The sequence below is a fragment of the Cygnus atratus genome, chromosome 2, assembly GCF_013377495.2.
Source record: "Cygnus atratus isolate AKBS03 ecotype Queensland, Australia chromosome 2, CAtr_DNAZoo_HiC_assembly, whole genome shotgun sequence".
Taxonomy (NCBI): Eukaryota; Metazoa; Chordata; class Aves; order Anseriformes; family Anatidae; genus Cygnus; species Cygnus atratus.
In genome coordinates, this window is record NC_066363.1 from 41,631,022 (window position 1) to 42,136,529 (window position 505,508).

The 505,508-nt window shown below is 39.4% G+C and overlaps 3 protein-coding genes across 10 annotated transcripts; all 3 read right to left on the minus strand.

Moving 5' to 3' along the window:
* Window positions 1–134,370: 134,370 nt before the first annotated feature.
* Window positions 134,371–232,208, minus strand: NEK10 (NIMA related kinase 10). The gene is made up of 35 exons (XM_035556485.2): window positions 232,099–232,208; window positions 231,718–231,778; window positions 230,684–230,814; window positions 230,100–230,198; window positions 227,254–227,338; window positions 226,422–226,463; window positions 224,877–224,955; window positions 224,451–224,518; window positions 223,370–223,449; window positions 222,078–222,164; window positions 220,518–220,742; window positions 219,885–220,024; window positions 218,082–218,143; window positions 215,875–215,952; window positions 213,423–213,487; window positions 211,917–212,019; window positions 211,677–211,805; window positions 210,949–211,086; window positions 210,231–210,276; window positions 209,466–209,587; window positions 209,165–209,267; window positions 200,323–200,398; window positions 185,181–185,310; window positions 184,481–184,551; window positions 178,099–178,312; window positions 169,778–169,961; window positions 169,603–169,689; window positions 160,953–161,001; window positions 158,639–158,676; window positions 153,053–153,153; window positions 150,257–150,367; window positions 148,386–148,494; window positions 146,899–146,951; window positions 146,754–146,809; window positions 134,371–135,068 (listed from the first exon to the last, which is right to left on the minus strand). Exons 1-35 carry the CDS (start codon window positions 232,191–232,193, stop codon window positions 135,017–135,019), a joined length of 3,369 nt encoding a protein of 1,122 aa, XP_035412378.1. The 5' UTR covers window positions 232,194–232,208; the 3' UTR covers window positions 134,371–135,016.
* Window positions 232,209–235,875: 3,667 nt separating this feature from the next.
* SLC4A7 (solute carrier family 4 member 7) lies at window positions 235,876–373,724 on the minus strand. Of its 8 annotated transcripts, none has more exons than XM_050708548.1 (28): window positions 373,709–373,724; window positions 372,469–372,561; window positions 370,193–370,291; window positions 293,525–293,606; window positions 281,529–281,672; window positions 278,763–278,898; window positions 277,625–277,785; window positions 275,194–275,382; window positions 272,175–272,543; window positions 266,573–266,688; window positions 264,880–265,037; window positions 263,404–263,491; window positions 261,641–261,787; window positions 259,747–259,850; window positions 258,021–258,195; window positions 255,497–255,630; window positions 254,707–254,952; window positions 250,864–250,969; window positions 248,920–249,081; window positions 247,895–248,008; window positions 247,310–247,471; window positions 246,787–247,038; window positions 244,648–244,716; window positions 244,058–244,231; window positions 243,560–243,691; window positions 242,752–242,852; window positions 240,918–241,025; window positions 235,876–240,301 (listed from the first exon to the last, which is right to left on the minus strand). In XM_050708548.1, the coding sequence occupies exons 4-28, from the start codon at window positions 293,577–293,579 to the stop codon at window positions 240,220–240,222; spliced, it is 3,684 nt and encodes a 1,227-aa protein (XP_050564505.1). In that variant the 5' UTR covers window positions 293,580–293,606; window positions 370,193–370,291; window positions 372,469–372,561; window positions 373,709–373,724; the 3' UTR covers window positions 235,876–240,219. The 8 variants fall into 8 exon arrangements, with proteins under 8 accessions (XP_050564505.1, XP_050564503.1, XP_035412259.1 ...); XM_050708546.1 differs by lacking the exon at window positions 373,709–373,724 and adding an exon at window positions 373,674–373,698; XM_035556366.2 differs by lacking the exons at window positions 370,193–370,291; window positions 372,469–372,561; window positions 373,709–373,724 and adding exons at window positions 324,811–324,903; window positions 325,049–325,173; window positions 325,946–326,160.
* Window positions 373,725–398,809: 25,085 nt separating this feature from the next.
* EOMES (eomesodermin) lies at window positions 398,810–402,203 on the minus strand. Its single transcript, XM_035556489.1, has 6 exons — window positions 401,434–402,203; window positions 401,146–401,300; window positions 400,914–401,035; window positions 400,346–400,504; window positions 400,194–400,255; window positions 398,810–399,545 (listed from the first exon to the last, which is right to left on the minus strand). Exons 1-6 carry the CDS (start codon window positions 402,201–402,203, stop codon window positions 398,810–398,812), a joined length of 2,004 nt encoding a protein of 667 aa, XP_035412382.1.
* Between the last annotated feature and the right edge of the window lie 103,305 nt (window positions 402,204–505,508).

A 505,508-nucleotide genomic window follows, 5' to 3' on the forward strand; every position in this document is an offset into this window, starting at 1 on the left:
TTTAGCCATGAAATAGTTTGCTTCAAAGATGTGATTCATGCTGCTTCTGAGCCAAGTACACCTCCATCCTCAGCCTTGCATGGTGCCCTCAGTAGTCCCAGCACCAGCTGCACACAACAGGAAAGAACATGGGATGACTGGCATGGCTTATCCTCTTCCCTTTCTGAAAGCATTAGTCAAACCTATCAGTTGCCACGTAAAGCTGTTGTAGACCTTTGTGAGCCATCTTTTATTTTTCTTCTGGCTCACAAAAAGCAATACAATTTTCTAGAAGGAAAAATAGTTGAGTGAATGATGTAATGCCTTTTAGCTCATAAGAAGCAGTCCTGTTTGTAAAAGCTGGAGAGTGGAAACGTGACTAGCGTCCCTGGATCTGTTCTCCCTTCTGCACTTGTTAATGAGTAGGTTTTTGGCACTACAGAGTGTTTGGCTATGTTTTTCTCCTAGGAGATAGCTATGCCCCTTATAGGAGTTTTCTTGAGATGGTTCTGAATCTGAATACAACTGCTAAGGCCAGCAAAAGCTCCAGAATTAAAAATGCATGTTTTTAAGCTTTCCTTATTGCTGGGAAATTTGAGAAGCAGTTAAGTATTTGGGAATTCAAACATGCATTATTCTTAATGCTGCTTTGAGGTTTCAAATGCACATTGTGAGCATCCTGCTTGTTCAGTGGGGCAGTTTGCATGTAGTATTCATAATAGACCCAACAATCTCCAAAGCCTGTAACTGGCAGATTAAACTGGGCATTGAAGGGGAAAAAAAGTCCCATGTTGAACAGTCTGTTTAGATATCTTTATCCCTTGTAATTATTAGTCTCTGTCTCATCATCAAAGTTTGTGATTGCTAGATTTTTATAGCTCCATCTTTATTTGCAAAAATAGGTCTTCCAAAGCAAATCTGACCAAACAATATTAAGAAGCTGATTGAATTTTAACATATGTTAAATGCTGGGTTTCTTTGTATGTCTATCTGCATTCTTTTAAAAAAATCATTTAAAGTTATCATTTTCCTTAAATAAGAGTGGCTATGAGACCATATTCTGATATTCTTTCAGATGTGCTCTGAAAGTTATAAATATAAAGAAGCAAGGAAAAAACTGGGAAGCAAACACAAACTCCAGAATTTTCAGGTCTTCTTCTTAAATTGAAGCTGGACAAAAAAAAAAAAAAAGTTTTTAAAAAAAAAAAGTCCTAGCACAGCCTATTCTTGTTTCTTCCTTTGAGGATTAGCTTTGTGCTCAATACTGCATTTCATGGTTTACCAATTTTTCATTTCTCTACCTAAGCCAGATTAACATTTGCTTTCTGCAAAGACTCTTATTAATGGAGCTATTGGCATCAGAGAACACAGAGACATTTCACGTGGGCTGAAAGAAGAACTGTGAGTGCAACAAATAAGCTCTCTGGACAATATTTTTGTACGCTGTTAATTAAATTTAGTGGCAAAGGAAAAGAGTTGTTGTTGAATTAATGTCCTGCTGGAGAGATTTCAGATTCTCAGGTAGATAATGCCTTTTGTATTCTTTACATAGCCGTATAAGGTGCAAACCACACATCTTTTTGTTCCTGTATTTTGGGAGCTATGGTTCTGGTTGCTATTACAGAAGACAAAACCTCTTACCCCTTTCTTGTTGCAGTCAAACTCTCCAACACTGCACTACACCAACATAGCCAGTTTGATTCGTCAAGAAGGGGATGTCTGACCACTTCACAGTTATAGTCAAAATGTTAGAACTTTTCCCCCTCTCTCTATTCTTTTCTTGTTTAATATTACCGTTGTTGTTGAATAACATTCCCATGAGTGATTTTTACATTAGATTTTTACATTTCATTTTCAACAAGCTTGTTTTCTCTTAACAAAAAATGTTTCCTATTGCTATGAATGGTGGGCTTCACTGTGAAATACATGCATAGATGAGCATAGATTTACTCTCTTCTCAAGTTTTTTACAAGATTCTTGAACTGATGAATGTAGTAGGATTTCTTACAAAGAAAATGAGATATGTCTATGCAAGATATTTTTTTTTTTAATGGCTGATCAATAAATGAACAAAGTATTATTTCTGAAGTTCTGAGGGAGAAAAAGATCTGTTTAGAAGAGCTAGGTAAAATATAAAGGTATTCTTTCAATAGACAAGGTGTGCAATACTTTAAAACATTTATTTCTCTTCAAAAACTGTAGCAACTCTGAAAATATAGTTGAAAACATCATGCTAGAAGCAAGCTGTAACAATGAAAATTATTTTTATATAAAAAAAGAAATCTCTATCTTGGGTTCTAACATTGTGATGTACCAAAATTCCTGGCATAACTTGATATTATGCTTTATTTGTTAGCAGACTTCCTTCCCAAATCCAGGAATGCACTCAGAACTCAATGTGAGACGGCAGAAGTTTTGCCATTGCCTTCAGTGGGTTCAGGTTATTGGAGAATAAATGAGTTATTGATAGAGAGTGAACTGAGTGACTATTATGGTGGTCGTTTTTGTGCTTTGGTGGTTAATGTGGGTTTCACATCTAGATAATGGTATCACACAGATTTGTAGTGGTGCATCCTCACACTTCATAGCAGTAAAGAGGGACTAGCCGTTCCTTATACTGGTGGCCAACAACTGTGACGATTGTCTTAATTTTTTACTGTTTGTATGACAAAAGACAGATGGTGCCTTTTTGTGTCTGGCTGTACATAGACCTCTCTGCAATCTGAAAGTGAATGTGTACAATTTTAGGCTTTTTCAGTGAAAAAGAAAAAAGGTATTTAAGCAGGTTGACTGCATGTTGTTAGCTTTCAGTAAGGGGTTCATCCAGCATCACCCACAAAGTTACTTTATAGCAAAATTGCTGGAGTCAGCCGGCATCTGGAAAATAACCACCATTATTGTTTAAATGCTTGTATTCCAGTATTTGCCCTCAATTACTGCTGTTCTGCACCACTGTGTACTCCATGAACAGCACTGTGGAGGTGAGCAAAAAGTTGCCTTGGAAGAAAGAAGCTTTGAATTTTCAGGCTCTCATGAGGGGGTGGAGGAATGGTCTTTCGTGGAAACTACCTCAATTAAAAACACAATGGTACATAATCGTGGACCTGAGGAGACCCGACACATATTTCATGCCTGGCCCCTGACTGCCTCAGTAAATAGATGCCATACACAGAGAACAAATGGTTTGGGCTGAGGAGAATGAGTCATACACAGATGAGCTGCTTTTTCTGAAAACCCACTGAAATGCAATGATTAAATACACTTTACATTTGGAAAATCCTGCAGGCAAGTCTTTAATCAGTGTTGAAATGCTTTCTCTTCTGATGCAGGTAGATTTGTTCTGACGCAACATGGCGATGACTAGAGGTGTGGCAGTCAGCTTTAGCTGGTAGAGACGTATGGGTGATGGCTGCTCATGGTACGTGAGTGCAGCATTAGGTGTCTGACAGTGTGCTCTTTCTGCTGCACATGTTGGATGGAGCTCAATGGAGAACCAACTTCTCAGTACAAACTGAAAAGATGCCCGTGAAAGGTCATCATCTGGCTGAAAATTTGGAGAGTGGGCTGATGGCACCCCTCTTGGCAAGCCTGCTGAAGCTGTTCCTGATGAACTTGCTTTGAAATACTATTCTCTTACCCCTTGTGGAAAACTGCATTGGTTCATGACTCATGGACTTCAGCTCTTTCAGCCTCCTGTCTGCACACATGTGCATGTACTCACATGGGTGCAGTCTCGTTTGACTCAGCTCAGTCTTCTACTTAGGAAAGCAAGAATTAAAATGCCCCGCATTGTGCATTAGTGTGTACAGAGATGGTGGACTTTCGTGGCAGCAATACCCTGAGAATCTATCCACAGGCTTGTAGGAGTGGGTGGGGAGAGCGTCAGAGGGTGCTCACCATGATCATGTGCTACTTCAGTATTGATACAAAAAGTTCTTGATTGTTTCAAGTCTTCTATTTTCTTAGTTGCCCAACACTGGAGCCTTTTCTGTAAAAATGAAGGCACAATAATTAAATCATTACTTATCACTGCCATAATTTAGACACACTTAATTACTGCATGTTTTAAGTCATATCTGAGCCTGCCACGATGCTTCCACCTGGGGCCACTTCCCCAAGGCCAAGAGTCGGCCAAGTTCTCTATGCATCCAAGTTCTCTATGCCCCAACCATGGGGCACCTGCCTCTGAGCAAAACAGGCCTTGTTCACCTGACAGCTACGCTCAGGGGGTTCTCCGTGTCCTTTAGTGGCAATGTGGACAGGCATCAGCCTGTCTGTCAGATGTTGCATATTTCTGTGTGTAGACTTCATTTCCTATGAGGAAGAAGTGGTCAGGTAGCTGGGCAGGGTAAGGGTAGTGGGAATCTGGTCCTTGTGCTCCCAAGGCTAAATGATTAGCTGGGGTAGATAATGGAGGAGCTGTTTTGATGCAAGAGGTTATAGGAATGCCTGGAAAGCTAGAAAAAAAAACTTAACCTGGTGGTCTGTATTTGGGAGAAGCCTTGAGCTCTCCGCAGAGAGGGAAGGGTGGGAAAGGCTGAGGTAAGACGAATACCTTGTGAGGGTGCTCTGTGTGGGGATATTCAATTATTCAGAGAGCTGCTGAGAAGGGAGAGGGGGATGCAGAAGTTCCCCTGTTCAGTCACCGCGAGCCTTGCTGATGCAGTAAGTTGTTTTCCACCTCTCATAACGTCATTGCCACTGCTCCTGTTTGGGATCAAGGCCGTGCTGGGAGAGAGGGATGTTAGGATGCTCGTGCTCCTGGTTAAGGAGATCAGTTGCGCAGTCATACCTGTCCCAGCCAGGGGATTTCTTCGTCACCAGCCCTGAGGCCTCCTTGGCATGGGGACCTGGGTCGGTAGGGGACATCCCACTGCTGGCCCTGCTCCTGGACACTGCAAGATTGGTTCCCAATGAGCAGGGTGGAAGAGACACACATCAACTTCAGAGGAGAGCTATTTCTCTTTTCAGACAATGAGTAGTAAATAATATCCATGCTCTGCTCTCCCACAGAAGGACATTTAAACCAGCTGTACATGTCTTTGGAGACACGGAGAAGATGTAGTGAAGGAGGGAGCAGGCTATATAAATCAAGTCATCCCTTTCATGCTTCCCTCTGCTTTGTCTGTTCTTTTAAAAAATTCATCTGCTGTGGGACCACCTACCCTTGCTTCACTGCTTTATAAGCAGATGTAAGAGAAAATAGTAGAGGGTCAGATCCTTACGTGCAGAAGTTTAATGTAGTTCCACTAAAATGAAAGGAGCTGTTCCCATTTATCATGAGGAAGATCCTCTTATAGAACACACTTCTAACTGCCAGCATCTTCACTGAGCATGAGGGAAAGAAATCTGGGGTATTTGGGGAGGAATATTTGGTCCAGCTGGTTTAAAGCTCTTTGTTTTTCCGACTTCAGTTGTGCCTGGGATTTACTGTCAGAGCGAAAGATACTGATACAAGGACTTGGGTTGGCACAAGTTTCTTTCATCATAAACTTAAGCTGTCAGGGCTAAGTAGAAGTGCCTCCACTCAAATGATGAGAGCTTCAAGGCTTGCTAGATAAAAAAGAGAATCTCATTTTGATTATGATCACCAGTGAATATTGAAAAGGTCATACAATTTCATCAGTGCATAGAAGGACAAGAAGCATCTACATGAACTCCTCTCCCACCTTAAAGGCAGCAGTGTTTCCTGGCTTGTAGCCCAAAGGCTGTGAAGGCCAATAGGACTTTTGTGTTTTTTTCCCTAGAGTAATGTGGTACAATATTAAAAATATCTTTTGCTGCACTGCAAGGGCAGTAAAGCAAGGCTAGTAAAGAGCAGTTATAAACTAACTAGAAAGTGCCAGGGGCAGATGAAAACCTTCTTCTTGTAAAAGCATTCTAGTATACTACAAAGATGTGGCAGTAGAAAAGGTGAGAAGTCTGTGTGCATTCAGATGACTTATTAAGAACTTGTTAGTATCGCTATTGATTTATTCTCTGGAAAACTGACAGTAGACCAATTAGTCCACCAGAATACACATACATATATATTTGCCTGTGTGTGTGTAAATAGGTGTGTACCTGGCAGGGTGAGTAGTATCTTGTGAGAGCAAAATGACATACTGAACCTTATTTTCTGATATTTTTCTCCCAGTTTCTTACTCTTTCCCCACTTCCTAGCATGTTGTTATAGTTAAATCTTCCTTGAACTTTTTTTTTTTTTAACATTGTTTGCCAGTGAACAGGGTCTGATTAGCAAGTTGCTAAAACTGAGGTGCTGTACATTTCACACTAAAATGCAAATATGTTCTTCAGCTGAGTCAAGACATACCACTTTGGAGGTACCTCCCTCACCCAATAAGATTTTAAACAATTACACATCTTTTAAAATATCAGTCTCAGGCCTTGGCTTAACTTAAAAACCATAATTTTGAACCAGAGGTGAATAATCTGTACTGGTTACGACTCCAGAATTATGTCTTTTGCTCCTATGAGGAACTTACAGAGGAATAGTTTGCAAGCAGTCATTCTGCATTTAAAAACAACCTTGTTTTGCAGGCATATATAACTTGTTTTAGATACAGTTGCCAACTCTACCTATGATCCTTATCATTGTCAAGGAAATGAGAATTTCTCTGGGGCTGTTATCAATATAATTCCATGAAATATAATCGAGTACTGTAAATGTAAACCCCTGTTGCCTGCTGCCTGCCTCTTCTCAGACCTCATCATTCTTAAACGTGAATGTTATGGATGGGAGAGCTGTCTGCTGTGGTGTGTGATATCAACAAAGACTGCGAAACTCCAGATGAAATACAGGAGTGTTGCTCAACTTTTTGACAAATGTACCTTGGTAAAGGTCACCTGTAAAGGAAAAGATGTATGGAAGATGCCTGGAGAGGTGTTCAGAAAACAGATGGTTCCGTTTTATTCCACCACCCCCCTACCCCGGCCTGTTTTTCACTTTTGAAATTGAAGTCTTACAGGGACTGCAAAATTTTACAGTGACTGGAGAAATAGTGAAGTGAGTTGCCACAGCCAACTGAGATGATGCTTAATAAGAGACAGGAAAAGTTTTTTAATTCAGACTTGCTCAGTTTCTGCAAGCATGTAATTCTCTTCGGTGACTAATTAACATCAGATAAAAGAGATCTTAAATTCTTTAATAACAATCTTGCTTCTTCAAGGAGATGCAAGAACTCAGAATAAACATCCTTGATGTACCCTTTATCAAGGTTTGGAAAGAGTGAAAGACTAAACTCAAGATATTTCAGATAGGTCTATGGTAAAAATAAAATAAAATCAGGAAGATTTTAGCTTTACGCTCTTCATCTGTTCTCTATCCAGCAGCTGTAATTTATACACCAAATAGACAGGGGAGACAAACTCCATACAAAATATGTATGTTCTCTCATATCAGCTACGATGGAAGGAATATTTGGTGTACAGGTTTTATCTTCTGGTTTAATTAATTTTAATTTCACAAAGTTCCAAGCTGATTTGCGTTCCAGATGTAAGTATCTGAATTAAGACCAGATTTACAAAACCTCAAGCAAAAATTTGATTAAGACTTTATAATTCTGGCCTTAATGAGGAAACTCAGAACTGCGTTATTCAGATTATTTTGGAAGTCAGGGGGATTAAAAACTTGTCTTAAAGAACAATGTTCCTTTAGGATCTTCTTAATAAGGATCCTAAGTTTATAAATGCATGTTTAGGAAGAAGGTAAGGACAGAAATCAAACCGTTTTTCTTTTAAATAATAAAAGCAAGTCTTCATTTCAAAAGTGCAGGGCAGTCTGGGAGGGTGAAGCCAAACCCAGACTCCCTTCTTTGTGCGTTGCACCCAGGAACTATGGTGGTCACAGTTGCTGAGTGTCTGTGGGGATACTCCTGCCCATGGGAGTCAAAACAAGCAGACAGGAACCACTCTTTCTAGCCCTAGCTGGGACAAGGGCAATGTGCAGGCTGGGCTCTGCCAGGCAGTGCTGATGACCATCAACCTGGTTATCAGCAAGAGCTGGTGCTGTTCCCATCTCATTGCCTTGATCCTTCCCTGCCATGCATGGGGCTGGTATGGTGCTCATCTAGTTCATCTCTTGGATCACCCCCAGGTGTGATTATATTTGTGTTGAATGTTCCTTCACTTTTCACTTCTGTTTGTTTATTTTTCCTGTGTTGCTGAAAGCAAGAGTGGATGAGTACAGAGCAATGATAAGCTCCCAGCAGGGACTAAGGTCTGGGGAGTGCTCTGAGGATACATGCAAATCCAAGCTCTGCAAAATGGTCTTCTTTATTCATGTCAAATATGTAATGAGAAAAAGTGTGTTTGGAAAAGGAGTTGCATGCTTTGAGGATGCTGTTTTCTAAATGAGAGGTGGTAACTATACCTTTGGTGCATGTGATAAGAGAAGCTCCGGTGTTGTGAGTAAAAGACCTAAAGAACCCCTCTAAAAGGCAGGTAGCTTGATAATATCCACCTTTAAAGAGAGGACACTGCTTTTGGATTGTGTTTTGCAGGACTGTCTCCCGGGGAAATCTACATTTACTTAAATGACTCAAATGAGGATTAAGGGTTCAGAGTATCTGAATGCTTGGCTGCTCATTACAACTAAAGGTCTTGGTGTCAGATCATATCCTAAAGGAGTCTGCATTAACCAGCTGGCCAGCAATGTCTAGCTGTAGAAATACGTAACATACTGAACTGCTTACATCTGGCCCACTGAATTCAGCATCAAGATCAATTTGTGCATCTGCAAGCTCTTCAAAAGTAGCTGATAGCAGAATGGCTTGTTTGCTCAGAGAAAAACTTCTGAGGCTTGTTACATACTGTATGAGTCTCCTGTTTCACCTTCCTCTCTTGCTTTTGTACTTATCCTGGCAAAAAGTTTAGGGCAACAAAAGAAAGCTTATACTCCACAGCAGAATCTTAGGTTTAAGATAAACTGTATATTACAGTCTTCTAATGTACCCAGCTATCCAAACTGTTCTCTCTCAGCTGAGACCTGCCAATGTTAGGACCATCTGTTAAGCTGCTCCTCTGCTGCTTACAGGTGTGCAGCTGAACAAAGCAAGTGCAGAACTTGACATAAAGGGGAATGCAATATGTCCTTCTTGATTATCTCTATCTACCATCAAAACAAAACAAAACAAAACAAAAAAATAAGTTCACACAGGGATTCCTGTTTGGTTGGTTGGTTTTGAATTAAATTTTCAAAGATTTTACATCTTTCTAAGTCTTCAAGCAAATTTGCACTTTCTCTCCCTTGTTAATGTTCCTGTTATAAAGGTGGAAAGGTACTGTCATTTCTTAAACTTGTGGATAGAGCTGAGAAAAAAAAAAAAAAAAAAAAGGGGGGGGGGGGCACCCAACAGACAAGCTTTTGCAAACAACAGAAACCGCAGAAGTAGCTGTTTGTTTTTCTCCCAGTTATGTCAGTTGGCCTACAAAAACATGTCAGGTCCTCCCACGTACCTTGCCAGGGGCCTTATATCATCACAGCTAAAACAATGCTGTTGTTGTTTAAAAGAACGCAGTGTTTTCAGCTTTTGAGAGAAAATAGTATTCATCATGATCTTAGCATTGATGACAATGCAGGAGAACAGTGGTTAATGATAAGCTTCTTGTTTTGAGAGCCTGTCTCAAAACATCCTAAATTCAGCCGGCCGCTTCACTGGGTAACCTTGTTCTAGTCCAATGTCAGTACTGAAGACAGGGTTTTCTGTCAAAATGGAGAACACGCAGACTGATAAATATGTAATGAGTGGGATTTAAACAATCCAACTGTGGTGTTTTTCACAAAACAGTCAGAAAGAGTTTTCCCATTATTAACCAAACATGTTTGCAGAGATTTGCTAATTGGGTGGTGCATTGCCACAGACTTACTCTGCAATCTTTTATCACTGCAGAGTCTCAGACACCCCTACCTCTACCAGGAAACAAATAAACACTCTGTGAGGCTTCCTTAGCATTTCTATGTCACTATGAGAACCTCAGCCCATTTCTCATGACTGCTTGCAAGGTTAAAAACAGAGCTTCCAGTGAGGAGCAAGAAGATTCTTGGGACCACAAGGCAAAGTATACTCATGTACAGGCTCCCTCCAGACCAGACTTGGACGAAGTGCTATGTTGATAGGATGTAGTAAAGGAAAGGTGGAGACAGAGTATGTGGCTAGTTGCATGTTTTCAGGTATTTCTAAAATGTTTAAATATAAATAATCAAATCATCAATATATTTTTGCTGCATATCAGACTGCTTATTAGCACTTGGTACTATTCTGTGATCTCTGCAGTGTCAGCTAATCACAGGAAGACACATCTAACTTACATTTGGATGGGAACATTTGATGGATGACACAGTAGTGGGACCACAGTTAGGCTTAGCAGAGTATTTCAGGTAAAAAGGAAAACATGAAAAAATCCCTAGGGTATTTCCGGGCAAAACAAACCAAAGGAAAATATTACAAGCAAGGTTATTATTATGTTATCCTATTGCGTGGTGTTTTGTGATGTTGCAGCAGAGAATTCAACTTGATGCCAAGTCTCTACTTGGCTCTTAAAAGAGATTTCCAAGCATTTGAGGAGAGCCTGCTCAAAATGATGTGAAAAAAAGTTTGTTTTTTTTTTTTTTTGGAGAAGTTGTTAATGTTTTCTAAACAGCTCTGAGTAGTGCTGAAATTTTCCTGCTTTTTTTTTTTTTTTTCTCTCTGTTGCTTGAAGAAAACTTTGTGTATGTTACTCTACTGCTCTTTTGAAAAATTATCTTGTAACCTAAAGGTATATATGTTAGTTGTATTTCATTTTAGCCTATTCAACTGCAGATCAAGTATAATGAATCAAAGCTGTTGGTTTAGCTGGTTTAAAAATTTGTTGGCTTCCATTTAAAACCAATAACCATAATGCTTCCATAACACTTTCTGGCTGTGCTAACCCTCTAGAAATAATACACCCATACAGATTTAATTTGTATTCAGGAAGGCTGGAACTATATTTTGTGAACAAACATATTTCAAAGCTATTAAAAGTTTGAATTAAACAGTGTGATTTTGTGCTATTGAAATACTTCTTAGTCTGGGCAGAATTATTAAAACAGAAAATAGAGCGCTTTCTACCATTTATCATTACTCTATTGTATTAAAGTACACCATTCTGAAATGGTTCATACAAGGCTGCTCACCTATGAATGTGCAAAATGGATGCAATGACCCAGAAAAGTACCCAAGGAGCTGAGCTACAGCATTTTGCGTTTAGCCACAGTGGGAGAAAACCAGTTCTGGATGCAATTACCCTCGTGCGGCATGAAGTCTCAGCAGTCAAATGGTCCTGCTTAAACGGGAGTCACAGTCTCAGTGGGCTTAAATCTGTGCAGCACTGATTTGCAACAACAAGGGCATTGCTCTCTCTCTTTATGATGGTGGCAAGGATAATGCTGAGCTTGGCTTCCTGAAGCACAACAGCACTGTAAGGAAATAGTCCAGTCTCAGATCTCCAGGAATGAAGCTACTCCTTCAGTCAGTCAGAACAGCTAAGCTGAATTGCACAAAACATATGTTGCTTGCATAAGATGCATTTTGTGTGAAAACTCTGCTTTTAATTATAGACCATTGCATAAAATGTCAGTGATTAAACCGCAGAGTTAACAGTATTCTTGGCTGGCATGACACCAGCCAGAAAGCATGCTTCTCCTTCCGTTTACTCCTCTTGGAGCTGAATTTATCCTACTTTATGAAACATTTGTATTCAAGTGGAAAAAAAATCTACCAAAGAGAAAACTAGGATTTCTTCATCTATTCTGTCTCTCGAGGTTTCACAACAGTGAAATTGCCCAGGATAGGATCCAAAAGAAGTTAAGAAGGGCTCTTTTGAAACAGGGAAAAATTGAGGTCTAATATCTCACTTCAAAGCGAGAGATGAAATTCAGGTTTAGATTGTCTGAGATGGCCTTTTGGTGTCCTTTTGTCCATGGACTGGTGTGGAATGCCCATCCTTTAAAATCAGCAGTTGCCTCTGATAAGTAACATTCCTTCAGTAATTCTGCAGAGCCTGAGATAATTATATCCAAGGCAAAACTGTCAAAGTTTGAAATCTGATCAGATATATATCCAGCTCAGCATGAGCCACTTAAGTATTTGTTCTGATTTAGCCATTGTCATTCCAAAAATACTGTCATGGAGGAAAATATAAACATGATCCTTTCTTTTTTAGGATTGTTACCATCTGTATCATAGTTACCAAATGTTTCTTGCTTAACTTGTATTTAAAATTAACCTAGTCTCTGCATCGACTGCCTTTACTGTACGCATAATATAGTAATCACAGCTCTGTTCACAGAATGTGGTCTACATCAATAAGCATTTTTCTGTAGCTTTGAGTAATGTTTTCTGACAAGTGCTATTTTTGCCACTTCTTCTATAAATATGTAAGTCCTTATTATTCTGCTGTAGTGATTCACTTCTGTAATGATTTCTGTGGAAGTACGTTAAATTACACCGTCTGAGGTTATGGCCTCTACTGTGCTTTTCAGAGTGTTTTCTTTTAGTCACCTCTATTTTTAGGTCAATTACTGAGTCCCCATCACATTACATGACTGAAGATAGCACCTGTCCTTTTATTTATATCCTTATATTTTCTGAGTTCCTGTTGCTGCTTTTTTTGACTTCCCTTGCCTGTGTAACTGCTTCTTATTATACTATTTCCTGATTTAACCTAGATTACACAATATCTGTGCAGGTTCAGCAATCCCTTGAAAGAACTAATTGAGCAGAAAATGCTAACAGGAGACTTATGGGCTGACCCTGGCCAAAGCAAAAATCCTCTTGCGCTTAAGGAGGATAGGAGGATACTTTCCATTTTAAATGAGGCAATTGATGGTAAGATCCTATCTTCCTCTGAATGCCATGCACTCACGTATTACTTTGGCAACCTTTCTGGGAGCAAAACGATGATGTTTAAGAGAGTGTTTATTGGAAAGCCAAGTTCTGCCCAACTCCAAGAGGGATCCTTAGCACCAGGAGTGGACACGAAAATCTGCTTTCCCTTCCTAACCTACAGCTCCTGGATTTCTTGAAAGGGTTGACAGAAGCCACTTGATTTGCAAGGTGGCTGCCAGCTAAGCATGACCAGATTCCAGAGGAGCAGAGAAGAACCCTGTATGTGGCTCTGGTCTCTGTCTTCAGTAGGACTGGCTGCTTGTTGCAGGAATGTGAAGGGAACCAAGCAATGAACATCTCAGAAATACTCTGAGTTACCAAGTTTATACTGCCAAGTGTAACAGCCAAGAGCCAAGGGACTCCTGTAAGGAGTACGTGATTAATGTCTGAATAGGTATTTGGAGATTTTGGCAGATATTCAGAATCTATCATCATCTGACCTTTTCTAATATAGCTTATTATCTGTCATGTATGGCTTTGTTTGTGTAGCGTATTCTTTTTCTTTCTTTAATTACTATAGTTTATCCTTAAAATAAGCATCCACTGATGCATCTGTACCAGCATAAAGCCAGCATCCTTCACAAGTGTATTGTTTTAAATTTATTTCCAGTCACCTGATTTGGGTTTTAATATATTTCCAATCATCTGATTTACCAGGGGTAATTCCATTTGCACAGAGACATTTACAGTTCAAGAAACAGAAACACTTCCCAAAAATCTATTGAACTAGCATATATAATTTGGGTAATAGCACGCTATTCAGATTCAGAGTTCTCCACATGAGAACTGTATTTTACACAAGAGAGTCTGTATTTTACCATGCTCAAAATAGGGATATCAGTTTCTTATGTCTTTGATTCTGTCTTACTTTAATTATAAAATGTCCTTCCTGTGGATTTTGAGCTGTTCCAACCTTAGCATGAATTCTTGGATCCCACAATGAAATGAACGTCTAATACCATGATAAGGGACAAGGAAAATAAAAATAAAAGAATAGTGATGGGTATTAAATTTTACCAGTGATAGCTGAAGACATTTTCCCAGATACGGCATTGATTTTGGTATGCTGGGAATGTTGGATTAAATTACCAATTTCTCAGCAGCAATGTCATACAATTATAGTTTTGATTGTGAACTTAATATTTTTATAGTTTTGGTTTTGTATCCTTTCTGTATCCAACTTCCAGCATAACAGATACCTACTTAAATGCTGCCCCGTTAAAAACAGAGGTCCTCTCCATATTTATGGAGAAACACACTAGAAAAAAGTAGTCTTGAAGAAAGATATGTAGTTCACGTAGCCACCCCCCGCTAGCACTAGAAGAATTTAGGTCTGAAAAAAAGCCAGGTATCTGAACAGGCAAGAGTAGTTTTCTCCTCAAAATCTGTTCCTCAGGACAGAGAGTCGGATGCAGCATTCACTGATGCAAATGTAAAGACCTTATTCATTTTAATGTGCCTAAGACTAGGACTTGAGAGTAAGGTTGGCGAGAGTTATGTAGCAAGGATATATGGTTCACTTTGAGTTCCTGGAGAAAAAGTGCACTGCTCTCATTTTCCAGCTAATGTGAACAACAAAATCACCCGAAGAACATTTATGCTTCTGGCATTTTGAGCTCCCCTTGCTGGTGTTGCTGTTATTCCTTTTAATTACTCACTTGGGTTTCTTTTCACTTAGTGCTAATTCTTGGCCCTGATAGATTGACTCACTGTGAATTGACTAAGAAAGAAATCTTTCTTTGTCCTCAGCAAATATGAATAATTATTTTTTTTATCATTATGCTTCTTAGCTGCCATTCTCTTCCTGAAAGAAAGAATGGTGCATGGTTTAAATTAAAACAAGAGAGCATTGAAGTTAAACATTTCAGTCATACGGATAGTTGAATAACATGCTATTTTTTCAGTGTAATACGCTTGCCTTTTCAGCGCTATTTACTCTACTGCTAATGTTTCCAAAGCCTGTTTTGTAGCAACAATCTGCCAAAAGCTAAATATTCTGCAATTAGCAGAGAGGAAACACTATGTTTGCACCTCAAAATGTATCTATACAGGCTAATAACTCACAGAGGACTCCTGCCTGGGAAGTCCACAGAGGTGCAGCGGCAGCATCACTGGAGGACCAGAGGCCAAGGGGATGCCCAGAAGCAGGTGGTGGAGCTGTGCCCTGGGCAGCCACCTTCCCGTGCAGGTTGCCTCGGTGCTGGAGGACCTGAAATCTTGCATTCAATGAAGTGGTGCTTGCTGAGCATACATTATCAGCACCTCATTAGCTACTGTACGGCAGGGGACCTGTGGTAATTGTGTGGGTGTTATGGACAGTGGCAAATGCGGTAGCTTGTAGTTGTTTCAGGCTGTGTGGAAAAGAGGGGGAGAATTTGTTGTATTGTTATGAGTGTGTATCTTTTTTCTTCCTACTTGAAATTTCTTCAGTTTCTAACAATTTGGCCTTCTTGGCTTAGATGCTCCAGAAAACTATTGCCTTTATTGAAGTTATAACAAGTATCTATTTAGACTGGACTGGCTCTCATGCTTATTCTCAGATATCTTTGTACGTTCTCTATATCTAAATGTCTTCAAAAAATGCAAGGACATTTTCTGTCTCCTGGGATGTCTTCTTCAAGAGCAATAACTGAATTAAATAAAGAAAACATTAGTAAGTGCTTTAGAAGTTTCAATGTTCATTCGGGTATTTCTGCACTTAAAGAAAAGATGAAAAAACACCACCCAACTTGTGTATAAAAATGATATTTAAAATGTCTACCCTCAAATAGTATCTTCATAGGCCTGACTTTTCTTTATATATGTCAAGATCACTGGATGTGTTGGAAATCATCTAACCACTCCTGTTCAGGGTCTAGTATAAGTGTGTTTATGTTTTAAGCATGGATGACTGCTATAAAGCTCATTGTCGTCACCACAAAAATTACCAAACTGAAAGCTGATCACTTTGGGCAGGTCCCCCTGCTTATGCAGAGTGATTTACGTAGCAGCATATTGTTTTTAGGATGGCATCCTTCCAATCAATAATGATAGTTTAATGGGTGCTTTCTCCAGCTCCTGGGGAGAAAAAATGGTATGTCCAAAATTCACATTGGTGCCAATGTTAAAGCCTTGTTGACTGGGTAGTTAAAATAGCTGCAGAGTTCATGTGTGCTGGGGTAACCAGCTTAGGAGAGAGAGGGAGCCTAGGGATGTGCCTGGGGCAAAAATACATAATGATCCGTGCTGGTGGCCAGATAAAAGCAGACTTGGATGAGGACATGAGCTTGACTGATGGTTTGAAAGAACTTTGAAAACCTCCAGAAGTCCAAATCAGGAAACACAATTGCAGGATGATGTGGTTGAATTAATGGTAAAATAATGATGGCAGTGAAACTGTAACTATTCTTCATAATGCACCATCTGAATTGCAAAAACAGATCTTAAAAGGGTGTAGCAAAGGATCAATCTAATAAACTCTTGCACATTTCATTATGCTTGAGCCAGAAGAAACAGCTGGACATATTGTAATAGTGATTCCACTTTAGAATGGCAGCAAGGATGCCAACAGCTGTATTTTCATCTCTTAACACTCGTCTTCTCCCCCTAGGTAAGACAATAAAAAAGAAAGCCATTAGCCTCCTGTCCAGATGTCTCCTCTGACCCCAACCAGGTTTCTGAAAAAAAAATCAAAGAAAATGCTGTCTCTATATGACCAGCTCAGATTTTAGATCAAATTCACATAAATGCAGAGGAGGAAAGCTCTGAAGGCATCTTTTGACCAAATGTAGTTGCTGTTGTCTTCAGTTGAAAAAAAAAAAAAAAAAAAAAACACAAGGAGACCCATTAGCCCTGAGCTAACAAGAACAAAAGAGATAAGGGATGAAAATAAGAATGAAGAATTCTCTCCCAAACAGGAGAGAAAGAGATGCTTTAGGGAATGATTCCTCCTCTTCTGGAAGTGATGCCTAAGTGACAGGCCATGCCTGTCTCACTGTGTTGACTGGAGGGAGAATACACTGAGTTGTTTATTATAGATGCCTATGTCATAAACATTTAAAACTGGGTGAGAAGACCCTTGCAGATACTTGTCTTGGGATAGACATGATCAGAAGCCTTCTCTGTATTACCAGGATGAAGAACCCACTACATATATCTCTGTATGTTTATGCATGGATGCGTTGTTTGGATGGATCCTTCTGTGCACTAAAGTCGATGGAAAGATTCCTAACGAGTTCCTAAGAACTAAACCTGATGCTTAGTAAAGTTACATCCTGTTCTTTTCCCTCTTCAGCTTCAATACCTTAATTTTACAGTCATTTGAAATAAACAGCAATTAACACTTACAAATAGTCATTAAAAACAAACAAAAAACAACAACAACAACCAAAACAACAACAACAACAAAAGGATGCAATCAAAGTTTCCTACCCATAGCCAAAGGAAATTGAAGTAAATGGATAATGGATTTGTGTCTGTTTGAATTTCTACCACTCTCTTATGAAGATGAAAGCCCCAATAAATCTTCTGATATCCTATATATCTACATCTTTTTTAAATTTCCTTTTCAGTCAAAATGGGTTTTATCAGTCCCACACCTGCCTCTGACTTAATTTGTAATCATGTTTTCCTAGGTTCCATAATGTGAATAAATGGATATAATTTCTCTACCTACTTCGAAAGCAAATAATTTTATCTTTTCATTGCAAATTAAGTGCTCTGGAGCATTCCATGCACACAAAATTAAGGTCCTGGTTTGTAAATCTGACTTTACCATCTGGTTTGTGCATGGACTTCAAACAAAACCCTTCAGGAGTGAAAATGCATCCATCAAAGGGTAGACTGGCTGCTAATACGGAAACTTGGCCTGCACGCTGGCACATCAGATGAAAGTACAGGATTCAAAGCTAATTTGGGACCCAGACATATTAAATGAGAGTAATAGATTGAAGCATAAAAGAGTACATTTCTCTAAGGCTAATGTGTGCTCTAATTTGTATCTTGCACTTATCATTGACCTTAGTGAGGCTGCACAAGTAAGGCATGGACAAGCACAGGATTAGTTTCTTTGTATTCAGAGCTGTACTTTCAATCCAGTTGGTGAGAAAGTGAGATCACAGTTAAGGAAAAAGTTGTTTGGGCTAGTGAAATGAATGACGAAATGATGGCGACAAACTAAATGCTCATATATGAGCGAGGACAGATAGTCTCACCTGAATGTTCTTAAAGAGCAGGCAGAGATCATTACAGAGGCATTATCAATCATTTTTGACACCTCATTAAGGGCAGAAGAATTTCCAGTGGACTGAAGGACAGGAGAGCCAAGGTGCAACCAATAGTTAAGTAGGTAATAAGTAGGAGAGAAAGATGAAATTGTGGATCCTTGAGGCAAGCTTCAATACCCAATGAAATAGTAAAAGAGTTTATTCCCAGACATTATTGCTATGGCTTCCAAACAGGCAGGTTTCAGGGCATGTGGGAGGACATGCTCTCAGGTCCGAGACGCAATGAGATGGACAAGAACATATCAAGTTAATGGTTTCTGGTTAAGAAGTATAGCAACACCTACACTCCACCCCTGATTCCTCACCTGTCCCCACTAAACATAGCATTTTATGTTTAGATTATGTTTGGAAATAGTATCAAAAATAAAAGAAAATAGTTATGATCAATAGAAGAAATCAAGTAAAGGATTAGACACAAGTTTGCTCTGTGATAGCTAATCTAATTTAGGCACTCCTGATGTCCTCTCATATTTGGAAGTGATTTTGATTCTTGTTACTGAATTTTGTTTAGTATACAGAGGCATGCATGCATAGAGGTTGGGGTGCAAAAGCAGGCAGGCATGTCCTTGCTGAGATTAAAAAAAAAAACATATTTAAATCTTCATTTTTCTTTAAAAACAAAAATCAAAACAAACCAAACTGAAACAAAACAAAACAGGCTGGGTTACCTGAGTTGCTTCTGGAGCCCTTTAACATCATTCTGATATTTTTTTCCACTATAGGGCAGGTGGCTTTAGTCCATTGGTTTAAGACAGCTCTTTTGGAGATTTCTTTGCTATAATACTTTTGAATGGATATTAAAAAGGAATAAAAACAGAACCATTAATATATTGGGCCAGATGCCCAGTTAGTATAAAGGCAATGATGCTATGCTGGTGTACGCAGTCTAAAGATCTGGCCTATTGAATATTTAGAAAATAAACTTGCCGACAATATTATCTATGCTTGATTGCCGTGTTTTCTGTATGCTCAAGGAAAATGAAAGAAAATTAGTTCTTTCTCATACCATTCCTTACAACTAGGAAAGAATCTATGATTATCAGTCATAAGACCACTTGAAATATGGATACAGTGTCTTCATTGGCAATGACTTCCATGTTTAGTTTGTTACTTGGTTTTAGAGGACAAACTGTAGTTTTTTCCGGTGCATAGATTTTTCATCTTTATGTCCATAGCTGGCCAGGGGCAGTGGAGAGGTGTGTGTGATGTACCGCAATATTTTTTTTTGAAGAGTTTATTTAATTTCACTTTATTTTAAAGGTGTTTAATTTATCCAAATGTATGTCTCAGTATTATGCATAGCTCATTAATCTATTCTCCTGAGATCCCTAACTTGTAACATTTATTTGTCCATAACATTTTTGGACAGCTTTGTGTAGCTTTTGCAGTGTTAAGCTTTTTAGTACTGTATTTTTCTTAGAAATGTTGGACTATGATATCATTTGGAATTTGTTGGGTGGCTCTGGTACCTTCCTTCAGAAGCCACTGTCAAAACTAATCTATAATGGTATCTAACTTCTCACTTCTAGTTAGGACTTTTTAAAGGCTTTATTATATTACAAAAATACAGTTTTCATTTTGTGTCTGGGGTGGGCATTAAATTAAAAAGTGCAGCTGCTTTCAATTATACTCTAATGTTCTGTATCAAGATAGTTTTCATTTTTCATGGCATTGCTCAGCTTCCCTGCCCCCTTCCCTGCTGGCTTCTGCACTCAGAGCTTCTAAGCATTAGGGAATTATGCAGGGATGGAAACTAACAGATGTTATTCATTTGCCACCTCTTCTGCTTTGGTAGTAAAACCAATTCACATAATGAAAAAAACGATGTTCTTACAACCCAGCTAAAAACTTCTCTCCATGGGGAAATGTGGCAAGAAGTTGCCCAAAGGATTAGGTTGCTGTTAGAGAAATGCCACAGATAAACCTTTTGTAGGCATAGGCCTCCTTTTTCCTTCTGTATCCCTCAGCCTGGGACTGGGGTTTGCTGGGTGAGGGGGAGCATTCTCTGGTGAGTTGGAGGAAAGGCAGCAGGTGTCAACTGCACCTGCAGGGGTAGCACCCCTGAAAGAAGAAGAAGGGAGCCCCAACCCCATGAAGTCCATTCTAGCAGAAGTCAGGAAAACCTCTGTTAGGACAGATAGTTTGGGACCTCAGCAGCTCTGAAGGTAACCTGGCAGGTGCAGAGGGATGCCCACCATGCCATTGCTAATGGGTGGGCTGTGGTGGCCACCAGCGTGGGCAGGCTGAGCATTCTGAATGGAGACACCACTACAGAGGAAGTGGGGGAGCAGCACAGCCTCAGGATGACTGCAGGAGCTACAGGTTAGCATCTCTTCATGGAAAGCAGGAAATGGACTTTCCCATTTTCCCTCCAGTGAAGATGAATTCTGGCTGTGTTCATTTGATACTGGGGGTTTGTTAACCTCTAACCAGTTAAGCAGAGTGAAATAAAAATATGTGAAAAGTGCATTAGTTCATTGGGTGGTCATCCAGGCTGTAGAGGTGAAGAACCGCTGGCAAGGACAATGAGGGTGGGCATGTTGCTTCTCAGCCTGATGCTGCTCATTCTTGATTGTTTCTTCAAATTAGTTAGATATTTCTTATGGTTTTAATAAAGTCTACTCAATAGACACTCAGTGCTTGTAAGTGGAGAAGAATATGATGTGGGGAAAAAAAAAAAATAGTGCTTGAATTCTCCTGGCTTTCTGTGTATGGGTTCAGATTGCTTTATTTTGGAGATGCCCAGATACTGAACTAAGTCTTCACTGTCTAGAAAAAGACCGAGGAGAAAAAGTAAAGCAAATCTGAGGGCTAGCTGGTGGCTTGGAGTAAACCACAAACCATCCCTCTTTCATGCAGGTCAAATGTACTAGAAAATATAATTCCTTCTGAATTAACCCTGAGACCCTGAGTTACGTCCTCCATGCTGTGGCAGATGTGGCATGCTTTCAGACACCAGAAATTCAAAGCTAATTTTCTAGGCTGGGATAAAAGGACCTGACTCCCACTAAGGAAAAGGCGGTGTAATTTCTCCCATGCACACACAAAAGGGAATGAGATACTTGAGATTTTAAGGTATAACTCTCTCTTGTCCATGGAAAGGAGGAAAAAAATACTGGAAAATCTTTCATTTTTGTTAAGAGGATTTTTAAAGAGCCTGATCCCATGCTAAGTAACCACAAGAGCAAACAGGCGTGCTTCTGTCAGATGGGGAGGTTTTCCCTCTTCCTTGGCAGCTGAAAAAATGGACTCTGATGTATAAAATATCTCTTGCAGTTAATCACCTGGCTTGGTCATGCCTCCTAATTTCAAATTTGAGAGCTGTCTGGAAACTTGAAAGTACTTTGGGGATAAAATAACGGGCATTGAGCTTATTTTCTAGCAAGCCAAGCTTTGGCAGTCTGCCAGCATTAGTTAGGATTGTTGGACCATACCTAATCGAAGCGAGGAAAGACATGAGCTGAAGTCTCAACTATCCGAAAGTTCAGAGAGTGATGAGCAAGAGTGACCTCTTCCAAGGTGTGAGATAAATGGTCAAAAAAGAGGTGGAGAGCTAAAAATAAAGTCCAACTACCCTGTGAACCTGTGAAGAACAATGAGGATCATTTCGCTTTTCAGCATCTTCTCTACTTCCTTGCAGGGAAAAATTTGTTCCCAGAGCACCCCACCAAGAAGGTTTTATGCCCCTTGTTACTCAGCTCCCAGCTCCCTGAAACTGTGAGGTATGATTCAGCATGCAAATGGAGCTGGAAAGGAAATTTGCCTTGGCAGGCAAATTTTGACCCCAAAAAGCATGGTCATCCTCTCACATCCACAATGGGAAATACCAATGGCTCTGAGGAAGTGGTTGACAGCAATGGCTGTAGTGTTAGGAAGTGAAAGGATATCAGTGGAGGCTCCTTTTTAGAAGGAAAAAAATAAGAAATAATCTGAAGAAGTTGCTGAACTTTGCCTTGTGATAACAGATCCTTGGATGAAACAGGCAGCTTTTAAAGGGGGAAGCTGGAGACTCAGCACAGCTGACCTGAGAGGAACTACAGTGTAGAGGTGAATCTGCAGTCAAGCGTGGGACTTTCTGATGTCTCATGGTGGACACAGAGAGAGATAGGGCCAGGGAGCTGAATCCTCTGCCCCCTACCTCCAAGCTCTTATCTCACTGGAAATGGACATGTGCTTAGAGTCAGGCTAAAGGCATTTACTGGATTTGACCAAGATACTGAACATAATTTTTCCTGGTCAAGGCACAGATGATTTTGTTCCTGGGGGGCGATAGGTGACATCAATGTCACCTTCCAAAATCTCGGCTGACAGATGAGGACCACCCAAATTGCAAAGGAAACAGTGAGTTAAAAGGGAAGAAAATATTATACACAGAGTTATTGCTTTTAAAAGAGGGTAATAAGATGAAACTGCCACCCTTGTTACATGTTGAGCAGCGGTTCTGAAAGTACCTTCAGTCAAGGAGCAGGGGGAAGATGCAGATTAGACTCAGTAGACAACCGAAATTGAGCAACAAGGATCTGTGACAGGAACTGAAGATAAAATAAAATAAACAAGTCAGAGGCAGCATGCAGAGATGACTTTTTTTTTCACAAATCCTCCTTCATGTGAGAATTTCCTGAGACTAACAGTCATAAAGATAAAAAATGGAGCAGGACAATGCTGGGTATGATCATGCTGGGGATCTCACAGCAATGATATTGCAAATGTTGAGGGAGAGAGAAGAATCCACTGAGGGCAAATGGAGAAGGTGGAAATCACACAGAGCAAGGCTTTGGGAACATGACCTAAAAGCAAAACACTTCCCAGGGAAAAAAGGTTTTACCTTTGCATTGTGGATGTGCAACAGCATCCTGACTATAGCAAATGTGTTTGGGAATCAACTCAAATGGTAAAGGCCACAGATATGTACTGCATTAGCAGCTTCCGCAGTTCACAAAGATTGAATTTTGATGAATCACTCACTTGGGCTTGAACGTCAGAAGGTCCTGTCCAATATCCACACTTACAGGAACAGATCCCGCACATCACTGCTGATTTGCTTGTGTGTAGCCTCCATCACCTGCTGGTTGGGTCTCATTTTACAGAGTGTGGGATCAAAAGGACCTTTTTCATATTTCTGTTAGACACACTGTATTTGCCAGATATAGATGTCCCCTTTTATTTGGTACGATCAACAGGATGCTTTCTTCTAGTGTGATGATTGCAGGTAAATTCCCTATTTCAGGAATAACATGTTCACTTGGATTGTTTCTGTCAGTCATCTTCTGTGTCTAGTCTCAGAAAATGAAAAAAAATATTAAGCATGGAGCTCAGTCAGCGTCTCTTTGCCTGTGTGACACGTGACAACAGAAAAAGGGCATTTATAACTAGCTCTTCATTTGGGCTTAGCCAACGAAGCCAATTCTTGGTGAAAGCAACAATCTAAGTGGAAGACAGAAGATGAACCTTGGGAATAGAGAGAAGCATTTATTTTAGGTCCTAAGTTACAAGTCAAGGCCCTCTTTCATGTAAAAATTTGTTGGTGTTCTCTTTTTATCTGAAGCTTCTCAAAAGCCTGCTTCTGATTTCACCTGTGGTACCATTATTTATGTGGCAATGTGTTTGTTTGCCCGCTTCAAGCTCTGAACAGCAAAACTGACCACCAATGTTTTCAGAACAACATGATAAAAAATACATTTATAAGGCATTTGTGTCAATATTTTATGGCTATTGTCATTCTAAAAGGCTTACTGGGTAGTTCATCATTTATTTGAAGTGTATAAATCTGGAATTTCCAGGCTTTGGTTTGATATCAGATTATGCTCTGTTACTCAAGTGCAAATTCCCTTCCTCTTTTCTATCACATTATAACTACAGTCTTCAATTTGAAAGGGAATAGTCTCCTACAAATAAAATTTTATCTGACTACTACAAATGCCAGGAAACTTGAACTAATCTTGGCTTCTGTCATACTGCTTCACAGTCCATCTCTGATGGAGGGTATATTTTTCCCAATAAAAGAAATAAAGAGATACTTTCAAGACACTTGACTAGTTTTATGGCTTCCAGAAATAGTGCTACATCTCACAGAGCACAGATACTCAAGAGCTCTGTGCAGACTTTCCAGTGATGCTGTTATCACCTCCTGGCACTGAACTGCAACAGAAATCAACCCATTGCTCCTTCTTCAGACATCTGATAATGCCACTGGTGACATTTTTGTTCTGGAAATATGGCAGCTCTACTTTCATTTTATGATGCAGTTTATAATCAGAAAGCATAGCAAAACTGTACCACCGCATTACCTATGTGTCTCTGGTGCAAAGTTCAAACTGCCTTCCTTGGTTTTTCTCCAATTATTAAGTGAAACGAGGCTGTTGTCTTTTGATATCAATACTGGATCAATCATCATTCATAGCAAGCAGGAAGAAAATCAGAAATTACTTTCACTCACTTACAAGTGGTGTCCAAAAATGGCTAACAAAAGCTGGATGACCAGAGCCTGGACTGCCTCTGTGTGCATCTTGCAGTAAGTACTCATCAGCCAGTGTGAACGTGCGTTTTCTGTATGTGGAAGACAATGAAATCACATCTGCTCCTTTTCATTGTATACAACATGTGATTGTGGCACATCATGGCCTTTTCCCAGCACTGACAGATGGCAGAAATTTAGTTGGCCATAACAGCACAAGACCCCAAATGCTGCTTTAGCTGACTACAGGCAGTTATCTGCAGCACAGTTATCTGTAACTGAGCTATGAGCAAGCTCCCTACATAGCCAACAGAAGAGGGCATTTCTGGGGAGCATGTTTCTGCCTTATTTTAGATGGGTATTTAAGGCTGAGCTGAATCATGCCTAAGGCTCTATTGACAATTGACCAAGGATCTCTCCTGGTCACTAGGCAGCCCAGGTGACCTCCATTTAGGCAGGTGACTCCTACCCCCATTTCACTCAGGCAGCTGCAGTTAAGAAGTGCCACTCCAAAAGTGAGTAGCATTGATAGTGGTACTGACTCTGCCTGCCCTCTTGTAACTGGGGCCCCTTGAAAGGTTATTTTGAGGCACCCAGGAACAGCTTAAATTTGCTCCTCCTAGTCTATAGCAGCTTCCCCTGGCTGGCACTGAGGCCTGTCTGCTGCTGCTATTGGAAATGCAGTTTGCATCTCACCACATCAATAAAGGTGAGTCAAGTGCTGTAAGGGTAGCTCTAAAGGCTCATTTCATTGATGTTTGCTCTTATTGAGTACATATATAACTTTCCTGCCAGCTGGAGATGGCTGTAATAAGGCCAGTCTCAGTTTTATGGGGAGGGATACTTCCAGGGAGAAAACACAATAGCTCATACTTCTTTCCCAAAAGGTTTCTTACTTCCGTCTTTCAGAAGACAGATTTTTGTTTGCAGGATATTTTCCCAATGGCTCTTTCTTGCACAGAGAAGTCCTTAAGAACAGACATACATGGCTCTCTTCCTTCTGGAAATAGAAGAACTATGTCTGACAACCATACAGCATGCAACAGAAAGTGTGGCCAGTCTTATTAGAACACAGCCAGCCCCGCAGCTGTAGGTTAACAATATAGGCATATAAGCAAAAAAGACATAATTGCAAGCATAAGATTGCCCTCACAAGCCCATCCATTGGACATCTCCAAGAGACTTAAGGGGTTAGAGGAGGTCAGGGGTTATGGTGGCTATCTGTTCAAACAGCTTTTGTCTGATATCAGCATTGTCTTTGGGACAGCTAAATCTACGTAACAAAAGTTGCCATTTTAGCCCAATCCAATCAGTTTAAGAAGCTTTTTTTTTTTTTTTTTTTTTTATCCTCTACTGAGTCAAGTGACTTCTGGCTGACTAAAACCTATTTTTCAAAACATTTTCTTCTTGCTAAAGATGAAGATCCAGAGACAGATTTACCATTCCCCTTTTGTAATTTTCTTCAAAGCTTCAAACACCATGGTTAAAAAAATACATCCTGTTTTGTTACAACCTTGTCTGACTTCCAACATTTGAGCGTGTTAACCCCTGTTCCTTTTTCTTGTTGCATTCTTCTCACTAGATAAGTACTTACTGTGCCCTATCTTCCCTTTTCCCAACTTCTGCTGTTATTGAGCCACTTACAACAAATAGATCAAGCCCACTCAGAATAAAGCATTTTTGCCAGCTTTTCAGGCCTCAAATCATCTATGCACCTTTTTCATTTTCTAACATCTTTTTCAAGGTGCCAGCATCAGAACTTCATGCAGTATTTCTGTTCCAGTGAAATTACTTCCCTACTCCTATTTGTTTATGTCATGGTTATGAAGCTACGCATTACATTTGTCAGGACATCACACAGTGGGAGCCTGTACTGCACTGTGGCAACCCTGAGACTCTTGGTGTTGCTGCTTTCCCAACTCTGCAGATACAGCCTGCAGTCTATGCACATGTAACCTGGACATATTATAAAGCTTTATTTGATTAATCTCTGTACACCCAATCACCACTTCATATAGTTGCCATATCCTCATCTTTATTTCTATTTCACCAGCATGAGTGATGTTCACAGACTTGTTTTAAATCAACAAGACTTACATTTTTTTCCAGATCACTGATGAAATTGGTTGGTCAGCATTGTTTCTAGTACATACCACCATGGGATGCCACTAGAAACAGACACATTCAGAGAAAATTTCATGTTAGCAACAGCTTTGCAATCTGCCATTTAGCAAGTTCTAAATTCATCTTATCCAAGCTTTATTGACACTAATTGCTCATTTTGCAGCCTTGCCATGCAGTTGCTCTTTTTTTTTCTTTTTCTTAAAAAAAAAAAAAAAAAAAAAAAACTCAGATTATCCTATGGCAACAAACAGAACACATGGACATCTTTTATGTCTACACAACAGTCTTTATCAAACAAATGTGATTCCCAATAAAGTCAGGCTTTCCTGACAAGATATATTTATAACATTATATTAACTGTCATGAAATTATATTCACACCTTTTACCTCTATTGATGTCTTTACTAATAAAATCTTTGCTCCCTTTTTAATTTAATTTTATTTTTTCATTATTTTGCAAAAGAGCATGGCAGGCTAGAAAGGTGATTGCCTATATTAAGCCATTTTAATCTTTTAATGTACCACCACCAGGTGACTGGAATAATTGGCTCTATCTCTTGATGTAAGTTATCCAGATTTGCTGTTTGTAAACTGACGAGTACCTGACACCAGCCTACCCCTAAGAGGACAGAGGCCCTCAGAGCAGGAAGTGTCAGGTGGGTTGGAATCTCTCTCTCTCTTTTTTTTTTTTTTTTTTTTTTTTTCTAGGTTCTCTGCAGCCCCACACTGCTGCCATTGTACTGAGAACACTGAGGTCATCTGTCGGCAGCCACTTCTTAAGGTTTCCTTCTTAAAAAAAGAATATATATATATATATATATATAATATAAAGGATCTTGATATATATATATATATATATATATGTACATATATATATCAAGGATCTTAAAGCCTGGAGGCATGAGCATTTGCCTGTTGAGGTTTGCAGTTTGTCTGGTGGCTATGTGTTTTGTGTGATGACTGAGGTGTTGGTCATCGGATGCACAGAGCTGCTGTGACACCTAACATGGTCGGAACAGGTGGTATTCAGCATCACACAGTTACTCAGGCAGGAAGGAACATCAGGAAGTCTCTAGTTCAAAGCAAGGTCAGCTCTGAGCTCAGACCAGGTTGCTCAGGCTTTTATCCAACTGGGCCTTGACCAGACCAGTGAAACCTCCCCGGACAGAGACTGGCTGCACACCCTCTCTGGATGGCCTGCTCCGCTGCCTGGCTGTCCTCACAGTGAAAAAACTTTTCCTTATATCTAGTTGGAAATCTGCTGTCTCTCATTTGCCTGACATGCCCCACTACCAACAGTTTGGCTCTATCTTTTCAGTTATCTCCTTGTAGGCATCTGACCTGCTGTTAGCAGTCCCCAAAAAGCCATCACATCTCCTGTCTTAAGAAGCCCCACTCCCTCAGCCACTCCTCAGGGGGCAAGTGCTCCTGGCCCCATCCTGGGGCCCTCTGTTGAATTCACTCTGGGTTATCGGTGCATTTCTTGCTGGACACAGTACTCCAGATGGAATCTAGCAAGTGCTGAGTAAATGATCTCTTCAGCTAAATGCTCTCTTTCAGCCGTGACCCTTTTTCCCCACAGCTTCATCAGGTCCCATTGCTTGTATCCTGCCTCTATTTTCCGTGTCATTGCCACTTCAGCACAACGATTTGTTGCCCAGCTTTTGTAACTCACATAGCTCTGCCTTGTAGCCTGCCTGAGTAATCAGCATTCAGAAATAACAGTGATATTTTGAACAGATGAGAATGGGGCTGGTTTTACTAATGCCGACTGCTGTGACAGACTATACAGCAGAACCGAAGGAATATGAAAAAGCTCTTCTGTCCCTTCCCAGAACAGGGACTGACAACAATGGATCAGTTTCCTACAGCATCAGCCATGGGGGCCTTTTCTGTGCTAAGAAAATATGGCTTCTCTTCCCAACCTACAGCAATTTGTATCAAAGAAAGCCTCTCAGCACTGTCTCGTTATTTATTCTGCCTGCATGGTCCCTTGGTGCAGTGGCTGCTGCCAAAGGCACAGACTCAGCACGAGGCATTGCCGGGGAATGTAAAAGCAGAAAAAGTCCCAGGAGCCAAACATACGGATGCAAAAATGTACATTCTCTTCCCACTCCAAGAAAAAGCAGTAACTGTTAGTTGCTCACAGACTTCACAGAGCATTTAGGATAAAGAGCCCTGAAAAGTCAGGGGAATAATTCTAGATGTTGAGAAAATGGGTATGATTCCATGCACAGATTATTGAACATTTCATTTTACAGGGTTCGCCTGCATCATTTGCTATGACAGCCAAACAGTCCTTTTCAAGACCAGACTTGCTTATTCAGGAAGGAGGAAAACGTCCATTGTGGTTTCCAGTTTGGTGACCTCTGAAGTACATGTGCATAATCAAGCATGCCCAGAATGCCAGAAAAATAGTAACTGAGACAAACACTGGCTGCCCCAGCGAGCCTGTGGACAGAGCAGTATGTATAAGGTTCAGTTACTAGAACCAGGCCAACCTGTAACAGCATTTCAAACAGCTGGTTGTTCTCCTTACCATTTCAAATTTCTCTAACTTCCTTCTTTCACGTGCTCTATCACACTTCTCTCTCAGACCTGCACAAGCCCTCTCTGTCCTTCCCAGAGGGTGATGCCCTTGCTTCTCCAGGGTTTTGTCTTGCTGGCAAGGTACATGCTTAGCCTCCCCAGACACGTGCTCTGAATCAAGAGCCACAGAGCTGAAGAGGTTGAAATTCAGCAAGCCTGTTATAAACTGGGAAAATGGAGGGGGGATTTGTTCTTTGGCAACGTGATTTTGAACATGGAAAAGGAAAGTTGAGATTTGCTTAAAGGTTTCAAGGAGGGAATTGTTGATGAATTATGATAATAATGGGAAACAAATCTTGGCCATTTGGGGTACATATGGGATAGGTGCAATAAATAAAGGAAAATGAATGCTTGTGATCAGAATCTGCAAAATCATCTGATGTGCAACTAGAAGGGCAAGCAAATGCCTAGGTATCTTTTTTCTCATTACCATGTTTTACCCATTCTGCAGGTGAACTTGTTGCAGCTAGCTCTCCCAGACTTTTCATAAATTAGCAAAACCTGAAAGCAACCAGACCCAAATATTTAAAATATTTTAAAATAATAATTAATAATAATAATAATAAAAGACTCATGCAATTATTTTGCAAAACAAACATCATGCTCAATGAAAAGAAAAAAAAAAACAGGAAGAAAAAAGCTGGCTTGGGTACTTGACTGACTTGGGTACTCCATTTTGAAAGAAGGCTATTGTGCACTTTTGATGCCATGATGAGTAGGACAAAATCCCTTTCTTTAGAATACTGGTTTCTTGAGATAAATCTGAACTTTCCTCTTCTGAAGAAAGAAAAACTGTGAAGAATCAGTCTCTGAAAAGCATATTCAAAGCCGGTCAGCATACTTCCAGCCTAAGAACATATTTCATTTTAATCACTGAAACACAGATATTCACAGTTGTAGGAATAGACTGAAAATTCAAGTCTTTTTTCTAAATGAGGCACATGAAGAGGAATTTAGACCTCTTTCTTACTTACTTATATTTCTAATGAGTTATTTCAAGCAAATACATTGCCGGTGAGAAAGTCTGCTCAAGTGAAACAGTCAATTTTTTTGTTATAAGAGCACATAGGTCCATCCCATACAATTCTGTGTACATGAAAAGTAATTTTTGCTCAGGGAGATACTGCTCCCATCACACTATTGCTCTACAGACATTACTGATTTCTGTATTACAGAAGTGTGCTATGGTTGTGCCAGCTGCTGGAAATAAATGTCTGCCCCAAACATGCATGGCTTGAATATGTGGGACAGATGATAAACAACAGTAGGCTATGACCCTGATGTTACAGCTTGTGGCCCAGAGAGACTAAGTGAACACACTTGCCAAAGGTGAGAACCGGGATCAACAGCAGGAGCAGGAGCTGACTTATGGAGCTGTTTTAATCTCTTTGAAACAGTCACTGAAAGGCGATCCTTCTGTCTGGTTGATTTTTCTGAACAAGCTTTAGTTTTCAAAAGATGGTGAGACATAATCAAAGAACATATTCATTACTGATCTTTGTCCAGGAAGTTCCTACCAACAGCATCCTCTTTTCATCTGCACAATTCCAGTTCCAACGATCCATTTGCATCACATTGGGGAAGTCTTATTCATGCATCATTTGCAATATGAACCATCTATTTTACTTCAGAACAGAGATAACAGACAATGCAGTCTCAACACAAGGGATTCATTTCGGAATCTTTGTGCACATTTGTTAAAATAATTTACTTCTGAATTTTAAGCTTTAAAATACTGTCAGACCAAACAGTGGGCTGCAAAGATCACAATGATTTGATTAATCCAGTATAAAATATCAAAGTAGGCTTAACACTTTTGAGAAATCATTTGTTTATATGAATTGCACTGAGAGGAAAAGAATCTCTACAATCGGAAGGAATTATGAATTAAAATGTAGTAAGTTAGATTTACCTTTGATGGCAACATTAGCACATACAAAAAGATATACAGTCACTAGTGTGATACTTACTGAAACTTTTATGGCCCATTCTCAAGATTTCGTGTTAGAAGCACCAACAGCTTTCCTTCCAACTTCAGGAGTGTATTTATATATTCACTTTTACTATGGTTAAAACATCTCTGCAGAGAAGTTTCAATTTCACCCTCATTAAAGCCTCATTACGCCATCTTAATAGTAACACATAGCTCTCCTCCACCTCAAAACACTTACTAAATTTTCACAGCTCCCAAGGCCCCCAATAAGCTGGTAGTAGAAGTACAATTAGAACTGGGGATTTCTTGGCACTTAGGTCTACAGTCAACTGTTAAGCCAACTCTCACTCTCTCTCTCTCCTCTGCCCACTCTTTTTGGTCTATATCAAGCTTTGTAGGTCAGAAATACACATAATGTCAAATCAGTTACCTCTTATCACAGCCTGCCTACTCACTCAACAAGAAAAACATACAAGAAAAAAATGAATGAATGTTCCTTGTCAAAGAATAAACCATTGCCGACTCATAAAGTGGGGTAATATGATTCACTTACCCCTTCAGGGTTCACAAGCCATTTTCTTACCCTTTCTGTCAATATATTCCCTATGTTAGTCAGTCAATATAAAATAACCTAAAACTAAGATCTAGTTATTTTCCTTATAAAGCTGCCATATTGCAATTTAGTATCTGGGCAGCAGCTTCTTAAGGCTGAAAAGTGAAGTGATCTGTGACTCTTCCTAACTCCAGTGAAAAGACCCCCACTGATGTTAACATGTGAGATCTTCATGAATGTAAGTTAATCCCGGTTAACCTGACACCCAGTATAGCAGCAAGTGGCTACTTCCCTCTTACCTGTGTTTGCTGGTACCAGACTGCAGGCTGAGGGATGGGAAGAACCACCTGGTGTTTTCTGTCTCCATACCAGGACAGACACAAGCAGGCAGATATATTCAGTGGTATTACCTCTCATGGTGTTCTATCCTTTGAATTATTTGTAACGTTTCCACATTTTGCAAGGAACTGTTTGGCAAGTTGGTGTCATACACCAGGCTTGGTACTCCTCTTGATGTCTAACCTAAACCTTTCTCTTTTCTATTTCCAGCCACGAGTGTGGTTTTCCTGAGGTTAAACTCCACATCAAAATAAATCTGTCTTAGATAAAGAAATGGTCTCCTTGACATTAACTACCCTTACAGAGTAATAAGTATCTTTATTCTAAATTGTCTCTTTTTAAAAAGACTTGACAGAATATTTGAACTAGTCTAATATCAATAAATAGTGTTTTCTAAGCACTAATTTACCTCACAGAATTCTTCCTTAGAAAACCATTTTCCTTACTTCACACTGCTCTTCTGTTTCCATCTGTACAGAATACCTTCTGTATTTAGCATACTTATATTTTAGGATATATCACTCAGAGAGTGACCTGCCCTCAGTCACAGCAAAAGGCACATGCATTTCCCTCGATTTATAATTGTTGTTGTTTGTTTACATTGCCTAATATTTTGCTATCTTTTCTCTCTACAACTACCCTCTGTGCATTATGTCTTCTAGAAATCTAGATTGTGTTTCCCAATTCTCTTTGTCAGGATACTCTGTTCCCTCTGGCTAAAGTCTCCTAAAATACCTAACATAAAGTCTTACACAGGCTTGAGTCTCTACTACTGCATCAGTCAACATTTCCTAGCATTTCATTCCAGTTTCAGCTACCTGACCTGACTCTGGCAGTGCGCAAATCTCCTAGTCCCATCTTCAGCTAATTTGAGGTGCTCTTCCTCAGCCTCATTTTCAAACTTCACTCTAGGCAAATGCTTGTTTTAAATCTGTTTCATACTAAATGAAACCATGTCAGCATCTTACTTCTTCTGCCATCTCAGCCTAAGCCATGGTTTGTTGACTGCTACGTGTTTTATATAGTTCAATAGTTTCCTCTGATATTTTTTTCCTTTTTTTTTTTTTCCTTTTTGAAAGCCTTGGTTAATTCCAGAGGAGGAAATGCTTCTGTACTCTGTGTTGGATTCTGTATGGCAGCAAAACAAACTGCTGTTCTTTCATGCGTGGTGACACATTATTACCAACTTTCTCTGCTTCATCTCCACAGACCTCCTTGGTTCTCAGATGACCTGTAATCTGTGAAGCAAGAAGAAACAGGCTGCAAGTCCTCTACAGTGAGCCTTTTCTGAATCCTTTGCAGTTTTTTGCTTGATTAAGCTGTCACTGGTGTACAGATAAAAAGAAGTTCGGTTTAGAAGTTAGAGCACAGAAATGTTCAGTTTATCAGATTTAGCGGGTCTTCACCTGTCTTCTAGATGCAGTTCAAAGTATTGGTTTGAATCAAAGTGCGTTGATAACTGATCCAACATCCACATTTTTTACTGAACCAAATATTATGTTTTAGTCAAAATTTTATTTATTTATTTATTTATTTATTTATTTATTTCCCCCTAGAGATGCAGAAAGGAGACAGAAACTCACATTTTGGCTGTTTTCCTTTTTTTTTTTTTTAAATTTTTTAATTATTTCTTATTCTTCTATCTTTTAGGTGACTCTAAGAAACACTGAGTTTCACAAAGGAAAATCTATTTTTTGTCATCTAGTTTACAGCAGAAGAGGTGCTCTACCTATTATGTTGCTTTCTTTCAGGTCAACAAAGAACGACTCACTAAAATATAACATAAAATGCTTTTGATTATCTCATATGTAAAGTAGCTTTTCTGACTGAGCTAAGTGACTGGGAAGGGGAAGAAAGAAACAGAGAGAGTGAGCAATTCTAGACCAAAGACCTGGAAAAAGTTTACTCTTTTGACTGAAGTTAAATCTGCTTTTTCTAAAGGGCTGCCTTAAGCATATCCATCACAAAGAGCTTAAATCATGTTGTAGCTGATGGGTATTTCTGTACTGTAGTCAGAATAAAGGTAACCCTGATGTCATGAAATGCCAGTAACATTACACCCAACAAAATGTAGATAAGCTAAAAGCAATGTAACCTTTTTTTTTAAATAAGATTGCTCTTTAGCTACTGCACGTAGTAGCTACCCAGCACCCCAGGCTAGAAAAGTAGTTGATGCAAGTGTCTAACCTTTACTACAAATGTATTTGTACATGAAGTATCCAAGCTTCAGGACCCGTGGCTTCCTAACCAAGCTCACTTTCTAGGGCAGAATATTATGGGCTGAGTAATTTTTTTAATCACAGGGAGCAAAAATGGGTGTTTTGACTGGGGAATGGGACAGTCCACCTAGTAGCAGACGGTGAAGAGTGATTCAGACACTTCCAGTTGAGAATGGGAGCTGATACAAAGCACAACAGTAAGAAGTGTAAGAGAAAATACATTACAACATTTCAGATCTACTTAGGCACCATGGACCCAACGTTTTTAAACAGCCTGTGATTCCACTTCCTCCTTTCTGATGCCCAGTCGGCTGTAAGCACAAGATTGTAGGTTAAATAAATACAATTGCAAACGACAGCATTTAGCTCTCTGATTACCTGCTGGTCCCTGTAATTTATTGGCCCTGCAAATCTATTTCCAGGAAGGTGGGAGCAATTCAATTACTCTTCAAACAAAGGCAAACTTGGCAGGCACAGATCTGCAGCTACAGGTGCTGAAAGTTTTCTCAAGCATATTGTATGAGGTGTTTCATTCAGGTAATGCCTTGACTGGGGCTTCTTAGTTGGATTCTCACCTAGAATTACATTGTATTGCTCTGCTCCTTATTCACACTCAGAATGTATGCTTCCTTCAGTTTTTAAAAAAACAGCCTTTTAACCACAGAAGCATACAAGATGCTGCATGGATGTTTCACTTGAATATTTATGCACATTACTTTTTCTGAGTCTGAGCAGAAGGCAGCAGCCTATAGTTAGTATGACCTGACAAGACATACATAAATTATGCTTTTTTGTTTGTTTTGTTTTCCATATGATTGTTTGTTTGTTTGTTCGTTTCTATAGTAGGAGACCAGTACATGATTTTAGTAAGCAAAATTAGTGACAGACTCACCCTGCTCTTCACTAGCAAGAGATATACCCCCTAAGACAGGGTAGAATAAATAGGAACACAGCTATGTCCAGGTGATGCAGTGATTGTCTATGGCAAGTCAATCTTCTCTGGGCTGAAATGTGTTTCTTTACAGGAGTGAAAAGCTGAAAATAGAAAGTCTCTGCAGCCCAGCAGGATGGAGGTGATGGCTGTTGTGCAACTCATTTAGTGCCTGGAGCTGCCTTCCAGATCCTCTCTCTCCAGCACAGTGAGGAGTTTACAGGGGAAAAGAAGCTAATTCCCACAGCGGCATGTAGAAGTGTGGTGCAGTGTGTTACACACATTTAACTGCTTTATATAATACGTTCCCAGGGTGATAATCCTCACACTATGTACGTACATAAATAGGTTTTTGTTTTTAGCACAGACTCCTTCTCAGAAACCCATTTGGAGCCTTCTTTCAAATCATTTTCTTGCCAGCAATTTCTTTTCTTTTGCTATAACGATGAATATCAGTACAAATGCAACACAATCCAAACAGAAAAATCTCTCCAGCATTAAAGTTCTGAGTGCCCAGCCTAAGAGACCAGCTACATTAATACCATCACATCCCTGAAAAGGACAGCAGCCAGCAACACACATAATGTGATAACCACGAACTGCAGACTACCACTCTTCACACCCTCTTTACCGACTATTTATACATCAGTGCCATCTCTCCCAAAGGTGCCTGAAGCAATCTGGCATAGAGGTTAGGAATCCACTGTCTTCATTACAAACCTCCATGTCAGATGTACTCAGCCTGCAAGGCTTGGTTTTCTGTTTGCCTGTAGTAAAATGCTTAATCAATTTGAAAAACAGGAGGGTTTCTAAGACCTTCTGTCTGAAGTGTTTACATTACTTGGGACAATACTTTGGAAAAACTTCATGGCCACCTTTCCTAAAACAATCAGCCCCATTTTTCACAAGTTTTAAGTAGTCCTTTCTTCTGTGCCTTTACTACTACTACTTCTGCACCATGCACCGTACACACAGCTACATTTGGCAGGTGACCAGCTGATAATGGTAAAGACTTTTTCCATTATTCATGGAGGCAAATAAAGGTTTAATTATGCACACGCTATGGACTCCTATGGAAGTGCTCAGGCAAGCACCAGCAATGGGTAATGTGTCTGTGTCTATGATGCTGTGAGAGCCAGACACCCTGATGTTAGGATGCTTGCAGACACCCCCTCCTTGGCTACATTTGCTTTCAAAGACTTTCCAGGACAGGCAGCAGGATGGGTCAGTGTGGATGGGACAGTGTCACCGGAGCAGCTGTGATGGCGGGCCCATTTCCAGCTTGCTCATGGTGTGGTGGGGTGATGCTGCCCATGTCCAAACACAGCCCTCTCCTTCCACCCTCCCAGTACCTGGCTCTAACTTGTTGGAGCATATTTCCCAGCATGAGATGTTACACTCTGCCCACGTGCATTCTCGTAACAGATAAACTCCAAGTGGTTTTGTTTGTTTGTTCCTCTTCTAAAATGCTCTCTGATGTTACTGTGAGTCTTAAATTCTGCTGTCGTTCCTGAATTGCACCCTAAATCCAGTGCTTACTGCCATCCTGCCCAAGAGTGAGTCATCCTGCCCATCCTCGCTTGTGCAGAAAAGGGGAGGAACTGGGTCTGAACAGCCAAGGGAGCAGGGCAGAAACATTCCTCTTGCTGTTGGATAGGCTTAGCCAAAAGCCTGAGACTTTGCTCTAAAAGCGGCACAGCAAGCTTTAGTTACATGCAGATCAGCCACAAGTCACATTAAATTGAGTATGAAATAAAAACTGACCCCAAGGTGCAGGTGACAGGGTTGGGTGGCTGACCCAGCCTTACTGGGGATCTTTAGCTGTATCCTAATGCCACTGTGATTTCCACAGCCTCTGGCTCCTCAATCCCTCCTTTGATGTGGCTCAGTGATCTTTTCAGGTGGTTTATTCCACAGCCTGATCAGCTTTAATGCTGAGAAAAGTTTATACCTGACCTGAATCTCTGCTTCTTTACATAGAGCTGATCAGCCTTCATTTTATCCCTCACAGTTTTGGGTAAGAGAAACTATTTTTCTCTTTTCACATTTCAAATGTTTGTACAGCATTACTATCTTCCTCTGGATTTGGGGTTTTTATTGAAACAATAGGAGAGTGGGGGATAGAGAAGGCATACCAAGACAGGAGCAGATAGAGATCTACAGAGTAAGCTATGGGAGAATCTGAGCATGTTGCACTATATTTAGTATGTGTATATCTATGTTGAGCTAAATATGTGTAGGAGGATGCTTATGTTCATACCCACTAAAATGTACAAACATACACACACACATTAATTCCCATCATAAATATTCTTCATTAATTAGTTACTCTTTTAACGCTACAAGAAATTCCACACACACACAAAAAAAAAACATTTCTGAATAGTCTATAAAAGCAGCTAAGCTTCAATCTCTATGAGAGAGAAGCTAGGAAGGATTTTTTCCCTTACATGCCTCTTACTGGCTTTTGTGTGCCTTATTTTCCAAAGCAGCTGGATACTGGTGCAAGTGTCTCAGCAGCCTGATCCCATATGGCAGGTTTTATTTTTATCTTACTACTTTTAATCAAATTTATACATCCTCAAGAACACAACAAATATCTGAATGCACAGTAAAGGAGTCACAGAGCACAGCAGTATGGGCTAGTGCATGAGCAGAAATCCCTACTCCCCATTTCCCGTTTGTCACAATTTCTTTACCTCATCTATGTTCTTTTGCAGCCTGTAATGCTGGGTGTCTCCAGGCAGCCCATCAGCCTCTCTATGAGGCACCAGCTACCCAGTGCATCCCACAACATGGGATATGTGATGTCAGCTTTGGCTGCTGCTGCCCATGTCCTGACCACACAGAGGAAGATGATGGCAGAGTCCTGGGCTGTGCTCACCCTGCCCCTTTGGGTGGCAGGTCAGAAGTCCTGCACCTCCACTGTGGGCCATCCACTGACATGTGAGACCTCAGAGCACCTTCCCTCCCTCTTGCAGAGCTTGCCACCCAAACCCCCCTCTCACACAGTGCCTATCCCTATTCTTAGCTGAGCTCCTCAGGTTTTGCCCTGAAAAAGGGGACACTGTGACACCATTCATTCCCTATGTATGAACAAAAGCACTGTGGCTTTGTTTCTATGAAGCCTGAAGCACATTTCAAATCTTGAAAACTGTTGCAAAACCAGCAGCCTTCCCTGTGACTTAATTTTCAAAGGCGCTGTGTTAATTCCCAGAAGGCGGTGGAAATGCTGTCTGTGATCAAGAGGGGACAACTCTGTGAAGAACAGGTTGAAATGCCCCTGGTAGGCTGGGTATGCCCTGGTGGGACAGATCCACCATGCTGCTTGCACCAGCTTTGCTCCAGTGCAAATGTACTGGGGAGAGGAGCTGGTATTTTCAGCCTCAATAAGCTTAATTTATCTGTGTCTCCATCAGCTAGTTACTGTTTTACTGCTACGATACTAAGAAGTTTTCTTTAACCCTAAAAGGCCAAATGATCAGAGGAGGAATATGGGGGGAAAGTAATGATTTCCAGCAATTCAGAACTGCAGGCTTTGAATCATTTGCCACGTTTGGAGCTGTGGCAGGGTGAGAGATGGCATTTCCAAATCATCAGCTTCTGAAAGGCAAACAGTGCAGCCTGCCTGCTAAAATCTGGTGAGGACTGAATTATGCAGGGAAGAAAGGAGGACCATATCATTTGCACAGCATGCCATATATTTTCTCTCTCTCTCCTTTTTCTGTCTCAGCTGCCTTCTCTAGCAAAATACTGAAATATAATCCTTCCTTCTGAGAACACAGTGAATAATTCTTTTCTAGACAAATTCAACCCAGGGAAATACACTGGTTTTAATAGCATTGTAGCTGGTTGAACAAAGTCCAATTAACTTTATGGTCCAATAATCTGAAGTGCACTATTAAATTTTTCATCAAAAGATGCTGGCAGCGAAAGACAGACTTTTTATAGCATTTGCTACATGAGACCATTCCCTTGAAAACATGCTTTTCAGTAACCAGGACACTCCTCCGGCTGGTAGGAGCTTGCACACTGCTAAAACTGCCCTTCATGTTTGCATTTTGGCAAGAAAAAGCTGCTGCCAGAGTGTGGGCCAGCCAGCAATGCAATGTGCAGGGCAGGCAGCCAGTGCTGCCAGCCACCTCTGTCCCCTCTCCCATGGTAAATGTCAAATAGTGGAGAATCAGGAAAGAGAATTGACTGACATGCCTATTCCCATTTGTCTTCTGTGAAGCCTGGTGCCTTGCTTCCTCTCTATTAGTGGTTCATCTGCATGTATTTGCTTTTTCTGCCTCCTGTTCCCTCTCCACATCAAGAAGAAACGTGAGTTTTCTGTCCGGAACTGACTGCACCTAATTTATTACCTGTTTTCTTCTTTGGCAATGTATCTGTGTTAGTGCTTTTTAAACACTGGTTCTCCATCCTGTATCTACAGTAATTACTACTTTCCTTTAAATTTTAAATGTATCTATATTAACTCTTTCTTTAAAGAAAAAAATAACTGCTTTTCCTAAGGTTGATAGATTCCTCTACAATTTCATCCTCTCACCTGCATTTTGTTGTTGTTGTTGTTTGTTCTTGGCAGGACTGAAGGAAGAGTTTGGCCACATAAGGAATAGTTTCAGTATTACTGACAGCTGCTGAGAAACAAACAAGTTTATATTTGATATGATTCCATATTAACAGAGGCTGACCTTATCTGAGGGCAGCCTTAAAAGGGAAGTCTGTTCAGTCCAAGGCTTGAGAGTAAACAGACAAGTGGTCCTTATGTAAGTAGTAATAAGTGTTTACGACATTGTTCAGATATCTTCATTGTTCTTAGCTGTACTTTTGCAATACTTTTGTTTGTTTAATTTCCTTTCTCTACTGTAATCCTAATGCAGTCATAATGGATTTTATTAAATGTTGTTGCTCTTTCTTGGCTTATTACAAACTGCTGGCAAACAATCCCAAGCTCAAACATGCTCCTGCAAAATTGGCTGCTTAATAGCACCAAATAACAAACATGTTCTTGGTGAAGAATTTGTGAACTGAACAAAGGGATGCATCTCCTCAGTGTGCTAAATTAACATACTGCCTGCAGTTAGCAGCACAACAGATAGATTAAGAAAAAGAGAAGTAATAGAAAGGATCAATTCTTAAAGTTTACATAAAATACTTTTTCTGTAAAGCTTGCATCACAAAAGTAGCAGAAATGCTGTGGAGCAGTATATTGGATACATGAAAATTTGCTTGGGATGACCTGCAGCTTGTACGCTCTTCAGGCCACAGACAGTTTCTCTCTGCAGTGTTCCTGATTGCCACAGCAATAAGATAAGAAAATAGCAATTACTGTCTGCTGGGGTTTGTTCATAATAATAAATAGATGTTGAATGTTTCCTCAAGTGAACAAAACCACCATGTCTCACTTTCAAAATTCTTTGATTTGAATTAATCACTCATGGAGTCATTTTATGTGCATGTGTGATTTCAGCTTGCATCCCCATAGAGGATGTCTTGCAAGTGCAGGCTGAGGTTTATTTAGTGAAAGATCAGCGTGTACTCCTAGTGCTGAACTGGGCCTTCAGAGAGCAAGCTATGGCTGCCCAGTCACAGTAGGGTGACTCTGTGTTGATTAAATTGAGGAGTATTACTGCTAAAACCACTTCCCAAGTCTGCTCTCATTCATACTGAGTCTGAGCAATGATCTGAACTAAGTGTCTGTGCTCCCTTGGAACAGAGAGAGTGCTGCTGAAGGGACTAGGATTGTATACCTATAAGTACAAAGAGGGATTTCTTCACCTCTACCTGCCTGAACCAATCAATGCAAAGTCACTCCTGAGAAGACCTCAGCACATCAATTTTGCTGGCATTAACGTGTTTTCCAAGCAAAACCCTGCATCCGTTTCAATTTTCCCCAAATACTAGCCTTGACATGAGTTGTTTTGTGGTGGGTGTAAGTAGCACAACTTGTGCATATTAAAAAGTCATCTCACAACAGGCAGAACTGTGTGAGGCATCACTGGTCATCAGCATGACAAACATGTAGAAGGTCAAAAGATCCAGAAGGTCACTTACTATTTAAATTACTTTTGGAATAGAGGTCAGGCATACAGTTATTCTGAAAAGAAAATTGTCCAGACCCCAGGGTCTGAGCACACTAGTCATTCCTGTGTAATGCCAGCACAAATATCAATTTGTCTCTATAAACCTAGAAAATCTTCAACATGTAGAAATGGCAAATGTACAATGAGCCACTTTATTCTGCAGCATTTGCAATACCTGATGCCTTTGTCACTACCACCTGGTATTTTCTTTACAAGGCTATTTTAAATAGAAATTTACACAAGCCGTGTTTACCTGCTCAGGTAGGAGATCTGGCCAAATGGTACCAGGCAATGCCTGCTCTGCAAAATGCTGCAATAAGCTCCAGTTTTCTCCCAAGCGAAGTTCAGCCTTGGTTTTGACCAAGCTATGCCATTTGGGATACAAGTTCTTCTTTGTGGACAGAGGAGCTGAAAACATTAGACAACTTTGCTTAACTAGGCTCCTGGTAGAGCAAGCATTGGAAAGGAAACCAAAGAACCTTTTTTGCTTACAAAGATGCTGAAGGCCTTCTCAATAGATGTCTTACCTTTGGAGGTGTGCTATCCAGTCCTCTGCATGCATGCACAGTCTTGTTCTTTACATGATCAAAGGTAGACATGGATTGGCTGGATTACCCACTTGGCTGACCTGTGCCTAGGTGAGACCAGAGGAGATTATGGTCCTTCAGTCTACAGAAGGTACAATTCTACTTGACGACAGTCAATGGAAAAATTGAAATTTGTTTCTGTGAGATTAATACTGCTTCATTGTGTTTTCCTACAATTACAATCAAGAAGTTGTATATGGAGTTCTATGAATTTACAGCAATACCTATAAAAATGCAGCACTGCAAAACCCAAGAGCTTCCATTTCAGAAAATTTTGCGTAAATCTTGCCTATTCTATTATTTTCTGTTGCTCTCCTCTGATTAAAAGTACAGCTTTACAGACTAAAACATATAGAATTGAAGGAAGCCAGCATATGCTATTTTAGTGAGTATATTATCTAAAGTGGGCCTTCCATCTGTTTCAGAACTAATTATTACATCATCTTTATGTAGCTCGATTTACAATGAGTGAATTAAATGCTTATGTGAGTGCTTCATACAACGTGAAACACAGCTGTGACATTTTTAGAGGCAGAACAGGGCAAAATGTTCTAGACATACTGAATTTCATTTTTCTTCTGTTTACAAAAATATTCCTTTGTAGCAAATATTTTTCACACTCCCTTAGTAATACACAATTGTATTTTGAAGAACCACAGAGCATCCATTTGGACTGCAATAAAATACTGAGTATTTTTATCTGTCAAAGAAAAGATTTTGAGTTTAGTGATCAAAACAGCTATCTCTATTAAAAAAACATTCAGATAGTACTTCCTAACCTAGCTGTTGCCAAACAAAGATAGATTAAGATTAATTGCAGTAATTAAACAGAGGGACAGGGTACAGCATTAGTAGGAGCAATGTATCACATTCTTTGTATCCAGATACTTTATTCAACAGGAAAACAGAAAATCACATGAGCTCTAGTCTAGGCTATGTACATTTTCTATTAGCTGATACTCAGTTACAATGAATGTGCATATATAACTTATGTGCATATCTTTCTTTAAAAAACACTTTAGCTGGTGAAAGCAAGCCAGATTTAGAACATATTTCTTGATTAGATTATAGCCCTTTAATATAGTTTCATGTGAGCATTTTTTTAACTTGCATTTTTTGTTCTGGTGTTCAAAATTTGATTGATAAGTTTTAGTGAAAAGAGGTAGAATGTAGATTAGGGTCCAGCCAAGTCTCTTGTTGAAAAAAAAAAAAAAAAAAGAAAAGAAAAGAAATATCCATCAATTTCTTCGCACTTTTTCTCTATGCAGTCTTTTTGGTGGTGGTGTTTTTTTGGTTGGTTGGTTGATTGGTTTGCTTTAAAAGGCACTCTGCCTGAAGCCAGTTTTGGCCATATTAATGGGCTCAGGTTACAATGTCACTGGGTTCGCAGCAGGACACTGCAAATTAACTGTATCGCATTTACAAAACTTGACTGTGTACCCATCCAAACCCCCAAGATATTGGTTGTTTCCACAGAATAGGAAATAAAGGACTGCCTCATCTCCCCCAAACCACATCCTGACAGGATGGAGGGATAGAATTAAAAATCCTGCTTGTATTTAGGATAGTGGAAGGCACATCAGCCGATAGAGTATGGGCTTAGCATGGCTCCTTTGCACCTCCAAAACTCCTGCTCTGTCAGCACACTTCTTCCTGTCTCTCTGGTCCCCACACAGCTGATTACAAGAGCAGTCACTTCTTAGCAAGACAAATTATTTCAATAAATAATAATACTTTAAAAGTATAATTGCTCTTATGTCCACTTCAGTGCAGCATAAACACACCCTGTTTTGGCAGCATTGGCACAGCTAAAGGCTTAGTCATTAGTCAATAGAAGAGAAATACACAGGTTAAGAAATCAATAGGCAGTTTTGTGGGCAGAAAAGGAGCAGAAAATAAACAGGGCTATGTTCAAGAAAGCAAGTATGTATTTTCCTCATTTAAGTTTTGAACTGGAGAGTCAACCTGATGATAGGAGGAAAAACACTAAGCAAAACTGGGGAGGGGGAATGTGTCCCTTGCAAGTAATTTCCCATGAACAGTTGCCTGCTCTGACATCTTTTGATTGAGCTATTTCTAGACCTAGCCCTTTGCTTGTAAATACTGATGCTAATCTTGTTTCAGAAATGTTTCAGCTTGGCAAGACATTAATAAACACTGTCCCAGAAAATGCCTGGAGTCCAGCCATGCACAAAGCCTTGTTTTAATAGATGGATCAACGGTGTAGGTAGGTGAAGACCAGGAGAGGGATTCTCAGATTCCTTGGTGGTTCTTCAGACACATTTTTATCCAGTGAAGACCTGTTTTGGCCTTTTATAAATATCTGTGCAAGACAAATTAGCTCGTGTTAATGCTCCTAGAAATCAAAATTCAGTTCACAGACTGAAGTTTGCTTGATGGGAAAAGAAAATTTGACCTAGTGAAAAAAGCAGGCACCCTGTAATGGTGAAGTCATCCAGAAGGACACAGCACAGTAAAGCAAGGGGATACCTCTTCACATTTGGGCTACAAATTCTCTAGCAGTTATAGGATCATCCATTACAAACTATTCACTGAATGCTTACAGAAAGGGAATCAGTTGTATAGGCCAAAAGTGATTTGTGATTACAGACTCTAAGCCTCCTTATAGGGGTCTGATCATCAGGAACCAATGTATTCAAGAGGCACTCTTCAGATGCTTTTGAAAACCATAACATATATGTCACTGTCTGTTAAATAAGGAGCAAATTACAGGAAGTCATCTCTTATTGCAATGGATTGTTATTATTAGTTGTTAAAATAGATTGGCAGCATGTGCTAAACAACCACAGATAGGTCCCCAGTATTGCAGAAAGTTTAATACAAACGCAAAATATGCTGAACAAAAGAGACAAATTCAAGTCTAAGTAGCTTCCGATCTGAATAATGCATTAACAGGACATAAAGAAATGTTATTTTCCTTATTCAGTGCATAGCCATCAATGAACTTGCACCACATATCTGCGGCTAAAGGCCTTCTCACCCTTTATGCCAGGTGAAGAGTATTAATAGCAACAAGTGTCACTGGAGGGAAGTGGTGAGCGGGTCTTTGGTACAACCTGTTGTTGATAAGAGTGATCCCTGTCCAGCTGAAGAGTGAGCCTCAACCGCCAAACAAATTGCTTTTGTTTGATCTTGCTACTGCAGCCATGTAGGGAAAGGTGCCAAGTACAATTCTGAAGTAGCCTTTTAATAGTGGATAGCTAACATGAGAGGTTGCTCTGAGTGGAAACACAACACACACTGGGTTTTTTTCCTGATGTGGGAAGGCTTACTGTTTTCTAACACAAAATGATGAATATAGCATTCATAATTGAAGAAAAGCTGAGGTTCTCTTTTGGCTCAGGCAGTATCTGAACTGTGACCTAATCATTTGTGTGTGACATACTGCAGCCTTTATTAACAAAAAATATATATCTTTTGAATTGCACAGAGATGGTAAAAGCCCCAAACAGAATCTGGCAGGGACCATGTTCCATAGCTTTTCCTTAGATTCTTACAACCAGCAGAACATTTATAGAAACATATTTAAAAATACATTATTAGCAATACATACTTTAATATGATTCTGCTTCATTCTGTTAAAAAGGGAAATATACTTTAGCATCAAAGTCAATAACTCATTACAGAAGTCACCATCTAGTGGTATGTAAGAACACGTACTGCTGCTATTCAAGTTTAGAGGTGGTTTTAGGGACTCAAAATAATGTCTTCAGTTCTGCTCAGGATGAACTTGCGTACTTCAAGCTAGTCTCTCAGTGAATATATATATAGTATATAATATCAGAATATTTAATAATGCATTTTATGTATTTTATATGCATGTATTAATATATTAGTATCTATATTTTAAGCAAATCTGGTGTTACTCAGAGCAAAACTTCGTTCAAATAAAGCTTTAATTCATGTATTTAAAATGATGGTGCACATCAGTGAAACAAACCATTTGTTTTTAGCCCTCTTCTCTTCTCTTTATTCATTTATATGCATTGCATCTCTTTATGTGCATCTATAGCTATACACACATCTTTAACCGAGGCTCCACAGCATACCCTTGAAGGTGTCTGTATTTCTAACTAGCCAGCTGATTTGCAGAGAGACACTCGTGGTTAACTAGTACTACTCTATAACTGCTGGAACAAGTGACATCTCCCCCACTGCAGCTATATGTTCAGAGGGAAAGCTATTAGGACTGACAAAGAGAAGCTCATTCTTGATCATTATATTCAGAGTCCTTACAGATGAGGCAATTTTTCACTCTTCTCAGTTGTGATAAAAACTGAGGACAAATACAGCATTATACTCTATTCTGCTATATCTAAAAATATTCTGAATTTATTTATCCTTCAAGTAAAGCTGTATGCAAGCCAGCAGTCTTCCCCCCCCCCCGTCTACCTTTCTTATCTGCATTTATATTTAGCATTATCACTGAGCCAAATCTTTGAGACCTCATTTGACTTTTTACTCAATCTTTCTTCTTGCATTATTCACCATATGAGATTTGTCTGACTAAGAACTAAATTAATACTTCACACAGAGGATGTGCACTAGAACTTCTTGATGAAAAAAAAATCACATGGCAAACAAGATAAGACAGATTACAAAGGTGCATGATAGCAAGCTATGGCATTGCTGCTCTTGGGCTTCCAAAGCACCAAGGGATACATGCTATGGAGCTGGAGGTGAAGAAATGAGGTAGGCATGGTGAGAGGAAGGCTGGTCTATAAATAAACAAGTATGATTAGCACTTGGCCACGTGTTAAACATTTGTTGCTGGGACTCCCATGGAAAGAGCAGTGTCATCTGTCACAGAGGCTAATACAAGGTGCTAATAAAGGCTGACTTACCCTCTTCACTGCAAGGTTGCAAACTTGACCCCTTCACACTGCTCTAACTACCATCTACTTTTGTAAGGCATTTATTATGGTGACTTCTAATGTCAAGGCATTGTGGTGAAAGATCTTCCCAAGGGTGAGTGCTACAGTGATAGAGCCAGACTTCATTAAAGGCAAGAGCACAAAGGAATGAAACCATCTAATAAAACATTTTGCATGCTTTGGGGATGAATTTGCAAAATTTAATTTGAGATGCAGAGATTTTAAACACTGTCACCAGCTTTCAGTTCCTGCCTCCTTGTACTGAAGTCTGGAAGAAAGGGACAAGAGAGAACTCTCCAGACTCATTACGTTTTGCTCCCGCAGTAGCAAGATACCACGCAACAGCTTAGGCACAGTATCTGTCCATATTGTTTATACTGTTGTAAATGCAAATAAAATATTTTACCTTAAATTCCTCCATTTAACTACTGTATTTTAGTTCACATTTATCTTTGGTTAAAAGCAGGGTTCCTGCAGTTCAGCTCAAGTGGGCTGACTTCTTAGACCTTACTTGGCTGCTTCAGTCTGTAAAGTCTGCCTTTGCGGTCCTCTGTGGTGTCTAGGGAGGGGAAGAAAGCTGAAAGAATAATATCGAGTCAGATATCCTGAGAGCACTAGTGTCAATGGGAGGAATGCAGAGTCATACTACCAATACATAAGGCTATGTATTACCCTTAAAATACAATTCAGTCCTCTCCTGGATGAATTTTCTATGTTACTGTATTCTTTTCTTTTCTAAAGGCATGCTACCTTATAAGTAGCCAAAGGGATCCCTTGCCTGACCTCTCCTTCTCACCAGTACTCTTTAAAAATTGCTTTTTGCAGATGGGGTCTAAAAGACAAGATAGAGCACTTAAAGCTGTGGATCTGTAGCACAAGCATAGAAGAAATAAAACTAGAAACACTTTAGAAGAGAACAAAAAGCAGCAATAAAGACCCTAAAAGAACGAAGTGGATTTAGGGAACACTGAGGCTCCACTGCTGTTACTGGAAGAACATGGGAAAGATGGATAGCCAGAATAGGCAGCCAGGTCTGCAGGTGGTACGAATTAGCATTGCTGTGGTAAAGTCAGAAGCACTGAGCTGATTTACACCAATAGGGACTGAGGACTGCTGCTAGGAAAGAGTTTGTAGCAGCCCTGCAATACACAGATTTACTTTCTCCGGAGAATATTGTTTCATTCCCTCCCGTAGTTTGTCAGTGACTGCTCCCTGGTGAGAACATGAAGAAGCTGTCAGGTCTATTAACCTTAACAAATGTAAATACGAACCCAAAATGTGGAAAAATGCTCTCATCTGAAATGAATTTCATTCTAACAGACTGCTGAGTTAAACAGTCCCTTTTGCAGCAGACACAGAAACACAGCCACTGAGAAATAAAATTGTTTACCTCATTCTTTTCAGGTTGTCCTTCCTGCCTTTCTGTTGGTTTGGTTGGCACCTCACGTAAGCAGCTGCATTGAAGAAGGTTTCTTTCCTAGTGGAGTCACTTGTGCAATTTATCACAAATAATTTACTTTCTTCTCCATTCAAGACTGTTGTTTGCAATTTAACACACCTGTAAACAAATCTTACCCACCAACTTGCTCACAAAGGTGCTGGTAGGAGCAATACTTATGCTCAGTTCTTGTAGCAACTGACTGGAACCAGGAGCCACATCCCCTAATTTCTCTTCCCTGAAGGAATAGCATGACCCCCATCCCCTGCTCCACAGTGAAAGAAGCCCTGTTGCCTTTTACAGGTTATCTTCGAACATGGACAACTGTACGGTACTAGACTAAGATCAATGCTGAGAGTTTGGAGTGTGACTTGGTTTGGGATGGAGCCCATAAAATTTACATTTTCTATGAACACTTTGGCAATAAAGACAAGTAATTAGAATGAGACTCACCCCACATTTCTTTTAGGGCCATGGCTGGACCCATACAGGAGGTCCTGGGAGATCCTATTTCACTACAGTTGGGACACTGGGAGCTGTGGGAAGTGGTCTATTTCTCTTTGTGAAAATTTGATTCCTAAGGAGCTCCCAGCATGGACCATTACCCTGGAAGGGATGGAATGGGGCTAGAGGGAGGATTGGACTCAGGAATTCACTTGGCAGATCTTCTGCATTTCCTGCCAACATACACACACGCTTGCAAGAAATCCTGGATAAGATCCCGCTAAAATTCAGTCTGTGCTTTGGGCTGGGTGGGACTTGCAAAGCAGCTCTGCAGCCCATCTGCAGCTTAAGAAAGGAAGGATCCAATATTCAGCTAATGCTCTCAGATTCAGTTCACTGAGAACCAGGTTCATTCACATATTGAAAGCTGAACACTGCAATGTTTAAGAAGTTAGAGGCCAGACTCTGCTTTGTGTTTGCAAGGGAGGATTATGTGCTGAATGGGGATGGTCAGGCTCAGGCGGGTGGGCTGCAGACGTTGGACATGTCACAGGACTGAGCATTGTGCTGCTGTGGCATGCCCATCTATCAGCTCTCTTAGAGTGGCAGTGCCCTCCAGCCAGGGGTATGTAGGGAGGAAGCAGCCCACCAAAGTTTGTCCAACCCTGTAAGTGCAGGGGCTGCGACTGAGGACTGCCATGTTCTGATGAGTGTTGGTGTCCAAACCTGGAGACAGGATGCTAAAAGCAGAACTGGAGAGAGAGACTCAAATTTCACCCTGCCTTATCTGCAGTTAGCTGTGAAGGTGGGTTTCAGCCTCCAACATCTCCCTGGGGGCTCAGGCATCGGTACTGTGCTTTAAAGTGTTGGAAAGCACTCTGCTTCCTCATAATACAGGGCAGCAAGAGAAGGGGGAGGATTCTCTTTGCTTAACAGCCTTGAGAATGAGGGTTCTTGCTCAGTCACCAGGCTTTGGACTTCTGAGTAAGCCAACATAATGAGAATTCAGAAGCAATAGGAGAGTTGTCTTTATATGCAAGAATATTCACAAATCATTTCCCTGCTATATAGGCACAACTTTGCTCAAGGAGACAAAGGAAAAAAACAGGACTCATATTTGACAGAATAACTTAAAATGTTTAAAGGATACATGTACGTTAGGTCCCTCTAGCTCCATTTGCATTTGGACGCAAAAAGCTATTTGTTTTTACTGTTCTTCTCTTCCATTAAAAAGCCATTTAAACTTCTGTGGAGATTTGCTTTCATTTTTGAACTTTCTTCTGTTCATTGGTTTCCAAGTCAGAGGTAAAATGGATAGCCCTTCATTTTATTTAGCATGAAATGAATTACAAGAAAGTGGGACCTCTAGGAATAAAAAGCCTTCAGACTCTATGTTCATGTAAGTGTAAAATGTACTGCAAGGCAGAGTGCTTCTCCAATTTTGCTACACATTTGTAATAATAAAAGAATGGACTCCGAGGAGAAGTGAGCCATGAGCTGTGTGATTCGAACAGTTACATTAACACACAATAAAAAGGTGCAAAGGTTCAAGGCAGTTTTCTCTTAAAAGGAAAAAAAAATGCAGAACACAGAAATGCAAAAAAAAAAAAAGGCAGTAAATTAAAGACTGGATGGCATACTTGATAAATGTAAATCTAGACTAATTTCCATCTGAAAATGAATAAAAACTCACAGTTGCAGCTATAAAAGGGGAAGGAAGTCAGGAACAAATGAGAAGACAAAGGAACGAAGGAAGGATCGTATACATTGTAACACACTATTATCGGTGCTTGGATAAAACACAGTGTGGGAATGAATGAGAACTGGTACCAAGATGATAATTTACAACACAGAGATACACAGAACATTCTGTCGGTATTTGGTAGGAGGGAAAACTAATGCCTGAGTCATTCAGAAAGAGCTGACAGTCTGTTTATAATACCCACATCTGTCACACTGCACTCTGTTGTAATCACACTCCCCTTGAAGGGAAAGGAGAAGATTATGTACATCCCTGGGGAAGGATGTACTCATACAAATCTGCAGACAACATTCAAAGAACAATCTAGTAAGAACTTGCCTAATTCAAGAAGCAATAGAGCGTACAGTGCCAGTGAACCACATCCCATATATAACAATGCTGAAAGAGAAGGAAAGGCAGACTTGTCACCAAACAGACCTTCCACAGCAGAGTTAAAGCCAGAGAAATGTAAACTGAGGAAAAATAACCTAATACTAACTAACTCCTCCTGAGCTGCACACAGCTAACTAAGGCTGGGTCTTACAGAGACTGACTTTTGGCTTTGGGTGCAATTTTGAATGAATGTTAATCAAAGAAGAGTGATACCCTTGATACCTCAAGGGTTTGTTTGGGAAGTGGAATTGTGAGAAACTTGGTGTTTCATTTGCTTTGTGCTTGAATGCATAATTTAGTGTAGGTTTGCTGAAAATTTGACCATAATTTGAACTCAGCCCAAACTGGCAATATAGGGTTTTGAAACCTATTCCTGCCTAGGCTTACCAGAAAGCTAACAAGCTTCAGAAAATCTGGCTGGTCAATTCAACAGCTGCAAACAGTTACCAACTCCAATCTTATGGAATGAGAGATTTTTGCTTTTAAAATGAACATTTCACATAGCCATCATCTTATTTTCCTTTTGTACAACAGTCTGGTTGCACAGATATCTCAGAAGGCACCCTTAGGGAAAGAATAGAATAAAATGCCTTAGAAGGAAGTCCTGCTTGTTGGATATATAGAAGAAAAAAAACACTGTCCCTGACTTTCATTTGAAAAACTGGCACAAAATGCCTATCTACTATGGAAAAAGTAATTTTTAAGACTGAAACACACTGAATTTTGAACAGAAATTCAGAATTCTGGGATAATTTGCAAATATTTTCTTCTATTGACTGTTTAAGACAAACTGTATTGAAAATAAGCTATAGTACTTTCAATTTAAATTCAATGCTAAACAATTATATTCCAGGCTGCCTATATAACTCAGCTTTTAGGGAGATGTCCTGGTTTCTGTTAGGACGGAGTTAATTTTCCTCCTAGTAGCTGGTAGGGTGCTATGTTTTGGATTAGGATGAGAAGAGCGCTGATAACATGCTGATGTTTTAATTGTTGCAGAGCAGTGCTTACACCAAGCCAAGGACTTTTCAGCTTCTCACTCTGTCCTGCCAGCGAGCAGGCTAGGGGTGCAGCAGAAGCTGGGAGGGGACAGACCCAGGACAGCTGACCCAAACTGGCCAAAGGGGTATTCCATACCATCTGGCATCATGCTAAACAATATATAGGGGTGGCTAGCTGTGGTGGGGGGGGCGGCTGCTCGGGGATAGGCTGGGCATCGGTCGGCGGGTGGTGAGCAATTACATTGTACATCACTTGTTTTGTACACATTATTATTAGTAATATTATTATTATTATTATTGTTGTTGTTATTATTATTATTGTTATTATTATTTTCCTGTCTTAATAAACTGTCTTTATCTCAACTCACAGGCTTCACTTTCCCGTTTCTCTCCCCCATCCCAGAGAGGGAGGGGGGAGGGTGAGCGAACGACTGTGTGGTGTTTAGCTGCCGGCCGGGTTAAACCACAACAGGAGAAAAAAGAAAAAAAAAGATAAGGAGAATCAATAGGATTTTATACTAATTACAAATCTGTAACAGCTCAGAGCAGTCTGCTCACCTCCACTGATAGCTTCAGTGTAATGGTAGTGCCAATGAAATGACACAGATTTGAACCCTTGCAAGATAATGATAACACTGACTTCTGTTCAGCAAAACAAGGATTAAGGCCACGTGATTTTAACAGTACAGATTAAGGCCACATGATTTTAGCAGTACAAGCAAAATGACACATAAGAAAGGTTCTATAAAAAAAAAATAAAAATAAAATTGGAAATAAATATTATTGCTGGATTAAAATCTTTGCACAGAGCTTTGTGAATCAGTCACTTGAGCCTTGCCCCTTCTCTCCTGCTTATCCTGCAGTGACATTTCCATGGCAAAAAGCAGCCAAGAGCTGCAGCTACATGGTGTTTACAGTTTCCTGTTTCAAGGAGACAACCAGCCACTGCCACTCCTGCTGTTACACCTGTGAGTGCCAAAAAAACACCCCGTGCCAGAAACTCAGCCAACATCACTTCCCAAAACAGACAAGGGAGCTGTGGATTCAAGGGCAGACCTGGACATCAGTATTTTTCCTCTAATGAAGGTGTTGTTACCAGCTCTGCAGGATGTGGTTATTTCATGAGTTGAGCCCCTAAACTGAGGCATGTGCCTTACCTGTGGTGAAGCAGCAACCTGTTTTCTACATATCAGGTGAAGATGTAACATGCTTGTCAGAGCCTTATGCCTTGACAAATCTGGGAACTGGCTGGGAAAATGGATATATGCAGATAGGCACCTGTCACATATGCCTTCTGTATTCTAGTTGTATAAATGACATTGCCACATTTTACAACATTGTTTTTAATTTTCATCTCACATCCTCATCATCCCATATGGAATGGGATCCTTGTAGTTAGATAGTACTCCAGCTGTTTTCATCTTGCAGCTTTGCGGATTTGCTCTGGTTTATGCATATTGTGTCTGAATAAATATACACATAAGCTAATAGGAGATCTTGTGTAAAGCATCATAGAGAAGTTCATACACCCTCCCAGCACCCTTAGACTATGGTCTATGGTATTTATTTACCTCCCACAGCCCATTGACTTCAGGCATACCTGCACAGGAACTTCTCTCAGGCTTGAGTTTATACTGTTGTCCTTATTGTTCCTCCTCCTTCCTTTAGCTTGCAAAATAAAGCTGTTGCATATCTATATTTCGTGTCATGTCTGTAAGATCTGTGACAGTGCACCACTTTTAGAGATCCTGATCCCAGAAGGGGCCTTCAGCTTATCAGCTACTGTCCTTCAAACTGTCCTTTGAGTACTTGCAGCTGGAAAAATAAATAAATAAATAAATTCAACAAACAAACAAACAACAAACAAATGAACAAAAACATGTCTTCAGGGAACATGCCCACTCTGGAAAGACATTGAAAGATGGAGAATCCATCACTTCTCCTGAAAGTTTGTTTTAATCTCTCCTGCCAGAATAACCTCTGTCTTTAGCTACGTGGCTCTTTCTGTGCCTTTGCTTGCTAGATTAGATAGATGATTCGTTCCCAGTATTTTCTCCCTGGACTGTTGGTATACTGCATCTAAGGAGTTTCTTTATCATGGGTTCCTTCTCTAGTGTCCAGCACCAAACGCATGCTTTACCCCTCATACAATCCTATATGGGATGTTGCTCCTTATAGAGAAACAAATTAGATCATCCCCAGCTTCTTTTACATGTACAATTGAGCATGTTTGTCATGTTAACACATGTCACTGTGTGCTGCTACCTGGAACAATATCAGTCCTGAATTTCTCTATTAGGTTTAATTAAAAGGTAGTAATGCCTAATAATGTAAAGGTATTCTTAATTCCAGCCTCTATCAAAAATATCTGGACTGCTGTTAGCCATGCTGGCTCACAGACCCTTTTTCCAAAAAGCTTAAATAGATGGTTACATCCTGCAGAGTGTTTAGTACTTACACTGAGTGACATGCTCACTGTGGTGGTTTACACCAGAAATCATGTTCTCTAAGTCACAATTTTTCTTGTTGGAAGTATAAGTATTCCAGAGGTAGCTAATGAGGGGAAACAGGCTTTCTCTGGAACCACATATGTGACACTCAGATTTCCTTGTAAAGACCATCAGACAGATACAGCGTCTGACCAATTCTAATTTACCTGTCAAAGCCCAACAGTGTAGCAGTCTGCATGACCAGGACGATGCTGGGAATGCTCTCTGTTTTCTCCATCACCGGAGCTCCAGGAACTCTGGTCTATATCTGCTGAAATTTCTCTCTAAAATCAACACAGCCTTAGCTACAAGCAGGTCTAGCTCTGGAGGGTGAGGTTGTCCTTCACCCAGGGAACTATTATGGAGATTTTTTAGCTGTCTTCACTTCACTGATCCTTTTTGTGGAGGAGGTCACTACCCACAAATTGCATCTGGAAGATGGAGAGGGCAGAGAGCTAAAAGCAAGAATGTGGTGGTCAGTCAGAGTGTCTTTAAAGAAAACCATAAAAAGTTATGTTCAACAACATGCAGTTGTCTACAAAAAGTGTTTGGGTTTATCAGCTCTACCATGCTTCCTTTTTAACATCAGAAAAGATTAAATACAGAAACACTACAACTTTTTTGTAGCCAGAGAAAAGGTTTCATCTCTGATTACAATGTTGAAAGCAAGAGTGTATAAACAAAGACAACACAAAGTCATCCTGAATAGCACTTAGCATCTGATTTCCTTCTTAACTGCTACTTGGGCTCTTAGAATGATATTAGATTGGCCTCATGAATTGCTAGTCCCTAGATTTGAATGCTAATTTAGCATTTCATGTTAGCATATTTAGCATATACAAAGTTAGCCATAGTCTTAGAGAAAACTACCTGAAAAATAAAATACAGTAAAGGACTTTTACAAAAAACACTGTTTTTCATAGCACGTCATGTAGTTTTCTTCACTTGCACACTTCTATCAGCGCTAGCTTAAACAATTCCATTGTCATAAAATTCAATTTTTAATTTAAAATGGTACTTATTTTAATCCTTTTCTTTTTAAATCAGCTCATTAAACTCTTTACATATGCAACTGATGCTAACTTTTATTTGAAACATCACCTTAAGAGAATCAACATTCAGCATTTCTCTTTAAAGTGTTCAAGTTCTTTCACAAAAGGAAAATATTTTTTTCTAGGGCTGCATTTGAAGTTGGATCACAAAAATAAATAAATAAATAGATAAATTAAACAGATATAAAAGAACTATGACTAGAAGACAGAATGTTAATCTATTCCAGAATACAAGTTTTCATACAGATCACTTAGTCTCTCACACACTCTATATGCAAACAATCTGCATTCAGATTTTTATTAAGCTCCAGTCCTTCAGGAATGCTTAGTATTTCTTGAACACTATTTTCAGGAAAGAGTTGCTGAATTTCATTAACTTAAGCATTACAAGCTTTCGTTATTCTAATTTTAAGACATCATAGAAGTTATTATTGTGAAAGAATAAGAGAATTAAATATTCAGTTACTCAAAATGTCTTTTCTTTATCCCTATCTTAACCAAATAAGTAATAGCAGCTTAAAATACACAAACAGCTTCTAATATAAGATCAGCATTTTCGGACTCATTCACTTGAGGGTAAAATAAGAGAGATAACCACCTTACTGAGATGTTCCTCAACATTTTCATTCATTCAATGTTGACAACTGCCTTGTAATTCAAAAAAACATTTGGTGAAAGTAGGGAAATAATTTAATTTTTCATTGCACTTATTCAAGGCCATATCACGAGTCAAATACACCTTCCCTTTTTGTATCATGCAGCATATAGACTAGAAGATTAATTGGAATAATACTATATTAATATATAGAAACTATAATACTATATTAATCTATAGATAGTTTTTTCTTTAATACTTATATGGTCTACTGCATGTTATATTTTTTATAAAAATTTGCACTACTTTATTGTTAAATATTTTCTTCCCATATTCCTGATGTAATTTAATGTTGATGTCAAAGTAAGGAAGAAGGCAATGGACAAAAGGACTGCTCACCTGCCCATAGAGTTAGGAATGCCAACTGGAACATTTTACTGTCTCTGTGTGTTGGGATATCAGTGGCCTTTTTAAGAGAGAGAGAGAGAGAGAAGAAAAGCTTTTCTGCTTCCCAATAACAACCTAGTTCTGAGTGAATCTTGGAAAGCATTATTCACATCGTTGTCTCGATGAAGTGACCTGGCATTGTGCACTTCATTGCTTCTGAAGCAGTCACTTCATCTCCTTCTGTACTGTTGTATTTCTTAGCAACAACAAAAAAGTTCTTTCAAACTGTGCTACACTTATGTTTATTATGCCCTCCACTTTCATGGTGTCTTACTTTTGACAGTCTATCATGAGCGACTGAGGTTCTTCACATAAACTGTAATAAGTCCTATAACAATTATTGCTATCTTTACTGATCCAGCAAAATTATTTTTCCATTCACTCAGGAAATTGCAAAGCTTTTTCTGTTTAGGGAGCATATTGTGATTTACTAAAGAAATTACTATTGCCATCACTTCCAAAATTATGATCCTTATAAGGAAGTAGCTCAGCCTATGAAAAATGCTATGGTACTTAGGCTCAGACCTAATATATGTGATAAAATGTTCTTTATTTACTGAAAGCTTGAATACATAGACTAATCCTAACAGTAATTGCTCAAGGTAGACTTCAACTGTACCAAAAATACATCTTAAGTTTTTTGTTTGTTTTTGTGTTTTCTTTTCTTTTCTTTTTTTTTTTTTTTTTTTTGCACTTCAGTGAGGATTGAAATTCTCTTCATATAAAATGTATAGAGAAATAAAGGATTCTGCTATTTAAAAAGTTCTACAGAGATGTAAAATGCTATTTTGCTGGAGATCACACATCAAAGCTATCTGAGGAGAAATGAAGTTTCATCAAAGACAGGTTTGATTCAGTAATTCAGAAGCCTCCCCACCATGCCTGGAACAGAACTTACAGTAAGCCCTGCTACGATACCCACCTAGAAACCTCCAAGGTCTGTCTGAGGAACTGGTGTTTCACAACCCTCCTATGCATACAGTAGGTACTAAAATTTAACAGTAAAATACATTTGATGCCTCTTTGTTTCAAGTATTTCATTTTTACTTAGCTATTAATGGACCTTCCCAAAAGATGACTTTTTTTTTTCTTTTTTTTCTTATGAACTGATTCTCACCTGATTTATAAGCAGAAGAAACAGCAAAAAGCTCTCACAATGTGCCACAGCCATGATTTTATTTCAAGACAGTCTTGCAAGGACCAAAAAAGGGAATATGTCTGTTTTATAAGCTTTGCAGATAATTTTTATTTAAAGACCAGATTTCTGCAGGCTGAATTCTACAATGCAAACAAGGCTTTATTGACAAACTAATTCCTGAGTGTAGTTCTGCAAAGGTTTGATAGACTGACTTCAAGGCTTCACCTTACTTCTGTAACAGAAGAATGAAAGAGAAGATGGTCTTTTAAGCTAAGGCAAGATCCTTGGCAACACCTTTTGGCTCTGACTTTCCCTCTTTTGTTCAAGATTTCCCTTTCCTCATTTTTCTTGGCTCCTTATCCCAGTAACAAAGATGCTTTGAGAATAGAGAATAGTCCACAGCCGTTATCAAATACAGCTCTAGTACATAACATCCTGTCCCTACTCAGTCCCTCTCTGGAATTACACTCTGAAGTATCAAATGTAAAATACCTCCTTGTCCTCCTAGAGAATGTCCTGAGTTTATAGTCTAGGCATGTTCTTGAATTAGCACATTCATTCTGCTTAAAAAGGCCTTCCTGTAGGTCAGAACCATTCTAGGATAATTTCAAGACACAACATTTTCACAATGTTTCATAAAGTATGTATCATAAATTGCATTCACTGTATGCATTCCTTACCAAATGCATAATACTTTGTTCCCTCTGAGTACTCTCAAGAGACATGGTGCATTAGTAATGCAGATGAAAAAGTGCTTTTTCAAAACCACTTTCCCTCTCTCTTTAATCTGTTTAAGAAGTTTGCAGCATCGTGATGACCAGAACTGACACTGTAAGATTCAGGAAAACAAAATTTCACCTAGTAAACATGAATTTATGTGGGTCTTGACTAAATAAATCTCTCTGCTACTCTGTTTTCATTGCTCTGTTTCTGTTGAGAGAGGACATTTCTTTCTACTGCATGTAAGGAATTTATATTGGATATGTTTTCTTCCCAAAGCTGAGATCTGCTTCCCTCCACCAGAGGATTTCCTCTGAGTAATTACCTAACTAGTGGTCACTGAGCTCTAATTACTCCAGATGAAACCAACTGTCATCATTCCTTACAGTGCAAACAGACACTCCAAAAAGCATTCCCATTAGTCATATCTCCAGCATAACCTGCACAATTTTTTCTGCTGAAAACAGGTATAGATTTGACACAGTGCTGAGATGATATGATGTATCACTGATTGTACAATTCGCTACAGTATTGGATTAGACTAATGCAGCCAGGTTTTCAATCTAATTACCTCTGTTCAGCTGATGGAGAGAGTTGTACCCTGTGCAATTGCCTTGGCAATTGCCAATATCGTTTTATGATAATCTATTTATACTGAAAGAATCCTAGTGAAATGGGAACATGCTGAGTTTCTTCCAGAACTTTCTAATGTTGCTTGTACTTTTAAATGAACGTAAAGTTTTTCTGAATTGGTGAAAACAGTCAGTGTTTCCATAATCTTTAAAACACTGTTTGTACCCCATTGGCTGTCTAAATTGTCCCATGGATGCACTCTGGCATGACTTGGGTCTTGGTAATATATGATGTAAAACACTTAAATTGTACAGTTGGTCCTAGATCTACACACAAGACTTCCTCCTGTGTAAGAACAGAAAACATCTCTTCATACTCTACAAGTAGTGCCTGTTTGATAAGGAATATAGTCACAGACACTCATACAAAGTTCAGCAGGAAAAAAACTAAGCAGAAAACATTTCATTGTTCATGTTCCAGCTGAACAACAACAACAACAACAACAAAAAAGTAACTAAAGCTCACAAAATGAGCAGAAAACAGAAAGTACAGGTAGTCTTTTGTCATGAGTAGCTCCAGGTTTAAAGAAGTAAAGAATTGGCAAAACCCCACAGAATAACTTTTTCTGTTTTCTATTATCCACTACTTCTCATGAACATCTAAGTTCCATCACCACTCTTGTAGTTCTTGGCAAAAAGACAATAGTACATCCTGAAGCATATCAAGAAAATCAGGCTCACCTGAGAGTCTTTTGGGTCAGTGAATGATCAGGATATAAAAAGAGTGCTCAGAGACAATGAGCTGATTGTGAAGAAACTGTGATGCCTTTGTATCAATACACTGAACAGGAAGTAGGCACAATGCCCCTGCTCAGACTTTTCTTTGTGGGAGGACTCATCACAGGATCTCTTTGAAACTGAAGTGAAAGCAAAACAGACAGCAAGATTTTTGTCCTTTACAAAATGGACAAAAGTAGCAAGCTGTCAGGACTAAGATGGTATTTAACCAACAGGTCTGGAAGAGCTCAGCAATTAAGCTGTTTGATTATTAACAGTGATGCATAAGGTGCTTAAAACTACCTTGCATACCTGGGGAGCAAAAGGTGCCAGATGTGATGTTAACTAAATAAAAACAGTTTCAGGGAGAACCATGGAAGTTCAGATATATAATACTGATGCCTATCCTTGGCATCAGTACGATATCAATATTGGCAAAGAACAGGCACCTGGGTAAGTATGGTTTATTGGAGAAGAGTCCACTTGGTTGTTTTTTTGTTTGTTTGTTTTTTGTTTTTTTTTGGGGGGGGGGGAGGAGGGGGCAGGGGGAAGATGCACTACCATGCAGGTGCAGTGAAAGTATTTGGAGAGGTCAACAAGGAGTTGAATAAGGGTAATCTGGCTGACGTAATGAATCTGTACTTCTAAACAGCTTTCAGCAAATTTTCTCACCTTTAATTTCCTTAGCACTTCTAAAAAAAAGTGTAGAAAATAGAGAGTAGGAGTGAACAGCCATTTCATACTGTGGAGGTCAGGAACCAGAGGAGACCCACAGCCATGTGTGTAGGAACCTGTTCTGGTTAGCATATTTGTAAATGAGCTCACTGTGAAGAGCTCCACAGCTTACTAGACTGAGTGCCTGGATATATCACGGTGGCACACAGCTTTCAGTACAGATAAATGTAAAGTGAAGAGCACTGGGCAAAAGTAGTTCTAATGTCACATCTTAAATGATGGGCTCTGAGCTCTGCTTTAATGCTCAGAAATGAAATTGTTCCTCGAACATATCAGCTTATTGCTCAGTAACAGCCAAAACCAAATGACCCCCTCAAAAAAACAAACAAACAAACAAAACATTTTATGTTAGCCATTACTAGGAAAATAGAGAGCAAAACAGACAACATTATTATACCACTGTATGAACCTGTTGTTTGCCCGCACCTTGAATACTATGCAGTTTTAATCCCCCATCTCAGATAAGTGATATTAGAATCAGGAAAGCTCCCAAGAAAAGGAAAAAAGATAATCTGAAATAGGAAACATCATCTACAAGAAGGTGCAAGAAGCAATTGAGTAGGCTATATTTTCTCAGTTTGAAAACACGGTAATTTTGATGTGATAATGATCCTTAAAAATTGTGATTGGCATAGAGGTGGTGAAGAGGAAGCAACTGGGAGCTGTGCTTTCTACTATAAGAACTGTGGGGCTTCAAATGGAGCTGGTGGGAGCCAGAATCTGCAAAAAACATCAAAGGAAGTGGTTCCTCCTGCATCAGGCAGCTGACTGGTCAAACTCTTTGTGAAAAGATGCTATGAGATTACAGAGCATTTATATGACCTCCTTTCGTTCAGCAAGCACCTAAGTGATATTGTGATTTTTGGTCAGGACAATCATATGAATCCTTTTGTCCAGTCCTGCTTTTCAGTGATTCAGGATTTGGTGGGTTAGTTAGGACCTGGAAAAGGGAAATTCAAAGCTGCAACAAAATGTCTTGTAAGAAAGAAATAATGCTGCAGATAAATCCTGTACAGTCATTATTTTTCTTTTTCTTTAATGCCATGTTTTCTGAAGATGGAGGAGTGAGAAGTTAACTGATATAGTAAGAAGTTCAGGGCCCTGGGGAACTGGTACAACAGATGGCCCTGCTGTGCACTGTAAATCAGGGAAAATAACTTGCAATTAACCAGAACTGTTGCAGGGCTTGTCAATATACTCTGTTTTACTTCTTATCAGAAATGTCCAAAACCTCTGGGTCAGATTCTTAGTGGATATAAATCCAAAGCAATTTAAGATAGTGAAAGTTTCAAAAATCAGGTTAAAAAAAAAAAAAAAAAAGTCCTATTAGAAAAGGGAAAACTGTAACAAAACCTGACCAAAAGGGAGAATTCTCCTCTTACCTCTCCTGACTACTACGTATGACTGCTCCAGCTTCATCCAGAACACTCCCGTCCAATGATGCAGTTGTCAGCCAGATAGTAACCCCCACATTATCGTCTTTCATCCTTCATTTTCATGGGGGAGGTGGGGAAGAAAAAAAAAAACCTCTAACAACAACAAAACAAAACAAAAAACACTTCTACCTTTATTTCATATCCAAGAACAGGGACCTCATCTAAAATCTTCTGAAGCCAGTGCAGACTTTCATTGACTACAGCTGACACTAGAGCAGGCTCTGAGAATTCAAATCTGCAGTCTGCTAACAAGTAAAGTTCTGTGTTGAATTCCAGTTGGACATAGACTTTTTGGACATAAGTCTAATAGTACTGCCATCAGTGAAGCTATATACAGGTCTGCAAGCAGACTGGCCTTCATTCTGTTTGTTGCTGTTCAGTTGACTGCAGTAATTCACTGCATGAGGTAACACATCAAAATGACACTTGATAATGATTTTCAGTATCAGTGGAGGCATGAAGCAGAAGATTAAATACAAATAAAAGTTTCCAAGTTTCCAATAATAATACTTTACAAATGGGAGAGACTGCTTTGCACTATTTATGCCATGTGCAGGGTTTCAAAAATCGAAGTCAATCACTCTTTCAAGACAGCATGAAATCAGACTATATCTAAAAAATGGTGCATTTATTAGGATTTCAAGAGAAGGTGTTCTTGCTGTTATCTCTGGAATGAGATAGACTGTGCAAGAAAGACATAAAAATACTCTTGCTTCCAGAGATTCATTGGCATAATCTGTCTGTAACACCTACAGAATATGATACTGAATTGCAGGAATGTGGAATCAGTCTTTTAGCGGGAAATATTTGGAACATCTCGAAATATGTCATTGTCATATATGTGTCTGTGTGTATGATAGAAATTAAATTCTCCTGCTGGTATCTTGTGATATTTCTTCTTGCACATAGAACTACCAACTGCAATCTTCATCACAATGTAGAGACATACCCTACTATGGTATCTGGACTATGAAGAAGACAAGGAAAATTAAAACAGAAAGCAAATAAATAAATAAATAAATTTTGTAAGTATTTCTGGCATCTGAATAATTACTGGGAATAGAAAAAAACAGGACCTGCTGACAAGTTTCTGTTCAAATCTTTTTCACTGTGATAGAACAAATCCCATAAGCTCACACAATTTAACAATAGATTGTGCCAAGAGAACAAATCCCATAAGCTCACACAATTTAACAATAGATTGTGCCAAGTCACTCCTCCCTTCTGGCAAAATATTCTTCTTGGCCAGATCCAACCACAAGAGGTGATGACATTGGTGACATAAATGCTATCAGGTAAAGCAGCCTCACTTAGAAGGGGCATGGAGGTGAGCCTGGCTAGACAAAGGGAGAGGCGAGAGGAAATTGACAGTAGAGTTGTGAGAATAGAAGAACTGGGATGTGGAGCCAGGTGAGATAGGCCCAAAGGCAGGTTAGGGTGAGGGTGCATACAATGGGACAGGGTGGTGGAACTGGAGAGGCACCGGGGGTCATCACAGAAGCACTGACAGCCACCCTGTCAGAGGGAAATCAACACCACAGCCAAACAGGCCCTGCATCACTCTGCAACATCCACTCACAGCCTTGCACATGTGCTGCCACACACCTCTACCCACACATGGATGAACCCACCACCATCACTTCACAGGTCTGCTATGAGCTTTGGTTCTCACAAACTGTGACCAAAAAAATACAAGAAAGGTTTTAGTTATATCACAGGTCTTCAAATGTTAGAAATCAAACTGACTTTTTTTTTTGATTGACAGCATTTTTTTCCTGTATCTCTTCTTCTTAAAGAAAATCCACCAATATTCTTCTTTGTAAAGATTACAGTAAAAAAAAAAAGCCATTTTAGTGGGGAAAGAAGACAACCCACAAAAAAACCACTTGGAACAGAACAGTTTTTGTCCAGCCACTTCACTCCTAATCACACAGTGAGAAACTTGAATGGGTCCTGCTTATTAACAGTAGAACATACAGGACTCACAAGATCCCTCCCACTCCCATGTTCCTATGCAAAGCAGGACCAGAAGCATAATGTAGGAGGCAGAGAAAAGCCCACCTCAACTCCAGTGGTCCACAAAATTTCCAATACCCCAGCTTAGACTAGAATTAGAGAACAATTTAGATTGGAAGGGACCTCTGAAGATCCTCTAATACAACCTCCTGCCAACTAGTTCAAGTTGCTTAGGTACTTGCCTAGTTGAATCTTGAACACCTACAAAGACATTTTTTGCATCTGCAGAAACAATTTCTTCTGACTATTTAGAATTATCCATTTACAGGTTGGTCATTTCCCTTACCTACTGCAGGAACTGCTGAGGGTATCACTGTGACTGCCCAGGATTTCTCCACTGAGGGAGTTCAGCAAGGCATTGAACAATATGAATAGAGCCTACCAGCTGGTCTAGCCACAGCAAACAACTGTCTGGAATTCCCACCTGAATAGCTGTAGCAATCAGTCAGTTGCTTTGCTGTGAAGCAGGTGGGAAACCAGTTTACTGACCTGTCTCAAATCAGTCCTTCACCTCATCTGTGCAGAGACCAGCTTGGTTGTTCCTGGATTGCTCAGGAAGCTGAAGATGAAATGACTTTTGTATGTGCACAGATACAGCCCTGTAGATCACAAACTTTAAATTCATCATTATATCGGTGTTTTAGCTCAAATTAAAGCTTGCCACTATTGTTTCATTCTTGGGTTTAACCAGGCCTATCACTTCTGGAGGACATCACTGCACTGAATATAATATTAGCACACTGATAATTATGGGGTAAGAAGAATTTTTCCCACTTCAGCACTTCCATGCATTCAACCATGTGATACTGTCACATTTATGGAGTATGATTCTATTTATATGTTCAAGTACCTGTCATAGCAGCTTCAGCATCAAATAGCTGCTCTGCTGGTGTGAGCAGATTGCTGCTAATGGAAAATATTACAGGGCTCTTGTGAATGAAAATGGACAAATCTCATGCTAAGCACTATTCCTACTTACTGTAGGAGTAAATTGAGAACAATTTCTCATCTCTAAAAAGTTGTCCCTACAGAAATGGGTGTTTTTAGCATGGGGTGGTGCCACCAGGGAATTACCTTGCTACATGTGCTTCAGCAAACTATTTTAGATAAATCATTAGGAATTGTTGTCCGTCTCAGTCATATGGCTACCTCGCAGTTTTAACCCTGGGGATCTGAACTGCCAGAACAGTTCTGACAGGGCACCAGCATCATCTTTGTGTTTACCCCAAGACATATTGGTACCTACTTCATTAGCAAAGAGAATGAAATGCAAGTCTGCTAAATTATGTAAACTAATCTAGACTATGTGTGCATCCCAAATAGCTGAGCAGAATACAATGATAAGAAATTGTGGTAAGGCATTCCTCAGACGAGGGACCATTTTATGGATTTCACATTGTTTTCCTTTCTTGCTTGCTTGCTTGCTTAAGCATGATGACTTTTCAAAAGAATATAGTTTCATTCCTGCCAGTGAAATTTTAGTGAAACATACTGCCTGTTGCAATCTTATAATTGGCCTTGTTTTGGGACAGAACAGTGTTCACAACACTTGTTCTTTTTAGTGGGAAAGGTTTGCCATTTTAATTTGTGAGAAGCAGTCAGGCATGACCTTGGCTTAGAAAGTCTGGCCTGCCCTGTCCCATGGATAGCCCAGAACTGCAAAAAAACTCTCTCTTTATAGCCAAAGGTGCCAACAAAATTAAGATCAAACCTATGAAGTTACAGTTACATCTGCAGTAGAAATTCCATCATTTCCTTTGACTGAGGGAAGGGTTTCCCCAGCTGCCCAGGCAGGACATCCCAATGAGAAGGCAGCAAAGCATGGCAGCCTTCTCACACAGGTTCCAACACCTTTTTTGCAGACGCTCCTCTGTTGCTGTGCAGGCAAAATAGCAGAAAAGCAGACGAGAGTTCAACCCTACCAAATTCTCATTAGTATTTTATTGTTGCAGACATGTTCCCAGGGAGCATTTCAATTTGGGTTACTAAACAGATAAACATTCAACCAAGAGGCTTTTTACCAGCTTTAAGTCCTGATGTCTATTCCAACCAAATCCTTGCCAAAGCAATACCGGTGAAATAGCACCACTAATAATTTAGACTAGTGTGCCATTTTCCTGGGGAGTCAGGGTACACAGAAAACTGAAGGACTTTCCACACACACATACCTGCCTCAGATCTGCGCTCTGCTCCTTACGGATCTTGTCATCCAGGCTCCATCTGTGACCACAGCAATAGCTATATGTTGTCCAGAATTGACCACGTCATTTGCAGCACTGCCAAGCCTAACCTGCTTGTGGAGGTGCATGGAAATATATTTGTTATACGCACAAAATTATCTGTTATTACCTGTGGAGCCTGGATATACTGCACATGTCTTCAACACCTCTATTTCAGCTGAAAAAAAGTAAAATCAGCAGCTAGACGTCTAGTAAAAGAAATATATCTGGTTAGTCAAATTTACCAGAAGCCAGGTTAAACAGATTTGCGTTATAGATAGCCGTGAACCCATAACCCAAATTTTGTTTGGAGTTCTCTGGTGTGAATGGAGCACTAGCTGAATGTGCTGTGGGAGCCTGGGCACCAAGGATATGCCAAGCAGTGGTCTATATTATTAGGATTTACTTGCCAAAGGGTCAGTGCTCCAGGATTTCACTTTGCCATTGGAGAAGTAATTAACTACAGATAGGTCATCATTCATCAGGATAGGATGGAGACTTTGGGGCAAATGAAGATTTTAGAAAACATTATTCATGAATGAGGCCACAAGTGATCTTACCACCAACAAAGAACACAAGTATACTTGAACTGATTGCCATGATGGACAGTTTAATACAGATGCCTCCCACCAAACACTGTTCTGTTATTGTACTCTTTGAAAAGTTTTCTTCTGCTCACCAGCATTATACTTGTCTTTTCTAGGGTCCTTTCAGTTCTTTGCTTCTTTTCACAGGTGTGAAAGGTTTTGTGTCCCAAAACCTAGGTTTTACCTAGGTTTTGGGACACAATCATGAGCCTGTCCTTCAGGCACAGCTGAATGTCCTCTGCATATTGATGGCTCCTGGCTTATATAGTGTCACCAGTCAAAAACATGACCCATTGATAACTTTGAAAAGAATGAAAAAAAATAACTGGATCTTCTAAACAAGTGTAAGTGTGGAGATGTGGTTTCCTGTTGCAAATCATCAGGTAGCTCCCACCCATAACAGCTGTCATGACTTTAGAACATCCTAGCACCCTTCAGTGAGACTCATGGTGACAAAGATATAACATAAACAGGGACTGAAGGGAAAGAGATTGTTCTGTACTCATTAATGCCAGATCATCTACCAATGCTGCAACACAGCTTTATCCTGGCTGGAGTCCAGGCTTTGCTACAGTTAGCATATTAGCGTCAATTATGTGAGGCTGCAGCTAACCTTTAGCTAGTTTCTTTATAATTTATCTCAGAATAAAGAAGTTTGATCTTGGCTGTCCTGTGTCTGATGTAGCTTGATACAGAGTGAGTTTCACGCAGAATATTTCTTCTCTGGGTGACGCATTGCCTACTTCTAGCAGGCCTCTCTCACAACTCAGGAAATTCATGACGGGTTTCCCTGTGTGCACAGCTTGAGTGCTGCTTGCTTGCAGGTGTCCAAAATATCCTGACAAAGCCTTAAATTTATATTGCGCTCACAATTTTATAAGAGACCCAGCATAAAAGGGTCCCAGCCAAACTTAGCCTTTCAGTGTGCATTCCCTCCTTAGGAAAAAAGCAGGACGTCCACCAGGTAAACACTACGAAGCCAGGAGAAAGGTCTGAAGCCAGAGTCACAAGCCAACACTGTGTTCTGGCCTGTGACTCAGACCTGAGTCAACTTCTCATAGTCATGGCACCAAGCCTGTTGGCGTTTAAGAAGCATTTGGACTGTGCTCTTAGTCATATGGTCTGAATTTTTGGGTAGACCTGTGTGGTGCCAGGAGTTGGACTCGATGATCCTTATGGGTCCCTTCCAACTCAGGATATTCTATGATTCTATGATTCTCTGTTTTACTGTAAACTTTGTGGGCATGATTTGCACAAACTTAATTAATCTTTGTGTTTCCAAGTGGAGGGTGGCACAATAAGAATAAATTCACAGATATTTGTGAGGCACTGCAGTGAAAGATTGCATACACGTAACTAGCCAGAACTGTCAGTTCTTCGCTTTATGCTAATAAATTAACCTTCCCTCAGCAGGTTAGAGACCTAGGGCATGCTTTCTTCTCAGACAATTTCTTTCTCTCCCCTCAAAATACTCAAGATGTTGCTGAAGCAACCAGGGACCAAAAGACTAAAGACTGCAGGAAAGATGAGCACTGCTTAAGCTAAAAGGAAATGGTTATGGAGGATTACCGGAAAACCTTGTAGTCCTCCTTTACCTTCAGTCTAGCAGAGCAAAAGATCATGACTAGCCCCTGCCTTGACCCTGAAATAGAGAGTGTAGGAGGACAGCAACAGTTTTAGGATTTTCATTCTTACTCCAGAAAGATAAAGACTATTGCATTAATTCATGACAATGTGGGAAAAATGGAGGAACAAATATTGAATGTTTTTTTAAGTGAGATGTGAAATGAAACACTTATCACCAGAACAATCTCTCATAGATGAGATCAGAGGGAAGAAGAACTGCCCCAGCTATACAGTATTCATGGGAGTTAACTATCTGTGGATAATCCACATAACTCTTTTTCACAGAGCTATGATCTGATATTTAATTTTTCCAACACATTGTGTTTTGGGCATGATTTTTTTGTTATCTCTCATAAGAACCAAATTGTTTTGTAGCTTTAGGATGACAAACTCAAACTCTGCTTCAGGGTGATACTAAAAAATGGAGAGAGAGAAAGAGACTTCAGTGATGCGCAGACCTTATGTGTTGTTTTGTTACAAGACATGTATCATCATCTTCCCACACATTTTTATGCAAGAGATCTATGGGATGCTCAGCTTGGTGCTCCACAGCATGCCACCACCATCAAGCAAATGACAGGAAATTGGCAGCATGCTGTGGATTTGCTTTCTGAAACTGAATGGAAAGCACTGTTCAGTACGAACCTCCTGTCCTTCCCTCTCCACCCACTCCTGCTGTGCCTACAGGTTTCCAAAGCAGCTCTTAAACTGAAGAAAGCCCCAGTCCTTCATAGGCTCAGTATAAGGTTTGCCAATGTACTACAAAAACTAGCTACATCTAATGTATCATCTGGAAGCATTACAGCCCTCAGTCCTCTCCCCAACAGCACTCCACAACATATATATATACACATACAAAAAATTTATATATATAAAGGGGAAAGATGGAAGAGAAAGTAATTCGTTAGGGTTTTCGAGAAGAATTAGGGTGGGTAGAATGTGATCACCGTATCTCTGGTTTTGTTACAATTTGATCTAAAAACTAAGCAGTCCATTGCACAGGCAACTATAAATGAGCCATTGCTCCAAGCAGTTCTCCCCATATAAAATAAAGAATTACAGTTAACAGTGCTCACAAGTTGCCAATTCTGTGTCACACCTAATGCTTCTAGTGCTACTCCAGTCATACACCTTATACTCTGAAACCTTCCACAGACAATTAACAATAAATTTTCAAAACTACTTGTGAAAGGCCTTGAACTGTGCACCTTTCTTGCTTTAAATTGAGACTACTACAAGTTGAGTAGTGTGCTTCCAATGCTGTATCCCCCTATTCCTTCATCTCCAGGGTTAAACTTGCTGGCACGGAAGCTGGAAGCACCTGGCTGACCCGCTGCCCCAGGGCATAGCCTGGACCCCATTAATGTCAAAGGCATTGGGCACACAGTCTCTTTGCACTTAGGAGCTGCAAGGAACCCCACAGAGTCAGAAAACTTACTGTTGGGTTGGGCCTGGCATGAACTCTGCAGTACTGTGGATATCTACACTTTCAAGGCAGAAGTGATAATGCCATTTCATTTCCATGGGACCTTTTTCCGCTGCAAAGGCAGGTGTGATTATTAGGTTACCAAACACAACTAACCCAGACTAAAGTCCAGCTGCCTATAATAAATCACAGAATCACAGAATGGTTCAGGTTGGAAGGGATCTCTGGAAGTCATCTGGCTCAACCTCCCTGTTCAATCAGGGGACCCTGAGTAGGTTGCCTAGGACCACGTCCAGATGGCTTTGGAAGATCTCCAAGGAGGGAGACTTCACAACATCTCTGGACAATCTGTGCCAGTGCTTGGCCACTATCAGAATAAAAAAAAAATATAAAAAAAAAAAGTTACCTGATACTCAGACAGAAGATCCTGTTTTGGTTGGTACCCATTGCCTCTTGTCTTGTCACTGGGCACCACAGGAAGGAAAGAGCCTGACTCCACTTTCTTACACACCACACCTGCACCTGATATTTATACACATGGACAAGACCCCTTAAGTCTTCTCTTCTGCTTTTCTGTGTCCCGAGTCACAAAGTTCCATGACCCATTCAGCAGCAGACCCACATTTTCCCTAGTGTTCTTTTTGCCACTTACATATTTATAGATGATATAGATGCTCCATTCTCCTTGGAGCACGTTACAGATGCATAAATAAGTATATACTTCATAAGCATTAGACTTCAACTTGGACAAAAGCTCTCTAAATAAAATAAAGTGGTTTTCAAATAATGTCTTATAGGAGAAATGCCATGTCAAACCTAAGCCAAATTCAGCAACGTCTTCCTAGGGTTTATCCAATTTCAGGGACCAGATTTAGACCAAACCATTTGCGTCTGTGTACTGTTTTCTCTCACAAGAAGTTCTTGGCAGGAGGGTATGTAAGTTCCAGCAGAGCTAACTGGAAAGAAAGTACCACAAAGCCTGCAAACTCCAGGCAAAATCTAACTCTTAAAGCAAAGAACTGCTCAAAAAAATCACAGATATCACAGCAGATAAAACTCTCCAACACATGTGAGGAGACGCTTGAGGAAGGACAGATGTGAGAACAGTATCTTAAGGCAAATGCAGAGGTGCCAGCTTTATCCTTACTGTGTACCCTATGATTACAGAACAACATTTCATCACAGTGCTTGAGTTTAAGATTTTCTGTCTATGGTCTTGCAAGAAGTAGCTTCAGATGAGTTTCAACAGAATTAATATGCACCATTGACTTTTATTCAGTTTTACTTAATAGACTTTTGCAATACACTTTTAAAAATGTACTTCTGTTTTATGACTGTTACTTTCTCATACTCTCCTCCTTAATCTCTTTCCTCCTAGATCTTTAATTGTGTAGAAGAACCACTGTGATGTATTTAACTTTCATGTAATTTCCCTGTTTGGCAATAATACCCCCAATTAACTACTATTCTCATTAACCAATTTACTCATTTATAATCAAGGGCAATGGCTTTAACAGTTCTAATAATATGTCTTGTTAATAATGTTTTTATGAGGATTATCCTCATACTGCTCTCACAAGGTTCTCTTTTTCCCTAAAATGAGAAAAGCTTATTAATGCAAAATAACTTTCTACCTCCTGGCTGAGTGTTTTGTTGGAATGAAAATATTGAAATGTACTGTAGATTTTTAGCTTCCGTTTAGAAAATCATTGACTTACAGTAGGTGGAGTACATGATGCACTAGTCCATAAATCAGTTCTGGCTTCAGTCCTCTTTCTTACTTGCTATAATTAGATACAAAGAGGCTTCTTCTTTATATCTTCAGTTGTGTTGGAGTGTAGGCATGCTTATCAGTTTCACTGGATGTAGCAAACAGAATGTTGTTAATTAACTTAGGAAAAGAAGTAAAATAGAAATGAAAAGATATAGTCAAGTCTTTATCAAATTAAACTGGTAGATCAAATCTAAGAGAATCTTCTCCTGTAGAGTTATCCAAAGAAACAAAATAAAACTACAAAGATTGAAGATATGTTCTGCTAGCAGTAACATTGAAAATTTAACAACTAGATTGGGCAGCTAATGAGACAAGTTTACTAATGATCAACAAAAAGAATCTGGGACGGTCATGTTAAAAATAGAAGCTTACACATATCCAGGTGAAATAGAGAAACTGTAAAAGAATGCTTGCATTTAAAATAAACTGGAACAGGAGCATACATCAACGCATGGTCAGGCAGCCTCTGGGAATTCAGGGGTTGGAGGAGGAAGCACTTGGTGAGAGATGGCTCTATAATGCATCTGAAATGACATAGAACTGAACGTGTCTTTTATTTTGCAGCTTTGCCAAAACAGAGAGCACTCACAGAGTGTTTTGACAGACTCTGGAGAGAAGAAATATATTCACTATCACTTGTGCAAAACACATTTTGTAATTCTGAATTCTGTACACATGGAGACTCATTTACTTTTGATGATCACTATATTTTAAATAAAAATTATGAATCTTTTTAAGCCCTCCATCTTCTAGCATGTTATTCAGATATTGCTGCATTTCCAAACACATTTCGGAACTGTTAAGGACTGAATCTTGCCTTCAGTGATAAATTAGGATTTGAAAGCATACTCAGGTGAGGAAAATAATTGAACCTCATTCATTTTAAGCATTGGAGACATGGAACATGATATGATAAGCACCTGTGATGAGATGGGGATAAATTTATATTCGGAAGTCTAATATTATTAACCAGCATCTGCAGATGTTAATTTGCCATAATCGGTGTTTTTCTTTCCTGTATTTTGTTTTTAATGAGTAGAAATTAGGAAGGTAAAAAAGCCATGTCCCAGCAACGTTTCTCTTTCAGGTGAACCATTGCAGCAACACCTAGGAAGTGTCCAAATGCATCCCCTTAGGGATTTACCATACTGAAAAAATAGTAAACATCACACTGTTTTTCAATATTTTGCAGAGATGCCAGATCAGGGTATGTTCATCCTACACATCTGACCACACCCTAATCTATGGTTTTGATCAAGCACAAAAGTCAGAAGTAGCCTTAGGTTTAATTTGCATAAGAAGACAATTCTCTAGCACAAAAACAAATTACGTAGTTTTTCCATTATTCCCCAGAGGATTCCCTTGACATCAGCTAATACATATGGACGAATACTTAGCTCCACTGAACTGACCAGACATTTTCCTATTGACTTTGCTGGAGGCACTATTGAACTTGAAGTGTTATGAGGAGTCAATTTTACACTCCCTTTAGGAGTCCACTGTCTTTATTGAGGGGCAAAAGGAATACTTTATGTAGCAATTCTGAGGCAGTTTATGCAAGTAACAGGACCTCACTGGACAAATTTTGATGGTCTTAAGGCCATATGAGAAGGTAATTATACACATTTGAAGAACTGAGAGTGGGATGCCTTTACCCTCTTCCTTAGGCTTTGAAGCAATTTAAAACATCTGATTTGGCACTGAATTTAACAATGAGGGCCATGCCCTTGACTGCATACAAGATAATTCTAATGTCATACCTGCTCCATTTCTTCACTTTTTTTTTTTTTTTCTGAAAGAATTTAAAGACAAACTTAAGCTACTGACATTCTGAGAAAGCATACAGAAAACCATTTAAAATAGGTGCCGTGTGCATCTTGGCTCTTGATAGCAATCCACTTTTGAACTCCTAAGTTATCACAGTTTAAAATCCTGTCTTAGAGGCTTTAGTTTTTCCTGTGGCTGGTGGTTTTTATATTTTGCATACATCTGCAACTTTCTTTACCCTGAAAGACATGCATTTTCACATAGAATATGCGTTAAATGCACTCAGTTGGCTCTTGATCACAATTTGTTTCTCCCCATTTGAAAGTTCTTGGGGTGCACATCCTTCAGAGACAGACAACTTCATTTTTTGTTTTTGTTATGAAATGGAAGCTAGAGCTAGAGGGGAAGAATTGAGGATGAAAACAAGCAGCACCTGGCCCAATATTTCTAGTGCTTACCTCACTGCTAATGGACACTGATAGTTCATTTCTCATGTTTTAAAGACTGGCTTGACTATGACATAAGCAGAGATAACAGAGGCCACAGAGAAATGCAAATGTATTGCTGGGGATTAATATATTAGGCACACAAAATGTTAGTGAAAGCATGCACTAAACATGATAGTCAGAACACTGGCCCAGTAGAAACCGCAACCTTGTCAATCCCAAATCTTCCTATAAACCAATACATAGCTTTGTGTCACTAGTAAACTTGGCCAGTCTTGAGAAATGGAACCAATAGTACATTTTTTCACACCTTCTCGCCAAAATCTTGGCTCTGTTAGACTTGAGTGGTTTACAAATCACTGGGCTTTCAGTGCTAATGAATTCTCCCATTGCAGTTATTTCACTTCTTTGAAAGCCTAGGGCTCAGTCAAAACTGGAATTGTTTTTCTCATTGATATAGCTCTGTCTGTTCATTCACTTAGAGGTACAGAGTAGGTTTGCCATTTGATTATACCCTGGACACTAAAACACACTGAACTAATTAATAACAATCAATACAGCTGGCAGAGGAGGCCAGAAGTTTCAAAAGAGGTCATACTGCCATGTTAACTCCTTTGCTGGAAAATTTAAAATAACCATATTCTGTTCAAAGCATATGAACAGCATGTGTTCAAAGGAAAATGTTCATTTACACAATCCAAACTGGCTTGCTTCAAGAAATAGCCAGCCCACTGGCCAACTTGCAAGATGGACTACTTTATCACACACCATAATCAAAGACTATACAGATGCCCACCATTTCATGGTAAATAATTATTTCAGACTTCAGTTTATTTTCATTATCTTTTTTAGATTGTTGTAGTACCTTAATACTTTCATCTACCTCTTCTTCTGCAGGGCGCTGACGGAGATGGGAACTTACTCCATCTTTCCTTGTTGTTATTAAAGAAAACACTCCTTAACACAAGTCTGTGCTAAACATTGACACTCTTGGCCTTGAGATCCATCTTCATCTGCTGAGGAAGTATATCTGTTCTGGTTTCCTGGGCCAGTTATTACTTCTTCCAGCTTGTGGTGGAAAACTGGTAAACCGTAGCAGAAGCTAGAAGGCCACAATTCAGAACCCTCTAGAAAAAAAAAAAAAAAAAAAAAAAAAAAAGCAGAGACCTGAGGAAGAGATACAAGAAATACTACACAAAATAAAGATTAAAAGGAGCTTGCCTGGTGACATGCCATGGACGCTCAGTATCTGTCAGGATCTGTTTCTGTGCTTCTGCTTATGAAAGTGTTTGACAGATAAGCCCAGGAACCTCTTCCCTTGAATCAGCAATAATGTAAAAGTAATTGAACATCCTGCAAGCAGAGGTCTGGCATGTTCTTGTATTTCACTGGTTCAATAACCTGATGTTATTAAAATTTCTTCCAACCTTCTTGCTATAGGCAGTGCCTTATTTGATCAGTTATGAAAGATGGATTAGACTGTTAGCTTACAGAGTCTCCTTCTGATACAGAATTACATAGTAGGCTGATTCAGCCTATATGTGAAAGCATAAGTAAAACTTTCTTTGGCTCCCTTCTCATTTTTCTATTTGACTTCCCCATATTCTTTACCCAGGAATATCATAGACTAGTAACATCCTGTGATTCCATTTCACACTTACTTAGCAATAGTATTTATTGGTAGCTCTGGTAGCATTCTGCCTATGTGAAGGTATGCACTACATCTTGGGCTCAGATTAAACCTCCTTTTCCTCCTTTTGCAGGATATCCTTGTATAGTTTTGGCTAACTACATTACAGATTTTTTCCACTACTCTTCTTGTGTAGCTTTTTTCCATCTTCACTTCTAGAGATAGCTTAAATATCAAGAAGAATGTCTGCTTTTACAATTCATTCCCTGGAAAAAAAAAAAAGAAAAAAAAGAAAAAAAACATAAAAATTTGGTTTGACATGCACATGCTTGTAACTGTCTTGAATATTCTCAAGACACATCAGTGTATTTTTTTCTCCTGTTTCATTTTTATCATCCATATCATTAACTTCCCCCTTTACACAGATCTCTGAAGAGATGATGTTGAATGTCTCCCTGCTATGACTGGATGTCAGGATGTTCACTGAACATTACCCAGAAGAAACAAAATCATGTCTAGGCCCAGCTAACATTTTAAGACCGATAGACATTTAAGCAAATGGACTTAAATGATAGGAACTTCATCTGCTTTTAATGATGGACATAATGTATACCCTGACTGAAGTATGGAGGTTGGTTGGCCACTACAAGAAGGAAGAGGAAAGCTCACCACCCTGTTACAATCTAGATTTACATCATATCAGATATTTTCATTACATTTTATTATATGCTATAAACATAGACCCATTTGTTTCTTTCTGTTCCCCATAAAATCATGTGAGAACACAGTAAGGGGCAGAGAATGGTCTCAATAAACAAGCTTCCGTGGCAAAGAATAATGAACTCATTTGCGAAAGAAGAAAGAAAAAAGAAAAAAGAAAAAAGAAAAAAGAAAAAAAAGGCTTCAGGAGGCATAGCTACATGACAGAGAAGACATACATTTCTGTTCTTGACTGTATTATCCCTAGCATTCCTAAGTGATGTTCCTTTTTACCTGTCTTTCCCCATATTGATGCAGAATTTGCTTGCTATAGCCAGCTAATCAATTCTGAAAGCAACCAGAATCAAGCACCAATTTAAAGGCTTATTTACCAGGAAGATTTCTCTCAGTAAAAACAATTAGAGCTGTTGCCATTTATCTATTGCGGGCATGGATTAAATCTACTGCTTTGATGATATTCATTAAGCACTGCAATCCCATTCATTCCTTGCTGGACAAGGTCCTTAGCAGACCCTCTGTCACAGATAAACAAACTCTCTTTCTGCTATGCCAAAAAGCAGAGTTGGTTGGCAATGTGAGTGCTTGGAGGCAAAAACTAAGCCTGACTGTGGGTCTGTGTCCTCCTTCCTGGTGCTTCCTGAGTACTTCCTGCCCTGTTTCACATCTTTGGTGGGTAGCATTCTTCTTATCTAATGTAACTGTAGCTGCCTAATAATTAGGTGTAAGCTAAACTAATCAACTATGTTGAATTTGTAGGCCATGAAGAAAAATAGGTCTCTAGCAAACTGATGCTCTCCACCTGTTTCAGGATGGAAAGACTGCTTTCTTCAAGGGCTTCACACTCACCTCAGTCAAACAGAGATGTTAACTGTCACAGACTAGGAAATAGGCAATGTTATGCCACCATATTTATGGTTTCCTAATTTTCCAATAGGAATTAAATTGAAAATACCATATGTATAACTGTGATGTCTAGTTTGTATAATATAGTGACAGGGATGTATCATTATGTGACCTGGTGACAGCATGTCATAGCTATTTTACAGAAAGTTGATATATATGGCTGAGGTAGAACAAATGCCTAAATGTCTATCCGTGGCTGATTTTGCTTATGTTGTGACCTAGATGATAACACAGAGATAACTCTGTGTGCCTTCATGGGACACATCCTTCCTCTTTTCCAAATTTTGTCTGCTTAATCTGTGAATAGAAAACTGTCAAAGGTTCCTTGTACCAGAGAATACCCTGAAATTATGAGCCTAAGAATTACTTTTTCCTCTTCTTTATATTATTCCATTAATTCATCCTTTCACCAGTTCTCCTCTTCTTCCCTGGTTTTCTAAGTCTTTATGTTCTTTCCTCCCTCTATTCCCTTTAGATTACCTGTCAATGTAAAATTGTAACAGCACTGTAACCATTTCTCATGCTTTTAATGACAGCTCGTAATTGCTGACATAAAGGGGAAGCAAGCCATGTGAAAATGTGCATGCATAAAATTGTCATTATGTCATATACAATGCTGAGATCACTAATGAGGAGGATGGGCCTTAGTTAAGATACCTAGATAGCAAATACATACAGCAGAAAGAGGCAGAATAGAAAAATTAAATAAAATAGTGGCTATGGAAACCTAAGTGAATGATAACAACAAAGCTATGTTAGAATCAGATGGAAAAACTGATCTGTTTTCCTTCAGGTGGCAGAGATAACGTAGTAAATAACTTTGGGAATAACTGCCAATATATGACATTTGTGGCACCTAACTGGTGCTGTACCACTAGTATTCTGCAGAAGTAGAGACTCCCCAGACAGATACTGCCTTCTTCACTGTAATCACTGCCTCTTGAAAAGAGCAGATGTTGGGCTGCTTCTATGAATACAACCACTGCACCCCTTCCCAAACAGGTTTCTGGGACCGAGCTTTGGATGTCATGGGTCTGACAAGCTCATGGACTTGTTGGTTCACCAATGATAAACTAATTTATTTTTGCACTTCTGCTTCTCAGCCCATGCTATTTAACTTGGGCAAAAGACCAAACATTCCAGAGGCCTCTGCTTACAGAGGAAAAGGTGCCTAATTTTGCCAAGCGTCCTAGGGAATGCAGCAAGAGAGGGATTTTATGAGAGAGAGTTGGAGATGTTTCATGGTTTGTTTACTTCTGGAGCAATGTCTACAGCTCTTGCTTCCATCAGTATCTTTCAGCAACATAAAACTCATGAATGTTTCATCAGAAACATCAGGAAATCACAGGTGTAATTTTGTTCATTACTGGGTTTATGATTGAATGGGTAGAATTGCAGTCAATGTAGCTTGAAAAAGGCCACATTTGCTAAGGACTTAGCAGTTCTATAAGACAGTACCCTTCCCTATCTAATACCCACAAAAAGGGGCTTTTAAACTGAAGAAGGCAAAAGCTGAAGCAATCACGGTGAGAAGAATGCATGTTTTTATACTCCTGTGAGGAAAAAACTCGGTGGGGCAAATAGTATATTTAGGTTTAAGCCATGATATGCCGAATTCAAAAAAGGCCAAGTACCCAATCCTTTCTTATCCCAAATCATTTGTTGTTGAGGAACAGGTCATGTCTCCTGAGGTTCTCAGACAAGCGGTTCTAACAGCTGGAGTTGCACTTGATCAGCTACCATTTAAATCTGAGTCCCCCAGTTACAGAGATGTACCTGTTCCCCCAAGGCAATTTCCTCATTAGGACTCCCATATTTATTTCTGCAAACCCCGTCAGATTCTTCTCCTAGCACACACACTCCTCAGAAAGACCAAGCTATTTCTATGTTAAACTAAATATTGTTTAGAATGTATTAACCCTGATTAGGATAACAGGGTGGGTGGCAACAAGAAATCAACAAACTACTTTTGATCTATTTTACAAACATCAGAGTGTGAGGTTTTAGGGCCTTTTGTGTTAGCTCTATTTTTTTTTTTCACTTCTAAGGAAGGGTGAGCATGGTGAGAAGGGAGAGAGGTGAACTGCTCTAAGTGTATTTCAGAGTTCAGAGGAGACAAGGAAGAGACGGATCTGAAATCCAACGTGCCTTTTTCTTGGTATAGGAGCTGTCAAGCAAACCTACTTCAGCGGTCTGTTTGTGTGCATGTGTGGGACTGATCTTAGGTTTCCACAGTCCCTTTCAGACTACCCTTTAAAACAGCTTGCAGACAGCAGTGAGGCTTCATAGACAAATGACATTCTTTCACAGGCAGATGTGGGTCCTGGCTGATTTGGTTTTATAGTGATTCTCTAATGCAAAAACATATAAAATGCCAGTTTAATCTTAAACACAGCTTGCATTTCCCTTCTTTCTGCTCTGACTCTGGTCTCAGTAAATTAACTTAGTGGTTGATTAGTCCTGGGCCTCACTTATGAAACACAAACCAGTTCTCATCCTGCAGTATTTCCTTTATTATATTATCCTTTGAGGCACTAGGGCAGAAGAAAGCCATTTTCTTCCTGTGATCTGAGTGAGATGGCCACAGCCATAAGGTTGCATTAGTGTATGAATGGGTTTATGGAACAGCTGGGTCAAAAACATCTTTGTCAATTAAACTAAGGAATAAATGTTCCTTGCACTGGGAGTGGAAGCTAATACTAAGTTTTGGGGGATGAGGAAATGATTGAGTTTCATAACTCCTTCTGCAATGTTTATCTTACCAGCCTTCCCTGTTATGGAATGCTCTGGTTAGTGCCCAAGGTACTTAGATGACTTTCAAACATATATTTCTTTGCTCCAGTGTTTTCCATACTTAGTGCCTATTCTCAGAAATATCCCATTAACATTCTCTTTGCTGTAAGTGCCCCTAGTGACTTGACTTTTGGGAATAAGCACCTTATATAGCATAAGATGTCAGTTAATTTTAGCAATGGCAAGACTACTGATGGCAGTCCTCTCCGCCCAAAAATATGGGTGGCATGCTCATAAATCCAAATGTTAGGGGTTTGAAAAGGATGAAAGTTTCTACTCCTGTTTCATGGAAAGAAAAAAATAGGTAATTTCAGTATGAAAAAAGGCACCTGCATGTATTTGCTACGTGAGTTCACTGGCACATATCTCTGCCAGCTTTGTTAGTATCTTGGTCAAATACCCTAATCTAGCGTATTTTTCTGCTCATGTCCTTTGTCTTCAAAAACCATTACTAAGTCCAGAGTGCACCACCAAGACAAAAATAACCTATTGCACATTTCAGAGCACAGCTTTCACTGTAGCCTGGATTATGTCAAGCAGAATTTCACCTGGGGCAGACAAGGAGGAAATAAGTAACCCCTTGTATTCCTGATCCCATTTGAGCTTCAAACTCACCAGTGTTATTTTGTGATTGAACTTGTGAGGAACTGCTCATGGGCATCATTCCTACGCAAAATGGGGGGTCTGGAGGAAGTATCTACAGTGAGGATCTGGCCCTGGAGAGAGATATACTCACATTCAACTTTCACCCCAAAAACCTGAGCTGCAGAGCATAAACCATAAACAGTCATCATGATGGTCATGGAGACCTGCAGTGTGCACTGCCTCCCTCCCACCCCCATGACAGGATGGAGGGTGCTACTGCGAGAAAGGTAAAAAAGAAAAAAGAAAATCTTTACCTTTTTTCAGTTACTCCATGCTTGAAGGTCTGCAGAAAGATGAAGATCACTGAGACCTGGGACTGAAGGAGCTTGGTTTTCTACAGGTTGATGTCTTGAGGCTTGTTGATTTTGCTTTATAGGAAGATGAAAGTTTTAGATAAAATTCTTCCTGGAGCTGGGACAGGTGCAAGCCCATGGGCCTCTGCCCTGTGGGGTTCCCATTGAACTCAGCATTCTGGTGTTGGCGATAAGATTCACAGTTTTCCACCCTTACTGTCTTCCAGACCCCTGTCTATCTGACAAGTTTGGGTGATATCACACACCTGGCTCAAACATTACCCTGGAGAGAGACAAACGAGTGTATGGGCTCCTAAGCACAATTTCTGTAGGACACAGTCCCTGCATCAGCTGAATAATTATTCTAGTAGAAAATCTTCAGATGGCAAAGTCTGAACAACATAAAATACCTCCTGCCTGGAAGTTACCTTTCTGTTATTCTGTCTGGAAAACCTGGCAGGAGGTCACACTTGTATCATTGCTTGGCGCCTCCCTGTCTGCCTTGTTCCTGTCCCAGACAAGTATTCCCAGAGCTATCTCAGCCATTCAGTCCTTCTTGGCAGACTTCAAATTGGGAGTAGCACCCTTTTCCACTCTTATTAGCATAAGCCTTGCTCTCCAAGAGCCTCAAAGGCCTGGAAAGGTCAGGAAAGAAAAATCATCTAGACACTCCTTGTTGGTGTTGTTATTTATGACACTAAGTTCAAAGGCCATTTGAGGGGATAGTGAATGCACATTAGAGACTTTTACCTTATCCCATAACATGTAGAAATGTGTAAAGCTGGGCATGTGGGGAGAAGGCAGGATAAACCTCTCCTTGCACAGTCTGTCACAGCTAACTTGGTAGCCCATTACTGCATTTTCAGACTTGGCTGCTCCTGCTGACTTCACTGGTGCATTGGCTGAAAAGGGGTAGCTCTTTTCAAAGGTTTAAGGTTCAGTGGAAACCAATGATTCTCAGTTAGCCTAGGTATTTCAGAGTTCAAAAAGGAAAAGCTGACAGTACATTTTATGCTGTTGGAGGCAAAGAGGAGAGAGACACTAGTTTTGTAAAGAGTTCAGAAAATAGTAAGTAGCTAGTATTAAAATAATTCTTTTTAGGTCTCCTTTAAGATCACCCACTGTTGGGCAGAACTTTCATTAAAGCAAGACACAAAAGTGCAAACTCTGGACAGAGTGATAACTTTAAAAGTAGATTTTTGCAGCTTTTGTTAAATTTCACTGCTTTCTTAAGCTGTCTATATTGCTGATAACTAGGGACTTCTTTGTGCTGGGGTCAGGGGCCCTAAGGTGCATTTTTTGTATGCTTCTCTATATTTCAAACATTGATCATTAAAATGACAAAGGCTTATTTTCCTGAAGAATTTAAATCTCAAAGGAAATATAGGAGGACTTTCTCCCCCATCCTAATGCTCTCTTTTATTTTTAGATACCAGAGGTTATTTCTGGTGACTGGAAGAGCCTAGGACCCTGCCAATTCTGAGACAAATCAAGCTTTGATGCATTATAGCCATGTCCTCAAAGTACTGGGGCAACTGAAAGGAGGAAATCCAGCCCTATAATACTTGGGTACTGGGTGCCCAAGTTTGGCTCTGATTTACTGTTCTGTTGTAAAATTGTAAACCTCAAAGCATTTGGGAGATATAACAACAGATGTCTTAGAGCACTAAGGATCGGTGCTGCCGAATACCTTGATAAACTCACATGACTGTCCTCTTATTTGCCATTGTGCCTCCCAGGGCTCCGTCCAGCTGAAGTGCAGGCCCTGCCAAAAAACATATGACATGTAATGAAATGAAGACCAAAAAGGTGAGGCATCAGCCTTAGTCTTCACTGCAGGAGATGTCCAATGGGAAGTTCACAGAATCATTCCTTTGTGGCTTGCTATGTCTTAGGAAGGTTTTGCTGTGTGTGCCTTACATCCTGCTGTAAAATCTGACTCCCTTATCTTTCTTCTAGCTACATCCTTTTTTCTTTCCTATGGCTTTACTACCTCTCCCCTGGGTGACAGCTCTCGCTAGTGAGGACTGGTTTGTCCTGAGAGAATTCTCTGCTGTTTCTAGCCCTCAGAAAAACATGGGGACTTCTTTAAAATCAACCTTCCCAGTTACTATTGACCTACTAATCTATCTGATTGTTTTGACTCTTAGAGTAATTTCTTCTGATCCTAGACTGTATCACCATCATAGCTGAAAACATGTCAGCCTTGACCTAAAGAGAAATTTTTGGGTGTGCTAAGCTAACTGAACCCAGCTACTACAACTCACTTTCCTCCTTTTAATTTTTATAGTCAAACAGAGCCCTAGTGGTTACCCTAAAACTCCCAAATATTACCCCAGATTTAAAAGAGTTGAACAAAAAACATGGTGATAAGATCTCCTTGTGATTTATGGGCTGAGCCTAACCTCAAAGTCATAGAATAGAGTTACAGGTGACACAGTTTCCCTTTAGTACAGGTACAGCTATGCTGGGTCTGACTGGGATGGAGTTAACTTTCCCTGCAGCAGCCCATACAGTGCTGTGCTTTGCACTTGCAGCTAGAACAGCATTGGTATCACACCAGTGTTTTGTATATTGCTGAGCAGTGCTGGCACACTGGTCAAGACCCTCTCCAAACCCCCCTCCTTAAACAAACCAAAGGGATATTCCATAGCGCGTATGGTGTCACACTCAGCAATTAAAGCTGGGAAAAGGGAAGGAGGGAGGGGGCTCTTGTTATGAAGACGTCTGTCCTCCCAAACACAAGCAACGCATATCAAAGCCCTGCTTCCTGGGACATGGCCAAACATTGCTCATTGATGTACTGATGGGAAGTAGGGAACTTTTTTTCCCTCTTTCTGTGCTTCTGCATGGCCTTTGCTTTTTTCTTTTTTTTCCCTTCCTTTCCCTGTAATTGAACTATCCTTATCTCAGCCTGTGAGCCTTTTTTTTTTTTCTTTCCAGCATGCTTTTTTGTCCTCCTCTTCTTCTGAGGAGGGGGAATGAGACAGTAGTCATGGTGGAGTTCAGATGCCCAGCAAGGTAAAACCACCACAACAGCCCAGACTGTGGGAAAGATTTCCTTGTGTGCATCTAACAGAGGGCAAGCCGCATGACTATCTGACCACTGAGACTTGGCATAAAGTTACCACAGCAAATACCACATTCCTCAGGGATTGCCATTATGGAGCACTATTGCAAACTTCAGTAGAATGGATTGATATGAACAGACTTGAAAGCCTTGCAGGCTTCACTAGTGGATTTTACAGAATCACAGAATCGTCTAGGTTGGAAGAGGCCTCCAAGATCACCTAGTCCAACCTCTGACCTAACACTAACAAGTCCTCCACTAAACCATATCACTAAGTTCAACATCTAAACTTCTCTTAAAGACCTCCAGGGATGGCGACTCAACCACTTCCCTGGGCAGCCCATTCCAATGCCTAACAACCCTTTCAGTAAAGAAGTTCTTCCTAATATCCAACCTAAACCTCCCCTGGAGCAACTTTAGCCCATTCCCCCTCGTCCTGTCACCAGGCACGTGGGAGAATAGACCAACCCCTACCTCGCTACAGCCTCCTTTAATGTACCTATAGAGAGCAATAAGGTCGTCCCTGAGCCTCCTCTTCTCCAGGCTGAACAATCCCAGCTCCCTCAGCTGCTCCTCATAAGACTTGTTCTCCAGACCCCACACCAGCTTCGTTGCCCTTCTCTGGACTCTCTCAAGCACCTCCATGTCCTTCTTGTAGCGAGGGGCCCAAAACTGAACACAGTACTCGAGGTGCGGCCTCACCAGAGCCGAGTACATGGGGACACTCACTTCCCTAGACCTGCTGGCCACACTGCTTCTTATACAAGCCAGGATGCTGTTGGCCTTCTTGGCCACCTGAGCACACTGCTGGCTCACATTCAGCCAGCTATCAACCAATACCCCCAGGTCTCTTTCTGTCAGACAGCTTTCCAGGTACTCTTCCCCCAGCCTGTAGTGTTGTTTGGGGTTGTTTTGCCCCAAGTGCAGGACCTGGCACTTGGCCTTGTTGAACTTCATACAGCTGACCTCAGCCCATCGGTCCAGCCTATCCAGATCCTCCTGCAGAGCCTTCCTACCCTCGAGCAGATCGACACACGCACCTAACTTGGTGTCATCTGCAAATTTACTGAGGGTGCACTCGATCCCCTCATCCAGATCATCGATAAAGATATTAAAGAGGGCTGGCCCCAGTACTGAGCCCTGGGGGACTCCACTAGTGACCGGCCTCCAACCGGATTTGACTCCATTCACCACAACTCTTTGGGCCCGGCTATCCAGCCAGTTTTTAACCCAATGAAGCGTACGCCAGTCCAAGCCAAGAGCAGCCAGTTTCTCAAGGAGAATGTTGTGGGAAACGGTATCAAAAGCCTTACTGAAGTCAAGGTAGACCACATCCACAGCCTTTCCCTCATCCACTAAGCATGTCACTTTGTCGTAGAAGGAGATCAGGTTCGTCAAGCAGGACCTGCCTTTCATAAACCCATGCTGACTGGGCCTGATCGCCTGGTTGCCCTTCAAGTGCCGCGTGATGACACTCAAGATAATCTGCTCCATGAGCTTCCCTGGCACTGAGGTCAGACTAACAGGCCTATAGTTCCCCGGGTCTACCCTCCGGCCCTTCTTGTAGATGGGCGTCACGTTTGCTAGCCGCCAGTCGACTGGGCCCTCCCCTGATAGCCAGGACTGCCTGTAAATGATGGAAAGCGGCTTGGCCAGCTCCTCCACCAGTTCTCTCAGTACCCTTGGGTGGATCCCATCCGGCCCCATCGACTTGCATACATCCAAGTGCTGTAGCAGGTCGCCAACCATTTCCTCGTGGATAGTGAGGGCCACAATTTTTCTTTTTTAAAATTTCTCAGAACCTTGCCTTACACAAAAACATATACTGTATGATTTGAAATACAATGTCTTAGTAAAAAACTCAACCCAATAACATCCTGAGTACTCTTCTCTCACCCGTTCACCCTACTAGATCAGTAGCTTCTTGCGGTAGTAGGAATCACTTCACTAGCACTACTGTTATTCCTGGGCATAACCAATATAGTGACATCTGTGACTTTGCAAAACCAAGAGATGGAACAGTCAACAAATTTCATCATTCAGCAAGATGAATAGCTGAACATAAGTTACTTCTTCTCATATGCTACCTTCAAACATTCAATTCCTGCTACATTGTGAAAAGAATAATGAAAAAAATCCTCATTTCATAAAAGATTTGCTTACTCAGTCCCACTGATTTACTTACACCTTTAACTGTGCATATGAAAATTCATTGGTATATTGCTTTCTTTTTCTAAGATTTATATAGGCAAGACGATTCATATTAGAAAGCAACATCCATCACAATGAACTTTAAATTCTTGTTGTTCAGTGCTGAATTTGGATTCCTTCTCATTATAAGCTATTGCAATGAAAAGAGAAGCAAGAGAATAAATACCAAGGGCCAATTTTTCCTATGGAACTCCAAACATCACAACTAGTATGTGTTAGTGTATATTTACATAAGAGTAAACATGTATTTACATGAACAAAATAGGTTGTTAGCTACACACTCCTCTGCAAACAAATGGAATGTGCTATTTCCTGCGCAACACAAACATGCTCAAATACCCTGAATATATTATTGCAGAATGACTCAATATTCCCTTGAAAAGGTAAACAGAATTGAAAACATTGTTCTGATATTCCTATCCAATTACACTTTTCCAAACACCTGCCCTTCGTAGGTATGAAAGCCAGCAAGTCTGAAGTTGTAACTGTTAGTCATTTCTTAATGGTCAAAGAATCACACTTTGTAAAAAAAAATCATTTCACTCCCCACCACTTTTTTTTTTCTTTAAATGTGCTTATCTCACCACCACCAAAGAGTATTGTACTACCTTCCAAAAAAAAAAAAAAAAAGTATACATATATATTTCTGGGAGGAGAACAAGCATAAGTAATTTGAGCCCAAATGGCAATTTTGTCAAAAAAGTTTTATGCAGCTGAATGGAAGGTGTTATCATGAGAGTGTTTTTTCAGCCATAACTATAATGCAATGTTATAATGAATGTTAAAAGTCAATCCTTCATTATCTAGCAGACATCACAAGCAAAATAGAAACCCAGTAGGTGATTTGGATTTAAGACACTGTGACAAAATATTTCCATCAGTCCAATTTAGTTTTCTTTTACTATCACATCATTACCTTCTGAATGCAAAACTTGAGTGTGTCTCAACACCCACTCTTTGGGAATATTTGGAAGTCCATTAGCAGACATAAACCATTTCTATCTGTTACAGTAAGGAGCATTAATCAGTAATCCTTATATGAAAGTATCTGATGATGGTGTACTTAGAGTCTTCCTCCTAAGAGACAAAAGGAGGAAAATGACTGTTATGTTCTTAGGAATGTGCAGAGAGCCACAAAGGTCTTTTTATAATTCATAACTACATAATGGAAGGCAGCAAATGAAGAAAACAAAGTATTTTATTTATCAAATAGAAAGAGCATTACTTTCCAGAAAGCAATTTTAATTTCTGTCATTACCAGAGAGAAGCTTCTGCTCCTCTGCTTCTCATTTCCTATAGGCTAGTCTGTACTGTTTAGTCCATTTTTGTGGACCACTTTATATACACTAAGGACACAGACAAATATTGTTTTTTAGACTTGATCCAGGGAGGAGAAACACTCTCCTTTAGAATTGATATGGGAGAGGGAATAAGGCAGCAATTATGTCCTCATTAACAACGTCTCATGTGGCGCATACCACCAGGACAATGGCCAGGGTAATGAGAAGCCCCATTGCCATCAGACTTACACTCAGGTCTGAGCTCCCACTGGCCTCCTGGAAATTGAAAATGTTCAGAAACTGCAGGAGAACTGCTCTAACAGCCAAAGACCTGTACTCACAAAAGACTGCCTGTCTATGCTTGCTTATTGCTACTCCCCTATCAATCTGAAGTTTTATCCTTGGAAAAATTCACTAAATTTTAACACATTTGCCACGGACTTGGTTGCAACACAGAGAATAAAAATAGAGATAAACCTGTAAAATACCAGGGGAAAAAATCTTTCAAAACTGCCCAACTATTTTTCTAATATAGACGTGTTTAAACCATGGCCTGCTTAATGAGAGATGACTAGATATACTTTTAAACTCTGCTGGTCATGACTAAGACCATTGGGGTAAACATCAGGGAATCTAATAGACTACAACACTGAAACCTCAAAGTTACCTTCCTGTTTTTCAAGCAGAAGTGAAGGATTCTTTTGCTAAAATGTACAAACAACCATATGTCTGTATGGAGTGACTTAGTAGAAGAGATGAGTGAATCTAGAAGACAAATATGTTTGATATTAGCTATGCAATCATATGTGGCTGTATGCATATATGTCTTTAGCCTGAATAGTTAAAACTATTTTCTGATATCCTGAGTGAGCCTTTTCAGTTACTAAATAGCACTTTTTTACAAAGCCATTTTCCATCTGACTCACTTTAGAAATTCAGATTGATATTCTCTAGTAAAGAGTGGACACTAGGCTGAAATAAGGCATCCCTTAAGAGTTAGAGTTAGCAATCCAAAACATGATCCAACACAAAAACTAGGCAGGACACCGTTTAATGATCAGCGTTTGCAATACGGCAAGGACACTTAAAGCAGATTTGGATGAAACATAAACAGATCATCTTCTAAACTGTGTATGATCTGGCTATTTGGCAAGTTGCCTCAAAATTAGCTATTTGAGAAGGTGGAATGGGAAACACAAAGTCTGAAAATCATTGAATTTTGAGCTAAAAAAGTATTATTTGTGTGTGAATTCCACCACAATTCCTCTGTACTGAAATAACTGCTGGGAGATCACCATGTTAATGAAGTTAAAATCAAAGGTCTAGCAAAAAATCAAGGTCTAGCAAAAATCTTCCTGCAATTTCTTGCTGTTTTTCACATCTCCTTCCACTATTCAATACTAACTATTTATCTCTTTGTTTTGTGTGTGTTTGTGTCCAGAACAGATCTTGGTTTTTAATTATATGCAGTTCTCATAGCCTAAACACACAATACATTCCAGAGCACAGCCCAGATTTAGGCAACTCTTGTTATAACGTGAAACTATCTGCGGGCTGACAGGATTCAGAGACCAGTAAAATGAGGTCAGTTAAGTGTAGTGTCCTATTAAGGAAAAAAACACCTGTTGTAAAGACCTGTCCTAGGTATTATTTATTTTATTTATTTATTTATTATTTATTTATTTTTAGCTTAGGGACTAAAACTCAAGCAAATTCTCTACCTGTAGCTACTATTATCACAAGACCAAAAAAGTCTTAGCGGATACTACTCTTGGTTGGAGAGACAAGAAGCTCTTTCAAGGCTCAGTTTCATAAATTATAGAATTAGTGTCATGCAAATGCCTGAGAAATGTCTGCATGTATATTCCAGGGATTTGTTTTGATGCTTTTAGTGCTTTCTACCTACGTAACTTACAGAGCCGGAAGCCAACGCCGACAGGAAAACATCTATAATATTTTCACTGTAGAGACAGTGAAATACAGAAGTCTGAAGGAATGGTATGAACTGAACCAAGTGGTTTCATTGACTAGAAAGCAAAAAGGAAGAGAATTCTTCATAAGGCCTGGAGGTCATGAAGATTGGTTCTGCTGATCCAGGGAGAAATCAGGTGACAAGTGGAAACTCTTTACAGACATTGCCTCAGGATGTGCCAGCCTCCAGAAATGTGCCAGGATTTGGGGGTGGGGGTGGGTGTTGTTGAAAACTTTGCAGATTTAGGGTCTGCCACACCAAGGACACTGCCAGGGCCCTGAGTGCACCAATGGGCTCTGCAACCTCTTTTTTGCCCCCAGGTGTTTGGCTGATGGTGCGGCCAGCTCTGATACAGGACATCTGCATAAACCTGGTACAAAGTTGCATCAGGATGGCTAAGTTATGAGAAGAAGCTGTAAGAAGCCTCATGTGGGGCCTCAGCCCATGTACCCGCTGTGATCACAGTGATCCTGGTCATCATCACTAGACCTGCTCTGTCCTTATGGCTTGGAGACTGGGCCACGTTGGTGAGGCCATCCAGGCCTTAAAAAATACCTGGTAATTAGGCACTGCTAAGTCTAAGAAAAGCCTTATCATTTATGTTATGAAAACAAGAAACAGAATGTCCTGCAGCTCCAGACAGCCCTATTTCTGTGCCTTCTGCTTTTAGCTTTGAGCTCCTTGGAGGCTGTAGTTAGGCTGTAACAAAGAAAGGTTTTGCCCAAGCTGTGCTCCTCTGGCTCTGCCACCACACAGCAGGTAGCTTCATAACCCTGCTCCTGCAATGCTCTGTTATCCCTGCTTGGTTCTCAGCAAAACAGCTCTGCTTCCAGAGAACTGGTTTTGTGGCAAGACATCAAATGCTGGTGGGGGTAACTGGGTCGACTTCCTGGATGCTGGTATCCCTGACATAGAGCACTTTGCTCCCGCAACAACACAGTGTTCAAAGCACAGCCAACCCTGACAACTCATGACGACAAATGACCATCTCTGTGCTACTCCATTACTTTCCTCGATATAGTAACTTTATTTATTCAATTACTAGCTAACTCAGGCAATATAACAAAACCATAGCCCAGCTCAAATCAACTGTCAACAGCAAGATCTGTGCTTTCACAAAAGCATCAGTAACTCAACTGTTTTACTGCCTGTTCTACTCAGGAGTACAGAGAGACCCTTGGGTTAGTTCAGGTCATAAGAAATACTCAAGTGACTACAGCAGGGTTTTGGGAACAAATAATATAAAGAACAGCAACACATTGCCGAGACCAGATGGTAATCATTCAAGAGTTTTGAATCAATTCAAGGATGAAATAGGTGAATTTCTGGTAGACTTATGCAACCTTTCATTTAATACGGTCTGGGTGCTTAGAACTGGAGGGCAACATATATGTTGTGGAGGTCCCGGTGGAGACTTAAAGAAACATCAGACTGGTGTCTGTATTGGACAAACTTCATGGATTCATGGAGTTAGCAGATGGATTCTAAGCTTTAAGTGAAGCCCCTTTGAAATGCAGAGTCCCAAACAGGCACTTGCTGTTCAGTCTGGATCCCCAGTGAAAAACCCATTCATCACACCAATCGCTTTACTGTACTCCAAGTACAATTGAGAGAGATTCTGAACTTCTTTCAACACAAACTTTCAGTGCTAGAGAATGAGGTTCTCTTGTGGAAATTGATTGTATTTCTCTGAATGTCAGGTTAAAGGTGTTTATTCACTTCTTCCTCGACAAAATATATTTGTGGTAGCCACAGTAGAGAACTGGGCATCTCAAACACGAAATTATAGGAAATAACATGATAGTAAATGGTAGAGGTGAATTTATTTATTTATTTATTGAGATTTTCCAGAGTGATTCAGCTCTCCGAATGTCCTGAGACTAGATAAAGGGTCTCTTCAGCACCTCAGCATTACCTTGGAAAGGAAAAAGAGTCGGGGCAAGGAGGCAAAGACAGAGAATGCTAAATTTGCAGAATAGTGCAGCAGGAGAAACACAGAGAACAACAGCAATATGCAGCAGGGTGGCTAGCAGAAACAAGCAGTGATAACACAGGAAAGGACTGTGAAAGCTTAATCCATTTTCAAGGGCTTTCAATCAAGATTCTCACCTTGATACAGAACCAGATTCCAATACCCTTACTCATGTTTAATAGCATCTGTTCTGTCAGATGCTATTTGGAAGATACCTTCCAGAAATCACCGAGGCACCTGAGATGATATGCTATTAGCATAAGTTAGAGATATGGCTCTCAACAAACTAACACAGGCCATAAATAATCTCTGTGCTGAAGCCAGTCTCTAACAGAATTGAAAACTATCCCTAGACATTCATTCTTCTGAAATAAAATTGATGTTAAGGTATTTTTTTGTTTGTTTAAATACCAATTTTTATTTCTTAAAAGAACTTACAGTCTTCGAAATTCAGAATAAGGAAGATCATTTTTTCAAAGGTAACTTGAGTTAAAGTCGATGGGGGGGATCAGATGAAGTGAATCTAATGAAAACTACAAGACTTCTGTGGCTTTAATAACAAGCAAAATTTTGCTGAGGGAATCCTGCTCCCAATCTACAGTCAGCCCTGCCTTGTATGCAGTGTTTCTAGCATACCAGCAGTGGTGTCCTGAGGCTTCTGAGCACAAAACTCTCAGCTCAAACTTTGATCCTTTTCTTCTATAGACATCTGGAATGTCTTCCTTAGGAAAATGGCCTAATAACATTACGGCAAATGCAGTGGTGATGGGACTGCGATTCCCGGAAAATGCAATACATTTCCAAGACCTCTGATAAATATTCAGTAGTAAATTAAAATTCAGTATCTAAAATAGTTCCTTTTTTTCAGTTTTCTGTCCTGCCTCCCACAGAATTTGCCAGCTTAATAGTAGCAGCCTTGTTCATGAAACAACTCCTGAACCACTACAATTTTCAGCCCAGCTAACGTAAAACTAAACTAATTTTACCTACTATCTCCCCTCCTTTCTCAGTCTTCCATTTTTTCCTAATATTATACCATCTTGAATTCTGGCAAAGGAATCCTTACAGATGGAAATGTTGCCTTACGATTGAGTGTTGGCTGTAGCTTTTGAAGGTGATGTTAGGAGTATGAGTGAGGTACGAGTGCAGAAAATGCCAAAGGAAACATGAATGCCAAAGGATACTTTTCACTGATCTCTGGGTTTATCCTTGCCTCATTGTGAGAGGCTTTGATACTGATACCTCTCTTTGCCTTTGGCTTTAATGTTTGCTTTTCTAAGTCCTCAGAAATGGTTCTAAAATTCATGATACATAAAATGTGAGACAAAGCACAGGCTGCTGCCGAAACAGGCTACCATGTGGAGGAGCAGCTAATACACCAGAGGGTTTTGCTGCCATCCAGAGGGACCTAGACACGTTGGAGATGTTGGCTGTCAGGAACCTCATGAAGATCAGCACAGGAAAATGTGAAGTCCTGCCCCTGGGGATGAACAACACCAGGTACCAGGGCATACTTGGAGCCACCAGTTGGAAAGCAACCTGGCAGAAAAGGTCTTAGGGGCCCTGGTGAACACCAGGTTGAACATGATTCAGCAATGTGCCCTTGCTTATAAGAAGGCTGACAGAAGGTTCTCTGAATCTGGGACAGTCAAGTGTCCAGGAAAGGAAGAAAAGAGCTTAATAACAACGTCATAAACTACATTATCACTGTGAATCTTAAGTGAATCTGATGCAGATCTTGCTATTAACCTCTAAACTTCAAGGTCTATTATCCTTTACACAACAGTCTCTTCAGTATATTAATCACTAGCATTTCTATTTTATATTAACAGGTCAGTGAAAGAGCACATGAAGTGCTCAGCATATCCTGTTTGCAGACTTTTAGCACTGACATCATTGAGGATGCAGTGGATAACTGAGGCATCCAGACTATGCTCAGGCTTAAGCCATCTGTGCAAGAACAATACTAATTTTTACTCACAATGGCAACCATGAAAAGAAAAACCTGCCCATATGCTGTTTAATATGGATGGCAATCTCTGCCCCAGGTATATCTGAGCTGTTAGAGCAAACTGTTTGTTTCTGATTAACAGCTCATTTTTCTCTCTTAATTACAACCATGTACTTTCTGGAAAATCACTTCAGAGACCATCTGAGGAAAGAGGGAGGAAAGACAAAGTCACCACTGGTTACCCATTCCCACAGTGTTTCTTCTGTGTTTCTGCTATTGGAGTTGTGGATATTTGAAGTATTGCTTGCAAAAATAATGCTATAGCAATACAGCTGACTAATGGCTAAAGCTCTAAAAGCACTTACATTTGTGGTAGCTAGGGAAGGTGGTACTAAGAAAGTAAATATGCTGCACCAGTTTCTGAATGGGAAGAAAGGGCAGAGCCTCTTAGATAATCTATCACGATTTTCTTCTTAGTCAAAAGACAGACAAAAGAAGCAGCCAGTATGGATGAAAAGATAGTCAGAGATCTGCCAGTTGATCCATGAGATTGTCCTTAAAACCTGCCCAGAGGTCACTGGACTCTTCTGTTACAATCCCATTTCTTAAACAGCCTCTTTGTCCTCAGGTTGTGCTAGGATGAGAGAGCATGGGTTCTGCCCTCTTTTCGTACTCTCAGTAAGATCTTCTCAAAAAGGCATGCAGAAGCCCTGCTTGGGGATGTGGGAGGAGTGCCATACACCAGAATGCAGCTACAACAAAGGGACCGATCCTGTCGCTTCTCCACATCAAAGTCCCTCTCTAGCTTCAGGTGGTGGAGTACTGCAGGAAAGCTAGAAGGGGAGGGAAGTTTCCCTTGAGAAAAAGGCTTGATGTTCAAACAGAATTAATGCTAACACCTTCCTCATCACAAACAGTTCTCAGAAAATGTGATGTAGTATTTTAGAGAAAGGGAGGAAAGATCGCACAGATTTCATTCAGAGGAATATTTCAACATGTATCTATGCATCTGACTGTGCATTATACAGTCAGTCACTGATGCTAGTCTCTTTACAGTCTCTACACACAAAGTCTGTATTATCACTATCTCCATATCATTGTTTGAACTAACCATTTCACACATGTTGTTACAAGTGAAAGTGAGGTGACCAAAGAAGAACTACACAGTTAAACATAACAGAGCTTATAACATAACAATCCAAATACATACAGGATGTCCTTTTTCTCAAGTTTTGGGTTGCATAGTCTGGTGAATAATCAGAGAGGAAAAGAAGGACAAGGGGAAGAGGGAAAAAGATAGGAAGCTAGCTCCTACCTGACTGCTTGGTTTTCTTTATAGTCATACTTAAATTTGAAATCTCTCCTAGATGGACTGGGGCCTGAGTAATGTTTAAAGAGAGAGCTGCATAGATTGTACATAGGCCCTATAGAGAGGTTCTTTGCACAGGACCTAGGAAGGCTGACATTATCAACGACGTGGTGAAGCTTTGTCAGGACAGCCCTTTCAGTGGAAGGCAGACAGGCATCACTGCAACCCTCTTAAATACCTAGAAACTGGGTTAGGATGAGGAGTTGGGTGAGCAGGCCATGCCAAACAGCAGAATTAGAAACAGCACAGAGATGAGGGCAGACCAGGAGCTACACACTGACAGTGCAAGAGCATCAGCAGGTAATCATCCTCATAGAAGGTGCAAGAGAATCCACCCAAGTGACTCCTCTCATCTCCATGAGGACTGTGACAAAGAGAAGAACATTAAGAGTTCTTATAACCCTGAAAAGAGATAAACTGAGCTGAAGTGTGTAGGAAAGGATAACTTCTGGGTTGTCATTTAGCTTCTTGGTCATTTACTCCCATGGTTCTCCTCCTCTCCTGACTTTCTCTTATATTCTGTCCCTCTGCTGCTACCATCCCTTAACTTCTTTGCTACTGAGTAGTCAATAAGCACTGTATTCAGTAACCTAAACTCACTGATTAAATCATACAGAGTAGAATTCAAACAATGCCTCACAGGAGTCTCATGCAGCATCTCTCTAAATGACCCTTATGTCAATTATTCCCTCAGTTCCAGTCCTTGGTGGGCCTGAACACCAAAGAGGACAGTGTCATGGGCACTCTGGCACCCTTTAGGATAGGAATTGAGAATCTTATAATGTTCCCACCAGGGAGGGAAATACATTCATTTCTGTTTTACAGACGGACCCATGAGATCACAGAAGTAAGATGAAAATCAATAATTTGATTTGACTCTTCCAAATTCCAGGTCAGTACACTTCTTTGGTCTTGCTTGCTTTGATTTCAGATGCTTTAGATTAAACCCGTTACCTACCTTCTCTCTTACCCTGAGCCTCAGTTCCTTCAGAAGCCAAACAACAGTACCTAACACACAGGAGCTATGCCTTGAAGTTGCACATAGTTGTTGCTTTGTGACAGGACCCAAGCTGGCTGGGATTTTGAGATGGATCTGTCAGTACTTTCCTCAGAATAAAGTTACCTTAAGCACCAAAATGGGTTCGTTTTCCACTCTATGTACTAACGGAACAAAGTTACTTTTCAAACAGAAAACACTCAGACAGGTCTACTGGATGAGATAGATTAAAATAAAACACACTGAAAACAAACATCCCCCATTCCCTGCCACTTACTGCATTCTTGCAGAGCAAATCTTTTCTTCCAGTCCAGCAACTGTCAGCAACTTCCCAGGTTGCCACAGGTTTATCAGTCCTCTCTGGACCGGTGCCTGGAAGCTGAGACAAGTGCTTTTTCATCACATGACATATGTGCTCTTTGCTCTTTACAACATTTCTCCCTCTCCTTCACAGGACAGCTTTCCTTGGCCTTCCCCATCCAACAGTTTTCCTCAGGCAGTGCCCATGAGAAGCACTCAGGAGAAGCATAATCCCCTCCTCTTTCCCTCCTTTTTTTCCTCCCAGATGCAGCAGTCAGGCAAGTAGCCCTACAGCCTACCACCTAGTTGCAGCTTTTTAACAGGCTGTGGTGGGCTGTACTAATATGTTGTAATAACCAGTACCTTCACAGATGTTGGTGGTCAAATGCACGAGCAGGCCCTGTTCCCTTTCACAGCTTCAGGAAGCCTGCTTTTCACTCCAGACATCACTATTTCTGTGCATGCCAGTTCAAGGCCCCATTCAACTCATCTTTTGACACAGCAGTCCTGAGGCTCCATACATTAGACAAGTACCTGAGCCCTTCGCTAAACTACTGTTGGGCCCCTTTGACAGGCCTCAGAAATTACACCCCAAAAGCTGTTTTTTCTGGCAAGAGACAGCAAGATTGGGTAGGGTCCAGACCAAGCAACACTTTCTGTTTAAAGGCTGAGCAGGCTAAATACACATACTTCATGGCAGTAGAGGGACTTGTGAGGGTACAACAGGAGTAGGCCACATTGAAGAAATGGCTCACACAACATTTCTCCATGTGCGCTCCTAAGACCTTGTGTAGATCTTCTAACATCCTGTCCAAATATCTGTAACTGACCATCCCTTAGCTTATCTCCATGGTTTTATCTGAGGTGTTGTCTCCCAAACCAACCTTTCCCACTTCCTGTCTGTTATCACCTCTGAGGCTGCCAAAGGGGCAGCTATGATAGTGTAGCTGGGTAGCATTTTTTTTCTTTCTATATAGATACTGATCCTCATCTCTACAACTGAGGGAACTGTGACAGAGTTTCAATCTAATCCCATCTCTCTTTGCCATTTCTAAATGAATGGCTGAACCTAAAGCCAAGGCTGGCAGCCTACCACCCCATCAGCTGCTTTTGGCTAAAGTGGAAGGCTGGGACGGTGTTTAAACCTGAAGGGATCTGCTACCCATCCTGCCTGAGCTATAGTTGTACTATCTTGTGAGAACATGTTTTTTGGTGGACAGCATGCCCAATGCATCCATTTCTTGTGCTGATGCTGAATAACTTACTTTTAGAGATTCTTTGTGCTGATCACAGAAGCGCATTAGACTGTAAGTCAGAAGTCAGGTCATACACAAAGTTGTGTATATGGAGCATAACTGTGTTTATGAGTATTTTGGGTGCTGTTTGATTTCTTCAAAATGGTTTTCACAATCTTCCTTTTTAATACCTCAATGGATAAAAGCCAATGCAATAAAAGGCATATATTTTCACCTTTTTTTCTGAATCCGTTCCTCCTCCCTTGCAAGACAAAAAAAAAAAAAAAAAAAAAAAAAAAAAAAAAGAGGCACATGGCAGTTTTTATGGTAATTATATCTTGTTGTATGCTTGCAGGTAACCCATTGTGCTTAAAAAGCTCTCCACAAATATCTCCCCATTCCTCCCTTATGTACAAAGAACGCTGGTACCAGCACTAATACACTGGTCTGCAGTCAAAGGGAATGCATGTTCAGACCAGTCCAAGAGTGTAAAATTACATTAGGTTTTAGGTCCAGCTCCATGAGGTAGCTCCAAAAGATCTGGAAAATATCCACATTTTCACTGGAAGATTTGGCATTCCCTTACAGTGTTTCTTTAAGCCTGACCTGATGTTTCTCAGAAGCAGGAGCATGTATGAGAGCACAGATGTGCTCTAGCTTTAGACCTTCCCAAGAATTTCTCTTTTTTAGACAGGTGATCACTCTCTAAGACTAAAAAAAAAAAAAAAACAAAAAAAAAAAAAAAAAACTTCTGAAGTCATAGAAAAAGGGATAATCCTTGAGAACATTCACCTAATTCTGCTTTCCGGGCTCTGATCTCTCCAGAATTGAAGAACTAATTCTTTGCTTTGAGTTGAAGATTTCTGAAATCAAGACAAAGATTTCTATCAGTTTATCTCAACTTTAAAATCTCCTTCCCCTCATTTCCCCAATATTTTGGCTGAATGGAATTGGGGTGGCAAGCCCTTTGTTTAAGTCCCAGAATCCCCAGTGGTTTTAGATGACACATATTTTGGATGCATGGTCTGGTATAAAAGAACTAAAGGTGGGAATTACAGTGTTCCATGGCTTAACATTGTTCTGGGATCATGAAAGGGTGTGTGTGGTATGCCCTAGTAACATCTTTGTCCCCAAGTAATTTTGTGTTTTTCATTGTACATTCTCCCCAGAGATGTAGATGTTCAATGCTGCTATCTACTCCAGAAACCACAGTGTTACTTCGTGCTACCTCCTTACCTGTTAGTAGCATCCTTCAGCAATGTCTGGGCCTACACGAAAACCACAAGCTCTTTTTCAGGCAGGAGCTGTCTCTCTTCTAAAGCACTTCTCTTCTGAAGCAAACACAACAAAAAAGTTTGCTTTTGGTCTAGATCCAGGTTGCCTCTATGCAAAAGGCTAAAGTCTGAACAGCAGTAAGATAAAAATGAAGTCTTGCTCTATTATAGGAAAGAATTCAAAGTTGCCATTTCAGCAAAATGAGATCTGAGAGGGTGTCCTACAAATAGAGAAATAAATGCAATTTCTGTACTGCTTGCCCCAGAATAATACTCTGAATGCCAGCTGAGCTGTGTACATACATGCATACTTGTTCTACTTCTATGTTAACATTTAAAGAGGCATTTGGACATGCAGTGGGGCCTTGGAACTATAACAGATTCACTAGTCATAGTATATTCAATTTTCATAGTTTATCAGATCACTTTGTCTCACAAATTTCACTCTAAATGATTGCGGTCATGGTTAAGGGAAAAAAAAAAATCTTAGTCATACAAAATGAGAAGTTAACCCTGCAAAATTATATTTAAAGCAGCTGACTCATCTTTAGCTATTACAGCAATACAAACAAAATATCATTCTGTCATTTACTGAGTGCTAAATCATCAAATGCACATAAACCAGTAAAGTGGGAACAAATGTGAATCGATGTAATTGTTCCTGGATTTAAAAAGGTAGTAAAACACAGAGACCTGAACAAGTCTGACTTATACAGAAGCCAATGCTTGGGCACAAGCTGGATCAGCAGATCCTAATGTGTGTTAGTTTATTCAGAGGTCTCTGCTGTGTACATTTGGCTACGCTGATTTTTTGCCATTTCTTTTCTCATGAGGATTTTCAGAGCCTTCAGATTTCTACTTTCTGCATATCACTTATCTTTTTGAAATAATTCTTGCTCTTTTTCATGTTCCATTTTAAATCAAGTCCCACCTACAGCACATTTTGATATTTCTGAGCTGTCACTTCTACCTATGATTCATTTTTGCATGTTTTGTCATTCCTAATTTTGCAGTTTCTAGAAGTGGCTGAGGAAGATGGCAGGTGATAGAAAGATCTACAGGAGAGAAGGAAGAAAACATCTTGCATTTCTCAGTGAGCTAAATTGCAGGCTGTGACATTTTCAACAGTCCATATGGAGGTGATCAAACTGCCTCCAAAGGACAGCAAATGCTTCCCCACAGAGATTGGAATATGCATATATAAGACACTTCAATCACTTTTCTTCTATTGCCTGGCATTTCTGCTTAGTTTGTGTTTTCTTTGACTTGAGGATTTTTTAGTCCTTCAAGGCATAGCAGGAAAGTTGAGTCACTGGGCTGATGGAAGTGGTGTATTTCCCATGCTGAAATGGCCTAAATTACAGTAGAACTCTGCAGAAGTTTTTATTTTTATTTTTTTAATAAAGCTTTAAATAAAGATCAGTTCATAGAAACAGATCGATCTCATGGATTAATTTCTCCTTAGCTAGAACAACTAACCAAGTAATTTTCAAAAATAATTTCTGAGTTGAAATCAGATAAGAAAACTCAAATCTCCAAGATCCAAAGAACTAGAACATTAAAACAGTATACTTCAAGACATTGTGACTCATCTTGAAATCTTGCAATAGCTCTACTGTACTGGGACAACATTAAGATGTTGTATATGCATTAATGCATAATGACTCATTACGCATTGGGTCCATCATCTTTCCCCTTTTTTGTTTGTTTCTTTAAACTGAGGGGTTTCAAACCAATATGTTATCTGTATGCCTTGTCATACTGAAATGTACACTATTTCCCTTCTTTTGTCTCCAGACTGATAGGACACTATGAGGAGCCAGTCAAGCTAGATACTTGTTCAAATTCATGAGTCTCAACTCATTAGCTAGTCTCACAGTAATCTCATTTTGATTTTTAGATGCAAGTTCTAATGTTAATCGCTTAAAGTTCACATTGCTTTCTTCACTGTCAGTTATTATATACCTCTTTTTTTGGCACATCTTGGAATTGTTTCAATATATAGTGTAGGCAGGAGTGTCATTAGCAATTTGACATATGTACACACGCTACTTTTTCTGCATCCTGGTCTGTACTATCCTAGCATAATTAATCAGACTTGGTTTCTTTCCACTGTAAGAAACATATAGGGACTGCGAGCATCTAGAATGCGCTAGTCAACACCAGTTTCTTTTCAGTTTCTTTCAATTGAAGTAAATGGGAATAATTTCTTCTCAGAATTTCTGGAAGTCATTCTGCTCATTTCTTTTTCTTAGCATAAAACCTTAGAAGCAGAAGCAGTTACGAGATAAGAACACCATGACAGAAGGTCTTATATCTGCATGTACTTTCCTACTTGGTCCAAATCTCTGCAGAAACAGCACTACCTCCAATGTTGTGACACATGAGGCAGTTCCACTGTGAAAAAAATACTGCCTCAAGGTCCTTGAGACAGATCCACCTCCAGGACTAGAAAAGGAAGAGAAAGCTTGTAGCTGTGCTGCTTCTATACTACAGAGACCTGTTCAGAGATGTGGTTTATTAGCCCAAGTGCCATGCAGTACTGAAATGACTGTATTAAGTTTCCAACACCTGATTTTTCTGCACAGTGCTCGTCTGTGTGGATGTGGTATTTCTAGGGTCTACTGTGTGTTTGTTCTGTCAGACACTTCCCCTGGAAAGTAGTTCTTCGGACATGTAGAAACAAGAGACAGCAGCTAACTGGCAATGTTGGCAAGCTACTCATGCATTAGAAACCAGACCCCCACCCGTGGTCAAATGCTAGTGCTTCATCCAGACCAGGTTGCCACTCAGATCTCAAGTGAATAAAGCAGAAATAAATACATCTTAGTCATTAAACATCTGAAAATTGAGCTTTTGAAAGCCAATGTGAGTGCTGCTTTTGAGATGAATTGTTCAGCCTGAGACCTACTACAAAACTGAAGTAGGTGAACTATTTTTTCTTCGCATTAACACACTGTAATAGAATGAACTTTTTATTTCTTAAGAATTGCACAAAAGAATTCCAAACCCATTAAGGTAAAGGCCTACCTGCTACAGTGGCAGATGGTTGTCAAAGACATTTGGGTCCCAAGGATTGAAATGGAATGAGTTAAATATGCTTCTCAAATGGAGATAATGTGCCTAGGAAAAACATGCAGGAGAAGAACTTTATAAAAAGCTCAGCATATCACTTCTAGAGAAGTAACAGAGTCATTAAAGGATCACAGATTTCTCTATAGAAATAAGGACCTTGAAACTTCCAGAAAGTTGGGTCAAAGCTCTTTTCTGCTAGCGTACAAAAGATGTATCCATAAAGTAATCAAAGGATGGTGATTTTAGGTGTAAGATTAAAGGCAGAAGACTTCATATTACTGAATGCTGCAGTGCCTAAGATCACATTAAAGGTTGCTTCATTTTCAAACTACAGGAAGTTCATAATAGTACCTTTTAACAATAATGTTCTTTCTTTTCCTGTAAATACCACTCATTGAGTAAAACTAGATCAAGCATATTCACTTCTGTCATTGTGGCTGTTTTTCATGGCTGGGCTTTCATTTCATGCTTAATGCCTTGGCCAGGAATCATCAAACCTGACTAAACCACCAGAAATACCTCTCATGCCAAAAAAGACCAGCGATGTAAAATACAGATAATGAACATGGACTGTGGGTTCAGGACCAAATTTGTATTGGCTTGGTTCAGAAAACTGTCCTTTATCATCAGGACTCTTGTGAGATTAATGACTAATGGAGAGCTAGTGCAACCGTGGGACAACTTAGCACAGAATATGCACACCTTTTCCTCTGTTCATATACCTCATTTAAGTTGTTCATTTTGTCACCGAACATCAATTACTATGGATTATTCTCCATTATATTGAGGTTACTTTCCAGGAAAACCTCATTCTATTCTATTGAAGAAATACAGAAATTGTTTCTGGGAAAAAAAAAAAAAAAAGTCTAGCTTGTCTTGTCTTCCCGAGACTGTATCAACAGACATGTACATGATTCAGAAACATTGTGTGAAAAGAAACAAAGCAAAATCCAAACCCAAGGTTTTGATGTGGAGGATCTTGACAACAGAATAACAGTACAGATTAAAAAGCTTTTTGGCTTTTCCTTGTCAGTGAAATGCTAACTTAGGGCATGAAGCACCTGCCAGAAATCTCTGGAGAGCTACCTATGTAAAGATGATACTTGAAACACAATTTCTCTAGCAGTCTATCTTTGTCAGTAACATAGCCTTTTCTCTTTATTTCCACTTTTCTTTTCCATCTGCCTGTCTCACAGGTTCCTTTGCTCTTCCACTCCTTTCTTCCCATCTGCCCTGCACCAGCAACTCTTTAAATAACCACGGCTGTTATTGCTGTTATTTGGTGACTTTTAGCAGAGAGAGATGAGCATAATTGGCAATATATTTCCCAGTAAATTCATTAGGCAAGGGGAATACATTTTTTCTATTACATCAGCCCTTACACACAGGACCATCATTTCATTTTCCATTTTAAATTTAAATCTACTTCAAAACTTTCCATATCATATTACATTAGACCCTGTCGTTCTCTGCTACTTATAAATGGCAGGAGGAAATTGTGAGTAGCAGGCTAATGGCCTAATTTATAGATGTGCCAGGGCAGCTGAAAATCAGGTTTCTTCCATGACCATTATATGGGAGTACTTTCTATTTTTATACCAAATCCTGAGGCAACTTTCTGGAACTTCAGCTACAGAAGGACTCCTCCAGCTGCTACAGTGGCAAAGACTGCCAGCTCCTCCAAAAGCCACTGCCTAGGACATTGTTAACCACTTTGCAAAGTTCTCGTCTAGCACTTGGAGATTTTTATTTTTTTTTCTTCTCAGTTTCCTCTCAGCAAGTGCTTATTCTTCTTACTTGCTTAGTAGGGATGTTCTGGGGAGGTGAAGAACACATCTGTTCCCTCCTTCAAGACACTGGGTACAGCAAAACTGCAAACTGCTATTATCTGCCAGCAATAATGGCTTCCTCCTAAAATGGCCCAGTGCACAAGAGTAAGGAATAATCTAATTCTCTTCGTACTTTATCAGCCACTGAAGACATTAAGTCAGTAAGGGAAGGCATTAGAGAAGGCATGTCCTAGGAGGATAAAATTGACATTGCTCTGACTCATCTCTGCTGCTAGCTCTGCTCTGTTATACGGCATTACCTCCACTTTCACCCACATTAAGTAGAGAAAAGAGGTCTCCTGGTGTTGCCCTGCACTGGCACACCACTGCTAGAGCAGCAGGGTGCTTGTTATGTGGTGATACAACACAGAGCTTCACATTTCTCAGAGAAATGATCTAGATCTCAGGGACAGAGGTATGTACTCCGTTGAATGCTGGGGAGCTTTCCTGGCTATGTGCCCTCCCTGGACAGTACTTCTCCCAGCCATGTTGTTTCCCATGCTAACACTGGATTTGTCCTCACATCACCCAGCAAGCACTAAGCTATGTCAGAGAGGGCCTCCACCACAAAGCCCAGGCAAGCCAAGTACATAACCACCTAAATCTGTCCACTGGTGGGAACCTAGAGGGGACTGCGCAAGGGAAGCTTTGCGTTCCCGCCATGCCAAAGGAAAGACACAAAGGACAGCAACTTTGGAGCAAGATGTATCCAAAGATTTCAAGAAGAAATGAGGGCTTTGGAAGTACAGAATACTTTGTTTTCAGTCATTAAGAAAGGCGCTTTTTTTTTTTTTTTTTTTTTTTTTGTAATTTTCGAAAGCAAGGTGAGCGAAAGTCTCTCAGCTGCTGGGAGGTGGAGATGGTCTTCATGTCTATTTCAGAGTTGTTTCTGCTCTGACTAATGGGTGTCTCTAGTCCTGCACAAACTCACCATTGAGACTGGCTGACAGAGCAACAAAGGAAACTTTCCCTGAGACTGATAACAGGCCAGTAGTCAAAAAGCACAGCACATTTTGGGAGTATAACATTTAAAATGTAGCCATTATTCAAATAGAAGGACTAGAAATACCATTTTGCATAATTTCTAAGTAGCAAAATACCTGTAAAGACTTGCTGAAGAATAGCAGAGACCAAGGCTGAGTTATTTAGAGATAAACCTTAGTCCATGTGATCTTTGAAAACTCACCTTACTCATAGAAATTCCTTTTCACCTCTGCCTGCCGTAGACAGAGGTCTCCTTCCCAGTTCCACTGCAAGCCTTCTGTCCTTTCTGATCATGCAATAACCCTCCAGCTCTCTGCTAATTTACAGCTGTTCAAACAAGCTCTACAGTACAACAAAGTTTGTGTGCATCTTCCTATTGAGTCTGTTTCTTCTTCCTTCCTGATCTATAGTCTCTGTCTGCCTTGGGAAATGAAACCCAGCAGTACAGGCAATTTTTCATCCTGCTTCCATCTGCTTCTGAATACATGTGCTGCAAGTTAAGGAGCTGTGAATGATGGAGTGTATGTAATTTTAGCTTAATGACAGTTGGTTAAAGAGTGATGGGTTAGAAAGGAGAGAACAAAAGCCTCTGGGTGGGGTATGTAGAAGGAGTCAGAGTTTGCACCTGAAGGACTATGCATTAGGAGAGAAAGAACTTGAGGACTAGTGGAGGTTTTAAAGGCTGCAAGAAGGATCAAGAGACCTTTGGAGGTCTCTAAGAAGGCAACATAATTTCTCTGGTGAATGAAAGCAGAGAGGGACTCTTAACCATGTTGATCTCTTTACATTAAAGTTTAGGCGAGACCGTTAATGGGCAGAATAGCACTGATCAGGTTCATGCTTCTCTAATTGGGACACTGTCTCAGATCATGGCTATACCATATTCTGACCCGAAACAGTGCCTCAGAAAACACTACAAGTATGTTTTTTCTGGTAGGATACCTGCCACTTATTTGGATTCAGAATATTTTATGAGAATTCATTAAGTTGTCCGTTCAAGTGGAAAAGATCACTAAAATGCTATTACTAGTCATGACCCCATAAGCACCTTTGTTCACAGACTAGACAAATTATCTTTAGACACATTGGTATCCCTCCAGTTATGATCTTTCTTGATTGATTCCTGGCTTTCAACTTTGAAACATTAATTGGGAACCAATCAAACAGAGTCTAAAAGAGGCAGAAAACAACAACAAAAACATATTATGACTTTCTGGTTACTCATTTTTATAGTGAAATTGAGACTGGTATTTATGTAGGAGTTTTTCCACATTATTTCCCATAATCAATGGGTTTTGATACCTAACCATTCAATGACAACATCAGCACAAGCAAAAATGAGAGACTCTATTCAAGACAAACAGTACTAGGCAAAAATACAGAAAGCATGCCTAATAGTATTTATTATAATGAAGACTCCAAACTTTACATTCACAATAATTATAATTAATATTTGGCATGTGACACTAAATAATAGAGATGCTAGTACTTAGGGACACAAAGAATGACAGCGGGAAGAAAGGACGATACATGTCACTACTATCACACCCCGTTCCTGCTGCTGGCACTTTCTCCAGCTCCTGTGCCCTTGCAATAGTTTACAGCCTTAATACAACTCTAATTGCATTATGAGATTTTAAAATACACTCCTCCCCTGCCCCACCCCAAAAAAAAAAAGAAAATGCTGGTCTGTGTTGAATTCAGCTGAAACTGTGCTCATACTGCCAAAATTTATAATTAAAAACAAGATTTAGCTATATTCTGGGAAATGAAGTTCATAAGAGGACAGGTCCTGTGGTCTGCTACACCTTCTTGCCTAAGGATATATGGACGGTCTAACTAGGTTAAACTGAAGCATTGTTCAGCCCAGTCTCCTCCCTCAAAAACAGACTGGACTGGGTGGTTAGAGGAGAACTTTCCATGGAGCATCTCTTTAACACCAGTGCTAGTCACCACAGGCAGCAAACAGACCACCAAGACAGAGAGCAAGCTATTCCTTCTGCCCTATACCTCAGCTCTTCTAAAGCCTGCTTTACTTCTCACCACTGTTACATTCCTGGGGCAATAACAGCCACGGCTTCAGTGAAGGAGTAAACACTTCCCCCTTTCTTCTTTCTTTCTTTCTTTGTTTCTTTCTTTTTTTTTCTTTCATTGGGATGGGGAACATGGAGAGGAACATGGAGAAGAGGGAATTTATCACAGCGATTCCCTTTATGAGCGGCCATAAGTAATTGCTTTTAATCCATCATCTCCATATCAGAAATTATTTAATCTATCTTTTCATTCCCCTTCCCATCACCACTTTTACCGACTAGCAAGTCCATTCAGTCTCACTGTTCAGAAAAGCTATTCAACAGTCAGACAATAGCTCTCAACTGGTTGTTGTTGTTTGTTTTGTGTGATTTTATATACATATATATATATGTATATTTTACCTTTTTTGTCCAACAGGGCCTGGAACACATGGGACCAGTATAGATATTGATATATGTCTCTCTAGGCTACTGGAGGAAAGCTGTTGCTGTCTTTAGCAGCACCATGATTTTGTTTGGCTTTTTGAGAGTGCTCCACAGCTAGAAATACAGGAGCTGAAAAGAGAGAGACAAAAGGGAGAAGCTAGTGTCACTTCTAATTCTCCAGACTCCAGTTCTATCTGCTACACGCTTTCTGAAGCAGACTGATCAGAAATGTATTTAGCACATCTGATATGGCCATCTGGGGCAATTTCTATAATATTCTTTATTCTCTTCATAAAAAAAAAACAGGAATATGGATTGAAATTTTCTGAGAATTGTCAACAACTGATAACAAGATCCATTTCCAACAGGGTAATAGCCCATTTATAGCCCCATCTTGAATGGGTAAAGTGATGGGTATTTTTTTATGTATATTTTTTTTCAGGTACATTCACCAGGGTCTAAAGACTATCTAGTACACCTTTCATCAGTTTTCCTGTAAGGATGTTATGAGAGACAGTGTCAAAATTCTAGCTAAAATCAAGTTAAACAACATCCACTGCTTTCCCATCATCCACCAAGCCAGTCATCTCATCATAAAAAAATATCAGATTGGTTTGGTAAGATTTCCCTTATATAAACACACACTGGCTTCTCCCAGCCACCTTCTTGCCCTTGGATTATCTGGAAATGGTATCCAGGATTTTTTGTTCCATCACCTTTCCAGGGATCAAGGTGATGCTGACCAGCCTGTAGTCCTCTAGATTCTCTTTCTTGAAGGAAGGAGTGATATTTGCTTTTTTCCAGCCCTCTTTGGAGAGCATTATTCCCTTTCCAAAAATAAAAAATAAAAAAAGAGGCAAAAAGAGTATGCACACCACTCTTATTTCCCAGTTTCATACCTTCAGTTCCAGCTTCATGTTCCTCAGTCTGTGCCTGGTAGAGCTGTGGTCTCCCCCCTTTCAAAACTTGGTATCCTAAGGGGCAGAACAGCCATCCCATTGCAGGGCCACATGAGACAGGAGAGGCATAAGAGAGTTGAAATGATAGGATTTTTCTGCAACTTCTTACCTGTTCTTCTAGGGAAAGAAGGAAGGATTTTGCCCACTTTTCCTGTCTGCTCTTCTCCAGGAGGTGGACAAGTGGAACAGAAAGTTCAACCAGAACTCAATAAGTGGGCTGTTAGTTAACAACAGACTGAAGTTTCTCAACTCACTGGAAATTCTCTCTTATCATTACTGAATCATCAGTACCTTAGGCCTCTTCCAAAATAAAACATAAAGCTTGCAAACTATTGTCAGAAGCAGTTTCCACCTTACCCTGAGGATTGGATATATACAGAGACAGAAACATTAGCAAAATATAAATTAAAACAGTAAGAATATGCATTATTAAAATAGGAAAATAAGCAACAAGGGAAAAATAAACTGTCTGATGAGATGATTCCCTGTGTTCTTTCAAAGGGATTACCAATTTTCCTCCCCTTTCAGGCCATGTGTCAAACCCTCCACATGTTTAAAAATAAACAGACAAACAAAAAATTACAAGACATGAGTAGCTTTCCCAGACAACTTGGAAATACTTCACAGTCTCCATGCTCTCCCAGCCCTTTTCTTTTTGCATGATGTAGGCCTGGCACCAGAGGCCACATGCAGTTGAAGAACCAGCTTGGCCATCACTGTACTTCAGCTAAATTTTTTACAAATACAGTTTTCATCTCATACATATGAACCTATACTCAGTTTCGCATGCAAAACCAATGAATCAGGCCCACCAGATTTTTATTTATTTCTTTATTTTGCTTAGCAGTATTTTTAATTAAAAATAAATATTAGATATTCTAAGCTATCTCTCTGCTTCTTGGCATGTTTACTTCACATTCTCAGGCTTTGTTCCACAACAAGGTCTAGATGAACTAACAAGCAGAGACCTGCAGTAAACTCTAAAATTGGGCAATTCTACACATCCTCCATCAGTGGGTGACTTATTTATGATGGTCACTAAGCTCTGACCTTGGTAGCTGAGCCTATCGGACTGCTGGGGATCAGATCATATGAAAATCCATCCTCTCAAACTTTCTAAGGAGCCCAAGAGAGAGAGAAGATAAATACCCATTTCACAGATTTAAACTTTAAATGTAGAAGAGGAGAAACATTCGGAAACTACCCATCTCTTCAAATGTGATAATTCATCCAGACATCTGTACCTGCAGTATGTTTTTGCTGGCAGAGGAATGCGTTAGCAAAGGTGAGAAATGTTTCATGCCTGAAATAAAATTCTAATTTCTTTAAAGGAAGATTTTAGGAAAGAGGAAATAAAATCAGAGTTCTGTTTGTGCCATTCTAGCCCATGTCTGGCAGTCTTCTACAGCTCGAGTTTGCAGCAGGAGAATTGGAGATGGCTGGGTTTGAATTCATGTTACACCGGGCAGATTTTCAGCTTCAGTTTTGCTGTATGAAATCTGAGTCAAGAGAAACTCAAAGACTAGTAAGTCTTCTACGGAACTGCAGGATTTCAGAGATTCCCACCACCATGAGGCAAGCAGTTGGAATGTTCCCCCGGCCAGCCTGGCCATTTTCCAACACTTGCAGATTTTTTTCTTCTAGTTTTGCCTCTGTTGTGCACAGAGGAACAAACACACATTGAAAACCCACAGAATTAGTCATTCTTTGTTTTTGTATTCATGTCTTAAACAGACATCCATGAAGGAAATTATGTATCTATGTACATAACATTTTTCCACATCCTTATGAAGAAAATAAATTAGCATCAACAACAAAAAATCATTTGATAAGAACGCTTAGCTTTAAGAAGTTTCAGAGTATGGGTACTGGCTACTGTTCTCTCTTGGAAGCTGTGCTAAGGGGTTAACAAGCTGCCCTGATTAACAAGCTGCACTGCCACACATAACAAACACCTCCTCTTCACTGCCTTAAGTACAAGATTAATGCAAACCTGTTATTCCTTCCATGCTCTTCAAAGTCTTAAATCATTCACATCTCAGGTGCGGAGCCTATTTTTTTTCTGTTTTCCTTCAACAAATATCTAGCCTGTAACCTCAGCCTGGATACTGGTCATGCAGATGACTAGACATTTGCTTCTGAGCTGACTTTGTTCTATATAATAAATTTTCCATTGCATTTGATTACTACCTTAAACCACATCTCCTTCCCAAAGTCTGAGGCATCTTTTCATCATTGTCTCAAAAAAAAGGCAATGAAGAAATTTTATAAATATATGTAAATAGGTAGATTTTAATATATAGTCTAGCTTTCTATATGGCTGCAATATTTATATGAATATATATGTATAATGATATAAAAGCAAAATATACAAATTTGTCTCATTTTCTTACACAAACTGCATTTTCATTTGGTCATTCCAGAAATATATATTCAGTTGTCAGGATGAAAAGAAGGAAAGAACCTCTCATGACTGAGATTATTCACTCATGTTAACATGTTAGCATATTGCTGGAAGTTATTTAGATACCCTTGTGACAGCTGAAGTAACAATACCTGTAGAATTCAAAATAGCAAAATAAATATATTTGCCAAAAGAACCTGATTTTTCACTCTGTTGCAGTCTTTGTACATACTATTCTTGGTTATTTCTCAAACTGATGGAAAGCCTACAGAAGTTGTTAAGTGAATACCCAAGGGAACCTCCTTTCACCCACAGAACAACTACGAAAATTACTGAGAATTTCCCATCTCCCCAGGGCTCTAAAAACTCTGGTCTGGGTGGATCTCATTTAAGAGTGAAGGTGATATGTCTTTCCAATTACTGAAGTCCTCTTGAGCCTACCTTCAGGGCAGCTAATTTGGAGATTGCATGTCTACAAATCCAAGTTAACCTATGGATCCTGCAAGCGCTTCCATGCTCTGAGGTGCAGCATCTCAGTTGTTCCACTACATGGCTGGGTGCCTCATCCCACTTATATCCTGATTTCCATGCAAGGTTTTCATGCCTTGCACGAATAATGCCTTGCTAGTGAATGCCTTGCTAGTGAATAATGAAGATTTATGACATGAACTGTGAGGACTGGATATCCACTCCAAGCATTGCCGGATTCAATTCACAGAAACTACCTAACCTGCAAGCAACACTGACTTTCAGATGGGGGCTTGAGGATTCTGTATCCTGTTAACAATATCTCAATCCATCCTTTTGTTTATTAAATCTAATAACTATTGAATTATATCAAATTTAAAAGGCTATGCCATGATTAATTTCAGCAGTAGTTCTTCAGATTTCACAAATGAAAAACAATTAGTAGTTGCTATAAATGCTTGCTTGTGTGTCTTGGCAAGTTGACGCCATGTGCACACATAAAATGTTAACCTTATTAACAATATTGCTTTACGTTAATTGCAGTAATAAAAGAGCAGAGAAAGAAGAGGAACTCAAGTCTCTTGGGTGTCACTGAAGTACAAAGAGTGCTTCTCACTTTCAGGGTTTTGCTTGTGCAGGAGGAAAAAGCCCTTAAACACTGCAGAGCTCCCCAATTCTGCCAGCCGCAGCCATTACTGCATGGTTGCCACAGCTCATTTAAGCACGCTGATCACTCATGGCCTGCTAGGCTCGTCATTTCGCCAGTGCACCGGTGACAGGCATCTGTCTATGTTACCAGTTTCAAGAGCACAAATCTCTTGGCAGCAGCAGAAGTCCAATAACCGGTCCATGACAAAACATTGGGAAATGAAGCATCAGAGGCATTGACAAATGGCAGTGATGCTCTGACAGCAGTCGACATGGTCACACACGGAAGCAAAGCTTTGTTGTGAACAAACTGCAAAAGTCTGCTACATTCAGGTGCTCTCCAAAGAAAAGCAAGGCAAAGGAACCATCAACCCTTATTTGTCCTGAAGAAACATTAATCTTTTCTGCTACTGTGGGGGTCAGTGCATGTGAAATATAGATAGGCTCAAGCTTCCAGTTAGAGATGCAGATCTGGATTAAAATTCAGCATCATTTATTTTTTCTTGCTGAAAAAAAATGTCTTTTCAGGGTTGTTCAGGAGTTTGAGGCTGGCCTTATCTCTATTGCACAGGTCTCACAATGCAAGAAAGTGCTTGTTGGAAGCACACTGGAAAAAACACAAACCCCGTGTCAGACAAATTGCAGCAGACCATGCATTGATTGCTTTCTGGCAAACAAAACTTGCAGGTTCAGAGGTAATGTTTTCAGGAAAGCAATCCTAAACTGATTAGGAGTGGTTTTACTGAACAGAGACCTTCCAAGGCAGCACTACAAGTAAAACTGAACACAGGCAATGAGGCATGGTTATGCTGATTGTTTTTGCTGGGTGTGCAAAAGACTTCCCCTTCTTTCTTGTACACACAGGTAATAAACATGTACTCCTCACTCATGCACAGAATCAGTTGTTGCATAAAGATTATTAGCCATTTGGACCTAAATGTTGTCAACACAGACTTACTTTGGATCACTGACAAGATTTAGTGGAAGCCTAACTAAAGCAGCCACCAAAAAAAAAAAAAGATTAAAAAAAAAAATCATTTGATTTGCACTAGGATGCGCTCTGAACCCAAGCTTACCTCCCTGGCTTGACTCTCTGTACAGCCAACTGGCTCTTGGGTGTCAGACCTCAGTTGTTACAGTCTTCCGGTGCTTCCCCACACTGCCCCAGATTTTTTTCTGATCTTTTTGTCTATTCACTTCTTATATTTTTCTAGCCTCCTGGAGGTCTCTAGTCACAGAGTTGGCTACTGACCTAGAGGAGAACAAACAGGTAATTCAGGAATTATTTATAGGAACAATAAATACAATCAGGTCAGTGGATGATATCTCAGTTGTTGACTCCTCCCATCTGCAGAGGGGCAGCCAACCAAGCATCCCAGCTACATGAAACTCATAGGTGGAAAATACCCTGCTACATATTATGAATTTATGTATATATGTATTATTAAGAGTATAGGGGCCTAGGCTTAAAGTAAGCAAACCAGTGTGGGAAACTTGGCTGCCACGAGACTTCAGGTCAGTGAAGAGGACAATATAATTCTATCTCCTTGGGTGGTGGGAAGGATTTGTACTGCAGTGAGAAGGAAGGGGATGAAAAAGAATTGCTCAAGGTGAAAGAAGAGCCTATAAGCAGACCAAGACATAGATCTCTGTGATACCATATTTCTGAAGCATTTCTTATAGCTTGACAAGGAGTAGACAAAGTGGAGAGGTCCTGCTGATTTAGCTCAAGGCATGGTTCAGAAAACAGTAAGCTAAGACAAAAGGGATGAAGGAGAACAACCTGATGCAACAGATATTCAAGGGATTAAATTGAGGATTATATTTTCAAACAAAGTTTAACATATAATCTGATAAAATTCTAACAGGAATTAATGAATTACAGTCTCAACGAATAAAACTGCTATCACAGTAGGTCTATGAAAATAGGTGACCAGCTTGAGGTCACTTTCAAATACTTTACAAGAAGCTAAAAATCTAGGGGTGAACTGGAATATTTGGCTCTGTGATAATAACGATATGTCAAAAAAATGTGGTGGAAAGTAAAATCTGTGGTGCACAGTAATACTGAAGGTGATCTGATTATATAAGAATGGCATAGCAATCACATCTGTGAAGGAGCATTTAAATGTTAAAGAAAGCTGAGAGTCAAACAGGACAAAAATATTAACAACATCAATAACAAGAACCGAATCCCTACAGACTGAAATTTCCATGCCTAAATTGAAAAGGGATATTATTATTATTATTACATTCATAAGCATCTAGAGAAGTGGCTGTTATTGTGATGTGCTAAAGAAAATGAGACACTGAAAGTGCAGAAGATTAATAATAGAGATTTATCTCCACACATACTGGGTAAATGTCACAATGGTGCATAACAAACAATTTTACACATATTTAAACTACATTTACTTGCAACAACTAGCACCCAGAAGAGGAGAAACAAGGCTTGATCGTTTCCTGAGTATGCTATTGTGTTTGGATCAAAATGATACTGACATAGTGACCTTTATTATTTAAATTCAATATATTTTTAGGAGACGAGTCAGAAACAGTCACTGGAAGAGCACATAACCTAAAAAGCGACAACTATATAACGATAAGGAAGCTTATTAGAAAATTTAAAAAAATAGTCAAAAGACGAAGACATTTTCAAAGTAGAAACAGAGCAGAAGTACAAGCTCAGAGGAAACATAAGCCATCAAGTGCTTTTTTTTTAGAACAACAAAGAAAAACTGACACCATTAAACAGTAATTTACAAAGGTCAGAAGCAAGAAAAACAATCTCAAAAAGAGCAAGTCACATCCTTTCCAAAAGAAAACAGGATTAAACCTTAACATGTTAGAAATACACAACATGACAGAACAGAAGCAACCTGCTAATGGCTAATAACATCCTTCTCAACTATGTGAGACAGGAGTCCATGGTTCATGGACTCTGTGAGGCTGCTGGATGATGGGGTTGTAAAAGAGAATACTTTTAGGGGTAAAACTGAATGAACTCTTCGTACTGGTGTTAGCAATGGACGAGCTTACTTAGGTTTCTTCACCCAGACAGTGTTTTGTACAGATAATTAAAAGTTGTCTCAAACTGATGAGCCAGTAACAGAGGCCTTGGAAAAAATCGGTAGAAGAAATAGTAAAAAATGCTCAGAAAGAAGATATCCCTGAAGAGTACTAAAGGAATTCCAATACAAAGTTGCTGAGTAACTGGGAGATGTAACCCTGCACTTAAGTCAGTCATCATATTTGAGGAAGGGAGGACAGGAATTCTGATAACTATTTGAAACATTTTGAGGAGTAAAGACCAATAAACGTTTCTTTCTTACAGTGAATCAGCAAAAACTATGATAGAAAATAGAAATCCCTTCAAACCACTTGTAATCCAGTCCTCTAAATCTTGGGTACATGATAATTTATGTACTTAGGTTACTCAATGCCAACAACATATACTCAGGAGCTGATAACAGGCATGTGTATTACATTTATGCTACTGAGGAACAAAACCAAGAGAACAAAAAAGGAGAGCCACCAACACACCTGCAAGACTCTCTTCTGATCCTCTTGATTGAGGAGTTGTGACCACTTCTGTGAAAAGGATGATTTTAAGGAGGAATTGAAGACTGGTGAAGAAGTAAATGGAAATTGGCCATGGCGGGAATGATAGAAACAGATTGCCTCTAAAGGAGGAGGAGGAAGACTAAGAGGTTGTTGAACTAGACAGTAAGAAGGGACAGAGTTGCATAATTTCAAAAGAAATTATTGGGGTGCTCCTTCCCTATTGGTAGAAAACAGTGATTAAAGAAATTGTGAAGGCTTTACAATGTGATGAAAATTTGTATAATAATATGTTTAAATATTTTTGAATTGCTGTACTTTTGCTGAACTCATCTAGAAGGCATGGGCATACAACTTAATCCAGGAAATGTTGTTTCAAATAAATAAAGTGTGATAGGTGCAATAATTTCCATTAGTGAAAATATTGCCTGGAGGACTTCTCTCTGATGTTTTTTTGATGCTTAAAGCTCTTCAGTAAGATATATATAGTTTCTCTGCCCTTATGTTACCATGCGATGCTATTTTAATTTCCGTGCAGTTTTTCTTTACATCTGTTGTCAATTTGTTTGGTTTGATGGTTTTTAACATTTTTCTTCTCCTTGCTTTCTATTTCTGGTCATGATATCAAACAAATTTGACTCTGAAAAAATCTGCTCATACCAATTTTAGCCTTTTCCAACCAGGAAATACTGTTTTCTTGTTTAAGAAAACATGTACAAAATTAAGAAGTATAAAAACAACATTTGACGTATTGTGCCCCACTGGACATGGCTCGCTAATTTTCTTAAGGCTTCTGTTTACACATCTTAAAAACTGAAGAATTCAGAGTACAGAAAAAATGTTTCAATCTATTTTTTTTCTGTTATAAGTCCATAATATCAGATGCGGTGATTAGACTGGTTGCTTGGTTGGGTAGTGTCTCTGTTTCGGGGTTTGGTGATGATCAGTTTCCACAGCTCATAATTCCATGCCATGTTTCATGTTGTCACTTTTTGCTACATTCCCATTTACTTTGCCTTAGCTTGTTCTTTTCCTTCCTCTGATTGATTTTTCCATTTCTCACCTATCATTTATCTCAAGTTCCTGTGCTGACAACCTGTTCTCTGGTCTGTGCCATTCCCTTTAATATCTAATGATTTTCCCTTCTTACTGCCCAGCTAGTTTTCAGCATGCTTTCTCAACTAAATACAAAGATCTTAATATACCTTTTTGTACACTTTTCATATACCTTTGCACAACTTTTTCTGTCATTGGTGTTTAAACCTGTAGAGTACTCCCCATAATGACCATTGTTCTAGTTTAACCTTGTCACAGCAGAATATTTCTCCATGACTACTCAAAACTGATTTTGTCTGATGAATTCTAGCTCTAATCTTAGTATTTCATCAATAATCATTTGGCATGTTTCAATGAATTCTCAAACATTTAATATGACATGTTGCATTTCATCTTGCTTTTCATATGTCTTTAGTCTCCTGAGCTTCAATTTCCATTTAAATTCCTGGTTTGCGAAGAGCACTGTTCATAAGTTAAAGGTCTTTTCTCTGAAATGACCATGATCTAATCAATTTAAAGGTGATTTTTATTTAACACTCCACCAGTAAAATAGGTTCTATACTTGCATGAGCTTCCTGAGAACTATGTGCCAGCTTCCTACAAAACAAACAGAAAAAAGCATTGAATATATATTTTTATATTAAGCAATACCTAGAATTTATGTACAAAATTGTTAAGCAATTTTTACTTTAATGAAAGATTGTAAGTTTTCTACAAGTTTCCAGAGTCATTCATAGTTTATGGGCAATCCAACTATGCCAAAACAAGTGCAAGCCAACTAACATAGCTGTTGCTACTGTAATTAGAAGACAGCAGCATTATCTAAAGTTATGGGCCCACACTCATCCACAAATGTGTTAAAATGATACTTGTGAAAGTACACAATAACTATACAACCATCTATGTAGAATGAGACAATCTGCAAAGGAAAAGAGACAAGTGTACCAATTAGGTTCAACATACTATGTAAGGTTGACTCATTATATCGTTGCAGTAGATGACAAATCTGGAAGCAAGATTTAGCCTGTAAGGTGGACAAAACAGGCTAAGGTCAATTCAGAAGTTGAAGATTATGCCCATTAATTTTCTTTTTTCTCTTGATTTTTAATTAGAGATACTTAGATATTTAGCTTATACATAATAGTATTCACATATTCATGAAATAGTAGAAGATTGTTGTTGTTGTTATTAAAAAAAAAAAAGGAATAATGTTAAAATCAATTTCAAGTGTTCTTTAATATCCAGACTATAACAATTCAGCATTGACTTCAGTTTTTTTTGTGTTTCTTTTGTTGTTGTTGTTGTTTTTTTTTCCAGAGAAACCAAAGGAAAAACTCTCATTGAAAGTAAGGCCTTAAAGGCATATTCTAGGTGGGATCTAATCAAAATCTGAGTCAGCCTAAAAAAGACTAAGAACATACAAACAGATTTCAAGAACATAAAAAGTTTTTGAAAAGAGAAAAACAATATTCACAGAGAAAATGATAATAAATAACAAATTTAAACTGGATTTTAAAGAGAGAAAGTTCAGCTTAGATAACAGAAAAATCTTCTTAATGTTAACAGTTGTGAAATAGTAGTAGGCTAGGGAACCTGGAGAGATTTTTCAGGTTTTAAAATATTTGTTTATCAGTCAGATGACCTCAGGGTTTCTGACAGAGTCCAAAATAAATGCCAAGTATCATACGGCAAGTCAGTAGCAGCTCAGTAACCCCAGAATGCAGAAGCTGGAGCCTTCCTAACTTCTCAGTGAGAACAGTGTAACTGCTGGTTGTCAAGCTTTGGCACTAGTTGGAGAATGGCTAACTATCTGTAATTACCCACATCAGTTCATCCAGAGCAAGATACCAAATCTAAATTCTTCCAGGTAGCAGGTATATATGGTTATTTTTTGTCTGTCCTAAATAAACTGAGCTTTTGATCATTTACAGGCTTATAAAAGGCTCATCTATGATATTTGAAAAAAATAAACATAAATTATTGGTTAAACACAATCATCCATGATGAGGTAAAAAGAATCAATCCTGAGATCCTTTCCAGACTTATTTACTATTACTCTAATGATCTAATGACCTAGAAGAAGAGAAAAGGGAAAATATGTTTTGCACCAGTTGCTCTAGCAAATGTACTACAGGATATAATTGCATTTTATTGTTTTTATGTACATAAATATTTTTAAAGCTATTCCTTTCTAAATAATTTAACCTACCAAAGATCAGGGGCTCTTATTCCACATTAAGGAGCATCTACACATGCAAGTATTCCAAAAGCGTTCTTCCAAAATAACTATATGCTACAGAGAAGCCCTTAGGATAACATCTGAACTGCCTAACCTTTCATACAATTTTGTATTAGCCAAGAACATAACTCTCCTAAAATTCTGGGAGAGAATGGATCCTTCAGAATTCTATGTTGATACTCCTTTATTTTGTTCCAAGTTTTCTTTTTTGTTACAACATTTGCAAATTTATCTGGATTGCAGCTGTGGCCAATTGCCAACTCTGCTCTCAGAAAATCCTCCTAATTTTAGGCACCTCTTAACTGGACTCCAAAACTCTCAGTTTGATTCCTTTGACAATATTCAGTTCTCCTGCATTCCCTTATCTGGTGACTTAGCATGAAACAAATATTACTGAAATCCCCTCCTGTACTTTATGACCTATGTCCTTAAGTAAAGATTGTCATGCAATTCCTTTATTAGGATTTTCCCTTGACTTTGTATGACCACATACTTTAAAACTCCACCGTCATTGTAAAATTGCTAGCGGAGATTACAGGGAGACAGCAAATACCTATTCTGGCTGTTCCCTATGGGCTTTAAGGATGCATTTAATTCCATTCTTAAAATAAGGTTTAAGTCCCTTAAAACATTAATGTCAGAGCATGACTGCCAAACCCATGTCATTTTGAGAAGAGAAACAAACTCCAAGTTAGTTTTCAAGCTATGCTCAGCAGCAATTTGAGGATTTTGAGTCCTTTAAAGTACTTCATTTAAGAATGTTTCCTTAGTGTCTTTTTTTTTTTTTCCCTCAGATCACTCTAATTTAATCAACTCTTGCCTAATTTACTGCATGAGTTAACTTCATGTACAGACATTGACATAAGGGAATCTGAAAGGGTTACAAAGCCTTAAACTGATTTAAGACATTTTTCTCTCTTGGGATGCTGGTCCTTCCAGCATACAGGAAAGGACTAGTGGGTGAAAACTGAAGCCCAGGACTGGAGTTTGACTGTAGAAGGAGGCAGAAGAGGTCTCAGAAAAAGACCTCTGATTCTCCTGGGTAAACTCCTGCTGTTGTAGGTAAAAGCAGAGATGGTGGTCTTTGTCTACCACCCTCTCTCATAGGAATATTCTTGGAGTATGTAGAGGTAGGTACACCTTGGGCCAAAAGGCTCTGGCTAGTTCTTTACTGTAATATCAATACATACCACAGGTTTTAAAAGTGTCATTGTCAAACAAGAGGAAAGTTCCTTGGAAATGCTGAAGTCCATCAATTTCACACAACCTGAGATGGCCTTGCCCCCTATTCCTCAAGGTGGGAAGGAGCTGGTTTGTGAGAAGGCTCTACAGAGCATGTGGTTCTCACTGTTGTGGAGACCTTGTAAGAGATCTAAGCAGACAGGCCACTTTTGGTGTAAATGATTACAGGGTCACTACAGCAGGTAGTGTTAGAGAGCAACAGAAATATGAAATAGAAGGGAGGAAACAGAGTATGATAAGAACCAATGCAGAAAAGTTGAAAAGATATTACAGGATCACAAACAGGATTCAAACACACAAAGAGTAAACTATTAGTGTCTGAATTACCTAGAGAGTAAACACAAGAATTTTAGCTGTATACCAAGAAAACCAGAGCCTAAAGTGATAGGACATGCATAGCTAGACACAAAACAACTATTGAGCTTGTGATGATCACCTAGCTAGAGACTAGTCCATAGTTTTTTAATTGTCCTTTCAATTCTCACTCACTTCTTTGAGTGAACAGATTTTGTAAGTGGTTGCTGTCATCTATCATCTATGTTCTGTTAATGACTGGGTATGTACTGCTTCCATGAAGCTATTTCTTTTTAGTTTAAAAAAAATTCCCCACTGATAGATAGGTTTATCAAAATCTACCATGAGAACTGATGCAAAGCCCTCTTCTTGGCAGAAACTGAGGACTGAATGCATATAAAACACTACTTGTTCAAAAGATTAGATGTCCATTGTATCTATCTGTTCTTGATCACTTTTTAGACATATTGTCCATAGCTTTGCATTTCAAGTTTCAACCCCTCTCACCAGAATCATTTTTCAAAATTCTTCATCTGCATGGAATTAAGTCCCGTGTTTGGGAATTTTCTTAAGTGCTTGGGGATGTTAGCAAGGTTGGGAACATGACATTTCACGTGACTAGGGAAAAAAGACTTGGGAAAATTAGTTTTCTTAACAGAAATCTCAGAGCAGACAAAATATAAGAAAACCATGGAAATTACAAAGATTTAAAAAAAAAATACTAGAAAAGATCAGCCCTTCTGATTTTCAGCCACACTCAAGCTCCAGCTAGGAAGATCACTTTTTTCTTCAAGCAACACTGAGTTCAAAGATGTTCTTATCTAGGTGGTGTGCCAATGTACTTTCAGGTCAGAGATTGAAAACAGAGTAGAATAGCAACTAGTCAACTCTCTTGATTCTCTGTGATGCTCTACATAAGACAGGAATCCATCCCTGTGCTCATGTAGACAGAGAGTTGTCTCCAACTCTCCAATCCAAGGCTGTCGGCAGACCACATTTTGCAAACATTACCTCCACTTAAGTTGTATTTGTATCTGGTACTCCTGTAGTAATTATCCTTCTGGCTGCACTTTAAAATACTTAATTAAATTAGACAGATGAAGACATCAGGATCTGTATAAATGCATGCTGCAAAAGAAGTGTGTTAGAAGACCTTTACATCTTTGGATATGGTTTTGGCAAATGTCCCGATTACAAACACAATTTCTTTAATGTTCAAATGATGTTCTCTTAATGCTGTTTGCCCCTAGTACATTGGCTTTAATTTACAAGCTGTAAAGCTACAGATCCAGTTTTTGCCTGTTACTGGCATTATTGTTCTATTAATACCTATTAAGTCTCTGAAATATATTAAAATTCACTTTCAACACATTTTTCATGGAATGTTTCAGGCTAATGCATATTAAATAAAAGGTCTAATAGGCAGGAAGCAAATGATACTGTCTGGAATCAAAAAAGGGAAAACAAAAATCTAAATGTGTTTAAAAGACATAATCACATTTGCACCTGAGAGACAGGCTAACAAGCTAAAAGAAAATTGTAGAAAGTCAACACTTGCAAGGACATTGCTGTTTTTATTAGCAGGTAAAAGAAAATCCAAAATGATTGGAAATATAGCGTTTTTATCCCTAACTTATATTCCTAGGATGCATAAATAAAATGTCGTGTCTCATTGAGTGCTAACAAATCTTAGCTATGTCCCGAAACTCTGTGAATAGAAAACCTTATATTTTAATGTCTGTAACTGCCAGCAGGGTTCTGAGTCCCTCTGATAACATTTCGGAAAACTTATAGCTTTACAACTAACAGAGAACAGAATAAGCATCTTTGAATCTGTAATATATCTACCTTAGGTAAGAAGTGACCAAATAAACAACATCCCAAACATTTAGTAAGAAGAATTACACAAAGATTTTTACTACACAGCTGAGAAATAACCAATCTGAAGTTAATGGTATGAGTAGCTTAAGGGGGCAAAGTACATCCAAATGAGGAAGGACAAGTGCCTGTGCAAGGAACACAGTAAAGTGCAGTAGTTGTGAACTGCCAAGAGGAGAGATTGAAACTATGCAGAGATCAGTTTTCACTTGCCAGCTTCATGCATCATGTAAAATAAATGGTTTCACTGAACAATAAGAATGAAGAAATATTTGGCATATTTTTTTCTAACTTCTGATTCCTTCATAGAGACTGATCAAATAACACATAATTCATCAACGAAAAGAACCAGGGAGTGCTGTGTATCAATGGATGACACTTTCCAAGTAGCAGAGCCAGAAGACAGCAAGCCTGCACCCTATGTACATTCACCACCAGAGCACATTTCTACAGCATCACTAGAGCTGAATGCCTCCAAACGAATGTCCCTAATGCCATGAGTTTCTAACAATTACACACACTCATACACACACACATACACCCACCCACACAAAAAGTCAGGAAAATTATACAAAAGGTCTCATTACTCATTAATTTTTTTTCAATATGGAGATGCGAGTTCCCTTGCCATACTACTACTGTCTAATAAAATTGACTAGGAAAATAAAAAAAACTTGCTGTAATCATTGTTTTAGCAGGCTATGGGAAATCTTTCTTCCTCAGCCCCCTGAAATGGCAACAGTTCCATATCCCTTTGTTTGTTGATTATTTTCAGTTTCAGGAAAACAACTTTGCCCAAATTCTCAACTTTTACTTTTTGTAGGTCTTTTTTTCCTCAGAATCCTAAGCTCCCTTTCAAAAAGTTTCTTAGGATGTAACAAGCTAAAAAAAAAAGGGGGGGGGATTTAATTACTATTGCAAGCAAGTCCTATTTAAATAGCACATTTCATGACACAACTAAATTTTGTCTATTTTTTTCAACGGAGCATTATACCATTTTGCCTTTGCCACTCAGTAACTAATAAAGAAAGTCATTCAGTATCTACATAATATCATCTAGAAAGATTATCACACAGGAGCAGTTATGCAGTTAGCATTTCCACAATCAAAAAAATTGTCATTATGTCAGCCTGCAGGGTTGGCTTATATTCCTTCATGACCATTGTATACAGAACATTTTGCAATTACAACTGAAAATCTTGACATCCACAGAAATAATTAAACCTGATTTTTTTCAGGCTAGTTAGAAGCTTCGGCAGATCAGCTATAAGCTCATAAAAGAAATTGAACACCCCCTTTTCCCACTACAGTTGTTGTCTTTTTGTTTTGTTTTGTTTGCCAGTACTAGGACATCCATGCAATCACTTGCATCAACACTATCCAGGAATGACGACAAAATGCAGCTTTATATCACGACATTTCTGCTTATGCATTTTAGTCTTGAAAGCAGTGATTAACTGTGGTGTGAGTAACAGGATTTGAAATGAGTCAAACTCATAGAAACTAAATTTTATCTTATCTTCAGGAACACATAGAAAAGATTCTCTTTTCAAGCAAGTAAATAGTTATCAGAATGTTCTTATATCCAAGGTCTCCATTTTGAGAGAAGAAAGATGATGACATGGCTAAAATAAAACAAAAAGAATCAAGAGACTTTCATCCTATAGCTTGGAGTGAAATAGGCCCACAACAGATTCTCAAGAACCGGCTGTTCTAACCCATGATATGAGATGTATCATTCCACAAAAATTGCCACCATAGCTTTGGTCCATGGGTAAAGGCCTAAGCTATTGCTAGCTCCTCTGTCTCTGTATAGCTTTTGCATCCTGAAAATGTGGATTCTAATCTTATCCTTATTTGAGTGCTAAGAGATTTAGTTCATCGATGTTTATAAAGCACTTCAAAGCCTTAGATGGAAAGTTGGATGGGAATGAAAATTACTATCGAGTTTTCCCATATGTTACAAAAATACAGTTGTGTCATTTAAACAGAACTGATACTGTTGGGTTCTCAAATATAATAATGACGTTTTAAAACATTTATAATGATTCCTAGTCCCCTTCCTTCCTCCTCCATCTACTTATCCCAGTGTAAAAAAAATTCCTCAAATATGAAAGAATATTAAAATGCTCAACAAATCTGAAGGGTTTTTATAAACATACAAATGAATCAAAGGTACAGAATATTAGCCACTACCATTAAGGATATTTAAGCCATAGTATTTTATTTAGTAATGAAGCAAAGGTAGAATAATTACTGTCAAGCAATTAACACATTTTAGCGAAGAGGAAATGTATAATTTGCTTTAGGAAAAAAAAAACACAGTTACATGCTACAGTGATGGTTGCAGAAATTCAGTCCAAAATTCACTGAACTTTCTTTTGCATATTATGAAGAAACAACTTTTAGGATACCCTTCAGTATATTTTTTGTTGTTGTTGTTTTAAGTTTCTGTGAATGCAATGCATTGGCTTGTCTCTCTCAAGCAGCAAACAGCGAACATTTGCAGTATGCACTTTTGATAAATAGGAACGAGAACAGATGGGGTAAACACATTCTAAAATGATGGGTAACCCCTCTTCATTAAACAGAAGATTCAGCTTATTGCCAAGTATGTTTGGCTGAAGAACTAAGAAAATCCTCTAGATCTTTCTGCAGTGTACAAAAGAACAGTGCAGCTACAGAGAAATACACAAAATCAGAGAACAAACCTTGGAAAATGGCTTGAGGAAATGCACCTTTTTATGTATAAGTATGCTACGTTCTCTTACAAAAACAAGGCAGGAATACATGAAACAACGCAAACAGAAGTTGAATAAAAATAAAAGCTTAGATTAAGAATTGATTTAAAATTAGAATTAAAACCTGGATACCACAACAGCTGGGCATAGCTTGGTTTTATATGGAGACTTCCTTATTCCTTTATTAATTACACTGAGAAAACTCCTTTTGATAGGAAGTTGTACAAAGCTTCCAGGTACCCTGCAAAAAGGCACAATCAACTTCTGCAATGCCCTTATAGCAGCAGTTTCAACAAAGCAAGCCTCCCCCAAGTACTGTACTTGCTAAGACAGCCTCAGTGTGCTGGATGTTGGCTTACCACTCTGAAGAAATATTACTTTTTTTTTTTTCTATTATACTGGTAAGAAGTTGCAAGTATACTTCCTCTAGGAATTCCATATTTTAGAACAATGTTTCCTCAGTTGATGTGGGACTTCAGTGCTAGATGCAACAATTCAAAAGGCCACAGGATCCAGAAAATGCATAAAGGAGACAAATGGATTCTCATTCTTGGAAAGAATCACAGAATCACAGAATTGAAGGGGTTGGAAGGGCCCTTGAAAGATCATCGGGTCCAACCCCCCGCCAAAGCAGGTTTCTTAGAGCAGGCTGCCCAGGTAGGCGTCCAGATGGGCCTTGAATATCTCCAGAGAAGGAGACTCCACAACCTCCCTGGGCAGCCTGTTCCAGTGGTCTGTCACCCTCACTGTAAAGAAGTTCTTTCGCATGTTGGTGTGGAACTTCCTGTGCTCTATCTTGTGGCCATTACCCCTTGTCCTATCCCCACAAACCACTGAAAAGAGGTTGGCCAAATCCCTCTGTCTCCCACACCTCAGGTATTTATACACATTGATGAGATCCCCTCTCAGTCTTCTTTTCTCCAGGCTGAGCAGACCCAGGTCTCTCAGCCTTTCTCCATAGGGAAGATGCTCCAGGCCCCGTATCATCTTTGTGGCCCTCCGCTGGACTCTTTCCAGGAGATCCCTGTCTTTTTTGTACCGGGGAGCCCAGAACTGGACACAGTACTCCAGGTGAGGCCTGCCAGGGCAGAGTAGAGGGGGAGGATCACCTCCCTTGACCTGCTGGCCATGCTCCTTTTAATGCACGCCAGGATCCCATTGTCCCTCTTGGCCACAAGGGCACACTGCTGGCTCATGGTCAACCTGTCGTCCACCAGGACCCCCAGCTCCTTCTCCTCAGAGCTCCTCTCCAGCAGGTTGTCCCCCAGCCTGTACTGATACGTCCGGTTGTTCCTTCCCAGGTGCAGGACTCTACACTTGCTCTTATTAAACCTCATTTGGTTTCTTCCTGCCCATCTCTCCAGCTGGTCCAGGTCTCGCTGAATGGCACCACAGCCTTCTGGCGTGTCAGCCACTCCTCCCAGCTTTGTGTCATCGGCGTACTTGCTGAGGGCAGACACTATTCCCTCATCAAGGTCGTCGATGAAGATGTTGAACAAGACTGAACTCAGCACCGACCTCTGGGGAATGCCGCTAGTCACAGGTCTCCAGCCAGACTCTGCGCCACTGATCACCATCCTCTGAGCTCGGCCAGTCAGCCAGTTCTCAACCCACCTAACTGTCCACTCCTCTATCCCACACTTTCTCAGCTTTGCTATCAGGACGTCATGGGAGACAGTATCGAAAGCCTTGCTAAAGTCAAGGTAGATGACATCCACTGCTCTCCCCGCATCTACCCAGCTGGTGATGCCATCATAGAAGGCAACAAGGTTGGTCGAGCACGACTTCCCCTTGTTGAATCCATGCTGACTACTCCTCATAACATTCTTCTCTTCCAATTGCTTGGAGATGACTTCCAGAACAAGCTGTTCCAACACCTTTCCAGGGACAGAGGTGAGACTGACTGGCCTACAGTTTCCCGGATCCTCCTTCTTGCCCTTCTTGAAGACTGGAGAGACATTGGCTATCCTCTAATCTTCAGGCACCTCTCCTGTTCTCCAGGACCTTTCAAAGATGATAGAGAGCGGTTCGGTGATCACCTCTGCCAACTCCCTTAGCACACTAAGGGAGAATGGGGCTGCCCTCCTTATAATAAGTACTTAGCAAGTATGGGAAGTCTCATGTCCCTACAAAAGAAATTGTAGAAAGGTAGCCTGATCAGATACTTAAAACGTTCCACAGAGTATAGTGATTTCAGCAAAACAGTGCTGAGTTATGCTTTGCATTTACTGGACCTTTTCAATAGCTGTCCAACAATTCTGCTCAGTTTCACCTAGTGAAATCTGATATAAGGTGAGTTTCCTATTGAAAAAAAAAAAAAGAAAAAAAAAAAAAAGGTTGAACCCGCTGATTGCCACTAGCATACCTCTCAGCAGTCAACCCTTTCTGAGAGCTGGACAAGGAGAAATAAATTCATTGTTGATTTTCCTGTTCAGGATCACAGTACTTTCCAATGTCTATTACTACTTCAAGTCAGGAACATCTATTGCCATCCATCCTATAATTATTTTTTTCAATACAAAATATCACTCTTAGTGTATCATCATTTAATAATGAACTCTCAGGAAAAGCTCTTTCTGAAAGACAGTGGGCAGGTCACTCAAGGCAAAGCTCTAATTGACTGCCAGGCTTCTTTATACAAACTGAGAGGGTATTCAAACTGTATGTCAAGGAGCATGGGGAATGTCTGTCTCAGAGAAGAGAAGATGACAGATAGGTCAACTTTAATTTAAGCCTAACTGAAGATATCTTTAAAAATAGCTGTCTGCAGTTACAGTGCTACACCTCCCTCATTTATTTAATGCCTACACTCTGCAATATAATCCTAATTGCAGAAATGATCCATTCAGCACAGCATAATATAAGACTAACAGATTGCATTGTAGAGCTCTACAAAAGTCTCTGGGGTTTATTGTGCTGCTGCTGGCTCCTACAGGTCTTCACAAGTGGACCACTCATACTAACACTGCTAACAGGTGTAACATTGGTCATTCCTGATTCTGCCTGGCACACTGGTGCCTCCAGTTTATTTTTACTGGCTGGATTTGCATCACAAATGAATCACAACAGTTACTGGGTACACAACCCTTTAGGCAGATGCTGTGTCATCCGCTTTGGGCCAGAGCACCAGATCTACTACATCAAACTGACACAGTGTGCCAACATTCATCATCCTATACAATTCCATTGTATCATGACCTACCTGCCTAAGAAAAGGTAAAGAATGAATCATTATGATCAATTTAAAGAAATGTAAACCTTCAATTCCAGATATTATTAGTTAAAACATATAATAATAGTAGTAATAACTTTCTAAATGAAGTAAATACAATGTATAGTTTCAATGACTTTATAAAGAGAGGACTGAGTTTGTTAAACATATACATATTACATTGTTGAAGAAACTCAGTTAGGAAGGTACTCTGTGGGATAACTCCATCCCTATATTGCCTGAGGACCAGGTAGAAAAGATGAGAAATATAAGTAGGCTTACAGAGCAAAATATCTGAACTACCACCCTCCAGTAATATATCCTCATAGTTAACGTGATCTTTTCAACACCTAGAAGTTGAACTATTCCTCTTGGAGCTCCACTGAAGGAGTCAAGATACCCACAGATGGCTGGAAGGGCACGTTCTGCTCAGTTCACAAGGCCGGTGCTCTCTTCCTGACTGCCAACGCTACCATGTAGGCTGCACCAGATGCACAGGCAGTGAGTTGTAAGTATTCAGACCACATCTTTGGCAAAGGGGATCATTTCTCCATCCTGCACAATAGATCTCCTGGTTTTAGCTTTTCCTTTTTATCCTGCGGTGGCACCGTTTGCTGCTCTGAAAGACAACTAGCTCACCACTTGTTCAGCCATGTGGTCATGCACTCAGAAACTGCAATTCACATTTTGGCAAGCTCTGAAACATTCTCTCTTTTCAAATGAGTATTGCTGATCACACATCAGCCAGACCCTACTGACCACACTTGCGTAACATGGCCTTCTTTTCAGAGACAAGGGAACATGGCTACTGTGTTAACAGCTTGTACTTCTTGAGTGTATTAAGAGCAGCACACAGGCTACATAAGCAAACATCACTGCATTTTGAAAAGTTCTTATAGCTGCAATCCTGTAGCTCTGCAATATAGTACTACCATTGCTAATTACAGGCTGTCCTGGTTTCAGTTAGGACAGAGTTAATTTTCCTCCTAGTAGCTGGTAGGGTGCTATGTTTTGGATTAGGATGAGAAGAGTGCTGATAACATGCTGATGTTTTAATTGTTGCAGAGCAGTGCTTACACCAAGCCAAGGACTTTTCAGCTTCTCGCTCTGTCCTGCTAGCGAGCAGGCTAGGGGTGCAGCAGGAGCTGGGAGGGGACAGACCTGGGACAGCTGACCCACACTGGCCAAAGGGGTATTCCATACCATCTGACGTCATGCTAAACAATATATAGGGGTGGCTAGCCAGGGTGGGAGGGGCGGCTGCTCGGGGATAGGCTGGGCATCGGTCAACGGGTGGTGAGCAATTGCGTTGTGCATCACTTGTTTCGTACACATTATTATTATTAATACTACTATTATTATTATTATTATTATCGCTATTATTTTCCCTGTCTTAATAAACTGTCTTTATCTCAACTCACAGGCTTCACTTTCCCATTTCTCTCCCCCATCCCAGAGAGGGAGGGGGGAGGGTGAGCGAACGGCTGTGTGGTGTTTAGCTGCCAGCCGGGTTAAACCACAACACAGGCCATAAACTTCATGCTAAATATGCAAGGCTTCTCAGGTCTGCTCTCTCTGAGCTTGTCTTGACCTCCCCACAGCTTTGTTTTACTTGGCATAGCCAAGACTCCTTTAACTGACCAGGTGTGTGCCACTCATTTGTTTCACTTTTGTTTATCTTTATACAGTACAACCATAGCTTTAAACAAATCTCAACTCTATGCAGAATGAGATACCTATGACTAGGATAATGATGTAGTATGAAGAGATATAGGTCTGGTCCAATGGAAGAGGCCTTGAGAAGTGGAGACACAGGATGCAGTGCAGAGGAGTACAGGTATGGGATGACAGGAGATGAGGCAAGTCTCCAGACTTGGCACTGGAGACTACAAACCACTCGCCCATGATCAACAACAAAATGCAGACCTGGACAAAACTGAGTCTAGAGGTAACCAAGAGGAAAAAGAATTAGTATCCAACACATGTAAAATGCACCATACATTAAAAATTCAGGTGTATCTTGGAGCTGTAGATAACAGCAAAGGTGCAAAAGCCTGATAGAAAACTAATAAAAATTATCCCAGCTGGTGGATTCTAGAGTGAGGAAGAAGGAGCCATCAATATGACCATCATATTCCTCCTGGCACAGGACTCAGATGCTGACAACTCACAGTAACACCCCCACGAGAACGAAGCCACTGAACTTAGGACACAGAGGAGCAGTGAAAGGGTGGTATAGCCCCTCAGAAATGGGAAGAAGCTAAGTATTTGCAAAGCAATTTTAATTTCATTATTATTCTTTCTCTTTCAGTAACAGATTTAGATTAATAAAGATTCTTGAATTAGACTGCTAAGATTTCAACTGTGCAAACAGAATTAAAAAAAAACACATGGTGAACTCTCTCTCTCTCTCTCTCTCTATATATATATACATGTAAAAATTTCCTTTTCTTCTTTGTCCATAAACAAGATTTTGAGTGTAGCATACTACCAATTCCATAGCTGAGACTAACACCCAACAGCATCTATACTTGCTATACCAATGGAGACAGAGGCAGACAAAAGACAGTAGTGCAGTAACGGTACATCTAAATTCTGAGCAAAAATGAGTAAATCCAGTTACAGCTTAAGTGAAGGAACATGTCCTGGTTGGTGAAATTAAAAACATACTGGAGCTGCTTTGAAAGCAGGGAAAGAAAGAAGTTGGGCCAAAACATGGCAGTTGTCAATTAGTTTAATTGAGGAATCAAAATTCTATTGGATGCAAGTTTTTAGTTTGGGAGAAAATCTGAGGAGTCTCAGATGTCAAATATTTTAAAATAAGTAGTTCTCTCGTTGTGATTCTCACCATCTCCTGTTAAGAACAGCTAAACAGAGAACATTCATATGATTAAGCTTCCTGCAAGTCAAGAAACAAAATGACTCATAAGACCTTTCTCTCCCAATTACTATTGCCTATCTAGGCAAATTAAACAATAAAACTTTCAGTTCAGAAGATTTTAAATTCAAATCCATGGCTAATGCATACAGTCAAAACCAAACATTCTCACATGGTTTCCTCTTTTCACCTTTCCTGAGATTCAGAATTGCCAGTTCTTCCCAAAAGCAGGCTAGAATTTCCTACAAATTACATGCATGCTAAAATTGAGTATATTATTCAGTTTGAGAAGGTCAATGATAAAAGCTTTCTTGGTTTTAGAAAGGAATGTTTTTGGCCTTTCTTCTTTAATTAACATAAGTCCGTAAGTCCATAAGCTAGTTGTCCAATTTCTTGGTATGAAATACCAATAATGAGGCAGTAATTCTGTAAGTTGCAATGGCTGTAAGAAACAATCTCTTATACGTTATTCTGTGACTGTAAACAGGAATTCCCATATAGAATAAAACTGATGATCTCCTGTCAACATTTGTTATTCAAGGATATGACAGAGGACTTGGAAATGATTCAGATAGAGCAAAACATATGTAAATCAGACTACAGAATATACGCACAGTGCATTCTCCTGAGAAATAACTTGTAAGTAGGTGACTAAAGAAGGTAGGTGCAAGTATGAATAACAGAAGGCAGAATACTACATAATCGCAGGTACTTCACTGCAGCCAAGAAAACTGAAGGACAGGCCTGTGTAAACTACAGCTTAGATTAATTCACACATAATCAAAAGTTAGCGGTGTATAGTTAGTACAGTGCCTTCAACACTTTGGAACCTTTTTCAGTTAGCTAAATAATTACATCCACACCTGTTGCTCTGGTTTTTGCATAGATTACATTAAAGATTACAAGCATACAGGGAAAAAAAATGAGATAGACACACCTTGAAGGATACCAGTTACGCACTGGATCGGAACGCAGGAGTTGTAGGTCCCATTCTCAAGTTTGCTGCTGATTTGCTTAATTGGGTAACTTGTATTTATTTTCTGTCTTTCCCAAAATATGCTTTATCTATATGTTCTATACAGAATTTAGCCATACAGAAATTATTCATGGCAGAACTGGCTCGTTACTTCTCATGTAATGTAAAATACAATGCACCCTGATTATCAATGGAGGACATCTATGTACTAATGCCATGAATTAATTGACAGCTAAGATAATCAAACTTCTGTGGCAGTTAATTGCTCTGCACTCTGTGTTTTCAAACTAAAACCAGAAGTTCCAGTATTACAGATACATGGGTTAGTATTTAATGACATGCATCCAACACGGACTATTTTAAGGACCCACTATAGTGATCTAGATGAGCAAAGAAAAATTTTCTGAACTGCTTGCAGCTCTTTCCAGGCAGTATTGCATCACAAACACAATCTACTACAGAAGACCTCTTTTGCAGCATATAGTTTAAATCTAATGATACACAGATATTTCATTTTCACAAAATGATGCCCAAAGGATATTTGCAAATTCCTATTTATAAGAAAATAGCATAAGAGAACAGATATTCTTTGTAGCAAGAATTCACTGGCAAGCCAAAATAAAATAATGGGCAGTATTCTTCATATTTACCCTCACTAAATTACTCGTATAGTTCTATGTGAATATCCATTTTTAAGCAAGTCCTACGTTAATAGTTCAGAAGCAATCAAATGACTGATTTCAACACTGTTCAGAGCAAAAAAATATCTGTATGCGTACACTTAACATTGCTGACTTTTGATGGTATTGGTGGCATGCTTCATAACACATACAGGGGCACACAGGGTCAACTGAGACACATTATACAAACTGTCTACCATTTTAATGCAGTCATTTTCCTTATCATTCCACTGTTTTGACCAGTGCTGCTTTCAAAATCATTAACAGCACAAGGGCAATGACCACTTTCAAGAAATGCTTTAAAAAAAGTGTCAGCTCTTTTCTACAGCAGCCAGCACGCCAGTTCAATTGCAACCAGGGAGAAAAAAAGAATCTCGGTGAACTCCAGTAACGGAAAAGAAAAGGCCACTGATTCTCTGGTTTGATTTGCCTTGGTAGATCCAGCTGGACATGCCACCAATCTACATCCCATCCTGTAGTTACTGGAAAGAAGTTTGCTCTCCTTTGCTAGCCACAATCTAGTAATCCATCATTCATAGTCAAAAATGAGCACAACATTTGCTTCAAAGTTAACAGCACTACAAATATATTAAGAGAAATATAATAGGAGTCATCATATTCATTTCTAAACAAAAATAATGCCATCACATACGAATGAACACTGCACTATCACATGCATCCAGACAAAAAATAAACAATGCTACTTCAAAACATTCTTGAAAAAAAGGTTGAAAGTATTTCTAATGAATTCATTAGTCTGACTTTTTAAAATTATAAGACATTTCTGCACAAAGATATTAAAATAGGTTACAATTTTAAGTGTAGACTTGTTTCATACTATTTTAATGGAAATTGATTATGAGAATTGAAATGCAATTTGAGTAGGACTAGCATATCAAGGTTTAATTTAAATGAAGTGTTTTTGGATAAAAGACCAGTGAAATCAGTTCCAGTGGCAGCCATATACAGCGTAGATTTACCTTATAATCCATCTCCATTCTACGAAAGCAAAACTAGCACACTGAACTAGACTAGGAATTGCTTTTTTAGTGGTAGCATTGCAGGAAATGTATCATCTACAGTAATTAAAACAACTTTGGAAATAGTAACTTATGGAATTATATGCCTTGGCCAGGCAAGATGTCTGAGAACCTTTCTATTTCAAAATGACAGAGTTTACTTTAGCATTCAAAAGCTACAAAGAAAAACAGGGGAAATTATACTAAGGCTACCTTCAGGTTTGCCAGGTAGAAAATACCTGTTTTTGAAGATGCCCAAGGTAATGACATTCATTTTCATTTTGCTGTAGTTACAGCATGTACAATCTTTAATTTGTGTCCTTAAAACAGATGCCATATGGACGTTACTGGCAAAAATTACACTTAAAAGAACATACTTTAAGGTTGGGGTCTACATTCAGTAAGATGTGGTGGTAAAGTTGCAGGCATGGCACACTGTCACTGTCAATCACTGACAAGTGTTAGGTGGCCCTCTCCTTCAGACAGACATAAGGAGATACACCTGTATAATGTTTAGTATTAGCCATGGCAGCAGGTACAGGGAAAGAAGAAAGCAGGGGATAATTGAAGGATATGCAATGATGGTAAATATTAAAGTTAAATGAGACTGACTGAAGACAAAATGCTGGTTCTTCTCCTTTACATTGACTCCACAAGGACGTCAATAGCACGTGCTATTTTCCTTCTTCAGAACACTTTATCTATGTCCTCACTATAGAACATACAATGACCAACTTTACCCTTTTGATTTGATTTCTAAAGCAGCCATTAATAGACCTTTGCTGTTATAACTATACTATTGTGTAGGTGTAAAGATAGCACCTGATGACTTTTTGCATAATATGTATATGAAAAGAGTCCTTTTTCACCACTTCATAATTTGGATTGTAAGTCATGCATTATAGGTGAAATAATACCTTGAATTACTTGAATACCTTGAATAGCAATAATACCTTGAATACTCTTGAGTTGTTAGGAAATGAATGCTAGTTAGCAATTTATAGTTAAAAACAAACTACTGGAGCTGGGGAAGATGGGGAACAATCTTCGCCAGCCTTTGAAAAGCACAGAATATACCTCTGTATCAAATTACTTATGAATAATCATATGATGACCATAACTTTAATAATTTTCAACAATGTCAGCAAGTGCATTCTGGTTATTTTCAACAGTTAAGATTGCCACAGTATCAACTGCATAGAAAAGCCTTTGTACTTTATAAGTATTCCTTACTGAATTGTAGACACACACACACAAAAAAAGCTTCTTGCTGCTACAGTGAGATTTTTATCTCCATTTAATATAGAGTGAATAAATATTGAAATTCTCAAAGTTCTTTTTAGTGCTAAAGTTTTGATTAGCAAAGCATGTATTTAATTTAGTCTGTTAATAAATGAATGTGTATATAACATGTATGCATATGACACTTTATATACACGTCTATAAAATGCATGCCTAAAAATTGACATATAATATACAGACATTTTGAAATAGCTGTAAAAACAGCTATTTTAAAATAACAGTCCTTCCAGGTGCTATGCCAGTTGCAAATAATGACTATTAACATGTCACACAAGCATTAGAATTTGCAACTACCTAAATGCAAGTAAAAAAAAAATCTAAATATTAAAATCATATTGTCGATGTTTAATCTGTTTCTAATTTTCATACAGGGAACCTACATATATTTTCTATCTGGTGATATTGCAAAGCTTTTTTCTTCCCTTGGAAGACATAAGTGGATATAAATAAGGCTACAGGCTTTGAACTATGAAAAGCCTGACTATGCAGCAATTCTTAAAAAAATACATAAAAATAGAAGGTATGTACTGCTGGGAGTCGTGTTTTACTCATAATGTATAAACCTGGAAGCATTGTTCACAGGGTTCTATGTAAAGTGCTTATGCTGTAAACAAAGCTAAAGTTAACAGTATCATCCTGAAAAATCACAAGGTTTCTTGAAACTGTCCAACACTTGAATTCCTTCTCGTTGCTATTTAATGAGCAAAACTTGCCCCCTTTGGTAATCAGACAGCAACAGCTGAAACACAGGCAGTTTGACTTCACCAGGAGCAGTTCTAAACTCTTTGTTCAGAATTATGAGTTCTCTTCTTTTGCTGGATAGTCCTTTGTTGGATAGTAGAAATACCTGGAGGGAAAAAGAAGCTAGTTAATATGTGTGGGAACTAAGAATTCCCTGCTACTCACACTCACCAGGTCTGGGATCAATCTCTGCACTATCAGCAGAAAGCTACCATGCTATGACTATAACGCACAATCTAAGGAACCTCAGAAGTCTATCCAAACAAATGTTTCAGTTCAGAATTTAGAACAGAGTTTGATGCAGAAATCTCCGTGTGAAATTCTATCATTTATGCTATACACAGGGAATTAGTTTGCCTAATGGTCCTCTGACTCAAAATTTATGGACTTGTCTGCACTGCATACAAATAGAATTAGAGCAGCATGGTGTAAAGGTCTCCCACAGCTAATCAATGAGGCCCGAATGCAACACACTGCATCTGCGGGCCAGCTTTAACTTATGCTGCTGATGTAACACCTCGAGAGACTTCAACATAATGGAGAACTAGTTGAAAGAAAGTCTTTAACATCACTTCCTTCTCCTCTTCTAATTCCTTTCTTGAATGCTATACAGAAAATTAGCACAGAAGGTGTTCGAGCCACTTCTGTTGACTTCATATAGGTGAAGACTGCCTCAGAATCAGGTTTAATTACATTATTAGAATTATCCTATTAACATATGTAAAAAGGCTTCTTCTCATAAACGGTGCTGCGAGAAAGTAAAATAGGTGTTTCTTTTTTGTCTCTATTTCAAGAGCAAAACCTCTTCAGAACGTTTTCCTTGACATAAGTTTACAGCAAGTATAACCCAGATATCCAAAGCCCTTTCATACGTGCCTCTATACAGCCAGCCCCTCAGGATGCAGAGCATTACATTGATTACTGAAGTACTGAAAGATACAGCAGTGTTCCAGTAATGAGGAAAAGAAACATATGAAAAATAACTTCTGCTACATTTAAATCCCTAGGCTGAAAGGTCATTATTTAAGTTGGAAAACCAAGTGCACATAAGAGAAAACACACAGACTAAAGGCTGACAGCAAACTTTCATTCAGCCCCATACGTGGATAACATAATTAATGAGGCACTGTATCTGTGCAAAAAATAGGATGTAGTCACACAGCAAAAATATTTACCATGATTCAGAAGAGTACTTTCTATATCTTTCTTGAATCACAACTTCTGCAATATAGTTAATAATAATACTTAACATAAAGATTTGTGTATGTTGTTTCCTAATTTTTACATCATAAACAAACTCCTCTCCAGGTATTTTGTTGTGATATCACCCACACAGTTCATCTACAAGACTGAAAATATTAACTGCAATGCGCAGACTCCGTCATTAAGTTAATAAATAGCTTCTAGCAGATATGGGTAGCTATCCTCACATGAGGACCAGCACCAGATGATGATGACACATGCACTTTTCTGACAACGTAAGAAAGGACACTGCACTTGAGTGCTCCAGTTGCCAGAGGCTCAACGTTCTGTCTCAGCTTTTGAACTTGCCAGCTTTTCTGCATGGCTCTTTTGTAGGCCTATGATTTCTACCATCTGGCCTTACTGAAAACCATTCTATTCACCTAGTGAGTCCCAGCCACAGGTTCTTCCCTTCCACATACCAGTATCTCCTCCAGGATTCTTTTATTTTGTCTCTTGCTGTTCTTGACTCTGCATTAGATTTATCTACTGCTCACTTCCTGGCCTTCTTCTCATCAGTCGCTACTTATCATTTCTTTGCACAGACACTATCTTACAATGATCAGATAAACTTTTTCTTCTGATGTCTAGACTTGATCTGATAACATTTCTGTGCTCCGTCAAGACTACTGTTCAACATATATATGCTGCGATTTCTTAAAATTATAACTTGGTTACATTGGCACAAATTTCTAAGAGAATGGTTAAAGTCATACTTGTGACAAAAGATGTACTTTCTTAGCCAAAATTGAAATCCTTGTTCTAATGCAGCGCTTAATAAAATGTCACTAGATTTCTTTTTTTTTTCTTTTTTAATGTGGGCAAGCAGTGTAGGGCAAAGCTTCATATTTTTAATATCTTAATCCAGTGCTTTAAAACCTAAAATCTTTCAGCTCCTTCAGTAGCACAGATTTCTATAGCTACAGAACTCCATGGAAACGTGGAAAACTCAGGAGATCGTGGTGTTTTTACAGATACAAAATTCCAGTAAGACAAACAGTTATTCCTTGATTTTACATAATTTCCAGATAATTAGTCTTAAGTAAAATATTTTAAACTAAATTTCAGAACTCAGGCTGATACTTTGATAAGGCCTAAGAATTATCTTCTCTTAAGGATTACTATGTCAGAGCCATGAAGATCTGGCTTCCCCATATCCATAAATACAAGTTCTACTGGTAAAAATGCAGTCTTCATGGAAAAGTGATGCAACTACAGTATTCTGAGGAATACTGTGACAGTTAGTACCGTATTGGCAGCCCAGAATAACTTTGGTTGTATCCTACACTGCTATATCAAAACAACAACCTGTTTATCAGTCATCAACCATCCTACCAGTCATCAAGAATATCTTGAGACAGTTAAAAATGTTTTAACTTTGAATGATTGTGACTTCTAAACACTGAGGCCAATCATGTCTTCCATTTGTTAGAAAACTTTCAGGTTATCTTGCACTTAGCCTTAAAAGAAAGTAAGCCTATTCCCCAAACTCCTTTCAACTGCATCTTGCTGTGACGTGGAAAGGTATTACATTCTTTTCAGATAAACTGACCTAGCTGGACCAAACCATAAAAGAGAAGGAAGGAAGGGAAGGAAGGGAAGGAAGGGAAATTTCCCCTTCATTTCAACTCAGTGTACTGTTCAAAAAAGCTGTGTAAGGTACAGTTCTGCTAGCACAAGAATGACTCCAGACTACAGTGAGCTTTTTCAATTGCCTTGGGTAGGAATCTGCCTTCTTATTTAATGTTATTTGACAGACTTTATCTATGCTCTGTACAAGAACTCTGCCAAGTAGATATCTCAGACACATAAAAGTCAGTCCCAGAGTAAATCTTTTCCTTAAACTAGTAGAAAGATCCACTTCAGAACTGCAAGAGCACACCCATATTAACTCAGCCAAACAAGTCTGTGATGACAGATGCTTCCACTCAAAGATGGGAAGCTCATATAAGAACGTCTGAGAGCTCAGGGCATGTGATCTCTGCAAGGGATCAGAGCCATCTGCCTAGTGTTGAAAACAGTCATTCCCACAGTCCAAATGCTGACAGACAGCTTCATAAACATGCACTTTTTCTACAGACAGTGTGGACTTCAGGCATTTCCACTGTTAGGAGACCACTTAATTTGTGTATCATCACTGAACTGTATCAACGAGCCAGTACCTACCAGGCATCCAAAATTCTGTAGTAGTCCAGACAAGCCTTCATTTATTTATTTTTTTTCAGCAAAAGAACTGAATGCACCTCCTGCCTCGCCTACCTTATTGCTAAAGAGAATCTTCAGCAAACTGAGTGAAGAGAGATGTTTTGTGTCATTCATAGTCCTGCCACAGGATTAGATTATTTTGGTACTTACACCAGAAGGATTCCTGGATCACTTCTCTGTTCTGCCCAACACAATTTCATGAATTATAACCAAGTTCTAAATCTAAGTAATTTATACGTAGCAGCCCTGATGCTAGCCAAATCTAGTAATCTTGATGCTGCTCCTATCATGCTGGTTCACAGAAAACAGCCTGAAATAAAAATCTTAATTAGACTGACTTACTAACCAAAAGGAGAAAAGTGTTTTGTTTTTATATTGTAGTATCAGAAGAACTAAAATCCTCCTTCTGTTTCATTGGACTACTATGCATCCCTGAAATGACAGGAACATTCCTGCAATTCTCTAAAGATCCAGCTAGCAGTACCTTTTTTACATTTGGCCATTTGATTCTGCCATGTGTAAGTGCTAATACCCTAGCATCTAAGGCATACATTTTCTCTAGTTTATAAGTCAATATATCTTTAGAGCTCCACTGAACTATTAACAGGAAGTCTTGGCACTTCTCATGTACCTTCTCTTTTGAGTATGGCCAATACTAGCGTGGCTGTAACAACTTAATAAAGTTTTTGTCTCTAGAAAGCACAAAAAGATGCAGTATGCCTATCACCATATGCAGTGGTGAACTCTATTCAGTTAATGTCTTCAACCCATCTCTTGGCCACATATTTCATTGTCACTGGAACTCTATATATCAATGTGACAGGAGTTAATCACTGCCTTATCCTAAGAGTTGGATGAAACTGAAGCTAGAATCAATTGTGACTCCATGTTTTCACGTTACTTCTCCTTTTTCTAATTTCTGTAGAATATGTTATTTAGGAAAGGTAAGCCAATACTGCCTCCTAGTGGAAGGACAGACAGCTTAAACAGTGTAGTGAATGCTGCTCTGTGGGAATAGGGCTGCACGCTTACAGTGCCACACAGACCTGCAGATGAGTAGATCAAACACTCTACCAGTCACAGATGTTTAAAATAAAACAAAATAAAACAAAACAAAGCAGGACTGCTGAGCTTTTGCTTTTTTACCTCACTGGGGAGAAGTACAAACCAACAGATTGCTGGTAAACTTAGATAAACATTCCTGGCCAAAACAATATTCTTTTGTGTTTATGAGATACACTAAGTAAGAATTAACATGGACTATCATTTGGAAGAAGAAAACAATTAACAGAAAATGCCAGGCAACATTAACAGAAAGTGGTACCAAAATGAAAAAAAAAAAATAAAAAAAATTGTAGCAGTGTCATAAATCGCCCAGACATCACAAAGTCAAAAAATTCACTTTAGATTTCAGAAGCACTGGAGCTGCGTAGTTTTCGTCTACTGGCTAGTTTGGTCTGTTCTAGAACATTAAAAAATGTTAACTAAGCTAAATACAAATTTGAATTCTTTGGTCATGCAACACAATTAAACAGGCAGAATAGTGTTGAAGAATAAATGGCTGACATGGTGAAAACTTGCAGACAAAAAAAGCCCAAGAAATGCATTTGTATTTTCAGATAATATACCCATGGACCACAGCCCCAGTAACAAATGAGAGCTGCTTCAAATAGGCAAAGTTCAGAATTTGCTGTCATTACTGAGCTATATTATCTTTCTGTGAGTAATACCTTGTGCTATTCTTTGAGTAGTTAAAAATGTATAGCTATCATTAGAACCAGACTTGACAGTTTTCCTCTTTGTGAAATAGCTCTAAGTACATGAATGCTTGTTTCTTTAATTCTAAAACTTCAATAACAATGGAAAAGATTTCACTGAACAAAGACACGAGAATTATAACTGACAACATATTAATATATGCATTTAATTATGAACAATTTTACCATCTATTCTTATCTGCATTGCAACTGGTTTTGTCCTATGAAATAAATGCTGAAAGATTTCTCTTGTAAACAGACCTCTTATATGAGCTATGGCACCCAGCTGAACACAACCACCGTCTCTGACAATTGCTATTTTTGTTTATTTATGATATGACAAATCTTCTATCATATAAGTGAGTTGTGCTTGGATTAAGTCTCTTAATGCAACTGATTAAAAATAGACTTCTCCATCGATTTGGGTATTACATATCCAATATGAAGAAGTGTGGTGAAAGTTTGAAACTAGTATTTCTTGTCCTATTCATAAATGACAGGCTCAACAGCAAGGTGCCTGTCACTTATGTGGTATAATATTAAATCTGAATAGGGAAAAAAAAAAAGAAAGAAAGACTGGCACAAATGGTGTGATTAGAATAATTTCAAAACACTACATTTTTTTATGCATGTTTACCAAATGTCTGTATAAATATGTAACACAATTGGAGCTCTGAATAATTTCAGGACATTAGGGATAAATGGGCATGAGTTGATTATTCAAGATAAAGCTGAGGGTCATTATCCTCAGCTGGCCATTAATCCCCACGAAATGAAATGACTGCTATTGAGATAGTAATTACTATTATAATGAAATGGGGGAAAACATGATATTTTTCTTATGAACCTGTCTCATTTTCTAAAGAATTCATGCTTTAATCCACACCAAATAAAATTGCCTGAATCACGTTTAACCCTTTATACAGTTAATTAATCTTGCTACAATCTTCATGTCACTGCCCCCAGTTAAGATTTAGTGTCCCATTCCTGGAATTCCGGGGGAACAGCAAGAGGCAACAGTGACAGGAAAGAAACACTAAACACAAAATCCCCCCTAAGCAGAAAGTAAAGAAAAAATATTTTAAGTATGTTTTTTGCATAAAGCATGCTTCATGATGAAGTAGGAAATTGCATTAGTACAGTATATGACATCAAGCTATTTCTTCTGCATTTAATAGTGCTTTTAGCAAAAGCACATGTTCCATGTTGTAGCACAGCAGCTGTGGAAGTCTTTGTTCCAAAACAGAATTCTCCTTGCAGCTTTCCAACATATGGAACTGACACTGTCAAGTTAAATTGTTCAGAAATCCTGAAGAAATTGTCCCTGAAACGAAGAAATAGCTTTAGAAATTTTCAACTTTACCAATTAAGTTTGTGATTTTCTGATGTTTTCTGAGGACTTTCGAGCCTTATAGAATCACAGAATGGTTTGGGTCGGAAAGGACCTTAAATATCATCTAGTTCCAACCCCCCTTCCATGAGCAGGGACACCTCCCACCAGACAAAGTTGCTCAAAGCCCCATCCAGGCTGCCCCTGAATACTTCCAGGAATGGGGCATCCACAGCTTCTCTGGGCAACCTGTTCCAGTATCTCACCACACTTGTAGTAAAGAATTTCTTCCTGGTATCTAATCTAAATCTACCCTCTTTTAGTTTAAAGCCATTACCCCTTGTCCTATCAGTATCTGCCCGTGTAAAAAAATCACTCTCCATCTTTTTTATAAGCCCCTTTTAAGTACTGGAAGGCTACATCAAGGTCTCCACAGAGCCTTCTCTTCTCCAGGCTGAACAGCCCCAGCTCTCTCAGTCTTTCTTCACAGGAGAGGTGCTCCAAGCCTCTGATCATCTCTGTTCCTCCACTGGACCTGCTCTAACAGGTCCACATATTTCTTGTGCTGGGGACTCCAGACCTGGATGCAGTGCTCCAAGTAGGGCATCATGAGGGCAGAGCAGAGGAGGACAATCAGCTCCCTTGACCTGTTGGCCATGCCTCTGTTGATGCAGCCCAGGATGCAGTTGGCCTTCTGGGCTGCAAGTGCACACTGCTGACACGTCAAGCTTTTTGTCCACCAGAACCCCCAGGTACTTCTCTGCAGGGCTGCTCTCAGTGAGTTCTTCTTCCAGTCTGTCCTCATGTCTGGGATTGCCCCAACCCTGGTGCAGCACCTTGCACTTGGACTTGTTGAACCTCATTAGGTTCACATAGACCCATTTCTCAAGATTGTCCACTTCCTTTTGGATGGCTTCCCTTCCTTCTGTTGCTTCAACTGCCCCACTCAGCTTGGTATCATCTGCAAACTTGCTGAGGGTGCACTCAATCCTATTGTCTGTATCATTGATAAAGATATTAAGCAGCACTGGTCCCAGGATAGACCCCTGCAGGACACCACTCATCACCAGCTTCCATATGAACACAGAGCCATTGACCGAAACTCTGGCTGTGGCCATCCAACCTATTCCTTATCCACTAACTAGTCCACCTTTCAAATTCATCTCTCCCCAATATAGAGATCAAGATTTCATGTGGGACTGTGTCAAAGGCCTTACAGAAGTCCAGGTAGATGACTGTCAGTCAGATGGTCTTCCCTTGTTGACTGATGCAGTCACTCCATCATAGAAGGCCACCAGACTGGTCAGGCATGATTTATCCTTGGTGAATCCATACTAGCCATCTCAGATCATCTCTTTGTCTTGCATGTGCCTTAACATTGCCTCGAGGAGGATCTGTTCCATGATCTTCCCAGGTACTGTGGTGAGGCTCACTGGTCTGTAGTTCTCTGTGTCTTCCTTTCCACCCTTTTTAAAAATTAGAGCAATGTTTCCCTTTTTTCAGTCACCAGGGACTTCATCTGACTGCTGGGACTTTTCGAATATGATGGAGAGAGGCTTGCCAACTACATCAGCCAGTTCCCTCAGGACCCTGGGATGCATGTCATCAGGCCCCATAGATTTGTACCCGTTCAGTTTCATCAGGTAGTCTCAAACCTGCTCTTCACTTACAGTGGGAGGGACTTTGTTCCCCCAAGCCCAGCCTTGAGGTTCAGGGACTCGACATTGTCAGCTCATGTAGAGTCTCTCACCCACCGCCACCCTCAGGTCCTTCTCCTCTGGGCTGCTCTCAATCCATTCTCCACCCAGCCTGTATTTGTGCTTGGGATTGCTCCAGCCCAGATGCAGAGCCTTGCACTTGGCCTTGTTGAACCTCATGAGGTTTGCACAGGCCCACCTCTCAAGCCTGTCCAGGTCCCTCTGGATGGCACCCCTTCCTTCCAGCATGTCAACCACACTGCACAGCTTGGTGTCAGAAAACTTGCTGAGGGTGCACTCAATCCCAACGTCCATGTCCGTGTCGCTGACAAAGATGCAACTGTTTTGGAATTCATTTTTTTCACAATTCTATTAGAAGACCTAGAATTGTGTTATGGGCAGAAGGGAAGGTAATTTGCCTTTCTGCTAGAGACACTACCATTCTTTATGTCCGTTGTGAAAGTCCCAAACATGCTGCATACTGAGGTTTGTCCTTCTAGCTTGCTTAAACTGTTTGGAGAATTTAAGATGAACCCTAGCATGTCTGCTAGACAAATGAATCATACAGAATTCAAAAGCTATTGAAACTGCACTGCTTGACTACTTGGACAAAGTATGAGAAAAAAAAATGCTGAAAGCTCTAAATAGCACTGAGTGAAGCATATTCTAGAAAATATGGTAAGTCCTCTGGAAATAGAGAGAGATACTCCTGACAGTGAAAGCATGGTGTACCAATTTTCAGAAAGAGAGAGAAAGATATTAATTTATTTGGGAGTAAAACACTGTCTGGAAAAGAATTAACATAATAGTGACAGGGGAGCCAAATGTAATTATGCATCATGACAAATAATTCAGCAGCATAGTGAAAAATCAAGAGTGTGTATTGCTGCTGGTGGCAGATCAACAATTAGGTGTGGCTGCTCTGCATTTGCCAGCTAAAGCTAGGGCATGCTAGAATGACACACATGCACTGGAGTAGGTCAAAGTCTAAAATAGCTGTTACATGCACACATTTACAATTGTAAATAAGAAGCAAAAACAAGCAAACAAAATCAAATTTAGACAACATACTTCTAAACTTCTAAGGAGATTTTACTTCATTCCTTTCTCCCACTCCAAAATCACTTTTGGCTTTGCTACAAGTCCCATGACCAAAGTACAAATCAGCACTGCCTGTGAATAACACATTATCAGCACTACTGGAGAAGTTGTATGACTCAAAGGAAACACAATGTGAAGAAAGATGCTGAGCATTCACCGGCCTTCCTCTCCTGCCTTTATGTATATGTGAAGATGTACTACTTGCTCTTTCCCCCTACAGGATAAACATGGCATAAGGAAAAAACATCCTATACTACACTGTCATCCCATGTGGCTATGAAGAATATTTTCTTGTCTCCTCTGAAACAAAATTTCCCAAAATGTACAAAAATATTTTAAGATTCTGAAGAACAACAAATCCGTAGGGAATTTCGGCACAGCAGGAAAAATAAGTAGTCCCGAATAAATGCTGTCACCAGAAAAAAAACAATGTTAATTATTGCACTGCTGTTAGTCTTATGTGGCATTCCTGTGTTATACATTGTAAGTACTAACATATTTTTCTGTAATCTTTAAATGTCCTTTACATTTTTATTAATAGATTTATTATTTTCATAATAGTTTGTGCAAAAATACTCATGCCCATATTCAAGATACATCTGCATCATTACAGTAAATTACAATATGATGTTTTTTGCCAGTGCGTTAACTAAATGTCTATACACCACATTTATACATTTGCTAGATCTCAATGTTAAAAAGGACAGCCTTTTTCATATTGTTTTTCTAAGTTGCACAATATTTGATTTTTTACAGCTCCAAATATTGGGAGCATGTGATCAGGACAAAAATTCAAATACTAACATTTGTTAGACCTCATAGCTGCAAAAGTGATTTGTAAACATGATTCAATTTTACCCTGAAGGTTTAAAGAGCAAATTATTATTTTATTTTGGGAGTTCTGAATCATGATTTTTCAATACTTAACAGCTGGCAGCTGTAAGATATTTGTGAGCTGGAATTCCAATTTAGTGAGTATTCTATAAAAATATTCAGGCTAACATTTGAAACTTCTCAAGCTGTAGTCAATAAATAGTTCCACACAGAAAAATTTGCAGAGATAACAGATAACTGAAAAACATTACTGAAGAACCAGGAAATACAAAATCTTAAAACCTCTTAATATCAGAATTTAGAGGATTTTTTTTTCTGGTTTGTTTGGCCGTTTTTTTGTTGCTGATTTTAGAAAACCTAACTCCCAGGTGGTTTCCCAGGCATTAAGATGCTGATTGTTGCAAAGACAAGGAAGACCTGGTAGAAGCAGTGAATTTTTTTTTTTTTTCACTAAAGAGTACCTGAGGTAATAAATACAGGCTAGCAGGTAAAGAGAATGAGAAACACTAAGCTTATGTTCTGGACTATATGGACATTTTTCATATACTCTCTTTCTTGTGTTCCTCCACAGGTTCTTGCAGCAAAGACTTACCATCTCTAGGACAAGGCATACACCCAGTTTCAAAAACCTTCACTTTTTTTTTCATCCCCTGCACTTTTGTGCTAGCAACTACTTTTTCTGCTTTCTGAATTGTACTCAAACTTTTTACTACATATGCTAGCTTCATCCTTTCAGCCCCGTAAAACATACTTCTATTAAAATAAAACTTTCCTTCATCTCTGGTTTTATACAACTAAAAATTAAGGAGATTGCTGCCAAACTTCTACCACTCTATTGTCTGAGTGAAGGAAACAAATGTGGCCATGTGGCGAAAACAGCTTATATTAACTAAATGTACCATATCAATTTCTTCCAGTCCATGCATCCATGTATTATAATAACGATGCATTGCACTAACTTTCAACTGAAATTGCAATCATGCAAACAGGTAGATGATACATTTGCTTTTAGCACATCTTAACTTTTTCTTTTCAAATTGAACACTGTTGTGGTTTAGCCCGGCTGGCAGCTAAACACCACACAGCCGTTCGCTCACCCTCCCCCCTCCCTCTCCGGGATGGGGGAGAGAAACGGGAAAGTGAAGCCTGTGAGTTGAGATAAGGACAGTTTATTAAGACAGGGAAAATAATAACAATAATAATAATAATAATAATAATAATAGTAATAATGTGTACAAAGTGATGCACAATGCAATTGCTCACCACCCGTTGACCAATGCCCAGCCTATCCCCGAGCAGCCGGCCCCCCCACCCCGGCTAGCCACCCCTATATATTGTTCAGCATGACGTCAGATGGTATGGAATACCCCTTTGGCCAGTTTGGGTCAGCTGTCCTGGGTCTGTCCCCTCCCAGCTCCTGCTGCACCCCCAGCCTGCTCGCTAGCAGGACAGAGCGAGAAGCTGAAAAGTCCTTGGCTTGGTGTAAGCATTGCTCTACAACAATTAAAACATCAGCATGTTATCAGCGCTCTTCTCATCCTAATCCAAAACATAGCACCCTGCCAGCTACTAGGAGGAAAATTAACTCTGTCCTACCTGAAACCAGGACAAACACTCAGACTCACCTGTTTGAAGAGAAATTGTAATAACCACTTTCCTCTAGAACCTCTTCAATTATGGTCTACAAATTAAAAGAAATTCATTTCAGTAAATTATCTTTATTAAAAGCAATAAAATACATTAATACTTATATATATATATAAAGCTTACCTGCAACTGTTCATATGTCATCCCTTCTGCTATGTCAGAAGTGCCAACAATACCTTAAAATAAGAGGCAAATAATGTTATACTATTGAATCTGGTGTTTATGGTTCTTCATCATTTTTTTTTCGTTAGTTTTTCTTAGCAGTTCTCTAATGACATGACAGATAATTGTTAAGTTAGGTTATCAGCATTTTATTCCACTGATCACAATGACCCCTTGGCAAAAGCAGGAGGGATCTTAAGGCATTCCGTGAACATTTGAGTCACAAGATGTTATCACATTATAAAATGTCATAACTGATGGAAAAATATTGATTTTTAAAAAATATTTAATGTAAAGAACATAGCAATGTAACTTTCTTATTCTTCCCCACTTGCAATTTATAGTAAAAAGGGTACACTTGCAGCAGCAAATTGTGAGGACAAAAGTATCATTTGCAGGTTAAGAGAATCAAAAATTACCAATACTGAACACCTAATCAATTTGCTTTTTTTCTTTAAGAACAAAATTAAGTTCATAAGTTAAGTGACTGTTAGGGATTTGTTTCTTATCCAAATGTCACACTCAACACCTAGTATTATTCTTTACTTTTACAATAATCTGTGGAATTTATATGCCAGTTTCAACACAAAGGCCAGCAAAACCAAGGTTTCTCACCCTTCTTTCTGGAACAACAGTTTTTAACCATACTATGTCCTCTAGTTTATGATTTGCAGCCATAATTTTTCCTGCGTTTAGAAGAATGAAAATGGCACAAATGACAAAATGCAAGTTGTGCATTTTCCTTAGGCTACTTCAATACTTTCTTAGCTGTATTACACAAAGAGGCAAATGACAGAACAAGTCTCTGAACTAGTAATTATGGTTCCCCACCTGGGATGCTGCCTGTGATAGTAGGTTTGACTAAAGGTGGAGTTCATGACTTGTCTATGAGTAACGCTAGTGCAAATTATATTTGACTCTATTTATTTTCTAAAATATATGTACACATTTTACACTATATAGGTGTAGTATTGCACGTACATTTCCCTCTTCAAGTTTCCAGGGTTTGATTCAGATAGGTAAATATATCATGCCAGGATTACTAGTTTAAACATGACAGAACAACAAAGGGTTCGTAGTTTGTTTAAAAATCACGTGAAAAGACAGGCAAATCCTAAGCAGGATATTTTCAGTGACAAAAATTTCTGTTAATTTTCATGGTTGAACCATGTGTTATTTGTATCTTTGCTATTTCTTTATAATTTCAAAGTATGCTCTCTTAACTTAGTAGAATTTTCCACAATGGTAAACTACTTATCTTACCAAGAATTGAAAAACAAACTAACACACACACAGGGGAAAAAAAATGATCAGAAAATTCGTATAGTCAACAACTTTCCTGTCTCTAAAGATAGCTCTTAGATCAGAGCAGGAATTCTTCCTACTTCAGTACAATATCCTTTATTAGAAAAACATATGCCACTACCAATTTTTTGTTGTTTTGTTACCTTTTCTATCATCTGGAACTAATGTATTTGCAGCTGATGAGAGAAGTACCACATGACAATCTGCTGTAAAGATGTTGGGCTCAATCATTTCAGGAGAACCTTGGAGCAGCTGGGGGAGAAAAAAAAAAAAAAGAGAGAGAAAAAAGCAAAGGACACCTGAAATCTCCGCGCTTCCCTTTTGCCAACACATCAGACTTCTGTAAAGCAGTCTACCCTTTCCTATGTAAATCTGAGACAGGCAGTCTGCCTCTTTCTGTATTTCCCAAACTATCAGAAGTCAAAGGAAATTTCAATACATTTTAGATAAATGAAAAAGTAGTGAACACAATTATCAATGTTCTACCTTCTTCTCCCCTGAGTCACTTAGTGAACACTGCAATCTGTCAACCTGCAGTTTGTATAAAGCACTTTGTTACCTCCAAATTCAATTCATGTTACCCAGAATAGTTACAGTGGTGATTTTTGTAAAATTCTCAAAATGTATTTGTTCTTACTGACTTAAAATATGTCCTATTTATTCACTGATGCTTATCGGTTCCCCATCCTTCTAACTGTACTTTTTGCTGCTTTCTATTTCCTTTGAGGTAGAAATACCCAGAATTGCATTCAGCATTTCAAACATCTTCAATTTACTATCATTTACTTTTTAAATAGTGTTTTTCTTCCATTTTCTTCAGTCACAAATTCAATAGTTTTGAAGCTAACAATTTTACAGTTGAGAGCATTTATACATTCATAAATAAATAGGTTCCATTATTTCTGGGCAATTGAAAATTAGATTAATTTTCTAACAAATATTTCCTTTTTCTTATCACATTTTTGGGCACCCTTTCCTGGAAACATCCACTCAATACAGTAATAGAAAACATTTCCTTATATTTAGTGTTATGACTGAAATATGGGAATTGTTTAATGTAAATCCCAGGTTGATTTACAGAATAGCATATTTGCATAAAACTGATGGCTCAAAGAGGCATCTTTAACTACCTTTCAAATGCACAACAATGTAAACATTACATAGCCACTTTCCACGGAGCTTAGGCATCTCAGATAATTTAATACAAAAGTAGTGAGCAGATTTAGTAATTGGGGTGAGTCCATTCTGTAACAATTACTTGGAAGATTCCACAATTCAGTGCAAATAGGTGACAAGCAAATTAGGTTAGAAAGGGGTATTATGTCTCACATCTGAAGTGAATGTTAAGCAATTATCCTTGTCACCACATTTTATATACAGTAACATACCTAATAATTGCTTTGTCTTCAATTAAAAAATGAAATAGTTTCACAGTCTCTCACAGTACACAGAAGTCAATTTTCAGATCCTCTGCTGACTACAGTCTTCTCGGGATATTTTGAAGGACCATTTAGAAATTCTGATTTCATAGAATCATAGAATAGTTTGGGTTGGAATTTTAGTCACTAGCTCTTTCCTGTTTGGAAAGTGTCCAGCATGTCATTGGAAAACATACAGGCACGGTTCTTTAGCCATGCAATCATTGCAAATCTGCAGTATTTTTAAACTGAGGATTCTAAACTGTTGCTGATACTACACCATTATGGGACAAGGTATTCAATATTCAAGACACTCTGGATAGTTTATGTGCTTTCTGAAAGCTCATAGTTTGAGTAGGAAGACATTCCAAAACATGAATAATATTGGCAATTTAATAATAAATTATGAAGTGCTTATATAAATTAAGAGCTTATATTATTTTATCAGTTTTGCCACAGAAAATGTTACATTTTCCTTCCTCTTTGCTTTCTGAGCTCTAATGAGATGAATTTTGTTTTTGCTGGCCCTCTTCATTTACAATACATTTTGTAACGATCAGAGACAAACTTGAAAGATGGTAATTGACGTACTGCACCTTTTTCATTTCTGATTTCAGATTACAAGGATTGCTCTGCTGACTGAAGAGGGACTTCTTGAATCTTTCAATGACTCTCCTTTTCAAGTTGCACTGCAAAGCTGGAGGAAGCTATGCAACACAGAGAAACAAATGTTTTCACCACTCAATTACAGCTCCCATAAAGATCACCTAATCAGCAGTACCATTACTGAAAAAAGTGGCTACACTGCAAAAAGAAACATTAATGTTTAATAGCATGGTGACAGACAACAGTACAAAACCTGATTTAATGACATATTATAGTAATCTTAGTTTGCCCATTCTGTTAGGCTTGGCAGATCATACAAGTCCCTCTAACCTTGAAAGATCATTATATTAAGCCTAGTATGATTAATACTAGATTTGCCTCCCTGATTATAAAATCATTTTAAAACGGTTTTATGAGTAAATGTAAAGCTTTGGCTGTTGGTCGCAGCAGTCATATTGACAGTCACATCTGTCACCAATCCATTTGATGACCACTCTTTGGTATGTACCACCCTTTGGAAACCATCTCCCTACACTGTTTTTGTATAGTTTATTATACCCGCAGACAGTGTTTGTGAAAATTATTTTCTATTATTTAGCATACACTTTATAATCACATCAATAATGTAAATTCACAAAGTGCCACTCCACTGAATTCAGTAAGGTTTTTGACTATGCAAGGAAGCTTTCACCATTGATTCACATTCAAAGCACTATCACAGTATACTTTTTAAAGATTTTGTTCCCTTTGAAACAAACTACTGTTCTAAGATGGCTATCAATCTGGAACAGCTATATTGGCCTCACAGGAGTCACTCCTGGTTTGCTCTAGCAAACTAAGGGTCAAGGTTAAATCGTAAGCATTAAAGGACTTCATTAGATAGCTGGCTGCATACAGCTTTCTGTTACAGATAGATGCTACTGTGTTTTTGTGCAGATGAGACCTTATACATATGCTTTAAGTCAGATGTTGAACATTCATTGGCCTATATATGAGGAAAAAATGATGCCTTAGGAAAGGCCTGCAAGACACTCCGTAAACTACGTGCCACTGCAATGAACTATGTGCAGTTAATGTACCATCGACATACTGGGATATTCTGAAGCAACAGTGATAAAGGACAAATCCACTGCATGAGAAACTCAGAGTTGCCTCAGGCACTACTGTCCAATTTTAACTTCCGTTTTAATGAAATCAGATGTCAGATCAGTTTTCTTAAAAATGGCCATAATGCTTTTTTAAAAGCTTCCTCTTACATTATTTTCCAACAAATCAGTCCAACTCTTGTTCCCATGGAAACTGGATTGGGAAAGCTGCTTTGACTGCCAAGACCTAACAGTAAAGAACTCTCCCTTGTAAAGTTCAGTTTCAAATTGTCAGTTGAAATATGTAAGAGAGTTGTAGGAAACAATTATGTATTATTAAATATATATATATATTCTACCGTAGATTTGCAAGAATATAAGCAAGTACAAGAGAAGCATGTTGCACAGTGACCAAGTACAGGTGTGGACCCTGGTTTCTCTACCTTCTCATTCTGAGATCAACTGATACTGAAAGCATCAAAGTTGTTCAATGGCCCGTTTCAAGCAAGTCTTTATGTTGTTGTTAGCTCTCACTTATGAGAACTAGCACTAACTAGTAGGCCACTTGAGAAACACTTCTTCACCACAGAGGGTAGGTTCACTAATAAGCATCTTGGACACACTTATAATATTGCACAGAAAGACTAAACTGCCTCAATTCTGTTATCAAGAAAAGGGCTTACTATTCCAATAAGCTATGCCAACTCCGGTTATTTTAAATAACCATTTTTTCTTTGTTCATGACAATTGATTTCCTGTATTACCTGCTTCAAGAAGTTTGACAGTCCCAAAACAATAACAAAAACGCTTGACATATAAAATACACCTAATTTTAGTTATGTTATTATGTTTTAAACAAAATCATATAAATTTGGCTCAGCAATCTGAAATCCCCTGATGTGATATATGTGACTTCCTAAACATAAACCTTTCATTTTAGACAGCAAAATGATGTGGTTTTTTTGTTTGTTTGTTTGTTTGTTTAATAAAAACAACTTTTGCAAATAACTAGTCATCTTTCTGGAGTACAAAAAGTCTACTGTCATATTTTTAGTTGAGAGTTCAGTGCATATTTATAACCACCTCCATTTTTGTTTTGGAATCAGCATGAAATATCTTGAACCCTCTTTCACCACGCAACATTCAAAATTAATTTTAAAATAATTCTGAAGTTTGAAAAAAAAAAAACACTGTATTGACTTTTCAAAACATTTAAATTACAATATTCAGGATAAGAACTATTGCACTAGAAATCCTAAGAAATTATTACTAGGTTACTGATAGTAGAAATTATTACTTTAAATATTAATTAAAAATTAATTAATAAAATTAATTAAAATATTAATATAGAGAAAAGCATTTTATGTATTCTTCACATCAGTATACAGTAGTGACCTAAAATATTCGTATTGCTAACATGACAGAATGTTATAAAAATAAATTACTGTACAATCTATTTTTCTGAGGTGAACCAATGATTTTTTTTATGACTCAATTATTGCCATCCTCCACATACTAATATTCGAGGTTAGTCTTTATTTAAATGGTATATTTTTAAAACATCCTGCCATCTGCAAAAATGTCAAGTTCTGTTGTTTTTAAAGAACAGCAACTAAATTAGCAGTACTTTGCAGTATCATCTTTTTGACAACCGCAAATAACTAAAATGGATAGAATGTCAGAAGCAACGGTAATGCATACTTGAGTGATGAAGATAATTTTGTGGAGCTGAATAAGAATCTGCTGAACAGGGTCACTGATCTGACGCACCTTCCTTTGTGATACAGCAATTCCTGTCGATGCTGTAGATGACAACACTAAAATCAGGACAGCTCATTTTGTTGCCTTTATATATTAATCGTGTGCACTGCTTAAAATCTGTAGATGTAAATATTCAGTTTTCATTATGCATGACTTGATTTTCCAATAGTGTTGGGAACAACATAAAAAAGGGGGGGGAGGAAGCCAGGCTAATCTAAAAATTTTTAAGTTTATATAATGGAATTAATAATGGGCTTCCAAAGAAAAAACCTCTCTCAATTCACTTACACTAAGTTACTCAGAGATGAAACATTAATATACCTCATTAAACAAACATTTTTCTACATTTATTCATAAAGACACAATAAATAGAATTTTCTTACTTGAACTGAAAAAAATTGTTCCATGTACTAAATCACATTTTTATTTATTTAAGTATTTTGATGTTTTAAAGTTAATTCGCTTTTTACCCTACAAATTCCAATAAGAACGTTTTATGTGCACAATTTGGAGGAAAACAAATATTAAAATATATTTTCATGTTGCCTTATAGTGGTGTGTGTTGCTTTTATCACAGCTACTACTCATTTCCAACATCTAGTAAGATCATGTTTTGAGAGAAAAATCAAAAAAAAAATTGCAAGAAGCTATAAATTTTCTGTGTCTTCTCTATTTTACATTGGAAAATTAGTGGTTTCTGTTCTTTGTTAGAAGTTCCTCCCCAACAGAGATCACCCTATCTAAAGGGAGGAATTTATTGATGGAGTCTGTGGAAGGGAACTCTTATAAGCATTCTCCATGATCAAGATGTCATCATCATGAAGCACATAACTGGAATGTCTCATGGTTAGAATAAAAGATCATCAATACCAAGCAAAGATTAAAGCTTTAAAAATTCCTCCCCCCCACAAAAGAAAGAATACAGACAATTGGTCCGTATTACAGACTACATACTGCTTTCACTTGTAAATTCCATAAAAGGAGCAGTGTAAACTTGTGCATATAAAGGAAAATTGTGTTTTTAAAACTTTCAAGTGCAAAATGAGTTAGACATTGATAGAAAAATGCATAGGGTTAGGCAAACAGCAAAATGGGGTCAAGCAAATCAGAAAATATTAATACAGATTCAATTTTCACATATATACACATTTAATTACGAGTTTGCACATTACATATACACTATGTATAACTAAAATTTCATGCTCTGACATGGGATATAAAGTTGGCCCATTTGAAGACAGAGGAAAATTCCTGTCAAATTTAGAATTTCAATATTTTATCATGCTTGGAAGGTATTCTGTCTCTCAATATATCTCCAGACATTATAATTTTTCTAGGCATTAACATTACCAGTTATTACCAGACCTATCAGAAGAGAAAATACTCATTGCCTAATTAATAAGAAGAGATCAGGAAAGTGGAGAAACTTCTTTGAGAAAAGATTGCTAAAAAAAGTTGTTTCTAATTTTTCTTCTGAAACAGATATTCCAAAAGCTGTACTTTTTTTTCCTCACATTTTATTTGAACATTTCCTTTAGCTATTACTTAACATCACACACAATAGGTATAAATACACTAATTCACAAACAGTGCACACATAGGCTTATATCTAATTGCTTAACTATTTAATTATATATCCAAATGTGATCTTTTCTAAAAAAAGCATCCATTTTGTAGTATAAACTCTAAAGAATAGAGTTAGTTTTGAATTCAAAGGAAAAATATGACTTTAGAATTAAGTATACTGCAGTACTTCAAATTGGTTTCCTCAAATCACTTTTATTGGATTATTGTTGATTTTATTTAGATAAGTGTAAATTAATTATCATGACAAGAAGGAAAAAAGATTAATTTTCTTTTCTCATTTCATGAAAATAGTAAGTAGGTATAAACCTTTCTCTTCCTCTAAAGCAAGAGTACTGGTCTCTGTCAAGCAAATCTGTGTACATAATGCATACTTTTCATTCACAAAAGCACTGCAAAATAAGTTATGCATGAAAAGTTATGCTTTTCTTTCAACAAAATAAATTTCATGCCCCAGTAATTTTAACCTCTTAATTTACTGCTCTTTGTTAAAATCAGATAAAAAAATATATCAATAATGAGAAAATATTTAGTTCTTGGGAGCAAAAATTGAAAAGTAAAGTTGGAAGTGAAAGTTTATTTGGGACTTGTTACAAACTGCTGTTAAATCCAGTATGAACTTTGTTATCCAGAATTTGGTACAGATACTCTTGTCTGTTGTAGATACACTCTTTTTCTTGTGTAGCTTCTGGTGAATAAAAGACTGTGTGCTCTTTTTCTGAAGCAAAACTGCCCTATGTTACTACAAAGTAAGGTCTAATATCCACGTGATTTGTTTCCCGACACATACAATGAGATATTTGATAAATACTAGCCATAGGCATCTTGATAAAAATCAAAACCAAATTCACTTGACCGCCTAAAAAAAGTGAGCATTATTTAACATTTACAAAGCACAGTCAATTAACTCGGTGCTGATTTGTGGAAGTTACACCTAGAAGATACACTATATTTTGTTAGTTAAAGAGCATTGCGAATTTACTTGGTGAACGAAAAAGGCATAATAATTGATGCATGTTGTATGGAAGAATATTCATTCCAGTGATATGAACCAGCAGAAGAATACTGCTGATCAAGCTTTAGATCATTTAACAGAATTAGGACATACAAATAGATACTATCTGTAATTCAAAATGAAGACTTACAAAATATCAGATTTTAAATATAACAATTAAAATAAACTGAACACCTTGGTTGTTATTTATTTAGCGCTCCCCTCTATCATGCTTCGCATGCTGAGAAAAAGTATGGAGCCAAAACCAAAACAGGTTCTTTAATTTTTATGTGGTAAATCAATCGTTAATTATAATTTTGATATTGTATATTTGTCATACACACTACCATTTCTAGAGGTTAAGCAAAAGCTTATCAGTAGATTGCCACTCTAAAACATTTACTGTCTTACTAAAGAGCTCTAGTTAATAAAACTATCTTTCCAAGTTGAGTGTTAGTCTTGGAAACTAAGGAAAAAGCTTACGTCCATGTATTGAACAGCCAGCAGCCAGTTATCAATAAACTATGTTGCAGAGGCTAATTTAAATCCAATTTCTAAAAATTTCTCATGCAGAAACACCCTGAAGATCACAGTCTTATGTACACATTTATATCCACCTAAACTTTTTTTTTTTTTTTAAGTGATCTAGTAACAAGAATGAAAATTCCACTGAAATGGCAAGGAATTACAAATAGTAAAATTACTTAGCCCACAACTGAATTATTATTATTTTTTCCTGTCGAATTCCTGTGCTGACCCCTTTAACAAAAGATAAAAGAGAGACATTCACAGACTGAAGTGTGTAGGGACTAACCAGATCCGAGCTGCAACCTAGCAGAAACTAAAGAAATATAGAAAATGTCATTCTCTATGACAGGACATATTTCTGGTAGGATTGGGAAGATAATGACATCATTGCTACTGTCAGATTTTTTTTGGCAATTCCTTTTGGCAGATAGGTTGAGAGAGGGATTCAGTTTAACATTTTTTCCCAAAGACTCCTCTTAATAATCAATGAGAAAAAGAGAGCTTTTCCCTTGAGCTACTTAAGGAAGAATTTACCTTGGTCTTTCTGCTCAAGATGACAGTGGAAGCCATGCTATAATGATCTAAAACAAGATGTGCCACGAGAAGAACAATTTCTATTTAGCTCTATTCATCTCATCGTCACCTCTCCACCAACCGTTTCAACACTGATAGATCAAATCCTAAAACGAATAGCATGGTCTTGCCATTACAACCTAGGAATCTTCAGTTTTTATTAGGACAGTGATTAAAACTTTATTTCCTCAACATACTACGTTTCTGACTGGTCCCTGTCCTGGGGTATTTGACTTCTTTGTTATTAATGACTTTTATTAAAAAAACAAAAGCAAATAAATCAGTCTCCTTTCTTTTGCATCTCTTAGATGGTGTTTATTTTATTTTTTTCCTGAAGAAAAATATGCTTAGAATGATAAACAGAAAAGACCGAGCAGGACCTAACATTGATTTCTCTGTTATTCAGGGTATAGTGCTTTGTCTCTTTTCTAGTACGTCAACAACAATACGACTTACCAGTCTAGGTGGACCAATTTCGATACTTAAAACACATATAATGTCTATGTGTTTCAAAGACAGCTAGAGACCCCAGCTCAGCTAGGAACTTCAGGAGTTCCCATAAAATCCATTTACTCCAGACAACTCTACTGTTGTTGTTTTGTTGTTGTTTTCAAATAAATAGGAATAACATTATTTGAGCAATGAAAGGTTGTGTGTGAATAGGTCAATGAGGACGTGATCAAAACTTTTAGGAGCATAACAACAGCAAACCTTCAAGTACCTTGAAGGATCCCTATAAATCAATAAATTTTCTTCAAACCATTTAACATAACAGTAGATTTTATTTTAAATATGTCTACTTCCAGAAGAAAAGGCACCATCAAGTGCCCTTTTCTTCTCAGGGTTAGACCTTACACAAATTACATTGTTTTTCTCAAGAATAAAACATTACTGACAAAAGATATCAAAATTGCTTAAATTACCCACAGGACCAAAATTATTTGCAAAGGCTAATGTGTTTGTCTGCAGATCACTATAGCTCTGATGCATTATGGCTGGATAGTTCGTTTAAAGTGTGTGTTGCTATTATAATGGCACTCATTAGTAAATAGCCCTGAAAATTTCTGAAAAATTGAGGAAAAAAAATTATTTGTACTGCATAATTAAAATTTCTAATGCAGCTTTTATATCAAAAAGCTGTGAAATAAGTTAGTATACACACATAGTCGTGTTTTTTTGATGATCAATATTCCAACTACTCAAAATATTTTTCTTTCAACTATTATTTAATTCAGACAATATTAAGTATTCTGAAGTCACAGCTTAGCAGCTTACAATATCTGAAGCTTCTCAGTAGGAGAGAAAAGTATCACCAATGTGATCACTTGTTTCATTACCAATTCACCAATCACTTGTTTCATTAGTGATGTATAAATGCTTCATAATTTACAAGGGCTCTAAAAAATACTCCTTTTATAGGAGTAATTCCCATTGCATTCAGTAGAAGCAGAGCTAAGATAATGAACATTAAAATGAGGTCATACTGATTTACTATTGGAATTTATATTTTTTAAAAATTCCATGATTTATCAGACAACATATTTGTATCTGGAATACAATTCTCTGCTTTTCTATAATTTTAAAATACACTTATTAGATAATACCATGATTTTTCACATTGCAAAGAACTGCAACTGGAAGGCTATGAAACTGCCACCGGTGAATTATCTTAATGCGGGCCTTGCACATGAGTAAAGGCACTCACAAGGTCAGGTCAAAAGGCAGTAAAGACGAGGAAATAAAAGAGGCAACGTTGTATATGTTAGAGAAAAATACGGTTTAAAAACTTGGAAACTATTAAGTTTAATTTCAGTTAAACTTTGATTTTGTCACAGGCACAAAGTTACCTGGTCGCAGTCTTGATCCCAGGCCTTCAATATAATCTCTATTATTAAAGCAAAACAAAATAAAATGAATCAAAACAAAATAAAATAGAGTAGTTTTAGTTATGTTTGGCATCAGACACTGTAGAGAAAATATTAGAATTCCCTGACTCCTTCTCACATTTCCTCTAAACAAAGTCTGTCCCAGTTCACTAGTTTATGACTGTGTGTTTATAAGTCTGGTTTACTCTACATGTCCAAAGTGGTAAACATAAAAAATAAAAGAATATTATTAGATCATTGGTAGAACAATATCTCAATGCCAGAAATATAATCCCATATGTTTCAGTGCTAGCTATACTTAATATAAACTCTGTCCCAGCCTGAAGATTTCATTAGCAGAGACAAGCAACAACAAATCGATACAGACAAATGGTGAACTGAAAGAACAAATATGATGTCCTGAGGGACAGTAGCCTCAACAACCCTATCCTGGTAATAATTTTTACTTACTTTTTAAGCAGTAAATAAAATGAGAGTTTCAATGAGAAGTTATGAAGAAGGATAAGAAGATAGTTTTGCTAATGTTTATGTGAGGGGCAGAGAGGGATTAAAAACAAAGGTGCTTGCTTCAGCATTCAACCATTAGGAGTCTGCCATTACTGACTTCAGCAGGGGCTAAAGCTGGAAAGCTAGTGAGCGATAAGTGACAGACAGGATGGTGATATGCTAACAAGAACTTTGAAAGCCATAATAAAGGACTGTTTCTGAAGTGACAGACAATGCACTGGTGAAAGCGTACACAAAGACGACAGCCAGGTTGAAGGTAAGGCTATAGAAATGTTCCTTGCAGTAGTGTTCTGAATGGGCATTTGAGTGACTAGAAAGCATGCATCAAAACCAGTGATGTTGCTTGCATGACAGTGCTATGAACTCAAGCAGGCGATTTAACAGAGTAATCAATAGGAATGGTTATATCTTAGAGATGACAGGCAGAACAGTTAGATACATTCTGAATGCAAGAACTTTGAGAGATGTGCAAGTTAAAGCAGGTGCTCAGATCCCAAGGTATTGGACAGGATGGGCAGAAGTAGAGGTATGCACAATTACAAGTTTCCTTGTAGTTATATAGGACTAACTATATGGCCGCATGGCCATGAAGAGATCTTACAGAGATGAGCAAAAATTTAGTATAGACTGAAGGAAAAACATCTGATGTACTATCTTGCTAATCATACTAAGTTCATGATCTGCAGCATGATTTTGTAGGTAGATGAATAAGTACATGAAAAGACAAGATGCAGAAGAAAAAAAGATGTGATTATGTGATAAAGCCACATGCAACCTTCTTGAAATAATAGTTTCAACTTAAGAACAGTTTCAAAAGATGGAAGAATTAGAAAAGGAGGGAGTCAGAAAAACATGATTTCAAGAAGATGAAGATAGTGCCAATGATAAATTGCAGGTCAAGGAAATTGAGGGACTGTGATTTGGAAGATGTCACTAAAACAGCTTAGTAAGAGCTGTTTCAGTAGTACTCTTTAAATAAAAGCTGAATCAAACAGGGACTAATGAAATGGGAGAGGAATCAATGCCACTATTATAAATGCTTACCTAATTAAGTTAAAGGTAAGGGGAAAAAAACAGAAGGTAGATGAAGACAAGTCATTTTTGGCTTTTTTCACATGTGAAAGAAAAGCAGGAACGAAGCTATAAAGAACAGCCTATGAATAGAAGCAGTGTCAAAGATATTAGAAAAAATAATATTTGGTCAAGAATGCATTTGAGGCATTTCTTAATTAATTACAGAAAAAAATGAAAGACTTTTAGAAGAAGAATAGGGGAAAACATGCTATATTTTTTGGTTTGTTTCATTTATGTTTTGGAAACAATGAGCAGCACTCCAGAATTCCAGAAATAGATATCTAAGTTTATACAGAAGGTCTAGAAATGTTCAAAGGGTCATGATATTACTCTACACCATCAAACATGCAAGCACCTTTTTCTGTGGAAAAATAGCTGCTTAAAAATGCACAACCAGAATTTGTCTAACCAACTTATGTCAGTTTAAGCTGATGCAGCAAGGTTCACTTTTAAATTTATCAGTTTACTGCTAGTCCTTAAATTATTCACATAAAGCTTCTGTGTGCACACATCCTCAAATAATATCTTCAGGAAGACTGATTGTCATTGGCTGAGACAAAACGAAGTTGTAATGGTAAGGAAATGTTTCATGGAGGTAAATCGTGCAGGTGTTCTGTTGTGAAATGACTGACTAATAAGGATCATAACGATGGTAAATTATATAATCTATATTAAAATCATAAATTATACCTACCTAATCTGGGGTTGTCTTTCAGAAGCACTGAGACTTCGTTTAATTATACCTGAAACAAATGCATAAATATTATCTCTGCATTAAAATAAATATATATACATATACATAACAATACTTTCTATTTCCCTGATATGGTGTCAAAATAGCTTTTAAACAGAAATGGTAAATAAACTCTAAATCCACATTTGAATATGGAGTTGCTGTTTGATATGTCAAAAATGCACTTGCAATTTAGTCTCAGCCCTGCACAGCATTTTATTAAATAGTTTCAGAATTTCACAGAAACATATAGCATGCTGACTGTATGCCCACAGAAGATGTATCTGGATTAGCATTAAGTAACTACCACTGTAGCCACATCTCTAGTCTGGATAAGAAGCTAGAATATTTACACACTTTCTCAGAGGACCTTTGACAGGTTGTCTAAACCCTGTTCTACCGAAGTTTTATTGGCACCATTCTATTAGCTAACTTTGCAATCTATTACATATCTAATACCTTACCTCTTTAATAATCCTACTGATTTTAAGACCTTGAAGACACGTATATGACCAGTAATTGGTCAAACATCCAATCAGCAATAAAACTGAAACCAAACTTTTATCATGTATTGCCTAGTGCCAAAAAAAATATGAATCGGAAGGAGTAATATTTGATGCTATCTATTTTTTATGTACTTGGAAAACATTGTCTTAATACAAGCATTTGTCTTAAGCAGACATCTTAAGCACTAGTCTTAAAACATTCCTACAAAACCATTCCTTTCATGCTGATTTTGACATGAGACCGCTCTCTCCTACGCATGCTTTTTGAAAGGAAAGGAATAAACATATGCCTAAATGAGAAGATATTTCATCTAACTGTAGATATTTCATCTAACTAGTAAAATAAGGAAATTCATTTTTCCCATACAATCATTGATTTTTGATACAAAACCCCATATCCTTGCATACATAAGATTATTTTCCACACTAGTAACATCACAAACATTATCATAAAACAAATACAGAAGCACCTAGTCACTCAAATACTAGCTAATAAAATAAAGATTACATAATCTTACACTAGCTTTCCTGCTGTTGGTATTACTACTGTAGTTATATTAGTTCTGGAGCAACAGCAGAGGACTTTCAGAGAGCAAACACATTTCTGAGAATCTTAAATTTTTTCCTTGTTTTCAAACATACTTTCAGTTGTGCTCTGAAATACAGTGCCTCTATTTTTCCTACTTTTCTCAGATCCTCTGACGTGAATTAAGAAAAAAAAAAAAAACAACTTGGAGGAGGCTGGCATCTGTCACACACAATTCAGTTTAAACTCCCCCCAAATTATGTATCTTTTATTTTGGCCAAACCTGTCTGCTTAAAAGGAATACACACAGATAGATAGACAGAAAGAAAGAAAAAAAAATGAAACAGTATTTTATTTCTTGCTAATGTTCTGTTTAGCAAAACAGACTTTGAAACTCTGTAGTAGTTAGCCCAAAAGTAGGTTTTGTAAGAGCAGTTGATGCAAACAAACTAGTCCCTTAAAGATGCAAAGATATTTCAATTGATTTTTAAAAACAGATAGGAAAATGCAGTGTCCACTGCCTAGTGAGCAAGCAAGGCCTTTTGAAAAGAAAAGTTATGATTGCACCTATTCATGGAATAGATATTTTACCTGTGTATGCTGCAGACACAATAATAAATAGACAAAAGTAGAAGCTCTGACGAAACCTGAACCATGTTGCTTGGCATAAGGATTTTGAGTTACAGGCTCAGGCGCTCTGCTATAAAGCCAGAATACAATATATTTATGTAATATTTATGGGAGAAAATCTGTAACAGAAAACACCTGGCTAGAAAACTAAGACTGAACACAGCTGTTTCCTGGAATTTTAAAACCAGCTCCCCTTTACAATAATTTATATGCTAAATTGGATCTGAAATACTACACCCTTTGGCTGTTTCAAAGAAACAGTCTCTCTATCAGTAAAGAGCTCATATCCAAAAGTTCTTGATCAGTTAGATGACTCACCACATTTGACTTGCAAATCTGACAGCTTATGAGTGTATTTGCAAGTGCATGATATTTCACACCAAAGAGTCTGTCTCACCACTCACTGTACGTGGCAGAGATATAATATTTACTGATTCATATGCTAAAATTAGGAAAATACTTATTAATGTTCAAGTGAAAAGAAATTAAAAAAAAAAAAAAAACAGAAATCTTGTTGCAGAACATCACTAAACAACAGCCAACACCCTTCAGCCACATTTTTATAGCTTGTTATTATGTTAGAAACCCACTGAGCAACTACAATGGGGAGAGTCTCTATATTAGATACTATGAAAATGCATCCGAATAATTTCTTCAACAAGGAGACTCAGACATCTAAAAACCATTATAATGCATATTCATGTGTGTATACCTGCACCCATCAAACACTAATGACTCTAGTAATAGTCTTTTTTGTAAGAGTTACTTTAAGCACTCTAAGCCAGACAGGGAGTAAGAAACTACACAGATGTTTAGGAAAGTTAACTGGCAGAAGTCATGAAGCACATAGTAGGTCCTGATGTTCAGCCCAGGGTTGATCCAGGTATCCCAGCTGGATAATATTTCCTTTTACCATTGTTACTCCTCTACTATGAATGGTAAGAGCAAGGCAATGTATGTTGTGTTCAAATGTCTTGCAAGAGGGAATTTCTTAAGTTCAAGATGATCTCATGGAAAATGAAACATAAATGCTCTGTCTTTCATGTTTTGTGCCCACCTTTGTTGGAATGTGAAAGATGTACAAAATTCAAAGATTTTGATTAGCATAAGGCTCCCTATTCTGAATAGCTCTATGAAGATTCCTTGATGATTTTTAAAAATAAATCAAGTGAGATATCAAGATTTTTTCTCACTGCTACTCTAGCCTTTAATAGCTGATGTAATTACAGTAACTTCTAAGAGTTTAACATCATAGCATTCATTGGTATCAGTGCAAATCATACGGATACATTCTACTACACAGTTTAGTGTTTTTCTGTTGCAGGCATCTAACCACATGATTTCAAGAAAACAGCTTACAACGTAATACAAGTTCAGAAAAACCTAGAAGGATAGAAAGTTTTGCTTTAGCTTTCACTTCACAGGTATCTATAAATAAATAAAACTCTGAAAACTCAAGTTTAGTCAAGGTGATACCAAAACTGAATCAAGATTTCACATTAACAGACAACTTCAGTCTATCTCCCTGAATGAAATGGAAGTAAAGAAAGTGGCTTTTTTTTTTTTTTTGAATGACAGCTTAATAATCTTGTCAGGATGAATTACCTGTCAAATTACCTTTATTTATATGACATATGCCTAGTAAACTGCCCTTTAAATCACTGTACACTGGCATGGATATCCTTAGCAACATTAATCTGGTTTGCAGATCAAACAGCATAAGTTTACTAGCAGTGACTACATGTACACAAACAGAAGTTGCTATAAACATACTTTATTTGTTTTTTAAACATACTTATCTCAAGCACCATACAGGAAAAACAGGTCTTGGCAGATTTTAATCTAGTTGATGTCTTAAAAAATCACAGACATTAGATTAAGGTCTCAAGAGAAATCTGAACCCTGGACAAAGGCAAATTGGGAAAAACAAGCCTACAAAACACTAAGATCTCTGAAGCTCTCCACAGACAGCTCATTGTGCAAATTCTGAGTTTCTTAATGCTATAATCATTTTTAACTGAATTCTTGAAGCTTTCTCGATACAACCTAAAGAACCATGTACAGCAGATGCAAGAGTATCTTAGGCTGAGTCTTAGGGGTAATGTCTTGAAGAAGCAGTATCTTCTAAAATCATCAAATCCACCACCAACTACAACCACTCTGAATAATAATAAAGATCTCTGTGATCATAGAACTTGCAAGACACAAGGTAGCTGCCTGCAAATTTTGCCCAAAGCCCAAATTTTGAATGAAACTACTAGCTCCAGACAGCAGATGCCATTACCAAATGGGTATTTCCTAGTATGTTTGCTGTTGCTCTCAAAAAACAGATAAATCTGGAGCTAACTGATGACCCTGACTCAGAGTCCCATTATTTGCTATGTACAACATGCTGTAGTGGGTTTACGTGGCAAGGTTTTGGTAGCAGGGGGCCATAGGGGTGGCTTCTGTGAGAAGAATCGAGAAGCTGCCCCATGTTAGATAAAGGCCCTGCTGCTGGCCAGAGCCGAGCCAATAAGCAATGTTGTTTTTACCTCTGTGAGAACATATTTAAGAAACGGAAAAAAGAACTGCTGTTACACGGCAGCTGGGAGAGAGAAAGGAGTGAGAAACAGCCCTGCAGGCACCAAGGTCAGTGAAGAAGGAGGGGGAGAGGTGCTCCAGGCGCCAGAGCAGAAGTCCCCTGCGGCCTGTGGTGAGGACCATGGTGAAGCAGGCTGTCCCCCTGCAGCCCATGGAGTACCATGGTGGAACAGGGTTCCACCCTGCAGCCTGTGGAGGAGACTACGGTGGAGCAGGTGGACCTGCACCGATGGAGGCTGTGGCCTGTGGAAGACCCCTGCCGGAGCAGATTCCAGGCCGGACCTGTAGCCCGTGGAGAGGAGCCCACGCAGGAGCAGGTGACCTGGCAGGAGCTGCTGCCCATGGGGGACCCAGGTTGGAGCAGTTTACTCCTGACGGATGAACCCCGTGGTACTGACCCATATCTGGAGCAGTTCTTGAAGAGCTGCTGCCTGCGGGAAGCCCACGCAGGATCAGTTTGGGAAGGACGGCATCCCATGGGAGGGACCCCACATGGAGCAGAGGAAGAGAGTGACTGAGAAGGAGCGGCGGAGATGAAGTGTTAGGGACTGACTGCAGCCCCCATTCCCCTGTTCCCCTGCACTGCTCAGGGGGAGGAGGTGGAAGACGGCAAATGGGGGAAAGGCATTTTTGGTTTCTTTGCTTTGTTTCTCACTTCTCTAGCTTGTTAGTAATAGGCAATAAATCTTCTTATCTCCCTACTCTGAGTCTGTTTTGCCCATCATGTTAATTGTTGAGCGATCTCCCCCTTTACCTCAAACCTTGAGCCCTTTGTGTCGTATTTTCTCCCCCTTCCCTTTGAGGAGGGGGAGTGAGAGAGTGGCCATGGTGGAACTTGGCTGCCCACCCAAGTAAAAGCACCACACGTGTGGAGTTCATTTATTGAAAGTATCCTAGTTTTATAAGTTCCCAGTTATTGCACTTCATACTTTTGACTGCTTTGGGCATTACCTGCACAAGACTCAAGTTCTGTCAATTTGTAAACAAGCTCTTTTTCTAAAAGTTCGAAGACAGACATAGAAGGCCTTTCTAGAGTTACTTCACTGTAATATTCTGGCAGATCTGTTGTCTCTTCCCTATATAGTTACTCTGAATACTATTACTTTACAATTACATTACAGAAATTTTGGCAAGAAAAGGGAGTCCTGAATCTCAGCTTCTTTGCTTACTGGTCACGAGTCATGTAATATCAGAGATTCCTCCAAATACTGGACACAGATACTACAGTATGAGGTAATAGAAAAACTCGTGAGCAAGATCCAGCAGAATGACAGGACACTAAGTCTTCTTTGCCTCATGAAAAGCTAGGAGCTGAGTAATTCTGAAATTGACCTATTGTGTATTTACCTTTTAGTTATGAAGAAGGTCAGAGGGCAAGTATATAAAAAACAGGGTTTTCTGATAGCATATTTTGCAGACTAGTAGTCTTTATTGCCTTTTAGAAGCATTATTTATGATGCTACATTGTTCTGGCTGCAGTGTAACTAAACATGATTCAAGAAAACAAAAAAATATTTTCCAAAAAGTTTCCCAGAGATAGAGTAAACATTTAAATTCTCATTCACCCAACTGACATCTAGCTCTTCTGAAGAGAAGAGCAGTAAGAAGATGCAGTAAGAGAGATCACATTTTCCTGCTATTTGGTTTTACCAGCAGAAATGCAGGTATATTTGCACTGTAAATAAAAACAAATTAAAAAAAATAAATATGACTAAGCTAAGGTGTAGCTGGGAACCTTTTTAATTTTAAACTAAGAAAAATGCAAATAAGCTGCTATCATCCTACCACTGTGCATTGCTTTTTGACTGTGTCCTTATCCTCTGTCCATCTCTATCATTTCAAATTATAAAGATTCACGGGAAAAAAAGATTACATCTTCCACTACTCCCTCTGTGCATCTGAAATGTGCATAATCTGATCCTGCAGAATTAATCATTTCAAGGAGCATGAAACCACTACTCCAGAATCTATATATCCTGCATTTGGCAATCATAGGAATCGCTAAAGAAATTGGTGTTGTGGAACTACATTGTCTAGACTAAGAACAACAGTCCTTTTTTTTAAATCATAATTAAAAAGCACAGGTTATGTAAAATTATTAAAAATTTGTTGCAACTAGTGGACTTAAAAAAAGCAAACCACTGTTATACTCACACTCACCTGCATATCAGCTTCTGCACCACTGAGTAACACAGCACATGACATCTTTTTACAAATTATTACCCAGTTTTAAATTAGAGGGATATTTTTGCATATTTACAGATTGTTTTCTCTGAAATTGATATGATGGCAGCATGAGACAGCCCCCGTCAAAGCCCCAATCAATACACCTGTAATTTAAATTCTCTTTTTCATGGCAGCAGTTTCCAAATTAGCTGGATAAAGGTTGGTCACATTTTCCCTGCAATGCTGATGTGCTTGACAAAACCATAGCTGATTATTAATACACTGTTAGACATTTATTAGCAATGAATGGAGCATAATCCAAACAATACCCAAATATCTGGAATTTATAATAATTTTTCAAGAAGTTTTCTTTTTCCATGAAAAGAAAAAAAATCTGCTGGCATTTATTACAGCTGATCCAGAATACTAACTTCAACATCAAACAGATGATCTAAGAATGTATGACCACATTATTATTTTTTTGAGAAAGTAATCTTGATGTTCCTATACATCAGTTAAAATGTATTTGCTGGGAGGAAAGTGTACAATGACTTCTGGAAATGTTGATTAAAGTTACTGGGATTAATAGGAGCTGGTTGGATCTTTCCAGTCAAAAACCATTCATTAAATCAATGGAATTCTGGCAAGAAAATACTAGAAAAAGTTGATAATTTGTTAGTGCTTGGTTCTTAATAAAGCAAAATGAACAAGGAAATCATTACCAATAACACGTCAGGTGTGGCAAGTTATAAACCACACAGAGATTTCCAATGTCTCTGAACATTGCTGAACTAGCCTACAAAGAATTCAGTTTCTGAGTGACACAGTGTTATTCTTCCAAATAAGCACCAAAACAGAATACTTAATCTGCAGGCTGCTGTTCCTTAAGGGATTCTGTCTATGCAATCTCCTCCCAGCATCAGGCTATGCCTCTCTGTACCCGGTAACCTTATCATGTCACTGTCTTAGCAAAACAGAGCAATAAAGAAAAATATATATATATACACACACCTATATATATATATATATATATATATACTTTAAAGAAAATCTTGGTAAGAAACTCAAGGCTGGCTGCCACAGGTCATCCAGTCTATAGAATGGCAGGCTATCCAATTATAAATAGCAAATTATGTTAATAGATTATAAGCAGAATTATCAAATCAGTTAGTTGCTCTACACTAATGGCTAGACAGTTCAATTAATAGCAGTCATGCTTTACAGTACCTGCAACAAAATCTGAAGGAAATCTAGCTAGCAAGTAGCACAACAAACAGATTAAGTAATATTACCTCATGGTTTTGAAGCCTGGAACTTTGCACCAATAAAATTTGTTAATCTTATTACCTTCACATTTAAAAAGGACATTTTAAAAGATAAACAGATTTTCTGCCAGAACTTCATAGTATGAACAAAAATCTTGAATTTCTTTAGTTCTAATATTACTCTTTTTCTAGTATAAAATGTTCTTTAATTTTCCTCTAATGTGATCAGAATCCCATCCCATTTAATACTTAGATCACCATAGATCATTTTAGCAGGCAGCCTACAGTGATTACTGATGTCACATCTTTTTTCTTCTTTTCTTTTCATATTTGAATATAATACAAAAACTATTACTTAACACCCAACATAGCTGATGCCTTCCTAACTGATTGCCATAAATAACTAAAGGCAGAATGATTGCTGTGTTTTGTCATATAATCCCTTCCTAATTTGAATTTAGTTATTAAGCATTCCTGTAATTCCTTTCAATGAACTCACCTACACAGCTAATGCTTGCCTCTTCCAACTTTCTTTTTTACGCCCTCTAACAGTGCACTCCATTTATTCATATGCATGTAATTCCTGTTACTGAGACAAAAGTTTTCATGCTGTCTGCCTTCTGTTTCTTATCAACTTTAGTTACCTTATGCTCAAATCTAAAATCACCTTCTTTGTCAAGTTGCTCAGTAATATTCCAGTTTCCATAGCCATTCCTTGAACATACAGGGATGAGCTACATAAAGAAAATGTGACAGAAAATATATTATCCTGGAAATGGGTGCCACAGAGGCACAGCTATTTTAATTTTGTATTACTTAGGACCCACAACAGATGGTGAACTTGCAATGAATCATGAAATACCCAACTATTTTAGAATACATGGCAACTTAACTGTTAGAAAGTACTGTACCCCTTCCTTCTTAAGGGATCTTACCAAAAGCAGATTCTTTCAAATGACTTGGACTGGAGCTACTTGAATTGTCCAATCCATCCTGCTCATCATCTAATTCTGAGAACATATCTGCACATAAAAATGAAAGCAAAGCAACTTTTAACCCACCTCTGAGCAGCATAATAGTACTCATGATTTTTCTTTTGCTAATTAATACCTTTCTCAGAGTTTTCTAAAGTGCTGTTGTTCTCTATCAGGGTTTCTTCATATGTTCTTTCCTCATCTTTTCCACATGCAGATTGAAAACTTTCAGCTGGGATGTCAATGTTTTCTGAAAATTCAGTTTTGCAACTAGGTGTTCCACTGGTGCTGCTAAGAAGACTCAACTTCTCATAATGCTTCTGACAACAAAGAGCAAAAAGGAAATGTTACATACCGTCCCTATATAGCATCCATTAGAAAACGTGAAAGAGTCACTTGTGTATCCACACACACATAAAAATGTACATTTAGTTCCCACATAGCTGTTAGTCCAGGACTAGATAGTGCCAGGTTCAGCCATTGATTCTAAATTTAGAGCAAAACTTGTCCAATTCTTAATATAGCCTAATTATTTTGAGCCTTTACAGTTTTTGATGAAGGTCTTTTCATAACAAGCACTAAAAAGAAAAAATTGAAAAAAATGCCAGACCATGAAGAAACTGAACAACATAAAAATAAATGATTGGACAAGGACAGTATGAATCCCACATACAAGCAGTGGGAGATTTATTCTCTTCCATCTTACATAATAATAAGAAGGTGACTTCTGGACAGCACAAAACCTGCACAACGGTCAAGATGGTAGTAAAATACCAAGCGAACTTGATGTGATGAGATGTGTTGAGATGCCAAAGAGACTTGCCAAGGCTGAACTGACCAAATGCTGATTGGCATTACCAAAGCACAGCCAAGAAAATCAAAACATAGAATATAAATTATTTATCTGTCACATTTAAGTGCTGAATCTTGCCTCTAGCAAGGGGTTCTTTAGTGAATATAAAATTCTACCTCTGCTGTTGTCTTTGTTTATAGCCTTTCTGGAAAGAACAGAGATACTTGATCCCTGTTATTGCTTCTATTTTAATGCAATGATTTTTGAAATCGGACTGTTTTTATGATCTTTTTCTATATTGTTCCAAGTCCTGTCATACTGCTGCTGTTGTGCATAAATAAATTCAAGTTTTTGTTTTAAGTTTTTCAGAGCAAAGTGTGATAAAGAACAGGGGATAAATCATATAAACAGATCAGATTAAACTAATTATTGTCTTTAATACTAAGGTAATGTCAGGAGATAATAATAATACATTTCTAAATCATTTTATTCTTACCACGTGTTAAAGGCCATTCGGCCTTTATCTAAGACAATGTTCTTCCCCAGTCTTTCTCATGGAGAATTTTGACCTTACTGGGACACAGCAGAGTTGGTACAGTCTGAAAACCCTTTCTCCTTAACCCTTACTCATGCATCTCTGAGCACTGACTATACCATTGCCTGTGTAATGGTCTGCTTCAATTATTTCCCTATCTTTTGTTCTATTCCCAACACTATAACTTAACTTGTAAAGGATGGCTCATCAGGATTTTCACTTTAAACTATGTTGGGAAAATAATTTTGTATTTCAGCACTGGACTTACGTCTGAGGTGCCACAATAGCAGTTACCGCAGCATAGCACAGTATGGCAGCCTCTAAGGGTGACTCTAAAGCTCACTTAGAGCAGTCTAGTCATGGCAGATGGACATGCTTTCTGTGCGCCAAACAGGCAGTGCACAATTACTGAGGAGAGATAGCTTTCCTATTCTATGACAAAGAAAGCAGGGTAAAGGGAGAGAAGGATCAAATGTTGTCAATGCTGAACTACACACTCAAATGACAAATTGGTAACAATAATCTGTAAATCATGATGAGCTAAGGGAAAGAAAAAAAAAAAGATCAAAACCACCATATTTTAACTTACTTCTTTCTGTAATAGGGTAACAGCTCTTGTACACCGGCAACAAGAAGTATATGTTATTTGCAATGTTGCTGTAATGTTATAAGGTTTTTGACAATGTTTTTCATGATATTTTACAGGAAAGCGAGGGAAGTGTGAGCTAGAGAAAACCATAATAATACAGCTGGTTGTACAACAGACAAGAAAGATTGTGCTCAACTTGGTCACTACTTTGAGGGTTTGTTATACTGAAAATGGGTAGTGAGCACAATTTTTCTGGATCCTTTTTGACCTTGGTCCAAAAATGCTCAATACAGTCACTGAATTCCAATGATAATTTGCATAATGGGATAGATGCAATGTCTATTAAACATGCATAGGCTGCAATATATGCATATATGTCATATTACAGCATACACACCATACACAAAGTTCTGTCAATGCAAGTGACAAATTTTGAATACAGGTTTGAGAAACTGTAGAAACTGGGGAAAAAAAACAGAGAGGGAAAATGCAAAGCTCTATGAGCGCAAACAACTGTACAAGCATACGGACTTGGGGAAGGACTAGTAAGACAACATCTCTACAGGAAAAGGTTTGGGGACTTTGGTAGATCAGAAATAGAGCATGACTGAACAATAGCATACTGCTACGAAAAAGTAAATATACTGTGATATGAGAAGAGGAAAATCATCTCTGAGAGCTGTGTAATCTTTCTTCTCAGTACCAATAAGATTCTCAGTTGGAGTAACTAAATCCAGTTTTGACTACACTTTAAAAAAGTGTAGAGCACTCAAAGGAGAGATGTGAGGATAATCAGAGGTCTAGAAGACATGACTTACAAAGACTGATGGAATTTGATTATTCAGTCCAAATTAAAATAATGACAGAGGAGAGATATAAGAGATAAGAATTAAGTCCCACATATTTCCACTGTGGAGAGGACAAAAAGTAAGCAACTTAAGGTGCAACAAGTAAAATTTAGGTTAGAATTTAAGACCACAAAGTACAAAGGAAGGACTTAACCACTGCATCTACTTAGGGTCCTGCAGAGAGAAGTATTCATACTCTACATAACAAGTTTGAATGTGCTCTACAAATCTAATGTTCTGAAGACATGCTGGATTTACTGCTCTCAGAGCAATTATATAACAGTTAAGAGTGGATCTGACAATTTCAGATGCCATATACATGCCATATACGCACATGCATATTTCCTGGAAACAGGACATACATAACACATCTATTCTGTCAAGCATACAATGTGAGACCAGCATTTTCTGAAGAAAATATCAGACAAACTGCAGATAAAGTACACAGCACATTGTACTGTGCTACAGGTATGCTCAGGTTTTCCAATTACCTTCTGATAGTGCTTCAGGACTCCTCATAGTGCTCCTCACATTACCTTTGTAAGGCATAAAAGACTGACTCAGACACTCAATCACTGAAAGTAAAGACAGTTTCTGTTTCTACACTTCTGCTGTTTCCAAACTGTTCCCTACCATGGGATAGAGACAAAGAGATGTTTCTATCGCTAAACATTTTTATGAATGAACAGTCAAATACCAGTCAGGAGTGACACGCAGCTCTGAGGCTCGGAGATTCTTGGAAACAAGAATTTCTGACAACTCTTCTTGCTTTATTTCTCTGATTGTATTGAAGCACTTTGACACAATAATAATTGAAGTGAAATTAAATGTATTATGGGTTTGCCCTTAAAAGCAGTAACTTCTAGCATTTAAACTTTAATTCCAGTACCTGCTACTTAAATTCCAAAACAGAGAACTGTCAGAACAAAATCAACGGAGTGAAAGATGGATGAAAAAAACAGCTTGTGGAATGCTAAACTTCCATGACATTCCTGAGTCCTCACTTATTTTCAAAGCAATGGGAATTGTACGCAGTGGTGCACATACTGGAACTATCACACTTTTTTTTTCCTATAAATAGAGTATTCTAACTTAATGTAATGATTGGACTATATTGCTGCAACACTAATACCCTGTTGCATTCTAGTGATGTATAATCAAACACTCTATTTGCTTCAGCCAATATAAAAAACACCTACCACCTTCATAGATAGCTTTTTTAAGAAAAATCTTTATGCATTGATTGTCTGAATTGAACAAGTAAAAGACATATCCAGCTACTCAGAAAAAGGAAATTAAAATGAACATTGCTCCCATTTTTGTTTCTGTGTCTGAGTTAACAAGAAAAATAGATGAATTAAAATTGAATTGCTAATTAAGTACTACTTTGTAATGCATGTGGTGATGCTTAGAAACTACCAATGTGCTTATTAGCAGGATCAAATTGCCAACAGTGCAAAACTGAATTTGGATGTGGGGGTAGATGACTTGGTAAAAACGGTTACATCATTTTGTCCTTCTTTGCCTTTCACATAGCTGTGAGCCTGTCCTCTTTTCTAAAAAACTGAGGAAATCGATGGCAGCTTTTAATCGCAAGAATTCTTGTAGCCTGCAGGGTGACTACAAAAGTATGGATTTGTAAACCATGAGCTTTAACTCTTCCTCTTTTGGCCACACATCCCCATGAATGAAGAAACAGATTGAGATAAGCAAATTTGATTCTTGTGGATAAAGTAATATGCTCTGTATTTACAGGCATTCCTAGGAAACGTATCATAGTTATTTACATTAGGGTCTTCATCATAGTAGCGACATACAAAAAAGTGTCAGCTTATCAGTAGACTTACACTGCTGATGTTTCTAAACCTATCTTGAAAAGACATAATAGAATATTTTAATTATCTAAAAATACTTTAATTATCTAAAGATCTATGAAGGTAGATTATTCATGCTGTGGATGGAAGACAGAAAACTGCACAGACATTTCAAGTCTGGTCAGGCTCTTTAGTTTAGATGCTGACCTGTCTGAAAACTGTTATATTGCTGCTTTCACTATTTCTACCCGATAAATAGTTGATCTGCTTCTGCAGGAGATAAAGCCAGGCTTCTTAGCATAGGCTGCAATCAAGCAGAACAATCAGAGTATGGCTCCTAGCAGTGACATCCGTCCACTAGAGATACAAAACCTTGATATCTGCAGATCTAGGTCCTATGACCTGCAGCTAAAAATCCTACGTAAAGGTAAAATGACTCATTTTGGGGTCTATGTGGCATGCTTTCTAGCATGCTGGAATAGGGGAAGACTCACCAGTTCAAGTGTGAAACCAGGAAAATTCAGAGAGAAAACTTTTATGTTGCTCATAAACATTCTTGTGCATTTGAACATTAAGACAAAGCACTCAACTAATGGTAACCCAAATGGACCAGCTTAGACCAAACACTGGTAAAGTGCGAGTTCTGACACCCCATTAGCCCTAACAGAAGCTAGATATAGAGCTACTCTTCTAGATTGCACTATCCTCAAAAAAAAAAAAAAAAAAAAAAAATTGTACATACTTTTCCATTACCTAGGCATCTTAGTCTACCAGTACAGCACAGTTGGTGGAAACTTTATCTGAATATATAGACTTGTGTCTAAGGATTGTAAAATAAAATATACATCCAAATGACATTACTAATACAAAAGTGAAAATAAGCTTTACTTCCCAAAGAGTACAGTTTATAAAATCCTGCTATAGAGAAGGATTGTGACAGTACATGTATGCCAGATGCACAAACTAGAAATGCAGAAATGAAGAAAAGGAAGGTATTCTGAGAATACATTAAAAATGGGCAGACATGATAGACTACCTGGCTGCCAAGAGTAGCAAGAGGTAGAAATGAATTGTTATATATATGACAGCTGACAGATTGAAATTGTAAAATTTACATTTTTCTCTTCCACATTCAAAATCATAGAATTATAGAATGGCTTGGGTTGGAATAGACCATAAAGATGACCTTGTTCCAACCCCCTGCCACGGACAGGGACACCTCCCACTAGAGCAGGCTGCCCAAAGCCCCATCCAGCCTGGCCTTGAACACTGCTAGGGATGGGGCATCCACAGCTTCTCTGGAAAACCTGTTCCAGTGCCTGTGCCTCACCACCCTCACAGTAAAGAATTTATTCTTAATATAGCTAATCTCAATATTCATCATTCTATATTGTTTTGGAGGGCAACTGAACATTCTAAAGAAAAACATACAAAGTGCAGGTTTTTAGCTGATTTGTTTTTGGTATATTGGTATTTTAAGCTAAAAAATCTGGCAGTAAGGAAAAAAGTTACTCTGTTTATATGCCAAATAATACGTGAACATACTTATCAAGGGCTTCTAAGCATTATTTTTAAGTTAACAATATGTCAGGATATATGCAGTAGATATGCTAATAATAGCTGATGGCCATGTACTCAAATACATATTTCCAAAGAACTAGAGGTATCTTATTTTGAGTTTTTTTGTACATAGGCAAAGTAATATCTACACTTTTCAAATCTAGATATCAAAAATAAATAAATAAATAAGAAAAAAAGAAGAAAAAAAAAAAAGCAACCATATTCATATTTGGTTATTCTCATGTCTTAAAAGGAAAATATTAAAAAGATACTTTAATTAATACTTAAAACTACTATTATTTTGGGGCTTTGATTTGGCTTGGAACCCAGAAAACTCAGCTTCCACTGGTCTGTTTGTTCACCTCTCACAAACTAATTTTTTTCTTTCCACTTTTTCCTACCCAGGGCACAAAAATATAATATTGACCACATTGAAATGAAAGGTATTATGTGAGATAATTACTACTGCTATAACTACTGGTTTAGGTTCTTTGTACTCTGTGTTATGACAGCAAATTTTAACCTTTCAGAACTGAACATACTAACTCTATTAAACATCTCTCATCCTTACATCTGCACCTATTCTCACATAAACAACAATGTCTATAGAAGACAAGGAAAAATAAAATATAGGTAAGAAACTTATAATGATTCTCTTGCTAGGATTTTCTTCAGGAATGGATTCTGTGCTATACTTGTCAGGCAAGGTAACTAAACTTCTTAAGCATCATCTACTGACCTTTCACATTGCCTACTTATCAGTTTCCATACTTGTCTTAAACTATTTATAAAACAGATTTTGCTCTGGCTGTATCTATGCTGCATAGTTCCATAAGCAAGGACACAGAGCACGCACTTTATTTCAGAAACATTCACAATGTGACACAACTGGGATGAAAAAGGAGGCCGTAAGTATATTTCAGTGGAAAGAAAACAAAGTATAAGATAACTGGCTTCAACAAAGCATTGAATAACATGGCAGAAACACTGAATTGTCTGACATCATGGAAAAATGACAAATTGCCTGTCTGTGGAACTGCTGGAGCCTCGACTAAGATGAATTAGTTTGTCTATACCTCACAAAGTTTTTATTTCAGGAACAACTGCTTGAAATTCTTCCCAATGTTTTGAATCAGAATGTTGTCTTTTTTTTTTTTTTAATTTCAAATGTCAAAATTTTCAGGAATATTTTTTTATTTTTTATTTTTTTTAGAAATCCTCCAATTTCATAAAGTTTCCCTATGATAACGAAAACAAGGAAACAACATGGCTCCTTTTGTTTCTAAGCCCTGTAGCACTCCTCTGAAATTTGGAAAATTCTAGCTTGATTTGCTCTATGTTACTTAGAGCAAGAACACAGCTGGGTTTCCCACTTGTCATTAGCGAGCCATACTCTCTCAGCTCCTGTAGTGTTCTGGATCTTTTTCTGTCTCCTGTTTTTAGCTGTTTTATTTAATATACAAAATGAAATATCCAGTGGAGCGGAAGTAGAATTACAATATTCCTTTCTTGAGAAGACTAGCCATTATATCCTAAAATACAGAGGAACTTTCCTCTTCTTTTTGTATATAGGTGTATTTTTTAAGTATTTATACAAAAAATTATACTCTAAGTGCGATGTAAAGCTATGAGTTATATCATATCTTACAAGTATCTGGATAGAACACTCTTCTCTCAAAGCAGGATAATTGCATTGAAATCCAAAATCAAGCAGCTTTATATCCATAGGTGTTTTTACAAATCTCATCATAGCTATGCAAGAGAATGACTAAACCAAGATTTGAAAAATAATGATATACAACAAGTTTCCAAACATGTAGGGTAAGAAAATTCAATAAATATGGAAAATAATTGTTCATAGTGCTTTACGTTACAAATCTTACCTTGTATCTTTATTCCATATTCATACCTCTTACTTTTCAAACCACAGTGGTTTGTTGAGGTTTTTTTGGATGTTGTTGGCTAAGTTTTTACTGACAGGAAAAAAAAGTGTATAATACAAATACTTATCTTTGATCAATAGTTCAAAAAACTACAGAAAAAAAATATCATCAATTACTACAAACCTTCTACTCAACCAGGCACATGAAGACAAAGAACATGTAAAAAAAATCCATGAGTTTGGGACCAGCCGTTCCTAAAAAACTTTTTTACTACACAGAGGTTCTTCAGTGCAAACTACTGAGCCCTGATAGAAAAAAAAAAATCTCTTTGGGTCTTTTCATTTTGATTCATTTTCTGCCTGTATTATTGTACCTTATTTTCTCAGATATGGCACACAGTGATAAGCAAAAATAAAGCCTAATACACGTACTTACTTGGGGTAAAATGGAAAGCTGACGGTGACAGGTTACTGCATTTCGATTAGCCTCCATGAAGTACCTCTGGGTTCGTCTCCTCTCCCGCTCCACTTTCTTCTCCAACATGAGATGGGAGGTGGATAAAACATCCAAGTATTTCATCATCACATCAGACAGCAGAGAGCTGACCTCCACTATGTCTGGACGTGTCTCTGCATCAGGAGTCAAGCACCTATAGAAAGAAACATTCTCTAATGAATACTAATTACTTCTTTCTTGGAAGCTGTTTCCTACCACTGCATTCCTCCATTGGTATTTATTAAACCATGATGGCCAGCACTTGAGATAAAACAGAAATTTAGCAAGGCAACAATTTAAAGTTCTTATGCACTCAAAGTTCACAAATGGATACACTTCAGAAAGGCATAAATAATTTTAAGCAAAAAGACTGAAGGGAGAACATCTGCTAGCTTATAAAAATGTTATTGCCAAAGTCTTCATAGTGAGAAAATTATCAAGCAGCATTTTCCCATTCAAGAGAGACGTAGAAGCTGTCACAACAGATAGTACAGCAGGTGCACAAAGTGGCCCAAAAACTCTGCTCAAGCCAGTATGGGACAGCTTGACACTGAGCAGCCTTGGTATTAACACACCATAGAGCACAATCTCCAGCATCAGCTGGAACAATTATCCTTGGCACTTCAGAGTCACCAACCCGGACAGAACTTCTATGGGGAGATGATGCTGTGCAGGTCTTGGGCTGCAGGGAGTGCAGCGTGTGCTGTCAGTAGGACGTACAGGAGATTGACAAGACCTTCATAGAGACTTTGCAGAGATTAGAACTATAAACAATGCAAAAGACGAGGGAAATCTAGATATTACCCTCAAAGGAGCAGTGGACAGAGGCTCCTGAGACGGGGGGAGGCTGGAGGTTTGTGACTTCTGCCAGCAGAAGGAAGGCTCTTTCTCTACCTGCAAATCTGTAACTACAGAATAGGTACAGTGACCTGGGAATGGGTGAGAAGGATCAAGAACTAACAGAGGACATACCAGAGCCAGATGAGTCTGAATCAAGTGTCACAAATAAGAAGCAGCAGCTGACAATCATTTAAGATTCCCTGCTGTAGGGAACAGAGGCACCTATCTACTGATCTGACTGTGAAATCTCTTGCTAGTGAGGTGCTTCAGTTCAGGCTATTGTGGAAAGACTACCGAGACTCATCTGACCCTCAGGCCATTACCTTGTTGCTCATCCATATGGACACCAATGACAATACTAGGGCTAATCCTGAACATACCAAACATGACTACAAAGCATTGGGATCAAGAGTGAAGGGGAAAGGGCTGAGGTGGTGATCTCAATTCTTTCAATGAGGGGGAAAGGCTCAAATCAGGGTGGAGGCAGGCTGCAGGTGTCAACACCTCACATGGTGCAGTCAAGAGCTTATGTGTAAGGATCAAAGGAACAGACCCAACATGGGTAATGTTATGCTAGATACCTACTATAACAAGCACACAAAGGACAAGTAGGTGACTGGGAACAGCCATGATGGATTTACCAAACTCCAGTCATACCCAACGAACCTGACTTGCTCTCTATGATGAGACTGCTGGAACTGTGGACAACAGGAGGGCAGTATATGCTGTGTATACCTTTACTGTAGCAAGGCATCTGACACAATATCCTACAGTATCCAGATGACTACAAATTGAGTATGATTAGAGTTGAAAATGATTGCCTGAACTTACTGGCTCAAATAGGTGTGTCATCAGCAGTACAAAGTCCAGGTGGTGGCTGAAAGTAGCACCCTTCAGGGATTGACACCGGGCTAGTACTGTCTTTCTTAAAGACCTAGATGATGGGATGCACTCTCAAAATGCTTGTGAACAACACTAAATTGCAGGGAGCTGTTGACACACAGGGAGCAGGGCTGCTCTCAGAGGGACCTAGACCAGTTACACAGAGATCTGATTGCTATCTATATAATGGGAGAGCATTGTGATTTATCCCATTAGGCAGCTAAACACCATGCAGCAGTTCACTCACTCCCCCTGCAGTGGGTTGGGGGAGAAAAATTGGAAAAAAAAGGTAAAACTCATGGGCTGAGATAAAGGTTGCTGTGTAATAATAATAATAATAAAAAGAATATATAAAACAAGTGAAGCACAATGCAATTGCCCATCACCTGATGACCAATGCCCATCCAGTCCCCAAGCAGCATACCACCCCTGGCCAACCCCCCCACTTCAGTTCTATTGTTCAGGACACCACAAGGTGCAGGACATCCCTTTGGCCATTTTGGGTCAGCTGTCCTGACTGTGTCCCCTCCCAGCTTCTTGGGCACCCCCAGCCTCCTTGCTGGCAGGGCAGCACAAGAAGCAGAACAGTCCTTGGCTCTGTGTAAGCACTGCTCTGCAATGAGTACAAGCATCGATGTGTTATCAACATTACTCTCATCCTAAATCACACAACACCATACCAGTTACAAGGAAGAAAATTAACTCTATCCCAGCCAAAACCAATACAGAGAGTATAGAAAAGATGGAGCCAGATTCTTCTCAGAGGCCCACAATGATAGGACAAGAGAAGATAGACACCAGTTAGGACACAGAAGAGTCCAATTAGTCATGAGGGTTATTTTTACTACTAATATTGTTATTATTACTTTTAATTCCAAAGGACTTTGACACCATTTCCCACAGCATTCTCCTCGAGAAACTGGCTGCTCTTGGCTTGGACTGGCATACACTTCATTGGGTTAGAAACTGGCTGGATAGCTGGGCCCAAAGAGTCCACCAAAGAGTTGTGGTGAATGGAGTTAAATCCAGTTGGAGGCCGGTCACTAGTGGAGTCCCCCAGGGCTCAGTACTGGGGCCGGTCCTCTTTAATATCTTTATCGATGATCTGGATGAGGGGATTGAGTGCACCCTCAGTAAATTTGCAGATGACACCAAGTTAGGTGCGTGTGTCGATCTGCTCGAGGGTAGGAAGGCTCTGCAGGAGGATCTGAATAGGCTGGACTGATGGGCTGAGGCCAACTGTATGAAGTTCAACAAGGCCAAGTGCCGGGTCCTGCACCTGGGGCACAACAACCCCAAGCAGAGCTACAGGCTGGGAGATGAGTGGTTGGAAAGCTGCCTGCCAGAGAAGGACCTGGGAGTATTGGTTGATAGTCGGCTGAATATGAGCCAGCAGTGTGCTCAGGTGGCCAAGAAGGCCAACAGCATCCTGGCTTGTATAAGAAGCAGTGTGGCCAGCAGGTCTAGGGAAGTGACCGTCCCCCTGTACTCGGCTCTGGTGAGGCCGCAGCTCGAGTACTGTGTTCAGTTTTGGGCCCCTCGCTACAAGAAGGACATTAAGGTGCTCAAACGAGTCCAGAGAAGGGCAACAAAGCTGATGAGGGGTCTGGAGAACAAGTCATACGAGGAGCGGCTGAGGGAGCTGGGATTGTTCAGCCTGGCAAGAGGAGGCTCAGGGGCGACCTTATTGCGCTCTACAGGTACCTTAAAGGAGGTTGTAGCAAGGTGGGGGTTGGTCTATTCTCCCATGTGCCTGGTGACAGGACGAGGGGGAATGGGCTAAAGTTGCTCCAGGGGAGGTTTAGGTTGGATGTTAGGAAGAACTTCTTTACTGAAAGGGTTGTTAGGCATTGGAATGGGCTGCCCAGGGAAGTGGTTGAGTCATCATCCCTGGAGGTCTTTAAGAGACGTTTAGATGTTGAACTTAGTGATATGGTTTAGTGGAGGTCTTGTTAGTGTTAGGTCAGAGGTTGGACTAGGTGATCTTGTAGGCCTCTTCCAACCTAGATGATTCTGTGATTCTGTGAAGCACTGGAAGAGAACCCAGAAAAGTTGTGGGATCTCTGTCCTTCAATATTTAGAACTCAGACAAGATCCTGACCAACCATATCTAATTGTCTCTGCATTGAGCAAAGACCACTGGGGTTAATTCCAACCTAAATTACTCTACAGTTCTATGTTTCATGTTTCAGGCACTCTAGGTAGCTGTTTAGTAACTGTAATAAAATACTATAAGGTTCATTTTTAAATCCCCAGAATATTTTGTAAATATGGTAAGGCATGAAGGCTGACAGAGACAGTTCTTCATGTGCTATAAGTTGTCCTAAATCTATTAACTCCAGTCAACCTGATAATTTACTATGATCTGCTTTCAGAGTACTATTGACCAGCTAGAATACAGATACGCTTGACCCAACACCCTTCTTCAAAGAAAAGCATCACTGAATGAATTTATTATTTCTAAAAACAGTACTTTCTAAATAAATGTAACTCACATGTAAAGTAGCAGTTTTAAAAGTGTTTTTACAGTACTTAAACTCTGGATTTTTATCTCTTTTGTTTGTTTTGTTTCAATTTGCTCAAATTTACTTAGTTAATCTCTTTAATTATCATAACTTTATCTGTTTTATTTAAAATTTTACATTTCATTTAAACAGAAACAAGTTTTTCACCCTTAAGAACTGTTCCATTTGATTTTTCTTCTGATTTTTAATTCACAGAAACTGGTCAAAACTTCCAAGAACCATGTAGGCTATAAAAGATTTCTGATAGGTCTTTAGTCTGTTTCCCTTGTATCTAGAAAGAAACAATTAATTGATGACTAAGCACTTAAAGACTTTGATGATGATGATTCTGGAATTTTCTTTACTAGCTTAATCCAATAAAATTGCTTTTTAACAATAATAATGAATAATGACAATACTGAATGCAAATTTCCAGTTGCAAAATTTTTTGCAAAAAAGTTTTCAGTTTTCTAATCCTTATCATTGATTTATTGTTTTTACATATGACTTTCATCTTTAACAGGCATTGTGTTTCAGTCATTTGGAAATTAACTTCCTCATTTCATGTTTTCTCATCTATACTATCAAAAAATCTCCCTATTACTGCATTTCTTTGCTGTTCTTTATTCTGCCTAAATATATCGCAAAGTATAAGATAAAATCTAAACATAATATCTCATTTAAGAACTAACTCAGAGTAAGAGAATCAATAATACTTTTAAACATTTTATGCTTCCTGTTGCTTTTACAATAAGCTGGGAAATGCTTATGAGATAGGATAAAAGTAATGCTAATTTTTCATACAAATGCCTATCTAGTCATCCATTTAAACCAGGTAGTCCCAGTATAATAATGAAAGGAGCATAACGATATGGGACTTCTAGAGGACCTGTTTAATACAGCTACTACATATATAATTACAAAGAGTAACTCAATAACTGACCTTGAAAGAACCATTAAAAACCTCCTACTATACAGTTTCTCATCATTATCAAGACGAGAAAGAAGGAAAAGACAGGTACCAGACTCTCACATCATAGCTTTATCTAAGTCGTGTTAAGATGTGTTAAAAATTATAAGTGATTGTAACATGTATCAATACCAATATGTATATTGCCTTGAAGCTATTTTCTGAATACATTTGGAATTATTGTATTATTCTTAAATGGAGAACAATGAATGAGTAAAGCCAGTTATTCTGACTACAAATACCTGTAAATATTTAAAACTATTATTTTCAGGACCTTTTAAACTTAAATCTTAGTTCTATTAGCTCCTATCCTCTCCACTGTAGATCTTCATCCTCAAGGTCTTTAAATAACAGAAACTTTTTTTTTTTGTACAATAAAACATAGTATTAAAATGTTACAGTTTTCGCACTATAAAGTGCTTTTTTAGAGATGGAATCAACAGCTGATTGAAAAAGAAAGCTACTTTTGTTATAAGTGGAGTTTTTCTAAAATGGGCAATCAAAGGAGCTAAATCTCTTAGAAGTACACTCACTTTCTATACTTTGCCTTACATATAACATTATCACCAGGAATATATAATCATAGCTAAGAGAAATATGTGATGAGTGAGTGGAACAAATAAACATTTGCCTTTTCCTCCATTACTGTGTATTCTCTGATTTTTTAACAGTATTAGAAGTTAGTGGGAAATGTATTTCTGTCAGTCACAAACACACAAAGCTATGAATGTGATCATACACTGATCTATAAAAAACATTTTGCAACAAGGTTACCTACTTGACCACAAACTGCTCTTTAAAATTACTCAAAATGCTGTAATCTATGGAAAAAAAATAATTTGATGTGTAGGGGATCAACTATAGCACTGGTAGTGTTAAACTTCAGTAATGAGTCTATACTGGCTTGCTGAATGTGCTGACTGTACTGGCATGCAGTTTTTAGACTCACTTATACCACACGTGTTATTAGCAAGGTGAGTGGATACCTCTGTTAAATAAGAAGACAAAAACTAACAGGTGCTAAAGTCAGCAAAAGTCAGTGTCATATTGTCACTGCTGGAAACATACAAAGCAAAACATCCTTTCAGCAAGATGTCAAAATAAAACTAGATGAATAGCTAGCTACCTTTTAATAGTAAGTGACACTTTTTCAGAGTACAGTCCTTCTGGCACAGGTTCATACGCAGCCCCTACTATCTGAAAAAAAAATCTATAGTTAATTGAAGAAAAAAATATTAAGTTTTTTATTTGGAAATTTCACATAATAAATATTTCTTCTTGAAACAACCTGATGGGCATTACATCATCAACTCTAACTTGAAAAAAAAACCTAGAACACATCTTCTAATGCAAAATGTCAATTCAAATCAGGTATCCACATTAATGGACATAACCACTGTAGATCAAGGGCCTGCAATATCTGAATAAGGGAAACAAAAAAATATATATATTTTTTTTATTTGTCATCATGTCCTAAGATAATACACAACCCTATCGAAAATCCAGTATTATAGTACATTCAACTTCTTTTATATATCTAAATATCCTCTCGTATGATGCAATGATAAAAATATACTAGTCTGAGAAGTAATAATATGCTTACATTTGCAAGCAATTTCTGAAATTAGAATGACAAGATAGCAATTGCTATACTATGATACTATGAATTGCTAATACTATAAACTATAGTATTAACATACTATAAACACTACTGCTCACAGGTCCAGAGAGCAGTTTGTGCTTCTACAACCTTAAATATGAATTCTCATGGATCTAGCAAAAACATAGAAAAATAATTAGTAGGTTAATCTGGCAAGCCTGAATACCTTAGTTGCCAAGGAAAGCATATTGGTGCTGTAAAATGGTGGGTTCAGAGTTGCCATCTGATAAAGGATGCATCCTGCAGCCCATACATCAGCTTTCTCTCCATACGGCTCACTCTTCACAACTTCAGGGCTAAGTAAAAAACAATTCAATCCATAAGTGTTTAATTAATAGTTTTCACTTAGAGGTAAGGTGATTTAAAAAAAAAATCTTTAGTTACTCACTACAACATATTATCAGAGCATACACAATTACTTTCAAAAGGTTGCATTTATTTCCTTTACCAGCCAAGTTCTTTAAATGGAAGTGCAATTAATAGCTTTTCTGCTTCTACTACAATTCCCCTCACAACTCTAGTAGTTTAAATTTTGTTCACTTGTCCTTTCCACTTATTCCATTTTATAATGTCTTTGGAATTAATGGATACAAATGAACTAGAGGATTCAGAACTTGCTTATGATGAAGGCAATTCAATAAAATGGACTAGAGAATGGATAAATACATTACATCCTGTTGCAACTCAAATATCTGAAAGATTTGAATCACATTCCTAATTTAGAACACTAATGTATCTGATTTTGCTACTAATGTGAGAAAACAAACATTACTCATGATATCATTTCCATCCTGCTAAAACTATTATAATGCATTCTCTGTAATGATACTACATGGACACTCAACAGCCTAATGACAATTTAAAAAATCCAGTGAAAAATCCACTTAAAGCACATAAAAGAAGGCAGTTATTTCAGTTTTGACTCAGTACAAAGCAGACTCCACTTCTTTCTCTTCAGGACTTTTCATAACTCTGGAAGACAATAATTTATACTGATAGGGATACTCTGACACTGGAATTCAAGTTTAAGCAGGAAGTAAAGGTTGTCTCACATGGCGGATTTTTCACTTGACATCTTCACTCTATTTAGAGATGTAAAACATATTTGACTACTTTCATCTGTAAAATCAACTTGAAAGCATACCTTTTTTCCTTTTCCTTCCACATTAGAATTTGGAGTCACTTGCAACTTTCTGATTACACTACAGATTATCTTTGGTAAAGTACCTTTTTTGGAGATGAGAGGTACTGTGTAAATTCAGTACTGGATGCAGTCTGGGTAAAGTGCTAGAAGGTATGCTGCTGGTATGTACCAAATAAATGAAGAAATCACATTTTAAAAATAAATCGGATGAGGTCCCTTAGACAAACTATTATGTGGAAGTGGTATTAAATGATCTTAGCAGAACAGAAAGTCAGAAGGAAGGTCACAGTGTGGGGAAGTGATATAGACTTACAGGTCAGACATTTCAGATAAAATTATCAGGCAAAATTAAGATTTCTATGTGAAACCCATTTAACAATTTCTCTTGAATTTTGCTTTTGCTATTACATAACCATGGGAGAATAAAGGATGTTGAAGATAACGTTAGAACACAATACCCTTTCTGGAGTTGGATTGTCATTATTCCTCATTGTGACACCAGTTCTTTAGAGGACTTTGTAGAAATCTCATCTTTAATGTATTAAATGTGTCTGTGAGAGCAAATATCAGTGTGGCAACTCAACATAAAGATAGTTAGCTTAGTAACAGCCCCTGACTTCCAAGCATGCTTCTATACAGAAAACTGAATCTGAGTTGAATTTTACAATCTTTCATTCTGTGACTGAAAGGGACTAAATAACATTAAAATCCCAAACTGAGATTATTCAATCCAAATCGATGCATCTATGCTAAAAATATTATGGTTGCATAGCAGTCACTGAAAGAATAAGCTGAAGACAAAGGAGATAGGGAGAAACATAAGCAACCTTAACTTGGCGTGCAGAATCTTGTATCCATGAACAACAGGGAAAAACCTAGCTTGATATTCAGAACAAACAGCAGTCCATTGGGTTTGTGACTAAGCAAAATGCATTTGTTGTTACTATGATTTGGAAATCACAGAAAAAATGGACAGGCTTTTTGAAGGTTGCAGTTATAACAGTTTCACAAAAATGCTTGAAATTAATGAAGACATTTGATCTGCTTATTCATGCTGAAAGACTTCTCATTCTAATTGCATCTCTAATCCTCTTTTTTTTTTAATCAAAAGGAGGACTTACAACAGAGTACTACCTGATCTTTCCTTACAGAACGAATGTCTTTAGCCAGAAGTCTCTGATATTTAGCACATTAGGATCACCAGTACCCTAAATACATGCTGTTCTCTGCTAGAAATACAGTAAATGACTGAAGTAATATTTATCTAAGATGACCACAAAATTTTTAAAGAAAATCTAAAATCCTATACATATATGATATTGCGCTTTCATATAACCAATGAATTCTGTACTTCAGATTTTTAAATAGAAATTTCAAATATTTTTTATTTACTTTTAAGAGATGAAGTAGTGAAATCCCTCACCATGTTCTAAAGGCATGCCTCACCATCTGCTAGTTAGAAATGTGGGTGGCATGCAGTACTTGTTGACTAGCAAAACAATTTTGCAGTCAAGCTGCACCTTTTGGATCTGCACTGTTGAGGGATGACAGAGAAAGTTCCCAGTTCTGTTCCTGTGTGCACTGCTGCCCACAAACAGGTGGGTGGTGGGAGTACATACGGTTTCTCTAATTCAGTTGAAAACTGTATATAAACTCTCACTGTCTGGTCAAGACCAGAAGGAATGAGTAGAACCAGACTTTGAAATTTATTCCATAAAAATCCTAAAAAAATCTGTCTTAGCAACAAGAACAGAAAAATAATTTAAGGGGGTAGCATTGGTATGGGTTTCGTTTTATTTGTAAAAGCAGGCTTCTTCCTTTAATTCTTAGATTAAGAGATCTGGATTGGACAAAATAGGACAAAAGAGGACAGTGGCACTAATGAAATTTCTAGCAAACAGATGTGCACATCATAAAATGCATTCAGTGTAAAAATAAAATACTTAAAGGGAGAAACTCTGAGCTGATAAAGAATTTAAATTTCATTGCTTCAAGGGCTGATCATACTGCTGCAAAGCAGCAGTGCAGATGCTTTACTCCATGATATCCACAGTCTTGAATATTATAAGAGGCAGTGGATACTTTAAAAATTTGTCATTTAGTGTTTGCAGTTAACTTATTCAGAATAATCGATGCAGTTTTCTTCTAGGTTTACAAATCACTGCTCATTTCAAAATTACATATTCAAGCTGAAAAGGCTTACTTCAGCAGCATTATGTTAAAGAAAGTCCTTCATTGAACAAATGTCCATGGCAAAAGCAAGGCTAAATCCTTCTAAATGAAAGATACAGAAATATATCCACAGAATAATTCTCTAAATTCTCAGTATCCTTGAACAGACTGGTTTACAATTGTTTCTCAGAAAGCTCACTCTCGCTCATCATATGAGCATTTCTTTTATATATAATAACAAATAGTCTTCTACACCAGCAGCTTTAAAATGTCTTGAATTTGATACATGCATCTATTAATCCAAAGAGTTATCTTTTTTTTTCTTTTGAACTACTTTTATGAAATTAAAGAGGTACTTTAATAGACATGATAACTTTCCATATTATCCCATCTTTTTTTTTTTATTAGGGTGAAAAGCAAATAAAATCAAATCTTATCAATATTTGTTCTAGTTATAAAACAGCACCATTTCACCAAATCATCTCTATATGGCCTTGGAGATATTTTTACAATCAAATTTTCATTTATTATTTTAGTCACTGATATTATTTTGTCATGGTATTTATTTAAGAATATTTTAAACTTTACAAGCAGACTTTAAATCTGGATTCTGTTACATTAGTACTATCACGTACCTATATGAAAGATAACTATCCTCACAGGATTAGGTCATGGTCTTATTAGTTTTTACTGGACAAATGTTCCTATATGAAGGAAGAAGTTCTGAATTTGGAGGGGGAGGAAGGGAGGAACTGAAAGAATGACATTTTCAAAATAGCATTAATTTTCTAGAGCTTCTAAGGCTTGTAAGAAATGTCAATACTATCAGGCTGACCTTACATGAGACACAAGTGAAGATTTCCCATGCTGCAGAGAACTTCAATAAACCAATCTTGAGTTGTCTCGGTACAGTGTTTACTGGTCTAAGTGTTTCTGACAGCAGTTAAGTAAGGGCTGGTGTATGTCACCCTATGAAGAATACACCCAAGGAGCATCTTCAAATGAGATATGATTTCAGCTAGACAGTTATGGATTAAATGAACTAAGAATGATTCTTCAAGACTAACTCCCAGAAAATATGATGGCTATAATGAAAGTGAAAAGAAATAAAAAGCAAACACTGCTGCAGAAGATTTTAACAATGACTGATAACTATTGCTTTTTATCATTATCATTCTTCCAAGTAATTATTTACACTTTGATGAATCACAGAATCACAGAATTGTAGGGATTGGAAGGGACCTCAAGAAATCATTGGGTCCAACCCCCCTTGCCAAAGCAGGTTGCCCAGGTAGGCATCCAGACAGGAAAGAAGAAGATGAAGATTCCTGCAGTTGTTGTTGGTTCCACAAATGCTCATGCATAGAAGCCATATCTCGTTCAGGAAGCTACCCGAGATGAAAATAGTTATATGCTAGAAGAGTATCAAATATGTTTATTTTATTCTTCCTCCCCTACGTCTACATATTGCCATTTCTCCTATGGACAAACTTGCTATATACTTTTTTTTTTTCCTCCCAAACACTAAAAGAGTCTTTGCAGCTTCTATTAGCTTCAGATATTCAGATATCTTTACTAAGTTATCTATAAAACAATGTTTGCTGTGAATAATCTTTTTAGTTGTCATTAGTTGCTGGTATAACTCATCACAGCCAAGTAGACGAAGGAACTTAAATATCCACTCAACTGACAGACCCCACATTTTACTAAACTGCGGCAGGATACTTTGTGAGTGTTCAGAGAGTAGTATAAGAACGTAACTAATCTATAATCAGTTCTTTGAATCACAGAAGGGAAGGGGATTGGAAGGAGAAGCTAATCACAATAGCTTCCCAAAGAAGAAATCAGGGGAAACAGAAAAGCAGTTGCTGCTTGTCTCAGACTTTTCTCTGGACAGTTTGCTGTAAGCTACGGGTTACATTCAGTACTAAAAGCAACAAAAGAAAGGAAAGGAGCCAAACAACTGATGGCTTAAACAAAGAGGTGCTGTGAAAATGGTTAAAAGCTATTTGCATTTCTCACCTATGAGAAGAATTCAACAGAAGCCTTTTTGGGATATTCTGTCTACGCCTTGATGATGAAACTGGAACAGGATTTTCAGAAACTAGTTTGAAATTTTGCCTTCACAATTTTCTGTTGCTAAATGTATTGCCAAGGAATTGTAGAGTAATTTATTACATTGTCTACTAAATTGTATATATGTTTCTCTCTATAAATTGTTATTTTTTTCTTGTAAACTATTATATATATATAAAGTTTCTTCCTCTTCTCTTTCAGACATTCTAAGGCACTTCAAAAAATTCCATCTGTCAACATTGTCTGTGGCAGTCCAGCAAGTACAATGTTGAAGTCTTTTGCTTAAGTATCAATGGCATGTGGTAGAACCAAAAATCTGCCAAGAATTCTCCTTACGTACTTGAAAGTATGGAAGACATCAACATTGTTTGAATATAATTATGCCAGAAACAGTGGTGTTATCTGGATAAACAAATCTATGCTTAATTTGACAATGTGGAACATAAAATTAAACTTAAAGAGCATGACATCTACCTCATGCTATCTAAACAAAACCAACTTCCCTTCAAGTATGGACACTCACTGTTTTACACAGAGAGAGATTTGTGTGCATATATATACATAAACATATTTGCATGTATGTATGTATCAACATACATATATAGTCCTACTCAAAGATATATTTTGGGCCTCTAGACTTTTCCAGCTAGGAGAGTATTCTGTGAATACTACATTTTGGAAATGTAGCAAGAGAACAATTAAAATATAAAAAAAATATAGTACTATTGACTTACCTCAGGAAAAAAAGAAAAAAAAAAAAGGGAAACAAAACCCTCACCATAATGCAAAGGCCATGGTTATCAATAATTAAGAGCCCTTTACAAACAGATCACAGGTATTGAAGTTTCATGGGGTTTTGCACGCAGCTATCCCCAACAGAAGGGTTTCTATAAACTTTAAAAAAAAAAAAAATTAAAATCTATTTGCAATGGTTTTTCCCCTCATCAGGATACAGTCAAAAATATGGGGTGTAGACCTATTGGGAAAATATCCCATAATGATACAATTCAGTTTGAATTTGGCTTTCTTGTCTGTACACTGTATCTGTTGATCTGGAAAAAAAAAAAAAGTTTGCTATCAATGTGTAAAACCACTACATATTTCTAAGCTTTTACTTCTTAAAAAACTTATTTCATGGACAACTGAAAAAGCTTTGCAGACTCTATCAGCAAAGGTGATGTTTATATTATTGAAGAATGCCATAAAATATCACATTTCACACTAATGAAAATACAACAGTTATCTAATTGTGCTCAAAACGTGCATAGCTGTTCCAATTGTTTTGTGACTGAATTTTCAAGATTATCATACGTATCTCTGAGCATTCTGGGAGGCATAAAAAAGAAAAACATATCAGAGTTCTAATTTATACCTATTATTCCTTCAGACATGTCATGGAACAAAGTCTAAAACAGCAAGAGGAGTTATAAGTCAGATTCTGAAACCTACAGAATAAAAATCTCCTTTCAATGTGATTTTTTATGTATATTACTAAAGACAAGCATCACTTCCTGGTCCACATATCTAGTATTCTGATACATACAAAAATATCTAGAAGAATGTCAAGCTGTCAGTTTTAACAGAAATGCTGTTGATAAATTATATCTCTAGGATGTGGCAAAGTGCTACCCATGAACAAAGAAAGTGAAACATTCATATCCTAGAAAGTACTCATAACATGCATCTGACAGATACTTCTAAGAATTGATTTCTTCTAACCAGACACATTTTCCAGTGAATTACAACTACAATTTCATATAAAATACTTTGAGGAATGGCCTTAAGTCTTAACAGCTCAACAAAAGAAAAGTGCTTTTTCCTTTTATCTAAGGAACAGAAACTTGGATGTTTAAAAATGGTCAAGGTTTTTGTTTATTGAGCTATATGCCTTCCAGAATTACTTCATGCAGTGTGCTTTGTACAAATAACCAAGCTTAACGAGAAATCATATGAATATTTAAAATTGAAAGGGAGACATGGGAAAACAATTATCTGCTAGAAGATGACCACAAGCAGTAATGAATCCAATTTTATAGCAACTCTAAAATAAACCTAATTCTTGAATAACCGATTTCACACAAGTTGTTAATTTCACCTAACTTTAAACTCCTGTAAATTAGATTTATGCTAAGCTAGTGCTCCAGCTCCCTCTGCAGCAAATGGAGAGAGAAAGGCATGTCAAGAGGTTGATTCATCTCATCCTAAAATAGATAAGGATGTTTAAGATACATGGGATTAAATTCATTATTGAAGTGACTATTTTTCTCCATTACTTTCAGTTGTCATCTAACATGTTGCAGGACTTGAATTAGATCCCCAGTTTTTGAATGAGTCTCTAGAACTCTAGGTGTGGAAAATATCAGTTGTCATTGTGAACAACATAATTAAAGGCAGCTTAACTCCAGATGGTTAAACCCATAAAAACTATTCAAGTATTAGCAAATTATTTATTTATTTATTTATTTCTTAAACCTCTCCCCTCCTTCAGTTGAAACAGACTCTGTCATAATGTACCTTTTAAATAAGACCCTGGTAAGACCATGGATACATTTCAAGCAGAAAATATGGTCACTCATGGTAATAGAGGAAACAGAAGGAAAGACTGCTCTGCTTTCAGATGACTCAAACACAAACAGCTTGTTCTTCTAGGCCCTTTTTAGCATTTCTTACTAAGATGCCTATCCTATTTCCGATTCTAAATATTTTACTGTATTTCAATTATCCTGGAAGAGTATTACAAACATTCATTCTACCACTTCCTAGCTAGTCCTTGACTTGGCTGTTCTTTGAGTCAGATAACTGGCATACCTCATGCTGCCACCAGCATTTTTTATGCCACAGCTGGCCTGCCATTCCTTGAAATAAACAGTCAACCCACCACTACACAAAAATAGAAATGGTGAAAAGAGGACAGCAGACAATTAAAAAACAGTATTAACGTTTCTCTAATGAGACATGGCCTCTCATTGCTCCTGTGCTTACTCTAGTAATGCCTCCATAGAGTTCAAGAACTCTATTGTTAGAAAGCTATGTGCTTTCACTGATTTTACCACTGAAGAATCACAGAATGGCTTGGATTGGAAGGGACCTTAAAGATCATCTAATTCCACCCCCCCCCTGCCATGTGCAGGGACACCTCCCACCAGACCAGGTTGCCCAAAGCCCCATCCAGCCTGGCCTTGAAAGCCTACAGGGATGGGGCATTCACAGCCTCTCTGGGCAGCCTGTGCCAGTGCCTCACCACCCTCAGAGTGAAGAATATCCTCCTAATAGCTAATCTAAAGAAAAATCACTAACTATTCCATGCAAGAACCTGCCGGGGGGGGGGGGGGGGGGGGAATAAAAGGGATAGAACAAACCAAGGAAAAACTAGGGCAGTTTGACCAATCTTTGACAAAATTTTTAAATCTGTCTACTATGAAGAAGCAAGCAACTGAACAAAAGCCACACCAGAAACTAAAACCCAAGACCCAAGTGAAAACAGGAAACAGATTTAACTGGTGACAAGTGATATAGAAAAACAGCACATACAGTATTAAGGAAACATCAAAGACAGCAAGATGATGTATAATGGCACTAGAATTTGAATCTACACACCATGTACTAAACAACAAATAAAGCAGAAAAAGAAACAACAAAGACTTAGAATCTGTAAAGGTCTATGAAGATACTAATACAGCTGAAATTTAAGATAGGAGAGAATAGGGAGTAGGGAACCAGAAAGAACAAACACCAAAAGTATTCCAAGTCCTGCAGTTCAGATGTCAAAGCAACACGTAGCTCATTTAACATTACTTAAAAGAAAAATGAAAGAGAAATAATTCTAGCAAATAAATACACATAGCATTGGATTAGAAGATATTTACAAGCTCATAAAATAGTTTGATGAAATGACTAATCTTTTTTCTAACAAAGAGTTCAATCATTATGATCTGTTCCAAAGGTATTATAAATTAAAAGTCTTAAGCCACTGAGACCAAAGACATAATAATTAATATATATTAAAATAATTGTTATACAAGTTCTACAGAAAGAATTATTTCCAAGAAACACATGTTTACAATCCGTTGTCTTGGTAGACTAGTACTTTTTCTTTCAGACAGCAGTTTAAATTTATCATGGAGTTTACAAAATCATTACATATTACATTATTTTATACTTTTTTTCCAATTCTGCATTCTCTCGTGTGTAGTATTAAGTTATGTTTTGTGGTAGGGACTTCTATCATCTCCATTGGACCATTATTCCAGAGATCAGTACAGAGATCTTCATGCCTTTTTTTTTTTTTTTTCTTTTCTTACTTCCTTTCACATCATCTCCAGTTTTACTCCCATATATAAAGAGGGATAAGGAGTAATTTTAAACCGAAAGAAGGTAGATTTAGATTAGATATCAGGAAGAAATTCTTTACTATGAGTGGGATGAGATACTGGAACAGGCTGCCAAGAGTTGTGGATGCCCCATTCCTAGCAGTGTTCAAGGCCAGGCTGGATGGGGCTTTGGGTAACCTGGTCTAGTGGGAGGCGTCCCTGCCTATGGCAGGGGGGTTGGAAAGAGGTCATCTTTAAGGTCCCTTCCAACCCAAACCATTCTATGATTCCATAATGCTGTGTGAGACTGGATGTGGTGTTGAATATATTTCAAATGTGAAGTGACAGTTGCTATTTAGCCAAACTTGTTACTTAATAAAAATTATATAAAATTAAGACATTTAGGTGTCTTTTTATAAGTCAGTCACTGTCAACTACTTTTAATGTTCTTTCTTGAAGTTCATCGAGTTTCTCTTTTTAGCAATGGTATCCTCATAATGAAACAATGTTTTATGCAGAGTTGCACTGTAGTATACAGAGACAGTATTACCTGCCTGTCCTCAGCTATACTATGCCTGAGGATTCCCACTCAAATTGCACTGGACTTTTTGCTGACACATTTTATTATAAACCTATGCCTAAATTAAAACTGCAACATCACAATTACATTTCATAGCTATATTTCATTTTCAAAGTGAATTAATCAACTTTCAGAAGATCCTCTTATAAAAATGCTGTATTAATATACTGAAAGGATTGTTCAACTTCTGTCTCTTTTCTAATCAAACCAGGAAATCTTCTCCAGGAGCCAGCTGTTCTGTGAAGCTTAGGTAACATAACACAGTATACAGACTGTTTACTCCAAATTAAGATCCAGGAATCCTCCTTCACAGCTAAAAGGATGATGGACAAAAATACAATATTAACCTATAATTACCAGGAAATATAAGTTCCTTCAAAACACCCCATAGAGAAAACCACTCATTTCTAAAAAAACAAACAAACAAACAAAAAAAAAACCACCAAAGCCCACATACATACATTGCTCTGAGTATCAGTTTTAAGACCTTTTAGAACAATGATGTTTCAGAAAGATCATGTTAAAACTCCTACTAGTGTAGAACATTCTTACCTAGTTTTTAATGATGCCTGAGAGGTCTGCTCTTCTTCACGTTTTCCCAACAGCTTTTCATAAAAAAATTACAGTACTATTGACTTACCTCAGGAAAAAAAAGAAAAAAAAAAGGAAACAAAACTCTCACCATAATGCAAAGGCCATGGTTATCAATAATTAAGAGCCCTTTACAAACAGATCACAGGGAATCTATATTGCATCCCAACCTTAAAATTTACAGCTTTTCCTAGAGTTTTTCTAAAATTTCTGTATACATATACAAATGCAAAAGCAGTTGTAATGATGACTCAACTAACTTTTACTTACATCTCTTGGTCTATTTTTGCTGCACCCCCTTGATAAGCTGAAGATCCTTTTTGTGAAACAAATAAATGGTTGGAATACATGAAAGGAAACGTATTCTATATGCATTTACAATTTGCACTCTCTTCTGGGAGGGCTTTCAAGACAGCTTGATAATAAAGACTCTGTCACCACTAACTTCTAGCAGATTGTTTCTGGTGACTTATGAGCTGGAACAACATTTCAGAATTCATTATCAATTCCCTAAAGCAGTTCATTTCCTCAATTTTTAATGTATTAAGTGTAAACAAATCCATTTAATATATTTTGTATTCTAAATGTACTCATTGCTGGATTTTTTAATTCAAGGACATAGCCAATTAAGAGGAATTTAATTAGTATGACAGTAGGATAAAAATAGCATGAAGTAGAATTTTAAAACATCACAATTACAAAGCATAATTGTATAAGCCCCTCTCTAAACATAAAACAGTGTCTGGTGTTATTTAGAAAGACTCAGTTTTTATCAAATTGCATTAGTAAATGGATTCAGGACTTTCTTTTACAAGTCAACACCAAATATAGTCAATGTTTGGTACACACAGAGATATGCTTTTATCTAAACCACTTTGCATAATGCTGTAGAGCCAAGTCTCAATAATAAGTATCAGACACTGCTTATTTTGACATTTATTGCTTTGTTTCTGTACTGCTCCAAGAAGGGCAGGTTGCATTTCAAACTACCCAGAACTATTTTCCCGTCAATTTAGAAGAAAGCAATTTCTGCCACTCTAAAATGACAATGCTGCCTCTTTATCTCCACCCTTTCCTTTTTTTCAGAAGGAATGTTAGTTTCTGCTTTTGCAGGAATATGATGTTCTTGCTAGATGTGAATTCCCAATATTTTGATTATTTTATAGCCCTTCACCTCTATTTAAATCATCCAAAAATAAAAATAAACTAGTCCAAGCACTGATTAAGTCTATATTCTCTGACTTTTGCTTCATTGCCTGTGTTTAAAAAATTCAGTTAGTTCACTTCATTCTATGTGAACAGTTTTCTATATCAAAAAACCTCTGTCATACAGAGTACTAGCCAAGTACCTTGAATGCAGCAACCTGTGCATTCAGTTGTTTGCAAAACCTTTTTAACATTCTTAAATGATTATGGCATTGGAATGACTTCAGTGGTTTACCTGTCACTTTAAATGTTACTCAAGTACACATTTTAAATACAAAGACATCAGTATCCTATCCACATTCTGTCTTCTGACTGCATACAGGCAAGAATCACTGCTTCCATGATTTCGCCTGTGGAATAGAACTGAAAACAAATGCCCCAAAAGATCACTTACTGAGAGGCTGCAACGTATCAGTGAAATGTTATCTTCATGCCTACTTCTAAATAAGTGGTCAAAGAGGCAGAAAAAGAACTGCCAAAGTCCTAGCTCTGATGCACACTTCCATGTATGAAGACAGGGTATGAAAATAATAATAAATGTGGTATAAGCAAACATTAATATATATATATTTTTTAATCTACAACAGATTTCCAGAGCTACTCTCAAATAATAATTACCTATAATATGATTATAGAATATATATAATAATATACATTACATATTGTTATATATATTATAAATTATAATATATAATTACCTAAAATATGAAAAGACCCAACAACATCAGCTACATCTGGCACAGAATTGAACAGGAGAAAAAAAAATGTAGACAGAACAAGAAAATTACAGCTCGGTGACCCTGACGACCGCTGGTATATGGTTTGGAACCTGACACTTCCTAATACTGCTCTAACCTGCAGACACTTTACCCACAACATGTTTAAAAAAACACATTAGCTTCCCATACACAACATTTCTGCCCAGTTGTAAGTGAACGAAAATCAGTTTTTATTATGAATTTTATTATTTATTTATAACTCATCTCTAGAAAGAGATGATATGGAATTAATTATACCAAAACCTTGCTAAACTAAACTACCCAAACTATCAGTAATGACTTGTGCTAAGCTTCAGGAGAATTTGGGGAAGCAATTAAGGTGGCATTGCAATTGTCTTTCACTCACTAAGCAGCAGCATATGCATTAGTCTTTAAAGTATGGACTTGAACATTCAACACATTACAAGATTAGATTTAGTGACTAAGGGATTAAGTGTCAATCACTACCATTCTGGCAGTAGGAAATCACAAGTACAAGTATCAAAAGCGGCAACATGAATTATATTCACCTGGTGAAAGTCTGAGTTTTTGACCCACACTTGTGATTTGGAAGAACAACTAATAGTCCCTTGGTAGCTTGGAACTTTTAACAATGTATTACAAGTACATGGGCCAAGAACTCAGGTAGGTGCATGGCCATCACATGTGGTCACCACAGCGGAAGAGAAGATTGAAGAAGACTGGCATCAGAAAAGGCTTATAAACTTCTGAGAAAGATACCGGCAGTGCCACAGCCACAGTGATAATCTTAGGTGAAATTTAAGATGAAAACACTTCAATTTTTATTTATTTATTTTATTATTTATTTACTTATTAGGATATAATGTCGTGTCAGGTTTTTCTCCTGATTGGCAGGTATTTTGTAAATGAAAACTTCTGATGAAAACAGAAACAGTATTAAAGACAGCATGTTGTGCAACATTCTTGGCTTGTGTATCTGTCATTCGCTGTATTTTTTGTTTGTCTGTTTTGGTTTGTTTGTTTGTTTTAAAATTCCCTAGGCCAAATAAACTCCACTTTATTTAGAGGAGCTGTAAAAATATGTACTGGGAATTTACAGTAATGCAAGTAAGAGCAACATAAAGTCCGAAGATGAAGAAAGCCAAGTTCTGACTTCAGAAAGCTGAACGCTGAGCAGAAGCAACAGTTACTCTGAAGAGAAGGAACAGCAAGGGGCTGTATATAAAAAAGGTGTTAAAAAGAAGCTGGGACAAGCCTGTGCAGGAATAAGGAATATTTAGTCTGCAGTTCTCCAGCTGAGATTACATATATGTTCTCCAGTTGTATTATAAATACATTTCCATAATAAAACAAGAGAGGGCAAGCAAAGCTTTACCAATAATTTTGCACGGGAATAAAGATCCAGAATTCTGATACTGATTTGCAATTCCTGAACTAATTTTGGATGTTAGAATTTTAATCATCAGAAATTCTGAACATAAATGACAGGCCCAGAACACATCAACTGCTATTATGTGAATCAGTATTCAGGCTTAGTGCTTTCCACTGTTTACATATTTACCTAGACTACATTTTCTTGCTTTTGTTTGCAATACAGTAACCTCAGTGAGATGGCATGATATAATCTATACATTATGCAACACAAAAATAAACTCTGTCCTGCCCACAATTAAATGTGTTTGGGACAATCTGACATGCAGATAAGTGCTGTAAATTACACACGCTATAGACATACTGAGGTGAACCTTTGGGACAGAAAATGTCATCTATTCTGTGTTCTTGAGAGAACAAAACACAAGGCAGTAGTAATCTAGGAAGTTAGGTAGCTATATTGGTAATGTAAATTTAACACAATATGGTTGCTCACTTCTGCTTGCCCACAAATGGGATGACAAAGGAAACTGCAGCTCATTCTGCACATTGAATGTATGGTCTGAGGTAAAATTTTGTAGTTGTTTCTGCATTTACTAAACATAAATTACAAACAATATGTGTTATGCTTTCTCAACTTTGAAATTTTGAAACTACAGATAATATTTTTTATTAAAACCAAATACCTACTGATCCAAAACAAATACACTAGTAAAAACTTCAAGTACTTTTCAGAAGGTAAGTTGTCTACATATACAATGTAACTGAACACTGACACCACGGTTACCTTAAGAGCCACTAAAATTAAATCGTATTGTTTACATACGTCCTTTTATTGCTTGGAAATGCATTTCTTTATTCTTAAGGGTATGGGTAGAAGAATAAGTTATTACAGAACATCAGATATTTCATTTTTCCACCAACTTAACCCACAGTACCAATACCAATATGCAAGAAAGGGCAACTGAAAAATAGGCTGGGAAGCAGCTAGGACAGAGTAGCTGTGCATGAGTAACTTGCGCCTTGTACCTTACTCCATTGCAACTTGCCTGTCTGCTCTAAAAAAATTACCGTGAAGACGGAAATAATTCCACTATGTTGTATGCAGTAGTACTTACCAGGAGTACAGAATGGTTCCTACTACTGATGCGAGTTTGCTGTTTTCTTGCTTCTGTTTTGCAAGACCAAAATCAGCTGAAAAAAAAAAAAAAAAAGATTCACACATCAATGACCACCCTCTCTGCATGATGAGTGGTGCTGTTTGGTTCACAACAGCTGAAAAGCTGAGGGATGGTGAAGGGGAAGTTGTTGGTTTGGATTTTTTTTCCTCCTTTTATCTTTTACATTTAAAGTTACAGTATAGTACTATCTTCCTACCTCCACATAAAACACATAAATTAATAACTTGTGTTTGAATCAGGTCTACTAGCTTTAGAAATATTACAAATACATCTCCGATACTTTCAATACAAACCACAAAATCAATTACAGGTTTCTATTAATATATTCGAATGACAACTGCATGACAATGGTAAGTACCATCTAATAATTTGTGATACAATGCCCAAATCAATTTAAAAATAATGTAATGACAGTTGTAATTATTTGGTTTTCCTTCAAGTTATAATAATCAGCTGGGAAGGACAGACTTTCTCAGAAATTTAATTTCAAAGAAGTACAAAGGGTCTACTAATATGAAAAGTTCAAAGATTGCATTAGTTAAGAAATAATGAAAAATCTTAGCATTACCATATGGGAAAAGCTATAGATTTAGATGATCACGCAGTTATGTTAATATAAGTGTCTCCTGTCTAATTATCAGGTGTTCTTTCACAAATTTGTCACTTAATCTTTACCATACTTTAACCTAAGTTTCATGAAAGCAGCTTAAGTTTATTTTTTTGAATTCAATAATATATTGAATTTCAATACTATTCTGCTGTCTCAGTGCAACAATGCAGGTAAAATACATGGCACTTTACTAAATCCAAGCACAGACAGCAAGGGAAAATCATTGTACTTGTCAAAGTTTTTTAATAAATTCTTCATTGAAATTCTACTTTAGAATTGGTAAGATTTGCAAAGTAAATTATATTGTTTAAAATATTTTAAGGTTCCTGTTCTACATGGACCCAAGGTACTCTTAAGACAAGTATGACAGGCCTTTGCATTCCCATTTCAATTGCTTTTACAGTGAGATTGTTAACATTTCAGTTCAAAATATTTCTACTCAGCAAAAAAACTGCAGAGCAGATGAAAAACAGGTAAGAAAAATTATTTTCTGTTTGCTCTTGCTCAGTGTAAGCTTCAAGGATATGAAGAGGGGTAGGTTTCTTATTCAAAAATGCCCTTTGACAAGAAAGCCAAATCTAGGTACTCAGGCCACAGAGCCTTTTTCTTTGAACAAAATGTTCAATGAAGGACTAGCTCTGCAGTGCTTGGAAAATATAAGTAGAAAGAATATTGAATTAACAGGATAAGTGATAGGTCTCTCTTTAGCCCTCAAGCTTGATATAACTCAGGTATTTCACTCCAGAGAGTATTAACCCCAATAGAAGCAGGGATTTTTGCAATGTTGATACTTCCCTGAATTAATGTGAGTGAATCATAATAACTTCCCTTCTTTGGAGTCCTTCACATAAATTCCATGAAAAAAAAGTATTAAGACATTGAATCAAAAAAATCAGTTCCTGGTGCTTGAAATATTTAGGAAAGGAAAGAGGAGAGCTGGACATCCCAGTTTTGGAAGAATGAGTCTACCTTAATAGAATATCAGTGATTACTTATCTAGAAAGGGAAGGATGGAGGGAGGAAGGAAAAGATCAGCAAAATGGAGAAATTATATACTCTTTCTCTTAGGCTCAGGTCCTCAGAAGTGAAGGGAAAAGACTTGTTTCATAGGCAATAATATTTTCCAAATTCTACTAAAACATTTTGATACCAGCAAGAAGCTCAAAATACAACTGCTGCTGTTAGAACTAAGGAACGTAATGCACAGAACAATCATCTTTACCTTAAACATAAACATTCAAACCACCAAAAATTGTCTACCAGTTCAGAGGATTCTTGTTGTCCTCTGCAACCTTGCAATGCAGGAATAACATTGGCATTAGAGAGGCAACTCCCTCATCACCAAAAAAAACCAAAAGCCCTCATTTTGACCATTAGACTGTCCAGCCTTCCTGAAAAGTAAACATTAACCCTTTTGGACCAACTAAAAAAAAATAAACAATGGCTTATAGTACAGGTGAAGGAAAACCAAAATGCTAGTGGATGACATATTTCCATGAGGAAGTCATCTTGAAGTTTTAATACCACCAGTGGAAAGATCCATCTACCTGCTCAAAGAAGAGGAGCTTCTATTTCCGCAAAATAATGGTTGTTTGATCTGCATATAGTATTTTAGAAAAATTATAATTTTTCTGTTTTTAAACAATACTTTAAATGTTTCAGGTTCATGTGAATTACATACGTTATAATTTATATTACTATCCTAATCATGACAGTTTGTAAGCTACGGGGAATGGTAGGTACACTAATCTAGCCATAACGTTTTATAAAATATTCTTTTTTAATAATAGCTTTTGGTGCTTTGTGTACTGGGCAACCTGAATTGATGTGATTTCTTTACAGCTAATTTCTCTAATGGTTAGAAGCTTGGCATTCTTCACTGAAAATTTAGATTATTTTTAAGTGTGCTCAAAGACAATAAAAAACTAACAAGCTTTCACCATTAGATGGATTTTTATAAATTAAGATTAAACATGTAATTTCACCAGCAATTCAATACCAATAGATTCATTTCTCTCTGAGGTATTATTGCATTTAACTAATGTTTACACTCTAATTTTTTCCTCTATTAACATGTGTATTAGGAGTCAAGAAAACTAAATATGATTTTAATTTAAAAACAAAAACAAACATAGAAAATAGTCTAACAACCATGCAAGAGGGTCCTCAAATGGGAAGAAAAATTGACACAAAAGGATGCAATCATAATCTTTTAGATTCTGAAAAACACTTCTTCACTTGCTGACATTGTGTTTAGGGTAGCAGAGTAAGTGATAATTAAGTCTTCTAAGTAAGATTGTTTCAGAAAACATTAACATGCTTGGGAAGAAGGTATGAAGGGAAGATGGAGCCATGAAAAAATTAGTAAGGTGACTTGGCTAGTATCTTGACGTCTTACTGGGTGTCTCTTGAACTTTCACAATACCCAAATAACAAACTTTCTAAATCTTAGCAAACTTTTTAAAGGAGCATATTAGGTACCTATATTTTTGTTGCTGTTGTTGTTGACAGAATTAGTTGTTTTCATTTGCCATTTTATTTCCCAAGATTTCACCTATCCAACTGATCTTCAACAGTTAAGACAAGCGGATTTTTTCCAGATGCTACTTCTTAACAACAGCAATCTCGTATTTGTATGTTTGTTGCCTTAACTTATATTTGAACTGTATTTGAAAATACCATAGTTTTCCTAAAAACAAATATGTATTCAAAGATGAAAAGCAAAGCAAAAAAAAGAGGATGAATGGAGAATAAAATTGCATATGAACTTCAGACCTATTCAGGTCAAATTTTCACTGTCCCCATTGAACAGATTCATCTTTTACCCTTAAAGGCTCAGGCTGAGACAGATTACCTTTGCTACTCATCAGCTGGTTTGCAGCTGTAATCAAGAAAGCTTTTTTGCAACTCACTGAGTAGTATTAGGTATTTTATGTTTTCAAATGATGCAGCAATACTGTTATTAATAGATGTTTCCTTTGTTTTGACATAAAATATAGAATAAGCATTTCTAGAAATTTAGAAAGACAAATGATTCTTTTCTATTGTTATACTGAAGCATTCTTTTATTACTAGTCACAGTAATAAGTTTTCCAAGCTCAATATCCTAAAATATATTTATTTTTTATCTCAACTTACTTCTTTCTTCAAAAGCCTGAGCAAGTGTCAGACTGCTGATATTAATAATGGAAAATCAGTATTTCTTAACTAAAATTCAGAAGTGATGATCATATTTATGGCTATTCCAGTCCTATACATTTTTAATTATCAAGACCAGTGCTTTATAACATGTATAGTACCATGAATTACAACAGGACTAGTCATACTGGTATATCTTATGCTTGATAGGAATTATTGGCATAAGTAGAACCAATTAATAGCCAAATAAACCTGCTGCACATTTAAGTTACTGTGTTACAGTGATTTGGAACACAAAGACAGAATTTTAATTTTATTTTCCATAAAAGCATATCCTAAAATCAAGATAATCTGCAATTTAATCAACAGTAGTACATAATTATTCTAGTCTTTTCCATCAATAGAATGGGAACAGAATTCATTTCTCATCACTCCCAAATACATGTTTCTAGCTATTCTATTTTTCACCTTTCCATTTGGTAATATCAGTGTCTCATAAAGTCAGCCTACTATCTGTCAGTGTTGTGAAGCCTGTAACTTCTGCACTAAGAACATTAGCATTGCTCCCCATCTAGAAATGAGATCTGTGGAGAGATGTGATTGTGCTATTAAGCCACCAACAGCATCCAGAATGTTTTATTTACAGTGTGAACATAAATCAAACATAATCTCTTGTTTAATTTGAAAATTCCACTGAGCTTATTATGGAAGCTTTGAAAATGAAGCACTACAAGCATTTCCTTGAATCTTGGTATGAAGGGCATCAGGTCTGTTAAACGAGCCATAAAATCTACCAAAAATTTAGCCTTGTTCTAAGGGACTTCAAAAAGTAGTGACTGACACACAGGATAAGCTCGTATCACTTCACCTCATGGCCGCTGCTTTTCTGGGTATGGCACAGAATCAGAAGGCAATAGGTCTTCTACAAAGTGCACTAAACAACAAAATATTCTGAATTACAAAATTAACAGGTAGCGTCTGGCTACCTGTTACCTGGCTACCTGATCTTCCAGCATCTGGCAAACATTTGAACTTTTCAAGTCTCAATTGCTTCACTGTTCTGACACATTCTGGTTGCCTGCTACAACTACAAGTATGTCAAATAGATGATTTGTCTCAAAACTAGTAATCTGCTGCTACATAATAATCCTAGGTTTAATACAGTTCCATACAGATCTTTTCTGCTGCTGTTGTATTGTGTGTATTAAACAGAAAACAGAGCACACCACCAAAAAGAGCATAGAGAATCCTTCACTAATCTTGATATTGGATGTGAAAGGTGTTAAAGTGATTCCACACAGCCCTCTTGGACCATCAAGATCCAAACCTTGCTGAAACTAGATGGTACTGAGGAAAAGCGTAGTCTTCTGTTTTGTCCTACAAACAAGAAACAAACAAAACTAGGAAGCTCTAGACAGAAATATGCTGTGCTAGGAGCAAAATACTGCTGCAGTAAAATATAGCTGCAATAAAAACAGACATTTTAAATTCAGAAAACTATAACTTTTCAACATCTTATATGGAAAGCTGAGCAAATTAAATTGCGAGCCACAGTTAATATGGGTTCAGTCTCTAAAACCCCATGCACAACCTGTACAACAAAACAGCTTTTGTTTAGGCTGTGCCTGATATTCTACTATACGTGGTTTGTGTATTTGTTTTGTTTTTTGTTTTTGTTTTTGTTATTCTATCAGAAATTATAAATCAGACTTTCAATCTGACTAGAGTTGTACAATTTCAGTAATATTTTTCTACCAATTTAGAATAAGCTGTTAATGAAATTACAGGTTAGCATAATTTAATATTTATATTTTTGTCATATTTGTAGGTCAACCAATTATGATTAAATGCTATACCAACGTATAAGAGATGGTAGTTCTGGCCCCTATCAAATATACGTCAGAGATGAAACGGAACAAATGAATAGAATGGGCAGCATTCTTAAAGTTCTCTACCATCAGAAACAGAGATCTTGTACCAACACTAACCAGCTAGGATCAGATCGAAAATGTCTGTCTCCATTTTCAACAATTAAAAGACTTAAAAGAGCCTGAAAAAAGATTGTGATAATGCAGATTTAACTGACGTGTAAAAGACATCATCAGAAATGCAACGTTACATAATCTTCAGATTAAAATGAAGCACTTCACTGGGCTTACAACTTTCATTTGTATTTTCCATAAGTTTAAAAATAAAAATGAAAAAATAAAAATAAATAAACCTGGATAAGGATAGTGTTTGATCAATCACATTCAAAACTTAAGAGAAAGAAAATACAGTGCAGTTATGCAAATTAAAAAATTCTTCCTACAATTAACCTCAGATACTCTTTTTGCAGTAAAACCTATTGCACAGATATTCAAAGATCATATCTAGATAAGATTCTTCAGAGCTTAATCTTACATTGCACCAGAAAAGTTGCAGAGTTTTCTGCCTCCATGAGTTCTGGTGTTCAGCTACCTTTCTCCACAGGTCCCTGCCTACCAAGTTCTGGCCTCCTGTATGTAGCAATTTCTTTGTGCTTTTAAGACATTCAAGCATAATTCTTTAGCAGTTTTTTTTATTTGTGTGCGCTAACAGAAAGATAAGAATGTCTCCCACACTATGCACTCCTTTTCTTTTCAAGCAACATAAACTCGGAATCTGTGTAAGAGGCCTTCATAGGATTTAGGACACGAGTGGTTCAGTTCTCACATCCAGGGCAGGGGGGAAAAATTTATCTGTGCATCCCTGAACTTTTTTAAGCAGTTTATAGCTGGGACTGTCACATAGCCATGCACAGCATGGAATGAAAATCTCTGTCTATAGAAGCACTTTGTGCTATTTTATTGCTTACTTACTTTTTTTTTTTTATGTGTCTGGTCGTTTTTTAAATCAAAATCCTCTGTGAATGTCTAAAACTAAGCCAAAGCTACTGTACCGTTAAATATATATATATATATATATATGAAAAATTTTAGTTACAGAGGAATAAGACGCCTTTGTTATACTGTCAGCTTTGAGGGTTTCACAGCAAAAGATTAACAAGTGTTACTATTTCCAGAAGGTCTGACTGAGGAAGAGGAAAAAAATGTGCATCACTGTAAGATACACAAGCTTCTTTTATGAAGCAAAATCATTTGGATCATCAGAGGCTGTATCTTAAATACACAGTCATGCAACACTGCTTCACAGATATTTCTCCAGTAAGATTAATTAAAGTTTTGGAGGGTTTTAAGATGTGAAATACTACGAAAAACGAAACTCTGGCTCCATAGGATGACTGTGCAGGACTACAGTTCTGAGCAGAATATTCACTACTACAGGCTCAGAGATATAAAAATAAGAGAAGGCCCTCTTATTTTTAAAAACTGACATTAAATCTTCTGCAGAGACAGATTTAAGATTTCTCAATATATGAGCATATGCCTTCATCTTTGTCTGACATTTTTTACTTTCATCTAAAACCACGTGAAATTGTTAAATGGATAATAAAAGAAAAAATCCCCAAATACTGTCAGACATAATTATGAAGTCTATAAATGGTCCAGTCTTTGGCATGCATGGACTTTATGCGTTAGGCACAACACAGCATGCACCGATACAGTACATATTTACTATAACTGAAAACAAAGAAAATCTTTCTTTCATTATGTCTGTAAAACAAGAAGTCTCTGCAAAATTCAGAAATAATAGATAAAAGAACTTCAGCTCCCTCTGAAAATTCAATATACACTGGTAACTAAAGTACTAAAGTGTTTGTTTAAATGTCGCAATAGTTTTGAACCAATCACTATAGAAATGGTCAAAGCAAGTTTCATGTTTTTCCATTTTCCTCAACATCTGTAAATCTTTGATAGAATTATTATGCTTTTCAAAGGTAATTTTGGGCTTATATTTAAAAATATATTTATGCTTTTATATAGGTCTAGATCGGACCAGAGCAAAGACAAAGGTGTTGAATCAAGCCAAGAGTGCCCCTCAGTGGCAGCATATTGGTATGAAATACAACTGTATGATATTTTACTCTAAAATAATATTCTGATTATTTATTTTCATCGTTTAAGGACAAATGTTCCATTAAATCTACTCCTTTCAAAACTGTGTTACTATTAAGAATCATAGAGTTTTAACGCACACAATTTAATCATGAATGAATTTAAGTAGGTATGTTGTCAGGTATAAATACTATAAAAAGACAGATGCTAAATAAATTTGCCTATTACAGCTGAGTTTTCTGTGGTTGGGTGTCTGCATATGTCTACAGTTTCCCTTTATTTTTAAAGACGAGAGATTGTTTTTTGTATCATAACTTCTCATAACACTAATTTTTATTTGGTTCTGTCATAAGCAGTAAGAAAGCATGCAGCAGCTCTTTGAGAATATTAAAAATTACAGTATCTGAATTGCTGGTAAGCATTGCTGTATATTCCAAGTTATATTAATTCATTTGAAGAGTAAAAATTTGCCATATTTCAAAACACTATTCACATATCTACAGTGTTCAAACCCTATCCTGAAACCTCCCTGGGCTCCTTCTTTCACACTGTGGAGATTAAAGAAATATACATAAAGAATATTTACTACTACAGGCTCAGAGATATAGCACCTCACTGCAGCTGATCACAGAACAGTTGACAGGTACTAAACAGTTGCATGGTGGAACTCGAATAGAAAAAATGTTCATTTTACTTTGCATGTTCATTAGCACTGGCTATATAATCTGTTTGTCTCAGTATTCTTTCTGATTTAAATAAAAGGACTTGAAGCATAACTACAGTTTAATTTTTTCAGGGCTAAATCATCTCCTCTGTCATATTTGACATACAGCTGCAAAAAATATAGTCATGGCTGATGATACCTGGCAGCAATGATCACAAAATCTGCAGTAGCAATTATTTTACACAACAGTATAATAAACACAATAATTTACTAGCTTTCAAGTATGGTGGCCAATGCCTCAGTATCTGAAACCTTTTGTGAGTTTCAGTAAAGAAATTCTACTCACTTTCATCATGGGAAATTCTCTTCAAGTAAAGGAGTTTTACTTACTAATTGTAACTTTGTCTTTATCCCCCAGCATGATGTTGTTTGGAGTGAGATCTCGATGAACAATCATTTTCTCTTTATGCAGATAACGAAGAGCTAGGCAAAGCTGAAAAACAAACAGAAAGAACCTTACAAAGATTCTTAACTGCAATCTAAGTAAAGGCACATATAATTATGCTCATATCTGGCATTAGTGCTTGATATAATAAGCATTACTTTGCTTTCTATTAGCCTAACAAACATAAATGGTGCTACTAACTACATGCAGAAAAGTATTGGTGAAAAAAAAAACATACACCCTTACTTGGATAAATATATGCCACATTCTTTCTTCTGTAAACTGCTGTTTCTTTTCCTTCAAAGAGTGAAAATGGTCTCCCAATGGCACTCCGTCTATGAGCTCCATGACTATGTACAACCTGTCATCTACAAAAAAGAAAATTCAATATAAAGAAAAAAATTTATATAGAAGGCATTTGAAAATGGAGTATTTGAGGTTAAAATATATTCTTAAGCTTCTTTTTTTTTTTTGGGGGTGGGGGCGTTGTTTGGTTTTTACAGACAAATATATTTTATTATTATTTCAACTCCTTGTTTTTCCAATTTTTCCTCCGTATCCATTTGTACCACAGCAACTACAAGGAATTCACTGCCTGTTAATCACTCAGTAGGAAGGCGTAGGTAGCTAACTCTTTATTAAAAAAATAAAATTAAAAAAAAGACAATATGGCTAAGCAGTTTGTATCACTCATTCTACTATATCTTTTATCCCTACTTAATATTCTGTCTGCAAATTTGGGCTCCTTAGCTCTCTATAGGATGAGAATGATACTTTCTACATGTTTAGACTGCATGTAGTTTTACTGATAGATAAACACATTTAAATATTATTTATCATATTTTTTTCAATCTTAAAGCAATATAAGCCTGTCTGAACCACAGCCATTCTTGAAGAAAATGTTACCATTTACTTTTCAAATTTGACACACTCCAAGCTGTAAGTACTTCTATTATATATTTCTATTTCTTCATTATGTATAATACAGTAATTCTCTACTTTTATACTTACTTTCCAAGAAAGTTCTGTAATAGCGTACCACATTTGGATGATAAAGCTACAATGAGGAAAGAAATTTAGATCTTTAGAATACTTAGACTAATGGCACAGTATTTATGTTTAGCTACACAACGGAAGGAAGAATTCCACAAGGATTCCACGAATTTGCTTATGAACTCCAGTGCAATGCTATCCCAGACACTTCGTTGCAAAGAAAACATCAAAGTGTTGCAGATTACCAGAGCAAACAGATTTAAAGAAAAAAAAAAAAGCATGATTCATACCCCTCTCTCCTGTTAATAACTGGAACAGAATAAAGGAAGTTTGAAGACAGACAATTACACCTACATCAAAGTATTGACTTTCATAGTTTAAGAACACTAATGATTGGTCTGTTCTGTTGTATTATTCTTATTAATTTACACTTACAAAAACAACCATCTTCTCAACATATTTTAAATCCAAGAATTCATTTATAGAATTCCTGAGAAAAGTTCATATGCTACCAACAAAAAGAAGTAAGAATCTTCAATAACAAGCATTTGCACTGCTGCTAACACTGCAGCAAGAACGTCTGCAATATTGAAAACATTCAGCTGAAAGGGACAAATACTGTACTAATCAGATAGAAGCAGTAACAGCAGGTGGAAGCCCTGCTACAAGAGAACTCACAATTATTAATTCTAACAGCAGAAAGCCCATACATAAAACTGGAGTCCATGAAGCCTACCTGCTCTTTGATGATAGTTAATTCAGAGACAATGTTCTTTACACTGCTGTCTCTGTCTTTTTTGTCTTTTCCAAATGCAGGATTGTGTAAATTGACTTCTTTCATTGCCAGAAGATTTTGACCATTATGTTTTCTAACCTATAAAAAAGATAAAATCCCTGTAAAATTAGTATAGGATGGGGACAGAAAGGACATTATTATGGATACCATATTAGTTAACTGAATCCAAATACACCTTACAAAAGTTAGTCATACCTTTTTTTCTGCGTATGATGTGATATGTATACATACGTGACGTGATTAGCCAAAAGAACTGCCCCACTATGCAGGTTAGCATTAAACTGGTGAACTTGCCATTGTGTTTGAAGGAACATTAACAGTGCACAGTATTCCTTTCCAAATGAAATATGCTTGAACTTCTGTGGTTTTACACAGATTTGTTAGCAATAGACAGATACGCTGTTTGTGGAAAGGAATTAATAAAAAGTAAAACTAGTCAACCTAAGGAATACACTAGTCAATCTTATAAGAGGTGACAAAACAAAATCACAGTAAATGCTAAGAGGAGAAATGTACATTTGTTAGCAAGAAGCCCAGACAATGGTACATTTTGGTACCTTCATTTCCTCAATGAAATCCAAAGGAAGTTAGTGCCTAAAACTGGTGTTAGACCTTCTTCGTTACAGTTCCTCTCAAGCCTGTAAACTAGTATCAAAAAAGAAGTTTACCTTATATACACTTCCAAAAGCTCCACTGCCAAGGTGTTCTAAAATTGCGTAATTGCCTATATGTTTTGTAGGTGCTTTATTCTGATTGATGCTCTCAATACTTTCAGCAATTTGCTTCAATTCATCCTCCTGATTATAAATTAAATGACAAATAAGTAAATACAAAACATTTCATGCCTTTCTTGTGCTAAGAATGTGCAAAGAATACTGCTTCTTAAAACTACGAAGCCTTATACTTACCTTTAATAAATTCAGCTTTGATACCAGCTCTTCATAAGCAGTAATATCACGCACATAATGTCCAATATCAATGAAGATTTCAAACAAGTCAGTCGGAAAAAGTCTGCAAAGGTTTAACATTTTGATGTATTTAGAAAGTACTCACAATAGATTGTGATCTACAGAAATTCAGTGTTTATTATTAATTCTTACTTTAGTATTTTCTAAATAATACACTTATTCTTGACTAACGTATTCTTCTAACTCATTACATATATAGGCACCAAAAGACTTTTCAAAATTTAGACTTGAGTCTCCATGTGTCAGGTATTAATATAAATGCCAGTTCTCCAAAGTGTAAGCCTCTTTAAAGTCAATGCACTTCCTGAATTTCCAGTCTTTTTCATATTTTTTCTTATAGTATATTACTTTATGCTTGTAGTCACCTTATCTGAGTTTCTCCTTGTAATGCATTAAGTGGTAGGATTAACATTTGTCTGCATTTAACACTCATCTCAGAATTTTTATCCCAGGAAGTCTAGCCTAAAAGATGGAAAGGACTGAGAACAGCAGAAAGGCCACATGTAAGCTAACAGATAGAATATGATATTTGATTAGTGACATGCTTAACTGGAGGTCAGTTTCTTTTTAAAGTTCTGACAAAAATGAAAATATGGAAAACTAAGGCATTTAGAAAAAAAATGAAAGTCAGCAAAGCAGGCCATTTTTATCACTTCCAATGCTTGACACCAACCAGCAATATTCATTAGAAACTGGGGCCCTTCTCCAGTACAAAATCCACCTTTTTAAAAGTAAAAATGAGATAAAATTTATATTTAGAATTTTAGGAACTTATGATACAGAATAAAGTCATATAGAAACACTACTATCAGGCAGACCTCATAGGCAGTATGATTACTATCCTAACAAATTAAACTATCTCACAAATTAAACTGTTAAGTTTTACACAGCCTTTGTAGTCTACCTGAAGAAACTGTCACCACCAGTAAAAATGGGTAATTGATGAAAGGCCTTTTCCCCTTACTGGCCCAAACCTTTTTGTAATGCTCCTAAGTAAGCTGGCTTGATGCAAAGTTATTCACAAGTGAAGGAGCAGATGACTGAGCAGAGGAAAAAATTAGTTTTCCCAGTTACTTGCTACTACTCAGGGCTGTAACTTGCATCTGATAATCTTCAGATATAAGTACAGTTTATCTCTGACAGTATAAAATCTGTCTAGAACAAATTTTAAACAATTATTCATGTGGGAGGAAGGAGTCCCTACTGAGCTAGGTTCTCTGGCAAGCATAACAATAGAAGTCTCTGTACTGAACATCTAGACCTTGTAGGCTGGCACTGATGCAATGCAGGAAAGTCTATCTGTGGCTGCAGACTGGACAGAAGTTGTCTGTTACTTATTATTTTTGCTGAAAATAACTGACATTTAAAAACAACATCTTTCTGATTGGAATGACAACTTCTGAAAGCCATCCTAAAGGAGTTTCAGAAAACATTTTGTTAACATACCTTTTAAAGATATGTCGATTTCTTTCCATACTGAAGAGAAATCTCAAGGCTCTGAAAGCATAACACTACAGTAGGAAAAATACTAAAATTAATGACAAATCTAAACACAAATGGAAAAGCCAACGGTAAACATCAAGGTTTCCCAACGTGTCAGTAAGCTCTGTACTTATATGACTAGGTAGATTACATTATTAACCTGATAATGAAGGGAGTAAAAATGTATTTTTAGGCTCCTCCTGTACTAGGTAGGACTATATAAGAAAAAAAAGGAGGGAGGGAGAAAAAGTAGATAACTATAGCTATAGTACACACTGAAAAGTGTGTAAGTCCTCATCATCTTTTTATCTGCAGATAGTTCAAGACTTGAGAGATGCTCTCTTCTCCAACAGTAAAAAAAAAAAAAAAAAAAAAAAAAAGGTAAATGTAATCAATGTTTTTGAAATGATACAGTAGAAACAGCATTTGACATTTTTTTCTGAAAAAATGCGGTATAGAACACCAGAAGTTCTAACATGGGACAAAAAAAAAATTTTTTTTCTATAAAGTACATCTACATTACAGAAATCTTTACATACCACAGTTTCTACATAATCTCTACTGAACAAAGTTTATTTGTAAAACATCCACTGATAGGTAGTTAATATATATGCTTTTATGTAACACATCTTGAATTCTTTCTATCAAGAGTCATTTACTGTACCTGCTATACGATATGGCTGACCAAACAAAGATGGCTATGAAGTAAACCAAAGGGAAATAAGGTATTGATATCTGAAACAGTGCAAATAAGTAAATGCTTCTAACACTTTAGAATTACTCTATTGTATCAGTGACTAAAATGCTACTACAGTTCATTGTGGTAATCCCTATTTTGATTATGGTAACTGTGCCTTAGTGATAACTGCAGAACTAATCTGTACGTTTAGAACACATTTTTCAATATTTTGAAAATGCATTAAATTAAGAAAATAATGGCCAAATAATACTTGGAAGGAAATTTTGAAGAAAATAAACAGATTGTTAATGCTACTAAGAAGCTGTCTCTTTTACAGGACAATGTTTCTTTTCAGTCCAAAATAAACTCCCCATCACAGGAGAAGGATTGTGGGTTGCTATGTCTAATATTCTACTAAGAATTATACTCAAAACTTAGCCGCACAAAATAACACGGACCAGCTGAGCCGTAAATGCTACCTTGAAAGGTTTTTATTTTAGAGACTGTACATAGATTTTATTTTAGAAAGCCCACCAGTGAAGGGATACCATGAAGCTACATTAATGATAAGTGGGCATTTAAAATGGCAGTAGTATTTGTCTTTCTTCCATTAGTATTCTGAGATGAAATATTAATATTTGTGATATGCTTCAGCTAAGGCATGATGATTTTTATACATTATACTTATGCAGAATCAATGATTAATACTACAGCAACAACTGAAGTAATGGAGTGAAATTGCTAAGGTAATACAGTAGAAAGAAGCTGAAAATGTAATCATTGAAAGCACAGAAAATGGGGCAGTAAAGAACTGGACTGCACTGTGAGAATCTAAGAAAAATGCCTATGAAATTCATAAAGGGTATTCCAATAGCTACAACTGTAATGCATAACAGTAGCAATGATAAAGGCCTTACAGATAGCAATTCAGCTGTGCTAAGGATCTCATACTTGCCCACAGAAGAGCAGCACAGAGTTGTGTCACAGACATCCCTTAACCACAGACCACTACTTTATTAAAGGTTAGAAAGACACCCATTTCACAAAGGCTGGAAAAGAGCCATCAGATAATTAGCAACTGCTGATACATTTCAGCCCAAGTTGACTTAAACCAGTACATTTAAGATATTGTCATGCAAAAATAAGAGACATTCTGCATTTATTTGCTCTATATTTAACCTACGCTTAAATTTGCTTTATTTCATGTAATGTTTTCCTGTATTTTATTTAAATTGTTAATTATTAATAATTTATTTTATTAATATATATAATATTTATAAATAATAATATAAACTATAATTATTAAAATAATTAATTTTATTTAACACCCACTGTAAGATACTCCAGAAAGAAACAGATATTAGTACAACATCAAGTTTTCATCAAGTTTCAGTGAGAGCAAGGAACAAAAAAAAGATCTGATGCTGGGCAGCCTGAAGTAGTCCTATCACTGGAAAAATACTCATTTTCCTTTACACTATATGAGGTGCAAGAAACAAGGCAGATCAGAACAGAGCACCTTAAATTGAATCAGCAGTTCAGCTTTTACTTCCTGGGCCATTTGTTACTCCTGTGGTTTTTTTTTGTTGTTTGTTTGTTTTTGTTTTATTTGTTTGTTTTTGTTTTATTTTTTTCCCCCTAAAGTAAGATATTTACTTTAAAATAAATTTTAAAACCATAAAAATTCTCAGGAACTGTTTTGGACTTTCAACATGCAATTATAATAAAGGAAGTTACCTGCAATAAATTAGCTTTTTCAGCATTCCTTTCTTTGTTTGGTAAAATAAGCTTTGCTATTGTATATATTCCATTTGCCTGGAAACAGAAAAAGGTCAACATTAACAGCATTCCTTTGCACAGAAACCACAAATAAAAAACATTGTTACTTCAGATAAATCAGAATCTAATACAAATTTCCAAGTTCTCAACCTCCTGAATGATAAACTGAAATAACTTAAATGTACATAATGAAATCATCTTTACATTTAAACAGATACTACAAAGAGAGCTTGCAAACAGATAAAGAAGCAATAAATATCATAAACTAGAGAGACACCAGAAGTGATAGCCTGAGTCTGTGCCTTCGGTGGGATTTTGTGAAACCCATACCGTGTTTCAGTTTCCATTTCCCTGTAACCATGCTTGTGTCCTTCACTAACATATTATACCCATCATGTTGGTTTGAGAGATGGGCACTAGCGGATTTAGTTGCAGTACAGCTCCCAGTTACCTCGCAAGCTCCCTGCTGGGGACTACTCTCCTCTCTAGCAGACTTGAAGGGAATGTGTGTCAGCTCTGCAGATGCTCTGCTGCAGTTCCTGACACGTTTTCTTAAACTGTTCATGAAGGCTGGATATAACCTAAACTTTTAGCCAGTGGAATATAGACATTTAGTCATAAACATGTTCTGGCCTGCAGGCTGGTACCGAGGCTGTAAGTTCAGACAAAGACAAAGGATGGACAGAAAGAGGGCAGCTACAGCAGAAGCCAATGGTTCTCAACAGCCTGAACCAGATATCCTTTGCTACTGATATAAACCTTTAGAGGGTATTTAGCTTTACTTTCTATACAAGTTTCAGCACATAACTAAAAGTGCTGCAACTCTTCTCCCTCTATTTATTTTTAAACTAAGTTTCTTCATCTTGTTCACCATGCAACTCTAAGTTACAATAGCACAGAGAAAGAAGTAGGATTGAAAATGAAAGAGTAGTAGAATGCTGTAGTGTAGAAATCAGTTTAAATGAACATACTTGAAGCTTTGTCCTGATTTGAAAGGGGGACATTGGCTGATATTTTGACGTAGGGAGACGTCGTTGTCTTTTAACAGAATGAGTGGAGGAAGAAGCTAAACTTGAAACACCTTATTTCCAGCTTGTACATTGTCCCATCAATTTTAAGCAATTTTAACTGACACCACAGTTATTATGCACTGCTGGAGCAACACTGAAAAAAACTACTCTATGTTAAAATCAACCTTTCATTTCCTAAGTCCCCCAAGAGTTGCACTGTTTTCAAAATATATCTAACTTAATAAGTGATGTTTTATTTTGATGAAATCAGACTCAGCATTAAACATATGAAGTTATGTTGTTCAGATAAAAAGCTAAATTTGGTTTACTGTGAATTTTAGTGCTTAAGATACATAGAAAAAAAATCTAGACTTACTTCTATTCTTTTCTGCCTGAACAACAGTTTTTGAAATGTATACAAATGTCTTTACCTAAGTACCTTCTTTATCATAATTAAGGCAACTCTGCTTTCTCAATTCCTTTTAGGAATAACTTCGGCTGGGTTTTAAAATAAAATGAGGGCTTTGATCACTGACAACATATAGGGTATAAAAGTTGGATATGGATTTTAGCTGATATTATTGTCCTAAATATTGATGTCTTTGGTTATTCATGCAATACATAGCAGGGATTTTTAAGAACAGTTTTCAAATCCATAAGTCCCAACTGACATATTACATTTTAAAATGTAGTTTAGAAACACACCCCTGGGGATGGAATGCCAGGAAGCCATCTCAGAAATATCAGACTGAGGAAAAGGGAAATTCTTTCTGAAACAACAACTCAACACTAAGCTGCACAGTTTGAAAGTAAGAATTTGTATTTCTCAGTTAATTCCATGATGACACTTATTACTATTCTGTTATGAATGCAGCAAAAGCATGTCAAGAGATGCCAACCAAAATATACACTAAGTAAAGCGGTTTATTATCCCAAACAGCTAGATACATATGTTGATATCCTTGTGCATATTTGTGTGCTTGTAAATTTATAAAGAGAGATAATGTTATATAAAATATATATGAAAGTTATATAAAGACATATTGTCCAATCCCTTTAAATTGCATTTTGCTTGTTAATTGATAGTGACCAGTAAGAAAAATAAGTAAAATTATAAACCATAATACCTTACTTAACTGAATAAAGTCTTCCTACCTGTACTACACTGTAAGCGTTAGTGTCATTGAGCACCAGTTCAGTAATTGCAGCACAACAAGCTAGAACAAAAAATCAGATGTAACATTTAGGGTCAGATTCATAAAGAAATTCAGATGGCATGGTGAGTTAACCTTACCTAAGGGCCAAATGCACACCCCACCACTCATTCACTCCCCTTCTTCAACAGGTGGGGAAAAATAGGATAGAAAAGCCCATGGGTGAAGATAAAGATCTGGAAATTGCTCACCATTTATCATCACAGTCAAAATAGACTTGACTTACGGAAAAATTAATTTAACTTATTGCCAATTAGAATAGATTAGGATAGTGAGAAACAAAGATTAAAAATTAAAACACCTTCCCCTCACCTCCTCCTTTTTTTCCCCAGAACCATCTTCATTCCTTTATTCCCAGCTCCTCTACCCCATGCCCCAGCGGGGGGGGGGGGGGGGGGGGGGGGGGGGGACGGACAGATGAGCATTACAGTCAGTAGCTAACAGTTCCTCTCTGCTGCTCCTTCCTCTTCATACTTTTCCTCTGCTCTAGCATGGGTCCTCTCCACAGGATGCAGTGTGAATACCTGCTCCACCATGGTCCTTCCAATGGGCTGCAGGGGAATCTCTGCTCCAGTGCCTAGAGCACCTCTTCCTCCACCTTTTATGACCTTGGTGTTCACACTGCTGTTTCGCCTTTTTCCTCTCCTCCTCTGCTCACTCAGCGTTTTTGCCCTTTCTTTAATACGTTTTCACAGACACACCACCAACTTTGCTGATGGGTTCAACTTTGGCCAGTGATGAGTCTGCTGTGGAGCTCCCTGGCAACAGCTATGCCCAACACAGGCTGACCCCTACCTCCCAGAGGCCACCCTTGCAGGCCTCCCACTACCAAAACCTTGACACCTACAACCAATACCCAAAAGGTAAAAATATAGATAGGTACTCCCGTCATAACTAGAAGTCTTCTGTAAATTCAGTGCTTACGTACAACTGTTTTTCCTAGGAGTCCTTAAAGAAAGCAGAAGTAACCCAAATACATGCTCCATTTAGGTAGTGTTTTTGGTAAGGCACTACACTCTTTATGGATGTGAGGACTGCTAGTGCAATTTATTTCACATTACTAGCTCCTCAAAGGTAACAGTGATTAAGCATTCAAAAGGTGCCTTCCAACCCAAACCATTCTATGATTATGCTACATCTTTCAGGAATATTCTTCTCATGTAATCCTAGTAAGGATAGTTCCCACGGTCCTCCTGTAATCACTGGAAAAAGGTGATCCTTCAGAAGACATTTCAGAGTGGAGACTTGATGTGATATTTGATATTAATAAATCTCCTCTAAAAGGGACTCTCTCCACAGCTACTGAATGATCCTCACCTGACTGACTTCACCTAAAGAGTCTTAGAAATACCACTCTGAAAGAGTTCCACTATAATGAATTTATGACTGATCTGTCATAGTAAGTTTGAACGGAGGGAACAATGTGATCAAATAAAACTAATCTCAAGCTAAAAATAAAATCTTAAAAAACTGAGACATTTATACAGGTGGAAGAAATATATGATTCCCGCGTACTTAATATTTCATCCTTTGTTTCTTTCTAAAAAAAAAGTGTGTTTTTGAACATATGTCCTGGTATTGCACATTTAGAAATTAACACAGCTTGATCTTGTGCTACCACTCCAGGTGGGAATATACACACTAGCAGGTAAAAATGTTTATAATTTCAATTTTGAAATATTTTGAATCCTTTTGCACAGGTGTAAGTGAACACGTGACTGAGGATTACGCCTTGTAAACCAACCTGCTTGAAGGGAGAAAGTATTTTCTTGTATCTCATCAGAACTCAAATCATCTGACAAATGGAGATATTGGATTCTGCCTGCTGCATTCGCACTAGATAAACTTCCAACTGAAGAGCGATCAGAAACAAGATTTCTTTCCCTGAAAGAATTAAATTCCAATATAAAAATGGCTTAACACATCTTTATTAGCCATTTCTGAAGTTCTGAAAATGTCTTTTTTTCACTACATTAATAATGTTAATTGTTAATTAATAATTGTTAATACAATTTGAAAAAGCAAAGAAGCCTTTAAGCAGAAAATCCCTTTAATGCATTCATCATTTATATTCACCATTCTAGTTCACCAAATAGGTGTCTAATTATAAGGAAACTAAGTAAACACTAATGACATTTATAATCTATTCATGTCAGTATATACATTGAAAGTATGAAAAACTGTAGGAGAACAATGCATAGTTGAAAAAAATACTGCTTATTCATTATGTTTTAAATAGTATTTTAATTTTTATAGACATCATACACAGCTGAACAAAACAAAGATGCTATTTGATAAAATGGAGTTTAGTCAAACGTAACTTAAAATATGAAACAGTCTCATGTAATTGACAGGGTGCTCAGGAATGAAAACCTACCCCTGCAGTATATGAAGGAGCTGCTTGATTCCACCCCAAACACGGATTTCCGCACTAGTCTCAGGGTCTTCACAAACCTGTACCAGAATCCAAACTACACTCCATAGAAGCTTAATATGATCAGAATGGAGTAAACTGAGCAAAACTGGAATTCCTTCATACATTTTTACTTGTTCTTTGACCTGTGACTCTGCACATAGGAGACGTAACAACTCTGCTGTTAGCCTGAAAAAAATCAGTAAGAGATTTTAACAGTAGCTTCATAATTAATTTTTATTGCCTGTTAGAAATACATATATATATATATATATATATATATATATATATAATTTCATCCCTCACAAAGGATGAAATTATATTTACTATTGAATTTGACTAAGTTTTCCACTAAAAAGACAGCCAAGCATACACAGCTGGCATGGAGATGGCCAGGTGGACTACAATCATTCAACCATTCATATCACCACTTTCTTGCTAATGGCATTACTACTACAAATAGCACTGCATGTGTGAAGTGTGTGTACAAGTATAAAGTCCATCTGTTAAAACAGAATAACTCCACAAACAACCTAGATTTTTCTCCAGTATGTTTTGAATATTATGTTTACAAAAGGATTCGATGTATTATTAAAAAATTTTGTACAAGATTTTCATTAACTTCAGTGTAATTAAGATGGACTTTTCAGTGAAACTATGGTTAGGGATTTTCACTTCCACTTGAGACCAGAAAGCTGTATGCATGTCTTATGAAACATCAGAAAATCCCTAACTGAATTTAAAATTATTCGTAACTAGCATTGAACTTCATCAGCTTCCTGCCTACATTCAAATTTCAATTTTTATAACAACCTTTTGGTTTATATATAATCTAAATAATTTCAAATGCAGAAACTAAGTAACATATTTTCACATTTTCATTTTATTTATCTCTAATAATGTGTAAAATAATTTGCATACAAGAAGCACAAAAATTTTTTTTAAGTCTTCAAAATTATAAATGTGGATAGTTCATGTGAAATATCAACTTTGAAGTCTATTTGTTTCTTACTGAAATGTGGATATACTATGTTCAACTAGCAGGCTTAGATGAGCTGAAAGTGGATGTTTAAAGATCTTTACAATTTTGTGATTAGAGGGATTTGTGGTCTTATCTAGTCTCTGGTATAAGCTACGGCAGCTATATGTCTTGCAATTTTTTACTATTTTTTATTTAATATTTAAGGAACTGTCTGAGTTCAATATACTTTCCATCTAACCATTCAAGTTTGACAGCAGCAAAGGTACATCAAGAAAATCTTCTGCTGTCACTTTAGGGTAACATTACAATTTATTTGCACTGCACTGTAGGCCATCAGCAGAGAGAGAAGAGACAGCCTGTAACAGAATTACTAGAAGAGATTTTACTGTATCAATATCTGACAGAAACTACATAGGTTTCATGAAATTTACCTTGAGAATCTTAAAGTGGCACTCTATCTAATTCCTCTAAATAAACATGCCTCTAAATGAAAAAGTCAAAAAAAATATTTTAGCATAATTAATCTATGAGCAAAATCTCACCTTTTAGAAAGCAAATCGTATTCATGTAATATCACCAGCAAGTTCTCAACAATGGTGAGTTCACTTATCTTCTCCCTACATTCTGGACTACAAATTGATTATTCCTGGCATTTATAGGAAATTAAATTACATCAAAAAACACATTGCTCTTTAGCCCCATTCCTTATACATTGTTTTGACCAATATTTTTTTCCTCAAATCTTATCTAATAACAACATTACAGATATTTAAAGACACAAAGATATGTTGGGTCAAGAGTAACAGTGCAACAATTTTCAATTTTCTCAGTACAAAAACAGTGAATGTGGACACCTGGATGCACAGAAGTAAAGATGAAAATAATTTGTTTCATACTAGAAATTAAGAAAATTAGCTGTACCTTTAGAATAAAATATAATTTACATGAATATTTGTAATATACTCCATATACTGTCTTACCTAGTCAAAATGTGAAACATTTAATTCTGTGAAGAAATTTAAATGGAAGTTGCAAATGTATGTATAAGATTCAAATTCAAATTAATACTGATAATAAAAAAAGAAAAAAAATGAAATGGAATAAAAGAAATTTGGGAAAAGAGAACATCCAGAGAATGGCTAGTAGGTAACTTTTTATTGATCTTAACGAATTGTATTATTATTTTCAGTTTTAAATTTTTCCTTAAAATTTTTCATTTTAAAGATAAAATTGTTAAACAAGTCTGGAAGACATTAGAAATTAAGTCATTAAGAATGAAAGATGTCGTATCTTCCTTTTTCCTTTTCCCCATCCCCACCTACAACAGGGTAAAATTATAATAATTAAAAAAATAATAATCTTATTTTCATTTAAACCAGTCATTTGTGAAGAAAAGGTACATATACATGGATTTGGGTGTATGGATTCATTATTTACTACATTGAACAATATTCTTGCTTGCTACTGTGGGACACTGTTAATAAGTTCAGTACAAAAGACCTTCACATACAGAGAAATCAGTAAGAACTACAGAATCCTGCACAGGGATTACAAAAGAGATTCTATGACTCCAGCCTTGCAAAGCTCTCCACACAAGCAAGAAGTGTGCTGCAAGGACCAAAGTTTCCAATTAGTAGCTAGTAAAACCTTTTTAACTTTCCATTTTTACTGATTCAATGTAAAATGAAGCAGACTTCCTAGTCTTCCACAGAACAAGACTTGATTTTGAAAAAAAAAAAAAAGTATTCCTCGCAAACAAGACAAGACATAACACGTGTAAAGACATAACATTAAAATTCTTATTGTGAACAGCAGCACATTATGTTGAACCTACCTTTCTGCTAGGCTAATCAGGGCAAGAAGAGCACCTAAAAGCACATTACTGTCTCTGGCAGACAACAAATTTACTAAGGTCTAGAAAATGAAACATCAAACAAGACAAATGAATATAAATGATTCATTTTCCTTTATGACTCAAACATATAAGTAGTTATTTATTGAAATGCTATAAATTTTCAAAATAAAGTTACCAAATACTTAAAGGATATATTAAAAGTCCTAGCTACTTTTAAAGTATATTTTAGGTACACCAAAATACACCCTTAAAGTCTTACAATACACCCAGTCTTCGGACAAACAAGGATGTTTCATCTTTTTAAGGATGCATCTCTCATGATTTTTTAAAATATCTGTGCAATTTAATATAACTTTGTAAACAACTGTTCCTGTGTAAAACACTTCAGAATTCTAAACCAAGTCCTCTTGAAGTAAAAACTTAATTTTAAGCTTACATTTAAACCATGCAATAGATAAGTTAAGGCCATATATGTATTTTTTTTGTTAATGATTTATATCAAAGTAAAATTCTTATTTGTCTAGATCCTCTAAAAATGTCATCCAGTCCTATCTGATCTTAATTGCCAACTGCAGCATAACAGAAGCACAAAGCACTACTTATGCTGATCTCGATCTCTAATGTTACTCATTTTGCCCACAAATCAGCAATAAAATACATTAAGTGTAGATCCTTACACTGAGAGTAATCTCTAGCAAAACTGACACACAATGTTGCCTAAGTGAAAAATCAAAGCAGACATTTCAATTCATATCATAGCATACATAGTTAAGGACAGTGTAAACATGGCTACTATTTTTAATAGGAATGAGCTTAGTTCAAACATTTAAGAACTAATTATCTCAAACATCCAATAACCATGCATCAAGACAGTTAGTCACACACAGAAATAATTTTCATGATGCTCATTCACGCCAATAAAACACAGAACTGAGATTATCTTACTTTACTAGCTTGACATTGTAAGAAACTTAGTGCCAACTAGATCAAATCTGAAAAGGAAAATTCATTTAGTTAAGTAGCTAATTGGTTATGATTAGTAATTTTATACAGCACTTACTTTATGTGCTCCACTTGCTATAACCCATTCTCTTTGATCTTTAACAGCAGCAATCTTTTGAAGAATGTCTATGGAACAAAGGAAGTCACATATATTGGAGCTTTACCACTTAGTATTTTCCATTTTACTAATCAGATAATAAAACAAAACACCAGATTCTTTGAACCATGACAAGCTCATTTTACTCTATTACTTCAGTGCATAGAGGTATTTAGTGGTATTAAATTCTTAAGAAGAAACATTATACCTAAAAAAAAGGTTTTGCTTTTCCACTGTTTCAGCTTCCTTTATAATTGAGTGATGATGCCAACAATTAATCTAATAATACCTTAGTTACTGACCCTCTCAGGTATTTTAAACATTTTAAAGCCTCACATACAAATGTCATAGGTGCACTTAAAATTTGTTATCAGCTATAACACTTACATGTCATGTTGACCAATTTGTCTATACCATGCTGCTCCTCTTCGTAATCAAGATAGCTATTTGCCACTGTTTCCATATACTATACGTGGGGAGAAAAAAAATAAAAGTACATTAAAAAATAAGTTTTAGTTCATAAATCTAGAGTGTTAGCACACAAATAGCCTGTAGGTGGTGCAGCTGTATCATAAAATAAAAAAAAAAAATGGTAAGTCTGTAGAGTGACATACTTTTGCTGTTAAACTTCTCAGGGTACAGAAGAGATCTTTGAAGTACAAGAATTCAGAATGCAAGTGTAAAAATTCCACAAGAGGAAAATCCACTGAACACCCCCAAATACGAAGATCTTACTTATAGGGCCATATTCAAGATACACCATAATTCACTGTTAAATGGGCAGTTCCCACTCACTGAAGAACGAGTATTAAAAATCCAGGAGTACAGCAGTGTTAACGTAAAGCAACAACAATACAGTTATTAGTTATCAATAATGTTCTGCAATGCAGAATTACTGTAGTCCCCAGTTTTCAGCCTGTTCAACCATTCTATCACTATGCTTTCACCTTCGAAAAGTCATCTGCTGAAATTCAAGGTACCTTTACACATCTTCCTTCAAAAGTCTATAGTTTTTTTTTTTGACTGAACCAATTGTGCTGACTTTTCTAATCCTTTTCCCACTTCAGGGGGCATTTCTTATGCTTTCCAAAAAGAAAGTCTTCTGTTAAATGCTGCTAGATTATAAGGATATAAGTGCACTGTGTACTAGTTTAAAAAAAAAAAAAACATTTAAGTGCAAACACAGGAATAGATTCACTTCGTTCCATAAACCAAGAATACATTTTTTTTTACGGTATACTTTATTCTAATCGTAATAAACTGACATGCAACATAATGGGTAAAGGTACTATTCTGGTTTAGCTTAGCAGGCAGCTAAGCACCACACAGCCATTTGCTCACCACCACCCCACCCCATGGGATAGTGGAGAGACTCGGAATAAGGGTAAAAGCTCATAGGTTAAGATAAAGACAGTTTATTAGGACCAAAAAAGGAAGATAAAGGCAGTTTAACTGGACTGGAAAGGAAGGGAAAATATAGTAATAATGATGATGATCATGATGGTGCTGATAATAATTATAATAATAAAAGAAAATACAAATCAAGTGGTGCTCAATGAAATTGTTCAACATCCACTGCCCAGCTTGTCCCCAAGCAGCTGCCCCTAACCCCTACTCCTGCCAGCCAACCCATATTTATTGTTCAGCATGACACCACATGGTGTGGGACATCCCTTTGGCCAGTTTGGGTCGGCTGTCCTGGTTCTGTCCCCTCCCAGCTCCTTGGGCACCCCCAGCTTCCTTGCTGGCAGGGCAGCATGAGAAGCAGAAAAGCCCTTGGCTCTGTGTAAGCACTGCTCTGCAGCAACTAAAACATTGGTGTGTTATCAGCATTACTCTCATCCTAAATCCAAAACACAGTGCCATAACAGCTACTAGGAGAAACAACTCTATCCCAACCAAAACCAGGACAGGTACTAAGAGGAATTTTACCTGAGCTAGATTTTCAACCCCACCCAAGCTGTGGAGCATTTCCTAAGAGAAAGAAAATAAAAAGACAAAAAAAAATAGAGTCAGAATACAAAAGGCACTACCAATGAGAGTACACTTGAACATAAATGCCCTGTTCATTATGAATGTTGAGAAACCTTAACTCTAGCGATCAAAGTCAATGCATTCTGGAGATGCTTAGCACTTTCAGAGTTTAGAGTTACTTACAATAAGTAGATAAATAAAAACACAGAGGTGAAATTTGAAAGATTCCAAAATTAGAACAACAGTATAAGCTTTGCAACACATGCAAAAAAATATATATATACAATACAAATATCTTAACAGATGTCTGGGGCTGTCTTGTGAAGAATTGCTATAACAGCCAGAAAAAAAAAAAATCGGCTTGTTTGTAATTCAGAAAAATAGGCTGCTAGGAGGAATAGGTAGCTTTCAGTTTTCTTCAGTTAGTAAGTTATGGAAATTTTACATATCTGTACAGAGAAGTAAAGTCAAGTACACAGTCTAGGGCTCTGGGCAATGACCAAGACATCTGTTATGGAGATTTATGGGTTCTTTATTAGTTAGCAACACCAAAACCTACAAGAAATAAATACCAGAAAAAATAGTTACCCAGTAACAGTGCATGTTCTCTACTGTAATCTGTTTGCAACTCACTTATATCTTTGCATATAGAAATATAGGTGCATGTATATATTAAGTGTGCATCCATAAGAATATACACATTCATATACACATGCACCAACACAACCATATGCATGATGTTATAGACATCCTCTTGTCCAAGAAAAAAACAATACTTTGATATACTGACCTGGTAGCATGGATCCCTTATTAATAATCTCAGGCAGATTAATACTCTAAGAAAATGGATGGATGGAGCTTGATTAACCCACTCTCTATAAAAGAATATCCAAAACATAAATGAAATACAATAAAGAAGTATAAAAATACTTATACAAAAAATTTGGATTCAGGAATCAATTGACTAGGAGATTACTAAACTGTACAATATACCATACTGTAAAATTCTATGCTATAGACCTTTTATACCATTTGTATTCAAACATAGTGACAAGTTCAAATAAATTGATTTCATTTGATTTTTTGATTTTTTATTTGATTTTGATTTTTAATTGATTATATGAACACTATCAGCCAACGTTTACTATCACTGAACTGATACAGGGAAGTACATGCTTATCTCTAAGCACAAGCTGATCATACTTCAGTAGAAACTTAAGTGCTTGGATTGAGGCCCAAAAGGCAGAAGCACTAAAAGTACACATCAAACTTCAGCTCAAAACTTATATTTGCATAAATATATAATAAGACCACATGGGTGCTTCGGAAGTTAAACTAGCTAGATTTGAAATACTTATTTTTAAATGATCATGATCTATCTTGGGTTTTAAAATTTGAGTACTATTAGTCTTTGGATTTTTTTTTATTCTTTGTGTTTGTTTCCAAATAGAATTTCCTCTTTTATGGTTCTGCATACAGTTCCAGCACAAGGCTTGGCAGAAAGCACAAAGCATCCAGGGACAGCAGTCCTGTATAAATACCAGAAACGGAATTACTATTTCCATTGTCTGTTGTAGGTATATATCACCATTTTCCTTTTGGAAAAACAAACAAACAAACAAACATTCAGATATCTTTGGGGATTTTCTTTTGTTAACTGAGAGGACAGAATCTGTATCTTGGCAAGTTTCCAAGGAGCAGAAGTCTATGTGACGTGGCAGCTCTCTTATGTTTTTATCATTTGCAGTTGGGAATGATGCCAATGGCTAAAAATATTTTGATAAAAATAAATGTTTTATAAGTAGAAACTAGCAAAATCTCAGCCCTTCCATGCCAACATTCTGCCCAAAGTAATAGTGTTTTTCATTATGCTTCCATACTTGGCCACTTCAAGAAGTGCATAACTTTCATGGAGAGCGAACAGCAACCATATACTGGCAGGCAAGAATTTGTAAGTCAAATTAGAAAATTATCTTTAGCTTACTTTAAATGGTGGCTCTACAAAGTTATACTTATAAAAAGCATTGACTCTTGGCAGATGTTAGTTTCTTTAATTGTGCAACACATCTGTCACGTTTCTGAGGGGACAGTAATTCAGTGACAGTAATTCTCTGAGCCTGGTTAACATTTGAGAACCCATTCATGTTACTAGAGACCTTAGTGTATATCCAGCATACGCCAGCAAGATAATTTTTCTGCCTGCTTAGTTACACTCCTTATCCAAACAACTTAAGTTCTACTCATCACAGTGGGTTTTTTTTTGCCAGCAGAACTATCTCCAACCAGGACTGCTGCTGACACAGTGACATTGGGAAGTGGGTGTGATTTTTCAATTTGCACCCCAAACAACATAGCTATGCAAGTAAAAGTATGTAATACAGGTCAGGATGACAACTTCTAAGGCTTTGACACAAAGCAACGGCAGTTGTTCCAAAGTGAGGACACCATCACAGCCACGGTAAAATACTTATAAAAGGCAACTAAATCACCTTTGTAAGGTGATTACTTATCCTAAGGGTCTATCAAATTTATTAATATATGCTTGTTTCATTAACCTTACCTGGCTGCTTACATTTATAATACAAGATGCTGGTTTTGTTATATCATCATAATCATCGATGGGTACCAAAAAAAACAAAAACTAAAATATGAGCTAGGTATGCCGTAATGTATAAATAGAACTTGTTATTCTTTGTGTCTTCTTATTCTTAAGAAGTTACTCTTAAACACTTAAATTTTTGGCAAATGAAGCTGAGCCACTGATGTGACACGGGTAGGTATTGAGATCATAAAGCTCCCTTGCAAAAAAAAAAAAAAAAAAAAAAAAGAAAGAAGGAAAGAGGTTCCAGATTTACAATCATTTAAATAATTTGTTCATTTGTCTTAAAATTTCCTGCTATTTAAACAATTAAAGATGAGATAATTCCCTAGTTAAATCTGCAAAAGTGTCTAAGCAAACTGTGAATTTTATGGTGCTTTTCAGGTACTTACATAAAATCAATTTGTTACATATTAGCACATTTAAATGTTCTAGGATTCCTTCTTTAAGCTTCTGTATCATTTAGGATTTTTTAGAAAATGTAGTTTCAATTGAAAAAGGAAAAATACATCACACAGCAGTGGTGTATAGTAACAGAAATCCTGAAAAATACATTTTTTTCCAGAAAACATCTTTCTCTACTCCCCTATTTTTTGAAGGTCTTGCATGTTTTTCTTGCTCAACCAAATGACAGCAGCATAAGAAAGGGCTTTTCCGTAAAATACAAATAAAAATCAATAAAATAAGAACAAAACTATTTAGAAAAAGGAACTAGAGATTACAAATACCAGATACGGGCAAATGATCAAAGGAAACATAGCAAATGTTAGAATTCGGTCATCCAATTTTTGTAAAAGATACCCAGTCCTTCCTTCTTCTATCCCAGCCACGCAAGCATTCAGTCTTCAAAGCTAACCCCAAAATGATTGTTTAAAATATTAAAACTAAGATTATGCAGAGATGTGAAGCTACTAGTTTCCACATAGAGGTCTACTGTTGAAACATATATATACCAGGCCTTATCCACACATTGGTTCTCTAATTAAGGCAAAAAAGTGTGATCCCTCCTTGGGTGTGAATGTGTTCAATATACTGACCTGCAGATAAATCTGTTCTTAACTAAAGCTGTAAAGATCTCTTGAAACAGCTTATGTCTGGGATGTTTGCTAAAATTTCTCTCATTCTTGTAGGTCACACTAATGAAAAATATAAGGAAAATGCTGAATTGGTAATTATCTTTTAACAAGCCAAAACTTAACACTAGCAAGAAAAGTTAAGAAATATCATATGAGCACTTACAATGGAATAACACAATTTCAGATTTCCAGACACTAATAAGTATGGAAGAACAGTCTGTCTCTTGCATAACTTGGGACTACTATAATGGAATATTATAAGCTTTCCAAATAAAGAAACCATTTTATTTAAATTGGATATATTAATTTTTCAACAGTCCACTCTACCGAGTGGAAGCATGTGTCAAATTTACAAAAGCAAAAATATTTACAGTTAGGTTTAGAAAATTAAAAGTATATAATTTGTATCTCAGCGGGTTAACATGAAAGTACAAGAAACACAGTTAAATACAAATATAAATGCCTTCAACACCTCACCAAGTCTAAGACACATAAAGATGTTCAGAAATACAACACAGTACCATCGTACTAGCTCTTTCTTTTACCTAAAGTTTTCAAGCTCAACAGCTTCAGTTGATTCTTGCCACTGACCATGAGGGTTTTGTTCATTGTTTTTGACATTTTGCAGACTTCTTGTTATGCTGGATTGACCACTTTGGAAACCTATGGCTGGAAGCTAAGGAGGAAAAGCAGGGTACTCATGAGACAAAGAGTGGGTTTTAACAGTTTTACAAGAATTTTAACAAGAAAAAGTACCTCTTCTCAAGTTCTGGCTTGAACTATAGACACTGTTAAACTTTCCATCCATAACTGCCATTGTAAAATACACACACACAAACACATCATGCCATACAAAACCGAAGTGGACACTGATACAAAGCAAGGCTGGAAAACATGTGTGTGGAGACATAAAATATTAGGAATAGTACCTTTTCAAATTTATAATAGTAAAGCTTGAGAAAATCTGCAACATATATTCATTTTCTGTTTCTTACCTGTCTCAGTTCTGTGAGTTGAGGTGAAGATTTTCCCATGTCCTAGAAGTTTCATGCACTGATATTTATGCCCTGAAGATTTTTAGCTGAAGTGTTATTCTCCAAAGACAAACTGTTTACGGTTAAAATGTTGATTTTTTAAAATTTTTTGTACTTTATTACTCTTCACCATGTTGTAACTAATAAATCTATTAACCTTCCTTCTTGTGAGATTGTGGAAAGGTGTGGAGTAAATCCATGAGGGTAACTGACTGTGTGTGTTAATAGCTGGATACAACCTGCTTGAGATACTGACATAAAGTAATTGTTTTTCCTGTTTAAATAAAGATTATGGCAGAGTAGGATGGGAGTTGGCTCAGTTTCATTCTTTCACCCTTTCACCCTTTCTGAGTAGGATTTGCCCCACAGAGAAGCACTAATATTGCAGGCAGAGGTGGGGGGCCACCACATCCACTACACAAGGTTTTAGTAACTTTTCATCATAATAGAGCACAATATCATAAATATCTGCCACAAACCATAATCACCATTATTTATAATTATACAATTCTTCAGCATATTTAATAATAGTTATTGAAAAATACCTGCTGTTTGCTTGACAGAACATTTAAGAGGGACTGAAGTCTTTTAAGATCGGAATAATCCCTAGAATAAAACGTAATAGCATAAATATATGTAAATAGCTACATAAACCTATTTCTTAAGAGTAAAGAAGGTCAACAAACAACAATACTACTGACAGAAAATAAAGTTTTCTGGTGTTTAGTGTCCTCATTTTACATGAAGAAGAATTTATAGCTTCTCCAGAATGCGTTAAATCAACAAAGGTGTAAATAAACTTCGTGACCAGAGTAACAGTTGTCATGTTTATACTGCATTTCAAATTAAAGCATTCTGCTTTGGCAGCTAGTGCAAATTCCACGTGGGTCCTGCTGAAGTTCAAACAAAGACGTCAGATACTATACCTCACAGAAATCCCATGAGGCCTTTTGTCTGTTGCTTTTTCTATGCTCTTCGGCTTTTTGTCCTGATCAGGCATTGTGTGTATCATCGTCATCATTGCATGACTAAGAACTCATTTCCTTAAAAATAAAGTAGATCAGAGTTATATTACTGCAGCATTAAGCAACAAATGTCTACTTACAGAACTAACTGAGATGACTAGGGAAAAAAAAAAACAGCTCTACCACTTTCGCAACACAAAACTTTAGGCATTACATGAAGATATTCTTTAGAATTCCAGATATTAACAAGAAAGTAATAAATCTCATATACAGAAGCCTGAGTTTCCCAACACATTTTTGGTGAGGGTATATAATACCAGCTGTCTTGCTATTGCACTTCATTTTTATTGGGCTTTTTCTTATTATTTTCACCATTATTTTTTCACCACGGATTGGCTAGTTATATTACAGCAGTGCTTACAGACTGACATCGAGGTTGTATCATACAAGGTGTTGTCCAGACTACAAAGGAGATAATGGATTTATCATCTAATTACAAAAGATGGATCAAGGGTAGAAAAAGGAGGTATCTGACAAATAAATGATATGCACACATCATGCAGTCTAGGGAAGAACCACAGAAATTTTTAGCAGAGGTTGGAATCCAGGTCTTATGAATTTCAGGTGAATGCCTTATTCCAACAGCACCCAGCTTTTCTTGCAGTGGGACGTACAGCTTATTTCAGTAGATGAACAGAGATGTAATGGATTGGCCTTGTGAGGGTCACTACCACACATTAGATCCACCGCAAACATTCCATTTATTTTCATCAGATTTAGTAGGTCTGACTTCCAGGAAAAAAAAAAAGCCAAGGATAAGTACCACTTACTGTACAGGATCAGTACCACTGTATGATTCTTTCTACTTGTTTTACTATTCACTAAACACTGATAGTTTGGATGTTCCCTGTCGTGTCTGTAAGAGGACTTTCTCCTTGAAATCCTATAGCCTTCTTTTCTCTTTGTGCAGTGTAGAGTACTGCGATTGGTTTTTATTCCTCTTTCTCATAAAGGCAAAGATGATAACGAACCAGGATGGAAACAAGCATGGTAAACTATCAGAAGCTGCTGTTTTCCTCTTGAAAATTAGAGCTGTTTTCCCAATTATACATTCTCACATCAGGCACAGAAACACACAAAATGCAACTGCTGACAATATGAACTCATGCACTCTGGGAAGTGTACTGTAAGCTCAGTTCATTCACTCCTGTTGTATTAAACAACCCTTTATCCTATCTCCAGTAATTGCACAGAGAATCATTGATCTGGATCCCCAAGAAATTCCTCCGCTCTCCTCCAATATTCAAATTACATGTTCTCTGCCTTAACCCTCATCACCCCACAGCTTGTCCCCAAGTACAAGGGCAGGGACAATATACACAATGGAGCATTTGTCCGTGCGGCTTAAAGTGTTGGTGCCCTTCAGCTTTCCTGCAGATATAAGCCAATGTAATTGCCAGCTGCAGTGAAAATAGCAGCCCCTGTCCCCTCCCAAGTTCAGCCACTCCTCTCCACTTCATCAGCTTACCAGACACAAACCTGGGCCAGTTTAGAGAACTAAACAGGCAGAAAACTGTAAAACTCTGTTTGTATGGTTAGTTTTCTACAAATTTAGCTGTTACAGTCACCCGATGAGCATCTCTGCTGACAAGGCAGAGGGCAGGAGTGCACGGCTGCAGAAAGTGGAGAGCAGAAAATCCTTTCATCGGTAGCCAGTCCTGCAATCAGGTGGGTGTACTGGCACCACACCCTTGGCGAGGGGTTACTGAAGGATCAACCCCTTGTTTTCCTTGTACCAGCCATAAACCTGAGAGAAAACAGACATGAAAAATTTCCTTACCAATTCACACAGTGACTTGACTTTCCTGAATCACTAAGTAAGTTCCCACCCAGGCGTTTCTTCTTTACTTGTGCCAGAAGAAATTTCCATGGAGCCAGGCTATTAACGATCTTATTAACTATGCCCCAGCTATTAAGCCGGCCCCATGAGTAATGCATAAGAAACAAACCAAACAACACTTGCACTTTATTCAGGTAGTGCCAGAAAAAGATTGAGATCATGCAACTTTTAAAAACAACTGAAACACATTAAGGAAAATAACTTTACAGTGTAGAGTCTTATTCAATTCCATTTAAAACAATGAAATGAGAGCAATATTAATTCATTCATTTTAACTGGTAATAATTACGTTTAATTATTTATGTTAACTCAATTACAAAGGAAGAAAGATGCATTCTGATAGTGCTGGCGTGCAGGATAGGACAAGAAATGTTCCAGGAACCCTGACAGAAAGAACTCACATGATGAGAAACAGGAGACAAAGGAATTACCGCAACAGATTTGATCTGTGGCCCAGTCTAGTATCTGTCTCAGATGACACAAGCATATAAGGCTTCAGAAGGTGAAAAGAAACCCCAAAATAAACAAAAACACAAAGAGAATAAATCTACCTCCACAAGCTAGAGCGCAATGCTTAGAAACTTGCTTTAACAAAATGATATCTTATGGTCTTCACAATCTTTATTAGCAATAACTAGTGGATATAAGTAACAGATACAAACAGCTTTGTAAGCTAACTAGCTGCTTGATTGACCTTGAACTCCTTTCTTAATCACTCCAGGGGACGAGTTCCACTACCTAATTATATACAGAAGTTTAACTGGCTTAAGCTGGATATAGAAGCAACAGATATGTTATATCTTGGCTTTAGTAAGACTTTTGATGCTGTTGCTAGATAGGAATGTATCTAAGCTGGGTGAGGTCAGATGAAAAATCACTCCTTAAAAGAACAGTTATCAACATATTATTGTCAAAATAGAAATGTGTTTCGAGTAACGGTCAAATGACGTCAGAGGAAGATCAAAGATGACAAAAAAAGGTTCCCAAAACGTACTTCTCCTCCTCCAACCAGAAGGAAACTCTAGACCGCTTACCCTCTTGTTCTTGGAGAGCACGGCAGTCAGAAGCATCAGCACTGAGCAGCAGCAGAAACCTAGGAAATTCCCGGCTCGTGAGCACGTACAGACAATGTTTGAAGAGTTTTGTGTGTTTTATCAACTGAACCAATATGGAAATCTGCAAGTTTACTATACATGAAAACTTCCATATGCATGTATTTACCCTTTGAATTTTGTTCTATCACTTCTTTAAAGATTCTTTGGAGATTAATTAGGATCCAATATGAGGTTCCCCTTTTCCCAGCAAATAAGAACATTCAAGCCGCTGGTTTTTGTTCATTTTCTCTCTGCACCACACCGGTTTCAGGGGAGCCATAAACGGCCGGGTCTATTCCCAAATTCTTGGCCCCACGCAATGTGTCTCTCTGGACTGTTTTCCAGATCATAACTTGTACCTGCAGATTCCGCCCATCCTCACGCTGTACCGCTCCTCCCCGCCTTAACCCCCCGGCGGCACTAAGGCCAGGCCGCCCGCTGCCCCCGCCGAGCCCCGATGGAGGTCTCCCCGCCGCCCCCCTCACCTGCTAGCCCCCGCTCCCGGCCGCGGCCAGGCTTCCTCAGCCCCAGCCCGCGGCCAATCGCGTCCCGCCTTCTTGGCGAGGAACGGCTCGCTGGCCAACCGCGAAGCGCGGCACTGCGAAGTGCCCGCTGCCCTAGCGACCCGCCGACGCCGGCCGCTGTTGCCATGACTACGCGGACGCCGCTGGCCCAGACATGGCAGCCGTGGGCGGGACCGCGCCGCCCCCCCGGCCCGCAATAAAAACGCCAAAAGGCCTCAGATTTATTGTTCGGTAGATTTTTATTGCTTTTACCAACTGTCCGAAACATTACAAAAGATAATTTTATTCTACCAGTAATTAAAACAATAAAGGCTGGATCTTTCATATCAAAGACAAGTCTGAGAGTCGTGTTTTCTATAGAAACTGAATAGTGAGCAGTTCTACGTTTGGAATAATGTTGTCATTGGCTTTGGATTTTGTTAAAATAAAAAAGCATCATTGTAATTAGAAAAACAGTCATAAAAATTTGAACCGTACAGTTATCGCATTTCAAATAATCAGCATTAAGATCAAAATTGTAGTTCAGCTACAGACGCTGAACCATGGAAGACCCAGTTGCACAGGAGTATCAGCAACGATAGAAAGAAAACCATTATAAATCATGTGTCTTGTTGATAAATCATCATTTAGAAAATTACTGATTTTCAAACTCAGTCATTATTCCAAATAAATGTCAACAGATACTAAATTCAATATGAAAGTGTCTTTAGATTAACTTCAATGACAACTAAGAAGTTCCTGTAAGTTTTCACTAAAAAGTTACAAAATAAAATTGACTTAAAATTCTAAGCAATTTGCTTTGTATTTATAGCACTACTTTTACACTGACTCAAAGCTGTGTGCTTCTAGTCTTAAAGTCTGCTGTAAAATAAATTACTGTTGGTATAAACAAAGTATTTCACACAGTTGTACTGTACTTGATAATGAATTTGAACTAGATGAGTAATTAAAACATTACTAATCACATACAGCAAAATGAAAACTAAAATCATAGCAATGCTCATCTAACAGACTACATTTCTGACCCAAAAATCATGAACCATTTATCTTATGATTTACAGAACATATGTACAAGATAACCCTTTAAAATGGTGCAGGCTCTGGGACATGACACCAATTTGTTACAGATATATTTTACAGCAAGTTGAACCTGCTTTTGCAAAGGGCACAAATTAGGAAGCTACCATATAAAGACAAAGATGGAGGTGAAGTAAATGAAAAGTTATTGGAGAGCTTTCATTAGATATAGAAAAAATGGCCAACACGTTTGGTTGAAAAATCCCACTAGGGCACCAAATTCTATCCTAACAGGCTTTACGACAACAAACTTGGCAATTTGGAACATTTCACTAAATAACAATGTAAGATGACCTGTTACAGCTGCAAAACTAATCTAGGAAGAAAGTATAATGAACTTGGGCATATGTAAACAGAATGAAATTGTAATACATATGAAAAGTACTAAGGAGTTTTGTAGAATATAATTTAAACAGGAGACTGCATTTTCTGTGAAATATTTTAGACGATAATTTAAATGGAGTGGTCAAAATTAAGACCTACACTTTATGTAAACATTCATATTTATAAATAAATTAGAAAAAGAAAAGGGAAAAAAACAAAAAACAGGGACTTCCTGAGGTGGCTCTGCAGCCAGATACACAGTAGCACTAAGCTCCATTCCGGGAAACCAAGGCATCTAAAAAAAGTGCAGGGTTGTTTATTTTCCTCTAACTGTTGGAATGGAAATATATTGGCTTAATTTTTATAGGGCTTAATCCCTATGAAAGAATCAGTGCACAGTATTTATCACTGTTCTTTTGTACCCATTAAGGCAAAACATAAATCTACATACGGTCTGTCAACTATATCATTAGCCGTTTTACTTTAATACTACGCACGATTTTAAAGTAGAAGTGGTGTAAAATGAGCAGCAAATTACTTAACCATAAGTTATCAATGGGTTTTTATGCACTTAATACCAGGTCTTCTTATATTTGTGTGGGGTGGGAAAAGTGCAAGCATAACATGCTACTAACAGAGAACACTGAAACTAAAGGTCACTGTAAACTGCTTTGCAAGTCATGGTACTTCTGGCACTGATTAAAATGTCTACACAATTAATGAAGAAATACTGTGATTAGACATGTGGGCTTTTTTTTTTTTTTAATCCACTAGAGAAATACCTACTTCTTTTAATATTGGCCCAAACTTAACCCTTCAGAAGAAGCCAGATAAAAGATGTGCAGCACCAGGGAACCCTGATTTCTGGCATGAAAGAGTTAAAAATCTAAGAGGCTTATACTAAATTTTTTTTTTTGGGGGGGGGGTCTTTGGAAATCATTGTAGGGCTGTGAACATGAAGTATAAAATACTAACAGGAAGACTTGTACATGAGTAATGTACTGTGGATAACACTATGTAAACTGGTCAAAATAGTATTTTCCCTCTTTGATTCACTAGGAACTAACTAACAGTCAACAACTGAGGTTTACTTTTTTTTTCTTTCTTTCTTTTTGATAATGCTAAAGTTTTGGAAAGCCATCTGCCATAATTTTATTTCATCTCAGTTTGACTAGAGGGAAAACATAGGTATTTTCTGAAAGAACACATACTCAAGGTAAGGCACAAGCTACACTACTATCTAAGGAAAAAGGAGCATCAATACAGGCCATACACAGTATTAGTCAAATTGGTAATGCAGACCTCACTTGTTTTTTTCCCTGACCTGAGCCTTCATGACAGTTTGGGTAGGACTACTCATATTGCTGTACGTTATGATTTTCAGTAAATTGCCTTATCAATTCAGACAAATGGAAAAGAACATAAACAACAACAAAAACAACTACATTATATGTAAAGCAAAAGGTAACAGTGCGTGTAACTTAAAAGCTGTTTTTAAATATTTCCATTTATTCTCACTGATTGGTTTATTTAGTAATATACAATCATCTTCTGTCCAAGTGTCACTTCTCTGAAGAGCACCAGAATTCCACCTCAAGTGGTGTTTTCAGATGAACTCTGCCCTCCTCCAAAATCTTCTCCTTTTGCTTTGTTGAGAATTTTACCATGCAGTCCATGGTAAAACTTCCAACATTGCTTAAAGGCAGAATTAAGCAAACAGCTATATTCTCGGTTTGAAATTCGCACAGATCCCAATTAAAGCCATTGTAACACATCAAGAAAGGGCTGGTATCACTTCAGAAAACAGACCATTCCAGGAAATAAAGTCAAGAAACTAAGGCATAAGGCAAAAAGAAAAAAAAATAATGGACACTGCAGCAGGTAAGCAATCAAGATTTTCATTTACACATAAAATTCTCATTTGAGATATTATAATGCTAAACACTAGACCTTGAAGATAAGTACAATAAAATGCACCGACTGCATTTTTAACAGTGAGCCCCCAAAAATCCCGTTTACTTTAATAAATGAATATTTAATTTTTCAATTCTTCTAACATGATAAAACTTTATACTAATTAAAATAAATAAAATGTTTAAAATTAAGTTGGTGTGCTATCATATATGCCCTTTACAATGGAGAAGATCAGAACTGTACAAACAAATACCACAAGCAATTTGTAATCCATAAAATAATACTGATCATAAACCTATCACAGAATTAAACCATGGCAAATTTAATCAAATACACAGTGAATTTTAAAATGAATTAAGCAAGAAAAATATTTTGATGAGGACAAGAAATATTCTGAAGTGTCAGTCTTACATCTGAGTATATCAGGTTTTCAAAGTCAGTGGAAAACATAAAAACAGGAAAACAATTCAAGAGTGCTAGTGTAGCAAGTATGTATAACTTCCTATAGACCAAATTGCTGTCTGTAAATCCAATTTATATTGTGTAAACGTGGAGTTTCCAGAATGGCAAATACTGACTTGGGATTGTAACTACAGTTACTGCACTCATACTGCTACTGAATGACAATGAAAAATCAAGAGTGTATTTAAAAAATAGTAGCAGAACAGAATATTTACATATATTTTAAGGATTAATTAGCCACCTGACTTAGGGCTCTAGGCCATGTCTGTAAAATATGAGTGACAGAATCCAAATAACATTAGCATGTAGTGGAGACATAAAACACAGTAGTTCATGTTAACAGCACATTAATAATTGACCTATGAAATCACAAAAAAAAATATACCCTGCAAAAACAAGCAGTAATTTCCTGCACAGAAAACAAACTTCTGTAGCGCACATTATAAACAGAGGTATTGCAAAATTCTAAGCAATGTGGACCAGTAATCATCAGCAAAAGCTGACTTAACTTTTATGCACATACTGATTATTGAAAATAATATGCATTCATTACAATCTTCCTATTTAAAAATGAAAATAAAATTTCCGATAAAATAAATAGCTGAAGTGTGATTACCACTCATCTGACTTGTAGGAAAATCTTCTTATGTAAGCATATCTACAGTGCCCTAAACAATGGCAGAATTAAATACATATTACTTAAATTGGAAATCACACTTCAATGGTGTAATACCCTACAGTGATATATACACACGCACAAATACACACAATTCCCCTTGGTTCAGTTCTATAAAGATGTTTCAGCATCCACGTATTTCACAACAGGTGCATCTTCTACATTTATTTTCACACTTTCCGGCTTCTCAGGGCTGTTGAAAGCAAAGATGATCATTTGAGATATGGTTCACATTACTAAAGGTTGCTTATCAAACATTTTATACATAACAGTCAACACAGCACTTTTTTCAAGTATATTTCTTATGCAGCAAAGATGATATTTCAGTCAGGTTTAATTTGTAGAGAGATTTAAAGTGAGCTGGGGGGGGCACATGACACAACACACAACAAAAACACCAACCCAGGGAAGACCTTAGCAGCAGTGAAAGTGCTGGACTTACCTTTTATTCCCACTGGCATTTGTAATATTCAGGACCAAACAATTCCCATGCTCATACACAGTCTAATAAAGCTTCTAGAAACCCTAAACCCATCAGAGTAGCATACAGTTGTATTAAACAAATTAAGAGTAGCTTTAAAACTATAATACATTTAACAAAACAACTAGAATTCCTTAGACATTGTTTAATTTCAGAATAGAAAGCAAAAATTAAGTTCAAATTCAAGTTCCTTGTAAGTGAAAAGTAAATGCAAATCTATAAACCATGTATGCTCACTTTTTGAGATATATTTCAAGAAATACGAGCACAGCTATTAACTGCTAAACACAAGACAGTAGTTAGAAAATGCGTGAGTAATTATAGCTACCTCAGGTTAGCTCTGGTTACTTTGGCATTCTCAGAATTCATGGAAAGAGCCTTCCACTGTGCAGTTTTGGCCATTTCGTCTGATATGTTTACAATTGAGGGATCAACGCTAAAGAACAAACATACTTTCTGGTTAGTATTCAATACCTTGCAACAGCATTATACTTATTGTCACTCATCAATTACATCAGTTGTACCTTCTTTCAATATTTACGCAGCCACAAGTTGAATTCACCACTTACAAAGGTATTTAAACAAAAATTTGAAAAAGTTTAACTCGCTTGTGCAGCCTTAATCACATATCATAAAACAGTTTCTCACACAGACATCACTACAAGATTGTGAACATCTCTTTTCTGAATAATCCGTAACTTCAGAAAACTATTTAGCATGTTCAGGAAAAATGAAATTCATCATACTGTTTTGCTAATGCTTTCATAGATCAGAATTATTTTAAGCAGTTTCCAGGAAATAGTCAAGTGCAAAAGAGTAGACGTTAATAAAAATCTGAAACTGGTAATTCAATTGAGATTAAAAAGTAGTAAGAATCTGTAAATCTCAGTATCTGGACCTTTTCATTTTACCTCCTGCAGAAGTTCAGCCTCACAGGTGGTAAGCTTTCAAAACCTATGAGTTTCACACATTTACATGTAAAGACGACTTCAGTGTTGCCTGTAGGTATGTATTTTGTTCTGTTCCACACTTAAGCTTCAGAATCTACTCCAGGAGATAAAATCTTTCAAATTCTTCAAATCAGCACAGGAACATTTCAAAGTGTGTGTGTTGTTTTTGTTGGTTGGTTGGGTTTTTTTTGTTTGTTTGTTTGGTTTGGTTTTTAAACCTCAGGAATCCCCACAAGATGCAAGACAGTAAAATATATAGTAAACACATAAGCACACAGTTGGTGAAATCATAGTTCTACTGTAAGAGTAATTAGCATCTCGATTTAAAACAAAATGCTTTAGTGTCATTTTCATTTGAGTTGCTAAAGTTAAGCCTGCTCTTAAAGTTGACAATAGGACTCAGCAGGAATATCTAACCAACCCCCAAATCTGCCTGTTCCCAACCCAGGTCAGGATAGACCTCTAAAGCCCAATTTTTTAACCTAGGCACCCTTAATACTAGAGAGGAAAAAAAAGCTGACAAGCTATTTATCTATCACATCTTCCACGTGTGTTGACAGCTGTAGAATACCTTGCTACTAATCATAACACTTCTCTAGTAAGAGTTACATACTGAGGCAAAACGCCTTTCACTGCTGCAAGAACTTTTTAAATCTGTGAAATTCCAGTACTTCCTTTTCTGGAAGAGAATTGATAACCCCACTGCACTCACATTTATGTTAAGAAAATAACCTACTTAAGCAATAAGGCTACCTGTAAAACATTTGATTTTAGAAATTACAGACTTTAGCCCTCACTTAAATAAACCAAAGAACTGCACACTTAGACTTTGTCTGAAAACTCCAAGTGGCTGGTAAATATATGGCTCAACTGATGCTATTAGTTGTATTTCATGCATAGTAGCACACAAGTACTCCATGAAAACTGACCAAGGAAGCTTCTTCACCTTGAGTACAGCTGGTTGAAATTGAGTCATCTGATCTGTTCGAGATGGTCACGTAAATTTATCATTAAGATGCAGTTTTAAAGAAGAAAAAAATAAACCAACAGAAATGCCACCTTAACACCATGAGATATACCTTAATACTTCTTAATCAAGGCTGAGTGACAAGCTTGGGGAAAAAAATTAAACTCATACACAACTAATTCAGCATGAAGCAAATTACATCATTTGATACAAAACCTTTTAAAAAGTCCTGCATTTTATTATACCTGTATTTTAGGGTTTTTACAGGAAAATTCAAGACATTTCCTTCTCCATATTGAAGGTGTACGCTTTCATTGTCCCCTGTCTGAAGCATTCTCTCTGCTTCCTGTAAATTTCAAGTAAACATTTGATAAAATTAGTCATGTAGCAGAAATAAAACAATTCTCACACTGACAATGTATTTCAATAGGGGTATGGGGCAGAATGGTTCCCTGTAGGTACTCTAATTAAAGCAAGACATCTAGTTAAGACCTCCTTTTTTATTACAAACACGTAAATTGGGGAAGGAGGTGTTACTTTTTAAGTTTAAGGAATTCAACTTGTTGGTGTACAGTTAGTGGAGACTTTTATGGATAAATTATGCAAGTGCATTATTACCGACTAGCAGTTGTTTTTAACTACCACTCTGCACACAAACACAAGCAGAATGTCCCTTATATGGTAAACAGTTTTGTCTCTACTCTAAGCAGAGTAGATCCCTACTCCACTGTGTTTCTCTCTCATCCATTACCCACCTTCACACCTGACGACAAACAAAGGCAACAACATTTTGTGCCAAGAACCGGTTCTTTCTAAACCGTTTGCTAATTTTCATTGCAAAGAAGAGTCCTAACTCATAATAGCATCCTTGAAATAGTAACTTTCCTTAATTGCCAGTAATTGTTCTCTATCATTAAATCTCATTAGTGGAAAACTTCAAAATGTATGTTTGGTTATAAAGTCATATGCTTATGGCACTTAAAATCCTTTAAGTGTCATTAAGCATTTTGTAATGATTTATAACATGCTCAGTTTGAGCGGTTTTACACTTACTGCTTTCTCTTTTTTCTTTTTGTCGTCTTCTTTCTTCTTTTTACTTTCTGGCATAAGATCGTCAAGCCAGCTAAGCTCTCTTTTGGTGAAACATAAATCCATGAGCTTGCGAATGAACACTAATGCTAGAACCTTAAGGAAATCATAAACAGAATAATTTATATTAAACTATTGAAATTAAGAAAAATGCACATGCACTTTTAGTACATTCAGTATTTTTAACTGCAGCCCTTTTATTATAATACTAGTTTTTACCTTACTGAAAAGTTGGATCATTTCCCCTTTGTAGCTTTTTACAGCTGAATTACTTACTTTTCAAGAAATGAAAAATCTTCATATAAGAAAAGTCTTCATGTTTCAAAAGTAAACAACTACTAAAGTTCTTTTGTTTCTTTTCCACTCCCTTCCCTCTTAAGGTAGTAACACATTCTGGGGAGATACCAGATGGTGATGCACACACTCTTGGCAAATGATTAACTTGTAGAACAGATAACTTACCATCATAGGGAAAACAACAGCAGCTGCGGAGGCTTTAATCACCCACAACAGAACAAGACAAGTGAGCTGAATAACTGTAAAGATATGGACCTTCCAGAGTGGTACATAACGTAGATATATCAGGTCAGGCTGATGTTTGGCAGGCATTCCAAACAGTTTTATACGGTCAAAAAACTGCATTGAAAAATAATAACATCCTTCAGTTAATCATTTTCTTCCTCTCCAAAACAAAAACATTTTAGGACACTCCAGAAAGATAAATTTATCCCAATTAAAATACTAACAAAGGACACTGAAAATTCAAGGAGGTGGGGTTGGGGGCTGTTTTGTTTTCCTCTTAACCATTAGTACTACAACATTTTCGAGTATTTCAGAAAATTTGTTGTTCAGCTACACTACTACAATAATAAACACAAAAAAAATGAGAAGTGAAGACAGTGGCAAGAACACTAAACATGACAGTTAGGAAATTATCCTACATCCTGCTCTGACAATATTGGCTTACTTTATTGATGCTGATGTAAAATAATGCATTAAACTTTTTTTCTTGTAGTGGTAAAGACAAATTGTTCCTTAAAATCAGATTTTACCTGAATGCCTTTTAATGAAGAAACTCCCATGTAAAGAAAGACACCATACAAAACTGGCATTGGAATAAACTGCAGAGGAAAAAGCATCAATTACTTAAAGAATCAACACAATATACCACTGCAGTCCATATTAGTGAAATACATTAACTGTTTTTACATCATATTTTATTTATGTGAAGAAATTGTACAGGCTGAGGCTCTATTTACAGAGAGAATAAATGTAGCAGTGAACAGCAAAAAAAAGCTGGGAGGTGGGGAAGGACCTGTGTTATTTCCGTAGAGCTAGTAAGCCTGTCGTTGTGATTAAAAAAAGTAGTAAGGAATGGACAGTCCAGAATGAACATTTTCTAGGTTGCTACCAATACTTCTATTAACGCTCAGGATGTTGGTTTAGGTTGCTACTTGATAGGAACTGTATTGAGACTACCAGCTTCATGAAACTGCCATATGAAAGCTTGCAGTGTGTCCCCCCCACACACACTAAGCTGGTATTTTGGAATCAGCTGAAGCAAAAAAGAAACCATACCTACTGGTCTATAAAAATCTATTAATTTTTCAGGGCTAAACATTGCTCCAATAGTAAGATTTAAACTAATATTCTTAAAATAATGAAGTTGTTCACTGATTTCAGTGGCACTTCCATCAAGCCTCTGCAGCCTACACAGAGCAGACGAGGCTTGCTTTGCTCCCGAATTCATGAAAGATCTGAATAAAGGACAGTCAAGATGTAATTGGAAGCCTTAATAAAAACTGCTGCGATCAAGCCTGAACAAAAGCCTTTACCGAAACTTAAAATAGTGTGGAATAAAACTATGCCTTAGGGATTCATTACTGTGTGTGTATATATAGAAGACAGTGTCTTCACCATGAGCTATATAATTTGACATGCTAGTACTTCTTTAGCACTAACTTCTACATTAAATCAGCATATATCAGTACATGGAACAAAAGCACAGCAGCTTACGAATTCAAGCCTTTGTCTTACTTCTTTGTTTTGAACACTAACATCCGTTTACAGTGAAAAAGAAAAGTATTTCATAGAGTGATTTGTAGTAATCCCATTCCTATTACGCTGGATCCCACAACATATTAAAGTATTAGTTTCCAAGAATCAGTTGTTAAAAAGTGCAATAAACATCAGGCTTCAGCAATCAGCACCTTTACTTAGTGCTTTTGAGCAACAATAAATCTATTTCAGTATTTCTGCTTTTGATTCTGGCAATTTCCATTATACAGCTCAGCTCTTGGTAGCTTTTCTACCAGAGATTGTCTTATCTGAGTATATATCTTTAAATACTGCTTTATTTTATTCAGACCTCTATGGTCTTTAACAAGCATAAATGATCAGTTATTAAAAATTTATAATATGTAGTTCTAATAATAAACTATAGCTGTGTGTTCATAGATCTATTTCCTCCCATTACCCAGTCTTAAACAGCCATTAGAAGCTACCTGTTTGTGAAATGAGTTGTGATCTATCTTCCACAAAATTCTTCACAGGTATTGGCAATTACGCAATTCTATGCCACAACTGCTATTTTGACGAAAGATTTCTATTTATTTCTCTCCTAACTGCTGAAGTCAGCACAACAAAACAGAAGTGAAACTTATTTTACTCTTATCTGAGCAAAAAGCTTACTGAACTGATATAAATACAGAGGCAAAGTGTCAGCTGAGGCCACAATTTGACCTGCAGAATCTCTTATTACACCATGGTGCTGCGTAAGGTCATCTCAACACTTTAAACCTCAAAGGCAGTTTAAAAAGCTGGAAAATAAAGAAAAGTGAGCAATGTCATTTCTGATGATCACTTCTAGTACTGTGTGTTTCTGCTTCTTCGGCCATATTACATTACTTCTGTTCAAGTGACTTTATCACTCTCTCAATTTTTAAAAAAGGTTGCTAGCAAGAAAATCAGGTAACAGGGACATAGATTGCTTTCTTCGCTACTCACTACACTTCTAGCTTGTTCAGTTTTCTTGCATCTTCCTCCATTGTTTCTATTCAACTAACTTGATAACGAGTCTAGATATGTTTTACTTAACATAATAAAACATGATAACATCACAAAAAACTAAATCACAAAAGGAAAATCCAAAGAACAAAAAAATACAAGTATTTTGGAATAAACTCTTTTACCTTTAACACAGAGGTCATGAACACTGAAAGACCCATGAGGACAAAAATCATCAATCCTGTCACTCGCTGCTCCCGGATTCCCAAAAACTTTGGTTGCTCTCCTGGTGCAGAGCATTCAGATTCAACTTTCAGGCTGTTAACATGACTTATAGACAGGACAGTTGCTGCGACAAACCATGGTAAACCCATGATAGAACATACACCCAACATAACACCAACCATGAACAGATCAAGATGATAACCACAGCCTTTCTGTAAAATTAAGCAAAGAAATGAATCATTTGATAAAGTTTCTATTTATACTATGCAAGATTTATAACATTGTTGGTAAATAATATATTACTAAAAAAGTTAAAAGACTTTGGAAGGGCCCAAAAAATTAGAGTTGTTCTTTGCATTAGTCAATATGTACATTTATATAGCAGCTGCTGGTAATGTTTCACAGACTTACAGAATGAATCTGATTTAAAATAAACTCAACTTACAAAAAATTAGAGTTTTGTGAAAATGGATAGACTTTTACCTTCAGTTTATGCTCTTTTCTGTTTATAATAACAGCTGTTATTTGTTGATCCATGAAAATGAGAATGGTACAGAGTAAAGCAGGAACTGCAGCTATCAGCAGCGTCCACCAAGGATTGCCTCCAAGAGGATCTATGAACCATCCACGGTCTTTTCTTGTGGGCTGATAAAATAAATAAGTATTAATTTACTAAAACTTCAGATTTTATTGCAACAAACATTAGCTGCAATGAACAGGTCAGTAGTCTATTAAACGTGAGCTTAGATTTTTCTTCCCATGGCTTTGACGAAAAGACTGACTAGCTGTTAAACATGAACGTGAGACTTCCATGAAAAAATTAAAACAATCCATTGCATTCCTTGATTTGTGCACATTTGCACAAAAGGATACATCCTTTTCAGTGATGCTACAATGTAAAGCATAGTGTTTTCTTTCAGGAGACATACACTCAGAAAAGAAGGGAGATTAACAACTACAATTTAAATCAAAAAATTTAAATTCCTGTTTCAATTCAATTCCATTGTTCTATTGCCTATAAAACTGCAAGAATTAAAAAAGTTTATTTTAAAAGGTTTTGTTTCTTACTTCAAATTTCTCTGGAACATGAAGCTTAGGAGAAGGTACTCCTACAAGATAGTCAATCAAAACCATGATTACGATGGTCAGAAATACTGCGAAGTCACTGATGGTAGAACGCACCTATAAAAAAAAGATCTGTTATCTCTTGCTGTTTCATCATTACAATTTGCACGTATAGAAAGAGAATTTTCTTCCCTATGAATACTGAAGTCTATTTATATTCTACTACACCACTGAATAGCATGTTTATTTCCTTTTTTTATATTTTAGCTGCCTGCCAGAATAGTATAAAGTTGGAGAAGGTGATTATTCTATACAACTGTTGATCTGATAATCTCATCTGAATTTAACTACCACAAGAAACAGACTGCTCCAAATTAACTCCTTTCCCATCTTTGTTCTCTCTGGCCTACTAAGAGGCTGGGCCATCACAACTAATCTCTTGTAGCTTAATTCAGTAAAACCACTGAATTGTTCTCAAAGATGACTTTCTTAAGCATTAGGAACACACTGTAGGTATGAGCTGAGGTTCAGAGAAAAATCTACTCCCTTTATTTTGGCTAGTATAAGTAAGTCCAAGGATAACCAATAAATTTTAATCATTATATTAACATCTGTTAGAAATAGTCATTCCCTCAGGAACCACTCAGAACTCTTCTGACATTATAGGCTTAGACAAAGCAATCAATTGTTCTGTACAACTAGTTGAGAGGGAACTGTCTGAAATTAATCACTCCAGATGATACCTGGCAATACCTATTAATATGGAAAGACAAACACTTAGGTATTCTGATGTTTAGAGTAAAAGAAATTTAGTGCTGAAAATTCTACTCTTTTTTCTTGTAACAAAATTCTAAAATGTCTTAATCTTCTGAATTATTAGCTAATTTTGTTTTTAATCTCTTTTCTGTCTTAAAAAATGGGTTAAAGCTATACTCTCAGAACAAAGTTCTGAAGCAAAATTAAAAAAAATAAACTCTGCTAAGTTATACTGATCTATTTAGTACAAAGTAACAGTCGTATTTAATTACCTTAGTTGGGAAATAGCGTTTGGTCTTGAATTGCTTAAGGAAAGAGGAGAGGAAAAACGTTGTAAAGAATAATATGACAGACCAGAAGAGAACATCTGGAATATATGGTCCATGATGGCCACAAGCTGATCCATGAAACACACCATGAAATTCTAAACATTCCTGCAAAGAGAGAAAATCCTTAAATTTTTAGTCAGTTACAATATTCAACCTAAATTGTAACCCTATCAATAGAAAACACACATGAAAACGTCCACAATATCCAAAAGGAGGTTCCTTCTTTCCTCCATCAGCACCTCATCCTGAAATGCCAAAGGTTTGTATACTGTCAGTTGCAGAAGAGCTACAGTAACAATTACTCATTTCAGAATTACAAAATGCTGCAAGATGCCCCAACATTCATCTTTTACATTCACCTCATTTCTATTCTATTTCTCAAAGCACCACAAGACTGAATGTGTAAATAAACGTTGAGGACTAAATCCAGGAAAGCAGACTACTCTACATCAACTTTCAATTTGATGAACATAAACATGAGATCTCCCCAGTTTCTGCCACGTCTTTAGTCTTGAGTTTGTTTTGTCCTCATACAGTTAAAGGAAAGAAAAAAAAAAGATTCTTTCAAAATGAGATTAACCCAATTGGTAGAAATAAAAATGTCTGGCAAAGTAAAAAAATAAATAACAGAAATTAGTGAAATAAAAAAAATGAAAAAGAAGAACATCCTTTGATAACCCCTACCCGAAAGACTCAGTGAAATGCCAAGTGAAGAATTAAAAGCAGACACAGAGTACCAGGAATGAACAAGCCAATTGAGCAAATAGCTGGAAGGAGCAGTCTAGTCCTTACACAGGCTAATTTTTTTTTTTTTTTTAAGTAATCTATGAAAAAAGTTCTCCCCATTAACTACCAATTTTGATTGTAAGCACCACAAAGTCTTGGATCAGTTCTGCCCATGGGAAGAAAAAAACATTCAAGAAAAAAAAGTATATAAAATAAACAAATAAATCTAAAGTATTTATAACAAATTACCTTCTGGGTAGAAGGCAGAAATTGCCTTCCTAGGTAATTATGGCAGACTGGGAGCCATTGCTAGTACGTAGAAAACACTACTGCTAAAACTCTAGTACAACACTGAGGCTTTTAATAGTGTTTTTGCTGTACACAACACATCCTAATTTCAGTGTGAGCCTCTAGGTTCAGACACAAGAAGAGCCCAGACACAGGTATCTTAATTTTATATATTCTGAGAAGGCTTACAGAGGCATACAAAGCTAGCAAATGCAATGCAAAATCTACAGCAGATCTAAATCATACAAAATGTGGGTGCAGACCAGATGCCAGGACGCAAGAGTAAACAGATGTGGCTGCAAAATATCAAGTTCAGAAAGTAATGCTTTAAGGCTTAGTCTTTCAAACAGCCCTCCCATCTTTTTTTAACCTTCAGTTTTCCAAATAATCAATTTTTAGGTACTTGCTCACTTTACCTCTGTTGTGAGTTTTATACCAATATCTAACATCAACTTAAGAAATGTGTCTGCTGGCATATTTTAACTTCAAGTTCCGTCTTCACATCTTATAAAAAATATTTATCCATCCTTTGCAGGAAATTGAAAGAAAGTATATCCCCTTTTTATTCAGCTCATCACATTCATCTGCATTTCAGAAAGAAGATTGCTCTGTCTACCAGTATTGAAGTGGCTACCTCAGGCAGCCATTTAAAATACTACAATTTAATGTCATGGAATCTTTTATCTAAAACAGTACAATGACTGCTTAAAACATTATTGGAGGAATAAAAGTATTCAAAACACATTTTTTAAGAAACCAGTCCTTGCTCAAAGTGAGAAAGAAACCAGATGAAATATATTAACAAAGACCAGTACTGTGTGGTTGTTTGTTGTTGTAGTTTTTATACATATAGATATATAACTTGATACTCACTGATACTGTAAGGTTACTCCATACAATAGTTTCCACAGACTTATTCATTTTCCCCCAAATCCGCAAGGTTTCGTTGCTGGGGTTCTGAGGCTCAGAGCACACACATCTGAAGGGAAGAAAGAAAGAAAGAGTGAAAAAACGATAAGCTTTTAAGCACATCAATGACAAACACACTGATCTTAAGTAATTTCAAAAAATCCTGAGGAGTTTAAGCCAGAGTTTATCCCAACCTTCTACAAAACGAGCAAAGCACAAGGCAGACATGAAATGAATTACATTTTTTTCTCATGGAGGAGGTGGCAAGGAGATAAAGGTGTTGCAAAGAAATGAATGCACAGGAGTTTCTACAGATTGGACAAAATCCAATCTATGTATTTTAAAGAATTAGAAGCAGAAAAGACATTGACTTAAATATGTGACTGATCTGCCAGTTTTTAAATATAATATCACCTGAAAATAAAATGAAATAGATGATATATGCAGATATCTATATACTGTGAATCAAAGAAGAAAAAAAATCCAAACACCACCACCTTACAACATCAGTAAACAAAAATATACTGTGTTATTTATAAAAATTTCCACATAAAGTTTTCTAGACACAAATAGGTTTCCGTGACTGTGTACAAATTGAGGTCTTCAGATTTCTATACAGCATACCATCCCACAGTGAGGCAAAATTCAGTTCCTACCATTGTACACCAATGTAAGAGAGAACAGAGACTGGAACCACTGCATTTAGAAAACTGTCGTCAAAGACTCGGTTTCAACATCCCCTTTTTTTCAGACCAGGCATGTCACTAGCCTCTAGAAGTTTCTGAACCATTTCTTTTCAGAAATGTTGGCACCCAGCCATTTATCTTCTATTTTGCATGCCTTCTGATCAACACATGACCAAAAGTGGTCACCCTAAATTTAGACACAATTTGAGTATGTAATGGGCTAAATGAAGATGTAAAAACATAAATGTCACATATTTAAAGCATTTGCATATATCTGTTTTTATTAATTTTATGTACAAGTAAAAGTGCTCCTGTCTACTGCAATGGTTCACAAATTTGTTGGCCTACAGAATTTTGTTGGACAGGTTGACAGCAGTACACATCAGTAAAAGAACACACTGAATATTGATTTAACGAGCTGTTCTCAAATAAAGTTACTGAAGTACACCAAACTAAGTTTAATATGCAAGTATTTATGTAGAAGAAGAGAATCAGATAATTAGCTAGAAGTAAGTCTCAGGTGAAACTTTTTTTTTTTTAATGAAATCCATCGCAAAACTGAAAAAACAAACAAAGAACTCTGGAAGGTAAAACTTGCATCCTAATAGCATGAAGGACTAGAAGGAAAATGCACAAGATGTGTATGGACAAAACCAATGTAATTTGCAAAGCACAGTATTGAGGAAACTTAGGATGTAAATATACTGTCTTTTGATAACTGAATTCTAAAGTAACAGCAAAAGAAAATAGAAGATTGAAAAGAAGTAACTCACATAAAGTAGTCACAAACAGAGTAACTTGAGAAAGGAATTGCAACAGTATGATGAGAGGCAAAGAAAGCAGCTTTAATCATTAAAGGCAGTAACATGAACAAGAATGCTGAAGGAAGATCAACAAATTTCTCAACAAACACAATAAAAGAATGCCACCAAGTAGATAAGTGGAAATCTGGGAAAAAGAAATAAACAGAATGCGTAAGAGTATTTGAAACTGTCTTCTGGATCACTTAGAAGATTACGCTCCAAGGGAACAGGAGAAAAAAAAACGCACTTTTAAAAGGTCAGATTTCCTACAGCTTTCCAATAGAAAATCAAACCAAAAAAATTGAAGCTTGTGGAATATCCAAAATGACAAGCGTGACTCCACATAAAGGTGAACCAAGGAGACATCACTCCTTCCTCTCTGCACCCCAATGGGCATATGCACATAGCGCAGCAGACAGTCATGTGGCAAGGGTCAGAAGAAGACCTACAGGCCCCCAGTTACCGACTGGCCTATTTAATGTGCTCCCCAAGGACCTAGTGAGCTGCATTGCCCACTGGCCTGCTCATGACAAAATGGCCTGGATAAATGGACAGCTGTTAAGACAAGAAAGGGAGTGAAAATACCATGTATGAATGGAATACAAGCAGCAGTCTGAGATGGTGGATGCCCAGAAGCAATCATGTTGAAGAGGAGGATGCAGACCATCAGCTGGCTTAAACAGATTAACTAAAAAATGACTTTTGGAAAGAAATCAAACAAATAAATAAAATATCCTGGAAATAAATGCTAATGAAGCATGAATATTTGTAAAGTGACAAGATCCTGGAGTGGAAACACAACAGCTGAAATCTGGTTTGACACCACCAGAAGTCTCCCTGTGCATAATCGTGACCACTGCCTTGGCCAGGCAGAGCCACCTCACTAGTGGGTTTGCCAGCCAGTTTGCCCTCCAGCTAGGGACTGACAGTGCAGGGTACAGGCAATGACTCCCACCTCAAGTGTATGGATGTCACCTTGAAGAGAGCTCTGACCAGGATGTGACTTAGCAGACCGTAGAGAGCCACACAGGCACAAGTAAAACTGGGGCACCCACACGTCCAACAAGAGGGAAGCACTAGCAGCAGAACCTGTACTCCTCGAAGAGCATGTGACCATAACCCAAATGTCTGGGGTTGGAGGGTAAATATTGGTGTGGGCATGATTAAGACCTTTTGGGGATTAGTAATAGAAGATGACTTAGAAATGTGTCGGTTCTTACTAGTATTTCTTAAGTGTCTAGCATTGCAGTTTATCCACTGTCTTACTAATGCTAAATGTATGGATAACTGATTGTCAGGTAATTGTGTGTTGCTGATGAATCAAGGAAAAACTTTGATTCTGATTTGGTTTGAACTAAGAACTGAGCAGATTTTCCCACTAACAGCAGAATTTCCTCCTCCCAGCAGGTGTGAGCTGTTAAGTCGATTTATCACATTTCATGAAACTGTACCCTAAGCTTGAAAACTGCACACTGAGGAGCAAAAGACAAAGCAGCAGATCATAAAATATATATATATATATACACACACATACACATAAAAATAAATAAGACATCAAGACACATAGTATGACAACTACTCAGTGATGATTTCACAGTGTAAGTGAACTATTTTAAACAGTACAGATTCACACTAAAAAGTAGGTAAGATGCACAATTCCCATAAATCAAATGTAAAAAGATATACCTAAATATATTATATTCCTTAAATGAAATGAAGTTACTTTCATATTGATAGTTTTACTGCTAATTATGATGATGAAAAGAGATAGTAGCTTTACTAAGGCAGGAAATACAAAAAAGGTTTCTTTTTTTTTTTTTTTTTTTATTTTCCTCTCTCTTATAAAAAGTAAATTCTAAAAAGTCAAGTATCCCCATAATTGCAGTAGGAAGGAACAGTGCTTAAAGATGTTAACTCTGTTCCTAGCACAGACAAGCTGAAGAAGCTCTCCATGCCTCAGCTGCCTGGAAATAATTCTCACCCAGGTGGGGGAAACCATCATGATTTCTTGAAGTGGTGAGGCAGAACTCCTGGCAGAACTCAGCTAATGGCACATGCTGACTTTTAATCAGGCTGCAGATAAAACAGGCATTGTCACAGTCCCTTATCCCATCCAACCACCCATAGCTAACACAAAAAATTCAGTTCCATGGCATCCTGAATAGAATTTTTCTGAAGTTTCTCATGCTCCTACCACCCCCAGCATTCCTCCTACCCTACCACCAAGAGGCACCCACCACAGTTGGTAAATGATATGCCACTATAATATAAACATTTTATCTATGTATTTTACTAACAAATAGAAACTCAATACTTACGAATATAAAGTCAGTTTATCCAAATTATTGTGCATATTGAAGGCATATATTTCTCCCAAATGAAAAAGCTTTTCCAATGCCTCATAAATAAATATGATGCATATAAGCGCTGCAAAAGCTTCCTCTGTAAATCGAGTGATGTAACAGACAAGGCTGCTGGCATCTGTTGCTACAAGCACTATGCATAAAAATGCAGTCCACAGACCAATGCTAGTTCGTAGGGAGAGGTAGGAAAGCTCATAATCCCTGTGGAAAAAAAAAAAAAAGTCTTAGCTGAGCCTAAAATAACCTCTACCATACTATATTTGAAAATGGATAATGAGGCCAAGTTCTAGGTATTCACAATGTTTCCTTGATGTCAGTTTTGACTAAAACACAAACTTTTCTGTTTCATCTTCCACCAGAGCTGAACAACACTGCAAGGTGTTTCTAGGATTGAGGGCGCAACTACCTGCCTCAGGAAGCATCATGGGAATGCTCTCTCCAGAAGTACCTGGATGGTTTTTCCAGGAGAGCAGCTCAATCCCTGTTTACCTTTGCAGAATCAAAGCCAACATCTCCACATAGTTAGAATATACTATTTAAGTCCTATCCACTTCATCACTGATTTTCTCATTAAGGCACAAGCAACTCAAAGCTTTGCCAAACCACATGCACATCTCCATCTCTTGCTGCTGTCTTTACATCTTCATGATCATCCATTTCAAACACATCTGCTTTCAGTTACAGCTATTCTAACAGGCTGGAAAGTGAGAAAGTGTATCAAGCTAATAAAAATATCACTACTTACCTGCAAAATTTAAATAATATTTTTTCAAATACTAGAACTGGTCCGGTGCTCCCCAAAATAGTAAGAGGTTGCCCAGCAAAGAGAGAATAGGCAATCCCAGTTAACGAGGCTCCAAAGAGAGATTCTATTGCACTCTGTTCGGGGGGAAAAGAATCTGCTTTTACTATGCTGCCTTTCAGGTTAGCATTTAGCGCAACATCTGCATAAACACAGTTTTAAGATGCATTAATGTACAAACAAGACAAGATGTAAAAACACTACAATTAATATTAGTGTTTGAGACACAAGAATAATTTAACATTGTTTTGCAGTAACAATACCATGGACAAAAGATTTGGAAAGCTTCACTCCCGAGAAACATAAAGCCATCCAAAACCATGAGAACAAGTTACTAGTCCTGCGAGTTATGGAGGAAAAACATGCCAACAATTACTACAAATAGAAAATAAAATTATGTAGTGTATGGAAGGAATTATCTGTCTCTCTAAAAAAAATTGCAACATACCTGTACCAAAACATGACACAGTGTGCTGCATCAAACCTGCATCAGTCAACCAAGCATTACAAAAAAATAACAACTGACAGGAGGTGGTGCAGGGGATATTACTGAACAATATTGGTTTATGTATATGTGACACCATAAATAGATGAACTGTAAACCAATGTCCCACCTGGTAATGCATTTCTTTTTGAGAACTGAAATAAGCATTTTTCTTCAATGAATTGCATTTTTTAAGATAACATTTTCTGCTAAGAAGAAATGTTACAATGCACCTCAAGAGACGTGCAGGGCTTTCTAGATCCTAAAATGGTGTTAAAGTTACTTTAAAATAGTTAACTACACCACCTGTAACTATGAAAAGTCAAGAATTAGCAGATTAAAGGGTTCGTTGGGGAATTTGCAGCTGTTTGCTATTTTGCAACTATGCAAGATTAAGAAAAGAAAAATTATGCAAACTTAAGCCCCAATTCAGGAAAGCATCTAAAATAGGTCAAAAGGGTTTGCTGAACTGGAGCTATTAAAAATAAAAAACATGAGTCCTTGGTTAATTACGTCAGAAAAAAAATATATAAACCCCGTCTCTTGCTTAGCTATTACCTTTGAACTACTGGTTTAGTGAATGCATTAACCTTGGGGCTGTCAGTCAAGGTGGCAGGGACAGGAGTACTGTGGAGGTGATGACCTCTGGGAATGTGAGGAAAGGTTTCAAACACAAATTGTGTACCTTACAATGTCAGCTACTGTGCTTGAACATGTGTGTTCAGTAACTAAATTTTATATTCAATGATGCACACCAAGTATCTGAAGGCAGGAACAAACCCACAAACAATTCCAGATAGCTAAAAGAAAGAAGGTATTTAAGAATCAAGCTCTAAGAGAAGCATATTTTCATAGTCATAAAAGGTACATTCATAAATTACATCAACATTTTGATAACCACAAGGAAACCCATTCTTACATTGAGTGGCAAGAACAGTGCACAGAAAAGATAACTTATTTCTGTATTTGCTATCAGCTTGAAGAGCTACATCAATAAACAAATATCCAAGTCAACAGCATTACTTGAAAGAGAGAAAAGTTAACTAAACGGTAACACAGTACAAGCTTAAGAACTTGATTTAAGAAGTATCATGAAGAACTTTATAGCATAAGCTTTACCAGATTCTTAAATTTTGTAAAGGGCATTCCTAAATTTATCTTTCCCCTTCCCCAAAAGGAGAGAAGCCTTGGTTCTTTGCAAAAGATTTAAAACCAGAAAATACACTTCAAACTAGTTTACTCACAAACCAATTGACACAGAGTATTTAACATTGCTGACAGAAGTATTATTTCCCTGTCCAAAAACTAAAGTGCAACCAAACATTTGTTTTAATAAGGTTTTGGTGTTGCATACTGCCAAATATAACACTACCAAATATTTATGGTCAATATTCAAGTCATTTACAGTGAAGAGTATTTTCTGCTCAATTTTTTTTTTGATTTTTTTTTTTTTTTGCAATTGATAACAACATACCATTAGCAAAAGCAAACACACATATCCTGTCCATTACTTAAATACAGAATTGACTGCTACCCATAACACTGTAGGCATTATCATCCTCATAGGCCTACTACTCAAGGCCAGTACACATTCTTGGCTGTCCACCTTGAGCCTCTGATTTTGCCTAAAGTAGGCCTAGTGGGATGGTGCACCTTTACTGCTATTCATTATTTTCAAGTAGCCAAAAAGAAGGCAATGCCTTTTCTCAATTCATGAAGCTATTCATCCAATATGGCAGGATAAACATTTAAAATTTTTTATTTTATTTAATTTTTACCTCCACTGTGCATCTTCTCCTGTTCACATGGATTCCCCACATTTTCCACAGCAATTACCTTTTGGGGAAGATCTGCTTTGGGGCAGGCTAATCAAGTGCTGTGGGTAAATTCTTCAAATACAAGTATAAAGAAACGAGACAAATGCACACAGTGACTTGCCTCTGAAGGTCTAAAAGCCTGGCCACTACCATTTTTTGTACTCACTATTCTGCCTTGTGTAGCTTCTCCCAGGAGCCCTCCAAAAGTGATTACAGGAGACATACAGGCACAGTATAGGAAAAGAATCGAGGCCAGGCACTGCAGGCTTAATGCATCCTTGAAGTCACTCAAGAAAAAAGGTGCTTTCCTTTTGATGTCAAGTATCAAACCACCAAAAAGCCTAAATAGGTGAGATGAAACTCGTCAAACTGTACACTAAAGGATTCTAGCTAGTTCAAAACTATGGGCTACACAAGACTGCCAGTGCCTATTGCCAGCACAAAATTAGCTATTTTATAATCCAGATTAAAGCATAACACAGTTTAAAATATAAGTGAGAATCTTATCTATTCCAATTAATTATTTTTCCAAAGTATCATCAATCAGGTCATCCACATTTTTAAAAGCTGGCTAGGAATTTTTGCATATAACAGGCTAGATACTGAAAAAATATCTTTACAAATATCTATACCTTAATTATGCTTAAAGTTAAATCTGGCTTATGAAATTCAGAACAAGGAACAAGAGACATATGCTAAACTTCAACCAAAATCATTGCATTGATACATTTCAATATCACTACTCCAGTAAGCAGTTGTAGCTTTGTTTTTTATCTGAATTCTCTATATTGATGAACAAACCTATATTTACTTAACAGTGTAACATTTGGAGTATGGAGATATTTTCTAAACGGAAATACAAAAACAAATATATATAAATCGGTTCAAGTGGGTAAGTTATTAGCAAGAAATTAAAAGGCTTTTTTTGCAGCTTCTCAAAATTTTCAAAACTAAAATACTAAGTAAAATTTGTAACTAGGAAAAAGTGGGTTTATTGTGAATTATACATAAAAGCCTTAACAAAATTTTCCATTCCTGTGGAAAAAAACAAGTTTTAGCTACTTAAAGATAATTCTGTGGGTAGAAATGAACTTTTGTTCCCTATACCATCTGCAAAAAGGCAAGATAAGAGTATGATGAAGCTAAAATGGTAAAAATTAAAACAACGCTTATAATTCCTTCTTGCAAAGGTATGAGAAAAATGCAAATCACTTAGAAGTTTATCATTTTGGGGATAATAACTTTATACATCTTCTCCAGAATTTCTCAGTTGATATAATTTCTAATATGCAATATTAGCATGTAGTCCTATTCAGTTGCATTTCCACTGTTAGAGAGGTGGGGTGTTTTTTTGGCAAGTATTTCAGAACAGAATAGTAATGCAACTCAACTGAAAAGTTCCTTTGATTTTTATTTCAGATCTAAAAGAAACATAACCAAAACAGTATTCTTTGCGCCACTTTATATTCCTTGTTATTCCACTTCATACATGTTTAATAAAACAGATTTGTATTAACTGAAATTTTTAGTACCTAGCCCAATACTGAAAATTGTATATTCCTGGTATAATTATGATAATTGCACGCTCTTGATAATTAAAAATTAAAACTCAACACTTAAAAGTCAGTTAGTTAAATCAAGCAGCATCTTATAAGAAATCCTTCACAAATGTGTTGAGAAACACTGCCACAGGCTTGAAAATGCTTTAAGCAGACTGCCATTTATAGGCAAGAATCCAACACTTGAAAAGGAAAACAGATGCGTTCTGACACACACAATATTTTTCTTTTTTTTTTTTGATGTTTAAATGCCATCATTAAAAGCTATAAAACTATGAAGATTTATCACATTTATTTCTTTGTGGTAGCTAGTATTTAGGGAAGTGAACGCACCTTCCAGTTCTCTCAAGTTCGGGTCCAGCATGATGGCCTTCTTCTTTAAGAGTCTCTCCTGTAGGAGTAGATCCATTTGGAAACTTAGGTATCTTTCTTTTCTCCTAAAGAAGGAAAAAAACAAAAACCACACAAGACAAACACATACTTTAAATTATACTTTTTAGTGCAAAAGCAGAGTGTACAGAGACTTGCCTTCCAGCCTTTTTCAGAATCCCAGCTTATCAGCAGCTCTCCATTTGCCAAATTCCTCTTTTATTGAATACAGATGACCAAAACTGTGCAACACTCTCAAAAAGATCTTAATGCCTTGCACAACAGTACTAATCTTCCCTTTCTAAAAGAGTTATCTCCCCTGAGACATGATGAAACAGAGTCTGCCTTTTCAAGACATAGTATAGGCTCAGCCATGTGGCCTAGAAATCTTAAGATTTTTTTGTCAGTCATTTCCAGAGCAGAAGCCGCCAGCTTGTAACAGAAACTGACCTCACTCTATAACAAAATACAGTATTTAGTACAAGTACAAATGAAAAGTCATTCCTCTTTTCAGCAAGCTCACCATCTCGTCATAAATTTCTCAACCAAGCTTGCATTCCAGAAAAAATAAACACTTAGCCTTGCTTATTCAGGCAACAAATTAATTGCTAGCCTCACACTACTCATGAGGTAAACTATACTGCTGTCCCCCCTTCCATTCCAACCACTTCCCTAAATAATCACATAATTCAACACCAGCATCAGCCTTATGAACAAAGAGTATCAGTCTTTCTCCGCACTTCTGATCCCTGTGGCAGGAATTTCCCTCAGTCATAAAGCGGGAGAAAGGGAAGAAGTCAGAGGCCACTAAGGTCTCACCCTGACTCTCAGTTCTAAGCCTTGTAGCACAACCAGACACATTTATCTATTTCATAAACATTCTGTAAACATTATTTGCTAACCAATACACATTAAAACTTATTTTCAATCAATGCTGCATGCAAATAAAGGTGTGTTTTTTGATAAGAATTACAATATTCTTGCTGATCATTGTTAGATTAATAAATTTGGTAATATGAACCCAAGTACAATTTTGGATCAACTCTCCCAGACAGCTTCATTTCAGTATTACAAAAGGAATTACAATAAATACATGTGGTGGTTTCATGACAGTCAACTAAACTCCACTACACTGCTCAAAGAAGAGGAGAAAATATAATGAAAAAAGGCTCATGGGTTGAGATAAGGATAATTAAGGGGAAAGAGAAAAAAAATAAGCAAAGACCAGGTAGAATCAAGGAGAGAAAATAGTTACTCCCAACTTCCCATCAGCAAGCATTGTTCAGCCACATTTTGGGAAGCAGGGCCTCAGTACACATAGAAGTTGTTTGGGAAGACAGATGCTTTCATAACATGAGTCCTTCCTTCTCCTTCCCCAGCTTTTATTGCTGAGTGTGACATATGGTATGGAATATCCATTTGGTCAGTTTAGGTCAGCTGCCCCGGTGATGTCCCCTCCTCACCTCTTGCCCAACTCCAGCCCATTGCCCTGGGGGTGGAGAGAGTCTTGATGCTGTGCCAGCACTGCTCAGCAATAAACAAAACATTGGTGATATATAGGTGCTGTTCTAGCTACAAGTGCAGAGCACACAGGACTGTATGTGCTGCTGTGGGGAAGGTTAACTCCATACTGGCCAGACCCAGTACTATAAAATTTACTTAAAAAAAATGGAAAAAAAAAGGTGTTGGATCAGTTTTCTGGTTAGATGAATGATCTACTTTTTCTTCCAAATGGTTGTGTGGGTCTTCTTGATGCTTAACTGAAGTTAACATGCAATGCACAATTAACTTGCATTTGGAAATGCATGGGAGCCCTATAATGGAGGTTTGGTGGTGGTTTTTTTTTTTTTTTTTTTACCTGGGAAGGAACACTTTTTGGTGGCTCAATTCGTATAGATGGATCCCATTCTCCTGGAGGTAGGACTGTCACTTGGTCTAAAAATTCATCAATTCCTGATAACAAATCATTTCGGTCTTTTGCTTTATAGGCAACATCATGGAAAACCTACAAGGAGAAAACATGCAGCTTTTTGATTTTTTTTTTTGTTTTGAAAGACGAACTGATTAAAAAGAACATGTGATTTATTTTTTTTTTTTAAGGCATGGGAAATTTTTAAAAGTCCTCCATAGTTAGGCTTCTTCATTACTTGCATATTTTTGCATTAAGAATTACCTGTATGCACACCCCTACAGAACATAAAATAAGGATGCTTTATCTTCAAACTCACAAGGAATTTATTTCTAAAATTGATTAAGAAGGTAATCTTCAATATTGAGTAAATCAAATTGATGTACTATTGCTTGAGCAATTCTGCCGTACAGTCACTGTGTTGCTGTACTGTGCTAAGTGAGGATGAAAAAGCACCTTTGAACAAGCTTTAAACCAAAACACAAGTTTGTTTTTTTCTTTTTGATTAAGAATAAAAATTTCATTTGTAGATCCTCTAGCTCAATCCATCTTAAAAGGCATGAGAAAGCAAGCCCCTTTCTACTCAAGAAAAACCTAGTCCTATCACAGCCACAACACCACAAACTCTGAATTCTCTGAATTGACAATTTCAAACAGGTAGCATTTAAACAAAACCATCTCTGAATTTTGAAAATGCTTTTTAAACAGGGAAAGGAAATGATAGCTTTGCTATTAAACTGACTGGAGAAGATGATTCTAAATTGTTTTTGCACATGCTGAAGCATAAAATGTTTATCTCCAAAGGCCTGACAATTAAGTCTTCCGATTATACATTAGATCTTTTACGACTATTTAGGTTTTCAGGTCTTTTAAGACCACCAATTTTTATATATATTTTTTTTAATTTTCTTCAGTGATCTACAGTATTCCAAAAATCAGCCCACCTAAAACATTAGAAGCTGTAACTAAAATTTTGAATATTCAGTTCTTATGCTGTACAAATACTATACTGTAGATTAGTTGCCAACTGTGAAATGAACAGTTGGATTTAAATTTCCAAACACAGGTTTCTTTTTCTAGAGTGAAGAATTATTAGGGTTACTTAGTAGAAATTCTAATATTTATGAGCAATTCAGCAGGTGGCGCTGTATGCAAAGGCAGAGTTAAAACATCCTATTTTTAATCAGTAAAATGATGACCGTTTTAGAGTTCTGGTTCCCCTGTGCTCTTTAAAATTGTCCACCAAGGCTCTAAGCATATGACTACAAATTCCTAGTAAAATTCTAACATTAAGTATTTGATCTGGCTTTGATAAAAAAATACCTGTGATGACTCAATTGAACACATTCTAAAATTTTCTGTCCTGAACACTTACGCAGTTTGCTGTCATTTTTGACAACTATACTGATTCATATCAGATGCAGTTCTATTTAAAAGTTTTATTTCCTAATTTAACATAAAAATAAAATCTGTAAAGCAAAGCTCAAGTATCTCTTCTGAAATACACGTAGCATTTCTAAGCAGAAGGCAAGGGGAAAAAATAATTTACCATTTTGTAAGTCACTAACACAAGAAATAAGTTTCTACTGTTCTACATTTAGCTAGTTTGGTTCCTTTTCTTTAACCTGTCATTCCAAAATACATTTATTACAGTCAGTTAATACATTATTCTAGTCTTCTTTAACTACAGATGTGTAAAATACATCACTCACATCATCTGTCATCAGTGTTGCTATCGATCTTCCAATTTCATGGTACTGTGGAGCTTTGCCGGCTGGTCCCAGTAACAAAAACAAAAATCTGTGGAGAAAACAATAGAGATAATAGGGCTGGCTCCTTTGAATATACTCGGAGACTTCTTTTTTCAAACCAATTTTTCAAGAAAATTTGGTGGTGAAGTAAAAATGTTTTCCTTCCCATTTCAGGTCTTACAGACTGCTGTAAAACTAAGAAAAGACTCACCTCAAAGTCATTACTAGAACTGAAATCCAGAACCACGATTACTCTGAAATCTTAATTAAGCCTAATTTTCCAACTTCCTAATGCTATAAATGGAGAAGAAATGCAGAGGCTAGAGCCCAATGAATATTTCTTCTGAATTATATACATCTTTCTGCCATTGTCACTGGCAAAGACCTTGTAGGGCCTAGGAGCATTATGACCTGCTATAGCCCCTCCAATGATCACTTCTCGAATAGGAGTCAAACACCCCTCAATTTCTGTCAACAGGTACATCATATAACAGATACATGGATATACTTCAAGTAACACATCGGGCATACTCAGACATATCCTGGTCCTGTGTCAGTGGAAGAGAAGGGATTCTATATTTTGGACACCTAAGAAGGTAAAAGTGACATTTTAGGAGGGGAATTTAATCTGGGGGTGGGTCACAGCATGTCTTACCAGACAGCCTCAATTTCCACTCACAATCATCATTAGCACTTTTTTGTTCTTTGAACTAGTACTTTGGTTTGTATCCTTTAGAATTTATAAACAGTGAACTGCAGTAATTCTTTTTACAGCCTTCTTACTACAGGCCATGTAAATGAATTTCCCAAGTACCACACATTTGAAAAAGTAGCACTTTCGTTTCACAAAATGAAAAGCTCAATGTTTTTTTTTTTTTTTTTTTGACTACCCTAACCAAAACTGAGATTGTATCTTCAGAATAAAGCGTGCTATTTCAAAATCTATCAGCCTCCAGCATTCTGAAAATTTATGACAGGATAATTTTAGGTGAATTAATAAAATAACATTTGCAGAAATTTTGGAATTACAAGCACTACTGTCAACTACCCTCTGAAAATTCTCACATCCACTTAAGAGAACACCATGAAGATTATTTTTTGCCTTTCCCTATAGCATATATGTTGAAAACAATGAAAAATAAACAAGCATTTTACTCATTTTTTTTAACAAAAATATCGAACCCATATATTTACAAATTTTTGTCAAATACCACATAACAGTCGAATGAATCAATGTGCACAAAAAATAAGTTCTCTCCACTAGTACTGAGGTATGACCAACAACCTGTAATCATGTTAAGCAGAAGTCTAGATTTCCTGAGATTATGGAGTGCGTATAAAAATAGTAGACTATTTGAGAACTTCAGTATTATTAATTTCTTAAATAATATTAATTTATAATGTAAGTAAAGCCAGACTTTCCAGGCATTTGTTTACCGTGTAGGAACTGGAACCTCTGTGAGACCTGAGAGAAGCACAGCAGGGGAGAGCCTCACAAAAGCAATAATAGGTCTTTCTAAAAAATCTACTTCTCCCACTAACACGTTTGATGCTTCTGCTCCTGAAGGAATTTTCCTCATGAAGTTCATGTCAACCTATTTATACAAAAATTAAACAAGTGTTTATTCCTTTACATTTGTTAGCATGAAATTTATAACATAATTTTTAGTTTATCAGTATTTACTAGACATTCAAGCTACAAAGAAAAATACAAAAGCAAATTAAAAATCCCACAATACAGAAAAGACAGACATATTTATAAAGTGTCAGCCAGCCAGCCACTAACAATGAACTATTTTCTAGAAGTTAGAATTACTGCTACCTATTATATTCTAAAAGACTCCAGACTGCATAATCACCTTACTAGGATTACTTATGACAAACATTCTGTGATAGGACATAACTTAACAAATTAAACACAATTAACTAAGGAGAGTTCATGTAATTACACATGGTTTCTAGAAAACAATTGGTTATTCCACAGTTGCATAGAATCATAGGATGACTTGAGTTGAAAGGGATCTTAAAGATCACCAGATTCCAACCCCCCTGCCATGGGCAGGGATGCCACCCACTACAGCAGGTTGCTCATCCAACCTGGTCTTGAACATCTCCAGAATCTTTCATCTTTCATATATATTCAAAAGCCATAATTTTGAAAGAGAATTTGTATGTTCATGTTTTCACCCTTGAAGAATGTAACAGCTAAAAATCTAAGCTTTTCTTTCTGGACGTAATTACAGAATAGCATTAGAAAATGGTATAGCACATGAACTCTTTGTCCACATCTATACAAACACACACAAGCACCAGGTACATTGCTATCTAGAGAACTTACAGATAGCCTCTTGAGTCCCACACCAAGTGTGCCACAACTACAGTGCCAGGAGGCTGACTCCTGCCCAACAGGAGACAAGGCAGGTATACAGAAGGACAGGCCAAGCAAAAACATAAAAACTGTGACAGTGGATCAGGAATAAATGGCACCTGCCATGATCAGATGAGAACTACAGTGTAAAAGTTACCTTTGCTTATACATAATTATTTAACTTGGCAAACCAATTTTCTTAGTGTTGCTCAATAAAGATAACACTACAGACTGAGTTTTATAATAACAGCCATAATGCAACTTGCCCAGCAAATTTAAATTATAAAAGACATAGAAGGAATTTACGGTAGTACAAGATTTGATTCAGAATGAGATACTGTATGTTCCTAATGAATATTAGCTTTTGCATAGCAAACTCAAACATATAGAATGAATCCCCTTTAAAAGCCCTTTGCAAAAAAAAAAAAAAAAAAGGAAAAAAAAAAGCAGCCTAGGAGAAACCATTGCAATACCATCTACGAGATTGTTTTCAGAAGAGTCTTTACAGCAGGTCTGAAAATATCTCCCCCTGCATGAGAAAGTACACAGGTTGCTCTCGTTAAGTTACTAAAATACTGAGATCACCAAATGAAAGAAGTTGTTCTGTCCCACACAGTTTTAAAACATTTGACACATTTGGCCTCTGCCACATTCTGATACTTGTGCATGTAACTTCTACATAATTAAGACAGCAATAACAACCACCACATTTTTGCTACAGTTTTTTCTATGCTAAACACTATGGTATTTAATATTATTTACCTTACTAAAATCAACGGTGCTGTTTTCTCTGCTTCCGCCTGTCCCAGTACCTTTAACATCTCCACTCTTCCCATTGTCTAAATTTCCAGGTGCTGATTGTGGAGATGCTAATAACCCTAGATTAAAATAAAGGAGATAAGTTCAAAATGGTGTTTAAAGTGAACTGAGTATGCAACACTACTAAAAACTCAATGTGGCAGCTTGCTTGAAGCAAATGTGCAAGTTATTCAGTAAGAGTGCCCTACATTAGTATCATAAATGCAACATAACAATTCACTGTGATGCCAAAATAATGACATAATTTAAAAAATCAAAGTTAAATGTTGCCTAAATGATGGCCATTTGCAGAACAGTCACCAGAAAGTAAGAGAGACTCTGATTGCTGGGGGGAAAAAAAGTTGACATTTTAACTGTAACTGCCCCAGTATTTAGTAGACAGCATCTTTACTATCTTTAGAAGCCCTCCAATACCAAAAGGGAACACCTCTGTTATCTACAATTTGCTGTGTAACACATATTTCAATTGTATAAAGTCTTGGAAAGCCTCAGGCTACAGCTACAAGGAGCAATACCCTGGGTAGTTAACTAAACCTGTACAAGCAAACAACATACTACATACAGGAAGGATAAACAGCTTGCAAACCATAATTTCAGTCAGCATACCGAAGCTCCAACTATTGATCTGCCCACATGATACTATATGAAATGGTCTCTCTAACTCATTAAATCAAGAGGCACGTACAATGAAGTTACTAAAGTTACATGTACAGCTTCCTTCTGTCACCTGAACCAAGACACAACAGTTTTATGTAGCTTGCTAAGCCAACAGTGAACTGTAGGTACAGTGAAGGGTGCAAAAAAAAAAAAAGTGACCTACAGTTGTTCATATATATTGAATCCCATGTTGCTATGGTCATCCCTACCCAAGGTGGGCTTAAAAGCTGGTCTAGGCATGCGTAAACAAACCCAAATTCTATTTTTTGGATTACAAAGCATTTCCTTGTTCAGTTTAATGTGCACTAAAGTACATTTTGCCTTGCTTGTCCACACTAGACCTTTCAGATGTGGTATTAAACATGCTTCGACATGCTTGCAAAACCACAACTAAAAAAAGCCTGACATCTAAGTTTTGTATTTCATGGGGAATTTGTGTTTAGATCAAGCATCACTCTAGTCAAGATAAAACCAAATCCTCCCTGGCTACATTTTGGCTATTGTTCTATCACAACGATTGTACAGTTGCCCCTATCCACATTTATTATTTAGTAATTTGATGTTATTTAACATTTCAAATTACAACTGAATTCACTTTGATTCACAAATTTATCTCCCAAAAACTCTTTCAAAGAGCCATCAACAGTCAAAAAAAATGCAGGTCCAAGCCTTAAGCATTAATTTTCATTCTTGCAGTTCATAGGAGTATAAATGGTGTGGGTAGTTTTTCCTGAAGCAAAAATTAAATGAAGTTAATAAGCTGTAATTTCCTTTTTGAAACCTAACCACGCACAAGTAATTACCTGACACTATAAATACTACATTCAGTTGGCTAGACCAACAATAATCACATTCAATCCTTCTGCTCCAAGATCTGTTATTCACAAGAATAACTAAGAGCAAACAGCCACCTGTGAAATTAATTGTTCAAAATATTTAACTGTTTAAGAATTAATGTTAAGATGTGTTTGTAGAACTGGAAATAGAAATATTAAATGTTCATTGCAGAAGAAGAGCAAGGTGGGCATCAAAATACATTTAAATATTTTTCACCTTTTCTCTACATAACAATAAAGGTAACTGAAGATGCATTTAACTGATGAGCAATAATGCGTCGTTCTGCGCTTTCCACAAGTGCTCTGTGAGCAAGAGCAAACAGACTAGAATAAAAAGTGAAGACAATCAAGGAGGAGAATAAAGAATAAACTAACTCAGTTCGGTACTATTTCTTATTGAGCGACACTGATTCTTTTACAACACTTCCTTCAAAATTTCCCCAATCGGTTACAATTAAGTTCACAAGTTTTGGCACTGATACAGGAATATTTGTCCAATCCTAGACCATGTATAAATGTTTTTTCTTTCTGTTGTCCTGTAGATGGATGGAATGCTGTGCTCACATGAGAATACTGTTTACTTGCTTTCAGACACGGAGCAAGCATTTCCATATGATATTGCATAGCATTATGCTTATCAGTCCATCCAATATCTGCAGTGAAACTTAGAATAAGAAAATATTAACTCTAATAATGAAACAACTCAAATCTCACAATAATAAAGGCACTTTTTTTTTTCCCCTTTTCTTCTCCACATGGGTAGATACAAACTTGGAGGCTTTTGCTAAAACCAGGACTACCTAATAGTCTTTCCAGACAGAAATTCATCTAGTCTTACCAACTACTGATGGACCCATTAAAAATGTACAGTTCTCTTCTTGATGTTGTCATGCAGATGCACCACCTGTCTCCTTCAAAAGACAGCAGTGGAACGAGTCTTGAGTAAGTCTGGATTAAAACCTTGTAAGATCCCTTAAGTACTTATAACCACACCATCACTAAAGATTATGTGCTAACTAGACTTACTTTAATACTATGATCACAAAAAATCTCATAGGAATAATAGTTCACTAGGAAAGAAAACCAGAAGACATTTGCCTCGTGTCCCTGCTTCAGTAAAAAAGAAAAACACGTTGGGGGAACTAAGATGAGTTCAACACCTAAGCATGATTGTTCCAATATAATTATGTCTATATAGGCAACATTTATTAAGGAGAAAACTTTTAAAGACCAAAGTCACGCCATATTTCTGTTTGAGGAAATAATTATTTTTTAAAAAAATAAATTTCTATGCTGCCTTATGTGGAAAAGAATTAGAATGACTTACTCCTAGAAGACAAATATGTCAAAGCTTTCTGAATTATTTTCATGAATTAAATTTTAAGAGAAAAGTTGTTGTTATTATTTTATTCAGTTTTAAAATACATTTATCAGTGAATTAAAAGTTCTCTTGTAACAGGCTTCTTTGCTGTTATTAAAAAAGTTTAATGTTGCTGGTGAATTAACACTGTTCATCTTCGGCTGTGGCATAGCTCTGTTCTTAGTTCTTCCTATGGAATTCAGTATTCAACAGTTTCAAAGATGGGAAAACAGAAACAGATGACAAAAGAAAGAATTGTTAAGGAGAACCCTTTGCCTGGTTCACTCACTATAAACTGGTGAATGGCTGATGAAAATCAAGTAGCAGTTTGAAAAGTGTGCCTCCCTTCCCTCCTTTTACAGTAACTCACATGAAATTCAATAACCTTCCAGCTATCTACAAAGTAAAAAATAAAAACAATAAAATCTGAACAGCACAAGGCCAAGGACAGAAGAATGCTGAAAAGAAGAAAGCCATCTATTAGCAAATTAAAACACTTCCCAACGTTCAGAGAAGGCAAACACAAGTCAATCACAAAGACATGGAAAAAGTATGCAGGCTGCAATATTCTGGCTTACTAGCAAGGTGATACAGATCATTATCTTTAATGGAATGGACCTGGAGTATTAAGGTGTTGGGTTATTTGTTTTCGTTTTGGACAAGGAAGATGACTTCCTCTTCAGGGATCCCTTCTGAGTCTGATTAGACAGAAGACAAGACAGATTAGTTCAGTTACAGCCCAGAAAGTCACAGTCTGAGAATGTCTTCAAATGCATCTCAAAGGAAAATGTCTTTCTGTGGTCAAATGATTTATTGAATTAAAGAAGAGGAAAAACAGAAAAACAAAAATGTCTTCCATTATTACTGGTGTTCTTTCTCTGGAAAGATATTTTTTTATGGATTAACTGGGAAATCATCACTTTCAGATTTTTTCTGTATGAGAAATATCTCCTTGAGGCACAAAAGCAATATGAATGTGTCTTGGAAATTCTGTTGGAATGCTTTATTAACGTTAATAGTAGTATCAAGTATTTGATCTTCATTTGTTTGCCTTCTCTTGGGTTCTAAAGATCTTATGTCTGACATGCTATCATTCCTGCCAGATGAGTAGAAAAATGAGAACTGGAAAACTACTTAAAACTGTTTTTTTTGTTTTTGTTTTTTTTTTTTACTTCTGGTTTTTAATTATCTTTGAAAGGTCATCCATGAGAGAGAATGGTCTTCACGAGATTTCTCTTAATTTCTCAAAAGGAGGGCAGAGAACGAGGTTTTTGTTTGCTCTTCTGAATTGAAGTAAGGATGGGGCCCCTACTCCAACTCAAGATGACAGCCTATAACATAACTTACTCCTTCCTTTCCAGCAACTTGCTGCAAAATGTGAAAAGGCAGATAACTGCAGCCTTTTCTGTCGGCTTGTTTTCACTGTTGAATGCAACTGTGTGCTCTTGCTTACCCTGAAACTAATCCTGATAAAGAGATGGATAGAGTTGGAAGGGTTAAAAAAACAATACTTACACTAAGTATGCCCAAAGGATAAAACAGATCATATTTTTCACATACTCAGACAGTTCACAGGCAACTATGTTCCAATAATCTTTGGAACTAGCTTTTTTTTTCTTTCTTTTTTTTTTTTTTTTTTTTTTAAATACAGACATAAGTAGACAAATCTACAAGCTAGATTTTGGCAAGATAAGTTTCTGAAAAAAAGACAGGACTTTGAAGTCTAAAAAGCCAGGTGATACCCTTAAAAACAAGATTTATCCAGGAAAATCCTAAAGTTTCTAAGTAGGTGATGATTTTGCAAAAGCAAAGCAAGGATAAAAGCATGCAGACTGCATGTTATGAAACATTTAATAAAAATAACTGAAGAAACTGCCTCAACTTCCTATCCTCTCACAATTTATCTATACACCTACATAACTTTTTACATGTAAAAAACAAAAGCCTAGCTAGTCAGCAGCTAATAAATTGTTGAGCTCTGATGTAGATATGCTTTTAATTACCTTAGACTAGTTTGCATATCAAACACAATAAAACAATCAGCAACTGTCTGATGCTGAAACACTGCAGTAATGGAAAGCTACCTAGAAACAGGTACAGGTGAACTCAACCTGACAATTCCAAACTACCGTTTGTAATGGCCCGTTTCTTAAAAGCCCAAAAGCAAAAATAAAACTGCTCAAATACTTCATGATGATCTAAGACACTCATTACTACAACACTCATCATTGTACCTTTTGTAGTTCTTTTCATATTTGTCTCTAATACTTCACTATGACTTATTCTGTAACTAGCACTGGATAACAAACATTGGTGTAAAATATTACTTCATTCACTGACAAAAACAACAAAATAAAAACAAAACCTGACAGGGATTGTAGGTGAGTGAAAGGAAAAGGCCACCATTTTTGACATTTTGCTCATGTATTATGTATTTTAAAACAATATTCCTTTTTAACTACACAAATTAAGGTTAAATAAAGAGTTGTTTTGCTAGCTTTAGTTAAAAAGCTAAAAAGTTAAAAGTGCCATACAGGAAAACAGTCACAAGTGAGAATAAATAAAACATGCAGGCAGAGGTAACAGTTATCATAACCCCTTGTGCCCAAGTTATGTGCTGAAAAACATTGCAATGCAAGTGATCCTGATGCAGAGAGCATCACGCATGGATAGCTTAAGTTTTGATAGTTGCCTGGTGTTCTGTCAATATTTTCCTCTGTCTTCTTTTCCTGGCTGTCCTGAACTTCTAAGTCCTCCTCAGGTGGATGAATAATTACTGAAGGAATATCATCACTGGCAGAGGACACCAGCAATTCCTTGCCCTGAAGTGAACTTGGCTGGGCACTTGTGGTTGGCAGGTGGCTGCAGGTAGGACTGGAGGGTGGTGTGTTTTGAGGGGTAGTTACAGGGGTTGTACACCTTGAGGTTGCCGGGGTTCCAGCTCTTGAAGAAGGAAGAAGGTAATTGAGAAGAACAGACAAACGGTTTTCTCCTCTCAGGGAAATATTTGAGGCAGAGAGACCTGTTCGCAAAGAGTGGCGGGAGGCTGAAAGGCCTTCCCCTGAGATAAAACAAATGAAACACCATGAGGCTTACAACAGAGAAATACTAGAAAAAAAAAGAAACAAATATGCATTAACAATTTACATAGTAAATTGCAAGCTTTATGGGCCAGAAGTGTCAGACTCATGCAAGTAAGACAAAAGATAAGAGCAGATCTGATTTTAGACATTAGAAATGTCAAATTACTGATAAGTACTAATTAGAACACCAAAGATATGTGGGAGAAGATATTATCTCAAAGTCAGTAAGATATCTTTTTTTTTTTTTTAAACATAAGAACTAAACAAAAATATTCTATCTCTTGGAACTGACTCTTAAAATTTCCTAGAATTTATAATTTATTCCAAATTACACAGCAGCTACCCCCTAATGCCATCCAAAAAAAAGAAAACCAACCCATAACAATCATTAGCAGCCAACACATTACAAGACTTCACATTTAACTGCATCTATTTTATACAAAGAATTGTTAATTTTTAAAAAGAATTTTTTTTAAATGAACATGATCAAACTATCTAATCACATTAAATACAACAGTCTTCCAACAAAGCTCTCGTTTTAATAGGAAGTTTTCTAGCCAGGTGTAGTCTTAATATATAGTTTTAAAGAAGGTACAAAGAGGAGTTACGTGGCTCTTTCTCCATCTCTTCTTGCTGTGACTTACCAAATATCCCCATTTGCCTAAAGCCAAACATACTTCTCCAAAATTCACTGTCACTTTTCTTGCCCTATCTGGTCTCAATGTCCCACTATTTTCATTTTAAAGAGAACATAGACTTGTCACAGTTTCTTCAGATTTCTAATTCTTCATAAAGCAGGAAGCGAGACTGTCTATCTTCATACCAACACTTCCATTAGAAGGTTTAGTGAAACCATTCCTCCTGTTTACAAAAAAAAAACCACTGCTCCTGGGATGGCAGTCTCTTTGAGAGGGGTACTGGCTACTTCTCCTACAATCCCTGAAGTCCAAAACATGCTGTTTTCACATAATATGCCATCAAGCAAAAAACAGCAAACTAGACACATTTAGTCTCACATTTGTAGTAGGCATTATACAGAGACCAACACACTGGACAACCCTAGAATAATTTGTAAAAAAGAGGCAAAGAAAATATGTTTAGGTAAATGTCACATACATTTTTTTTCCTCCTCTAACAGTGGAAAAGTGGGTTCTACAGATAAAAATGATTTAAAATAAGAACTAAAGCCCCAAAGCTCAGCTATCAAAACCACAGTACAGTGAAGACGAAAGGACCAATAAGGAAAACTGGTTGATTTTGTCTATGTTAATCACTGTGGTAATAACCACTAGCCTTGTCAGTATGTTTATGTTGAATTATGAACATAAGATGTCCTAACACACACAGGTGTACAAAGAGACTAAAAAGTATTATGCACTTGTGTTTGTTTTACCAGTTAGTATAGGGCAACTATATGAGGATAAAGAAAAAATTAACTATCACATGAAAAAATTACATCTGGTTGGTACACATGTTAAGGGATGGATAAAACCAAGTTTATATTTGAAATTTTCACATTTGCTACACAAAACAAGAAGAGTCAGAAGCTATATAGAAGTTATACTCTAAATCAGTCACATTTCCATTCTAGAAAAAACTAATTCTGAAACTTCTGGTGAAACGTTTCACCATGCATCATATATTCACTAGCTAACAACATGTGTCAGAAAGACTGGGCTAGAGTATACTCCACATATGTACTGAACTTGGATCACCCAAACACATAACTAAGAAGAGTACGTTCTGAAAAATGAGGCATTGTCAAAGACTGGAAAGGAACTTCATTGCAAGAAGTAACTCATGAAATCAGTACTAAGTTTCCACTAGACTAAGAAATTCAACATGAAATTATACATAGCTTAGTTAATGCAAAGCATAAGGAAACACAAAATAGAGAAGGAAATAGAGGCAATAAGAATTAAAGTAAGCTGCTCTGCAGTATTTATTGTTATCTGCACTTTGGAACTGGATGCCTCAAGTAAATTTATTGACATTCCAGATTTTTTTCAGGAATTGGTTCAATAAAAGACTTAGAACAGCCTCTAAATACATTGCTTGTGTGTTTGGTTTTTTCTTCCCCCAGATAGATCGTTCTACACAAGACATGGTAAAAATTAACAGTTTCCAAGGTAAAAGTAATTTCTTCACCATTAGGATAGTGAACTCTTTCTAGTCATATAAACATAATGCTGAATTAGAGTCGCTAATTGTCAGCATCGCTGAACTCATCACATGACCACAAAGTAAATCTCTTGCATAAAGACCGAAAAAGCAATTACGAGCCACCTGACAAATATATATACTATGCCACGATGCTGAAATTCCTCAAACCTTATACATTTTATTCAAGCATATCCTAAAAAGTATTAGGACCAACATGGGTCTATTTCTACGCTTCAAAACCATAATGCATGCTACATATGCGGGCAGAAGTAAAGCATTTGAGTAAATTCAAAAATAAACAGAAACATCAGCCATAGCTACACATAGCACATACTGTTATCATTAGTTCTTTGCTTATCAAGAAGGAAACACTTATCTGCTAATATCAGCTGAATTTTCCTTCATCTCCCAGTGAGAACATTATTTAACAGGTTAGAATAAATTGGACACTACAACTTATCTCACCATTTCGTTCAAGCAAGTGAGGGTCAGAATGTTTCTTGCCTATATCTGCAAAAGACCGAACCAGGGGAATCCGATTGCTGAATTTTTTCTCGTTCTGATGATGGTGCCTTTTTAGAAGAGCCTCTCTCACATTCTCCCTTATGGATTCATCCAGCTGGCCAGAAGCAATCATGTTGTCCAAAACCATATCTACATAACAAGAACAACATAAAAATCAAAATTATATACACATCAGATCTTTCCTTCTACACACAAACACTGTAGGTGAACCAAATCACAGGAAAAAAATAGAATCTATTTTACAAAAAGTATCTTCTCAACAGCAAAGTCATCTTCAAGAATCTAAATGAAATTTCAAAGATGTCATTAAACAAGCAAATAAGTAATGCACAACATGTGCATCCAAAAATACTATTTATTAGTAGCATCATTTTAAGAAAAAAGTTACTTGATTTTATGATTTACTCTGTTATGTATTTCAACTGCCAACTGCAACTTTCTTTTTAAAAACAAAAGCATCTTTGTATTCAACAACCCTTCACTAGAAGTGAATGCAAAGACAGAAAAACACAACAGAGAACGGACACCTTAAGACAGTCTTAACCTGGTGTTCACTATTTTGAAAGTATACAACTACATTAGACAGAAAGTTATTACATAATAGGATGAATTCCCTAACTCCTCTATCACCTTCAGATGCCCTAAGTTCCTGAGGCCTTCTACCTGACTTCATGTGATTCACACACTTTCAAAGAGGAAATTTAAAACAAATGTTAGTCTCGTCATCTAAAACTGACTAGTCAGCTGTCAACAACATCAAGTTGTAACATGGTCTAGGGGACCCTGCTTGAGCAGGGAAGTTGGACTAGATTTCCAGAGGTCCCTTCCAACCTCCAACCATTCCGTGATTCAGAAGGGTATATCATCCATATGCTTACATGAAACATGGAAGTTTGCATGTCTGGGAAAATATATGCTGTGATTACTTAACAGGGGTTTTTTTTGTTTGTTTGTTTTACTGTTACTTAGAAACAAACATAGTAAACCTGCACAAACTAACATAAAACTGCGTGACACACACAACTTTTAAAATCTATTGTTCTATTAACTCATGCATCAAGAACTTAGCTGCACTAGTAAACTGTAGGTGCACAGAAATTCTCACAATGAGAAAGGTGACAGCTCAGAACGCCTTACAAGCAAAATCACATGCGAAGAAGTCTGTCAGTGCAGTGCAGCCTCTTTTTAGGATTACTAGGTAACATAGTCTTTTGCTATGGCTTCTCAAAACGAAACTCCTGCCCTGTTTAAGTGAGAACCAAGAATACCTCCTAGGTATTACTAACTCAGGGATCCAGAACGATACATTTATTGCCTCATGCCCTGCCAAGGATTACTACCCTACATGCTTTCATAATTGCACCTAACATTAACTTCAAATTCATGCAATCTCCTCATACATTCCAGATCCACCTAAAACATTTGCTACTAAAAAAATTGCTGTTTACACAGAATTAAGCAGTAACTATCTTTCTTATGAACTCAGACTACTGTTAAATGTATTTATTAAAACTCAATAACCAAAACATTACTTTTGCAGAATATGTACTGAACACTCTTCTTACTCTGTAGGTCAGGAAAAGAGGAAGGGAACATCAATTTCGTGAGAGGATTTTGAAGATTCAAAAAATAAATAAAAAAATATATCGGTGCCAAAGCTTTTATGCCAAAACACTTTGTCCATCACATACATGTCAATCAGCCCTAAGCCTAGCATGATTCCTGGGAAGGCATTCCAGCGTGGTATCTGTAGCAAGAGATACCAGGAAAATTATGTAAAGCTAGTTCAAAGGCGTTCAGGCTACGCATATATATGTATATATATGAAAGCTTTCAAAGCTAATTTTATAGTACCCAATATGATCATGTGATTAGTGAGGACATTCAACATAGTAGGTCAAACAACATTTACATAATTTATTTCTGCTCACCTCTTATGAAGGTGAAAAAAATACCAGATGTGCAACACTCAACTGCACTAATGGCATCAAGTTAACATCAGCCAAGTTATGATTAATAATTATGGTACTAAAATGCACAAATAAGTCCTAAAATGTTCTGGAAGATATTTACATTTCATCTGTAGAAACAAAGACAAAGAACACATTGAGGAATTAGAACATAAAGGTAAAGTTTGGGCCTCATCCTAAAATATGTAATAAGGGAGGTCCCACTCATCCAGTGCAGATGCTCATAAGTGAAGTTTGCAAGATCAGCTCTTTACAACCAGAAGAAGAAAACTGCAGTAAGCAAGCACATACCTGTTCTTCAGTACAGTATTTTTAAGAACATAAAAAGACATCATCAAAAGCATTTCAAGTTACAGATTAAAATTTAGGAATAAAATATTTCAATAAAGTTTTGCTGCAACCTGCTATCTCATCTAGCGTGTTTGCTCTCATGTCCAACATGACCGTCCCATTAAGAATACAGCTTCGTAGTTCAAAGAGACTGTGTAGAGACAGAGTTGCTACGTAAGGTTTGCTCCATCGATCACCTCCATCTTCAACATCCTCTTCAAATTTTAGCCACCTGAAATGGGTACACATACACATTTATATTCTTCATGGCAGACAGACAACTTGGCAAGCAACCCCATCCTTCCCTATGACTTCTCAACAACAGAAGAGGAAGACCTGTCAGCTCATACTGGCTTTGATTTCTCAAACAATCCAATTAATTAATGGTCGTAACATTTCATCTTGGCCTTTATCCATGCTCAACTGCTTTAGTTTTTGCCAATTTTGTTTCATCAGGTTTCAACAACACCTGTCTACTAATGAATTCTTATGAACAATGCGCTACTTGATCTGCATCTCAGCTGTCTGAAATATCTGAGTTTCCTAGGATGCCAAGTCAGATGTTCAAGAGTTAGGCAATATTAATATGTTTTACTATATTATTACAGATCTTGATTCTGATTCACAGGTGTGATGCAACTTGAACTTCTGCAAAAGCTAGCACGCACTAAGATAACTGGAAGTACTGCATCCAGAAGAATGTATTACAACACATGTAGAAGGAAACAGTTTAACTGATATTGGCCAAACATAATTGTGGCCTCCTATAACATGCATGCACTCAACTTTGCAAAAAATTAATCAAATACTTCCTAAAAAGAACATGTGTAAATACCTAATTTTATTTAGGTTTGAGAAAAAAAAATGACACCAATTTATCACCAGTAACAGAGCAAAGATTTCTGAGACAGTAAGTACCTATGCTACATGGCTGAACACCTTTATTAATAACAAACAGTTGTACCTTTCACAATGCTCAGCATGGTGAGTTTTAGGAAAGTCATCATAGCATCAGTAAGACTGAGGGTCTTTTGAGAAAAGATATGAATTCTTCCAAAATTGGACAAAAAGCATAGAAGTTTTAATTTGCTGATCCTGAATTTAACGAACTCCTATAGTTCACAATAATTTTAACTTAGACTTGGTTTGCAGTTCTCTGAGATAAAATCATTAGAAAATATACCTTGAAACAATCTACTTTTAGCTTACCGAGCAGTTTCTTTCCATTCATATTCCTCTCCATCCCTGAAGCAAAGTTCATCCATTTCAGTGAAGAGATCATGGGGAATGTGTTCATCATCATCTTCAGTACCCAGGATAAATTGCACTCGTTGGGACGGCGTGTCTGGAAGAAAATGAGAAACCCAACAATTAAAAGAACTCACTTCTATTATGCAAGAAACAAAATGTAATACTTGAATATCCTGGTCTCAGTTAGAAACATGCAGTACAATCTTCTCTTCAAGAGTGCACAGAAACAATAGGAACAGGGGCATTTCTTTAAAAGGAGGCCCTTTTAAAATTTTGCTTTGTTTCTGAAAACAAAATAACATCTGGAAATTTATGTTTGCAATCTGGTAACAAAATTAAGTATTTTTAATTTTTCAATAGATTAACAATATGAAAACAAACATCCTCAGCAAAACTGGTAGGAAAGTGAAAAAAACACACACCATACACTAAAAGGCTAGGAACCTTCTTTTCACTTTGAGAACACAAATGATTCCACCCTGACACAGATGATACTAATTAAAAGACAGGTGAATAAAAAAGCTGATGGACACAAACAGCTCAACTGATAGATTGGTTGCCCAGTTCTGAATAGTTCAAGATGTCTTTCCCATCTTGCCCCTTCTCCTCCTCCAAATAGTGCCTCCCCAGACATATTAAAGCAGCAAGCTTTTCAAAAGCCTGTTACTATTCATATAAGATGGAAAAAACTTAATAACTGTCTCATTGCAGGTCTGTAGCACTGTACATAAATTAGCGTAAGAAAGTAGAAACTACACATAAAATGTTGAAGAAATATTTAACTTCTCATAATATAATAATAGTGTGTAATAAACCATACATTTACACATGCAGAGAAGGATTTGGGGATACTGGTGGATAAAAAGCTCAATATAAGCCGACAATGTGTGCTTGCAGCCCAGAAAGCCAACTGTATCCTGGGCTGCACCAAAAGCAGCATGGCCGGCAGGACAAGGGAGGTGATTCTCCCCCTCTACTCTACTCTTGTGAGACCCCACCTGGAGCCCTGCGTTCAGCTCTGGAGCCCCCAGCACAAGAATGACACAGACCTGCTTGAGAGAGTTCAGAGGATGATCAGAGGGCTGAAGCACCTCTCCTATGAAGACAGGCTGAGGGAGTCGGGTTTATTTAGCCTAGAGAAGAGAAGGTTCTGCGGAGACCTTATAGCGGCCTTCCAGTGCCTAAAAGGGGGCTACAGGAAAGGTGGGGAGAGACCCATTATCAGGGAACGTAGTGATAGGACAAGAGGTGATGGCTTTAAACTAAAAAAGGATAGATTTAGGTGAGATATATGAAATAAATTCTTTACTATGAGGGTGGTGAGACACAAACACAGGCTTCCCAGAGAAGCTGTGGATGCCCCATCCCTGGAGGTGTTTAAGGCCAGGCTGGATTGGGCTTTGGGCAACCTGGTCTGGTGGGAGGTGTCCCTGCCCATGGCAGGGGGTTGGAACAAGGTCATCCTTAAGGCCCCTTTCAACCCAAGCCATTCTATGATTCTATGACTCTACCTAAACATACTAAAATGTACTTTAAAATATTTCCTTTAATATACTTCTATAGTTTACCTGCTATCTATATAAAAATAACATATTTAATAATTATATATATATTACATTAATGTACATATAAACGTTTTATGTGATTTATATAAATTTGTGATTTATACTTCATAATATTTATATATAGATATATGCACTCGTATTTACTTATATTAATTATATAAAAATTAAAATCTACAGTAGATTACTTCTGTCCCAAATCCAGTGTATCCTAGGAATCCTGCCACATCCTGTGTATCAGAAAAAACATCCCAGAAGACAGAAGTGAATTTCTATCTATTTAATACTACCTGATGCTTTGGAACCTGTAAGGGGACTCTATAAATATATGATCACATAGTAATAATTTGTATTCGGGAAGGGAAGTTTTGAAGGTAGATGAAACTATGAACTGTACAAGAACAGTAAAAGGAGGTTTGTCAAAGCATTCCCATTTGAAAATTCTTTAGTTTCAGGAACAGGCCTGAAATATGTTTTTCTCATCACAGAAACATGACAGAACAGCATGGTATCCACACCCAAAGTAGAACAAAAAGTTACCTGCTACACCATAATTTTTCCAGTCATTATAGTACAGCAATAGAAGTAGGTGTGCAGTCTTAAAGAAAATCTGCCAAGAGAAGTGCCCACTACTTTCATTTCAGAGAATATGACAAGTAACCTCTTGCTGACAAAGGGGTGAGTGGATGGGGGAATCCAAAACTAGAACTAAGGAGGCAGTACAATCTCTTACTATCAGCAATGGACAGCAGAAAGGCTGGAGTAAATGGATCAAGTTACTATGGCAAATGCCTTTTCACAGCTGTATCCATAGTTTTCCCCATGTCACTCAACACTTCTGAAAGAAATGCAAGAACACACAATCTGAAAAATGGTGTCTAATTCAAGTAACATTTTTTAAGCTAAAGGGGAGTATTAAAAAGCTCTGGTCCAACCTATTCAGTGCAGGCTGCTAAACATTCACTCAGACACACACCCAGATGAAGCGCAACAGCTTATGATTTATTCAGATAAAATACGACTACAAAATGCTTGCCTGATTGGAGGTAGAAATACACAATTGCAGTAAGAATAAAAGAAACAGCACAATGTTTAAGCACAGAGTAACTATTTTAAGCTTATTATCAAGAGACACAAAGAACTCCCACAACAAATTTATTACCATATGATGGAGATTCTCGGCCATCCTCTCTATCAGTTTCTTTTTCTTTTTTTCTTCTGTGATGCCTGTGCCCACGATGTCTATGCCGCCGACGGCCCTGCTTTCCAAATGGGACGTGAACTCCAATATACACAGCTCTGTGGCCTTTCAAGAAAGTTCAAGAAGAAACAATTGAACAAAAAAATTACCTCCTGCCCAAATTTAGTATCATTGTCAAAAAGCAAGGAGTTTGACAAAGTAAAAAAAATTTTTAAAAATCCAGAAAAACTTTGCAGAACTACCTTTATTCAACTAATGTTACCATTTGTTTTCTGTCTTTCCCCAGTGTCAAGGAATTAATGCCATACTCATTTCCCCAATAAGGTGAGTAAGAATAAACTATGGCCCAATTCAAGAACTCAGTTGTGAAACAAGTAATATAAAACAGTCTTGACCTATACTGGAAGAAGCTATTTGATAAGCACCAGGAAGCTAGTAGTAAAGCAGAGAAATTACAAGATACACCTCTTGTTTGCTGGGAATCATCGTAACAGGATAGCGGCTACAATGGCAAGATGTGATCTCACAGTTAAATTTATAAACTTCATTAAGTTACCCATAGCTTACAATCTGGAAGTTTTCTCTGGTTGAATGAACCACCAATATTTCTTTAAATATCAACACACCTAGCTGAACCTGAGGTTCAAATATATCATTCCTTTAATATCGATTCAAGAGCTTTACAGAAACTTACATCTTAAAATGCATTCCTAAAACATCACACAACTGACACAGTTGTTGTTGTTATCCCCTCCCTCCACCATTCTAGGATCTTTAATAAATTTAGATAGCACATCCTCAAATTAATGTGTACTGCCATTTAAAAAATTTACTTTCAACATCTTATTTTCCTTTGACCTCTCATATTAATGCAATACTAGTACCAACAGCCTGGCAGAAAAAAAAAATATTCAATGAACTGTTATGAACATATTACTTCAATGCCTCCTATAAAGGAGTTAGCATATACAATAACCTTTTCAATGCCTTTTTAAACAAACAATCTCAGGAAAAGACACATTAACTATAAGCCTGGAGGTTAACACTAAATACTTTGTTTCGTACTGTAGAAGAGTTATTACAGAAGACTGACATTAACAAAAGGAAAAGGAAGTGGTTTTTGAGCTCCTAGAGAGACGTAAATTCAGCAAGTTTATAGAAGCCAAGCAAGCCACAGGAGTTGTGACTATACACTTATATGCATATATATGCACACGTCAAACATGCCTTCTAAGAAGCATCTTTAAGCCTCAAGATTATATAAATTTTTAAATAATACCTTATAAAACAATATTTTCAGTGTTACACAAGAGAAAGGACTAAGAAAAAAAAACAGTAATATGTGAGCAAGCTCAACGTTTGTTTCATCTAGTCAAGATTACTTTCTGAATTACAAGACCTGAGGCTTGACACAATTCAAACACTAGCTTTAATAGGAGTGGACTGACTGTGACTATGACCAAATCTGAAATGAAGCATTTTGACAGTAAACTTGTTCCCTTTAAGCGTAGAAAACAGAGTAAGTTGTTGAAGCATTCATTACTACTATTTATCAATAGAGACTTTTCTTTTATGTGTTTCTTCCACAAATAGCCAGCCCTGCTGGGAAGCTGGACCCGCACCCTCCGTAACTACTACGCAAGATGAAATTCCAGAGAAAGCAACACTTAGGTGACACCTGAATGTTAATCAATAAAGTTGACGTGATATGGCTAGATGGCAACATTAACAATAGTCACGTTACTGATGCCATCATGAAACTTACGTACATGAATCTTACGTACACAAACACCAAAAGTACTAGGCTGATACCACGGGCGCGCAGAGATCTCTTCTATTACCTACTAAATCCTAAACTACTGCTGTTGGATGCTGCAGGGATATTAACACCAAAAGGCAGAGTAAAGCTGTCCAAGAGTTATACAGGTTTAATCTTAATTCTAACTTCACAAAGCACTGAAAACCCCCCTAAAAATAAAGATAGCTGTATTGAGTAGGTCTGTGCTCCCTTAACTTCATTATTCAGATAGGAGTAATTAAAGCCGGAAGATGAACAGATAAAGATTTAGTTGCTAGCACAATTTCCAACAAAACAAAAAACACGTAAGATTTTTCTTCACTCATTCCCAATGAACCGAGAAAAACAACTTACAGTTCCCTTCACCCTGGCCAAAACAAATTGCCAGAAAAAGATCAGCAACGTAATAGTAACGGAGGAAAAGTTAACTCTAAAAAGGCTACGATACATATTACCAGAATCAGTGTTATTTTAAAAGGAACACAACCTTTTACTTGAATATTATTTTTAAAAGCTTAAAAAGTACAGTTGCTTGACCTTCAAAGCTTAACTCACACCAACATCTGTACCACAGTACCACTCTCAAGTAAAGCTTGTTAGAGAATTACTTTAAACCAATCATCAATAGAATTAGTAGACTGCCTGATACTAAATTTAGTGATACAGAACTCAAGAGATAATTGTTCATTTTAATCTAACATGACTTTATCCATACTTAGCTGTTCAAATCCTGCAAGGGTATTTACTATTAAGGCCCTTATCCCTATGAAACAAATTTAAATGTTAGGAGTTTGCTATGTCTCAATCACACGGTACAAGTCAGTTTATATAAAAAAAAAAAAAGTCCAATAAAATTGAAAGAATAGAAAATGCTCTGTTTAGATATTCTGGTTTCTTCCCAGAGCCCTAAGAAAATATTAATAAAAGACTTCTAAACTCCTGGAGAGATCAAAAACATACACCTGAAATGCTCTGATGTGGCAACTGTGTAAGTAGAATTTCACACAGGACTTCCTTTTTCCTAACCATCACTTTGACAGATAGACAACTTTTAAGCTTCATACAAAGAATGTTCTTCCCTACGTTACCGAGGGAAATAAAGCTAACACCTACATGAAAAGGAACGTTATACATTCTCAAATCCTGTTACTTAGAAATTTGAACTACAGAGACCATATTAATTGCTGCTGTAAGGGACATCTGGAGACTGGCTATCTAGTCCAATCTCTCTCAAGCACGACCACCTTCAAAGTTGAAGTCATCTTTTTGATCAGGTTGCTCAGGAAGACAACCAGTCACGCTCCAAGTGTCTCAAAGAGCTGATATTCTACAGACAACCCATTCCAACATATGACAACATACTCCACAAAAAAGATTTCCAAACATCCAGTCAGCACTTCCCATCCTGCATTTTTCATCAGTTCCCTCTCACCCTTTCGTTGTGCATCTCTGACAAGAGTCTGACTATCTTTTCCATAAGCTCCCAATAGTCAGCTGAAGATAAAAACTTTATTACAGGAAACACTATTTTTCAAAAAAAAAAAAAAAAAATCATCAGATAGTAATACAAAGTTAGGTCATTGATTTTACTTAGAAGCCTTTATTTAAGCAAGTAATGTCATCCATGAAGGATCTGCAGCAGAGATCCTAACCTGTTCTATGATACCATAAAACAGACCAAAAAAAGTAGCTGGGAAAAAGAAAAGCTGTGTGCTCTCAGGTGTCTCTAACTCCCACACCCCCAAAAACATTACCCTAACATGAAGTATTCAAAATCCATCATCTCATACTTTGACACTAATTCTTCATACATCATGGAAAGTACCTGTACACACAAAAATAAGCTCAACTATAAGCGCAACTATATCAACTATATCACAGGTTTGCTCAGAAGTTAGAAGTACACAAATATGAAAAATAATCTTCAGTGAATGAAGTAAAAGAGTGAAAACAAATATTTTCACACCCCAAAACACTTCAGAGCCCAAAGATCCTCTCCAAATACGCTCTGCTCTGGTAAAACTTTAGGAACTACTAGAATCTCCTTTATACCTCACCCTCCTTTAATGTTGGAAAAAGGAATATCAGTGTTTGTATACAATCACCTCAGTTTTCCAAGCATTAGCTTCCTACAAAAAGAACCTTATTATCAGCAGTCTTTTTCTGTGCTTTGTTAAAAGAATGATTTGCCTTTTTTAAAAAATTATATCCCGTTTTGACAATATCAGATTTTCTAACCAAATTTGTATAAAGGAATAAAAAAATCCTTTCACAAGATGGTTATTTGCCTTAGCTGGAGCCCACAGGTTCTCCACAGTCCAATATATTTTAGGATCTGTTAAGCCTTCTGTGCCCTATCCCAAAATCTCCTGTTGCTCATAGTAATTAAGTGTATCTAAGAATATGTTCTTTGTACTGAAATGGTTGCGTAGATAGTACTGAAAAGCATAATCCAAAAATTTTGTATGCATAGCATATGGTAAAGCAGCTCAGTAAGAAAGAGTGTTTTCTCACTACACAATGAAAGCCAGCACCACATTATGCTGACTGGCAGAAGCAATAAATACCAGAACTCATTACACACAGAAGTGGGTTTCTTCTGTAGACTTCAGAAAAGGCAGAAAAACAAGTCGGTAGGGGCAGTCATAAGAGAAAAATGCACTGAATATTTATTTCTACTTGACACAATCAACAGTATTCAAGAAGGCATTGTCAGTAATGACATGAGACGTGGAGGTAGTAACAGTACTACGAAAAGCCCAGTGCCAGCTGACAGAGCTCCCTGGGGATTGTGGCACTCCATGTCTGCCCCAGGGTTTTGCTGCCCACAGCCAGCATCCACCTCTCTCACTGGGTGCCTGGGGGAGCTGGCTGCCCTTGTACCACACGTCCAAGTCAGACCATAGCTGGGTCCCACACTTTGAGCTGAAGGTGCAGCTCAGGTCCAGCCTGCCTCAGCAGTGCTCAGGAGAAAGGGTGTATAGATAAGATCATTTCTAAGAGTTGTTTCTGCTGGAGAGCAGAAAACCTAGAAACACACAATTCAGGCAGAAGTTCCGTTAAAGTCAAAGGTTGCCCTTTGTCCACTAATAAATCAGTGTTCTCAGCCCTTCCCAAGGATGCCAAGCACTGTAAGTATGCTAGGCTTCCACAGTCAATACACCGTATTTGTTAAGTATTTCAAAAGAAACATTTGCAAAAAAAAAAAATCTCCACTTCATCAGCGGTCACAAACGCATTCTTGTTACACACATTCTTGACCACACGCCTGTCTCTTGTACAACTGCTTCACACATCTTTAAGTGGGTTAATTTCCCCCCAAATACCTCTATTCCCTGATATTCATAAGGTATGAAAAATATTATGGGTGGAATCTTGTCCCATATAAGGGTTAACCCTTTCTGAAGAAAAAAATGTCACCCTTTCTTTATAAAAAAAATCAAACAAAAACCCTTCACACTTAAAAAGTTTCAACTGTTCTGAAACACTAGCATTCAATGAATTTCAAATGAAGAAGTCATCCATTCAGCAAGAATTCTGAGACCCATCACTTTACAGCTTTAGTCAATGTTTGGAACATCAGTAAACGTTATGGAAAGCCATCAATTAACAATAAGCTGTCTTCTGCCCGGTTTCAAAAATCTTTGAGTAAGCTGGGGCCATCAAGCTCATTTTAAAGTTTTATGTTGCAATTGGTACTGTTTGGTAAACTTCTGTATCCTGGCCCTACTGCTTGAATAACAATTTTACATAAGTTTCAGATTATGAAACTGCCATTAATTACCTTTTCATAAAATTTCTGATACACGCAGTCAGAACAGAAGCATCACATAAGGTTCTCTCAGATAAACTAAGTTTGCAAATAAAAAAAGTTAAGACAGCTTACGCCATAAATTTTTAAATAGCATTGCTTCCATCTTGGTCCATTTTACATTAAATATTTATTTTAAGTATTTATGTAAAAGACATTAGCTTGTTTTTTAATGGCTTCTATTTTAAAAAGAACTTTGTGTTAAAAAGAAATGCTAAAATTAGCATGGGAGTTTCCCAAAATGGATTTTAAGCATTTAACTATAAGCTAAGTTATTGTCTGCTGCAGATGTTCTCAAAGTAAATCATTCAAGTTTAAGTGCTGAATCACTTTGTTTATTCCCACTGTCTAACCTCTAATAGTGGATTTACAGCTTCATCAGCTTTGGAGGATGAATATTAGATTATCTATCCTTTCTTGTTAGAGATTGTAACAATTCAAGGGTATTCATTTTTCAGTACTGTTTTCTCGCTCTACAGAAAAAAATAGTTGAATATTAAAAACTTATTCTTTGCTGCATCATTTCCTTCAAAGATTATTTCATTTAAGGTTCAGTATTTATATAAGTATCATCTACTTTAAATTGGCTACATAACAAGGGAAGCATGGCTAAAATGAATTGTATGATTCCCTGCACGTACTCCACTTCCCATGGAAAAGTCACTGAAATTACTGAAGTCTATACTTCCCATAGACCAACATCTAAAACATAATATTAAGTAAATCCAAGTCTTTAGGAAAGCTGTCTTGTCTGAAAATGTTTTGATTACTTTAAACCAGAATATCACACCCATTTTATACTACTATACAATGCCCTTTGAACAAAATAAAACCAAAATCAAAATAGTACTACTATTTTAATCTTATGAACATCTTAGTATATATACAAAAAAATGCTAACTTTGTTCTAGTATGAAGACTGAGTCTTACTCCCTCCTCCTCAGTCTCAACTCTGTCAGAAAGACTGTAAATGCAGATATCTTTCACAGAAAGATACAAAACATCCTGTCACCAACCATTAATGAAATGGGGTACACAGGAGGGTTCCTCAGCTGTTGAGACCACTGTTTGTAGAATGAGTAGTTTTCCTCAACAACAATGGTGGTATCAGAACTGCTAATTATTTTTTCTCCCCTTTTAAATTTATGCAGTAGTTAGTTAGCCAAGAATATGAATTTTGAGATGCACTAGTTCATACTTCCTTTTACACTCAGTTCCTGTTAGGTTACCATCACGAATTGAGAATTAACTTCCAAAAAGACTGGTCTAGAATTCTGGGTGCTCTATTGAGTTTTATGCCTGTACAGTCAGCTTGGCAGATTTCCCTCTCAAAAGCCAGCCTGAAAATAGTTTTGATAGCATTTAAGCACTTAACTTTGCAATAAGCAATGTTAATAATATAATAAATCAAGGAAAATTACTCTTCCTACACAGAAGTCTCAATACTGTATAAATGAACAGGAAAATAAGTCACGTGGAACTTGCCTGTGGACACCCAGATACCCCATGGCAAAAGTGTATCATATTGTGTAACTGTAAGTTTCAACACAGGTGACAAAGGTGTAGCAATGCAACCTAATTCCAACATTTACTTAATCAAGATTCCATTAAAAGTCATATTAGGAAAACATCTTTGATTTTTGTAACTTACACAGAAGAGCTGAGCAGAGATATTGCTGAAATATTATATTTCTGAGCAATAAGGACAAATGAATTCATTCTGTACCAGCTGCTAGCTTAACTGGTACAAGTGAATATTTTTCTTGCTGTTGCATATGACTCAGAGCATGTTGAACATACCTAACATGTCCAACTGTACTGTACCTGAATAGACATGTTTTCACTTTGCTCTCAGGTCAATTTAAATTAACTTTGCAACTCAGGGATATCACTAGAGCCAATGGGTGAAAGGTGGCCTCCAAGAATCATTGATGAGCATCCTAAATTAATTATATTTTCAGAATTAGTTTCATACCACTTTATTCTACTTTTTGATCACATAAAAAGGTATAATTTCATAAAAATAGCATTTTGAAATTCTTCTCTGTTAAATACAGTTCTTTTCTAGACCATTAGGGGGTCTTCTAAAGACTCAAACATTCATTCCATAGTTTGAGAGCCGTGAAAAAATGTGCTCTGTACTGTCTAAATTAGTGCGGCCTATTATTAGGGAACATGAGAAAGTAAATACTAAGCATGTTTTTAAAGGGCCAGCAGCTACAACGTCCTGTTAAGTTACATCTGTTCACCTGCTCCTGTGGAATGTGTTCTCTTGAAAGTTTTCACAGGAACTACTCATGGGTTTTAGCACAGTCACAATTTAGATACATCTAAAAGGTAGATTAGTATTAAACCTACCACCTAAAAATAAACAAATGAAAAAGTTAGCAGTACATTGTAACATGTGGTGGAATTTAAGTTCTCTTTGTTCCACCAAAGCCCTTTTATAGTACTGAAACAATTTCTGACTATTCACAACAACTGCAAAACTTGCAGAGCAAGTTTTCCACTTAGATATATTCATTTCTAGAGGGAGGAGAAAGTGCAGGATTATTTAATTATCTATCCTTATCAACTAAGATGAACAGAAAAGCACAGCTGTTTTCTTAAAAGAAAAAGATGTCTTTAAGCCACCAAGGTATCAGAGATAATAGGGTCACTTGAAATGTAAACACTACTTACGCCTGCCACAGGATAGTGTTAGAGTGGAGTAGCTACTAAATCATCATAAGTTTTGAAAGCTGCTTCTTGGATTTATGGCACAGAAAACTAGTCTACTGAGACGGACACTCGACCTCAGATTGTTTCTGGAACAAAGCCTCTGTTATGTGTAAACTCCTTATCTTTGCTACGCCTGTAACTGGTTGGCTAAGAGTAACAGAAGATATCCCTTTTCCCTTAAGCTAGATCTAGTAAATGTATCCACAAATCAAGCTGAAAAGCCATCTATGCATTTGAAAAGATAAGACTTAGTAATATCAAGCTAAACATAGCAACTCAGGTTTTAGAGCACTTACCTAAAACATGGTTCTTAACAGAAAGATGGGATAAAATACCTCTGCCATTGCTATTCTTGCCTTACTTCCATTCCATCCTTACTTCGCTGTTATTCTCATTCGTTCCAGCTCAAAGTGTCTGGCATCAAGCTAAGAACATTAGGTGCTCTTAAAGATGCTATTTTAAGCTGTTATTCCACTTTCTAGCTCTTCTATAAACTGACATTTGTTATTTCAAAGTATGGCCTTACAACTTCGGTAAGAAGTCGTACCTTAATTTATTACACAGTCTGCCCACAATTGCAGTTTACCATTCCTACCTATTTCTCTTTTACAGGGAGAGTTGCAAAACAAGTAGCCTATTTCTAACCTTTCTAACCTAAATACTGTCACTCTGAATATGTACCACACTTTCCCTGCAACCATTAACAGAGTCCTAGCTCCAAGACTTATTTTGTATTTAGCAACTAGTCTGCTTTCCATTGACATCACATTGACACTCCCATCACAAAGTTACCAGGAAATAGTTATCCAGTACTGAGAGCACCAAAAAATGTTGCTCCAGCATTGGTAATAAATTATGCCTTCTGCAGCATCGAACCAATCAGCATCGGTTTGTAGATGCTTTAAAGCTGTTAAATTATCCCCTGTCATTGCTGGCTTTCAAGGTTTGGTTCTTCACACCATAGCTGAACTGAATTAATTGATTGCTGCCTCTCCTTGAAAATAAATCAACGCACACTTCTGGAGGGGTTCCAAATTCCTAGAACTCCTTTTCAAGTCACCAGAAGAAACAAGTTGGAAGACCGGACTGAAACAGCTTCAGTTCTTAAAACACTTACAATACTTAATGCTACTGTAGATCTTCCTACGCCTACAAGAAAATTTTCACAAGTCAATAATGAAAAATAATACTATCTGGAGTTTCCTACTGCTTGCAGACAACAATTCCATTTCTCCCCTTGTAAGATTTTAGTACCAGAATTAAAAACAAAGCCTCCCTCTCTCCCCCCAAACCCACATGCCTACTCTCATCATCATAGCTTATAATTAGCGATCTCATAATAAACAGAGCTCTAAGTTCATATAATTTATTATCTAAGACACCCTGAATCTAAACAATTCCTTTTGGTGAATCTCAGAGAAGATAAGTATATCAGTCAAATGACTGTATTTACATACATTTCTCTTCAGTACAGGAAAAAAAAGCTTCTTGTTCTTACTTTGGAATGGTTACACCACTGATAAAAGTCAAAATACAGGCTGTCCCTCCCTTTCCCCATTCTACTATAAAAAAGGCCAATTTTCTTACAGATAATTAAGAAACTACAGAATATATGTAATTAAAAAAAATAATTCTGACTACTACTAAAATATGTGCCTATCTGAAGCTTCAGAAACATGTGTTAATCCTAGTGCAATACATTTTTTTTTTGTCAGATGCGTCTTATTAGTTATGTTCAATCTCTGTATAGCCAGCACTCTCTTTAGAAAATGACACTGTCTTGCTCTGAAGAGAGCGTGAGGTAGCCAAAGAAAGAAGCAAGGCTGCATGGCTAAGAGCAAGGTGAGGACAATGAAATCTCTTCAGTTCCTCCCTTCAATAGCTGTTATGTTGACTCAAATGCTCATGAAACACAAGTTTTAGTTTCACCGTAATTTATTCCTTGGCCATGGGTAATAAGACAGTGGGTATTTTCATAGTCAGCAATACAACGGCTTAAATTGCCTCCAGAAGCCTTAACCACTGCCTTTCCATCCCTACCTTGTGTCCCTGCAGTGGTGTACTGGCTGAGGCATTCCTGCGCCTGTGCCATGAAAGACCAGGGAAGCGATCCGGCTGCACGTTCCCATGTCATTCCTCCTCGTGCTGAGGCATTCCAGCTGCTCAGCGCACTGACAAACTACTCCAGCTGAATGCCTGCCTCCTCTTAACCGTTGCCTCCCTGCAAAAACACACCCGTGCTTTTTTTGGTTCATCTCCCAGAAAAAAGCAAGAAAAGGAAATGAAGGAGGAAACAGTTTAAATCTGCACTGAAGATTTACCTGCAAAAACAGATAGTGAAACAGCTTCATAGCAGCTTAACCCTATCTGAATTAGCATCATTGCACTCCCCACCTCTACCTCTCAGTCTTATGCTCATACCTCCTCTCAGCACTGGCAGACACCCACCTGCGTGGCAAAATGGTTCAGGGTGCTCAATTCATGAGATCTCTCATTATGTTCCTTTGTCAGGGGTGTTTCTTCTTCTGCTGGCTTACTACATTTAACCACGCTTGTTGTACAGTCAGACAAAGTGTCAGCTCAAGGCAGAAAGCAGTAACAGAGAGAAGGGAACAGAGCAAGAATATGACTGCAAGAGCAGCAAACAACTTTAATCACTTTAAACTGTCCCTTGTTAGACTACAGTATAAGAAAATGAGACATCAACCTAAAATCAACTTTTGTCAGCTAGAAACTGCTGCTATAAAGGCTTTCTGCTGTTCTGAAGCAGTAAGAGACAGCAGTTTCAGGAAATACTACTTAACGTATCTACTGATAGTCTTCAGCGTTTCATAAATGTTAATTAAGCTTCAGAGCACAGGAAAGTAAGATTTTTACCCTGCATACCCCTAGATTTTTCCTCTTGCATCACTAAACGGCATAAGTGAACTTTCAAGCCAATCTACTTCCTTTTCAAGCCAGCAAGAAATTACACCTTAGACAAAATATCCCATTTTGATTTTGGCATATGAAACTGACTCAATGCCGTTTCTTTTTTTTTTTTTTTTTTTTTTTTTAAAATGTGCTTAACGCAGGATCCTGGGTCAAATAATGATTCCATAACACTTCTAATTGATTGTAGACAGGATGTACGATTCAGCATGGAACTAGAAGCAATGTATCTGCTTAGTCAGTCAGTATTTGAAGTGCATGACTACAGTTACAAGAAGTTTTCAGAAAAGAAAACAAACAACTTCCTCATGATCCTTGTTTCCCTGAATTTTGATTCTGAAGAAGTTGACATCATTAATGCTGGGAAACAACTTGTTGAAAGTGATTATTTCTTCAAAGCTACATTTTGATTGTTAATCTTAGAAGCAAAGCTTCCAAGAAAAGCTTTGTAAATATCTTTAAAAGACTTCTTTTCAGTGACACATTTAAAGAACACTGAGTATTTATTAGCATGTGCAGTAACAAAGACAGCACAGGTCATCTGCAGTTCCACGGTTTTAGTTCCTAGAATTGGGTGCTGGCCATAAAATTCTGTTTCTTTTTAGTGATACTGGTTGCACTCAAAGGAAAATAGATATTTTATCCTGCAGGGAAGAAAAAGCAGGTTAAACAAACAGAGAACCCCCACAAACTTACTCTCTAGTTCTTCTTTCTCAAAGTTTGTATTGATAGTAGAGCTGATTTTGCCCATATCCACAACAGCTTCTTCATCATGACCCTGAAGGAACAAGAGACAAGTATAAGTTAAGAAAATCCAAATAAAACTAACTTTTTCTAAATTCCTGAAGATGTTCTGCTGTTCTGGAAGCTATCAAAGTTTTCTAAAGTAATAAAAGTTCACCTCTTAGAAACTGAGAAAGAAAATATAAATGAAAAGCTACGCATACAATTCCTCAAGAAAACATTACTTTGTACTGAAGGAAAACGTCTTACTGCTTGTGAAAACATCAGTATGATTAAGGCTAGATAAACACGTCACAAAATAACGAAGCAAATTAAGCTACTTATTTGTTTAGAGTCATCGGGAAGGACAATTCAAAACTTACTATTTCCACAAATAATTGCTACTGTACTTTAAGAGATGCTCCTACAAGTTTAAAAACAGAGTCAGCTGTCCTGGCAAAAAGCTGGACAAAAATTCACATCATATTTAAATTCCAGCCAGTATCATAATAAAGAGAGGGAAGGGAGAAGGGCACAAAACACAACAGCCGGACAGCCTGAAAAAAAGGCTCAAAGCAAATGCTGTCTACAGAAATCTAAAACCATTTAACTTAATGCCAATGAACAGAATCAGTGAACATGAAGTTGTAATGGAAAACCAGAGAACAAATCCACAGATATGCTAAATAGCACAGAATTTCCTTTTGCAGTGCTCTTGATTTCATCTTATCAAGGATCAGGACATACATTTCAGGATTGGAATCTTCTCCTAGCTTTACATTCAACAGCAGTGAATCTACTTCACTAAATCAACTAGCAAATTTTTCAAAGTTACAGCAGTTCACATTCAGAGACCTTGAACACGTTTGCTTAGGGAACTACTCCTGCGCAGGATTTTCTGGCACAAATAAGGAGCTTTTATGAACCAAAGGTTATATATAAAGGGGTGGCAAAAGAGTTAAGCTACACAACTCGAGGGCCTCTTCTAGACAAACGGTTTTGGAAAGATCAAAATAATCAACTCTTCACTCAGCTTTCAGCAAGAGCCTTGTTAACCAGCCACACCCCATCTAATTCATGCTTTTTATGTACAAGGTTAGACAACGGCAGTTGCAAGATGATCTTTTCCATTTCTTTACTACCAAAACCATACTACTCGTAATGCAAAAACACAATATTTGAAATACATACAGGTTCAAGGACAAGTTTCTTATCTGTGAGTGTTTTCTCTAATCCCATGTAGCACTACGCAGAACACATCACTAAAACACACCTTTACACCCTGCCTTCGGCTCAAACCTGACGAAATAACTTAAAATAACTGAGCTGTAGAAATCTCATACTCTCACCTCAGAATTAGAGACCAAAGCACCATGAAATTTGCCTCTCTCCAAATGGTTTGCATTTCTTAGAATACAGTTTTTATTTTCTTTTAACAGCTCACAGTATCCAGCCTCCTGGCAGAACAAGATCTCCCCTTGAACTGCTGCTGCCTGCCCTTCCATAGAGTTTTGCTCTGCCTCTACCATCTGTAGTAACCGGCCAACTGCTGGAGAATGGCTGGCCCTGCTCTTCCTGCTCCTGCAGGCAAACCCTTTTTTCTTCCTCCCCTAAGTCAGATTTATCGATCATGAAATCAGATCGAAAGAGCCGTGCCAACTGCTTCCATTTATTTACTTAAATAACTGAATTCATTTCTCAGCTCACCAAACTGACTTTCCTTGCGGCTGTATGACAGCCAGACCCACCACAAAGCATCTGGGTGCTCACCACTGCTGGAAGCTGCCCAGTGCCACATTTTGGTAGCTCAGTGTGGGATCTATAATAATGGTTTTGTGATGGAAAAAAAAAAAAAAAACACAACCCTGAATTGGGAGTCTTACAGGGACTGGGAGCCCTAACAGTGGTGATATTCACTAAAACTCTCGTCTTGGAATCACTCAACAGCACAGTGCTCTGAGTGTACAAGAGGCTTGTCTTCTCACACCGAAGTGAGGAGGATGAAAATCAACATACTTGTACAGCAGCTGTAAGCAAAAACCCCTCTCCCTACCCCAAAAAAACAACTCAACACAGCTCCTCAGTCTCTCTAAAACAGATATCTACTACAGTGTATTACACACCCAAAAAAAAAAAAAAAGCCAAATCATTGACTACTAGGAAAAGTAGGTTAAAGAATATGAAGATGACCAATGCCTGGCATATACAGGAAAAAAAATATTTTCAGATGAGGTTTAAAATGGAGACAGTAACAAGTGTCTTCCCATTTGGGGGAAGGTTGTAACAAAAGCAGCTACACCACACAGGACATTAAAAGCAGCTGGCCCTATGTAAATAAGCAAGATACAAAATAAGGCATAGCACATGGCAGAACAAGTTTATGAAAACTAAAGGAGGATTCTGTGGCCTTAAGAATGGGTTTTCATGGCAGGTGTTCCACAGTAACTCCATTTTGTCACTGCTGTATTGCAAGGGCACAGATGTGCATGCACATTAGAAAACCAAACTCCTTCATGGCCTAGACCACTACAGATCAGTTTAGGTGTATCTGATGGGCAACGGTGCGAAACTGTTACCAGGTCGTATTAATAAAGAAGAGGCAGAAGTTCACAAAGTGTCACAGCGTGGGGAGAGGGCATTCCTGCCTCCTACACACCAAAATGGGATTAAAGAGCCCTCCAGAAGATGCCTTCATAATGTAATCAGCCTCTGCCAGCTCTTTGGTAACTGTTCTGGAGGTAGGGAAAAAACTGTTGCAGGGGGACTCTCAACTCTTACCTTTACTGAAGATGTGTTTTTCAACACAACTTGGGGGGAAAAAAATAACATGCATAAAGCTAATAGCAAAAGAGGTCTAGGAGCAGCATTGGAAAGCTTAAATTAATAATCTGTTGGGGCACCAAATCCATACAGCAAAGCATTTAACTGCATTGGTAAGTCCATAATGCTACCAAGGAGGAGTGGAGTGTAGCTACTTTCCAATTTCAGTGACCCAGAATTAGAAAGTTACATGCCTGTAGTACACACCACTTTACAGAATCACATATGCATGCAAAGGCAGCACATTACTAGAAAACTCAGAAGCTAGAGATAAAAATAAAGACAACTTAGCTGATTAATAATACTTAAGTGCCGTACACTTTGAGAGTGGGAAAAACACACTAATATTTGGGAAACTGCTGTCAAAAAAACCCTCTTCCAATTAATCAATAATTAGCTTCATGGTTTCAGTCATATAGCCAGCTGAAATATCCTAACTTCTGTTTTTCTTCCTCCTTAAAAGCCCTTTCAGGATACCTGGAAACTTGCCAGATACAGTTTTCTAGCAATAAAGGACGACAAAGATATTCTCCTGATCATTGCACTGACTACTGCATGCTGAAAGAAAGTTACACACACACCATGGAAAATTCATGTGCAATACGAGATTCTGTTTGGCCCTAGTAATGTTTTGAAACCGTACTTGCTGAATCCCTTATACCATGCTATTAATATTTATCATCCTTTGCTTTTAGTAAGAGGCACTTTGCCAACTTCGTACGTACAGAAGCAGCCTTCAAAACCACACCATGTGAAAGTAACGTCTTTTGAGATTAGATTACAGAAAGGCATGCATGCCCTTGCAAACCATTCTATCACTATCTCAAAGTACTCAACATATGCAAAGACTCTTCCAAGAATAAACCATTAGCAACCACAAATATCATACATGAGAAAACGTATCATTTATAGCCTTTGTTTAGAAAAGCACAAAGCATCATTTTAATGCAACCGTTTGTGATGCCAATAGCAAATGCTGTCATAAGATACTTTTGTAGGTCAAGTAAAAACATATTTAAAAAAAATCTAGTAAGTTAAAGTAAGCTATAAAACTGATTCCGAGCTACTACTGCCTTTTCCTTGCTAAAAATAAAGTCTGTAGGGCATAGGTTTCCAGTAATTATAGAAGATCTACCATGTCAGTTTAAGGCATAAGTGAGAGAAAACTTTCAGCTGTTGAACCAAAACTTGTGCCCATTTCAGTTATCTTTTCATTTATAAACTTTTTACAAAGTAAGAAAGTTCAAACAAAGAAAGGTGGGGCTGTTTACAGTCAGTCAACTTCCCCTTCTCAGACACATAAAGAGGATGCCACTATCTTAGCAAGCATTTCTCTGCAGTTTACCATTGATTTCACGTGAAACTTCACGTACAGTAACGCCACAGATGCCCCAAAACAGCTGACATAGATGAGTCAAAGCAAAATTTAAGACTCATTTCTAACATGTAACTTCTATTTTTTTCTCAGTAAAGAACAACTGAGAGGGAAAGAAGAAACAGCAAAAGCAGCAACTACATCAGCCTTCCAAACTTTCCCCAGCATAAAAATCAAACCCCTTTCAACTGCTGTAGACCAGACAAGACTCTTTTTGGCAGCAGAATCCAGCTAGGATTCCTCCTCTGGATTTTCAGATGACTTTTTTCAGTCCAGGAAAATAGAATGAATCCCTTTTTATTGCAGACAAACAAGTATCCAAAAATTGCCCACACCTTACTCATCTACCTTCCCAAACATCCGCCTTCATTCAGTACAGTACACTTTTTGAATCTTAAATGTCAACACTACATGTTTCATAAGAGTACTATTTTTAAAAAAAACATCAATCCTAAATTACATGAAACGAAGGAAAACAGTCAAGTTTGCAAGGATTAAGTTGTCAATCTCAACTGCACCATGCGTCAGTTATCATCTAGTGGACTGGCACAAATATGACGCACCGAATATGAAATGTAAAGGAAACTTTCCACTGCCATCTGTACAAACTCTTCTCGCCATGCAGCTTGCCTAACCTTACGCAGTCACATACGCATGACAGACCAGAGGGGCTCACTGATGAACAGCATTACCAAATAACTCCTTACAAGAGAGCTGTAGATGTACATAACCATGATTAACAGAAAACGAGAGTTCTTGCACAGGGTATTTTGCTCTTCATCCTTTCATCACCAAAACACAGGAGCAGATAAGCTGCATCACACCACCCATCCAAACCAGCATGCTGTCTCCAAGAGGATACAACAGAAGATGCCTACACAAAGTCCCCAATAAACTTAAAAATCAGTGCAAACAATTTAAAATGGTCATAGACCTAGGAAGTGTAGTCCATCAAAAAGATTTTTCTTTGCTGTATCGTCAGCCCTCACTTTGTTGAACTTGTGTTCAGATGTAAACAGATGATACCTATCACAGCTCCAGTAACAAAACAAAAAAATAAAAAAAGTAAAAGGAAATAAGATACCAATACTGCTCTGCTTTAAAAATAAACCTTAAGGTAGAAAAAGAAACTAAAACCTTTATTTTGACCACGTCTCACATAAAAATAACTGAAGAGAAACTACAAAACCTGAATTTGTACTTGTTTTACAGGTGTGCACAAGTGCGCATGTATGTTCATATATATATATATAGAAGACTTGTAATATATAGATGTATAGACACATACATTTGTTTTGTCACGTTACTACTGAAATTGTGCAGAATAATTAATAACCAGTAGGGTAATTCATGACACGTTTTCACAACAGCTGCTCCTATACAGTTTGTTTCAGAAACATGCATTTCTCTTTTCTAAGCACACTTAACTGTCCATGTAGTCAGGAGATAAAATACGTCTCCAATTTACAGAACATATGTATAGCCTCTCATCTACCCATTCAGTCTCCCATAACTGCAAGCTAATAAGCAGTAATACTTCAGAATGAAGGGGGGAAAAAAATCAGACAAGGCCAATGTATATCCTAACCTTATATGACAGATCTACCAGTAATGGCAACCCTGGAAGCGAATACAGAAAAGAAGCCTAAAAATTAGTATTTTTGTTAATGCCATCTGTGACTCCCTCTAAAGATCTTGAGGCCCATCGTTCTACCTGTGGCAGCTGCCAGCACTAGGTCTATGCTGCAGCTCTTCCACTGCCACCCTTACAGGGCACTGGCTATCCTTAGGTAACGGGCTTTTGACCTGGTTCACCTGGAGGAACAACTAACAGGCAGCACTTGGGAAGTTCTAAATATATTGTTTTACCTCTCTGTCAGATTGATTCCCCTTTTAAATCAGAGGTAAGACGAGCCTATGGTGGGGAGGAGGACAGGCTTCTCCAGTTGCTGGCACCTTGAAGGACAGACAGGATGTGAAAATCCAAGTTCTTTCTAAATAGTAGTAAGCGAAGGTATTATTCAGCCTATTAAACAGCTCTAGCAGAGTTACGGGAATGGCCTATAAATGCATTTTAACTAAGTCATTTGGGCACGGTATCGTGTCCACGAGGATACTGTTTCTTCGGAAGTTGCCGAAGCAGTGCAGTGCCACCCGCTCTAAATTAAGCGGATCAACCTGACAGCCACGTGAAAATGCACCGAATAGAACGAGGGCCTGTCCCATTTGTTGGCATACAATTTTTAGCTGGCCCTGCCCTTTAAATACACACAGGTAAGAATAAAACAAGTAATAATGTGCAAACAGAACATTAGCCAGTTTTACAAGAGGAAGCACACTATACTAATAGGTTCCCCTTGGTCCTACATGCCATGTATTTATTTGCACAGAAACAGCTGTTTTCCAGATATATTTTTCCCCATTATCAAAGCAGTAGCTATTACCCAAGCACTAAAGGCAAGACTCAAGTACGGCTCAAGGGCTTTGGGTATCATTGCCCCCCCTCAATTCTTCCTGTGGTTATACGATTACTGCATTACACAACTGTCCTCACATGTACACGGGAACCCCTCCCAGTCTCAGCAATATTCTGAGCCACAAAGGGAAGTTTGGCACTTCGATTTCAGTAATACCACAGCCACAGCGAGAGAGGTTAGGAATATTTGAAGAAGTTTCTCTGTCCTACTAATCCTCTAATTAACTGCTCAGCTTATCCTGGTAAATACTGAACTCCCACCGATCCGCTTCTAGAAGACTTACAAAAAACAAGGAGCTATACAAAGCATCAGTTTACATATATACGCCCAATAGGTATCAGTAGACTTCAAAAGACTCTACAGGAGTTGCATTTTACTTTTTTGAAACTGTATGTGGAGGATAGTAACGAAAAATGTATATATACTACTTAAAAATAATCACAATTTATGGAAAATAAACAGTTCTAAACATGTTACTATTTTAATACATTTTCCTTCCCGCACAATTGACCATTTAATGATTATAAATAATTAGTTTATAAATAATTTCAGTGTTTCTAGCAGACATTAATCAGACCATTGCCATGCTGAGCACCACAACCTGCAAGACAAGCCATGGCCCTGACAAATCAGACAACAATAAACACAAGGCCATTTACAGAAGGAAATGAGAAGAAAATAACACAAATAGGAAATGTGAAATAACACAAAAGGAAATGAGAAGAAAAGGAAAAGAAAACACACAAAAAAAGACTGGTCACAATAGAGACTTGACTTCAACTATACCACACTACAGCTGTTTGCCAAAGAACAGGGTTAGAATGAACACAAGAAAAAAGGATAACATTATATTGGAAAATGACTAAAATACAAGAGAAAATTAAATTAAAATGAGAAGCCCATTTGAGTTCAATCTGTCTGTTCTGCGAGCTGGAAAATTTACCACTGTGAATAAAGTTAGCAAATAATGTCACCAATCCAACACAAGATATCAAGTTGCATATTTAACAGTCTCATAGTCATTTTGCAAAGTTGCATTTTATCACTGCCTCACAGCAAACATTTCATTCAAAAAAAAAAAAAAATCATGGCTCCTTTCAGTTCAATTCATTCTAAAATTATAGTAAAAAAATAATCCGTTGCCCAACAGCCAAGCAAAGGAAGGGTCTCTAAGTTTTAAGGCACAACAGTGAATGAGTATAAACATGGATCAGTTTTGAATGAAGCAGTGCAATCTTATTACTATAGTAACCCAAATAGTAAAATCTTTGTAACCAGTCACGTGAATGGGAAAAAGGGAATTGAGAGAGAATACACCATTTCTTCTTAAAGGGAAAAAGCACATACTTAATTGTCAAGACAAAGTTGTAGATTGATGACTACTTTAAATAAGTGTATTTAATCATAAATGATGACAATATGCATAAATGCATAACCCAGAATGATGGCACATCTTGTTCTTAAAATGGTTTAATAAATGCAAAATATTAACACACCACCTAAGACCTCCTTAAACGTTGCATTTCACTGTGAGACATCTAGCAACTACTTAAACTCACATTTTGTCCCCTTCCTTTCTTAGCTGAGTACACAGGAAACAGAGCTTTGCCTAATCTTCTACAAGTTAAGAGAGATTTCCTTCAGGTTTTATGTCAGCTTTAACTAGTACCTGTTTAAATAACAGTCCCTACCAATGTGTGTATGTGATAGCTCTGTGCTGAGTTCAAAGCAGAACCATAAAGAAAAACAAAAGTTACCATACTACAGAGCCCAGCAAACAAGACAATTAGATGCATCCTAACGTATGCAAGTGAAACCCTTTTTTACTATGCTCACAAGAGGAAAATGGAAAATTCAGTGGTCTCCTCATAAAATTTACATAAAATAATTCAGAGGCCTTTACAGCTTTATAGCTTAGGAAAATTCCACCCCATGGATTTTAGTTTCCAGGGAACTGTAAAGTAGTAAACCCTGTTACACAGGAGCAGAGCAATAGCTCATAGCACTAGCATTAAACTTCGCTGCTTTGCTGCAGAAATCTGAGGGGTTACAGCTTTATCACTGAAGTTAGAAGAAAACACGTCCATGACCATTTTACTTCAGGGACAAAAAATCACTTTCTGCCTTTTTTTTTTACGGGGGGGGGGGGGGGGGGGGGGAACGACACAAACGACAGGGGGGTGTCAAAAGGAGAAATCAATACACGATTTCAAGAACCATCCAGAGAAACTTCCCTGCTATGCTTGTACAGAATTATTCATAAAGCCACAGCTGGCAACTTTCAAATTCAGACGAGCTGCCTCTAAATAACACACACACATCCACTCTCCCAATCTGGTAGTACACTCCTGTGATTGCACAAGCACTTTTTCTTTCTGGATTAAGCCAGTTACTACACTTAAGCAACTCTAGTGACACGGAAAATGTCTTCCATGATATACAACTCTGCTTCCAGTACTACTTCTCCCCCAGATCTTTCCTTAGCTAACGAGCCCAAGACAGCAGACACCACTCTGAGGCAGCTGCTAAAGCGCCGCTCACACCAACGCACACTCGCACCGTTATGAAGCTTGGCAGCTGCCGGTTACGTACCGGCTGCATTTTCCTCCCCGGATGAGCTCCTTCCATGCTAAGGCGTGAACCGGCGACTGTCCTTGCGGGAGAGGCCGGGAGGAGCCGAGGAAGCTGCTCTCCGGCCCCGCAGCCAATGGCCACCTTGCCAGCCTCTCATCCCCCGGGCCGCCGACCGCGGCCGCCGCGGGTCGCAGGGCAGTGTGCCTTCCACTCCTGCCTGGAGAAGGCCAAAAAAGGAACTCACGCGCGGCTCCAGACTTCGCTTTTTCTGCATCAACGGCAGCTAAGGACAGCTCCAAGGTTAGACGTTTGCGCTGCTCCAAGACTTCATTAACACCGTGAAATGAAAGCGCTCGGACCTCGCTTCCCAGAACGGAGAAGCTCCCCAGTCAAAACATCTGCTAAGTGTGTTTATAGCCCCAGTATCGACCTCTCTCTGAGTACTCATTCCAAAGCAGTTTTTTTGACATAAACCATATATCCTCATTCTGTAGAATAAACTACGGATTACTAAAAAAATCCTCTTTTTTTTTTTTTTTTTTTTTTTTTTTTTTCTTTTTAAGGGGTAAAACAGCCATGCTGCTAGCAGTGATTAATTTCCCATCTTTTTTCCAGAACAGCACGGCCCTCTGGTTCAGGTATGATGAGTAGAGAAACTTTCTCTTTTCTTAAACCAACTTCAGAAAAATGCACCCTCCACTCCAGCAGACCAAATTCGGAGCTTTACTTCACTCTACCCCTCTTCATCACCGACATACCTTAAGATCTGTGTTCCATCATACAACGCATAGGCAAATGGGTTCCTAAGGCCATTATCCATAACCCCACCTTCACTTGACACCACATTTCTTATTTCTCACCCCCCCTCCTCATTCCTGCTTCTCATCTGACAAGAAGTCTAGTAACAAAGCCGGACTAGTGCACCCCAACCAACCAAAGACCAACTTGGTCAGGACAAAACAAAGAGGGTACTGTTCATAAATTTGGGGTGCATGTCACCAGTGAAATAAATATTGTGCATCTGTGGAGGTATTTATTACCCGGTAAGTCCAGAAATCAGACGAGCACATTCAGTTCCCCTCACTGACTTTCTCCATCCAGAAAATTCTCTAGCCACAGACTAATAAAAATCTTCTCAGACAGCACCGACAAGAGTTTAAAAGCAGTTTGTTCCCATTTCTGTAAATAGATGTTCACTCTAACAGGTGTGTGTGAATCTTTTCCCTTCCAAGCTATCGATGAACCCCACTGCCACTATGCGTAAATGACTACAACTAAATGATTCATATAGGAAGAATCAGGTTACACAAAACTAGCAGATATCTAGCAGGTTTCCCAGCTGCTAGTTCTCTCTTCTCAGCTGAGCATCCTCAGCCAGACCTATTCTGTTCCTGACGCACACCTGACTTACCCAGATCTTCAGCTCCAATACTGAAATGGCTATGCTGAATTGTATTCGGGGTGACTCTCCCACATTTTAAAGCAGTCTTCCTTAGCAAAAACCCATACTACGGGTATTTTAATTTCTACAGAGAGTGCAAAGTAGGTTTATTCATGGGCAGGTGGTTTGTATTCCTTTGGGACAGAATACGGTTGGGGCAGGGGAAGCACAGTTGTTTTTTTTTAATTTGTTAAGTTTTGTTGTTGTTGTTTTGTTTTAAGTTTTAGAAAGAACACTTGCTTGATTTAGAAAGATAAAAAAAATCACTGAAGCAGTTTATTGAAATGTTTTTCTAGTCTGTAGTCAAACAACTCCTAGTTGACAGTCACTCAGTCTTGGAACACCCAGAAGCTTTATCCACTAAAAAAATAGAAAGAAAGAAAACAAAGAACATGTGCATGTAGAGACATGCTCAAAGTCCAGCATTATAAATAAGTCTTTTTCAGACAGATTCAGGTTTTCAATTTTTTAAGACTCATACCAAAATATCTTGTGGATAAAAGTCCTCTATTACTTAAGTAAATACCAGGGGAAAGTTTTACTTCAGCTGGAGAATAACACAGTAACTTACAACTGCAACTGTCTCAACATGCTTAAATACTCTAAAACAAATTGTAGACAAATACACTCAGAATTATCATGTCCTTGAACGTGTTCAGTGACAACGCTGTGAGAACTCAGAGCAAAACTATTTGTACTGCAGCAATATTTCAACCATACGCTTGATGTTCCAAAAGGACCCTTACAAAGTATGAGAGCTTTTAAAAATAAAAACAACTAAAATTTATAGAAACAAGTAGCTATCATCAAACATGTTTTGTCCATCAGTCTTTTCCTTCCTAATTCTCACTTGAATACCCAGCAAGCTGCACTTATTTCAGCTTATCTCCAGCTAGAAAAACACGTTTTTTTCTTTTTTTTTGAAAAACAGGTCAAAAATATAATTGTGTATATTTGTATAACATATGTATGTATATACTTTTCTCCAGAAAGAAAACAGATTTTGTCTTAGCTTCTAGCTCTCTGCAGAAGATTAAACCTTTTCACAAGCAACGTACAGCCCATTATTTCATCATAGGCAGTGCAGGCTTCCATTACAGATTCCTTCAAAATCAGCTAAGAAGGACTAATTCCACAACCTCCGTTAGCCCCATGGTAGAGAGCAGAACACTTTACAATGGATTAGAAGAACAATTTTCATGTCACTTATTATGACTGGTTTCTGGATCAATCTATCAGAATATCCCTTATCGCATCTTACAGCAACACTACCATCAACACAGCAGAAAAGAAAACAAAGTACATATTAAAATACTTAACCGTAAGATAGTAAGACTATACCTCCCAAGGAGGCTTTATTTTGGATAGGGAAGCATTAAGAGAGGAGGCAGGAAGCTGGGGGATGTAAATGACACGAGCAAATTCTAAGACAAACTGTCTGATGTTAGTATATCGAATACCAAGTATTATCAAATACCATGGCTTTGTTCAGCTTCTTTATTAAATGGGAAGCTACTAACACATATTAAAAGGAATGGCTTCCTCTGAGTTTTCTGTAGCACAAATTAAACTACTCGTCTAAGCAGACATCATTCTCTTAGCAAGGGACCACAGTATCCTTGGTAAGCAGTGGCTCATCATTTAATGAAATAAAGTCCTCCATAAGAATAAGGGCTTGCCTGCCTACAAGTGTTTTTCAAAACACAAATTTCCACCTAACAGCTAGTTCCCAAGAGGTGCATCTGCTCAGCACGCTTCAGCTTGCTTCAGCTGGTATCGGCACGTACACACGGTCCTGAGTGTTTACAAAAACAGAAGTATTCGGTGCTGATATTCTCTGGTGTGCTGCCCCACTAGTGAACTCCGGGATTTCTCAGGCTGCCACAAACCACTGGGATTAGGAGAGCATGAGGCAGACTGCGGGCTGAACTCTTGTGACATTACACAACTGCACATCATTTTGAGAGATGCAAACTTGTTATCTACAGAGGATACTGCTGAAGGCTGTAATTTGAATAGTCATCAACAGTTGCACAGACTACTTTGGTAATCATCCTGCAGTCCTGATTTGCATACATAATGAAGTTGAAAAAATTTACATGTCAAATTTTAGAGTACCTTATTTCTGGACTCAAAACCACCCTCCTGTAGAGACAGATGGAAGAAATTCACCGTGTTCAAAACAGAACACTACCAACAATTTCACTTCCCCGTGTATGAACATGTGGTCACCATGAAAGCAGCACTGAGCTAAGCCAGGGCTTTGGGGAGTGAGATTTTATTTTTGAGCTAAAGAAGGAGGATGCTTTCCAAATCCAAAGCTACTCACTTTACAGCTACAACACACCCCTCACCAGGTGCTTTTACGTAGATTCATCTCCAGGCATTTTGGCTGCGTTTTTGACAAATATTCTATTTTTTTCTTCGTCTTAGCCTTACATTGCAACCCAAGTCTACAAGAGCTATAAACTGTTTCAACACTACCAGGACAATCTAACCAAGGTCTTATGTTTAGGTGTTCTAAAGTCACTTGTACAAACATCAAACATTCATCTCCTAGAGTCATACATGGCACTGAAGTGAATGGCAGATGAGTCCAGATATGAAGCCTCATAATATGGGACAGGTAACTTTATCTGGTTTGTACGGAGATTCTTTGAAGTACATGCACACAAAAGTCTTACCCTGACAGTAGATCCTCAGGCAGGAAAACAAAACGAAAAAAAAAGGGTCAAATTAACCAGTTAGAACACTCTCCAAATACAATCACATCAAACTACACCCACGTAGGACAGTTTCTAACACAACTACTCTTTCAATAAATGCTGTAAAATTTGAAGAGTGATTGTTCTCCTCCATGCCTTTCTTCCCCACATGGAAGCAGATCATGAATCTCACCAATCCACGCGAATTCGAGGCCTAACTCTTCACCTTCAGCTCTCCTTGTTTCTTGAATTCTCCTTTATTCATACAATTGCATCCCAAACAAATATCTTTGTAATAATTTACTGACAACACTTTTGCAGTGATGAAAAATCACTGCCTACAAATCAAAGCTCGGCAAACTGTAATGGGAAGGCAAGGCCATGTATTCAATGTGCACACCAGGACCGATAAAGCAGGTGGTAGCAGCGCTGCATGCGCTCAGCCCACAACATTTCTCCTTAAAAATGAGGAGGACAGGAAGGAAGTGAAACTCCAGCCCTGCTCATGACCACTGCAACGTGAACAAGGGCAGAACTGTACCATTTTTAGCATCCCAAGTGGTATATCATACACCATCCACACGTTGTCAGCTGCAGATTATTTTAATATAAAATACTTTCCACATACCGTATCTCCCAGGTATGCTGAGGAAATCAGGTCATCCAAAATCTCCATTCATCATGAATACCAGTCAGACTACTCCCACTGTTACACACCGAGTGTCATCTGGTTAGCAATGTATTCGCAAGCCTCCACCAACCCAAATCCCCAGTGACCAAAACAGAAGTCCTAGCAATCCAGGTGTATTTTATTAACAAGGCAGAGAGTAAGAGAAAGCTGCAATTCCCTTTCCTGCAATAGGGCTGGCAGTCATCTGAACCAACAATGCTCCAGGTCAGGGAACAGATCCAGCAGAAAATCAGCCCTAACAGCGTTTCGCTGCTCCAGCTGTGAAGCAATCAGCTACTGAGTGTACATCATTTAAAGCTATATAGTTGAGAGTGTGTTTTTCTTTTTAAGAATAAAACAGAACGCATCTCATTTTCTGATGTACTATGAAATGTAATGTTTTTGCTGTGCCTGACTAGGAAGCTCTGGGAGAAGAGGCCAGTTCAAAAGTAAGGTGTAGATTCTAACACAACAGATATGTGTATGCCACTGTAAATGGTGTACATTTTATAGGAGAGCTCAACTGGCAATACGTAAGGGAAAAAAGTTTAGATCTCTCTGGCAGAGATCTAAAATATAGCTAAGAAAGAAAACCTACCTCTTTTAAATCTACTGCATCCTTTATGTCAAGAACAACAATAACAACATTTAATACTTTATTGCAATTTTCTTTTTGTATAACCACGTAAAAGGATCTACAAAATAGTACTTCCAAGACAAACACGCTCATACTCTTCTGAGGGAAAAAAAAACTAATGCTGTAGGACTGTTATGGAAAACTCATGACTTGAGGGGCTATTTAATAAAAATGGTTTAACGCATCCAACATGTGGCAGGCAAATTATTTGTTATCTGATTTGTTTAACAAACACTTAGAACTCTCTAATTCAGAGAACGTTATCATTTAAACTGAGTTTGCATGGGAGTTCTAACCAGTCAACAACTACTAAAAAAGGTGCTTTCTGAAAAAGTTACCCAAAAAATTACAGAGACCTTTTCAACCATTTTGGAATAAGCAAAGAAGCTTTCCATCTTGTTAATACAACAGTAAGACCACAGCTTAATCAGTATGCCACCATCCAGTGGCACAAATACAAACTTCAAGGAAAGGCTGATTTCAAGATAGAGGATGGAACAGAATTTACTCAGGCTTTTGGCTTTTATGCTGACTTCCAGAAGACAGACGATGACCTAGTCTTGTATAGGGTCTTCCCATAAAAGTTTTACCACCATGATTTTCTTATACAGCAAACTTGAACTTACAGAGAGTAAGCTTGCACCAGACCCGTGCTTTCTGAGATGCAAACATGGCAATTCTGATCGAGCCTTGGGAACTCTGAAGCTGGCTTCGATATATCAAGTCATGCCCTTAGGTAAAAACTCTCCTTCTGCATTCTCTGCCAGAACTGGAAAGGAGATTAAACAGTTTTAAAACGTCCTTATGAACATAAGTGACCCCATTAAAAATCAGAAAACTAAAACAGACGGTAAACCAAACGTTAAAAGAAATACATAAAATACATCACCCAGACTGGAAATCTAAAAGAAAAGGCTTTCCAGAAACATGAATCAAATATGCTATATCTTCAAGCACTTTACCCAGACATTTGTAATTCGGGATATTATACCTAATAGGAAAGTTTTAAATATTGGAGAAAAAAATGCAAGGGTCTAATCTAGACAATGGCAACTACGTGTCTCAGCCAAATGAAGTTTCTACAAACTTCAGATGAGGGAGAGTAGAGGAACCAAAAATTGCATGGCATTTCTAATAATGTTGACATCAAGTCTCCAGAATAAGTATTTCTTTCTGATAACATCAAATCTGTAGGGAAGCCACCCATCTACACATCAGACAAGATTTGCTTTTATTGTGACGTGTAAAAAAGATCAATTATAGTTTAAAGCCTTGTGGATATGTTACTACATCACACAAGTTTCTGCAATCAGGTATCTTAATCACATATGCACATATATAACTCTAAATTTTTAACTCATTTTTTGGGGGGGAGGGATGGGTTAGGGGGAACAGGGACACCTTCATTACAATGTTTACTGAATGAGATATGAAATGAAACAAAACATGAGATACATGAATTTGAATATATCTGTCCTCTAGGCAACTCCCCGTGTTTTTAATGATAATTTTTTCATTTGCCTAGATTATAATCATATTATAAAAATAACCACCACCACTCCCTTGTTATTTTTATTTAATATATACGGCCTTATGTTGTTTTAGTCAGGGCACACTTAAATTAACCTATCCATCAAATTCTTTACTGTTATTCATGTACTTCTTCACAGAACTGACCGCAGAAAAACTCAACTGTCAGTAAACCAGGCTGGGAAAGTATTGCAGAACAGCATATTGTAAAGATTTCTGATGTACAGAGTAAACAATCAAACAAGCTTATACTGCATGCTAGCCTTAATCAAATGAGACTGTGTCTTAATGATGACAGAGCACTCATCTTCAGTAGAAAATGGTGCCTTTTTATTCAAATTGAAATCGCCTTTGAATAAAATTAGATATTTGGGGCAAGAAGACATCATAGCTTTTGGTGATCTTAATATTAATTTTAGAGCTATTGACTGGGATGTAATTGATTTAAATAAAAACAACACTTCGTTATCTGATTTTAACAACCTTTCACAGATTTCCTCAAACCAGGTTTCTGAACTACCTATCCTGGGAATTTCAATCAGTTTTCATTGTTAAGCATCAAAAATTAATGCTAGCAGAAGTATTTTTAAAAAAGAATATGAAGCAAAATTATTCATGCATAAAGAAACAAATAAAGAGATTTTAAAATATTTACAGCCATGTCAACTCTCTACAAAAGTCGTTCTTATCTAAGGTCTCTGTGCATTGACAGGGGCTCAAAGAAAGGGTAAGGCACCTCCTTTTCTCTGGGACAGAGCAACATTGCCAAAAAGAAACTCTCCTGCCAAGGGAAGACTGAAGTGCAGCTCAGTCTAGAATTACAACATTCATACCGGGACACTAGGGGGAACTTGAAAGCACTCCGCTTGAAAAATCACTTGTATATGCTGATGCTGCCATCAGCCCCAAATTTTCTCTCATGCTTAAGTTGCTTTTACTGGAAGTTTATGAAACTACAGAAAAAAAATCATCAAGACTTTTAAAGAAAAAAAAAAAACAAAAGCTGAATGAAGATGACATTTTCAGACCACTGAGACTGCAACTTCCACACGGGTAATATACAGTCAGACACTGTAATTGGGGGAAAAACACGGGATTCCAATAACTTCAAAAAGGAAACTACTATGCGATATTACAGAGCAATCATCACACACTCTATTCTTCCAGCCTTTTCTATTGAAGGAAATCATCAAACTGCATGCTCAAATGTAGGCTTATTAAAGAAGCACGTTTAACAAAAACAAATTGAAAAAACTACAAAGCATATTTACACTTACTGATTAGGAAATGAAACAATGAAAGCAGCCTAAAGAAAAGTACAGTGTATGTATTTGAAGCTTGTTTCCATTTTTGACTGACCCCATAAGGTAACTGGATTTTTGATAACATGTAATGTTATTAGCAACTTGTAGACATGCATACACACATGTGCTTTCCTAATCAGCATCATCGGTAACACATTCAACAATAGAGGTATTGGTACCACAATAGCAGGCTTTCAGAACCACTGTGTCAGCAGGCTTCACCTCTAGTCTGGGTCTTAGTTTGAATTTAGAAGCTAAGCCCGCATGTCTAAAAGCTCTGAAAGAATTAAGTAGCATTAGTAGACAAAGATAGACATGCAGGTTTGAAAGATGCCATTAGCAGCATTCACAGACTAACAGTTTATAACCAGAAGAACGGAATAAGAAAGAGAGTGGTGGAATAGAGAGTTCATCAGTTTCCTGAAACTCAACCCTTTTCTTTACATTACATTTTTCGTACTTTTATGGATCTACATCCTTACTGACATTTTAAAATAGTATTATATTTCATAGTTAAGCTTTCTCAAAGAAAAAAAATATCAGTTAATTATTTGCCTATTTTCTAGGTGTTGTGAACTTAACTCCAGCCTTTTTCGCTAATGATCATCAGTACAACTGTCAAACTGCAAATCAATAGAATGCACAAATATATAGGTAACACACCTGTGATTACACTACTAAAAACTGAGCATTCTTAATGCTTCTTTTTTAATCCATTCTAAAGCACCAACTCAAATCCACTCTCTCGATCACTATCTTCATCACCAAGATAGTATGAATCAAAAGCAATAAGGATGCAACATTTAAAAAAAATCCTTTAAGTTGCTTTTATTGGAAGTTTATGAAACTATGGAATACTATCAACACTTTTGAAGAAAACAGAAAACAATGCTGATTCTCAGAATTTTCCAGAGAAGAGATCAAACCCAGAAGCCTCTCCTTATGATCTTGTGTAATCCTGTTATTCTCAAGTAACATTCTGACAAACAGGCACTCTGAAGTCTCTGTATTGTTCAGCTCATCAAGGGCTTCACAATAAGGTTATTAAAAAGCCACTGAAGGAGGGCAGCAATCAGTGGAGTTACAATTTTTAACAGCATGATACTAACTGATGATCTAAGAACATAATTCTCCCATCTTATACCCACTTGTCAATCAGGGACCACTTCTTTATAAATGCATCACAAGCAGGCCTTGAAGTACAGGTTCCCTCCTGCAGTAACAAACAAAAAACCCACACCAGTAAGTATTTAAAACCATACACTTCACACAGCCTTCAGCTGCAAAGGAAGACAAACTGCACTATGCTCTAGACCTCTCTGTTCTGCTGTAGCTGTGTGCTCGGTGGCATGTTCTGCGAAGAAAACCCTTGTTTGTTGCTCTGTCCCTCATGTGAGGTCCCGGTTACAGGACCACATCCAATTATTCAGTTTCAAGCAAATAATTCTGGCACTGTTTCATTACATCTAGTCTCTGAACAACTGCGACAAAAACATTATCCCCATTAATTAAGCTTCTGTCAAACTATTTGGTACTAATATGTTTAATACATTAACTTACGTGATCAGTGGGGAGCACTAACGAAGAACAACAGCTTTCCCACCTACGAAGAGTTCCATGATCAACCACACCAAGCGCTCTGCTGCTTTAGCACTATGCAAGCTCTTTTAGAGTGTAACTTTTTGTCTTCCAACAAACTGTTTGGTTTTGGCTTCGAATTTTCTATGATTTGGATTGGTTTAGGATTTTTGACCTATGAGATATGATACAAAGCACATAACTTCTTTGAAACTTTCATCCACACTGGTGACACAAATTTAGAGCTTCACCACTGATGACGGTTTCAAAGCATGATCACTATGCATACTAACGTCAAACACCATTATTTTTGTAAGTTCTTCCATTTCTGGAACTTCTCCTAAGAAGATTCCTTTCTTGGGACCAAAGCAGTTTAGAAACACGTTCCCCTCAGTAGCATAGATAGCACAAGCCATGGAAAACCAAATTTTAAGAAGTTTACATCCAGCAAATAATTCAGTTTTCATTACTGTCTGCCTAAAATTAGTACACCGGAAAGCTGCTTTGGGTCTCTGTCTAGTTACTAAAGAAACAAGGAAGGCAGTTCACTCAGACCTTAGCAATTTATGCCAAAGTATATTTTTAGGTATATACAAAGCAATATATTTAGGTATATACGAAGCAATATATAACACAGAAGTAGAATTGCAAGCACTTTTTCCAACTTTAGCAGACAGGCACTTGTCTACAGCCACCAAGAGAAACTTCTCTCCAGCGCTGCAGCACCAGTCATTGCCAGTCCTTGCAGGTACACAGAGAAAACATGCCAATTTTTCAGAGTCCCAGAACACGTTTTCTAGGGGAGGCATCTCATGGGAATCCTTCCACATCACTGCATACAGACTCACTGCTCACACAGAACAGTGCACTCAGTGACAATCCAATTCCTTTGAGGCCATCAATAGATGAAGTCATGGATAAAAGCCAAAGTTCATTCTAACAAAGAAAAGCATCAGATATTTTATGGCAAAGCTGGAAACCAAAACAAACAGGGGAAAGGGAGAAGATGACCCTTGTCAAGGCATGCCCAAAACTCATTTCTTTTCATAGCTGTTACGTACAAATTTCCCAAGGAATTCTTGAAATGTTCCTTGGCCATGAGGGACTACAGGAGGACACAAATAGGCTCCCCTTCACCCCACGTCACTTTTCACAAACAGCCTCTTCCTTGAGCATTATCTTATTGGTTCCCATATAAGCAATAGGAGGCTGAAAGCAGTTCCTTGATTCCTCTCCTCTCTTCCTCCCTGTTTTTCACTTCAGGAATAATAATGGATTCCAAAGATGTTTGTCAATGATCTGTTAGTGAAACATTAGACTCGCACAACACAATTATTTTGATATACAGATCTACAGGAGACCATTTCTCAAACTTTAGATTGCATTCATTCTTTAATTTTAACAACCTTCTCCACACCTTCTTCCATACAAATATAGCACATCTTACAAGTACGCACACACAAACAATCCATTCATCAGTAAGAGTCACAACATTAAAATCTCACTAAATAGCACAGAATTATTATACCTATTCATAGCATTTGGATTTCTGCAGTAACACATGAGACAAGAAGGGCAGTTTCTCCTGCCTTCACCCAGAAGGTTATTTTATACTGCAAGACAACTGAAGCATGAGAAAGGCTCTCTGTAACGTGGTCATAATATATGAAACCATTTACATTCTTGTGCCACATCACCTAGTACAATTGATCCTCAGGGCTTGAAAACAAATAGCAGCAATGCAGAAGTCACAAGACAGAAGCCAGTGTATCAACTTGGAAGCATGCATTCTTTATTCTTAGAGTGAAAACTTGTGCACGTTGTACACAAACACCACACTCCCTGAAACAAACACGCATGCAAATACAGGTATCCTTTCTGTCACTTCCAAAAGTACTCAGTTACAGTTACGTATTTCAGGAAAAGCCAGCAAAGTTAACATAGCAAAGTACTTTCCAAAATAAGTGTATGCTGAATAGAAACTCTGGTTACGTTTCTTTAAAATTTAAAATGCAAGATCTTTATATGGTATCAGCAGTTAGCGCAGGTAATGGATAGCGAGACTGACTGATGCCAAGAAGATGATAACTGGCTGATGTTCTTCCTTTTTGTACAGTTATACATTGGCAGCTTTGAAAGCTCAAGAGCTCATGCAAAAATCAAAGTTTTTAATACTTTCCCTTGTGTTTACAATTTAACTTTCCAATAACTGTTTTGTACACTTCATTAATAAGCTGAAGCATGTCTCTCCATCCTATCATTATCTAACCATTTGCAGTTCAACCAAATATTAATTACAAGAATATATGCCTGCTTAAATTCCCTTCTGGTATCTGACAATGGCAGGCAAGCCCAGCAATGTTAATAAGATCAAGCTGAACAAGGAAAGGATTGCTGCTGCTCTTGGGTTTTATCACTTCCTTAAATGAGTCACAACAATTATCAGATGCTATCTGTTTGTTTCTATATAAACAGTTTTAAAATGCATGGCTGGTAGGGTGTAGTTGTTTGACAAACAGAAAATGAAGAAATTTACCAACAACAGTAACACCAGCTGCAGCTATTCACTAAGAAGTTTCTCACTTCCTTTTTTTGTACACTAAGTCTGTCTGGAAATATGTTTGACCTGTTAAAGAAATGCATACGCTTACACTTGAAATAAACATACACTTGCATAATAGTATAACCCCACAATAGTGAGGTACAAGCCAAATGGGAAAAAAAATGACGCAAAAAATACTATCCCTAAAACAAGCAGTAGTTTAAATATAATCTTTCCAATAGCTTTCTCTTAACAAAAACAAAGAAGCAATAAATCTAGCAGTAGTATAAATAATAATTCCACCTTATTGTTTTGCGTACTAATTAAAGAGCTTGCAGTCAGTCTTTTGACTTCACCAGTTAGTCAGAGAATTCACAAAACGGTAAGCTACTCTTGATTTGATCCAGAGCGGCACTGAGAAGCTAGTTTGGAACATTACTGTCCAACAGCTTTATTCTATCATGTACACATTCATCATCTTCACACTAACAAAAAACGACCACATTCCTGCTTGCTGCTCTTCTTAACATTTTAGCAGCCTTTGGAGACTTTGTAAAGACATCCTCCCATCTGAGTCTCAAAGCTGATAGATACCACCTCGCTGAAAAGATTAAATAAAGGACAAGAGAGAAAATAACAAACCTACAAACCACAGCCTGGAAGATTATTAGGGAGAAAAGAATCGTTCTCAGAAGCTACAGTTCTGGCCAACTGAAGCCAACATTTAGTTATGATAGCTTCAGTGTAGCTATATAATAAACAGGCAAAATACACATGAAGATTATCTAAATCACAAAAAACTAGCAGTAGATTTTCCAACTGTAACAGAAGCAAGACAGACTGCTACAGGGTCTGTATGGAAAATAGACTGAAGGATAAAATGAATGTTCATAGATTAGGCTATTGCAGAAAATCACAAGGTTTTGTGTTCAGGTTCACAACGGAGAAACTGAACATCCTGAAATGCCGTGACCTGACAAACTGCCCTTAGCTTCACTGGGTTAATGCCACAATTGCATTAAAAAGTCAGGTGGACAGAAGAGCTTTCACAACACCAAGGATAACTTCACAAGGAAGCTGGAAATTTACAGTACTTCCTACCTAGTATTCTTAACTACACTCCCATCACTTTGTTTTTTAAAGGTGTGTAAAGTCTATAGAGCTTACATGTCTTAACATTTTAACTAGTGAGACTGAAGCACAAAACTGACTTGCCCTAGAGACACCTGCAACAGACATCAGCACCTACAGCAGCATCCAGATCTTCCAGGAAACAGAACATGAGCTTTATTTTAGCTATAAACAAACATGAAACTTGTTAACAATATGTTAAGAATTCAGTGAGCTCTCAGATAACAACCAAAGTCTAGTTCTCAGCCCATAAATGTACTGAGGAAGCTACTTGTTAATCAGAGCATTCTACCAAGAATAATTTGACAGCAGAGAAGTCAAAATACAAATGTTTACAAGCAAAACACAGCTCTCCAGGATGAGCAGTAAGATTGCAAGCAGGTAATTCTGAGCTAGCACTACTGCAGCTGTAAGAAGACACTAACAAAAATAAACTTCCAAGCATTATATAGACATAAATAGATGCTTAATACTGTGCTCCTATACAAACAACTGAACCAGCATGCCCCAGGTATGAGTTTTTCTGGTCTGCTGCAAAATAAGAACTGAAATTATTTCTTAGAAGACAACAATTTATAGTTTTGAGGACTGGAATGATTCTGACCCAATTTCATTCCACAGCATCTCATGAAATATACAAACAGGAACATCATAATAATCTAACAGACTGTACAAACAAAGTTCTGTTGAGTTTGGTCCTTCAGTGTTGAGGATAAATTATGCAACAACATCAGCCAATGCAATGGCATCAGCTAACAAAAAAAAGAGAGCAGGATTATTATCCATGAATAGCTGTCTTGCAAAAATAACAGTTGTTAAAAGTATGTTTACAAAACTGGAGTTGCTAAAAAAAATATTGACACAATGTGTCTATGAGAAATTAATTTCAACTAGAACATAATATTTACATAAACCTGCATGTTTTACATCTTTGTTGTGAGAAGAACTAGATAACAAGGTTTACTAGTTTAGTAACGTTATCACAAGCACCGCACATCTCCCAGGGCTCAGCCAACAGATGTCAGCAGTTCACATAGCAAAGCTACAAAGGGCCCTGAAATGCCGTTCAAGACTGTTTAACAGCACTCCACATGGCAAAACCTTTACCATCAGATGAAGCATAACCAGCCCTGTCAGATCAGAGATCCCAACCCCAAGAACTCCTCAAGGAGGAGTTGTGCTGATCCTCCCTGGGGCTAGTGATGGATGGCAGCAGCCTCATCTACGGGAGGTGATGCTACCCTTGACGTGCTGAGTGGCTAGGTAAAGGAGCTGCAGGACAGCATGAACACACTGCACAACATCACAGAATATAAACACGAGGTCCTGGCAGGTCTGCAGCCTGCTGGATGTTTGGATCAAGGCTGTTTCGGAAAAAATGTCAAGGCTCATCCAGCCCTCAAACTATTACCCTTTCCTACTTATCCATGGGGACACCAGCAACACTTCCAGAAAGAAAATCATTACTGTTGAGTGAATCAAGAGTGACTACTGAGCACCACGGGAAGGGTGAATAGGCCCAGGTGGTGTTCTCACCAAGCTCACTAAGCTTGTGAATAGGGCTGTAATCTGGGCACGGTGGAGAAAAACTTTCAAACTTAAGTGAAGACATGGAAAACCCAAAAGGGAGAAGGTGCTCTTGTCCCCCTTGCGAAAAAGGCATAACCAAGAGCCCACCTCACTCAGGTGCTTGCACTCACGGCATAGCAGGTAAAGAGGCAGACCTCGAAGTCGGAGCTTCTTACAGAGTCAGGGTGGAACAGCTTGCATGGCTGGAGTGCTGCAAAGGAAGGATGCAGGCTCTTGCGGAAAGCCAGGCTGGGAAGGTGAAGAACACAGATTTCAACCTATGCAAAGGGATGTCTGCGACACACAGAGCTTTGCTTGAACAAATAACAAGGCAGTCAAGACCTTATAGGTAAGGATCAGAAAAAAGTCCAACATGGTTGACATTGTGCTAGGTGCCCACTACAGATCTCTTCGTCAAGAGGAATAAGAAGAATCCTTTGTTTGAAAGCTGGAGGAAGCTCCATGATCGTGGGCACTGGTATACATCAAGACCTAGACCCACAGTGGTATCTGTTGGTAGAGCATGGTCAGGCACAGCACTCCAGCAGATTTCTCAAGCGTGCTGAAGATGATTTAGTGGTGTGAGTCAACCGGTAAAGATGCTCTGCTGTACTTGTTCACAAACAAGGAAGAAACAGACAGGGATGTGAAAGTCAGAAACAGGCTTGGCTGCAGCAGCCACGAAGTTGTGGAGTTTCAAGTCCTGAGAGAAGCAAGAAAGACAAATAGTACAGTACAGTACACAGCACAAGACCCAGTACATACAGTTATAACACAGGACTTCACGAGAGCAGAATGCAGCCTGTTCAGGACTCTTCTTGGTAGAATCTCAAGGAATGCTACTGTGAAGGGTAAAGGGTAAAAGCCTGGGAGAAGTGGCTGATCTTCAAGTACAACCTCCTCAAAGCACAGAACAGCTCATTCCTCCATGCACGAAGTCGCACAGGCCTGACAGCAGGACAGCATGCATGAAAAGGAAACCTGCGACTGAACTCTTTTGTGAAAACAGAGCACATGAAAGGGGGAAGCAGGGGTAGGACGAACATACAGGCATTATCTGAGTGTGCCGAGGTAGAAACAGACAAGCCACAACTCATCTGAGCTGTTGTTCAGCAGTAGAAATGAGCAACAGATGTCGACGGCAGTAAGAAGGGAAGAAAACTTTTTTTTTCAACTGAAGTTAAACAACAGAGGCAGAAAACAAGTCTGTACAAAAAGGCAACAAGGTGTATCTGCTGTACATCCTTTCTTACACATGCAGAAGAGTATCTGATGAATCAGGGCTTCTAAATGTGAACTCAGTCTGATCGGTTAGCAATAAACATGATTTATTAGCTGCAGTAGCTTATTCATAACCTTGTCTGAAAGGAAGAACTCACAAGTGCTTCAGCTTCGCATGACTTCTGGGATCCAGAACACAGCAGCCTGAATCTCTTGACAAGGCAACAGAATTTTTGCACTGGGAAGCTATCGCACTCCAGAAACCAACACCAAGTGAGATTCCACTACAATCTCTCTCTAACACAGGTTTGTTTTAACCTTTTTCCGTTCTTTGGTAACAGGCATATACCATCAAGACAGCCTGACTAGTGATTCTCAAGTCTAATGATAATTCTACTCTGCTAATGGAATAGTTGTGGTGTTCAGAATTGGTAGTTTTGTTGAAACAAAATCTTAGATTTCTCTAACAAGGAATAACTGACACCATTATCCTTACCATAACCTAGGTATTTACAGTCACTTAGCTGTCTCTCTCCATCCAAAAATAGATCCAAATCAAGACACAGCCAGAATATATTTACTATATTTCCATTAGTCATGGAAAATACAAAGGAATCAGCCTAGTGCGTAAGAGACCAGGAAAAAAATCGTCACTTTAGGGAAGCATAGTTTTCCAAGACACGCTGTCCACACACATACGTGGTTTTAATGCACATATGCCTCCGTAGTGAAAAGATGATGATGGGGAAAAAAAGAAAATGTATCAATCAGTCAAGTTTTCAGGTGAGCCTTCAGTTCTCCCCACCTGAAAAGCAGTCCTCAACATACAGATCCCCAGTAGCATACTTATCCTGTAGAGAAGTAGCAGCAGTGAGCAGAGGAGGTCAAACAGCAGAACTGCAATACACATCAGGCAGTGGGGTGCCGGGAGACACAGTTCTGAATGTTAAATCCTGCTTCTTCTCTTCAGCTTCTGTCCACATGCCTTATTCACAGTAAGTTCCACTTTGTTTGGAAGCAAACGCCACGGATTCTGTTAAACCAGGGCAATGGCTTGACAACAGTCTGGAAACTTCTACTGTAGACTCTTTTAGTACTAAAAAAAAAAACTTAAAGCTTGTTTATAAGTTTAAAAATATTTTGGTATTACAAGATACTGTCTTAGCCATACTGCTGACATGTCTAGATGCCTTCCAGCACAACTACATCTTATGAAAAATATCAGTACTCATTCTACATCATTTGTTGAAAATTTAAACTTTCTATGAGATTGAACAAGAAACAAGTGCAGAAGAAATTTCAAAGTCCCTCACAGCAGGAATACAGGGAAAAAGAGGACATACTGTATGGTATACTGTGAGGTACAGGTAAGAGAATTCAAAATTAAGATTTGAATAAGGTCCTACTCTTCAGTCTGAGACTGGGTTCACCAAACAGTCTTCAGTACAAAAGACTTGAAAGAGGGGAAGTCAAGGTCTATCAGATGCACTGCAGGTTAGAAGTTGGTTACTTCACCAACAGGGGCAAAGAATCAAACTCAAAGAAAAACATAACTTTTAGAAAAGAAAACTGGTTGCTGAAAGAGGATATTAGATGACACAAGAAATAAAACATTTCAAATACTTATGCTAAAATGGAACTTGCTAGAATTAACAAGACCCTTTTTTTTAAAAAAAAAAAAGGTTACGAAGCACTCCAACATTGTTGAAATGAGTAAGACAACTTGTGCCAGTATACCCAAATAGAACAACCATTCCATTGCATAACTTTGAGTCACTTCAGTTAAGGCACCAGAGTAGGAAAAACAAAATCTCAGGTCCAGCTGAACAGCCCTTACTGGGTAGCAGTCACAAAAGCTTCCAGGCTAAGATACACAGTAATATGAATCAATATTCTGAAACATTACTTCAGGTAACACAAGATCCACTCGTATTACTCTGGACAATTTACAGAGGAATCTGTATCATCCGTAACTCACAAGCATTCACTCTTTTTTTTACATGTTTAATAAAAATGGAATAGCCTTTCTGCTGTATAATCCTAACACTGCTGTTGGAAGAATAAAATATTTCATCTTCTCCACAAACAAAGAAATAATAAAATAATTATAGGCCATACTCTAAATACAAAACCTCTAAACAGATTTTAAAGTTTTTAAAACTTATGGAAAGAAGCATGTCAATACACAAATAAAATGGCTCCATCTAGTGGTAAAAAAATATAAATTTCCTTTGCCACAGACATGCTGCCTCTACTGCAGCAAATTTTAACTCACTGTGAAACAAAGAGCTCCGAGTGTGCCAAGCACTAACTAACACAGACTCTTAAACAGATAATCCCTTCTAATAACCACTGAGATATGCTGACAAGGTAGATTTGGGATGCTTGCATAATTGATGATTATTCTCAGTAACACAGAAAGGAGCTTCTCAGATGCCAGGACCGAGTTTTAAATACAAATGTTGCACTTTCAAAAAGATAGCGTTTTATTTTTTTCATTTGCTGCTAATCATGTAATTGTGAATTGAGAAATACATATGTAAGAAGACTGTAAAAATGCCAGTAGAAGAATCAATGCTCATATTTTTGCATTCAGACATTTACTGTTATACAGGGCTAGGAAACTCATGGTACAGTTCTCAACCTGCTGATTAATAGAGCCATCATTTGAATCTCCCTATTCTTATCATTATTTCAAAACATTAGCCAGACAGCTATCTTAATTTTAGTAAATAATGTGAAATGCAAGCGTTTCTAAACTTTATCATTCCAGAATATGCTATACCAAAAGCACTACAGTGTTCTTGGGAGAACCTCTCTAGTTAACATTCAAGTTACAGTCTGTATGTTACCAATCACTGGTTATAAAGTGGTCCTGCTTACTAAGCACCACTTTAGGGTCCACTAAAGATGTCATGTAACAGATACCCTTGTGCAAAGGATTTAATATTAAGAGTCAACAACCACCCTGGTGACATGTCAAAAGTCACCTAGAGAAGCAAATCAATCACATGGGTATAAGGCAACTAATCAATACACCCAAAGCTCATTTTGGACAGCAAATAAAAACTACTGCAATGAAGCCTAATGAAAGTTCTCAAGTCTGCGGCAGCCACGGATAACTTCCTAAGAACTCAAAAAGACTGGCAGCATGTATAGTTAATAGCAGCTCACAGTACTCCTAACCCAGAAGCGATCATAGCCATTGCCCATAGCCCACTGCATGGTGCAAGCTGTCCAAAATATACACGCTAACCAAACCTAGAATATCGAAACAGCACAATAGAGAAAAGCAGCACGTCTCTCAGAAGCCATAGAATCAAGTCAGCAAGGTCATCAGGCCAATCAAATTCTCTCTGGTCAGTGCTATTTAGCTGCAAACCAGTACAGCTGTAACTGTACTGGTTTAACTTCTGGAGAGTGTACGATCAGTCAGATATGACAAACTCACAGGGTTCCTGCACTGTGCTGAACTATGTAGTACAGACATACCCTCAGTTACTCTTGTCCAGCCATAAAGAGAAAACACTAGTTCCAGCATATGGTAATATGAAAAAAATGTAACTGTAGCAGCATAAATGTCCTCCAGAGATCTGTCATCTGACCTACCATCACAAAAGCCACATGTCAAATAGGAAGGCTAGTAACCACACAGTGAAAAAGTGTTCCCTTAGTTCTAAAAAAGTCACACAAGATGTGTAAAGATATGCAGTAGTCAATTCTGTAAAAACTTTGTTTTACCATACTGATGGTACTCACATTTTCACATGTGAAGAACCACACAGCTAAATCAAACCTTGGAAGGCTTTTAAAAAGGAACTGTTTCAATAACCACCCAAGAGATATACTTTAAAGTTAGACAAAGTTACCAAGCTGCCTGAAATGCAGTAACTAGACCAAAGCTTGGTTCTGAAACCATGTACTTCAATCTAACTGCCACCAAACACCTGGTTCTCCTTTGAAATATATTCATGAAAATTAAGTTGTACTTGAGGTTTTTCTTGAAAAGAAAAAGCAATTTGCATTTTTGATGACTAAACTGCTGAAACTGTAGTTGCCATCAGATTCTGACAGTTAGGCTAATTTTCATCAATCTGTATATATTGTTATTTCAAGTGGCTCTGATTTCTGTTGCCCTACACTCCCTCTAAGCCTTCACAGGTTTTGTTACACATGAGAAAAGTTGGAGTACCAGACACTATCTTGTTGCATTAAAAAAGGCATTGGGATAACGGGATGGGCAGACTCCACTGAAGTGCTGATGTGTTTGTGAAGTGAAATGCATCTGAAAGAGTCTTAAAACAAAGCCTAAAGTAAAAGGCAGAAGCTGTCATTGAAACATGATTGCTGTTCAACAGCAAAGCCTAAACCCACCTGATAATACACACACACACACACAGCTGTTGAAAAATAAGTGGGAGCCAACCATGTAGTCACTTCAGAAAAAGCAGAGGGACACTAATGCCATCTTCAGCAATATCTGGCAGACCACATTACTGACACGCTTCAACTAGGAAAGACAAAAAGAAAAGCTTCTTCCCCAACAAGAGCCACTTTCAGTTCTATTATCACTGACAGTAGGACTGTGATAAAAACAGATTTGTTTCATTGAAATGGGAAAAAAAACACATGCAAAGAACCATATCACCCATTACTCAGCCATACCACCTGGTCTACAACCTTGTAAACCCTTTATGAAATACACAAACCAGTATCAAATACCGCATGGAAATTTCAACTTTTTTGTTTCAGGATAACACCTTTCCACAATATTACCTGAAAAATACGCAGAGATAGAACTTTAATGTAAGTTCTTTTAAATGCTACTTATGACTGCTTAAAAAAAATGCAAGCTATGCAGTAACTAACACCATGATAGAAACATGGAGTGAGAACCAAGATCATTGGTAATCAATAAAGCTTTTTAATACCATTACTAACTGTCAGATTTACCACTGTGTAGACACCAAGAGACTAACACGCTGCAGTCCTACTTTAACAAACCCCAAAAAAATGAACGTGTTACGGCAACACAAAAAAAAAAGGCATAAAACACCTCTTCCTTACACTCTCATAACCTCCTGAATTTTCAATTCAGACTTCCTGAGGTTGTTTCTCAGCTACTTCTTAACTTCAACATGTATCCCTCTTCCAGTACTTGTCCAACCTCCCCTTCAGTCCACAAAAACTTCTTGTGTACACATCATATACCTATGTATACCCTGCAAGCATACCTGTGAAATCCCTACACTGAGTGAAGAACTGCCTGCTTTTGTTAGCTCTGAACCTATGTCCTATTGCCTTCATTTGACAGCTCCCAGCTTGTGTGATTTGGCCACGTGCCTTCTTTTCAATCTCTATCTGCTCTCTCCACAGTAGTTTTATAGAGCCTTAACATATCATCGTCCCATCTCCAAGTTATCTCTGCTAGGCTGACAAGTCCTAGCCTGTTGAGTCATTTCTCACCTAAGAGCTAATTCATACCTTGTTGCCCTTTGGTGAACCTTTCCCAATAATAATGCCTCTTTTCTAAGAGGGGAGCTTACAGTACTTAAGGTATAGGAGAACCATGGATTTATGCAGTTATTTATCTTTTCCCTGTTGTATTCTCTATTCCTACCATGTTCTGATCATCAGTTGCTCTCTAGTTGTAATAATTCTATCAGGCATCTGTTTCACACACACCTCTACACCTTTTATATACATGTTGCCACCAAGCAGTCTCCTCAAAAAAACAATGTCCTAAGAAGTTGATGATTCTCTTCTTTAAGACTGGACCTAAAATATAAAACAAGCAAGGTTAAAATGTATTTTACACTTTTGATGAAATAAGCCCCGGGGGTGGCACAGAGGTGCCCCTCCATATTAAGAGGCACCAAACTTTATATCAAATAGCCCATAAACGCAGAACCATCTGACTTACCAAAACTGGAGGAAGACCAAAAAGGAAGTTAGGGAGGTCATTTGATTGTGCTTCTTTGTTTTTAAGCCACAGCACTTAATTCACACTTTCTGCGGAATCCTTTCATCTTACAGAGATGTTTATTTCTGAAAAAGCCATGCACGTGTAAGCAGTTTCAGAAAGCTCTGCTAGCGGAAGTAATGGCCTCTACTACCAGAAGCACAGGAACACAAAAATTAAGTCAAGCTGTACTGTCAAAAGAACTTGTTTTTGGGATTAAGTAGTGTTATACTAGAACATACAAGAATCACAACAAATCCAATGTTGCTATACTATGTAATTGCTCAAAGATCAGCGTGTCCTGTCTTTTCTTTAAGCCATTTACTTCATGTCTTCCCTATAAATTCCCTTCTTTCCTCTAGCTTTTACCAATCTTTCTGTTCTCCTCCCTCTTTTCTGACATCTTCATTTCTGCCTCAGTTACAATTACCTCCTGGATACCCTTCTGCACCAAGAGCAGGCTCCTGACTAGCCACTGCTGTTGCAAGGAAACCACCCTGGACCGCTCCAATGAGCGCCTCAGTTCAAAGGGCCTCCATGAAAAACGACCATGCAGCAGTACAGTGGCTCATGTGGCTGACCTGAAAGCCCCCTCTTAATTTCTGGTACAACAGAATCTAAATGACTCCTGCTGGGCCTGACAAAGCTGTGCTCAGGGCATGCTGACTTTCACAAGCCTGCAATCCTCTTTGCATTAGGATTCACCTGAGGGTAACCATTAGCATCTTTCACATTAACCCCATACGTCCGAAGCCCAACAATTTTGCAATTTGCTCCACGCAGCCTAGCACCTCTTTACTAGATGGAAGTGATTATATGATTCTAAGCGCCCTCCTGCCCGCTAAGGAGAGAGCTCACCTTCAGAGAGTCGAGGTAGTTCTAACATGGATTAACCTGACCAAGCAGCTTGCTTTCACTAAGAATTTACCCTGAATGAACCAACACGAATTCAGAAGGTGCCTCTTCAGGGGCAGCGACAAGACGGCGGAGCAGCAGCCTAAAATGGATTTATAGAAGATGAAGAGGTGTGCAACTGCTCTGGTTCCTGCAGCCGACAGAGGAAGGCGGTAAGAGGGAAGATGCGAGCCCTGCGGACAGAGTTGTTAGCGAAGCTCCCGCTGGAACAAAGGGAAGGCGCCCTCGTGCACTGATGTCACAGGAAGCCAGCACTTCGCCGGGCTGCCGGTTCTGTCACCGCGCCTCGAGCCTCTCCTGGAGGAGCAGCGGGAAGATGGGAACCGGCCCGTCCCCAGCCGTCCTCCCCCGCCCTTTGTGCCACAAAGCACGCCAGGAGGGACGGAGGCGAGGCTGCTGCGCGACGCCCCTCGGGGAAAAGGCCCCGGGGGAGACTCTCAGAGCAGAGCCCGGACCTTGACTCACCCCCGGCGAGGGGAAACCACCGCCGGGGGACCGCGTGCGCCGCTCGGCAGCGCAGGAAGCGGGGCACCAACCGCCTGCCTCGCTGCGCTCGCCGGCCCCGAGGGAAAGCGGAGCCGCCTCGGAAGCCCTCCGAGCCGGCGCCGGGCGAGGACGAGGGGGAGCGGGGCGCTCGCCGTGCGCGGGGCCGGGACACGAGGCCGCCCCCGCGGCGGAACAAAGACTGGGGGGGGGGGGGCGGCCAAGCGCCATCACGCCGCGCGCACGCGGCGGCCGTTAACGGGCAGCGGGGCTCGGGGGCCGTGAGGTGGGGTCCCCGCCGCGCGCCCCCGCCGGCCGCGCGCTCCCGCTTCCCCGTTGTGCGCGCCCCCGCCGCCCCTCCCGTTACCGTGGTGAGCAGCGGTCTCATCTGCTCGCCCGCCCGCTCCTCTTCCATGGCGGCGGCGGCGGCGGCGGCGGCGGCGGCGGCGGCGGGGAGGAAGGAAGGGACCGGGTGCCGGGGGGCTGCCTGGCGGAGCGGCGCTCGCTGCCCACGGGACGGGACGGGACGGGACGGGGCAAACGCGACTGCTCCGCCGCGCCGGGGGCCGAGCCCAGGCCGCCTCGGCTCGCCCCCTCCCCCTGCGCGGCCGGCGGCGCCGCCAGCCAATGGCGGGGAGCGCGGGGAGCGCGGCGCCTCCCGCCGCCACCGCCCCGCCCGCCGCGGCCCCCCGGGGGCTGGCGCGGCGCTGAGGCGAGGCTGGGCCGGGCCGGGCCGTGAGGGGAGCGGCGGCCCGCGAGGAGCCGCGTGGCAGCCGCCCCCGGGAGCTCCGCCCGGCAGAGGGGAGGCCCCGCAGCCGGGCCGGCGGTGACGGGGCTCGGTGTTGTGTGGAGGTTTTTCACCGCACGTGCCCGAAGCCGGTTTTTTTTGTGGAGGAAAGCTGAAATAAAGTAACCGTGATAATGCAGTCGTTTCCAAAAGCTGAGTTACTCGCCCGTCTAAACAGTCCAAAAGACCTCTGCTCAAAAAGCTTGAGACTGGGGGTTTAGGGTCGAGGCTGCGCTTTCAGTCATCTCCCTAAATTATTCTTCTGGTGGAAGGCTGCAGGAGGAAGGAGCAACCCGCACCCGCCTCACTCGTATAACTTCCCCTTGTCTGCCTCTAGACATCGCGCATGCTGCCAGCACACGGGGTTGGAAATAGCTTGTGCCCACGGGACCAAACATGCACATACACAACAGATGAGCCATCCCTTTGCACTTAGTGTGCTTGATAACGTGCTGGTATCACCCTGGGGCTTCTCCTAACTACACCTACTGTAGTTTCGGGGAGGCCCACATGCCCCTTTTTCCACCCTAATACCCTGCCCAGCAAGATGAGGTGGCAGCCTTTGTTTGCCCAGGACCTCTGGAACTGAGCTGTCAATGAAGCTCGAATATTGTAAATGTAAGAAGTTGGCGTGCACCAGTCAGGCACATCCAGTGCAGCCAATGCACCACAGTACTTCTGGGATGCGTTCGGCTTAGCACCTAGTTGCTACATATGGCATGTGAACTCTGGATGGTTTGGAAAGCTCAGGAAGATGAAAACACCAGTGACTTTCACTGTGGGCCTGGTCCCAGGTTGTCTTCTGAGAGAGATGAAGTCTGAATGGATCACTGAGGAGGCACAGAGACTGCAGGATCACACCATGTTCTTTAGAGAAGCAGCGTAAAAGAGAGAGCAGGCTGACGTAGATATGACACGGTCAAGACAGATCAAGGGGAAGAATTAGACTGTGTCTCAAACAATCCCTCTCAGATGGAGATAAAAGAGCTGCTGGTCTTATCAGTAGCTTTAGAAGCAGCAAACGAAAGGAATGCATGCATCAGCAAACACCATGCTGGACTAAGAACACTATAAAAGGAGGCTCTGTGGAGCCCGCAGACAAAAATGTAAACCTGGCTGTAGAGGCTAACCAGGCCTCTTCTGCTGCCTACCAGCAGGAGGCTTAGCACAGCTTCTCAGAGCCACTCGCTTTGGAGACTGGCCGCAGGCTAGCACAAGGCTCTGAACTTTTGCCTGGGCGTGGGCAAGAGCAGCTGGTTGGTGACCAGTACTCGCCTCTGTGCTTCCAGTAAAGGCACTGGCAGAGGTAGATCAGTCTGCAGGTGAAAATAGTTGACCATTTCTCTAAACAGATGCAAATGTCCCGGAAGGAACAGCAGGTGCACACTGCTGGATGGCGCAGGGCACAGGTGGAGTCCTGGCCATGATGGCAGAGCTCCTGACCCAGACAACTCAGAGGAAGCTTTCAAATAAATGACTTGGCAGGAGTCTACACCAGGTCACTATAACCTGTAGTTTGAGGAACATATCATTACTGTAAGCTATAGCTGCCTAGCTGTACAGGGCAGATGAAGTAAGGCAAGCTGTGTAGAACTGATTGAGCAGGGAGCAATCTTAATGCACTCTTCAACCAAAGATTAGGACCTGGTTCATGTCTCAGCTGAGTTTGACCTCAGAGAGAGTTCAAACAGTGAGACTAATAGAGAGAAATAAAGCACTTTGCACAACCACCACAAAAGCAACTGTGTTATGAAGTGCCTTGCTACACCTGTACACAGAATAACTGTGACCCATTCTGTCCTCTCCTCTTCCAGGAGCAGGAGGGCTGGCAGAGTTTCAGCTCAGACAGACCGTTGAAAATGATACCACACTAGGCAGCATGGGTATAATGGGGATGAATTGTGACCAGCTCCCACAGGACAGTCCTAATCAGTGCTAAATCAGTGTCTTGGGAGGGAGATCACAGCACTCTTTCTTTGATACTGGGATGAACACAAGCCATCTTCACGAGCACAGATGTACTCCATTCTCTGGGGATACAGCCCAGAGAATAGTAATATCTAAAATAAGGATTTCACATAATATGCACCAAATGGCAGTATTTGGTGAGGTTCCTGTGGGGACAGTAGACAGTTTCTGAAAACCCAGATGGACAGAGTCAGAAGAATGTTTAGTCCATCATAAAGGAGGATACTGACATCAATGTCAGTTAGGTTTTGGCATCAGAGGTTGTTCCTTTTCCATTATCCTCCTGATCTATTAAGAGGGGCTCTTCCTCTGGCAGAAAAGTGATGCTTCAGCACTATTCTCCATGGCATCAGAGAATACCCAATAGATCAAGGTGCAGTACAAAAAGAGCCCAGCATTCGTTCACCATACTTCCTCTGGCTCACTGTACTGAGAACACTATCTCCAGGTGAACACCCAGTCATTTGCTGAGCTGAAAAACTTGTTTGCGTACTGCATTCCATCAGGTCACTGTATGTATAACTATAGCAGAAAAGGCTAACCTGGCTTCCCCGCATCATGCTGCCTGAGTGAAAAGAAAGTAATGCCCCTGTTTACGTGAAGTTGACCAGAACTTGGTAATGTCCAAAGCCTACATTTTCCAAAACAAATGGTGTTGAAATAGAAACAAGCCAGCTTTATGCATATGCGAATAAGTGCAACTGTTAGTGACACACCAGGCAACACATGAAAGGAGCTGCACAGGTCTAATGTTGCACTGGAGAAGTGGATCATCAGTATTTCAACAATATAATGCACCTGGTCCACCGAGAGTGGCCTGATGATGCTTTTCCTCTGGTCCACTTCCCCCTCCGCCCCCCAAACACACATTCTTGGACATGGATGGAAGAGGCAGAAATTGTTGGATAAGTCTGACCTCTGATGAGGAAACAGCCTGTTTCCTTAAGGTAGAGCCATCAGCATCAGCTTCGCACCTTATACTCCTGCTGTTTCATTTCTTGCCAACCATCGGGCATTTGCAGGGCCGAAAGGAAGGAAGTTAGTAAAAAGGAAGCTGGTAAAAGCACCTTCCATCCAGGCTGACACCAGCATCCCATCCACTCCAGTCATCAGCTGCTCTGGCAAGTATGACCTCCGGCAGGAAGTCACCACAGACTTCATGATCCGGATGACAAGACCACATTTGATGGGCCATTACGACAGTCATGACCAGTGCCAAAGCAGACTCCTTCTTGGGGTTTTTGTCTGTTAGTAATGGCTGTTCTCATGAGCTGACACAATATCATTAATAAAAACATTGACAATTGTGGGGAATAACTGTGGCAGATAATCACAAGATATTATTTTGGCAGCAGTTGTGCCCCTAAGCAGAGTCCTAAGGTTAGTAAAGAAACAAAATGCTAGGGAATCAGTATTCTGTCCCTGTCCCTTTTCTCCCCATAGAAAGCAGAAACCATTTCCATGGCTAGGACAAAGTCGCAGACTGAGGAACCACCAATGGAAAGAAAACAGGAGAGAGGGGTCGAGGAGGGAGGAAGATAAGAGGTCTGGCCCTTACTGAGCATCTGATGGTGGAAGAAAAAAGAAAAAAAAAACTCAAGAAATGAAATCACTTTGTTAGGATGAGAGGGATGCAGTATGCAAACAATTGGTTCCCATAGCTGCACTAGGGCAAAGAACATAAAAACAGGAGTAACAAATGTCAATCAAAAGGGATAAGGGCAAAGACAGGCACAAGTACTAGTGCAAACAATCACAGGTGCAGAAGGTAACAGGCAAGAGAAACGCTTGGGCAAGGTGAGAAGATTGGCTACAAGCAACAGAGTGTAGAAAAAGACGCTGATCTCTTGAGGATCAGAAGGGTAAAAATCAGATGATAAAGGGGAGGGGGTAAGACAGACACAAACTAGAGATGCAAAAGTAGGAGGTGGCATTTTGGCCTAATACGCTGAAAGAAAAAGAAAAGGTTCTAGGGAGAGAGGAGTATAGCAGAAAACTGAAGAGTCTCAGGACTAAAACTTAACAGGAAGACCACTGACACTGAGACGGACCCCTGCTAATGTCACACTTTTAAAAATGCAACTCTCTTACATGGTCAAATAAGTTGTTAATTCTTTACATTCCAAGTACTTGTTTATCAGGTCCAAACTGTGGAAAGGCAAACATACTTGCAAATAAAGCTAGAAGATGTTGTATTTTGAATATCCATGTCATACAATACTAAATGCCCAAAAAAAAGTACCAGTTGCAGGTGTCTAAAATTGGAAAGAGAAGATTAGTTGAAGCTTTCAAAACTGTTTGGCTAGCCATCTGCAAAAGGATTAATACCCCTTCCCTTACTTGTGAAAGACACCACGAAGGTCAACGTGGATGAAACAACCAGACATATAAAGCTGCATAGTAGTAAAAGAATGAAAGAAAAACAATAATTCCACCCCTAGAGCAGTAAGCAATAAATGCAGCCCAAGGCTGTACGACTAAGACAAAGCATTGAGAAGGTGTTCATTAAAAGAGTACCATCATATGTTTGTGGGGGTGTGCATTGAATGAAGAATAGTCTTGTAACAAAAAAAAAAACAAAAAAAAACTTAAGCAACTGTGGAAATAAAGACCATCTCACAGGATGTATGAACAACAGGGCAACAGGGTCAAATAAAAACCTGCATTCTGGCAAATCCCAAAGAAAGATTTACAAATGTTGATTGCTCATCTCTGCACAGTATGTGAATATAATATTAAATTCAAATTTTTTGACTAAATATTAATTGTATGTATGTATTGTATACCATTGCGTGGCCAAAGATCAGAATTATTCTTGTTGCTTTGCAGATGATTTATTGTTCTATGTGGTTTTTAAATGCTTATGAAGAAATAATCACAGGCCTGAGGAGTTCATCATCTAAGGCTCAGAAAAAAAGCAGACTAGAGGACAAGTGCAGCATGTTTGAGGTGCACCAAAATTACCAAATTCCAAGATGAGGCGTAATCAATACCTCTCCTAAAACCACTTCTGTTGTGATGCCCTCAAAAGAGATTTCAGTATAAACAAAACAGTGATGTCACCATTATTACAGTCACTAACTTGAATTGGTACAGGTTTAGATGAGTAAAGTAAATTTGAAAGGCATACAGCAAGTCAAGACGGGTTACTTAGGAAATAAAATCACTTCCATTTCATTTTCTCTCCTCATTTCTCTGGTCTTTATAAGATCAATTGTCTTTATGTTTCTTTGTTCTTCCACATAAAGGGAAAGACAAATATGCATTTTTAAACTGTTATGCATTTGAGGTGTTACACAGTTCAATAAGGGTTTTCTGTCTAGGGAAATTTGTTTCAGTTACAGTGTCTCTGAAAAGAAGAACAGAAGAGAAAAAAAAAAATCTACTGCTTAATCATTTTCAGGTATGTCGCAATACTAAAATCAGTACAGAGCTCTGACAAAAGGAGTTTACTATCTTCAGTGTACAGAACATGGCCATTTTAGAAGGCACGGTCAGATAGTGTATGAAAGGTCTCTGACAAACTACCGAACATCTTGGTTGTGTGTCCATCTATTGCTATTTTTTCCTCTTTAGTTCCAGCTTTTCTCAAGGTGTCAACTTTTTCTGAGTAGAGTAACACAAACAAGGAATTTGGCGATCAAAATTAGCAACAGAAGACTTTGCAGAAAAATTTCAGTTAAATTTCTATACATGTGAAAATATATGCAGCTGATTTTTAACAAAAAATGTGTATTTCTTTCCCCATCCTGCTTGTGTGCTATATGTAAATGTAAGAAATTTCTGTCACCTATATAGAAAAGCAGTGAAATATATACCCAGGCTTAATCATAAGTTTAATGGTTACTAGTTTAAGTTGACCAGCTCAGCATCACCATGTACAGCTTACAACAAGAGGAGGCCTTCCTGACATTCCACCATTGTTTAGCTCTATGGCAGACATCGTCTTCACTCTTTCTCTAGGACACAGAAAGGAAAGGTTGTTTAACTTAAAATACAGCATTGGCACAATTTAGGCTGGACAAAGTTTCTAGACACCAGAAGAATGAAGGTCTAAACAACCCTTTCAAGATAGGTCTGGGGCAACCCTGAGAAAGCAAGAAACTACCTAATTTAGGATAGACCTCGAAGTAGTCATTAAGCATGTCAGCATGTAAGTGCCTGCAGTAGGAGAGGACTCTTCCAAGAAAAGCTTCCAAGAAGCTCTTTCAAATCCTGTGGTCTCACATATTTCTCTTGCAGCACTTGTTCCTTATTATCTATATAGGTTCTCAGTGTAACATTTTAACCTCACCTATGCAGGCCATCAAATCATCAAAACAACCAGCACTCTTTATTATAGCACTAGCTAGCCTAAAGCTCCAAATTTAACCTTTAGCCCTGTCCTCAGCCAAGGAAGAATATTAAAGGCTAGTCAGCTTCTATAATTTTTTTCCTCATGCACAGAAAGAAGATAGCAAGTAAATAAATATATTCATATATCCTAGGTTCCAGGTAGCTGAGGTAAATTGTGCAATATGGGACACCAAATCTCTTTTCCCATAAGGCTCTTTAGATGATCCCATTCTTCCCACACAGTTTCTCTTCCATCACCCCAGGGAGCTTAATCATACCTGTTGTGATGAAAAGCCAGCTTCTAAATGAGTTTGGACACCCTCTGGACTCAGTTCCAAAACGCCCAATTAACTATATGCCAATTATTTAAATACAAAATGCCTTTAGAGTTGGCATTTCTGTCTCACAATGTTGTTCCACAAGGTCTTCACCCAATATCTGGCGACTTTACCTTTAAAAGTGGTTGTAACATCATCTGCATTAGCATCATTTTCCTTTCTTTCAATAATCATCGTAAACATAGAAGACTTTTTCTTAATGTTTTATCAGCAGAACCGTTTTTTTACTCAGGACACCATCAATACCTTAATTTTTGTTTAAAAATACTATGCACCTGGGCTAAAAAAAAAAAAAGACACTATGTCTGTGTAATTATCACCGTACTGAATGAAGTATCTTTATTATGTACTGAGTTTTCGATTCAGTGTCATGTTTTTTTCTTTCTGACCAGCAACAAAGCCAGAAAAAGATTTCTAACTTCAGATACTTGTATATTTGAGAAGTTGCAGCTTTTCAGAAGTAAGGTACGTAGGGACAGGTAATAGCCACTTAATAAAGTCACAGACCTTTAATATTTAAATATGTTATTATCATAAATCAAATTATCATAAAATATTATGTAATTATAGATTGAAACTTAAGTGTTTTACTGAATATCTTCCCATCCATTATACATTGCCATTTCCAACTCTGGAATACAGGGACAGCCCCATATATTTCTAATTTTCTCCACAAGAGTAGGGAAACCTTTATTTTAAAAGAGGAATTAAAAAGAAGATCAGAGAGTTGGCAAGAATATTTCAATAAGACAGGGAGGCAACTCTTTCACTTCCGGCCTCCCGAGAGAACAGATTTGAATGTTGTTTCTTGCCGAGCGTAGACAGGATAGTAAAAAAGGTGCTTGTTGCTGAAGGACATGACTGATGCAAATGAGGTTACATGTCCCACTAGGCCCAGTTTTGTGATATTCTGGGGGAGGAAGTGGGTGGCCTACTTCGCTTCCTCCCTCACTTACAGAGAAATACTTGCTGCATACATTATTATCCCCACTATCTCTGGTTTTCTGGCACTGATAGAGGAGCACAAATATGGATAAGGAACACTTATTTACAAGGCAAATTCATGTCTCGCATTTTGTTATGTTGTAATTAACTTTAAGATGACACTGCTGCTAATGAGCTGTATGTATTCCCTAATGCAAATCAGATTAGGATTTACTGACGCTATAACCTCTTCATGAGGGGACTGCTGTCAAAGTCCCTGGAGTAAATGCGACTTCTAGAAAGTTCAAGACTCCTCTCTGAGACTTCTACAGAACACAGGAAATACTGTAACGATGTGCTACAATGAGATTCTCAATTGAGAGGTAAAAGAATCGGTGGTAAACGTAGCTGCATTCTTCAGGAGATAAAGCGATTACAGCGCAAATCCAGAGATTACTGTCTACCTGAATATCTTTCTTAGCAAAGACAACTCCTCACAAATCACCAACAGACAACACAAAACAAATTAATATTTTCCAGATCCTTGTGATCTGCTCTGTTCTCTTATCTTTGTCTAAACGAAGAAGCATTCATCAGATTGTTCTATGAGGTGGGATGTCTGCAAAAGAATCTAGAAAACTCAGATCACAGTTGAGTATCTTCCTGAGCCATTGTCAAAGTGCACTCTTGTTCTTGTCACTAAGGGCTCTTCCACACCTCTTCGGTTTTCAGTCCGGAAATGACCATGGCACAAATCCCACCTATTAGGCAATTTGGGGCAAAGAAGCTGTGCAGGTTATAGTAAGAAGAAAGCAGCCAAAATGAGAATGGCCAGCTAAGGAAAGCAAGGTACAGCACAATCTGTCTCAATTCCTGAATTGCCTGTACTCCAGTCTAGAGGATTTACTGAGTGAGCTGGCACTGTGCTTAGAAGTGATGGCCCAAGGCCATCACAGTGAAAATGGAAACCGCTACCTGCACTTTCTGTGCTATACAACTTAAGTTCTTGTAATATTTATGAAAGTACCGAACTGTAAGTAAACGCTATCCAGGACAATAGTTCTGTCAACAACTGGAACACATGTTTCCGCAGCGCTCTGTAACAGAGTAGGAGTCACATTACATCCCATCATCCAGCTGGGAAGCTAAGTTTTCCCTTGTGATTGCGAACCAAGTTGTTTTTGGCAAGATACAAATAGCTGTGTCCCTGACAGACATCTAGGCACTATATTTCCAATTATGGAGAAGTTGCATTTGAGAGTTTCAAGTCTGAATTACGGACTTCACCTTAATTCAGCAGCTATTGCAAAACGATTTGCCTGTCAAGTTACAGACCGGTCTGGAAAAAAATTCTGATAGGAATCCAGCAACAGTTTGCTATTTTACTTGAACTTATCTAGCAAGGGATTAAAAGAGTTACAGTGAGACAACACAGATTTTCAGTTCTGTAAAATGCAACTATTTTATCTCAGATTTTTTTTTTTATTCAATTGATTGATTGATATTAATGGGGGAAGATGTGAGAAAGCAAGTTGGAATCTAACCATATGAAAGTTTAGACAGATTTAAAAATTCTTGAATTTTCTTCCTTTGAATTGGCAAAGCTAAAACTTTATCCAGTCTCCCCTTCTTCCGAAATCATCTGGTTGTACCGTCACATTCAGCTTCCAGACAGTTGCCTTCAAAATTCCTCTATTTTTACTATTTGTGTTTCATTTCTTGTTTGTTTCCTATTGCAAAAAGTTGTTTGGCACAGCTCTACAAGTATATGGGATATACCATGCTATCTTTGTGCTGCTGAAATGTTCTTTTACACGCTTCACAATGCTACTTCTTTACTATGGTCTATTTTAAAGGGGAACTATGGTTAGACAGTCTCATATTCTTGTCTGATAATAGAAAAGTCAGATTTGTTGAAAAACAAAACTTTTCTAGTTGTGATCATGCAGCTCACCTTCCATAGCAGAAAGTTTCATACACAACATTAGCTCAGGAATTCACCAAAGTGACTTCAGTAAAATCAGATATTAGATAATTTATTAAATAAGTAATAAGGAAAGAAAAAATGAGTGAAAACAGAATACAGAAGCAGATTATTTGGGGAAGAGATTTACAAGACACCAACAATTACTTACAACATTTAAACTGGGCTACCTAACCTGAAATGCCTTACATTTGTCACTAAATGTCTTTATTAGTCATTAGATTGCCTGGTATGCCAAATGGGTTACTGTGTATACTCAAAAATTTAGAAAATCTAGGTTCTTTGCTTAGTGCATACGTAAGAAAGCAACTTCAAATAGTCAAACCTGGAAAAGAATAGGAATAAATCTTGAAATTAACTTACGACCTCATATCAAGTCAGCTGTCAGTTACAGAACTCTTGCTTACTTTGTTGACTGCTGTGTTCACTCAAGTATTCCCAATATAAAGAACGAAACTGAGCAAGGATCCCTGTGCTACTCCACCAGGCACCCATGGCATCACGTAGGACACACGCATGGTGTGGTCTCATTGTTCAGGGTAATTGCAAGAAGAGATGTAACACGGTAACACCTGCTGTACTGGATCAAATCACAGCTCTTTATGTTCCACATTCTGCTTCTGATGCTGGCCCATAGCAGAAACTTAGGAAAAAAAAAAAAACTTAATAATTCACAATTCCAGTATAATCTTTACACTGGTACATCCTTCCATCTCTCAGCAGTCAGTGCTGAGATCTCTTACTCTGAATGCTCTCTTCAGACAACCATGTTCAAGAGCTGTAAATGTACAAATCAGCCATGACTTTTTCTAATATGTATTTGAATTGATTTATACTTTTGCTGAGCAAACAACTGCCTTTTGTTTTCAAACTCACTGCCTTGTAACTGAAGGAGTAACAACTCCCAGATAAGTTATAAGAAACAGCCAGTATCCATTTGTTGTTAATTTTCCCCATATCACACATGATCTTGTAAACCTCTGCCATTTCATTCCTCCAAGGAAGGGGCTATCTTTTCCTGAGGAAGGGGTGACTGATGAGACCTAGTTGCTATGGTCCCTCCTTTGCACAAAATTCAGTTTGTAGCACTGAACCTGTCCCCACATCTCCAGCTCTGCTGTACTCCAAGGCACAGCTGTGTACAGTATTGAAAATGCAGGTTTATGATGTTGACTTTGAAGCCTTCTACCTGTGATCTGAATGCATGTTTGCACTTACAATTAATGTATATCCACTTTCAAGGTCCCGCTTACAGCACTTAATTATCCTTCAGCCTGCTCATTTGTTTTATTTCAGCTTAGAAAATATTTTCTTTTCTTTTTACATATTTATAGTTCTAACACTGACAGACGCTTGAAAATAAAGAATCATACTTAATATATCTAAGAAAAGAACATCTTGGCATGGATGTAGAAGGGTAGCAAAAGGCAAATACAGTCTCTGCTGTTCTGTTATTCATCTCTGGACAAGAAATACTCTGAGCAAAGATTTGCAGCTTGTGTAAATCATTTCAGCTACACTGTCTGGACTGACCACATCTGTGTCAAGTAGTCCATGTACAGCCTAACCAATAGTAATACATTGTCTCAAAATTGTGCAGGGAGAGAGTAAAAAATAAATAAATAAAAATAAATAAGATCAGATTAAAAAAGGATTAGATATCTTCACATAGACAAGTGAAGACAGATAAGAGCGTATTCCAGTGGTGAGGCCATTCCAAACTGAGAACCAAGCAGGTGCCTTAGCATGGCACTCTGCTAGGTCTAATCAAACTGCTGAGAAAGAGCTCATATAGGCATACCCTCAGACACTTGCTGACATTTTATCTCTCTTCTTTGCCTTTTTAGGGAACATCCATTTACAGCCAACAAATACTTCTTATTTAATTCCTTCCCAATTTCTGTATCCAAATTAGTGCTAGAAGTCTATTTAACAAACCTATATGAGGCTCTTCCCAGCTTAAAACTGCCACCACCCTGCTGAACTTCGAAGGCAACAAGCACTACCACTGCTTTGGCATTCCACCTTATCTCCCCATCTGCATTTGTCTTAAGCTTTCATTTGTATTGTTCTGGCAAAGTGAAAACACACAGAGACAACTCTTTTTATCTTCTGCTGTGTTGTGTGGTTTGGAGTACTTCTGGCAATTTCACTCATAATCAGTACTGCTTAAGTTGGGAGTAAAATATCCAGTTACACCAGCAGATAGAGAAATCAGGTTTACACATTTAGTTTTGAATTAGTACAACTAGTGATTGTAACATACTCTTTGTTCCCTAATTGCAAGGTACAGTGAGAACATAAAGTCTTGCAATCATTATGCACACTAACTTTTTGTTCGCTGTAATTTAAAATTGTTATGATAGCTGCAAAGAAACACATTCCAGAACTCTAGCATGCCAAAACTGTCTGTGTAAGCAAAGTTTCTAGGATTTGATTTCTTAAAGAAAATATACATAATAATGACAACGTTAGGGCCCCTAGTTTGGCCTCTAGTCTCAGATCCTCCGAGATATTTGTTACTGTCGTATTGCATTTCAGTAATAAAATCGCTCTCCACCTTCTTCTCCATTACAGTTTCATTTGAAAGAAAAACAAAACACTACTAAAAATCATCATTCATTCAATACTAACAGCAGTTCTGCAAAGCTTTACACAAATCTTCCAGTACAGGATATGTCTTTCTTTGTTTAAGCTTCTAAATTAAGTTATATAGACACTTATTAGAACCTGCATCACGCACCCAAAACCCTGTATAAACTTTAAGCTCAGTAAAGTATAATACAAACCAAAGATAGAAGGTAGTAGATGGAAATAAAATGCCAAACATAAGCTTCATAATTTGCCAAGAAAACTGTAGATAAAAATAAAGCTTGGAGTTAACTCTAATACTTGGCTGTAGGAAAGCTTACTTTGCTGAGGACTAGAGTTTAGAATAACTCCCCGAAGAACTCTGGCACTGGTCGGAGCAGACTGCAAGGACTTATGATATTTAGAAAACAATTCCTTCCAGAGCCAGAATGATTAGCTTTCAAGAGCACATCTGGCTTTCCCTCTTTTCAGTTTTTAGCTAAAGTAAAATTATTTTGCCAATAGTATTTTTGGAGAAGCCCCACAGAGCGGATAAAAAAAAGCTCCATCAAAAGATGACAGCCTTGTGACAGAGATGATAAATCTCATCACTGTCTCAGAGCAGGAGCAACAGTAATTGAACACTTCTGCCTACTACATAACCAGAGGGAATGGATTTTTCCCTGTGAGAAGCTACACCCAAAATACCTCAAGTGTTTTTTTGTATTGCTGCCCTCTGAAAATGTCTGGGCCAGACACAAGCTATAACCCTGCTGCTTATTGCTACCACCGGTTTCTGAGTTTTGCACGCTGTCCCTCTCTTGACACAAGGGAGTACAGCCCACGGTTTATTTCTGCCACTGAAGTGGTCTGATCAAGTCTAGTCCCCAAACGCAAGATCATATCAGCTGTTTGCAGAGCTTATGGCTCATAACTTGTGAGTCTCCTTGCCTTGCACCTATTATTTCTCACCCCGTCTCAGAAGGCTAGAGGGTGGTCCCATAACTGTGTAATTTGATCTGGACCTGGGCTGCTACAGTCCTGCTCCCTTCTGCATGCTATCATGTCCCTCTCTTGTGCTAGGACTTCTGCTTCTGTGATTGCATGGTGAGCTGGCTCAGGGAGGTAAGCCAGCTCAAAACCAATCCTGAAAAGAGCGTTATTTTTTGTCTGGCTTGGTCCTCTAGGGAGAGGACCGTGATAGCCCCCAGTACGTCAGCTACAGTTGCTGCAGTACTACAACTTTATTCTCATCCCCAGTTCGACCATCACATCAGACTCTTGTCCCTCCATTAAATCTTCAAACAAGTATCTTGTATGTTCCTCTTGCAGCTTCTCACATTTAGCAGGTCTCCATAAGCAGTCCCGGAGCTATCTTATTCTTCTTCCGATCTCCCTGCACTTATTGAAATTGTTGACCTGCAATTACAATTTTTTATAAACATAGATAAAAAGTATCCCTCTTTTTTACTTACCCTGCCCCTTTGCAAGACTTGTTTATGTGGCAGTACTCTGAGGCACTGGCTGTGTCTGTGCGAGATACCGTACAAATACAGAACAAAGGAATTTCAACTGGAGACGTGAGACAATAAAAATGACATATCCTAGATCCAATAAAGGGCAAGAGCAGTCATTCCCAGACTGCATGCTGTACATATCAGTAACAGTACTTCCAGTGATGGTACCTATTGCTATTGTCAATAATAGTAGTGGTAGATAGGAAAAAAAAAATAGTTGTGAGGTAAGGAGCATTTCTGTTACTGCTGGGCTCAGCAGTATGAAATAAACTAGCCATTATATATGCTCACTGTGTCTGAGCTTCCATAGTCTAGTCTGAAGGAGGGAAACACAGATCGTTGTGATGCTCAGCAGAGAGAAATAGGGTTGCATGATGAAAAGACATTCTGGCCATTACAGTTGCCAGTGTCTTCAGCAGCAGCAGAGTGACCCAAGCCAGCAGGCCTTGCTATAGAAAAGAGGAGGGATGTCTTGTGCTTTGCCTGTGATACTAACCGCAGAAAACAGCTGTTCTACTTTCCTCCTCCCAGGAACATGTTCTAGCCTTGAGCCCACTTTCACCCCAGATCTAGCAAAGTCAGTCCACTCTTCCTGGCTTCAGTGAGAGCCCTGCAAGTCGCCTGCATGCTGCTGACACCAGAGCCCTCACTGCCTCCTATTTGTATTTCTACATGAATCTAGAGCTAGCTTGAAAGATTCCTCAGTAACACCAAGCTCAGGATGAAAAGGAGGTGACTCAGCACTACCAGCACGGTTTTTTGTTTTGTTTTGTTTTTATTTTTTATTTTTTTTATATATTTTTTTTTTCCAAGCAATAAGGCAAGGACAAATCAAAGGCCGTTCCTTCTCTCCTTGCTACAGTCCTCCAGCAAGATACATACTGTAAATCTCTGCCAGCCCAAATTGCCTTTGTTAACAGGCCCAAACATGAGTCCTGGTAACAAAGTCTAGACTGTGTTACTAAAATAAGACAGCAGAAACTAAGTACTCCTTGGACATACTCTGACAGCAGACTGCCAGTGCAGGTGCTACATGACCAGTCCTAATAAGAACAATCCTCCAGCAGCCATCACAACTATCCCACAGTGTCTTTGCTTTTCAGGCAGTACCTCCTTCAGTCACTTGGTTGAACTCCAGCACCCAGGAATCCCATCCACCAGAGCATTCACCCTCTCTTGCAAAGCCCGTTTCCTAGCCCACCTTGCCACACAAATTCTCCATCTTGAAACCATACTGCTGCCTGGGAAAGGACTCCAGGATCTCTTAGACTTGTGGGCTTGCACTGCCTCTCGCAGCCCACCACAAGAAATATTTATGTGGTTTCTGCAGCACGGAAAGCAAAACCAGATTCTGCTGAGAAACATGCCAGGCAAAGGCACTGCAAGAGCCTGACAGAAGTAAGGAAAACACACCACACAGGCTCCTCTCCTCTGGAATAGAGAGGTGCCCACCGAACTTGGTGATGACACTACTCCAGTGTTGTCATTTGTGCTTCGTAAGACACACGTGGAGGCACATCAGCTGTGCCCACTGAGGACGGATCTGAGGGGTTGTCCCTGACTACAAATATACATTGAGAAGCGGGTACAGACTTTGAGTACAACAGAAGTAATTCTGTTCTTATGTTAAACCCAGACTTTGGAAGGGACATGGCAAGAATGAGGGTTCAAGGGACTCTGTAGTACATGCTTTTCTCAGTCAGTAAATCTGAAATCTACATTCCCACTCCTTTTAAAGGCATGCCATATATACAGATGGCTAGGGAATACATAATATGACTTTTTAAGAGTCCAAAGGCATGTCCCAACAAAGCAGACTGTAGCAAAGGACCAAGGAGTTACACTGAGAAGCACACCAGGAGGATAGTAGAGCACTGAAAATCATCCTGACACTGGACCATAGCACCTGCCAGGCTGTCAGCCCATCTGCAGGGTGCAGCTACAGGCATCTTGCAGAATGTAAGATAATTTTTCCAGACACTTGCAAAACCAATGACTACTCAGCCCATGGATAACTCAGTGCTCATGAGGCCACATAACTTGCTTCCTTATCTGTCTGTACTGTACATAAACAAAACCGACTGATTCAGAGTTGGTAAACATTTGGATTTTTTCCTCCTCCTATTTTTTATTAAAAAATATATATTTAAGACTAATATGCAAGTATTTATAGATTTAGAAATGCATTATTATTAATGCAGTCTCTTTTGACTTGCTACTAGTAAACTTTTTGCTTTTTAAATCAATATACTATCAAGTAAAGCAAAATGTCACAGGTCAAGTTAGCATCTTTCCACCGTATCTGCATGGACTTGGACAAATATTTGAGTTAGTGCACTAACATCAGCATATTACGATACTATTCTACGTAGTTTAAATTATCTTTTCAAGCCTCACCCAGTTTTACAGTATTGAATGTGTTCTTGCAGCTACAAAGGCTGTTTAAGTATTACCAGCCAATATCCTGACCTTCTGTCCCTTCCACCCATAGCTCCATTGCCCCGTATATGTGCAAAGTATAGTAAGATCATGTACAATGGGAATACAAAATCCAGGCCTACCAAACTCAGCATCCTGAGCCTGGTCAGACAGCAATGAAATCTGTCCTTGCTTCTATGCACTGCATGGCTCTGTGAGCCAAGGAAGGCTGGCAGGCCAAAGTCGTTGCAGTTATTTATGATACTGCAATGGTATCAGTATAAGCATATCATTCCTACGATGTTTTTTGAAAAGCCCTGCACTTCTAAAGATGTGAATATCTTTCATTTACTCCTTCAGTGCTCAGAATAAAGTCTCTAAAAAACCAACCCACATCAGCGAAGTGCTCCCTCTTCTTTGTGCTCTGGGGCAAAGTCACGTGCAGCCAAAGAAGGCAGAATGTAGTTCTGCTGGCCCAACAGGAAGATTATTATTTCCGACATCCCTCTTATTTCTGGCACAACGTCTACAATCACCACCTTCAACAGAAGGCCATATGTCCCACCTGGGTGACGTCCCCTCTCCTTCAGATATTCATAGAAAAGCAATGACTCTCTCTTCAAGAGCTTTCCAGGATTTCAGGCTTCCAGAGATTCATTATAAATCAGCTTTTATTGTGTCAGAGAAACATCTCTTCCAAGTCTTCTGATGCTACTCCTGATCATTCCTGATGGGACCTGAACTACTTCCCTGCAGCACGTACTCATCTCTCACACAGACCCAAAAGCACCAGTCCACCTCCTTAACTGTTCCTCTGGTGAAGGCAGTCCTGAAATAGACATACAACTGCACCTAAAATGGAAAGGGTGACAAGGTGACAAAATTGAGAAGCAATGACAGGTTGTTATGAAATGTCAAGAAATTTATGGAATAGAAAATTATTATTGCAATGAAAAGCATGTCCTTGAGTACAGCATCTATGGGACATGGAGCTCAGCAAAAGGGTCCTACGGAACAGTACTTTGGGTGCTTGTAGGATGCTCTTCACAGTGTATTTTGTGTTGGTAGTCCCTCATATTAATGGCATGTTACAAAAACCTGAGCACAAACAGAACAGCTAAGCAGCCAATGCCATTAACAATCCTAGCTTTTAGTGTCAGACCTGGCTTTAGTCACTTTGGCCAAGAGTGGTGACAAGCATAAAGAAATCGAACAGTTGGCCTGAGTTCCTCTATTTGGGACTAGCCTAAGCACTGTAGCCTCTCTCTTTAGTTCTCCTAACAGAGATTGATTTGTATTCACTGTTCGGTGTTGCACCAAAGTAAATGTTTTGAGGCTGCCAGCATGAGCCTGTGTCATACAAACCTCCGCTGCCAGGCTGAAACGAACTTTCTGTTTATTGACTACTGTGCATATGATGTTTGCTTCTTATGTTATCTTATTGGAACAGCTTTGTAGAAATAGAAGTCATTTAATAATCCCTTATCAAAACTTCAAGTCAGGATTTATCTTTCTGCTGTTCTTGCAAAGGATATTATTTGTTAAATCTGAATCTGACCAACCATGGATTTCTTTTTGTTTGTTTCTACACCCATGAAAGCATTTATGCTCATTTTCATTTCCTGCAAGTAGTCGGTCAAGTTTAACTATTTGCCAACTTAGCCAGTAAGTATGTTTGTAGCTGGGGAAATATACCTCCTCCTGCTTCATGATTAAATGTCAGTATCATTGTTTTTATACAATAGATTATTTATATGTCATCTCCACAGGCTAAGTACTATACATGTTGGATATGCTAAGTATTACACATTTTGGATCTCGTAACTGCAAACAACTACAACACATCTTACAAACTTAACATTCTTGAAGAATTAGTACTGGATACATGTTACAATATTTCAATGAAAGAGAAAGAAATGAATAGCAATCTTGGGCTTAAGGCTTTATTTTTTGTGGAAATACATATTTGGCAATGCAGTAACGCTGCTTTCAGCTGCAGGATGGATGAGTAAAGACTTACTAAAACAACAAATGAATTAAATCTATTAATCAAAGGAAGGGTGAGAGAATGTAAGGGAGAAAAGAGACTGAGGGCTTTCCATAAAATGTTTCGATTCTTGCTTTGATTTGGTTTAGCTTTGTGTTTAGCTATTGCCTAAGGAAAACTCTCTGATCGAACACGTCCTATCTAATGTCAGATACAGTAGATCTAATGCTTTGTGTGGAACACTGCTAGTTTACCAAAAAGTTGCAACAAATCCCTAACAAGTTCAAAGGGTGGAGGAGCAAGTTATTTTTTCCCTAGAGATAGAGCAATCCAAATAAAATATTGTTTCTGCTCCCTGGACCAGAAAGAGAAAAGGCTAGTTTTGCTATAATGGGGCCTCTTAATCAGGCCTATTTTAGGGACAGAAATGGCCTGAAAAATTGTCAGCTTTATGCCTTAACTGAGGACTGTAAAAAGATCACAAGGATATCACCTAAACACCAATAAGCAAAGGGCGTTTTTTTGTTGTTGTTTTTGTTTTTTAAGTTACAAGTAAATTTCCTACATCTCTAAGCTTCCTAAGTACAACTAAAGGGAAATGAGCTATTTTCAGTGTTGCTGTAGAAAAATCCATTCAAGAGAATTAGATTGGCAGTCTCTGTATCTCATATTATCCACAAAAGAATGTCCCATACACATATCAGCTCATTTATCATTATGAACTGTAACCTCTTACAGCAGCACAAACAGCTCTGGGGACAATTTGATGTAAATTCTGCAATCGCTTAAGTCAGTGCAGCTTCGATAACTTCAGTGTGTATATTTCAGATTTACATAAGCGCAAATAAGCAAAATCAAAACTGGGAACCACGCTCAGCAAAGTTTTCTCACAGTTAGTCATATTTGCAGAAAGAATTATTTGCTCTTTCCCTTTAAACATATTTGATAAGCCTTAAAAAACTCTTCCTCCCTCCAACACATGCATAGAGGTACTGCCAGAACATTTTTATGTCCCCCTTAGAGTGCTTTCTTGCCTTTAGGAAAGAAAAAAGATGTGATTCTGTATTAAAAAACTGATACAGAGTCATTGTTAGCATAAACAGAGCTGCCTCCGGTTGGCGTAACTTCGGCAGAATCCCTCTGCAGCCAGCTGCTTTCAGCGTAGATGCTGCAGGTTATCATGCTTTCACCATGTCACGTATTTATGATCCCATAGGAAAACAAAACCATATAAAAAAAAAAAAGAGCTGAGTCCAGCGATACTTTTAAAATAAGTGAGAGCAGGTAAAAACATGCCTCGCTTAGGGCAGTGCCAAAAACATCTCGCTCAAATACACGTGGCATTCACTCATATCCCAGCCTCCCAGTGAAATTCCACCTGCATGCCTGTCAGCCATGCAGAACTGCTCAGAAACTTATTTCTGTCATTGTCAGCGGCCTTTTACCCCTATCTCTTTTAAGGTGCCTAATTCCTAATCCAAGCAACTGGGGAAGCTATGTATCTTTGAGGATCCAAGACTAAGCTTCACTGAATATCAAACAATTCAATCCGAGTCATTGAACTTATATACCTTGAGGATTTGAAGAAATGTGCCCTGTCAAGAGTACATGCTTACCAAGTCCCAGTACCAGATGTGGATTATTCCCTCTGCTGTCCACATCCTAAAATTTCCTGTAGCCAGTAACTGAATTAGTTACACACCCAAACAGCTGGCACTTCCAAGCAGCTTGCAGGTGGTAACTTAAAATACACGTGGCTCCTTACTGGGCAGCAGGTGAGCTGGTGGGAAATGACTGGGGCTTCAGTAAGTGGTCACAACTTGCTGTATGCAAAGCTGAGACACTGGTAGCACTTCCCTCTACCTCTTATAGCATATAGTAAGAAGCCACAGTTACCCAATTTGATAGAGCCACTGCTAATTCCCACCAGCAAGTGTCTCTTCCCATGCCCCAGGAGACAACGCTGCATAGAAGGGCTGGTCAATGGCCTTCTTGCACAGAACTGCTCCACTGTTCAACCACTCATCTGTGAATTCTGAGGAGGAAATGTTTTGCCCTTTATGATATTTTATCTTGTGTCTGCTTCTAATGAACTTACAAAGTAGGAGATACAAGGAGAATTATGAGACTTCTCATTACAGCTGGTCAAGCCAGCATCTTCCATAGTGCTGTATATCAGCTGCTGTATATCAGCTGCTATTCATCTGATTTTAACCATTTATTGCTTTGGGAGGAATTAAAATCAATTTGAAAGCTTTCTGGATTAGTCCAACATACAAGACCTATCACAGGAAGACAACCTTTCTTCTACAAGGTCATGAACACTGCAGAAAATACTCTAATTCAAGCAGATCATCGCTGGTCACCAGAAAATTATTTATTTATTTATTTATTGTAAATGTCGGTGTTCTTCTTAACATTTGGATTTAAAACTTAAAGAGGTAAGGAAACTACCATAGACAGGTTGCATTAGCTTGTGACCTACAGTGACAGCATGCACATTTCTCTTTCTGCCTTAAGGTTCCACATCTTTACCATCTTGAGCTGAGCACAGGGGCAGGGGGATCAAAATCAAATCACTCAGGATGTGAGCCCAGGCCTCAGAAGACAAAGTCAGACATCGTGTGGCTCACCTGGCAATCATCCCTGCCTGGAAGAGACTCGTTAGTGGAGGAGGAAGACTCTATGTGAGCAGAACCCAGGTACCAAAAAGATTAGTGCCGAAGAGTATGTGCAGCACCTTTCACAATACCTGCATGCAGGCTGGCTGATTCTGGCTCATCTGAGTAGTTCCTTGCTTAAAGGGACTTCAAAGTGCCCCAAGAAAATCATCAGGAGTACTAGATATACACTGATCTGGGAAATGGACAGAGAGACCTTGCTCAGAGACACAGCATGCTGCTGCACTTCAGCAAGCCCCTGCTGTTTTAATTGCCAGAAGGGGCTCTGGTTTGTTTTGGGCACTGTTTAGAAGAAATCACAGAACACAGCTCCAGAAGGAGCCTCACCTAGAATCACGGAATCACAGAATATCCTGAGCTGGAATGGATCCCACAAGGATCATTGAGTCCAACTGCTGGCTTCACACAGGACCACCAAAAATCAAACTGTATGTCTGAGAGCCTCTCTCTCCTGCCATTAGTCAGGATCAGCTGTGCCTATGTGATTCCTGGCACAGTGATTGAGCAGTTTATTGCCTTATCCCCTGAAGGTTGCCAAGGGAGGTTGCGGAATCACCCTGCAAGTGCTAACTACCCCCGCTATTAAACAGCTCTTCCTAGCATCTAGCCTAAGTATTACTTGTTGCAATTCAGCTACTATGCACAGATAAGATACAGAACCACTCATTTCCTTCCATTTTGCAGCCACTTCATCTGTGTTTTATGACTTTTTTCCATGTTTCCTCTGACTTCTTTTTCCTAGACTAAAGACTAACATCCTTCCTTGTAGATCTTAACTATTACCTTGAGTTACCATCAGCAGTATGGCACAACATTTGATTGATTGCATTTGATTGATTTCCATATTAACAACTTTCTTGTGTGCCTGAAGAACCGTACCAATCTTTCAAAAAAATTAATTATCATAAATTTCAAAAGTAATTATTATTACAACATATACAAATAAGCATTGTGTCTTTTCAGTGGTAAATATATTCAGGAGCACTGTGCTAAGAAAAGAAATAATTTATAAATGCATGGAATTTTTATTAAACTCAGTCAAATTCTGCAGTTCATCTAACTACAACAACCACCTAGTACTGTGAGTTGTTTTTTTTATCTGAGAGGAATATGCCATTGCTCTAATCAACTACCCTTTCACCTGCTGACAGTGGCCACAGTCAAGATAGCTAGCAGCAAAATAAAGAAAAAGGAAATGATTTCCCCTCCCTTTTCACAAACACATTCTTCAATTTTTCCAGTATCTGGTGTTTGTCAGTGTTTTAATTAAATAGTTCACCCATTCGCTCTCTCCATACCAACAACTGATAAATCACCACAGAATGGAAAACTGCTTTGTGCGGGAAGTGTTCACAGACAAGAAAATTTATTCTGTCATTAATTACTTAGCATCAGCCATTTCTGATTTTTCAATAATAAAAATGGAGGTGTATCTGCTTTGCAAATTACTTAGTATCTGTGATGGTTAGAATTATTCAAAGGTACAGTGTTGAGTACTTCAGGCGCCCGTGGTTAAAAATGACCATCACAATATAACCTGCACGGGCAATTAATAATGGAATAAATCAGAACAAATTACATGCTGAAAGTATAAAGTAATGCTGGAACAAAGCAACAAAAAGAAAAACCACAAAGCTCTTTGTTTGGCAGATAAGTGAATCGGTTTCATCATCCTTGGTAACAAGATCATGCACTTTAATTAACCCTTAGAAAGCTGGTAGTGTAAATAATCCAAGGTAGCTGAAACCACCATCTTATATTCGGACCATTTCTGTAGAAGGCTGTCAGCTTTCCAAGCCCTCTTCACAAGAACTGGCCACAGAAAACAGGTGAAATATTCTGTTTAATGGGTTAGATGCAAACATTCTAATTAAGCTGTAACCAGATCTCTTTAGAAAAACAAAGAACAAGAGGAAGAGAAAGACATTTTTGTACTTCATCTTGACAAAAAGGAAAACAGAATAAATGAGGCTAAATGAGAATAAAATACAGCTAAGCAGATTCTGCAGCTAACCAAAAATATTCAAAAATAAGTGATCTTGAGCTGGAGACCTGATCCTTCAGAACCTTGTCTCTCAATCATGCCCACCCAGGTATGAAATTCAGAGTGAAGAGTTACAGCACCGGGCTTTATGCTTCCCCCACAGAAAGCAGGGGATAGAGGATGGAACAAATCCATACACAGTTGTATACATTGACACATATCATTCTCTTTTGTATTTGCCTCTTCCCTATTTCCACTCAAATTGAGTGGTAGACAGTACATTTTAAGAAAAATATACTAAGCTATCAGCACAGACGGACATTAGCCGCTCTCAAAACACAGGATCTGGTCGGAGCTAGTTCTCACACCCTATGAAGCACAGGTAGGAGCCAGTCTGGTACTGGCCAAGCCCCAGCACCTCAAGCACATGACAGGCATGAGAAACACTGCCTTCTCTATCAGTCCTTATATCCAGGCTACTCGGAAGTCTCCAGCTTTGTTTTCAAAGAAAATAAACTCTCTAAGACACCGCTGTGTTCAGAGACATCAACATTTACAGACACTGTGATCTTCCATTCTTTGCCCTTTGGGACAGTAGATTTGTTTCACTGTCAGAATAACCTCAACACAACATTTTCTTCATGACATCTCCCACCTTTGAGATCTTCCACTGTCTCTTCTTTCCTACTCATTACTCTGTTTCTTCTGGTTCTGGCTTCCAAGATCTCCCAGTTTCTCAATCTTTCTATCAGTTCAGCATATTGTTGTCTTACCACCTACATTCAGCAACAACATAAGCCCTTTACAGTGACACCTGCTGTGCCACTAATCTGTTTAGCAGACACTGTTAAATCAGTTGTGATCAGACAGAACATAACCAGCAAAGCAGACATAACTCGGGCAAGGAAAGAAAGAGAGCAGACTAGGGGTTTCACATGAGTTTGGTGAAGTTTGGCCTAGAACATTTTAGGACCTTTCTGAAGGTATTTCAGAGCCACTAGCGACTACCTTTGAGAGCTTGCGAAGAAAGGATGAGGCTTTTCATAAAGAGCAGAGGGTGAATACAGTGTTGATCTGTAAAAATAGACAGAAAGGAGAATCCTAGAAATGACAGAGCACTTAACCTAACACTTTGGTTCTTGGAAAGACAGCAGAACAAATCAGTCAGTTCTTATGTAAGCACCTCAGAGATATGGACACGTCAGCAGGGATTTGCCAGTATCAAGTCACTTCCGTCCTAGTTAATTTCCCTCAAGGCAAGCAGCAAGCCCAAAACCCAGTGGAGAAATGCTCCACAGCTGCCTTGTCAAGGTTTTGACACCGCAACATGTAATGTTCTCATAGGCAAGCCGGGGCAGCATCGTAAGTCAGATGCAAAACAGAATGGAGAAATCATATCCAGAACAATGAGTTATCAATTGTCAAACGGGAAAGTTTATCAACCTGTGTGGGGCAGAGCACGGTTCTAGGGCGCCAGCTGGTTAATATACGCATTTGTGAGTGGGAAGCTGGAAAAGACTCACTACATCTGCAAACAATGCCAAACTGGAGGGAGCTATGAGCGCCCTGGAAGATCACAATTGAAAGCAATTGGGGCAGCAGTGAGTAACTGCTCTGGGTCCCTTCCAGCCGTGTATGCTATGACTATATTCTTCTTCATGGTTAACCCCAATAAAAAGCATAAGCTTTAATCCCCTAATTTGATATTTCTTAAAAATTCTTTATGCATCTTGTGCTTTTATTCAACTCCTTTTGGCCAAATCCAGATAGTTGTTGCTTGATTGCAAGGATTGCAAGCTCTTTCTTTTTTTTTTTTTTTTTGGGGGGGGGGGGCACTGCCTTTTACTGTATTTACACCTCACCTTGTACAATAATTCCCAAACCTTTGCTCTGGATTCCAGGAGTTTACACATTGCAAATCAACTAAAAGAAAATAAAAAAATCAACATAAAACAGGCAGGCCCCTTTGTCAAAACAGATGAATGCTGTTTTCAGCATTAAAGTATTCTGGATGTTTTAAATCAGGCCAGCATACCGGACAGGAATTCAGCTTAAATTTGCATCCACTTTTAAGTTGCTTTCTTTTCATGCGATACCTAAGGCAAGAGTATTCAGTGCTGGTATGCACTAATAGCACACGTACTGAGGGCTGACACGTGGAAAATGAAGCAAAGTCTGTATAAAATGAAATCATTCCATACAAGGACAGCAGGGCCTAAGGGATGGAATTACCAGCCCTAAATGGCGCAGCAGCCAGCTTCTGCACTGTCTGATCCTGCAAACATTGAACACACATGCTCAGCCTGACTATGAATAGCCCTATTGAGTTGAACGGAATTATTCACGGTAGTAAAGTTAAGTACGTGCATAAGCACTCACAGATTTGGGGTTTAGCACAGGGCAAAAGAAAAAAAAAAAAGAAAGAAAAAAGAGGAAGGCAGACATTTCCTGTGCTACAGAGGAGTTTCAGTCCAACAGATCTGCTCAGACCCCAGTTGCTCAAGCCTGTAGTTTTCCTCCCTGTAGACACCCGTGGTCAGGCCTTCCTGGCAAGCAGATGGGGGGAGCACCCCCATGTTAGAGGCATTGCTGCTCTGACCCCAGCACCTACACAACCTCTATAGTGCTTCTGGACCTAAGATGGCCATAGAAAGCAACCTCAGATTTGGCACCTGTAGCTTTTTCACTCAGTTCATAGAAACTGAATCACACGCAGTATTTTCATTGACAGTGAAAACATGCAAGCCAAGAATAAAATCACACAGGCTTTTACAGACTGTCCTCACCCTCACCACACTGGTATTTTCCAAACGGCCAGCCAAATGAATGCATATGTCCACAGTCTTGGAAGAGCCTGCCCTGTGCGGTGATACCTCTCCTCTTTGCTGTCTCTTCTAAAAATCATTCAGATCCACTTTTGGTTTGCTTAATGGTTTTAAATATTTATTTTTTTTTAGGGAGTAAAGCAATTCACTGGATTCTAAAAGGTACCTAGCCACAACAACAACAACAAAAATTATCTGCAAAAGATTTAAATAAGCCTGAATTCTGTATGCTGTCATATTTCATTATCTAACCACTGGAATGGAGAAGGGATGGAACCATGATCAAAGCACAGGACTAATACTTAAGAAATGTGTCCTGTATCACTGACTGTTACAAATATGTGATTCTGAGCACATTATTCAAAGTCTGTGGCTGAATTTCCATCAGTGATTCACGATACCAATATCCAACCTGAGAGCTTTCAAGTCTGATACTTAGAGACATTACACTCTGCATTCTGGAAACCTAGCAGATTTCCAGAACACATCAGAAGCTGCCTAGCCAGTAAGTGACATTTTCAAAAGGGAGTGGGGGAAAATAAATAATCCCTTTAGAAATCATGAGCTTCAAGTTGTGAACTGGAGCTGAAATTCAAATCATAGAACCATAGAATGGTTTGGGTTGGAAAGGACTTTAAAGATCACCCCATTCCAACCCCTTGCCATAGGCAGGGACACCTCCCACCAGAACAGGTTGCTCATCCAGCCTGGCCTTGAACACCTCCAGGGATGGGACATCCACAGCTTCTCTGGGCAGCCTGTCCCAGTGCCTCACCACCCTCAGAGTAAAGAATTTCTTCGTTATATCTAATATAAATCTATCCTTTTTTAGTTTAAAACCATGACCCCTTGTCTTATCACTACACTCCCTGACAAAGAGTCCCTCCCCAGCTTTCCTGTAGGCCCCCTTTAGGTGCTGGAAGGCCACGGTAAGGTCTCCCTGGAGCCTTCTCTTCTCCAGGCTGAACAACCCCAACTCCCTCAGCCTGTCTTCACAGGAGAAGTGCTCCAGCCCTTGATCATCCTCGTGGCCCTCCTCTGGACTCACCCCAACATGTCCATGTCCTTCTTGTGCTGGGGGCCCCAGAGCTGAACGCAGTGCTCCAGGTGGGGTCTCACAAGAGCAGAGCAGAGGGGGAGAATCACCTCCCTCATTCACCATGCTGGCCACACTGCTTTTGGTGCAGCCCAAGAATTCTAACGCGTTATTTATGAATGAAAATATCCAACAGGAAGGTATTCTGGACACAGCATGTTATTCTTTAAATCTTCCTCTCTGGCGTTTGTTTGCTCCAAAGGCCATGCTCACATACCAGCCCCCTAAGGGTTAACCCGAAGGTTGTGTACTTATGTAACTACTGGAACTGAAACAGCCCTACCAGGAAAGTGCTGTACAGCAGAATACATTTGACTTTGGCATGGGAAAATAATACCAACAGCCACTTTTAGGCTCATACTTCTGCATCATATAACAGGAAGTGGTATATGCTGCTCTGACGATACTGGTCTACCACACCAGTTCCTCTACAGAAGAGTCACAGCAGAGCAGGAAGCATAGGCCAAGCAGCCCGTATCCAGGTTCTCCCTCAGCTCTGCACAACAGTAAGGCAGCAAGACACACCAAGCAGGGCTGAGATGACAGCAGCACTTGGGGTATGATCCTGCTGCCATCCCCTGCTGTGATAGAAGCGGGGCACCGAGGCAGAACCGACTGCAAGGCAGCAGCAGAGCAGAGGAGGAATGACGTAAGATGAGGTATGGTGTAATTACAATTAATCCCTCCTGGCATAGCCATACTCTGTTCAGACGTCACTGGCAGGAGTTCAGTTTTGCATCTAGAGCTCATTTTGCTGACAATGGCTAGCTAAAGTAAGTTGTACAAGCTGAAACATGGCTTTGGGGCCATGAACAGTGACCATGGTGGACAACTGCACTGACGAACCCTCATGGCTCAGTAACACGCGTACCTCCTCCTCCAGAGACAGAGACCATGTGCAGGTAAGCTATCATCATGTTACCTGGCACTCATTTCCTTCTGCTTTTTCCACCTAGCGAAATTCAGAGGTGTTAGTCATTGCAGACATGGTGAATTATTTTCACCAGTGGCTCTGCCAGCAGTAAATGCTGATGCCTTCAAAATGTTTTGTGTTTTTTACTTTGATGAAAAACATGCTAAGAAGTCCTCACTACTTGCATTTTATTTCAAACTTGTCTGAAAAAAATGTATTTTTTTCTTTCAGAAGGGATGATGATCTCTGATCACGGGACCAAAGGTAAGTACTCTTTCATGGGGATTATTCTGAACTAAAAGTGGGTTTAATTTTAGCACCCTTCTTTCTTAGTAAACAAATAGTAAGAAGAGACCTTATGTGAACAGACATGTACACATCCTTATTGTATCCTGTCAGTGCACTGTTTGGTAAGATTATACTGTCATATGACAACAGACCTATTTGTATTACAGGCTTTACTTGAACAGAGAACACGTTTCAGCAATTTGGACTTCTAACTATTCGATGGGTGGGAGCGCTTCAGAGAGAAGATACTGGCGGGCCTGTTTAAGCAGGTGGACAGATAGAAGCTGTGCAGTAACGCTGAGGTGCCCAGCTAATAGAAGTCAGCCTTTTCATAAGAGTAAAGATAAGTATATATAAACAGTTTCTTTGTTTTCTCTTCACAGATCACTCCAGTTGGCTTCAGGCAAGCGGAAGCCACAGCATCCATGCCCTATCCAAGAGGAAGAAATTGGTTGCATCCTCCAGTTCTTGGTACAGATTCACTGAGCTGAATTTCTCCAAGAAGTATTATTGGAGAACTTGCCTGAACTTCCAGGGCACATATAGAGGTGGTCTTAGCCCACCAGTTCACTGAAATGAACTGTTCTGGGTGAAATGAAAGTTCTGGATGGCACATATTTTATTTCTGGCCGTTGGCTTCCTTCCAGTCAGTCTCAAAGCGTTGGCCCAGCTCAGAAAGGGGACCTGTTCAGCTGCTGAGATCAATACAGCCCTCAGTACAGGAAGGAGTAGGAGGCAAAGGCTGCCCAACATAACAGAGGTTATAATGGCAGTGGCTTGTTACCCTGGGAATGCAATTGGGCTGAGCAGAGGCAGCTCCAGGGGTTTGATAGGTGAAACACCTTTTAGTTAGCAGCTTTGAACAGGACTCCCAGTAAAAAATGGCAGGGATGTTGTTGACGAGAAGGCTGAGGATAACATACAGGAGCTCCAGAGTAACCACACACAGCTGTCTGAAATCCTGGAGCTGTTGAAAAAGTCTCTCTAATCCATCAGTGCAGAGCAGAAGTGCTACATAAGCAGGAATCTGAGTTTACATTGCAGCAAAGATAACTCGTTTACATTTCCTGGAATCTAGTATTTGTGCAGAATATCCGTGTGGTTTCTCCACTGCAATGTCACCTGTTAGTTCTATGGTTTCAGCCACAATAGTTTCATACAGCAGAAATGTTTTTCCTGGCCACAAAAGATTTGCCTTACCCAGATACCAATCCCCTCATATGTTTATCTTGAGGTCTTAATGTGTCTGGCCCAAGGAAACAGAAATAAAAAAAGGGCAAAGAATTAAAAACAAGCAGAGAGGACTGAAAAGAAAACTGGAAAACAAAGAGATCTAAAGAATGGAAAAGTGAACTAACATCAAAGATATCAGAAGAATAGCTCCAGCTGCAAGAATAGGAAGGTGTGGTTTGTAATTCTTGTTTACTTTGTATACAATAGAGGGGTACTAGCACAATTCAGTGGAAGGCATTATTATTGCTTGTGTGTAACACCACACCTGAAATGGGGAGTTTCAACTTCACCAGGCCCAGCTCTTCCATGAGGAATCATCTTCAGCCACCCCCTTGAGCTCCCTTTGCTAGCTCCTAGTAGACTGGCATTTTGGCATCTCCCACATCCTTTGCCAGTGTGCCCACTTGACTCCAGAAGGTGCGTGGAGAGAAGGGTCAGGCTCGCTGTTTTTAAAATGAACTAAAACGCTGAGAAACGTTAACCCTAGGACATTGACATGCTTATTTAAGAAAGAAAGGACTGGGCATTATGCTGCTAAAATCTGTTTGTCATGGGTTTAAGCCAACATATTTTCTTTGAAATTTGGGCGGGTGCATGACATGGTTGGTTATTGCAGCTCGACAAACAGCTGGCAACTGGTTAAACTGCCGTAAAGCTGCCACTCTGCATCAAGAGGTCCCGAACAGCAGTGCAGCCCAGACAGATGGATCACACAGCCTTCAAGCTGTAGCACAGGCTCACATTCATAGAATCACAGAATGGTTTGGGTTGGAAGGGACCTTAAAGATCATCTTATTCCAACCCCCCTGCCATAGGCAGGGACACCTCCCACCAGACCAGGTTGCCCAAAGCCCCACCCAGCCTGGCCTTGAACACCTCCAGGGATGGGGGCATCCACAACTCTGGGCAACTTGTGCCAGTGCCTCACCACGCCATCAGGAGCACCAAGTGTTATACCTGATTCTTACTAAGGGTTAAAGTCATTTAGAGGACTTGCTCAATGCCAGGCTTTGTATGAGATATGGCGGCACCTAATTCCACTGCCACAGAGGAACTGGCCACCTGCCTTGCTAGATGTAGGCTTTCATGCTTTGCTGCCTGGTTTCCCTGAGAAAAAAGCACAGTTCGACAGGATCTTGGATTCCCTGTTAGAGTTGATTTTAGACAAAAGATGAATGGGGCACAGTAATACAAGTAAATAAAACGTCAGTTGGTTTAAAAAAAAAAAGAAAATCGTTAAAGCGAAACCTGTTTTAGTTCATAACTAAAGAACAAGGAAACGTTGAAGCAAACTGTAAGAGGGTAAATTCAGAGCTGGTAAGAATGTTGTTATATAGATTATAAGAATTTCATCCAAACCTGACAGTCTGATAGTGTCACTGAAGCTACAAACTAGGCAAGACTCTCCCAGGGTTTATACGTTTATAAAGCAGAGTTACAATAACCACTTTTTTTTCAAATGGGAAGGACAACTAACTAGGTGCTCCAGGGCTTAGTATTTAGAGATTGTGTTGTAACAAGGAAGAGACTGCTTTGAGGAAGAGATTATCTCACACATACTAATTAAAGACATGTTGTGCCTTCCCCTACAGCATCCCATACTGACCAGTGCTGGAGAAGGGGAATTGCCATGCTGAAACACACCTGAAAACGCATCAACTCCCATGACTTTTGTGAAGGTGCCCTGGGCAGGTTGGGTGGAGACCTTGGGGGAGGCTGGGCCATTAGGCGTTAATTCCCTAAGGGCCCTGATAACTAAATGAGAGGAATAAATAAATAAATAAATAAATAAGAACAAATAAAATTATTCCCAGTTGCTAAGCATTTTTTCTATGACCAAATCAAATGCAGTCTCCCCTATCACTCTCAAAAATAAATGCTCAGGAAGTTCTATGGACAATACTTACATCTGTTCTGAGGTATGGAAGTGCCAGAGCAAGAAAAGCAGACAGGCTCAACTTCTGCTCCTGGCCCTGCTAATAACACACAGGCCGTTTGCCCCCAGTTTTACTATCTTTCAATGGGGAACAACAAAAGAGACCACTGCTGTAAGCAACAGGCATTACACATGGCCAGCAGAAATGGGATTATTTTGTGCCAGGCAGTTCTAGAACTGTTAAGAATTGGGGTTTTGAGGGCTGTTTTGTTTGGTTTTAATATATGCTATATACTGGGGCTATGTTTTCTACCTAAATCATATCCAGACTCCATTAGTTACCAAATGTGCAAACCATACAATTCCTGGGAAAGAAAAGACTATCTCCTCAACGCACCTCTACTCCTTCAAGATTACGTACTATAGGTTGTCTAGATACCATTGTTAAGGCCAATGTGACAAGCGTATCTAAAGCTGGATCTGTGCAAGCAGTACCCCTAACAGAGAAAGATTAAAAAGGAAAATGCAGGCAAGGTGGTCAAAGTACACAATAGATTATTTTGTTGTGCTGTTTTTTGTTTTTCTCTATCAGGTAACTCCACAATTTAGCACGACAATATCCTCCCACATACCGAGTGCTGTTATCTTAGGACTTCAGCAGCAAACAAAGAAAATCTATGCTCTACTGATTTTAGATACATTAATTATAGATTATCATAGGTTCTACATCGGTCATAAGAACAAATTGATCACTGTTCCAAGAATCTAACAATCAAACTCATTTAAACATCAAACAGTGAAAAATAGAATAAATAATCATGAAGCATTTCTGGCATCTGTAGCTGATGAGATAATTACAGGCAGCTTTTCTACAGAATTGGAAAAAAAAAAAGTGAAATTTGATGAGAGACAGAGGTGTCCCATTTCAGCATGAGTGTTACTCACAGACATACAGCATGAAGGGGAAAAAAGAGATATGAGAAGGAAAATGGAAAGGGTCTGTTCCAGTTTCACTGATGTTAGTAAGAGTCTTCCCATTGACTCAACAGGGCACATATGACCAAATACATCAGTTAACAAGAAGCCCTGGAAAAAGTAAGCAGAGGATGAAGGACACAAAGAATGAGAACAGATTGGCCTGAAAATACCATGATGTCAGGATAACTTGAACTTCACAAGTAGAGAACTGATTTTAGGGAGGGCCTAATAAGTCACAGCCAAAAACACAATCACTCACTTATCTTTGTAGCTTTCCTTTAAATAAAATCATGAGTGATGTGAGACAGTGGTGACTATTATCCTCCTGGAAAGGTCTAAACTCCACTTGTCCAGAGTACTTTCACCTCTTATTGACTTGGAACTTTGTAATGAATACTAGAAGCATTAATCCTCATTGCAAGTGTGCTATCAGGATATTAAGGGGTTGGCTTGCATGGATATTTGGCCATTGTCTGCCAGGGAGGCCAGGAGATTGTCAGATAGTGATTAAATCTGTCTGGCTGTGCTGACATTTTACTCAGTGTCCACCAAGTCCTTTAATTTCTGTAAGTGTACGTTAAAGTTTGAGCTGCTGAGGGAAGTGGGAGAGGAAAAGATTAGGTCCTAGCACCTTTTCATATCAAGTTGGAAGTTTTTGTTTAAAAATCAAGCTTGAACAGCTCCCTAGCATGGGTAAAAGTCCTGTGTAAAAGACCATGTCACTCTCTGCCCAGATGGCCAGAAGCCATCATTTCCACAAGAAACAAAAGCAGCTAAAAGCTTTAAATCCTATCCCATTGTAGGAACACAATTGAATTCTCTTGCCAACATGAGGACAGAATATACATAGTCACTGCATAGGACCATCAGTCTTTGTGGGAATTACTGAAGTCTAACTGCAAGATTTCCATATACAGACATTTCCTGCCACGAGAATGTTACAGAACTAAGCCAGCATCCAATATAATCTAAAGAACAAAAAGCAAGCCTCTAAAATAGCAAGGAATAAGAAAAAAATATACACAAAGAACACTTCATACTTTCAATACAGGCATTTAAAGTAGAAGATATCAAGGTCATATCCTGCAGCTTTTATTCAGGCACATCAATAGGAGGGGGTTGTTAAAGTAAAGCCTGAGGCAGTATCTGACCTTTTCCAATTTTTTTCCTTTGGATAAGATGGTTACAAGATGCTGCCCAAGAACAGAACTACAGGACATACCAAACTCAAACGCACATCTGCAACTTAGTATCCACGTTTCAAAACATGGCCCCAGAGAAGCTCTACAAATATCAGTATGAGGGACAAAAATACCTGGGTCTCCAAACTGTTAATGCAATCTAATGTTGCTATAAGCAAAAGGAGTTTAATCAATCAGCTATTACATTATGTTTAAAGTGAACACAGAAATCCCCATGGAAGTCTGACAGCCTCTCAGCCCAGTAAACTCACTTTGTGGCTGAAAGTGAACTAACACAGATAATATGCACTGAAGCAACCCCTGCCCACCCACTTCCCAAGAAATCTTTCTTCAGCATAAAGAGGGAAAGAGGTATAATCTTTGACTGCACTGGCTGAAATATCCAACTCATCCCTCTGACCTGGAATCCAGCTGCCCAACATAAGGGCAGATACAAGAAAATTTCCCAAGAGTCATGATGGAGAGCAGCTCCCTCTTCAACAAGCAGTGTCTGTTAAGTACCACCCTTGTGTCCCCATGTACACAGACACTTGAGAGAAAAGTAGCTGCCATCCATGTCAGCTCTCCTCCCATGTTGCCTCAGTTCAATCCACTACAAAGAAAGATAGGAATTATTAGGCCTATGGTGTTCTTACACTGTTCTTCCACTAATACTGTAACACCTCAGATCTGTTCTGTACACTCCCTGCAGTTCACTGCTATCATTATTAATCATTAGTTCATAATACTAGTAACAGTGCTAACAGAACAGCTTTTATGGCCATATAACATCCACCTGAAACCATTCACATGCCATTGCAAACCGTATACAATAATACGTGTTTTGTCTGACCACTAATTTGCTTGAATAAATGAATTCTTGCTTTTTTCATTGTAGGCTTGGAACAACTTCATTTTTACGGAATTTTCCACACCACGTTTTCAGCTTCTTGTGGAAGAAAGCAGCTCTGAAAGACATACTAAAACAACCAGGGACGTTACATGTAGGAGGGATGTAGGAATTCCTCCATTTATATCTGCTGGGCTGGGCTTGGAGCCCCCCTTTAAGAGGGGCACAGCCACCTCATGCAGAGCTTGTGGTTTACTCGCGTGTAACATCTCCCTCTACTGGCTAAAACCGTGGAAATAGTCCAGTTCCCAGGCAGAAAAGTTTTCTCTGGAGGAAGAATCCCGAGTTTAGGTCCACCCTTCTGCTCTTCCACATATTTGTAATCTCTCTCCATGACCCTAAAGCAGACAAGGTTTGTGTGATGGAGCAGGTGAGGAAGAGCTGGGCATTAATTCACTTGACACAGTTCCCTGATGCTGAAGTCCTCCTTGAAAATGCTTTGAAGACAAGGTGGATGTTGGGGCAGTTCTTGGGAACCCAGGATTAAAGGGGACAGCTGGTTTGTAGAACCTTTTATCTTGGACTCCAGAGTAACCAATTATATAACAATACTGCTTAAATGATTTTGAAAACTAAGCTCCTAATGGTGACCCTTAAGCCTCTTCAGTAAAATCAGAGTCCAGTGGTAAACCATGGATGTTTTGCCACATCTCAGTTCTTTACTCTTTGAAGATGGCTTGGGATTGGAATTAGTATTATGAAGTAACAACACTGTTTGCTATAATAATTCACACAATTGTAAAAAAGGTGAATAATTGAAAAATTAGAAGTTATTCATAGTAAGAGAATTACTTCATTTTCACTGTTCTCCATTTAAAAGCCTCTTTAATTCACCATTCCTTCCCTTTTATTCCCCTTCTTCCTCTGTTTGATAAGCTTTTTCTAAGTTTCCCTTCCCCACATCCTGCGTGCACGGAGAACCATTCATGCAGAATTCACCACAGGAAAACAAACATAATATCCCACTCCTATATACCCAAGAGGAAATTAACTGAAACTACCAGTCCTTGGGAAATTGGCATGAAAAAAAAAAAAAAAAGGCAAGAGATATTAGTGTAGTCAAGTTGTCAGGGAAACTGTTAGCACTCCAGTAGATCAGGAAAATGGGCTAATTGAAACATTTTCTTCTGAGTACCCAAGCAAAGTATAAGGTCCTTCATGGGGATGGGAGGTGCACAAAGCCTGAAAGCATTATTGTTTTTGAATGGCTTCGTAACCCCATGGCTGCTGTGGGAGAGCTCTCTGCAGAGTGGACCCTTGCTAACTCTTCAGCACAGGCATATGGTTCTCTGAACAGGACTTGGCTAATTCCCCCTTTGTGGAAGCCCTTCACAAAGTTTCCCTTGACAGCCCATTCTATAGAACTCCTAAAGCCAAAAGATAAGGTGACATTTTCTAATGAAATTATCTGTTTCTATAATGTGTTTTTGTTTGTTTGTTTGTTTTTCTAGTTATTTGTTCCCAGTCCTGTTATATTTCCTTTGGTACTAAAGGGACAGCAGATAGCACAGCCAGCACTAGACAGACTTCTGCTCCAACAGTCCTCCCAGCACAGATGCACTCATACCCAAATGATGCCTGGTTTTGCTGTGCTACATACTACAAATGCATATGCTTACCACATATGGCTGGGAAAGCACAAAGTGACAGCTAGAGAGCGTTCCTCTGGTATAACTGCACTTGCAGTAGTATTTTTGTGAGCAGTTAAATGAGAAAAAACAACACTCCTATGCCAACGTCTCTCTTGTTGACTTTGCTGTGAATGACTGTAGTGATAGCAAATACACAAACTGTGGGCCAGAAAGTGAGAGAAGAAAACCTAGGATCTAGCCCTAAACCAGGTCTGCAGTGGATACATATCAGGTAAATAAATCAATCTGCCTTTATATATTGTATGCGGAGATGCTCAGTCACCTGGTAGCCAAAGGTATCTCTGTATAGCTCTCACAAAGCATGCCCGACCTCGTGTTTCACAAGCGTAAACAGCCAGTAGCAGACTTCACACTGTTGTTGCATCCAAATGGACAACTCTCAACAGGTGACCCTGGTAATAATATCTGAGTCAGTGTGGGTTATTCAACCAAAATCCTTGCAGGAGGCCCAGAGAAGGCTTGAGTTTTCAATGGAAGAAACAGCATGGTAAAGAGGAGGAGAAGGAAAAAAAAATCTAAAAAAACTTGCTGACAATCATAGCAGGTTAACACCAAAGTCAAAATTAAAAGTTTCTGGACCGTACCGTATTTTTTCTTCCCATTCCCCTTTTCTCAGAAATAAAGCCAAAGCTTGTAAATACAATTATTTGGTTGCAGACTTGGAAACCTGCTAAAGACAAAATTTTGTGGGCTGATTTTACCTTCTGCGCTGCAGGTTACAGGAAGTTTCCTCACACCTGCATGGCTTGCTCATAGAGTATTAAAATATTGCTACTTCTCCAGTTACTCAATTTGCCTGCTTGAACTAGAGACTTACCAGCCCTTGAGATTCACCTAGCTTGTATCTGCTGAGCCTCGCCAAAAGTGCTTGCCATCCTTGGCTCCCTTCACCTCAGAGCGTGAGGATGTGCACGCACATAGACAAGGTGTGTTAAGAGGTTAAAAGGGTGAGTTTGTGCTGGGAGCATCATGTAGATGATTGGAGCCTCAGCTTGGCACAAGAAGAAAGGCCGAGACATGCCAGAATTTGCAGAGACATATTCCTCAAGCTGCTTGAACTGTGCGTGGCTCTCAGACTCTGAGCAAAGACCACAGGACTCGAGGTCACCACATCCATACAGATAGCTGTCAAGCACCTGAGCACACACAGGTGATTCAGGTCACGTCTGAGGCCTCTCTGTCGAGGGCACTTTGCCTCATACCTGCGTGCAAAGGGCTCCTCTCTCACGCTCATGACAAGGAGCACCCATTACGCTCAGATCATCCTTTCACTGTCTGTAAACCTGTGAAGCAGAGCAGCTTAGCCTTCCTTTTCTGTGAGGGGGGGAAAAAAAAATGAAAAGAAAAACCAACAGAAATTCTCCAAGCACACATTGGAAATCTACTGAGGCACAGGAAAAAGGCTGAAACCCAAGCCTGTAGCCTCAGGGGCAGAAGGGACTGCACAGCACTGTCCGGACATCCCACCCGCGATGCTTGACTTTTCCCAGCAGTGTTTACGCTCACTTTTCCTCTAAATGAAAGTGCTAAGCCATCCATGCCAACTGCTGAGACTTGAAAAAAAGAGCAAAGTCCCTACTGCTGCTATGAAAATCACCTTGTTGGAAACAACAGTCAGGAAGGGTACTTCTGCACACACTGGGATTCAGGTTCAGGTGAAGTCACAGCTCAGCAACTGATTTCTTCAGTGGTCTGCATAAGACACTCTGTGTGCCTCAACAACCAACACGTAACATGGAAACAGAGCTGCCTTTCTCCCAAAGGCACCTTTTACTGGTACGCAGAGCTTGGCTCTAAGGTTACATACACACCGCATAATTTAGAAGGACTTAGAAATATCTGTGACAGTTCTGAGATAAATTACTTTAGAGGGTAGCAGATAGTCACATTAATGCTGCCTTGTGCCAGTGGGCCCTGATGAGAAGCAGGATCTATCCTACAGGATGGGGGACCTGGGGACCTTTCTCTTTCTACCACAAACATCAAGATCCTCGAGAGAACCAAAGCTGGCAAGTGCAGCGAGCACAAGTTCATACAGCAAAAGTAAGGCTGGTGCTCCTCAGCCCCCCTGGGGAATGATCTCTCTGCCAAAAATGAAACTCAGTTTCATTCAGGGAACGGAGCAGCTTTGCTCTGGGATTTTGTGAGAGAGAGGGGAAAATGTTGCTGCATGGAGCTGGGAAGAGGGAGAGCGAGGCCTCCTTGGACATCAGAGGCTATGGAAGTAACACAGGTTGATGGGACAGGGAAAGAAGAACAGTACCACAGAAAGAGCATCACATAACAGCTAAACGCATTAACATTGCTCCTTAATAACCTTTAATACAGCACTGGAACTGCAAAACCCATACAATGCCACGAATCTTGTTGCAGGGTAGCATCAGGCCTTAAGACCCACTGAATGTCCAATACATTCAGGCACCCCATTCTCATCAGCTTTAACGTGAGTTGTGCATCTAATTAAGATTTGGCAACTTTCTACCTCTGTGCATGTCCCATGAGCCTGTACAGAAGTACAGAGGAGACCATTGGTTGGAATAGTATTTCTGTCCAGCAGAGGATGCAAGGCATTGAGAAAAATGACACATCACTCTGTATCTGAGAGATGGTAGCCCCAGAATCATGCTATGCCTTAAATGTACAATAGCTTCCAAATTTGGTTTTGTTTTCTCTGCAGGCCCGTTCCCTGATGCAGACTACCACCTACTGCAAGCTCCAGCCTGCATTCAGCACCACCCTACTCACAAGATGTAATTTTGCAAGAAATCGAGGTGGTTTCAGCATATTTCAAGGTATTAAAATCAGTTTAGTAAATATCAAACTCTGAAGTAAAGTAGATAATGGGCATTAATCACCCAAGTGAAGTCATTAGTTAGTTGCGCAGTGTTCATGGCTGTTCCTGAACCAGCAGCATCAATGAGGCCAGAATGAAACAAACCTTATCTCACTCAATATGGCAAATCCAACTGTTACTTTAAAGGAATCCAAATTTTACACCCCCCCCCACCCCCGTGATCTCCCATTTTACTTTTGCTAATTACACTGGTACAGAGATCTTAAAAATTTTTATGGCACAATAAAAAGGTAATGGCTCATCTGACCTGCCGAGGCATAATTACTACAAATATAATTGTAATGCAGATAATGATTCTGGACAGCATGTTTCCACAAGCAAAAGCCAAAGTGAGCAAGCAGACAGTTGAAAAACTGTCAGTTTTCTAAAACAGTGAGTTGAAAAATGCCCTTTTTTTCTAAAATAGAGAGTCCTATAAAAAGATTAACACTGTTGACAAAAACCTAGAGGTCTGTGTCTCAGGCATCACCTGTTATTTTGTCTTTCCTCACATTATCGGTTAAGTCGTGAGTTTTCAGAGGGTTGTTGTTGTGTTTTTTGTTTTTTTCCATATTTTGTCATTTATGCCATGTTTACATTAAGCAAAATGAATCATACAAAGAATCATTCAATAAACACTGTCCTCCACTCCAGAAAGTCAGATTCCAGTCAATTGTTCACCACTATGGAAATAATTGTTTGTTATTTATACATACTTAGTGCAGAAGACATCTAGATTGATTTAAAAAGCCAAACAAATTCAGACATCCATTTATATGTTCACATTATATACATATAGTTACACATCGGAGTCATCAATCCAGTCCCTTGCTACTGCAGGCAATCTCCTTAGATAGTTTCCTATCACCATAAAGTTTGCATGCCTACAAAAAAACAGGTTCTTACACCACCACCACCCCATTCAAACTATCCCCATTCTTGAAATACAAGTAGGGAAGAGGAAGAAGTTGGGGAAGAAGGGAAGGAGGAAAAAATGTTTTTCTTTTTGGAGTTCAGAAAATTAAAAAAAAAAAAAGAGTGAAATATGGAAAATAATCTAATCTTAGCAAAGTGTTCTGGAAGTTTTGAGTTGTACTTAAAATGCAAAGTGTTGAGGGATTCTGAGGAGTCCAGACATGTATTTCTCTCAAGCCACAGGTAATGTCTGTTTGCATTTCTCTCATTCACAATGTCCAGAGAGATTTTACCTTAAAAATACCACAGCAACCATCTTAAGAAAAGACTACCTCTGCTGCAGGGAGCTGCTGCTCCATTACCAGTATTGCATGTATTAATCTCAGCACACACCCAGTTCTGGAGTCAAATTCTTTATCCAAATGGGCAAAGATAAAAACAGGACAAAAACATCTCATGCAATACCCTTGCCTTTGCCAAGAGGCTACAAGTTGGAGGTGCTTCCAGGGCTCCCTCCTCCTGCGAGGTGAAATCAGCACTGAGGAGACAAAGATACCCATCGTGTAGGTACACCTAGCCAACACACACAGCCCTGTTTCTTACCTGAGCTCCTGTACTGCACATGGGCTGCCTGCTGCAAAGCCCCAAGCAATATACTCCTGCCAACCCACTACCTCGGGGCCACATATCGGGGCATTATAGCAGAGAAATTTGGTAGTATCAGTTTACATTACTTCCACATGTCCCCTGTGTGCTCACGTCTGCTGCTACACCACCCCTTATTCGTGCTAGGGTGATAGTTCCCAGGCAGCACAGCGAGCCACACTGGGACCTGAGCCACATTACACAAATATTTTCATCCCAGTTGTTTTTCAGACAGATCGGTCTTCAGACCATACTCACGACACTGCCCCACACATAGCTATAGCAGAATGGCTTGCAGGGAGCACACGGCAAGAGTGGAAAGAGGGACAGGCACAGAGGAGAGGCTGGAAACAGGAGATAATTACGCCAGCCTCACTGCCAAAGAAAGTCATTTGTTTAAAAACCATTCTCAAACAAAGATTTAACAGATCTGACTTCCTGAACTTTGAGCCTCATTCCCTCTCCTCCATCCACCCCTGCTTCCAAGGAATCTATAGGCCTGAGCTTTTCTTTAAGCCATATTTTGAAGACTTTTCTCTCACTTGCAGTGGTGGTTAAGCAGATCCCATGCTCATATCATCTTTCTCAAGGACACACAGCCATTCCAGTATATTCACACCAGACAGGCTAGAACACTGTTAACTGGATGGGGTGACTAATTCATGTCTGAAAAATTACATATTGCTAGACTATTTTGGTGCTTCCACTCCTGTCTCAAGCAACACTCAGAAACCAACAAGAGAAATGGACAACAAGTAGACAAAAAAAAAAATGGGGGGGGGGGGCAAATAATAAGCGTGTTTGAGCCTCAAACTAATAAGAGTTCATTTCCAGGTCTTTTCTAGCTTTAGTCCTGGAAGATGTACTCACCTGAACCAATCTATCCACTGTCAAACAACAACTGGCAGTCAGCAAACACTTGAATTGTCTACTCCTGAGTCATTCTGTACATTCCAGCTTCTTCACAGCCAACTGTTCAAACCTATTTACAATGATTTGTTTTTCTCTAGTATGAAGAATGTGATGACAGTTATATGCAAGAAAGCCATAGAATAGTTAAAGTCATGCAAGCACTAGAAAGATTAGAAAACCATTTTAACTAAACACATTAATTTCTCCAAAATGTATTTCTCCAATTGATAGACTCTAAACGGCCATGAGAACTACCAGAATTACAGAATACTAAATCTTTAAAATGTTCATTTAATTCTATTAACAAAAATAGTAATCTAAAATTAAGCTGGATACCTCATGATCAGATGGGAAGCCTTGTATAAAGAGCACATCCCCTAGAGAGCAACTGGAAAATCTTAACTATCACATAGAGCTTTGTAAAGCATTAAGGAGGCAGAATGCTGCCTGTTCACAATTAAGTCAATAGCAAAGCTTCATTGGCATAAGAATCAGCACCAACATCAAATGACAGCAGATCTGAAACATATGTCCAGGCCCTAACGAGATACCTTGACAAAATGTCTCACTCTTAACCACAACACTAGCAGTATTTCCCTTAAAAAAAAAAAAAAAAAAAAAAAAAAAAAAAAAAAAAAAAAAAAAAAAACTGATTTTTGTCTATAACGTGCTTGCAAAGAGGAAAATAGTTGATTCTGCCTCCTACAAGTTCTCTTTTCTCCCCACCCACAGTGGGCAGATTTTTTCCTCTTCTTGTCTCTGTCTGATTTCTAAGTCAAACTCCTAGCAGCTGCTTATTGAAGACTTCAGTGGTGATTCCGGCTGGCTGATGGCAGCTTATTCCTTTCAAAATTATAGACCAAGAAGGATACACAATTAGAAAGATTTCTTCACAGTTTACAATTCAGGGGATGAGTAATTCCAAAAGTATCAGGAATCTTTCCTATTTGCAGTATTGCTCTCTTCTGCTTTATTTAGAGGATACAACAAAGAGCTAAGTTAGGACATATCAACAAATTCATACCACACAGAAGGATCTCCTTTTCAAGGGGGAAGGATGCAGTTACGAGCTGCCACATATAAAAGTTAATTGCACATTTTTCTTTTGCAATGGAGATTCCTGAATCCACTTCAATTGTTTAGCGAGATAAAATAAGGTAAACGAAATAAATTACAGAAAAAAAATATTCAAATATTTAAGCATCATTTAAAAGATAACTTAGTTTGCTGCTGCCTGACACGTAAATGGTATATGAATAACCACACACACAGGCTTTGCTCACTTTAGGGCTTTGCTGTAAAGCTCAGAGAAGATTCCAGAAGAAACACCAAACTGCAACTTGCCACAAGTAAACCAAAACCTTACTGAAAGTCATGGTGCATGTAGTGTTCATTCACTGTACCAACAGTAGGACCAGGGAATATTCATAGTTAATCTCTGTGTTACAAGACACTGCACAACCTATATAGAGTTTATATTCCAGAGATCTGGATTCAGTTTTGATGCACTGTTGAAAGCTATCGATCTTGCTCACACTTGCAAACATGTAATAGAACCGCTGACTTTTTGAGACATTACTTATGTATGTGATGCACGATTAATACCAGAGACCCAATGCAATTTCTAGGTAAGTCAACAAGAACATTGTTGTTGTTCTGGCATGCCTGATTTTAGCTAGTTCTTAGAAAAATAGATTTCCATTTGTGCACGGCTAGGAATAAAATTTCCATCAATCAAAATTATTCATCAGTTTTGTAATATCCCTCTGCCTGATCTTCACTGCCTCAGGTAACAAGCAACCTGCTCAGTTTTCTTCTGCAAAGAACACCTTTTGGTAGCCTAGTCATCTAATCTGTCCAACAGAAAAGCAGTAATGATGTTTGTCAAATTCATGCAAGAGGCACATTACAATAATCAGCTGAACCCTAGGATCCACTTCACCTTAAAACTCTTACCTTCCAGCACACAACAGACAATATTGCAGCCACCTGACAAGTGGGTGTCTGACGACTGCGTTTAAACAGATCGGGCCCGATCCTCTTTAGGCCAATGTCCTAACAAGAAGAGTACAAAAAAGAATTATTTTAAAATTACATCCCTGAGAAACAATTTATGATCCAGCTTCTTGAGAACATTTACAGTAATATTCTCCTTGAGGGTGGACAGCATAGGTATTATTTTACATTAGCCTACAGCATCTGGAAACTTGGATTCAAGTACGATATAAAAGCAGAATAAGAATGGACTGAGTGACTTCAAGAAAGTCTCTGGTGAGTATTTATTCACGTTGCAAAACTGCTGCTGAGAGAAGGTTGACTCTAGCTTTTGATGTGGCCATAACAGACAGACTACTCTAATGGGAGCTTTAATTATACAGTAACAACATCTGACAGAGATTGTCTGATGGAACTAATCTTTTCACACCTTAACCAGTATATTTTTCCTTAACCAGCAAGAGACATTTAATAGATTGGACTATTAAATATCGCTCTGGTCCAGACCTGCATCACAAACTTATGAGACCATATTTACAATTAAGACATCCTGAAATGACCTGTTGTTTTTTTTCAATGTCTATGATCTGACACACTCATTTGGTTTGCCTTATTATTCTAGTCATGGAGCGTGTTAAAATTAGGTCACATATCAGAATCTTAATTGCACGTTAGGACAAATGCTGGAATTATATAGCCTTGCCCCTTTCCCAAACCTCTTGACCTCATTATCTTTGGTTCAGTCTAACCAAGGATCTCTCTAGCGTATTAAATTTTTAACATTTCCCAGATTTTTGTATTAGCAACATGAAACTCAGATTTCTGTCAGGAGAAAACTAGGTTACCACAGATTGGGAGGAGCAGCAAGAACTAGAAATAAGAACAAGAAAGGAATTGATCTGACTTAGGGGACTGACAAAAAGACATCTCTTCAGAATTAATTCTGAAGGAGTTCAGATTGCTTTGTATTTGAGGAGAAATATTAATTTCCTCATTCCTTATCCCAACTGAATTTACACTGCAGGTCTTTCCCCAGAAACCTGGGATTACAGAAAGGTAAAATGTCAGCAGATTTTATTTCACTGTATATCACTCCACAGTAACGCACAACCACCAGTTTGTTCCAGTGACTTTAAACATTCAATAACATCAACAAAGAGCTGACCATCTAACAGCCCTTGTCAGGGAAAATAATTTCATGTTTTGTTCTTCTAAAACTTTTGATCTTCTTGAATGTTGCTTTTCTCTGCTCATTATACATCATTTTTTTCGCTAGATCCTCCATACACACCAGCATGTTACAATGTGGCTCAGCCTCCGATGGACTCCGAGGCACTGTCAGGGACCGTTAACTGTTCTGAAATCTGATCTCAACCTGCTTTTTCTTATTTCTTAATCAGTTCCTCATCTCATGCTCTCTCTCCCACATTAAATGAAAAAAAAGCCTCTTGTGAGAAGCTTTGTCACAGGCTTTTTGAAACATAAAACGTTGCTGCGAGGATGCAGACCACACTAAAACTAAACAGAAAAGGGATCAGAAGACCAACTGCATGTGTATGACTCATTTTCTGCCATGCATGTAAACTCTGCCTTGAGAAAGGCATAAAGGCAGAGATCAAGAAGTCTTTGATAAAATGGGTGCTATAACTTAATGATTGGTAACAAGTGAGCAACAGCTTCACCGCTCTGAGAAGTCATTGTCCGTGCAAATCAGATGCTGGCTCCCAGCAGACCCTCCTGTCTAAGCCATTCAGACTCTCCCTCCTACCACTGTTAGTCATGCTGAGTATTAACATTATTCATTATTACTCATAGTTTACTCTTTGAATAACCCCATTAATTTCAGTGAGACATTTGTAGTAGGAGGTAGTAGATAATCTATGCATTTATATATGTATGCACATCTAATTAAAGGCTATCGCATTAGAAGACTGAGTTTCTCTTGCTGACTAAGCTGATCCTTTAAACCCTGGACCCAGAACTGAAGGTATTGGTGTCTGCAGCTGAAGACATGCTAAGTCAAGCTTGCAAAAGTACCTGTGTCAGAATCAGCCTTAACAGCACTTTCCACGAGGATACTGCAGGGTTACACCAGCCTTTCACCTCCAGGCTCTACTGCCTTCAAGAAACTTTGAAAGCAGCAGCTGCCTGTCCCTTAGTGCTCCCAAGCAGTGTGCTAGTAACAAAGTTAGCAAGCAGATTCAGAAGAAAACACACAGCTAAGGAGAGCTCGGTACCTCATGGGCCACTCCTTCAGTTTTGCCTGCTCTGTTGCTGATCCCACTGTGACATTTAAATGATTTCTCCTGTGGGTCTTCCTTTTTCTGAAGCTGGGGAGAGAAACAAGCCAATTAACCATTCATTAGATCAAATCGTACTTTATCCTCCTCTATAGGCATCCTGTGATAAGAAACATTTAGGGGAGAAGAGCAGTCTCTTAGGAGAACTCAAGGGCTCATGAGAGCACCTCAATCATCCAGGTCCTAATTAACCTGAGTGTTGCTGCTTTTATTTTTTAAAAAGGAGCATTTATTCTCTCAGTGATTGCAGTGCATTTCCAAACTTCATGTATTATAACATTAATTCCTTAGTTATATTTTTAAAGAGGAAAATTCTTGTGCTAACTTTCTGCAGAGACAGACTGGAACAGTAACGTTATAGGCAGCAAGGAGACCGGCAGGGTCTGCTGGCTGAAAAACATGCCAATGAGTCAGAAAAGCATGACTGATGTCTGCTCCCTGGTCATTTCCTTCAAATATTCAAAGGAATTCCTGCTATGGGTGAGAACTACAACTTCTTTGCTCCGTCCTCATGCCTTGCCCTCATTCACCTCCCCCAAAGAGGCTACTAGCACGGCTGCGAAGTCATCACCACTACCGGCCTAGTCCCTGAGAAATCCGGCCGGGGCAGGCAGTGCCTCTGAGAAGGCAGGCTCCTAATCCCATCAGGGCAGGAAGATAGCAATCTGAAAAAAGCAAGCAAGGCGGGACACTTTCTAAATACTACCACCCACAGGAAAAATTGTATTCAGCTGCCTACAGACTATGCGAGCCTGTCTGTGCTTATGGCCAGGGCAAGGAGCAGGAAAATAAACATCGGCTGTGCTGTTCAGTGGCTAGCCGTTTTGAGAACCAGACTGGGTCTTTCCCTGAGCTCTCTGGAGGACACGCTGAATGTTTGCCCTGTACTGTTGATCTTGCTCAGTCTCACGCACTGGACACATTGGCTCACGTGACTGGTTCCCACTTCGTGTTTGTCTGAAGCAAGGGCTCAACTTCATGTCCATGAGAGGCAGCAACAGGCCGATATAACAGCTGAGGTGGGCTCCATGGGTCTCAGGGAGGCTGCAGCTCGTTTACTACCAGATCCCACCTTCTGAGTTCCCCTGTTCCACAAAATCCCACTGCTGGATGCACCTGATCAGTATAGGACGCCCTCCTACCTGCACTGCAGCAGAAACCTTCCTGCGTCACAAACCTGACTGTGGCACGTGTCAGAGAGGAAATTAGGAGGAGGCGCACTGGATGATACGATTGCTGCCTTCTTCCTCAAATTGTAAACACGAACCATCCCCTGCAGCTGGGGATAATTTTAGCCACCAGAAGCCGTTAAGAAATAACAGCCTGTGTGCTTCCCTCAGAACTGGTGTTTTTTGCTCTGACGCAAACCAATTCTGAGACTGGGGAAGGAAACATTTATCTCCCCTACAGTGGAGCCAGACTAGAGGCAGGCACCGTGTAATGCAAAACAATGAATAATGTGATCCTATCATTAACTGAGCTTTCAAATACTTCCTTTCCTTCAGATAGGCTTCTCCTCAGCACAGGAGGAGGGGTGGAGTTCTTCTCAGACTTGTAAATATTGTCAGAGATATATTACACGTATTGATAACTAAGGTGTGTTTCTATACAGGAGCCAATGCCAACATGGATTGCAATTGCAAACAAACCCTCCACCTCCTCCTTCCAAGAGTTCAGTGATAATCTTATAGAAATTGATCAAGGCTGACATACTTTAGCCTAAAATGTATCTGTTCCAGGGCACTTGCAGGTAACTAACATAAGAACCAGTCTGGCAGACAAAACCAAGTACTTCCAAGTCTTTGAAAATCAGGCTATTATTATTATTATTATTATTACCATTATTATTACCATTATTACCATTATTGTTATTACCATTAAGCATTCTATAGGTTGTTATATCACTCCATCTCAGTCAGAAATTTCTGAATTAATCTATCTCCCTGTTTGAGAAATAGAGGGAGCCCATCACATAGGAATGCAGTGAAGAAATATTAGGTAACATCTGTCTCCCAAGTCATAAATAATTGCACAAGTAGCAAGAAGCATTATGACTTCTCTTTTTTCTTTTTTTTTTCTTTTTTTTTTTTTTCAAAAGAAGACTCATCACATAATCTCTCCTCTGTAAACATAGTTGCAGCAATTCTCAGGAAAACAATAAGAATGACCTGTTATACTTTCTTAAGAAACATGTTTCATCAAGGAGCCAGTTAACAGATGCTTTTTAATGGGAAATTAAAAAAAAATAATAATAACCCTTTAAAACTATCTCAGTTTTGCTCATGAGAATGCTGGGCCAGTCCTATTCCCTCTTACTGGTAAGCAAATGGCAAAGCTTCCATTGACTCCAATGGGAGATCGACAGGACCCGGAGGCAATATATTTTAAGTTACTGATATTCACAGGAATTTCCCTGTGAGCACAAATGTCATATAGTAACCACTGGGCAAAAATAAAATCGTGACATTATTACTAGTGCAGAATAATGGTTCGTGATCTTTGTACTGTGCCCTATAGTGCAAATGTCACTACATTTATTAAGATATTTCTTTTTCTTTGTGTTTGAGGGTATGGATCACAGCAGGAAATATTTTTATTTTTACAGTGACCTTTGGAAAGCTTGCACAGCTAGATTATGTTGCGGTAATGGGACAACCCAAAGGTCATGAAACATTATTCTGCCCTAGTAACTATTAGAAATGTGATGGGAGTTAGAAAAGGTATTTGTCCCCAGGGCCAGTTTTTCTAGTCTTCCACCTCTGGAGACCTGGGTTCAATATTGGCCACGCCAGTTACATGCTGGAGGCTATTTAGAGTCATCATTACATTTCACCAGCTAACCAAAGGCTATGCTTCCTGACTTGATGAAGTTCACTCTCTCTTTTGATACTACTGAATCATCCAGACAGTAAACTTAATAATAGTGTTTAGACTTGGGGGGAGTGGGAGCTAATGTCCAAATGCAAATCAAAGTGCTGCCATCCCCTTAAGAGCAGACAAAGTGAAACTACAGAGACAGACTGAAGGCAAGGAAGAGACACTATCCTGGATAACACTGCTGAAGAAAAAGCTCCTTAAGCAGCAGTGCACAGCTTGTTGGCAGTAGGCTATACTTCTGATTTTTCACGATGATTGTTGAAACTTCAGATGATAATGACTTGAGCACAGTACTATTGTGTGTCTGTACTTTTCAAAATTACACAAATCTAAAACATACTGCGTAAAAATCAAAGCAAATCTAAACCGACAAGAACATTCATGTGCAAAGTGAACAGCAACAGCAGCTAAAGGGGAAAAATACCTTCAAAAAAATGTGTATTTTCATCACAATGTCACTTGGGGGCACCACCTGTAAAGTCACAGGTAAAACAAATGTAAAATCCAAGACTCAAAACCACGTGGATGATAAAAGCAGCAGCGATGAGATGCAAGAAGCAAAAGCAAAAACTGGTGCATCCACTGCTGAGTTTAAACTGTCCTGTTGATTCATACATAAGCAATGTGATTTGAAATACCAGTTACCAATAAGATTCCATCTTTTTTTTTTTTTTTTAATACGTTTACATGTAGTCACAGCAGAAAGAGCACAACTTCTGGGGATGACACATGAATTAGAAAAGCAATTGCCTCCCTTTGCTTCAGAACATCCCATTCTGGCAGTGCCACAACATGTCACTTTGAAACCAAAATGATATTGAGAAGAATTACACAAACACGGGCATGTGGTTAACCCTGCTGGGACTTGTTACCATGATGTAACAACCTGTTTTTTTCCTCGGTGTTTTGCATGCTAGGATTATAATTTTTTTTTATTATTTTTTTAACCATTTTTAGCCTTAAGGTCTTAATTATATTTGCGTTTTCCTAGTACAACTTTATTTTTTTACTACCTAACTTTAATAAAACACCACCTTTTCATGTCTCTGCAACAGTAAGTGCATCACTTGATTGTCTTCATATGAAGTCAATGCTAAAAAATATCTTAGATATCACAATATAAACAAGGAAGAAATGTATTGGGAGAAATGAACCAGTGGCAATTTCAAAACAATTTTAGACAACATGACTAATGCATTTGGGAGCTAGATTTTTAGCAGGCTTCAAGGTTACTAGGAGAAGTCCTTCTATTTTTTTTATTATTTTTTTTTTCTAATACATATATATATGAGATACAATTTTCAAGGGATACTACCACAGAATAAGACTTTTTTTCCTAACTAGGCTTGAATGTGACTGGTGAACTTCATGTTAGGTTCTGACAAAACGAGCAAATAGGTTTCATGACACAAACCTGCCCTCTGCCGGAAAAACAAGAAAATGGTAAACACAAACGAGAATCCCAATTTGAAAGGGATACCTTTGATATTTTTGACTTTGCTGTACACAAGCAGTGCTTCTGACACTCTGTGTTCTCTTTCCTTTAATAGCAATGAACTCGTTTTTCAAATTCTGAATAGTCCAATGAACAATGTCTAAATACCCCATCTACCAACAGAACATTACTGATCCTGCATAGACCTAAGTCTAAAAAGCAAGAAGGCAAGTGCTGGTGCAGCCAAGAATCTGCAGGAAGCACTGGTGTGATAAAAATATCTGTGTCTTCCTTTCCTCTTGAAAGTCCCCACTAGCGGCACAAATGCACTGCACCTCTGGGAATATTCTTCTTCCTCTAATATTTTCATCCTCTGTACACTGTGAAAGTCATACCTACTTTTTTCATGGAAATATGCTGCCTTGTCTTACTTCTCCTGATTCTTTTTTTTTTTTTTTGCCTTTAAAAAAGAAAAAAGAAAAAAGAAAAAAGGAAAAGGAAAAGGAAAAGGAAAAGGAAAAGGAAAAGGAAAAAGTCTGAACAGCTTCAGCGTATTCTCTGTTCACATACATAGACATCAATGTATATTTAATAAATGCCCCTAAGCCTGCTATGAAGACATGATTTTTCATCTAAACAAAATAACCTTGCTAAAACTCAATCTCCTTGCAAATAAAAGTTCACATAAATGAGTGACTAGACTTTGTTTTGTGACATATGGAAACTGAGCAATGCTTCAGATGACAGCTGTTCTGTAAATACATTGTTTGTAGGTACCACTCACTTATTGCAAAAGAAAAGCCTTACTTCCAGCAGCCATCCACTCTGAACTTAGAGCTATCTTACAACTCCTTCTTTAAAAATAAAAAAAAAAAAAGAGTTTTTAAAAAATCATGGTTTATAACCCCAAGTATTCCAACTTGACCTAAGAAAGATTACTAGCCGGGCATGTTGCTAATAAAAGCTATTAATGGTATGACCTCAAAAAACATTTGTGCCAAGAGATGATCTCCATGCCCACTTACATTATGATCCCTGCTCTTTCTTGGACTTTATGCTTGTAAATAGTTGTGTCCAGGTTCTTCTGGACAGTTGAAAGACTAGCAATAAAATGTAATTGTATTGCTGCACGTCTCAGAACCTGCAAACCTGTGTTCAGCAATGTTAAGAGACAAATTTCCTGTGCATGTGCTCCCCCAACATGGTGCCCCTATGGGGTTGGTGGGACTTGAAACATCAGTGGGTCTAAGGAGATCACCATAATTTCACAGGACATGTATTCAGCCTCTGCAAACTTTCTCAGCACTGCTAGGTCTTCCCTCTGAGACGTACTTGCAGCTGTGCATTATTCAGCCATGCTTTTATATAGACTGGCACCAGCCCTCTTCACAGACAGAAGTGTGCACTCACTCCCTGACTGGGCTGGGCTCCTCTGGAGCTCACTGTTCAACACGCTGTACAGAGCCACACAGCAGCTCAGTCCTCAGCATCCCCAGCAGCTCTGAGTAAGGAGCTATTGCCTTGCTGGGAGCAACAGATCTGTATTTTGCTCCTGTGTGAGACATTTTGCTCCTGCTGATCTCCGTTGTATTCCAGCTGGAGCTGGTGTTTTTCATGAAGAACAAAATGAACAACCTAGCTGATCACTTTGCCTTCGTGAAAAACAAAGGCTCCCAGCTGCTGCACTCAGCTGTGCTCTGATTTCAATAGTGGCCAAGAATCAATGCATCCACGTAGGCAGTGATGATCCTGTATTTGAAATCTGAAAACTTCTCAGATATGTAATAGTTCTCCTGCAAAGTGACAAATACCTCTGAAATTATAAAGCCTCTGAAAAAATCCTTTTTAATTAAATTTAAAACCATGTGCTTGGATAAGAAAACAGTGCAGCTGGAAAGATGTGAAAGCACCTCATTCATCTGTAAAAAATATATGCACTTATTGCAGAGTTGAACCTGCTGGTGATGGGCTCTGTAGGAAGGTGTTACAGCCTAAGCAGTATCCCAGGAGAATCAGAGCTCGAGTCAACCCGTACACCTTGGCACTGCACAAACAGGAGAGCTGGTGGTCTGCAGGACAACCCTCAGCAGGCAGAGGCTCTGCCAGCATCATGTGTTTACATAATCAGAGTACTTGGAGGGGAAGAAATAGGATCCAGTAAGCATGGAAAGTAACAAATATGTTTTCACATTTTCATAATGTAAGGCAAATTTGTGTTATTTAGGATAATTAGTAACTGGGATAATGTCATGCATTTGGCTTGCAAACAAAGCCTATCTTATTAAACCTAAGTAAAACAGTGAATAAAATTGTTTTATGGTGCGCACACTTCCTTTCAGCTATGGGGCCCTAGCCTATGAGAACTGCTGGTCTCAGGAAGCAAGAAGACATGGTGTTTCCACAAATCCAGCTGAATATCACGTTACCCTAGCTTAAGTGATAGTATTTGCTGGTACAGGCCTAGCATCCAGTAAGGACCAAAAAGAAGCAGGAAGGACAGAGTGGAGAACATGATGGGACACATAACAGGACTGGAAGATAGGAGCAGGACAACAGCATTGTAATGGTCAGGTTCTGCTCCTAGTTACTTTCATGCAGGTCCTCTGGCACACCACATCCCTGTTTCTCTCCTCCTTTCTGTGCAGCTCAGTCGAGCTTGCACTTCCCCTTACCAGCTCTCCCCTCATTTCTTTACCTCTCTCTGCAGACTGGCAGGTAAGAGAAGTCAGGGTGGAACTCTCACTGTTTAAAAAAACGTAAGAAAAAAATGTTTAGAAAAGAATGTTTAAAATGAGACAAAAAAAGTTTGTGAAAAGATAATAGAGAAAAGCACGGTAGGAAAATAAAAAAGTTTGCTTTTTCATTGACTGCAGAGTTGCTGCTTGTTTTCTATACCCTTGGACTTCAACGGAAGTTGAAGTACCTAAGACTAAAAAGCCTGTGCCAAGTCCTGCTAGCACCAAGTTTTTCTTCTCCTGATATAGTTAAATTTTCTCTTTCTAGTTTCATATAGTTCAATGGTCTGTGTAGAGGAACTAGGTTTGGATTTCTCTTTTTTAATGTTACGACATTCTTGCTCACACGCTTTATGTCTTGGTAATACATTGAGAATTTGCTTGCTTAGTTGTCACTTACATTTCCAACAGTTTTGTCATGAACTATACCCTCAAAAGGATGGCCATAATTTTAAATGATCTAAAGTCATTTGATCAAATGAGGGGGATAGATCCCTTGAAGTTTCTATGTCACGGTTACACTTATTTGCACAAGCAGGTATTTTTCTTGGCTTATAGTAATCTCGAAACACTGCAGTCACAGCAGATTTTCACTTTGCCATTTCCAAATGATAATGTGTCAAAACCCTCCTGGGTCTGTCCTGCTCACTTAGTTCTGATCACTGTGCCCTTTTTCCCTTCAAGTTTTCTTCTTTCTTTTTTTTTTTTTTTTCTCCCAATCAAGATATATTAATTCAACCTCTCTAATTTCAGAGACAGATGAAGTGCAGCTGACAATTTTGGGGTGGGAAGAGGAGGAAACTTCCCTCTTCTTTCCTGCAAAATAACAACCAGATTTGGTCACTTATTTTTTCTACGTGATTAAAGCTTCACAGCATGGCAAGGGCCCTACCTTAGAGTGTGGAGACAGCACCAAACACAACCGGGAGCTCCTGTCCATGACAGGTCCTGTGGGCATCACCACAACAGAAATAGTAAGTGTTCATTTTCCAGCGGATGCCAAACTACTAGCAGGATGCAAAGCACATTTTAAGCCGTAAAAGCCCAAAGGCTGCACTGATATCATATCACATCACATCACAAGAACCGAACAAAACAGCTCTGCAACCCAACGCATGGGTGACTAAAACACAGCTGCAAATAGCCACAGCAGGAAGAGGATTTCGGCTTTGGTTTCCTTCCTTCTCTGGCGGCCAGGAGCAGCGGCGAGACCTCCTGAAAGAGGCACTGTCCGCCAGCGCTCGCTCGCACAAGAGGGCACTGTAACCACACGCATCGGAGCCGAGCGCCTCCGCACAGCGAGCTGGTCGTCTGCACAAACAGGCTTGAAAAGGGTAGAAACAGGCTTTAAACAGCTCTTCTCCTGAGTTGAGTCCTTGCCTTCTCATCCAGGCTGGCAGCAAACACAGCGAGCTGTGCCGGTGTGTTGCATTGGCATGCTCCACACAGACCTACTGCTCTGGGGTAAATCTGCATTGCAGGCTTCATCCCGGCTTCAACCTTGAATAGCATTTGACAGTTATGGTTTACCTGCACGCATGCCCAGGGAGTTGAAATCGGGGAAACTATCACAAGCTATTAAAAAAAAAACAACCCCTAGAGTTCATGCCAATTAAAGAAAAAAAACTTCCGTGCTTGTAGGAGTGTGAATGTTTCAATTATATTGGCAAACCGAAACATCCTAGCTATTCACAAGACAATTGGTTTTAATATGAAGGGTATTAAAACCTTACCAGGGTGTCTGTCCTCTTGTAAACCTTCAAGCATGTTTCTGCTTTCCAAATAAATGGCTTCTCTTCAGGATCAGAGCATTCACAATTCCCAATAATTCAGGTCGGAGTAAAAAGCACGATATACCCCAATGTACGAGGCCACCCCTATTAAAAGATACCTGCCTCATTTCCTAATTTTAGACTCCTCACTCAAAAGTTTCAATTGCATTTATAATAATGGACATCAAATAACAAAATGTGAAATATCAAATCCTACCTCAGCACCCCAAAGTACCCGAGGTTTGCATCCCAAGAAATAAAGTAAGAGAAGTCTGTTACACACAAATGTATTTATGTTCTGATATGACTCTAGCACTGGGTGGACACAAAGGTTATTTAGCAATGAGTATAGAATAGGAGAAAAAAAAATGAAAATTGCATTTATCAGCCACACAGGAGGCCATTCTTAGCAAAATGTGTAATAAGAGAAAAAGTCCCTCTTGCATTTTTGGACTGCTTTCATTTATCACTGGTGATTAAAAAAATTGTCCTGAAAAGAGTAAATCTCGACAGCACAGTTCCTCCCCATCCCTGGCTGGGATATCTGCAAGAAAACCATTACAACATTGGGCTGCAGAACTCAAAGAGGTTCCTACGGGGAATGAGGTTCACTTAAAGCATAAAATGACATCAAGGAAGTGCTAAGCATGAAGGTTCAGAAATAGCTGAAGAAATCCTTAAAGCTGATTGCCGGAAGCCCTCGGAGGAATATCAATCTACAACACAGCCTATTCTTACACTCCCTGTTCTTATACTCTGCTATTAGCTGCTTGAGAGACACCATATTGGACAAGATGGACACTCGGCCTAATGCCACGGTCCTGTGATCCTCCCTGACAAGGAGGAGCTCATGCCATTACTGATCCTGAGAGATGGCATGACAAACCAGGCTGTCTCCAGGCTGCCTCCACACCATCTTCATCCAAATACCGACACCATTTATGGCACAAAATTTCCTAGTATTTTCCTACTCTTAACACCTTTCTTGTGATGCCTTTTATTTCTCTGCCTCACTTTTTCCACACCCTACACCACTTAAAAGAAAAAAAAAATGGCTTAAGTAAGGCTATTCTATGCAGTGCTCCTAGAAGCTTTGGATCAAAAAATGAGCTAAAACCCTACAGCTTAAGTGGCAGATATTGACTGAAATTTGCCAGATATCACAACATCTAATAAATTCATATGCTGAACTTGTTTCTCCTATAATAGCAAGATTATTAGAAAGCCACTTATTCAACATGCAAGTCTCAGCCTCTCTGTTTTCTTTCTTCTTTGCTGTTATGCCTATTTGTCTTCTGGTGTTGTTGTGAAGCAGGTTTGGACTACAACAGGCACAGTGAGTGTTCCAGCATGCTTAGCTAAAATCAGGATGCATGATACCATATTTAATGACATCTAAAAAACAAATAGGAAAAAAATATCAAAACTGAGGGGAAAAAAATCTTTTAAAAATCTTCTCTGTAGCTAATAAATGGGAAATAGGAGATATTGGTAAAATTAAAACCTTCTTAATCGTTTATCTCCCCCCACCTCTGCAAAAGACTCAAAGCAACAATTATTTGCCATAGTATTTGATAGACCAGTATCTCTGATCCTGAAACATCAGACAATGGTTAACAGCTTGCTACTATATGACAACAATACCACATAAACACTATGAGCTCTCAGAGCCATTTATTCCAATAAAAATAACACAGCAGATTACATTAAATCAGACAACTTTTTTTTCAGATTCAAGCGGATGAAAGACTTTAGACTTCCTAGAATTTATCTCCCATCTTCCATATGACAAATACAGATACAGCCAAAAATTACTCCTGCTTCCTCAGATTGTCTTTTCTGAAAGGAAAAGTATACCGGTGAACTCAGTGCTGGCATTAAAGTGCAGAAGCCTTCCTTATTCGTGAACTGCTTCAGAGAATACACGTAAGGTTTGAAGAGCTGTTTGTGTATAGCCGGTTCTAACATTTGCTATTTATAAAGACAAAACGACTATAGTGAATTAATTCTACCAAGATTCTTTGCACTAACCACAGGAGCACTACAGGTGCATTTGTAAAGCCAAAGGGCATAGCACTAAAATAGAATAATCCCTCGTGACACACAAAAGCAGTGTCTGATTTGCTTCTATCATCCGAAGACATTTGCTTGTAGCCGTGCGCTACCTAAATCTAAGGTGTTAATGTACTAGCCTGACTTCAGAAATCTCAGGAGTTGCTCACCCCAGGCAAAAGATACGCATCTTTTTGGGGGGCCATATGTAATATAACACATGAAAGCTCTATTTCTTAGAGGAAGAAGGCAGCATCTTAGATAACATCTAAGGGAGCAAATTCTTTTTGCCCTCTCTCAGGCTTTTCTTATTAGATCTGGAAGAAAAATAATCATGCTGTTCTTCCCCCGACCGTCCCCACTCCCCAGATAAAACAGCCAAATCAAAAATCCCAAGTCCCCTCAAAGCAACGAGCTCTCAGGGCCAGTGCAGCATTGGGCTGTACGTCTCTGTTCAGATCCATTTTAAAGACCTACAATTTTATGTTTCTAACCTAGGGCCAAATTCAACATATTCTACTCACATTAACTTCAATAGGGATGCACGAATAAATAGCATTCAGTGAGACTCCTTACAAGGGTTAGTGCTACTCAGTGTGCAGACTGCAACACCTGGCCCTTTGTGACAGTGTCCATCTTATCTAGCCAGAAGGCACCCTTGCTTTGGAAAGTCTCCAATTCCAGCCAGTATCCTACTTCTACAGGAAAAGTTTCAACTTGGATCTCCAGCGGATCTGTCTTTCTCCTACCCACGCACCCCTTTATTTGCCTTTTTTAAGGTTATATCTGTAAGACTGCATGTTATCTGGTTATGATTTATACGTACATGCCCTTTGCATGCTTAGGAGAGCGCTAGATGGACCATAACCATTAAATACATCCTCTTTGATGTAGCAAAGTATTACATTTGCAATCAGAAGTACTGAAGCTGCAAGCCCAGAAAACAGATCTGTAAACCCTGTTGGAGTTGCTGCATAGAAACTGGAAACTGAGGTTACACGCTTACAAAAATCTGGTGTATCACACAATGCTGTGATACGAAACCTTCCTCCACACTGGAGAATGCTCCCTCATAGTGATGCCCTGTGTTGAGTGACACAGTAGTCCTTACAAGAAAAAAAAAAAAAAAAAAAAAAGCTACATTTGGAGATTATTATCAAGAGGTTACAGAGTATAGTTTAACATGAATCTGGTAAGCCCAACTTCAGCAGTAAGAAACACTGCAGAAGAAGTGGTTCTAGATGGGTCTGGAAGCTTTCAGCTCAAACACTGAAAGAAAGTCAAGTTCAGAGCAGACGTACGCAAATGGTACTTAGCTGGGACCAAGACCCTGTGCTGGCAAAGAGAAGACGCATGCAACTCCTTCACGTGTCCTCCTGATGTGACTCTGGGCTGTGCTTCATGCTGCAGGATTGCACCCCTCTTTGTGGAAACAACAAGAGGAAAGCTCTGATTTGGCATTTAAATGCTACAGCTCAAGGGCCTGTCCCTGGGAAGTGCTGACCACTTGATTTCTGCTGCAGTCAGTTCTTTTTTTCAACACCCTGTACCCAACACCCTCTGAAGACCCAGGTCCTGCCTTAGGGATTTATGTCAAACATTTTTATCAGAAGCTCAGGCAGGAAAGGTACCTGACCTACTCAGAACCATCTTTGAGTAAGGCATGAGCCATCCTTTGTTCAGCACCTTAATAGCTTTGCATTATCTACAGGAAAAGGCAACAGACTTTCAGGGCTGAATGAGAAATGCACAGACCATCCCTCCTTTGGAATGGAAACTTGCAGAAGTGTCAGAAGATTGCACTGAAAGCACACTGGAAAGCAGACACAGGAACCACAGAGCCAGCCCCATCTGACCCATTTCAGTGGATCTTTTGCTGTAATTTACAGCACCACTCTTAACAGCTAGCGGGGAATCCTAGATACTACTTGCTAGTGAGCATTGCCATGCAGATGAAAGTTAAATATGCTCTTACTGTTGTAGGCTGAGGTCATAAAATCGAACTCTTTGCCACAAAAATCTACAGTGGTACAAAACATTCAAAGTAATTTCATCTCAAACATTTCTGGTCCTTTTGGAAAAAACAGAGCAAAAACTTTTTGGCCAGAATCCAGCCCATTTAATCCCAACAGCACAGTTACTCTACTCAGACATCATACCAGAATGTTTCAGCTCTACAGGAAGTGCAATTCCTGCTTTATTCATTGCATTAACACATGATTTTTGAGCAAATTCTGTACGAGGCCACTACGTTTCTGTACAAACTTCTATGGCATTTTCAGTAAGGATAATACAATATAGGGAAAAAAAACACACATTTATCAGACAGACTGGCACCTTTTATTTTTGTGTTGACTTTTTTATTTATATATAAATGCAAAACAGTAGTTCAAGAAAAGGTTTTCTTAGTATTAGTTTTCTATATATTACAGGATAATACATTGACTGTGAGCATGTGATAGTTTATAAACCTTAGAGCATTCTGCAAGTTTTCTTTGCAGATGAAAATAATATACTGGAGGTGCTCTTTGATTATTCAAAATAACAATAGCATGCAAAATTCATACCATCTCAAACACACATTGTGACCCCAATAATTCTGTGACTGAGGATTGAGCATGACTTGCTGGCGAGCACCAATACTTCTCCAAAATGGAAACACAGTGGACATAATTCCACAAAATAATACGTTTGGTTTTACAGCACTTATCATTGGATTTAAAAAGGCAAACAACTTAAACCACTACATTTCCAAGAAACTATTTTGCTTGACCAAATCTCTTCAGTAAGTGTTGAAAGACAGCATTCTTCCAGCAGGCTTTGCTTGGTGGCTATCACATCTTCACCCTGCATTGCAGCTGACCTTCCTCAGTCAGCTCAGGCCTTTACTCGGTGCCTTCCTGACCCCTTTTCTCCTCCAACGCTCAATAACCGCAGTGCCTGCTATCTTGAAGACATCCCTTCGATACTGACCCAGGCCTCCAAGTTTTCTCTTTGCCTTGTATATCCCCCACACTAAGGCCATTCTCTTTCTGCTAGTTAATGACTGAACCTGTCATTTCAGTCCATGTCCTTGGGCGCTCTGCTGCTCAGCAGGCAGCACTATGTCCCCACACCAGCCTCAGCCACGACTGCAGAAGCATCCTTGGGAATACCACCCCTCAGGGCTAGAGGGTATCCATGCAAGACCCTACTGCCAAGCAACATGAGGACCACTTCCATCTACTACTGCATCCAGAAAGCAAACATCTCTGCCTAAGAACTTGAAGTAGTGCAGTGCTAAGGCCTCAAATGGCCTTCCAGATAGCCTGCCTCAAGTGCCAAGGAATATCTAAGGGCTGCTAGAGTACCCAGCTCCTTTTCTACAACATAACTAATGCAACAAGAGACTGAAGTGCATTTAATGCCACCCGTTACACGATGAAGGAGACAAGAAAAAGGAACAGACCTCTGAAAAAAGTGGTGAGCACACAGGGAGGTAAAGGAGTGAGAAGGCAGCAGCTCCAACAAGCAGCACTGTAAACCTCAGAGGAATAAGAAAGCAAGTGTCTGGGGTCTGAAACCAACCACAGAACAGAGATTGCTTTGTGGCATCTGAAAATCACAGTGGGATACCTCACGTGGCTGGAGTGCTGCTATGGATGGATATGGACTCTTTAGGAAAGCCAGTCTGTGAAGGCGAAAAACATGGATTTCAAACAGTGTAACGTGCTGACTGGAACACACAGAGCTTTGCTGGGAACAAGCGATGAGGCAGTCAAGTCCTTATGGTCAAGGACCAAAGAACAGTCCAACATGGGTGACATTGTTCTAGGTGCCTGCTATAGACCTGATCAAGAAGAGGGGAAGGAGAAGAAGCTTTCATTCAAAAGCTGGAACAAGCTTCATGATCGTAGGCACTGGTACTCACTGGGAACTAGAACCACCGTGGAATCTGCAGATGGGGTAATATAGCTGGGCACAAGCAACCCAGGTTTCTGAACTCCATTGATGGTAACTTCATGATGTAGGTGACTGACAAGTCTTCTAGACTTTACAGAAAGAAAACATTCGGGAAATAAAGGGCAGCCATAAGAGTCTGGAATTTTGAGAGAAGTGAGAAAGAAAAATTGTACAATTAGTGATGGCACTTCAGGAGAGCAGAATTCAGCTCGTCCAGAGATCCTTTTAGTAGAATCTCATTGAAAAACACCTTGGAAGGTAGAGGGAAAGCCTATGAAAGTTGGATGATCTTCAAGGACAACCTCCTCAAAGCACAAGACAGCCCATTCTTGCATGCAGGAAGTCAAGCAATCATGTTAGAAGGCCAGCATGGATGGACAGATTACTCCTGAATTCAAATACAAAAAGAAAGCACTTAGAAAGTGAAAGCTGAAGTGGGCTTAGTCCCTTAGTCCCAGCTCCTGTCTCCAGTCAGATCAGATGCTTTGAAATCTTGCAAGTTTCTGCAAACATTCTCATGTGAATGTTGAATTTCGTTCCTTTTCTTCCAAAGCAAACTCCTCTGTGGGCTCCAATAAACATAAACAAGATATAGTTTTGCCTCTAGCTCACAACTGTTGATAATTATTTGGCTTATCGACATTCTCATTTAGAAGCTGTGTGTTTAGCCTGGAGTTTAGGACTGTTTCTGGACATGATTCCACTGTTGAGATTGAGAACAGGTTCAAAACCTTCACCTCATATCAGGAAGAACATCTGTCCTGATATGTCCAGATCCTCTTCAGAGCATGCATCAGAAACATAACACAGACACAACTTTCACCAGTCTCTGTAGAATACGTCCATAGCTACTGATATACCTATAGTGACACATCTCTGTAAATCTACCCAGACCTGGCTACAGCTGTGTGTCACTTCGGTTTTGCCAGACCAGGCAGACCAACGGTTTTGCCAGACCAGGTCAAGAACAGAGGATTATTACTGATTTTTATTTCTTTAGTGTTTGTTGTTGTTGTTTTGTTTGTTTTGTTTTTAAGAATGGTGGCACCACTTTTAAAGAATGGCCTGATCCTGGGTGCAATGATCATCTTTTAGCAGTAAGACAAAGTATTTGCAAGCTATTTGAACTGGCTACACGACGACCACAGAATTCTGCAGTCATCTCTCTCCCCTGAAGTACTGTTAGCTAGAGTTGTGTCCTGTGAGAAGACAGGGAACAACAATTATGTTGCTTATGCAGCATGCTGCAAGCCATATTTTCATCAGTCAGTCCTTAACAATGACTTTCCAGTTTCTCAAATAATTCTTCATAGCACAACCTGCTACTCACATACTAGACTGTAGTTTTCTTCAGTTGTAGCTTCCTCCCAGAGAGAGAGAGAGATTTTCTCACAGGCAAGTCATATTTTACAAGTCAATTCATTTCTGATTACATATGCCCTAGCGGCAGATACAAAGATCTCAGAAAACAGAAATGATAATGAGAAGAGGAAGAAATAATGAAGATCTCCATAGTAAAATAGTAAAAATACATTTCAGAGGCAATCTTTCTCTACCAACAAAGGTAGCTAAAGAATTAGTAAGATGGAATTAAAAATATAGTCTTTTAAAATCGTAAACCAATCTCAATGGTTTTTACTTTTGAAACACATCCTTTGAAATCCACTGCTGCAGAATGTAGTTCACAGTTTGGGTTCTCTCAAGTAGTACTGATGGCTTGTTCATTTATTTCAGTATTTCACTTTTGCAATTTTTCTTCTTCAGCTTATAAAGTGTCTTTCCTGCAGTTGGGTATTGGCTGCTTACAATTTAATCTTGCAAACTAGTAGCAAGTTTGGTATTTATTCTGGGAGGCCTCAGCCCTACACAGGAAAGTCTCACAGCAGTATGTGCTATGTTTGGAAAGCATTGGCAACATCATTTTTTTGTCCAACATTACTGATTTTATCCATTTAACAGGCAGGAGCGGATTTTCGTATTTGTCCCTGAATGTCTACACTTATTATTTGGAGGAGAAAGTAGAAGCATCAATGCAGGTCTTTCCTTAATGTCTTTTACTATCAATTAATTATATCCAAATCCCCATTGGAGATTTGAAATATACCTAAATTTGAAATATACCAAAATCCCACAAATAACACACCCGTTCTTGTGGATTCCTTGAGGAAAGCTTACTTTACCTGAAGAAACAGCCTTGCAGAGTCTGAGCCAAGAAGTGTTAACTTAATACATACCTACTTGGTTTTCCAAATTAGCCTTAGACAACCCATCCTGAGAGGTGTGTCATCACTGCAGAGTTAAATCTGGGTGACTGTAACTCAATGGCAAGGTCACCAGCCTGCACAAGAAAGGTCACACACCCCAGGTGATATCTGTACTAAGTTCTCAGTCACCTCCTTCTACCTGATCACCCTGCATTTCTTACGGCTGTGACACAGTGAGTGACGTTGCGATTCTCTCCCCGTGACCCTGGCTTTTCTAGGCACTGAGAAGGAACAGAATATCAGTAACGGAACTTTTATTCCAACAGCCTAAGGAAAAACAAAACAACAACAATGAAGACTTTGATCTGAAGCATGGAGTCTTGTCTCTTTGAATGATAACACTGCAGTTTCAAGACTAAGTGCACATGAGATTATATCAAAACCCAGTCCTGCCTTCTTTTCCTATAGTCCCCCTCCCTCACTAAACCAACACGAAATTAAAGACATGATTGTCACAATCTAAGGTTTTTTTGATGGCAGAGAGAGACAGGGAGGTTGCATGCTACAGCTCCCTTCTCACCAGTCCCAGCCATGTAATCCTGCCCTCTCCTCTGCACTGTCTCTGACTCTTACTGGGTTTTGACTGAGGTGATTCAACTCATGAACCCAGCAGGACAAAATTGTCCTTTTCTCCTGGATGGGTTTTCTGTCAAGTCTGTGAAATGAATCGACTCACACAATGGTCTGATGAGCCCTATAGCTGCTAGAACAGGAAGACTGAACCCACATGTCAAGCATAAAAAGGAAAGACTAAGGGGGGATAAATATCGTTCTCTTTTCTCAGCAGTTAGTGGAACCTTAAATGAGCTCAAACCCTCTCCTATAGCTTCACTGTTCACTAAAGAGGCACCATAAACTTAAGATGCTTTGGCCTAGCCATTAACTTCTATAGCTCTTATCATAGAGGAGACTGAAAGCTTTAGTTGTTAGACAAAAGAGAATTGATCCACTTAGTCTCCGCCATGATTTCTTTAGGTGTGGTTATGGCCAGTCTTCAAGTCCTTCTATAGAATGTTTTCATTATATACTTCAGTGACCTTTAAGCGTTATGGGCGGCCATTAGCACTTCTCAGCATAACAATATTAATACCAGATTGGAGAGTAATGCAGATCAGATTTTATGGAAGTGAATGGGGTGGAGGAACATAAGTTGCCATTTTTGTTGCTGCTTTGGCTCTCCCTGCGACTCCTAGCTTGGAGAATACTTCACTGAGATAATGAATCCAGGTTGTTTTCTTTTATTTTTAATCTCCATTCCTTGGGCGGATTGGTAAACACCAGAAGGTCACTGTCTCTTATCTAGTGTTCTCCTAAAGAGACAGAGTAAAACTCAGAAGGGACACACGGCCCGCTACTTTAGCCACTTATCAAACAAAAAGGAAAAACAAAACAAAAACTACACAATTCAGTCTAGTAGAAATCAGTCGTCACCCCACAGTTAAGAGCAATCCATCAATGATTGAGAGCTTTGTTTATTTGTTTAAACTTTCTGGTGAAATACCCCAATACTTTTTGCTTGTTCATTTTTTGTGTGCTATTGTGTCCTAGAGTCAAATACACTCCTTATTCCTCTAGGGTCACTCCAAATATGAAACAGAAAGCAGCTTTTAACAGAGCATCCCTCCTGCAGCTACTGATCAAAGACACTACCCTGAAACTCCCAATATTTCAGACTATTTCCAGGGGGTTGCATTTCCCTAAGAATTCTCTATGGGTATGTCAGAAACACAAAACAGTACCCATATCATAATTGTGCTTCTTCTGAGCTTAAAACTGCATTCAGACTATTATACACATTCCGTTATACTGTGCGTTGCTTACTGCCTTTTGTAGCACAGCAAAAAACAGTGTGTGCTTTCTAATACCTATGGGAATGTCTTTCTCTTCCTATGACTGATATCAGGAAAGCACTAGACCCAACTGTCCCTTGGTAGAAATAGCAAGGTATTTCCAGGTCTGTCTGAAATACTTGTACTGTTATCCTTATCATGGTGTTTGAAGGTGTAAATACGTAAGAAAAGCAAGAGAAGAGCGTGGATTCACAGCTCATCCTCTGTTTGGTGAGCCAGTGCTTGCTCTCTCCATTCAGTAATAACAGACATACTGGCCTGCTGATGAAAGAGAAGCAAGTGCACTATGTAGTAAACTGTGGAGTAAACGCATGTCCACAGACAGCTATTGTGGGATAGGAGAGGTGCTGTAAACCCATGCTTCACTGTAATCCCACACCTACTGAAATGCTGTGATGATACCACTGTGGCATCTCCACTGGATCGGAGGGTCCTCTCCAGGGGGACTGGCTTTCCAGTCAGGGAACTTACACCAAGCTCCTTAAAAGCTCTTGAAGACTGGCAGCTATTCTGGTCACCTCTGAATATGGACTTCACTATTGAGGCATTAGTTGCCATGACCTGTTATTGTAAAAGGAAACAAGAAAGAAAAGGACGGAGAAAAATATCCCAAGTATTGCTGCTTAAACAGGTCAAAGAAGTCACCAGCATCCCTAACAGGAATAAGGAAGTTTGCTTTTCTTTCTTCCTTTCTACTCTGTTTCACCTTTGTGCTCAGTGCCAGCACAAGCAATTCTGCTGGTGCACAGTGAACCCAATTAGGGAATTGATCTGTCTGAAAAATAATCACATTCTTCACTTCCAAGCCACCACCCTTACTCACTGGCCCATCCAGACAGCATGCAACTTCAGAGGTATATTATGGATATATAATTTAAGAGAAATATATTGGAGGTTTCAAACTGAGCTTTATAATTAAGATATATCTGCTATTCAGATCACTGCTAGCACAAACTTCAGGAATGTTGCTCTTTCTGTGAGCAAAACCATAGATTCTGCCACATTTTTCTGCTGAATCAAAGACACACACCACCACCACCCTCCCCCGCCAAGGAATTTACCTAACCTTTTCTCTCAAATGATCCTAAAAAGGAGTTGCAATTTAAAGGCAGCAGAGCAGAATCCTGCCTTCACTGAAAGAAGTAGCAAGAGAATGGTTAACAAAAATAAATCTCTTGCTGAACAATAATCACATAAATCACAAACAAACAAACATACCTGCCACTGTGAAGAGGCAGGTATGAAAAACAGTTGTTTTTTTTTCCAACAGTTATGCTGAAAATTCTTCTTTGTGTTGACAGTTCCTCTGAAGAATCAGTTTAAGAGCTCTCCTTGCCTAAATTATAACTTCATTGTGACAGGAATATCATTTTTTCATATTCTTTCTTGGTGTAGGAAGTAATCAGAAGATGTAAAAGTATAAAGAAAGGAGAGTGTTTGAAATAATATCATTTCTGTTGTTGGGAACTTATCACTAAGAAAAAGCAAGTGCCAACACATTACAAACCAGTTAGTTTCTCAAGAATTCCTCGCCCCAGGAGAACAGCCGGAGTATTGCTACCTATTTAGCAAACAGGAAAACTTAAGACCCTGAAATCAGACAGCTAAGTATACTTGTCTTTCCTGATCACTCAAACTAATAGTCAAGGTTAAAAATAAAGACAGTTTTCCTCCTCAAAGGAAATTTGCATTTATGTCAAGCACTTTACAAAGACTGTATTACTCTACAGACAAATGTGATCAGAACCATTCCATGGAGTTTAACAATTAATGCCCTACGTACACTACAAAAGCCTTACACTGCTGTAAGAAAACTAGAACCAACCATAACAGAACTTGCTTCTTTGTCCCCAGTACATACAGTCAAAATGTAGAGGAACCCTAACATGAAGTCTCATTCCCAAACCTGCTAAAATGTTCTTTACATTACAACCACTTTAGTGGTGCCTACCTCCCACAGAGACTTCATGTAAACTCTAAAACTGCCGAGTTCATACCTCAGAAGAAGAGAATATGGATTTACAATGCAAGTTCAGAGCTCCTACTACAGATTTGTTACTTGACTTCCCACCCCCTAGATGCATCCTTCCGTCATTTGCAGACATCATGCCCTGCTAAAAGAGAACTGAACAATGTCCTTGCATGAAGAATACTCCAGGCTGAAAGAACTCACCTCACTTTTTGCCTCATCTTGCTGATAAAAGAGCATATGACTTTGAAAAAGCTCTAAAAACACCAGAACAGATTCAGGTCTTAAACACTCAAAAGAAGTCTGACTTACACAGTGGCAGGAGGAAGACAGACTGCTTCTCCAGCTTTAAACATCACCATATGAATTCAGGCATTTTTAGTTTGAATTAATTTTAGTGGTATAAGCCAAAACGTGGTATGCATTAGGAAAATGCACCTGTTCAACACCTTCCCCAAAAGCAAGAAGCGACAAAAAGCAGTCAGCCTGGCTTTCATACTGTTATAGGTACCATAAGAAGAACCTTCTTCTCATCCACCTTCTCAGAGTTTTTTTTTTTTTTTTTTTGAGAAACAGGGGACAAAATACATTGTTCCCTGTACAGCAGTAGTTAACCCATCTCCATCGTGGTCTGAGGGGATATTGCCATATGTCAGGAAGACAGAGACCATTTCACCCTGTGCACTACCCAGCCCTGGAAGGCAGTCTGAGACCGTGGCAAGAAGGGCCTGACAGGAACCAAATAGTGGAGGTGGGAAAACAACCCCTTTACTACTAAATATTATCAGTAAGAAATCATTTCCCTGCTGCAGATGGAAACTAAATGGTTTACAGCAGACAGCTTTACTCACAAGCCTGGGACCAAATGTGTGATCAGAGAAGGACTTTTCATCCTAACACACAGGCCTCCTACACCAAATTAACACCACTCACATGTGGAAACCCTTTGCAGGTACGTAGTTACCCATGTGAGTAAAGTTAGGCCTTTATCTACTCTTACACGCAGGGTTGGGTCTGCTGATTTACTTCCTCACCATCCAGCACTCCCCGCATTAGCTCAGTCATTCAGGCAGGCAAATGGCCTAGCACTGTCTCCTTTATTTCCTCTCTCTATCCCATCTTCTATTTGATTCCAAAATGAAAAGGCAAGAGAAGGTGGTGGGTTAGAGGAAAGTCTGCAGAGGATTCTTCCTCCCTAGATTAGGATTTAATTGTATTCTAGTGAGTCCCTTCTGGTTGCACTCGGTCTTTCAGATGAGTGTTTCATCAATATGATTAGGATCACATCCCTCAGTCTCGTCTATTTACACAATCGGTTGTGACAGCTCAGAGTATAGTACTCCCTAAAGGAAATATTAGATACCACCCTATCATTTTATTCAAATCATATTTTGCACTCCGCACTTTCAGCCTAATGTCATTCTCCTCTGGTTACATATTTGTGATATGCGGCAAGAACTAAAATCCTTCCAATAAGGATTAGATTAATATTTATATTAGCCATATCATTATTATGAAGAGGGCTATGGATGTTGTGGAAGGTGGGGAGTGAGCCATGAATACTTTGTGTGGGGAGGGGGACAGAACTGGTTGTACATTACGAGAGAAAAGTAAAGAGGGGAAATGCTGGAAAGTAGAGAGAGGGGAGAAAAGGAAAAGAAGAAGGAAAAAAAAAAAGCATAGGTGGTGGCAAAACCCAATTTCATGGGATGGATGGGTGGGCCCTGTCGCCCTCACCTCAGCCACCTCAGCGCCATTTTCTCCCCAGAGCGGGGCCACCCCAGCCGCCACCGCCGGCTTCGCCGCCACCCTAAGCCGTTCACCCCGGCGGGATGGGGCATTTCTGAAGCGCAATGGCACCGGAGGAGGGTAGATCCCATCGAGGGTAGACCCCCCGCCTCCCTCGGCCGCCCCTTCCGCCCTCCCCTCAGGGTCGCCTCAGCGCGGCTCTTGCTGAGGTGTCCCTGAGGGGAAGGCGGCGGCGGCGGCTGTGGGGGACCGCCGAAAAAACCCTTCCTGGGAAAGCCCCCTCAGCGAGGGGGAGGTGGAAAGAAACGAGCAGGCGATGAAAAGCCGGCGTTGAGGACGGGGTTGGGTGGAAGAAATTCAGACTGAAAGTAAAACCTCGATCAAATAGTCGAAAAGACACCGAAAAAAAAAAATAGCTGCTCCTTCCTCCCGCAGAGCAGTGGGGAAGGAGTCCTTTCTGCCACCGGGGGGGAAAGGCCGTGGGATGGGAAGGGGCTCGGGGTCGTTTGGTTTTTCCAGCTGGGTGTTAAGGATCGGCGAAAAAGTTCGGGGCGAGCAGCGAGGGACGAAGTTTCGTTGGGAAGTCGGCGGTTAACTCCGACGTGGCGGCGGCCAGAGCACACGCGGGGTTGTTTTAACGAAAAAAACACCAAATTGCTTGCTGAGGAGCCGTCTCCGTCCCAGCCGGCCCTGGGATGAGCCCCTCTCCGCTGCCGCTGTTCACCCGCCGGGAGCCGATGCGATTAAACCAGAGACAAACGCCGCACACGCAGAGCCAGGAACCTCTCCCTCGAAGAATGGTGAAGTAGCCGAGATAATGCTTACATCACGGGGAACGGCCTCAAACGGTTAAGACCGCGTTTCGCCCTCTCCATGGGTAGGGAAAAGTGGGAGGATGGCATCCCCCCATCCCACAGCACCCGCCTGGGACAAGCAAGAGGACCCCAGCCAGCATCACCCGACGAAGCCCGGATTTCTCTTAACCGATAACTTAATTTCTGCAGCCTCATCGGACACACTCACAGCTCGCCTCTCTCTGCACAGCATCGCCCGCCACGGTGCAAATAACTTTTATTTTTTATTTTTTTTTTCACATAAATCCCCCCTCGCCGCGCTTTCTGCCCGAAAGCCGCCAGGCGAAGACGTGCGAGCCGGGCCGGCAGCGCCCGTCCCAGGGGTGGCCGGGAGAAGGGGGCGAGCACTTTGGGGTCACCCCCACCCTTCCTGGGGGTGTCCAGGGGAAGGGGGCGAGCACCTTGGGGTGGCCCTCGCCCTCCCAGCCCGCGATAAGAGCGCCGCAGGGGACGGCCAGAGCTCTCTGCTCTTTGCCGCGGTACGAAGCGAAGTGCAAGGGTAGTTAACTTTATCTTCTGCTAATGTAAACAAATAAGAAGCACCCGGTTCCTTGATCTTTATTTAAATATAGAGTTGTTTATCAGTGTCATCCTATGAAGATTAATTAGCTACCTTTATTCACAATTTGGCGTCTGACACCCCATTTTAGGAATGCATTATAATCACAAGGTGTTAATTGGGGCCAGCCAGACACTTATGTTTCTATTAAACAGTGTGAGGACTTTTCACAAGTTTTTTTTTTTTTTTTTTAAATCGCGCAGTGCAAAAATATACAGCCTTTGATAACGCGCTGCGGCGGCATCGTGCTCCAGGGCGCCGGGCGAGCGGGGTCGGCAGCGAGCTTCGATGGGGGGCAGGAGAACAGGGAGGGGAACCCCTAAAAGGAGATTAAAAAAAAAAAAAGGAAAAAGGAAAAGAAAATTTAAAAGGAAAATAAATAGAAAAAGATCGTTCCTCAGCCGCTTACAAATTCCTGCCAGTCTCCTCCCATCCCAAACGTGGTCCTTCTCTCTGGGAGAGCTGTCGGGGCTCCGCTGCGCTTGCACAGCGCGTCCCCGAGGTGATGGAAAGCTCCTTGGGAGCCGGCTGCTCGCCTTCTCCCGAGCCGAGAACCGTTGCAAACGACCCCCCCCCAACCCCGATTGTTTTAGCTCCTTCGGGGAGGGCCCCGGCCCGAGCCTTGGGGTTGTTTTGTTTGCAGCCGCGCATCGCTAACAGCTTAATCCCATTACCGCCTGCATTTCCTCGGGAAAGGTGCTGCCGCCGAGGCAGCCGGGCTCCGATGGCTGTGCCAGGAGGGGCTTTCTCCCCCGATAAGGGTGCGGGGGAGTTTCTTAACGCGTTCCGGGAAGAGGCGGGGGCAGAGCTCACACCTCGCCCCCCGCAGCTCCAGGAGAGAAGGGCCCTGGGGCTGGGTAGCAAGCGTGGGGGGAAGCGAAACAGAAGAGAACGGGGGCAGAGTATGAGATTTACAGGGAGGAAGAAAAAAAAATAGTAAAACCTAATACAACTAGCAGCATCTATCCGAACACAACAAGAAGGAAAAACTTTAAAAAGATGTTTAAGTTTAGAGGCATCTCTGTCCCCACTCCTTAGGGATGCAGCAGCTCCAGGCTTGGGCTCCCTCCTCCCCCCAGCTGGGATGCCCAAAAGAGGCAAAGAAGCAGAGAGCAAACCCCACTCATCCCTGGCAGCACCACATTTATTAAAAATTACTATGTACATAAAAAACAGAACCAAGTTTCACTGGGAGAAGTTTGTGTGCCAGTGCTCTAGGGCTGATGAATTTAAAATGGCTGAAACTATAGGCAAGAAAGTGGGTAAGTTACATCACTTCCAGTTTGATACAGGGCAGCTGAAAATCACTTTACATACACGCAAATAGAAATCTGTTAATGGTCTTTGCAATGCTCCATATGCTAAGTTTGATTAACCAAAAAATGCCTTTTGAACTTCAAAGCACCACCGGAGGTCCTTCTGACTGAACAACTATAGGTCAACTATTTATACATTATTCCACAATATGCTACAGTGTACCTAGACAAAACACAACTGTACACTTCCGATTTTTTTTTTGCCACCTCAGTAAAGGTTAGGCTTTTGGGATGGAGGCATGTTCTTATGCAAGTTCTGGACAAAGAAAAGTCAGATTTGGTCATTAAAACACCATTGCTAGCAACAAGACCTTTGAGTTAAAAAATCCTGCCTGGCAAGCAGGCCTTATTTTTTAAACCATCTTCTGCCAAAGAAAGCCTTAGCTGAGCAGCATCCAACTCAGCCAATTGTGCTGCAGACAAGGGTTGAAGAAACCCGCTTGCTCTAAAGCAGAATGTAGCATCTGTGTAGCCCCCCACAGCACAGCCCCCTTTTTAATCAGAGGGGCAGGGCAAGCAGGGAAGACAGTGAAATTTGGGATCCAACCCCCTGTTTCCTTGCTCAGCAGCGCATAGATTTGATCAGGCCTCTGAGCCAAGCCAAACTGTACACTTTAGTGTCTCCAATAAATAAGCCATCTTGTAAAAAAAAAAAAAATCTAGGCTCCTGCTTACAGCTTCCACATGCTGCTCCTTCTAGAAGGCTTCTAGAAGGAGAGAATTGTATCATAATTTGCTCTTTCCCTACTTAGTTACCTGCAACAGTCAAAAAGCTTTGGCACCTTCTTTAGAATTGCACACAACAATTTAAGGTGGAAGGCAAGAGTCTTTTTGGCAATTGTAATGCAAAAAAAAAAAAAGGCCACCCTGAAAATAAAACAGCCAACTGGAGTAAAAGGATGCTTTAAGAACTAGTATAGAACGCATAGTAGCCCATGCCTTTTGAAGTGTCTTTGTTATAGTCCTCAGCATTAATGTCCTCACATTTCATGGATGGGGAATTTTCATTGCTTGAAGTGCTAGGGGAGAGCCGTCTTCTCTTACAAGCACCCGTGTAGACCCCAGAATCATTTGAATCTAGAGACTTTATGGAGGGTGGAGTCTCTATCCAGGACGAGCCAATTTCTTCTTTCACCTTCTCCTTGGAAAGCTGGTCTTCAGAGAAGCCTGGAGGACTTGTTCTGGAGGTCCAAGGTAATCCTGTGGTCATTTTCCTCTGGTAAGAGCCCCTGCTCCCCCAGCCAGCCATGGATGGAAATGTTGGGTCAGGGTAGTATCCCAGAGCATGGGATGTCTGAAGAGGGAGGGATTTAATGCCATAAGGGAGCAAGGTGCTAGGAGAATACTCCGTCTCGTAGGAGTTCATGTCCAGCTTGTTGGCACTAGGCTGCTGTACAGGAGTAACAAACCACCGCTGAGGAGGGCTGGCCACCTCTTCGCTCTGCTGCGGGGAGAGCAAGCCATTTGTCTGAGGTACGGTTCTCTCACCGTTGTAAAACCTGGCTGGGGGCAGGTTGTTGACAAACTGTTCTTGGAAGAATGGTTGCACACTGTAGCGGGCACCAGGGACGATCTGGTGGGATCTAGGAGAATCCGTGGGAGATGGAGTTAATCTGTCATTTTCTGAGGCTGTGTACATGCTACAACATAAAAGAGAAATACTGAGAGTTGTTCCTACAATTCCACGTATGGTATTAAAAAAAAAAACAGGAAGAAACCAAGTCATTTCTTAGCTAGGACTACAATCAGGTTGACCTGGAAGTTCATTTTCATCACCTTTACAAATTCAGGTTGCTTTTCCTAGACCAGGATAAAATTTATAATATTGCTATTACCAGTATACACTGTTCTCTGCCAACCAATCCATTTTAAGTGAAACACAGACCTTTCAGAAGCTAGACTTTAATACCTACAGCTTTTCAGAGAGAAGTGACAGAAGTGGATGACTAGGCAAGTCTTGCTTACACTTTGAAGTCACCTATCCTGTACAGATACTGCTAATACACTGCTGCCAGCTTTCAAGCCAGCTAGCTCCTGCTGGTGTATTTAACCAAAATTCAGCAGCCTGCTGGACAATGCATCAACTCTTCAAATAGACATATGTCTAAGACAGACATTTAACATCTTTAAAATGAGCACATGAGCCAGCAGAGCTGCTAGTAGAAGTATAACTACTTCTGAAGAACTGAAGTATTAAAGAGCTTCTCTTTTTCTCTTTAGACACAAGTATTTGACAGCAGAATTACGCCTCCCGGACAGAAACAGCTGCAAGACAGACGTGTACTTACGAGTCATAGTTGTCCCTGAAGCCCTTTGCAAAAGGATTGTGATCAATTTTGAGTTGTGTAATCTAAAAAGCAAGAGCAGAACGCAGTAAAAATGACATGCTGAAACCAGAACATCCAATTTTATTCCTATAGCTTTATGCACCCGTGCTTACATCAGTGTTTTGATATGCTGTAACTGCTATGAACTGCGTTTCAGGGAAAATAAACGTCTGAGTCTTTGAAGAATCGTTCAGATCTTCGACCCCATCTTCAGTCACTTCCACAATGTGGAGCCGAGGCTGGTACTTGTGTAGAGACTGCAGTACGATCATCTGAAAGGAACCGCGGAAGAGACAATGCTAAGTCAAACTGCAGCAACGTTACCGCTTATAGGCAATAGAAGTCCTTTTAATCCTCTGACTTGTGAAGGAAGAGATTTTCGCTGTTAGCAGGAGACGATTCACAGCCCTCTGTTCCGCGAGGTTACCAATATGCTAAGTTCTGTAAATGCAGGAAGTACAGCTGATAGCTCTTGACTTTTTGAAAAACTCTAGGCTGAAGACATATCGCTTAAAGACAAAGAAATTCACATAGTCACTTCTGACATCGCTTCTCCTTAGGAAGACAACTAGAAAAGCAGATTTACAGCCCGTTAAGAAGGGAACAAGTGACAAGGACACTGACCTAGCGGTTCGACAGGCTGGAAAGCCCCAAGAGCCCGGTGTCCCCACCGCCATTTACCTGCGCGTTGTTGTTGTTGGCACCTTTGTTGTTCGTCAGCTTCAGCTTCCCGAAGGAGATCTCCTGCCGCATCCAGTGCGCCCCGGTGTTGGGCGACTCGGGGTGGACGTACACCTTGTTGCCTAGGGAAAAGCCCCACGTCAACGGGCAGCCGGAGGGGAGAGGAGCCCTGCCAAAGGGATGGAAGCAGGGGGATCTCTGTGGGAAACCGGGCGGGGAGAGCCGCCCTTACCTTGCATGTTGTTGTCAGCTTTGCCGCAGGTCACCCACTTGCCCCCCTGGAAGCGCCAGTGGTTGGGGTCTGCCAGCACCACCTCCACGAAGACGTTGTAGTGCGCGGTGGGGTTGAGCCCGGTGATGTTGAAGCTCAGGAAAGGGAACATCCTCCTGCGGAGGGGATCAACGCCATGCTGCATGCGGGACGGGAAAAGCACCGCACCGCCGGCTGCGGACCGGACAGCATCCCACCCCGGTGGGACCCCCGCGCCCCCTCCCCGCCCCCACCCCCCCGGCCTCTTACCGGCCCTGCTTGGTGATGATCATCTCCGTCTGGTGCCGGTGGAACTTGAGCCACAGGGGCCGGTTGCAGAGGAAGACTTGCGCCCGCAGCCCGGGCCCGGCTGCCGGCACCCCCAGCGCCCCGAGCCCCCCGCAGGAGCCCCCCGCCGCCGGGTAGGGCCCGTAGAGCCCCCCAGGGGCCGACCCCTGCCCGTACTGGTACCCCCCTCCGCCGCCAAACTGCGGCCGGCCCCCGGGGGGGCACACAGCTCCGGTGAATCCGCCGGGGGACAGCACGGAGCCGTAGGGGTAGCGGGGCGGCCCGCCGGGGGGCTGGTAGACGGCGCCGTGCTGCGCCCCAGGAGGGTAGGGGAAAAGGGCGCAGGGCCCCCCCAGCTCGCCCCCTGGGGGCCCGGGGGACTGCAGGTAGTAGCGCTCGGGGCTCAGGCTGTCCAGGGAGTAGCGGGCTGCTGCTGCCGCTGCGGCCGGGGGCAGCTCCTCCTCCCCGCAGGGGGTGGCTTTGCGGCCGTCCGCTTTGGGGGCGACGAAGGGCGGCTCGCCCCCCTCCGCCTCGCCCAGCATGGCCGGGGCCCCCCCGAACTTCTTGGCCGCCTTGTCGAGCTCCAGGCGAGGCGGGGAGCCCGGGCGGGGCGGCCCGCGGGTGCTGGTGCTGCTGCTGTTTCCTCCTCCTCCTCCTCCAGCGCTTCGCCCGCCGCCCTCCAGAGGATAAAAGGGGGCTCCCGGCAGGGGTCCCCCCCCCGCTGCAGCCAGCAGGGGCTCGCCCAGCTGCATCCCCGGCGGGCGGCGGTGCCCAGCAGCCCCCTGCCCACAGCCCGCTGCCGACCCCGACCCGTGGCCGCGCAGCGATGCGTCGGGGCCGGGCCCGGGCCGTTTATACCCGGCTCCTCGGGCAGCCGGGGAGGGGCATGCCTCGTCGCCGCCTCCCCCGCCCCCGCCGGCCCATTGGCTGGCCCGGGTGACACTAATTTAATTAGACAGCTACTAATTGGAACAAGTCACCTGTGACTCTGGGGTGCGCGTCCCCGACACCCCCCCCCCCCCCCCATTCCCTCCCCGTCCACCCCGCAGCCGGCTGCCGGCATCACGCCCCGGGGGCCGGCGGTCCCCTGTAAAAGAAGGGCCAGGCGAGCACAGCCTTTCACCGGTGCCCTCCCCGGGCAGCACCGTGTCACCGGGAGGCACGCTGCACCTTGCCGGGGTGTCTCGGTGGGAAGCTGCCGGTGCACGGGAGGCCGGCGGCCGGTTCCCCGCAACCCGCTTTCCCCTTCAGCACAGCGCTCCGGGAAGGCAGGCCGGGGATTCAGGCGGGTGCCAGAGCCCGAAATGCGGGAGTGGTCCTTTCCTCGCTCTCCCCCGGATGGGAACGACTGCCCCAGCGGGGGAGGGAACGGGGATTTAGGGAAGATTTGGATGCCCGCCTGATTTTGCGGAACGGGCAGAGCCCGCATCAAGGACTCGGCAGCTCCAGCCCCGCAGCCCCTCTCCCCGCAGCCGGCCGCATCGCAGGGATCACTGCAACCCCAATGCCTCCTCCTCGGGGCCGAACTTGAGGGCGGCCCCAAGGAGCGGCCAGGATTTCGTTGCGGGACGGCAGGACCCGCCGGCGGAGCCGCTCCGCATCGGGCTGCCGCAATCCGCAGCCAGCAACAGGAGCGGCTCCGCAGCGGGACGCGGATCTTGCTCCGGATGCAGCCCGCACGGCGGTACCCAGCCGACTTTGGGGGTTCGGGGCTTCACCTGCGCCCTCCGGATCCCAACTGAGAGGCGGCTCCGCGGAAAGCTGTCCCCGCCGTGCCACATGCGGGGTGCCCGGGGGGGGCTGGTGACGGCCGGCACTGACCCCCCCCCCGCCGCCCCCAGCCCCTCGTTCGCTCCGGGACAGCGTTTTCCCGGTTTGGCGTCCGAGGAAGACATCGAAATAGTGCCGGGGAAGCCCGGCTCTCCGGCACGGAAGGAGACTTGGCGATGTTTCTGTGCAGGGTGTACGGGAGTGAATTTTCCAGGATCACAGACCGGCCACGGTTTGAAACAGGTGCCGGTCGCTGCTGAAGGTTGCTGCGGTTTTTCCTCCAAAATTTGGCTAACCTCGCGTTTAAGGGAGAAAGGCAGAAAACCTCCCGATGATGCTCAGGCTGCCCGCGGTGCCTTCAGCGGGGTACGGGGGGCAGGAAAACCGTGGCCGTCCCGCTAAAAGGGGAGCTTTCCACTTCGGTACGAAATACATCTGGGATGAAGTTTCCTTAACGAATTCATGTTTCCTTCCAGCTCTTTCCGGAGCAGGGGGGATTTTCAGCTCAGCTCGGAGCAGCCTGGCCTCGACCCCCGCCTCAGAACACGCAGCTCCCCGCAGGCCGGCCGGGACCGGGGTGGGGACGGGGATGGGGACGGGGACGGGGACGGGGACGGAAACAGGGTCGGGGACGGGAACAGGGACAGGGACAGGGACGGAGACCTGCCCGCATTCAGTTGCCCTTCGGCCGTGCCAGGGTTTGAGGGCGCAGCCTGAAATGTGGATGCTCGTTCACGCAATCTGCACGGTGCGGAAAAAGCCCCAATCCCCCGCACCCCGCAAATTGAAGTGGCCATCGCAGGCACCTGCAGGGCTCCCGGGACCCGGGATCTCATTGCCCCGGCTTGCAATTCTCGCCCTGTGGGTCGGGGAGGCAGCCGGGGCATTGCCCCTCGCAGCCCCTACAAGTCGGCTCCGCTCCTGCTGCCTGCCCCGGACCTCTCCGGGGAACATCACCCCAAAAAGCTGCGGGATGCTTTGCTCATGTGCGGGACTGGAGATTTCTGAATGGGTCCCGCAGCCCTTTAGATGTTACAGATAAACTGCAGAAGCAGCAGATTGGTGAAACAGAAAGGAGCGTGTTAGGTTCGTAAAACTACCAAAATAACCTCCAAACCACAAAAAGAATGTTGAAAGAAATTGTAGGTCTTTGAAGGGTTACAGATTATCGTGTTTTGTTGGGCTTTATTCAAATAAAGCTGGGTTTCCCTGGGTTTATTCAAATACAAAGCACCTCTGTCTCTGAAGAAGCTGTTCCAGAATACCTCATTTTCTGCAGCCCAAGCTACGGCAGAATGACACTGCACTGAAATCTACACTGAAATATTTCCTCCCTTGCCTTTGGGATAGGATTGAGATCTTTCCTCTTTCTCGGAGCTCAGTGATCCTCTCCTTCAGCAAATTGCTTAAACTTGTGGGGACTAACACTGTTAAACAAAAGTACCCTGCACAGTAGGGCCTAGGAGGAGACAAGATGGGAACTATAAAACCTATTCCATCAGGCTATTGCAAACATATATATAAATATGAATTCATACATCACTATGTATAGCCCATATATGTCCATTATCCTTGTGTATATGGGTATGGGTACATGCACACACACAACTGGTCTACGTGGACAGCTTATAAATTTTAGTTACAGGATCCCGTTATATTATTTGGTCCCCGTGCTCTTCCTGAAGTCCTGCTGTCACTACGGCAGGACACACAGGGTGTGCGATATTTTTTGGATGCTATGTTTGAACTGTTTCTGCAAGGCAATTTGTTTCCTTGCATGATTTTTGCTTGCTGTGGTTTTGGTTTAAAAATAGTGTGCTGTTATAAGACGTCCTCCTCAATTTGCTAGCATCCATTTCCTGATGGGCTTCAGTACTTTCACCTTTATGGCAAATTTGTGCTGGAATTTTGCAGATTTTTTTTTTTTTCTCCAGTCATCCAATCTGGCTTCTTCCCCCCCTTCGACTACATGCAGAGTAGCTGGCTAGGCAGAGGAAGGAGGATACTCTTAGATGCATTCATGAGACTTGCCACACTTCCACCATCATTCACTGTCACTTTTAAAATCACGAAATCAGAGATTTTTTAGATGTGGCTAGTCATATGTGAGTCTTTCCTTCCTTCCTTCCTTCCTTCCTTCCTTCCTTCCTTCCTTCCTTCCTTCCTTCCTTCTCTCCTCTCTCTCTTTCTCTTCCTCTCTTCCTCTCTCTCTTCCTCTCTCTTTCTCTCTCTCTCTTTCTCTCTCTTTCTCTCTCTTTCTCTATTCCTCTCTCTCTCTCTCTTTCTTCCTCTCTCTCTCTCGCTCTTTCTTTCATCTTGTTACCTGTCTTTTCAAGGCAGTTGAGTGCTTACAGCATGCAGAAAAATAAGAGATGTATTAGTGTGTTCGTGAAAGGCTCAGGGCATTGCAGCTTGACGCTTAACCTCAGCAGCTATCCTTATGATGAAGCCAGCTACTGCTCTGGTTGTTTCATCTGTTAAACACAGACAACAGCCACCTCCTTTGTGGGAATGTTAGCAGACTAAATTAATTGGAAATGCTCTTTATTTTCTGTTGAAAAGAGTTGTCCTGTAGCTGCGAAGACCACGAATCCATTTTAGTTTATGACAAATGGGATTTGCCACGTGCAGAAGTGTACAGTCCTCGAGGCACAAGGAGTGCAGCTTCAAACACATTTTGGCTCACAAAAACTTGAACCCCAAGGAGTTAAAAAGTAGTCAGCTGTTGTTCAAACATATATATATGGACCTTAAATACAAGAAATCAATAGGTCTACAAAACCAAAGAAACATTATTTTTAATATGAACTGGGGTTGGTGTCACATTAACAGCAATTTTACCCATTGGTAATTCATTAAGTTTAGCTGCCATTTTCTTACCCATCAAAAACAATTTAAAAAGACAGTGGCAAAATATTAAAGAAATGCACACCAGTATACATAATTGTACATAATTATTATGGGGCTAATTTATAAAAATGAGATGATGAAGAATATCCTTTTCTAGACAAGGTATATGAAACAGAAAAAAACAGACATGAGTAGATGAATCAGGAGCTGGAAGAAATAAGTCAGTATTTGAAAATAAAGTGGTATTCAAAGTAGCCATATTGGTCACATCCTTTCTCTGCCTTATAAGGAAAAATACCTAAAAGCCTGTATCTTTAGCTGTGATGTTAAATTAAAGGGAAATGCAAGGATTAGTAAAAACTAATCAAGGTCTGATACTAATACGTAAAATATGGCAGTGTAACACAGACATGGTTAAATATATTTGGTGCTTGAATTAAATTCTTGGCAATGGGTAATTTTGATAGGCAAATTCACACAACCACTTTTTCTTGTTGGGCCTAAGGTACCCTGTTGGCTGCAGAACAACAAAAAAGCACATTCTAGAAAGTGTAAGACTTCGTAAAGCAGATACCTTTGCCATTTTGACAAATATATGGAACACCTACAAGAAGGGAGATGGGAAAAGCATTAAGTTGGGTTTATCTTTGAGGTGACTTTGCTTTCTTAAAAAGAAATTGCAGAAACTTAGGGAGAGGAAGAGACTAAAATTAGGATCACAAAGCAGAGCATAACCACGAGCACCATTTCATATTTTGTATTATTCATGCACAGGGATCTCCAAGCAGCTCTTCTTAAATGCTTGTCTTTTCACCCTCCAATAAGCTTAATGAGGGATGCCTAGCACCTTTTCCCTGTTTTTAAAGCAAGATTGCTTACTGGCTTCTAGGTCGGTGCCAATTGTCAGCCTGACAGCCGTGCCATGGAAATATGGGAACGCGCCAGGATCCATGACACGGGTGTGATGGCCATAGATCTGGTTTGACCTTCTTTACATTTACAGGTCTATTAAAGGGAGTTTTAAACAGCTGATTTTGGTTTGCTTGCCTGGTTTAGATAAACAATGCCTGTTGAAAGAGCCTGGACCCAACTAAACTGTTTAAATGACAGCAATTAAAATTAGCAGCTCAAAGCCCATAAAAAAAGACGTTCTCCTTTTCGTCCCGACACTTTCAGAAGTACAATTTCACCACGTGAAAGCCCCGATAAACTTCGTGCCGCTCGGGGCCATCTTCTGATGGCGGAGCCGTGCAGCATCTCCCGCTGCTAACCTGAGAGCTGAGAAATACGAGCTTTGGAGGTTGCGGGGGCTTTTCGCCCTCCGTGATTTCGCTACGAGGCTCCCAGTGGGACCGCCATTAACCCGAGGGGCTGGAGAAGCAAATAGCGGTGGGCTGTGGGGTGGCTGCTGCGGGGGGAGCCCTGGACCCTTTGAAATCCCCTCGGCGGGGGGCTGCGGCCACCACGCAGGGGGAAGTGCCCCCAGCGGCTCCAAGCATCCCGGCTGGCCTCCAACCACTGGCGCAGATAGCTCCCAAATCACCCATCCGGAAGGGCGGCAGCCGGACCAAAGGCAGAGGGGAGCGGGGTCGTTAGGGGCTGATGGAAGGCGATGGTCGCTTTCTGCCCCACGGGAATTTCGGCTCGGAAAAGCCGCTTGCGGGAGCGGGGGGAGGTTCAAAGGTGCCCCCGCGCCTGCGGAGCCCTGCGCGGCCGCGGAGCCGAGCCTGCCTGCACCCCCGCCCCGGGGCTGGCACGGCCCCAAGGGGGGAAATCGGCCAGAAACCCTTCCACCGGGAAACACTGGCCCCGGGGGAGACCGCCGGGGGCAGCCCGGTGAGATGCCCCCACACCGCCGGTGAAGAAGAGCGTTTTCCCCTTGCTACCACCCCTGCTTCTTTCCTTTGTTTGTTTGTATGTTTGTTTGTTTGTTTTTGGCAGCAGAGATTTAGGACCTACACAGAAGTTACCTTCCGAAGAAACCCCAAATGCAAAATCCCCCGAAAAAGAACCCCCCACCAAAATCAAACACAGACACCCCCAAACCAGTCCCTGTAATCGTAATTTATCAATTGTAATAACCAATCTCTGCCACCGTAATTTGCTTTGCGGTGACACAAGGGCAACGTGAATGTCTCCCCGCACCATTTCTCTCCGATTAACTCCAGTGGGTGAAGTATGAGCTCTGCATTTTTTTTTTTCTAGCACAGATGATTGTGTTGATTCCTAGCACATTAGTGGGGGAAAAATTTAGCTTGAAGAGTTTGGGTAATACAGATGAGAACAGACAAATGAGCAACATCACAGAAGAACTCTGAACCATCACACAAATGCATATTATTTATTCTTCCCTTTTTTATATATTTTTATTTATTTATTTTGACTGTATTTTTTCCTTTCCCCAGTAGTCACGTTTCAGGCTGTTACTGGTTCTCCTGTTGTCCATGGCTATGGATTCAAGGGCAGTAGAGGAATGGATGTAATGAATACAAAAAGGGCAAGGAAAAAAAAATCTTCTGATCTTTTGTTTCAGGTGTTGATCTGAATTAAAATGCAAGCCCCGTTAGTAAGACCCATTAGAAAGCAGCTGGTGGCCTGATATGAGTAGTCAAACCCTGATGTCCACGGGGTGCTGAGGTCTCGGTAGACACAATACTATCACTGCAATATTTCTGCCTACTTCACACCTTATCCAGCCCCACTCAAGGTGAAATCCCACCTCCCAGTTACCCTTATATACAACCTGAACCATAGGGCTTTCAGCCAGCAAGGCAGGTAACCCACAGAGCCTCAGCGTGCTGCTGGAGATCAGAGGGCCTCCATCCCATGGGGTGGTGGCCGTTGCCTTCCTCCACGTGTGCCCCCTGGGACCAGGTGTCACAGCAAGGCAAAGGACGGGCTCTTCCTTCGGTTCAGTTGGCTCCAGGGCCAAGAGAGTTAAAGGCTGCAAGGACTCCTTTGCAAGTAGCAGAGCTGGACCCCAAGTAACTTACTTAGGGTAAAAACTGTGTTGTGTTTGTTTGAGCGTTTGGTTGGCGTGGGACACTGGCATGCTCCTGCCAGGCAAAGTACTCTTAAAGTCCACCTGGGTCTCAAGGATAGTGTCTCAAGGACACCGTGACCATTTATTTTGTCGTTTTCCTACCTGTGGTGCAGTAGCGGGAGGTGCTAAGGGGTGAATTTTACTCCATCGCCCATTTATGCACGCTAACAACTCTGGGCGGTAGTTGAGGAAGGGTGGATGTTAGGAGCCCCTGAGCAGAATAAATGCTGCTAAAAACCCACTTCAAAGCAAAATAATAACAAAGCCTCCTGCAAACATGGAAAACCAGCCCACCGGGCAGCAAGTACACAGGTTTCAGGGGAAAAAAGAAACCAAAGCAGTCCTGAGTTTCTGTTTACTAGTTGAACAGCTCTGGAAGTAATTGTCCATTTTGTTTCATCTTTCTCCTTCTGGGGATTTGGGTCTCGCTGTCACATTGCACGGCACCATCTACCAGCCCTCATTTGGGTGCCTGGGGGCGGGTGGCAAGCCCCAGGGCCAGGACCTGCGTGGGAAGCAGACCCACAGAGGGCAGGGGGACACTAGTGGGCGCCACAGCAAGTCACCGTCCCGGTTCGCTGAGCACTCTGCTGGTCCCTGGGGCTCTCCGATTCCACGCTCTAAGAAAGTGGCCAATTATTTTTCTGTCTGAAGGAGCCTGTGATGTGGCAGAGAATGACAGCTCCAAGGGAGAAAACACCTCTTCATTAAAAAGTGCTGCTAAGCACGCTGCATATCCAGATCCCAGCACCCAGTTGCACAAAGGTTAGGATGGGAGCCAAGAAATTATGCATTTTCACAGATTGGCATATATATGTTTACAATGTACACATGCACATGCACACAAGTCTATAGCGTGTACACACACAGTGGCCAAAATCCTCCAAGTCCCTAGTCAGATGAAACTCCCACTGAAGTCCAGTTTTGTTTGGGGTTTTGATGTGATAGGAATCACCTATGGAAAAAAAAAAGTTAACAAATGGAAGACAAGACCCAGCTTCACAGAAACAAAAAATGAATAGGCATGTGTTGAGGGGAAAGATTAAAAAAAAAAAAAGAGAGAGCAAGAAAAAGCAATAATCTGTGCCTCACCTCTGTTTGAGGGGCTGCAGTGAACAAAGGGCTGGGCTGCTACTTTTTCTAAGTTCCATTCAATTTCATTGCCTTTCAAGTGATTTTAATATTTGTACAATTTTATTTTAATGAATTAGAAGTTATCTCTAAAAAGGACACAAAACGCGTATGAATCAGAATTGGGTTTCTTGGTGAGATACACTGTGTTGTAGAGAACTATTTTACCACTGATGCCAGAGAAAGCTTAAAATGGAAGCTGTCTTAAGGGATGTGGTATTTAACAGCCCTCCTTCCCTTTTCCTTTGGCTCCCCTGGAAGGCTGGGAGAAGAGAAAAGAAGGCACTAAGAAGATGGGAGAAAAGGCAGTGACACCTGGCAAGTCAGCAAGGCCTGAGCCATCATTCCCCAGAGGCTCTTCTGAAGAGCTGAGGCTCCAACATGAACAGAAACAGTCCTCAGCCTCAGAGCAGAGGCTTCCCTGGAGGTCCACATCCAGGCACTCAGCAGCGTGGGCTCAGCAGGGTGCTGCCCGTCTTCCCCAGAGCCCAGTTACCAGCCTGGCTCTTCCTTTGGCTCCCACAGGAGGGATGCTCGGAGCATCACACCACCAAGGGTGCTTGCACAGAAGTCATGTTCCCTCTTGCTCCTGTGGCTTGGTGAAGCAGGAAAACCATCAGACAGAACCAGCAGGACCCTCTGGTTATGGCTATCTCATTATTTGCAGGGGGGACTAGCTGAGATAAATCACACCAGTTCCCTCGGGAGGATATTCCAGCCAAACTATAATCCAAGGGTGCAGCGATGAATAGAGAGGGGGATAGACTCACATTGTTTGATGTTCAAGGCTTGACAGTGAGAAAGGTGGAAATGCTGTATTGACCAAGTGGCTAAGACTCTGTCATTATGCCTTTATCCACTAACTTGACTCAGTTGTTAAACACTCCCTTTTTCTAACATTTCTTGCATTTTTATTTTGAAATATCTACCTCCCTGTGTCCTCCCACCTGGCCATACAACAGTGCTTTTCTCCACATCCTAAAGAAGGAACCTGTAACAAGGCAGAAATGTTCAAAATATGGAAAAGTATTTTTCTTTTCTTTTCTTTCCTTTTTTTTTTTTAACAGTTCACAGATTACAGCCACTTGTTTTCAGTAAATATTTGAAGCCACAGTCACTTTCTTTCAGTAGAACTTTAAATTCTGCAAACTCACATTTTTGTTCCTATGTTTTGATGCAGAACTGCTGCTTTTTGGGGTATTCGTATTTGATGGTTTTCTGCTTTAAATGCGCTGTAACGTAACCATAACGATATACCACTTTTCCATGTTTAGCATATTCATTACATCGTCTTCCTCTCAACTTCTTGATTTGCATGCAAGAAATCTGTGTAAGAGCGAATGTAATCTGCAAGCCAATAAAATCCTGTCCCATGGGAGGAAGGAGTCAAACTGATACGTGTAGCTCAGACGAAGAATATGAAGCACATAAAAGAGAGTGGTCCTGCATCTTGTGAAAGGCCTGTGGTCCAAGCACAGCGTGCCAGGTACAGAAAGCTGCTGCGTGAAGAAGCAAAAGGACTCTGACTGCATTTCCACAAGATATGGGCTTTATTGACAACACCAGACCATGAAATCTCCAGTTCGTAGAAATTATAGAACAGCCCAGGCTGGAAGGGACCTTGAAAGATGACTGGGTCATGACCAGCCTTTGGTGGGAAAGGAAGCCTGAATGAGACGCTGCAGCACCCTGTCTGACCGCATCTTGAAAGTGACGGGGCCTGCACCATGTCCCTGGGGTGGCTGTTCCTGGTGGCTGCACTCCTGCCCATGTGGCTCAGGCCTTTGCCCCTCAGTTCAGTCCGTATGAATGCCTGGAAGCCTTTGCTGTGAATCGCGCCTGGCAGGTAGCTCAGGTTAATGACTGCCCCCTCCCAAAAGAGTGCACTTTTAACCCCGGTCACTTCGGTGACCGGGTTTAGCGTGTATCCTCACCTGCAGCTGCACCAGCACAACGGAGGTGACAAACAGTCAAGAACTGTAGGGCAGAAACTTCCTCCGCTGGTTGCACAGGCACCCCCTCAAGCCCTTCCTGGCCAGCCAGGTTGTGGCATGGCCACCAAGGGCTGGGTGCTATGCTCGGCATGGGCAGAGCAAGCGGTGCGATGCTGACCCAGGTTGGGCACAGGTGTGCGGTTGTGCCTCTGTCAGATGGGTCCATGGGCACCTGGCTCAGTGAAACGTCGACCCGCTGGCGTGTTCAGAAGAAATCTGAGCTGGGGAGTGGGTGCATAGATCGGCAACTGGAGGCCACCACACTTTTGGTGCAGTTACTGAGAACCTTAAGACCAGATTAGCTGAATGGTGGTCTGGTCTGCTGGCAGCTCCCAAACCACTGTGGCATTTTAAGGCACAGGGAGATAAATGGAGATTTTCCTGATATGGGCAGCTCAGCAGCCGGCCCGGCCAGCACACTGATCTCTGCATGGCAGGGGCTGGGGCAGCAGCGGCGCCAGCCTTGCGACACTAAGCAGAGCAGCAAGCAGGGACCTCACGCAGGCCAGGCTGGTTTCCCTCTTCAGATTTGATCTCAAACACCGAGGACAGAAGCATTTATACCTCCCAATCGACTCTCCACTGCCTCCCTCCCTCTATACTTACTTGCATAAACCCCAAGAGTTAGAAATTTGACAATTCAGAATCACAACAGGCAGTGAGATCAGGCTCTGGTGCCCTTCCTGCCTCTCTCACCACAGTGTCATTTCTAACAGGCTGCAACCTTGCACATTTCAGTAGCGGGACTGTGTGCCCGTGCTCCGGGCAAAGGCTTTGCCGGAGTTGTCTTTAAATTTGCTCCCTATTACCCATCCACTTCTTCCAAATAAATATGAGTCTGCCAGAGGCGTCTTATTCCTCTGAAAAGATGTGGACCCTGAACAGTGGTGTTCAGCTGAAGCTTGCCTCAGCCTCTTCATTCAGCTAGCGGCAGGTTCCTCTGCATGAAAGACTTTGTGCAAAGTCTACCTTAATAAACAGCAACAGTTTTCAACTAAAACTTCTAATTCCCCAAACTTAACTACAAATAGTACAGTCAGACAGGTAGCATCTTCTGTAAAAGTGCAGGAGCTCCAGCAACACTTCTTTTTTTTGAAAAAAGTTGCAGTTTCCATAGACAATTCTAAAAGGTCTGTGAGTTAGAAAATATCCCAACCTCTTCTATAGCACATCCCTGAAAGGTGCAGGGGAACAACCTCATAAGGAAAGAGTGGCATGGGAAGGAGGAAAGAGGGTCTGTTACCTCCCGATTTGATATGAGACTTGCAATTGCTTGCTGCTTTGGGAAATTCTGACTTCATAAATCTCGTGAACAGTTACAAAGATATGAGAAGTGGAAACAATATTTGCAGTAAGAAACTTTCAAAGAATTTTTAGTGTAATAGCATTATTAAAAAAAAAAAAGTTAAAGAAAAAGATTATGTAAAGGTATTGGGCATAGCCAAATTGCCGTTAAGGCGGTCTGCTTTAAAACATCCACGCAGGGACATTTGAACTGTGACTGCTGAAAAAAAGTTTCACAATTACATCAGCTTTGTAGGCTGAACTGTTACTATCATTCACAGGAAAATAAACCAGTGACTAAACACACACACACAAAAATATTATGACAAGGTTCCCTCCCCGTCATATCTCTCAGCAGCCATGGGACTGGCTGACACGGTGACTCTGGTGCGACTGGCAGAGATCCACCAGGGCTGCCACTTGTGCGTTCGGGTCTAGGTGAGGTGAAGCTGAGATGGTGCCAGGCTGGTAGCAGCCCACTGGAGGCATCCTCAGCAAGCACAGCCCGGCTGAAGGCCACGAGCCATGCTGCAGGACCTGGCTGGCTACATATCGGCCATTTCCTGGTATTTCTCTGGCTCTGCATGCACCAGCTGTATCAAGAGGCTTCTGCCTCTGGTGCTTGTGTAATTTACTTAGGAAAAGAAAATAAATGTACTTAGAAAAATAAAATACAGGTTTTATTTTCTTATCTTCTCCTTAACCTCTACAGGTTGTGATGCCCTGTGTGTAAATTCAAATTAACACTTCTCCCATCTGGATTTCTGTAGCTTGGAATAACATTTTTTTTCTTCTCAGAATAAATGCTTTTGAGAAGCTACCATGTATGAAGAGAAAAGGGTTGGGTTACTTGCTATGTTAGTGCCTGACTAGGAAAACCACAGCCAGCTCAGAAATTACTTTGTCAACTATTTTCAATGTTGCAGACTTCATAGCCCACAGAGATTGGTATCTTTGTAGGCAGGGTGAGTTAGCCAAGAAATGTCTTCCTGTGAGTTTGTTAAATCCTGATTTTTACCACAGGTGTAACTTCCTTGATCCATCCCTGCCCTGTTTTTGGCAGATTTACAGGCTGCTTGCCCATCCTCACCCTCAGGGATGCTCTGGAGAGGCTCCTCCGTGCGGGCATACGGGGAGGAAGCCTCCCAGGGGGCCCATGCTCCCCGTCCCCATCCCTCTTCCCCCACTCTCCTAGTGCCAGCACAAGGGGCAGGAAGCAGTGAATCTGTCTCGCTGTCTTTGGCTTGCTCAGCGAAAGAAAAGCCTCAGAAGTCAACTGGCACGACTTGACAGCACCCCCCAACACAAACCCCAACACACACAACTCCATCAGCCCTCCAGACTTGCATGCCTGCTCCCAAATACCACCAGGCCAGCAGTGTTGGGCTGAGGTGGCTGCTTCTTGTCCCCTGCCAGCTATGGCCCAGTGGGGGACCCCAGGCCTCCCTGTCACTGCTGCAGGAGAGCTGGGCTCAGCTGGGCCCTCTCCTTAACACCCTTTTCCCCCTGGCCACCTCTGCCAGGTGGTCAGCATGGGGCAGGCCGCAATTTCAGCAGGAGGGTGGGGGGAACGTGATGGGCTGCGCTTGCTGACACGATCGCGGCTTTTTAAAACAAGCTTATGCTGCAAAAGATGAGACAACTTGATGATTTTCAGCACGCTGCTGGCTGCAGAGAAGGCTCCCAACAAGTGCAGCTCAGAGCAGCTCTGCAGGAAGCCACACACGCAGCCAGAAACATGGGGCAGGCCCTGGAAGTGATGGCGCAAGAGGAGCCCGCAGGCCTTTGGTGCCATGACACCATGGAGAATCCTGCCTTCGTCTGCAATGCAGAGTAGACCAGATACTGCATCCACATGCAGCTGCCATTCCTCTTGCTCCTAACGTGCTGGGGAAGGCTCCTTCATCTGTCCATCAGTGGCCAGACTGTCGCACACCATGTCCACACACACGAGGTCTCGCTGTGAGCAGAACAAGCAACTCTTGCCCCACGCACGGTTTCAGAGGCAGCGTTACACCCATGGTACGCAAAGGGCAAGGTCTTACCTACTTGTCAGAAATCAGAAACAGCAACATGGATGACACAAGCAGGGAAGAGGAGGTGGCTTTTTCACATTGATATAGCTACCCATAGATTATATATGTTCCTCTGCATTTCTGTAGGTTATGCTCTTAGCCTTATCATCACAGTACTCAAAAGACAAAAAGGAAGGTCTTGTAGGGAAAAAGCAATACTTACACATACCTCCTTATTCAATACTCTATTTTTTATTCAATACAGGACAAGGTGGGGCTGAGTCTTTACCCACCTCTACTTCCACAGAAACTTGCCATTAGTAGCTAATAATAATTGGTTGTTACCAGTTTGGTCAACCAAGGGTGTCAGATGTGGGCATAACTCTTCAGCATGTCTTAAACACTTGGCCAAAGCCAGACCTTGCTGTCCCACTCACACCCTGCTTCCTCCTCCCTTACTAACAGCAGAAGCGTTCGCTGTTTTTCTTGGGTTCAGGTCTTTCTCTAATTAACCAAAAATATCTTATACTTCAGAAGTGTGTGTTATTATCAGCACTCCAGCCCTGTCAGCACCACATCCAGCAGGGTCCCATCTCTATTCAGTCCTCCATTTTTGTCAAGGGGAACTGAGAAACCAAAATTCTTGTTTATCATGTTGTAACTGTGTTCTGTGCTTGGACAAGCCTGAATCCCCAGGGTTGGAAATACTCAGAGGCACCTTTAAGAAAAAACAAACCCCAAAAAACAATCAGGCCCATCAACAATTTATTTATATGTTTGTTAACATAATGGAACTTGAGCCAGAATAGGACACAGTGAAAAGACCGTATGTCTTCAAAGGGATTTTGTTTGGACCACACAAAAGTGTCAGTTTAGCAGATTATTTTATTAAAGGAATTGAGATTCTGCACTTAATTTATCCCTGGGCTACTGAATGTTGCATTACATGCAAATGTTCAAACGTTTTCTGGGGACAAAGGGAAAGGTTTTGGCTGCTTTGGTCTATCCACTGTCTCCTCAAGCCAGTCAAAGAATCATTTTGACTTTGCTGGGGCTTTGAATCGGATTCTGCAATTCTGCTGGTTTTATGGGGCATACTGAGGGTTGCAGTGATTCAAAACACCTAGCAAAGTTGCTTCTTTTTTCTCTCTACCATCAGCCACTGTTTGGATGGTGTGTTATGGCATATGTAGTGCTTTAGGTCCAACCTGGTGATGCTGCAGCAGTCGGTATGGCATTGTCTGGCTCTGGCTCTTGCCCTGACCCCAGGGAAGGAGGCTGCAGTACATTCAGGAGCAGGGAGCCCATGGCAAAGCTCACTGAAAAACAAGCGGAGAGGTGGGAAGGATCAAATTCATGGCATAAGCGAATACTCTACAAATCATCAAGAGACTAACTGGATGGCCACAAAGAGATTTTTGTCAAGGGTTTTATACAGCTAAAATCAATTCATTCACTTCATCTGTTTTGAACATACTGGAGATGCAGCTAAAGATGTCACAAATGGTTAGAGTTGCCTGGAAACCTTCAAGGTGTCAATTGACCATATTTTTAGGTGCAGGAATGTTACATGGACACACCACAATTTCACCAGTGATTTCTTTAAAAAACAAACGGAGTCAGAAATCTACAAGGGAATAAAAATATCAGGAGAGTGAAGCTGAGTTGAAGCAGGGTAACTCAAAATCAATATTTTGCTTTTAAACTCTTAAGGGGAGGCCCAGGAGGGCTGCACTCATTTTGTCCTCCTTCCTTATTGTCCTCAGAGGGTTGGCTGAGAAGTGACAAGGCTGCTCCATACTTACCGCAGGACATCCCTCACTAACAAGCCACTTGGAGTATCGGCTGCTGCTTTCCTGCCCAGCGCCCGGCTTTCGCTGAACAGCATCATGAAACAAGAAGGGGAAAGAGGCTCCGAATTTTCCTTTTACCATACACACGTTTATCAGCCCCCTGCCTGCTCATGCTGCAAGCTCAGCTCTGCACATAAAACCAGGTCATGGCATCTCGACATCCCTGGCACAACCCCTGCAGTTTGCACTCAGGGAGTAAATTCAACCTGTGGTCACTCCGGAGAGCAGGCCAGTGGTGACAGGAGGTGTCCACAGACCTGCATCCTGCCAGTTTTACTTGTGGTCATTTGTCTATGGCTTTGCCTAATGCAACTGGGGAGAAGGAGATGAAAACAGTTAGGCAGAAGTAGACAACAGGCCAAGAAACTTCTGCAGGGCTGTTTTCTGAAGCTCTTACAGCACAAAAATATATGGTCAGGAAAGGGTAAAGGGCTTTAGACCTGTGCCCTTTAGGCCCTTGACTCCCCAAATATTTCCCTGGGACCACGTGCACATAGGCTAAGCATCACAGCCAGCCTGGGTGAGGGTTTCTCCAGGGCTGGGGTACAGAGCGCACAGCTCGCAGTGCTCTGAGCAGACTTTGGTCCAGCCAAAGATGCTGAATTGAAGCATCCGTGAATCACAACCTGTCCCCTCAGATGCTCACATTTGCTGGATTCCAGTGGCCAAGACACAGGATGAAGGCATGATTCCCTATCCCAAATGTAACAGGAGCAATCTTCTTTTCCCTTAAGCAACCAGTACTTCGGAGACCAGTGACTGGCCAGCTGAGTTATGGATGGGCCATTAATGACTCCAGCTTACTGATGCCAGCCTGTGCACTCCCTCACCTCTGCAAGATGTGGAAAGGGGCCTTGTGACCCTGCAAGCCCTGACCTTGGTGTCACAGCAGAGCCTCCTCCCTGACCCGTCAGGCAGCACACAACGTAAGCAGTGCTACCAAGGAGAAGGGGGGCAGGGGGAGAATAGAGCATGTAAATCCCCAAAATGGTGTAGCAACAAATTTCAGAAACTACTTTAACCAAATCCTAAGGTGATGGGAGCTATGTGTCTTGGGATTTTCCAAGCACTGGACCCAAGTCCTTATCAAAAAGTAGGATGAGCCCTCAACCAACACTCTGGGCTCTCAGTAAGCCAATAAACCAGAGACATCAAAATCTTAGGGGGTAAGAGCCATAGCCCTCATCCCTGCTCTGCTTGGTTCATAACTATTCAGGTCATCAGGAAGTTTGCCTGAGATTTCAAGATCACCTCTTGAAGAACTGTCTCCAGAAACACCTCCCACAGCAGGTAGAAATCTCTGTGAACCTTGGGCCACCAGAGCAGGGTGGGGAGGCTGCTTAGTGTCCCAGGGAGGACCAGGCTCCTGTCTCTCTGCCCTGTGTGCGTGTCTGCGTCTCGTGTCTGTGTGCGTGTCGTGCGTCTCTGCCCTGGCTGCGTGTAGCCAAATTGCCCTGCAGACAAGCCAGGGTGGGCTGCCTACTGGGATCCTTCTGCCAGTGCAGGCTGAGGAGCAATGCCAGCCCTCATTTCTTGCTTGCTGCATGCTGGGATGGAGGGGCACCACGGGAGCTGCCTCCTGTTGCAAAACAACAATAACCAACCAACCAACCAAAAACAAACAAGATCAAATAAGATCAAATATTTACACCTTTTTGAAATGACTCCTTCCCCTTCTCCTGCTCAATGGAGATCTCCAAAAGCCTGTCCCAGGCAGCCCCACCAGCACTGCCAGCACCACCTCAGCAGGAGGACCACCTTGCTGCCTGGCAGAACGCTTGCACCAAAACTGCTCTCTGTTCTTTTTTCCTACACATTTCCACTTGTTTTCTAAATGTTCCTCTTCCCCTGGTTGTAAAGGTCCGTAACATCCCGCCAGAGCCTGTCAGGCACTACTCTGTCAGGCTGCATTTTGGTTTACTCCAGTTCCACACCCCTGCCGGTGACCTTAAAAGGAACTGCGTGCTGGCTGCTCAGACTTCAGATACTCCAGAGCGGACAGATGTGTGCTTCGGTGACACCTCATTAAGTCGTTTGTTTAAACCCCCCAGACAATCCCCTCTCATGCAGATGGAAATGCCAGCCTCCCTCTTTGCACCCAGATGTGGATTCTCCCCTGGCAGATACATGTTGATCTGCTCAGTTAAAAAACTTCAAACCCCTAAAATTCTGGTCTTTGACCCTACCCTAAAACTAATTTGAACTATTCTCAGCTGATCTGGAGTTGAAGGAGATGGCTTTTAACTGGAAATACCTTATCTTTAGACAAGTAATTGTTGTTAATTAAACCAGTAAAGAGACATTAGCCTCTGCTTGCTTAAGTTTTAGCCTGTGGATTAACAGGCAGTCCTTGATGTCCTTTTAACTAAGGATGTTCTCCTGGAATTGGACAATCCTAGCGCCAATATCCCTTTCCCATGAGATCTGAAAAATAAATCTTGAAGCAGAGTAAACTCTCCATCACAAGGCATCACTTCCAACACTTGCTTTCTCTTCAAAACAGAAGTACAGCTCCTCCAATTCTGGAAGTTATTTTTGCAGTAATAGAACAAAACAAACTGTAATCAGCTGTTAATAACAGGAATAAACTATTGTTTCCTGTGACCCTTGGGAAATAAAAGGGGTGTGTGTGTTTGCACATGGAGCTTTCCCTCACTGGCACTCCTGAAATTTGTGATTAACAAGGCAGAGGTGCTGGAGTTGTAGCAATGAGAGCGTGACAGAAAAAGGAAAAGCATCAGGCACACTATTTGACAGTGCAAGAAAAAATATTGATGGTAATATATTTCACATCATCTAACCAACTGCCTCACTGTTCACTTGCAGAAAGACAATAACTGCGGTAATTGAGGAAACGGTGATAATGCACTGCAACCAAGTGCTGTGGAGATGGAAGATGGCCTGGAGCAGCTCAGGTAAAATCCACCCAGACAGGGCTGTCAAGCATGTTCCTGCAATGCAGGGAGCTCTTGAAGCGTTCCTTGCTTGCAGCGTGGCATCTATGCCATTGCCAGAGAGAGAAGATGGATGGACCTTCAGACAGATCAAACAATGCAGATGTATCTTTATCAAAAAATTTTCCCTGAGGTTTGAATCCCCCAAATCACACACCTGTGACAGCCATCACCTTGGGCCAGAGCCAAGTAGCCCCAGTGAGGCATTATGGTTACACTCACTGGGCTTCACTGAGGTTGAGTCCTCTTGTCTCGCAGTGTCATTTACACTAGGGGAAAGTGAATGTCAGTTGCAAAATGCCAGCACTTGACACCAATTTCCTGTCAAAAACTTCTGTGGCATGGTGCTAGCCAGTAGTGAGTTGACTCCAGAGAAAGTTTTCCCAGTGACGACAAACTGGAGAAAGTCCCATACAATGTATTATTTTCTGCCTGCAAAACATCTTGTACAAAATCCTATTTCTCTTTTAGCAAATTCATTAACGTAGTCTTAAACAACATTCATCTGTTCTTTGGAAGTTTATTCCTTCTGTAGATTCCCCTTATGACTAAGAAAGGAAAAAAAAAACCTTCCCAAAATTTAAACTACATTTCCCTGCCAAAGAGCTCATTTTCAAATTTTGTCAAACATGGAAAAAAATATGTACAAAGAATTCTCCTCAGCCACCTCTCTTTGGATTTCCGGTTTATGCTGAAGTTGTCACACAGGCATAAGTCAGCCAGGCACAGGAGGTCCCCGAGAGTCAGAGCACACCGGTGTTTTGTTTGCACCTCTTCTGCTGACTGCAGGGTGAGGGAGGAGAGAGGGGGAACAGCCTCCTCTTCTCCTTCCTCCTTGCACTGCTCACATACTGTATTCTAGCAAGGAAAAGAATCAGGATGAAGGGCAAGTGTGGGGATAGGTCCCAATATTTTTAAAGGTTGTTACATTAAAAATTAGCTTAAAACTTGTTAGTTTCTTTAAATCAGGCATTTAGTAATTCAACTGAGTGACTTGAAAGAAAGTTAGTTACAGTTTGCTATGAGTGACAGGAGACACCCCAAGTTTTTTCTGTGTCTATCAGCCAAAGCTCTTGCAGAGCCATTGATTTTCACTGTTTTAGCAAGCAAAGCCCTCATCTTAAAAATAGAAGGTGGGAGCACATGTGAAGTCTCACTGCAGCCAATAACAAAGCCAGAAATCAAATGCAGAAATCTGCCCTGGCTCTGTTTCTGCTCTATCCAACAGGCCACACTTCTTTCGATGCAGAGACAAATTTCTACTTTTCACACTTAACACAAAACCTCAATTTTCTGTTTTGGTTCTCACACTACAGTCCTTTACTCTTTCCTGCAATGTGTGTATTAAAAGATCCACCACTGCCAGCTTACTGCTATACCAACTAGAACGCATCATGTCAGCAAATAAACTGAAACCTTCTCTGGAGAGCCGCTGAAACAGCATGAACTTTCAGGACCCCCTGAAGCCAGAGGAGGAATTCCCATCAAATCTGGTGATTTGGTTCTGAATCTTAATTGATGATGGTAATAATAATAATAAAGAAAGCATAACTCTGCCTCTTACAGCGAGATGTACATTGCCAGCATTTGAAGTGTTTCTATCACCACCCAGACTATTGTTACCAAAACAAAACACAGCACAATGACAAACAAATCAAACCTGCTTATTAATGGGTGACAGGAAGGGTCCAGTTACAAGGAAGGCCAGAACACCATCTCCCGGAGCTCTGCCTTCCATTTTGTCAAAATTATCATCCTGCTGATTCTTCCTTTTGGTTCAGTTGGCACCAGCACCAAGCTCCCCGGTAGGAGCAGGAGCTCAGTGCGTTGTCACTCTTGTTCAGTATGGTGGTCCTGTAGTTTTCTGTGCCAACTGTGAAGTGGAGAAAAAGAAAATTAGTGCAAATACTAGAGATATTAGATAAATATTAGTAAAACAACAACAATAACAAAAAAAAAGGAATCTAGTGTGACCATGTGAGAGTGTGAAAGAGTGTGTCTGAATTTGTTGGGGAGTAAAGGGAGAGAAAACAAATGAGCCCTAACCACACTGCATCAAAGGATGCAATAGCTACAGATGAGATTGACTTACATTCCAGTTTTTCAGAGGGTAATAAGGATTCACCAGTTTGAAAAGAGATAAGCAGGCTGGACTTTCAGCTCTCCCATCTGGGAGTATTGCTGTTTAAAGAGAAATGTTTATTGACCTTAGTGGGTTTAATGCAATAGGGTATTGGGTATTTGCACACCAATTTCTGAACCTCCAACAGAAACACAGTGATGTCTGAGAATATGGAACACCCAGCAGGTAGGTCTCTGTTTTCCAGAAGTATCGCTATTTAGAAAAATGACTTATCAGTTCATTTTTTAGAGTAAGGATATTTTCAGTGTAACTAAGAAGCAAATGATTTAAAAACACCAAGGGGACTTGCTTTTTAAAAGTTAAGATCTTCTTCTAGTGCTCTCTGCTATGACTTACCTTTAAGAAAAGAATTAGACACTTCCATGGTAGCAGCCAGTGTGAGTGCTTTCCTTCCTAGACAGCAAGATATACCAGGATAGGAACTTTTGGACATTAGAGCATAATCAAACCTGTAAATGATCAGCCATGAAAAGAAATCTGGCTGATTGTTTGACAGTTTTTTAACCGTCCGCTACAAATTATATGGCTATTGTATTCTGTGCCTACAGCAGGACGATCTAATAACAGCAATAATAAAGATAATAGGCAGAAAATTCACTGCACTATGTCAATTGTGCACTGGGTCTTGCATATCAATGTATGCCTACCTTTTCTCATTGTCACATGATATCCAGCAGACAAAAAGACAGTGCAACACACACCTAAAATAAATGGAATTAATCTGGAAATCACGTTCACTACCACTTTTTGATCTGGTGCTTGTCTAAGAAAAAATTAGCTTTGAGTCACAATACAAATCTCTCTGTTTCAGATTAGTCTGTGCACAAATTTGGCAAATGGCTTTGACCCATTTAAACCATGCACAACCTCAGACCTCTTCTTGTGTCCCATTTATCACAACTAAACACCACTTCCAGCATTCTGCTGAATCAGGGGCTGGATTCACTGTTCCCATGGACAGGCAGCCATATGCCATGTGTGCTCTGGTATACAATGGTTAATTTCCCAGGGGAAAATAAATCTTGCAGAAATTTCTCTTCATCGGGCCTTTTATTAGACACCGCTAGATCTGAGTCCTGGGAGAGCATGATTTCTTTGGCTGCAATGGCATGTGCACTCTTAGAAAACACAGAAATAGACTGGGCACACCAGTGCTAGCACCAGTACCGAGTCCAACAGCTAGACTACTGCTTGCACATTTGTTAACAAACGATCAAGAAACAGCCTTGGCTCACGAATGAGCCTGCCTGAGCACCCTGGAGAGAAGGTTGCTTATACTTGGCTTTCTTCTGCTTCCTCCCTCACCAGATTTGCCCCTCTCCCTCTTTCTCTCACCTCTTCCAGTTTTAACCCACCTGATATGCTCTTAATGGTTTGGCACCTGATGGAAATCAAGGGAAAATTAACACGTTCCTTCTAACTGACATGCTAACATTTTCTAAGCCACTTCAGTTTCCACCCTGGGAATGCTATGCTCTTGCTCAGCCTCAGAAGAGATTTGTATTTCACACAGGGGACAACCAAATCCACTCTCAAAAGGATGTCGTTCATGATCTGTTTTCCTTGAAATGCCACACACTCCGACGGGCATGCTCCCCTTACCACCAGTGAACGGACAGCCACTGTTGGTGTAGGATATATTGGATGGAGACTTGCAGACTGCTGGGACCCAGATGTCCTGTTCCCTCTTCTATTTTCTTCCCTTCCATCTTTCATCATACATGGACAGTAAGATTTTTCTACCCAAAATTTTTCCCATCACATTTCTGCATAGCAGCTATGTCAGCCATGGTGACAGCTGCGTGCCATAGTCCTACATTATCAGAGACAAAATTAAAAACAGTTTTGTCTCTGATGGCTTACTTCTTACCCTCATATTCAAAGACTGATTTCTTTCCCAGCTTTTCTACCTCCCTTTTCCTATCTTTTGATCCATGCAGAATCATTGCCCAGGATGCTCAAGGGTGAGGAAAATGATACAAACAATCACAGCAGCTGTTGTTGCTCTCAGATACCTTCTTTGAGCATAGGACAGAGACTGGCATTTGAAGGACATTTATTTTATCAGCAATGTCTACTTCCACATCCCCTGTGTTACCCCATCTCCCTGTTTGTGTATTGTCCCCTGGACAGAGAAACCAATTTCAGCAGAAAAAAATATGCCTGTGGAATCATCCTTGACTGCTTCAGTATTTTTCCAGGCTGAGACACGTCCTCCACTGCCATTAAGTTATCTTCTAAACACAAAACAAATAGAACAAGTCCTCTTCTCTGGAGTTCCTTTAAGAACAAGCCATGTTTGGCTGCACAAAAGCTTTTAATGTGTTTTAGCAGATATCTGTCCATCTAGAAAGAGAGAACATTACAGAAGTGCTCAGGACCAGAGACAGATTGGACTGTAGCTCTGGGCGGTCTCCTGTTTCACGGCATACCTGGTCTTGAAGGAATTAAAGCCTGATCTGGGACAAGAAACTAATCATATATTAAAGCATCATCAAGGGGTGAAATAGCATCAGTCAAATTTAGATTTAATTCTGAAAGCAGCAAGCGTCTCCTGTTGTTCCCTTGCTCCATGGGGCTGTGGTTTCACAGTACAGAATGCTCAGCAGCAAAACAGGCTTGCAGTACCTCTGGGATGCCTCTCTCTTGTCCAGCTGTGGCTGCTGATCTTTGCTTGCTCCTGCACTGGAGGAAAAAAAAAAAAATCAGGCTGGGTATAACCCAGGAACAACATAAAGTAGAGACGTTACCAAAGTAAAACTATCACCCACAAGTGTGTATGTGCTGGTTGCTTAATGGAAATGAGAAGGAAAATTACAAGCATAGACTAGACTGGTTCACTTTACCATTGGGGCCAAAAATATGCACAAAACAAGCTACCAAGACTCATCCAACTATGCAAGTAAGACCAGCATGTTCATGCCTTGATTTTGCATATGGCCCCAATTAATTTCTAGAGGAAGAAAGCAAGAAGCACATATAAATATCAACACAAAACAACAATGACCCACACATTGCAAAGACGGTCAATACAGCAGACCAAATAGCTTTCTTTCCCCCCCATCTCAAACGTTTCTAAGACAATATACAAGATGACACTGCTTCATCTCTACCAGATCAGCTGTCTTCAAAATGGCACAGTAAGAATTTGTAAAAGAGTAACGCAAATTAAATTGCGTACACTGCAGGAATTTATCAATCAGCAAGGGAGAAAAATAAGACAGACAAGTCATCTACGTCTAACATGCTGTAGTGAGAGAATTGTCATCATCTTTGGGATTTTATAAATAAAATAAATATAAAAAGACAAGTAATTTTCTCACCTAATTTTCCTGTAGAACTGATAATTAAGTGTTGTTGGCTGCATCACCAGCACACATTTGTGATAGTTGATATAGTGTCTCTGCATATTTAGAAGCTAAAAATCTTCTCTTTTGCTGAAGTAAAAATACCTGTTTCATGGGCTTTTATCTCCTTCAAGTAATAATCCAGCTTTTATTTTTTAAAAGTTGCCATCAATGAAAAGTCTTACATTTTTTGAATCTTTCACATACCTAGGACCTCACTGAAAAGCAGTTACTGTATATATTATGGAATGAGTCCGAATATATTGAGAAAATCTTAAGATGTTACATTAAAATGTACATTAAAAAGCATACATTAAAAAACACAAGGTCAAACTTTGGAAGACCAAACCTGTGCTCGAGGTGGAAGTTCAGCTGTTGATTTTACTTCACTTTGTGACGTTTTGTACATCCACTAATTTATGTTTTTTGTGTGAAGTAACAAAAACAAAGCTAAAATAATGCTGTACATGGGAAAAAGAATCATCACACGTGAGGAAAGTGTTTGTGGATTTTCTCACAAGTGCATACTTACATACAAGCATGGTTCATTCCTCATGCAGCAGGTCAGCAATATTGACATTATACTTGACCCTTCCTCTCTTAGTGGCCATCACCATCGTCTCAGTTTTGCTGTTTGCAGAGTGAAGGGGAAGTGTGAACGAGGGCAGACTCTGAACCTGTGAGCAAGAACCAGTGCAGAGCACGGATAAATGCCCTCAGAAGGCAGCAGGATGGCTGTGCCCTGCTCCCCAGCCCTACAGCCCCTCTCCCCATAGGATTTCCCACCACAGTAATACCACACGACAGAGGCAGGAGATCACAAACCCTCTCCTTCCTTGTTTTACTGAGAGCTAACTCCAGCCACTTTGTCCATTACAAAGTGGTTTGTAGACTCATCCTTCTGGATAAACAGAGCCATCAGGACAACAGGGAACAGCAGCACCACACCGGCGAACACCCTCCAACAGGACATGAATGGTTGCAGGCGGCAGAGGACTAGCCTGGAGGCATCTCCTCCTCCTTCTCATGGGAGATGTTCTCCAAGGCCTATAGAAAATTCAGACCTCCGTCTGGAAAAATCACAGACTTACATATCTTCTGTTCCCAGAAAGGAATAGATGAGAGCTGAGGCATCTTCTCCAGCACACCTTACACACCCTCACATTCCTTCTCTGTCCTCAAGACTCACATGACTCGCTGCCTGCCAGGACACCCCCATGACCACTGAGGGACATCTATCTTGCCCTTGCCTGAATGAGATTCTGGAAGCCTGACCACTTCACCTGCTTTCCAGCACCAAATCCTCCAAACTGGGTGGTTTCCCTTGGCCTGAAGTACCAAGAGAAGCAAGTCACCTCCCAGGAGACCCAGAGCTCCTTTCTGTCTCTCCCCAGACCAGTGCCTCCCCCAGAGACCCTTCTACCCCAGCACCCAGCCCGAGGCTCTAGCATGTACCACCACAGGGGAACCAGGGAGAAAAGCAAACTGGGTGAGAAGGTATCTTCAAAGGGCCAGCTGGACCCAGAAGAGGTGATCAGGTTAGAGTTGGAGTAGGTGTCAATGGCATCGTTATCACCCAATGTGGCAAGAGATGATGGCATCTCACCTGACAGTCAATCCCCCATGCAGCCCACCTGAGGAAGGCCCTCACATCCCATTCCTCCTGATGAATCCAGCTGCAGCTCTTGCCCCAGAGGAAAAATACACTGTTATATCACACGGTGTCTGGGACTCACCTCTGACCACACTGACAGACAGGCTTTACCTGAAATCAGTGTCTCCATGCTCACGAGGGACCCTGATGACTGGCTGCAGTAGTTTGGTGCAGCAGCACCCAGAGCTGCCCTGCCTGTCCCCGGGCTGGAGGTACTGGCAGGGGTAAAGGCAGACAGCCACTGGGTGAAATTCAGAAACTGCCCCAGAAATGTTTTCTTGGGTCTCACTACAGGGCCTGTAATTACTCCAGCACATTGCTGGTAGACAGACACCCTTCATTTGGTTTCACTTATTTTGGTAAAAAACAAAACAAAACAAAACACCACCCTTCCCCCTCCCCTGAGATGACATTAAAATAAACTGTGTTTAAACTGAAACCAAGTGCTTGTACAGTATTTTTCTCAGTATGAAACTTGTTTTAAGTTAAACCATTGAAAGTTCCCTTAGTAGGCAGGGCTTTGAAGAGCGCATACTCACTACTACCCATGACACTGCAAATTTCGGCGCTAGCCCATGGTAACTCCCACACCAGGTACGCAGCAGAGTGCAGTGTTAGCAAAACTGCTGTCATTTACCACAGTCACCAAACAAAATCAAAGCCTGCATGCGCCTACAGAGCTGTAGCTCCCCGAGCGTGGGGAGCCCCATGCCCTGCTTCTTGCTTGTTTGTCACTGAACCCAGACAAGGTCATGACCGGCAAGTGTTGGTGGGTGCAAAGCCCTGATTGTTGCCCAGCATGTTCGGGACCAGCCATGTCTCCCTACACATTCAGACAACATTTATTAGAGGCATTTCTACTGAAAGGCTTATTTTCCCAAGTAGAGATGAGCAGCCCCGGCTTTCTCATGGTGCTTTGCTTTCTCCTTTCTGCACCGCCCCCCCCCAATCACTGTTGTATAACAACCCACAAGATACATGACATTTATCACGACACTTCTCATCCATTCACTTGACAATTAGAAATGCCCTGCGGGAGGGCTGGAGGTCTGATATTTGTGTTTGTATTTTTGAGTTTCAGCATTTCTGTAACCCTTCGTTACCATTGGCATGGCCAAAAGTCAGCGCACACTTCACAAGACAGGCACCTCCAGTGCCATGCATTACCTCCTCAACAGAAGGAAGGGGAGCTTGGGCTTGCAGTCTCATTTGCATGAAGAAGCACCTCCACCAGCATCTCCTGCTCAGCTGACAACAAGTCACACCATCAGGAAAGGTTTGTCAACCTCGCCTTCTCCTTGGAAGAGAGGTTTGTGGGGCAGCGATGAAATTTGCCATTTCTTTGCCAATGGACAGCTAAAGTCAGATTCTGCTTGCAGCAAAACCAGATTCAGCTACTGCTTATGAAAACAGCCTGAACCCACTTCTAAACAAATAATAATCTATTTTTTTTAACATCTGGCATAAATGTATTAATTATAACATCACCCCATTTGCTCACTACCACTACTTGTTTTAAGGTACATCGCATGGGCATACCATGGTCAAGTAAATCAAGGTAACTAGAGTTCAGATAAACAAGGTGATTTACATCAGAATTAAGATGAAATGACACAAATTATGATAGGTTTATGCCCAGACCTAGGGCTGATAGAGCTACTAGGATTATTACACCTTAAACCACTTGCAGAATAAATAATTAAAACAAAAGCAGATTCTGACTTGCTTAGACTTGTCTGCAAATAATGAAACGTCACTAATCATGCAGGAAACTTGCTGTATTTTGCTGTAGTTGATTTTTGAATAGCAGGCTTGGTTCATTGCTTCCCGCAGTCCCCGTAGCACTGCCATCACCACTAGTTGCAAGGGAGGTGGTTTCACAGGCAGTGGCTTTCCCCTGCAGAGGCTGCAACACCACACTGCCCGGAGGCATGGTGTGTTGATTGAAGCATGGCCTCTATGTGTCATGTGTCAAGGATGATATGTCACCAAACCATCCTTGCATCTCTACGCAAGGTGTTGAGATAACACTAGCAAATCGTGGTCTCATGACTGCTGTTTAGTATCTAACATAACAAATCAATATAAGCTCATTCTGTATTAACATTGATGTCACGAATGTTTACTAATGCATAGAAGACATGGGATCAATGCAAAGAAAGGGTTTCCACTATAAGTTTACAATGAAGCAGAGACATGGAGCTGACTTTCCCCCTCCAGCACAAATTACAAGTGAGTTTACGCTGCATTGTGCAAGGGCAGAGTGCAATATTTGTGATAAATTATTAAGAAAACAAAGCTTCCCTTCCTTCTGTCTTTGAGAGAGCAACTTAATTTTGGCTATATCAGTTTGCTATTTGCAATTGTTAGATAAATTACGCTGTGAGTGAAACCTGAGTTTTCGGGTATGTTTGCTGGCAAGCAAAACTCTGTCGTGTCAGCAGACCTGTTACCGCACGTATTCACAACTCGTGCTGGTTGACCAGGCGTCATCTGATGGGACAATGTTTTTTTCACTCTTCTTTTTCCATGTTTCAGGACAGAACCTGTCTCTACAGACACTTGGAGATGTTCCGTGCCCGGATCCAGCACTGTGCATGGCAGTGTGCCACCGCCTGTACACCCCAAAACTCCCACCCGTTCCCGCCTGATCCTCCCCATGCTGCCAGCATTGCACAGGGGCCCATGGTTCGGAAGCGAACAGCCAGCGATGCAGATCTGAGGGCAGCATGCTGTTACTTTCAGTTTTAATGTTTTGCCATTGCTGCTTTGAATAGTTGTGTACACTTGCCTTAATGGAGTGCTTTTCTTTGTCATAGGGCGATATTTATTTTAACAAGGGGATTTTGGCAACAGGCTGAAAGGAGAGTCCCCCAAGTTAATTCCTGTTTCCTGGAGGGATGGACGAAGAAGATGCGTTCCTCTGTGTTGGTGTCTAACCTCAGCACAAGCTGCTCCTGGCCGGCTGGCATTCATCCCGCTCCTCACCAGGCAGCCGCACTTTGGGGTGTTTCATGGGGCCAAGGCGTACAAGAGAAAAAGGGCGGATGCAATCCTCCTCCTCTTCCTTCACCCTCTCTGCAGCTCTCTTGCCTTTGCACTGCTGGACCTGACCCAAAGGTGCCTGGACCCCCTGGGCAGCAGGGGCTGGTGGCTGCATTGCCATACCTCATTGCAGGCTGCACAGGCTGAGCCAGCACCTCCGCTCCGCACACGTCTGCAGGAAGGTGAGCGTTAGCATCTCACCCCGGCCTCTTCCCGGATACGTGTTTGTGCATGTGTGTGCTTTCACAGCCTTGCAAACAATGAAAAAAGATGGTTCTTTTCAGCAGTGATAGTCTCACAAGGAAGTGGCAGTCTTGGGACATCAGCATTGCAGCTCCAGTCTGGATATCAGCTGGGGAAATCCCTGCCCCTTCGTATCACCGCATCCAGATAACCTCAGCAGGCTCATCCCTCTCCACCGCGGTCCTGCCAATAGCAGCAAGGCTAGGAAAACCTGCGTAAGGCAGGCTGAAGTGAGTTACTGACACCTGAGGCACGCTGAAGGCTGTAGGTGATGCTGCCCCCACTTTGCTGCCCCCACCAACACCCCAAAAGCGGGCAGCAGGATGCCGGCTTGTACCTCACCAGCTCCCAGGTTGCACAACCAAGGGCAGAGAAAAACAGGTCGCAGAAAGGGGCTGAACTGTGAACCGCGGCTGCAGGCACTGGCCTTGACCTAGCGCTCCTGCGGGCGAGGAGCCTCCCCGGGGAGCCAGGCAGGGTGGCAGCGGCCTGCGCGACATGGCGTGGGGCTGTGGGCAGATCTCCCACCTCCTGGCTCTCGGCCGAGCACCAGGGCCGGGTTTGAAGCACGCTTTGGGCAGGTTTAAAGCAAGGCAGCGTAGCTAAGGCCGGAAGGCCCTGACCTGTGGTGCAGCCACACGCTGCCCTGAGCACTCATCCGAGCTGGCCAGGTGTCCTCGCAGGCTGCTGAGAAACAGGGGGTTATTTCTGCCACAGTCCCATGTCTCAGTGTCCCCACAGACCTCCCTTCCTTCCGAAGGTACTGCAGAAAGTCTGAAATGTCTTTGCTCTAGCAAAGAAACAGCATTAACACCATTTAGCTGATGCTGCTGAAGGCAAAACAGCAACAGCTGGGGACTTGGGTGAACGGGAGAGGGGAAAAAAAAACACCTTTGTGAGGATCCATGAAACAGCACCATAGATTAATGCATAAATGACAGGATTTTCATTTTGGAAAGAAGGGGTGCACTGAGAGCACTCAGTGAAATAACTGAGCTGTGACCAGCTCCCTGCCATCCACGAGTTCCCACTCACAGCAAAACATTTCTTACTGAGAGGCACCAGTGGCTATCTGGCCTTAAAAGTGTCCCAGAAATAACTCTCGGGCTGATAAAACCGCTTTCACTGCTGCCCAGCAAGAGCCACAGGAGCAGCAGGCTCCTGAAGGGTTCTTGGTGCCTGCACGCTGCAGCAAGAGGAGGGTGCCATAAAGCCATGGGAATCTCCACAAGAAATGACTGCTTGTCCAAAGTACTACGATTACCACTTCAGCTGCTCCTCTCTGGTGTACCGTGCTTTCTTTCAGCAGCACCTGAGCACCAAGCACAGAGAGCACCAGAGGCTGTGTGATGTTTTTATGTATTAATCTGTCTTTGCAGCACTCCTGGGTAAATCAGCGAGAGCAAATAACCTTTTGATTTCCAACACAACCAGCAGTTTGTAATCCAAGGCTGCCTAAATCAGAAGATTACAAAACTTTAGCTTCCACCCCCCACTTAATTTCCTTCAGCAATTTATCACCTCTTTGCAGCTCACACATACAGAACAACCAGGACAATTTCTTAACACCCCTTTGGCAAGCCACATGGAAGCAACTGCCAGAGTATTTTTTTATTATTGTTTTCAGGGCCTACGGCAAAGCAGACCTTAAAAAAAAAAAAGAAAGTACTCAAAACCAAACTAAACTAGGAAAAAAATTAAGTACCTACCTTCTGCATGCAAGATGCATACAAACAGCATGAGAACCCACATGAAAGGGAAAAAGAATTTGTCTTTCAAATGGAATTGCCCTGGAAAACATACTGAGAAGAGTGTTAGCTTGCTCTCTCCCAACACATACCTACATACATGTGTTTGTATGTGTATATGTTACATATTTACACAAATTATTTTAACTATATTAGAGAAGGTTGTTGCCTGAAGTTTTGCAAAGCAGCAGGAGAATGGGAACTAAAATTCACTCTCTGCTCCTATTCCACTGGCCCTGAATATTCGATTTTTTTTTTTCCTATTCCATTTCTCTCCTTTTCCACTAAGCTTGCTAGCTCAAGCTCAGGAAGTTTGTGCGGTTCCAGCACGGATGGAATACCGTTGTTATTTCCTGTTCTACAACAACTGATTCTTTAATGAATTGAATACCCGGGCTTGGTTCTTTACTGCTCCATAGCCCACACTCCTGTTTTAAAGTGAAGTGGTGGTAAAATGATGCTTTACTAATTGGTAGCATTTTATACCCACTAACCAAGCCCTTGGCAGCAGTGTTAATGATCACACAGAGTGCAAAGCCATAAGAATCAGATCTCAGGGGGTTATGGCCAGGAGAGGTGAGATCAGGAGCAGCTCGCTGGACTTGCAGTACTGCAGTCCTGCCGTGCAGGCGCTTGTGCAGCTCTTCTTGTGCTCCACATGACCTGCTCGCAGCCTTGCAGATGTGCAGCCTTCTTCAGACTAGAGTTTCATCTGTCCCTTCTCTAATTTGCACTTTCACGATGGGTTTCACGGCCAGTTTTTCATGCCAAAGGTGACAGTTCTTATTCAAGAGTCATCTTCCCTCCCCACACCCAGCACAAAGGTACATTTATGCCACATCAAATGCCAGAGACATGTCCAAAGGTGATCTGAGACAACACCACAATAGAGATGTGACCATCTCCCCTGAGGCTTGTCCCCTTTTGCTGCCACAGTTTGTGCCTTAGTCCTGCAAGCACGTGACCAGGTTAATGCATTTGCCTGCACTCCCACTTACCATTCTTTTCTTAGATCTGCACTTTGATGAGATGCATTTCCAGAAAAGCACACCGACCAGAAACACAATTTCCAACCCACTATTCTTCATTAGGTGAGTAGGCAGCCAGGGCACTCAACGGAAATATCTCAGTTTCTGACCACTTGGCACAGCTGGGTCTCCATTCAGAGCTTCTCGCCTGGCTGTTAGACCACAAATCTATGAGATGAGGAGCATCTTTCTGGTTTGAATCTGTGGGTTTTCTGGTATAGTGGAGTCCTGACCTGTGAGCAGGACAGACACATCCTTTATCTCTTATACAGACGACACATAGAAAAAGAATTCTGCCCAAAGCCTTTCAACTAATCCTCACTGAAGTGTTTTGTTACGCTGCTCAACAGGATGAACATTTCACATAGAGCAGGTAACTGGTCCCATTACCCTTTGCTTTTGAGACTCTTTTTTCATGCAGCATGTCTACTGCAGAGGAGAAAAGCATTCATGTAGTTTCATTTTGCTCTGACAGCCTCTCAGTAGGAGGCAAAATCCCTTCTCTTCTATCTCTGTAGCTGATGGTCTTGCAAAGCCCACTGAGAAGAGGCTAGCATGCAATCCACTAAGTGCCAGCACTGTGGTTCCCTGCTGGGCCCTATCTCCTGCATGCACAGTAGACTACTGAGTCCTGAAGCACTGTTAATGCAGGATCGAAACACTGGCAAATCTGCTTACAGAAGAGGTTTCCCCTTATGCCCTGTGTGCTTTGTACCAGATATGTATGAATGAGAGCTTTTATTGCTAATACCAGAAGCACAAGTGAGTGTGCATGCATACAGACTCACAGCACTTGCATAGTAAACCCTATGTGATCTGAACCAGGATATGGTATCGGTCATCGTGTCTCTATTGATTTTTCCTTTTCCTTTCTCATACTACATATAGTATACTTGCAGAAAGAGTTCTTCCTTGCACACATGACTTCCTTGGAAAAAGGGGGGATTCATGTACTGATGTTAGGCATTTGACTGAGACTTCTAAGCTGCATGCCCTTCTTCCATGCTGGCAGGAAGAGGGTAGGAAGCAATTAGCTGGCATACCTACGCCCTTCTCACAAAGAACTGCTTCCACCTACAGCACTGTGCATTTGCAGTCCAGCTTATGCAGTTTCCCCAAACAAAATAAGCTATAGTGGCCAAAGCTATTATTTTTTTCTTAGCATAACTGCGTCCACAAAGGACATTTGGTAGTATGCAGCTGAAAAAAATCACACTTCTAATCAAGAGTATTTTTTCTGGCAAAAGTTGCTGGCGTGTGATCTTAAAGCACTTCGCACTTGTGATTCTCCTCTGTCGTGCTACTGCACCTCGGCACTACTGGAGCCAGGAGTCCTCACACAACAGCAGCAGCCAACCTTCCCTGCTCACAGCATGTGCCCAAGCCACAGGTTCTCCAGATGCCTCCGGAAGCCCTGCAGCATATGTGTGGTCCTTGTCATGGCATCTGCATGGCACATACCCAGAACCTGTCCCACCTCGACCACAAAGACAGTTGCCCCACAGCTCTGTCAGTCCTTCCAGGGACCTGACATCACTACCTGGTGGCTTGACAATGTTTCAGAGTAGAAGAAACAGGGAAACCACAGAAGAATGCAACAGCCACAGCTGAAGCCATAATTTTTACTAGAGCAATTAAGACAACTGGCAATAACAGACTTAAAAACAAAAAGCAAAATATTGATGTGGCCAGAAGCTTATCCCTTCTTTCTTCTTGAGCTAGTATCAGTATTGCCGCCTTCTTGCTATTTTCCTTAGACTAGCCTAGCTGTTACTGTTAAAATTACTTTCCATCTGCTCTCTGCAATGGAAGGGAGCACCTAAAAGAACTAAATCTGCTGCTTCTAAACACAACACAACTTCTTCGTACCCATATCAGAGCAATCTGCCTCCCTGATTCATAGTATAATCCCTGAAGCCAGCAACCAAAGACTAACCAGCACGGCTATCAAAAGACGCATGGCTGAAGCAAGGAGTAACTTTCCAAGCCATTGTGTGAGCATCGGGCCTGCAGATAGCATAATGAAGTCCTACTGGTTGGGTAGACATGAGATTAGATTAGATCAGATCAAATCATATTTGATTAGATCAGAATTAATTCAAGACGGGTTCCTTATTATCTCTTGACAGGGCTCTTGCTCTCATGCTGAGATTTTAGGAAGCCCTGAAATACCCTGAATGGTTAGAAAACATAAATACTTTTGTATTCTGCCTACAGTTTGTGATTTTGTTATTGTTAAAGATTTAAGAGGTAACTGAGGTGTGAAACCAAATCGTAATCCTGTTCATGACAGATGTACTGTATTACCAACTCTGTTGGAAGTGCTAAATGACAATGTCACATGGACAATTTTTAGCTGGGAAGGAAAGATGCACTAGCAGTTTAAGGGATAAATAAACACTGCATGTTTAAAGAGCCTCACAGTACAAAATAAATACATTCTGAACATGATGATTCCTCTCTCAGGATATGGTTACCTGTTTGCACCACACAAAACCAACACCAGCATAATGTTCCCAACCCAAAATAGCTGCTCTGCTTCTGCTCTGAAGGTTGTGAGACATGATTTTCGCGTATCCTAAAAGTCCAAATGCAGCAGCGAACAACAGCTAACTTCTCTGTGCTTAGCATTATGCAGACTAAGTGCTGAGGTCTTAGTTATTTGATAACAGGGTTCCTCATCCTCCTCTTGTCCTTTTTTAAAATTATTATTATTTTATTTTCCTGCTTAAATAATATCCTAGTCCAGACACTTTAGGTTCTTGCCAGGCCTGGAGGCTTTCACTCCTCTCTGTGCATGTGAAGAGGGGATGCTGCATTCTTACTCTGGTTTATGGATGGAAACATTCAAGGAAAAGCTGAGGGAAAGGGCAAGCTGGATGCATCTCTGCTCATTAGGGGAAGTAGGAACATGGAGTTTTCTCAAAGAAACCTGCTTTATATGCTGGAAAGTTTTCCCAGCCTTGTACAGCTGGAAAGTTTTAATTGCTGCATGTGTGTGCGTGTAATAGCTTCATTCTTCTGTTCCCCCATTTCCTCTTCCCTCTAAAACTTTTCTGAGTTAACTAAGACATGTCTTCAAGGTTCATTCACTCGTTATTGCTTGTACCTGCGGAGGTGACTGTTCTACGTGCACACAGCAAAGGAGGATGAAGGGCAGGGCTGGAATATCTCTCAAAGTTTCTCAGGTTCCTCCCTCTCTACCTTGTGAGACAGTATTGCAAAATCAGCTCAGGCATGATTTAAAAAGCAAAAGCAAAATGAATTCTCCAAACACCACTGATGTACAGTGATGGAGCCATTCAATCAAGTCTTCAGCAGCCTCAGGTTTACCCTGCAGACAGATCAGATCCAATCAGCTTCCTAACTGCTAATTCTTTTTGCAGATTTCTTAACAGGAAACCAAAGAATTAAGCCATGTTGATGCTGAGGCTTCCCTTCTTTTGGGTGGTACCTCTCTCTTTTGTTGTTTGCAAAGTTAACTGCAGGGGACAAGATGTTTCTTTTGGTTAGAAATACAGAACAAACTCATACTAGAATACTCAGGCATTTTGAATTCCAGGGCAGAAAAAAGAAACGGATGGGGGTCTCCGGCAGCATGAAGGAGGGTGTACTCTTTCTACCAACCAACTCAATCTGTGGTGAAATTGTGAAAGCCACGGTCACAACCACAGATTTAACTGAGTTTGAAAGGCGAGTGTGTGTTTGCGTGCCACGAGTACTCAGTTACAGCTAAAGACAGGAAAAAAAAAAAAAAAAAGAGGAGCCCAATTTCAGGTATTCTTGGCTTTCCTTCTGCTTCTGTACTTCATTTGTTTTAGTGTTTGTAGTTCTCCATCCCTGTTTATTGATAAAGCAGTGGATGGGACAGACTGCATCATCACTTAAGCACATTTGGGAGGAGAAATTGCCACTAGCATGGCACACCTGAAGTCATCCCTGCTTGGGGTGACTTTTAATCCACCGCAGAACCACAGGTGTGGGTTTTGTGCTGTTAAAAACAATTTATCACCTCATAGAAAAGAGATGGAAGAGGGGTGTGAAGGGAGACACCACCGAGGACACTGCTGTACTGGGCTTGTGAGAAACAAGAAGAAACTTCCATTGGATCCCCTCCCCGTAACAGCTTGCCCTGTACAGTTTAGTTCACATCTGTCGGATACAACCACATATATCTCCGCCACCTATGCCTCATTTTTCCTGATTCCTCAAAATATAATTAGAATTGGGAATTATCCACTGTTTCCACTGTTTTAGCTTTGTCTACAACTCCCGTTTTATTTGGATAAAAAAAAATATTTCTTTAGACATGTTTAACCATTTTCACATGTCCTGGTGAAATACTGCTGTCAGATGCTCCACTCCATCTCTTCTGAGTATAGGCCCAGAGGACCAGCAGCACTGACAGAAGTGCAGATATGGAGATAAACCATGGTCACCTCAAGGTCTGGTATAACTATTGTCTATCTAAACCACAGAAGTTACTTCTGGTGAGAGTGCTGCTGGCAGAGGACTTCTGATCTGACATTTGAAAAGCACAAGCGAGAAGCTTTAAACTATAATGTGTTATTAACACGGCTAAAGCAGTTTGACAGCCCCTAATAGACATGATGTACCCTGGGCAGTCCATCTCAGATGCTGTCCTTGGCGTCTGCCTTACAGCAGCAGCCTATAAGCCTTGGTAGGCACAGAGGCAGCTCCTCCCAGGGGATGTTCCTGGGAGAAGTTTTTGCTTTTATCCCTGTTCCAAGACAACGCTTTGCCTTAAGCACCTAAGGGGGCAGAAGCCAGGTTTCTCTTTATTTTGCTCCAGGCAAGCATACAACCACCAGGTTTCAGAGAGAGCAGAACAGTGACACGAGTCACCATAACTGCGTTGGTCTAGGCTATTTTGTCATGACCGTGCTTTTGAACTCCAGTGGTATAGCTCAAGCAAAGTGGGGCAGGATTCTGGCCCAAAGTACATGATGCAACAACCAAAGGCAAATTCATTGCACATTGGCACCTGTGAGCTGAAATAAGACCACAGCAGAGCTAAACTCTAAACACGTGGTGCCACTTCATGTGGTTTACATTCAACCAAAGAAGAAAACACATCCTGATACTGCCCCTGGGCTATGCCATGTATTTTCAGTAGAAGTTAGTTCACTGTTGTGCGAAGCCATTTTGTTACAAGGATGCACAATCTAGGGAAAAAGAAAGCAAATCTAACAGAAAAATGACAGGATCTAGAGACTGATGTTGACACCTAGATCAGCAGTTGGCTGTCCGCACAGCCAGCTCTTCTTTCGGTTCCTCTGAAGCCTGGTCAGAAACTGGAAGTGGTAACCACGCTGGAGAGGAGTCTGTTTTTTCAGAAACATATTCCAGGAAGAACTCGTATGCAAATGCATTTAAGTTGATATAAAAGCATCTTGTACAGTAAATGTTATTTCCCTTCTTCAACGGGAGTCGCTACAAAATTTCTATAACCTTTATTCTGACCTGAGTGTCAGCAGGGGGGTGTATGAGTTTAAGTAGACAAATTGGCCTTATTATACTCAATACACTTGGGCAGCTTAAGCACCCTGTCAACCAGAATTTTGGCAGTAGAGGGCTCTTTAATTTAATTTTTAAAGGAGGACACTGTGCTATGGCTAAGAGCTGAGGGAAGTGCTTTTGGATAAGACTGTTGAACAAGACTGGATTACTAATGCTCACTTTCAAGGTATGTATCACTTGCCAATTTGCCACAGTTTTAAGAGCCCTCTGGCCACATGCTCCTCTCTGTTGCCCAGCTGGAGCTGAGGTTGGAGAATGGGGTCTTCATCATCTTTAGAGGTTCCTCCTCAAGCCCCAGCTGGTTGGGCAGGGGCTGACCCAACTGCTGTGGCAAAAGTTGCTGTTCCCTTGGTTTTGCCAAGACCTGCTTCAACCCTCTGTGCAGCCACGTGCTAACCAAAGGGGTAGAAACCACTAGAGAAAGACTGGGAGAAGAAGGAACACTTAACTCATGTCTTTTTTTCCCCCCTCTTTGCTTCTTTTTCAGCCTATAGGCAAAATTATTAGCTTTAATTCAGTCTAGACTTGTGCCTTGCAATAGAGAAGGTAATGAACTGCTGGACATGCACTCAGTTTTCCTCCTCAAGGCTTTAAATCAAGAACGCATCTGAAAAATGTGCTCTCATTCAAACAGATCCTAGGAGTGCATTGGGAAATCTATGAAAATAGCATCCTCTGATTAATATTCTTTCTGATGTAACATCTATTAATCTAAGGGAAACCAGCAGGTATGAGGAAACCTTACTGCCCTGGTGCTAGAGCAGTTACTTCAACATCAAGAATATGTTTGTTGAAGAAGCTTTGAGAAAAGCAACTGCAATTTTGCAAGTGATGACCAAGGAGATTCATCCGACATCCATGAACTGCAACGAGTCTAACACTGCTCTACCTTGTCCTTTCAGAAGAAACTGAACAACTCGAGTACAACTTCCCCCGCTTCAGATTCCCCTCAGCCCCTCCAAACTCATTTCTGTACTGGACTTCTAAGCCAACGCTTGGTGCAAAGCACAAGTGTTTGAAGGCTGAACAAAATTACCTGTGGAGAGTTCAGAAACTGAGCTACCCCAGCAGTGTGTGGGTAGCACAGAGGGATTTTCATACAGCAGGATTTTTCATGGGGTATCTTATTGGTTTCAACCAAAAGGTTACGAGTGGGTGTAGGACTTAGATTAAAGAAGGTTCACCTTTTCTCTTTTCTCTCATTAATCAGGCTAAAAATAACCAGTAGGATTGTACTGTTTTATAGAAGACTCTGAAACTTGTAAGAACTTCATATTTGTAAAAGTGCAGTAATGGAAAAAGACCAGAATGAACTGGAGGCTAGCTAAATGGATAGACTTCAGCCCTCCTTTCTCTTTGAGACAACTCACAGTGGGCTTTGCTCTGGCTCACTGCTCCAGGCAAGTCCCAGCTTTTCTCCATTGCTCCTCTCCACCTTCCCCTTGCAACCTCTGAGCTCCCTTACAGAGTAATTCACTTTCCAACAGTATCAAGCACAGTGAGGTGTTTCTACAATAGCAAACATTTAGTTAATTGAAAGTCATCTTTCCAGATCCCATGACTTCTCATGGAGGAGAAGTTTCCTCAGTTGAGTCTGAAAAGGTTGCTTTTGTACCAAAGTGAAGTTTTCATCAAAAGAAAACAAAGCTTTAATGGCATTCCAAAAGCTCTTCAGAGCTATGGATAACTTCAGTCACCACTCCCTCCTCAAAGATATAAGGATGTTCAGAAAGCACACTCAGGCAGAAAGAAACATGATGACAGGCTGCAAGGATGGCAGGGCTAGCATTAAACAGGAATCTGGATTCAAAAATCAGGGCTCGGAATTAGCTGTTCCCACAGGCTTTCAGGCTCAAAAGACAGTGAATACAGTGAAGTAGTCGCCTTAGAAAATACAAATACAACATCAAAATTATTTCAGTTAAAATGAAGCTTATATCTTAAGGAAAAATTTGCCAAATATTTATTTATTTTTAAAATCTGCATTTAAACCAAAAATCAAAACCACAGTGAAAAAAATTAGTTTGAAAGCATCTTCAGCTCCCAGAAGCTTCAAGACATGACCCAAACAGATGTGGAAACAGAATTAAACCAGTAAATAACCCATTGTCAGTCTTTTTAATTTAAATTGATCCCTTGCCTAAAGGATTCTAAACCAAAGTAGATTCTTAATATTCCTAAACTGTTTGAAGGTTTCCAAACCAGTTTGCCACTTTCTCAGAGACAATACTTAGAAATTCGAAGAAGTTCAGAGTACTGGTTCTCATTTTCTCTTTGTCCAACTAAAATAGAGACCATGCCAAAAATTTGCCTTCTTCCACAACAAAATTAGTAACAAACAAACAACAAAAAGAAAAAACAGAATTTTAAAGTAACTTTAAAATAATTTGATTTTCTTGTATCAGCTAGAATATAAAATTATCAGTAGTAGTATTGCTTTTTTCCAAGTCCATTGTGCATTATCACCATTTACACTTTTTTTTTTTTAATCTGTAGAGAAAGCAAAAAGAACAAAAGACTGTACTGGGTTCTCTTTCATAGTACAGGATCACTGGGAAACGAATGGAACCAGATACACGAGGCAAAGAGCTTAATGGGCATTTTTTGTTTTGTTTTTCCTGAAAAAGTATACAAAATGTCATAAGAACATTAGAATGCCTGTCCTGGTTAGACCTTGTTTATCCTTATATCATGTAGACAGAAAAGTGTATCAGAAGAGGAAAAGCATGTTCTGATACTTCCAGAGACTATCGTCCCATCTTCCAATAATATGAGATTCAGGGAATTCACAGTAGACCTAGGTGAGTTAAAATCCCACGAATTTGCCTATTCCCCTTTGAAAATCATGCAAGAAAGAACATCTCCCCCTGTATATGCACAATGAACTCTATCACTAGTATGTACACATGCTTACTGCGTTCACACACTTTTCTCATCACTGTGTTATGACAAACTAGCACTTGATGCCATAATGGAGGTTAACAGCTTCACAATAATTTACGGTGAGTGCAAAATACTGTCTGAAAAAAAATCTCTGAATACAGTTTGATCTGCTACTATTATTTTCACTTTCTTATTTTCTTTCTTTGAGTTTGTTAAAAACAATGATGTAATTTACATTACAAACCTAGTATTACTTACACTACTAGTACTAGTATTAGTTACATTACAAACCTAGTATTAATTGTGATCAACAAGTTTGTGAAAATACAGAAGACATAGCTTCTTTATTTATGCACAGGAAGAGCCTGGAGGGTTTTTAAATTTATATATATATATATGTATATATGTAAAGAAAGGAAGTAAGGCTTCTGATTGTTTTCTGCATTCAGAATGCACTGTTCTAGTCCCTGCTGAGGCTGGAAAATTACTGATGTTCTTCACAGGAGAATGGGGATACCTGACTCTTGCAGGTAGGACCTTAACTGGAAGGTCTACAGTCTGACACATTTTTAATAGTTATGTAGCTTCAATTATAGGTTAACACTTTGGAGAAGGAATATCTTTCTTAGAAATGCAACAGTCTTAACACTTTGATTAAGGCAAGAGAGATTGCAGTGAAACATGCGTTTAAGTACCCTCCATGTTTCTGAGGAGAAAAATACAGTGGGAAAATGAGGAAAACTGCAAGTCGTTTTAATGTATCACAAAATGGTTGGAAACATCATGTAGTTCAGCTCTTCACAGTTAAAATGGCTTAAAAAGGGCTAGAGGTTAGTGCATCAGAAAACAAAAAGTGAAGAAAAAAGTGATTTCTAGTGCAGGAAAAGTAAGCTCAACAAGGTTCCAAAGTGCTGGATATGACGGGTGCCAAATCCCTCTGAATTAGATCTGGTTTTGTGACTAGGTGATGTGGCCAGGACTGGGCACATGCAGTCCCTGCATTAGTGGAGCAATACCAAGAGATTCTGCTACTGGGGAGAGAGCAATACTCTCCATACCATTAATACAGATTAAAAACCACCAGGGCTGGGTGCATGGGTGAGAGCTATGCCACTGTGCATGAAACAGGCATAGCAAAGAAAAGTGAGGGGGGGAGGCGGGAAGAGAAAAGTTATTAAATCAAAATGCAAAGCATTTCTACATCGATATGTTAAAAATCCCTGCATTAAAAAGAGCAGAGGGCTGACAGAAACCACATCTCTATAAACTGGCAGCGTATCAGAAAGTTTTTAAAAATACTCGAAGAGGTGCGAACCACCAAGGGGACGCTGCTGCTTGCAAACTGGAAAGCAGCTCGTACTTCTCAGGACGTGACTGATTTCAGCCCTTTCTCATGCGTTGACAGGTTTCCCACGCGGTCTCTGCCAGCTGATCGCAAGGGGGTCTGCAAGGTCAGCGTGGTGCCCACCAGCCTGGAGGTGCAGCGGCTCTTCTCCTTGCCAGGGCCAAGGTGATGGCAAGGCCATGGATTTTTTGGGGGCTGTGGACAATGATCTCAGCACCTCTTTTCTTTCAAGAAGGGCTAGAGTGTCCCATGGGCACATGGTGGGACCACACGTTCACACAGCAGGCCAAGGGCACCATAATGTGCTGTATGGGCCATGAGATGAGACCGAGAGCTGCGTCTCAGCTTCACCACACACCTCCTGTGGCTGTGACTTCATGGCACGAAGCGTTTGGTGGCAGTGTCAATGCAGCATGCCACAGCCTCCCAGGGCTGCTGCCCCCCTACCACACTTCTTCTTCTCCTCTTCCCCATCCAGGACAGTGAGGTGCCAAGGCAGAGCCAGGCGGGTGGTCCAGGCCTTAGGCCGGCGCCTGGATGGGCAGGTTGGCAGAGGACGAGGGTGCACCAGCCAGGGCTGCAAAGCCTCACGTGTCCAAAACACAGCTCCTTGGGCAGCTCAGGCTGCTCAACACTCGGCTGCCATGGTCCTCCCCTGCCCTTCCCCAGGGACCACCCAGCGAGGAAGTCTGGGGGAAGGAGCCAGCCATGGCTGCGCAGTTTTGGCAGGCGGCAGGGCCAGGCCTGATCGTGGCCCCGGCTCCCCTCCATCTGGGCAATGGGACCTGAGGCCGGTGCGGCCTCCCCGGCAGGTTCCCACACAGGCTAGCAAGGCCTGACGAACAGCAGAGGATGCTTTGCTCAGGCTGTCAGAAACAAACAGTGCAATTACCCTCTGCAGGATCGCTTTAAGTCGCAAACAAAAGATGACAAACAAAACACACAACAGATCCCCGTCCAGGCCCGCTGGGCAATCAAGGAGAGGCTGACAATGGCAAGGCCCCCAGGCCGGGTGCCAAGGACAGTCACCCCCAAGGACAAGCACACGCTGCTGCCTCACAGAGCCCCTGGCCACCTGCCAGCCCTTTTGTCTAGCACGTATCAGGCCCATCCTTGCTCACAGACTGCTCCGGCTATGCCAAAGCTGCATCTACTGCCAGCCTCCTTGCCAAGAGTTCATCGCCTTCTCCTCCCTGCTGCAATCTCAACCCTCTGGTGTCAGCTCCTGCCCGCGCACCTCCTCTTCCTCCTCCTCCTCCTCCTTCCCAGGGAGCAGCAACACCTGCCTGAGCTGGATGCAACACCAGGGTTAACACGCGGTATCCAGAAATGAGTCAGCCTGTCCCTTTGCCCCAACAGCTGCTGCCTGGTTTCCAGAAACGTTGACTGTTTCCAGATCACCCAAACTTCAGTTGATTACATCAAAACACAATTCTGAGCCTCAAAAGTGGAAGAGTGCACGAGTAACAGACAGTGCTGTGCTCCCCGAACAAACACCTTGGAGGAGTATGAGTGAACTTGAAATAAATGTTTGTCAAATGCCCATTTGACAACCAAATGTCTTGGTTGAATGCAATGATGTCTGCAGTTACCAAAAAGTTTCATGCAAGCCTCACTGCTTGCAATTGTTTTTGACTCAGTCCCCATTCAACCTCCCCACCCTGCCAGCACCTCTTTTTTTTTTTTAAAAAAAAAAAAAAAAAGGAAACACAAGGACACTAAGTTTTTGACTTAAGACCAAAAACCACATCTACTCCTTTCTCACGTAGAGACCTGATGATCAGGGCTGATAGAGGGTTAAGGTCAGTTTGGCTGAATGCTGGGTCACTTGGGCATTGTCCGAAGGGCTATCTGAATCCTTCACAGCTTCTAAACAACACACAAACACAGAAGTGAATACAATTTCTGTGAGTTGCTGCTGTGAGATAGGCAGGAAATACTGCGAGAACAGATTTTCGCTGTGTACATCGACGTTTCCACTTCCAGACTAGGAGGAAGTCCTCCACAGAAACTTAACTGAAACCCAGTAAGTACACAAGTTCATCAACACAGGGCTTCAAGGAACTCAGCTAATGGCCCCTGTAGTATGTGCTTCAGAGGAGGGACACTTTTTTTTCCCTTGATTGTGAAGTGTTACAAGCAAATATATGCACTAGTACTATTTCTGGGGGATCTAAGCATTGCTTAAGAGACAAAGGCATATATACTCTGTAAAAAATGTAAATTTGCAAATGAACATTTTGGTACATCAGGGTCTATGTATCAGCATCAGTACCTGCTCACTTTCAGCATTGTCAGCCTGTATGGATTATCGTATGTCTCATGAATATGGCGCTTCTGAAGTCCTAGATCCTGAAATCACGTTGCTTGATAATAACCTCAGCTTCTTGGCTTTTCCTTTTTTAATGAAAAATCAAGCAGATCCATATTCACTCATGCAATTAAATAGCCCAGAATATTTATCACACAATCAATGTAGTGTTTGAACCTTGGTTTCTCCCACTTATTCGCAAAATTTTGTCAATAGCAAGAAGCCAAAAGTGATTGGAAAAATGATTGAGGTTCTGGGAGAAAAAAGGAAGAGCAAAAGAAAACTGATTTTTTTTTCCAAAAATTTTTCAATAGCTTTTCCCATCTCCCGTCATCATGTATACATTTTCATTTTTTTATTGGAAAGAATATTGATTACTATTTAAATGAAAAAAAAATGTTTTAAGATGTATAGAGAAAAAGGCGAGGTGCCTTTTACTTAAACAAAAAGGAACAATTCCTTGAAGAGCACCATAGTTTTCTGTGCAAGTTTTTTACTGCTTTATTTTTTTAACTTGAATTCTCCCTCCCCATCCCCTAATTTTCCCCATTTCTCCCTGTTTACTCACATTCCTAGAACTAGTCATTCACATTACACTTCATCGGTCATTTAACATAAGCTTACAGCCAGTCAGATTTAAATTCTGCATATTAATACTGATTCCAAATGATCGTTTTCATTTTGGCTCACTCATACACTTGATTTCTGCAATATTAAGCTCAAACAGTCCCTGTTTGCAGCTGGTGAGTAGTTCTTCATTTACTTTTACCACCAATTGAAAAAAAAAAAAAGCATGCTGTAGTTTATTAAACCAAGTCTCCATTAGTCATCATGAACCATATAACCAACAAGCAGGGTTGTCATTTCGGATAGTCATTGGCTGCTCGGGGTGAGGGTGGAGGTATGTGGGCTACGAGTGGGAGCAAAGAGGTTACTGAGGTTAAAAAGAGGAACGTATGACTGTGTACGCCCCTGGTGCCTCCGCTGCTTATTCCCTCCTTGCTTTTCACCTCATGCTGGTAGGCACACAGCCAGCACACTTGCCCGCAGATCAGTGGCTTAGGTAGCAACTCATTTTGCTCACTTTAAATAATGGATGCGGTTGTGCATGTGTCTTTTTTTCAGCACATGCAAGTTCAATACAGCAGAAAATGTGGCACATGCCTGTATTGTTCCCCATAGTATTAGGCTGACTTGTTTAGCTGTATAATGGGACGTGTGTCACTAGAAGTTCTCCTAAATCTGTGTGAATTCATTTATGCCTAATACACATGCACAGATGGAAGCGCACCCAAACGCATGCCTATACCTGTATTAAAGTGAGATCTTCCTGCCTCACTCTACCCTCAACAGGATTGGCAGGGAGAGCTCTGCACAGCTGAGAAATCACACCGATACCAGAGGCTGAATGCCCTGGTCTGCCTGAGCTCTGCAGTCTGAGAACCAGCAAACAAAAGAGGCAATTCAGGGCATGCTCCAAGTCACCCTGCCAGCTCTGTCACCCCTGACAATAAAATGGTCACAGTTTTCAATCTGCTGCATGCCTTCACCACTGCCCCAAAGCCCTGCTCTTGCTTTTGTGGGAAAAATTATTGGGCAAGATACTCACTGCTCTCCCACAACCTCAGCATCACCCGCTGAAGATAACCTGGCACCAGGGACACTGACCCAAGCTTGGTGCTTTCCTCCAAACCTTTGTGTGGAGGGGCTCCCCATGGGAGTGAGCTGCTCCTGTCTCCCAAGTCAGGGTTGGCCAGGCTGTGTAGGCTGGAGGGCCAGTTTTATTCCAAGATTATCCCATGCATTCCCCTAGAACTACCTCTGACCAGCACTGGCAGGTGTCTCCAGTCACCATCCCACCCCAAAACACAGTGATACCTTAACAGATGGGCCAGCATGCCCAGAGTAATCTGGGTGAGGCAGTGCGCTGGAAGGGCTGCCCCCAAGGAGATCTCCATCAGTGCTGGAAAGAAGGGGCACTGTCTGTCTTTTCCTCTTTCCCCCTTCCTTATGCTTTTCCTGCTCACCTCTCGGGAATTTTGTTCACCTCCTGTTTATGCTCAGAACATGCAGAGCACTTAGTGCCTTCCTGATTTTCCACACTCTAAAGCAACACTTAAAAGAACAGAGAAACAGCTGAAATCTAGGCCAGTTCAAAAACAAATTAAGTGGCAGCCCTGGTTACTACACCTGTCCCTGAATCCCCCTTAATATTGTTTGTGGTTTTGCATCACGTTTTCCTATGTTAAAAAAAAAAAAAAAAAGAGAAAAAAAAGTCTCCTTTGTTGCCAGTTGAAGAACCCACAAACAAATGGGCAAATCTGACTAACTGGTTATGCAGAGAAAACAATGGAAATGTGTGTGCACCAAAGGCTGTCAACAGCCCCACAGAAAGAATTGGAGGGGCAGAAAAAAATTCTTTAAGCTCTTGTAACAACAAAATGTCAAAAGCAAACAAATTGCAGACAGAAGTGGGAACTAAGTGTTGACTGTGTCTCCTCAAGGGCCCAGCAAACAAAGCAGTGCCAGCCTCCCATGGGCTGCCCTAGTGCTGCTCTGGGACCGTCCTGCAGCTCTCCCCACGTTCGTCCCCACAGCCCACCCGCCAGCAAAACTGCAATTGATTTCAGTCAAAGTTTTCCTGAGTAAAGGTGGGAAATACAAGGCAGCACCATATTTTCATGTGGTTATTAGGAATCCTTCCTCCTGCCCCTCCCCTTTAATTGCTGTTAATAAAATTTAACTAAAATTCTGTCCTGACATTCAAATACTGGTATTTGTAGTGCCTTTTTGCACCCCCCCCCCTTTTTTTTTTTTTTTTTTTTTTTTTTAATTCTGTAACCTAGAACAGGCTGTGAATTTCCTGGCTTCTGTGGGTTTGGTAGGAAACTCAATGTTACTATTTTGATGCAGAATGTAGACATTTTTGTGGTCATATTTACCATAGCTGAGCTAAACTCAACAGGAAACAGCATTTATGTTTGCCTGTTGGCTCAGCGTACATATCCCGCAACTACAGCGCAGAAACAATTGATAACTCGATGGGAAACCCATGAAGGCCGATTTAGATAGACAGAAGGAACTCAGAGGTGTTATGCCAGCCATCTCGGTATAAACCATACCAAGAAGATACACTGCGGCTTTGCATTCAAGAACCTGTATAAAATCATGAGCAGCTACACAGTCTTGGTAACTAAACTGGGGCTGTTTTATGCTCCCTGGGGGGAGAGAGGCTTCAGAAGGGAAACTTCCACAAGGAAGCTTAGAGCTTGCCCTCCCTTTCATCTTTTCTTCTGAATTAGTTGGCACAGCAAATCCTCTTTTTGTCATAGCCATTCTAGGAAGAAAACAGAGTTGCTGGAAATCTCTGGGGAGAATAATCCAACCTAGGGAGTCAGAAAATGCCTGTTTATGTGTTCGTTTTCTGGGACAGCTCACCTATCCACACCCAGCAAGGTTTGGTATAACAAATCTTCGGGACCATTGCAGCTTGGAAGTTGGAAAGGACAGAAGGCTTCAGATATCACCACAGGTCCCTTCTGTCCCCAGGGCAAAAAACTGTGTCAAGGTTGCTAAAATAGCTATGGGTTGGGCAAGTGTTGAGCTGGGTCTGAGAACCACAACATTTTGGAGGGAATCTGTGGGCAATGGCACTGCTTACCTCACTGAGACTTGACTCAGTTAGGTACTGGTCTCACCTTGCCTGTTTTAAAAAGGGAACCTTCCTATGAATTTCTGTGCTCCTAGGGCTCTAGCATCATGACAGGAGTCGGACTCAATGATCCTCACAGGTCCCTTCCATGTCGGGACATTCTATGATTAAACTCAAAAAGAAATATAATCAGATCTATCTCCTGTGGGGATTCATCTGACCCTCACCCTGTTTGACCACAACTCACTTGTACTTCCTCCCATATAGTAGCTAGGGGGTGCCAGGGCTATGATGGGGTAATGCTCCTCACTTGTCCTTTTCTGTGCTCACTGTTCTGAATTTGGAAGTCTTGTTCCCTGTGAGGATCTTGGGAGGCTCTGCACAGCCCGTTTTTAGGTATTATCTGGGTTGATAGCTCTTGCTGACAAGGCCAGAGGTCTTACCAGGGCCACAGACTTCCTCTGCGATCTCCACCTATGCTGCTTGAAAAAAGCTCTGTGAAACTTGAAGCTCACTTTCTATCAGGCAAGTCTTTATTTATAGTGATAAAAGATAATACTGAATAGTAGCCTGACCAGGGTGGGAACAACTGTTAGATGCAAGGTTTCCAATTTTGCACGCTGTGCACCTGGCAGCACTTCATGTACCACCAGCTTCAGTTCCCCCGCCCCAGCCACTCCGTCAGCTTTGCCCACTGTTTGTGCGGCTTCACACAGCAGCAGGGGAGAGAAAAATATATTAAAAATAGGAAAATGTGACTGTCAAAGTCCCAACCTTGGCAGGTGAAACTTTGAGTATAAAGAAACTCCAAAACTACATTTAACTCAATTTTGCAATGGCCATCCACGTTTTCATGTGTCCATACAATCCCTCTGTTAAAGGAAAGCTGGCACATCCCAGCCATGTTTCATGTCCTAGCCAAGTAGTGCTATCTGAAAGCCGTATCATGACCACAGTTAAGAAGAAGCCATGATTCTCTTCAAGAATGAGGACAGACATTGGGGAGGGAATTTAACAGGGATGGTCAGGACTGTTTCTGTTCACAACACTCCACTCTACACCAATGTACGCTGATATCCTCATAACACAGCCATCTGATCCCCTTACAGTTGAGCTCCTGAAGCACCATTTTGGCCTACTAAAATAGATGCACATCAGCCTTGGTTGGTCTGAATATACTGGGTAGTACTGCCACTAGATGGAAAAAAATTACAAAAAAAAAAATCATAAGCCTGGGTAAATGCAGAAATATCCACTAGAAACATTAGATAGGTGGCTGGGAGCAGTAATTTCTTTACTGTCTGGAAATGGAGAAATACTGCTCCATAATTCTCATCTCCAACACCTGAACTGACATAACATTTGTAAGGTAACATGGTGAACCAGAAGGTGCAACTGATCCCACATTAAAATTGCAGGTATCAGCTGTACCAGAGCCTTATCCGGGTAGTATACTGCTGCATATAAAGCCATACCTTTGTAATCCCTGGCACAGGAGTGGCATTGAGGTGCTGGAAGTGGGGACAGCTTCAGTGGTACTGCTGCTGAAGGTGTAGGCTGCCCTTGGCAACACTGCTGTACACCACAGCAGCTTTGCCGCAACCTGAAGAAATGCAAATGGATCAGAAAATGCAACAGCATTCTAAAACCCAGAAAAAAAAGAGCCAGTCAGGAATTCTTTAGAAAACGCCTCTTAGTGCAGCATGCCAATTCACTGACACAAAACTTTTCAGGGAGTTCTACTGGGTTGCTGAAGCTTTCAGCTCAGAAATTGTCAATTTTAAAAAAAAATTTTTTTTTGAGCAATGAGAGTTACAGGCAGGTACATATCCATTAGCTGTAAATTGATTTAAGTTAAGCAGGTTCTGCTTGCCTTGTTGCAAGGATCAATCTTATTATTACTCTAACTTATCTGTTCCATTTCATCCTAGTTGTGGCCACTGTAGAAAAGTCATTAACTTTTGTGTTGGTGATTTTAAGTCTTTGATGCCATTTTGTGTCTGCAGAAAGAAATCCATCTACTCTTTTTGATCCTGAGCTTACCTTTGTTTCTCACATTTCCTGTCTTAGTAAATCTGCTTATTAACACTTTCACTGTATTGCCCTATATTCAACACTGTCTCAGTCACACTTCTGCTGAAAGTCTTATTCACACTTCAGTCTTCTCCAGGCTTGATTATTGTAATTTTCCATCTCCATAGCTTTTGCCAGGAGTTTGCTTTCTCATTTTGTGTTGTACAGGACAGAAAGCATAAGATGATTAAGAAGTTGTACTGTATAAGCTTGCGCTGAGTGCTGTATTGTCAGCTCCTTGAGGCACAGCAATGGACAATGCCACAGTTATGACAAACAGTAGTCTCACTTCTACTTTGAGCTACTCCCTGGAGACAAAATTTGCCCATTTTTTACTGCCCCGCTTGAACACAGGGCCCTTACTCACCACTGCATCCTTTTTGTGTTGATCATTACACCAATGGCTGTCAATAAGACCATGGTACAGATAAAAGCAAAGTATTTTGATAGCTGAAGTTTCTGTCTCAGAGACAGATTACAGTTCCAAATCTCCCTGAAATGATCGGGGAGACCGGACGCTTGATATCCATTTAGCACCCTGTGCAACACATTGCCTATGGGGACGAGGGTTTGCCTACAGTCGTACACATGGTGATGCCCCATGTTATAATGGCATATTCTGACTGGAGCAAAAGGCAATTCCCAAATATATCTGTCAGCAAAATGGCAAAGAACATGTCTGCACACTCTCATAGAAACTGTAATACACCTGTCAATCAAATCAACTCAATGGTGATGTCCACATCTATACTAATGTTCATAGGGTCCTCAAACAGTTACAGCTACACAAACAGGACCATCCTAAATCTGTTTTTATTTTTTGTCAGCTAGATCCAATCCAGCAGTTGGACAGTTTCCATCCAACAGTTTCCATGCAGTAGATAAGAATTTAGACTTGATTGCAGCAGAACTGCAGAGGGCATGGACCAAATGCAGGTCTGAAGGAAACGTATTTGTGAGGTCTTTTCACACAGATGTAGCCAGACAGGCCTAGGCTTGTCTACACACAATCAATCCTGCAGCATGCCAAAGATAATATGAGGCTATTCATCCATCTGACTAGTATTTTCTACAGATTCTTTACAGATTTTAAGACCATCATATCATACACATTGACATACACACTGCTCAGAGTCTCAGTGTTACCTCTAAATTGACCCCAGGAACATGTGTTTGACTAAGTCATTCAGCCTTGGTATGAAGGCACCAAGAGACTGAAAGGCCACAACTGCTGGTGCTGGTTTCCACCAGTCATTAAACCTCTTCACAATTAAAACAAACAAAAACCCCACCATGTTTCCAGTGCAAACGTAATTGGCTTTCCTTCTCATCCACTGGATCTTTGTGTTTTGATTGTTAGGTTGAAGACTTCTGTACTTACACGCTATACCAAAGCAGCTCCTCATTGTTCTTTTTAATAAAATATTGATTTAGAAGTGTTTGACTGCAGGGTGCTTTCTCCAGCCTCCTTTGTATTCTCCCCATGTACGCAACAGAATAATGTGTAGTATTCTACTGTGGGGTATACTCACACTGTATTTGGAGGTCAAGTTGCTTCTTACCAACTTCCAGCAACCTAAATCAGCCCTTCATTAAGGCACATCTTTAAATACAGTAGCTAAAATTCTTATATTGATTCTAAACAGAATAACTGACACTGAATACAAGACTTTGTCATATGGAAACGTAAATAGTGTGTTATGATATACTGGACTTGGATGCATGAAATAGTGAGCCTAGTTTAGGGTGCGGACTTAAAGCTCCAGCTGTAAGGTATGTCCATACCCTTATTGCATGGTAAATTCGAAGCAGGTTTCCTAAGGACACTGGGGTACATTGTATGCCTGTACAACTGCCCCATAACTGGTTCCACTGTGGCCATGACACAACACACAACACCTGATCTGGCATAAAACCTGTCAGAATGAAGTTACCTTCAACACTTTTTTTTTTTTAAATAATAAATTGAAACTTTCAGAGTGAGCACAACACATGGATCTCACACGAGGAGTCCTGTAACCGGATTTACTGTTCTTTAAAATTAAAGTGAAGTAAGGACAGACTCATTAGCAGGCTTTCATTAACAAGGAAGGGAAAGGAAGGGAAAGGAAGGGAAAGGAAGGGAAAGGAAGGGAAAGGAAGGGAAAGGAAGGGAAAGGAAGGGAAAGGAAGGGAAAGGAAGGGAAAGGAAGGGAAAGGAAGGGAAAGGAAGGGAAAGGAAGGGAAAGGAAGGGAAAGGAAGGGAAAGGAAGGGAAAGGAAGGGAAAGGAAGGGAAAGGAAGGGAAAGGAAGGGAAAGGAAGGGAAAGGGGGCAAATGTATGTGGCAATATTTGCAGAGTAATTTTGGTTTCCCTTACATGCTTCACATGAAACAAGAGCATCATCAAGAACATCATCTTTAGTATAACCATTATGTTCACCTTCTCTGTCTCTCCCCCCCACCCTCCCCCAACCTGAGCGCCAGATAATGCTTTAGGTCATCAAGGACACGATTTGGGGTTTTTGGTAGGTGTTACTCAAGTATCTTGGTTGCAGACTAATCAAGTTTAGTGCTCCATTATTATCCCTAACTCGTCGCCCCATCAACGCGCAGAAACCTCTGATCTAAGCTTAGCTATGCTTTTGGTGTCTCCAGCCACCAATCCCACTCAAGAAATTAAGGCTTGCATGTATTTGCCCCACTCCAGTTAGCAACCTGTTCACTTTGCAGTCAAGCCGCCTGCTAACCCACTGGAAGCCTAACAGCCCTCTAATGCCTTCTCACGACTTTCCCAACGTGTCAGCACCAGGCATGTTTTATGGCAGCTTGTTTGCAAAAGACTCCCAGTGTAGGCCAGGTTCCCACAGGGCCAAGAAGCACGAGACGAGCCCCACAGGACCAAGCAAGACCCTTGCAATAACAAGGAGCAGTGAATTGTTTGCCTGTTTTTCTTTTTACAGTGTGACTGCTCATAGATAAGCAACATCAAGCCCAATGCTCAGATTAAGATCACAACTGCCCACAACAGGCTCCACGGCGAAGCTATGCTTGGGACAACCTGTGCTGAAACAAAAATACAGGCAATATGAAGAGCTGTTGTTAAAAGTAATTAAGAGTAGTGAAGAGTCACTGCTGTAAAGATATTTTAGCCTTCATCATGTTTTTAATATCAATAGAGAGATGAGTTTTCTTATTGGCTACTGTTCTGATCATCAGCATTTGTTAGAAAAAAATCTGTTCAACAAAAAAGCACTGTGTCTTAAATATAACAAGGAATTCTGTCGGAAATTTGCTATTTTATTAACTCTTGTCTTAGACAATACCCAAGGTTACATGTATAATATCCTTCCAATTACAGTAGGCATACTGTGCAGATTTCACTTTTCTGCTATGATTTTTCAGCAATGATTTTTCTCCATTTCAGAGAAAGTTTTTCAAGGAAATTTCATTGCTTCTTATTTTATTTTGTACACAGCAACAAAACTAGTCTGATGGAGGATGAGAGTGATGTTAAAGGCTACACAAAAGTATAATATTGTTACACCATAATTTTGTCTTTTAATGGAGTGGCCATATACTGCTGAAAGAAATACACATGCCCTCAGTAATTCAGAGCCATTTCGTAATGTCTAGTTCAAGATGTTACAAAGTGAAAATGAAATTAAATGATTTTGATAGCAGATGGATGGTAGTTAAGCTAAAAACACCATTAAAAAAAAAAAAAGGAATTATCTACAGTAGACTACCCTGAAACCAAGAGAGCTCCACAGAACACAACGGAGGTGTGAGACAGTGCATAGCATACCGATTCATTCTACTCCCCCCCAGTACTGGTAATGCCAGGTCAAATCCTCTCTCTTTCGCCGAGATGTTTTTCCTGCCACCCTATTTTTGTTAATGATTAATGAATTTTAAAGCAGCTTCACACAATCAGCAACATGTTTATAACCTCTAATCTGTAACAAAGTATTTTAGCATTCATAGAAAAAAGAATCCGAATATTTCAAGATCTTTTCCCTCACTTGCCCCGAATCCTGAGTTCAGAATGTCTCTTGGCTGGGATTGGACTAACGATCAATGTGTAACAGTGATTTAAACTGTTAAAAAGGAAATAATACCATCCATCTGTCTAAATAATACCATCCATCTAAGGCAAGACTGTGGCTTCGGACACCACTGCTCTGTGGCAAAGAATGCTTATGAAGAAAAAGGAATCACACAATGAATAAGTAAACAGTATAGCAAAGTACTTACATAACTTAATTTCGAGCATCTGATTGAGGTTCTTTGTATAATCAGTGGAGAGATGAATACTCCTCCAGTGATGGTGATTTAGATGTCAGGAGAAATGACTCCTTCCATCATTTATTCACCACTGAGGCTAAGCTCTCTAGTCTTTTGTCTAAACTCAGGTGAGCTGAAGTCTACTTTCAGAAAATAAAGTAATATGCAGACTGAAGAGATGTAGGCTCAATTTCTGTTTCTATAACAAGTTCCCATGTGATTTGTGTTTGAATGTAACCCGTGCTTCAGTTCCACCTGTTCATTGAAGGAGAATGCTGCTTTTCCTTTCTACACCTTCACAGGTATTGCAAAAGGATAAGCCACAGCTACTACTGTGATGAGGTTTGTATTGGTACCTAGAAAAAACTGCTCCAGGGAGTGCAGGAGAAGCATAAAAGTGTCATCCCTTGCAAAAATTGGATATATTTGCTGATCAGTTTGTAATTACTCTGCCTCCTGTGTTTACTCATCTGTTTCAGGATGGATGCCTGTCTGTGGAAGTTGGCCTTTTTCATTGGATATGAGAGACTTAGTACTGAGGGCTTGAGAGAAATGATGCCTTCGGGCTGTTACTGGAGACAGAATTGCACAAAAGCACATATATGCTTATCAAATCTCTCTATAGGATATTAGGATGTCTCGTGTAATATAACTGTGCTACATGTAATGGATATGTACAGGTGACAAAGAGGTAAGCCCAGACCTGAAGAGATTTCAGTTCAAATGAAATATTCTGCCCTTTTGCACAGAGAACTGAAGTACAAAGATACTAAGTGACTTGCCCAAATTCGCACAAGAAACCTCTGGGAGACCAAGAAAGTGAACCCAGATCTTCTAAGTTGGTCCTCTTTGAGTATTGTAACCACAACCCTCTCCTTCCTCCCCATCTTTTTGCTCAGTCTAGTTTCTCTTTTGATTCTTTGCAAATTTAGTCCTCCCCTGTCTTTTACAAGAAATCATTATTTTTTTTTTAAAAAGGTAACTGATGTGTAAAGATGTCTTCTCTGATGATTGTACTCCTGCTCTCAACAAACCATATCTACATCATTACTTACTTCTTAATTACCTTCTATACTGGAGAAGATGTATCTTATATGTCTTTGCTCTGCTCTGCACTTCCCAGCTCTGTCTGCTCTGTTATCAGGTTATAAATTAATATGATATTCTGAATGTTCCTGGAACAGTTTTTCTTCTTCTCAGGTTAGTCTGTGAAACCCATATGTTAGTGCACGGGGAATGGTAATTTCCCACAAAAGAAGCAATTCCTTAGAGGCCACCTACTCAGTGGAAGACATACATCCTGTTTAGCATTTTTAATGCAATGGGGGGTGCGTACTCAACTGAAACGTAAAGAATACTAGATTCTTTCTTCAGCATCTAGGGACCTGACTGTAACTCTTAGTCACACTGGTGAACACTGAGTCACTCAAGGACCCCCTTCTACTCAAACAAGGTATTACTCACATAGATGTTCCCCAACATGAGTAAGGACTGGAAATTTGTACCTTAAGTGTTACTGACTAGGAATTAATCTAAGCATGGTCTTACCGTACTCGGATCAGTTCTGAAAAAACTCATGTCTGAACACAAACAAGCAACTCTTACATCAAAGTGCTCGTTCTTTTTAACTTCACTTTATTTCAGAGTCTGTGGGGGTTAAGAGAAGCACTGAACATTTATACAGTAATAATAAAAATCCTCTTGGGTTATTCCTCAAGAACTGTTGTTATAGGTGAACCATGTGACAGCAGCTAAAGAAACCAAATTTCTTGGCTTGTTTGGGACTTTTTTTTCCATTTTCTTTGTTTGGAGTAAGTTGCTCTCTCTGAACTGCTTTGCTTAAGTCCAATAAATAAAAATATATTTTACAGTGCAGAGAAAATGGAGATTAAACATGGACGGCCTGTAGATGGGGGTGAGCTTGAAGGAATATTTTCAAGTTAAAAAACGAAAGAAAAGAGCTCAATTCATCAGAGTTCATTTCGGCAGTGGAGCTACCACATGTCTCAGTTCAAAGCGCCATGTCAATGGCATATGATAGGTCCATATACTACAAGCTTTCACACCCATGCCTGTGGATGCACGTGTACTCGACTGCTTAAACTCAAGTGCATGGTCAGTCAGTGTGAGCTGGAAAAACAGAAAATATGACTATGATACCATTACAACTGGTAGCCTATTAGTAGCTTTGGTTTTGGTTGACATTCTCCCTTTGGGGAAGAGGAAGATGGGATAATCCAGTCAAGAATCAAGAAACCAGCTACATACAATATCATTTGCATTTGAGGCTTGGCTTTTGTTCAATGTCAGAGGGATTAGCAGTCCCCATACATCCTCATGTGTCTGCTTCATTCCTCCTCCTTCCACTTCTCTCTCCTAAAAATATTCTTAGTAACTGACACTATTTGGCTTCTCTGTTAGCAGAGTCAATAGACAAGCTGACAATTAGATTGAATAGAATTACTTTCTGTTTACACTAGATAAACTAGCCAGTGCTAATAACAGGTGTCCACGGTGCCTGTAGATGGGAAAAAGCGCGTGCTAGCGCAAAACCCCAAGAAGCTCTGCTAAGCCCCTTTGTTTCAAACATGCAGCATAGGCAGGAGGTGGCGTGGCCAAATTGGCATTAGCCAAATGTGACCAACCTCAGCAGCGGGGTGAGACTGTTCACCTGTGCTAGGCACCTTGACACTTCAGGTTCATTGCACCAATAAGTAAGAATACTCTTATCAGCTCAGACCTAAATCCACTTAGCCCAGCATCCCCTTTCCAACAGTGGCCAACAGCGCTTACCTAAGGCTGTGTATAAGCATCACAAAATAGCCATCCTTCGTCCAGCAATCGGCAGTGCAGAGACTCTCTGAGCCGGAGGGGATGGCTTTGAATTTTAGTAAAGTGCCATTTACAGGTAGAGGTAAGGCACTACATGTTTTTGAATGCAAATTAAATGATTTGGGGATGCAAGTAGAGAAAATGATAAGTTATTGTGCTAAAAAAAAAAAAAATCAAGCGTTATCATATATAATTCCTCTCAGACAGCACGTAGATGCTAGCTTAGATGTGCTGTTTTGTAGAAATGCAGATGGATAGGCTTACCAGAATGAGAGCACTTACGGAATGGGCAAAACAAATGGGGTAGAAAAAGAGAGATCTTATCTGTCCACCTGCTTATTTAAAGGCAACTAATGAATTTCAGTCTCCTAAACTGTCCACCTAGGCATTTGTAACACACTGACATCAATGGCACCTGACTACAATTCAAGGGAGTTCAAATGCTACACTGCAGGTGTTGTGGGCCTGGCATTTTCCTTGTGCAACACACCTCGTCCCCTCTCCACCTTAGATCCTACCACTGCTGGGATCAGCTTAATGCTCACAAGGGGCTGCCTCAGGTTGGTCCCCTGCAAGTCCGCAGGGCTGGGAGCTGAACAGGGCTTGGCTCCCCAGCCTTGTGCTGTTCGCTATCGGTTCACGCTCGGAGTGAGTAGCATGATTCTTTTCTCCCTAGCACATTGGTGACGCTTGCATAGCTTGTCATGCCAATAAAGCCTCAATTTAACTGAGCTGAAATCACACTAGCAAGATGCAAAGGAAAAAGTTAATATTAACTGTAGCAAAGAGACTTCAGAAGGAGAGAGAAAGAGAGAGAAATTTGCTTTTCAAAATTGCACATTACACCTAATTGCATGAAATGTTTACTACTACCTCTGGCAGGGGTACAGCTGTGATCCTAATGACAAGCATTATGTGGGTACAAAATGAACACGGGATAAAAGAAAATTGGATCTATGGAACAAGAGTGAAAAAAGTAGAACAGAAAGAATAACTCAGTGCCTTGACAAAGCATTGACAAAACCAGTTGTGGACCAGCCTTAAGGAGCACTTGACGTGCGATCCCAGTTATTAGACAGCTTAAATTCGCAACGTGCTCCTCCATGAAGACATGCCAGGGCTTGTAGCTTTACTAATTAAATATGTTAGGTGAAGGTTTCTGATATGATAATCAACGCCAGAACGGCAGCTTTAGCATTTAAGCCATCTTAATGAGGTGTTAGAACCTGACCCCTTTGAGGTGAATGGGGAAAGTTTGTACACAGGGCTATTGTCCCAGCCTGTCTGGCTCTCCTCGCGAAACAACACTGGCTTTTCCCAGTGATTACCTTAACGGCCAGGTGGATAACAAGCTGAATTCCTGAGTTGTTTTCTTGGTTTACACCCTCTTAATTTTCAAATGCTAGGAAATGTAAAGACAATGAGAAAAATAGTTTGACATCGGCGGTACTGGGCGAGGGAAAAAGTCTCCTCAAATCATCAATTTATGCACCTTTGATTTTGTTTGTAAGTTATGTGAAGCTTCAGTCTATTTAGAAACTGGGGGAGTAAACGGATAGTGTGTTTTTAATAGCTCCTCATTACCGTTGCTTTTGTACGGAACAAAACGCTTTCTTTTCAAAACGATGGCCTATCAGGCGCTCAGGTGTGATTAATCAGCTCGTATTTGCACAGGGCTTTGAAGGCAGAAGAGGCTGTAGAAATGCTACGGGTTATTATTGCCGATGTAAAACTCCACGAATTCCATTTCCTCACTAAGCCAGGCCTGCAAACAACTGTCACCAAACAAACAATTGAAGGCATAAGTACATCACTTCATTCCCCTCAAAGAAATATTAACTTCAAAGCCAAGTTAGGACCATTTAAATGCAAGTAACTCTAAAAGGACCAGGAGGCTGAGCAGGAAGCGACGGTACAGTCACACGCCAAGGGACTGCAGCATACAAGCAGCAGCCAAGAAACTATGCATACATTGTTTTTCCACCAGAAGCACTGAAAAGAGACTTACCTGCTTGTGCAGCTCCATAGCAGTAAGCGCAAGGAAAGTTTCAGAGGAATGAAGGCTCTCATCTTACCAGGAGATCATCCCCGCCAACTCTGAAGGGCAAATACCCAACACTGTTTCAGATAAAGCTTTTCTCACTGTTCTCCAGGTGTTCTCCTGCACCACTTTCATTGTAGCCAAAGGCCAACATCTCCACCCAAAGAATTTTAACTGTTTAGCAAATCTAGGTACCCACCTGAAGTCTACAGAAGAAATGAATAACTTCATTTGCAGTCAAAGTAGAACCAATATTTCACTTTTTTTTTAGTTGTGTACTTGGTTTAATTGTCCTATTAGTGTACTTACTGTACAAATTGTAATCAATCAAAACACAAAGGGCAGTTCTGGATATGGCTTGCCCTCACAGAGAAAGAACTGCTTTGATGTTAGATATACATTTGGTTTAGCATTAGTCAAAAATATTTATTGGTACCCTTTGCCCAGTGAACAATTAGGTGTCAGGATGTACAAAATATTAAGGGTATCTCCCAGACTAATAGTTCCTTTTACAGGTACTTTTAAATATATATATAATGAATTATCTGAGTTAAAGAAAGCAGTTGAGTACCAAAAAAGGACTTATGTGCTACCCTTTGAAAGGAAGAAAAGGAGTTCATACTGATTTATTCAGACCACTGAAGGCCTCAGTAAGAGATTTCTGCTTGTTTTGTGCAAGCAAGAGAACAGCTGACTCACAGGCTTACCTGTGTACTTTACAAATTGCTCCTGAAGGAAGCTCTACTGAACTCTTTGGTCCTTATCTTGTGTCTGGTATTACGAAACCAGATCTCCTTACCCAAACTTGGTCTGACTGAAGTCATCAAGACTGTATTTAACCCTTTATCAGACACAGATCACTCTGTGATTTATTTTCAACATGAAAATATGACAAGCCTCTTTCTCTGGCATCTGACCCTAATTCCAGATTTCTGTCTACGGTCTCAGGTTCTGATGAAAATACTCATAATCAGAACTGTGCAATTATTTGCATGGGTTTAGTACAAATATAATTGTTTTATGCTTGACTTACAGGACAGATTGTGAGAGATTATGTTCATTTTCTTTTTGTAAAGCAGATATATTTGATATGAAAAGGGGGAAGAAATGGAAGAAAGAAGAGTAACTGATGTAATATAGATAGCGAATAGTGCTTTACAACTTCTAATGACAATTAGATATTTCTTTGAATGAGGTGAGAAGGCATTTCAAAAGCATTTTCCTCCCTAATTTTCCTTCCTGCTAAGGAATGTTTATTTGCCCTGCTGCAGCCACATTGCTGCCAAAGGAACAGAGGCTCCCATGCAAGAATGACAGTCAGTGAACAGTTCAAGTCTGTCTTCCCTAAGAACGTCCAGTGAGAACTAATCAAGACATCCAGGTCTGAGTATCATATCGAGGAACCTGTTCGTGATTGACTGGATGGAGAAGGGGAATGGGGTGCTGTTGTCTACCCGTCCTTGCCTTTTTGGTGAGAGGTATTGTTCCTCTATGTCAGTTCCACACCAGTCTGTGATGCTATCTGGCAGGGCACTGGGGCCCAATTCACAGTTTGTTGCAGAAGAAGGGTTCCCCGGAGAAAGTGTGCCAGGAGTGTGGCTCAGCTAAGGATGTGTTGCATCCCAACCTTGAGGTTTGACAGGCCCTTGGGAGGACAGCATCCACCTCTTTGCACCTCTGCTTCCTGTATACTCCCATTACGTGGTTTTGCAGAGCTCTAAGACAAAGAAAAACCTATTACAAAGACAAGTAGACAGCAATCTGAATAGCCCAGGCAATCCTAGAAGACTGCAGAAGCAGAGACTTGAAAAAGCTAAACAAAAGGAAGTAAAGGAAAGACATTTCCTTCAACTTTACAGATTAATTTCTTCTATTTTGCTAAATTGGAGGAGAGTGGAAGAAAGATAAAGGATGTTTTGCATGTTTGTTTCAATGTGACAAAATATCCTCTCATTTTTCTCCCAGTTATTGTGGTTACTGTAGTGGTTAGCTCATTACACTGACACCAGAAACAATATTTTTCGTCTACTGATTTATAGCTTCCATCTTTTCTTATTTACAGCCCATTGCTTCAAAAAGGTCTAGCTGAGGATGTAGCTATGGTTCTTCACATCACGTGTCTAGCTGGGAAAGTGTGAGACACTAGGCGTGCTCAGCTAACAGGCCCCACACCTAAAATGGCTTTCCTACTCTACCTACTCCCATTCCTGCTCCCATGGACACCTACGGGTTGAGGATGTTCAGTCAAGAGGAATGTACTTTTCTGATGAAAAACCTGTATTTTAACACTTTTATGGAAGCCAGGGCAGATGCTGTCAGCAGTGAGTAACTTTCAGGCTGACAAAAAGCCCAAAACCGAGGTGCCAACCACCCAGCTACCACTGAAGGGAGCTGCCGAGGGTTGATGGCGAGGTGAAAAGGGGGAACGTGGGAGTTTGTTCAGTTTTGACAAAGGTGGGCTTGAATTACCCTGGAAATCGTGACTCAGATGTTTTCATGGCCACAGCTTGCATTACTCCCAGGAAACTCTCTGATGCTGAAGTCACAGTTTAGTTACATCAGTGACTCAGAAGTGTGAAGATTCATATTTTAGCACTTGGCAATCCGAGGCAGTATTAAACCATTTAAAAATGAATGCTGATGAAAATGAAGAACTTATGAGTGCTGCTTGACCATGGGTGTGCGTTAGAATCATAATTTGAGACGAATGGTTTAATTGTTCTCCGCCACTTATTTTGGTTAATAGTTCAGGAATAAAATAAGCCTACTGTTACAAGAAAGACATTTGTTTAATCCTGTCAGGAGAACCGAAATTCATTTTCACTTTGCCTTATGTGCTAGTGTATAACTGAAAGAGGAATCGTGTCCATGAACAATCCTGTACACTGGACTGCTTTTCTTGAGCTCATAGGAGGATCCCAGTTTTCCTAACTTTTGCCAAAAATAACATTTCTTATCTCTTTCAGCAGATTTTTTTTGAGGCAGCACCAGCCTTCTTCTTTTATATTTCTACAGCACACAACACAAGTTCTGCCCCAATCACCTTTCAAAATGAAAACATAAGAATTATTTGTAGTACCAGATTTCTAAATGTTGCAATTTTATAATAGCTCTAGTATTGTTGGCTGAACTGAAGTTATTTTTAAGTATTAGTTTTGCAGGTCTTGTGATTAAATGGAGATTTTGGTCTCCTTTTGCTCTTTTTAATTAAGTAACTTTTCTAGCTTTTGTAAAGAAAAAATGAATGTTAAAAGCTTTAAAAAAAAAAAAAACACAGGGAAAGACTCCTCCTTGGTTTGTAAATATGTTTGTGTTTATGTGTTGAGGGGGAAATGTCTGCCTTTATATGTGCAAAATGTTATGACATTGAACTCAATATCCTTTGTCAATTGTTTTTGAGCCAGTGGCTGAAAACACTGAATACCAATAAAAAAGAATTTCATTTTCTTCTTCAGTGGCTCATTAGTGGGAACTAAGTTAAAGCAATCATAATTTATGAAGAATTGTCCATTTACCTGGTGCTTTGCAATAGATTAAGCATGATCCAAAAGACTCATCTTTTTGCCTTGAGACATAAAGTTCTAATGCATTTTATTAACTGAGAGAACATATCACAAAGTGGCATATGGCCTTTTAGCTGGGATGATCTATGGTGACACACTTGAAACGAGCAAAGAGAGCTTCAGGTTCATCTGTGACTATTGCAGCTTTTCTGAATTGGACATAGGTAGCTGAATGGAATAAACCAGTCTCTAATTTACAGTGACGGTAGTGAGATGAATTCCCAATAAAGATGGTGACATTAAAGAAGAACAGCAGACCCAGTTGTTCCACAGGTGGTTGTGCTGGAGTGAGAGGTGAAAAAAGAACCAGAAATGTCTTTCTTCAAAATGGGGTCTTTTCCATTATCCTCTCTTAATGCTGCAGGTCCCAAAAGCAATTGAAATCTCTGTACAAGCAGAACACTGGGTAAGATTGGGTAAAATCCGATTGCAGTTGGGGATGGAAGCCAGAGACTCCTGTACGGTGATTTCTGAAGACAGGGGTGCAAGTCCCAGAGTCAAGGCCATCCCAATGGGGTTTGCAATGATAGGCTTTCCCCAATACTGTGTAGTCTCACATGGCTCTGTTAGCCGCACGAAGCTGGTGGAAGCTGCTCCCACCCATGTCCAACCCCACTCCTAATGACATATTGTCATCTTCATGCTGCAGTTCAGCAGCTATCACACGTGCCTTATCTTTATCACTGTGTACAGGGCTGCACTGCAAAGTAGATCAGTAAAATTATCCCAACTAAAAATAGAAGTTTTTGGTTTGTTTTTCAACTCGATCCTACGTGAGTGTGGTGCAGAGTAGGGGGATAACAGAAGCACAAAGATGGGAACAGGCTCTGGGAACCAGAAGAAGTTGGAACTTTTAAAGCTGGTCACGACACCAAAAATAGAATCTTGTGAAGCCACAGCCAGGATCTACATGAAGGTTCTGTATTTGCATCTTTACAAATTTCCATAACATAGGAAAGTCTTTGATGTCAGCTCTGTTATTGGTAATAATGAGTGCTCTGTGCCAAACCTGCATGTGCCACTTCAGAAATGTATGCCTAAGAAGAAAAGTTCTTAATTTGATTATTCAAGCAGGTTTGAGACTGGTTTACAGTCTCTTACATCGAGATCCCAAACATCTCCTGTCAGAAAAGATATCCTCACTTATGCCCCATAGCTACTGCCAACAGGATCAGAAATGCTGTTTTTAATTAAAAATGCTATTTCTAAATACAGTTTGCAGTGTATATTCTTGGTGAGAAACACTTCTCACCTTGTGAACTTTCAGGCTGCTATACTGCTGATCAAAAGATTGCAGCCTTTCTCTGATGTCTTGTCTACACAGGCTAAGCAAAAGTGTTCTGGTTTCCACTGAAAGGTTGTGCTGGTATAGCTTTGCTGGCTAGGAGTTGAAAACCCATGCTGGCATAAAACTAGAAAATTAAAGGGTAAAACTCCTAACCCTTTGCTATCGTAGCTTATTTATTTCAATGTACAGCCACACTCACAAAGGAGCAATCTTCGCAAACATTATCTACACATTATCTATCTTCCATATTTGAAAACTGACAGTCACACCCTGTACTCCTTACACCTTGTGTGCCTATAGGAGAAACCTAGTAGTAGATTCATTCATGGCCTCACAGTAAATTATTTTAATCAATCAATATGGGTCACTACTCAGGTCCCCAGACCAAACTCATTTTCTCTGTTGTCCATGGAAATTTTCAAAAAGGCTGTTTTGCAAAAGTGTTCTTTGGCTAATATAATCCACGTTTCCACTGAGGGGTTTATAGTACACTTCCACCAATTAATATTTTCAAGGGTAGACAAGCTCAAAATCTTGACAAAGGTCATGGCTCAGACCTAACAACAATTGGCCTGGATTTGTCTTGTCCTGCACCTTGTGTAGTCACTTGCACCTGTTACACCTGTAGGTGTGAAATGCTACCACATGAGAGCAGTCATGTTTTACACCCTCCTTCACTTACTTTAAATAGGTGTAAATAACTATATTTTTCAAGAAAATAGACCCAACATGCTTTGGACCAAAACATACAGATTAAGTTACATTGTTGCATGGCCAGGTTCGAAGTACTCTTTCAAGTCAAATCAACAAAAGCTTTTCTCCACAGATTCTTCAGGATTCTGCTATTTATACAGTAACCCTATAGCAGAGAAGCTGCACAAATAAAAAGCAAAATCTGGTCACTAGTAATTTTTCCCAGGGACATATCTTAGCTGCAGAATTAACCCATGCTCTCTAATTTGATGTGTGTCCCCTGCAATACAGCTCCTACCTCATTCCACTTGGAGTAGTTCAGTCCAGCCTCCCTGGACTGCCTTAGGGTATGAAATCCTGAGTGAAACTCTCAGTGGAGGGCTCTTAACCCCTTCATTTTGCAGTGGTTGTGAACACGAAACTGTTCAACCTGGCCAGTAGTTCTCCATCTTCCACAGCCCTGTGATGAGATAAGAGGGAAAGATAAGTCCCGTCTAAGACTAGGAAAGGATCACAGAGCATTTAAGCTTACCACACTCATAAATATTGAGAGACAAGTCCTCAGAAGCCTTGCAATGTACACAGTGACTGTGTGTGGCTTTGCACTGTGCCTGCTCACCCCCTAAAACAGCTTAAACTCAGATGTTCATCCACATCAATGCTGCTGCAGGTCCGTTCCCATGCTGATTGGCAGTAAGGGAGATGAGGCAACACTGACTGCACCAGGCCTGTCACATCTACCTGTTCTCACTGGGGCCAGGTTGGAGCTGGTACAACATGGGAAGGGAATGTTATATATGAGAAACCTTAGAGAGCAAATAAAACGGAAGTGTAAAAGGAGTCCTCTTATCCATAAGAAACTGAATCATCATAATAGAAGTAGTTTCAGTGTTTGTGACTGTACTGCAACACTTGTCACATTTGGTAGTTTTCTAAAAGGCTGCACTCTCCATTTTCTTCTTGAAGAAGCCGAAGGAACAGCTTTCATGTAAAAAATACAAAAATTATTTCTGCGGTTCCAGGGAAAACTGTGAGAGCGCAACCCACAGCAGTTCAAAAACCAGAAAGCAAATCACCACAACGCATCATTGCCTGAACAAGCCATGTAGTTTTATAACAATCTCACGACTCTGGGAGGCAAAACTTACAGTCCTTTGAGTGCTTGGCACTGGCAATACACTGGTTCCACTACAGCTTTGCTCAACAGTGTGAACTCGCCTGTGGTCCTTACTTCTGAATGTGTGTGCCACCAGCAACATATAATTCCTGACATTGCTAAACACCTTTTCCCTTTTCCACAGTGCTGCTTTTCTTATCTTTTTCAGTCAGCTTGTAACTTAAAGCAAACAGTAAGATCCTCATAAGCACTGTAGACCTTTCCCAAGAGCAGCCTATCAATTTGCGTGAAAGCAAAAAAAGCAAAGGACTCATCAAATTGTCATCGCATCTGTACAAAGCTTTAAAAAAAAAAAGTGTGTTTTTTCTTTTTCTTTCCCTTCCTTTTATTTTTCATGGAGGTTTTCCCTAAAGCCTCAGCTCTCATACACTGTTCAGCTGTTGCTGTGTTTCTTAGGGAGGCCCTGTGGATTGCAGGGGTCCCTTTCTTGCTGAGACTCTCTGACACTGGTAAAAAGAGAGAAAGCTTCCAAATGTTACTGCATGCTGCATTATTTCTCTTTTTCTCATCTCTCATGTGTTTTCAGTTATGTGTGTATGTTGTTTCTTTGATACTCTTCTAAAAGCTTTTAAACTTCTCAAGCTTTCAGTCAAGCACAGAGCCGAACATTGTACAGACCCACATTCTGACAGATCCAAAAGAAAAGGGACAGAGCCATTTGTAGCAATCAGGAACCCACGTGCGTGGGCATGCACACAAACACACAGAGAGCTATGGGAAGCTTTGCAGGAGGAAAGACTGCACGATGGACTCATGCAAGCTGAATTTTTTTGCAAACATACAATGCCTTTCCTGCAACTTTGGTTTCACAGTTTGTCACTTCTAATATTAGTAAATGACCAGAGGAAAACAAAACAGCAACCAGTGTTTTTGAGAAGAGAATATTTGGATTTCTATGCATATATCACGAGGAACTAATCTACATGAATCCCAACCCTTTTCTATGGGAGTAGGCACTGCTGTCCATCAAATGAACTGTGGTGTATGCTTATTGTAGTAACATCGTATTTTTCTGCCAACAGCCTGTCATTTCTTTTTCTTCCTACTTTGCAGACGGCTAGTACAGAAATCTGCAATTCAGAGACTGTCCTAGATTCATCTACTGCTGCACTGTTAAATCACACATTTGATGAAAAAAGACAGTCTAAGTGTTCAGTTCGGTTATGAAGACTCAGACACTAGATCCAGCTGTTCTCATGCAGCACGTTTTGATAGATGATACAAATTTCAGACAAAAAAATACCTCTTCTCCCAGTGCTGCAGTGCATTTGACTAGAAACATTTTTTAAAAGCATAACTTTTTAATTAAAGAAGTGACCCAAAACTTTAAAATATGAAACTTGCCTTGAGAGATCTGGGAAGTGTCTGCCCCTCTTCTGCAGTCCAAGGATGGACCACATGCCCATATCTTCCTTTGTTGTCAGCAGCAGTTGAAGGTCTTATCCCAGCAGCAGCTTTCATGGAGCAGCTCACGCTCATCACAGTCACAGAGAGATTGGGGCTGCACTGTGTGTCTCTCAGAACTATTCTAGAATAAATGCTGTGAAAATTAGCACCTCTATAACCTTCTCTAGAGCATATTTTCCCAAGTTGCAAACATTTGTTTTACCTTTTCCTTCTATCACAACCATCTACTGCTCCTCCCAAGCTACGGAAATATAATAGGTGCAAGGAAAATAGTGTCTGTGCAGATCTTGTCACTACCTCTCTCATTTCACTGGGACAACAGGGTCAACAAACAGCACAAAAAATTTCCAAATTAGAGCCTTAGTTAACCATATACATGTTTGATTGGGAAGGATTCAGGGAGGGTGTTTGATCAGCAGTTTAGAAACGGCAACAAATCATTTGTACTAAACAGCACTATTTTGTTTCCCCCTCCGAGCAAGTTTGGGAAAACCCTTGAGGAAAACTTTGCTGAAACCCTTTACACACGGTTGTCCCAACCTGTCCAGAAAGTCCTGACTGGATTACACTGATGTGATCAACTCAGTCCTTATGGGTGTTACTGCCAGCAGCGATATTGCACCCTTGCCTGCCCTAGGAGGACCGATAGCCAAAACAGCTCTGAGGGAGATGCCAATTAAACTCCCTCTTATCTTCCTGAGAAGTCAGAAGCTGGAGGCCCTGGCTGCTGCTTTGACTCCTGGTTTCCTTTGAGTTTTTCCACTGAGCGCTTGCAGCTTTTTTTAAGTTCCCATTTGCTCCAGAAGCAGAGCATTGAATGCAGCACTGCCTGCAGCAGAGACATGCACTCGGCTATGGCAGAGGTGAGCCTGAAGGAGCCTGACCCTGCCTGGCAGCGGACCCCAGGAGCACTCAGTGCTGTAATAAATAATGCAGGGCAAGTGTAGAGGAGGCATGAGACGTGGGAAATGTGATATCTCAGTTCTGAGGCCCAGGTGGACCAAGTTGGCAGTCTTGGATAGAAACAGAATAAGTGTGAGAAATCACTCATCCTTAATAAATACTAGTTTCATAGGCCTTGCTGGTTGTGAGAAGCATTCAGCTTCAGCAAGTCATTGAAAACAAAATGTGCATTTTTTCACTTCAGAGGATTTAGGATTTGATTAAGTACAGAAAGAGGGAGCTCAGCGAGTAAAAGGACTAGACTCTCACTTCAGGGAATTCAGGTCAAGCCCTCTGTGAAACGAGTTCATGTCTCAGCTCGGCATCTCCAGCAGATACTAGCTCACATCACGAAACCACTGTAAAGGATTTGGCACAGTATGACATATCTTAGGATCCCTGCTTAGAAATGTGGGAAGGAAGGGATGAGGCTTGGCCTGCATTAGTGCAGGACTGTGTTGTCTCTCAGATGCAGAGAGCAAGCCTGAGGACTTCTGGATGGGAAGGCTTGGATCGTCTTTAACCTGGAATCATATCTGTAAGGTGGAGACCGTTCAAGTTTTATTTTGTACTTGAACTCAAATCCTTGCCCATCTCTCTGGAGATGGCAGCATTGAAGAGTACGAGGAGGACTGAAACACCCTGTTTGGGGTTGACTCTCTGAGAGATCTGCACACACAGGAAAACAAGCCAATGTGGGTGAGACTGTAGCCACACTGACCTGCTGTGGGCTGTGTCCAACTAACCTCCAGCTGGCTGTGTCAGGTCCTCCTGCTGTGGTGTGGCACAAAGACTACTCTGCAGCTACCAGCTGAGCTCCCCAGGGTTCAGAAAACCTCACACACCACGCTGAAGCTACAGCTACATGCAGCACCTGGAAAAACAAAGGAATAACAAAGGCAAATCAACAAAACCTGTGAAGGGAGCGTACCTACATTAAAATTTGTAAGTTATGTAAATCTTTAGTTATCAGAGAGAATTGAAGCACAGCAAAAAAGGCCACCATATCAGAGAATGAGAATGCTCTCCTGACTTCCCTCACCATCTCTATGTATTCCAGGTGTATTCATGGGGGACCTGGGCAAAACTAGTTTTTCCTTCTCTCTCAAAGGCCATTTAATCTGTCTCTTCTTCCAGTCTCTTCAAGGTGTAGCAGGCTAGTGGCAGCTGCATCCTAGCTTTACCTGGGAGCAACTGGAATTACCATGAGAACAGACTTGCTCACGATGCATGGCCAAATTCACTCTTGGGCAAGATGTGATGTGTTACAAGCAAAAACGTCAACAACAGGATCTGAAGATGTTAATTAGTCTCCTTGGCATCCTCCCCATACCTGGTATTTTAGGGCTATTCTACAATGCAAACTTACACAAAATTATCAACTTTGGGTTAAATTCATCCTTTTTATTGCATTTCTAACTTGAAATAGTTTAATTCTCTGTTCAAAAGTTCATTAATGTAAAACTCTAAACTTTATTAGTTAAACTAAACTGATTAAACTTATTACCACTAGGTATAATTTTAATCAGTTTAAACTGATTAAACTTATTACCACTAGGGATAATTTTAATGAGGCATATTCCAAACTATTGAAAAAGAAAATGTAACATTTAAATGCCATTCTAAAGTAAAGCAAAGCAAACTGTAGCTTTAAGAAAGCAGAAATCCATATTCTCTCTTGTTTGATAACTACCCATATTTGGTACACTAATACAACTGTAGAAAAATATTCTAACACTAAATTCCTTTCAATACATTAAGAAAAATGTCCTTTACTACGGGCCTGACTCAGAAAGATACTATAAGAACATCCCTATGTCTAACTACAAGAACAGTGTCAATCAGTGTATGTTCATGTGAATAAACACATTAATAAATAAGCTCTTTTACAGTTCTTCTTTGAAAAACATATTTACTGTTCTGTTTCAAAAGCATATAGCACTTCTAATAGCAAATTATTGTCATTGAAGTCCATTTTCAATTTTCTGTAGAGTTGCAGAATGATTTGTTGGCTTGACAGGATATTTTCCCCTTTCAACTTTCTTGTTTAATCCTGTCCATTATTCTAAGGCCTGACTTTAAATAGAATTTATACTCATTCACCCCTATAGACGCATCTGTAATTGGATTTTAAAGCTGTGCTACCATGACTGCACAGATGAACTAAGGATGCATTTGTACACATGGCCAGTTTGACACATTTGGCAATTTTACAGTTGGCCATTTTCACAGTGTATTCTAAGCCATGAGGAATACAAGAAAACCAGACATGCAATTGCTATGGAGTAACATATGAAAGACTGTGAATTTGGATGTTTGGGATTATTGCTTTATTAAAAAATAACAATTAATTTGCTCCATGGTGAAAATAATGAAGCACCCATTTTTTTCTATGTCATAAGAGTTTTCTCAAACTTTATTCCTTGGTCACCTCTGAAGGTCACCATCTTAAACTTAGTTGACTAAAGTATCTCGTTGAATTCTTCTGTTCAGGACACAAAGCAGAGTGGTGTGTTCATTAGAAAAATTCCATATGGAATTTCCATATGGAGCCATACGGTACTGGCTCTGAGCTCCAGTACCTCCTAATTTTGGCTTTAAATATTTCACTGTCTTTACAACTGTGAACATGTTTACTTTACAGCTGTGAGGACGTGCAGATGCCCTCTAGTGGCGCGTTTCTCTGAATTTTCTGCTGCTATGCCCTGAAGACGTTACCAAATAGAAGACCAAGTGCCTCCCTCTGCAATGCCATGCACATGGTAGCCAAAACACAGTGCAGAGAGAAAAGAAAGAGGATGGCATATATAGCTTCAACTGCATAAAGCGAAGTTGAGGCATGACATGGAATCGGAGATCCCTGTTCCAGACATTCTGCCCTCTCAAACCAGTAGGCCTCGTGATATAAAAAGTACATCCAACTAGACCAAATGTGACGTCATCTTCAGATCCTCAGAAAAGGATGCGTTTTCCTGTCAGTCTCAGTCTTTGTTGACAAACATCTGCCTTCTTTGCCTAGCCATTCCCTTCCAACATTGACCGCTTTCCATTGACAGGTTCTCCATGAGAAGCAACCACCAACAGTGGAGGTTCATCAGCTGCCAGAGTACACTGACTTTGCCAAAAATTAGAAACAAGTCATTTTCCCCTTTGAAAGAGCCAGGTCTGAAGAGTAAATCAAATAACTCAAATAATGCCAACTAGTCAAAACATTAGCAATGGAAAAGAAGGGAGCTTGATGGAAAATTTTCAACATGCCCTTGTTATAGGTCAGCCCCTGGGTGGGATTATTGTCTGTCTCAATTTTCCTGTAGAGCAGCTGGAGAATATTATAATCAAAGCTAAGTACAGGCAATGCATTTACCTGTTCCAAGCAGCACAGAGCAGACTGTAGTTTACAGTTCTAGACACAGAGGCATATCTGATGTGTTCATCCAGTATTTAACTTATTACTGCCCCATGATAGTGGATAGAAGTCAAAAAATCCAGTCCTTCTCACTTCACCTACTGCAGGCAGGTGCCACTCAGAAGACCATGTTCAGGAAGCAGCTTTCCTGCTTACAGAGGAACCACCATGGTCATGGAATGTGTTAATTACAATTTTTAGCAACCTTGGTCAAAAATAAATAAATAAATAAATAAATAAATGAGGACAAAAATACCAGTCTATCTTTGTCTGATCCTGTCTCATCACCTTTTTTTTTTTTTTTTCTGATCCTGCCTTGTCTGTCCAACCATAGTGAGATGTTCTCTTGCAAGTATATATGTAGCAGTTTAAGAAGTTATTCTTCAGATGAACCTGACTCAACTTGCACTGTGAAACAGAAGAGGAACATTAGTGTAGTTGCTTATTCAAATTCTGCACAGGGTTTTAATGTACAGGTGAAGCTACCTTAGGCGGCTTTGCAAGAGCACCCTTAAGTATGATCTTAGACTATAAACTTTATCAATTCTTGGAAGATATAACTAGACTGGCAGTTTACATTACATTTTTAAACTGAGGTTTTCGTTCCCAATGTATTTGGAAGAGCTAAACACTGCACCTTTTTCTCCCGGGACACAATCTTTTCTGGAGCACTTACAGTAAATGTAAAGAGAACCACTGACATTTGAATCCTGGATTGAGGATCAGAGGTCTCTCCAGCCTAACATATTGTTTCATTATCAGTCAATCAGCCAAGCCATTTAAGCTAGGAATGTAAAATCTTTTATAGATAAACACTAAAGGTTTGTGCAGCACCTAGCTCAATGATTGAGGCCACCAGTGTTATCAAACAATAAGAATTATAGGAGAAGGGAGCAGTCACAGGAGTGTGTGTGAGGTGTATCAAAACCAGAATGCACCTCTGAGGAGCTTTTTGTCAGGGTGGGGACATAGGATCAATATAAACAATACTAATAGTTTGCAAATGATATTTCCTTTGAAAACAACATCTGAGTCTTAAAGAGAATTGAGAAAATGCTGTGCTCCTGACACCCTCAAGCCTTAAAATCTATGTCCTTGGCAATTTGGTTGGATGTCATGTGGAGGGAGGAGAACCTACATGGATTTAAGATTTGCTCTGTCTCTTTCTGGGAATGAATCATTACAGATGACCAACACATGGAGAGGGAAGGGCAAGGGCCCCCAAGGTCGTCAGACACTCAAGGAACAGTGTTATGAAAGCAGACATCTTATAAATAATTATAAAAAAATCTGTTCCATTCTTTCACACTGACCCCAGATGGGCAAGCCAGCCCCTTAAAGATGGTCTGTCTCTGCTCAGTCAAAAATGGTATGAAAATGAAGCATTTGACAAAGAATCTGCATACATTTGTAAAGTACATTTTTCAAGCCTAACCCAAAGTAGGTGCTTAATAAAGTCTTTGTGTATCTAAGCTTCAAGCCACTTGCCAGCAATTATCATCATACAGAAAGGTCATTAGTTCTTTTGCATTCTGCCTTTTATAACTATTTCTGAAGCTACTGATTTTTGAGAAAGGAGCAAAAAGGAAAACCACACAAGTGCTAATTACAGCAGGGCAAGAAGCTTTGCCATAAACAGACTTTTAACATTAGTTGTGACTTCTACCAAATAGGCTGTGCTTGTGTACTTCTAACTGAAAGATCCAACTTTCAGTATTTGAGGTATAATTTCAAAAAGTGTTCAGTAAATCTCTGTCTCACTGCCAACAACAGACATCAAGGCTACTCACGACACAAAAGCATGAGAATTCTCATGGAGGAAAATGGGTGTTCTGATCATCTGCCTGCTTGGTGTCAAAAGAACCTACTGCAATTCTTCATTCTTATATCTGTTTTATAAAACTGCTTTTGCCTGTAAACCCTTTTTCTCTTCTGCATCCCTACCCAGACCTTCTCCAACTACCTCACACACATCTCTCATGCTCTTAGTGCATGTACCAGCCTCAATAAATGGAAATGAATCCAGGCCAAGAAATTCCTGCCTTCTCCTGGGTGCCGTGCCACTACTTATGGAGCAGTGCAGCATTCCCTCTACCAAATAAAAACAAAGCACTTGCAACCATGGCATGGCTTATCTTGAAGCACTAATGCAGCACTGTTTGGCTCTAGCTCCAGAGGAGCAGTTTGCAGAAAGGTGTCCTCAGGGACAAAAGTCAGGACTGGTTAATAGCAAATAGGATTTTCCCTGCTTCACATTTGGCTCCCAGGCTTTTAGACAAGGCACTAAACTTGCAGAAATGCAGACAACTTATTTTAAGCAGTTCCTATTCCTTGGTCTCCAACTGGGTATAGCTACAAACAGGATGCAGGGTTATGAAGGGATAGCTGTGCTGCATTTAAACATGTTAACTTAGGCACCAGTAGCTGTGTAAGCACAGCAGCATGCAGCTCAATGCAGGACTAATTTGCCCTGCCGCTTGTTTAACACCAGCTTGAATAATTCCACAGTGATTTGCAGTAGCCATACCCAATTTCCACATCAGTTTCAGACAGCTATAGCTTTCCCTCCTGTAATTGAGTTACATACCCCCCTTGTGCACTTGCAGCTTTAAAGGCTATAGGCTCTGATCTATGGTAAATTGCTCAGGCTGGATGCTGAAGGGGATTAAAATTTCTGTTCTTGGGTCAGTTTAGGGCCTGTCAATAAGAGAGAGAGAAATCATCAACATTAATCTAATTAGCAAGTAAAACTGTTGCATATCAGTTACTAAAGAGAAGGCCTGTGTTTAATTCTGTGCCAGTGTGGATCTATCTGGAGTATCCAGACTATGTACCACTCCCACACCAGGATCAGCAGAAGTCAGGGCACAGAGCACCCAGTGTGTGCTTTCTTCCTCTGGCCTTCCGTGCAAAGATTTTTGGGAGTCAACCCCCTATATCCCTACTGTTTTACTTACACAAACAAATCCCCACATCTTCAATGTTAATGTCCTTACTCCCGTAAGTAGTTTCTCTAAGTTGCTCAGACAAGAAAGACGTGTAACAATGATGCTTCAAGTTGCTGAGTGAAGGAAAAGAATAAATAAAAAATTAAGAGTTACTCTGTCTATCAGATAGCTCAGGACCAGGACAATGGGAAGGGCTGTCTAGTAGCACGTTGTATATGTGGTTTACAGGATTGCTCTTACTGTGTCCAGCCTCAGGAATACAAGAGACTGGAAGGGAAGAGCAATACCTCCTAAAGAGAACGATCACTATAAAAATAATCAAGAAGAGCAAACTGACTCAGATTGAAAAGTCAGAATGAGGCAGCATTCAGAAGAGCAAAGCTGCCACAGAGCCCATCAAGCGATTAACGCAACCACATGTCAGAGCCAGAGGCAACTCCACGGCCACCAACACAACTGACTGCCTGAGGACTCACACAAGGAGCCAGATGCTGTGTCTGGGAACCCATCTTCCACAGGTCGGCATCAAGATCCCAGGACTGTCATCTTGAGAAGAGGAAGAGCAAGTACAATATGGCAACATAAAACAAAGGTTGAACTGGACTGGATTTGGTTTTGTTTGTTTGTTTTTAATGCAGTGAGTTATATATAAAACACCTATTTTTGACATACTTTTGCCTTGCTGCATGTCTGGCTTTGCTTATAACAACAAAAAGAAGAGCCACTTTGCAAATATTAAGAATGGGCCCCAATTACATGTTTCCCAGCACTATTGCCTCAGGCTTGGGAACCCAAGGAAACCATCCCCACATTCTCCTTTGCAAAACAAACCCTCAGATCACAGACTGATGAGGCAAACAGACCCCTCCCTGTCCTGCAATGGAGATAGGCCAGCAGAAGAAACATAAGAAACATTTACCTTGCGCTCTGCCCTGCACTTTTTAGATAAGGCAAACAGGGTCTGAGCCATTCTTGATTTCAGTAATCAAGAACTCAGCCAATGACAATTGCAAAATCTACCTCAAAGGCAACAAATATCCATCCTTGGAGGCATGTCCATCCGGGAAGAACAAACTTTGAACAGTTAAGTCAAAAATGCCAGTTTGTTTATCACCAAACAAAAAGGTAACCGAATGATCAACTCTAATTCCTTTGCCCTGATATTTTAACTGAATCACAACTCAAAGGGGAGAGCCCGGAAATTTCACCTTACAAATGACTCATTTTCAAACAGGCTTTTCACCATACTCTTCTGCCTGCCATTGTTAAAGGCACAACACCTGGTACATTTCCAGGGGTGAAATTTGCCCCCAAAATTGGGAAATTTGGACCACTGACAATTTAGCCTATAGATCTGCAAGGTCTGATACCAGGAAGCAGTTGTCATATGTTGGCTTCAGCTCTGTTGGGTCATTTTGGCCTTGGTAGGTTGGTGCTGATGGTGATGTCTGGAGATATAGCTCAGCATTCCAGTGTAGAAAGAAATGCAGGATATCTTGCAGGAATGTAGGAGACATCAAAAGCCTGGGATTTGGGCAAAATATATTCATGTGCCACACCTTGGTTAAAAAGATTGCTTCCTGGAATGATCTGGCCAGCTGATTTTGCATGAAGTAAAATGTTGCTTATCTGTACTTACACCCATGATTTTGTTGTTTTGTGGGAACATGTCTTATATATATATAGTATACCAGATTTAAAGTAGAACTGCACAAAAGCGGAGTTGGGGAGATGATATCCTAGAGCAGCTCCATCCAGCAGGTGGTATAACAGGCAGTGGTCTTTGCTTAGAATCCCACAGGAGGAAAGGAGAGATCCTTGTGTCCAAAATAGAAATCTTCATCCTAGATGCAAGAAGCATTTTTGCTGTGGTATCCCCGCAAGGTTCCCCTCAAGTGACCGTGTAGCAGCAGGCTGAATCAGACTCGATCAGAGCTGATGTGGCAGCAGCGACAGCACTGCCTGCTCAGTGACTCCCAGAGCTGACATCCCAGGGCCTTGAGAGGCAAAGGCGGCAGCGAGTTGCACTGCACAGCAAGGGCTGGCAGTGTTATAATCTAATTTACTGGAGACACCATATGCAAATACTGTCTGAGCTCAGGATCAGCAAAATGATAGGGAATTTGCACAAAGAGAAATATTCTGGTGAAAGTTTAGAATAGACAATAAAAAGAGAATTCACTGATAGACAAAACATTTTGTTGTCATTGCATGGAGAAATGCATGTCATTTCATATACAAATACTGTAAATTCAGGCAAGCTGTATGATTCACATTTCTTGTTAGCTATACCGTATTATTTAGAGTAATTGCTACTGGAGTTAATAGTTGAGCCTAATTCTGTGTGAACACAGCTACATTTTCCTATTCAGATATGATTACAAAATAATTCTGATTTCCACAGATTCAAAAATATTCATCAGATTGTTTATGTAAAGAATTCTGAAATTAACAGTTGGCTAAATTGCCCTCCTGGATATTAAAAAAAAATTAATAATAATAATTATTTGACATCAAATAATGAGAGCTTTCAAAAGCAAACCCGAGAAAACTCAAAACAAATACAACAGTCAAGCTCAAAAGTGATGGAAGAGAAGCAATTACTGGAAAATACTGCCTTAATTCATCTTAACACTATGACTATAATCACAGTAAGAATGACAAAGGTACTGATATCTTTTCTGTTGATATTCCTTGCAAGGTCCTTCAAACTAATAGTTCCTCCAGAACTCTTGGTATTTCAAAAACAGAAAATTTACCTCTCCACCCAGAGATGGAGTAGGACCATCGTTGAGTTGATCTTAGCATGAACTTCCAATGAACCACCTATACAAACTCCTTTTAATATCCTGTCCCCATTCCTAAAAATGAAACTCTATCACCGATTCTGGTATAAATGTAAAATACACCTTCAGAAACTCCAGACAGATGGTTTGACATTTAGTTTTTTTTTTTTTCTCTTGCTTCACTCATAACTTTACCTGCCATTTTCATCTCCATGAAGACAGCATCTTTCATTGCATTCACATCCCTTTATTTACAGGACACCTTCAGAATATTCATATGTAATATTTTGTTTGTAGGAAACACATATACCTAGATACATGTTCTATACATACTTTTTACATGTGCACTTAACAATATTTTAAGGTCTTTCTCTCATCCTGAGTTCATCTATCATATACAAATGAGAATAAATGTGTATTTCAAACCCATGATGCACTCCATACTCTTTTATGCACTGACAGTCCTACTTAGGTTTAAAAGGGTCATTTCAGAACAACAAGACTGAGAAGAAATCATGTTAATAAAATACCAATACTGGAGTGTGGGAAGTGTCAACACACAGCCGGTAGAGAATTGGTACCAGCAAATAAGTTCTTTTATCTGTTCCACATTCACTATGTTAAATAGTCATATCTGATAACCCAGTATGAATTTGTGTGGGCATCACACCAGGCCTATTTGAACACACCAATCCATAGATTCAGAGAGCTTGCCTATAACAGTGTCATTTTGCCCCACTATGGATGTGTGAATGACCTGTCAGGGGAGAGAGTGCTTTATATAAAGGGCTGAGGCCTGAGAGTTTTGGTCTCCATCTCTGGTGGATCAGCTACCCCACAGTTACTGCATCATCCTGCCCATTTGGCCCTCCTAGCAGAGGTTACAACCCCCTTCACATGGATGCCAGAATGGTCAAGTAGAAATTTGCACAGGCACTTAAGAAGAGGGGCTGTCATATTTGTGCAACCCACCCTTGGTTTGGCTGTGGGTTAATACAGCAGGCTGTGAATTAGGCTGAGGAGCAAACTCTGTTCTACTCTTCCTGCTCTGGGATGTAGTCTCTGGTGGATGGATGGGAAGGTAAGGGTAATGATGACACTTTCACCGATGACAACTGACTCACCTTGGGGGTGTCAATCCAGGCCTTTAGCACTATATGAGTGGCCGTTTACACCACAGGAGTTTTACTGATAATGAGTCTATTCAGGTAAGTATCTCTTCTAATGTAGCAGTTTCTAAACTACTTGTCCTGGCCACGGTTATATTGCTGTATACAAAGATCAACCAACCAGTGGACTTTCACTACCCTCAACACTGTCCCAGCAAGCAGCCACAAAGCAGTACATGGAGTTCCAGGGTACTCAGTATGAAATTTGTCCTGCATGCCCATGAATAACAAATTCTGTAACTTGCTCTGCAGTTAATTCAGCCTAAGAATGAGAATGTATGATCCAGCAGGGTCAGGTGATCTGCCTATCAACATGCTCAGCACCGATGAACACAAAAACACACCCTTTGCACCAAGGCTGTTAAAACATGGTTATGTGTCTATGTTGGAAGTAACAGCACCACAAGCAGATGCACATACACTAAATAGCAGGGTGTCCAGCAGCAACAAAGTTGGCAATCTGCACTGAAGCTGATGCACATCCTCTTTGTGCTTTCTTGTGCAAGTTAAAGTTACTATGATGTATAAACTATAGAATATTCTGTAGTCACATCTCCATTTGCTTTGTGGATATTTTTGTCAGTGAGCAAGAAGAACATAAATAATTCCCTCAGGTTTTAAACACAGAGCTATTCACTTTCAAGAGAGAAAAGTTTCTAAGATTTCCTGGAATTTGGGCACATAGCATTAAGATACTTAAAGCCCATAGCTTGCAATTGTGAATGTTTCTTCTATCAGTTTTCAGAGATGTTTCAGCTGAGTCCCTGAAACACATTCATATGGAGTAAACCACAAGACATATTTGAAATGTCAAGGTGCAATTTGGTTTAAAACTCCAGCACCAGAAGGAATATGCTTAGCTGGACAACATAGCATTTATTAAAAATAAACAGAATTGTGAAAATCAATTTTGCTGTTAATCCAAAAATGGCAAAATGCTAAATTTATCACAGTAGATTATTAGGAATAAATTGAGCGTGATCTTAAGGAATTCAATTATATGAAGTACAAATTGGTCAACTATTTTAAGTTGAGCATCATGTCATTTCAAAGATATATTTGATTTTTCTCTGTCCTTCATTGTCCACTTTGTGCTGTCTTGGCACTTTACCAAAATTAATTCCACAATTTTACCAATGTTCGGTTGTGTTATCTGTTATAGATTTAACACAAATCTCACAGTACCTGATGTTCTGTTTACATATATCAAATTCCTAGGTTTAAGTGATCACCTGGCAATCTTAATATTCTTTTACTTGGGAAGAAAAAAAGAGAACATTTCCACTCTTCAGTATAGAAGCCAAGTCTTGCCATTGCTGTAAAAGTACTCAAGTTTAGTATTAGTTAAGATCTAATGATCTGGGTACCTTCAGTCAAGCTTTTTGAATTTCAATAGATTTCAATGGAACCAGGATTTCATCCAGAAAGTTTTCCTTCTCCAACTTTTTGGCATTAGAGCTTTCAGCTAGAACAAGTCCTGTATGCATTAGGGCATGACATTATTCTCACAAAATTGGGGGATATATTCCTATAGGATTTCAACCATGTTTAATTGTCCCTGTTTAATACCCACTGAATTTGTTCTAGTCCCCAGTAAAGAAAACTGCATTAGCTTCCAATGACTTCTCTGGATCAGAATCACACTGAAATAAGTCCAACTAATTTCTTGAAAGACTCAGCAGTCAATGAGTATGTGAGGCAAAACTATTCATTATTTGAACTATTGTTCTTAATTATCTACCATTCCCATCCATCATTTTAAAAGGCTGCTACAGCCACATCACTTAAAAATTAAGTATTCAACCTTAAAAACACAGTTGTGCTTTTCACATCTTGAGTATTCTTACCTTTGCCACCCTTAATCATGTCACTGATGGGCTGCATACCTGACTACTGCCAAAATGTAACAAAGCTCTCAAGTCAAGACAAAACTATTCAATTAGATTTTGGAGGTGAGCAGAAGAGAGTTTAGAAAACAAGCTGCAGAGAACAGAAAATATAGTAAAGGACAAAGAGGAGACAAGTATTTTGTATGGGAGATGAACTGCCTGCAAACCATGGATTGGTGTTAAATCCTGAACTTTAGTGAGCAGACGATGAGCTGGGTTCATCTAACACCAACAAACATGATATAGCTACAGGGCATTTCACCCTGGTTAAATACCAGATGAATTAAAGGCTGTTGCCAGCAGCTGTGATGAATGTCACTGGGATGCCATCTGATTGCTCTCTGAGTTTTATGAGTGAAGTATGTCGGCTCCTTCTTTGTTAAGGTCAGCATGTATTTCTAATGGTTCATCTGCAGGGCTTTGCTAAAGGCATCAGTGAGAACACAGGTGCTGGAAAATGTCTCTTCCATGCAGCACAAACTGGGACAAGCAAGACTGAATAGTGTCAGGAGGAACTTTTGCATCAACATGTTTGCAGTCTGGAAACAGGACTTACAGATCAGGACATAAAATGACAAGCATTTGCAAATGGGACAAACCTACTGCCAAATAACAGGCATTTTTATTTAGCTTACATAAATAAAATTTCCTAAAAGGGGTTATACGCTTTTTAACCCTCTTCACCCAGTCTAGATGATTACCTAAATTAAACTTGGTGCTCAGATTCCTCTGTTCTTTTCTGCAACATAAAGTGAGGCTTAGACTTCATAGCGTTGTGAAACTCCAAGTCACTTACTTTCTTACCCATTCTCAGCTCTTCCTCCTTCCGACTGTCTCTACAGACTACTGTCAGAGGAATAGTTCTTAAATTTTTGTTGTAGTCAAGAGCTGTATAACAAAATAGGTAACCTAGAATATCTTATTTTTCCTCAACAAATAATTAAGTAGTTAGATGCTTTACTTCCCTGTGAACTTCCATTCTTCTTAAAATTAATTTTTAAAGACTACTAGATTGTTGTTTACAAGTGAAATCATCTAGCTGTCTCATTGCTGGAAAAACATGTTCCGTCCAATTCTCTCAACTTGCTCACTAATTGCATCCTAACCATCACTTGAGCTAAGAGGACAACTAAAACTTTGTCTGTACCCCAGAGTAACACTAATCCTGGATGTTAATAACAAGCACAGACAAGTATAGTCAAACTGGAACTCACTCATCAAATGAACTCACTCATACCTGCTAATGTCCATCATGAAGAAAGTGATAGGAATCTGATCATATCTGGGAGAGACCTACCATGAAGGCATTGCTGGTTAGCTCATTAAAGCTAACACTTTTCAGTATGCCTTTGGCTTTCCACAAATCAGTCCTGATGCATGCATGGACTCCAGCACTCTTAGACATGTTCTTCATGGTCAGGGCACTCTACTCCACGTGTGCTGTGAAACCCCAGTGTCTGGGGCATGTTGAAAAGCCACAGATGCTTCTCTGCATGTATGCAGTGATCATTTCTCTGGCCAACTGGCAGTTGTTTGCTGCCAAAAGTGGGCATTGACCATCTTACAGAAGTGGGGTGCTTAATGTAGGGTTCCCTGCCCTGCTTAATGTTGCCTTGTAGACATTAGAAGCATTAACTGGAGTCCTTTATGCCAAAGGGACCTTCCTTTTGCCTTAGCATTAAGTCCCTCTAACATCAGAAGGTCTAAGAAGGACAGAATGGATGCTTATTTGGAGCTTCTCAAGGCTCCAAATATCATTATATTTAATATAATATCATTATATATTATATTATTATAATTGTAATTATATATAATATATTGTAATGCTTTCATAATATCAGTAATTCTGTCTCTCTCCTCCTAAGATGAAAGGGAGGATTGAAAAACCTCATTCAGACATTTTAAACAAAAACAAATAAAACCAACCAACTAACCAACCATTTACAATAACTCACCTAATTGAAATGATGTGTGAGGATACACTCTTATGACTTGGCTTTACAAGACAGATGTGTCTTTGTACCACCTACTATGCACACAGTTTGTAAACTCAAGCAAAAGGCATATAAATGGGAAAAATAAGTAACAGAAAATATTCCAGCCTGAGCAAATACATAACTAGGGAAACCTCATTTAACATGACTTTTCTATCCCACACAATGTCGCCTGTTGCAGGTGTCTGTCTTTGTTGTCCCTTTTTCTGTTCTTCCTTCCCACTCTTTTTAATAAATGAGAAAACACAGTCCTGTCACTTCATCATGTCTTGTGTTGAAGTAAAAAGAGAACTCAAAGTGAATCAAAAAAAAAAAAATACTGGCCTTAACTCTACAAAACTCCAATGTGACTGATTTTATGAAGGTCAATCAAAGGATATCAGCATTATTGCAATGGTGTGAAGCTAGATACATTCCCTGAAGTCGGACCAGGCCAGTTTCCACTTTCCTGACTTCAGTAAAACTTCCACCAAACTCAATGGACAGATAGTGAATAGTGGTTCAGGAGCAGAAGTCTATGGCACTCTGCTCAATTTTAGGTGATTCACTTGCAGAGATCTTTCCATGATAATTTATAGACTCTCACTGTGCTTCTACAGCCAGGAGGGCCAGAACTGGGCCTGACAGCACAGCAACCACCCCACTTCCCAGTCGCACCAGTTTCTCCTTGCTATAAGGCTGGCAGTTACTGAATGCAAGAGAAACCACCGACGACTTGTTTCCTTACCAGTAGACTTTGATTACAGTCCTGGAGATTCAGTTACCTGGTGATTCAGTTACCTATAAAAACAGATTGTGCTGAAGTAAAAAAAAATAATGTTGTATTACAGGATTCATTCTTTCATTTAATTCTCCCTGTTAAACTGCTCATTTACACTTTGAAGAATACTGACCCTGTATAGTGAAAGAAAATTGCTAAGACCCTTTTTTGTTCATCTTTACAGCACAACATTTTTTGTTTATTTGTTTTCTGACAGATTTAGGACAGCAGTCATTTAAATTTCTTTCCCTGATAGCTCTTACCTACCTCTCAATCTTCCCCTCATCTTTCCCATTTGCTCCACTCCCAGAAGTGGTGGGCTGGCAGTCCTGTGCGGAAATGAGGCCTTAGAGAGCTGAAGTACAAGCAAGAGTTCCTTTCTGGCCCCTACAAATGGAGATATGAACTCCATTCAATGAGCAGAACAGGTATTTGTGTCAATAATGTCTCTAATCATCTCAGGTAAATCATCAGAGCCCACTTCTCAAGAATTCTCAAGATTTCCCCATACCTTTCTTTCTGTTTTGCTTAACTGCTGCACTGCCTTAAAGTTACGTTACTTTCAATTTTCGTGTCTTAGTACAGGCCATCACTGACAGAAAATGCAACCAATTTTTACTTTCAATGCTCACGTGGTTATGATAAGCAAATACTTTTAGAAGTTGCTGTGACTTTGTAAACGTGTCCTTTCTTTTTCAGTATGTAAAGTGTGTTTTTCCCATTGACTGATAGCACAATGAAAAACATGGCACAGTCAAGGTCCATATTTTCACAAGTATCTCTAGTTTTTGATGCTTAAATTTGTGCACACACAAATCTGGAAATCTGAGCTGATTTCTCAAAGCTGCTCATTCACGGTAGCTCTGAGAAGAACCATCAGCTACCCAGATCCTGTAGTCTGCAATGTCCCTCTTCCAGTCCAGCCATTCTCACAGAATGAAGCTTTCATCATACACGTAGATAACAAATACGTTATTAACACACATGCTTTAGGACAGAGCTGCTTGGATCAGAAGCTCACAGTTTCACTGTTTTGCAGAATCAAACTTGCACTGTGTCAGGCTAAGCACACCCATGTGTATTTTGCAGTATGGTGCATTCTCAAAGCAGCAGTATTAAGCGTCTACTTTTGGGTCCCTAGGTTGATGGGACCCTCTAAACATGAGTCACACAAAGAAAAGGACTGCTTATGAGGTTAACTACTAGGGTACTACAAGGTGCCTGAAATTATTTGGGGAGAGGGCATGCATGCTCTGTGAGCTACTAGAGATTTAAAAAAAATGATCCAATACAAAAAAAAATCCAGGCTTGTCTTCGTCATGTGAGCTCTATTTAGTACAAAATTGTTCTTGCAGTAAAAGCAAACCAATGTTGCAGCATATGGCATTTGTGTTGTGAAGGGTGGAAGAGAAGGTATCACTGTCTGCATGGTGTTAGGTTGGCCAAGGGAAACTATCATAGTGTGGCACAAGCTGAGAGAAGCGATCAGATCAAAATCTCTGAATTTTGTCTGTTGAACGTCAAGCTGTGCTCATTAGCTCTCCATAATAGCCCCACAATGTGCTGCATGCAATGTTTTTATCTGAATGTCATGTTCAACCTTATCAAATAGGTAAGAGCTAGATTACCAAATAAGATCACTGTAATATCAACATGTACAAAACATTTCCATGGTACAAAGACAGAAATTCCCTGTTATCAACAGCACTTCTAGGTTTAATAGGAAAGTTCTACTTCCTTTTCTGAGTGCAGCTCACTAATCAAAAAAAAAAAAAAAGGAAACAAACAAACCACTGGTTACAGAGGACCCAAGAATACTGTGGGCAACTCTCTAGGTAGACATATACCTGTACAAATAGGTACACATATTTGAATTGGAAAGAGTGAAATCCTTACTCAGTTCCATTCAACAGCAAAATTTGCAATCGATTTCCATCATACTAGCTTTTCATTTATCTTTATTCCATCGTTTTTGACATACAATAAAGGTGAAAAGAAAGTACTGAAGAAAAAGAATGGAAAAGGAGAAAAACAATGAAATCCCATGCTGTTCAAATATCCACATGTACCAAAATTTGGAACCAGGTGACGCCACAGTAGAATCTAAAGTTATAATGTGCCAAAAACTCCTGAGGAAGTAGAACAGCTTTTTGCTTTCCCATGAGATGCCCCACTGTACACTTTGGGATCAGGTGGTGGAAGATTAAGCTTCTCTGAGTCAGGAACCTTCATAGGCTATTTTACCATGCATTATGCAATGCTGTAAAGAGATGCTGAAGTGCAAACACAGAAGAAAAATGCAAATACACTTGCAGTGCAAGGTAGTATGATGCTGGTGAAAGACAGGCTGGAAGAATAAAATGTCTCAATGCGAGGGAAACTTCTTTCTGAACTCAACACTCCCCTCACGCTATCACACAACTTCTTTGTCTGATGGCTGTCTCTTCCTGGAAGCTGTCTGTAGAAATGGGGGGTTGGGGAGGGACATAGGAAAACAACAATAAAAATGCAATATAAAGGACTGTGTTTTGCAGTATACCCATTGTTGCTGTGATTTAGTCCCACTGAAGCTACCTATAAAACCTTCATTAATTCAGAAGAACAAAGCTGCAACAGAACTGCGTACTTCTGAAAATTAAATTCTTACAAGAGATTCAACTTAAAGACTGCGAGGGCAGTATGAGTCTTCAATCAAACAGTGAGGGAAAACACACTCTTTTCTTACTGTCAGAGTTGCTTTTGAAGAGGAACTAATGCTCTGAAATAAGTAACAGTAGTGAATCAGCACATTTGCTAGACAAGGCAAAAAAAGGAGGACTTTCTTCACTGTCTGACTCTCTAAATTCTTGAGACAATTACTGCTGTTTGCTGCTTGTATAGAGAAAGTGTGGCTAGGAAGAAAAAGACTTCCTCTCTTGAGGACACCTGTTCTGAGAAGCTCTGATAAATTGAATATGCATAGCACAGGAGAGGCACTTGCAAAGTGTTAAGTAAATCACCTAACAAGTAACAAGGGAGGTGGGAAGAGGAAGAAAGGAAGGATACAAGACAGACAGACTACAGGATAAATTAAAGCACACACAAAATGCAATAATGAATATGTACATCAATATTTAAGTTTTTTTTTTTTTCTTCCCACTAAAAGTATGTAATTCTTTCATAGTTTCCACATGCAAGTAGTGATTTTGGTTAATTTTCCCTCATTTCCAACTTGATTGAAATGATAAAATGTTCTATGCTAGTCTTAAACTTAGTTTTGATTTTAATGTCAGTTTATTTCAGATTTAAATGCTTACCTTTTTGCATTTGTGACTTTTCAGGATTTGTTAAATTTCAATATCTCATTCTGATTATATTACATTGATGCAAGAGTAATTTTAAAATGGCAAACTTTTCAGTTAAATGAAAATACAAATTGTTGAACAACTCAAATAATCTTTCTACCTACAGCTGCATTTGGTGTCTAAGACCTATGGAAAAGTCAGAACACCCATAATACAAATTAGGTTTATTGTATTATCTTAAAATGTTATGCATTCCTCCCTGATTTTGTGGATGATAAAATCACATATCAAAATGAGATTTGAGCAGACACATACAAAGTTGCTGGAAACATCGGTAAACACTAATAACTTGCCAACACTCAAAAGGAGAGCTCTGCTTCCCCCTTGTTCCACCACTACCAGCATCTCCCACCCCTGTATCACCTCTCCCAGGCTCACAGTCCCACTTCATGACACTAGCTCCGGAGCTAATTTGATTCACAAATTAAGTGCTAAACTGTTGATTCTTTTGCCGCATAATTTTCTGGTGGTCTGGGGATCTCAGTCACTGCAGCATGGGATCAAAGGAACACCAGAGCTGGCACAGGGGAAGGGAAAGGGTGCCAAGAGGACAGCTTCAGTGGTAGCATGTAACTTGAAAATTTGGTTCCGTTTCAGGCTCTTGCTGTCCTTAATAGTCGTGGTCTATTAAGAGAACGTAGTCCTGGAGCTAGTTATTCTTTGTTCAATGTACTCTGCACCTTCATCTCCTGCTAATCTCAGCGTGAGCAGAGAGTAGGCTGGGCTGTCAGTGATCGCATGCACAAAATGTCTCTCCTGACAGCTAGCAAGGAAGTCACCGATGGAAGAACACTACACAGTGCTGTCTAAACCCACTACGTGCAGTTTGTCCCACACTTTTATGTTTGCGGCATCTGCAAGTTGTTTAAAAAAATAGTATCTGTGCTCATTTAAAGCATAGATATGAATTGTTTTTGTTGGTAATGTGTTTGCACTTTGCTAGAGGAACCTTGGCCAAACTGAGGTTTATCATTGACTTCTCTTAAGCACGGTAGGTAGGCCAAAATTTTCACACATAACACCTATATTTAGCACCAAATTGACATGGAGGACTACATGACAGCAGGACTGCACTAGAAACTTTTGCTGGTAAAGCAGCGGGTAGCACTGAGTTGGTTAGAGGTGTGATTTTAGTGCAGCATCACTAATGTCAGCATGAGTGCTAGCACAGACACGGTTAAAAAAAATGCTTCTTGCCTGTAAAAGCTTATTTCATTCTTGGAACTGATAGAAAATATAGTGAAAAAAATGTGTTTTGCTGGTAGGAGTTAGGGTGGACATCCATAGTGATCTAAACCAAGTGGCTGCACAGCTATGATCACACTGTGTCACATGTCTTGGACTGGTTCACACCACAGGGAAAGAAACTGGAGGGACAAAGCATGGTTGGTCTCACCAGCAAAGCTACTCATGGTAGAAGTTGCATCTCCTAGGGAAGAAGTCAGCAGTAGTGAGACATCAGCACCAGGTTTAAGCAGGAAGGTGGGACTCAGGTTGATGCTTTGCCGTCAGCAGAACTACACAGAGCTCTGATAGTGGAGAATCTGTGAAAATTTTAGATGCTAAAATGTGAATATTTTGTGGCAAGCTTTAGGCATCCAAGCTGGACCAATATGTTCTGAATAGCCAGAGTCTTAATTTTGTACACAGTGTATAGTCTGAGATACTTAAAGTGGATGAAGGCTGAACCGTACCCTGTGTGTGTGTGAGAGAGAGAGAAAGAGAGAAAGGGGAGAGATAAAGAGATCCTTTTCCTTGTAAGTGTGAAGGAAAGCTACCAACATACCACTTCACATAAACATCACGTTAAACCCTACTGCTGTCAGGGCTAATTGAAATTTACAGGATCGGTACTTGCAGTATTAACCGAGGAACTGTCAAGCTTCATTATTTCCAGTGGAGTCTGACAGTCTTGTCTTAACATTATGAAGTGTTAGTCTCTTTTCCCTTGATGGCAAAGAAATACCATCTGCATTTCCTCACTCTATAGGGCTAAAGGGATATGAAAACTATTGCTATGGTCACTATTTCACTGTTTTCAGGATTGTGCTGGTCTATCACTGCTGTTGTCAGGAATACAAAAGAAAAATAACTTTTTACTCTATAATTGTACTTTTTTCCTGATGAGCCAAATTAATGCTACAGTTTCCACTCAGGAGAAACTGATACAGGTAACAATTTTAATTAAAAAAATATTTAGGAGATTCCTTTCTTCCTTTCTTTTTAACTGACTGAAAGGACTGAGTTAGCAAAATGCAGACAGAGCAAAGTTGCATTTCATCTTCAGAGACTTGTGTTCAGCTAAAAGCTTGGCTATGAAGTGGAGGTTGTCCCCAGCACCTGCCTCTGCAGGGAAGAATTTAATGTCTTAGAGGAGAGAGAGAGACTGTATTAATTATGAGCTGAAGTGAAATACAAACTTCCCCCCTTCCCCTTATGGGTGTTAAACCCCCCACTGGTCTTCACATTGGCATCAGTGATAACCGCATCTTGCTGAGATGTTTATAGGTGCAGATGTTCAATGGTAAAAAGGGGTGAAGATTCATCTATGTAAGTCAAAACCAATTCAAAACAACACTTAGGATTACTCAAATTTAGGAAGTTGCAAGTTAAATTTCTGACATTCCACTCAATATTGCACTGGCAGTTAGCAGCTCCTGAAGGCCTGAGCAGGGACTCTGGTAAGCATGAATAGACAATCTAAAGCACTATAATCCATCCTCCCTGAAAATAAATGATTAGAGGTAGCATTACATATGCGAATGATCTTTATAACAGTTATTCACAAAATCTTGTTACATTAGGCAAGGAACTTTATATAAATTTAAGAAGCAGCAGCCATATTTTCTCAGTGAGAATATAAGTGCTAAGATTTTGCTCCTTAAAAGCCCATGCACAGATCTGGCCTGTAGGATACCCTTGTGAAAAAATAAAATTCCACTTTTCACCAATGATGCAAGCAACATGAAAAGCCAGAAAGTGCAGCAGTATACATTACTAACAGTGCAAACCAATTAAGCCAAAATGAAAGTTTCATTACAGCTGTTTCTTTCTCTCTGTTTCATTGTTTTGTTACTTGTCTCAGTTCTTTTTTTTTCCCCCTTTGTCATATTGCAGTTGAGTTGGTCAACATAAAAACATTGCAGGAGTTAGATTCAGCCGAACAGAGTCAGGGTTTTTTCATCTGTAACTGGGTCTTGACAAGGCACTACCAGATCCTCACAGTATAAGAGGGGACCAAGAGACTGGGGCCTATTATGCTTCTGTGCACAATTACTGTTACAGAATGGTTACCACCATCTATGGATTTAAAAAACAAAGATGTCTTCAATGTACCTGTCTATACATGTGCGTATAAAATTTTATAAACCAGCGGACCAATTTACCATCATGCCATCAGATTACCTGAGGTAATTGTTAGCTGCAAGCTATTCATTTTTATTGTTACTATGCTCAACAATCCAAAGCCTAATTAAGGTATTAATTTGAACGTACATAGGCTAGCATCTATTCTCACATTCAGTACATGTGGCTAAAAGAATTAAAATCACTTATGTGATCATAAGTACAACAGACCTCATGTCTCTCTTCATAAATATTCAGGATTTGCATGCTTTCAAACACTCAAAACTTTCTTAACAAAAAATGGATAAAGGTTCAATGAGGACAAAAGATCATAAATAGTTTGTTGAAGCTGAGAGGAAGAACATATTTCTTGGTTTTCTCCCATCTTTATTCTTTCAACTCAAGTAAAAGCACAAAAACAAAGGTCGTCAATGATCACTGATCTAGGTCCTATTAACATAAACTATCTATAACTACAATGCTAATTGATAAAATCCTATGTAAATTCTCTGATTAGAATGACAGAAACAACCATGACACATTCAGCCTAATCCATTCATCCTCCTTACCCGCAGACAGGGAATTATCTAGGTCCTATTATTCAGGTCCTTGTGACAAGAGAAACCAGGAAAAAATAAAAATAAAAGTGCAAGTGTATTTACAGAATGTATAGTAAAGGAAAGTTCTACTCTACAATGAAAAGACAGTCATTTACGAAGATACCCAAAATTCAAAAAAAATCAAGTTTTTTTTTTTTTTCTCCATGCAAAGTCTGCTTGGACTGTAGAACTATGCTGCAGGAATCCACGGAAACAAGAACACAATAAGATTCAATAGGGGATTGGAAGTTATTAAATGGATATCAAGAGAATCCAGATATACCATAAATAATTACAAAAACCTTGAAGGGGTGTTAAACCTGGGTAATCAAAACTTAATGATTAGAGAGTAAGAGCCATCTTAGTGTCACTCATTGTCATACTGGATGTGCTCTAACCACAAGTCTGATTTAGTAAAGCAACTTCTGTATTTCTTACTTGGCTGAAAGATTCAAGATCATTCACACATTTTGTCATATGCATATCCTTCTGAAAATAATAAAGTAATTTACAACATTTGAAAACCATCAGCAAGACAAGCTTTACTGGTACATACCTAATAACATCTTTGGCATCTGTTGCAAATATTTTTCAGGATATGAATGATTAATAGTAAAATTTCAGATTTCTTATTGACTAATAGCTTTAACTCTCTGCAGACATGAATACTGTTGATTTAACAGTATTTAGCAGTACTCAGCTTTGAAACAGATTGCAGTGTTATGATTATTAACTAATAATTAATAGCTATTATGTTCATTGTAAACTACAGTGTTTAATAAACAAAAAAAGCACAGAAAACATGATCAAGCAGTGATTCCTCAGTATCTGAGTTTCTCTTTAATGATAACTGTCATTTTTCTCTTCCTCTATGATTTACATCGTGGTAAATGATGATATTTCAGGAGGTTATAGGAAAAAAACAAAACAAAACAAAACACACGTTTCGGCTGGCAATTTCATTTTGTGAAAAACAAGAAATCCAGGCAGAGGATGAAATCTATTTGCACTTGAAACAACAGAACAATTGGTTTGAAAAAAAAAAAAAAGAAAGAAAAAGAAAAGAAAAAAAGAAAAAAGAGCTTAATGCGTGAGCTGGCAGCTGTCCAAGTATTCCAGAAAGATATTCATTTTCTTTGCTCAAAGACTTCCCAGTCTCTTCCTGAGCTCATGGTTTATTGTGACTGGCAAAAGCTGCACAATCTAACCTCTCACCAGGTCTGGTGATCCTTTGTAGAAAACAATTCTCACCTGAAGGGCCAGAAATAAGGGAATGTTGGTTTGATTCCACAAAACTTAACTGTTAATCATGGGTGTACATTGATTGTGAGGTATATTTTCATTTACTGTTTTTTTTTTTCTCCATACTTCCCTTCAACTACCATCCTCCATTTTGCTTTCATCCTCTTTCTTTTCTCTGCTCATTCAAGTGTCCACATTCCAGTGTGTTTCTGTTCTTTGACCCTTGATAGGAATTTAAGCCAAACGCTTTCTAGTTTTCCATAGCAGTGAATCTGATTGATTGACTAATGGCTATTCCTCTGATTCAAACTTCATTTGGTTTCTATACTATTGACATTCTGAAATATTATTATTTGTCATAAACTCATCCATTTTCTGTTCACACATCACTTCCAGTAACACACTGATTTTGTCTTCTGCTAAATGCCATGTATAAGTTGAAGAAATTACCATACATCTTCATTCTTGTGCAGCTCAATTCACAGGGAATTACTTGCCAATAAAAGTAAAGAAAATAACTGCCTAAAAGTGTTAAAGATGTTAATTGAGTTCCAGTTAACTTGGCCTGGCTGGAAGCCAGTATATCTAGCGTGGCACTAACAGAAAGCAAAGATCTATGGGTTGCTTTTATAGTGCATATGTCTTTCCTAATAGCAAAAAATGATTTTGAAGAGGAGCAAGAGCAACGTGTACTAAGACTTTATTTTTTAATTATTATTATAACACTTTGCCTAATGTTTTATTGTCTTCTTATGATTAAACCATTGCTATCATTCAATGACCAAATTTTCTAGGCGAGAATGAGTAGAAAAAGGTGCATGTGATAGGCAAGATATTGTAGCTGTGGACCTTCTTTAAGTACTGTTCGCAGTTCCAGTCTCCATACCTAAAAATGATGTGGCAAAGTTAGAGGAAGTATGAAGAATAGCAAATAAAATAATTTAGTAGAATGAGCTACTCCTTTGTGAGAGACTGAACGGGTTGGGACTTGTCAAGCTGGACAGCAGATGGGTGAGTATTAAATGATGAGTTTAGATGCTCATGTTGGCAGTGGGCAAGATGAGCAGTTATTCAGCAAATCCTACACTATTTGAACTAGTTGTTTCACATCAAATAAGAGATTATTCTAAAAAGTATTTTTAAGTACTTCTTCTTGTTTTTAAAACAACTGTAATGAGCTTCTGGAATCTATGGCTACAGGATGTTGTGGAGGCAGAAGGTATCAACAGGTTCAAAGAGGAATGGATAAATTCACAGACAACAGGTGCATAAGCGGACACTAAAATAAATAGACGGGATGCTTTCTCTAACATCCCTTATCCTGCAGTTATGGATGCTGTGAAAATACAAAGGGAATGGACCACAGCGAGTAGCTAGGCTTGCATTCTGTTCCCAGACAGTATCTGCTATTGTCACTGTTGGGGATGGAATACATTGGATAGGAAAATGAAATTAGAAAATGCCATCACCCATGCACCATCATTTCATTCTAACTTCTATATGCTTGTGCCATTCCCAGCACAACAGGGACCTCTCCATATTAAAGACCCAAGGAATCCAAACAAACAGTAGTAAGATATGCACAAGTCTGCAGAAACTACGTAACACACTTGCTGAAAATAGAATGTAGTTCCTCATTATTTAACAACATAATTTGTTGTTCCAGTTTTATTTTTCCTTTTATTTTTCTAAACGTTACATCTAGAGCTTTTAATAACGTATATATTCTACTGGTGAGGCATGTTTAGTTAGATGTGCTTAGAAAGGATAATGCCCTATCAACCTCAGATAAGACTTAAAAAAGTAAGCAAATACATCTCAACAGAAAACTGGTGTTCGTTTAATAACTTCCCTTTATTTTTCTCTGCTGGAAATCAATACATTGCTATGGTAATTCACCTATTTCATCCTCAAACCATAATAACATTCAGATGCAAGCAAAGAAAATTACTCTCCATAAAAAAGTATAAAATTAGCAGCATGTGTCCTTACTATGATAATCAGAAGTACTTAAAGTTGACCCCAAAGCAAAAGTAATTGGGTCTCTGTTCTTTTGTGTTTCTTAATTATCTCTGGAGGGGATACAAAAAGTTTTTTTTTTTCCCCCCTACATTAGAAATGCAGATGTTTTCTGTCTTGGATTACTTGAGACCTGAGATTTCACAAGAATCGAAAAACCAGAAGTGACTTGCAGAAAAGGGAAGGATTCTTATGTTTCTGTGTGCTTGCATCTCACAGAGGGTCAAATATATAGAGCATTAGAATAAACAGCCATGGGAAAAGGTAGTATGCATATTTTTCACTGTATACAAGGTAGATAAATTCATGGGCCTGATATCTATGAAAAACAGATTTGGGATTGTTCAAACTAGAAATGGATAAGTTAATTTCATATACTTTTATCCTCAGCTTAGCCATGGACTTAATACTCAACTTTGCACTCTCCAAAGTCACTACAATTATCCCAAATTATTTTGGTACTCCTCAACTAATTCTGCTGATAACACAGGTATCTTTATTGGCCCTTGTCATCAGGTTCTGGCAAGCTCTACCAGAAGGCCTATTGCTTTATGTATGTTCACAAGCATATACTCTTCTAAGGAACACACAGCACTCCTAATGAAAGGAGCAAATGAAAACAAACAAAAAACCTATCTTACCCTTTTGATCAGACTTGTCGCATAGGTTCACTACGTGGAAAAAATCTACCTATGTATAACATGTTTTCTGAAAGGCTTAACATTTAATCCAGGAACAAATGGTCCTTCCCTAGCTAGTTGTATCTCTGGTGTAGTCTGCAGTAGATAATTACAAGTTAGTTGCATTTTTGCAACTGATTGGTGGTTAACTAAGTATTTTTGTTATTTTCTACTTCATCCAATAGAAAAGAAAATCCACTTAGCAATATTTTCAATTCTCTTGCGAATAGTTTCATCATTATGACACTATGCTTCTAGATTCTTTCATCAGGGCATCATAATGACACCTTAATGCTGTTTGTACCTTCTTTTATCACTGACTACTTCTTGATAAAATCTGTGGTTTGTAACATTATCTATTGAGAAACCTAAACCAAGATTTACCAAATAGAATAATACTCGGTATTCATAAATCAGTTTGTTTCTGTCCCAGGTACAGCAAAAAGCATTCCTTCTCTTACCCTGATGAAGGGAAAAAAATAGATCTTTAACCAGTAAAGCATTTTCAGCACAATTCTAACCATAAGTATCAGTAGCACCTTTTAAAACAGACTCATGAAATTTAAGCAAAACTTAGTGAGAAGTATATGTATATTATTATTGTATTTGCATTTTTTTTTTCACTTATGTTTCTCTCCCACCCTGCTTACGTGTCATTGTTCAGTTTGTATACTAACCCCCAATGAAATATCAGGTTACACAAAGACCAACAACACCTCTATGCCCAATCCCTCTCCAGCAGGAGACTGTTAAAACATAACATTCCCCAAAAGATCTACTGACGTGATGCTCCCTGACTGTCCAAACGTAACACTGCAGCCTCGCGGTAGCGAAAGCTCCCACCAAGCTCCAAACAATACCTCCATCCTATCATGCAGGAGGCTCTGGGGTGACCGTTGAGTGCACTCTGATTTTACAAACTGTCATATGGCGAGATAGTGGTGGGTTTCAATGCCGTCACCTATTCAGTCAGCCCAGATGAACTAGAATCACCATTTCAGTTATATCATAGCTCGGGGCGAGAACATGTCACCCTCTTTATTTCCAGCTCGGAACAAGCTGCTTAGGCAGATGCTAACTGTGGTCCTCCCTGCCATGTTCTGTAGAGTGGCCTTTGTCTGGGTTAATTGAGCCCCCACTCCATTTAATAGGCTGTTGAAGTCTTATTGAAACAGAGCTAGTGCCGCAGGTTAAATACATTGCAGTGCTCTTGTTAATCCCCTCATTAACGGAGCTGTAAAGCTTGTTGAGAGCTGTGAGTTTGCATATATTATCAGAGAGTTCTTCACTCAAGTGCTATCAATAAAATGACAAAGCCAGTTTGCAAATACTGAAATCAACAGTGACACAAAGCTAGATACCTTAAAAAAATAAACAAGTTAATAACTGATAAATCTAATTTTCACACTTGGAGGATAAAAAAAAAAATCAAAAAAAACCAACAGGTTGAAGAATCTCCTTTTTTATTGGATGAACTTGAAGCATGAATTACACAAATATGATTACTTCACTTATGCACAGAATGCAAGCAAGAAAAATGCCACTTCTTCAGCAGGGGCTTCTGGCTGAGGTTTGGCTGTAGCTGCTTAGAAATAATTCAATGAGCCATGCACAGACTAGCTGCACTTAGCAAGCTCAAAGAAAATGAATGAACTCCCAATGCAATATAAGCAGTGAACTTAGATATAAAATACAATGGAACATATTGAGAAAGGCTCATATGGTCTCTAAAGGAAAAGGAAGCAGAGCAAGCTTTGGAAAGAAGAGGATGGTTAAGAGAAGCCTTCAGCAAATCAGGGCTCTCTCATACCTGCCTGGGGGGCTGGGGAGGGGGCATGAGAAAGGCCTCCCCCCAGTACATGCATGGTGGTGTGTAGCTGACCGTCAAACAGCAAAGAAAAAGGAATATGGGACTGCATGGCTGATGCTCACCAGGACACAAGGGAAGTCTGAGGACTCCTAGCAGGAGAGGCAGCCATTAAAGACAGGATGAGAGCAGAGGCCCCACTCTCTGGTGCTGATGTCAAAGGGTATTTTGCAATGGTCAGCTGTGGACGACCAGCAGTCTCTTGAGTCTCTTTTTTTCTAACACTGGTCTAAAGCAGCATTCTTCCTCATAATAAGGAAGACAGAACTACCTGAAAATATCTTTTTGTGCATAGTCATCTTTACTTTGTATCTGCATTGTAGGCATGATCCTTGGCAAGCTAGAATGCCTTAGAGAAGGCCATAAGTAAAAATCATGGCTAACACCATCAAAACTGAACTGTTGTAGTTACAATGTAGATTTACTGCTGATTTGAACTTCTTCCTTCCTATGTCTGAACAATGGATGCTTAAAGTTTAGAAAGGCCCAGTGGGGTAGTTTCAGAAACATGATAGCCATAGCTCAATCCTCTACAGGTACTCTCAGAAGTTAATTTTCTAAAACATAATATTAATTCTTCTAGTTGTGCCATATTTTCTACCTCTTGGTCTGACTTGCTGGCATATAAAGAAGCCTGTTCCCTGTTCTTTTCCTTTTCTGTCCTGAATAAACAGCTATAATTCTCATCAGGGTCTTCTTTTAAACCCTGGAAAAAAGCAGGGAGAAAGCACATATCTATCTAACAATCTACCCTAATGCAAACACATCTGTAACTGGACTGCAGTGACTTTAGTACAGGCAGCTCTTCACAGGCTAATGAGAACTATGTCTTCCTGGGCACTTTCAAAACTTAACACTTAATGCTTTCTTCTGAGAATGAATCCTGTATCCTAAATAAGAGCTACATACTGCCTTTTGTTTTCTACTGTGGTTTAATTTTCCTCTTTGTTTATATTTGGAAACAACCAGAAAGTTAACTTTTTTTTTCTTTTTGGAAAATGTGTAAAATATATATCTTTAGGGTTCTTTGTTTTGTTTTCTTTTATGTTTGTTTTAGTTATACTTATTATGGAAATCCACAGTTATGGTTGCCTGTTACAGTGCATCCTGTTGTGTCCAGGGAAGGGCAGAAAGTGGTTTCTGCAGGTGTTTCTACTTCTATTTTTCCTTTTTGATTTCCACATACTGTCCTGTCTGTGGTATCTGCTGTTTTCCTTTTCTTTAAAGCAACCCTCATAACAATGTGAAAACATAGCAGCAAATTCTTGAGGTTTGAAGTTAGAAGAGAGAAATGTTAATGTTTATCTATCAGGAGAAGTACCAGAACTTAACAATGATCCATTGAGGCTATGACTACTCTGATTTGGGGTGCATCTCCGTGGGCTTGCAGTCAAGCTTATTAAACTAAATAGATTGTTGCATTTTTGTATGAGGAGTTCCATATCAGGAGGCTGATAATATACAGATTATTTCATTTTTAGTAAACTACTTGTTATACTATATGTACTCCAAATACTTTGGGAAGTTTCTTTTAACCAAAATAACAAAAAATACTGCTATCCTTTCAACATATAAATATTTATGTGCTTTCTGTTTTTGTAAATATAGCTTTGACCTTTTCTTTACCTGCAAGTACTATTTCCATGAACTGTATGGAAAGCATACAGTATAATTTGGAATGGAAAGTGGCATCTAGTTGATCTAAATGCAAAATCTCTCTTTTCCAAATTGCCAGGATGTTGTCTTTGCAGATATTGCATTAAAAAAAATAAATAAATAAAATTCCAATAACACAAAACTGGCAAAGGTGGGTACTTTTGTTTTACCCCAGAGGTTAAAAAATATTTTCTTTAATAATTTTTTAGCCTTTACTATAACAACAATAGAAATAGTAATTTTTATCCAGCACAGAAACAAAAGAAAAGAATAGAAGAGATGACCCAACAGTCCCTCACTACCTGGCATACTGGCTGGGAGTTGCCACTTTCCATTCCAAATTATACAACTTCTTCCAAAGAAGGAACTCCCTTCCTTTCCATGAAAACGTATACAGTTTAATAGTATTCCTATTAATTATGGAAGCCTTCAGGTAGCATCTTGTGACTACCCAGGACATTTGCCAGAATTTGTAGTTCTTGATCAAAATGTGAATGTTAGTGAATGTAAGCCAACAATTTTAATGGAATTTCCTCAACTTCCTCCTATTATTTGCCTCATGAAAATATTCCACCAGAAACATTTTTCACTGGATATTTCAAATGTTGAGCCTGTAGGTAGGCAATAGCTGAATAAATATTCTGCTGCTAGCAAAGGTCCAATGAATGACTGTCCATCTGTACAAAGCTTGCTTTGCTCCCCATGGATCTAAAATGGCACCTGTTAAGCAACACACAGATGGGTTTTATGTTTGCCAGTTGATCTAAATAGGGATAGTCTTCTTATTGACGGCGATCCTTGGCTGGCCATAAAGCTCAAAAAAAATAATAAAAAAAATCTCAGCATAGGAGCACAATTAATTTAGTTTTAAAAATATTTATTTAGCTAGATTTGAGGTAAAGTGACTTTTTATTCAATTTTTGCTTAGTAACCAGGCAAAGCAAATTGGCATTTCATCTGAAGAAGTGGATATCTAGCATTAATCAATAACTCAGCTTGTGAGTATTTCAGAAAAATCTCTTTCTACTAGCACTTCCCTCTGAGGCTACAACAAGCAAAGAACATTGACTGGCTTTTATCTAATCCACGTTGCCTTTCTGGTCTAGAGAAGCCCCATGTGCTATGATACCTCTTCAGTGTTTGTGTTCTGCTGGTCATACACTGTGCTTTATTGCTCAGAATCTACTCATGTCACCCAGTTAACATCCAGTTTTCTATTGCACAGTTTCCATAATCTTACAACAAGCAAACATCATCCTCTCAATTCAGTGCTATGCTTTAGCTAAGCAACAGGGATTTGAAGGCAAAGTAATGTGATCCCTTTTGCTTTCAGTCAGTCAAAAGGAGCCTTTACTCGGAAGAGTCTGCCTGACAGAAGAATAAATTAATTCTTTATTTCACAGCTTCTTAGTGTAAACTTTGCTATTTTTTTTTTAACTCCCCAATTGCTTGGAGTAATTTTCCTGGTAGTAGTGGATGATACCAGTTCTCAGTTTCATGCAGTATCCCTGTTTCACGGCACCAATCCTTATCTCTCGCTATCAAAATCTCTAGTAAATACTAATGTCCTCGCTCATTGCTAATGAGCTGTCCTAGCTCTAGCTAAAGCTCTGTTTAGTTCTACACATAGTGAAGAAAGAGACTTGCTTAGACCACATTCAAGCACACAATCCAGAGAATTAGGATCACTTTTCTGTGTAGCCCAGAGGATTGCTTGAGGATGAAAAGCTTCTTCTACAGTTCAAGGTTTTTTTTGGCCATTTTTGAAGATCCACATGCTCTTACAGGCATTATGAACACTACGTGAGGCCGTGGCCATGGAATAATGAGTTTCAAACAGCTGCTTTTTTCATATTAGAAAGAGATTTCTCTCAGGTTGTATTGAATATAGCATCTGCCATGCATATCAACAAAAAAATTAAATAATAAAATAAGAATAAGACTAAGATAAGATAAAATAACAAATAAAAATAAAATAAAATAAAATAAAAATAAAATAAAATAAAAGGAAATAAAATAAAAGGAAATAAATAAAATAAAAGGAAATAACAAAATAGGCAAACAGGAATATATAAAGAAAATCAGTAAGGAATAATGAAAATAGGAAACACTGCATGTTAAAATAAAGTTATTACATTACCTTTGCCCCTACACGAGGGAAAATAACCCGGTGCAAGCTCTTCAGAACATAGGAACAACACCACATCTGTTTAAGTTCTTTCCATAAAGGAAAAAAAATTCTGATGACATCGGCTGCAGGTTTTAAGAGAGCCTTAAGAGTGATTTAAACAGCTACTTCCCTGTACTTGGGTGTCTAATTCCCAATGGGCACTTTGAAATTCCCGTACATGATGATGAATTTGCCTAGACAGTCCTCAGGATTAAGTGATTTGTTTCCAAAAGCCTTTGAGTTTTCTCAGATAACTCAATTGAGAAATCTACCACTGCCTTGTTGTATGGTATGAAATGAACATGTTTCTAAAAATGTGATTTTCCCTTGAACGTGATTTTTTGACTACATATTGAAAACAGAACAGCTGGAAAAAAAATAAAAAAGAAGGAAAGTGAATTAATGAAGTACCAGGTCTTCACTTTTGATATACTCTTTGCTGGCTCTGCAAAGAAATGTGTGTTGACCACTTGTACAGGAGGAGCTCACTGCAAATAATTTGCCTTGTCATTTACTATGGAAGGTACAAAATGATCTGTATTGACTGTGGTGCCAAAAAATAGGGACAACAAAGTTTTGAGTGTTCCTAGCCAGGTACTGCTCCATACCTCAGGGCCCCAGCGGAGCCTGTTGCATCAGGTCAGCACAGATCATGACAAGGCCTTGACTCCTCATCTCTCCATTTCACTCGAGCAAATGTGTTAATAGATCTAATGCCATCTTATTTTCTCACTTTGGTTCGACAGAAGGTGACCAGACAACGAGTGTGAGGTCATTTTTGAAAAAAGGAGGACGGCTGAGGTGAGGGTCATTCAAAAGGCAAGGTGCAAGAGTTCAGGATCTTGCCTCCTGGGAAAACCAAAGTTTACACTCTGATTTCTACATTTTTATAAATTCCTTGTCATAACTTATATCTCCACCTTTTTAGCCCATTTGTCTTCCTTACTAGAGATCATCTCTCCCTAGCTTTGTGGCTAGGGAAAAATGTCCAAAATTTCCAAGAATCACAGAATGGTTTAGGTTAGAAGGACTTCTGGAGGTCATCTGGTGCAACACCCCTGCTCAGGCAGGGACACCCAGAGCAGGTTGCCCAAGGCCATGTCCAGATGGCTTTTGGAGACCTCCAAGGAGGGTAACTCCACAACCTCTCTGGGCAGCTTGTGCCAGTGCTCCATCACCTGCACGGTACAGAAGTGCTTCGTGGTGTTCAGAGGTAACCTTCTGTTCCAGTTTGTGCCCATTGTCTCTTGTCCTGGCACTGGACACCACTGAAAAGAGACTGGCTCTGTCCTCTTGGCACCCTACTTTCAGGTATTTATATGCATCAGTAAGATCCCCCCGAGCCTTCTCTTCTCCAGACTGAACAGTCCCAGCTCTCTCAGCCTCCTTTCATAGCAGAAGTGCTCCAGTCCCTTGATCGTCTTGGTGGCCCTCTGTTGAACTCTTTCCAATATGTTAGTGCTTTTCAGTATGCCCATTTACAAAAAGACATGCAGTTGTCCTTAGAGAGATGCATGATATAAGTGCAGGGTGACACTGTGACTGCCTATAACTATTGTATATAATTGTCTTCTTCAGAGCTAAGCTCACTTTTCTTCTGTGGACTAGAGAGGCTTAAAACCGCTGGAGCCTGTGCTAACTGCTTACTGCAGCAAATGGAAGAGCTTCTGCAGTAGCTGGACAGCCATAGGGGACGATGCTCTATGCACTATGCTCCTGTCCTCCTAGACAGGTTGTTTAATTAGAGTTGCATGGGAGCTTTCACAGCAGTTGTGTCTCAGACAGGATCCTCCAGGGGGATGGATCTGCTTATTCAAGAGTCACTTTTCTACTGAAGATTTGGCTCAGCTAGTAATTTACTCTCAAATCAAACATGCAAAAGTGAACAATCCCCAGCTGTCTGCGACAAATTCTTCTTGTTTCTACTCCTTGTTTTGCTTACCCTGCATTCCCAGCATCTCAGTTTATTCTGAGCTCCTGTGTGTGCCCAGAAGAGAAAGCTCTACAGCATAATTTCCAGATGCAGTGGACAAATCAAGGTAGATTCTTTTACTGGGAGCATTCGGGGATGCTCCTTTGATCTGAAAGGGGTTGTCTGGGTCAGAGTGTGCTACCTCATCATCCATGACTCTATCTGTTCTAAATCCAAAACATTGTTTAAGAAAATGAAAGACTTCTGAGTGCAGCCAACATCCTCCATGTGCAAACACTCACCATCCCAGGAGCAGAATGATTGGCCATTTTGTAAGAGTGCCAAAAGGACAGAAGGCCATCTGGTGCTGTAGACTAATCTAACATCACTGAAGTCAGTACAGCCTGGTTGATATGCAATACATAAGGCTCTCTGACAGACAGATTAGACGCCATAGCCAGGAGAGACTGGACGTTACACTACCTGCGCTAGAGAAGCAAACACTGACGAGTGGTGAGGGATGAGCTGGCAATGTGGTCTTCAGAAGGAGCTGTGTGTCAGGAGCTGATCATAGAGGGATTAGTTTAGGATTAAGAATTTTGGAATAGATTGTGGTTGAATATATTGTACTCAGCTACAAACCAGCACTTGTAAATTCCTGACTGCTATAACTTAAGACTGGTGTTATCATTTGTACAGATAGTTTGCAAGAGCATAAAGCTCTTATGAAAACAATATGAGAAGATACGGAGGAAACTCTGAGATTCAAATGGAAAGAGTACAGGTTAATGCCAACAAATGCAATCATACCAGTATAACCCAGCACCTCAGCGGTGTGCTGTGTTTGTTGCATTACATGTGATGGTACCACATGTTTATGCAAGCGTACAGTACTTTGTCCAACCCTTTCATACAGAGCAATGAAAGAAGCTAAGCAGGCATGCAGGAGGAGAAGGAGGAAGAGGAGAAAGAGGAGACAAAGTAGCTGCACAGATCAAAAAAATGGTGAAGTAATAAGAAACAAAAAGAAAGAAAAATGGTTGCTATGGTATGAGGTTATCCGTGTGTGCCACAAGGTTCCATCCTAGGGCATCTGTTGTTTATCAACTATCTGGAAGGGGTTTTACTGACGTTCCAGAATTATTTAAGTTGATCAAGACCAGAGAAACTGTGAAAAACTTTGGAGGCCTTAAGCAAGTTGAGTGAATAGAAAATACGATGGCAGACGAAACCAGATGCTGGCAAATCTCTTTAGCACACTTTAAAGGAAATCACTGGAACTGCTCACTTTTGTGGGTTCTAAACTGACTCTATCTCAGAAAAAGACTCAACCAAAACTGTACACACATCAAAAAAGACCATTACTTATGAAGTTTTGGTGGTGGAAAAAGTAAACCGTTACTGGGCTATACAAGAAACAGAACAGTAATAGAACATAAAAAGTGCATGCCTGCATATTGTGATTTAATTAACTAAATAAATGACTTGTCATTCAGAATACTGTACACAATCTTAATCACCCTATCAAAAAGGGTACAGAAGAATTAGCAGAAAAAAAAAAAGTAGAGACACACTGAAAGACTATACCGTGTTTGCCTTAAACAGACAGTAAATAATTGAGGACACAAGAAAAGAATCACAGTAATAAATAATATGCTCTCGGTACAAGAACAAGGGAGCATTCACTGAAATTGAAATTTAGTGGCATTGTCAAGTGGCAATAGGAAACCCTTCACACAAAGTAAAATTACCTTATGGAGTCCTTGTCGTAGAATATCATTACAGCAAAAGGGCTAGACAAATTCAGACATGTTGTATATATGGGACTAACGAGGCTACAGAATTACATAGTTAAATATTGAACTTTAGATAGTTATTTCAGATATACATATCAACCAGCAATTAGAGGTTTTGGAAGCACACCCTTCTACACAGACAACCAACTGCCTAGCAATATACTGCCAGGTTTCTTGCTCTTTCTTTAACATATCTAGTATCAGCTACTCTTCAAGGTAGGACAACATGCCCTGAATCTGATTTACTCCGGACACTGCTATGGATAATTATTGGAATAGAGATGATTAGTACTGTATAGAATAAATATAATAATTTAATCTTTCTATTGAATGGTTTTATTCTCAAACTTTGCTGTTTCA

Bases quoted from the DNA above. Each gene is read 5' to 3' on its own strand.
- SLC4A7 (XM_035556365.2), bottom strand. From the start codon at position 326,900: ATGGAAGAGGAGCGGGCGGGCGAGCAGATGAGACCGCTGCTCACCACG. The intron at 272,544-275,193 runs GTGAGATAAGTT...GTTTTATCTCAG, and splicing joins TCACTTGCTTGAACGAAATG to GGGAAGGCCTTTCAGCCTCC. The intron at 259,851-261,640 runs GTAAAAAAAAAA...TTCCTTCTTTAG, and splicing joins CAAAAAGTGTTCCTTCCCAG to GAGAAAAGAAAGATACCTAA.
- NEK10 (XM_035556485.2), bottom strand. From the start codon at position 232,193: ATGATGACGATGATACACACAATGCCTGATCAGGACAAAAAGCCGAAG. The intron at 230,815-231,717 runs GTATTTTTCAAT...TTTCCTCCTTAG, and splicing joins TTCTGTCAAGCAAACAGCAG to CTTCCAGCCATAGGTTTCCA. The intron at 209,588-210,230 runs GTAAGTATAAAA...TCTTTTTTGTAG, and splicing joins TTACAGAACTTTCTTGGAAA to ATGACAGGTTGTACATAGTC.
- EOMES (XM_035556489.1), bottom strand. From the start codon at position 402,203: ATGCAGCTGGGCGAGCCCCTGCTGGCTGCAGCGGGGGGGGGACCCCTG. The intron at 401,036-401,145 runs GTAAGGGCGGCT...GCTTTTCCCTAG, and splicing joins AGCTGACAACAACATGCAAG to GCAACAAGGTGTACGTCCAC. The intron at 399,546-400,193 runs GTAAGTACACGT...TTTATGTTGTAG, and splicing joins TTCAGGGACAACTATGACTC to CATGTACACAGCCTCAGAAA.